At 35.9% G+C, this 415,000-nt stretch overlaps 2 protein-coding genes and 1 pseudogene across 5 annotated transcripts; 1 reads left to right on the forward strand and 2 right to left on the reverse strand.

Moving 5' to 3' along the window:
- Positions 1-87,214: 87,214 nt before the first annotated feature.
- LOC106663051 (zinc finger homeobox protein 4) lies at positions 87,215-400,830 on the reverse strand. 4 transcript variants are annotated; one of them, XM_024227313.1, is made up of 5 exons: positions 400,814-400,830; positions 384,914-384,970; positions 191,302-193,943; positions 183,249-189,476; positions 87,215-88,074 (listed from the first exon to the last, which is right to left on the reverse strand). In XM_024227313.1, exons 3-5 carry the CDS (start codon positions 193,886-193,888, stop codon positions 87,605-87,607), a joined length of 9,285 nt encoding a protein of 3,094 aa, XP_024083081.1. In that variant the 5' UTR covers positions 193,889-193,943; positions 384,914-384,970; positions 400,814-400,830; the 3' UTR covers positions 87,215-87,604. The 4 variants fall into 4 exon arrangements, with proteins under 4 accessions (XP_024083081.1, XP_024083082.1, XP_014243064.1 ...); XM_024227314.1 differs by lacking the exons at positions 384,914-384,970; positions 400,814-400,830 and adding an exon at positions 212,222-212,644 and having other exon boundaries at positions 183,249-186,306; positions 186,382-189,476; XM_014387578.2 differs by lacking the exons at positions 384,914-384,970; positions 400,814-400,830 and adding an exon at positions 212,222-212,644.
- LOC112127048 (zinc finger CCCH domain-containing protein 13-like) lies at positions 356,190-361,741 on the forward strand. The gene is given in 4 exon segments (XM_024227321.1): positions 356,190-356,271; positions 357,883-357,939; positions 360,056-360,096; positions 361,448-361,741. Coding segments are annotated over 4 exon segments (327 nt in total). The 3' UTR covers positions 361,595-361,741.
- A 6,668-nt stretch (positions 400,831-407,498) lies between the features above and the next one.
- LOC106662959 lies at positions 407,499-407,992 on the reverse strand (annotated as a pseudogene).
- Positions 407,993-415,000: the final 7,008 nt, after the last annotated feature.

Genomic DNA, 415,000 nt, shown 5'->3' on the forward strand with positions numbered 1-415,000 from the left:
AGAGAAATGTTTAGATTAAAAGATATCACGATTTTCCGACGCCAGGACGTGATATCTTTCAAAATCGATAAAAAGCGAAATTACTCTGAAATGGTTGAGAATCGGACCATGGACAATATGAACTTTTTTGTTCATTTTAGGGTGAAGAATCTACTGGAGAAGTTTGTAGTACGAGTAGCAATTCACCCTGTATATTTTATATATTCAATGAAAGTATTTCTAAGAAGTATTTCCTGAAGATGATCTCAATAAAGATCGAAACGTTGGCACAATAAAGAAAATGTTTTTCTGAAACCAACATCACAGCAGACCGCATCTCACGATTTCTAAATAAATATCGATTAACGGTCACTAATCACCACACAAAAAACCATTATGTTTAGTGGTCTAACTCACAATATTAATTATTTCAATTAATTATTCTTTTTATGTAAGGTCTTGGTCGAAATGAAAAAATTAGTGTCAAGAGATAGATAATTAATTGAAAGAAGTAATTTGGTCAATAGACCACCAAACATAATGGATCTACTTATATTTTTTGAAAAAACTAACCTTCCAATATTTAGGAGACAGGAATTCGGATTTTACATACAGTAAAATACTGAGCTCCTCGTTTTTTACTTTAGTGTCAAATTATTAGATTTTTTTGGAAAATAATTGTACATGGTTCCACAGGCCCAGTTCAAATCCAAAATTTCAAATATGACCAATACATCCTGATATATCATTTTAAAGGATTTTTTACGCTGAAAACAATGGTGCAATCGGTAGCGTAATTTTCGACGAGGAGCTGAATATTTTACTGTACGTTCGCGAAAAACCAAATTCCTCTCTCCGAAATGTTTGGAAGGTTAGGTTTAAAAAAAAAGAGATGTACTCAGGATTTAAAATTTTAAGCCGTATCGCTCTCTTAGCCAGGGACTTCGGGGCTTTGATTATGACTGGCTTTGATATCGGTATTTTAAAAATAAAACGATTTTCATATAATATTTTGTTAAGTACCGATTTTTTGGTTGATCGTTTTGATTAAATAAAAAAAATCGCGTAGATTTATTAAATTTTATGTAAAAATATTCATACTTTAACAATCGATAATCATTGTATCGATATATGTTTCGTGCGTGTACGAGGGGAAACCTTAAAATGCAATACCAAAATTTAAAAGCTAAGAAACCACGTGTTTTTTTCCCGATTTGATACAAAAAATGTAGAAAACTTTTGCAACCGATATTTTAAAAATAAAACAATTTGTACTTAAACAAATATTGTATCAATATCACCTAAAACTATACTAAAAAATATTAAATACTTATTTTTATAGCATTATTTGTTCAAGAGAAATTCAGCCGAAGTATTTAAAAAGACACTGTATTTCGCTTTGGTGGAGAGGAGGGAAAATCTAGAATGAGCAGTCTATGGAAAATTTTATATAAGAATTAGGTTATCAGTGTTTACATTTTATGTAAAATATTCATAATTTAATAATCGATAATCATTGTATCGATAGATTTTATCTTTATCGCTTGTACTCCTACGGGCTGAAACCTTAACATACAATACCAAAATTTGAAAGGTAAGAGACCACGTTTTTTTTCCGATTCGAAACAGAAATATCGATAAATTTTGATATCGTTGTTTTAAAGATAAAACGATTTTTATAGAATATTTCGTTATGTACCGATTATTTGGTTGATTGTATAGATTAAATTATGAAATTGATTTACGGTATCGATGTTTAATTTTTATAGAAGCTATTCTTTTTTTAACAATCGATAATAACTGTATCGATACATTTTTGTTATATAGATACTTACGACCTAAACGTTTGATAATTTATACTGCCAAAATTTGCAAGGTAAGAAACCACGTTTTTTAAAAATCGATTTGATCTATTGTATTGATGAAACAATACAAAAAATTACTTTGCTTGTATCGATACAAAAACATTGATATTTTAAAGGTAAAACAATTTATATAAAACAATATTGATTTAGGATATCGATGTTCAAATTTTATGAAAATTATTCATCTTTTAAAAACTGTTAATCTTTGTATCGATAAATTGCCATATACTTGTACGAGGTAAAACCATGAAAATTTACAATACCAAAAGAGAGAAAACAAGGAATCGATTTGTTAGATTTTTGATAAAAAATAATATAAAAAACAAAGTGCTATGTGAATTAAACGGTATAAAATATTAAAAACGTACAATATCGATATTTATTCAGAAATCGTGAGATGCGGTCTGGTGTGATGTAAGTTTCAGAAAAACATTTTCTTTATCGTGCCAACGTTTCGGTCTTTATTGAGATCATCTTCAGGGCCTGGGACAAGGAAAGAACAATTTATAAAAATCTCAATAAAGTAGAATGCAGAAAATCACCACACAAACATCGATATTCTGAAAGTAATAATACTGCCTTATATAGATCATAATTATGACAAAATTGATCTGAAAGCAATACACGCTGACATTGACAAAAAATCGAACAAAAGTATCATGTACCTATATACACGCTAAAGTCAACGATGTGTCAAACAGTATACAGCAATATCGATTTCGATGCAAAAATCGATTTTCAAAATAAATGAAACAAAACAAAAATACCTTGAGCATATACGCACCTAAAAAAAGAAACATCGACTCATCATAAATACAGGCAACATCAATTTCAATGTGAAAATCACAGACGAACAGACCAGCATCCAAGCTCACCACAGAATAAGAAAAAAGGAAAATTAAGATGAAAAACTGCGGACAAGGAAAAAAACAATTTATAAAAACCTCAATAAAGTAGAATGCAGAAAACAAGAAAAGGGTGAAGAGAACTAAAACGAAGACTAAATATGGTGAACTTCAGACAAATTAGTTAGACCAGGTAAGGTAAGAAGATGAAAAATCAGATTTAATTGCCCAGTTGTGTTAATTTAAGTATTTTAAATTTTTTTTCTTTAACATTTTTTCGAGACGGTTATAATAAACACAGCATATTCAGCCGTGGTCAAAAGGACGGTGGTCTGTGAGTGCTAGGACTCGAGGCGTTAATTACCGAAAGTCGTAAATCTCTCCGGGCGTGGCCGGGGCATCGGGCGAGGACGAGTGGGCTCTCCGTGTAAAACAAACGGCGAACTAATTGCCTCGAGAAGAGACCGTCCCCAGGCATCAAAGGTCCTCCAAAGGGAGAAGAAGAAGGAGGAGGAGAAACAAAAAAACAAAAAAAAAACAGAGAAGAACCTCTTCGGCTCGCAGCACGTGTCCCGTGTTGAATCCGTGGGCGAAACTTTATCGCCTGACGACTCGGATACGCCCATATTTACAACTGGGACTAACACAATCTTAAAACCTCTTCCGCGCTTTATATTTATTTACTACGTTCCTCTTACGATTGGAATTTTCTTTTTCAGTTTGTTATTCAAACCCGCGTTTCCTTTCTTGGGTGTACAATTATGGCTATTTTTTCTTCATGCTATCTTTGATTATTTATAACACTTTACCAATGTCACCAATATTCATTTTTTATTATTATTTTATATTCAAATCAGACATCGGTTGTTGATAAAATTATAAAACAAGGAAGGATTCCAACTTCAAACTGTATTTTTCTCAAATTCATACATTCACGCTAATAAATAAGATCATTTGCCGAAATTAACTGACAGATCGTCAATGGTGGGCTTGTATGTTGTCCTTTGAGGACTGTCTGTTTTCTACTTCATATGTGTATATATGCATACGATTTTGTTCGATGTTTTATGAAAATCAATGTGATCGATTTTTTCATTAAGATCGAATTTTTGAATAGTTCTAATATATCGATGTTTCTTTTTCATATGTGCGTACATAAGGCGTTTTTGTTCGATGTTTTATTGAGATAAATTATGTGCTCGATAGTTGTCAAAATCGATTCTTGCCTTGAGATAGATATTACTGTGCATTTTTTAAATATCGATTATTCTGCTTTACACCGTATATACACACGACGTTTTTATGCGATATTTTATCAATATCGATGTTTCTGCTCGACGCTTTTGAAAATCGATTATATCATTGAGATCAATGGTGCTGTATGATTCGGAACATCGATGTTTCTTTTTATACGTACACAACTGATTTTGTTCGATTTTTTTCAAGATCGATGATTATTGCATACTTTCAAAGAAATCGATGTTTTTTCTTTATAGGTGTAGAAACGGACAAAATGTTTTGGTAGATGCTTTTAAATTTCGATATATATCTGCATTGAAATCGAAGTTGCTGCATATGTTTCATTACATCGATTTTTTCCTTTACAAGTGTATACCCACGTACACATACACAAATAAATTAGTTGCTCGTTACTTGTCAAAATCGATTCTTGCCTTGAGATAGATATTATTGTGCATTTTTTAAATATCGATTATTCTGCTTTACAGGTGTATATAAACTCGACGTTTTTCTGCAATATTTTATCAATAACGATGTTTCTGCTCGATTGAAATTTCTTCATAAAATATGGATGTTATTTATGAACGATCTATATCTGATGTTTGTTGACTCAATGTTTCGAATTTTGAACATCGATGGAATTCATAAAATATCGATTCCTCAAATCATCAATGTTTGTTCATTAACTATCAATCTTTCAAGTCCGAACATTGATAGATTCATAAATATCGATGTGTGTTTGTTTACTATCGATTTAATGTCATCGTTGTAATGTCAATTTAATAAAACATCGATTCTTGAAAACAGATGTTTTTGATAAAATATTGATTAATCGAAATATCGATGGAATTTTTAAACTATCGATTCTTGAAAAGAGAGGTTTTTCAATTCTTGAAAATATCGATATTTCCTGATGAAACATGGATGCTTCAAATATCGATGTCGGTAGATAAACTGACGATCTTTCAAAGTGAAGCATCGATGGATTTCATAAAACATCGATCCATCACAACATCGATGTTTGTTCATTAACTATCGATCTTTCAAGGTCCAAACATCGATGGATTTCATAAAATATCGATCCTTCACAACATCGATGTTTGTTCATTAACTATCAATCTTTCGAGGTCCAAACATCGATGGATTTCATAAAATATCGATCCATCACAACATCGATGTTTGTTCATTAACTATCGATCTTTCAAGGTCCAAACATCGATGGATTTCATAAAATATCGATCCATCACAACATCGATGTTTGCTCATTAACTATCGATATTTCAAGGTCCAAACATCGTTGGTTTGCCATTTCTTGAAAATATTGATATTTCCTGATAAAACGTGGATGCTTCAAATATCGATCATTCATAGTTAAACTATCGATTTATTTAATAAACTATCGATCCTTTAAACCATCGTTTTTTTATTAACTACACATCTTCCAATTCCAAAATATCGATGAACCTGATAAACTATCAATTCTTCAAAACATCAATGCTTCTGGATGCAATATCGATTAATTAAAATTTCGACGGACTTGCTAAATTATCGATTCTTAAAAAGAGTCGTTTGTTGATCAAATATCAATTCTTGAAAATATCGATATTTCCTGGGAAAAAAATTGATTCTTAAAATATCTATGTCAGTAGATAAACTGATGATATTTCAAAGTACAAACATCGATGTTTGTTCCTTAATTATCGATGTTTTAATGTCCAACTATCGATGGATTTAATAAACTATCGATCCTTTAAAACATCGTTGTTTGTTGATTAATCTATCTTCCAAAGTCCAAACAATTATGGATTAAATAAACAATCGATTCTTGAAAATTCGAACGGTTCTGGATAAAATATTGATTAATAGAAATATCGATGGACTTGCTGAACTATCGATTCTTGAAAGAGACGATTGTTGATCAAATATCAATTTGGAATCAAGTGTGATTTTTTCTTAATCGTGAGTTATTATCGGACAAAGTTTTTTTTGAATTCTATTTGAGCTTTTAATTTTTCTTGTTTTGTTTCTCAATTGTTTTTTCTGTAAGTGTACTTTTTTCTCCAATATTTAGAAAGATGTACTGTTGAGATTGGTGGAAAACTAGCTTTTTTTAATGTTTTTATGAGTGACTGTGAAATTCATCATTCTTAGATGCATAGTTTTGAGCATTCATCCCATTTTTACACCGTTTTCTTTTTATTTCAAGTACTTTTAACCGAGATTGCCGTTCGTGAATGGGCGATGAGATGCATTTGTGTTGAATTCTCGGCTTTCTACGACTTTTAAGTAAATTGCTTCTCCTCTCGGGATACTCCTTGGCAATTTTTTCCCCTCCAAATCTTTTCCTTCACGTCCTTTACACTCGGCCTCCTCCGAAGACTAATCCCGGCCTTTGTTACCGTCCGACTTTTTGTCTACGGGGGTTTTCAGAAGTCGCCGAGGAAAAACGGAACCTCCCTGGGAGGGGGCAGTTATACTATGCTGATAGTGATCTCTATTATTCCAGGACATTCAAATAAAAAAAAATAAAAAATCCAGCCTAGAGATCCTTCGCGAAATACACGACAAATTGTGTCCCCACTTCCTAAAATTTATTATTCAACATCAAATTATTGATTTGTTGTTATACAATGAGGTTTTTCAATATTAGTTCATTTCATATTTACATTTTATATTTATTTAATGGGAAAACATCTCCTTCATCGAAATTCTTCCAGTACATATTCTTGACGATCCGCCATCTTTTCGTAGATATTTAAAGCTCTTGGTTACATCTAGATCTCGCCATTCATTTTTTTAAATTTATATATATTAACGAATCGATCTCTTATTAAAAAAATCGAAGTTTTGAGCCATCTTCAATAAATCAAAGTGAATATTTTTGAAGCATTGCCATTTCCTGAAGACATTCCTCTTTTTGAACTTCTTTATTTGAAAACGAATTGGTGTATACATATTTTATATTAAAAAATTGGTCAATTGTTGAAAGACTTAAAAACCAAGTTTACCAATACAAACCAATACAAACAATATTGATATCTGGAGGGATCGATATTTTATCATAAACAGTGGATATTTTCATGCATCGATATTTTATGGTTTATCTAAAAACGTAAATGCGTTGGAGATTCGATGTTTTATGAAATCGGCCGATGTTTTGTTGCATAAACATTTCTTTTATCGAACCATATCAAATCACGGTTGAAGAATAGATACTTTACATGTTTTGGAAAATAGATCAAATATCGATAGTTTATCAATTCCGGATGTTTGAATGCATCGACGTTTTAAAGATTCTATATTTTTTGAAAAAATCTATATTTTGAAGGATTGTGTTACTTAAAAGATGGATTTCATACAGTATCGATCCATCAAAACATCGATGTTTGTTTATTATCTATCGATCTTTATCGATAGATTCATTGAAATATCGATGGATTTAATAAANCGATGGATTTAATAAAATATCGATTCTTTAAAACTTAAACGTTTCTGGATAAACTGTATATTCATTGAAATATCGATGGTATTAATAAACTATCGATGGATTTAATAAACTATCGATCCTTTAAACCATCATTGTTTGTTCATTAAATATCTTTCAAAACTATCGATTCTTTAAAAGAGGGGCTTGTTGATCAAATATCAATTCTTAAAACAATTATCAATTCATTATATATTAACTATAATAATATAATTTAGCAAGTTTGTCGATATTTCGATGAATTGATATTTTATCCAGAAACGTTGGAGTTTTCAAGAATCGATAGTTTATAAAATCCATAGATATTTGTAGACTAAAAAATCGATAGTTAAGGAACAAACATCTAAGTTTGTAATTTGAAGAATCCATTTTTCATCAGGAAATATCGACATTTTCAAGAATTGATAGTTGATCAACAAATTTCTCTTTTTAAGAATCGATAATTTAGCAAGTTTGTCGATATTTCGATGAATTGATATTTTATCCAGAAACGTTGGAGTTTTCAAGATTATATAGTTTATAAAATCCATAGATATTTGGAGACTAAAAAATCGATAGTTAAGGAACAAACATCTATGTTTGTAATTTGAAGAATCCATTTTTCATCAGGAAATATCGACAATTTCAAGAATTGATAGTTGATCAACAAACGTCTCTTTTTAAGAATCGATAATTTAGCAAGTTCGTCGATATTTCGATGGATTGATATTTTATCCAGAAACGTTGGAGTTTTGAAGAATAGATAGTTTATAAAATCCATAGATATTTGGAGACTAAAAAATCGATAGTTAAGGAACAAACATCTATGTTTGTAATTTGAAGAATCCATTTTTCATCAGGAAATATCGACAATTTCAGGAATTGATAGTTGATCAACAAACGTCTCTTTTTAAGAATCGATAATTTAGCAAGTTCGTCGATATTTCGATGGATTGATATTTTATCCAGAAACGTTGGAGTTTTGAAGAATAGATAGTTTATAAAATCCATAGATATTTGGAGACTAAAAAATCGATAGTTAAGGAACAAACATCTATGTTTGTAATTTGAAGAATCCATTTTTCATCAGGAAATATCGACAATTTCAGGAATTGATAGTTGATCAACAAACGTCTCTTTTTAAGAATCGATAATTTAGCAAGTTCGTCGAATTTCGATGAATTGATATTTTATCCAGAAACATTGATGTTTTGAACATTGATATTTGGTCGTTGAAAGATCTGCAGTTGATCAACAAACAGCGATGGTTTAAAGGATCGATATTTTTATGAAATGCATCGACGTTCGGACTTTGAAAGATCGTCAATTTGTCTACAAACATAGATATTTGAAGCATCCATCTTTTATCAGAAAATAACACATGATTAAGAAAAATTCACACTTGGTTCACAGATTCAAAGACGTGAAAAATCAAGAAGGAACTGCGACTGTGCGGATTAAAAGAGCCATATCAAAATCGGAAAAGAATATAGCCGCGGGCTGTATTTTGCCTCTCCCTGCTTATAACCTTGACTTTGCACCTCCTGACTTTAAGTCTTTGTAAGAATACAATTATCCTCTGTATCACAGATATAATCGCAAGATTATTATCGCAACATTTTTAAGGAATTGAAGTTAAGTCTTCTTTTGTTTAAAGGGTTTTATTTACAAAACAAAATTTAGGTTTTAGACTTTTCGATCTTAGGAATAGAGGCATAAAATTTTCTTGGATTTGAGATTAAAGATAGTTACGATTATGAATGATGGTGTAATCTCGGTAGTCGGGTTAAATAATCCGGTGGACACAATCGGAAACGCCTACGCGGCCCGGCATGTCGGATTAAAATAAAATTACCAAAAGAAGAAGAAAAAAAGAATAAAAACGCCACATCCCGTGAATTATCACAAATTTCATTAAAAAAGATCCGCCCGGTTTGTCTCCTTTTATTCCTAATCCGGCCATACGGGAAGCCGGGACGGCGAAGGGGGGAAAAATGTGGATCGTAAATATGCCACACTTGGGGGCTCTCTTATGAATATTAAAACGAACCGGACTCATAAGCACTGGTTCCTCCATAAATTATGTACAACACCTAAACAAATATTGTAAAGGGTTATAAGTTATTCGCGATATCGTAGCGACTTTCGGGATTAACGCGCCCAGGAACGGCGGTTGGGACTTGCAAGTTCGAGACGCGCGTTTCCGTTCCGAAAAAAAAAAATAGCGGCTAGAGAATTTTTAAGCGACATTTTCTGTATTGAAAATGTGTTTAAAATTTTCAATTAAATTCCAAAAAGCTCTTGATTTCAACACCTCTTCGGCTTAAAATCAGTGTTCAGTATAGCCAATCAAAAAAATTTCTTCTTCTTTCCACCAGTTGATTCTCGAATTGGATAATTTAGTAAATTTTCATAAAGTTCAAATTTGGAGACAAGATTGAAAATCGTCTATTCAAAACTTAATTATTTAAATTTGTAGACATATTTAAGATTTTTTTGCTCTGATGATGTCCAAATTGAAATGATTAAAATCGGTCGAAATATTAGCAGTAACAATTGAATTGCATTATCATCAAGACCATACCGCGATCCAGACTATTTATGAGTAAAATGCGGTCGATATATGTAACAATTAAAAAAAAAAGAATCGATGTTTTGAAGCACAGATGTTTCAAGAAACGATATACCGAACAATCTGGATCTCGATATAGTCTTGAAAAAGAAAATTCAATTGTTACTGCCAATCTTTCGACATCATTTTTAATGTCATCATCAGAGAAAAATAAACTTAAATATGTACAGAAATTGACAAATTAGGTTTTTGAAAATCGTCTATTCAAAACTTAATTATTTAAATTTGTTTATGTATTTAAGATTTGCTCTGATGATGACTGATGAAATGATTCAATGATTAAATCACCATGATCCAGATTTTATATGAGTAAAAAGTGGTCGATTCATGTAACTCTTAAAAAAATAGATATTTTATGAATACAGATTTTTAAGGATCAATGCTTTTTACATTAATCGATATTTGGATATTGAAAGATCGATCATTTAGCAACAAACATTAAAGAATCGATAGTTAATCATTTTTTTAGAATTTTTATGTGGGACATGTCTTGAAGCTTGAGGACGAAGTCCTTTTGATATTTTTAGTTCTACTGTCTGAAGTGAAGTAAAATACATATTTTTTATTATTAAATAAATGTTGTTGTGTTGTGTTTTACTTATTACATGAACACCTTGGCAAAAGTGAATCCAGATGGCCGACAGTTAAATGGGATATTTCTGAAAGGAACTTTTCTATAGGAGACATCCCCTTCGTATATTATTATTATACAAAACCCGGGATGTTTATTTTTGGGAAAAGGTAGAAATCAACATTATCCCAGACGGGAGGATTAAGCCATTGTGATTTATTTAAAAAGAGTTTATTCATCCGTCCCCCGCCTACGAGAAGGACACGGAAAACCTTTGAAAACGACTGGGATAATGCCTCAATGAGATCGTCCCGGGTCTCCCCGGCAACCCGCCGATGATTGATGAGGATCGATCATTTGACGCCGTATATTCTATTAGACGAGAAGGGGCCAGGGAAAACGGTTGGGATCGATCGGAACGCTTTCCATTTCCTTAATGACATGGATTTCACATAATAACTTCCGTTTTCGAAACGCCGACTGTGTATCTAGGTGATCAAGAAAAAAAAGGTTAATTCTTATCTATTAGGTTTCGTGGTCCGATTAAACTAATAAATTATTTTCAATTAATTAATTTTTAATTAAGGTTTTGGTTGAGATAAAGTCAGTATCGAGCGGGATTCGAGATGGGAGGTTGATTCCCCCATGATTCGGGTTCGAATCCCGCTCGTAACGCTGACTTTTTTATCTCAGCCAAGACCTCACATAAAAAGAATAATTAATTGAAATAATTAATACGGTCAGTTAGACCATTAAACGTAAATGGATTAATAAATTTGTAGTTATACAAGCAAAAACACAAGAATTGAAAGGGATAAAATAATAAAAGACGCAGGATATAACTGAACAATGAATTATGAAAACAACATAAATTCGGTTCAAACAGGCTAAAAATAACATAAGGCAAGGCTTTCAGCAAACCTTTCAATATTAATAAGAAATGTGTGTTGATCAGTGACCGTTAGTCGATGCTGTCTGGTGTGACGTTGGCTTCAGAAAAACATTTTCTTTATCGTGTCAACGTTTCGATCTTTATTGAGATCATCTTCAGGGCTCAAAGTGTTTGATTTCTGCAACTGGGGACTCAACTGGGCACTCTCAACACGGAACACAAGAATGGCACAATTAAGCAGAAACACTTTCAGCCCTGAAGATGATCTCAATAAAGATCGAAACGTTAGCACGATAAAGAAAATGTTTTTCTGAAACCTACGTCACACCAGAACGCATCTCACGATTTCCGAATAATAATGAGAAACCCAACGACAATGCACAAAATATCACAGGAAAGAAGGGCAAAACAGAAAAATTCGAAAGGATATAAAAAATTAAAAATATGTCTGGTCGCACTGACGTCGGTTTATGTCAGCGGGTCGCTTTTACCTATTGGATTGAAATGAAAACGTGACATCGACTACGTATCAAATTTTTAACATAAAACAGACACTGAACATGAGATTTATTATTCACTAATAATCGGCGACGAATTTGTTTAACATCGGCGTCAGTTATGTAAAGTATACAGGGGATATCAACATCAATGTGTGTGTTAAACATACTCGAACCAAATACTCAGAAACCATGGAAAAATACACCAGTACCTTCCAAGGTGAGGTCTACGCAATCGAGAGACTCAATTCAACTTGAATAAAGGCCACAAAAACAAGAACATAGTTATATCAGACAGTCAAGCAGCCACCAAAGCACTAAGCTCAAACATCCTTAGTTCAAAGATGGTGTTGGATTGCAAAACAAAATTAAACATTTTAGGTATGGAGAACAAAGTCAGCCTCAGATAGTGTGTTTGTTCCCGAGTACTCATCGTCAACAAGACAAGAGGATCTTTAGCGTCCGCACCTGGCCTTTGGCCTTATCGGACGTTATGACTCTCAAGATTAGAGCTGACGCACTTCTGCATACGACGGAATGGTGTTACCGCCGCGGCATTGGTGTAGAAGTGTCCCAGCCCCTAAGGGCCGAGACAACCTCGCTCTCCGCTAGTCCATTCCGAATGGTCGGGTCCGCATTATGCATCGGGTCGTATGCCGCACGCAAGGGGCTAACAGGCCGAAATACATCGCCCTGTCCACCCCCGGGTACTCCCTAGATAAAGAAGGCCACTCTATCTCTCTGAGTATAGAGTCTCCCCCAGCGTAGAAACTTCCGGGAACGCCCCGGCAGCGGTTTAGTTTAAAGTGGAATTGCTAACCACACCCTAGATGAGCACCGCCTAAGGTAAAGTCTCTAATCGAGCTCAGCCTACACCTGCCACGCGAATTCGAGGGACGCCATAGGCTCAGCCTAGGTGGTCCGATCCTTCGCTTCCCCAAGAGTATCACGCCGGTCATACGCGCAACAATGCAAAGCATACTGAGAGACACCGCTTCACTACCCGTTCCATCCGCTTAGTTACGCATTCGAGGGACTATAGCATGATCATCGGTCCTCAACGCTTACATGCTGCCGTCCGGTCGCAACGTCTCCCATGAAGCCGGGGGGTTTTACGCTGGCCATACGCAAGCTTCACGAAGGTCACAAATAGAAGACAGCGACAGGGTCTAAATTCCCGCCAGGGACGTCACCACACGCCACCACGAAACCGTTCCCATTGTAACTTTTGGCTGATTTTGAAACACTTAAGTTACTCCGTGGTACAGACGGCCATATACCCTCCCCCGTCTATGCAGACAGGTTCTAGTGCACTGGCCCTCGTGTGACTCTGCTAAGGCACCCGCCGCCCATGCTGACCCTAGGCCGACACGAGTACAGCTTGTGCTTCAGAGAGGTTGCCACGCCCTCTGGGCTGCACCTTTATTTTGTGCCCGGATACCCCCCTTGTAACCAAGGGTTAGGAGGGGTCACAGGAAAGAATGAAGGAGCTCGGATTGAGAAAAAAGGCCGTGGATGAGAACACGAGGTGAGCCGTTTCGGGGTCTCGAGTCTCAAACCACACTATACTACCCGTTGTCGCCGTATTTCCACATAAAGTGGGCCACGATTCCCAAGGTGGGTGAAAAGTCAGTGTCACGAGTGGGATAGTGGGTTTGCCAAATATCCTGTGGGTTGGTAGTTGAGACCGCATTCGGCCTTCTTGAAGTCATCTGATCATCATCTGAACATGGATTGTTATTAAAGCCGCCAAGGCAATTGGAGTCTTCTGGTGACATATTCGGGCGCTTTGCTATGTACATAAATGGCACCGAGAATACCCAACGTTATGCTTTCTTAAGACGGAATCGCTGCACAGATTGCAGGTTTTCGTGGTTTGCAGAACCTCCGGCTGTAAAAAAGGAGGGAAAATTCGAAAGGTTGTAGGTAGAGATGAGGAGTTGGTGTCCGAATGGAGCGAAGTCACGATAGCTCAAGCGGTAGAGCAGCGGCGTATTTAGCCGAAGGTCGTGGGTTCGTCGATTCCCGCTCGTGACACTGACTTTTTTATCTCAACCAAAAAGTTAATTAAAAATTAATTAATTTAAAAGAATTTTTTGGTTAATCGGACCACGAAACATAATAGATGTAATAAGCAAAATGAAGTATAACTTCACTAAATCTCTCCGTCGCCATTTCATTTGTCGCCTAGAATCAAATAGATTACCCGACATTTGAAAAATGGCAAAAAGGAGGGAAAATTCAAAAGGTGCGGTTGAGATGGGAAGTTAGTGTCCGAGAAGATCGAGGTCACGATAGCTCAAGTGGTAGAGCAGCGGTGTACAAGCTGAAGGTCGTGGGTTCGAATCCCGCTCATGACTCTAACTTTTTCATTTCAACCGAAAATCTTACATAAAAATATTAATTAATTGAAAGAGTTAATTCCTATATTAGAAAATTAAAAATTTTGAACTATAAAAAACAATTTTGCAATATATATCAATCCTAAGGTCGTGTTTTAAAATATTTTGCTTGTACACCGGATTAGAAAGTATCAAGTTAATTATGTATAATTACACTCTAACAACTAGTTTTAAAATTTTTTGAATTTAATTAGAGAGAGAGAGAGGGAGAGAGAAAACGACGTGATTTCTGGATCGGAATAATAAGATATCCAGGGATATCGGAAAAAGATTGATCGTTGTACTTCTTGTCCTAACTTGTCCTCCGTGTAGCCGAGGCCGGTTACACTCGGTTCAGGTGTAAACCAATTCGTTTTTTTATTTTTTTTTTATCCCCGGCCTCAAGAGAGATGGAGAATGTTAATCCACTCTAATGAACCGAAGCAGGCATCCAACCGACCATAATGAACCCGAGGGCCCCAATTAAGTTTTTGACTTATGGCACTCCGAGTGGGACTTATTCCAATTTTTCCCCCGGGCCGTTTCGTTGTTATTTTTTTCTAATCTCGTACGCGAGCCCCTCTGTCGAGGATTTTTTAATTATTTACTTCTTTCGACACTAGCAGGATGTATGTAAGTGAGTAATTGTTTGTTTCCTACTTCGTCTTAAATTAATCTCAATCACCGGGCTCTAATGTTGTTTTTATCATTTTCGACTTAAGCACGTGTACGATGCGAGTGAGACCACTCCCGACGACTCTTGTTTTAAACATTCCTAACATTTGGATTCAAATACAAAACACTATTGGGCTGGATGGTATTGACATCAAGCTGATTTGATTTTCATCTGGAATCAATCGAAAAAATTGATTCTTACAGCAAATATCATTTCTAATTATAGAACGGAATGGAAACTTGAAAAAAGTCAATACTTTGCAGTACATATCAAATTTTTTTATCAATAAGTGTGAATGACTTGATAGACTGATAAAATCCATCGATATTTCATCACAAAACATCGCTGTTTTGAAGGATTATAAACCATCAACCATCAACATACCATACCATATGCTACTAACTAGCACTTACATCAGGGGTATTCACGATTTTTGTGTTAACCCTGTTAATTCTGTTAGGTCGTGTTAAATCGAGAAAAACGACGACGTAGACTTGTAAGAATCGGATAGTTAACATTGCTCGATCTAACAGGCCTGGGCCAATGTTAGAGGTTAGGTTGAAAATGTAGTCACATTGCTCGCCGTTAGGGCGTAGGTAACCAACATGGCAGCCATGAATTTAACAGCTGTTTTTTGTTTACACGTTTTTTATTCTTAAACAAGCATTAATTAAATCAGACCAATATATTTATTTTGTTAATTTCTGACCTGTCCTTATACTCTCATTTATAATAAATACATCCACGTATCCTTTAAAGTTGTAGGTTGCTAGAGGTTAGGACACAAGCTATGTATGCCGGCACGAATTGAAGCGTGCTATTTGTTATTCAGTGGTATTCACGATTTTTGTGTTAACCCTGTTAACTCTGTTAGGTCGGGTTAGATCGAGAAAAACGACGAGGTAGACTAGTAAGAATCGGCTGGTCAACATTGCTCGATCTAACACGCCAGGGCCAATGTTAGAAGTTAGGTTGAAATTGTAGTCACATTGCTCGCCGTTAGGGCGTAGGTAACCAACATGGCAGCCATGAATTTAACAGCTGTTTTTTGTTTACACGTATTTTTATTCTTAAACAAGCATTAATTAAATCAGACCAATACATTTCTTTTTTAATTTCTGACCTGTCCTTATACTCACATTCATAATAAATACATCCCCTATCCTATAAAGTTGTAGGCTGTTAGACGTTAGGATACAGGTTAGGTATGTCGGCACGAATTGATAGCATTTTGAATGAAAGAGTTGGTTAATTTTCCTTTTTTATTAACTTCTGGCATCTTACAATTTCACACAAAACGAAACCAAAACAAACAAGAACAAGCCATCAAGGATTGTTATGGCTTTATTTATGGTGCTACCAATCGCCACCTACAACATTGCGGAAAAATTAATGTTTAACATGGTAAGAAATCGTTCAGGATCTTACTAGACATTTCTCGATTTGAGTTAACACGAGTTAACGTCTTACAAACATCGTGAATACCCCTATCGTCTCTTTTTTTATGTTATTCCTAACAACTCTGGCGTTTATCCACATCCAATATATTGCAATCGATGAAAAACTCAATGTCTCTTCATTCAGCTTATGTCGACGAGGTTTAAAATTTTTATATTATAAGTGTGAAAAATAAGAACTATCTTCAAAAACTCCCCAAAAGTTTTATTCTATAAGGGTGTTCGGTCACTTGTGTTATATATTTTGCCAGTAGATTCTACATTCAAAATGGAACCAAAAAGTTCTAATTAGCTATGGTCCGAACCTCAATAGATTCAAAGTTATTCCCATTTTTTTTTTTTTTTTTTTTTTTTTTAAAGATTTCACGACCTTGCTTCAAATAAACGATGACAACTCCAAACTAAAAGGTGTTGGACAAATCCATTGATACCATTGAAAACTATGTTAAATTTTCAGTAAGATGTGATAAATACGAAACTTTTAAACTTTGGAGAAATAAGTGTTTTAGTAGCCAGAACTTTGAAAAATATTTTTTTATTTCAAAGTATAAAAATTTATTATGGTGCGTGTAAACTACTAGTAGTTTTTTATTTTATTTTATTTTTTTCATCTTTCCACCTTTCCAATCCTTCAGCCACGGTTTTTTCTATTCCTACATCAATTTCTTCATCTATGAAAAAAGTAATTAAAAAGCAATTACACCACTGAAAAGGATATTACATAGAGTACATTTTCTGAAATTTGCTGTTCTCTAGGTTTAGAAATAATAGTTAAGAATCATCATAGTAATTTTTTCAACTTTGAAAAAAAAATTCAGTTCTCGTTATTAAAACACTTATTTCACGAACGTTTAGTATTGATCACATCTTGTTGGCAATTTAACGTATTTTTCAATGGTCTCAACGAATTTGTCCAAAACCGTTTAGTTTTGGAGTTGTCAGTGTTTATTTGAAGGAAGGTCGTGAAATCTTAAAAAAAAAATCCAAGAAAGAGATTCGTAAGCTGGCAAGATGAAAAAATAAATAAACTTAAGAAAATTTTGAATGAGTTAATTAAACGTTTTTTAATTTGAAACCGAAATAGTGCCAGTGTTTACTTATTTAACAACACGACTTCAACTTTGATTAAAGGATTATTGTATTATTGTATAATTATTCCCCGAAATAAAAATTTTAATATTCAAAACGTTTTTAGTTCATTCATTCTAAATTTCCTTTATTTTTTTTATTTTATTTTTTTTGTACCACTAGATTCTACATCCAATAAGGAACGAAAAATTTCTAATTATGGATAGTCCGAATCTCAACAGTTTCGGAGTTATTCCCCTTTTTCTGATATTTTAAGAAGTAGTCAATACTAAACTTGCAAATGTTCGTGAAATAAGCATTTTAGTAGAGAGAACTTTGGAAAAAAATTTTTTTTTCAAAGTTGAACAACTTACTATGGTGATTTTAATCTACTATTTCCAAACTTAGAAACCGGCAAATTTCAGAAAACGTACTCCATTTAATATCCTTTCCATTGGAATAATTGCTTTTTTAATTTTTTTTTTCAAAGATGAAGAAATTGATGAACGAAAGGAAAAACCGGGGCTGAAGGATTGGTAAGGTGGAAAGATTAATAATAATAAAAAATAGAAAACTGAAGGAAATTTTGAATGAATTTAAAAAGAAATTGCACCACTAAAAAGGATATTTTTTCGGTGGTGTAATTTCATTTTTAATTACTTTTTTCAAAGATGAAGAAATAGACGAAAGAAAGAAGAAAACCGTAGTTGACGGATTGGTAAGGTGGAAAAAAATTAAATTAAATAAAAAAAAGGAAATTTTGAATGATTTTTAAAAATAAATTGCACCACTAAAGGGATATTATTTTTAGTGGTGTAATTTCCTTTTTAATTACTTTTTTCAAAGATGAAGAAATGGATGGAGGAAGAGAAAAAACCGTGGCTGCTGGTGTGGATTCGTAAGGTGAAAAAAAATTTAATTAAATAAAACAAAACTAAAAAAAAATTAAGGAAATTTTGAATCATTAAAAAGGATATTATTTTTAGTGGTGTAATTTCATTTTTAATTACTTTTTTCAAAGATGAAGAAATTGATGGAGGAAGAGAAAAAACCGTGGCTGCTGGTGTGGATTGGTAGTGGAAAATTAAAAAAAAAAAAAAAAACATTTCGAATCAAAATTAAAAAACGTTTAATAAATTCATTCAAAATTTTCTTAAGTTTTTATTTTTTATTATTATCAATTATCATTCATGGGGACCGCGGTAGCTGAGTGGTTAGCATGAGAGACTCTCACGCCGCGGTCGTGGGTTCGATTCCCACCGTCTCCTCTGGCCTTTTTCCCAATAACCCACAATTTGAACAACATATATAAGAATTCGTCATGGCTAATATGCAAAGATCATAAGGCAAAAAAAAATCATCATTCATCTACTTTACCAATCCGTCAGCCACGGTTTTTTCCTTTTCTTCATCAAATTCTTCATCTTTGAAAAAACCAATTAAAAAAGAAATTGCACTACTAAAAAGGATATTAAATTGTGTACGTTTGGTGAAATTTGCTGGTTTCTAGGTTTGAAAATGGTACATTAAAATCACTATAGTATATTTTTCAACTTTGAAAAAAAATTTTTTTTTCAAAGTTCTCGCTATTGAAACGCTTATTTAATGAAGGTTTGCAAGTTTAGTATTGATCACATCTTATTGGAAATTTAATGTAGTTTTAAACGGTATTAACGGATTTGTCCAACACCTTTTAGTTTTGAAGTTGTTATTGTTTATTTGAAGAAAGGATGTGAAATCATTAAAAAAAAAATGGGAATAACTTCGAAACTGTTGAGATTCGGACCATAGCTAATTAGAACTTTTTGATTCCATTTTGAATGCAGAATCTACTGGTGAAATTTGTAACACGAGTAGCAGGACACCCTGTATAGAATAAAAGTTTTGAGAAATTTTTGTTGATTGTTCTTATTTTTCGCACTTATAATATATAAATTTTAAACCTCGTTGACATAATCAGAAAGAAGAGATATTGAGCTTTTTATCGATTGCAATAATGTTGAATGAGGATAAATGCCAGAGTTGTTAAGAATTACATAAAAAAGAGACGATGTAAGCACTAGGTAACAATGTTTAGTAGCATATGGTATGTTATGGATGTTGAAAGTTTTAAAGAAAAATTAGTTAAGCTTGGAACGTCGCCCACTTATTTCTCAAGTTGCAAATGCAATTATAATTTGAATTTCATGAAATGGTTATCTTTATCGGAAACGGGATGACTTACAAAACGCGCTGTTTCACGACCGGCAGCGATCGGGATTCATTCCATTTTCGGTGACATTTGGTCTAAAAAATAATAGCCCAGGTATCGAAATTGACGTATCCGAGCGCTAAATGCCAGGGGGGAAAAATTTCCGATCCGATGTGGAAAGCTCCCCTTCCATTTGAAGAGGCGAAATAAGTAGTCAGGTACATTGACACGGGCTCACGATGAGAGGCGGCCGAAATGATTACCTCCATTAGACCTTTAAAGACGGAAATTTATAGAAAGTCCGAACTAGGAAATAACAAAAGGGTAATAAGAGGCTGGACCATGAGCACGACCCGAGTCGATCACGTCCCGCTCTCTCGTAACCATCGGTGATCTGTGAGAAAACCGATATTGTAAGTAGATCTCCATTACGAAACTTAGTGCCTGCCTTAATATCATCGCAATCCCATGGAGGTTTCTGATTGGGCCGATTCTGCGGATAATGAGGACCGCAAAATGACCCTTGGGAGGATCCACTCAAAGCGGACCTGCCAATTGATTGGGTTTGAACTTTATGAAAATGAGATTGGATCCAAGAATGCCACGGACAAAACGTATTAGGACTATTTTAATGGAAAACGTTTTCTGTCTGAAAAAATAACGGGTTGTACATAATACGGTCGAGTACATACTAAAAATTTCTACAAATCAAAACTCATCAATTTTTAAAGAATTTACCTAAGCAAAATATCACTTAAAATGTTATTTTTTAAGTCTTCGTGGTATTTGCAATTAAAAAAACAAAATGGGGTAAAATTATTTTTCTTTATTAAAATTAAGTTATTAATTACAATAAACTTATTCATTATTGAGAGAATGGCACCAAGAAGAAAAGTATATAATTATGTAAAGATATTAATTTAATTTTTTTCAATAGGCTTGCAAATTTAGTTGTTTTACAAATGTTACATTTAGTAGGTTTTTGAATGATTTAGGATTTGTCTATAAACAAAAAAATTGCAATTTCTAGAATTTATTTAGAAATCGTGAGATGCGGTCTGGTGTGATGTAGGTTTCAGATAAATATTTTCTTTATCGTACCAACGTTTCGATCTTTATTGAAATCATCTTCAGGGCCTGGGATTTACAAACATTGTTTACATTTAACAAATGCATTTTGGATGTGGAAAAGTGAATTTATACAATGCAAAATATATTTTATATATTCAATCAAAGTATTTCTTTGCATTGTATAAATTCACTTTTCCACATCCAAAATGTAATTGTAATATGTAAACAATGTTTGTAAATCCCAAGCCCTGAAGATGATCTCAATAAAGATCGAAACGTTGGCACGATAAAGAAAATGTTTTTCTGAAACATATATCACACCAGACCGCATCTCACGATTTCTAAATAAATATCGATTAACGGTCACTAATCACCACAAAGTTCTAGAATAATGCCTTCTTACTGCTTTTTCTGGATTTCCTGATAAATGATTAGTTCAAGAGCTGTGAGTAGATTTATGACGCAAACCGTAGATAGTTCAAAAGTAAATCGAAACCCTATTCCTACCTAACTTAACGTAACCCGCCCCTTGTTTAAGCAGCTCACTTTTAAAACTCCCGCTTTGCCTAACCTAACACTAACCGTAACCCCAATCTAACGTAACCTTCTCCTCACCTTAACGCCAACCCTAACCTAACTGGCCTTTCTCGCTTCCTCAAAAGTGACATAATTGTAACATTTTATTAGGTTTCGTGGTCCGGTTGACTTAATAAAATGTAATAAGGAAAATGAAGTATTCTTCACTAAACCTCTCCGTGGCCATTTCATTTGTCGCCGAGAATCAAATAGATTACACGACATTTGAAAAATGGCAAAAAGGAGGGAAAATTCAAAAGGTGGGGTTGAGATGGAAGTTAGTGTCCGAGTGGATCGAAGTCACGATAGCTCGTGGTAGAGCAGCGGCGTGTTTAGCCGAAGGTCGTGTGTTCGAATCCCACTTGTGACACTGACTTTTTTATCTCAACTAAAAACCTTAATTAATTGAAAGATATTAATTGGTCAAGCGGACCACGAAAAATAGTGAATTTAATAAGTAAATGAAGTATACCCTCACTAAAACTCAATGTGGCCATTTCATTTGTCGCCGAGAATCAAATAGATTACACGACATTTGAAAAATGGCAAAAAGGAGGGAAAATTCAAAAGGTGGGGTTGAGATGGAAGTTAGTGTCCGAGTGGATCGAAGTCACGATAGCTCGTGGTAGAGCAGCGGCGTGTTTAGCCGAAGGTCGTGTGTTCGAATCCCACTTGTGACACTGACTTTTTTATCTCAACTAAAAACTTTAATTAATTGAAAAGAATCTAATTGTAACCTTAACCCTACCTAACCTAACCTAACCAGTACCGCATTTAAGGAAGCGAACTTATAAAACTCGCACTTGCACTCTCACGTATTTACCGTTTCATGGAAAAATATCGACTATTGGATATGTAACCACAACCTAACCCGCCTTTGAAACTTACCCTAATCGAAACCCTAATCCTACCTACCTTAACCTAACCCGTCCTTTGTTTAAGCAACACACTTTTAAAACTCGCGCTTTGAAATCTCATATTTTCTCCGTTTCATGGAAAAATATTGAATGATGGATATGTAGCCTAACATGACTTAACCTAACACTAAACATAATCCTAACCCTGCCTAATCTAACATAACCTTAACACCAACCTAATCTTACAATAACCCACCTAACTCGCCTTTCACGCTTGCAATAAAGTAACGTAACTCTAATTGTAACTTTTTTCAATTAATTAATCTTTATGTAAGGTATTAGTTGAGATAAAAAAGTCAGTATCACGACGGGATTCTAACCATGTCTCAACCAATACGTTACGTAAAGATTAATTAATTGAAAAAAGTTATTCAGTCAATCGGACCACGAACCCTAATGAATCTAATTGTAACCTTAACCCTACCTTACCTAACCTATCCCGTTTCTTATTAATGCAGCAAACTTTTAAAATTCGCACTTCGCATACTCAAATATTTTCCGTTTCGTGGAAAAATATTGAATCATGTATATGTAACCTTACCAGAACTTAACTTAAACACTAATCGTAAACAGTAACCCTAATCTAATTTAACTTGAGCCGCCTCCCACCCAAAAGCCAACCTAACCCTCCATTAACCCTAACCTAACTTATCTCTCACCCTAAGGTAACGTAGCTTTAATCGTAACCCTAACCCTATCTAACTTAACCTACCTCATCCCTCATTTATGGAAGCGAACTTTTAAAACTCGAACTTTCATATATTCTCCGTTTCACAGAAAAACAATGACATGCAAAAAATAAATCTGCCGCCGTTTTATGAATCGATATTTTATTAAAACGACGATTTTTTGAACCCTTTATTTCATATAAAAATCAAACGATGTCGATATATGGGAAAATTCATATTATATATTGGAAAAATTTGTAAGACTCGATATTTTATGAAAATAATCGGTATTTTGAAACATTGGGAAAAACATGCTGTTTTAATTTTTGAAAATAGTTTTTGCCAACTAAATCAATTTAAAGTCGAGAAATACTGTATATTATGATATATTTTCTGGAATCTATTAACAAAAATTTGAATTGACATTTCTAGAATGATGCCTTCTTAATGCTTTTTCTGGAATTCCTGATAAATAAATAGTTCATGAGCTATGAGTAGATTTATGACGCAAACCTTAGATAGTTAAAAGGACATAAAATGTTGAATATCGACGAAAGGTCCATGGTTCATACGAACTTTTGTTTCCTTTTGAGATGTAGAAGCACCTGACGAACTTTGTCATACGAGTGTCACCCTGTATAGATTAAAAGTACGTATACTCTGGATCAAGATATGATCTTGAAAAGTAAAGCAAATTCAGTTGTTATTGCCAAGCTTTTGACCTATTTTAAGGTCATCATCAGAGCAAAACAATCCTCAATACTACAGATTGACATATTTAAGTTTTTTACAGTTTTTTTTCTTCAAATTTCCTTGAAGACCGACTGAGTCCCAACATTGACAAGATCTGCGCCATTTAAGATCGCCTGTAAAAAAAAAGAAAATAATCTTTAGACATATTTAATATTGGTTTGCCCTGATGATGACCTTAGAAAAAGTCGAAAGCTTGGCAGTAACAACTGAATTTGGTTTCTTCTTCAAGATCATACCATGAGACAGAGTGTTCATAAGTGAAAAAGTGGTCGATATTTCTAATACTGAAAAATAGATTCAATAAGAAAATATGTCATAAAGACATGAATTTGTTTCACGAATGTTTTGACAAAATATTGTTTTAACGACATAATATTTTTTGAGTGTTGAATTAATTAAGTTGACCTACTCGCAAACCAACACTCAGCATTAACTCTAAAAATATAGTTTTTGTTTTTACCATCTTGTAATAAATTCATCGATCTCGATATTGTGACAATATGATTAAACCAATCGTTTTGTATTCGTTTCTGTTGTTCTGTTTGTTTTTACATTCTGTTTTTTGTATATAAAAAGGAATTTAAATAGTACTTGATAAAATATCTTTTATAAGCTGGTAACAAAAAAAGGCCACCGGTATGAGGAGTTTTCGGGCTCCGACAAATTAATTTACATAAGGTAATTAAATATGCACATATCTTTAGGGAAGAGATCACAACGGCTAAAAGCGCTCGGCGGGGGATAAAAAACAAATTTTATTGAATATTCAAAAGAATCCCTGTTCGGATGATTCATCGCGGTTCGTCACATTTGCATCCATGGCCACGTTCGTTCTGTGCCAGACCTCATCATCCCATTGTTTTTATCCCGTTTCAAACTTCTGGACGATTTATTTTTATTAAGCTCACCAATTTTTTGATTTTTGAATTACTCAACAGCGCGTTCCGGCATTGCGCCATATTCAGTGAGGAACTGTTACTTTATCAGAGTAGGTTTTATTTTCATTGGTTCCGCCGATTGTCGCTAGAGGCGCTGCGGTAAGGGGCATGATCATGGTATCATTGGTCGCTCTTGATGTCGGTTATTTCCGTTATTGATCAATATTTATGCGTTGTTATTTTGTTGTGTTGGTTTCGATGTTGTCGTGTCTCAATCATCTGAGATTTTCTTTGAATCGATCTTTTAATTTTCTTCCTGTCTGTGCAATGTGTCTCCGCATTGACAAGTGATGCTATGGACACCTTCCTTGTCTAGCGGGTCGGTTGTGACTATGTTTCTTTTTAGACATTTACCTGTGTTATTGTTGGTCAACAATTTCGTTAGCCTGTTCCTGTGCATATCATTATTGCCCATTTGTTGTTGGTTTGTGTTTCGTTTTTCTTGGTTTTTTAGTAGTTTCTAGATGTTGTTTTGAATCCTTTTTTATTGCTACGCTCGTTATTGTTTATTTGTTGTAATTTTCATGCTGACTGGGATTGTTTTTAGTCTGTGTACCATGTGACGTAGTGCTAAAATTTTGTTTGGCGTGGCTGGTTGGACTGTGCAACTTTATGAGTTGCAGTTGGTTTTCTGTATATCTAAAATTCGATTGTATTGTTGGTTCCAACACCCATCATCACCACCGCAAATGTTGTTTATATTAAAAAAAAAGTAAGAAATTGGACAGTAGTAAAGTTTTGTACGTGTGAGTGTGAATGACTCAAGTCCCTGTTCTGTTAAAGAACTAAAAAAAATAAATAAAATAAAACAAAAAAATACAAACTAAAAGACGGTAATTTACTCCTCTCCGAAGTCCCACCAGTTAATTCAAATGAGTTATGCCATGTTATAAGTCTTCTATTGTACCAGCTGATATTGAGAAGGGGTTTATGGCCGGGTGGACTTTTTTCCCCTCCTCTTAATTTCTTTCCTTTTTTTACTGTGTTCCTTTTTTGTATTTTTTATTCTTCTTCTCGTTTTTATTTATAAAGTCCGGCTTGAGATACGGCCTGCATTGTCCTACGGCGAGATAAAATCTTCGAACGGTGACACCTTTATTTTAAGAGCGTTTGATAACTTGCCTACTTGATCAAAGGATATAGGGGACTTTTTTATTGTTAAGTAGCGACCCTGGGCACTTCGCCCGGGACCTCTTAACTCATTAGCGCGTATGCGGAGATAAACTCACATTTATTACTATTGCAAACCAGTAAAATACAACTGCCCACGCAGAAAGTGGCTTCGCACAGAAAGGCACAAATTCCACCTTCTTCTTCATAAAAAAGAAGAAAAAATATTCGACATATATTCCGTTTAAATTTAAATTTATACACTGTAATTTTTTGTCCTTTCAGTGATAAATCACAATAAAGATTTTTTTAAAAATTAATATGCATATCTGATTTCCTACCACAAGCTCTCCTCTAATAAATCATTAATAATAATTCAAACAGACTTGAATTTTTTATAAGAAATTTAATAACAATTCTATTTCGAAATTTTTGACCTAAAAAAATATTCGACATATATTCTGTTTAAATTTGAATTTATACACTGTAACTTTTTGTCCTTCTAGTGATAAATCAAAATAAAAACTTTTTTAAATAGAAATGTACAACTTATTTTCTACCACAGGCTCCTCTCTAATAAATTATTCAAAATAATTTTAACAAATTTTTTTATAAGAAATTTCATCACAATATAAGGTAAATGTAATTGTACATATTCTATTTTGAAACTTTTGGTCTAAAAAAATATTCGACATATATTCCATTTAAATTTATACACTGTAACTTTTTGTCCTTCTAGTGATAAATCAAAATAAAAACTTTTTTAAATAGAAATGTACAACTTATTTTCTACCACAGGCTCTCCTCTAATAAATTATTAATAATAATTTAACAGACTTATTTTTTTCTATAAGAAATTTAATCACAATACAAGGTAAATATAATTGTACGTATTCTATTTTCAAAATTTTTGCTTAAACTCTAACGTTTACCATATTCATAATTTTAATGCAAATATTAGAGGATTCAGAAGTTAAGTCTATTCATTGACGTTATTTAATTTTTAAAATTCCTTCAATTGCCAATTTTTTCAGATTTCTAATTTATTATATTCTATAATCAGCTAGATCGTACTAAATGAGATGGATTAATAATATAAATACGCTTTAAAACTCTTAAACATCAATTGTTATGGCAAACAAAAAATGTACCTAATTTAACGTAATCTTCTCCTCACTTTAACGCCCACCTAACCTAACACTAACCGTAAACCTAACCCTGTCTAATCTAACGTAACCTTCTCCACACCTTAATGCTAACCTAACCTAACACTAACCGTAACCCTAACCCTGGCTAATCTAACATAACCTTCTCCACACCTTAATGCTAACCTAACCTAACACTAACCGTAACCCTAACCCTGTCTAATCTAACATAACCTTCTCCACACTTTAACGCCAACCTAACCTTGCGCTAACCCTAACCTAACTCGTCTTTTACTTTTGCAGTAAAGTAACGTAACTCTATTGTAACCTTAATCCTACCTAATCTAATCTATCATGTTTCTTATTTAATGCAGCAAACTTTTAACATTCGCACTTCGCATACTCACTTATTTCCCGTTTCATGGAAAAATATTGAATCATGTATATTAACCTTACCTCCATTATAACTTAACCTAAACACTTATCGTAAACAGTAAGTAATGTAATTTAACCTGAACCCTTTCCCGCTCAAAATCCAAGCTAACCCTTCAGTAGCCATAACCTAACCTATCCCTCATCCTAAAGTAACGTAGCTTTAGTCATAAACCTAACCATATCTAACTTAACCTAACCGTCCCTCATTTATGGAAGCGAACTTTTAAAACACTTCTCACTTTCATATATTCTTCGTTTCACAGAACAACACTGATACGCAAAAAACAAATCTGTCACCATTTTATGAATCGATATTTTATCAAAAACGATGATTTTTCGAAGCCTCGATATTTTATATAAACCTCAAACGAAAATATATGAAAAAATCGATATTATATCTAAAAGCATCGATGTAGATATTCGTAATAATCGATATTTTGAAACAATTGGATATGGAAAATACATTACTGTTTCAAAGCATCTACATATGATAAAAAATACTATAATATTTTAAAATAGTTTTTGGTAGCTAAATTAATTTATAGTCAAGAAATACTGTATATTATGTTTTCTGGAATCTGATTTTTTTAAAATTTCTTTGCATTTAATAAATATTGGAATGTGAAATTAGTTCCTCATTACTCCACTTGACTGATTTTTCACTTAATGATATATGATTTATGAATGTAATAGATGTCATCGTGATGCTTTTTGATTTGCAGGCCTTGCAACGTTTAGACGAACGGCGCAATAAAATGTCATAAGTTCAGATTGTATCACGTACATGTCCAATCATGTCCAGGCCAGTGTTGCATGAAGTCTTTATGACATTCAGCGAGGAGGTGATTAACACTAGTCCAATTTGGAAATGTTATAGTTAAGTGTCAGACTTTTTGGTGATTTGTTTTCAGTTTCGCAAGCGAGCCGAGTAAGTATTTGATTTTTTAGTAAGTTTTGCGTTTTAGTTTGTACGTGTGTTTTTAAAAGGTTAGGGTGAAATAGTTGAAAACGGATAGTTTTTTTTAAGTTCATCTCAGCGTAATTATCGATGATAATAGTAAAGGGATAAAAAAGGGTTGAGATATTCTCCTTTTTATCCTTTCCCCGAGGGCAACAATTGAAAATTACCTAATGAATAAGTTACCATTTCTCGGCGAGTCTCGCCCCGGGGGTGTATTCGCTTCTCGCAATTAGATCGGAAAACCGACAATTACACCGTTGCGTTTCGTGGGAAGAGTCGAGGAGGGGAAAAAAGGGCCGAACCACCCCCGACCAAAGGCTGATTTGTGGCTCGAGACCCAAATTGGTCTAATGGGTCTAATGGGAAGAAAATTTTTCGGCCCGGCCCGCTTTTTCGACTATAGATGCCCGGCGTAACGCCGACAGTCATTTCGGACGTTTATGAAACCTTCAATTTGATCCATTCCTCCCACTTTTCGACGGTATACAATTAATGGAACCATTACATTCAAATGAATCGTACCTTTTTAAAAACTCTGTTATTTCACCGTTAATTCGTAACCTGCCCGTCCTGTCTGTATCATCGCTGTAATTTCATCCATTTAGCTCCAAGCGTTTATTGATTTATTAATCTGTTGTAAAATATAAAATTGTCTAATGACATGCTAAAAGAAAAGAAACATAAACAATATATAACAATATAGTTTTGCCGCCACGTTTAAGCGTTAAGCGTTTCAGCGGGGACAAAATCGCGACCCAACGCCTTAACAGTTGATGACATCGCGCCACCCACTGTTACCGAGTGCATTAGGACACCGTAAGCCTCTCGCAAATATGTGGTGCACCAGACGAAAACAGGAAGCGTACAGCATGTGAAAATCCGAAGATCATGCCTACTGCGTCCATGGTGCATATTAGCCAGGGGTGAGGAACGGTGATGTGATACAAACTACTTACTTAACCTCTCCCTGATATCATTGCGCCATCCACTGTCACCGAGTGCAATAGGACACCGTAAGCCTCTCGCAACCAGAAAGGGCGAAACCATCTCTAAAAAAATTGGGAGGTTTGAGGGTATGTAGCGCAACCAGAAAAGGAAGTTTTATATTCACAGTCAGCCCCTTCTCAATATTTTCAATCATACGATTACTCCAGAACACCTTATCCCAAACCATGGTTACATGGGAGTTTTCAAGGCGCAAAATAATGGAGCAGTCCAGAGAGCAGAGTAACTCTCTAAAGCTCAAGCTGTCTTCGTATAAACCTCTGATGGCCGACTGAACTACGATAGTAATCAATTTCTAAGCTCACAGATTGCCACTGAGTTGGATTCGTAACGGTTCGTTGGCAACGCTCCTAGAGATTACGTAGGGTTTGGGGCTGTCGTTTAGGTGGAGCTGTTTAGGAGAAAACTTTTACCGAACCGCAGGCTCCTCTAGGGGTGGTTAGAATTCAATTTAAAACTAAACCCAGTGCCGTTGTTCGGACGTTCTTAGATAGAGCTTTACGTGAATTAACCTCCTAAAGTCTGGTGCATACAAGGTAATCGCAAAAGTGACATAGTTAAATCAAAAGCACCGTCACGCTCATCCTTGCAAATAGGATGCTAAGGAAACCTTTTCTGCCACGCTCCGATGTTAAATTATCTGATAAACTAAAAAGCGAGGAAGCCACCGAATGAAGAAAACATTTTGAGTGTGATCGTCTCCAATCCCTCGTCTGCTCTTTCTCGCTTGTTCTGTCTGCCTTTAATTTTGCTCCTGACATGTAACAACGTAGCGTAAAGCAGCACTACCACACGAACGCATGGCCATACGCAATGCACAAAAGTTCAACAGGATATCGATGCGTAACAGACAAAACACTGCGCCATTCCAAAGATGGTACGATAATTAAATTACGGTTTGACGTCCAAATACGACACGGACGTTGCGTTACGCCACGTTGTCATATATCTGCGTCCTCGTTGATGCCATTTTGCTTTGTAGGCCTGACAGATGCCACTGTGGGTCTGGTAATTACTTGCAATACATACAGGAAAAAAATTAAGTATATTGCTGCGACTATAGATGAAACAATTTTTAAAAATCATCGTAGCATACACAGTTAAAGTAAAATACATTTTTGTCCATTCTTGCAAGAAGGATGCCATAGCCCACTATGCACTATGCCTACATGCTAAAACACCGACAAACGATGGAACCATTTTCTGTCAAACTCCGACCGTACGTTGTTACGATGATCAAGTTACGGTTTAGATTGAAAAAGATCTGATAGACTAAAATAGCGTGGAAGCCACCGCATAAACGAAAAACTTTTAGTACTATCGTCTCTAATCATGTAGGTTCTTTCACTAAGTTGTCTCTTGATAGGTAATAACGTAACTTAACGCAACACTATCGCAACGCATGGACATGACCAATACACAATAGTTCAACAAGACATGGACGCGTAACAGACAAAACACCGCGCAATTCCAAAGATGGTACGCTCCTTTTTCCGACGTTACGTTGTCACATATATGCGTCCTCGCTGATGCCATTTTGCTTTATAAAGCCTGAAGGATGGATGTAACTTTTAATAAATACAGGGAAAAGTAAATTGCTGCAGATATAGATGAAGGAATAAAAAGATTCTCTAAATACTATAAAGTAACCTCACCAAACAACAACAAACAGTCGGATAAAATAGTAAGTAGATGTTCAGTTTGATTCAGCATAAAGTTTGAAATATTGAGTGAATTCACTAATTTCGTGGTCTGCTTGACCAATTAATATATTACAATTAAAAGGTTTTTAGTTGAGATAAAAAAGTCAATGGCACGGGCTGGATTCGAACCCACGATCTTTGGCTAGATACGCCGCTGCTCTACCACTTGAGCTATCGTGACCTCCATCCACTCGGGCACTAACTTCCCACTCAACCCCACCTTTTGAATTTTCCCTCCATTTTTGCCATTTTTCAAATGTCGTGTAATTCATTTGTCGCCGAGAATCCAATCCGATTACACGACATTTGAAAAATGGCAAAACGGAAAATTCAAAAGGTGGGGTTGAGTGCCCGAGAGGATGGAGGTCACGATAGCTCAAGTGGTAGAGTAGCGGCGTATTTAGCCGAAGGTCGCGGGTTCGAATCCCGCTCGTGCCATTGACGTTTTTGTCTGAACGAAAAACCTTAATTAATTGTAATATTGAGTTAATTGAATTGTAGATTGTTGTTCGCTATTCTGGTGTTGCCTTCGGTGTACTCGTTATTGTTTTTAGATTCGGCACATTTTTGATTGAATGATGAAACGAACTGATGGATTGCCTTGAGCCAGTTTCAACAGCTATCCCAGGCGAGTAGATATCTTGAGAATATGGCTATTACCTCTTGAAATATTGGGCCTGCAGAAATTGACCCGGCTGGCAGCGTTGCAATTTGGGCGTTGTGTACCCAAGTTAATGGCGATGCCGGGAGGGTAATTGGCCTTTTTCCAGACGTAGAACGCTTTATAATTTCTCTCTCCGTGTATAAATATTGTCTCGAGATACGGGGGTGGTTGAGTGTTGGCGCACGCCGCGGCACACCTACACATGTGGAGTTAATGACGGGCCGTGTACAATCGGGACCTGCGCCCGCGGCTCTTCTCCGATCCGGCCCTAATTATAATAATATAATTACCGGCTTATCTCGATCGGCTTGGCCAAGGCCCCTATCTATCTCAATACCAGGCATTACCACAAGCCCGAGATGGGCGCAAGTGCTGAGATTTACGAACACCTCATCCAAATCGTCCATCGGTTTGACGAAGACCCGGGACTTCACTCGATCGCCCTCTGTTAAACAATTATAGTATTTACCTTCAGTATTTTTATCTTTTACCAAAATAGTACATGGACGACAGCCTATATAATTAAATAAGAGACCGGCATTGTACCATTAAACGTTCGCAAATTTGCCATATACATTGTGCGCTTCTGATAGTACGTTTCTGCCTCCCAGCAAAATGGACAAACTTAATAAGTTTTCCGTTGATTAAGCTATTGTTGATAGGTGGTGGGAAAACACGGCATTTTAAGCACTTATTTTCCAAAAGAGACGAGACGGGAGAATTTTAAACTTATTGCTAGTCCCTTAAAAAATATTAATCCATGTAATTCACTAATTTCGTGGTCCGCTTGACCAATTAATATATTACAGTTAATTAAAGTTTTTAGTTGAGATAAAAAGTCAATGGCACGAGCGGGATTCGAACCCACGATCTTCGGTTTGATACGCCACTGCTCTACCACTTGAGCTATCGTGACCTCGATCCACTCCCATCTCAACCGCACCTTTTGAATTTTCCCTCCTTTTGGCCATTTTTCAAATATGGTAGAGCAGCGGCGTATCAAGCCGATGATCGTGGGTTCGAATCCCGCTCGTGCCATTGACTTTTTTATCTCAACTAAAAACCTTAATTAATTGTAACTAATCCATGTGTGGTTTAGGGGGTCTTAATTTACCGTACTAATTAAAATGAAATTTGAAAAATGGCAAAAATATGGAAAATTAGAAAGGTTGTAGGTTGAGATGAGTTGGTGTCCGAAGGGATCAAAGTCACGGATAGCTCAGGTGGTTAGACCAGCGGCATATTGAGCCGAAGGTCGTGGGTTCGAATCTCACTCGTGCCACTAATTTTTCGTCTCAACCAAAATTCTTAGATAAAAAAATTGTTCATTAGAATAATTAATATGGTCAATTATGACCACTAACCAAATATATTTTATTGCTAGGGAAGTTGGTGTCCGAGTGGATCGAGGTCACGATAGCTCAAGTGGTAGAGCAGCGGCGTATCAAGCCGAAGATCGTGGGTTCGAATCCCGCTCGTGCCATTGACCTTAATTAGTTATAATATATTAATTCGTCAAGCGGACCACGAAACTAGTGAATTTATTGCTAGTGTTGATTTCTTTGGCCGAGAAATATCTCTGTTGTGATAATTTTAGTCTTTCATGTCCCTCAAATAACGATTCTCAAAACCAAGACTAAACAGTTTATCTACATCCATGGTGAAATACCAAAACTAAACTAAAAAACTAAACGCCAGAATGCAAGAGAAAATCAAATTGGTTTGAACGCCCGAATAGTTCTGACGACATCGTGCGTGTTCTGACAAGCAATTCGCTGCCAAAGTAAACACTTTCATTGGAAAACAAGTATTTTTTTATTCGGACGAACTCGTCAGAACAAAATTTCGTCAAAATTCGCATCCATAGCAACCGTAGCCTAAAATTACTAACTGTTTGGGCTCAGGGCAGAGTCATGTGGTCCTGTACTTCCTCCGATCTTAAATCCCGTCCCGTCAGTTCTCATGTCGAACTCGTACGATAAACCTCAATGTTAAAACCTCTAGTCACATCACCAACTCACCCTAGTTTTTTTTTTAAATCCTTCCCTTTCCTACCCCTAAAGTCAGCCCCCCTCGCATCCAAAATCCTGGAACCCGAGGTTTTGTCCGTATTTCCATTAATTTCAAACTCTATCCACCTTTTCCGTTTTTCATCTACACCGCAGATTCGCCATCGTCGTCGCAACTAGGTCCCCAACTTCACGAGGCGACCACATCTCCTCCGTACTTCAACATACAGTCCACAAAAATAAGTCTTCCTTTCTTTTCTTCCCCCCCCCCAAGACGAAAACAAGGAAAATATAATATATTAGTGGGCCTATAATGTTAATTGATTTTTGGGGGTAAATTATTTTATTAAGAAATTAAACTCCCTTCAACCCAGAAACCACGACTTAAGTAGGTACAACTGCAAGTAGCTAATCAACGCAAATTGTCCTATTTGATTCACAATTCGCTTACTATTTGATAAAATCCTGACAAACTAGTCCTTTATTGCAATATATTGAAAAAATCTACGGAAAAAGTTTTTGAATATAACTACAGCTGAATTTTCCTGCTTGATGCAAACATGTACAGATTTGTGATGACCCCCTTCAGAATACATTTCCGTTTAAAATCTCGCTTACAATTAGGCAACATTTTATTATAAAGAAATCGTCATTACATAGAATGTAAGTTTACTAATTTCATGGTCCGCTTGACCAATTAATTAAGGTTTTTAATTGAGATAAAAAAGTCAATGGCACAAGCGGGATTCGAACCCACGATCTTCGGCTTGACACGCCCCTGCTCTACCACTTGAGCTATCGTGACCTCGATCCACTCGGACACTAACTTCCCATCTCAACCCTATCTTTTGAATTTTCCCTCCTTTTTGCCATTAGAGCAGCGGCGTATCTAGCCGAAGATCGTGGGTTCGAATCCCGCTCGTGCCATTGACTTTTTTATCTCAATTAAAAACCTTAATTAATTGTATTACATAGAATTTTGAGAAATTAATTTAGAGGACAAATTTTCTAAGAGAAGTTAAAAGCAATCCAACCCCTAGACAGACAATGTAATGTAAAGAATTTTTACGGTATAAAATCATATCAATAAAATAATAACCTCGTTAAAATAACCAAAATTTAAGTGACATGTGTCAATAATTTTATTAAACTTTTTTTAAGAAGAAGTTTATAGTGAAGAATCTTCTACGACCACAACTTGGGTAGGCTGCTGAGAAGGGAGCCATTTTATTTAACATCGCGTTAATATTTGGCCAAAAATTATGAAATTTGGTCCAGATTGTTAATGTTAAGAAGTTTTTGCGCAAAATTTTGTTAAAATAGGAAAAACTGAATTACTCTCGTGGTGCCAACGTGGCTAGATAAGTGAAGAGCCTTCCAAAATATATTTCCTATTAAAATCGTGTACAAATGACAAATATATATAAAAATCAGTCATTATATGGAATCATAGTAACTTGATGAACAGATAAATTTTGTAAGAAAAAGAAATTGAAACTAGCAGTCNTTTTTTTCCAGGTCGAAATTGGTAGTGAAGAAACCAACTGGACTCCCAACTTTTGAAGGTTTCTGAGGAGGGAGATATTTTATTTAATATCTCGTTAATTATTTGACCAAAGCGTATGAAATTTGGCCTTTTTGTTAAATATTGTAATCCTGATTTTTCGGCAAAATTTTGTTCAAATAGCAAAAACTGAATTTACCCTCGGGGTGCCAACGTGGCTAGATAAGTGAAGAGTCTTCCAACATACATTTCCTATTAAAATCTCGTTTACCAAATGTCAAAAATATATAAAAATCTGACCTTATATGGAATAATAATAATTTGATGTACAGATAAATCTTGTAAGACAAAGAAAAAAGAAATTGAAACTAGCAGTCAAAACGTATTGATTTTCAGGGGGACCATCATTTTGTCCTTTCCAAAAATTTTTCTTTGTTAAATATCTTAATCTAGGAATGTGTAGTGTTTATTTTTATTCATTAATTTTGTCGAAAACAAGAAAAATTTAAATAATTTGTGCCAATAATTGTTATTATTTTTTTTCCATGTCGAAATTGGTAGTGAAGAAACCAACTGGACTCCCAAATTTTGAAGATTTCTGAGGAGGGAGATATTTTATTTAATATCTCGTTAACTATTTGACCAAAGTATATGAAATTTGGCCTTTTTGTTAAATATTATAAACCTGATTTTTTGGCAAAAACTAAAGAGAAATTTAAACGAGCAGTCAAAACATGAAATTTAAAGCTTACAAATCTAAAAAACTTATTTTGTACTTTGCTCTAATTTTTCCGGGAAGTAGGAAAGAGTTCTCAAAGCCGATGAATTATCACAATCTTTACGCAATCTAAGAATGAATCCTAACTTTATTAAAGCTTTATTCGTTATAAGAGTGATATGTTTGATCAAATGTGAATGTAACATTTCAACTTTATGTAAGAGTTGAGATAAAAAAGTGAGTGTCACAAGCGGGATTCGAACCCACGACCCTCGGCTTAATACGCCGCTCCTCTACCACTTGAGCTATCGTGACTTCCAATCTCAACCCCACCTTTCGAATTTTCCCTCCTTTTTGCAATTTTTCAAATGTGTAATCTATTCGATTCTCGGCGACAAATGAAAAGGCCACGGAGAGCTTTCGTGAAGATGTAGTTCATTTTACTTATTAAATTGATTAGAGTTCGTGGTCCGATTGACCGACTGGCGTATTTAGCCGAGGGTCGTGGGTTCGAATCCCGCTCTGGCACTCACCTTTTTATCTCAATACATAAAGATTAATTAATTGTATTGTATAGGTTGAAAATTTGATCATTCCAACAGCTATTTGCTAGTCTGTGATTAAAGCAAAAGATCAAAGGATATTGGGGGAAAAACAAGGCGTTCGTGTAAATTTCAGTTGTGCATATGATAAATGCGCGAAAGGGTTGTGGCACGGGTCAAAATGTGGCGGGGCCAATTATTCCACTAATGAACCATTTATAATATGAAATACGATCGGAAACTAAAACAAGTCGAACACTTTCTACCTCCGCTTGTCAACCGTTAAAAGTAGAGACCTCGGCGGAGACCCTTGGGCAATTACCCTATACCCAGACAGCCCACCAGAGCACCATAACTCAAACCGAACACGCACAACAATTATGACAATTATACTACTTCTCCCTCTCCCACTCGGTCCGAGGCGAGCTCTCGGCAGAAACAATATCGTCGGCGGTCCACATCTCACACACACCTCGTAATTCAAACCTTCAGACGGGCTTCATTAATATTTATTTTCCACAAAACTGCCCCAGTACAAAAAATAAAATAAAAAGTTTAAAAAGAAAAGAAGGTAAAAGGGGAGTGAAATAACGCGAGCGGTTGCTCCTCCTAGACGTTGCCATCGGTCACCAACACGCCAAATATCAAAAATAAATAAAAACAGCTTCTATCCACAACGAATTGACATTATTCATATATTTATTCAGAAATCGTGAGATGCGGTCTGGTGTGATGTAGGTTTCAGAAAAACATTTTCTTTATCGTGCCAACGTTTCGATCTTTATTGAGATCATCTTCAGGGACTTGTGTTGTCTGCATTTCACCAAAAATACATTTATATACATATAAAACGGATAGATTGAACAAAATGACAGTAAACCTCTTGTTTTCCAGCAAAATTTTGCACTAAATTGATCTCCCGAACAATGTCTCAATCAGCTGATAGACACAACTTTTTTTACGCAAAAGTCCCAGAACAAAGTCCAAATTCTCATAAATATCCAACAGACTTAGCTTGAAATGGGTTTTGGAAAATTGATAGATTCAAACAAAGATTGACCAAAAGGGAAATGTATAATATATCCTTTTGTAGAGCCATGAAGAAGGTACAACAAAGTTTCGAAACCTAGGCGAAGATTTAAAATTAAGAATATTATTTGGAGATCGTGAGATGCGGTCTGGTGTCAGCAGTATTCATTTTTTCTTATTTTATATATTTAGAAATCGTGAGATGCGGTCTAGTGTGATGTAGGTTTCAGAAAACCATTTTCTTTATCGTGCCAACGTTTCGATCTTTATTGAGATCATCTTCAGGGCCTTGTGTTGTCTGCATTTCAGAAAAAATTATTATTTATAGATTATTATTTTATATTCAAATCAGACAAGGGTAGTTGATAAAATTATAAAGTGGGGTGTCGGTGGCCGCAACGGTTTAGGAGTTGACACGGCGCTCATCACTGCAAGGTTAAGGTCCCGGGTTCGAATCCAGCGGCCCTGCGTTCGAACCCGACATACTTACAAATGGGCTTTTTTTTCAAAAACACCGGCACCCCGATGGTTTATATGATCTCTGCTGTTTCGAAGTCTCGTTAGAAAATAAAATAAAATAAAAAAAATACAGAAGCAATCAAATGTGAAGAATGCATTTAGTTCGGATCGTTCCTTTTAGTAAAATGGAGATTTCAGCCGATGAGTTCTACCAAAAGAGAAAAAAATCTGATGAATTTTTTAGCTCAATCTAGAATGATTTATTGAGATAATATAAAAAATGAATAAAATACAGAAACAATGGAAGTTGAAGAATGCTTTTAGTTGGCCTCATTCCTTGCACTAAAGTGAAGATTTTGGCCATGTTGGCATTAACATGGGAAAAAGTGAAGAAGTTTCATTCGGAAACTGTCTGGAAATAATACGATTAAAGATAAGCGTTATAGATATAACCTCTGCTGAAAAAAAAATTATAAAGCAAGGAAGGATTCCAACTTCAAACTGTATTTTTCTCAAATTCATACATTCACGCTAATAAATAAGATCACGTGCTAAAGTTAATTGACAGATCGTCAGTGGTGCGCTTATATGTTGTCCTTTGAGGATCATAGTTTTTTCCTGTCTGTTTTTTACTTCATATGTGTATATATGGTTACGATATTTTATGAAAATCAATGTGATCGATTTTTTCATTAAGATCGATTTGTTGAATATTTCTAATATATCGATGTTGCTTTTTTATATGTGCGTATGAGAAACGAGATAAATTATATGCTCGATACTTGTCGAAATCGATTCTTGCCTTGAGATCGATAATAATGTATATTTATCAATATATCGATTCTTCTGATTTACAGATATACACACTCGACGTTTATGAGCGATGTTTGATCAATATCGGTGTTTCTGCTCGACGCTTTTGAAAATCGATTATATCATTGAGATCAATTTTGCGGTATATTTTTCAGTACATCGATTATCCATATTAGTACCCACGGAGATTTCGTTCGATATTTTTTTCAAGATGATTTTATCGATGCTTTCACGATACATTTTTGCAATGAGATTGATATTGCCGCATATTGTCCAACACATCGATGTTTTTTGCTTAGTAGGAGTAAAAACACACATGATGTTTTTGTTCGATGTTTTATAAACAAAGATGTTTCTGTTCGATGCTTTTCAAAATCGATTATTGCATTGAGATCAATTTTGCTGTATATTTTTCAGTACAACGATGTTTCTGCTTTATATTTGTATATTTTTTAACACATGATCTTTTCATTCGATTTTTTATAAATATAAATGTTTTTGCTCGCTGCTTTTCAAAATGGATTTTCCCATTGAAATTGATGTCTATATTTATGATGAGTCGATGTTTCTTTTTTTTAGGTGCGTATATGCTCAAGGTATTTCTGTTCGATGCTTTAACTAGATCAATTATTTGCTAAAAGCTTTTGAAAATCGATTTTTGCATCGAAATCGATATTGACGTATACTATTTGACACATCGATGTTTTTTGGGTTAAGCGTGTATATATGTTTTTTCAGTGTCAGTGTGTATTGCTTTCAGATCAATTTTGTAATCTACATAAGATAGTTTTATTACTCAAAGAATATCGATATTGTACCGTTAAATTCATATAGCACATTATTCTTTATGTGTGGTGTTTAGTGACCATTAATTAATGAATATTTTGAGATAGTGAGAGTCTGGTGTGACGTAGGTTTTAGAAAAACATTTTTTTTATCGTGTCCACGTTTCGATCTTTATTGAGATCATCTTCAGGGCCTGGGATTTATAAACATTATTTAAATTATACAAATGGACAAAGGATGTAAAAAATTGAATTTATAAAATGATAGAAATTTTAAACTCAATGAAAGTATTTGTACTCAAAGTGTTTGTTTTCTGTGTAGATGTTTCATTATTGTGTGTTTGATTTGTTTTTGTGTTTCTGTGTAGTTAATTGAGTCTAAAATTTCTAGCATTGTATAAATTAATTTTTTCACATCCTACATGTATTTGTATATTTATTTTATGTATATATATTATGTATATAATATTTTTAAATATGTTATATTATTTTACAATGACAATTTAAAAATTTNAATCGGACCATGGACAATATGAACTTTTTTGTTCATTTTAGGGTGAAGAATCTACTGGAGAAGTTTGTAGCACGAGTAGCAATTCACCCTGTATATATATTTAATATATGTATATTTTATTTTGCATATTTAAACAATAAATTTGTTGAATACAGTAGATTGCACAAACTATATCATCTAATATTTTTTGTATAACTGAATTTTTTGATATCGATCGGTAGTTTTGAACATCATCACCGCCACCCGACGTGTTTGGGTATTATATAACTGGTTTTCCAACTTTTAGGAAACTGGCCATCCGATAAGGAAAATGGCAAAAAGAGGCAAAATTTGAAAGGTTGTAGGTTGAGAGTTGGTATCCGAGTGGACCAAAGTGGTTAGAGTAGCGGCGTATTGAGCCGAAGGTCGTGTGTTCGAATCCCGCTCGTTACACAGATTTTTTCATCTCAGGCAAGACCTTACATGAAAAGGATAATTAATACAAATTTATTGTTGAAGATATCATCTTAATGTTTTTTATTAGTTGGTGCTTTTTTTTGTAGTCTTTGTTTAAATTTTAGCTTGTCTGTGTTTTTTTCTTCCTTTCTGGTTTTTCGATATTCGTTTACTCAATTTGTTCTACGCTACTATTTTATTTTGATTTAATATTCTTTTGTTTTCTAACTTCATCGTTTCTTTTGATGTTACCAAGTAAACCTAAACAGATAATAGAAGTGAAAAAAAAATCTTAAACCAAACAATATGCGTCATCATCACATTGTCCCAAGTTGAGCTTAACAGTAGAACGATGGAGGCATAGTAAAAAGCTATGATTTCGAAAACGATCCCCACAATTTGATGATTTATGGTGTTTTTCATGTTGACTTGTCTGAAAGGCGGAATCCTCCCTCCCCGGATTCGTTTGATTTACAGATTCACCCTTTAAAGTGATTCAGTCCAAGGGTAACTAGAATGAGTCATACGATGAGATTTTTATGTCGAATGAGTTAAAATATATATAAAAAAATTGGATGAAAGGGGGATATTAATCGAGCGTGGGAGTTAACCGGTCAATAGAATCATCTGAAGAACCATGGTAAAGTATAAACTTAACTAAACATTAAAAAATAAACCCTTGAACATGTATTTTACAAGAAAATTTCTGTAGATATTATATAAGTGTTTACCGGGCAAAAACAATACAGATAAATCCCTATTCCTCTTTCTCTCTCTTTTTCTCAAGGCTGATCCCGGATTTGCATAATAATTCATTTAAAGCTGGGTCCTAAGGCTCAGATTGCCCATCGATTATTCATAATTAAGTCTCAGCGGTGTAATTAATGAGATCCTTGAGTTATCCTCCTATTTCCGACGATGGAAACGCCGTTTTTAATCGTGTCCCTCACGGTATTTTTAACCATCTAATTATCAGAATCTTGCTAATTGATAAAATAAAAAAAAAGATTGAATGACAGTTATTTAAACAAAAACCTATGAGAGGAGAAAGAGGGAGAGGGAGAGAGAGAGAGAGTGAGAGAGTGAAAAAGAGAGAGAGAGAGAGGGAGGGCTGGAGAGAGGAAAGAGAGTGGAAAAACAGTGAAAAGAAGAATAGACTGACAAATAGACGGAAAGAGCGACAGGGTGAGGAAAATAATAAAATATTATAAATAAATAATATAAATAATAAAAATAAAAGAGATGAACTGAAATGAAGTTTTTAAGTGTACAATGTATACAGTACTGTCAAACAAAGGGAGAATGAATAATAAATATAAAAATAGAAGAGAAAGAGAGAGAGAGAGAGAAAGAGGAAGAGGTGAGAGTGCGAGAGAAAGAGAGAGAGAGGGAGAGAGAGGGAGAGAGAGTGAGAAAGAGTGAGAAAGTGAGAGAGAGTGAGAGAGAGGAAAGAGAGTGCAAAAACAGTGAAAAGAAGAATAGACTGACAAATAGACGGAAAGAGCGACAGGGTGAGGAAAATAAAGAAACATAAAAGGGATATATTTAGAAAGACATAGAAAGATGAACTGAAATGAAGTTTTTAAGTGTACAATGTATACAGTACTGTCAAACAAAGGGAGAATGAATGACAAATATAAAAATAGATGAGAAAGAGAGAGAGAGAGAGAGAGAGTCAGAGGGAGGGAGAGGGAGAGATAACTGAAATGAAGGTTTATGTGTACAATGTATACTATACGGTCAGACAAAGGGAGAATGAATGATAAATATAAAAATAGAAAAAGTAGAGAGAGAGAAAGAGAGGGAGAGAGTGAAAGGGAAAGAGAGAGAAAGAGATGAAAAGATAGATAGATAGGCACAAGAGTGTAAAAAAAGAGCGGTACGAACAGAAAAACAAATAGATTACGGCAGACAAAGAGACATATATAGAGGGAAATTAATAGTAATTAGTAAAGTAAGTAGTAATAATAATAGACATATATAGAGTAGGGAGAGTGAGAGAAAGGGGTGAAAACGTGAAAGATGGAGAGGGAGAGAGACAGAGAAAAAGTGTGTAAGAAAGTGGATAGAGGGTAAAAAAAAAGTCTTCTTGACCGTCCACAATTAAAACATAAACTGCCGAGTAAATAGAGAAAAAAGTATGGGGAAAAATAGAAAAGCTAGATTAAAAAATGATAAAGAGATAGAGTGAAGAGCGAGACATCCAGACAGACATATAGAAAGAGAGACAGAGACGTAGAGAATTGAACTGAATGTAAACGTTTTATTTACAAAACACATGATTTTAGATATCATTGACCTTTCTAACAAAGCAGGGAGAGGGAGGGGGCGTAAAAGAGAGGGAGAGAGAGAGTGAGAGAGAGATGAAAAGATAGGCACAAGAGTGTAAAAAAGAGTGCCATACGTACAGAAAAACAATTACACAGATTAAGGCAGACAAAGAGAAATATATAGAGGAAAATAAATAGATTAAGTAGAGTGAGAGAAGGGGTGAAAACGTGAAAGATGGAGAGGGAGAGAGACAGAGAGAATGTGTGTAAGAAAGTGGATAGAGGGTTAGAAAAAAAATCTTCCTGACCGTCCACAATTAAAAAAATAAACTGCCGAGTAAATAGAGAAAAAAGTATGGAGAAAAATAGAAAAGCTAGATTAAAAAATGATAAAGAGATAGAGTGAAGAGCGAGACATCCAGACAGACATATAGAAAGAGAGACAGAGACGTACAGAATTGAACTGAATGTAAACGCTTTATTAAAAAAACAACCATGTTTTTATACATCATTGACCTTTCTAACAAAGCAGAATGAGAAAGTGAGAAAATGAGAAAGTATGAGTGTAGGAATGAGAAATGTTGGGAAAAAAGGAGAGAGAAAGCGGGAAAAGAGGGAGAGGGAGAGGGAGAGAGAGAAAGGGAGAGAGAGAGGGCGAGAGAGAGAGAGACAGAAAAACAGATAAATGGAAAGAAAGAAATAGTTGGAGAAAAAAATAGAGTAACTTGGGGCCAAATAGAGAAAGAAATATAATGTGAAAGACAAAGTATGAGTGTGAGGGGAAGATGAAGAGGCAGTATGGGTGAGATGAAGTGTGGTAGGAAAGAGAAATATTGGGAAAAAAGAAGAGAGAAAGAGTGAAAAGAAGGTGAGAGAGAGAAAGAGGGTGAGAGAGAGAGAGAGAGAGAGAGAGAGAGACAGAAAAACAGATAAATGGAAAGAAAGAAATAGTTGGAGAAAAAAAATAGAGTAACATGGGGCCAAATAGAGAAAGAAATATAATATGAAAGAGAAAGTAGAGAAATGTTGGGAAAAAAGGAGAGAGAAAGCGGGAAAAGTGGGAGAGAGGGAGAGAGAGAGAGAGAGAAAGAGAGAGACAGACAGACAGACAGACAGACAGACAGACAGAAAAACAGATAAATGGAAAGAAAGAAATAGTTGGAGAAAAAAATAGAGTAACATGGGACCAAATAGAGAAAGAAATATAATGTGAAAGAGAAAGTATGAGTTTGAGGGGAAAATGAAGAGGCAGTATGGGTGAGATGAAGTGTGGTAGGAAAGAGAAATGTTGGGAAAAAAGGAGAGAGAAAGATTGAAAAGAGTGAGACAGAGTGAGAGGGAGATTGAAAAAACTAATTATACAAATTTCGTCTAAACTAAACATCACTCAACAATGGATTTTACTGCAATTGAAGAAAATCTATTTAAAAACCCAAAAGGAAAAGGGTCAATTTCACCCAATGCCATTACCGAAACCGCAAACACGATGCAGGTGTAAACCGGCTAAACGGTAGATTTCATATTTCCCTTGGAAAACAAAATTGTACCAGCTTGAAACGTGCCGTTCCAGACCTTCGTAATAAAAATCACGCGTAATAAATAAGAAAAAGGAAATGCTAGGGAATAATAGAAAAATAGCACGGTGGAGGTTTTCATCGTTAAAAATATACGATCGGTGGTCTACTGAAGCTGTTTTTCTGTTTTGGGATCGGGAGACCATGATGGCCCAAAATATTAGATATGATGAAGGCAGGCTGAGTATGTTGTTCAACTATCTTTTAAAGTAGTTGAAAGCGTAAAATGTCCTTAAACACCCAAGAAAAGTGTTAAGTATGAACTTTCAAAGCGGTTTATCTAGTTTCAAGTTTTTACATGATGTTATTTCCTACGTAAATCGCTACGTAATTATTCATTAATTTGATTAAATTGCCTGTAATTTTAAAGCTATGTTGTGCTCTCTAGAAAAAAATGTATATATGAACTTTATTTTTTTAATTTCTAATTGAGCACAGTCCATTTTAAAATGTTCCCCTTTTGCATCAGGGCGTTGTTGAAGGAAGGTCAGCGTTCGTGGTCCGCCAATTAGGACTGCGGGCTAATTTCGGGCCAATTTCCTTCCTTTTTCCAATGTGGAAAAAGTTAAAAAAAACTTTAGAAAGCCGATGGGAAAGATTCGGACGGAATTAGGGGCCGATTGCACGTGATTCTAATTCTACCCCCTCCGGGCCAATTATTTGGCGCCTTTGATTTCCACAATTAAAAACCCCGTCCCAGGTAAAGGGAAAAAACCGGAGCAGGTACGGGCCCATTTTCCTAGCCGGAATTATAGTCTCTCATACACGATTTGCACGACATAGCGTAAGAAAAAGGGCCACAGCCGTGGATTTTAACTTTGTTTATAGAATTAGCCAAATTTCAACAATACAACCCTGTACATGAAAAATTAGAATTACTACACCAATAAGACTCTATCCTGTTTCATAAAATAGCCCAAAAAACATAAGATTAGATTGCATCAAACCGAAACAAAATGTTTGATTTGCCAGAATATGCCTGAAAACGTCAAAACATACAAGTTTAGTTATGAGTCGAATCACAGTTCCAGTTTCCTGTAGCTGTTTTAAATTATTGCACATCAGTACAACAAATGTATATTTAATAACAGGGCACTTTTAAGTGAATTGAAAGAATCTCGGCATGTAAATAAACAATACCGAAAAAATAAATATATACTTACTTGTTGCTTTCATTTGCTAGCAAATTTCATCCAGCAATTTTTTTCAATTTTGAATCTATTGCTGTATTAATTAATTTAAAAAATAAATATGTGAGAACGTAGCTTTATTAAGAGAGAAGGAGATAGAAAGATAATTAGATAAAAGATAGATAGATAGACATATAGATAGAGAGAGGGACAGAGTGAGAAAAGAGAGTAAAATAAACAATGATGAGACAGATAAACGGATAAAATATAAAAGAGAAACAGGATGAGTAAAAGAAAAAAAGGGAGACAAATTTAAAAATAAATAGGGTGTGAAGAGTAGAGAGAAAGAGAGAGAGAGAGAGAGAGAGAGAGAGAGAGAGAGGAGAGAGAGTGAGAATGGAATGAGAGAAAAATAAACAATGATGAGACAGAAAAACAGATAATATGAAAGAGAGAAATAGGGTGAGAAAAAAGGGAAACAGGTAGTCAAATTGACAAATAAATTAGTGGGAGAATGAGAGTAGAGAGGGAGAGAGAGAGACAAAAGAATGATGAAACAGTAAAACAGATGAACGGAAAGAAATAAACAGAGGAAGAAAAAAATAGAGTCACATGGGGACAAATAGGGAAAGAAATGTAATGTAAAAGAGAGGGCTTGAGAGTGAGGGGAAGATAAAGAGGCAGTATGGGTGAAAGAGAAATATTGGAAAAAAGGTGAGAAAGAAAGAGTAAGAGAGAGAAAGAGAGAGAGAGAAAGAGGGAGACGGAGAGAGAGAATGATGTATAGACAGATAAACAGAAAAGCCAATATATAGACAGACAAATAGGTAAATAGATAGACAGGGAGTCGTATATCTCCATAAATATGTGGATTGGTAGATAGATGGACAGGAAAAGTTCCGAGGGTGAAATAGAGTAAGAAAGTGGATGGAGAGTAAGAAACAAATAGAGACTTACAGACCGTTCAGACAGAAAAACAGATATATTGAAAAAAAAAACAGGGTGGTGAGAATTAGAAAAACCGGGACAAAATTTGAGCAAGAAATAGAAAGAGTAAGAGAAAGAAAGAGAAAGAGAGAGAGAGAGAGAGAGAGAGAGAGTGAGAGGGTGAGCATGAGTAGGGATCAAAGAAATTAAATTACTACTTTTCTAAACGACTTAATTGCCAAAGGACATCCTATTAGATTCGTAAAAGAGAATTTAATTCGTCATAAAGATAACGTTTGTTTTCTGGTAGATCACCGGGAGATCACAAACAATGGCCACCCCGAGGGTATCTATGGTCCTGGACGTCGTAATCCTCCGGAGCAATCCATCTCCTTTCCACGTCTCCGATCAGCGTCGATAACGCTATCGGAACTCTTCCGAAGGTCCAGATATGGTAATGGGTGAGCCAATTAAATCCGTAGGGAGGCCGCGGGGGACCCTCATCATGCCCACACTATTCTATGATTACCTACTTTGCCCGGTTTGTGGGCCTGAGTTATTCACCGGCGTGACACGGCCTCGGGGCGAAAATTTGGGTGCCTGCATTTTTTTCTTTTAAAGCGTTCGCGCCATTTTTAAACGATCCTATTCGAATCGGAATGAAAAAGATGGGTGAAAGCCGGCGTGACTGTATGGCAACACCTTTCACCTGGATTCGGTACATTTTCGCTATATGTGCCTCTATTTTATTTTCCCCTCGGCGGTTTCCGAGACTGCCTTATTGTTTTAAGCACACAAGCATCGGATAATCAAGAAATGCTTTAATTCTTTTGAGATTTTTAGTCATCGATAATATTTGCTTATGTTTCATGCAGATTATTGAAATATGTTCTCCCCATCCTTCCACTTCCCACCAGGGATGATCAGAAACCACCACAATGAAAAACTTTCAGTCTTTGATAGCTCTTTAAAATAAAATTACATTTTTTAAATTCAAACCGATTTATTTTTATTTCTTTCCCAACTTCTTTGCCTCAGGGCAACAGCAAATTCAGCAAATTGGCTAAAGCTTAGCTAATCCCATGAGTTTAGGGCGGGGGCAGTGTTTGCCATCAATTTTTCATTCTGGGTATTGTCAACACTGATGTTTTTGGCGCAAATCTTCTACCTACAACATCGCTCTTCAGCTTGCATCGATTGAAATATTTGCCAAAAAAATTCTCATATCCAGTGTATAATTTAACAGTTTCTTGCCCAACGTTTATTCCGAGCAATGCCAAATTTAGCAATTTTGTTTATGGTTAGCAGGAAATACCGTGATTTTAGGGCGGGCCCAGGGTTGTTCATTTCTGTTTCTCCCCGTGTATTGGCAACACTGCTTAATTTGGCGCTAGTCTAAAATCTCCATCTTGGAATCTTCTACCTACAACATCGCTCATCACCTACAATTGCATCTTTTATCGAATTTATTTGCTAAGCTTAAAAAATTTCACATTCAAAGTATAATTTAACCATTTCTTGTTCAACGTTGCTTCAGTGCAATGGCAACTTTAATAATTTTGTTTAAGGTTAACGGGAAATCCCATGATTTTAGGGCGGGTGCAGGGTTGTGCATGCTCTGTTTCCGTCCGCGTATTGGCAAAACTGATTAATTTGGCGCCAGCCTAAAATCTCCATCTTGCAATCTTCTCCTACAACATCGCTCATCATAGAAAAACTCTTTGGATAATTATCCTTTAACGTTTAGGGCGGTGCTGTATTTTTCCTTCAATGTTTCATTTTGGTTATTGGCAACACTGATTTATTTGGCGCCAATGCAAAATCTCCATCTTGTAATCTTCTATCTCTAACGTCTAAAATTTTTCATGTCCAGTTTATTTTTAACACTTTGTCGCCCAAACATGCTTCAGTCCAATGGCGACTTTAGAATTTTGTTTAAGGTTAGTAGAAAAATCCCTGAATTTAGGGAGTGCGCAGGGTTGTTCCCGTTCTGTTTCTGTCCGAGTATTGGCAACACTGATTAATTTGGCGCCAATCTAAACTCTCCACCTTAGTATCTTCTACCAATAACATCGCTTTTCACCCTACCATTGCATCTCGTATCGAATGTTATATTTGCTAAGCAATACAATTTTCATATTCAGAATATAATTTAACCATTTCTTGCCCAACGTTGCTTACGAGCAATGTAAAATTTAGCAATTTTGTTTAAGGTTAGGAAGAAATCCCGTGAATTTAGGGCGGGCGCAGAGTTACTATGTTTCTACCCATGTATTGGCAACACTGATTTATTTGGCGCCAATCGAAAATAACCATCTTGAAATCTTCTACCCCCAACCACTGTGACTTTCATCGAATATTATACTTGCCGTAAATAAAATTTTCCATACCCAGTTTATAATTTAACACTTTCTTGTCCAAAATTCCTTCACAGCAATGGCAACTTAAGCAATTTTGTTTAAGGTTGTAGGAAATCCCGTAAATTTAGGGCGGACGCAGTGTTGTTCCTGCTCAGTTACTGCCCGTGTATTGGCAGCACTGATTTATTTGGCGCCAATCCTAACTATCACAAAACTCACAGCATTTCCCGCTAACTACTTAAAAAATGTTCTAAGACAATATGCCTTGAAGATTCGATAGATTATGAACAAACACGGTTCCCTCGCGTTGTCTAACGAGAAATTAACCCAACACATCAAAGACATATCGCAAATAACCATGTTGGATGTTTTTCCTCTACGACCTGAATACTCCAAGTATCGATTTTCAATTATCTTACTCAACGGTCCGTTCGGCCTTTTCAATTATTTCCATTTCCCGCTAAGTGTCCAGTTTTGACAATCTAATAAATGTTTACAGTTTAGATCGTTGTCAGTAATTCTAATGATTGACAGAATTTCAGTGTTCTAACACAGACAGACACACAGAGACACCCCCCACCCACACGTGGGCGCGGGTACGTGGAGGAATAACACATTTAATTCTAACTGGAAAGAAAGACAAAAAAGGTGAGAAAATATATAAAGAGAGAAATAAGTGAAGAAATTGAAGGGGAGAAAACTGAAAGAGGGAGAGAGAAAGAGAAAGAGAGAGATATGAGAGTAAGATATTGAGAGAGGGAGGCAGGGAGAGAGAAACATAGACAGAAATACAGAAGGCGAGACGGGGCAGAGACAATTGAATTGAAACGCTTTATTTAAAAAAACACAGATTTAGGAAACATTGACATTTCTGACAATCGGAGAGGGGGACAGAAAGTGTGTGTGTGCGTGTGTGTGTGTGTGTGTGTGTGTGTGTGTGTGAGAGAGAGAGAGAGAGAGAGAGAGAGAGAGAGAGAGAAAGGGCGAGGGGAGGGAGTGAAAGAGAGAGAAAGTAAGAGAGAGAGAATGAGAGAGGGAGAGCGAGAAAGAAAGAGAATGAGAGAGGGTGAGAGAAAAGGAAGCAAGAATGATGAGAGAGAAGTAAGAGTCAAAGTGGAATAGAGAGTGAAAGAGAGAGAGAGAGAGAGAGAGAGAGAGAGAGAGAGAGAGAGATGAATTGAAATGTTTTATTTACAAAACAGAGATTTATGTAGGGGACCGCGGTAGCCGAGTGGTTAGCGTGAGAGACTCTCGGCTCATAGACGCCGCGGTTGTGAGTTCGATTCCCACCGTCGCCTCTGGCCCTTTTTTCACGATCCCCCCCCCAATATGAACGCACATACAAGAATTCGTCCATACGATGGTTAATATGCATAGAAAGGCCAAATCCAAAATATGCCATCAAAGGCCAAAAAAACGAAAAAAAAAAACAGATTTATGTAACATTGACCTTTCTGACAATCAGAGAAAGGGAGAGATAGTGAGTGAGAAAGAGAATAAGTGAGCATGTGAGTGAGTGAGATAAAGAGAGAGGGAGAAAATAAGAGAGAAAGAGAAAAAAGAGTTAGAGTGGGAGAGAAAGTAAGAAAGAGAGAGAGAAAGAAAGCGAGTGAGCGAAAGCCAGTTAGTGGATGTGAGATCGAGAGAGAGAGAGAGAGAGAGAGAGAGAGAGCATGTGAGTGAGTGAGATAAAGAGAAAATAAGAGAGAAAGAGAAAAAGAGTAAGAGAGAGAGAAGTAAGAGAGAAAAAGAGAAGGTGAGATGTGGAAAAATAAAGAGAGCAAGAGTGAGTGAGAGAGGGATAAAATAAGAGAGAGAGAGAGAGAGAGAGAGAGAGAGAGAGAGAGAGAGGGAGGGAGAGAGCGGAAAGAAGGCAAAATGAACAATGCTGAGACAAAAAAACATATAAAAGCAAAGAAAGAAATAAGGTGTGAACAATAGAAAAACAGCGAGACAAATTGAAAAATAAATAGACTAAGAGAAAGACGTACAGAAAGGAAAGATAAAATTAGTAACAAAAGGAATTAAGAGAGAAGTTCGTCTGAGTGGTGAAGGAAGAGACAAATTTAGATTTATACGAATAAAAATAAATAAACTGACAGGTAAATTTAAAGAGAGAGAAAGGGTAGATAAAACAAAGAAGAAAGTGATTTTTCCTCTTTAAGGGAATCTTTTAAACAAGGAAATTAATCAAGGCAAGACAGCCTGTTCAATAGGAAAAATTGAACGAACCTCCTCACTAACGATCCGACTTGGAGATACGGTATTATTTTAACATCAAGTCTCCGATATCGGGCCATCTCGGGTTCAAGGGACCACAAATGATAATTATCGATTATAATTGTCGACCTTGTTAGTGAATTATCGACACCTTATATCGAACCGCCTCGAGCCAAATGCCGACTAACGAACCAGGCCAACTTATATTTCAAAACGAGAAAATGATTTATTCAAACGTGACTAATTGGGATGAACATATATCAGTGGGGTTAATGAATCGGGAGAAAAAATCCCTGGGTCTCTGTGCGGAGGTGTCTCAACGTCCAATGATTAAGAAGTGGACCTTTCGCACGGTTATCAAAACAACAATGATGCCAGAATGACAATGTTAATATTTATAAAATTGCCTAGATAAATTCACATAAGAAAGAGCATACATAACAGTCCATGATGATGGATACAAGGAAGTTGGGTTTTTCTTCCTCAAATACTGCCTTCTGGCTTATTGTATTTTCCTAGCTCTTTAGTTCTGTCAATTCCATCCTTATTTAAAGGAAGATTTGGTAATTGACTGTCGTTACTATAGTACATTTCCCTGGGTTTTCTTTGTACCCCAGGACATTTTTCCATTGCTTCTCATTTGAAGATGATATAGATGGCTGTTTCTCCTCCTCATTGCATAACCTAACTAATGAGGTTTCTGAGTTTCACCCTCTCTAACTACATCAGTGAGTTCACCATCCACTTCTCCTTTTGCCTGTTTTTTTTATTTCATTTTATAATGGAGGGTTCAATTTTGTTATCCCAAGAATAGGTTCAGGGCATATGGTCTTGCAGATCCATCTTCGGCCAGTGTGTCTGCTTTTTCGTCACCCAAACTCAAGTCACCAACAGGTGTTTTCCCCATGTTCCGGGGATTTTGGATGCATTAACTGACTAATTTGTAAATGGTTTTATACATACGGCCATAATGCTTTAATACCTGCATGCCTACCCGATCTTATGATGGTTTTTCGCCAGTGTTGCTCTTATAAGATTTTCTAAGGCACAAGCGTTGATAGCATACTTGAGGTGTACTCCTAAAGAAGACTGCTCATATTTTGGACAAGCACAAAAAACGCCTGATCCGGTTCCTTTGTTTTAGAGTCATCTGTACACCGTATTGTATCTGATGCCCTCCTAATTCTTCTTCTCCGTTGTCGTCTGTTGCAATAAGATGCTTTAAATGTTCTGTGATCATGTAGTCAGATCTCATTTCTAGCAAGGTTATTAATTACTGTTGTGTGACCAAATTGTTTAGTTCCAGTGTGATTGTTTTTAGAACCTAAATGAGGTTTTCCTCTCTTCTCTCTGTTTAAATATTTTCAATGGAGGTAGGTTTAGCAGAGTTTCTAGTGCAGCTGAGGGGTTGTTTTCATTGCTCCTGCGATACGTAGGTTTGCCAGTCTTTATATGCTGCCCAATGTTTGGGTACCTTGTTTTTGTTGAGCTTTCGTACTTTGAGTCTTATTACAGCTGTATATAGCCAATGGATCATTTTCCGTTTTAGACCCCAATATTTTATTTTTTGCTATGATGGGCTGCTATGGATTCCAGGTTATTTTCTTATTAAAGATTATACTTAGGTAAATGTCTGAGAATCCTCGGCCTTCACATCAACTACACTTTGAATCATAACTGCAATTCGTCACAAGCAAGATATCCTAAAACAACTTCTTTTCATAGAATGAACAGGTCCTATTATGGAAATGTCTATTTAGAAATTAGTTTATTTTTGGTCAGCTTTGAAAAGTTAACGAAAGATTTATTTATTTATTGTGGTTTTTGTTCCGGATCGATTTCGATCGAAAGGTTTTAAGACCTGATTTTGTTTTAGAGCAAGATGAACTTTAATACTTTTGTTAAATGGTTAGCGGGAATTTCGTGAGTTTTGCGACAGAGAGGTTATATTGGCGCCAAATCAATCAGTGTTGCCAATAGACGGGCAGAAACGGAGCAGGGACAACACTGCGTCCGCCCTAAATTTACGGGATTTCCTACTAACCTTAAACAAAATTGCTAAAGTTGCCATTGCTCTGAAGGAATTTTGGACAAGGAAGGGCAAAATTATAAACTGGATATGAATATTTTTTTATTTGGCAAGTATAACAGTCGATACAAGATGCAGAAGTCGGCTGAAGAGCCATGTTGTAAGTAGAAAATTCGATGATTATTGTTGATTTCCGCCAAATAAATCAGTGTTGCCAATACACGGGCAGTAACTGAGCAGGAACGGCATTGCGCCCTTGTCATTGATCTGAAGAAACTTTGCACAAGAAAGGGTAAACTATAAAATGTATAAAAAAACCTTTTTGTTAGGCAAATATAACAATCAAAAAACAATTCAGTGGTTGCGGATAGAAGATTCAATGATGCAGATTTTTGATTGACGCCAAATAAATCAGTATTGCCAATACATGGGCAGAAACATAGCATGAAAGCACAACGCCCGCCCTAAAATCAATGGCATTGCTCGATAGCAACGTTGGGCAAGAAAAGGTTAATTACAGTGAATATGAAAATTTTTATGTTTTGTAAATTTAACATTCGATACAAGATGCAATGGTAGGGTGAAAAGCGATGTTATTGGTAGAAGACACTAAGGTGGAGAGTTTAGATTAGCGCCAAATTAATCAGTGTTGCCAATACTCGGGCAGAAACAGAACTTGAACAACCCTGCGCACGTCCTACATTCAGGGATTTTTCTACTAACCTTAAAAATATGCTAAAGTCGCCATTGCACTGAAGCATGTTTGGGCGAGAAAGTGTTAAAAATAAACTGGACATGAAAAATTTTATGTTTGGCAAATCGATACAGATGGAGATTTTACATTGGCGCCAAATAAATCAGTGTTGCCAATAACCAAAATGAAACATTGAAGGAAAAATACAGCACCGCCCTAAACTCATGAGATTGGCTGAGATTTAGCAAATTTGGTGTTGCCCTCTGGTAACGTTGGGAAAGAAATTAAAGGATAATTATCCAAAGAGTTTTTATATTAAAGCAATGATGAGTTTAATAATAAGAAAAGTAATGAAAATACCACTTCTTGCCCTAAGAACGAACGACTTTCAAAAATTAACCGGCCCCCTTTGTAAAAGTGTCCGCATCATTTTCTCTTTCTTATCTAATTATTGGCTCGGCCGTGATTAAAAGAACAAAATTAGCCCCGGTAATTTAACAGAGTTGAAAAATCAATTCTGAATATTAATGAATAAATTTTCAAAACTTTAATAACACTCCAAAGATAAGTATTTTCTCATCAAAGCAGTCATTATATAATTGTAATTGCGACCATTATCCTGGAATGGAGGTAATCATTTTGATTATATTGTAAAATGAAAATTAAGAAGAAGAAGGAGAAGAAAAAAATGGACGCCCGTTATAGTTTACCTAAACGGACTGCGATCACAATGGTACATGACCGGCTTTCACGAGACAATTTTGGCGGTTTTTGTTAAAATTCTACTCTCAATAGATGACAAATGATCAAAGGAGTGTTTACCACGTGGCAGTAATCTCGCAGTCTGGCAGTAATCTTGCAGTCCGCACAAATTCTTCAACGTTTTTATTACTTTTATATAGATTTCGTCTTGTTTGTTAATTTTTTTTCTCCATTTTAGTGTACTGATATGGTATTCTGTATTTTACCACAGAATCTTCCTCAGTAACTACCTCTCTTTCCTTTGGAATCTTTCTAACTTATTTTCCTTTTTTTTGTTTAATTTCACACGATTTTTCTTTTTCTTAAATTGTTTCGTTTCTTTATATTTGGATTACATTTTTCTTGTGCCTGTCCGTCTATTCGTTTTTCCGTTTGTTCCTATTTCCTGCGAACTATCAAAGGTAGGGTGCATTTTGCGTTTGAGATTTTTCTGAAAAAAATTGGTCCCGTGATTGTCTGTTGTCAATTCCTTGTAACTGGAAAAACTCCTAACTATGAGACCAATATAATTAATTAAGGTTTTTAGTTGAGTTGAAAAAAAAGTTAATGGCACGAGAGGGATTCGAACCCACGACCTTCGGCTAGATACGCCGCTGCTCTACCACCTGAGCTATCGTGATCTCGATCCACTCGGACATCAACTCCCCATCTCAACCCCACCTTATGAGTTTTCCCTCCTTTTGCCATTTTTCAACTCATAGGGTGGGGTTGAAATGGGGAGTTGAAGTCCGAGTGGATCGAGGTCACGATAGCTCAGGTGGTAGAGCAGCGGCGTATCTAGCCGAACGTCGTGGGTTCGAATCCCTCTCGTGCCATTAACTTTTTTCATCTCAACTAAAAACCTTAATTAATTGTAATGATTTAATTGGTCAGCGGACCACGAAATTAGTGAATTTATGAGGTCAATTTTGATGAAATTTTCATATGTTGTTCTGGTTGGTTTCTAGATGGTCCCCTATGAATTTCGTCCATCATTACTTTTTCTATCTCTCAATTTTTCTTTATTATTCTCTGTTCATGTCTAACACTTTATATTTACCTTTCTGTCTGTGTTTTACTATCCACATATCTTTTTCACTCTTTCTTCATTATTTTTCTCCTCTGTTTCAAAAAGTATCTTCTTTATTTCTTTTTCGCCCTGTCGCTCTCTTTTCTTCTAGCTGTCGATTTATATTTATATCTGTATATCTTCTTGCCACTGTTTTTCACCCTCTTTCCATTCTCAGGCTCTCTCTTGCTCTTTTTTCCCTAAATTCATCTGTTTTTCTTTCTTATTATCACTCTATCACCCACTTTTTTCTAACTACCTGCCTGCCCATTTGTTTTACTGAGTGAATATCCATTTTTTTCTAATAGAAATAGAAATTTCTGAGGTATGAGTATTCCGAGAAATTATGATTTTGAAAACGCCCCAAAGTGCGAAAAGAATGTGGTCTTGCCTCAAAATCAAAGGAATTTGTTTGGGAAATAAAATCACAAAATGTGAGTACAGAGAAAGATGCTTTTATATCGTCTCACAAATAAAAAATATACATTACAAGAGGTCACGCTGCTTCATAAAAATAAAATAAATAAAGCATAAACCTTAGCTTTCAAGCAAATAAATTACAATCATGGGATGTCTTTGATTCTTTTCGAACATGAAGAATCTCATCAAAATCTCATCATTGCACAATAGTGAAAATAGTTAAAAAATAACAAAAAAATAAAACGTATTTAAAAATTGCTTGCACAACAGAAATGAATTTCTAACAAATAAAATTAAAATTTATAAACAAATCTGATTGCTCAGGCTTTCAGCTGGAGTTTTCAGTTTTCCTTCTCAATGTCAAGGCTAGATAATTATTCGTCCGAGGTTTCCTGCTTCCAGCATGAAGGGGAGAGCCTGGACATAGATTTGGTCGTATTTTCTCTCTCACTCTCTCTCTCTCTCTCTCTCTCTCTCTCTCTATCTCTATCTATCTATCTCTCTCTCTCTTTCTCTTTCTATCTCTCTCTCTCTCTCCCACTCTATTTATTTGTTAATTTGTCTCCTTGTTTCTCTTTTTTTCTTACCCTATTTCTCCTCTCTTTCCTTTTAGCTGTTTTTCTGNTCTCCTCACAGAAAGGCTTAATTTATGAGTGTAGAAGTTTACAATGTTTGATATTTTAATTTTACACTTGGGCAGAGCTAGGTTTAAAGTAAATATTGCAAGTTTTTATAATACCAGAAGTAATGCTAGTTCCTGTAACTCAGTTTAGGTGTCTGGATGTCTTATTCAGTGGAATGAAGTAATTTATGCTTCTGATATGGCCCAACTCGATGGTAGTGCATCCCCAGGAAAGCCGGCTCGTGTGAGCGAGTCAATCGTGGCTCCCTCAACCCATTTTTCGCGCAGATGAAAAAACTTGATATTCAAGGAAATCATCATAAGTTAGGTTATTTACGGAGGGGCCTGGATGCGATCGCTCTGTCAGAGTTATCCGAGTTTCTCCGAGTAACTTATCCCCGGCTGACATCAATACCGGGCCCGTGTGTGTCTGCGGGGTGTCATAGGAATCCAATACGCCCTGCTTGACATTCCCTTATCGTCATACGATTCCGCATCTTCAATTTCATCCCGATTCCAGTTTATCGTCCTGCCTCCTTCTCCCCCCTCGCCGGCAGATTTTAACCTCCGTCTCGGTAATTTTGTATTAAATGTGTGGTCTGGCAATAAAACGGCTGTAAACGCCGATACGGTCCGGATCTTGTGTTGCAAAAGTGGATAATTTTACGACCCTCTCACTCTTTTCGATGTCTGAACCCAGGCTTTTCGAGTAAATCCGACTTCGCCCAAGATCCCATCAACTCGAACAGATGGCGTTTCACAGCGGATATATATTCAAATTTCCTGTCTCATTATTATCAATTTACCACAGCCTAGACGTTGAAACTGGAAGGGGTTTCTCATTTAATTAACAAGAAACGTGAAACAGATATGATCCCTAATTTATTACTTTATGTCTGAGACTGCCATTATAACTAATATGGTATGGTTCTTCAGGTGAAAATAATCTATTTTTTCTATTAGCCTTAAATCAACTTTAACTTCTACAATAGGAAAATTAAATTTCTGTCAGCTCTGATCATTTCATGTCGATAGCTCACCAATAATAAAAAATCTATATATGTAACAATACAATCTAAAATAATTTTCTCGGGATTTATTAATTTCTGGATTTTTGTCTAGCCGAATGTTCATTTTATATTTTTGTTATATGTTTCTGAAAGTGTCAACATTTAATAGGCAATAGAGCCTAAATTAATCATAATTACGTCATCTGAATTGAGTGTGCTGTAATATGAAGTCAACAGAGTGTATTATGGAAGGTTATACACTGTTACCAAATACGAATCCTATTGAAACATAAATTAATAAATTAAATTAATCTTAATTATTTTAATTTGTGTTGCAGTAATAATTCAGTCATCACAGACTTACAAATTCGCGGAAACAGTGTTGCCCCCAGTGTTGCCAAAACATGAAATTGGAGGAAAACATTATAAATAGTTTTAAAACATTGTTTTGTTATTTATTTGTTGTATACTAAATGAATATACGTATATACCATGTGAATAGTAAAAACAGACGGATTCCATAATGTAATTCGTGTATTACGTTCAGTGTAGTATTAATTAAGTCACCACTGACTTCCTACTTCGCGGAAACAGTGTTGCCCAAACANCTTCATTGAAACAGTGTTGCCGCCAGGGTTACCCAAACACGCGATGGAGGGGAAAACAATATAAATCATTTTATATAACAGTCTTATCATTTATATGCTATATGTTAAATGAATATGCATATCTGTTTATGACTCATAATTCGTGTATTACGTTCATTGTAGTATTAATTAAACCACCCTAGACTTCATGGAAAAAGTATTACCCAAACATGAGGTAGAAGTAAAAACACATATTAGAAGAAATTTTCTTCATGTTTTTAATCGAGGAAACACAGGTGATATAAAACAATAAAAGTTTTACCTGTATATTTTAAAGGAATCTTTAATTTCTCATCTATTACGTTTCACGGACCTCAAGAACAGAATCGGGCGTAAAAATAAGATTTGAGGTTTTTTTATGTGATTGAAACTCAGAATCTAATTATAATCTGAGTCAGATTTATTGTGAAACGGAATGACATATAAATTGCTAATTACGACCTTGGCGCATCGGAACGATTCAGCAGTACCGGCTTTCCACGATATAAGAAAGATGAATAATTAACAATTACGAGTGTCCTTCGATCTTGAACCGATGCAAATGGGAGGTTTTCGAAATTTAAAAGTCTCAGCTAAAAGTCTGTCGTACGAATAAAATGAAATATATCCCGTGCTGGAATTAGGTACAACAATTATACATAATAGTACAGTAAATATTTTATATTTTTTAACTCTTGAACTCTTGCTTCTACGGCAACAATCGCAAGCCCTGACCTTGCTCCTTCAGACTAAATCCATCAAATAATAGTTCACTAAATGAAAAATGTTTAATATAAGTTAGGAAGGATTAAGTGAAATGGACAAATGATTAAACAAGAAAAGTCGTAAGGCGACCTTAGTGGATTCCGGCAGTTTGGTCGTTTCTGATCATTCTGGCCTGCAAATTCTCGCTTTTTTGGTCTCTCTATACATCGATATTGTCCTAACTGCATGAGAAGTTTCAGACCAACTAGGAATTGACCTGGAATCTTGGAAATAATTCATTAATTTCAGTGTTCTTTGGCGAGTCCATGTCACTAGTGTGTAGAAATCTTGAAACTTTTTGTTTCCCATTTTTGCAATGACACTTTAAATAAGACATTTTCTCTGCAATCCCCCAGTGCATAGTGTACAAAACAATGCGCTGTCTTTAAATCATAATATGCTTTGCTCTTCAACGCTTCTTCTTTTTGATCTCACCCTATTCCATAATCATACATATAGAATCGTAGATTGCTTGTACAATGAGAGGTCAATAATGATTGCTGTTTATTTTGCTTGAATAACTTCAGAACAGAACAGCTTTTTGACCCTGTTCTGGAGATAAAGATTAATGGACGAAAATGGATTTTATTTGTTCAAAATGTGATGAATGCAGAACCTGACTCTAGGCTGGCAACCAATAAATACTGATGACACCTCATTGTACATAAGCAATTTAAGATTCTTCTTGCATTATTATGGAAAGGGGTGATAACAGAATGAAGAAGCATTAAGAAGAAAAGCATAATTTAAAGATTTAAAGACAGCGCATTGATTTTCAGATCATGGTGACTATCTGGTACATTGGTTATATTTGTATCTCGTAAGGTAAGTAGGAAAATTAGATTTTATTTTTTTCCAGAGGTGATGTACGAACTTGTCTTTAGGGTGAGCTGTTAAATTTACCACTAAGCATTGATGACCTCTCATTGTACATCAGTGATCTAAGGTTGTACTTGAATACTTATGGAAGAAGATGATATCAGCCTAAAGAAGCATCAAGCAGAAAATATTTAAAGGTATCACATTGTTTTAAACACAACGGAGTGAGAGCTTAATTATTTAGTGTGTGGAGAACAACATAAAAGACCTCTAACTGGGCATAGGCAATACAGGTTGCTAAACAAATAATATTGGAATAGTATTTTTAAATCAAGCTCGAATAGCATCAACCAGCAATTGTCCTGGGCTGGTAATTCAGACAATCCCAACAAATTCAATGGGAATGCGTTTAGTATATGGTGAGATGTGAAAACCAGCGAGACTAGGCGGACCAAGACGATCGGAGTCGATAAAACTCTAGATGTATCATGGAAAAAGGATTTTATGTTTATATGTAGGTAGTGATGGATTAACAGACTCATAAAAATGCCTTATTTATTGAAAAAAACAAAACAAAAAAACACTGAAGATGGAGAAATGCGAATAAGAATCTGGCATGCAAAATCAGCGAGAACAGGCGGACCACGTCGATTGAACCTGACTACAAAATTATCACTAAAACAGGTTTTCATATTCAGATAAAATTATTCTAGGGTAATCAGAAATTTGACAAAAACGTCGCTACATTAAAAAAAAACACAGGGAAGATGGGAAAAGTTATGATATGTAAAAAAGCGAGAATAGGCGGACCACGATGATTGGACCTGATAACAAAAACATCACTAAAAAAGGCCTTCATATGCGGATTTAATCAGTCTAGGGTACTCAGAAATTTGACGAAAATATCGCATACATTTAAAAAAAACCAGTGAAGGTGGGAAAAAAGTTATGATATGTCAAACAAGCCAGAACAGGCGGATCAAGACGATTAGACCTGACAACAAAAGGATCACAAAAAAAGGCTTTCATATTCGGATAAAGTTAGTCTAGGGTAATCAGAAATTTGACAAAAACGTCGCATACATTTAAAAAAAACACAGTGAAGATGGGAAAAAAGTTATGATATGTAAAAAATCGAGAATAGGCGGACCACGACGATTGGACCTGATAACAAAAACATTCCTAAAAAAGGCCTTCATATGCGGATTTAATCATTCTAGTGTACTCAGAAATTTGACGAAAATATCGCATACATTTAAAAAAACCCAGTGTAGGTGAGAAAAAAAGTTATGATATGTCAAACAAGCCAGAACAGGAGGATCAAGATGATTAGACCTGACAACAAAAGGATCACAAAAAAAGGCTTTCATATTCGGATAAAGTTAGTCTAGGGTAATCAGAAATTTGACAAAAACGTCGCATACATTTAAAAAAAAACCAGTGAAGATGGGAAAAAAGTTATGATATGTAAAAAAGCGAGAATAGGCGGACCACGTCGATTGGACCTGATAACAAAAACATCACTAAAAAAGGCCTTCATATGCGGATTTAATCAGTCTAGGGTACTCAGAAATTTGACGAAAATGTCGCATACATTTAAAAAAAACCCAGTGAAGGTGGGAAAAAAAGTTATGATATGTCAAACAAGCCAGAACAGGCGGATCAACACGATTAGACCTGACAACAAAAGGATCACAAAAAAATATATTCGATTCGGATAAAATTAGTCTAGGGTAATCAGAAATTTGACAAAAACGTCGCATTCATTTAAAAAAAACAGTGAAGATGGGAAAAAAGTTATATGTCAAACAAGCCAGAGCAGGCGAATCAAGACGATTAGACCTGACAACAAAAGGATCACAAAAAAGGCTTCATATTCGGATAAAGTTAGTCTAATGAATTAAATTGTAAAATTTTAATGACATGTCATTTCTCTAAACTTTCTCGTTGAAAATATATCTTCACTCCAAAGACATTTTTTCTTGAGATAGTAAATATTTGCTTCTGAAGATGATGAGATGGGAAAACCCGGAACTAGCGGACTAAGAGGATAAAACTAGGTCAAAATAAAAATGCTTCAATCTCGAACAAGACGTAAAACAAATGAAGAAAAAGACCGAAAAGAGATTCGCGTCCTTTTCCATCTCAGTCCGACCTATTTTGTTGCTCCTTTTGAGTCTCGGGGTCGAAGTCGTAAGAGCAATTATAGCCTCTAATGGCTCTCCCTGGATCTATAATCACGTTCGGCCTCCCTCGGAAATTATCAAGAACAATAAAAACTTTAGGGGTAATGAGCCGCAATTATCCCGGGCGCCACATTGTAGCCGCAGCCGGGTCCTGGACGCGTTCGTCCCGCTTCGATCCTCCCTTGGAAGCTTTTAGCGGCTGTTCACTCGTAATAACTTCACACAAAACAATTTATATCAACAGAACCAAGAGAAGAATGATAAAAACAAAATCATTTATTTGCACTGAGACAGACAACTCCTTGCAAATTTTCCAGGAAAATGAAGAAAACAAGAAAAAACAAACCATTGGTAGATCTCTCACAAGACAAGAACCAAGTAAAGTCAAGGGACTACTGAACAATCAGCGACGGACTTAAAATTGCAAGTAACACAAAACCGATCTCAAGGTGATGTCTCACTGGAAACAAACCATCTAAGGTGCGAGTTTCCTAGTGGACTTTAAGAAGAAAGTAATATCACGATACAGAAAAATCAGAGAGAAAACCAGAATTAAAAGATTTATTGACGGGGAACAAAGGAATAAATGACAAAACATGAAAGGAAAAATATATTTTACTGGACAAACATGGACTGTTTCCTTGTTGAATTTGAAAAGAAAGCGATATGAGAGTACAGAAGAATCAAGGATAAACCCAGAATTTTAACATTTATGTACAGAGCCTTAAGAAAAAGGGGAAAATTAAAGAACAAGAAAAAACTGATTTATTACTGGACGTGATCTTTTACTGGAAAATGTACGGTTCCTTGTTGAATTTGAAAAGAAAGCGATATGAGAATACAGAAGAATCAAGGATAAACCCAGAATTTTAACATTTATGGACAGAGCCCTAAGAAAAAGGGGAAAATTAAGAACAAGAAAAAACTGATTTATTACTGGACGTAATCTTTTAATGGAAAATGTACGTTTCCTTGTAGAATTTGAAAAGAAAGCGCTATGAGAATACAGAAGAATCAAGGATAAACTCAGAATTTTAAGATTCATGGGCAGAGCCCTAAGAAAAAGGGGAAAATTAAAGATCAAGAAAAAACTGATTTATTACGTGACGTGATCTTTTACTGGAAAATGTACGTTTTCTTGTTGAATTTGAAAAGAAAGCGTTATGAGAATACAGAAGAATCAAGGAAAAACTCAGAATTTTAACATTTATGGACAGAGCCCTATGAAAAATGGGAAAATTAAAGAACAAGAAAAAACTGATTTATTAAGGGGCGGGATTTTTTTCTGGAAAATATATGTTTTCTTGTTGAATTTGAAAAGAAAGCGTTATGAGAATACAGAAGAATCAAGGAAAAACTCAGAATATTAAGGTTTATGGACGGAACATTAAGGAAAAGGGGAAAATTAAAGGCGAACAAGAAAGAAATGATGCATTGTTGGACGTGTAGCAAGTATCAGGTCATTGCCTGTCCTTGTTACAATTTTATTTCCTACGTTTTTTCTCTATGTTAGGTTAAATCTCTATTGAGCTATTGCTTCGCATTCCAAGATGATTTCGGTGATATGCCCATGTTATGTAGTTTTCTCAGATTCCACTAATCAGTTAATAGTCCTATACCCCTTTGAATCTTGGCAAAATAAGTAATAAGCACTGATGAATCCTCAAAGTGCATAAGATATTTATGATTCTTCTTGCATAATTATAGAAGGGAATAGTATCAGAACGAAGAAGCATCGCGATAAAAATTATAATTTAAAGATTTAACAACAGCCTGTTGCTTTCAGGCAATATGCAATGGAACCTGTGTGTGGTTACATCTCTGAGGAGAGGATAGAAAATATTTTATCTATAGTCGATAAAGATTCTTCAATGAAGCTGAAAATAACGTTTTTTTCCCTAAAAATGTAATGCACGTTTAACCAATATTTAGGGTAAGCTGGCAACATAACCAATAAGCATTGATGACCCCTCAGTGTATATAAGGTATTTTTGATTCAACTCGCATAATTTTAGAAGAGAATAGTATCAGAATGAAGAAGCATCGGGGAAGAGATCGTAATTTAAAGACTTAAAAACAGCGCGTTGCTTTAATCACTATGCAATGGAAACTGTCTGTGGTTATGTTAGTGGGGAGAACATACAAATGATTTTATCTAAAGCCGATAAAAATTCTCGAATACAGCTGAAAATAATGCTTTTTTCCCTACAAAATGTAATGCACGTGTAACCAATCTTTATGGTAAGCTGGCTACATAAGCTATAAGCATTGATGATCTTTCACTATATATAAGGTATTTATGATTCTTCTTGCATAATTATAGAAAGGAATAGTATCAGTAAGAAGAAGCATCAGGGATAAAATCATAATTTAAAGATTTTCAGACACCTTGTGTTACTCAATTATCCAATGGGAACCATGGCAGTTAAGTCTCTGGGGTGAGCAGAGTGTCTTATCTAAAGTTACTTTTCCAAAATATAGAAAAAAGTAAAAGAGAGAAATCATTAAGAAACCGCAAAATTACAAGGTTTCCTGAAAAAGACGTCAAGGAACACAGATGATAAAGGCTATACAAACAAACTGAAGATAAAATGGGTTTTATTTTTTTAAATGAATGTATGTAGAACCTTTATTTAGGCTGAACTGTCAAAATAGCAAACTAAGCACTGATGACCCTTCGATATACATAAGTAATCTAAGATTCTACTTGCTTAATTATTGAAGGCTTAATTATTATAATGAAGAAGACTCAGGGAGCAAAGCATAATCTAAATATTTGAAGCAGGGGCATTGTTTTAAAATAACGACCTTGTTGAGGTCTCTAGATTTAAAAGAGAAAATGTTTTATCTACAGTTTCTTTGCAAAAATATAGAAAAATTAAAGTGGAGAAATGCATAAAATAAAGAAAACGCAAAATAATTATTCAGAAATCGTGAGATGGGGTCTGGTGTGATGTAGGTTTCAGAAAAACATTTTCTTTATGTTGTTTTCTTTATGTTTGTCTTCTGTGTAATTGTGCCATTCTTTCGTGTCGTGTTGAGAGTGCCCGCACAATTACACAGAAGACAAACACTTTGAGCCCTGAAGATGATCTCAATAAAGATCGAAACGTTGGCACGATAAAGAAAATTTTTTTCTAAAACCTACATCACACCAGACCGCATCTCACGATTTCTGAATAATTATCGATTAACGGTCACTAATCACCACACATTTCAAAACGCAAAATTACAAGGTTGATAGTCACACAAACTCCTGAAAAAGATGACAAGCTAAAATACTTAGTAGTACACTAACTGAAGTTATGCACCAAAATAGGTTTTATTTTTTGTAATGTAATGTATGTAGAATATGTGTGCCGGCAAAATAAGCATTAAGTACTGATGACCCTCCACCGTACAAAAGTAATTTATAATTCTGCTTGCGAAATTCGGAATGAAGGTATCATCCAAAAGAAGAAGCATCAGAGAGAAAAAACACATTTTTAAAATTTAGTGACAGGGCACTGGCAACTGTCACACTACTGGCACAAGATCAGATTGAATCTTTGAGTTAAGAAGACAGAAGATGTACAAATCACCGGTGATATTTCACTAGACAAAAACAATCAAAAAGCCTCAAAAAGAGAGACAAAATGAAGCAATCATGAAAATCTTTTGAATTTCACGGTTTTAATGAAGGACATTCAAAATATTAGCTTCTAGTGACCCAAAAGAAAACCAGGACATTGCTAGACAAAGAAGCTGACCAGGACATTGCTAACACGATAAACTCAGATTATAAAGATTTACCAACAGGGCAGAAAGAAAGGAAAGCATGAAAAGAACTACTACAGGATTTATAGTTATTCATCATGAAGACATGCCTCCCATGCACTTTCAAATGGAAGGTGTCTTGCCACACCCTGCTTATTTCCTTGACTTGGGTTTTGTCTTGAATAGAGATGTATAATTCACTAAAAGGAAACTCTTGTTACGAAATTAATAAATGAAATGGAAAAGGCTCGTATTGTTTTTAACTGTTTTATGTAGTCTAAGAAGACAGCATAAAGCGAACAGCAGATGCATAATGCACTGATGTTATTTTAACATCGATAAGCGTTCTAAAAGTACCCTCGCATGATTCGCGAAGAACGTAATAGCAGGAATGATGAGAAAACTTAAAATATCCAAGTTTCCAGGGAGGACAGAGCAGACGTTGACTTCTGAAGAAGATTGACATCAAAGAACACAGGTGGTACTGTGTCTGTAGCTCACAATTTGATGATTTTTCGACAAAAGAAGAATTATAATAGCTTAGCTTTAGTAAAAGGCAAACAAACGTATACTGAAATCAAAAATTTTGAATTTTTTAGTTTTATCGTTTATCAGTTTATCGTACTTGGACCTGTTAATTTCTGTTATGATCTTTTAGAAAAAGGTGATGGGCATTTTGCATTGATTGGCAGGAATGAATGAGATGTAAATAATTTAAAGAGAAAAAAGAGCACTTCAGGCGGTAAAGATGGCGATTTTTGAATAAAGTATCGAATAATGTATTTGCGCCCCGGGGGGATGGGGGCTTTTAGGAATGGAAGAAGGTGATTAAGGGGGTTGGAGAGGGTGTCATGTAGATTGCGGGATGGCGGGGGTGGCGCGGAGAAGGCGGCTAAGGACAGGAAGCTCCGCCTTTCCCGGAGAAACAAGAAATAAAGGGATGGAGGGTTGATGTGTGGATGCCACCCCCCCCCAGCCGAAAGCAGCCCCATCTCATCCAACACACCCTCTTCTTGAATCCATAAAGAAGGTTCACACGTCTAACGCGAAGCGCAGAAACCCCCCCGGTTTTTTTGCCCCGTCCTTCCGCTCCTTCGATCAATACGTGAATACGTTATGCATGTTAACGAGGAAGCCTTGTCTTAGACACACGGGGTTGCCATGGCGATCCTGACCCGGGGATAAGTCTTAGTATTGATGTATGCCCTTCTTTACACGGCCGACGCTTGAGCAACTTACTTCATTTCCACATACAATTCCTCGAGACTACTCGCAAACAACCCAGCTTATGCCCTGTAATAACAAAATTGATTTAAACTCAACCTTATCGTGACAATTAAATACAAATATAAATAACAAAAGTTACAGCTTCATATTACCATAATAAAAACCTATTCAAATCATAGACAACCATAATCCATATAAGGTGGGAGATTGTAAATTAGCACTAAAGGAAGTCCTTCTTGCTCAATCAAATGATGATTGATCTCCCTAAGACGATAAACCTTCAAACATTAATACACCAAACATTATGTTACGAACGAATCCAATTTACAGACACACGGTGTTAATCAGTAAAACCTTTGACTTTTATGGATTGGTCGGTTCCGATTGTTCTGGCAAGCAATTTCTCACTGTTTTGGTCTCGCTCTGGTGTGAAAAAAGACTCCGGTTTTCGGACGCAGTGTAAATCTTCTGGTCTAGGCATTGACCCAAAGTAGTTTGGTTCAATTCTGTAGTTTGGTCGTTTTTGATCATCCTTGAATGCAATTACTCGCATTTTTACCAACTAAGAAGAACTCTAGTTTACGGTAAATCCTCTGGTCTAGGCATTGACCCAAAGTAAGGCAACCGCGGGAAGTTTATTCGGTTCCAATCATTCTGGCCTAAAATGTCTCAATTTTGTGGTCTTTCAATGCATTAGTGTCGACAGGGTCCTAGACGCAAGAGGGGATGTGAAAAACTAGGAAATACTCCAGTTTACGGCAGAGTGAAAATCGGTTGGTCTAGGACTTTTTAGCCTTCTGTAGTTTGGTTTCTCATCGTTCTTGAATGCAATTACTCGTATGTTTGGTCTGTCTATACTTTCGATATTCACTTAATGTTGGTTGGAGCTGTGACCAACTAAGAAGAACTCTAGTTTACGAACATAGGATAAATCAGAAATTGACCGCAGTAAGGCAACCTTAGTAGCCTTCTGTAGTTTGGTCGTTTCTGATCATCCTTGCTTGCAATTACTCGTATTTTTGTTCTGTCTATACATTCGATATTGTCCCAATCGCAAGAGGAGTTGTGACCAACTAAGAAGAACTCTAGTTTACGTACATATGGTAAATCCTCTTGTCTAGGCATTGACCTAAAGTAAGGCTCTGTAGTTTGGTCGTTTCTCATCATTATTGAATGCAATTACTCGTATATTTGGTCTGTCTGTACATTCGATATTCACTTAATCTCTAGTTTACGAACATAGGGCAAATCAGAAATTGACCGCATTAAGGCAACCTTAGTAGCCTTCTGTAGTTTGGTCGTTTCTGATCATTCTTGCATGCAATTACTCGCATTTTTGTTCTGTCTATACATTCGATATTGTCCCAATCGCAAGAGGAGTTGTGACCAACTAAGAAGAACTCTAGTTTACGTACATATGGTAAATCCTCTGGTCCAGGCATCGACCCAAAGTACGGTAACCTTAGTAGATTCGTGTAGTTAGTTCGGTTCCAATCATTCTGGTCAAAAATGTCTTACTTGTTTGGTCTTGCAATTCATTCGATAGTGTCCCAGGTGCAAGAAGGGTTGTGACCAACTAGGAAATACTCCAGTTTACGGCAGAGTGTAAATCGGTTGGTCTAGGTACTGACCAACGTACGGCGACCTTAGTAGCCTTCTGTAGTTTGGTCGTTTCTGAACATTCTTGCATGCACTTACTCGCATCTTTGGTCGGTCTATACATTCAATGTTGACTTAACCGCGGTCCGAGTTGTTACCAACAAGGAAATACTCTAGTTTACTGCACAGCGTAAATCCTCTGGTCTTGGCATTGACCAAGAGTAGATTTGTGCGGTTTATTCGGTGCCAATCATTCTGGCCGAACATTTCTCACTTTTTTGGTCTTTCAGTGTATTCGATATTGTAACCAACTAGGAAGGACTCCAGTTTTCGAACACATTGCAAATTAGTAGTTTTGGAATTGACCACGGTAAAGCAAGGTTAGTAGGCTTCTGTGATTTATCGTTTCCGGTCATTCTGGCCTGCCTTTCGATATTATACGCTATTGTCTTTATCCCAAGAGTATTTGCCACTATATGCGTCATCTAGAAGATCTCCAATTTACGAACACGGTTTAAACCGATGGTAAGAAGTGTTCAGAGCGAGGGAACCTGAAAAGAATCCTGAATTTTTTCGCTTTTTTGGTCGGCCTATACGTTTGATATTGTCCTAATCGAAAGAGGTGTTGTTTCCATCTAGGAACGACTCTAGTTTACGGCACAATGTAAATCTGCAGGTCTAGGCATTGACCAACTAATGCAACTTTAGGACATTCTTGTGGTTTGGTCTTTTCCGATCATTCTGGCCAGCAATTTCTCGCTTTTTTGGTCGGTCTCTATACTGTCCGACTCACAAGAAGAGTTGTGACCAACTAAGAAGAACTCTAGTTTACTGACATAGGGTAAATCTGTTGGTCCAGGTGTTGACCCAATGTAAGGTAACCTCAGTAGACTTTTGAGGTTTGGTCGTTTCCGACCATTCTTGCTTGCAATTTTCCGCTTTTTCGGTTTGTTTAAACATTCAATATTGTCCTAATCGCGATTGGAGTTGTGACCAACCTGACCAGCTGAGAAGAGGTTTATCGGCATAGGGTAAATCTGCTGGTCTAGGAATTGACTAAAATAAGGCAACTTTTTGTAGACCTCTGAAGTTTGGTCGTTTCTGATCATTCTGGCCAACCATATCTAGTCATTTCGGTTAGTCTGTATATTCAATATTGATCCAATCGCAAGAGGGGTTGTGGCCCACTAAGACGGACTCCGGTTTTGGAGTTGGTCATTATAGTACACAATTTCTCGCTTTTTTTTGGTCGGTCTATTGTCCTGCTTGTAAGAGGAGTTGTGCCCAAATCCACGTAACCAGTAGAAACCTTGTAACTTTTTTTATTTCATCTCTATTTCTGCAATGAAACTCTCAATAAAACGTTTTCTCTGGTCACTCCAGATACCTGATTACGGACAGATTCCCAATGCAGTGTGCTTAATACATAGTTTTAAATTATGCTTCAATGCTTCTTCATTGTACTATCACCCCTTTCAATAATTACGCAAGGGGAATCTTAGATTACTCATGTGCAGTGAGATGTCATCAGTGCTTATCGCTAATGTTGTCGTCTCACCATAAATACAAGTTCCACATTTATTTCATTTTGTGAAAAAAATTATTTTCGCACATATCTTCAGCGAATTTCCAAAATATAACAGGAGTCTCTTCAGCTTGCTTGAGAGCCTATCTGCGTTCTTTGACGTCTTATCAAGAAGTTCACGTCACCAGTCGCCCTCATCCTAGAAATTTTATGTTTTTCCTCTCCACATATAGATTTCTATTAAACTGAGCTTGAAAAATAGCAGTATATTTAGATTTTTAATTATGTTTGTTCCTTAACGCTTCTTCAGACTATTATCACCTTTTTCCGTAATCATGCAAGGAGTACTTATTGTTTATGCTGTCAGCTCACCCTAGAATCAGGTTTTGAACATTTTGAATAAAAATCCATTTTCTTTCATGAAACCCTCCTGGGCAGGGTCAAAAAGCTGTTCTCTTCTGATGTGATTAAAGCAAGATAAGAAATATGCACTGATGACCCCTCACAGTACATAAGCAATTTAAGATTCTTCTTGCATAATTATGGAAAGGGGTGATAACAGAATGAAGAAGCATTAAGAAGAAAAGCATAATTTAAAGATTTAAAGACAGCGCATTGATTTTCAGATCACGGTGACTATCTGGTACATTGGTTATATTTGTATCTCGTAAGAAAAGTAGGAAAATTAGATTTTATTTTTTTCGCGAGGTGATGTACGAACTTGTCTTTAGGGTGAGGTGTCAAATTAAGCACTAAGCACTGATCAACTCTTATTGTACATAAGTAATCTAAGGTCGTACGTGAATACTTATGGAAGGGGGTGATATCAGAATGAAGAAGCATTAAGAAGAAAAGCATAATTTAAAGATTTAAAGACAGCGCATTGATTTTCAGATCATGGTGACTATCTGGTACATTGGTTATATTTGTATCTCGTAAGAAAAGTAAGAAAATTAGATTTTAGTTTTTTCTAGAGGTGATGTACGAAATTGTATATCAGTAATCTAAGGTTGTACTTGAATACTTATGGAAAGGGGTGATATCAGAATGAAGAAGCATCAGGGAGAAAAACATAATTTAATCATTTACAGAACATTGTAGACAGATCTATCTAGGTCGTCTCCAGGGTGAACAGAGAAAATTAACTATCGAGAAAAATATAAAATTTCAAGCTTCAAAGAACCATTAATGCGAAGAAGCTGAAGGCACAGTTTCATCTCGTTTATCATTTCTTGTGAAACGTTCACCCAATTCAATATAAAAAGACAGTTGAAAAATAATCAGAAAATTCAAACGGCCCGAGTGCGGGAATCGAATCGGCCTTAGAAAAAAGGGTTTGTCACCTGAACCAGGTAGAACTAATTCTAGGCGTCCAGACATTCCTTTTCTTCTTCCTTTTTTGACCCCCTCCTCACAAATTAGCCTCAGTCATTAACATAGACTCGGGCTAAATAGAATCTTAATAACTCTGTCTTTCAATAGACTGACACTAGACTAAATACTATCCCGACGAGAACTAATCCTTTTTTACGGCTCATCTGAATAATAATTCTGTTAAGACTCCGTTCAAATGTATTTAAAAAATAAATAAATATGACAGATCGTAATGTATCTCAATTTCCGACTTTCGAGACATTGTACGTTTCTGCTTCAGCCGGGTTAAAAAGAAGTTTTTATTATGTGGCAGTGATTTTCAATGGCTTTTGACAAACGAACGAAACAAAAAACTTCAAATATTAAAGCGAGACTTTCCATTCCAGTTGATGTTGTCTACTATTATAAAAGATACACAGCGAGAACAAATGGACCAGGATTGTGTTAAAACGGTTGTTTATTGAATTGATACGAATATTTTGGACTTCGTTTAAATCTCTCTCTCTCCCACCCCCTCTCTCACACCCTCTCTCTTTTTATCTCTCTCTCTCTCATACATATACTTGTATGTATATCCATATATCTCTCTCTCTCTCTCTCTCTCCCCCTCCCTCTATCAACCGCTAGCACTATAAACTCAGATTATAAAGATTTACCAACAGGGCAGACAGAAAGGAAAGCGTGAAAAGAACCACTACAGGATTTATTGTAATTCATCATGAAGACATGGCTCCCCTGCACTTTCAAATTGACATGCCACACCCTGCTTATATCCTTGACTTGGGTTTTGTCTTGAATCGGGATGTAGAATTCATTAAACAGAAACGCATGTTACAAAATTAATGAAGGAAATGAAAAATGCTCGTACTGTTTTTAAATGTTTTAAGTAATCTAAGAAGACAACATAAAACGAATAACAGATGCATAGAGCACTGATGTTATTTTAACATCGATAAGCGTTCTAAAAGTATCCTCGCATGAATCGGGAAGGACGTAATAGGAGGAATGATGAGAAAGCTTAAAATAACAAAGTTTCAAGGGAGGACGGAGCAGACATTGACTTCTGAAGAAGATTGACACCAAAGAACACTAGTGGTAGTGTGTCTGTAGATCACAATTTGATGATCTCTCTCCCTCTCTCTCTCACTCACTAACTCGCTTTTACGAACAATCTATTTATATTTCGATATATAGTTTCGTGGTCCTAGCGTGTGTTGATAGTAAATGTATTTATTAGCGTGAATGGGGAGACCCTCAATTTGATTCTCTCTCTCTCTCTCTCTCTCTCTCTCTCTCTCCCACTCTCACTCGCTTTTACGAACAATCTATTTATATTTCGATATATAGTTTCGTGGTCCTAGCGTGTTTGATAGTAAATGTATTTATTAGCGTGAATGGGGAGACCCTCAATTTGATTCTCTCTCTCTCACTCTCACTCGCTTTTACGAGCAATCCATTTATATTTCGATATTATAGTTTCGTCACCCGAGTGAGTGTTGTGATTGAATAGCGTGAATGTAGCGGAAGGAGTACCTCATCGATCATCAATTAGGTTAGTTATATGTGTAAACGGTGATGGACGCCACTGATATCGAACACGTCACCACTCTGAGTGAATGGTATGTAAATGTAAGAATGTATTTAAGGGTGAATGAGTGTGTGAATTAGGAACTAATTGCTTTGGGTGCTGAAATGATCATGCTGACATCACCCAATGTGGCGGCCCCATAGACTCAATTCGATCGGCTCGCTCTTTCTCTCTCTCTCTCTCACTCACTCGCTTTTATGAACAATATATTTATATTTCGATATATAGTTTCGTGGTCCTAGCGTGTGTTGATAGTAAATGTATTTATTAGCGTGAATGGGGAGACCCTCAAATTTGATTCTCTCTCTCTCCCTCTAGCAATTGGCCTCTCTCTCTTTCTCTCTATCTATATATCCATCTCTCTCTCTCTCTCTCTCTCTCTCTCTCTTTCTGTCTATCTTCATTTCCCTTTATATATATCTACATATCCATATCACTCTCNTCTCTCTCTCTCTCTCTCTCTCTCTCTCTCTCTCTCTCTCTCTCTCACTCCTAGTAACCATAACGTTTTTTGAGTGAAGATTTGGTTTCGGGAAGTGTTTTGGCTCGCGCTTCACACCACTGATCTATTACGCCTCCTGTTATCGTACAGAACCAATTTCTTCGCAAATTCCAAAGCGTCGATTTCTTTGGGCTTCCATTAGTTCGTGCAGTACCCACTTTTCGAGCTCGTTTGCTTTTGTTTGCTCCAGATGGCGAACAACTGTTGAGTGGTCAACACTAAGCTCTTCCGCAGTTTTCCGTGTTGTCTTACATGCATTTTCTTCAGTCAACGTTTTGTGTTGGTCGTCGTCCTCAACGGAAAGCCTACTCTCGACCTTCCCTGTCTTCGAGATCGAAATCTCTAAAACCATCGGTGCTCATTCGCTAATGCTTCCATCCCCCCCCCCCAAACTGTACTGAAGTTACGCGCAGTTTGGGCCGCACTTCGCCCAAGTTAGTGGACAAATAATTAGACGAAAATCTAGTTTGGATATATTTAATTTCACAGATCCTCACTCTTATAAAATTCTATGTACACTAAAATGCTAAAATGTTTTGTTTAAAACATAATACTTAAAAGTATTTATTATAGTCCAGAAATTAGATTTGAGGACCCTTGTTTACGTAATAAAACAAATTTTCAAAACCTGGATTATTTTTGGACCAACCCAACCGATATGTCTTTTGACGTAAGAGGACTTTGTTCTACGGTTAATCACTCACTCACTTAAAAAATCAAAGTTTATGCTTTATTTTCCTTCTTTTTGCAGATTCTGGGACCTCGGTTTTGCAAACGGTGGCCATTGTCAGGCCGTTATTTGCCGACAAAGGGCCCCGGCCCATGCTCACGGGCATTACCTGGTGTACCTAGATGGCTAATTGGCCACCGTCATTATGAGGCGCCAACGTCCTAAGCACCATCTTGCGCGGCCAACACTCGGAGAAACGCCCACTTCTTAGTCTTACCGCCACAGTTATTATTTCGTGTAATTACGGCGGGGGGTAAAAACCATTTCGGATCCAAAATGCCAGCTTTTCAACCCCTGCTCTACACCCGAGAGATGATTTCAAAACGATAACAAAAACGATACCGGCTTAGAAATTGCTATAGGATCAAAATATTAGATTACTGTGGACCTTGTACAAATTAAAAGCATTAAATAAAAGCTAAGCTATAAAGAAAGGCGAAATGACAAAACGCGTCTGAACTGACAAAAATCAGCGAGAAGGCCGACCAATTTAGGGAACTATCAAACAATAGGTTTAACACATCGCAGAGCATAGGAGGAAATAATCTCACAATTATGTTAGATTCAGGAAATGATATGCTGTATATTGACGTCCGGTCAACTAGCCTGACGATCAGATTTTCAAGGGTTACCTCAAGCTAAAGGATAAATCGTTCCCCACCATCCACGTCCGCTTATCATCGACCAACACAGAGGAAAAACCTAAGAAAGAACTGTAAACGCAAAAACTAAGGTAAGTCACTTAAGGTGAGATCTGAAGTTGATTTTCTCTGAAAAAGTATGATAAGGCATTTCGTTAAGGTCCAAAGGGTGATGTACTTGTAGGTTGGCCATACCATCCTGATCTGTTTTTTATCTCTGGTATTTCAGGTAAGTTTACAAGGACAGCAGATAGTTGAAAATGACGGAGGGCTATCGAGCAGCAGGAGAAATCCTAATATGTACTTTTGAGATCTACGAGATGATGTACCACTTCGATCATCTGGTCTTTCTCGCTGGTTTTGCCTGAGAAACTGTACCAGCTAGAATCGAAAGAACGGGATTAATTTTGACTGAATGTTGATCATGCGGTCATATTATTTCATTAAACCTCGCTGGTTTTGCCTTTTTAGATCGTCCAACATTGTGCCATCTTTAGTTAGTTGCTATGAGTCTAATTTTTACAATTACTCTTTTCAATTCGAGCCGTGGATTATAAAATAAATGGAATCGAGTTTTTAGAGAATTTGCTGGATTATCATGGTTTTCACTATTTTTTTCGAGGTCCAAGAGGTGAAGAGCTTGTAGGATGAGTCTCTGCAGTCTATAGGCTCTCACACATTCACGCTAATAAATACAGGAAAAACCAAACTACCAACTAACCAAGGGCAATAAAGTATGACGAGAAATCCTAATATATATTTTTGAGATGTAGTCCGATCATCAAGCTTGGTTTGACTGTCATCGTTGAAAAATCTCGTCTGAAAACCATATCAACGGCAATAGAAGGAATATGATGACCAGGGGTGAACAAAAAAATTGTGTGTACTAAGTTAATTTGTTGAGGTGATGTATGTTAATGTTGATGATGAATGGTCATATTAGTTCACTCATCCTCGCTGGACATCTGATAATAGTGTCTCTGCAGTCTATGGTCTCTCTCCAACATTTACGCTAATAAATACAGGAAAAACTAAACACGATGATAAGCCCATCTCGCTACCATTATAGGACCGAGGGCGATCAAGCATCAGGAGAAATCCTAATACATATTTTTGAGATGTAGTCCGATCATCACGCTTGGTTTGACTGTCTGAAAACCATATCTATGACAATGGGAGGAATATGATGACCAGGGGTGATCAAAAAAATTGTCTGTACTAAGTTAATTTGTTAAGGTGATGTACGCTAATGTTGACATATGATAATAGTGTTTCTGCAGTCTATGGTCTCTCTCAAACATTTACGCTAATAAATACAGGAAAAACTAAACACGATGAGAAGCCAATCTCGCTACGATTATAGGACCGAGGGCAATGAAGTATCAGGAGAAATCCTAATATATATTTTTGAGATGTAGTCCGATCATCAAGCTTGGTTTGACTGTCATCATTGACAAATCTCGTCTGAAAACCATATCAAAGGCAATGGGAGGAATGTGATGACTAGGGGTGATCAAAAAAATTGTATGTACTAAGTTAATTTGTTGAGGTGATGTACGTTAATGTTGATGATGAATGGTCATATTAGTTCACTCATCCTCGCTGGACATCTGATCATAGTGTTTCTGCAGTCTATGGTCTCTCTCAAATATTTACGCTAATAAATACAGGAAAAACTAAACACGATGAGAAGCCAATCTCGCTACGATTATAGGACCGAGGGCAATGAAGTATCAGGAGAAATCCTAATACATATTTTTGAGATGTTGTGTGAAAAAAATTGTGTGTACTAAGTTGTCCGAGATGCTCGCTTGGTTTGACTGTCATCATTGACAAATCTCGTCTGAAAATCATATCAAAGGCAATGGGAGGAATATGATGACCAGGGGTGAACAAAAAAATTGTGTGTACTAAGTTGTCCGAGATGCTCGCTGAGTTTGACTGTCAACGGTGAAAAAATCCCATCTGAAAAACCATATCAAGCAATCAAGTATCAGGAGAAATCCTAATATATATTTTTAAGATGCTGATGTACGTCAACGTTGCATGTAAAATTAGTTCACTCATCCTCGTTGGTTTTGTCTGTCAGGCTCGTTTCGACTTTCAGCTATTTTCAGTCAGTCACTATGTCCCTTATTGACGCTATGTTGTTTTGTGCTAATCTTGTTTTCTTCTGACTCTGTCCTTCATTATTTTGTTGAGGTCCAAGAGGTTATGGGCTTACAAGTTCATTAGTGTCCGATAATCCAGGCTCACCAATTACCTCTAGTACTGTTAAAAAAAACCCTGAAGGAAAAACTTAAGAAAGAACTTCACAAGTGCAAAAACTCAGTTGACGTGAGGACTGAGAGGTGATGTACCTGTGATGCTGATTTGCTCTGCAGTTGGTCTCACACACCCACACTAATGAATACAACAAAAAACACGTTGATTAACTATCATTGTACCATCAGTAGGATCACAGAATATGACAAAATGTTGAAAAATTAACGGATAAAACTGTAGCGAATAGGAGCAGTATGACGCTGAACCTCTGAGACTTGGCTTCTGCATCACGTCTGACAGTCAAAATCCGAGTATTGGCCCTGTTAGAATATCAGAACTGTACATTTTCAGTAAACTTCTGCAAAGAAAAACGAAAATGTTTTCTATGCATAGAAGGTGTTTCAGATTAGGCGATAGACGTTGCTGTAATACCAGCTTTACCCAATTTGAAAGATAAATCTTATAAATATGATAATGCTGGTTTATTAACTTTTTTGATATTCAATGTGTAATGCTCTTGATGTATTAAAGATTTATTTAATCTTAAGAAATCTATGCTAGGCTTATAATGAGTCATACACCTCGCGTGAGAGAATTTCTCTCAAGATGTTGCGTAGCAATCAGTTTAAATTAGTTTCTTAAATGATTATTTATCGAGTCTAATTCCCTCGAGAGCTAAATGACCACCGTAATAAAATTCCAAAGGCCGGGAAAGCGCAATTAGCCCGGCTTGTCCGACCCAGCCCCGCGATATCTCCTCAATTTTATAAGTCGATTTTCCCCCGGGACATGTTCACTGGAAATTCTCCGAGCGGTAATAAAGAGTCGTTTCATTTGACACCCAGTGTAAAATATCTTTAGAGGGCGGCACGTTCTTAATTTGTGCCCCTCCACAGGACACGTCTCTCCCTGGGGCTACTTTAATATGGGATTAGCCGCAGAGCAGCCGTAGCCCAGTGGATTCCACACCCCGCCCGTTTATTGGCCATTCCCCGGAAAATCTTAAATCACAACTAGCAACTTCAAACTTCCTTCCTAATGTGTACTCGATACGGAAATAACCCTTTTCAATAAGTAAACCCAAAAAAGTCACGCAGACCTTTCAGTAGGTCCATATCTTTGGATCTCCTGGTAATCTTAACGTAATGTATAATCCATTATATTTAGTAGTCCATTGGCCAAATTACTTCTCTCAATTACCTAATATTTTTATGTAAGGTTTTACTTATCAGTCTTTAACCTGTCTCATATTACAAATCCACGCTAATACATACATTCACTTTTACAAAACAACATGCAAAGAAAATTCCTGTATAATGATCGTCCTCTCTGGTTTTGTCGGTCAAAAACGCTTCAGGATTTCCCCACATTCAGTCTCGCATTATACATTCACGCTAATAAATGCATTCACTTTTTATGGACACAGAACACCAGTAGAGAAACGTTTTTGCGGTATGATCGCCGATTATTCCTGCTAGCATGTAATTTTTGCTTGTCATGAACGCTCCGGTATTTTCCTATATTCAGTCTCACTCTAATGAATACATTCACCCCAACAAGACACCACGAACTCCAGTAGAGAAACGTTTTCGTAGTATGAGCGCCTCCGATCATCCTTGTCGGTTTATAATTTTTGTTTGTCATGACCACTCCCGTATTTAGACATAGTCAGCCTTTAACATGACTCTCAATTTAGTCACTCTAATAAATTCATTCTCCCCGACAAGGCAACACAAAATTATGGTAGAAATAGGTCAGGCAGTAGGACTATCTCCGATTGTTCTGTCGTTGCGACATCACCAATCTTGAACATGACTCACAATTTATAGTTACTCGATACATTCACCTCCAGAGGGCAACATGAAACTAGGTAGAAATAGGTCCTGAAGTATGAATGCCTTCGATTGGTCCGACATCTCCAATGAACATGACAGTATGTAGTCACTCTAATAAATACATTCACTTTCACAAATCTAAATGAAACCAGGTAGAAATAGGTCCTGTAGTATGACTGTCTCGCCCTTACCGACATCTCCAACCTTTAACATGACAGTATGTAGTCACTCTAATAAATACATTCACCTTCTCAAGTCTAAATGAAACCAGGTAGAAATAGGTCCTGTAGTATGGCTGTCTCCAACTTACCGACATCTCCAACCTTTAACATGACGACTTTAACTTGACAGTATGTAGTCACTCTAATAAATACATTCACCTTCACAAGCCTAAATGAAGCCAGGTAGAAATAGATCCTGCAGTATGACTGTGTCCAACTTACTGACATATTCAACCTTTAACATGACTCACAATATATAGTCACTCTAATAAATACATTCACCTTCACAAGCCTAAATAAAACCAGGTAGAAATAGGTCCTGCAGTATGACTACCTTCGATTGGTCCGACTTATCGACATCTTCAGCCTTTAACATGACTGGCAGTATATCGTCACTCTAATAAATACATTCACCTTCACAAGGCAAAATGAAGTCGGGTAGAAATAGGTCCTGCAGTATGACTGCCTTCGATTGATCCGACTTATCGACATCTTTATCCTTTAACATGATTCACAGCATATAGTCACTCTAATAAAAACTTCCTTCCTAATGTGTACTCTATACGAAAATAACCCTTTTCAATAAGTAAACCCAAAAAGGTCACGCAGACCTTTCAGTCCATATCTTTGGATCTCCTGGTAATCTTGACGTAATGTATAATCCATTATATTTAGTGGTCTATTGGCCAAATTACTTCTTTCAATTACCTAATATTTTTATGTAAGGTTTTGGTTGAAATGAAAAAGTTAGTGCCACGCGCGGGGTTCGATCCCACGACCGTTGCTCTACCACTTGAGCTATCGTGACTCCATTCGGACACTCCCCATCTCAACCTACAACCTACCGCTCGTGGCACTAACTTTTTCATTTCAACTAACCTTACATAAAAAGGTAATGTAATAATTTTCAACATTCCTCAAGAACTAAAGAGATGAATAAATTAACCAGATCTTAACAAACGTGCCAATGATTGTACAAAACTGCGTTTCAGTCTTGATCATTCCAGGATATCTAGGTCCTCCTAGTCTGCCTTGTATGGTATGCACGCTAATCCGCTCATATTTCTTCCAATCCGATCATAGATCACCCGCCATAATTTCCTCCATGCTCCTTCCACTACCACCTCTACAGACCAGAAAGAAGGAGGGGACAATAGCCTACAGACCAAAACAGATCAGGATGATAGGAAATGAAACGTGAAATGACAGGAAGAATAAACAAACAAAAACCTCAGGCAAATCATATCTAGTCTGAGAGGTACCTAGGTTCTGAGAGGTTCATAACATCTTAGCATGCCAGTTGGTTGAACGCATGTAATTTATCTATCGTTACTAAACCTTCTGTTTCACTTTTAGCCATTCGTGTTAATCTGATTTCATTGACTCTGAAATAGGCGGAATTGAGCTTCCAGACATGGTCTTATTGCCAGACGACTACCACGGAAGAACGGCAGGAAGTAAGAAAGTTCCACCATTTGACACGATACAAAAGAAAAAGTGGTAAGGAAGAACTTCCAAATACACAAACTCAGGTAAGCTACAGTGAGGTTTGAGAGGTTATGTACCTGTAGGCTTACTGTATCCGAACATCTAGTTGTATCAAAAATTCTTGCAGGAAAAAACGTAACAAAGAACTCTGATACAAAACAAAGGTCAATACATAAAATTTTAATACGGTGAAGCTTTTGAAGCGATGGACGGTGCTCGATCGTCCTTGATCACCTATCGTCGGTTTTGCTTTCTCAATGGGGTAACCCGTCTGAAAAACAACTCCTTTAGCAATAAGGATGACCATGTGAAAACAACCGAGAGGGAAAAATTATATTTTCTTAAGGTCAACGAAGCCATATACCTAGGTTGGCCATAATTATCAGATCATCCTGGTCCGCCTATTCTCCCAAGTTTTGGCCTCGTAATATTGGCCGCCATGGTCAACCTACAGGGACATCATGGACGTTGAAGATATGTCTTTCCATACTTTTTCCTTAGCTTGACTACTTCCTGACTTGTTGAGCATTTACCATGATTGTTCTACCTACCTTATTATAGTAGGGGTCATTAGTTTAATTAAGATGGTCGTAGTCTGAAAGAGCGTGTTCGGGAAAAGTAGATCCTCTATTAGATATATGATTGAGAACCCATGCATAATTATAAGAAAGATAATACACTAAAGATTATATAGTGGATAGGCAGGGAAAACCAGCCAGAATAGGACAGACCAGGATGACCTTACATGGTCAACCTACAGGTACATCATGTACGTTGACGATATGTCGTTCCATATGTTTTCCTTAGCTTGACTACTTCCTGACTTGTTGAGCTTTTACCATGTAAGAACTTTCGTTCTCTTAATCAGACTAGGCCATTGGTTTGAGGTGGTCGAAGTCTGATGTGACATAGTCGAAAAACGTAGATCCTTTATGGCATATATTGCACAGCCCTTGCATAAATCTACTAATGATGATAGCTGGAACGTGTCTGACAGGGAAAACCAGCCAGAATAGGACAGACCAGGATGACCTGACATGGTCAACCTACAGGAACATCATGGACGTTGACGATATGTCTTTTCATACATTTTCCTTAGCTTGACTACTTCCTGATTTGTTGAGCTTTTACCATGTAAGAAGTTTCGTTCTCTTAATCAGACTAGGTCATTGGTTTGAGGTGGTCGAAGTCTGATGCGACATAGTCGAAAAACGTAGATCCTTTATTGCGTATATTGACAGCCCTTGCAAAACATCTACTAATGATGATAGTTGCAACGTGTCTGACAGGGAAAACCAGCCAGAATAGGACAGACCAGGATGACCTGACATGGTCAACCTATACGTACATCACCATGTGGACGATAATAAATTATCTTACAATTGCCCTTTAGCTTGAGGAGCTCTAGGTTCTAGGTCTTCATATTCGAATGTGGTATGGTGCAAACCAAACACTGAGGATGAAGAGAAGCCGAAACTCGCTTGATTCACCAAAACAGTGACCACTAGTTAATCAAAATTAACGGAAACGACCAGGTTTTCTTCCTTTGCCTCTAATTAGCCTTTTTTGGTTTTTGTTTGACAAGATCCCGAACTCCATATTTTTTTCTCTCTCTGGAAGTTTATCGTTCCTTGATGGACTACTCGAGGGCGAAATTCCATCCGAATGTTGTAAATCCCCTCGGATCGGATTATAGCCGGAAGATGGAATGTTGGGTGTATTCTCACGTCCATAAAGAGCCGAGAGCAATTATGTTTTGCATAATTGCACCCTCCCGGGCCGACTTTCGGCCCCTTCTCCCCCGGGCGTCGCTCCAAACGATTCCCAATCCAATCCCGGGTACATTATCAAATTCCTTGAAGATTAGCCGCATTCCCGTTCTAGGAGAAATAATACTGATTATGAGGTTCAATGCAAATCGAGAATTACTTTTATTGCCACATTCCATCAAAAAACGGGCTCCTGCCTACCGCTGAAACACAACCAGGTAGTACAACCGCTCGGTACAATCCATTAAGGCAAATTTTAATAATCATGAGCTACAAAGTCATAAAAACACAATAAAACAAAATGTTCAATAAGTTTTTTAAAAATACTATATTCCACTAATTCAGAATTCACGTGATGCAATTGCATAATTAGCATAAATTCGAATAATACTTAAAAAAAAAAACTATTTCTCTAATTTTTTGGTTTTTGAAATATATCCTATGCTTTTTTCTTCTCCTTGAAAATGTATTAACGTATTAAAAAAATGTAAAATTAAATTAATTTCCAGAAATAAACTTCTTTGAAACACAGATTGCCAAAACATTGCAATAAAACAATATTCTACCTTCTGGAATGGCCTAAAACGAATGAAAAAAAAAACATTCTACTTTCTAGAATGGTCTAAAAAGAATGAAAAAAACAATAGAATATTCCACCTTCTAAAATGGCTTAAAAAGAACGAAAAAAACAATAAAATATCCTACCTTCTAGAATGAGCTAAAAAGAATGAAAAAAAATATTCTACCTTCTAGAATGGTCTAAAAAGAATGAAAAAAACAATAGAATATTCCACCTTCTAAAATGGCTTAAAAAGAATGAAAAAAAAACGATAAAATATTCTACCTTCTAGAATGGTCTAAAAAGAATGAAAAAAACAATAAAATATTTTACCTTCTAGAATGGCCTAAAAAGAATGAAAAAACAATAAAGTATTCAACCTTCTAGGATGGCCTAAAAATAATTTAAAAAAACCAATAATATATTCTATTTTCTAGAATGGCCTAAAAAGAATGAAAAAAACCAATAAATATTCTACCTTCTGGAATGGCCAAAAAAGAATGAAAAAACAATAAATTCTTCTGTTTTCTAGAATTGCCTACAAAGAATGAAAAACAATAAAATATTCAACCTTCTAGGATGGCCTAAAAAGAATTTTAAAAAAAACAATAAAAAATTCTATTTTCTAGAATGGCATAAAAAGAATGAAAAAAAAATATTCCACCTTCTAAAATGGCTTGAAAAGAATGAAAAAAAAACAAAATATTCTACCTTCTAGAATGGTCTAAAAAGAATGAAAAAAAAACAATAAAATATTTTCCCTTCTAGAATGGCCTAAAAAGCATGAAAAAACAATAAAATATTCAACCTTCTAGGATGGCCTAAAAATAATTTTAAAAAACCAATAATATATTCTATTTTCTAGAATGGCCTAAAAAAAATGAAAAAAACCAATAAATTGTTCTGATTTCTAGAATTGCCTAAAAAGAATGAAAAAACAATGAATTATCTATCTTCTAGAATGGCCTAAAAAGAATTAAAAAAAACAATAAAAAATTATATTTTCTAGAATGGCCTAAAAAGAATGAAAAAACAATAAATTGTTCCAGAATTGCCTAAAAAGAATGAAAAAATAATAAAATATTCTACCTTCTAGAATGGCTTAAATAAAAAAATAAATAAATCAAAAGAATAATAAATAAAAAAATCTACCTTCTGGAATGGCCTAAAAAGAATAAAAAAATAAAAAATTATATTTTCAAGAAAAAGAATGAAAAACACCAATATAATATTCTACCTTTTAGAATGTCTTAAAAAGAATGAAAATATATTTCGTTAAAGACAAACAAACCCAACAGCCAGAAAACAAAAAACAAAAAAGTCGCGGTCTGGTGTGACGTAGGTTTTAGAAAAACATATTCTTTTTCGTACCAACGTTTCGATCTTTATTGGGATCGTCTTCAGGGCTCACAGTGTTTTTTTTCTGCGTAATTGTGCGATTCTTGTCTGTCGTGTTGAGAGTGCCCACAAAAAGTAAGTATAAGTTGCATTTAGTAAAAATCGAACTTGAAAGCCTCAGGCATCCTATTATTTTTATAATCGTTTTCCTACCTGTCCCAGTCACACAATTTTTGATTCTTCTATCAAAACGTTTTACAACATAATTAATTAATGTTTTAAATTTGTTTTTCACCTTGGAAAATATCTTTAAATGAATTGAACACCTGCGAGAACCATATGAGTAACTGTTCATTTCTGTTGACTATTCGTCCTCCTAACAAGATTTCTCATAGCAAACCACATGATTTTCCTTGTATATCAAATAAACATTCTACGAAAAAATAAATAAAAGTTAAAGAAAAGAAAAGATTGTTATGTTCGTTATGCTCGCCACAAGGAAAAATAAATTTAATTTTTGGATAATTTTGACGGAGCAAAATCTTAATTTGAACTTTATAGCTTCTGATGTTAGCTAATATTTTTTTATTTGTTGTCTTTCCTGTGTATCTGACATATCATTTTCGATTCCTGTTCTAAACAAAAGTGTTACAATATAACTTTAAATTAACACTTGTTTCAACTTAAAAAATATCGAATTTGAACTTGAATAGATAATCAACGTGGTTGGGCTTCGTTTTTCATTCTTTTTACCAATGTCTTTCTGGCGAGACTAGGACAAAACCACCAAGATTGCACAATTTTACAATATCTTGGAATAGCTTACCTCATAAACGGATAATTGCTATAAAAAAATTTTCTTTCTCACTCTTATATTCCCAGTAGTGTATTTATGTTAATATCCTTGAAAATTTCAACACACCTTCCTTACAATTCACTTACCTATTTATAAGTTCTTATAGTTTTTTCCTAGGTCAGTAGGATGTTTGGAGTCGAAAGGGAAGGCAATAAGCAAAGTCCGATCACGTTCCGCCATTCTTTTACTTAATAAAAAGTCATGTATTTTTTTTTTGTATCACAAGTAAAATTGTATTTTCAACTACTTCAATGCATTAGAAAAAGAACCAATAAAATTTCCCTTCGTCAAAAAACATATATATTTTTTGGAAAAATAATTACCACATTCTTCTCCCGAAAAATGACGGGTTTTACAATTTTATATTTATATAAGTTTTCTTTTTTTTTGTTTTTTCTCTTTGTATTTCAAATGGCTCTGTTTACAAAAAAACTTTACATTTTATATTTGACAATTTAAATAAAAAACTCGTTATACTCAGCTTATAATAGGTTTTTCTTTATTATAAATTGAGTCTGTACAGGTTTTTTTTTCTTGGTTGAAATGTTTATTGTGTAATTCACACCAGCCTCAAAATATACACTTTACTTCTTTTAATAACTAAACAAATACAAACTAAAAAACAATTTTCAATATGTACAATAATATTGTACAATATAAATTCACAACTTAACAAATTACAATGGGAAAATAATTGTTCAGTGTTATAATAAAAATTATATGCTGTTATATTATAAATAAGATATTAATAATAAAAAAAAGGGTGGATTAAAAAAAATATTAATGTCAGTTCTTTTTGTCTCGTTAGTATTTTATATAACCAATATAATAATAGAATAAATTATATTTTCTTATACTAAATAAGAGGGTTTTTACAAAAGGGAAAACAAAAAAGACTGGCGTGTATTTTTTTTTAAATCTATTTTTACTCTTTTGTAAATTTTTTTGTCCATAATAAAATTCTCATATTTTTTATATTTGCATTTTACAAATGAAAATTAACACTTAAACTCAACAAATTCTCATAAGATCTAATAGGAACATTGTTCAGAGTGTTGAAACTCACTATAAAAAACTCCACTCTTTTATTCTCAGAAATAATAATACATTAATAAAAATGATAAACTTTTTCCTCCATTTTTTTATATAATAAAAAATGCAAGAAAACAGAAAGAAAAGTTCTTTTTCTCTTTTTCTCTGTTTTCATATTTTTTTTAGAAAAAATCCTAGAAAAAGGAAATAATCTTTTAAATATATATATATATAGTTTAAATATTTTTTTCACTTAATTATTAGTTAATAATATCCACATACGTACACTGAAACTACATATATATATATAGTTGCGCGAGGTTTAAGTATTTTTTTCTTTTTTTCTTTCTTAATTTGTACGATTTTTTAAAATCATTTCTAGAAACATTTGTCCCAAAACGTGTCGGGGTTTTTTTTCTTAAATTTTACTGAAGGAAAAAAATCCGTTCACTATCCTTACAACAACTATTATTGCCCAAGGAGACATATTCTTTTTTTAATTTAATATTCTTTTATTATACATTTACACTAAAAAATCTTCTTTTTTTGAGTTTTATTTATTTCTTAGGAACCAAATTTTTTTATATATAATATATATTTATATTGTAATAATTGATTAATAATTATCTATTTTTTTACTTTTTCGTGGAAAAAGTTTCTCTTTTTTTTCTTTTAATTTAATAATAAGTGAGAAATTAACAAGCATTTTCTTTCATTATTTTTGTTTCATTAAATACCTCGGAAATGGAACAATATACCGGAAAAAAAGCACCAGAAAATAATCCAAGGAACAATTGTTATTTCTTTTTAATATCAAAAAGAAAAGAAAAATTGAAACAAGGGCTGTTTAAAGCCTCCTTTCATCAAAAATTCAACACCAACAACACACAATAACTAATTATTTTTTTGTATTTTTCACTTAACTCTTATAATATTCTTTTTTTTAAATAGAAAAAGCATTTCTTGGAACAGGAACCATAAATAGCTATAGTAGGAACCTTTAGCGCTGGGATTCTGGGTATGTGGGAGAGATTGTAGTTTTTTTTCGAATCGAAACCCTTCTGATATGTTTTGTGAATGCTTGTATCAGTATTATTTTTTATTTATTTATTTTTTTTTAACCGAATCGATAAAACGATCTATTATAATTCCGGGGAAGGGATGATCCCAGCAGTCAAGCCCTTCCGGTCTTGCTGGAAGAGTCAGCAAAAATTGCGAGGTTTTCATTTTCAATATTAGTTTATATAACAAGGTCTAGAAAGGGGATATATATATAATTTAATTAAAATTTTGTCAAACCGTTTATGAAGTTTGGGATATGTACACGCTATTGGCCAGCACTGGGCACGGCGAATTTGTCGAAGATGTTGGCGTTTGGGTCCGAAGGCTTGAGCGACTGCGCTGCGAGGGCGGTGATCTGATTGACGACGTTTTCCATCTCGACGGACAGCCTCGGCGACAGAGGCGGCTCGGAATGGGACATCTCCGTGTGACGTTTGAAGTCGTGGGCGTTGTCGAGGACGGCGTCGCACTGCTTGCACGCCGCCCGGGCCCGGACGAGTGTCACCTGCCCGGGGGCGAGGCCGCACCCGTGACTAGAAATGCTGCTTTCCTTCGCGAACGTCAGCCTGCACTTTATGCAGAGGTACGCCGCCGCCGTGCACACCTCCACCGCCCCCGGGGGCACGCTGTTGAGCCGGACCGAACCCCCGCCTCCTTCTTTCGCCGCCTCCAGCACAGCCGACAGCGAGCCGGGGTCCAGTTGCAGTCTACTCAACGGTGTCCCCACCTCGTTACCTACAACACAAAAAATCAAACATACAATCAATTAAAAACCACATAAAAGTACTAAAATAAAATCATCAACAAACACTTGCGTAATTTACACAAGTCAGATGCTAATTATTAAGCAAATTCAATTAAAAACTAGGTGATGCAACTATACCGCAAAGGCTTCTTAATCCAAACTAATTGGTTTAGCTAATTAGATAATCGATAATTATCTAAGGCTTCTTTAAAAACCCGGCTCATCCGTCAGGAAAGTAGTGCTTCCTTACTAAAACGCACCAACCTTATATGCAATATCATAAAATTTCATTAAACAGCGACAAAGATCTAAAGGCGGCTCCAGACATACGGAATTCGCCGAAGAACTATGTCCGGTGCTGTCGGTTTTCTCGTCCGCATCAAAGTGCACGAATTTGTGAATTAACCGCACACAAACCATCCACACATTCGGGAATCAACTGTAACTGTACCAACCTTCAACCAACTGTCAACTGTACTTTGTTGAAGACGTGAGGAGCATTCAAGAATGAGATAGTTTAGAAAACCACCTTTGTCATTTTTTTTTGCCGACGTTTCGACTTTTGTTCGGGTCATCTTCAGTCCTGGGTAAACATATGTTGATTGGAAAAAATACAATTTAAGTGTGTGGAGTTTAGTGACGTTACTTGATTATTTGTAGGTCGTGAGATGCGGTCTGGTGTGACATAGGTTTTAGAAAAACATTTTTTATCGTGCCAACGTTTCGATCTTTATTGAGATCATCTTCAGCGCTTAAAGTGTTTGCTTCCGTGTAGATGTGTCATTCTTGTCTGTCGTGTTGAGCCCAATTCTATTTAATTACTTATTATTTTTATAAAATATTATAATTTATGAAAAAGTTAGTGTCATGAGCAGGATTCGAACCAACGTCCCGAAGGAAGCCGGAGATGGGTTCGATTCCTCGACTTTTTCATCTCAACCAATACCTTACTTAAAATGATTAATTAATTGAAATTCTATTTAATTACTTATCAAAGAATATGGGACTGCATGACTTTTTGCAAAAGTTTTCAGGTGTTCCATGGGTAAAAGTATTTATTAGCATAAATTGAAAATGTGAGACATATTAAAGGCAGATGATTGCGAAAAGTTCATATCAAACAAAACCATCGCTGGTCAGGACGATTGGAAACAGTTCTCCAACAACAGTATGTTTTCACGTTGTCTTGTGAGGTGAATGTATTTATTAGCGAGAATATATGTGAAACATGTCAAAGACTGAATATGTAATGCCGAAACGTTCATGACAAATAAAACAAATGAGAAAACAAGCATGAACAAGGGAGCGAGGAGAAAACAAGCATACTACCTGTTTTATACAAAACGTAATATTACATATGGAGTAAATGTATTTATTAGCGATAATTTAAAATGTGAAACATGTGAAAGGCAGAAGATGGCAAAAAATCGGAAATTTCGTGACAAACTAAACCGTAAGGTGAGCCAGGATCATTGTAGTCGTTCATACCACATCACATTTTCACGCTGCCTTGTAGGGAGAATGTATTTATTAGCGAGAATATATAATGTGAGACAGGTCAAAGACTAAATATGTAATGCCACAAATAAAACCGGTGAGATCAAGGTAACCTGGAGGGCCGGAGACAGGCAAACTACACGTTCTGTAAAATTGTTCACGCTATCCTATGGGGTAAAAGTATTTATTAGCGTAAAGTTAAAATGAGAGACAAAATGAAGGTAGAACATGGCATAATGTCAGTAAATTCATGTCAAAAAGACCATAAGACAAACTAGGACGATTGGAGACGATCGTATTACAGATTTTCACGTTGTCATGCGGAGGTAAATGTATATATAAGCGTGAAATATAATGTAGGACATGTTAAGGACTGAAAGTGTTTAAAAACCGGAATCATTCTTGGCAAACGGAGCTAATGAAATAACCCGTTGGATAAGATTCATGTTTGCGAATACATTGTCTATGATATGACATGATTTGGTGGATTTTTGACAAAATATTTGTTTGTTTTATGTTTTTATAGCCTTATTTTTTTATAAATCGCAAATGTATTTAAGAAAATAAAACAATAGTCTGTCAAATTTGATCAGAAAGTCTAAAATTCGATGAAATTCACGTCTTGTTTATTCTTGCGTCGACAGGTTTTGTAAAAGCTATTTGTTACTTTGAAAAAAGGCCGTCTATTAAGAGAAGTGTAAACATTATCTTGGATCTAAATAATTTCAGATGCAGGGCGCGTAAAGGTGTCGGCCGGCAATTACGCCTGGAAAGACGGTTTTGTTAACAGGAAGCAATTATGTTGTACGGAATGTAATTTAATTGACGACCAGGAGGAGCCGACCATTATTTTTGTTAGCTTAATGGTCGGCCCGTCGGACAGAAGGGAAAAGCCCAGATAGGATCGGCCACTAATTTAATTGTTCCGACAACTGTTACGCTCCTATGAGCTTTGTTTGGGGAAGTGCAGGCGAAAATCCGGTGAGAATCCGCCAGAAAAAGCCGACCGTACTCCCCACACAATTGTACCGGCGGTTAAGGAAATTTTACAAGGTTCTCTTGGTCCAATCCGGCAAATTCGGTATTGAAATCTATAGAAAACTTGTACAAAAAGATTTTCCCCAAAAAATTGTTTAAGAATTCACAGTTCAATCACCCTTGGAAGTTTACGTTATAGAACGAATTTCTATAAGTAATTAGGAATTGACATACTCGCTCACTATATAGAGCCAAAGCGTCCCACCACCTTTAATCACCCAAGATCAATTCAATCCATCTTCAATCACTATCTTGGTCCTAGCGTTTTCGTGTTGATTTTCTTCTTTTGTATTAGCATGAATTTTTGAGACTTACAACTCTATCATGATAGACAAAACAATAAAGCAACAACTAGCAACGTCAGACCGACCAAACCAGCGAGAACTGGCAGGACACGATGACCGGGGCATCCATATTTGCCATTTCGTGCTCCTTCTTTAGTGGGTTTTATTTATCAGTCTATATCTTCAGTCTTTAACCTGTCTCATATTATATATCCACGCTAATACATACATTCACTTTTACAAAACAACATGTAAAGAAAATTCCTGTATAATGATCGTCCTCTCTGGTTTTATCGGTCAAAAACGCTTCAGGATTTCCCCGCATTCAGTTTCGCATTATATCATATTATATATTCACGCTAATAAATGCATTCACTTTTTATTACAAGACACTGTGAACACCCGCAGAGAAACGTTTTTGCGGTATGATCACCGATTATTACTGCTAGCATGTAATTTTCCTTGTCATGATCGCTCCGATATTTTCCTATATTCACTCACGTAATATTCACTCTAATGAATATATTCACCCCCAACAAGACACCACGAACTCCAGTGGAGAAACGTTTTCGTAGTATGAGCGCCTCCGATCATTCTTGTCGGTTTATAATTTTTGTTTGTCATGACCATTCCGGTATTTCGACATAGTCAGCCTTTAACATGACTCACAATTTAGTCACTCTAATAAATTCATTCTCCCCGACAAGGCAAACACAAAACTATGGTTGAAATAGGTCAGGCAGTATGACTATCTCCGATTGTTCTGTCCTTTCGACACCTCCAATCTTGAACATGACTCACAATTTATAGTTACTCGACTAGATACATTCACCTCCAGACGGCAGCATGAAACTAGGTAGAAATAGGTCCTTCTGTATGACTGCCTTCGATTGGTCCAACTTATCGACATCTTCAGCCTTTAACATGACTGACGTGACATAGTCACTCTAATAAATACATTCACCTTCACAAGGCAAAATGAAGCCAGGTAGAAATAGGTCCTGCAGTATGACTGCCTTCGATTGGTCCAATTTATCGACATCTTCAGCCTTTAACATGACTGACGGTATATAGTCACGCTAATAAATACATTCACCTTCACAAGGCAAAAATGAAGCCAGGTAGAAATAGGTCCTGCAGTATGACTGTCTCCAACTTACTGACATCTTCAACCTTTAACCTGACTCACAGTATATAGTCACTCTAATAAATACATTCACCTTCACAAGCCTAAGTGAAACCAGGTAGAAATAGGTGCTGCAGTATGACTGTCTCTGATTGATCCGACTTATCGACATCTTCAGCCTTTAAAATGACTGACAGTATATAGTCACTCTAATAAATACATTCACCTTCACAAGTCTAAATGAAACCAGGTAGAAATAGGTTGTACAGTATGACTGTCTTCGATTGATCCTGTTTTTATCTTCAGCACTTAACCGGCCTAACATTATATCACGTTAATACATAAATTCACTTGGGCAAACCACCTCTCAAGACAAATCCTCATATGAAATATCTTTCATATGAAATAGCTTTCACTGAAGGTAACATATTCTGAAGAAGTAGTCTGATGGGGTAAGGTCAGGAAAATGCAATAGGTGTTTTTTGTTTGTTCTTTATATTTTAGCATCCCTGGGAATGTTGAAGAAATATTGATATTTAAAGTGAGATATTTTGTCGGAGTGTGCCATCAGACTCTGACCGGAAGAAAAATGATGGAAAAAGGTCGCTTAAACTGTCCTGATTAAAAGAAGCGAGTAGGCATGGTAAAATTTCAAAACTCATTCATAGCGTGTGATGGAATTTTGGAAAATCTCCGAAAGCATACAGGCAAAACGCGCAAAATTTCGAATCGGTTTATTCCGCGTGTAACAACCCTTCCTTTCAGCCGATTCCGTGTAGGAGTCGGCCCGGGTCTCAAAGTATCGGCTACACCCGCCTTTTTATTGCGCCGTAAAAATAATGTCAGAGTTTACGGCCTGTCCGAAGGCAAGGTTGTCTCACAACATGGCAACTTTGTAACGGCCGGCGTGGCCTCATCTTTATCATCGTTCCAATCCCGCTAATTACTTCCAGGAGTTCGAAATAAATAAAATCGGAAGTGGGGGGAAGCGTGCCGTATGGAATCAAGGATGACCGATAGCCTCGGGACACTGACGTTCTGAACCGGGGATAACGGTAAATATCAAGTCCCCAAGGGGTTTTCATCGTTTACATCTCAAATCAAAAGCAATTCGCAAAAAAAATAAAACTTAAAACACGTGAACCCGGTGAAGAGCACACGCCATGAAATGCCGACAATTTACAGAGAATTCAAAAGATCAGAAGACCCAATTTGGCCGCACACATCGTCGGGATGCAGAGTATAAAATGCGAAGAAAGCGCAATAAGCTCGTTTCAAACAAAAACGAGTCGAACATATTTGAAACTTAAGAGATAAAAAGGGAAAACAAAGCATCCCTAATCGACCCAATATCTGGGCATTACTCAAACCCATGACATTTATGCCTGTCTGGATTGGTTTTATCATATAATTTTCTTATTGATTCTTACACAGAGACAGTTCAGACACACTGAAGATGGCGGAATGCTAAAACATGTCTGACATACCCAGCGTGCATAGGCAAACCGAGAATTCATTCTAATGACATAGCAATTTACGCTTTATAAGACGAACATATTTTGAAGCAGGATTAAGCTCGAGAAATAAATTGGCTTGAGAAAGATTATGCAAGATGGCATACGCTAAACCAGTCTTGTTTGATGTGAAGAGAACATCAGAATTGCAGAAAATGTATTGCCAGGTTGAAATATTGTTCTTAACTAACATGGGCGTAAGACCATGTCGAGCTTAAGAATGTGGTAGAATGATCGAACACGTCATATTCATAACACCTTGTTATTTTTGATATGTAGCGAACATAACATAGGTGAAATACTACACATGTCATCCTTTCCAATAATAAAAAGATGCACATAGCGTAAAACACAAAGCGAGAAGTCATTAGAATTGGGGAAATCTTATTAGCTAATGAACAGTAGTACTTAATTGCAGGGTTGAAAGCTTCTTCCTTACTGACGGGTGCTTAAGACCACGTGGCCACTAATCTTGTGCTGGCAATATCGAGCAATAAGTCATAGTCATAACCCTTAGGTACAGTACTGATGAGCTGAACCGAGAAATGTTTACCTCAATAAAATTTAAATTCACGTTTGCTAGTTGTTATAACAGAGTAAACAGCACTATATCAACCTTCCCAATAAACAAAGCAAAAACGTGAAAAACAAGACAAAACGGTCGGAGGTCAACAAAATTGCGAAAAACGTATTGGCTAATAGACAGTGGGGCTTAATTGCAGGGTTGAAAGCTTCTTCCTTACTGACGGGTGTTTAAGACCTCGTGGCCACAACCATGTGCTTGCAAGATAGAGCAACAAGTCATAGTCATAACCCTTAGGTACATTACTAATGATCTGAACCGTGAAACTTTTAGCTTGATAAAATTTAAGTTCATGTTTGCTAGTTGTTATAACAGAGTAAACAGCACTATATCAACCTTTCCAATAAACAAAGCAAAAACGTGAAAAATAAGACAAAACGGTCCGAGTTCAACAAAATTGAGTAAAATGTATTGGCTAATAGACAGTGGTACTTAATTGCAGGGTAGAAAGCCTCTTCCTTACTGATGGGTGCTTAAGACCACGTGGCCACTAACCTTGTGCTGGCAAGATCGAGCAACAAGTCATAGTCATAACCCTTAGGTAGAGTACTAATGACCTGAACAGAGAAATGTTTAGCTCAATAAAATTTAAGTTCATTTTTGTTAGTTGATATAACAGAGTAAGTAGCACTATATCAACCCTCCCAATAAACAAGGCAAAAAAGTGGAAAATCAAGATAAAACGGTCCGAGGTCAACAAAATTGCGAAAAATGTATTGGCTCATAGACAGTGGTACTTAATTGACAAGTTGAAAGCTTCTTCTTTAAAAAAAAACAGTTGCATAATACAATATGGACTATAAGACTGAGAAAGAACGATGTTTATGTCATAGTCAAAACAGATCGATACTTTAGTGTTGATCTAAACCGAGGTTCTCCTTAGCTCAATAAAATTGAAGTTAATGTCTACTTAGTTGTCATTACTCACCTCAGTCTTCCTAATAAAAAAGGCAATAACGTGGATAATTAGACGACATATCATGAAAAACGGTCAGAAGTCATCAGAATTGAGGAAAATATATTGGCTAACGAACAATGGTGCTTGATTGTACGTTGAAAGCTTTTTCTTTACAAACAGATGCTTATGACCATCGGTGTATAAGGTTCGACCATCAAGTCATAGCCATAAACACATCTGTACTTTAGGGATGATCTTAACCGAAATCTTCCTTAGCCCAATAAAACTTAAATTCAGGTCAACATAGTTGATATAATAGAGTACGGCACACAATAACATCAACTTTTTCAATGAATAAGATAGATAAATGGAAAATCAGAAGGCATGGAGTCATGACATGACCCGAGGTTATCAGAATTGCGTAAAATGTTTGGGCTAATGAACAATGGTATTGAATTGCTACATTGAAAGCTTCTTCCTTACCAATAGGTGCTTAAGATCACGTGGACACCAAGAATGTTATCGCTAGCAAGATCTACCATCATGTTATAGACATCACACCTTAATTAACTGATGAACCAAGGTCTTCCATGGCTTAACAGACTTCAAGTTCTCATCAACTTCGTTGGCTCAGCCAAAGCAACACTACACCTTCTAATTTCAACATAAAAAACCATAATGGGAAAAATCAGACTTCATGATGTCACTGGCATACTAGAAGGTAAGACATTCTTGTAATTTGTAGTTTCTAACCTTCTTGTTGTCCGTTTTGTTTATGTGTTTCAGTGTATAAATTGAAAAATTGAAATTTTATGTGTCCACAACTCTTAAATACTGTTGTACGTTCGTTTTGTCAGTTGATTATTACAACCACATAAAAATCCTCGAAAAAAAAACCTGGCCCTTCACAAAATCCCCGAGGGGAATCCGGCCGAAATGCAAGCCAATTGTAACAAATCCTCACACAACAAGTCTTAATTGTCGTTTTAATAGCCGGGGTCGAGGATGGAGGAAATGACTGATTAAGGCACGTTTAGGGCAATAATTAAGCCCTCAGTTGGTAATTAGGCGTGATCAGGCTGAGCAGGAAATCCCAATAGAAGGTTAATTGTAGCTAAACCTCCGCCCCCAAGGAAAGGGAAAAAACCGAAACGGCCTGTTTGATCCGATCACGGCTGACGATTTGGTATGATGCTCATTTTCAATTAATCGTTTCTTAACCATTTTCAATTATTCTGAATATGTTTAGTCACCGGCATACCTACACGGCCCTGAGAATCAGATTCTGGTCCGCCTTCTTGAACGCTTGTGATGTTGATGACCCAGACGGAATTACACGGTAAAAAGGAATAACATGGCACTAGGTACCTTAATTAAAGCAAAATCAACAAAACCTAAAACCTTTAATTAATCTTATGGACTTCGTTCGACATATTTCAAGACTCATCGTGATGTAGGACACAATAGGGACTGTAATTGGCCATTAACCATTTATAAATCGCTACATTAACACGCTTCACTTCCCATGGGTTATGCAACCGACGCCGGAGGCGGCTATTGAAATATGTAACGATAACGGAATGCTCCATAGTTAGAAAGTGCTTAATTTCTTTGTGTTTCAGGAGATAAAAATCACATGATTTAGATGTTTATCCGATCGGAGAGCAAGGAGCGTAATTATACAGGTTTTTTTTCACATCAACACTATGTTTGTATATTATGGCCAGTCGTTTACTTACTCTCAACTAAAAACATACAGGAAATATCAACCGTAATTAGAAATAGCATCGCTACATACCTCAACCTTTCCAACCAAGAAGAAAACAGTGGAAAATCAGAATCCATGATGTCAAAAGAGGGAAGAGGTCATCAGAATTGCGGAAAATATATTGATTAATGAACAGTGGTATGGTATGGTATGGTGGAAGGGATGCTGGGAAGCGGGGCTTGTATTCCCCAGGCACTGCAGCCTTCTGGCTTATTGTACCTTCCCAGTTCCCTAGTTTAGTCAATAGACTCAATCCTTCTTCTCAGAAGTATCAGGTCATTGACTGTTATTGCTGCAATTTGGTTCCCTGAGTCTTTTTCGTACGTTAGGTTAAACCTCCATTGAGCTGTTGCTTCGCATTCGAAGATGATATGAGTGGCTGTTTCCTCCTCCTCATTACATAATCTGCAAATGGGATCATCATTGTATAAACCCATGTAGTGTAGATGTTTTCTCAGATACCAGTGACCGGTTAGTAGTCCCACTACTCTTCTGAGTTTTGCCCTCTCCAATTGTAGCAGTGTTTTTTCCAATTTTGGTGAGGGTTGTTTCATCATAAGTTTTCTATGTCTAGCACCGCTAGAGTTTATCCACTTCAATGAGCAATGGTACTAAACTGATAAGTTCATAGGCTTCTTTACTAACAACTGCTTGGAACCTTGTAAACTATAGGACAATCATGCCAAAGTCATAACACCTTCATACTTTAGTGATGATCTTAACCGATATCGACCATTGCAGAACTTTAACTTACTTTACATAACGGCCAAAGGACTATACACTACAACCGTCCAAATTAACCAAAAAAAAATACACAGTCGTAAATTATACTGCATAATGTAAAGCTGGAGGAAGTGATTAGATTACCAACTGCTAGGCACTTAGGAGCATGTTGACTTTTAGTGTTGAAGTCTAGGTCTGTGCAAATAAGAATATCGTCATAACACCTTGATAGTTTAGTGATTTTTTCCAGTTTTTTCCAATGCTTAATACCATGGCATCATGTGACAGTCTTAGCACCTTGGCACGATTATGAAACTTTTAACTGAGATTCTCCTTAACTAAAAAAAAATCAAGTCCTTGTCCTCTTAGTACAGCAGAGAAAGCAACCCAACACATCTCAACCTTCACAATTTACAAAATAGATAACAAAGATATCAAATATACTGCATGTTGTTAGGAAAAGGCTGGAAGAGATCAGCTTAATCTCAATTGATAGGTCGACTTCATCTTTACTAACACATGCTTAAGATCATATTAGCTTCATTCAACTCTTGGACTGAAACAAGACCATTGTCATAACACCTTGTAACTTTAGTGATGACTATCCATAGCTTAAACACTGTTAGCTAACATAACAGAGGAAGCAACCTTGAAAATCAGACTGCATGATGTCAAAGTGAGAAGAGGGCATTAGAATTGGGGAAAATATTAATGGGCTGTGATACTTGATTGTTAGATTGGAAGGTTCTTCATCACCAAGAGGTACTTAAAACTACATGAACTTTTTGCAACTAGTATTCATCTAGTACTGCGCAAATGATACTGTAGACATCTTGGTACTTCAATCCCTTACCAAGCTCCTCCTTTGCTTTACAAAGGTCGATAGCATAACAGAAAAACAACACTGCGCATAAAATAATGGAAAGTAGACTGTACGATGTTGTAGCTAAGCGGGAATCGATCGTCTGAATCTCAATTGTAAGGGCTAAAGCTTTTTCTTTAACAAAAGGTGTTTAAGAACAGGTAAACCTTTTGCCTCTAACTTTAAAACTGTGCAAACAAGACCGGACATAACATCGTAGCTATTACACTTTGATACTTTAGCGATGACTTTAACCGACTCCCTCCTTAGCTCAATAAAATTTAAGTTCATGTCACCTTAGTTCATATAACACAGTAAGCAACCTCAACCTTCCTAATAAAAAAAAAGAATACGAAGTGGAAAGTCAGATGGTAGTGTAAAAAAAAAATGGTCCGAGGTCATCAGTGCGGATAATATATATTGGCAAATGGTAAACAGTCAACCAAACAATGGCACTTGATTGTTAGGTTGAAAGTTGTTTCGTTACAAACAGGTGCTTATGACCATCCGGTATAAGACTGTCATAGATGGATCGACCATCACGTCATAGCCATAAACACATCTGTACTTTAGGGATGATCTGAACCGAAATTTTTCATAGCCCAGTAAAATGTAAGTTCATGTCAACATAGACATAACAGAGTAAGGCATACTACAACATCAATAAATAACAAAAGTAACTGGAAAATCAGTCGGTATGGAGTCATGACCCGAGGTTGTCCGAATTGGGTAAAATGTATGGGCTAATGGATAGTGGTACGTAATTGCTATATTTATCATGCCATCGACATAAAAACTAGGCACTTTTTAATGATCTTAACCGACATAAGCCATTTAACTTCTATGTAAGTTCATGTCAACAAGACTAAATATCAAAACCAACCTGGTTGGTTAGTAACTTTAGAAATCACTTCAAATTGCACCATTTTTAGTCCGGCCAAGCAAGTATATTAGGGCTTAAGTTTTACTCGAAGCTATGGTTCGTTTGAACAAGAGGAGAAGTTATAGTTGAAATGGTTGTATTTGTCATTGTACCTGATAACTTGAAGGTACTGCTGATACTCCCAAGTTTGGACTACTATAAGCACGTCATGTCAACCGACCTTATTTTATAGTTGAGCTGTATGAAATGCGTTTATGTCCAGGTCCACACAGGTGAAAGGTGCGAGATGGAATGTATTTTGTCGAAAGGAGCTTACACGGTCTCGAAGTTTATTAGGTGATTTAGTGTTTACCCATATCGTCCGGCCTGTCGACCCCGGCGCGGCTGGCATATGGTTTTCGCGATTCGGTCCGGGCATGAGTTAATGGGTGCGTGGGCACGGACGGCGTTGGGACCGGGAACCGGTTCCAAATGAGGATCCCATTAGCGTCCGGGGATCGGCCGATCGGCCGGTGAGACGCCCGTTATGATCCCGGATGATATTTTTACTCCCGTGGTCTGTTTTACCCTTGGAGCTGACCTGGGACAACGTTTCATGCACGTCCTGAATATCAGATCGCTTTTCAAAGTCTCAACAGGTAAAAACATTACGTTTTGACATCCCCTGGATGGTAGCATTAAGTTGGATGGTGATTAAGTTTCTTGGATCCTGTTGAATAATTTTCTAAGCGGACTACTTTAAATTTAACATGTAAAAAATCTCTCAACAAGATAAAATGCATAGGTCATCAATTTGGTCATCTCAGATCATCGCTTTGTCTGACACTCTTCGCAACAGTCAATTTGTCTTAAAAATGTCCGTTAGTAAATACATCAAAGACAAAAAATTTGAGGGGAAGCAAGAGGCACTGAAGTATTCGAAATAGTTGAAAGTTTTTGGCTCTTAATAGGGAGAAAATAGTCACCCGTTGACTACTTGAACCTTCAGACTACCTTCTAAACCTAACAATATTCCAATTCATTAATAAAAAATGTTTCTCACATAAAAAGATTAAATACAAAGCGAGAACAGGCGGACCAGGATAATCAACTAATTAACAAACAGTCATCTTGTGTTCAGACAATCTTCAGTGTATAAAGCTTGTCACGCTAATGAATACATTCATTCTAATTTTCCCATGTCTAAAATAAATAACGTCAAGTATCACAATCATTGTACTTTGTCCTAATAAATACACCAAAAAGAAAAAAAAAAACAGGAAAACGGACTAGAGATACAGCTCACATAATTGAAATTATTGGGCTCTTTATAGGGAGCGAGTAGCTTCCCATCCGTTGTACACTATAGAAAATTATTCCCGCTAACTTTTATTAATTTTGCCTTCTTACATTAAACCCATCCTTTAAAAACGCAAAATTTAACATGAAAACATGGACGAACTAAAAATACTGTCGAGCATTCACAGCACAAAGCTTGACATTGCTCGTTTAGACTACCTTCTAAACCAAACAATGTTCTAATTCACTAAGTGAAAAATGGTTAAAAAATTAGGTCTGAAATAAACCAGCATGAACAGGAGGACCAAGATGATCAACTAAAAAATAAACTATCATATTTCATTCAGGCCATCTAGTTACGCTAATGAATACATTCACCCAGGTAAAATATTTTGAGCTGTTTGAAGTCCGATATATTTAAATATAAACAAGTGGGTCAACTGGTTATCTCCGATCATCGTGGTCCGCCAATTCTCGCTTTGACTGTCAGAATCGTTGCGCTATGTAGTCATTCTCTCTCAAACATTAAAACAAATACACAAAAAACACAACAACCACGAAAACGGACTAGAAATGTAGTTGATCTCACATACTTGAGATTTGACTCTTTATAGGGAGAGAGTAGCGTACCAAACGTTGTAGACAAAATTATTTACGCTTTTTTTTATTAAGTCTGTCAGAAGTGGATCAACTGTTCGGTCATCTCCGATCAACACGGTCCGCCTATTCTCGCTTTATCTATCAGAATTGCTGTTCTATGCACAATCATTCTTTCTCAAAAATTCATCCTAATAAATACAGGAAAAGACAACAAATAAAAGAAACAAAAAAAATTGGTGTATTTTTCAAAGTTGAAATGTCTTGGCACTTTATAGGGAGCGAATAGCTTGCCATCCGTTGTACACTATAAAAAATAATTTCCGGTATCTTATATTATTTTGGACTTTGGTTCGCTTTACATTAAACCTATTACATCTTACAAAAAAAAGCGAGAATAGGAGGACAAAAAACATATTTTGTTCAGGCCATCTTCAGAATTAATGGTTATCACTCTAATGAATACATTCACTCAAGTATGACTTTTGGCAGTTTTCAATAATATCAAAAAGGAATGTATCCTAGCCTGCACTTCAAATTGAGGTTGCACCACGATTCTTTCTCAACATGGCACCTCTTTGAATCCAGGGTGTTGCTCATTTTGTCATCATGTACGCTGTTAGCATGGCAGTTATTGTTTAAGAAAGAACTTATTGTAGTTATTCTGTCCCATTAAAAAAAACGGCAGGAGTTCAAACGTTATAGGAAATCGATCCAACGCACAAAGCATCACATTAGCTTTGCGTCGTTATGACTCCCGTGCCTGTTAAATACAAAAGGGCCACCGTTTTTGGCCGAATTCCTCGTTCGTTTAGCTTAATGTGGAAAATATCGACAAGGTTTCTTTTTATTAAAGGGGCCGGTACGTCGCAATTCCGGCAGATTTCCGACCACCTGTTCTCCCCCAGGGGCAATTAAAATTCAAGAGGGGCGGAGCGCAACAAGTGTTTAATTGTCGCAATTAATTCCGAAAGGGTTTAATTAACACCGTTCTGGAAGCGTGGAGATGAAATCGACTCGAACGCTCAGACACGCTCGTTCTGATTTCATTTAAACTTTTATTATCTAATTTTATCAAATCAAGTTTTCCTATTTATGTATTCTAAACTGGATATCGTCCTGCATTGCTCAAGGACGAAGTAGAGGTCGGAATGGAAACTTCCACGCGATACATTATAACCACCCACCTTTTCATGTATTTCAATTGTGGTAAATGTGAAGATTCGTTATCACCACCTAAATCAATGTAGACTACGATAGATGGATCAGGAAGGTCTTGGAAAATCAAGCTAAAAGTAATATGTTTAATAATGTCTACTAGCAATTCAGAAGTTCGTGTATCTAAAAACCACCAGGACTAGATGGATCAGGAAGGTCGTGGAAAATCAAGCTAAAAGTAATACGTTTAATAATGTCTACTAGCAATTCAGAAGTCGTGCGTCTAAAAACCACCGGGACTAGATGGATTAGAATGATCTTCGACGATCCAGCTAAAGGTAATACGATTAATTTCATTGGGTTTATCTCCACATAGGGATGGATGCAATGGGGGATCGTTTCTTAAAAATAGAGAGGCCGGTATGTCAAAGCCTAGCGAGACTAGATGGATCAGGATGACCTTAGACAATCAAGTTAAAGGTAATACGATTAATTTCATTGGGTCTATCTCCATTTTATGATGAATGGGGGATCGTTTCTTAAAAATAGAGAGGCCGGTATGTCAAAGCCTAGCGAGACTAGATGGATCAGGATGACCTTAGACAATCAAGTTAAAGGTAATACGATTAATTTCATTGGGTCTATCTCCATTTTATGATGAATGTGATGGAGGATCGTTTCGTAACAATAGAAAGGTCGGTGTGTCAAAAACTAGCGAGACTAGATGGATCAGGATGACCTTTGACAATCAAGCTAAAGGTAATACGATTAATTTCATTGTGTCTATCTCCATTTTATGATGAACGTGATGGAGGATCGTTTCATAAAAATAGAAAGGTCGGTATGTCAAAAACTAGCGAGACTAGATGGATCAGGATGACCTTTGACAATCAAGCTAAAGGTAATACGATTAATTTCATTGGGTCTATCTCCATTTTATGATGAACGTGATGGAGGATCGTTTCATAAAAATAGAAAGGTCGGTATGTCAAAAACTAGCGAGACTAGATGGATCAGGATGACCTTAGACAATCAAGCTAAAGGTAATACGATTAATTTCATTGGGTCTATCTCCATTTTAATGTGTTTGAGGATCGTTTCTTAAAAATAGAAAGGTTGGTATGTCAAAAACTAGCGCGACTTGATGGATCAGGACTATCTTAGGTGATCAAGCAAAACACAAAGCGTTTAAATTTTGGTATCGACTTTTGATATCAAAAGTGATGAACATGAACAAACCAAGAAGCAGCTAAAATGTGTATTTTATTGTTGTTGTTTTTTCATATAATTGGTCGTAAACATGAAGTCTGAAGGTCTCCAGGTTTGTTGTCCAGTAGTTGTTTATGTTAAAATAACTGAGCCTAGACGTACCGAGTTTGTACGATCTAGAAGCAGGTCGCATGCTTAATTTTATTGTCTATACGTCTACACAGAGAGAAAATGGAAGAAAAATCATTTGCAGACGATTTAGTGGTCGGTATGTCAAAACTAAACGAGGCTACGTGGATCAGGAAGATAGTTGGACGAGGATGTTCTCAGGCGATCAAGGTAAAGGTAATACAATGAATTTCATTGGGTCTACCTCCATTTTGTGATGAATGTGAGGGGGATGATTTCATGGCCAAAGAAAAGTTGGTATGTCAAAAAACCAGCGAGACCAGAGGGACCCACTGCGATTCAAAAATTGAATGATTGATTAGCATCGAAAAATGATTAAAATTGACATTCTTAGTCTGCAATATACCTAGATCGAGAAAGCCATTTAGGGCTTTCAGGATCCTGACAAAAATTCGACAAAAGTAACGCTTTATCTGGAAGTCCGGTGACCCGGGGCCGGACCGTAAAACACGGCCGTCCGTCAGTTCTCGCTCCAGGCGTCAGAATCATGACCTCATTGTTCTTCGAGAGATAATTAAATCCGCCATTGTTCCCTTTTTCCAACAGACGGGCGGGGATGGGACAGAAAACGATTATCTGGCCCAGGGCGAGGTGTTCATAATTTTTTGATTGAGGACGAGAGAAAAGAACAAAATCTTATAAAATAGCACTGGCTCGGATGTTAGAAGAAAATTAAAAGGAAACTTAATCTATTGGTTGAAAACCGTCCAATCAACAAACACAAAAGTGTGGATCCTCTCAACTTTTGTTTCAACCAGAGAGATTAGACGGACCAAAATTGTACACAAACCAAGTTGCTTGTAATAAGTTTAATTTAATGTGTTTTTTCCTCATTTTTGTGATGAAGACGAAATAGAAGGTTTGCAGATGATTTAATGGTGGTCATGTCTCAACCAAACTGGACAAGTGGATCAGGATGATCTTAGGCTACCAAGATAAAAGTTACGCTTTTACCTTTGTTTGGTTATAAATCTGAAGATCGAAGGTCCCCTGGTAACTCCATGGTGGTCATGTCAAGAAAAGGTACCTAGATCGAACAGGATGATTTTCGACGCTCAAGCCCAAAGTAATATGTCTTAGTTCTTTGTTTCTAGGTTTATATAGCGATGAAATTGAAGGTTGAACTCCAGGTAAATAAGTCAGATTTTATTGTTCCCACATCTAGGTTGTTACAGACTTAAATGAGATCCTCTTCTAATCTAAGCTAAATCAAAAGAGATTATGCCAAAAACAAAACAAGACGAGGTTGGATTAGGGAAGTCAAGTTAAAGTTGGTGATACTTTTAATTTTTACTGTTTTTACGTTTTAATGAGGAATCTTACAGTTCTGGTTTCAAGCTGAATCAGTGAGTTATGCCCAAACCGATGAGACTAGAGCGATCCTGCATAATCGAACTAAAAGTAAACGATTTCATTGGAGCTATTCTGCAGATTGAATCTGATGAGGGATCATTTCATGACAATTAAAAGATCGTAATATCAAAACCAGCGAGATTAGATGGACCAGTATAATCTTGGACATCAAATTAAAGGTATTAAAAGTATCGTAATTGTTTTTACCTTCATATAGAGATAGATTTGATGGAGGATCGGTTCCTAACAATAGAAAGGTCGGTATGTCAAAAATTATCGAGACTAGACGGATCAGGATGACCTTAGACAATAAAGCTAAAGGTAATTCGATTAATTCCATTGGGTCTACCTCCATATAATGATGAATGTGGTTGAGGATTGTTTTCCTAAGAAAGGTAGGTAGTTCAAAACACCCGCGAGATAGAACAGGATGATCTTAGATGATCCAGCTAAAAGTGATACTATTAATTTCATTGGGTCTACCTCAATTTTGTGATGAATGTGATGGAGGATTGTTTCCTAACAATAGAAAGGTTGGTATATCAAAACCTAGCGAGACTAGATGGATCAGGATGATCTTAGATGATACAGCTAAAAGTGATACTATTAATTTCATTGGGTCTACCTCCATTTTGTGATGAATGTGATGGAGGATCGTTTCGTAACAATAGAAAGGTCGGTATGTCAAAAACTAGCGAGACTAGATGGATCAGGATTATCTTAGACAATCAAGGTAAAGGTAATTCGATTAATTTCATTGGGTCTACCTCCACATAGGGATAAATGTGATGGGAGATCTTTTCCTGACCATTGAAAGGTCGATATGTCAAAAAACCAGCGAGAATAATCGGACCAAGATGGCCGAGAGATTCCTAAATTCCTATATATTTTAATTAATTTTAAATAATATCAACATTTATGAAAACATACCTTTATAAATGAACAAAAGTGTGTTTTTAATTCAGTAAAAAAATTTCTAAATTTTTTTTGTACCAGTTTATGCTTTTATACGACACATTATGGACTATATGAGAAAAATCAATGGCTACTTAAATTATTGACACGGGAAATAAATATATTAGGAGTAATTAGACTTGATTAATAGTTTAAAAGGTCCACTTTGTCGTTTTTAAAAATTTATAGACGAGGTGTACCTGACATTGTTACTAATAATTTAATGGGGTTCCTAACTGGGGCGTTATGAAACAACAAACTGGGGGTTTTGTTTTGTAAAAATATCAACAGAAACGAAATTAAACGATAAAACGAAAAAATCGTGCAAAGCAAATCAAAAATTCTACATCAATCCAAAACAACACCTAAAACCAGTGCGTTTTTTGTTTTTTTTAAAGCTCCACTGACCTTCCATGCACCGCAGAATGCCCGTCCCATTCTGCAAAAACAATTTAAAAAAAAGCAGTTTAAAAATTCTGTCAGACACAAGCTTTTATGTAGGATTGTTTTGAATTGGGTTGCGCTGAGGGGGGGGTTGTAACCCCTCGGCGCGGGGTGCGCTGATCGCCGCGTGTTCCCATCCCGCCGGGCAGATATCGCTGACGTACCAAACTGAACAATGTCACTGTTGGCTTGATAATAAAAGATTCGTTTTATTTATAATAAATGAGTTTATTTTAAATAAAATTATCCGTACTAGTGAAAACACAGATTTTTTAATCAATAATTTACGAGAATCGACGAAATGTTGAAAATAAAACCAATCAAAATAGAAACAAAGATTTATTTCAGTTTAGAAACCACCAAGTGGGCCAAGCAGATTTTGGACGAATTTTTATATCAAAACATACGAGAATTGGTCCAGGATAATCATACATAACCAAACAAAGTTTAATTTTGTTGTTTCAACTAGTTGAATGATCGTCACCAGGTATGTCAACATCCTGATCATATTTGATGTCAAAACATGCGAGATTAGGAGGACCATGATGAACTTATGCCATGAAGAAACAGGTCATATGGTTAATTTTGATGTTTTATCTTGAAAACGGAAGTGGAACATCTTCCAGTAATTCAGTTGTACTTTTTTCAAAAACCAAGGTGACCAGATGGACTCAGATTATCTTAGGCGATTAAGCTAAAAGTAATAAGTTTAATTTTATTCTACATGTTCTAAGTTATTCGGAAATCGTGAGATGCGATCTGCTGTGATGTAAGTTTCACAAAAACATTTTCTTTATCGTGCCAACGTTTCGATCTTCATTGGGATCATCTTCAGGGCTCAAAGTGTTTGTTTTCTGCGTAATTGTGTCCTTCTTGTGTGCCGTGTTGAGAGGCAATTTTGTTGTACACACAAATATATAGATACATGAAAATCATCCACCCGTAGTATAGTGGTGGTTTTGTTAAAACAACCGAGCCTAGATGGACCAGGATGATCTTAGACGATTGAGCTTTAGGTACTACGATTAATTTCATTGGGTCTTGTTCCATATAAGGATGAATTTGGATGGAGGATTGTTTCCCGGCAATTGAAACTTCGGTTAGTCAAAAACCAGCGTTTCTATGTTGAACCAGGTTGAACTTAGATAATCAAGCTGATGGCTGGTCAGGCAAATCGGTGTTAGTTATGTCAAGTCAAGAAAATCTAGATGGGTCAGGATAATCTTGTAAAATCAATAAAACAGTAATACGTTTAATTTTAAGATTTATAAGTTTAGGTAGTGATAAGTTGGATCGTTTCCCGCAATTCAGATTGGCTAGGATGATGTTATATAATCAAGAAGCATGCAAAGGTGAAATTGCACCTGCATGCAAGAAAAATAGATTTCAGACGATTTAGTGGTCGGTATGTCAAAACTAGCGAGCCTGGGTGGACCAGAAGGATCTTAGACAATCAAGGTAAAGGTAATACGATTAATTTCATTGGGTCTACATCCACATAGGGATGAATGAGATGTGGGATCGTTTCTTCACAATAGAAAGGGCGGTACGTCAAAACTAGCGAGATTAGGTGGATCAGGATGACCTTAGACAATCAAGTTAAAGGTAATACGATTAATTTCATTGGGTCTATCTCCATTTTATGATGAATGTGATGGAGGATCGTTTCATAACAATAGAAAGGTCGGTGTGTCAAAAACTAGCGAGACTAGATGGATCAGGATGATCTTAGACAATCAAGCTAAAGGTAATACGATTAATTTCATTGGGTCTATCTCCATTTTATGATGAACGTGATGGAGGATCGTTTCATAAAAATAGAAAGGTCGGTATGTCAAAAACTAGCGAGACTAGATGGATCAGGATGACCTTAGACAATCAAGCTAAAGGTAATACGATTAATTTCATTGGGTCTATCTCCATTTTATGATGAATGTGATAGAGGATCGTTTCATAAAAATAGTAAGGTCGGTATGTCAAAAACTAGCGAGACTAGATGGATCAGGAGGATCTTAGTCACTAAACATTACAAATGAGTAATTTTTGGTGATGAACATATTGTCTGAAAGCCTCCTTGTAAATCTCTGGTTGGTTTTGTTAACATAAGAAATGCTAGATGAACTAGGATGATCTAACATGAACAGTAAGAAGGAAATATGTTTAATTTTATTGTTTCTACGACTATGTACTGATAAACCTGAAGATGAAAGGTATCCGAACTGATTAGTGATAACTATATGAAACAAGCGAGATCAGGTGGACCAGGATGATCTTAGCCAATCAAAAAAAAAAAGGTAAAATGTATAATTTTTTATTGTCTTGTTGCGATGGTTATGAAATCATCAGTTGTATCAGGTGTCAAAACAAAGGCAACTTAGTTGGACCATTGTGATGTTAAATGATCAAGCGGTTGTTCACGTTTAATTTGATTTTTTTCCCCCTAAGATTAATCCAACCTCCATTATGGAAGATTTGCCGAAATAGTTTTTATTAGGATTTGACGTGTTTAATTTCTCTCGTGGATGAAAAACGCCTCCAGCCGGCATCTGCTTTGAATCTTTTGAAATTAAAATAACCGTTGATGTGGAAATGTCCCGTCCGGGAATACATGAAAGGAGTTTCTTTTCCACACGGCCGGTCACCGGATGGGATCCATTCACCGGTAAGAAAGTGCTAATTCACCTTTTAAGCGCGGAGGAGGGATGCCAGGGTGGCAATGGGTGAATACAAAAAGCGATCTTTAGGTATGCGGGTGTCCCCCAGCTGCGTCGATTTCCTGCCTTGATTTCTTATTAATTAACGGCCGTTTCTTAGCCGCTGGAAAAGCCGTGGTGAATATAAATCTACAATTCAGGTTTTTAGGTGGGTGTCTAGTTTTCTATTGTGATTTCGATGACCTCCCAACGTGATTTTTACATACATTAGATATATTTCAAACTACATTAATGATTGCTTTTCGTTCTTATATCCTAGGGGGAGGGGAGAATGGAGTATTTGTTATCCTGGGTGGTCTACCATGGATAGTTTGTTAACTAATAATAAAAAATTATATCCATGATAGTTAAAGGTGGAGGTCTCCAGCTAAATCAGTGACTGCCGAATCAGGATCTTAAACTAAAGATTATACAAATAATTTCAATTTTTCTTACTCCTTATAGGGATGAATATGACCGCGGATCGTTACCTTGCAATTGACAGCTCGTATGTAAAAACCAGCTAGACTAGATGGACCAGGATCATCTTAGACAATCAGAAAGCAGGTCATATGCATGAATTTAATGGTTTTTATGTGTTTTTGGTCATGAACATGAAAGATGCTCGTCTCGAGATAAATCAGTTTAGGTCAAAATCCGAAGCTAGGTGGATCAGTGAATACTGATAATCTGTTATTATTCATGAACAATAGTCTTCACTAGTCACTAGGCTTTAGTCGAACAAAACTAACTAATCAGGGTAACGAAGAATAAATAAAAAATTGATACAAATGTAGGTGAGATTAAGGATCACTTTGTAAAAACAACATCCACACCAAAACATCCATACCAAAAGGGCGATTCCATGGATTCTGGTAGAGCATGTATATAGATAATCTTTTGCTCGTTTTTAGGGGTATATTCATTCCAAATTCAATAGCTATATATTTAGCAAGAAGTAGTATAATAATATCTAAAATGGTTCATCAGACTATATAAACACCTAACCATGGTTGTCCCCAAGGTAGGTACATTCTTTAGTTGGTAGACATTTGCGACCTAGGATGCCATGTTAGATGTTACGAAGATCTGATTACGACCTGTTATTCACAAAGAGAAAAAAGCTAAATCTAAAATCACCCAATCTAAAATATAAAGTTATAACTTCTTTAAAGAAACTAAGTAACCAAAGGGCCACTTAAGAATATTATGCCAAGATTGGAATGTAACCCTAGATCTATGTCTAAAAACAAAAAAAAGGACCAAGGTAAAACTGGTTTATATTATATAAATTCTCTTTAAATTCAATTATATGTTGTTATAAGTTTGTACGACACATAAAATAACTCGTTTTTCATTAGGTCGAGACTAGGTGGACTAGGATGTTCTTAGACGATCAATCTAAAGGTAATACAATGAATTTCATTGGGTCTACCTGCTTATAGGGATGAATGTGATGGAGGATAATTTCATGGCAATGGAAAGGTTGGTATGTCAAAAAACAAGCGAGACTAGATGAACCAGAATGATCTTCCACGATGAAGCTAAAGGTAATACAATGAATTTCATTGGGTCTATCTGGATGTAGAGATGAATGTCTTAGGACATGACAATTGACAGGTCGGTATGACAAATCCAGCGAGACTAGATGGATCATGATGATCTTATACAATCAAGCTGAAGGTAATACGATTAATTTCATTGGGTCTACATCCAAATAGGGATGGATGTGATGGTGGATCGTTTCGACAATTGACAGGTTGGTATGACGAACCCCGCGAAACTAGATGGACCAGAAGTGTCCTAGATGATCAATGTGTTTAAATTTTGGTCTCCACTTTTAAGTTGTGATGAACATAACCAATAAGCAGCTAAAATGTGAATTTTATTGTTGTTTTTTCGTATGATTGGTCATGAATGTGAAGACTGAAGGTCTCCAGGTAAATCAGTTGTTCATGTTAAAATAAGCTATACTAGATGGACCGTGTATGATTAATTTTATTGTCTATACGTACTCAGAGAGAAAATTGAAGAATAATGATTTCAGACGATTTAGTGGTCGGCATGTCAAAACTAGCGAGGTTACGTGGACCAAGAGGAGGTCATATAAAATTTTGTTGTTTTAACTTCAATGAACTTGAAATTTGAACATCGACAGGTAGTGAAAAGAAATGATAGTTGGACTAGGTCATCGAAGATCTAATACAGTTTTTAGACGATCATAAAGAAGGGAATATGTGTCATAGCGTTGGTCATGAAAACTTCATCTTCAGATGATTTGATTTTCTCTATAATACTAGGCCAATTTGGTAGGAGTTTTCCAGAAAACGGATTTAAGAAACTGAACCAACAAGTCAGATTATTTTCCTGTTTGCCTTTGTCCCATGGAAGTATCAGGTAGTATGAAGCCATTGTTGTATTTGTGCTATTTAAATCCAGAGCTTTTGGTACATTTCGGCCCGTTTTTCAGTGTAAAGAGGGGAAAAAAGAGGAAACGCCTAATTACCCGCAGGTTGGATGTTTTGTACCTGGTGGCTCCTTTTCTGTAATTTCAACAACAAAGGCTCCTCTTTACACCCTTTTCCTCTTTAACAAAGATCGTCACAATTTATTGTTCTCGTACCTCGGCCTGGAGGTAGGAACGAGGAGAATAAAAGAAAAACTAGGAAAACACTTGTGAGAGTTGTGATGTGAAAAACCGTTACTTTACGTGGTTTTCTCTCCGTCACTTTAATAGATTGTATGTTCTAAGAAGAGTAAAGTCGTCCATGTTGGTTTTAAGAGTGTAATTATGTTATTACGACGGCTTTCGGCCGGGGAGAGGAGTGGGAAGTAATTAGGGTAATACTGGGAAAGTGGAAAGGTGCCTTCTCATCTTTCGGGATGACTGTCCTTTTGATTTTTTCGACCCTGCCGTCCCTTAGATGGGTGAAAACGCCCCGAAGTGGTAATTTTCATAAAACTCTCAATTGAAGAAAGCCTGAATATTATAAAGAAACGGTTGATGAGTTGCAAAAAAATATCAAAGATCCTTAAACACTTAATAATGTTTGATCATCAACGTCCCAAAATGCCGACAAAATTTGACAAATGTTAAGATATTTCAACACATTTAAAACTCCTTTAGCAATAATTATTGTCAGATTTCACCACATACAATAAAATTATAGAATTACCAGTCTTAATAAATATTGTAACTTAGATAATAAAAATTAAGTCATCAAAGCTGTTGGTCATACCGCACATTAAATCAAGTTCACTCTATAAAAAGGTAAACAACATCCTAAGTCTAAAGCTTTCTGGCTTCGTTTAAGTTTTCTAATAAAAACAAAACAATTTTAAACAATACCTAGGTCAAAAATAATTCATTTTTAATTTGTGGGCAGTCAAGTCTCGCTGGTTGTACATCCGACGTGTTTCGGCTTTTTGTTGTTGGCCTATTTACACGTGATTTTAGAGTAGAACATCGTAAAATTCACCATTGAGGGCAGTCAGATGGAGAAACGCGATGGCAAAGCGAATCGAGCGAGAATAGACGGACCACGATGATCGGAGGCAGTACTGGCTATCACGTCTCGAACTTCAAAAAATAACAGGCTATTATTGGTACCGATCATCCAATCACGTCCTCAGTGAAAAACCCACCATTGAAGAATAAATGGAGAAAAGCTCGGAGAGACAAAACCAACGAGAACAGGCGGACCAGATGCATCGAGGACGACACTGACCACCATCCCATCTCAAACTTCAACTAATCATCAAGATAAGATTGGTCCTCGATTATCATGATCAATCAGGGTTCACAGTTCACCACTAGTGATGGTTAATTTGAGAAAAGCTCGGACAGGCAAAACCAGCAAGGACAGACGGACCAGGTGCATCGAAGACGACACTGACTACCATCACTTCTCAAACTTCAACTAATCATCAAGCTAAGATTGGTCCTCGATTATCCTGATCAATCAAGGTTCATAGTTCACCACTAGTGATGGTTAAATTGAGAAAAGCTCGGACAGAAAAAACCAGCAAGGACAGACGGACCAGGTGCATCGAGGACGACTGACGACCATCACATCTCAAACTTCAACTAATCATCAAGCTAAGATTGGTCCTCGATTATTCTGAACAATCAGGGTTCATAGTGCACCACTAGTGATGGTTAAATTGAGGAAAGCTCGGACAGACAAAACTAGCGAGAACGGGCGGACCGGGAGCACCGGAGACGATAGGACAGTCATGACATCTCGAACCTCAATAAAAATCAGACCATTATTGCCCCCGATCACTCAGTTCTGTTTTTTATTTCCGTGAAAAATCCACCATTGAAGACAGTTAAAGAAAGAAAAGTTTGAACTGACAAACAAGCAAGAACAGTCGGACCTCGTCGATCTGAGACACCCAAAGTAAAGGCTGTCTCTTTTATTTCCATCTTGATCCATCTGGTTCTACACACACCGGTATGACATACTACAATTCAGAAGGCTAAGTCTAATAAGTTGAACCAAGGATACTAAACTGGATGGAATCGAGCTTCTTCAGCAGCTGTTTTATTGTCCTGACCTTGCCTCTTCAGTACTCCACATCTTCCAGGTAACAAATAAAAACAGCAAGAATTGCCTGTTCGATCGGTGATGCCTAAATTTAATGCTTTCATTCTAAACAAATATCACACTTCTTCATTGATTGACCACCTGGTTTCTCGATGGTGACAGGCACGAAAATATTAACTAGTTAAACCATCCATACAGAAAGTTAGAGCTATATAAATTTGAAACAGGGATTTTGAAATGGATGAAAGCAAGCTTCTTTAACATCCGAACTGCTATTTATGACTCCTTCTTCGGGGGACTGACTTCTTCAAAGGGAAAAACACGCTGAGTATGACTAAACGAGCGTGAAGACAAAACAGTATAAGTATGACCTCGGCTGCTAAACAAGGTTGTTTTTTTAATGAGCATGCCCAGTTGGTAAGTGTGAAGCAGTTTTATTAGCAGATATGTGTTGGTGTTCTTGTAGCATGACCATTGATAACATTTTGCTTTTTGTCAGGGGTTTTCATGGTTTTTCGATATTTGCTTTAGGGCGTTTGGTTTCATTGTAGGTAGAAGTGTTTATTTGTCGTTATTAAACGGTACTTCACTAAGTTTGCCATCCGAGCCAGGGCGCATTGTTACACGAAAAGGTCATATCGGAAGGCGATGGGTTCCGCTCAAATAATCGGCGTAGCGAGCGCCCGAGCGTGACTCTAGGCCTTCTCTTCTCTAATGCTTTAATGATTTAATGGAGCAAGCCTCGATTAATTGCTCTAATCACTCCGTGAGCCAGGGCCCCGGAAAATTTAGCTTTTCCGGACACGGGTCGAGGAGATAAATCAGTGGGAATAATTAACGTGGGAGTCGGATTTTTTTTCTCTCCCTCCTCTCATGGAATCGGGTGGGGCGCTTTTCACTGTCCCACTATTATATTTTCTCGTTGGGAAATTAACGGCCAAAAATAACCGGCGCAAATCCCTTTCCACGCCCTTGCGTCACTCGGATGGAAATATGGCCGCTCTCGATCCCGTCCACCGAGGAAAACGACTTTTCCTCGCTTCAAACCCGGCCTTCAACGCGGTTGATCAACGTCAAAAACTAGGAAAATTGCGAAAAACTCATTGTGCGCCGAATTGATTAAATAGTAAACAAGCAAGACACCTAGTTTTAACATATTAACAATTGAACGATAACAAAACTTTACAACCGAAAAATTCCAACTAAAAGCAATTTGATCAATCAATCATCTCTGGCACCTTTGACCGGCCATTTATCCAATAAATAGCTAAAAAGGATTAAGCAGAATCGGTAGAATTCCTAGGATTGGAATTACCGAATTGATCAATAGCAATCTTGGAGCCACGTAACAGACGTACTTTATTCATTTTAGCCTGGTTTATTTATTCCATGCAGTTCTATGAGAGTTTTTATGGCACCTGATAAAGCCCAGTGAAGATGACCAAAATGATCGGTTACGACGAAATTACAGGTTCATCAACCCGCAGACCGCAGGGAGAAATCTCACACTTCATGAAAAACCGATTAAAATTTATTATTACTCAGGAGAAGTCTGAACTAATAATATGTAGTATTTTTAGCTCTATTTGAAACACAGGATCATCCATCCTTTAAAAAATCAGAATCCAGGTGAAATATATGTACGTCATATAGGTTTTCAGTGCCTCTTGTATCAAAACGACGAAATTAATTTAATTTGCAATATCTTTCAAAAATTTCTATAACGATAGTAAATAGTTAAATACACAACTATCATATTTTCAATGTAAATTTTTTACAGAAAGCATCACAAAACATATTTTAAAATGTAGCATGACATCATCACTATGATATAGGAAGCAGTGTATGTCTTCTACATCTCCTTAAAAAGAAATGGTTCTAACTTTTTTTTTTTAATTTTTAAAACATAATTGTAAAAGTAGAAGTATATTACTTTTTAGTACAAACTTCTTTAGGGAAAGTTCGTACATATATCAAAAATATAGCATAATTTTGTAGCTCTGATACAGTTAGCACTGGAAATTTCCACCCCTCATTTTCTTATGAACACAACCATCTTGTGTAGTTTTCAATATACAGAAAACATTATGAACATATTAAAAAAATAGCATAACTTTGCCAATCCGAGTAGGAGGTAGTGTAAGCCTTCTATATCTTCTTGAAAGCATATTATTCTACTTTTTTAAATTTTTAAAAGCCAATTATAAAAGTAGAATTATACTAATTTTGATATATTTATGACACTTTCTGTAATGAATTTTTTATCAACAAATTTTGTGTTAAAGTTTAAGGAAAAGTAAGGTCAATAACCTTGCAAGGAAGGTTAAAAGTGTTACTCTGCTTACTAAATCAAAGTGACGAAATTATGCTTATCTTACTTAAAGTAAGTATCTTACTAAAATAAAATATCTTACATATTTTCAATGCAAAATTTCATCAGAAAGAATGTATATTAAAAAAGTACAATTTCGTTACTCCGATACAGTAAGCACTGGAAGACTTCTAACCCTCATGTTTTTCCTTAAGCAGACAACCATCTTCTGTACTTTTCAATATATTATACTTTACAGTAAGCATCAGAAACACTTTAAAAATAGCATAATTTTGCCACTCTGATACAGGAACTGGTGTAAGCTTTACTTTCCTCTTTTCGTTACTATTTATCAAAAAATTTTTTGTTCGTTCTTATGTAAATGTTTTCACGTTCCTTATGATGGGGAGAGAGGGTGAGGGAAATCTAGGGAAAAACTAGGAACAATGGAACGAGGTTTAATCCCGTTTTCGGTCCATATTGTATATATCGTGATAGACCGTTTGGCCAAATTGCGGTTCCGACGATTGAATAGACAATGTCGGGACGTGACCCCCTTTGTATTATGAATATCCGAGTGAAAATAGAAAGTTTAATAATTTTTCCCTCTTAAAAAGGACTGTTGCGGAACCGCCCGGCCTCACTGGAGGGGGCTACAATATGGGAATATAAAAAGGAAAAACATTGTAGGTAATTGGCCATTATTATTGTTGGAAGAAGCCCCGTGATCGGTCAGGGCTCGCCCCGAGACATTTCCCCCCCGTGACGGGATCTGGGGCACACGTAAAACATTTTCTCTCATACTCCGGTATGCACCCGGTCTGAAATGGATCCGCAATAAAGGAATGAAAACGAGGAAAGGAAATAACGATTTTAAAACCGCCGCCGGGTGTAACAGGCGCCCGTGATTTTCGACAATCCCAGGCTCGAACCGTTCCTCTTGTAAATTAACATCATATATCACTTATTGCCTTGGAGAAATATAAATACTGTTTAGAAAGAACAAAAAACGCAACCCACAGGTTAATAACATCTCTTCCGAAAGATGCAGGCTAACAGGATAACTCTATTTTGTTACTCAGATACAGGAAGCAGTGGAAACTTTACCGCCCTTATTAATTACTAGTTATTTTTTAAAATACTTTATCTTAAGGAAAAAATCAAAAAGGACAACCATCATATATACTATTTAATACAAAATATCTTACGGAAAACATCATAAACATAATCAAAATTGGCATAATTTTGCTAATAGTATGCAGAACGTACTGCAAGCTTCCAATTTCTTTTTTATCTTAAAAGCGCAATAAAAAAATAATAACCATTCGTTCTACCTTTTAATATAAAGTTCTATACATAAATAACTATATACATTAATAAATATTTAGTATATTTTCGCTACTTTGATATAGGAGGCACTGAATGCCTTCCAACCATCATAACAAGGATATTGTCCTTTTATTATTTTTTCTTTCGTACTTAATAACACAACCATATTGTGTAGTATTAAATATACAATTCTTTACAAAAAGCGTCATAAACATGTTTAAAAATACTCTAATTTCTTCTAGATCTAGGAAGCAGCGTAAGCCTTCATTCCCCCTTGCAAACATTAGAAACAAAAATCCTTTACAGAAAGAATCATAAATATATTAACATGATACTTCCTGTAAAGAATTTTCTACTAAAAATTATACAAGACAGATAAAAGATAAATATATAATTAAAATGCAACTACTTTTATGATTATATTTTCAAAATTAAAGAAGTCAGGATAATGTCCTTGTAATGCGATACGGAAGGTTTTAGGTTAGGTGTTAACTATGTTTTATGATGCTTTTTGTAAAGAATTGTAAATTAAAACACAAGTTGGTTGTGTTTTAAGTATTAAAGAAAAATAAATAAGAGGAAAATATCCTTGCTTTGAGGGTTAGAAAGATTTTCACTGCTTCCTGTATCAGAGTAGCGACATTATGCTATTTTTTTATATATTTCTCATACTTTCTGTAAACGATTTTGTACTGAAAAGTATATAAGATGGTTCTACTTTTATGATTGAGTGATAAAGATTAAAAATTAGTAAGGGAAAGTAAATTTGTAGGGAGGGATGAAAGGATTACACTGCTTCCTGTATTTTAGTGGGAAATAATGCTATTTTTCAATATGCTGATAATGATTTCTTTAAGGAACTGTATATTGAAAATTTCAAGAGATAGTCGTGTTCTTAATAATTATAAAAATACGACAACATTTTTGCAATGAGAGGTTGAAAACTTACACTGCCTTATGAATCAGAGTAGGGAAATTATACTATTTTTGAAAATATGTTTATTATACTTTTTGTATTTATAAAAGAATGGTCATGGGCACCAACTAAGATACAAGGTAATCTTATATTATCCTCTTTCTCTTTTACATTTATGGAATTAACTTAATTTAACGTGTAAATCAATTTTAACTAAATTTTGTATCAAGCATACGAATCATTGACCTAGAAAGCATAGAAAGTCAGATATCAAAAAGATGGTTTTCCCCCGAAAAGTGTATTTTTTGGATACTTCAAAGGGATCGAATATTTTTGCACTTAGATCACCCAAAACCGACCAAATAACATGAAAACCTAACTAATAATGACAGGCAGGTGAAGGGGACCAGGATATCGCCTCAAATTACCAAAACTTTTAATTGTTTATTAATATTTCATACTTTCTCCTAGTTTATAAATCAGATTAGAGTAGATAGAAAAAATCCTTTACGTGCTTTTTATTTATTTATTTTTAAATAGTCCCACCCTACGTCTTCAAGTATGTTAAATTCGTCAATGGTCTAATGCGGAAAACCTCTCTTCCAACCACTTTAATCCAATTTGGCCGCTTCTTGGACGTGTTTTGCACATTTGACGATCTGAAAAATCCCGAATAGAAATAGGATCGGATTTACGAAAACATTTAATCCTTTAAGGACTTTCTACGCCCACATTTTACGGATCCGACAATAAACCCGGCTTAAACGACTGTCCAAATAAATCACTTTTGATATATTGATTATGTATGCAAATGTATAATTGATAAATCACGGTGGACCATCAGCCAGTTTTTCTCTTCTTTTTTTCTTTTTATCTGCGCTTTTGAATTTCTGTCTCTCTCGCTCCTTTGTTTCGGTTTTTCTTAATTTTCTGCGTCTCTATTCTCTTTCTGTGTTAATTTTTTTGTTTATGACTTTATTTTACTCCATACTTTCACTCTCTTTCTATACAACTGTCAATGTATTTATTTTTCTGTTTTCTGTCCAAAATTCTTTTTTTTTCTCCCTCTCTCCACTCACTATTTCTACCTCTCCCTTTCTCCTCCTCTGTCTATTCCTTCCTCTCTATCTATCTACTTAACGATCTATTTATCTATCTATCTTTCTATCTATCTATATATTTATCTACCTGTATATCTATCTACTTCTCTGTCTCTCTCTCTCTCTTTCTTTTTCTCGCGCACGTAAACATACTCTATTTCTATGTGAATGTTGTTGACTCTCTCGATCTGCAACCTTTATATTTAAATATGTTTACTTTACTTTGTAAATAAAATGCAACATAGATTAACAAAATTTGTTCTTCACCGTTAAACTCGTGGTAACGGCTTCGTGCTAAATCGAAATCTTTTGTTAACGCCCGAACGTCCGACTAATGACGATAGGCCTATTTAAAAAAAAAAAAAAATAGAAAAAGAAAGGGAAAAAAAGAATAACATTTTCTCCCCAATCACAGGATACAGCATTCACAGTACATTTGTTACCCTTGCATTCCATAAAAGTACAAAAGGGCTACATAAATCAAGGGCTAAAAATAAAGGCCACCCCTTCCCAGGGCCTTTTGATCCAAATTGGCTTTTCAATCCCTTTTTTCATCTGCCAGACCAGCTGTGAAGAACTTGATCCTGAGTCACATCTCATGTGAGTCAGACGTTTTTCGTGCCGCCGTACAAGGAAGTGCCATCACATGACAACCGGCAATGTAAACGGCTCCCGATCACTGGTCGTCACACTCTCCCCCCCGCAACCAAAATTGAAAATCGTCTTGCACAACTAGATAAAGAGGTATACAGTCACGAATATAACGTGATAGATCATGTGGCAAATGACGGCTGGAAAAAAGTGGGTCGGATCACCGTTCCCCCCTACCCTAATGAATAATTATATAAATTTCAAAACGCCCGATTGTCTCAATACCTATACCGGAATTAGGCGGATTACCTGGCTCGGGGGGGTCGTGATGCACGGCCGGACATCCTGCGGATTGTAATTTCTCTCGTTAAACGTCTTCTTTTTCAATGATTAGAGGCAAAACAAAGAAACAACTGGTACAGTCCATTACATGCCATTATCGTATTCGTAAGGTTGAAAATATAAAAGCACTTAAAAGACACTATGGAATGAAGAAAAATTCAACGCAAATCGAAAGAAAGACTGCTATACAAACCGTCTCTAATCCCTGTGCAAAATTAAGACGTAATTTAGATACAAAGATAAAGCAAGGTAATAATTAATCCTTGGCAAAAAAGCATATATAATCTATTTTTAAACTGGTTAAAATGACTAGGAATGCTGGACATCTCGCTATTGTCAATCAGTGTCTATTGAACCGTAATTTGGGTAAATTGCTTAACCTGTGAGGCTAAGAAATAACCCGTACACCACCGTTTTCCAAACGGCGTCATATGCCATTAGTACTTCCCGTGAGATAGGAAGCTTCAAAAGATTATGGAATATAAGCAAAGATGACAAGAAAGAAGAAGCATTATACAACCCCCTCCAAGCTTTAGCAAAAATCAAGACCTTGAGAACTTTAAGCACGAAGGTAAAGGAATGCATGGCATTGATAACGCGATTTAGTCAACAAACCTTTAATCGGTAAAATGAAGGTGTGAAAAAGAAGCCAGGCATGCTAGATAAAATGTAATCTCATTCAGTAAGAACGAGGATCATCAGATCTCACGTTTCACTTAGAACGAACATAGATAACAGTTCTATACACTGATCATATCTACTTCAGAAAAGAAAAACTTTGGACAAGTTATAGATCTGAAGAACGTATGTGAAAACTGTGCAAGGAGGACACCGATGGGTAGTTTGGGTAGGAAAGCTGCAGCGATCGGTTTATAAACAAAACCCAAACCTTTACCTCTTGGTATATTCAATTTCTGTAACTTACCATTAAATTGCTTAGGCTGTCAGGATAACAAAGAACCGGTGCACTTCACTATGCGCACGGCATCAGACGCCATTAATACTTATCGTGAAGTAGAATCCCTCCAATGATTATGGAATATAAGCAAAAAGAAAAGCGTGAAGAAGCATTATACAACAACCTCCAATCCTTAGCAAAACTCAAGAACTTAAGATCCAGGACATATGAATTTATAAAAATTATTAATTTGGTAAACAAGCAGAATTAAATTTATAAGCAAATGAAGGTGTTAAGAAAACAGAGGGTTTTATGAAAAAAGGGTCTGACATGTTGGCTAAACACTACTCTCGTTCAGTAAGTATAATTTCTAAGTTCATCATCGCTTAGACCTCACCAAGTTTCTGCTAGAAGGAACCTAAATTACAAGTCTGTAACCTGATCAATGCTATTTTTAAAGAAAGCTGGACATGAGATGTGAATAACCTTTCTGAATACTGTACGAGAAGGATCTACTTGTTTCCTTCGGTCAAGAAGCCCCGCCGTAATCGTTTAAAAAAAAACTGTAATAATTGATATTGACATTTATAACCTCCTGAACTTCACCAAAGTATGACTTAAGTAAATTGCTTAGGCTGTTCGTCCTAGAAACAAGTGATCCGCTACAGTCTCCCAACCGGCATCAGATGCCATTAGTACTTATTGTGAAGTAGGAACTCAAAAATGATTATGGAATATAAGCAAAAATGCCTAGCGCGAAGAAGCATTATATAACAACCTCCAATGCTTAGCAAAAAGCAAGACCTTAATAACCTCAAGACCCAGAATATAAAGCAAGGCAAGATTAACATGACTTGACTAATCTAGTACAGACCTACCGACAGGGATTTGAAGAATGTGTAGACCTTAAGAAGAAGAGAGAGGCAGTGAAGGAAATCAAAAGCGCGAATATAGGAATTGAAAAATAACATTACTGGACAAGTATCACGATGTCAAGAAAACATCAGCCCAGTTGTGAACTAGATTACCAACTGATGAACGTAATATCTATTCTATCCAGATATGAAGTCTATCTGATTTACCTTGAATTGTTAAGAAACTAGAAAAAAGAATAGATAAAGAGTTTGTAAACACAACACATTCCGTTATTGTATATGTTTCAACCTAATTGAAACAGCCGCTTGTCGTGTACAAGGTGATCAAATATGTTGACCATATTCCAATAGAAAAATGAATCAAAAGGCGTTTTAGTGTGCCCAGTCAGGATAATCAAAGGGTTTTGTTAAAGTGATTGAATTAAGAAAATTAATATTCGCGCCGAGAAGACAAGATCGTTATAATATAAATTAACGAGGAAAGATGTTTATCTTGACCCTTGTCAAGTCCGTGCCCGGGGGATCTCAAGCATAAATCATCTCCATTGAGCCCTTACCTGCCCTTTTTTTCCTTGACGATTAATTTTCCGAAGAGATGAACCGATTGAGCCCTTTAGGATGCAGCGGAACGACAGCAGTACTGCACCCGGGGGGGACGGACGGAATTGAATCCCGGATTGGACTGTTACGCCCATGGGTGTCGTCGAAGGAAATCCATTAACTTTCCCACAGATATCAGAGTGAGGACAAATGTTTTTTTTTTTTATAAATTGGTTAAAGAATACAGAATAAAAGTAAAAAGAGGATTTAGTACGAAGACAAAGCAGCGAGGATAAGCGGGCCCTGAATTTAAGACTTGTCGACTTATTCCAAGATCATGATGAAAATCGACTGTTAACAATTTGATTTCAATAATTACAGCGATTTGGCGTTTCCAGGGTTCTAGGAGACTCGAGGGGCGAAAACACGACGACCCGAAAGTCACGTTTTCCAGGATAATTGATCCTTGGCAATTAATTGCGATTTTTTCTCCGCTTCTGCCGACTTTATCTGAGAGTTAAAAAGGATTAATCCGCCGGGATATTTTTTTTCCAAGGGCGAAACCTTTAAATTTTAATGACCTGCCAGGGGGGGAAAAACGAAAAAATCGGATTCGGACTTTTCTGGTTTCCTCGCCGTTTAAATTAATACCTATTAGGGAGACGGGCATAAGAGCTTACACAACCGACTTTTTTGAATAGGAGATTAGATTCAATGGGATTGCACAAGGATGCTCGCAAATATTGTCGCGACTTGTTTTGCAAATAAGGAGGGAGAAGGACATGCCCATCTCACCCTCTTCTCTCATACTTTCTCCTTATTCGTCTTCTTTTCTCGCCCTCGTCCTCCGTCTCATTATGCACGCATAAGGCACGGATTACGTAAACAAAACAAAAAAAAATACAAAAATATAAGCACTCTTTTCTTAACTTTCCAAAGGCTGACCAGAAAGAAGCTGATTTCTAAATAGACATTTCCTTAATAGGACCTGTTGATTCAATGAAAAGAAGACGTTTTAAATTTTCATTTTCAAATAGTTGCGACAGCAAGTCGACATTTAACACTTGTGCCAAATTGCAGGTCCAAAATAAAGTTGAACTGAAGTTGGAGCACTCCAAGGACTTCAATCCTGCTTAGCTGTTTGAAAGAATAGGCCTATCCTTCTTTAAAGAAATGCTGCAGTTAAAACACCAGATTAAATACCTGGGTAACTAATAACTAAGATCTAATAGAAAAACTCTAGGCAAAACTTGGGAACTAAAATCAAAAATGGCCTATTGACTATGCCACAGTAATAAGACCAAAAGGAACCTATAAACGACAAATCTGGTGGACCAAAGATCAACAAAAACAAGCAAAACAAGCATACAAATACCGGCCAGAAACTCTGCTAAGCATACCTCCATTGGGTCCATTTATACAAGGAAAAAATCATTTAGGATCCGGAAACAATCAACTTGACCTAAAGACTTCGGCCACAAAGCAATAATCAATCGAATCAGGCGACAATTCTTAGATATTGGGATTGACTACATGATCCCGGAATCTCTCTTTACATCCTAACTGAACAGGCTTCATAGAAAAAAAATAATTCAGAAAGCTATCAGTAGAATGATATGGTATACAGATGGCACCAAAACAAACGAAGAAACCGGACCAGTTTGCAAAAGTCGAAAATACGAGCAATCAATCTCATTAAGAAGGAACACCTGGGTTTTTGCTTTAGATAATCTTAAAGGTGGTTACACTGAACCACAAATCCTTATAAGATAGAATCATGTAAAAAAATCACATCAAAATTAGAAAGAATCGTAGTAACCCAGGGAAACGAATCGTAGTAACAACAGATAATGACCTAGTATTCCTTAAAAAAAGAAAAAAGGATCGAATCAACATAACTAAGAAACCAGGAATGTATAAGGACATAAGTCTGCAGTGAGAAGGTAAACCCTCACCTTTTCTATCATCATCATCAACCGCCTGAGAAGATCTCCTTTCAGACGCTTTTTTAATATCTTATTGGATCTTGGAAAATTCATGTGGGACCTTTACGCTTCGCTAACTTTAACCCCCTTCCCGGGGATTGTTTCATACTGTTCTTTGTACCATAAGCATAAGACCCCCACTTCTTCTATCACCATCATCAACTGCCTGAGAAGATCTCCTTACAGACTCTTTTTGAATAAGTCTTATTGGATCTTGGAAAATTAATGTGGGGCCTATAGGCTTCGCTAGCTTTAACCCCCTTCCCGAGATTGTTTCATGTTGTTCTTTGTACCATAAGCATAAGGCCCTCCATTTCTTCTAGCATCATCAACTGCTCCGAGAAGATCTCCTTTCAGACTCTTTTCGAATAAGTCTTATTGGATCTTGGAAAATTCATGTGGGACCTTTAGGCTTCGCTAACTTTAACCCCCTTCCCGGGGATTGTTTCATACTGTTCTTTGTACCATAAGCATAAGGCCCTCCATTTCTTCTAGCATCATCATCATCATCATCAACTGCCTGAGAAGATCTCCTTTCAGACGCTTTTTGACTATGTCTTGTAGGATCTTGGAAAATTCATGGGGGACCTATAGGCTTCGCTAGCTTTAACCACCTCCCGCGGATGGTTTCATGCTGTTCTTTGTACCATAAGGCATAATTATAAGGTCCCCCACTTCTTCTATCATCATCATCATCATCAACTGCCTGGGAAGATATCCTTTCAGATGCTTTTTGAGCATGTCTTATTGAATCGAGGAAAATTCATGTTTTACTTTGTACCATAAGCATAAGGCCCCTCACTTCTTCTATCATCATCACCAACTGCCCCGAGAAGATCTCCTTTCAGACTCTTTTTGAGTAAGTCTTATTGGATCTTGGAAAATTCATGTGGGACCTATAGGCTTCGCTAGCTTTAACCCCCTTCCCGAGAATTGTTTCATGTTGTTCTTTGTACCATAAGCCCCATAAACCATAAGCATAAGGCCCCCCACTTCTTCTATCATCATCATCAACCGCCTGAGAAGATCTCCTTTCAGACTTTTTTGAGTAAGTCTTATTGGATCTTGGTAAATTAATGTGGGACTTATAGGCTTCGCTAGCTCTAACCCCCGTCCCGCGGATTGTTTCCTGTTGTTCTTTGTACCATAAGCATAAGGTCCCCCACTTCTTCTATCATCATTCATCATCAACTGCCCCGGGAAGAACTCCTTTCAGACTCTTTTTGAGTAAGTCTTATTAGATCTTGGAAAATTCATGTGGGATCTATAGGCTTCGCTACTTTAACCCCCTTCCCTAGGATGGTTTCATGCTGTTCTTTGTACCATAGGCATAATCATTAGGTCCCCCACTTCTTCTATCATCATCATCAACTGCCTGAGAAGATGTCTTTTCAGATGCTTTTTGAGTATGTCTTATTGGATCGTGGAAAATTCATGTTCTTCTTTGTACCATAAGGCCTCTCAAAGACGAGTAGTTTCGGAGTTCTTATTCTTAAAAATGTTGTATTAAATGGCTACTGTTTTTTTAAACGAGAGTTCGCAACAGCAGAGGTCATATAAACCCTCAGGGAAAAACCAATTTGTAAGTATGTCCACCGGCCCTGCATTCGAACCCGGGACCTTTACCTTACAGTGATGAGCGCCGTGTCAACGCCTAAAACGTTGCGGCAACCTACGCCCATTGACTGCTTCTTCAAAGCGTCAATTATTAAAATAAATAAAGGCCAAAGGAAAAGCGAGAATAGGCCGACAAGGATCGCATTTTATTCTTCAAAGTTTTGAATCGAAGAAGAGCAGACGTGTTGATTTGTGTTTTTTATTTATTTTACCGTCCAAGTAATCGAGAAAGGACTTCAGGGGACAGAAATTCCCCGACGAAGCGATTCGGATCTAAACGACATCGCGAGAACAAGAAATAACCCTGGCTTTGCATAATTAAACAATTAGCATTTTACGCTTGTTTACAATAAAAGAAACGTCGGACAAAGATGGAAAATCAAAAGAGATACAAAAAATATTACTTAGAAAATAATGTATAACCGGTTCTCTGAGTCGTAAACACACTCCTGACCTTTAAGAGTAATTAGCTATAGTCCTTCATTTGAATATATTAATTGCTTCACGGGCCTTGAGGGCCCTCGAGGCCCCAACACCTGGGCTGAACCTTATGCTTATTGTGTTATTTCGATTTTAAGAACACTAGAATATCAGAGGTGATTTCGATTTTGAAAAAGTCCGCCCGTGTCGATTCGACGTCATAGGATTATGGGCACAATCTGTGATCATTTGAGACTTTATTTATGTTCCATTTATTTTTACTATTTTTAAAACAGTTTTATTTTTAAACATCTCTGGTAAATAATATAAATATGAATGTTAAATATAACGGTATAAGCAAAGATATCTGAAATGCACAGAATAGAAATGCATTGGCAACAAAAACAACAAACAAAGTAATTAAATGTTGCAAAGTTGATTACGCATACATTCCTGCCTCGAATTAATCTTTCCTGAATCAACTAATTTACAAAACAATTGCATAAATATAATGATTATTAGACATTAAAAAAACAACATTAAGGTAAAATACCAATATTTGTGAATTTGACAGATTTCTATTCAAAAACTTTGGTCAAGTCTGATCGGATTTGATCTTCGTGGTACGTCTGGTTTCGCTGTTTGGGCCTGCAAGACGCACCGCTTGTTAAAAATGGAATCTGTCAGCTTCTAGAGTTGAAAAATCAAGGAAAATGAAAGCAGGGATATCTGAATTAAGACCTTCTATAGGCCATATTGTTCCCGACCTTGCCCTTTCAGACCAACTTTTGCAAACAATAAGCCGATTTCTTCATTGGGCCATTTTCAACTTATTATACACCAGGAAATATGTAATGGAAGACTAGTTCGACGAAAATAAAACGAAGCAGGGATGCTGAGGAGCTTCCCAAGCTTTTATTGGTCGTATTGTCGAGACCTCGCCCCTTCAGACTACCACCTTTTGAAAACAATATGCCAATTTCTTGTTTGGGTCGTTTTTAACTTATTCTGCACTAGAATCTATGAAATGGAAAGCTAGTTCAACGAAAAAATGTAAGCAGGGATGCTGAAGTCTTCCCAAGCTTTCATTGGTCATGTTGTCCAGACCTCGCCCCTTCAGACTACCACCTTTTTAAAACAATATGCCATTTTCTTGATTGGGTCTTTTTAACTTATTCTCCACTAGAATCTATGCAATGGAAAGCAAGTTCAACGAAAAAAAATCGAAGCAGGGATGCTGAGGTGCTTCCTAAGCTTTTATTGGTCATATTGTCCAGACCTCGCCCCTTCAGACTACCACCTTTTGAGAACAACATAGCAGTTTCTTGATCGTGTAGTTTTTAACATATTCTACACCAGACACAATGTAATGGAAGACTACTTCGACGAAAATAAAACGAAGCAGGGATGCTGAGGAGCTTCCCAAGCTTTTATTGGTCGTATTGTCGAGACCTCGCCCCTTGAGACTACCACCTTTTGAAAACAATATGCCAATTTCTTGATTGGATCGTTTTGAACTTATTCTATACCAGAAACAATGTAATGGAAGACTAGTTCGACGAAAAAAAATCGAAGCAGGGATGCTGAGGTGCTTCCCAAGCTTTCATTGGTCATATTGTCCAGACCTCACCCCTTTAGACTACCACCTTTTGAAAACAATATGGCAGTTTCTTGATCGGGTAGTTTTTAACATATTCTACACCAGACACTATGTAATGGAAGACTAGTTCGACGAAAAAAAATCGAACCAGGGATGATGAGGTGCTTCCCAAGCTTTTATTGGTCATATTCCCCAGACCTTGCCCCTTCAGACTACCACCTTTGGATACCAAAAAATATACCAAAATCTGCCAATTTCTTGACTCCATTGTTTTGAAGTTATTTTACACTAGAACCCATGTAATGGAAAGATAGTTCAACGAAAAAAAAAGCAGAGGTGTTGCGGTGCTTCTTAAGCATTAATTGGCCATATTGTCCCGACCTTGCCCCTTCAGAACTAATGGAAGACTAGTTCGCCGAAAAAAAATCGAAGCAGGGAGGCTGAGGTGCTTCCCAAGCTATTGAGAACAATATGCCACCTTCTTGATTGTGTCGTTTTTTGATTATTTTACATGAGAACCTATGTAAGCTATGCCAGAAAGACCAGGATGATCTGATTCTTCCAAACTGCAAGCTAATACGATTAGGCGTCCCCATAATCTGTAATGTTTGCGAAAGCAGTTAATGAAACAATGTTTATAGGAATCGGGTAAATCAGCAAATTGATTGCCATGTATAACCTCAATCGATTGATTATAACCTCCAGCATGGGCGTATTTCATTTTCACTCCGCGTCCTCGTATTAGTGGCGGCTGATGTTCTTCCGCCATCTTTATAATTGGCCGACCTCAATAAAAATCTGATAAAAACTGTATTTATGTGATTCTAAATAATAATTTAAAAAATTTAATTGGTCGATTAATCTTTCTACTTTTAAAAATTGACCCATTGTGGACATGGTGCAAAAACCAGCCCAAGATTGCCAGGGTGATCTGAGACTATCAACAACGCGATTAATAATGAATTAAATTATTTTCGTTTCAAATCTAGCAGAAGGTCCTGATTTTCATATTTACCGTCTACCCTCCAGGGTAAATGAGGCGAAAATAGTTCTGAATCGTACGAATATGGCCTGAGGACGGTGCAACTTTCTCCTGATCGAGCTGCTAAATGGGTAACGCTTTTCGGCCGACTCTTTTTTCTATTTTGATATAATAGGGGATTTTTTATTGCACGTATTCGTTTTGCTGTGAAATCGAATATGGACAAACGCGCCCGAGCTCAAGAACTCGAGGAAAATTCATTTGTCACAAATTAACGACGTTTGTCCACGTTTTGTTTTCTTTCTTGTTAATTTTCATCGCTTTCTTTTTTAAAAGCTCTTATGGGGCAATAATCCTGCAATGGTTTAACGCGGTCCAGTATGTTTTTACGTCTGCGAGCTCATAAATTCCCCACCGACTACGGGTTATGTCAGACGGCTGCTACGCGTGATCAATGACGTGAAAAATCGACGATAAAAATAAACGATAATTTTTTTTTCACTACTTTCAATAGTTCGAATCGAAAGTGACCACCGTACGGGGGTAATTAGATAACCTGGAGATTTTTCATTGCACAATAAAAACATGAGGACGTTTACAATATATATGGCACTTTTCCCACTTGGTATTTAATTAACAAAAATTTTCTGCTCGTGTAAATTTGAATATATTCAGTTTTCTTTTGTTACGATATGAAAAGCTTCAAAACATCTTCAGAATGTCAATAAAAATATAATTTAGTAATAATAAAAATTGGGCACGCAAGAATGGCACAATTACACAGAAGACAAACACTTTGAGCTCTGAAGATGATCTCAATAAAGATCGAAACGTTGGCACGATAAAGAAAATGTTTTTCTGAAACCTACATCACACCAGACCGCATCTCATGATTTCTGAATAATAATAAAAATGTTTATTTGCCCATTTCTCTCTTGGATCTCATGTCTTGCTGGTCTGGTCAACATATCTTCGATGATGCTTTGAAAGAAAAAAGTCACACATGGTATGTAAATTATTAACTAATAAACTTTAAAAATAAATGAAGAAGGATTAACAAATTAATATGTTTTGTTGATAACTTCGACTTTTTTACGCTAGGGATCATTGTACGCCATTTTGTTAAGATTTTTGTCCTATCAGATTAAATTCATTGCGACTATGATTTTTAAAGAAAACCACTTTTTTATTGGTCATTATACATAAAAAAAGTTACTTGTTATAATAAATGGTATTCGAGAAAGGGGAAAGAACATCAAAAAAAGACGGTCAAAGCAATTTCCTTATTTACCCTCCAACGCAAGGGAGGATGCCATCAACGCTGCACCCCTCTATATATTTTTTTCAGGGGGTGGAATCCACCCCCGGCCAAGATTAAAGATGTATAGACACAATCCAAAATTTCCCTAACTTTATCAGCCCCCGAGGCAAGGGGGTTAGCTAGTCCGTTGTAGTACGGGGTGGAGGGAGGTTGGAGGTTCATAGAGTTTTCCCTGTGAAATAGAAGGATCTCTCCCCCCGTAGTCATATCCCGAGATAAGGGATGGAGTTAAAGGCCGGAGGAAGGCGGAAAGAGGGTTTTGTGGCTTTTTTATATGTATGCCACCACCTCGGATCCAGGATTAGGCTCGTGCCTAAATAACAACCCTGTCCGCCCCTTCTCACCCCTAATCATGGATTTCGTATTTTTTTTCGACTCGACTACTAGGAAAATATTCGTTGTAATCCGAGCAAACAAGACGTGACGCCCAAATAGGATAGGGGTTGTACTAGATCCTTCCGAACTGAAAGGAAAAAGGGTTTAAATAATGTTTTTCTATCTAGGGAAAAACAAGAAATCCATTACTAAAGGGATTTTGTTAATCTGTGAGACCGCTTCGCTTGGTTCCGATCTCGCTAGTTTTGGTAGTTAGACGCGTTCGGCATTTCATCATCTAAAGTAGTTAAAATTCATGTCAAAGTCAAGTTTCAATAACCGAAATGTTCGGAAGGGGCGGTAGTCTGATGAAGCTAGGTCAGGTATGATGGACCCTCAGGATCATCCTGGTCCGAAAATACTCGCTACTTTGTGCTATCTGACGGATTGGAGCTTTTCAAGAACTTTTCCAGATACTTGAAACGGGTTCTTTTTAAATTAAGTCTAAAAATGTAGTATGAAAGAGGGAGATCACATTAGTATAATGGATCTATTTCCTGATCTCGGATCATCTTGGTTACCCAATTCCGTTGTTTTAGTTAAACTAGTTAACATATTTTAAACGATTTTTCTTTAAGGTGCCGAAACACGTGATGGTGTAGTCTGAAAGAGCAACTCCGGACACCACCGTGACGGTACTGGTGTTTGATCGTCTCTGATGATCACGGACAGTCTATTCTCGCTGGTTTGGTCAGTTGGACGCATTTGGCTTTTCACCATCTACAGTGGCTCATATTTAATTCAGCCAAATTTTTTAAGAAACTGAACTGCTCCGAAGAAGTAGTCTGAAGGAGCAAGGTCAGGACAAGATCGTGATGGACCTGCTGGATCATACAGATCCGTAGATTCTCACTATTTTGTGCTGACGGATTTGAACATTTCAAGAACCTTTACAGATATTTGAAACAAGTTCTTTTCAAACTTACAAAAACTTAAAAAGTCTGAAGATGCCGTATGAAGGAGGGGATCAGGTCATATTAGTATGATGGATCTTCTTGATCTTGGCTCGCCAATTCTGTTGGGCTAAACAACTAATATTTTAAACGGTTTTTCCTTAAGGTGCCGAAACTTGTGAAGGTGTAGTCTTATAGAGCAACTCGTGATACTACCTTGATGGCCATGTTGTTTGATCGACTCTGATGATCATGGCCGTCTATTCTCGCTGGTTTGGTCAGTTAGACGCCTTTGGCTTTTCACCATCTACAGAGGTTCATATTTAATTCAGCCAGATATTTTAAGGAACTGAACTGCTCCAAAGAGGTAGTTTGAAGGAGCAAGATCAGGACAAGATTGTGATGGACCTGCTAGATCATACGGCCAATTCTCGCTGTCATGTGCTATTTGACAAGGTCAGAACAATGCGGAATATTATAGATCAGCTCCATTTGAGAATCCATTTTTAGATTTTTCATACAAATATCGTTTAAGCTAATAGTTATTTTATGATTCATCGGTTTTCTTTCTGTTTCTTGGCTTGTAGTCAGAGGGAGCAAGGTCGGGAGGAAATAGAATGATGGTTCTTTAGCTTGATCGTCTTTTATAATCCAGACAAATTCGTTGTGCTACTCAAACAAATTGCACAAACATTTACTAATGATTTTTTAAGAAAACGAAACCCTCGGAACTTGTGGTCTGAAGGTGCAAGGTCAGGACGGTATGGACTATAATGGTCGGTTCTACCTATCTTGTTGATCATCCAGATCATCCAGTTTTGTCTATTCACTCTAAAGTACGTTAAGCGATTTTTCCGTATCTCATTTATGCATTCACGTTAATAAATACATTTTCAGAGGATTATGAAACGTATGGAATTTGAGATTCTACAGCGCCTGCTTTCTTTTCTATGGCCAATTTCTTCAGACTACCGCCTTATTTAAATTGCACTGTTCATATTTTTCGCCGTGTACAATTATTGGTCCTTTGGATGACTAGAAAAAAAGTAAACCCTTTTCCTTTAGTCATGATATGCTTTGAAAGTATAGTCTGAAGGAGCCAGGTCAGGCAATCCAATTTAAAAACCCTTTCTTTAGATTTGTCGAAATTGATCGTATTTGGTCAATTATTTCAAGTTAAATGTCATGGATCAGTTAGTTTATTAGCGAGAATAGTGTAAAACCAATTGACAGAAGTGGGCGAAATCCCTGAAAGTCCAAACCAGAGAAGCTAGGCGGACCAGGACGAAAGAAGACATTTAATTTACGAGAAAAAATATGATCCCACGGAAAAGGAAAATAAATACACAGCATAATATAAGAGAAATCCGCCGGAATCCATGGTGAGTCAGGTCTTTTTTTGATCGTGATGACTCTTACGTCGATCAGGCAATACTCGGCTTCAGGGTTGACCAGACGTTCTATCATTCCCAGGATGGTCCACGTAAAAAACGTTTTAAGGACAATAGATAGTTAAGCAAGGGTGTCCCCGCTGTGGGGACATTTAAATACCTGAGAGCGTCAGAACGGAATGCAATAGCCTTTGAGTTATTGGACCTTCGGAATCCCTAATTGTGATCATGGGACATGGGGCGGGAGAGTCATATCCGCTGAGTTATGGAATTAATACCGGATCCAAAGAGATTCCAAACCGGGAAAAAGTTTTTCTCCGAGTCCTTTAATTTCCTAGTGTGATAATTAACACGGTGTCTACCTGAAAAACCGGCTGCATCCCCGGGGCTCGTGGGTGGGGAAAAATAGCTACCGGGCTCGTTGTGCGTAGAATTCCATTCCATTCATAGCTCACGAGGGATCCGCCTATTTTCAACAGAAAATTGAAAGAGTCCGCTGGGCGGTTATGATTTCCCCTCGGCAGGAGAGGAGGGTCAGAAAAAAAAAATCCTTCACCTCAATGTGGGCATGGGTCCCCACATATCTTCAACCTCGCCCAGGTAACGAAAACCGGCGAGGTGTGAATAACTCGACGGTCAAACTGTATCGCAACATTAAAATAAAAAAAGATCTTCAGTTCAACAAAGTACAAATTAAACTATAATTAATTTTCAATGACCGTCAGATGAAAACAAAAGATGGCCCTGTTTTCTGAAGAAGCAGTGAAACCTCTTGCTCTTTCGGGAGGTGTACTAAAAAGAGAGATTTTTATCAGCTGTCTGTATATCTATATGTACAGACAATACTTACTAAGCCTTAATTAATCAGCTAAACTCTTACAATCATGAAATCTACAGCATAAAGAACACCCAAATTTAATTAATCATTTTTTTAAACATAATTAGAAGTTCTTTTAACAAATTACGCTACCTAAGAAAAAAATCTGGCCTGTCCTCTAAGCAGAGGCTTTCTGTACGGACACAGACTTTACGACAGGATCATCCTTCATGTAGACTTTCCCGTAAGTAGAGGTGGTAGCTACATAGGAAACGAATATTCCGTACATCTGCATGGAGTGCATCTAACTGTCCTGTAAACGGAGGTGTCCTTTAAACAGAAGAATAAAACCGTAAAACATCATTGAATAAAACAGAATACCGTTCCGTCAAGAATGGCACAGTTACACAGAAGACAAACACTTTGAGCCCTGAAGATGATCTCAATAAAGATCGAAACGTTGTCACGATAAAGAAAATGTTTTTCTGAAACCTACATCACACCAGACCGCATCTCACGATTTCTAAATAAATATTAATTACTTGGAATCTGAAAAGACCGTATGAAAATTAATTACAATTAAAAACTTAAAAAAAAAAAGATTTTTTCATTTAATTTGAGATTTTTCAAATGTAAAATAATTGGCCTTTTAAAAGACCGTAAGAAAATTAATTTAAAAAAAAAATGAAAAAGATTTTTAAATTTAATTTGAGATTTACTTAAATATAAAATAATTGGGATATATGAAGACCATATGAAAATTAATTACAACTAAAATTAATATTAAATATTTTAAAAAATCATTTAATTTCAGACTTTCTTAATTATAAAATAATTGGGCTCTTAGAAGACCGTAAGAAACTGAATTAAATTTATTAGAACACTAATTTTGAATTTTCAATATAAAATGATTTGGCTCTTAGAAGACCACATAAAAATTAATTACAATTAAAATTAAAAATTCGATATTTTATTTGAGATTTATTCATTAATTTGAGATTTTTTAATTGAAAAATAATAGAGCTCTTAGGAGGCAATTAAAAAATTCGGCATAACAATTAATATTAAAAATAAATGAAATCAAATGTAAAAAATTAATGTTAATTTGTGATTTTTTTAAAAATGTAAAATAGTTGAGCTCTTAAAAACCTCATTTTCTCACACTTGTCCAATTAAAAGAAGAATCCTTTATTTAAATTTTAAATATATAATATTCATACCTTCTCCTAAGAATTTTTAATGCTTTAAAAACGGGTTAATTTGAAATTTAAAATGGTTAATTTAAAGTTGAAAATGGTAAATTTTACGTAGAAAATATTTATTTTGAAGATAAAGAAAATTCATTTAACATTAAAGAAAAGATTCATTTGAAGTTCAAAAAGATTAATTTAGAATTTAAAAGGTGGTTCAAATTAAAAAGTGTTAATGATAATTAGAAATAGTTTACTTAAAGTGGAAAATGGTTAATTTGAAGTTAGGAATGGTCAATTTACAATAAAATGGGTTGATTTGATTTGAAAAAAGTTTTAAAAAATGTGTTACAAAAAATTCAAATTAAAAAAGGTTCATTTATGAATTAAAAGGGTTAATTTAAAGTAGAAAATTGTTAATTTTCTGTTAAGATAAAATAATTTGAAATTAAAAAGTGTTAATTTATGAATTAAAAGGTCATAATTGACCATATTAATTATTCCAATTAATTATTTTTTTATCTAAGGTTTTTGGTTGAGATGAAAAATTAGTCTCCCGTGCGGGATTCGAACCCTCAGCCGAAGGCCGTGGGCCCGAATTCCACTCGTGGCATTAATTTTTCATCTCAACCAAAAACCTTAAATAAAAGTCACTATTTTTCGTGGTCCGCTTGACCAATTAATAACATTCAATTAGGTTTTTAGTTGAGAAAAGTCAGTGTCACGAGCGGGATTCGAACCCACGACCCTCGGCTTGATACGCCGCTGCTCTACCACTTGAGCTATCGTGACCTCGATCCACTTGACCACCAACTTCCCATCTCAACCGCACTTTTTGAATTTTCCCTCCTTTTTGCCATTTTTCAATTGGTCAAGCGGACAATAATCGGAATTATTCATTTAAAGTTGAAAATGGTTAATTTGAACTTAAGAATCGTTATGGGTTGATTTGATTCGGAAAAAAAAGATTTAAAAAAGGTATTAAAAAAATTTCAAATATGGGGTTGATTTGATTTGAAAAAAAGTTTCAAAAAATGTGTTAGAATAAATTCAAATTAAAAAACAATTCAATTTACGAATTAAAAGGTTAAAATGGTAAAGAGTTAATTCAGTGTTGAAAATGATTAATTTAAAGACTCGTTAATTTAAAATAAAATGGGTTGATTTGATTTGAAAAAAAAAAAAAGATTTAAGAAAGGTATTAAAAAAATTTAAAATTAAAAAAGTTTCACTTGCAAATTAAAAGGTTAAAATGGAAAAAGTTAATTCAGTGTTGAAAATGATTAATTTAAAGAATCGTAAATTTAAAATAAAATGGGTTGATTTGATTCGAAAAAAAGTTTCAAAAAATGTGTTAGAATAAATTCAAATTAAAAAAAAATTCCATTTACGAATTAAAAGGTTAAAATGAAAAAGAGTTAATTTAGTGTTGAAAATGATGAATTTAAAGTTGAAAATGGTTAATTTGAAGTTAAAAAGAACTATTTGAAATTGAAAAATGCTAGTTTGGTCCAAAAAAGGGTTCATTTTGCTGGGAAAAAGTCGTGTGATGATGTGCAGATTATTCGTACTGGTCAACTCAGTGTATAAAGCTTCGGAGCGACCTTAACTTCATGTTTTAATGTTTAAGCTGTGGTTTTGCCAGAGGACCATCGAATCGGCTGTGATCCCTCGATGTCCTTCCTTGTTTTAAGGAGCGTTGGAAAAAAATATTATAAAAGAACGGTCTTGCTCGAAGGAAGCGGTGTTTTAAAGTCTCGTAGGGTCAATCACGATCTAGGAACACAATCCATGGTGTAAATTAGACGGTCGTGATGACCAATTAAGTATTTAACTTTCCCCCACCGGGCCTAGCTCTCCGTCTCGCGGCCTCCTTCTCACTCACTCCCAATTCCGATTCCAGTCGTGTTTCGGGCCGGGCAGATAATTGTGAATAAATCCCCTAAGGTAAGAACCCGGATGTTTTCGTAATTAGAAAAAAAATGCTTGTTGGTAATCTGGGGGTCGTGAGAGCTCCGGGCCAATTATGTAATGGGACATCACGTCCGTCTGTCCGCCGAGTGCGCCTTCGGCCGTCACGGTAGCGGCCAAAACGGCTAACTGGGGCTTTAACCTTTCATTCCGCCCCTTTTTAGATTAAACACTTCCCTTCAACACTTCATCCAGGTAAGGGAGGTTTCGAGAAATAAGCCCTTCGGACGGGGTACGGCTCAATTTACGTCGTCAACGGGCGAAGTCAAACATGATTAGCATAACGATTTACATAAAGGCATGCGATCTTTCCAGCAAAGTTTCAAATTCGTTTCGTCAAAATGCCAGTTGGGCGTGAGATCTCGACACAGTATCCGTCGTAAATTAAAGAATTTCACTCTATTTCATAAAAGGAGCTCGGTCGGACGGAGAACGGGGAAGGGGGAAATGACCATTGTGTGGAAATGGCTCTGGAGACACGAGGGAACCCGGGTGATTAGATCTGAAACAAGCGGAGCAAATCTGAGGACGGGGGAATCGTGCCCGGGAAATTATTGTACAAATCTCCAACGGTCCCGCGCTTTGTACAATCCATATCCATTAACGGGCCGAAAAACCGGCAGATCATCCCGACATCTGTCCGGTGCGAGACTCCCTGGAAGAATTTACGTGAGAACGGCCCTTTTTGCCCGATCCGGAGTAAAGGTCCCTCGTTAATGCCCGGCCCATTGTTGCTTTTCCTCCTTTTGTCAAAGAGAAGGGACCTGACAATACTGTTTTTCTGAGATCTCCTCCCTTCATTTGCAAGATCCATTAAACCCGAGGGAAATAAAGATTTTTTCTTCTTCTTCTTCTTCCACCGGTAACCCGAAATTCCTCCGAGACCGTTCAGCCGAGAATGATGGGCCCACCGATAACAAAACATCAGTGACCTTTCACAAGAATGAATTTGCATGTTTTATTTATAATACAGAAACTACTAAATCCTGAAATCTCGGCCCGATGCCATATTGTGAAATACGCAGGAATCTCGAACGATAGATTATTTTATTGTACAAAGCGAACCAATTGTACTACAATAAAAACAAATCCTATAAAGTTCAATTATTATATCTACTACTCAAAAAAAAATTAGTCATCTCTCAGACATTCCGCTAAAAATCTCTTAGCTATTATCTTGCCAGACCTTGATCAAAACGAAGGCGAATCTATAATTGGCCATCCCGGAAGTTTTTCTTTTTGGTTTTGCAATTCAAGCCAAAATTTTATAGGGTTTAACTTTAAATATCGGTTTTTTACAACCCTTCATTAGCACAGCGGGTTGTAAACTGGATACGATTAAAAAACCAAAAGTTGGCGTAAACAGGGGATTAATATTCCAAATGGACAAAACGGAGTTTTATTAATCGTAAATTAACTTTTTTAATAACGTGGGTGTAGGAGTGGAATTTACCTTAGTTGTTAAAATGGAAGGGAGCGGTGAAAAAACGTTATCTCATCTGTTCGATCTTGTTTTAAAAGATTGTTAAACCTCCTTTGTCCTTTTTCAAAAAAAAAAAAAAAATCGAAATGTCGTTGCGCGGTGTGGAAAAACGATGAAAAACAAAAACCCGTTCCGAATCGGTCCTGAGGCGCGACAAATTCGCCCCCGGGACGATAAAACGCCGGGGCCGGGCAATTAACTAATGAGCTGAGGAGCGGTTCGGTATGGAACTTCGAAGAAGACGGGCCCTGGCGGGGATTAATTTATTCGAGGATTAAGGAAAGAGTGTTTATGCTAATAAGGGGGGAATTAATGGCCCTCCGGGACCCCGGGTCGGACCCTGGAACCAATGGAAGAAACACACGTTCGACTCTATCTTACACTTTTACCCCTTGCTCACATATCGGAATCCTGGGACAATAAAATGAACGGATTATCTCAATTAAAGGATTTCCCAGTTGAAAAAGAACCATTAGCTAGTTGATACAGAAACATGAAGAACCTAAAAGAAACTTAAAATGATATTATCAAAAGAATGTGGCATCTAGGCCCGCCTATCCTCGCTGGGTTTGAAAATGCAGATCAAACAGCCTGGGAAAAATGGTAGATAAAGAAAGTCTTAAGCTTAACAAAGAGCTTAAGATAATAATGGCGGAATATCGACAAGAGGTTAACCCCTTTTAATCTTAACAAGATAGACCAATATAATAAAGAGTTGTTGAGATGCTGCAGGCTGTGTGGTAGTACCCGCGGACTACAGTTTCTGCTAATGACATGAGCAGATCAACCAAATCCCTGAGAAGTTCATGGGCAACTGCGTACTTTTGAAGGAACCCAAATTTGATGTAGTTTTGGGTATGCGAGGGGGAACCGGTTTGATAATTTCCTAACAACCAGATTCGCCTATCTTCGCTGGTTTTGACAGTACAGTTTGGTATTTCCTGATGGACCTGGTATTGCTCGAAATTCGAGGGAAGGAATAACATCATGCAGAACAATTTCTAGCTTTGGGAGATATATATTAGCCCGATAGCCATAAGTATGATTTTTGTAGGTAACATTGCATTCCATATCGAATAACTACATGACCAGGTCAACCAAGGCTCGGAGACTTCATTTCCAAATCTTGTGGTTGTCAACTGGATTTTGGTATTACTGGGGTTTGCAGGTTGAAAAGGTAGTTTGATGGTGTCCAACAACCTCCTTTACCCGCTGGTTTTGTCAGTAAAGTTTGGTATTTCCTGATAAACCTGGTACTGCTCGAAATTCGAGGGAAGGAATAACATCATGCAGTACAATTTCTAGCCTTGGGAGATGTATACTAGCCCGATAGCCATAAGCATGATTTTTGTAGGTGACATTGTATTACATATCGAATCAACTACATGACCAGGTCAACCAAAGCACGGAGAGTACCTTCCCAAATCTTGTCGTTGCCAACTGGATTTTGGTATTACTGGGGTCTGCAGAATGAAAAGATAGTTTGATGGTATCCAACAACCGCCTTTACCCGCTGGTTTTGACAGTACAGTTTGGTATTTCCTGATAAAACTGGTATTGCTCGAAATTCGAGGGCAGGTACAATTTATAGCTTTGGGAAATGTATACTAGCCCGATAGCCCTAAGTATGATTTTTGTAGGTGACATTGTATTCCATATCGAATCAACTACATGACCAGGTCAACCAAGGCACGGAGACTTCATTCCCAAATCTTGTGGTTGTCAACTGGATTTTGGTATTACTGGGGTTTGCAGGATGAAAAGGTAGTTCGATGGTGTCCAACAATCGCCTAAACCCTTGGTTGTGACAGAAAAGTTTGTAATTTTCTGTTAAACTTGGTTTTTGCACCTAATTTAACAGAACGAGCAAGTTCCATCAAATAGTATAATTTCTAGCTTTGGGAGACGCTACAAATTAGTCTGATATCTATAAGCTTGGTTTTGGTACATGTTATTCCATATCGAATCAACTACTAGGTCAAAAAGATACTGATGGGTTCATGAGTAATGAGTACTTTTATAAGAACCCAAATCTTATATAGTTGTCTTATAGGTTTTAATATTATTTGGGCCTGCAAGGTGAACCGGTAGTAGTGGAAGATTTTACTATTTACCGAGTATTAAAAATTCAAGAGTCTGCCAATGACGTACAAGATAGCACATTTTGGTTACTACTACACTTTTCGGTGACTTCTTGGTGATGCACTCTTTACTCAATTTTTATTTTAATCAATGGATAGCAGAAGTCAAATTTGGATTTAATGCTCATTTCAGTCGTGGAATATTGAGGTGACGATTATTTGATGTTTTCTAATCGTACAGACCATCTTCAGTGGTAGGGTCGTGAAAAGAAATATACACAAACTAACACAAAGAACGAGCGAGAATAAGCTGGATGGAGAAGTCAAGTCCGTCACATATATTAAAGAGATGTCCAGATATTATCAATTTTTTTCGTTTTAACGAGTTGGTGTGCAAGGTATATTTCGGCTAAAAGCACCTCGTGTGCTGCTAACAATAGACCAGTGCATAAGGTGATTTATCGTAATAGACAAAAGCAATGAAGAATGGTCGAAGCCAAAAAGCAGTCCAATCCTGTTTTCAGTGGTACATTTCCCATATCGCTATCCTGACTTTGTTTGCACTTTTACCTTATAATATTAAAACAAAGAATGCAAATATTTAGAAGCGAATTTCGCATACGAAAGTACAGCTATAAATCTGACATATGCCGGCATCCCTAGGCGAATCTGGACTTAATCCACGGGCATTAATTGGCTTTTTATCGGATTCAACGAGGTAGTCGGTGTCATTCTTCCGGGGGGGCCGAAAGGGAGAATTCCGCATTATCTTTATTTCCTCCCTTGCGTTTCCCTTATCCAGGGGTTACGGGGGGAGAAGGGCCTAGGGCTGATTAGAATTCCTCGCATAGGGCGGCGGATAAACAAATTGGACGCCGGCAAAAAGAGAATGCCGGGCGGGGTGGAAGGGCTAAGACATCTTAAGGAAAAGGGGGTGGCCCTTTACGAGACCCCGGGGACGACGCACCCGGCCATCGGACCCGAGGAAAAATTGAGCGGGGACGTGATCCACATTTTCAACCCCTCCAAGTCGAGCCAGTGCAATTTTCGCCCTCTAACTACTCGTAAGGTGAACAGGGCCACTTTTTGAGAGCAATTTAGTATTTTCGAGTTCGAGTCTTTCCGGATCCACATTTTTCCTGGAGTATAACAAAGAGGAAACACGTACTTTATGTAAAAGTTTGTGCGATGGTTTTTCTTTTACACTGCCCTTGTTCCTTCAGACTAACAAAATATTTGATCATCCAATATAAGAAAAAATTAACCTCTGAGCATAAAACGCCAATCAAAATTAGAACCAACAAGTATAGGTAAACCTGGATAACCTGAGACCGTCAAGCTATTGGTCCATCACACTAAAGTCTTGAGTTCCTTGACCACCTCAATCAAATGTATGCTTTAAATAAACTTAACCATTTGAACATGAAATAACGACCGTAAGGTCCAGAACTAATGAGACAATAGGTCAAGATGTAAGTCCACCACACTGTCCTGACCTTGCTCCTTTAAACTGCCACCTGGTTCATCAATCCGATGGAAGAAATAAAAATGTCTAACCATGGAACAAATAATACCGAAAAAGCGTTGATTTAGAAGCAACAAGGGTCGGTTCAATCGAAGACGAGATGTAGGTCCATCGCACTATAGTTCTGACTTTCCTGCTTCACACTACAAACAGGATTATTGTTACAATGCAAAAAAACCTAAACGTTGAATATAAAATGCAGAAAAGCATTCAGATAACAATAGGGTGGACAAGGATAACCACAGACCATCATGCCGTAGGTCCATCATCCTACTGACTTGACCATGCTCTTCAGACTATCACTTGGTTTAATCAAATGGAACATGTACTAAACTTGAACTTACTAAATTGAACTTACAACGCAGAAAAGCATTAGTTCAAAAAAGCAATATATATATATCAATCAAGCATAGGTTGGCAAGGATAATTGGAGACCGTCAAGCTGAAGGTCCACCTCTATTGTCCTCACCATGCTCCTTCAGACTACCATCTGGTTTAATACAATGGAAAATTTAAAAAAAAAGACTAACTATTGAATATGAAAAACAGAAAATCATGATCAAGAAACTACAAGAAGCAGGATAACCGGAGACCTTCAAGCTGTAGGACCGTATATTATTGACTAAACAGGCTCCATCATGTTACCTATTTCTTTAACCCAACGAAACATGTAAAACAATAAACCTTGAGCATAAAAAGCCGCAAAGCCTCTGAAAAAGGAACGTAAACATAGATGGATCAGGATAAATGAAGACCGTCATGCTGTATGCCCATCACTAATGTCCTAACCGTTGCTCCTTCAGACTCTGGTTAAATTTAAAGGTTGGTTTTAAAAAAAGGCCATTGATGGTAAAATCCGGCCGTTTTAGCCAGNACAATTAATTAAGGTTTTTAGTTGAGATAAAAAAGTCAATGGCACGAGCGGGATTCGAACCCACGATCTTCGGCTAGATACGCCGCTGCTCTACAACGTGAGCTATCATGACCTCGATCCACTCGGACACTAACTTCCCATCTCAACCCCACCTTTTCAATTTTCCCTCCTTTTGCCATTTTTTTGTCATTAGAGCAGCGGCGTATCTAGCCGAAGATCGCAGGTTCGAATCCCGCTCGTGCCATTGACTTTTTTATCTCAACTAAAAACCTTAATTAATTGTTTTACATAGAATTTTGAGAAATTAATTTAGAGGACAAATTTTCTAAGAGAATTTAAAAGACAGACAATGTAATGTTAAGAATTTTTACGGTATAAAATCATATCAATAAAATAATAACCTCGTTAAAATAACCAAAATTTAAGTGACATGTGTCAATAATTTTAATTAAACTTTTTTTAAGAAGAAGTTTATAGTGAAGAATCTTCCACGACCCCAACTTTGGTAGGATGCTGAGGACGGAGACATTTTATTTAATATCGCATTAATATTTGACCAAAAATTATGAAATTTGGACCAGAATGTTAATGGCTAGGTAAGTGAAGAGCCTTCCAAAATATATTTCCTATTAAAATCTCGTTTACCAAATGTCAAAAATATATAAAAATCTGACCTTATATGGAATAATAATAATTTGATGTACAGATAAATCTTGTAAGAAAAAGAAAAAAAGAAATTGAAACTAACAGTCAAAACGTATCGATTTTCAGGGAGACCATCAGTTTGTCCTTTCCAGAAATTTTTCTTCGTTAAATATCTTAATCTAGGAATGTGTAGTGTTTATTTTTATTCATTAATTTTGTCGACAACAAGAAAAATAATAATTGTAATTATTTTTTTTCCAGGTCGAAATTGGTAGTGAAGAAACCAACTGGACTCCTAAATTTTGAAGGTTTCTGAGGAGGGAGATATTTTATTTAATATTTCGTTAACTATTTGACCAAAGTGTATGAAATTTGGCCTTTTTGTTAAATATTATAATCCTGATTTTTCGGTAAAATTTTGTTCAAATAGCAAAAACTGAATTTACCCTCGCGGTGCCAACGTGGCTAGATAAGTGAAGAGACTTCCAAAAAACATTTCCTATTAAAATTTCGTTTCCCAAATGTCAATTGGTCAAGCGGACCACGAAATTAGTGAAATTAATAATAGGTATAAAGTCGTTAGGTAACACATACACACAAAGAACTATTTAAAAAAAAGTTCAAAATCATTTTCACCAGGCTCATGTTGATCAATTTGTTAGTTTTGTATTCAGCAGATGTGAAATCTTACAAAAACTATAAGAATCCGAAGAATAACCAAAACTATGTATATGGAAAACAACATAACAAATTGCTTTTATGGATTTTGTAATCGTTTTCTTCATATCTAAGAGACCATTTCAAACATTTTTACAAAATATGTAAAATTTACAAAGAATTTTACTGTTTTGAAGGACATAAAGTTGAGGATTTGTAGATTTTGGTTTCAACTTTATTATTCAATAAGGTGTCAGGGATTATTAAATTGTGAATTCAAGAACGACAGTTTAAGAAAAGAATAAGAATTTTGATCGAGAACTTTAGTTTTGGAAGTACATGACTTGAGATCCTACTTTTTAAACAAATATAATTTGCTCCTTCAGACTCTGGTTAAATTTAAAGGTTGGTTTTAAAAAAAGGCCATTGATGGTAAAATCCGGCCGTTTTAGCCAGAGCTTGTATGATTGGAAACCCGTATAGTCAAGTTGGTCAAGAATCAGGTCTATCACCGTACGTCCTTCAGACTACCAATTCTTCAATCATTCCCCTTCTTTACGCGAAAAAGGGATAATAATCATAGCAACGAGAACTTGCGGGTCGGGGACGACTGAACCGTAGGTCTACCACGTCCATCGACACAAAAAAATCTCACAAAAATTAATGTCCCTAGGTGACCCGAGGGGTCTTCCACCTATAATGCTAATGACTCACAACCCCCTCCTTTTAAAGGCTAATTAATCTTCCCGCCAGTCCACGTCGTACTAATTGTGAAGAACCAGAAAAAAAAAAAAAACACAAAGAATACTAAAAAGGTAAAAAGACAATTTGTAACCGGCCGATAAGTCACGATGACACGGGTCAAAAACAAATAAATCGTATTTCTTACGATCAACAACCACTTTTCGCCCGATTTACATAGGAATCCAATTTCTCGCCAGGTGTCGAAAGAGTTTTCGAATTAAAAAGTAAAAAACAACACGAGAGGTTGTAAATAATAAGTAGGGAATTATCGAAACGATCAGCAAACAAAAGGGGCTTCACGCATCGTAGAGCACAATTAAAAAAATTAACCAGACTAACGAGTCGTTAAATTTATTAAAGCAATTAATGTTTATTAATATTGAACAAAACGATCCCAATGTAAATCTTTGCATCTCGGTTGTCTGATTGCCAGATCTTAAATGCAATGTCATCGGGTTTTCGGGATGTCTAGCCAGATCTTTGCTTGAAAGAAATCTGTTTACTTTTTTATTAATTATTCATTGTTTAACTTTATTTAAGGTGGACTGAATAAATAAAAAGGTAATCGTTTAAACGGCTAGTTAAGAAAAACAAAGGCCGCCTCAGTGTTTTCAGCACATTTGACTCACAAATCCGGGACGTCACATGAGTCCACCACCGTCAGCCGTATCGAAAAACCAGAATCACAAATACGAGACATTAATTTGAGGATTAGTTTACATAATCTTTGTTTCTTGAATATAAGAGAGAGAGAGAGAGAGAGAGAGAGAGAGAGAGAGTGAAAGAGTTTGAGAGGGCGAAGGATGGCCGATTGACGTGTTGATAGATGGCAAGTGTCTCCTGGACCGGATGAAATCTCGACAATTCACTGATTTCAAACATGTACAACCCTTTGGGTACAGAAGCGTGAAAATAAACTGTACTGGGTAGGCTACGTAGGTTTAATTAGAAGGGGGAAAAAATCCCCCGAGAGACATCGACGCCGGACAATAGGTTGGCAACGGTCATTGTCCGAATTTTCGAGAGATCTTGATTGTAGCGATGCGCGTTCGAGTTTCTCCTCTTATTAGCCCGCTCTTTCTTCTCGTCTCTTTTTTCCCATCTCTCCTTCTCCGTAGTAACCGGCATAAACCATACGCTCGGCCACGGTCCACCTGCGACAATGGGTAAACACCGTCCCTTTGTGGACGGCCAAGAACAAAAGCCCACCCAGCCCAGGTGTGCGCATTGTCCGACCACTTCCAGACCGATCACAAAAGCGCTAATGCTCCTGGATCCGAATTTGTTTACGGCAGAAAAGGACGTTCCCATGGTCGTGGGAGGCAGCAGCCTGAATCGGGTACGGTACTGTGAAAATGACCGATAACCGGGTCAATTTCTACCGTCAACTGGGACAATTCTTTCCATCTTCCAAAACGACGTAGAATTGACTTGGATTATGAGATTTCTTTTTAATATCTTCGAAGCATAATATGAAACTACAAGTCTCGCCAAAAGGTGAAAATAAACAGGAAAAAATTATTGTAAACGACCAAACTGCACCATCTACCATAACCAATTTTATGATTCAGATCTAAACAAAATACGCCAAATCCAAGACAGTAGATTGAACTATAGAAAAAATCCCCATGCAGTTCTTTTAGAAGAAGTGAAGACAGTGATTTCTTTACAGTTGCATATTTTAAATATTATAATCAAGGATGAAACTCTAAGCAGTTTATGATCATTCTGGTCTGACTTTCCGAACTGATTTGTTCTTTATTTCAAGTAATCTTTCAAATTAAATCTCTTTCGATGCATTACATTCTTTTTTACTTAAAGGACTGCAATCCTGTGAAGTCTCGTTAACCTGGAGGATGATGGTCAAGTCGACAGATGGACCTGAGTTTTGCTGGTCTAACTGTCTTTTCGATATATCCTCATGTCCAATGGTTATACTTTTGGCTTTAAACATATAAAACTTTTTGACTTACAGGACTGAATTGCTCTAAAAAGACATATTAAATTTTGGTTTCAAGGGGCAGAATTGCTCCGAAGTTGTTGGATGAAGGTCAGTGCTGTGATGGCGGTGGATTTTGATAATCTCATATCATCCTTGTCCGCTTGACTTTTCGGCATTTAGTCACAACCAATGGTTACACGCTTGACATCATAGATTGAACGTTTTTGTAAGAGCCTGAATTGATCTGAAGATGACGGATGATGGAACAAGGAGAACAGAGAGATGGACCTGGGTTTTGCTGGTCCACGTGTCTTTTCGATATATCGAAATGTGCAGTGGTTATACTTTTGACTTCAGACATATTAAACTTTGGTTTCAAGGGGCAGAATTGCTCCGAAGTTGTTGGATGAAGGTCAGGACAGTGCTGGGATGGCGGTGAATTTTGAAAATCTCAGATCATCCTGGTCCGCTGGACTTTTCGGCATATCACATTCAATAGTTACACGTTTGACATCACTTAGATTAAACATTGTATTCGTAAAGGCCAAATCATTGCCCTGATGATGATGGATGATCTTTATAAAAAGTAGTTCCAACTAACAGTTAGTTGTATTCAACGATCCGGATTTCAAGATTAAGCTCATTATCAGGTTGAAGAAATTAACTTGAGGAAATTTCTTCAAGCTGATGATGAGCTATGTGCTTGAAATCCGGATCGTTGAAAACAACTAACTGTTAATAGGTACTACCGTTTTATAAAGATTGAACAACATGCTGACTCCATCATTTATCGTTTCTATTGATGATGGATGTTGGAGGTAGGAGAATAGTGTGATGGACCTGCGTTTTGGTAACCAAATATCCTTGCCAGCTGTCTTATAGGCATCTACTCATGTCCGATGTTTACACTTTTGACTTATTTTTGGCCATATGCTCTGGTAACAAATTTCTGATCGAAGCTTAAGACTCTATTGCATATTTATGAATAGAAATAAAATTAAAGCAAGATTTATGTTTTTGGACAGAATTACATTTTTACCATTATATCCTTATATTGGCAGCTCGTTATCCGAGCCATTAATCCCGTTTGGGAACAGGGCCAGGGGTCCAAACCAAGCCGACCGGCGGAATTAATGAACCAATTTCGAAACCGTAAATTTCAATTTCAAATTGGCGATATTTATCGACTCTTTTGAATTTTCAATCGAGACAATGATAGAACGACCTTCGCCAAAAGGAAATCTTTCAAATGAGCCGGATGGTCAAGTAGTTGAGAAAAACTTTACGTGATAATTTTCAGCTGTTTTTTGTATGACACAGCTGCTGAAAAATTGTACCTGTTGATAACTGTTATCAGTATGAAGTGAAATCCAGGCTAGATGATCCTCCGATGCAGGCCCATCATACTAACCTGCTAACCTTGCTTCAACAGATTATTTCGGCTCCGTGGCCTTTACCTTACAGCGATGAGCGCCGTTTCAACGCCTACACCAATGCGGCCACGGAAGCTGGCCACTAACCCAATGGGATATGTAAAAAAAACTAACAGATTAGCATAAATGAAAAGTGTCAAAACTAGAACCAGCGAGACTTGGCGAACCGGAGATTGTCACAATGAAGGACCATCTCACTATTGTCTTGACCTTCTTCAAGCCACAGTGTGTCAGGGATTATTAAATTGCGAATTCAAGAAAGACAGTTTAAGAAAAGAATAAGAATTTTGATCGAGAACTTTAGTTTTGGAAGAACATTTACATGACATGACATCCTACTTTTTAAACAAATATAATCGATGTATTAAATTTAATTATTTTTATTTAAATCTTAAATTAAATTTATTTTGGTTTAAAACATTAATAATAGGTTACAATTAATTAAGGTTTTTAGTTGAGATAAAAAAGTCAATGGCACGAGCGGGATTCGAACCCACGATCTTCGGCTTGATGCGCCGCTGCTCGACCACTTGAGCTATCGTGACCTCGATCCACTCGACCACCAACTTCCCATCTCAACCGCACTTTTTGAATTTTCCCTCCTTTTTGCCATTTTTCAATTGGTCAAGCGGACCACGAAATTAGTGAAATTAATAATAGGTATAAAGTCGTCAGGTAACACATACACACAAAGAACTATTTCAAAAAAAGATCAAAATCATTTTCACCAGCTTCATGCTGATCAATTTGTTTGTTTTATATTCAGCAGATCTTACAAAAACAATAATCCGAAGAATAACAACCACTATATGAAGAACAACATAACAAATTGCTTTTTTGGATTTTGTAATCGGTTTTCTTCATATCTATGAGATTTTCAAACCGAGACCATTTCAAACAATTTTACAAAATATGTAAAATTTACAAAGAATTTTACTGTTTTATTATTATTATTATTATTACATACATTATTTTTCGATAAGTTGTTAGGGATTATTAAACTGTGAATTCAAGAAAGACAATTTTAGGAAAGAATACGAATTTTGACCGAGAACTTTAGTTTCGGAAGTACATGGACTTGACATGACATATTCTACTGTTTAATTAAGATCTATTATTTCTTACATTTATTTTGGGTTAAAACATTAATACATGTGCCAGCATGTGTGGAGTTAATTTATTAAAATTTCTATAAATTATTTGACGAAGGACTCCTTATTTGGAAGAGCATGAAACATGAATGCAATTTCAGTAGTAGAATCGATCTTTTACATTGATTTTTTTTAAACCTTAATATTCAATATGAACGGGTCTGGTAACATGTATGGTCAGTGGAAATAGAATTGAAAGTGAAAAATTTGATTTGTTTCAAAACCACGAAGGGTCAAGGGGTTCTTAGATTGAAGGCCGTGGTCTTGAGTTGTCTGTGTCGATTTTGTGTCTATTTACGCTAGATGTTGTCAATGATGATCGTCCTGGTTAATTAACGCAAGAAGAACTTCGTTCCGCGTTGTCTTATTTGCGATCCGTTCGAATCTCTCGAGACGGGATGTTCCGGTGTAAAAAGTAAGCCCGCCATGGGAATTACGAGGCGTGGCGAATGAGAGGAATAATTATCCAATTTTCGTCGTCCGGCTTGATTAATCGCGCCGGCCGATTATTCCGACGGGATATCGGCCCTGGCTGGGACACCGGCACGAAGCCCTAATCACCTCCGACACCCCCGCTCTTCTCAATTAGGAATTATTTGATCACGACCTTTCTTTTTTTTCCCTCTTATTCTTCTTCTTCTCCGCCGCCACGTCGCCCTCCCGCCTTTCTTCTCCCTCTACGGTTGTGCAGAGTCAGGCCCATTGTCGGCCCCGGGGAAGGAATGCGGCCCGGACAGACAGCGCGGCGCTCACAACCAACCCCGCATATATAACATTTTACACGCATCGTCGTCTATTTTCGTTCTATTCTTTCAAACAAGATAACATACAAAACACGGATAACGGTCAAAGCCTGAAATTTATAGCATGAGTTTCAAAATAGTGCAAATGTCATCTAACTTCTTCACCCTACCATCTTTTTAGAGCAACTCCATGATGATAATATGATGGACCTATATTCTAGTATCTAGTGCACAATAGTACCATCCTAATCCGTCTGCCTTTTTGGCAGTTGATCATGTCTTTTGGTTAGACTTTTATCTCCTAATGTGATAAGGAGCTGAATTGCTTTGAACAATTGGAAGGAGCAAGGTCAAGAATATATTGTAAAGTACGTGCATTTTGAGAACATCCTTTCATCCAGGCCCGCTATTCTTTTCGGCACGAACGAATATCTTATAAAACTGAACTGCTTAGAAGTGTCATTAGTCTTAAGGAGTATGGTCAGGAAACAACGTGATGGACCTTCATCTTCATCTTACTCGGTTCGTCCTAGTCCACCTTTATCGGTTCTGACTCTAACGGTTTTCGTTATTTCATGTTCAAATGATCAATTTTTTCATAAGCTGTCGATGATTAAACGACGTGATTTGAAGAAGGTCAAGACAATGGTGAAGATGGTCATTCATTGTGACAGTCTCCGGCTGGCCAAGTCTCGTCGGTTCTGATTATGACACTTTTCGTCATTTATTCTAATCGGTTAGTTGTTTTTTTTCCATATCCCATTGTGTTAATCGGGGACTTCGGTGGTAAGTAATAAAGTGTTAATCCAAAAAGTAGTCTTTTGAAGCAAGGTTAAGCAGTTTGATGGACCTGCATCAGAGGGTGCCTGGATTTCACTTCATACTGATAACAGTTATCAGCAGGTAAAATTTTTCAGCAGCTATTTTATACAAAAAACTGAAAATTAATTAAGGTTCAATCAAAAAGTAGTGTGAAGTAGCAAGGTTAGGAGGATAGTATGATGGACCTGCATAGGAGGATCATCCTTATCGCCTGCCTTTTTTGGCGTGTCCATTGGTTAGACTTTTATCTTATAATGTGATAAACTTTATCATCTTAAGGAAATAAATTGGTCTGAATAAGTGGAAACCTTGGAGCAAGGTCAAGAATATAAGAGACTGACGCTTTTCGGTAAAAATTAATATTTATTCTCAACACGACACGCAAGAATGGCACAATTACACAGAAGACAAACAATTCAAGCCCTGAAGATGATCTCAATAAAGATCGAAACGTTGGCACGATAAAGAAAATGTTTTTCTGAAACCTACATCACACCAGACCGCATCTCACGATTTCTGAATAATTATCGATTGGTCACTAATCACCACACAAAAATTAATATATTTTTTGGCCCATCAGCCATAGAGCAAATGTTTTATACCTCCACAAATATTAATTAACATTAAACATAAAAATAAATTTTATTTAATAATAAATCAATTTGACAAATTGCTAGCATGCCCCGTGCCAAATGCATGTTACTAATTAAAAACAAATTCTCGGTTAAAAATCTTGTATTTTTGTATATTTTATTTGATTAGTGCGTAGTGTAAATATTACCTAATTTCTTCAGTCTTTCAGTTATTTAGAGCAAGGTCGGGATGATAGTGTCGATGGACCTGCATAATAGGATCATCCTAACCCGCCGCCTTTTTGGTAGTTCGTCTTATCCAATGGTTAGACTCTTATGATCTAATGGCAGAATGGACTTAAGCAAAACAAAAAGAGAAATGGATAAACTCTAGCGGTGCTAGACATAGTAAACTTATGATGAAACAACCCTCACCAAGATTGGCCAAAACACTTCTGCAATTGGAGAGGGCAAAACTCAGAGGAGTGGTGGGACTACTGACCGGTCACTGGTGTCTGAGAAAACATCTTTGAGAAGAAGGGTATATACAGGGCTGATCCCATTTGCAGATTATGTAATGAGGAGGAGGAAACAGCCACTCATATCATCTTCGAATGCGAAGTAACAGCTCAATGGAGGTTTAACCTGACGTAAGGAAAAGACTTAGGGAATCAAATTGCAGCAACAACAGTCAATGACGTGATACTTCTAAGAAGAAGGATTGAGCCTATTGACTGAACTAAGGAACTAGGAAGGTACAATAAGCCAGAAGGCTGCAGTTCCTGGGGAATACAAACCCCCCCTTACTGGTGCCCTTTCCTCCATATCATACCATACCATGATCTAATGGGTTAAACGTTCATACTTTAAGGAATAGTATTGGTCTGAATTTACAATTTACCGGAAGACGGACCAAGGTCAGGACGAATAGACATCGCAGATATACGTGTGTATATCATAGACGACATCGCACGATGGACGTGCATTTAAATATTTTCATGTTATACACCGCTCTTTTCGGTATTTAGTCGTGTTCAATGATCAAACTTTTCTTTTCAAACGCATTCAGCTTTCTTATCTTAAGGGATTGAATTGCTCAGAAAAGGTGGTAGGCTGAGAGAGCAAGGTCGGGAAAATAGAGTGATGGAATTGGATCTTACTCCTCTTGCCTTTTTGGTGTAAGCCTGGCCTGCCGGACTTTCTTCATGTCCAAAGGTTAAATTTATGTTTTTTATGCATTTAATTTTTTTTTTTAATTTAATGAAATGAATCGCTCGGAAGTGGCATTAACATGAACGCGTAAGGTCAGGAAAATAGATGGACCGGCCTACTTCTTATCCTTATTTTAGTCCTAGCCAACATATTCTCATTGATTCTGACGCTTTTCGTCATTTTATGTTCAAATGGTCAGTCTTTTTTTTATAAGAAGCGTTGATTAAACTGGTTTGAAGAAAGGTCAAGACAATAGTGTGATGGACCTGAATCGGATGATCATCCTAATCGGCCTGCATTTTCGGCAATTCGTCATGCCCAAAGGTTAGACGTGTCATTTTAAATTGTATTAAACTTTTTGCCGGTTGTTCCACGCAATTACCCTGAAGAGGTGATAAGCTGAAATGTATGCGAATGGACATGGTACAGTAGAAGTTGGATTCCTTCTAATTCTGAATACTTCTTTTCCCTTGATTTAAAAAAAANGATAGAGAGAGAGAGAGAGAGAGAGAGAGAGAGAGAGAGAGAGAGAGAGAGTGAGAGAAATGATGACGCAGACTTGTAAAAATCGGCCAGTTCACATTGCACGATCTAACAGGCCAGCGCCAATGTTAGAGGTTAGGTCGAAAATGTAGTCACATTGCTATCCGTTAGGGCGTAGGTAACCAACATGGCAGCCATGAATTTAACATCTGTTTTTTGTTTACTCGTTTTTTTATTCTTAAATATTTATTAATTAAATCATTCATTTTGTTAATTTCCGACCTTTCCTTATACTCTCATTCATAATAAATACATTCACATATCCTATAAAGTTGTAGGCTGTAGAGGTTAGGATACAGATTAGGTATGTCGGCAAGAATTGAAGTATGTCATTTGTTAGTACTTTTCGAGTGCATAATATTTAGATTCTATTTTCAAACTTCTGGCATCTTACAATTTAGCACAAAAGAAAACCAAAACAAACTACAACACGCCTTCAAGGACTGTTATAGCTTTATTTTTGGTTTTACCAATCGCCACGCGCAGCATTGGGGGCAGCTGAAAATGTGAACATAAGATTAATTTCTCTACGTCATTACTACCATGCCAAAGTTTGGTGGATAGCCAGTCCCAAAGTCATATTCATTGAAAAAGAAGTTCTTCGTCAAATTTCATGTTTATGTAGTTTTATTATAGTTTAAATGCTAAGAAAGTATTTTTATTTTTCAAGGTTCCTTAATAGTTCTTTATGTAAGGTTGAGATAAAACAGTCAGTGTCAAGAGAGGGATTCGAACCCACGACCTTGGGCTCGATACGGCGCTAGTTTACCTACTTGAGCTATCGTGGCTTCGATCCACACGGACACCAACTTCCAAAAATGGCAAAAAGGAGGGAAAATTCGAAAGGTTGGGTTGAGATGGCAAGTTGGCGTCCGAGCGGATCGAAGTCACGATAGCTCAATTGGTTAGAGCAGTGTCGTATTTAGCCGATTGACGTGGGTTCGAATCCCGCTCGTGACACTGACTTTTTTATCTCGACCAATACCTTACATAAAGATTAATTAATTGAAAGATGTTATTTTGGCCAATCGGACCACGAAATCTAATGTTCTTTATAGTTCTCTTTATTACCATAACATTTCAGTCGAAATTTAAATATTTCTGTGGTTTCTTTGACGTCTTCTAGGTCCATTTGTCAAGTTAAATTGTAATTATATGTATAAAATATCGTAGTGTGGTTCTTATTTTTATTAAAAAATATTTTCAAAAGCCAGACACATTTGGCATCGGATAATCGCCTGTTCCATCTTCGTTTTTCAACGGATTTCGAGGGACACGAGAGGGTTGTAAAAAGTCCTCCAAATACGGCTTTCCAGTCTGTGGAAGGGGCCTCGTTGGCGAAATGAATGGTTGAGCTTTTTAGGAGTCGGATGAAAACGGTAGGATTTGAATTTCAGATGTTGAGGATTTCTAATGAGAAACCAGTGGTTCTGTATTTGACTCACAAATGGCTGTCCGCGTCTTTTCTCCCGATGCCACATTGAAATAAAAGGCCTCCGAACTGGGATGGAGCCCGAAGGAGGGAAAAAAAAGTCGGATAAAACCGTGTATAATAGGAAAGGAGGCATGAAACATTGCACCGGCCATTGTTAACGCAAGAGGCGTACAAGAATTCCACTTTGATGAAATATTTCTCAGCCCCCATTCCCCTTCGCGGCCATATCTTTTTACAACTTTTGTCGACTTCACGCTCCTCAATTTTTCGACATAATCCGCCGATTTCATTTGCACTTTCCAGGGGTTTTTAAGGAGGTAATTCTCCCTAGCCCTCGTCTCCCCCCCCCGCCGCCGCAATCCGAGCCTGACGGTTAGGCAACGGCCAATTTACTCAGATTTCCACGGTCGGGAGAGAAATCCGCCAAACCCGAAGGTTTTTCCCTTTTTTAGACGAGAAAAGCCATTTTTCCCGATACGATATTGTGAGAGTCTGAAAAAAATCGGACGCAAGATCGACAAATCCAATACAATTTAGCGACAATATATTTCAATTTTCTTTCATCTGTTATGAATCGATCGCATCATTCGAAACATCACACAAAAATAAAAATTTCATAAACGATTATCAACAAAATCCCTTGTCCAAAATCATCGATCAGTGTTTACTTTTCGCATCTGCGCTATATTCATTATGACAATATTTATTTAATTTAATTCCTTGGCTCCGTATAGGGAGCGCGTAGGAATGCCATCCGATATGAGATTTGAACTTTGAACATGGCAACGATAATCTAGGTCCCCTGTTTCGATTCTTAGAGGAAACTGGCTTGTTTATTATATACAGAACTGATAGATTTTGATTAGCGTTTTTGTACACCTTCATTTATTAGCGTGAATGTATAGTGTGAGAGGGCGACGGTGGAATATCGGACTCAGAGAACACATAGACCTACATAAGATTGGTTCTGTCCCGCTCTTACTAAAAATATATTTATATCTCAATATATAATTTTGTTTCCCTAGAGTATGTTGAGAGTGAATGTATTTATTAGCGTGAATGTGGCGGCCCCATAGACCCTCAATTCGATCGGCTTTCTCTCTCTCTCTCTCTCTCTCTCTCTCTCTCTCTCTCTCTCTCACACACACACACACACACACACACACACTCATTCGCTTTTACGAACAATCTATTTATATTTCGATATATAGTTTCGTGGTCCTAGCGTGTGTTGATAGTAAATGTATTTATTAGCGAGAATGTGGAGACCCACAATTTGATTCTCTCTCTCTCTCTTTCTCTCTCTCTCTCTCTCTCTCTCTCTCTCTCTCTCTTTCTCTCTCTCTTTTACGAACAATCTATTTATATTTCGATATTATAGTTTTGTCTCCCGAGATTGAATGTATTTAATAGCGTGAATGTAGTGGAAGGAGTACTTCATCGATCATCAATTAGGTTAGTTACATGTGTAAAGGGTGATGGACACCACCGATATCGAACACGCCACCACTCTGAGTGAATGGTATGTAAATGTAAGAATGTATTTAAGGGTGAATGAGTGTGTGAATTAGGAACTAATTGCTTTGAGTGCTGAAATGACCATGCTGACATCTCCCAGAGCCTAACCTAATTGCTGGATGAATAAGACCCGTAGTGAGTGATTCTCGAGACGTGCCGGTAATTGTTTGTAAAATATAAAAACTGGAAGCTGGGAGAAATGATAGGCTCAACTCTGTACATGCATGGGCAGATTTGAGATTACATAAATCAGTAATCAGTAATGAAAATCTAGTTAAAAAGATCAACCCTGATGCGATAAACCATTTGGCACTGGTCACAGGTCTGTCGTCTTTGTAAGATGCAATATACAAGCCGATCAAACTTCATATTCCATTATGAAAACATAACAAGCTTTTCATAATACACAATAAAGGTTTAAAGAATTTTAATGGATCTTAATTACAGGCAATTTTGTGTTACGATTTGGCTCCTTTTGTCGAATAATTTTCCTTTTTTCAATAACATCGACTGTTCAAAGGTGCTAGAAGTTAAGACGTCAAATCCGTAGCTTAAGTTTGCCCCAAGCACGTTCGATGCCCTACGACTCAATTCCATTCATCCACATTGAAGGGGCTTCATGTGACTTGCATCTAGCATTAGCAGCAATCTCTCACCGATGGCAAATGGTCTTCAAGATAGAAAGATAGAGTTTTACCAAATGGTACGACCAATCTTGTAGCTTTAAAGGAAATGCCCCTGAAGAAGCATAAAGCACGAAACGTCCCCGTGAAATTTCGACCTACTCTGTAAGTAAAATAATTCCTGTTTCGTGTCGCGGATGAAGGGGTGATTGGTGAAATCATTTTTCAATACTTCCATCATATTATTTTCCGTAAAAAAAAAAAAATGGGCCGTGCCGGGATTCGAACCCAAGACTATGTGGCAAAAACCACTCGGCCACCGCGGACCCCTCGACCTACTCTGTAAAGCGAACTTTTTTTCCAAGTCTTCCCATTTGATCAGATGTGTTAAGAAGAGGTCCAAGAGTGGGGCCAATGAGCCTTCTACAGCCCTTTTGGGATTGCTTTTGGCACTTTTAACCTCAAAACTAGTAACGATTACGCTGTAGCACATGCCAAATGTACCCGTCGCCATATGGATCTTTTTGGAAAAAAAAAAAAAACTCCCTGTTTTCTAGAAGAACCGATGAACCCTGTCAATAGTCGAGAGGTGATCAAGTCTCCTGGCGACTGTACCTCTTCTATTTACGATCCTAACACTACTGTTCTCACTCACATATATCAGTGTGGTGCCATTAAATAAAATTAAACCAAAGTGAGGTATTGGTTGAAATGAAAAAGTTCGGTCACGAGCGGGATTCGAACCCACGACCTTCGACAAAATATGCCGCTGCTCTACCACATGAGCTATCCTGACTTCGATCCTCTCGGAGACCAACTTCCCACTTTTCCAATGTCGTGTAATCGGGATACGATTCTAGGCTACCAATGGATCCGAGTGGATCGAAGACAGGATAGCTCAAGTGGTAGAGCAGCGGCATATTTAGCCGAAGGCCATGGGTTCGAATCCCGCTCGTGACACTGACTTTTTCATTTCAACCAATACCTTACATAAAGATTAATTAATTGAAGAAGTTATTTAGTCAATCGGACCGCGAAATATGATGGATTAAACCAAAGGTTAATTATCAGGAAGCTTGAGAAAATACCAGAGTTGAAGGGAAACCTGAGTCATCAGAACATTGATCCACTTTATATTATTACAAAGAGTATCATCCGAATAATCTTTTCGGTGGCCTATCAACTATGAAAAATATAATTATATATATAAAATTGAGATAATCAATAAATCAACAAATAAAGTGAAAAATTGTAACTTTGTAATTCTTATAAAAATTCTTATTGATTTGTAAATTTTTTCAACAATTATTCGATCATTTCTAATAGTAATTTTTATTCTGACAATATTATCTGTGTTGAAGGAGTTGATGGTGAAAAATTGTACGCTTTAGGTATTTTGTTTAAAAATCCTTAAGGTTAAGTAAGTAATAGAGGGGGATAATGATTATGACCCCAATTCTTATGATTTAACACTGTCTCACATCTTACGGTTTAACATCTCCGGCCTTCCTTCCTCCCCCTGTGTCTTAAGGGAAACAATGGGAGATCCAAACGGTTTTCCCTGGGCATGGCCATTGTCGCCGAAATAGTTTCTGGTTTTTTATTTCCTTACCGGGCCCTAATTGCAGGCCGCCTTTCACGGGACGTGATCCGATTCGATCTGCTATAATGAGTTGTAATTAATATCGGTGGGGATTTTAATGCCGCCTCGGCTTTTCGACTGGACAAAAAAAAGCTTCGAAGCCGGCCAATTTTCGACTCGGCAACAAATAAGGCTAACAACGACTAACTGCACAACTACTAATAATTACAGGGCTTCATCGTGGGAGGGCGATCGAAAGGGCAAGGTCGTCTTTGGATTTTCATGTGAAAATATTCCTAGTTTGATAACAGGAAGCTCGGTTTTGAATCGATATATTAGTATTTACGATCTTTGTGTTAACCCTGTTAACTCTATTAGGTCCTGTTAGATCGAGGAAAATGAAAACGTAGACTTGTAAGAATCGGCTCGTTAACATTGCTCGATCTAACAGGCCAGCGCCAATGTTAGAGGTTAGGTCGAAAATATAGTCACATTCCTATCCGTTAGGGCGTAAGTAATCAACATGGCAGCCATGAATTTAACAGCTGTTTTTTGTTTACATGTATTTTTATTCTTAAATAGATGCCAGAAGTTAATAAAAAAAGGAAAATTAATCAACTCTTTTATTCAAAATGCTATCTAGGCACTCGGAAAGTACTAACAAATGTCACGCTCCAATTCTTGCCGAAATACCTAACTCGTATCCTAACCTCTAACAGCCTACAACTTTATATGATAGGTGGATGTATCTTTTATGAATGAGAGTATAAAGACAGGTCCGAAATTAACAAAAGAAATATATTGGTCTGATTTAATTAATGCGTATTTAAGAATAAAAATAGGAGTAAACAAAAAAACAGCTGTTAAATTCATGGCTGCCATGTTGGTTACCTACCCCCTAACGGCGAACAATGTGACTACATTTTCGACCTAACCTCTAACATTGGCCCTGTTAGATCGAGCAATGTTAACCAGCCGATTCTTACAATTCTACGCCATAATTTTTCTCGATCTAACACGACCTAACAGAGTTAACAGGGTTAACACAAATATTTGAAATTAGGCTGAAATTTGTAATCTTAAAAAGAACCATCCTTCAGTCATGGATTCCATAAAGAGTGAAAAACTTTGAAAAATAAATTTTCGATAAAAAAATCACTACATAACATGCTGGCCAGGTTCCGGTAGCCACGTGTTTATAGCTAAACTCAAATTTAAAGGAAAAATTTTGAAAAATCCTTGAAATCATAGACTAAAGAAAATATAAGTATGGCGGATCTGGATAGAAAGGTTCAAAAAGCTAAAGAAGATTTTTTAATTAAAGATTATATTAAATATTGGCTAATAACGCTACGATTTGTTGGTTTTGATTCTAGCGCTTTACTGAATATGTTAAAAAACCAAATAAATTTATCCGCGTTTTTCTAAGAGGGGGATTATTAGGACAAGATTAAGATTGATTTCAGATAGAGATTTTTTGTCTGTTCTTGGTTTTTTTTTTTTTTTTTTTTAATTTGAAGAACAGGCCCGTCTGGGCGAGCGCGTCGTCGCGAAACCCACTCGGCTGTAAACTGCAAGATCAGCCCGTCGAAGAATTAAAGACTTTTCCAACGCCTACGGGATTCCGAAAGGGTCAGCGGTTCCGAACAGTTCGAGACGTTGGATTTTTTTTACGACTCAGAAACCGTCGAAAACCCAAGGATTTGTCGTTGTTTCCAGACATGACAACTTACAAGGTTTGTCAAGTGCTTAATCGGTCCCGATTCGGACTGGGATGGTTTTGAAGGACAATTTTTCTTCAGGCTGTTCTAGAGGGTAAAAATAAGTTTGTCTGAGACTTTATAAGTCAGACTTTCGACCTTAGTAAAGCAGTTGTCTTCATTTTGTTGGTTAAAAAACTTTGTTTGTTTCGGTAGATAAAACGGTCGCGAGAGTAAAACAAAGGATCAGAAAGTCACGGGAGAAAAAAGCTCGTTAAGATAATCCAAATGCGTTGAAGATAAGAGGGCAAGAAAGGTGGGAAATTAAGAGGGGACTTCGACACCTTGAAGAAAGTAGTCGTGTGGGCGAAGTCTCCCTCTCGTTCCAGTGGAGGCGGCGGTGAGTGCGAGATTGACAAATAGTGTTAAAGGGATTTCGTCATTTGCGTAACATCGTTTAGATATGATAGGCCGTATCCGAACCGGCCTCATCTGCATAACCGGAACGGCGATAAGTCTAAAAGTACGTTCTTTTCTACCACCCGGGCTAAATATCTATAACAGTCGAGAGATTTTTTTTCAGGTTTTTCTTCCGCCGATGGCGTTAACGAGACGAAAATCTATATTTCAATGGGATTCCACGCTCGAACGGCCTTCTGTGAAAAAAGGATTGTCGAGTGTGTGTGATGTCCATGACGGTTAACGGTGGGAGGGACCATCGATTCCTCGGATCGTCACACGTTTTCTTTTCAACGGCCGCCCCCCGGACTAGCCGTTTTCCTGGAATTCGCCCCTTGTGGGCGATTCGCACCGCTCCTCTTCGCCCGGGTTTTTTTTCCAGACTCGGCCACTACTTTAGGGTTTCATAACCTCACAGGATGATCCCTAGATCGCTTTTAGACGTGTCCGTCAATGATCCATAAAACCGGTCGAGCCGTCGAAGAAACAGGATTGATGTCAGTGATTTTCTATGCTTCTCGTCAGGAAATCACTATCCGCTTTTTTTCCTAGTTGGAGAAATCCTTCAAGACCCGCTTATGGGATTTCGCTATTTACGGACGTTTAGTTCATTCGATTTCCTCCACGAACAAAAATCAAATGAGCATTTTTGGGGAAAGGCTGTCTTACACGATTATCAGTATTAGAAATATCGACTACTTTTTCACTCACGAACAATCAAGAAATGATCTTGAAGAAGAAGCAAATTCAGTAATTACTGTCAAGCTTTCGACCTATCATCACGGTCATTGGCAATGTTGAGACTGAGTCAGTCTTCAAGGAAATTTGAGATCGCCTCTAAAAAAAATATAGTGCTTGGCAATGTTGGGATTGAGTCAGCCTTCAAGGAAATTTGAGATCGCCTGTAAAAAAATATATAGTGCTTGGCAATGTTGGTACTGAGTCAGCCTTCAAGGAAATTTGAGATATCCTCTAAAAAAAATATAGTGCTTGGCAATGTTGGGATTGAGTCAGCCTTCAAGGAAATTTGAGATCGGCGCAAAAAAATACAGTGCTTGGCAATGTAGGGACTGATTCAGTCTTCAAGGAAATTTGAGATATCCTCAAAAAAATGCACTGCTTGGCAATGTTGATACTGAGTCGGTCTTCAAGGAAATTTGAGATCGCCTGCAAAAAATACAGTGCTTGGCAATGTAGGGACTGATTCAGTCTTCAAGGAAATTTGAGATATCCTCAAAAAAATACAGTACTTGGCAATGTAGGGACTGCGTCAGCCTTCAAGGAAATTTCAGATAGTCTGCAAAAAAAATACAGTGCTTGGCAATGTTGAGACTGAATCGGTCTTCATGGAAATTTGAGATCGGCTGCAAAAAAATATCCACCGAGCCTTTCTTGTGTTTTTCACATGTTAAAGTACGGAAAATTCCGAGGGAAAACCTGTAATTTGAACCGAGGAACTCTATTTGACCAATGAGGAGACGCTGACGATGAAATCTTAAAACAAGATCTAAATTCTATAGGAAAACTAATCCCATTAGCAGAGTTATTGGCTATAACCGATCCATTAAACTGTTTTTTCGCAAGCAACAGAAAAGAAAATTACAAGGAAAAACTTGAATTTGATCCTAGCGCCTCTTCCGGTTAGGAAGGACATGAAGATAAAGACGTTAATACTCTTTAACTTTTTAGGGAAAACCCTTACCATTATTATCCTACTTCATTACTATCAATCAAATGCTCCTTGTGTTTGTTTACAGGCCAAAGTTTGAAATATTCTAAGAGAAAAGAAAAATTTGATCAGAAGACTTCTATTTGGCAAATAAGAATATTTTGACGATAGATATGCAAAAACAGTACCCAGTAACAGTTAGAGAAAAACTAGTCCCATTATAACAGTTTTGCATTATATTTTTACTATATTATATTACGGAAGATCTAGTCCCATTACCACAGTTTTATATTGTATCTGTCCATCATACACTAAATTTTTTACAAGCCAAAGTAGGGAAAATTTCAGGGTAAATCTGGAATTCAACCAAGGACTTCTTGATGACAGAAAGGATCCGCTGACGTAAAGACATAAAAAAATCTGTTTTGACAGACAACAAGGCTCCATATCTCATTTATTGGTTATAAACTGTACATCAAACACTCCTAGTGTTTTTTACCTGGCAAAGTAACAGATAATTCTAAGAGCAAAGCTGGATTTTTAACCGCTTTTCCTTGGCAGAAAGGATACAATGACTATAAACACGCTTTATGTTTTCGGAAAAAAATTATATCTTTTGTGGTACTATATTATAACAATAAAACACAAGTTATGTTTTTCGTTAGATTTAAAATAAGGAAAATTCTGCGGGACAAGCTGCAAGCTGCTTGCCAATAAAGACGTCTTCATGTGTGGAGGGACGTTAACTGCTATAAACTGGTCCGATATTTTTTTATATTTTTTTTTATAGAATACCCGTCTCATTATTGTCTTACTTCATTATAACCATCGATCAAATACTTAATGCGTAACTTTACAAGCCAAAGTTTGAAATATTCCAGGGGCAAAGGAAAAATTTGAACCGGGGACCTCTTCTTTAACAAAAGGACACACGGAATGTTAACCACTTATTTATTTATTAATTTTTAAGGAAAGGAACCCATTTTCGTACGACTTCATTATAACCAATAAACCTCATTGTGATTTATTATATCAAATCAGAAAGATCCAAAGTTTAAATCCTGGCTGGCAATAGGAAGAACATTATTTGACTTAAGAGACTAAGACTTGTACCTTCTTCAAGAAATAATGAAAAAACTTAGAAACTGGGAAAAAAAGAAACTAAATTGTACATTATATAAGATAAAGAGCTAATTTCACTTATAATTTTTTTTATTTATCGAAGCCTTGATCCCGGTACCTTCTTCAAGAAATAATGAAAAAACTTAGAAACTGGGAAAAAAAGAACCTAAATTGTACATCTTCTAAGATAAAGGACTAATTTCATTTATAAGTTTTTTATTTATCAAAGCCTTGATCCCGGTACCTTCTTCAAGAAATAATGAAAAAACTTAGAAACTGGGAAAAAAGAACCTAAATTGTACATCTTCTAAGATAAAGGACTAATTTCATTTAAAAAATTTTTATTTATCAAAGCCTTGATCCTGGTGCCTTCTTCAAGAAATAAAGAAAGAACTTAAAAACTGGGGGAAAAGAACCTAAATTGTACATCTTCTAAGATAAAGGGCTAATTTAACTTATAATTTTTTTATTTATCAAAACCTTGATCCTGGTACCTTCTTCAAGAAATAATGAAAAAACTTAAAAACTGGATAAAAGAACCTAAATTGTACATCTTGTAAGAAAAAGGACTAATTTCACTTACAATTTTTTTATTTATCAAAACCTTGATCCTAGTACCTTCTTTAAGAAATAATGAAAGAACTTAAAAACTGGGAAAAAAGAACCTCAATTGTACATTTTATAAGATAAAGGGCTAATTTCACTTATAATTTTTTTTATTTATCAAAACCTTGATCCTGGTACCTTCTTCAAGAAATAATGAAAAAACTTAAAAACTGGATAAAAGAACCTAAATTGTACATCTTGTAAGAAAAAGGACTAATTTCACTTATAATTTTTTTATTTATCAAAACCTTGATCCTGGTACCTTCTTCAAGAAATAATGAAAAAACTTAGAAACTGGGAAAAAAAAGAACCTAAATTGTACATCTTCTAAGAAAAAGCACTAATTTCACTTATAATTTTTTTATTTATCAAAGCGTTGATCCTGGTACCTTCTTCAAGAAATAATGAACGAACTTAAAAACTGGGGAAAAAGAACGTAAATTGTACATTATATAAGATAAAGGGCTAATTTCACTTAGATTTTTTTTAAATTTATTTAAGAATGACAGCAAGGATTGGCTGATTTTTGGCTGTTTAATATAATTTGTTAAAAATCTTAGTTTGCAGATGTAAACAATTGTATATATGTTGTATGTTGTTTGGTTGTATAACATATGTAGTTTTGTTTCTTATGCTGAGTAACTTCTGTCCTTTATGATTGGACAAAGATTTGGCATATAAAAGTTCAACGTGTTGTAGGTAGACTGATTTAGAAAGGACACGTAATTGAAACATTTCCTAATGGAAAAAAGTGCCCATAACGGTTCCCTGAGTGTCACATGGGAGTGTTGATTCTTTCCAAGACAAATCGAGATGGTTTTCCCTGATTTTTTTTTTCGGGAAGCGGTTTTTAGGATGGAGTCTGACATGGTTCTTAACCCCGTGAGAATCCGCGGATCAGATCGTGGGGTAACATCTCCCTTGATTGCCGGCCGCATGATTACTTCCCCCAGGAGACTACGGAAAATAATTACCCTGATTATTTCTAGGTCGTAATCACGGTCGGGACCATCAGAACCTCCTCCCCTCCATCTTCGTCCTCCTCCGCCAGCCAGACGAATCAACTGTAATAACCCACCGGCTCTCGGTCATTACCGAGCCCAAGGTTCAATTAAGGGGATTTTTGTCAATTCTTAATTACGTTAGGTCTGTTCTGATCGAGAGCCTTTCACACCAAGGCACGTACAGAATCGAAAAACCCGGACCCGCTCCTTTTAAATACAAATTTTCCTTTTTCAGCCACAACCACATAAATTCATTAGCAATTAGACGCTGGGCAATCACGTTTTTATACTCAGTTATACTTACCTTGAGAACGGCTAATAACGAATAATTACATTTCTCCACCCGTTTCTTCACTTAATCAAAAAATATTAATCAAAAAGAGCCGTTCTGCGAGGCGTGGCGCTCAATGCGATCGGCATGCCATGAGCAATTGGTTTCTTTTCATTTCCAATTTACCTTAGATCTAAAGTTCAGAAGAAACGTTATTAGAAAACCATGTGATGAACAACACCCCTCATCAGTGGGCGAAATAAAGCAAACCCAAAACTACATTTTACCTAGTACCAACTATAGCCAAAAACTCAAGTCCCAATTCATAGATCATTAAAATAACCTGAGATAATAACGGGACAAGTATTTTTTCCACAAACTTAACGCTTGTTAAAGTCTTTATCATCCGTCTACTTATTATGTTCCATAAAGTCCTCGGTAAAAATTCCAGCCCTGGACTTCAAATTTATTAAAACACACGAAGTGTGATTTTGATGGATTATAAGAACCACAATAATGGATTTAATTTTTCCTTGAAGAAAGCTCAAAGCATGTTGTCTTTATCATCAGTCCTTCCGGTCAAGAAGAAGTCCTAGATTCAAATTCCAGCTTGGTCGTTGAAATTTTCCCTACTTTGGCTTTTCAAAACTACAAGTTAGTACTAATTTTCCCTTAAAACCTTTTTGTATTTATATCAGCGTCTCTTTATTATTCAAATATAGGACTTCGGCAACATGCTTTGCTCAGGAATTTCCATGCTTCGGCTTGTAAAAAATACAAGTAGTGTTGGATGGACTGTAATAATGCAAAACTTTGATAATTGGGCCAGTTTATCCCTAAAAACCAAAGCTTTTTTATTATGTCTTTATCGTCTTCTTGTGCCAAAAAGAGGTCCAAATTTCAGCTTTTCGAATTTTTCTTACTTTGGCTACTCAAAACTACAAATAATGCTTGCTGTTTAGTTATAATGTACTAACGACTTTGTCAACGTGTCCTTTCTGTCAAAAAATGTCTTTGAAATTCCACGTTTGTCCTTGGAATTATCCTTAATTTGACTTTTGAGAAACTCGTTTGTTGAATATTAATCAACTGTGATAATGAGACTAGTTTTTCCTTAAAACTAAAAGCTTTTTTATTATGAATTTATCGTTTTCTTTAGCCAAAAAGAGATCCAAATTTCAGTCTTTTCTCGTTATTTTTCTTACTTTTGGCTCAAAACTACAAATAATGTTTGGTGAATAGTTATAATAAGTCCCACAATTATGTGTTTAGCTTTTCGTTGGAAGATTAAAACGTACTTACGACTTTGTCAGCTTGTCCTTTCTGATAAAAAATGTCTACGGTTTAAATTCCAACTTTGTCCTTGGAATTTTCCTTTCTTTGACTTTTGACAAACACAAATAATGTTTGTTGAATGTTAATAATGAAAAACATTGTTAATGGGACTATTTATCTCCAAAAGTGTACAGTTTTTATGATTTTATGGTCAGCGAGTCTTTTTATGAAAATGTCCCTAGTACACAAATTCTGGCTTTTCTCACGGAATATTCCAACCTGGGTAATACACAAAGACAATTTGATAAATAGGTAAATATTAATAATATAAAACTTTGATAATGGGACTAGTTTTTCCCTAAAACCCAACGCCTTTTTATTATGTCTTTATTGTTTTCTTTTGCCAAAAAGAGGTCCAAATTTTAGCTTTTTTCTCGGAATTTTTTCTTAAGTTGGCTGCTCAAAACTACAAATAATGTTTGGTGGATAGTTGTAATAAAGTATCAAAATAATGTGTCGAGATTTCATTGGAAGGTTAAAATGTACTAACGACTTTGTCAACTTGTCCTTTCTCTCAAAAAAATGTCTTTGGTTCAAAATCCACCTTTTTCTTTGGAATTTTCCTTACTTTGACTTTTGGCAAACACAAATAATGTTTGTTGAATATTAATGATATTAATGATGAAAAGCATTGCTGATGGGACTATTTATCTCCAAAAATGTTCAGTTTTTATGATTTTATGGTCAGCGAGTCTTTTTATGAAAATGTCCCTAGTACACAAATTCTGGCTTTTCTCACGGAATATTCCAACCTGGGTAATACACAAAGACAATTTGATAAATAGATAAATAGTTTTGATAAATAGTAATAACGTAAAACTTTGATGGGGGCTAGTTTTTTCCTAAAATTCATAGCTTTTTTATTATGTCCTTATCGTTTTCTTTTGCCGAAAAGAGATCCAAATTTCAGCTTTTTTCTCGGAATTTTTTCTTAAGTTGGCTGCTCAAAACTACAAATAATGTTTGGTGGATAGTTGTAATAAAGTATCAAAATAGTTGTCAAGTTGTCCTTCTTGTCAAAAGATGTCTTCGGTTCAAATTCCACCTTCGTCCTTGGAATATTCCAACCTGGGTAATTCACGAAGGAAGTTTGATAAATATTTTATCCCTAACCCCAAAGCTTTTTTATTATAACTTTATCGTCTTCTTTTACTAAAAAGAGATCCAAATTTCAGCATTTTTCTCGGAATTTTTCTTACTTTGGCTACTCAAAACTACAAATAATGTTTGGTGGATAGTTATAATAAAGAATCAAAATAATGTGTCGAGATTTCGTTGGAAGATTAAAAAGATGTCTTTGGTTCAAATTCCACCTTTGTCCTTGGAATTTTCCTTATTGACTTTTGAAAAACGCAAATAATGTTTGATGAATATTAATAATGAAAAAGATTGCTAATAGGACTATTTATCTCCAAAAATGTAGTGCTTTTATAATTTTATGGTTAGCGAGTCCTTTCGTGAAGATGTCCTTAGTACACAAATAACAGCTTTGCCCTCGGAATATTACAACCTGAGTTATACACAAAGACAGTTTGATAAATAATAATAATGCAAAACTTTGACAGTGGGGCTAGTTTTTCCTTAAAACTCAAAGCTTTTTTATTATAATTTTATCGTTTTCTTTCGCCAAAAGAGGTCCAAATTTCAGCATTTGGACTGAATTTGGCGGAATTTTTCTTCGTCACGACTTTGTCAACTTGTCCTTTCTGTTAGAGGAGAGGTCCTCAGTATACAAATTTTTCCCAAGGGATATTCCAACCTGGGTAATACACAAAGACGGATAAATGATAACAATGAAAAACTTTGAAAATGTACTTGCAATGTAAATGTAAAAATCTCCAAAAAAATATAGAGCTTCTCTAATAAAAAAGTCCTCAGTACAAATTCCAGCTTTTCCTTTGCAATATTCCTTAATTTGACTTGCAAACAAGCACAGGGCGTATTTGATGAATAGTTATAAAGAACTAAGACAATTTTGCGTCGGGTTTTCCATAAAAAAAGTTAAAGAGAATTAACGTCTTTATCCTCAACTTGTCTTTTCTATCAAAGAAAAGTCGTATAGAAGGATTCAAATTCCAGTTTTTTCGGAAAATTCGAAACTTTAATTTTCGAATAAACACAAGCGCTCTTTATTGGATAATTTCTAGTCAATAACCTTTGTAATGGAATTAATTGTTCTTCAGAATTTACCCTCTTTTATGATTTTATCAACAGGAGGTCTCCTTATTGGTCAAATAGAGTTCCTCCGTTCATATTCCATCATTTACACATGGACTTTTATGATTTCTGTATTCTATTTACCGCCTAAAAAAATATTTTCTTACAGAATGACTGTAGTAATGGGAAGATTTTATATTAAAAATTGACAGATTAACTTCTTTATGGACAATCCGTCCTTTTGCCATGAAGAGGTCCTGGATTCAAATTCCAGCTTATTCCTTGTAAATTTCCGTTTTTTGACTTGCGAAAAAGCAAGGTTGTTCAATAAATGATATATAGATTATAATTATGGGTAATGCGACCAGTTTTATTTTTTATCGTCAGTATGATGTTTCGGTTAAGAAGAGGTCCTGGGTTCGAATTCCAGCTTGGACGTTGGGATTTCTGTACATCGGCTTATGCCAAGTCGCAACGGGGTTTTGGCGAATTGTTATAATGAAGACTGTCAATAATGGGAGCAGTTTTTATCCACTGTTAAAGCATGATAAAGTCTTTATCAGCGATGTTTCGGTCAAGGAGAGTTCCTGGGTTCAAATCCCAGCTTATTCCTTGGAGATTTCCGTTCTTTGATTTGCTAACAAGCAAGGTTTTTCAATAGACGGTATATACACAATAATTATGCATAATGAGACCAGTTTTTATCCAAAATTTAAACCGTGTGACGTCTTCATCGCAAGTTTCTTTATGTCAAGAAGAAGTCCTGGGTTCGAATTCTAGCTTGGTCGTTGGAATTTTCCATACTTTGGCTTATGACAAGACACAAGTGGGATTTGGCGGATTGTTATAATGAAGAATGAGAATAATTGGAATAATTTTTATACAACATTTAAAGCGTGTAAAAGATTTTATCTTCAGCATGTCCTTTCTCAAGACACCTCAAGAGAGGTCCTGGGAACCAATTGGTCGTTGGAATTTTTTGACTTTACCTATTCCAAGAATAAAACGGGTGTTGAAAAGTTATAATGAACTATGCCAATAATGGGACCAGGTTTTACCTAAACCTTAAAGCTTGTCTTTTTGGACGACGTGTCCTTTCGTCGCGATGAGGTCCTGGGTACAAATTTCAGCTTTGCCCTTGGAATTTACTTTGGCTTGTGAAAAAAAAGCAAGGAGTGTTTTAAGTATAGTTTGTAGTCATTAAGTCAGGAAATTGGACTAGTTTTTACCCTTAAACCCATTTTTTTTTCTTATGGTCAGCGTTTTGTTTGTTTAAAGGATGTCCTCGCTTCAAATCGCAATTTTAACTCTTGGACTTTACTGATAACGCAACTCTAGATCAAACTGTCCAGATCTTAACATGACCAGAAAATCCCATAAAATTGCAGAGAAAATATCCATCCAGGTGGTATGAACTTTATATGCGATTCACCTACGATGAACGGTAAAGGTCAATGCTTGAAACTATGGGTAGTTTATAGTGTGTTAATGGCTAGAGAAACGGCGCTGATTAATTTTTAAGAATATAAGAGAAGCCGTTTTTTTTTGTTAGTCCACTAGGTGTAGGAACGGTAGCCGGGGTCTGCTAACGAGGCATGAAGGCTCATCAGCCGCTTCCTATTCATCCTCCTTCCATGCCGATTCTGCGGGCCATTGTCCTACGAGGGGGGCGCATTCCGCCCTGATGAAGCCCAGGATTCCGGGAACCGGAGGCCCACTCTGGAAACGCATTTTCCATCGATCCCGGAGGAAAATCGATTCCAACATGTATCACTTTACCGTTGGGATCTTTTCATCGGTCTCGACCCGTCCATCTCCGGAGAATTGGCGACGCACCATTCGGAAGAGTCGATTACATCGATTTCCCGTGATCAGAGCATATACCGTAATGCATTGTAGTGTTAAAAATCTCAAGGAATCCTAGAAAAACTTCTTTTTTTTATATGACCCTCGTATAAGTACTTTAATGTAATAACACTCTCAACACTTTACATCCCAACAATTTACATCTTTGCTTAGAAATCTAACAAAGCTGACAGCTTGAAAACCTTTGTACAAAAAATAATAACCACAGTCCAAAAAAAAAAATCCTCCTAAAGTACAAAACTAAACATAAAACCCGTTGTCTTGTTATTACAATACGTTTAATAAAATCGTGTTCTTTTGAAAGGTGGGACGATTAGAATTTTGGTTTCATCTTTCAAAACGCTCCACTATTACTCCTAGCATAACCTGACCCTGTTTGAAATATGATTTTCTCACGTTTTTTCGCCCTGAACAACATTTTCTTCAATTACTGAAGGAACACGTTTCAATTATATTTATTGGCCAAAATCGTTATACTAAATTCATTTTTTTTCTTTTACCTAAATTTCTCCAGCCTCTCATATTTTTTACAACTACCGGTGGGATCATCGATTTCGATTTATACTCTTTTTGGTGATACTAGGTCGAGAAATATCAGACAAGTGTCGAAATGTTTAACCAGGGGTGGCAAGAATTTTTTTAGTTCAAAAAACGGAAATTGTACGCCAATAATTTTTTTCTATGTTAAGGCAAAAATATGCAGGATTGTATGAAGTCAGAAAAGACTTCCAGAAGCAGAAGCGTCTTAAAAGCATACTTCTTGTTGCTTTTTAAGCACCCTTTAAATTAAATATGCATTTTTGATTTGAATGAATACATATATGAATTTTCGTAGCCCTTATAACACGAATTTTTAAGACTTTTTTTTTGGGGGGGGGAATTATCTCAAATTTTCCAAATTTTTCGCATATCACAATAATGGATGATTATTTTGAAATGACTCCACCGATCAGCTATAAAGTTAATTACTGTTTAGAAAACTAGAAACTAAAAAAAACTACTAAAACTTTTCTTTGGTAAATAGATAAAAACAGAAGAAATTTAAAAAAATTACATTTAAAAAACGTTTGGGGATTGATAGTTGATTTCATCCTGACTTTTTCCCCAGTTATAATAAAATAATAATATAAAGTAGTTTATATAGATTAAAGCGAAAAATATTTGTCTTTTAAACGTCTAATAAGATTAAATTTCCATCAAAACAAATTTTTTAACACTGGACATTTGAGTCAAACAAAAAATTTCCTCAGAATAATCCAACTCGGAAGTATTTATTTCTTGCTCTAAAAAATCGTATTTAATGGCAATAAAGTGTGCATAAAACAAATCCAAATTCTTAACAAACAAATTTTTGTCTTCTTTATTCGCAGCGTTTTTTTGTTTTTGTTATTGATTATTGATTTAGAAGTTTTTAAGGAAAGTAGAAATGACATTAGTAAGTTGACACCACGTACGTAAAAACCACAATATGTAAACAATTTGAAGAAATTTCATTACAAAATAATAATTAATTGTAATGGTCGAAAGTAGAGACAATAATAAGAAAAAATTACATTTAAATGGTTTTTCTAGGTTTAATAGTTTTAAACAAAACCAGGGGGATGAAGTAACAATTTCACACCATTCATATAAAAACCATTATCTGCGTGTATACGATTTAAAGAAATTAGGAAAAACATTGATTGTAATTCAGCACAGCTTTTCCAAAAAAAAACAAAAAAAAACAACTGCTTAATTATTTTTCTGCGTTTAGTAGTTTCAAAGAAAACCAAGGGGACGAGACACCCTGTATATAAAAATTACGATCTGCGTGTATACGATTTAAAGAAATTAGGAAAAACATTGATTGTAATGTTCAGCGCAGCTTTTGCAAAAAAAAAAGCTTAATTATTTTTCTGCGTTTAGTAGTTTCAAAGAAAACCAAGAGGACGAAACACCCTGTATATAAAAATCACGATCTGCGTGTATACGATTTAAAGAAATTAGGAAAAGCATTGATTATAATGTTCAGCACAGCTTTTCCAAAAATAAACTGCTTAATTATTTTTCTGCGCTTAGTAGTTTTAGTAGTTTCAAAGAAAACCAAGGGGACGAGACACCCTGTATATAAAAATTACCATCTACGTGAATACGATTTAAAGTAATTAGGAAAAACATTGATTGTAACGTTCAGCACAGCTTTTGCAAAAATAAACTGCTTAATTATTTTTCTGCGTTTAGTAGTTTTAGTAGTTTCAAAGAAAACCAAGGGGACGAGACACCCTGTATATAAAAACCACGATCTGCATGTGTACAATTTGAAGAAATGTCACAAAAAAGTCAACTGCAATCTTTAAAAGTTACGCAAGTTGACATCCTGTATGTAAAACCCACGATCTGTATGTGCACAATTGGAAGAAATGTCACAAAAAAAGTAAATTGCAATTTTTAACAGTGACATTTAAGCTGAGAAAACTCAGGGGAGTTGACATCCTTTACATAAAAATCACGATCTGCGTGTGTACAATTTGAAGAAATGTCGGATAAAAGTTAATTACAATGTTCCGTAGAGCTAATGCTAGGAATAAAAACTGTTTAATTTTTTTCCTAAGTTGAATAAGTTTTATAAAAAACCGGGGGCCGGCAATAGCAAGTTGACATTCTGTACATCAAAATTACGATCTGTATGTGTACAATTTGAAGAAATGTCACAAAAAAAGTTAATTGCAATGTTTAAAAATGGCAGTTATGCTAACAAAAAAATTGGATGCCAATAGCAAGTTGACGCCCTGGATATGAAAACCACGATCTGCGCATATATGGTTTAAAGAAATTTCATGAAAAAAACTTGATTGTAATGTTCAGTAGATCGTTTGCTAAGAAAAAACTGTTTAATTTTTTCCTGGATGGAAGGTTTTAAGAAAATCAAAGGTTGTCAATAGCAAGTTGACATCCTGTACATCAAAATTACGATCTGTATGTGTGCAATTTGAAGAAATGTCACAAAAATGTTAATTGCAATGTTTAAAAATGACAGATATGCTAACAAAAATCAGGGGATGCCAATAGCAAGTTGACACCCTGGATATAAAAACCACGATCTGCGAATATATGGTTTAAAGAAATTTCACGAAAAAAAGTTGATTGTAATGTTAAGTAGATCTTATGCTAAGAAAAAAAAACTGTTTCATTTTTTCCTGGATGGAAGGTTTTAAGAAAATCAAAGGTTGTCAATAGCAAGTTGACATCCTGTACATCAAAATTACGATCTGTATGTGTACAATTTGAAGAAATGTCACAAAAAAAAGTTAATTGCAATGTTTAAAAATGACAGTTTTGCTAACAAAAAAATTGGATGCCAATAGCAAGTTGACACCCTGGATATAAAAACCACGATCTGCGAATATATGGTTTAAAGAAATTTCACGAAAAAAAGTTGATTGTTACGTTCAGTACTAAGAATAAAAGTTATACTAAGAAGAAAACTTTAACTGTTCCTAGATTGAATAGTTTTTAAGAAAATCAGGGGATGTCAATAGCAAGTTGACGCCCTGGATATGAAAACCACGATCTGCGCATATATGGTTTAAAGAAATTTCACAAAAAAAGTTGATTGTAATATTCAGTAGATCTTATACTAAGAAAAAAAACTGTTTAACTTTTTCCTAGATCAGGGGATGTCAATAGCAAGTTGACACTCTGTATTGTATATACATACATCTTATTATTGGTACAATTCGTGAAACGAACGGTCAAAAACATCAAAATTTGAACTCGGAACGTTTTCGTCGTTTTCCCACATGCTAAATGTTTCTTCAGTTTTCAAAGTTATTTTGAGCCGTTTGTAAAACCAAGTGTTTACAATTCGGAAAAATTTCATCCCAAAATAAAAGTTCATTGAAATCTAATTAATTGTTTTACTTACTATTTTTCATAACGAAGAATGAAGGAATGAATAATTGTCGATTTGATGATTAGAGGCTGTTTAAGTATGTCTTTTTTACATGCAATAAACATTGTTAGTTTTTCTCTTTATTAAGTAATTTTAAATATGCAATGTAATCCATTGTGGTTTAATTTATGTGACTTTCTATATTCCAAGCAATCCTAAGGTGCTGGGGATTCAGTTTCAATAGTCAAATTTCAAGAGATAAGGGAGTTTTACAAGTTTGTCAAGAAAAAGAAAAAAGAACATAGGGAAAGGGCGCATAGACGAGAATGTCGACATAATTCGACACTAAACATCGACCCCGGGGCTCTTTTAATATGCAGATCTCTCCTGGAATGTTTTGAGCAGTCCTTTCAAGAGGCACACGAGCCAAAATTTAAATGAACCCGACGAGGGGATTTGTGATTGTCTTGAGTCTTATTTGCATCTTCCCTGTAGCCTCGTGCCTCCGAGGGGTACATTTTTTTATATATATTTAATTCCTAGTCAAAGATTCGCCCCACCTGACACGGCGTATGCCTCGGCACGGTTCGAATTTGAATAAAGCCTTTGCAGGTTCAAAGCTATCAAGTCACGACAAAAATCCGAGGGGTTGACAAATTAACAGACCCTTGGCAATTTTGTATTTTGAATAAATAAAACCTTGAGTAAAATTATTTACCTTTTTCAATTGTGATTAAAAAAAAAAGGATTTCACTTTGAAATTAGGTTTTTGAAAATCTAGATTAAAAATTACTAAGATAAGGAGAATCGGTGAAAATTGGAGCGCGGGTTTAGTCAGAATTAGTATCAAAATAAGGCCAGATCTTTATCGGATTTAATAGCTCACGATGAAAAATAACCGTCCGATTGTCACACAGATTAATTGCCTTTTGAATAAAGTCGAAAATTATCCCAGGACGAAGGAAAATCCCAGAGATTATCCAATTTAACAGAGGGGGGGGATTTTCTATGGAAAATTGTATCTAATGTCTTCATGAGGGAAATAAGACCTTTTGTTGCCAATTTTAACCGATGGACTATTATCTTTTTTAAATACATCAGTTAGCAGAGTATACTTAAAAATTACTTAATTCTCTTCAACAACCTCACCTTATCATGCCATCATAATTTTAACAGCACTCATCACGATTCGATCATTAACCAACGAAACAAGCAAAATAAATATACAAAAAGGGAATATTCCTTTTTTTAAATAAATATTTCCAAAGATTATGTAATATTAAAACAATAAATAATTAAGAGATTGATCAAAACTTCTCCCTCCATACCAAATTCCAATTTATTCCATCATGCAAATGAACTTCTACATAAAACTTATGGAATATTTACACTCCCATATTCCATTATCCCTCACCTTCTGATGTTTATTTGAACATCTCAAAAAAATCCAGGTTTTGGTCTTATTACTCACAAAATCCACCAACAACTCCTCAGAAAATCCATAAATTATATTCTTCGTTCCACCTACCTCCTAACTTGGAAATACTAATTCAATATTCACTAAAGTGTATACGAATAAAAAGTTTGTACTACCTCATTTTTTTACTGAGCTTAAAAGCATTCTTTTACGCAATTTAGAGCGACCTGATTATTGTTTTTTGAGCCAAAAAGGCAATTTCCTCTTTTCTTATGCAATCTATGCTAGTGTTCCTCAGGGCAGCGTACTGGCACCCGTACTGCTTTCTGTATCATATAAAAACGATTTGGAATCCATATTCACGGCTTAAAGACCAGAAAAAAATAATAAAATATTTCCACGAATTCTTGTTCAGTTCAATTTATTACTGACCAAGAAAGGACGCCATACTAAAACCAATTATGGACTGAGGGACTAGAAGGACTGGGTTTTAGCTAAATGCTCAAACATCCTTCTTATTCAAACCTGCTTAATCAACTGATTTTCCCGCGCCATACAAGGCAAATTCATACTCGAATCCTATCAATGCAGGAGTTCGACGGGGCAGCGTACTTGCACCTATTCTGTTTTTGGTATAATATACAAACGACTTGGAATCCACATTGACGGCTTAAAGACCAGAAAAAAATAATAAAATCTTTCCACGAATTCTTGTTCAGTTCAATTTATTACTGACCAAAAAAGGACGCCATACTAAAACCAATTATGGACAGAGGGACTAGGAATGGGGGGTTTAACTAAATGCTCAAAAATCCTTCTTATTCAAAACTCCTTAATCAACTGATTTTCCCGAGTCATACAAGGCAAATTCATACTCGAATCCTATCAATGGAGGAGTTCGACGAGGCAGCGTACTGGCACCTACACTGTTTTTGATATCATATACAAACGACTTGGAATCCAATTCACGGCTTAAAGACCAGAAAAAAATAATAAAATCTTTCCACGAATTCTTGTTCAGCTCAATTTATTACAAAGCAAATCAATGAGTTCGACAGGGCGGCGTACTAGCGCCCTAACTATTTTCAATCTCTTCCACACCATCCCACGCAGACGATACTGCAATCCATTAACGCCTAAAGAATCTCCCACTGTTGGAATCTTGGCTAATTGAACGCAGAAAAATCTACTTCCTATTTAGAAAAAGTTGTCCCAAGTGGACAACCTACGATTTGAAAAAAACTACTGACGTAGAAACCACAACTCGGATAGAAAATAGAAGATGAAACGATACAAAATCCTCTCACGACTACTTGAAAAAACTAGCTTATCAAAAACAAAAAACGACATTACAAATCTATACCACAACCAGTGTAGATAAATGTAGTAAAATCTGAGAAAAAATCTTTTCAAACCATATACCATCATAAAAAAAATTCTTATCAACAAAACTTATCTTTCGTGGTCCGATTGACCAAATAACTTCTTTCAATTTAATTAAACTCTATGTAAAGTATTGGTCGAAATGAAAAAGTTAGTGTCACAACCCATTCGAAAAATGGCAAAAGGGAGGAAAAATTCGAAACGTAGGTTGAGATGTCGATAATTAAGTTGGTGTACGAGTGGATCGAAGTCAGGATAGTTTAAGTGGTAGAGCCGCAGCGTATTGAGCCGAAGGTCGTGGGTTCGAATCCCGCTCGTGACACTAACTTTTTCAACCAATACCTTACTCAAAGATTAATTAATTGAAAAAACTATTAGTGTTTATGTATGGAGAGCTACTCGGAGGTAGTTTCTCCACTAAATGTACATTTTGCATTTTTTGGGGTAGGTTGATTACATTCAAGTTAGTTCATTCATGCAAACTAATTTGTTTTTATTGTTAAACATTTACCAGATGTTTTAGTGATAAAGTCGTTAGGAATGACATAAATTTTTTTACAACATTGATAAAATTTTCGATGGGTAAAATTTAAAGGGAATTATATTGTTTTATTTCACTCAAAAGTTTTTTTTTTAAATAATGGTGATATATTAAGGGTGAAGGAAATGGAATTTTCTCCATCAGGTATGAAATGCGTTAACGAAAATCCAAAATGAGATTTTCGCGCATCTGTAGATTGTACAAAAGGGAGTCGTAATGGGCGGAAAGGTGTCGCAGGGCTTTTGTCTTGCCAAATGGGGTAAAAAGGGAGGAGAAGAAAAAAAAGTCTAAAAGAGGGCCGGTGTCGGATTCGACACGTTGTAAAAATCCTCGGTGGATACCTGCCTCCGTGACACTCATTGATGGATACGTTCAAGGGAGGCAGGGAGAGGAAAAGGGAAAAAATAAATAAAAGGAGGCCCCATTCAATAGGCTTTCGGCAGGGCCCCCCCCCCAATTAGCGAGCTTGTGTGAAGCTTCAGGGGGTAAATATATAAAAAAAAAATATATTGACTGGGGATGAAAACGGGTGTATAAAATTCTAAAATGTACAAATTTTTTTTTTCTCTCTATATACACTACACTGTAATTTTATAAATATTCAGCCTTGAAAGTGCACCAATTTTATTTATTTTAATAATAACCCACCACCTGTTGGAAATTAAAAAAAACATGCAATACCCAAAACATACAAGCAAACATTTCAACACAAAAACTACCGTTATCCGCATGCCAAAATACACAAAAATTAAAAAAAAATAAAAAATAAAACCATACCTGCTTCCTCGTCTGGGAAACGAGGCTTCGGATGAGGAAAAAAAATAAATAAAAACTTTTTTTTTGAATAATTATTTTTTTATTAAAATTCGTATTTTTCCGGCCGACGGCCGATAACAATATGATAATAAAGCACTTTCTGGTATTTTCTACCAAAAAAAAAAAAGTAGGAAAGGCGATACGGGGTATTAAAGATTTACAATATCATACAAAAATTCGGGACTCTTTTTAACAAAACTTACAATAGACTTCTCATAATATATAAACAGATATACAAAATAAAATGAAAAGTTAATAAATTGGGCGAGGGAACTTTTTTTTATCATATAGTAAAAGAGAAAAAAAAATTATATAGCTATAGGAACATTTTCTTTTTTTCGATTAAACAAAAAAAAGGGACAAAAATATACATTAATTATTGTCTGTAATTATATAAAAATTAAAGTTTTTTTATATATATTTACACGTATAAAATTGTATAAAATAAATTTTTCTTTCTATGTATAAAATGTACATGGATTTCTTTCTTTTTTTGAATATGTATATAAGACTGTCGAAGGCTTCGTTACGTACCTAAAAAAACCGAGAAAAAAAATAAAAAAAATTAAAATCATAAATCAAAATAAACAAAAGAAAATGATAGAAATTAAAAATAAAATATTAAATAATTGTGTATTGTGGCATGCGGTAACGGAGTCACGTCAGCCTTCTGCCTTCTTTCTCTTTCCTGCGATCGGGGGGTGGGTTGCAATAAAAGTGGGATTGGCTTGCAATATTAATATCTTTATTTCCGCCCTTCATATTGCCCCCGGATCTCTTGGGGATGCCTCTGAGATAAGGGCTCGGGAGGAGAGGATTGATGAAAAAATACGGGAGACGTTTGGGGATTTTTTTTTCCTTTTTTTTACGACTTGTGTGTACGCTCGCAAGTATGATTTCGGGGGCGGTGAGGGGTGCCCGGGTGAATATAGACGGGGTCGAAGCGAATCAGCGAATTATGACTCGCCTTTAGGGGCGGGGGTGGATTCATAAAAAGTATTGTCTTTAAAGATTGAAAGTTGTTTTTTTCCCCAGGAAATTCTTTAAAAAAAAAACTTCCTTAACAGCATAAAGCATACACAAGAGCCTTAACTTTATAATTGTTACAGTTATGATCGGATTGATCATTAAAATATTGAACCAATATACTAATATCTCAGGGACGAGTCAGCTCATCATAACTTTTCTTGGGGTGGGTTCATGAAAAACCCTTGTTTAAAATATTATAAAGCCTACAAGAAAAAAATAAACTAAATCTCTTTTACGTTAAAAAAAAACATTAAGCTTCTGAGCTAAATACAGAGAAAAACCAAAAATTAGGCAATTTGGGGAAGAAAACTTACTCCAGACATTTAACGATGTAAGACACAAAAGAAGGAACTCAAAAACCAAAAATACTGACAAATCCCTGAATACTGGAGATTCATCAAATTAATTTAAAAAATTATGAACCGAGAAAATAACATCTCAGGGGATGAAACGAATCAGAGATTTATGACTTTCTCGGAAGATGGGCCATGAAAAACCCTTTGCTTAATGTAGTATAATGCCAATTTTAAAAACAGAAAAATAAACTAATTCTTTTTTCTGTCAAATAAAAAAAAACACACTTAATTATCTCATAATGATCAATTAGAGAGAAATATCGAAAATTATGCAATTTTGGGAAGAAAAGTAAGTCCAGATATTAAACGATGTAAAAAGACATTAAAAAAAGGAACTTAAAAACCAAAAATGCTGGCAAATCTCTGATTACAGGAGATATGATCCAATAAAGATAAAAAAAATTAATTTAAAAACAAAAATCTCAGGGGATGGGACGAGTCAGCGATTCATGACTTTCCCGGAAGTTGGGCCATGAAAAACCATTTGCTTAATGAAGTATAATGCCAATTTTACGAAAAGAAAAAATGAACTAATTCTTTTTTCTGTTAACAAAAAAAAACACACAAAATATCTCATAATGATCAAATAGAGAGAAATATCGACAATTATGCAATTTTGGGAAGAAAAGTACGTCCACACATTAAACGGTGTAAAACGACATTAAAAAAGGGAACTTAAAAACCAAAAATGCTGGCAAATCTCTGATTACAGGAGATATGATCGAATTAAGATTAAAAAAATTAATTTAAAAACAAAAAACATCTCAGGGGTTGGGAAGAGTAAGCGATTCATGACTTTCCCGGAAGTTGGGCCATGAAAAACCATTTGCTTAATTTAGTATAATTCCAATTTTACGGAAAGAAAAAATAAACTAATAATTTTTTCTGTTAACAAAAAAACACACAAGAAAAGTATATCTCATAATTATCAAATAGAGAGAAATATCAAAAATTATGCAATTTTGGGAAGAAAAGTATGTTCAGACATTAAAAAATGGAACTTAAAAACCAAAAATGCTGGCAAATCTCTGATTACAGGAGATATGATCCAATTAAGATTTTAAAAAATTTAATTTAAAAACAAAAACATCTCAGGGGATGGGACGAGTTAGCGATTCATGACTTTCCCGGAATTTGGGCCATGAAAATATATTTAATGATTTTAACTAATGATTTTTTCTGTTAACAAAAAAAAACACATAATATCTCATAATGATCAAATAGCGAGAAATACCGAAAATGATGCAATTTTGGAAAGAAAAGGATCTCCAGACATTAAACGGTGAAAAAGGACATTAAAAAAAATGAACTTAACAACCAAAAATGCTGACAAATCTCTAATTACAGGAAATATGATCCAATCAACATAAAAAATTCAATAAAAAAATAACAACAAAAGGACATGAGGCAGCGAGTCATGACTTTTCGGGGGGGGGTGAAAAATACTTTGGTTAAAATATTAAAAATCACTTTTCTGTTTAAAAAAAATCCATAATGATCAAATAGAGAGAAATGGCAAAAATTAGGCAATTTTTGGAAGAAAACTATCCCCAGAGGATTAAATGTAGAAAGGCGTCATAAATAGGAACTTAAAAACTTAAAAATTCTGATAAATCTCTGATTATTGGAAATATTATCTTGTTTTTTAATTAAGAAAGGATAAAATAACATTATGGAGGTTGAAACGAGTCAGCGAATCATGGCATCGGGGGTTTTAAACATTATTAAGACAATCTTACTGAAAGAAAAACAAAAACTAAGTTTTTGGTTAAAAAAGTCAAATGTCGATAAATTCTCGAAACACAAGGTAATTTTGGGAAAAAAACAACATCGGATGTCTAACAATTCAAAAAAGACCTCAACAAATAAACTGGAAAAATTAAAAATGGTGACAAATCTCTGATTTCTGTACTTAAGATCAAATTATTCAAAAATGGATTATCTGAAAAATCTAAATATTTTCAAATGCCCTGTACAAAATTTGTTAGAATTTTTTTCTTGGACTCTTTGAGGTAGATTTTTTAGTCTGGTCTTTACCAGTCTTCCTGGACCTAGATTTCATGTTTTGTCCTGATAGATCAAAAAGCGAGACTAGGCGGGGACATGGGGGTCCGGAAACACCCAAACTATACCTAACCTTCATACGTTTGACCTTTTTTTCTTCAATATATGGTTGAAAAGTTCAGAACAAAATTTATTTGATAGATGTAATGTCATAGACTGAATAAACTTGAATAAGTTTTCGAATTAAAATAACATTAAATAAGCCAATTTTTTTCTGATTTAAGCCACATCTATAAAAAAAAAAATACTAAACTATAAAAGACAAACATACTGAGAAAAAATGTAAAAATGCAAAATAAAACAAGCATTCGATATAAGCAAAACCAACGAAAATAAAATTAAAACAGACAAATCAAAGGACGCCAAAATATGTGGATTTTTATGAATGTGGGCTGGGTTTGAGATGCAGGATGACATCCTGGTACAGGTCATGCAACACCCAACAAAAATATATAATGTAAAAAAACCATAACTCACCCTTTTGTATTTGGGAGAAGGGGGCGAGAGGGGATGTGAATCACATTGTCTCGACCCCAGAAGAAAGGGGAGAAAAAAACGCTAATCCCTCAGAACCACCCCTGAGGGGTTGGCGAGGTCTAAGGCCTTAATTTATAGAATCGAGGGGAAAGGGGAAAAAACGCTTCACCCTTTTGTATTTAATTGTGTTTTTTTATGGTTTTTTTTATGTGCCTGGAGAATGTATTGAAATTATAAAATGGCGGGGGTTATGTACGAAAAAATAAAATGGAGGACCTTGAAAAGGCTGAAGATTTATACTTAATTTAAAAATGATTTCGGGCAAAAAAATAATTGAGTGGTTTTTTAAATATATAGAATTGAACACTCACCGGTGGCTGAAAGCAGTGCGGGGTGAATGAAGCCTTGTGGGTAGTTGCTGACGCCGTAGAGCTGCTGCAGCAACGCCAGGTCTTCGGGGTTGGGCTGCTGTCCTCCCTCTTTGCCTTCGATCTTCACAGCCATGGCCATGGCCTGGGCCTGGGGTAGAGATAGTCCGGCCATCTGAAGCATCTGCAGCTGAGCCATCTGCTGTTGTGTGCTGTGGTTGTTGTTGCTTTCTCCCGAGGCCCCGGGGGTAGCCGGCACAGAGAAGTCTCCTTCGGATTCTTTAGACAATGACGCTTCCAAGTAGTTTTTGACCATGTCGATGTGTTTTTTCGTGAAGATATGGTCTTGCACAGAGTATTTGTGGGAGTATTTAAACTGGCAGAATTTACACTCTTCAGGTAGCCTGTCGGCTTCCGGCTGGCCGCCCATGCTTTGAAGGGCGGCTTTGAACTTCTTTTCCTTAGCCCTCGCGTTCTGGAACCAAACTTGGATGACACGTTTCTGCAGGCCGATCTCCCTACCTAACATCTCGCATTCGGCCATTGTCGGCGTTTTGTAATCGTTGAACAGGGATTTCATTAGTTTTACTTGCAATGTTGACATTGGTGTGCGGAATCGTTTTGTTTTGACTTGATGGTGGCTCTGGGTGCTCGAAGCAGGTGATGTCGGGTTTGACTCGTCTTCCATGATGTCGGTACACTCAGAGACGCTGTCGTCGTCGCAAAGGCTCTTCTCGCTCAGGTCAGTTAAAGGCCCTTGGTCCATCATCATGTGCTCGAGGGTGAGTTTCATGGGTCTGCTTAAATCGACCGGTTTGCTCAGATCCAAAGGAGAATCGCCCGTCTCTCCGTCTTTCTTGTTGACAAAATCAGAAAGGTCTTTACCGTTCATGGCTTCGCTCATGTATCTCTTCATGGATTCTTCGTAATACTTTTTCAACTGGCCGTCTACGTCGTTTGAGAACTGAGCAAAAACAGGTGGCATCATGTTGTTGAACTTGTCTTGAAATGTCGAACCCTCACCTGACGAGGCTTCTTCATCGGGAATGGCGTCGATGTTGATTTCACCCCTGCTGCATTGATCTGCATGTTTTGTCGTCAAATGGCTTTCAAGAGCGGATTTCACTTTGAACAATGCCGGGCAGAAAGGGCATCTCTTGTTTATTACTTGAGAATGCGCTCGGAACTGGCCTTTCCTTTCTCTCGCTCGCGTGTTCTGGAACCAGACTTGAACAACCCTTTTCTTTAATCCGACTTCGTGAGCGATGCTTTCCAACATTTTCCTAGAGGGGTTGCTTTCAATCTGATATTTTTGATATAGATAATCCAGCTGTTCGGGTAAAATAGTAGTGCGGAGTCTTTTGTCTTTGGGTTGTTCGCCTTCTTTTTCATTGCTCTCTTCAAATTCGTCAAATTTACGCTTGTGTCCAGCCAGCATGGAAATCAAAGGGTGAGGAGTATTCGGATTTATCAGTTCTTGATTAAGTTTAGACTGTTGTTGGTTTGTCTGTAATTGTTGCGACTGTTGCTGTTGCTGCTGCTGCTGTTGCTGTTGCTGTTGTTGTTGCTGCTGTAATTGGGCGTGTTGTTGAAGGATTCCAAATGGACTGTCAGGAGGGTAAGTGGGGAATAAATTAGGATTCATAATGTGGACTAGTTGATGTTCACGCCATAGATCAAACCTGGGGAACACTAAATTACAATGATCACACTGGAAATTGTCTTTTCCGTCCGACGAAGATTGAGAGTTGGGTACGGGCGATGGAGGAAATAGGTTTTGGGATGGAGTCGGTGTCACTGGAGCGTTCGGTGTAGATGGATTGCTTCCAGACAAACCTGGCAAACTTTGCTGAGTATTCGGCTCGTTGATAGTGCTCGAGTTAGAATCTTCAGAAGAGAGGACCGCCGCTATCTGAGCCGCGGCAGCTTGCGCTTGTGCCGACCTTTTTGCGTCTTCTTCCTTGAAGCAGTGCGTCTTCTGGTGGCGAATCAATTCGTAATATCTCTGAAAGACCAAAAGGCACTTTTTGCACTGGTAGTTTAAACCTGGGGTCCTTTGAAATCTACCGGCTCCAGTTTCGTCCACGCCGGGCGAGAGTTCGACCGGTGGTTGGTTTTCGTACACTTTTCTTGCCTTTTGTCTCGCGTTCTGGAACCAGACGACGATTACCCTAGGACTCAGGCTCAGAAGCTTTGAAAGGTATTCCAAATCGTCGTCTTTTGGGTACGCGTTGTTTTCGAAGAACTCTTGGAGAACTTTGATTTGGTAATCGGTGAAACGGGTGCGATTGGCTCGCTTGCCCGTGGAGCTGCCCGAATTCCCGCCGTTGTTGCCCATCATCGCGTGTGTAAAGCAGTCCTGGGAATTGACCATGGACATTTGCTGGTGGTTTGGTGTAGAAAAATTTGGCGGGGTCAGCTTGGGCGGCGGTAACATGTTTGGGTGAGGCGACGACATAGTGGTTTGAGACATATTCGGGCCTAATTGAGATGAAATTATAGACGTGAGAGTCAGATTTTCCGGCGAATTGTTTCGAGAGGTAATTATGTTCATACGTTCGTTGGGACTAACAGGAGACTGCATAGGATTGTGATTGAATTGAGGTTTCTCCTCGTGTGTATCGTTCTCGTGATCCCTCGGCTCCGTTTTGATCATATCCGTCGGATTGAAACTCTGCTGCATCGATTGTGGCGAGGGAGGAATCGGCGAAGGTGACGGCTTCAGCTGTGGCGTCTTGGGCGGTTCCCTGGCCGCTTGTTGTTCTTCAGGAGTCAACTGGGTGACTTTAGCCTCTCCTGTTTTTTCATACTCCTCTAAATTTAACGTTGTACTTGGTGGGTTGTTGAAATTGTAGGGCGAATCTTTATTTCTCTGTCTCTCTTTGAAAAGAGTGTTTCTGAACCAGTGTTTAATTACTTTTGGTGGTAATCCGCTCTGTGCCGCCATGTCGTTAATCTGTTCTTCCGAAGGAGAATTGTTTATGTCAAAGTGCGCACGCAATATTTTCAGCTGATCATCTGTGATCCTGGTTCTAGCTCGCTTCTGTTGCTGTGCGTTGGCCTGCAACAAACAAAAATTCTGTTCAAATTCGCTGATTTGAACTCGAGCGTTGGAAAATTTTGAATCGTTACTTACCACTTGCTGTTGTTGTTGTTGCATTAAAGCTTGTTGTTTAGCTATCATGGCCGCCGCGTCCATTCCCTGAGGATTGAACAGATTGGGTTGGTTTTGTCCCATTCCGACCATGGAATCGAAAGAAGGAGGAGGCATCATCATGGGTACAAGTGGAGGCTGAAGATTCATCGCGGCCAATGCCGGCATGTTTAATCCCAAAGGCAGTCCCATACCAAGTCCGGCCATACCCATCATCATGGGATTGAACTGTTGTAGTTGCTGCTGGATCTGGGAAGCTGCCATTACGTTGAGAGCAGCTTGCATTTCGTTCATTTGTTGTGCTAAAGCCATGTTTGCCGCGTTTCCACTCATACCCGCGACTGCCGCTGCCAAAGAATGGCTCAGAGTCGCAGGAAGAGAATCCGTAGACGAAGCGGGAGTCGAAGAAGCGGTCGGTGTCGACGGCGCTGTCACGTTCTCGGGCGTTTGTTGCTGCAACGCGAGCTTAGCTTGAAGGGCGTCTTTGTTGTCCTCGTCGTTAGATTTTTCGGGTGTTGTCTCCTGGCCTGTAGTGGAAGAAACGACACCAGACGGAACTCCTTTTTTCTCGTATTCGCATTTTATCTGTTGAGCGTACTTTTCTAAGAAGTCCAAAGGAACTAAGTCTTTGTGAACCTCCTCACAATGAGCTTTAAGCACCCAGACACTGGAGAACTCTTTATTACAATGTTGGCACGTAGACTTGGCAACTTCCGGAAGATCTAAGAGTTCTTCTTCGACTTTAACTTCGACTTTGTCTTTTTCAGGCTGTTGCAGCTGCTGTTGTTGTTCGGGTTGCTGATGTTGTTGCTCTTCCTGTTGATGTTGGTCCGGTAGTTCTTCTGGAGGCTTTTCTTTTTCTTGCTCTTCAATCGGCTGAGTGGTCGAGGTAATCTCGGATAGAAGTTTTTCCGTCTCTTCTCTCTCTTTCCTCTGCCTTCTTTGGTGATTCTCATTAAACTGCATAACTAAGTCGAAGCCGAAGCTTTCTAGGAGGTGTTTGTACATCTGAGAAGATTTTTTTGTAGGGAGCGGAATCCTCGAGAAGGACTCGTCGTTCGACGGTGTCATCGGAGTCAACGGAATCGGAGGCGGAGTTTTGCTGCTGTTGGGCTGCGGCGAAGAGAGGTTGGCCGAAGAGGACGGGGGCGTAGGCAACGGTGGGAACATAGACATGGGATTATTAAAAAGACAGTAAAGCTGCTGGTGGGTGTTCAATTGTTCTTGGTTGACGAACAGAGCGTTACACCTTCCGCAGGACAACATCCCGGAATTGGGCGATGTGGCTATCACAGAGTTCGATGTGTTAGTTAAACTAGTAGGAACTGAAGGTGCCGAGGTCGGAGTAGAAGCCGCCGGAGGCGGTGCAGAAGATCCCGGCGATGATCCGGTTAGCTGTGAGCTACCGGAGGACGGTGGAGACGATAGTAACTGTTTCGGAGAGCTGCCAAGAATATCCTGGATGAGCTTCTTGTGTTGATCCTGCGCTTTCTGCGGTTCAGGTTGTTCGATGAGGGGCTTACTGAGATCGATCTGACCAGAAATCGCCAAGTCCTGCAATTTCGAAGCCCTCGTCTGATGCAATACGGACCTCATGTGAATATCCAACGTCGAACCCTGCGTATAAGCAACTTTACAAATGTTACACTTGTACGGTTTCTTGTCGTCTTCTTCTTGTGTGGGTTTTAGCGGAGGAGGCACTCCGAGCTGTGCCGCGAGAGCGGCAGCAGCTGCGACTTGTGGAGATACCGCGTTGTTGTTATTATTGTTTTGCTGTAATTGTTGTTGTTCCTGCATTGCCCGCTTTAATTTATGCAAATGACTCACGGAGTTGTAATGTACGAGAAGAATATTCTTCTGCGTGAACGATTCTTTACAAACGTCACATTTGTAAGGCCTGTTCGGATCTAGATACTTTTCCATGGGGTACGACAACTTTTCGCCTTTTCTGTGGAGCAATGTTTTGTTGTGGCTAGTAAGATAAGACTGTCTCGTGAATGCAACTTTACACCTGTGGCATTTGTACTTTCTCGCCGGATCGTTGTAGGAATCTTCGGCGATGGCTTGACTGTTTAAATAATCTTCTAGGAACTGTTGCTCTTTGTACACAATGGAATCGTCGCTGTTATCACCTTCCTGTTGAGGCACTGATTCGTCTTGTTCTTTTGCCTCGTCCGTCTCCATCTCTTCGTCGCCTTTCATTGTTTCTCTTTTGAGAAGCTCGTTAGTCGATGGGTCGAGTATCTGCCCGCTGATGCCAGCTAGGAGGAGAGGATTGTTCATCAGGCTCTGTTTGTAAGCGGCCATCTCGTCTTCCGAGAGGTCGGAATGAGCGGTCTCGACGTGTTTATGAAGAGCGAGGATCGATCGAAAACTTCTTCCGCAAAGCACGCATTTAGTGGCATCCCTTATTAAATGATACTGAGAGTGAAGTTGAAGCTTTTCCATAGTTTTGAAAGCCAGGCTGCATTGGTTACACCTGTATTTGTAAACGTGTTTTTCCGAAACGGCCATGTTCTGACCAGTCCCTCTCGCGTGTATCTCTCTAAAGTGCATCTGCAACGAATGGGCCGTTTGAAAATACTGATTGCACCCTTTCTTCCAACAGAGATAGCCTGGGCCGCTCGGAGTCTGTTTCAATTCCAGATGGCCGGTCTCGTTCTGATGGGAACAGAGTTCATCGATGTTCTTGAAACTCCTGTTGCAGGTTTGACACTTTTCGTCTTCTGGCTCTTCCGCTTCTTCTTTTTCCTCTTCTCTCTCTTTCGAGTCTGACGTGCTCGGCGCTCTAGTTTGATTCAGCCAGTGCGACTGATCCACGAGCATCAAGAGCCTCTGAAGGCCTTCTGAGTTTACAGAATGGATCTGCATGACGTGCGTCTCAAGATCTGTCTTGTCTTTGAAACCCTCCTGACAGAGAGGACACAGGAAGTCTTTCTGCGCGTGCTGAGACTGCACGTGCTGCTGCAACACCTGCTCGTTCTGAGCGGAAAAGCTGCAATTGGAACAGTTCAACTCCTTATGCTCCTCTTCTTCCCTTTTATCGTTCTCCTTGTCGTTTTTCTCTTTACCCGCATCTGCAATGAAAAAATATTCTAAATAACAAAGCGCGGGAATAAAGCTCCTCTAATAAAACGTGAAAGGATATCCTTGGGAGATTTAATTAGACGCGACCTAGGTGGGGGATTCCATCCTGGAAAGTAAAGGACCGCCTCCTGTCCAATGAAAATACCCGATCCCTTACTCCTTTAAACACCAATTCTATTAAAACATTTAAAGCGTTATGGAAAGTTTTCATAAAAGCCCGACTTCCGACCGAAAAAAAATCGCTCATCAAAAATTAAATTTATTTAAACAAAATCAAAATATTCCAGCTTACTTAATTACTTGGCCGAAGGTTTATGAAGACACGCGACGGATCTTCAAAATTTAAGGATGGCAATGTGTCAAAGGAGATTTTTATGATTATCCAACATAGCGTCTGAACGTCCCGTATATTTATACTTTACGCCAGTGCGAAAAATTTATCGTCCTCCCACGGGGCTTAAAGTATTTTGAAGATTTGCAGTAACCGAGTGAAAACAGACGATTCAATCAATTATTTTAAAAAAAGAAAAAGAAGAACAGTTATCACGACATATCAAAACGAAAATTTTATACCAAAAATTTTTTAAAAATCTAAAAAGCAGCTCCTGTTTCTTTCAAAAAATTTAAAATGTTCAAATTTTATACTTGCAACGAATGAAAAAATGTACCTATATATGACGAATTGCAATTAAATTTTATTAACATTTGGAAAATTTGGAAAACGTGACAAGGCGTAAATAATTTTTATCTCGGTTACATCGATTTTGGTTAATTTTTCATTATTTCCCGGAAAATCTTCATTGGTCCCTAAAGCTCTATTAAGCTGAATTAACAATGCTTTAATCAAGTACTAATATGCATGATGCTTTAATTGATTCTAGTATAATAATACATTTTTTTTTAAATCGAGCCACAGGAGGTTTTTTGTAAAACAGACATTTACAAGCTCATTTACTACATTTCTTACCGTATTTATCTGTATATTTTCTGTATTTTACTATAAACATATTTTTTCTTTAAACAAAAAAAAGAAAAAATAACAAGTAAAATTTTCCAAAGGGTGTTGAGAATCGAGCCAAGGGCGCCTGTCTGCGTCTGTTCTAATCCTCAATTCTCAACATCAAGGATATAAAGCGTTTGACGCTTTGATTTGACCGGCTAAACAGGTAAAAGCCAGTTGTAAATCAATCGGTCCAAAAACTTTAAACCGTTGTGGAATGTCAACGCCCTCAAAGCCGGCTGAAGACACCTCCACATTCTTGCCCGAAACCCTTCGATTTTTATTGTTTATGGTTATTTTTATGGCTCAATATGGATGATTAGATTTGCCAGTATGAAGTTATCGAGTTATTTAAATTGTGGGCCCATTGAAATCTTAACAGGGCCGGTACAAGCCGGATTTCTATCAAGGCTGTCGTTTGACAAGAATTCTTTTTAAATAGCCAAAAATTATTTAACAATAATTACACACTCGTAATTTTTATTAGTCAGTGGATTTAAAAATTAGCTATCATCATCAAGTAAGAATTCAACGAGAAAGATCTCTACGTGACAATAAAATTGAGCATTTTGAATTTTTTTGACAAAAACAGTAACTTTTGCTTGTTCAAGAAGATTTTTAAATAAAATTCCATGTAATTAAACGTAAACGGGTTACAATAATTTATAAAATCATTTTCCAATAAAAATTTCGGTAAAAAATATTTTGGAACTTATTCAAGTGTACACGATAGGGATTTGTATCGAAATGATTCGGTTCAGACGCTTTGTTAACTTCAAATTGTTTAAAGAAATGAATATTGAGTCAAAGCTTACCAGGATCGTTTTCTTGCGGTTGAGGAATGACCTGAAAAACTTCAGAAATGTCGGTCTGTAGGTCTTTTCCTTCGGAGCGTCTCTGCAGTTGGTGTAGCTGTTCCATTTGTAGATGTTTCATGGACCTGACGTGCTGTAGAAGTGGTAGGCGCGCACGGGATGAAAAACCGCACAAAACACAATGAAACACTTTAGGAACACTGTCGTTGTCGGATTCTCTGAGATGTCTGAAGAGGAGCTGGGACGCCTCGTGCCTCTGGCCGGCCGCGTGGAGCTGGAGCTTGTGGGCCGAGTTGGTGTAGTAATCGCAAGCGTGACAGCGGACTTGGACGCCGCCCGGAGACGAGACGTACTTAAGCTTCCATTCGTTCCTCGGTCCGCCTTCTTTGACGTGGTTGACGTGCTGGAGTCTCTGCAGGTGTTTGTCAGTTTTGCAGTGAAGCTGGAAATTGGCCTTTAGGTTTGTCTTGTACGTGCACAGTTTGCAGACGTAGTGGCCGGCGACTAAGGCTAGGATCTCCTGTTCGCGGATTTTCGTTCGGTCGGCGGCGAGATGGTGAGACAGAGCTTCCAGCGAGTCTGTCGAAAAGTTATTGCACACACAACAGTGGAAGAGATGGTCAGGATTGGGATCGGCGGGTTCCGGAGGTGGTTCCATAGTCTCCGGGTTCAGACCCATGTCCATGTGAGGAGCCAGTTCTGGTGGTATATGGGGCGGAAGTTGCCCTCCTGTCATCATTTGAATGAGCAGGGCTTGGTTGTAAGCCATATCCGCCAAGGCCGCTTCGGTGTGCGGGGGCGGCTTCTCGCCTGGCAGGGTCAGACCCGGATGAAAGTGCAGAAGCGCTTCGAAATTCAGTTGCTGCTGGTGTGATTGCTGCAACGCGGAAAACGTCTGCATCTGTTTCACGTTCTGCTGTAAAACCATCATGTTGTGGGTATGTTTTTCCGATGTCATGTGAATTCGCAAGTTTCTAGCGACGTTTGTCTCGTAGTTACAGACGTCGCAGCGAAAAGTCGGTTTAGGTTTTTGGTTTTGCGCAATGGGCGAGTGGTGAGCGGGACTGGGCATCCCTCCAGGCTTGTGTTGTGGCGGCGGAGTGGGCTGCTGCATTTCCGACTGTACCCCTCCGTTCTGCAGCTCTTGCATGTTGTTTAAATGTTTATCAGATTGCATGTGGATGCTGAGATTTCCCTTCGTCGTTGTGGAATAATTACACACCTCGCACCTATACGGCTTATATCCGCAAGTGTAGGTTTCGCCTCTTGCGAGCCGAGGATGAGGCTGTCCGGCTATACAGTATATACAGGAAGTTTCAGTCTCCGGGTGTTTTTCTTTCATATGTATCTCTAAAGTCTCTTGATATTTGTAATGCCAGTTACATTTCGGACATTTCAATGTTTTACAGGAGTTTCGAGAGTGCATGCCGGCTAGGGGACCGCCGACACCCAGTCTCGACGAGGTGAGTATCAATTCGCATTTGGGACATTCTACGCCGGATGGGCGTCCACCCATGTGATCGGGACAGACACCAATCGTCGTCCCGGTTAGGAAGTTGGGTGGATGTTGCGGATACATGCCCATGAGAGGGCTCATGTTGGAACTGGGCGAAGGACTCGCTCCCGGCGACATCTCGTTTGCCGGAGATTTTCGAGTCAAATCCATGCCACAACTTATCCTTTGGTTGCCGTTCTGCGAATTGTCCTGTTTCTGCTCTGGGGATACTCTCGACGGCGCTAGGTCTTCCGCCTTCTCTTCGACGAACTCCCTTCTTCTGAGGTCGGTGACGGGTCGCGCAGGACTCATCGGCTCCAGAAACGAGACTAGAGGTTCCTTCTCCTTGCCGACGCACTGGATTATGGCCGAAGCGTTTTTGTGACCGAGAATGTCTTTTTCTTCATCTTGCAAAACGAGGTTATGATCGCCCATGGCGTGAGCGACGAAAGACTTGGAATAGCCGAAAGACAACTTGCAGATAAAGCACATCAAAATCGGCTTTACTGGCACTGAGGAACAGTCTTTCCCTGTATTGTTTTGTTGAGTAGCGCTTAACGTTTTCTCCCTTACGGTAAACACCCGATAACTGTGCATAACCGGCACCTCGGGTATGAGTTTCTTCTCTTGGACGAGTTTGCTCGGATAGAGTTGTGCGAGGAGGGACGGGTTTCTCGATACGTAGAATGCGTTTGCGATCTGAGGAAACACTTGGTACTGCGAATCCATTCCTCTCCCATCGACGATGCACCCGTCTCCTATCAGTTGGGGCAGCTCCGTGTCCTCCTCGCTAAGCTCGGAATCCTCGATTATGTAGGCTGAGCCGTCGGGGTTATAGACGATCTTGCCGTCGAATTTCTCGACGTCGCTCGTTCCCCAGGAGTCCTCAGCGGTCGTCTTCTCCCCCTGGTCCGAAAGGAACTTGGACCCGGACGGTGGCGACGACATCCTCGGCTCCTCTTGCTCTCTCGTTCCTCCTGGAATCGCCCCTGCTGTAGGTGAAGCAGAGGTCTCCTCTTCCGGGCTCATCCTCGTCTGCTGATCCGCTGGAGTATCGGCCCCGTCCACTATAGACTGGGGCGTTGAGGACATGTCTGCTCAACGTACAACATCACATGTCTCCATCCGCCTTCTTTACACTTCACTCCTGCAACAAACACAAAAACAAACACATTATAATTACTACTGAATATTCCGTTTTTTCTGAAAATATACATTTCAGGCTTTTTCTTATTCTAAAGTAATAAGTATAGTGAAATATTCTTCCATTCTCCCCTTACAGGTATTTTTTCCTTCTACTCTGATGGATGAACAATACCGATCTCTAATCTCTATTGTCGAATTGGGGCCGTTACTTCTATCCTCCCCCCCCCTCCGATCACTAGAAAAGAAAGTGTTTGCCGTTTCAGAGGAAAACGCAGGCCTTTTCGTTTATCTCGACCGAGAGGCAGAGCATCTCAGTGTGTCCATGGAACAATGAGACCCATTCTGTCCCGAGGGCCAGGTGCTCTCGCTTGATCGATTGCATCTGCGCTCCATAGTAAAAAAAAGTATTTAAAGATTAAAATGGAAAAAGTTTTCCCCGGGAATTAACGTTATGTTCTTTTTCGGATTTGATCTGACATTCTGAAAAAGAAAAGCCTTTTGTCGGTACAGAATGTCTCAAAAATAGATGACCCGCACGACCCGCCCACGCAACAATGGACACCTAACACGCCGTACTGACTTTAAATTGAGAACAAAACCCCTCGGGAACATTTCTCTGAACGAACCGGCAGAAAACCTATCGGCGCGATTATTAAAACCTGAAAGACTGTTGCTTAGACTTCTTAGATTTCTTAGGCGCGTTGCCACTTGTCCCAGCTCAATTTTCCCCGATTGTTTCTCTATTTTAAATCGGGGCGACGTATTTTATCTGGAGCGTGAACAGGAAGCATAACGAGACGGGGGAGGGGAAATATCAAAAGAACAATGCAAATAAAAGGGGCAACAGCATGATTCCCGAGTAGGCAATTACAGCGTTCCTCAAGAGGATTTGCCGCGAAAGTAGAGGGTCATTTGCATAGGTATTGACCTAAACCAAAAAAATTAAAACCAATGCACAATAAAAAATCGGAGAAATATCTTCGAATTGCTTATCTAAAACGTAGAAAGAAACTATTTGGACTGAAGTCCTTCCAACATTGCTGATTAACAGAGAAAAGTCAAACCTATAAACATATTTATTCATATTTCTTATACAAAACGGGACAATTATTTTAATCTACTATCCTTTATGCATTGCCATTAATAATTAATTAATCAATCATTAAAATTAATCTAGTCTCTTCGAAAATGACTATTTCAGTTGTTTATTTCCATTCAACTTATACAATATTTATATCCTTATTTTTTAAACCTTAATATTATAGAAGCCTCAGATTATCTTTTAATCCATTGAATACTATTTATGTGAAGATGGCTATTTTTTGTTTATTTGAGTGATTTTTCTCTATATTCCTGCGATTGCATTACAATAAATTTATCAGATTTTCATTGCTGAAAATTCAAAAACGCTGGAAATCTGTGTATGTTGATCGAGCATGTATCTGTATTTCTCCCAAAAATTTTTTAAAAAAACTGAAAAAATGGCCAAATTTCTGAAGTCATAAGTTACTGTTTTAAGTTACGGTTATTTGTCCGTGTTAGAGTTTTATATCTATGTTTTCTTTGGTTTTAAGTAATTCAGTCTATAATTAATTTATCGTTTATTAGATCAAGGATGAAGACAACATTTGCGAGAAATTAAAAAAAAGCTGTAAATTTTGCAAAAATGGCCAAATTCTGGAATTAAGTCGCTGTGTTCTTGTTAGTCCTATTTAACATTTTTTTTTTTGGTTTTTTTTTTTCTGTTGTCCTAGGATTCATTACAATAAATTAATCATTTGCGAGGTTGCGTATGAATCTGTCTTTCCAAAAAAAAAATTAAAAAACCGAAAAACTGTCAGAAAGGACCAAATTTCTGAAGTCATAAGTTACTGTTTTAAATTACTGTAGTTTGTCCGTGTTAGAGTTTTATATATATGTTTTCTTTGGTTTTATGTAATTCAGTCTATAACTATATTTGCGAGAAATTTTAAAAAAAGCTGTAAAACTTGCAAAAAGGGCCAAATTCTGGAATTAAGTCGCTGTGTTCTTGTTTGTCTTCTTTAACATTGTTTTGTTTTTTTTTCCTGTTGTCCTAGGATTCATCACAATGAATCATTTGCGAGGTAGAGTATGAATCTGTCTTTCCAAAAAAAAAAAAAAATTAAAAAACCGAAAAACTGGCAGAAAGGACCAAATTTCATAAGTCCTAAGTTACTGTTTTAAATTACTNTGTTTGTTTTTATGTAATTCAATCTATAATTAATTTGTCGTATATTAGATCAATGATGAAGACTATATTTGCGAGAAATTAACAAAAACTGTAAAACTCAGAAAGGACCAAACATCAGAAGTTAATTCACTTTGCTCCTGTTTGTACGTGTTTAATTTTTTTAATCTGTGTTTCGTCTGATTTCCTACGATTCAATCTAGAATAAACTTATTTATGTAATTGAGCATGAATCAGTCTTTCCAAAAAGCTAGAAAATTTATTGACTGGACTAAACTTTGACATTAAGTCGGTGTGTTTTTGTTTGTTCCTGTTTAAGATTTTGGATAGGTTTTATTAGATTTATGGCATTCAATCGCAATGAATTTATCACGTTGCTGATGGAGCATGAATCTGGTTTTAGAAAGAACACAAAAAAGCGGGAAATCTGACTGAAGGACTAAACCTCAGAAGTTAATTGTGTGCTCTGGTTCGTTCATGTTTAGTGTTTTATGTCTGCCTTTTCGCTATTTTCTTGGGATTCAGTCATAATGAATTTATCATTTATTTAATCGAGCATGAATCTGTCTTGACAAAAAATTCTAAAACTCTGGAAAACTGGTTAAAAGGGCCAAAATCGACAGTTAAGTCTCTGTGTTCTTGTTTGCTCTATTTAATATTTTATTTGTGTTTTCTTCGTTTTCCTACAGTCCTGGGATTCAATCGCAATGAATTTATCATTTATGTGGTTGAGCATGAATCTGTCTTTCGAAAAAAATTTAAAAAGCTGGAAAATGAAAATGGCTGAAAGGACTAAACTCTAGAGTTAAGTCATTGTGTTCTTGTTTGTTCGTTGTTAATGTTTTATTTGTGTTTTCTTTGTTTTCATATTGTCCTGAGATACAATCACAATGAATTCTTCATTTAATTGATCGAGAACAAATCTGGATGAAGATTAACTTTGTGAAAAAAATAATAATAATAATTGGAAAACTGGCTGAAAGGACCAAAACTCTCAAGTTAAGTAACTGTTTTTATGTTTGTTCGTGTTGAATTTTTGATGAAATTATCATTTATATGACTAGGAATGAATCTGTCTTTCCAAAAAATTAAAAATTTGGAAAATTGACTGGATGGTCTAAAAACTGACGTTAAGTCGCTGTTGTATGGTTTGTTCTTGTTGAATATTTTATGTCTGTTTTCTTTGTTTTCCTGCAATTCAGCCTTAATGCAATCTGTCAAAAATTCAAAAAAGCTGGAAAATGAATGAAAGGACGAAATTTTGAAGTTAAGTCACTGTGCTCTTGTTTAAAATTGTATTTTATTTTAGTTTAGTTTTATTTTTTGATTTCCTGTGAATGCATCACAATAAATTTAACGTTAAAAATTTAAAAGCAGCTGGAAATCGGTGTACGTTCATGTTTTATGTTTCATATCTGTTTCCTCTACTTTCCTGTGATTCAATCAAACGAATTTATCGTTTAGTTGATCGAGAACGAATCTGGATGAAGATTATCTTTGTAAAAAAAATTTAAAAAGCTAGAAATCTGTCAAAGTTAGTGTTTACCGTTTTACATCTGTTTACTCAGAATTTCCGTTATTAATATACAATTAATTTATAATTTAGTCTGTCGAGAACATATCTGGATGGAGTTTATTTTTGAAAAATCTTCAAAAACGCTCAAAAATGTGGCTGAAAGGACCAAACCTTTGAAATTAAGACCATGGGCTATTCATTGTTCGTGTTTAATGTTTTATATCGGTTTTCTATATTTTTCTGTGATTCAATCACAACGAATTTATCATAAAGCTGATCGAGAACAAATATGGATGAAGATTATCCATACAAATACTTAAAAAACGCTGAAAACTAGCTGAAAGGGCCAAAGGCATTTGTGTTTAATACGCGAAGTCTGGATTTTCTCTGTAACTCAGTAATTAACCCATAATGGGTTTATCATTTAGTCGATCTAGTTGATGTTGTTCCATCATCAAAAAAAAAATGGAAAACTGACTGAAAGAATTTCTGAAATCAAGTCACTGTGCTCTTGTTTGTTCGAGTTGTAATCTTTTATGTTTGTTTGCTTGTTTTACACTCTTGCGAATAAATTCCATTAAAATTATCACTTTCTCGAGCACGGATCTGGAAGAAGATCGCCTCTTTATATTTTCAAAAAACGCTGGAAAACCGGTTGAAAAAAGTAACTTCTTCAGTAAAATTACTGTGTTATTGTTGATTTGTGTGTAATTTTTTATGCTTATGTTTTCTCGCCGTTCCTGTTATTAAATGGCAAAGAGTTAATAATTTAGTTATTTTAACAAGAATCTAGATGAAGATTGCCACTTCAAAAAATTAAAAAACGCTGGAAAACTCGTTGAAAGGACTAACTTCTTAAATAAAGTAACTGTTTTCTTGGTTGTTTATGTATAATGGCTTAAGCCTGTTTTCTTGTCGTTCCTGTTATTAAATAGCAAAGAATTAATCATTTAGTTATTTTAATAGGAATCTGGATGAAGATTATCACTTATAAAAATGAAAAAACGCCGGGAAACTGGTTGAAATGAGTAACTTCTTAAGTAAAATTACTGTGTTCTTGTTGATTTGTGTTTAATGTTTTATGCTTATGTTTTCTCGCCGTTCCTGTCAGTAAATCATAGAGTTAATCATTTAGTTATTTGAAAGAAATCTATATGAAGACTGTCACGTCTTAAAATGAAAAAACGCCGGAAAACTGGTTGAAAGGAGTAACTACATGATTAAAATTACTGTGTTCTTGTTGGTTTGTGTTTAATATTTTATGCTTATGTTTTCTCGCCGTTCCTGTCGTTAAATCGTAAAGAGTTAATCATTTACTTATTTTAACAGGAACTAGATGAAGATTGCCACTTCAAAAAATTAAAAAACGCTGGAAAACTTGTTGAAAGGACTAACTTCTTAAATAAAGTAACTTTTTTCTTGGTTGTAAAATGGCTTAAGCCTGTTTTCTTGTCGTCCCTGTTATTAAATCGCAAAGAGTTCATCATTTAGTTATTTGAAAGAAATCGAGATGAAGACTGTCACTTCTTAAAATGAAAAAACGCCGGGAAACTGGTTGAAATGAGTAACATCTTAAGTAAAATTACTGTGTTCTTGTTGATTTGTGTTTAATGTTTTATGCTCATGTTTTCTCGCCGTTCCTGTTATTAAATCGTGAAGAGTTAATCATTTAGTTATTTTAACAAGAATCTAGATGAAGATTGTCACTTCAAAAAATTAAAAAAACGCTGGAAAACTCGTTGAAGGAGTAACTTCTTAAATAAAATTACTGTGTTCCTGTTGATTTGTGTATAATGTTTTATGCTTATGTTTCTCGCCGTTCCTGTCATTAAGTCGTAAAGAGTTAATCATTTAGTTATTTTAACAGGAATCTAGATGAAGAATGTCACTTCTAAAAATTAAAAAAAGCTGGAAAATCTCCGAAAGGGCCAATCTAATAATTTCGGAACATTCCCTGTGATTTTGTTTGTTTTTTGCGCGTTTTCAGTCTATCTTAGTAATTATATCTCCGTGAAATGGTATTTTATTGTTTATTTCATTAATTAGCAAATTTTGAATAAACACGGTATGATAAAAAAGGAAATAAAATGCCTGATAAGCCATACTCTACGTTGCCTCCATTTGATGAGTTTATAGTCAATTTGTGTTAGTTTTTTCCAGATTTTCGGTGATCAAATCGGCACGAATTTATCATTTAGTTGATTCGGGAGAATTTGAATTAAGATGGATTAAGATTAATGTGTTTAAACCATAGAAAATATGTCTAAAATTATCCATAAATAGGAGAAGTTGATAAAAATCCCTCTTTTTTCTGATTTCTCTGTCGTTTTATGCTCTTCGGTGGTTATAGCAATATTGATTCTATAACCGAGTTTATCGAATTAAAATTCGAAGTAATTTGAATAAAAATCGTCTCTTAAAAAAATTCAAAATACGCGGGAAATTGTCTGAAAGGTCTGTGAAGTTACCAATAGTAAACGTTAACGCTTTCTATGTATTTGTACGTATGCGTATGTGTGTTTCAATCTGTTTGACTAGTCTTTTCTGTGATTTTATTATCATATAATAACTTTATAATTTAATCGAATAAACAATTATTTAGCCAGCTTCAGAAAACCTGGAAAATTTAATCCGTACAGTTCACAAAAATCACATCGTATTTGTGCTTGTTTGCGCGTAATTTTTTTTTTTGTGTGTATCTAGTAATGTAAACAAACTGCGTTTCATTTGCAACTCATAGCTTCTATTATTACTGGCAAAATTGCTTCTTTTTAACGTCAATTTGGTCTGGAAATTCATGGGAACCCATCCTTAATTACAGTTACGCCTTGTCTTTCGTCATTTCGGAAACGTTCCCTTCGACAAAACAAATTGCAAAACGCTTAAACGGTCTTTAATGGTTCAAATTGTGGAAAATCCGACCAATTTGGGGTAGGGGGTTTAAGCTATTTGGCCGATTGTTAAGTTTATATGGTAAGATGTTAAAAGTATGCTAGAACAATTAATTAAGGTTTTTAGTTGAGATAAAAAAGTCAATGGCACGAGCGGGATTCGAACCCACGATCTTCGGCTAGATACGCCGCTGCTCTACCACTTGAGCTATCGTGACCTCGATCCACTCAGACACCAATTTCCCATCTCAACCCCACCTTTTGAATTTTCCCTCCTTTTTGCCATTTTTCAAATGTCAAATTTTCAAATGGAATTGAATAGTATGCTAGAACTATGAGCCTTATTATCTTAAGAACAGAAAGAACCTTAACAATTTGTTTAATTTTAAAAAATATATTTTTAGATAAATTATTAATTTATTAATCGAATAATAAAAATTTCTCAATTGCCTCAAAACGACTGCAGTTTGAAGACAAGAAAATAGTAAGAAAACCCCCATTAAGAGAATCTGTAATAAAAAAGTTGACATTTCCTGTAAATCCGTTCGATTAATCAACTTATTACTGACTGAAAAACGTTCCTTCGTCTTTAATTTAATTTGTTATTGATAATTAAGCTATAACTCTTTAAAATAGAAACAGCATGACAGAAGGACAAAAATCTTGAAATTTTCACGGTTTTTCCACGTCCTGTTGTTACCATCTCCTATAAATAGAATCAACTTTCATTTCAAATGTACACAGATGAAAGGAAATTAAATATTTTCTATATCTCGATCGAACGAAGAAATTTGACAAGGATGGCGAACCATTCGAAACGTATCAATTATCCAATCTGTCATTATGACACAGCAGACAGCGCAATGTATATAACGTACATGGCAATAAAAGTTATGTCCTGTTTAAAAAAATAAATAGATAAATAATTATATACAGATTTTTTCTCCAATAAACAGTCTTTTAAACCTGCATGTCCATTAATTATATCATCGTTTATTTTTTATACTCAAATTTAAAAACTAGTTGAACATATAAGTAAACAAACCAATAAATTATTAATTAATTTATTACTTCGATGGTTAAATGACAAATGGAAATTTTTTTTCAAAAGAAGAACAAGGAAATATTGGCAAACTCGAATTTTTGGTCGGTCGAATATTTTTTAACGATAATGCTAGTCCGGTCAAACATTAAAATCGTGTAAATTAAGTAAATAAATCTGTATAATTTGTAATAAATTTATAACTGGTGAAAATATTTTTTTTTGGAAAAAACGGCTAAACAAAACGAAAAATGGTCTATTTTACGTGGGATATTGCAAAAACTACTTTGATAATGTTAATCTTGGTCAAACCTTGAAATTATATAAATTAGTATCCTTAAATTCATAGTCATATCTTATATGGGTTTGTTTAATTTAAACAATGTTTATAAATCCCAGGCTCTGAAGATGATCTCAATAAAGGTAGAAACGTTGGCACGATAAAGAAAATGCTATTCTAAACCTACACCTCACCAGACCACATCTCACCATCTTAAATAATCATTACTTGACGGTCAATAAATATTACACCCAATTAGTAGGCAAATTCGAACAAAAATAAATTAATTTTTAAGTAATTTGATTAAATAAAAAACCGAAAAAATTGTAGTTTGGAAGAAAAAATATTTAAAAAATCAACAACTGTTTTTCTTCTAGGTTTGAAATCATACTAATTCCTAAGTAAATCTGTATAGTAAATAATTAATTTATAACTACGTTGGTTTAATTACTAGTAAGTAAGAAAAACATTAGCAAAATAACGAAAATTACTGTTCTATAATTTTGGACTAGTCAAACAATGACTTCATAAAGTTAGTAGGTAAATCTGCGCAATTAATAATTGGATTATTCTTACTTTGATTTTAATTATTAAGAGTAAAATGCGTTTCGGAAAAAAAAATTATCGACATTGGTCTATAGTTCTGGGTTTTGTCAAACTTCTACAAATTAGTAGGTAGATACGTATAAGCAATAATTAATTTGTAATTATTAATTTGATTTCATTTAAAACCATATTAACAACTAAACTGACCTATAATGTTTCATTTGGTCAAACTTTGAAATTATAACAATTAATAGGTAAATTTGTTTAATTAGTAAATAATTTGATTTAATTAATAGTGAAATTGTATTTCGAAAGAGAAACTTCAGAAAAATATCAAAAACTATTATCCAACAGTGTTCAATTCGATCAAACTTTGAAATCATAACAATCAGTCGGTAAATCTGTATAAGCAGCACCAAATAATTCTGTATAAACAGTAAGTAATTTACGACTGATGAAGGAATTTTCCTTAGAGGAAAAGTACAAAAAAAGGTTAGAAGATTTTTGTTCGACTACTTCAGAAACTACTCAAATTGTGTTAGACTTGGTCAAAATTTGAAATTATACAAATTAGAAGATAATCTGTATTAGCACCAACTAATTGTGTATAAACAGTAATTAATTTACGACTGATGAAGGAATGTTCACAGGAGGAAAATTCCAAAAAAATAAGAGATTTTTGTTGAACTACTTCAGAAACTACTCCAATTGTGTTAGACTTGGTCAAAATTTGAAATTATACAAATTAAAAGATAATCAGTATAAGCACCAACTAATTCTGTATGAACAGTAATTAATTTACGATTGATGAAGGAATTTTCACAGGAGGAAAAGTACAAAAAAGATAAGAGATTTTTGTTGAACTACTTCAGAAACTACTCAAATAGTGCTAGACTTGGTCAAAATTTTAAATTATACAAATTAGAAGATAATCAGTATAAGCACTGACTAATTCTGTATAAACAGTAATTAATTTACGACTGATGAAGGAATTTTCACAGGAGGAAAAGTACAAAAAAAAAGAGATTTTTGTTGAACTACTTCAGAAACTATTCAAATAGTGTTAAGACTTGGTCAAAATTTTAAATTATATAAATTAGAAGATAATCAGTATAAGCACCGACTAATTCTGTATAAACAGTAATTAATTTACGATTGATGAAGAAATTTTCACAGGAGGAAAAGTTCAAAAAAGATAAGAGATTTTTGTTGAACTACTTCAGAAACTACTTAAATAGTGTTAGACTTGGACAAAATTTGAAATTTATACCACCAATTAATTTATAACAGCTTTCCTTTAATTAATATGATTAATTACAAATACAGCTCAATAAGCTGTAACTGATGTTTAACCTAGTTAACTGGTAATAAAACTTTGTAAGAATAAAAACTTCAGGAAAATATCTACGATTATCCTTCAATCGTTTAGACTTGGTCTAACTTTGAAATTATACAAATTCGTCGTTAAATATGTATAAGTAGTGAATAATTTACCATGATTTGGATTAGTAGTAAAATTGTTTTTTCGAGAAAAAAAATCCGAGAAAAATGTCGGCAAGTACTGTTCATTTGTGCTGGACTTGGTCCAACTGTCCAATTAATTTATAAATGTATTAGATAAAATGAGTTTTTCGAGGAAAAGATATTCAGAAAAATTATTTACAACTGAATTGTTTGCCTAGTGATGATTTTTCTTTAGAGGTTTCGCGTTTCCTTTGATAATTTGATCATTATTAATGATTTTTTTGGGGGGTGGGGGTTAGCTTAAAATTTTATATTTTCTCTTAATTGTTGAAGAAACGTTTCTAGGATTGGGATTGTTTTCTAATATATTTCTAACTGGATTATAATTTCGGTCTATAATTCGGTTAATAAAAATGTTTGATGAGCCGGATCATGTGTCAACGTCCGACGTGATCATGGATGGCCAGGTGGCGATTTTTCCGTCCGGTAAAGGACGCTCGGGACCGGACGGCCATCGGATTACCGACCGGTTTTCGAACATGCCCCGACCCTGGAAGCTCCTCGTCGGCCTGGGAGAAATGACGGGACGCTTTCCCTTTTCAAATCGCATCCTTCGAGAATCCCAGTACCCCGGATGACGGAAATGTCAACAAGTGGCCAAATCTCAGAGACGGGGATCCGGAATAAACAAAACAAAGAACAGTCGAAACTTGGCGATTTTTTCTGTACAAAGAATGGATTAAAATAGGATTTCTTTTTAATTTAATCTAAGAACAATTAATTTTATACATGTACTTCTAAGTGCAACAATAAAACAAGTTTATTCTTTAATCAGTACGTAACATGGCTTTTTATCGGACTTTGTTACGAGAAAAATACCATTTCCAATAAGAAAAAAAATTATCGTCGGTGGTTGAAAAAAAAAAAGTTCAAATGCCAAAAAGATCATACATTTTCGTCAAAAATGACACGCATAAAATTAAAGATCAACTTGAACACTTTTGGAGTAGAAAGTGAGTTGTATTTTCTTTCTCAAGAGATGAGGTTTCTCGAGAGATTTTGATTTAGAAAATATTTTTTACCAATGAAGACCAGTATGATTTATTTTCATTTTTTCCATTCTTTGAGAAAACATTTTAATCAATACCTCATGGAGCTTGAAGTGATCATATATTCATTATTCAAGTAAAACTTAAGTTACTTTTAGAATTTATTTTGTGGTGAATTTTTAATATAGATTGAATGATTGATGATTTGATGATGATTGAATGATTTGATATAAATTGATGATTGCTTTAATATAAAATTAAGTGGTCACATATTCATTATTCAAGTAAAACATAAGTTACTTTTAGAATTTATTTTGTGGTGAATTTTTATTATAAATTCAATTTTAGGTTTTTTACTTTATATTAGGTATGTTAGGGGTATTTGATATCAGGCCATGATTATGATTTTTCCTTATGTTTTCAAAGCATTATAACTGTAAAAACATTAATTAATAATTAGTGAAGGAATTTTCCTAGGAGGTAAAAGTACGAGAAAAAAAAAACATTGCGAGACTGATTTTCGTTTCACTATTTCAAAAACTACTTTAATATTAGACATGGTCAAATTTCGAAATTCTAAAAATTAATAGTTAAATAAAGAGTAACAAATTTATAATTTGGTTTAATTAGTTCTAAAACTTTGAAAGACCTAGTTTCAGACAAATACCAATAGTGTTAGGTATTTTCCAAGGTCCAAAGAAAAATTCGAAGATATATTCTAAATTTTCAATATAAATTTTCGAGTATGTTATTTTTTTATTTTTGAGCAGATCATGACAAGATTATGATTTTTCTCTTACTCTATTTCTTATGTGTATTCATATCAGAATCTGTCGAAATGGTAGTGAATTTATAACTGGTGAATAAATTTTCCCAAAGGAGAAAAGTACAAGAAAAAAACTTTAACTTGTTACTTCAAACTTTGACATGTTAAAGGTTAAAAGTTGAATCTGTATAAGTAGTAACTAATTTGTAATTTTATTTAATTACAAATAAAACTGTATTTTGAAAAATCTAGCTTCAGGTAATGTTAGGTATTTTTCTTATGGGGGGTAACAAAAAAATTTGTAGGTAATCTGTTAATTTTTAATATAAATTCGAGTATGGTATCTTTTCTGTTATATCTGCCATTATGACGATTTTTTCTTACGCTATTTTTTTATATGTATTCACAACAGTCCAAGTGTAGAAGTGGTAATTAATTTATAACTGGTGAAAAACTTTTGCTAATGGAAAAGTTAAAAAAAAAAAAGACTGCTTTTCGTTGAACTACTTCAAAAACTACTTTAATGTGGTTGGACACGATCAAACTTTGAATTGTTAAAAAATTGTAGTTAAATCTGTAAAAACAGTAACTATTTTACAATTTGATTTAATTAGTAGAAAAACTGTATTTTGAAAGACGTACCTTCAGATAAATATCGATAATGTTAAATATTTTCCTAGAGGGAATAAAAAAATTGTCGGATTGACGGTTAATTTTTCAATGTAAACTGGAATATGGTCCTTCTTCACTTTTGAGCTGCAATATCTGACATTCTGATGATTTTTTTTCACACTATTTCTAACATATACACAGCAGCTCATCTGTAGAAATGATAATGAATTTATCAATAGTGAAAGAATTTTCCCTAGTGGAAAAAGCAAAAAACAACAACGAGAGATAAGCTGTTTTTCGTAAGACTTCTTTAAAAACCACTTAAATCATATTAGACTTGGTCAAACTTTGAAATGCTAAAAATCAGTATCTGAGTGAGGAGTAAATAATTTATAATTTGGTTTAATAAGTAGGACAACTGTATTTCGAACGAGTAAGTTTTTTCCCAGAGGGAAGTACGAAAAAATTGATTGACAGTTAATTTTCAATATAAATTTTCTAATATGGTACTTGTTCTGTTGTATCTGACATTATGATGATTTTGTCTTACGCTATTTCTTATATGTGTTCAGCAGTCCATCAGTGAAAGAATTTTCCCAATGGGAAAACACCCCAAAAAATTGGGAGTTAAGTCTGTTTTTCGTTGGATTTACTTAAAAAAACTACTTATATAGTGTTATTCTTTGGGGGTTTGATCAAACTTACAAATTATACAAATTAGTTGGTAAATCTGCGTAAGTAGTAATACATTTATAACAGTATTTAATTAATATCATTCAATAAAGGTTAACTAATTTAATTTAATTAGTAGTAAATTCATATTTCGAGAGAAAAATCTTAACTGTTGTTCAGTCGTTTAGACTTGGTCAAACTTTGAATTTATAACGTTTAGTAGCTAAATCAGTACAAGAAGTAATTAATTTATAAAAGCGTTGATTTAATAAATAGTCAAATTGTATTTTAGAAAAAAACTCGAGAAAAATGTCTATAACTGTTCAATACTGTGTTGGATTTGGCTAAATTTGTATTAAATTTTATTGGTTTAGCAGATAAATCTGTATAAATAGAAGTTAAAAAAAACTCGAGAAAATTGCCTGACTGTCCAATATTGTGTTGGATTTGGCTAAAATTATATTAAATTTTATTGGTTTAGCAGATAAATCTGCATAAATAGAAGTTAAAAAAAAACTCGAGAAAAATGTCTAACTGTCCAATTCTATGTTGGTTTTGGCTAAACTTACATTAAATTATATTGGTTTAGCATATAAATCTATGTAAATAGAAGTAAAAAAACTAAAAAAATTGCTTTAACTGTCCAATACTGTGTTGGTTTTGGCTAAACTTACATTAAATTATATTGGTTTAGCATATAAATCTGTGTAAATAGAAGTAAAAAAACTCAAAAAATTGCTTTAACTGTCCAATACTGTGTTGGTTTTGGCTAAACTTATATTAAATTTTATCGGTTTAGCAGATAAATTTGTGTAAATAGAAGTTAAAAAAAACGAGAAAAATGTCTAACTGTCCAATGCTGTGTTGGATTTGGCTAAAATTATATTACATTTTATTGGTTTAGCAGATAAATCGATATAAATAGAAGCAAAAAAAAAAGAAACTCGAGAAAAATGTCTATAATGTCAAATACTGCATTGGATTTGACTAAACTTATATTAAATTATATTGGATTAGCAGATAAATCTGTGTAAATAGAAGTAAAAAAAAAAGTCTTTAACTGTCCAATACTGTGTTGGATTTGGCTAAACTTATATTAAATTTTATTGGTTTAGCGGATAAATCTGTACAAATAGAAGTCAATTTTTTCAATTTGACCGGACATTTGATGACGATTTGATTTTTTATTGTTGCTGGTTTTTAAAAAACATGGATCTTTTATTTCCCTCTTGAAATAATGCTACGATCATTATTTTTTATACGAGTTATTTCTATGTTTTGCACAGTTTGAAGTTTGTTAAATTACATATATTTAAATGGTTTGACGTATTTACTAGGAAAATTTGTACGGTTGATTTAATTTTTTTTTTAAATTGAGCCACTTCAGAGAAAAATCTTCAAAAATAATCCAAGTACTTGGATCTTTGTTTATTTTTGTCTTTGTTATTTTTATGAATAGCATAGTTTGAAGATGATAGACTTGCAAGAGATACTGTGACTTTTTTCACGTTGGCCGGTTGGTTAGCGCGATTGTGGGTTCGAATCCCGGCACATTCAACGGAATTTTAATTAGTAATATGTAAAAGGCATTGTAAAGAGATTTGACCATTCGTCCCGGACACCCAGACAAAAATATGAAAGTTAAGTTCCGTTTGTATACGCTTACAACTTCAGACGGTTTTGTACAATATTCTTTTTTTCCTGAAAAATCAACGATTTGCCGATTTTCACTGGGAAAATCCGTTTCAATCGAGTTTTAAAGGAGTTTGTTTGATTGAGTCGCATAGCACGTGGTACCAGCTGCTTTGGTGTACCTCGAGTGGTTCATTTAAATATGAGCTTTGTGCCTGCCGCGTGCCCGGGACCCCCGGAAAAAAAATCCACGTGTCAAAGTAGAAGGACCGGGGGTTGAATTTATTTTGCATAATTCATTTCGCCCGCAGAACACACGTAAACACAAAAAAAAAAAACTTTTCGGCCACTTTCTCTTCGACGCCCTCACGCGAAAGTACGTGAAAACGGTTCTGTTCTCCGCGGATTTCGACGTAGCACGAAACTTTTTTTTTCCCGAGGAATTTATCCAAGCTGTCATCACCGCTTTCCGGTTATAGACAAAAGCACAGGGGAGACAATGAGAGGAAGCCTGGTTTTATGATTTAATTATTAAGTTCCTTCCTGGTTTTGGTTTTTGATGAAATGAACAAAGTCGAGGAGCAACGCACTCTCGGTGATTTGAACGAACTGGTCGCAACGATGAAACAGAAGAGATAAGGCTTTACTGGAACTTGACATGCTTAGCGATATCGGTCTTAGTTTAAAGTGAAGTTTGACTTAGAAAAAACTGCACCTTTGGAAAAAGTTTCTTATTGATAATATAAAACATTGGGTGAATTGATCAAAGCTTTGAAGATTTTGTAAAAAAAAAAAACTTTTACCACGGCTTTTCGTTCAAATTAAAACATGGGGTTAAAAAAAGCTGCCTATTTGTTTTGTTTTTTTCACATCCGTTCTTTGGTTTTTCGCGGATTTCCATCTTCCGCCATTTTACGCTTTCAGGGGTGGTTTTTCGGGCGGCGTTCGGAGGCGGAATGAACCCGGCTCGGTGGTATGCGCAAGCCTAGCCACCCCCGCGCGAGGACACACCCCTAGCTGGCAATCGGAAAGGGGCGAAATTCCATTACGACGTTTTCCGGGAGGGTGGGCCCGGGGTGGGGAAAAAAAGGGAAAACGGTTTTTATACGTCCAAGGAAAAAAAAATCGCAAATTCAAAAAAAAACCCAAGGTGTACTTGTCCTCCTTTTTTACATATAACCTCGGTTTACAGATTCAGAAAAGGTTAAAACCGCAAAACAACCACCCCTAAATCGACGTTCGAAATAGGACAGCCAGACCAAACAAAATTTAAGCCTGTTTTCACTAGACCGCCCAAGGGGCTGGGGTGGTAGACGCGCATTTCCGGAAATTGCGGTCGTAAACAATACCGAAGAAAACCGTTTTCAGGTAGCCCATCAATATTGAACCAACCATGAAAAACCGTCTCGATGAAGTAAAACCGGATTGAAAATTACAGAAATACAAAAAAAAAATCACATTCTGCTCGGATGTAGTCGCCAAAGTTGACTTGGTCATAACAGAGCGATTTAAATTTTAATAAATACATCGAAAATACAACAATTTGATCGTCATAATAATTTTCTTTATACGTATTTAACATTAAAAAAATACGTTAGAAGAAAATCTATTGGCCAAATCTGACATCCAAAATGTATCAGCATGAGCGATTTTCCCCCGATGTATTTTAAATTATAATATCAACAAACCAAAGTAAATTAACAAACATTCAAACGGTTTTTTAATACTTAATATCTGATTTAAAGAAAAAAACAATTAAAATGATTACAACGGATTAGGGCTTAAATCCGTATCATCAAGTCTATCGAAATCGTTCAGGTCTTTCTTGAGAAAAACCGGTCTTGGATTTTTTTTTTCATATCGCCTTTGAACAGTCTCTATGGCATGAATTTGAGGTACAATAACTAGCAATCTTGACTCAAAATTTAAAATTCAATTTTTTTGTCTTTACATTGAACAAGACGCGTTTTTATCCACGAAGAGACACTTTGTCAGATCTTGTTTACGTCAATTCAACAACTAAGGACGGGACTTATTCTTAAATCAATCAGTTATCATATTTCAAAAAAAAGAAGAAAAAAAATTTAAAAAAATTATGAATCATGGCTATAATTTTTTGGATAAGGTTGAGATTTTCCGCCAAAGTTTTGATTATCATCATCAAAAAACTTTTTTTTCATTAAATCGAGATACGCGGATTTCTCAATATTTACATTATAATTTTGAATTAATTTGTGATTTTCGATCAGACTTCGGACACGTTGATAGCGCTAATTGGCCACTGAGGACTTGGGGGCAAAACAAGATGCTTAAGATTTTCACGGTACTTCTTGAACGTTCAGCTCGCTTTGGCTAATTCTGACGTACAAAATAGATAATTTTGATATTTTATATATTCGTCAATATAAAACCAGGTTTGTCTTCACCGAAATTCTTATCAGGGTGGATACAGTAAAGTTTAAAGCGTATTGTTACGCTTCTCGTCATGATCACAAGATCGGATATTTTTTTTAAATTCTCATATCTCATCGAGTTTTCCGATATTTCGCGTACTTAACGGAAAATCGGTGGTCTCCGGTCATCCGGGTCCGGCTGTCCTCGTTGGTTTCGGGTCAGACAGACCGCCGTGTCCGACGAAACCGAACCAGAACGATCCGGTGTACACTCGCCAAACCGGGAAATCTGATCAAAATCACTGAGCTTTTATAAATTGACGTGTTTTTTGGTTTCTTTCGATCAGGTTTTAACGCCAAAAAAAGCTTTTCCCGTCAGAACTGTTACTTAAAGGCGCATTTTCGTTCCTGCCAGGAAAAAAATGGACAGGTCATTCCTTCCAGGTAAAATCGAATTTGTTTTAACTTTAAGCGTATTTAATGCCCATAATCGCCTAGCCATACATCACGATATTTGGAATTTTCTTAAGTATTCAACAGCCGTCAGAGGTCATCGCGGTCCCGTATTCGCAGGTCTACCCGGAACCTGAAGAACCGAACGGTTACCTCTCGGTAAAATTCCAACGACCACTTCAGCTTTTGGATATTTGGACGCAAATTTAAACCGTCTTCCGGTCGTACGGGTCCGCCTGTCTTCGCTGTCTCTACGTGGCCGCGTCCTACAAGAACGATCTTATCTCCCCGTAGAGATCTAATCAAGACTCAAGAGGACCCTTTAGTACAATTTATGGTTTTTTGAACTATTTCTTCAACGACTTTTATTGTTTACGTTCGCGTTTATTTTAATTTAATGTTGTTTTTTATTTTTAACTCGGTTGACAACCGTCATCCAGGTCCGCCTATCATCTTGCCATGTCCAGCAGGAGTACCGAACACGGGGAAAAATTTAGAAACACGTTAGCTTTTTTTGCACGAGGTAAAATTCGACTTAACTTTTAGGATATTTTTATATTTTAAAGTATAGCTGATGACCGGTCATCCAGGTCTGTGGCTGACTTTAGCCTACCAGGAACGTTTTATGTATTTTCCTATTTCCGGGGATTTTCAAAGGGTTTTTTGTCAGACCTTACGTTGCACCCGTGAAAAAGTTTAATTACAAAGGGACTTTTAGGAAAGTAACTTTAAAAAGTAAGTAGTGTTCGCCTACCTTCTTGCATTCCATTGTGCTCCTCCAAACTTTGTGCTTCACTTTTTTTCTTATTTTTTTATATGCGTCTACCCTCTGCCGAAGAAGACGGAACGATCACAGTTTTAAAATGCAGGATGTAAACAAGAGATCGCCGGCGAAAAACTGGGGGCAGAACCATATAAAATATCGTGTCACCGTTGATTCCTTATGTGGGCAAAGGCTTGCGGGGAAAAAACTCACGTTGTGAACAACAGAAAACTCGACGCGAAATAACGTAAAACGTAGAACGGAGAAATGAATCGAAAAAGCAAAAAATAAAAAATAAAAAAAAACACAAAATCACACACTATCTATATCACAATTTTGTCTGAGCTGTCCTCGCGTTTGGTCTTGTCGCCTCTTGCTTCTCTCTCCCCACACAAAGAATGTTTACGCAACGAGGTCTTGTGTGTTACTGACTGCCGACGGGGTGGGGGCCCGAGGAGGGCGCCCTGGTGGGGGGTGGGTCGCGTGGAGGGGGTCACAGGCGAAGGGGGAGTGGCTATTTTGCATACCCCCACTACACGGCCCGCCGATCCCCTCCGCGACGGGGCGGTAATTATCAAGAAGCCACCCCCTCCGAACTCTTCTCTTTCCTTCTTCATCCCTTATTTTTTCCCCCCCAGCCGCCCTTTGCACAGAAATTAAACTTTCTTCTTTTATAAAAGGGAAATCCTTTTTCTTTACCGCCCTCCTCTTAGGGGGGCAATTTCTTTACTTCTTACATCAATTTTTACAACTATTCTGAACGCTAAATTTATCACTCAGTTCACCTGAATCCTCATCGGAATGATAAACTGGACGATAATTTGTCTCATTCAAAAAATAAAAGTAGACACTCCTTTCTCTTTAAAAGAAAATTATTTTGTTTATCAATAAACTTTTGTATATCAATTTTATGATTACAACATAAAAATTTAGCACTTAAAATTGTCATAGTTCTGAGGAGGAAGCCTGAAGGCTACGAACATGCATTAAATGTAAATCTATAAAGACCAATTGTTTTCGTTCAACAATAGGATTTACATCAAAGAAACAAACACTATTTATTTGAAAGCCGCGAAAAAACGAAGAAAAAACTTCTAAGTCCTACTTGGTGCTTGGTAGGTACTTTAGCTGCGTGAAAAATAGACAAATTATCTAGCCTAATTTCCACAAAGGTCTGGTTGAGCAATTGCAAACATAATTTCAATATTGCACTAAATCGAACAATTTAATTTAAATTTAGAATTTAAATAAAAAATCTCAAATAATGAAATTTAAATGCGGTGGTAAGGTGAGGAGCTCTAGCTTCTTATAGATAGAGCAATACAGAGAGAGAGAGAGAGAGAGAGAGAGAGAGAGAGAGAGAGAGAGAGAGAGAGAGAGAGAGAGATAGAGTGAGAGAGAGTCAATGAGTGAGAAGATATATCACATGGATAAATGTTTCTATACTCTTACTTTCTGGCGGTATTTTCTCAATTTCTTTTATCCTTTTTACCTTCGTCAAGTTCATTGTTGGTCGTCTTTGAGCTTTTTTAAAAAACCCTCTCAAACTTTTGTGTATGTAATTTAGTCCAACGAGCTTTTAGGTGTTCCCGAATGTAGAAAAAGGTCGGTCGTAGGGTGTCGAACTTTGGGTCCTTATAGAAAGCGAGAAGGCATGCCGTATGAATAAATGCTTTTGAACTTTCCCCTTGTTGGTTGTATTTTCTCTTTTACTCTTACTCTTTTCTGATTTGGTTGAATCTTTATTGGCAGATTGTGAAAAAAAAAAACTCAAATTTGTGTCTGTAATTTACTCTAAAGACGGTAGAGTGTCGAGCTTCGTTTCCATATAGAAAGCCGAATGGATGAGAATGACCTTAACTCAGATTTGTTAACTTTGGTCTTATTATCTGTCTTTTTCCTTTTCTTTTATTGTTTTCAACTTTTCCAGGTTCATTATAAGTCTGTCTGCTTTCTAAAAAAATCTCAAATTTTTGTGCATGTAATTTAGTCTAAAATGGTTCTAAATGTCCCTGAATGTGGGTAAATATCGGTGGTATGGTGTCGAGCTTGGGTTGATTTTTCTTTTCTAATGTTTGCTGTATTTTGTTTCCTCTTTTCAGCTTTAGTAGGATTGTTTTTGGTAGTATGTGATTTTTATTTTTTTAAATCGCAAGTTTGTATGTTCTTAATTTGGTTCAATGTGCTCCTAGGTGTCCTCCAAAGTTGATAAAGATCGGTAATAAAGTGAGAGTTGTTGGTTCCTTATAGAGAGCGTGTAGTCGTGCCATATGAATGAGGGAGACCTTGTTCTTCAACACAGACCTTTTTCTTTACAAAGCTTGTGTTTTGAACGAACGAAATTTTCAATTTGAATTCAAGGAAATTTTATCGAAATTTATTAGCGTGAGTTCGACCGTGCAGTTTCTGTCTGACTGGTCAAAAAATACACTCGATTTAACCTGATTTTTCGTGTAATTTGCTATCTTTGAAATATTCTTACATCCTTTCCGTTCATTCTGGTCCGCCTGAATTCGCTGTTACAACTCTTTCCTATTTGCTAAAAACAGAATCTGCCCGTCTTCCACGGCCAGCCGGCCCAACTTTCCACCAGGTGTTACACTTCTCCAAACCGCGTATCAAATTTTTTTTAAAAAGATTTACGCAAGTTTTTTAATGCTACTGTTCATATGAGACCTTCTCTTAAGTACTCAGAATTACTTTTTGAATTTAAGCCTAATAAACATTTATCGATGATCAATTTGATCCTTATTTTTTCAAATTCGTTATCTCAACTTTTGTTATTTTTTAAATAGGACGCTAATGAGTAACTACGTGAAGCATTTTCGTTTCCAAATTGATGTTTCTAATAACCCTATTATTTTATTCTAATTACATTATTTTATTCGCTAAGGTAATTGGTAACCATTAATTATGGCTTATTTGTGAATTCCTTAGCGCAGAAATAAAATTTTCCTTCGAATTTCAACGTTCGTACAAATTTCTAATAAATTCACTTTACAATTAGATGTTGATGAAGTTTGGTGGATTATTTGGAAATATGCTGGGGTTTTATCAACGAGTTTTCTTTTCGTTGGGTTCACGCAGTTTTGTATCAATAGTTGGGGGGGGGGCACCTAGAAGCACATAGGACTAAATTACACATACACAAACATGAGATTTTTAAAACAAAATTCACAGACAAACAATTACGATCCAGCCAGAGCTAAAAATAACGAAAGAAAAACAGATCTAGCTCTCTATGAGGAACCAAAGCTCGACAATCGACCATTGAACTTTATTCATATTCGAGGACACCTATGTGACTTTTTAAAGTCCAAAGACGGCCAATAATGAACCATCGAAATACGAAAAGAATTAAATTTTAAAAAAATACAACCAAGAAGAGTAAAGTAGAAAAACACTTTCCCATATCAAAGGGGAATCATTCTCATCCATGTGGCTTTCTACTCGCTCTCTATAAGGAACCAAATCGCCTCACCATTCCACCGACTTTTATTCTCGTTGGGGACACCACAATACATACAAATTTGAAATTTTTTTCAATCACAGTGAATCAATTTTTAAAAGCTGAACAGAATAAAAGAAAAGGAGAAAAGAAATCCAATAAGGGTAAAACGTCAAAACATTTTCCTACATCAAGATAATACCAATTGATATGTAATGCCTATCCGATCTCTGTAAGAAACCAAAAGTCCTGACGATACCACCGACTTGTATCCTCGTTGGGAGACACCACAGTACACACACAATTTTTTTTTTCAATCACAGTGAATCAATAATGATTCTTTAAAAGTTGAAAAGACTACAATAGAAGGGGAAAACGCATCCAGTAAGGGTAAAATGTCAAAACAGAATAAAGGAGAAAAGAGATCCAATAAAGGGCAAAACGCCCAAACACTTCTGTACATCAAGATCGTACTAGTTGATACGGCACCTATTCGATCTCTATAAGGAACCAAGGGACACCGTATCTTTATACTCGTTGGGTGACCCGTAAAACCATTTTGGACTAAATTACAAACATCAAATTCGAGATTATTTTGTCTTCTATTTAACAAACCGTGAACAATGACACTGAATTTTTTTATAAAAATAAAAGACGACCAATAATGCTAAGTATAAAAATACTTTCCCATATAAAAGTTATCCTTTTTTTAAATTATGGTCCTAGTTTGATGTTGTAATGGGCTAGGGAGAACGTACGGACCAGGACGATCCGAAATGTAAAACTTCCGGTTTATCACCTCGCAGGGCTCTAGAAAAGATCCCACACATTCTTTCTTTACATTGAAAAGCGCTATTTTGCCCAACGGTACATTTTGAACAAATCCAATGGGGGACAGGAGCCGTAATGTGTTAACGAACTTACTACGACTATTGAGGCCGTTCCTACGATCATAATGGGTTTAACCGGGGATTATAATACGTCCTGTGTATACATTTGCGGCTGCATTTTCCGGACACAGATGTGGCGTTACTCACCACATAATGAGGGCTAATTGGGCCCCCACCCTTATAGTTGGCCTAAAATCGATAACTAACCCTAGAAAAAGGGCCGTGGGGGGAAAAGTAATGATCAAGCCACGAATTCCGATATTTATTCCGACGTCTCACTTATTTTCATCTTTTTACAGAGTTATACGCGAATCTTTATAAAGATTTTTGCACTTTGGGGATTTTTCTGTTAAGTAAGTAAGAGAACTTAAAAGTTCCTCATGGACGGATAATCTGGCATTGGCACCTGCTTTGCTCCGGGAAAATCGAATTAAAATGACAAAGTGGTAATGACACGAGCTGAGGAATCCGTCGTTTTTTAATACCGGCTTCGCCCTTGCTGCCTGAATAATGAGTACACCTGAGGGACGTTTACCATATTCATAGGTATCACGTGTGCCGGGCACACTATGCTAATGTCCCTGATCGATGTTCCAACCCCGAAAAATTAGAGGAAAAACGAACGAGTGGAGTTTTTCCAGTTCAAGGATTCAATAACAAACCGGAGGAAATTAGAATGTGGACAGATTTCAAAAGTGGCGAGCCTAAGTTTCAAAGATCGCCTTTGGCATGCTATTACTAACTTTTTCACATATTTTTTTGCTTTTAAGCTAGTAATTTGCCATTAAGGAAGATCGCTCATATAAAAATGAGCGAAATATGTCTAGACTATTCTACTTTTCAGAAACTTTGGTTCTAAAAAAGTTCCGAACACTAGAAAAACTTCGTCTTGAGTCGAAAGGCCGTAGGATTTCTCTTACAATTCCTACAACTTCTTTAACCCCTTCGAATATTTTTACCCGCGAATTTCCTACTTTGGACGAATAATCTGACAAATAAAGTAGCGATTTGAAAAATCTGAAGACGCTTCTTTGATGATGTCATTAATGTTCGGAAAAAGGAGAAGGAGTCCTGATGGCCGGCAGGATATCTCAGAAGAAACCGCCTCTCCCCCATACGCGACACGGTGCTTCTTAATAAAACATAAATTATGATTCTCTGCTGTATGAAAATTTGAAAAAAAAAACCGCGGAATCTTTTTGTCGAAGTCTTCGGAAGACGTTATTGATATAAAATAAAACCGGTACAAGGCCGATATAAAATATTTTAAACGTAAATCGACAGCTTACGTCTAAAAAGTCATGTCTTACTTAATCTTAAAAAAAAAAAAAATCAAACTGTGCGAGAGCTATTAAACGATCTCATCCTTCATTTGTCAGAGAGGTCCTGGTGTTCAAACCCTACCCTGAAAAATTCCGAAATTTCGTATTAGAACTTCAGTATTTAAGCTCATTTAGAAAACACCTAATTATAACAAAACTTGAGAAATACCCTTGTAGATGTTGTCCGGGTTGAGAGTGCACGAATCACAAGAATGACTCATCTACACGGTAAACAAACAGTTTAAGACCTGAAGATGATCTCAATAAAGATCGAAACGTTGGCTCCGTAAAGAAAATATTTTTCTAAAACCTTCGTCACACCAGACTGCATCTCACGATCTCCAAATAATCATATGTCAAATTTTAAGTTTAGATTGAATGTGTGGTGATTAGTGACCGTTAATCGATATTTATTTAGAAATCGTGAGATGCGGTCTGGTGTGATATAGGTTTCAGAAAAACATTTTCTTTATCGTGCCAACGTTTCGATCTTTATTGAGATCATCTTCAGGGCCTGGGATTTACAAACATTGTTTACATATAACATCAACCTACATCACACCAGACCGCATCTCACGATTTCTAAATAAATTTAATTTTTTTTTTAAATTGAATCAAGAATTCGCTTTGTCTAATGGAAAACAAATCTTTTGAAGATAGTTAATTATAGAGAATTAAATAATAATAATTTTTTTCTGGCCTTGTACTAGTGTACATCTAGAAATAATTATTTCGCACATATTGTTTGATCAAAAGGCATAAGGATATCTTGTTTTTATCGAAAAGAGGTCCTGGGGTCAATTTTAACGTTGAGAATCTCAGTATTCACTGAATTTTTAAGTCATAAAACCTTAGACAAACCTTTGAAACTACATAAATACGATATTTAAAAAAATTATAAACATCGGTAGCTTATAATCAGAGCATCACGATATCCGCAAAAAAATTGGCCCAGGGTTAAATTCTAAGCAGGATTATCATATAATTCATTTATATTTTAATAAAAAAATCCTTAAGACAAACCTCGAACCTACATAAAATAGGGTATTTTAAATAGAAAATATTTCAAAAAATTATTAATCAGCAGTGGCTTATCGTTAGAGCTTCAGGAGGTATTATACGTCAAAAGTAAGTCCTGGGTTCTATTCTAAACCAAATAATCTTAGAACTAACTCAAATTTTAAGTCATAACACTTCAGACAAACCTTTGAAACTACAGTAAATAAGATATTTTAAAAAATTTATAAAACATCGGTATCTTATAATCAGAGCATCACGATATTTGCAAAATAATTAGCCCTGGGTTAAATTCTAAGCCGGATTATCTTAGAATTCACTTATATTTTTAGTAAAAAAAAACCTTAAGACAAACCTCAAACCTACTTAAAACAGGGTATTTTAAATAGAAAATATTTCAAAAAATTATTAATCAGCAGTGGCTTATCGTTAGAGCTTCAGGAGGTATTATATGTCAAAAGTAAGTCCTGGGTTCTATTCTAAACCAAATAATCTTAGAACTAACTCAAATTTTAAGTCCCAAAACTTCAGACAAACCTTTGAAACTACAGTAAATACGATATTTAAATAACCTTAAACTACAATAAACACGATGTTTTAGTCATAAAATAAATTTTTCGAAAATTTTAGACACAAGGCATTATTATTTATCCAAAAAACCAAGCAATATTCATTCAGAAAATCTTAGAATTCGCTTAAATTTTAAGTAAACAAATTGCAGAGAAACCTTTTAAACTATAGTAAAAAGGATATTTTATTCATAAAATATTTTTTTTAAAAATTAATCATCAGTGACACCGTTAGACATGTTTTAATCGTCGTAGAGAGGTCTTGAGGTTGAATCCTACATCTGAGAATATTATAATTCATTAAAATTTTAAACCTGTCTTCAAACAAATGTTAAAACTTTGCTTAAAACGATATTTTAGTTGGAAAATATTTAAAACTAAAATTTAAACAGTAATGATGATAGGAAGTCGAGATCTTTTATTTGTCACTTTTCGGTACTGGGTCTATTCTAAGGCAGAGAACTTTAAAATTGACTGAATTTTTAATTGACCAAACTTCAGACTAACCTTTAAGCTATGGTTAAAATGATATTTTTATTTATTTAGAAATCGTGAGATGCGGTCTGGTGTGATGTAGGTTTCAGAGAAACATTTTCTTTATCGTGCCAAAGTTTGATAATTGATAATTATTCAGAAATCGTGAGATGCGGTCTGGTGTGATGTAGGTTTCAGAGAAACATTTTCTTTATCGTGCCAACGTTTCGATCTTTATTGAGATCATCTTCAGGACTCAAAGTGTTTGTCTTTTGTGTAATTGTGCCATTCTTGCGTGTCGTGTCGAGAGATATTTTTATTTTAAACTATTTAAAAAAATTATTAAACGCAATTGCTTGTGGTTAGAGTTTCAGGATCCCTTATTTTTAACTTTTAAGGTCCTAGATTCGAATCCTGGAATTTTGATGATTGTATGGATGAACTGTGCTAGCTGAACAGATTTGATTTTCAAAACAGAAAATTTTAATAACATTTGCTTTTATTAATCAATAAAAATTTAAACGTCGTCAAAAAGAAGTTAAAAGAGAAAAATATATTCTAGATTATGAATAGAAAGTGTTCTAAGTGCGTTTTTTATAGTTTATTTTGATTGAAAATTATCTTCACTTTGATTTTAGCCCTTGAGGGCCCAAGTGTCGCATAAACGTGCCATACTGAATACCACGTGCCGATTTCGAGAGAAATTTGTACCGCCGTCGAGACTTTTCCTAAAAAGTTATTCCTTTTGAAAAACACTATACCTTCCTAGGCCTTATTTGCCCGGGACCCTTTCGCCCTTAATTAGACCATTGGACTTTTCGAAGCCTTTACAGATCACAGGAACCGCCGTGAAGAACAATGAAGCCGTACCTGGCCAACCTGAGAACACCAACAAGTAAGCCCTTGGAAAAAAAAATATAGCAACTGTCAAGAAAGAACTTAACCGTCGTTCCACCGTTAAACTGTACGGTTAATGTGGGTGAAGCTCGTCCCAAGGCATTACTTTCAAATGGAAGGAAAACATAAAAATAACCCTTCTGCATGGAATTCGTTTCGTATTTAAAAATTCTTTGACGTTCAGCTTAAAGAACTGCTTAATTTTGATAATTCCCTCAAGAATTAAGACTTAAAAAATGCCTAACATGCTTTTCTTGATACCAAAATATAGAAAACCAACTATTTCTGTACAGACCCATTTTTGAATCGATTGGATACAGATCAATATTACAAAAATTTTTTAATTATAATAACAATTTTGAGAATCTCGTGACACCCAACGATGAAATAACAAATGATTTAAACTTAGGAGTGAAAAGGCTGCTTATCACCTCTTCATTTATAACACAGATTAAAAAAACCCTGCCCAAAAAATAAAATTAATTTTTCACACAATAACAAAAAGAATTTAAGGCAAAATGAGGAAATTTGATAACCTCAGGTTTTATGTTTTCCTGCTTACTTATTATAGTGAAATTGTGTTAAATTCCGGCGCTGGAGTTATTGACCAAATCTGTAAACACACAACCCAAAAAGAAAATTGTTCTTAGCATGAGAAGCAACTTTCTAGGTCTACTTTTAGAATCAAAAGTAAAAAATAAGTGTTTCAATTGTACCGAGTGAATGTATTTATTACCGTGAGAGTACTGACACTGGACTGACCGTAAAGAGAAGAAACACGTCTGATAAGGATTGGACGGATAAAAAGAGCGAGATTAGGCGGACCCCGAAGATCAGAACGATCACTCATGAAAATTAGCCACAGTACGCACAATGCATTACGTTAGAAAAAATTATGTTGATATTTTATTAATCTCTTCTTCTTTCATTCCGATTACCTGGCTAAACTCTGGAAAGATTGGACGGATAAAAAGAGCGAGATTAGGCGGACCACGAAGATCAGAGAGGGTCACTCATGAAAAGAAGCCACAGTACGCACAATGCGTTACGTCATAAAAAATTATGTCGAAATTTTTTTAATCTCTTTATCTTTCATTCCGATTACCTGGCTAAACTCTGAAAATAAGATTGGACGGGCAAAAAGAGCGAGATCAGGCGGGCCAGGATGATGGAAGGTAATCACTCACGAAAATATTCAGTACAATGCAAACGTTACATTAATAAAATTATGTTGGTATTTTCCTAAATCATTCTTCTTTCATTTTGACTTTCCAGCTAAGGTCTGGAAAAGGCATTCCGTTGGACAAGACCAGCGAGATTAGGCGGACCAAGTCGGTCGGTGAAGACCAATTAACATATTTTACAGTACGTAAAATGCAAAAGTTTCGTTATAGAAGATTATGTTGAAATTTACGTAATTACTTTTTATTTTATTTTGATTACCTGACTGATCTCTATAAAATAGATTCGATAGAGAAAAACAGCGAGATTAGACGGACCAAGATGATAGAAAACGATCAACTAACATATATTACAGTAAGACCGATAAGTACACTACATTTGTAGAAAATATTGTTTAAATTTTTTTTAATTCCTCTCTTTTTTAATTTCATTATTTGGCTAAAGACTTGAAAAGGGATTGAATGGACAAAAACAGCGGGAAGACGCGGACCAGATCGGAAATCATCTCTTAGGATATGCCACAGTGGGTACAATAAATAGTTTTATTGCCATATACAATTACGTTAAAAATTTTCTGATTCGTTTTGATGTTGATTTCTTGATCAACTACCTGAACCTGGAGAAGGATGGACGAAATTTGCGAGAGTAGGAGGAGGAGGATAGTTGTGATCACTGTACGTACTTTTTCAAATAAAAGGATTATATTTATTTAAAAAAAAAAAAAAGAACGAAAAAGTCATTCGGCTGTAAAAGTAAGGCGATCATTGGGCAAGTGGTTTTATCCGGCGTCAACCTCGACGGTTGCAAGGACGGTAGACAAGATACGGTGAAAACAGGTCCTTTTCCTCCTCCGGCCCAGGGGGAAGGAGAGGATCTCTGCTCGTAGCATTTCCCAGGAAGTGACCTGCTGACCTAAAGGTCAGGGCCATTGATCCGGGGCCCCCGCCCACGCTTAGGGCCATTCAGCCGCCCCCGCGTCCACCCCCGGCTCGGGCCGACGCTGGAAACACCCTTCAACATTGTCTGAGGGAGCAAAGTTTGACCTCCGCGGTGGTTGAACCTCGATAAAACGGCCTTTTAGGCTTTTCTAAATTACTTACTCTTATTCCTCCTGGCCAGTGAACGTACCTGAAACAAAAGAAACAACAGATTAAAATTTAATTAATTTAAAAAATCAATTAAATTAATAAAGCGTAATAAATACTCATTAGTAATCTTCAATTAACAGTACATTCATGAAAAAACTTTAACACTATTTTAAGAAACAAATTTAATGAACATTTCACTATCATACCAAAACATGAATGAACTATAAATTTCGTCTTATAACTTTTTAGTTTCGTTAACTTTAAATCTTTCCTTATAACAATTAGAATAATTTTTTAAATAAATTTCCCGGTTTTTTTATAGCTTTTTTGGTTATGAATATTATTAGTTACAGATACCTAAAATTATTGGGTTTTAAAGCGAACGACAAATAAAGACCACAGGTAGTTTTCATAAATTCAGCCTCTCCTGTCTACCAATTAATAATTAATCTTTATGTAAGGTATTGGTTGAAATGAAAAATCTAGTGTCACGAGCCGGATTCGAACCTACGACCTTCGGGTAAATACTCTATTGTTCTACCACTTGAGCTATCGTGACTTCGATCCACTCGGATAGCTCACGATAGCTTATAGAGCAGCGGCGTATTTAGCCGAAGGTCCTGGGTTCGAATCTCGTTCGTGACACTAGATTTTTCATTTCAACCAATACCTTACATAAAGATTAATTAAATGAAAGAAGTTAAAAATTATCTGACACCAAAAATATATTTAAAAGGCTAAATTTATCTAAACGTCAGAGACTTGCCAGAGCGTCAGGATGTCTTATTCACAACAAAGAGGTCCTGGGCTCAATTCGATTCAATTTTTAGTAGACTTCAGGCAAACCTTTGAAACTAAATAAACAAGAAGTTTTATTTAAAAAAAGATTTTATAAAAATATTAAACCACGATAATTTATCGTCAAAGCGTGAAGATGTCTGATCTGACAACAAAGAGGTCCTGGGCTCAATTTTAAATGAAATAATCTTAGAATTGGCATATATTTTAAGTAAACAAACTTAGGACACACGTCTCAAACTAAATAAGAATAATTTAGAACCAAAACAATACAGAAAATACAATATTTTAAATAGAAAATATTTTTAAAAATTATTAAACCATAGTGGTTTATAGTGAAGAGTCAAGATATCTCATATGCCAAAAATAGGTCGTTGGGTCCATCCTAAGGTAGATTATTTTCTAATTCACTCAGAATTTAAATTATAAAATTTCAGACAAACCATAAAACTACAGTAAATACGATATTTTGAATAGAAAATATTTTTAAAAATTATTAAACCTTAGTGGTTTATAGTTAAGAGTCAGCATATCTCATATGTCAAAAATAGGTCGTGGGGTCCATCCTAAGGTAGATTATTTTCTAATTCACTCAGAATTTAAATTATAAAATTTCAGACAAACGATAAAACTACAGTAAATACGATATTTTGAATAGAAAATATTTTTAAAAATTATTAAACCATAATGGTTTATAGTTGAGAGTCAGCATATCTCATATGTCAAAAATAGGTCGTGGGGTCCATCCTAAGGTAGATTATTTTCTAATTCACTCAGAATTTAAATTATAAAACTTCAGACAAACCATGAAACTACAGTAAATACAATATTTTAAATATAAATATTTTTATAAAAATTATTAAACCTTAGTGGTTTATAGTTAAGAGTCAAGATATCTCATAGGTGAAAAGAGTACTTCGGTTAAATTGCCGGAGAATGTCCAAATTTACTCAAATTTTTATTTCACCAAACGATCAAAAAATGATCTATGTTTCGTAAAATTCAGTTTCGGTTTATTTTGGCACATTTGTCCTTTTTCATAATGCGATAAATATTCACAGTCTAAAAAGTTGATCCAGTTAACTTTCACAGAATCTAACTTGTCTTCAATTTACTTTTAATATTCTAAATTATATAAATTGATATTAATTTTTTTTAGTTTTATTTTGTTGTGTACTGTGTGAGACCAGTGATTTTAAAAGCGATCAAAATTATCTAAACATTCCAAATAACCAGGCTCCGATGTATTTCCTAAAATAAATCTTCTCTATTTCTTTTTATTTATTAATTCTATAAATAAGTCGTTACTTTTTTATTGTAATTATTGTTTCAAGATTACATAATACATAGTTATTATATTTTCCTATTTCGCTTTATAGTTTTACACACAATACTGGTTAAAAAATGATCTAAACGTCTAAAAATTAGGTTCAGCTATGTTTCGTAAAATCCTTATTCTTGACTTCTGTCTATGTTTAATATTTTCAGTTTTTTTAGATAACTATTAACTTATTTTATTGAAATTTCTGTTTCGTGGTGCTTAAGGCGTTTAAAAATGATCTAAACGTTCAAAAACTGTATCCTGCTGTTTTTACATGGATTTCATCGCCTTTCCACTTTTTATTTGCTTATTCAACACGAAATTAAGTAATTGTTTATTGTAATTTCTCTCTCTGCCTAATCACATTGATAATTATTTTATTATATTGCCATTTTTTTTGCACAACAAACCTTTTTGAAGAGTCAAAAATTGGGTGCGACTATGTTTCCTTCCTCTTGTCATGATTTATTTTAAATATTTTAAGTTTTTTAGATAATTAATAGCACGTTTTATAGTAATTGTTATCTATTGTGGCAAGCTAAAACTATTTAAAAATTATTTACAGCTTTGAAAATCTGGGCCCTGTTCTCTTTCGTAAAATACACCTTTTTTCCTTCTTTTTATTTACTAATTCTATAGACAATCAGTTACTTTTTATTATTATTTTTGTTTTATAATTAAACATAATTATTGTTAACCAATTAATTAAGGTTTTCAGTCGAGATAAAAAAGTCAATGGCACGAGCGGGATTCGAACCCACGATCTTCGGCTTGATACGCCGCTGCTCTACCAATTGAGCTGTCGTGATCCACTCGGACACCAACTTCCCATCTCAACCACACCTTTTGAATTTTCCCTCCTTAATTACGACATAATTATTATATTTTTCTATTGTTATTGTTGTTTACAATTCAGGCAAACCAGATATGTTTAAAGTCAAAAATTAGGTCCAGGTGATTCCTAAATACCTTTCTTCGAGTTTGAGGATTAATTTGAAATATTTTGAATTCTATCGATAACTATTAACTAATTATTATAATTATGTAACGTAAAAAGCTGTTCAATGGGTGAAAAATTGCCTAAATTTTCAAAAACTTTTTTAAAAATCATGTCCTTTGTTTCCTTTTATGTGATAATTACATAAATAATTAGTTTCTCTTTTCATTGCGATTCTTCTCTATTCCTTCATTACGTAGATAATTATTATTGCTATTCATATTTTTTTAGCTCACCAGAATTGATTAGTGCGTCAAAAAATTCCATCTACAAAACATCTTTTTTCTTTTGTCTAGTCGTACTTTCGTATATAATTAATAATTTGATTTATTGTAATTAGCGTTCATTTTCGGCAGAATAAAGCAGAAATTGAGTTTCAGAAGTTTCCAAGACCGAAATGATTCAAAATTCGGTCAAAATCTGCCAAAAATCATTCCCTTGGATTCAGTTGAATTTTAAAATGCAATCAATAAATCTATATAATATAATTATTTTTTAAACGAATTTATTTTATTTTAAATGAGTCAACATTGATTAAAAGAACCTAGCAAGGTATTATTTCGGTCAAAAGCGGACAAAGTCAAAAATTTCCCTCGCAAATTTTCAAACTCGTTTTAAAATATAAAATAAAATTCAATTTTGCTTGTAAATCATTTAAAAATTTTTATTTTCAGGACGGCAATTCAAATTTTATATTGCGCTAGACAAAGCACTGAAGGGTGACCGCAGGGTGCCGCATTCTGTAAGGTTTTAGGGTGAACTAAGGCTGGAGGCGGCAGCCACCCTCTTAGAGCTCAGTATCGGCCAAGAAACCGTCGGGGGCGGTCACCCTCGACCCGAGAAAACCCGTACATTGAAATAAAAACAACCCCCCTGGTTTAATGTACGAAGTAGAGTTGAACTAAACTCAACTATCGGGAGAAATTTTTCAAACGTTTTTACAAGACTTGATCAGGTTTTTTTGACTGATTATACCAAAAGATGAAAATAAAGTACGTCTTTTCTAAAAGTACATTGTAGGGGAAAGTGTGTTTTACCAACTAAAGGGGCTGTATTTTGTTTTTACAGATAACCCGCTCCCAGTCTAGGCCCTAAAAGTAAACGCAAAGGAGCCCTAACATTTTTTACGGCCCTCCCACCCTAAAAGTTTATGGCTATCACTGATATTGATATTCCGTTGTAAAAAAAACCTCCTAAACCGGTAGGGTTTGTCGGCGAACTGTCTCAGACCCCGTCGGCCGAAGGGGTGAGGGTAATTGTCCCGACACGGAAGGTTTATTGGGCTCACCTCTCAAATTGCCTTTTCTTGACCTAGTATCACTTTGTTTCCGGCCGGGGGTTGTATTTTTTCGTTCTATTTTAAACGACTAGTTTTATTAACGGAGGGTAAAATAGATTTTAAAATTCAGGAGGATTGTTCCATTATTGCTGGATTTAACCACCTGACTTGGATTTTTTTTCAGTTTTTCAGTAGTATGTCTACTACAAAAAGCGAAACGAAGCAGATCAGTAATAAAACGAAGTGAAACACAAGAAAATAGTAGAGAAATCCTCTATCGACATATCAAGTCTACAGTGAACAGCTCGAATTTGGGGTATTCACGATCTTTGTGTTAACCCTGTTAACTCTGCTAGGTCGTGTTACATCGAGAAAAATGATGACGTGGACTTGTAAGAATCGGCTAGTTAACATTCGTAAAACTCAAACTTTGATATTTTATTAAAAACTTGGGCGGATAAAAGCAAGGATATTAAGTTGGAAACAAGATTAGTCAAAAACATCGATAATGTCTATGGAATTATTGGATATAATATCCACAAAAAATACGGATTCATTACAAACCAATCTGTGCTAATTTGTTTGCAAAGAAAAAGTTAAAAAATGTAAAAAATAAATAATAGGGGTATTCACGATCTTTGTGTTAACCCTGTTAACTCTGCTAAGTCGTGTTACATCGAGAAAAATGATGACGTAGACTTGTTAGAATCGGCTAGTTAACATTGATTATTCGGAAATCGTGAGTTGTGGTCTGGTGTGACGTGGGTTTTAGAAAAACATTTTCTTTATCGCGCCAACGTTTCGATCTTTATTGAGATCATCTTCAGAGCCTGTGATTTACAAACATTTTTTATATTTTTTAAAATATTTTTCAATACTCAATCAAATTATTTCTAATCATTCAAAGGGTTTGTTTTCTGCGTAATTGTGCCATTCTTGCGCGTCGTGTAGAGAGTGCCAGTGAGATTTTTTTTTGCACAATACGCAGAAAACAACAGATTGAGCGAGTAGAAATACTTTGATTGAATATAAAAAATATTTTTTGCATTGTATAAATTCACTTTTTTCCCCACTTCATACATGTATTTGTTATATTAGAAAAATGTTTGTAAATCCCAGGCCCTGAAGATGATCTCAATAAAGATCGAAACGTTGACACGATAAAGAAAATGTTTTTCTGAAACCTACGTCACACCAGACCGCATCTCGAGATTTCCGAATAATCATTGACTAACGGTCACTAATCACCACACACACACACACACACACACACACACACACACACACACACACACACACACACACACACACACACACACACACACAAGTTAACATTGCTCGATTTAACAGGACAGGGCCAATGTTAGAGGTTAGATCGAAAATGTAGTCACATTGCTATCCGCTAGGGCGTAGGTAACCAACATGGCAGCCATGAATTTAACAGCTGTTTAAGCCAAGTTTATGCCATTATGTGTGGTTTATAAGCTTTTAAAAGTCTGTCTATCTTGGGGATCGGTGGAGTCGTTTCAAATTACCACCAGTTATTTGATGTTGAAAACCAAAATCTTATTGACCAAATTTCTAATTTGGAAAGAGGAAAATAACAGAAGGAAAAAATATTATTTGATTTTCCCAAAATTGTAGATTCACGGGGGGCAAAAAATGAAAATCAGCTTGGTTTCTTGTTAAAAAAATATTTCATTACATTTTACTTTGTCGTTCGGTCATAGAATATATTGTGATGTGTCTCAGGTTTGTCTGAGGGTTGTACTTCATCATTTGCCATCTTCTTATTATCTATCAACCCTCCAGTGTGATCTTGTCCATGGTCCGCCCATTCTCGCCGGATCGCCGGTCATTTACCAAGATGGGAAAATCAACGTGGCCTTGGGATCTTTGTGTAAACACGATCAGATTTTAATTAATGGTTTTTTTTTGTAAACAATTTAATTTTTCATGATCTAAATGCCCTTATTCAGTTTATGTCTGTCTGTCTACCATCGCTTTCGTTTTTATTGCAGGAACTGTCAACTTTGTTTTTGGTTTAGTTTGACAGATAAAACCGGAAAAACATACATTTGATCAAATTAAAAAACAACGCCTTTAAAGAACAGAATGATATTCTACGCTTTTGAACCCTTCGTGTTTAAAACATGTGTTTACCAATTCCACCGGACGAATTCCAATCCTGAATAAATTTCGATTTCCGTTCGAATTTCCGAACAGGCCGAAATTAACACGTCTCGATGAAAGATTTCCCGCCTAAAACATCTTTTCAACGGTTGCTATTAATTAAAAGAGAGGGGGAAAAAATAAGAAGTCCTTCGTAAGAAAAGGGGTGGTCAATTCTCATGGAACCCTCGGCATCGGCCCCCATTTCAAACCGGTCCTCGGCCCATGCCATCCCATTTAGTATCCAGTGTCCTCCTTTTGTTTAGCAATGAAAATGTAACCGTTTCCGAGGCCCTATACGATTAGTAAACCCGGCTGGATTATTGCTTAAGAGGCTTGTCAGGGACGTTTTTTTTTCTTTTTTGGACAACTCCTTTTTTGTCTGATTAAAATTTAAATATTTTTATTGTTTTAAACGTGGGCTGTTTCGTCCGGAAACGGCGTTTTTTTTTCACGCACATAAAAGGAAAAACTATTAAGCTTCATTTTGTCTCATTTTCACCTATTTACATCAAACCTTTTAGAGGAGGTGATAAATCCTTGAATTGAGCTAAGTGAATAATTCTCTAGATTTATCTAGCTGTCCATTTTGATACGACCCGTTAGATAAATCAAAAATAACTTAGAAACACTAAAAAATTATTATTACATTGCACTATCTCACAAAGGCCACATGTATTTTGTGAAAAGTTTTTAGAAAAACAATCATTAAAAAGATTTATCCCAATACTAAATTGTGTAAAAATTAATTAACTTTAGGGGTAAGGGAAATATTACTGTCCTTAGGACTATCTTGACGTACTCCTAGCTTTTGTTTCCATTCGGAATCTTCAGGGCCATCCTACTATATTCATTTTTTTTCTTTCTTTGCTTTTTTGGTTTTATCAATTCAATTTCATTGATTCTTTTATTCTTTCTATCTGAAAAATATCAACTAGTCGATTAGAAGATTAGAGGATTTGTAACCGTGAAAAAATGTCGATGATTTTTTTCCCTTCTAATATTGTTTAAACCAGCACACAAGATGGGTTTTTTAGAGGTCTCGACCAAAAAACACTCAATTTCTGCTATCCGTTTTCTTGTAACCATGAAAGATGATTTTTTTCCCTTCCAATATAGTTTAACCCAGTACGCCAGATGGTTTTTTTAGACGTCTCGACCAAAAAACACTCATTTCGTCTGTCCTTTTTCTTGTAATCATAAAAAAATTTCGATAATTTTTTTCCGTCCCAATATTGTTTAAACCAGTACACCAGATGGTTTTTTTAGATGTCTCGACCAAAAAACACTCAATTTCTTCTATCCTTTTTCTTGTAACCGTGAAAGATGATTTTTTTTCCTTCCAATATTTATAACCCAGTACACCAGATGTTTTTTTAGATGTCCCGACCAAAAAACACTCAATTTCTTCTGCCCTTTTTCTTGTAATCATAAAAAAATTTCGATAATTTTTTTCCCTCCCAATATTGTTTAAACCAATACACCAGATGGTTTTTTTAGAGGTCTCGACGGAACTCACTCAATTTCTCCGATTCCTTTATTCTTTCTATCTAACAAATATCAAATTAATTGATCAGAATATTAGAGGGATTGTAACCATGAAAAAATTTTGATGATTTTTTTCTATCTGTTTGTAACCATAAAACACTACATTACTTCTATGTCTTTGTTCTTCTATCTAAAAAAACGAAATTAGTTGATCAAAAAATTAGAGGGATTGTAACCATGAAAAAATGTTGATGATTTTTCGTTTCCAATATTGTTTAAACCAGTTAAACCACCAGATGGTTTTTTTTAGAGGTCTCGACGGAAAAACCCTCAATTTCTTCAATTCCTTTATTCTTTCTATCTACAATATAAAAAACTAATTGACCTGAACGTTAAGGAGATTGTAACCATAAAAAGTTCAATGATTTTACTCCAGTCCAATATTTTTGAATAATAAACCAGAAGGTTTTTTTATGCGAATTTGGAACCTTCAGGCCCATCTTACTATCTTACTTCACAGATACCTCACTGATTTTGAAATGTTTTTGTTTTATCCACCTGAAAACCTTCTCTAATTATCATGGTGTTCCTCAAAGTACCGGTATTTCACCCGGCATACTCAGCTGATATTCCATCCTCAAATCGCCATCCAAACTTTGGCTCTGTACATTCCACTCAAAACCTTCGACGAGGAGTCATGTGTCTATGATATAACAGCAGATAAAAATAACCTTCTAGGATTTTTTGTATTGTTTTCTTCGTATTATCCGTTTAGTTTTGCTCATTTCGATTTTGGCTTACTAACGGTTATTTTTTTTATTGTCAACCGTTTGAATGGTTAGTTTCATATCTTTCAAGAACTGTTCAGGAGTTGTTTTTATTATTTAATAGGCCGGTTAATCGATTAGGCTATTACGATCTTTAATTATCACTACTGTTCGTCACGGTCCTCCTTAACGATTCTCCGTCCAAGGGTGCAAATTATCTTACCCTTGGTGAATAATTCAAACGGCAATTTGAAAAAAAGTTAGTTATTTGTTTGCAAACTTGTTAAAAAGGGCAGCTTGGAATGACAAGGCCTTCTTGGGCTAGGGCACGTTTTTAAAATATATACGGATCGATTAGAAGAATAATTTATCATCATAGATCTACAGGCACGTTTTTTGCCGTCTTGTAATAGGCGAAATAATCATGAATTGAATTACAAACTAAGCCCTCGCGGGGCTTTCAAAACCGACTTTCACTAGAACGTAAAGGACGAAGCCTAGATGAAACTCTTGTATGTGAAAAAAAAATTGACAAAAATCACATAGTATAAATTCATGCTAATAAATACATTCACCCAAAAAAGATCAAAAACTTAAACACTACCAAGTAATATTTTATCCAATCTGGAACGATGCAAATTGACCCAGGCGGTACTCAATTTTTCTGTTTAAAAAGATACTCAGGCCAGGTTAAATATTGGCATTGGCCATTTGTTCTGTTTGCGATTCGTTTTGACGTGTCTGTTAATGAATGAATTGACCAATTACGTGATCGAAGTGAGAGAAACCCAATTAGTCTGCCCATCGGTGCGATACCTTTAATTTTACCCCTCTCTTGATTGTTAGTTGATACGGGAAGCTGTTTTCCTTCCATCGTAATGGGCGAATTTTCCCCCCATCTTTTGAAAATTCTATTTAAAGTTCGGAAAAAAAATATGCCTATCCGGGACCAAACAATTTGACTGTCCAGTTGATTAATTCGGAAGAATTATTTCCGGGAAAATCAATTTCCCCTTTAATCTTAAGTCGTGACATATGAATTTATTATGGGTAATGAGACGATTTGTATTCAAAGGGCGCCGATAGAACCATTTATAAGCCCTTAAAAGATAATAAAAACAAAGAAATAATTAAAAACTTGCAATCTTTTCTTGATTTAACGTGCCTAGTTAATTTGAAACGTCTTGTTCAAGTTGTTTCATACAAATTAACCAACAAGAAAAATTAACTCATTAAATAATAGATAAATAATTTAGAAAATATTGTATCTATTATTGGTGTGCAAAATCTCAACTTATACATCGTGTACATTTTTTAATAAAAGCCTCCAACTAGACAATCGGATGTACAAAAAAAACCGCTAGATACCTTCAATTTTAATATTTCTGTGTAAACTCAATCTCAAAATAGTTGATCAGGAGAAAGATTGTAGGCATGAAAAAATTTCGATGATTGTTTTTCCCTTCCAACATTTTTAAGATAGTACATCAGAATGTTTTTTGGACGTCTCGACGGAAAAATACTCAATTTCATCGATGTATTTGTTTTTCTTTCTAAAAATATCAAACTAGATGATCAGAAGATTCGAGGAACTGTAACCATGAAAAAATTTTGATGATTTTTTTCCCTTCCAACATTATTTAAGATAGTACATCAGAATGTTTTTTGGACGTCTCGACGGAAAAATACTCAATTTCATCGATGTCTTTGTTTTTCTTTCTAAAAATATCAAACTAGTTGATCAGAAGATTCGAGGGATTGTACCCATGAAAAAATTTTGATGATTTTTTTACCTTCCAGTATTGTTTAAAACAGTAAACCAGATGGGTTTTTGACATCTGACCAAAAAACACTTAATTTCTTCTAGGTCTTTGTTCTTATATCTAAAAAAAAACAAACTAGTTGATCATAAAATTGGAGGGATTGTAACAGTGAAAACATTTTGATTATTTTTTCCCTTCCAATATTGTTTAAAACAGTACACCAGATGGGTTTTCTAGAGGTCTCGACGAAAAAACACTCAATTTCTTCGATTCCTTTATTCTTTCTAGCTAAAAAATATCAACCGAATTGATCATAAGATCAGAGGGATTGTAAACATGAAAAAATTTCGATAATTTTTTTTTAAATTCCAACATTGTTTAAGATAGTATATCAGAAGGTTTTTTGGACATCTTGACCAAAAAACACTTAATTTCTTCTGTCTTTGTTCTTATATCTAAAAAAATAAACAAGTTGATCATTAAATTAGAGGGATTGTAACCGTGAAAAACTTTCGATGATTTTTGTCCAATCCAACATAGCTCAAGATAGTTTATCAAAAGGTTTTTTGGGTGTCTCTACCAAAAAACCACTCGATTTCTCCGACGTCTTTGTTATTTTATCTTAAAACAAACAAGATGATCAGAAAATTAGAGGGATTGTAACCATGAAAAAATTTCGATCATTTTTTCCTTTCTAATATTGTTTAAACCAGTGCACCAGATGGGTTTTTTAGAGGTCTCGACCAAAAAACACTCAATTTCTTCTGTCCTTTTTCTTGTAACCATAAAAAAATTTTGATATTTTTTTTCCCTTGCAATATTGTTTAAAACAGTACACCAGATGGGTTTTTTTAGAGGTCTCGACAGAAAAACACAACTTCTTCGATTGAATTATTCTTTCTATCTAAAAATTAGCAAACTAATTGATCAGAAGGTTAGGGAAATTGTAACCATAAAAAGTTCGATGAATTTTTTCCTGTCCCATATTTTTAAATCAATATACCAGTAAGTTTTTTATGCGTCTCGACCAAATGATACTCAATTTATTCGATGTTTTTATTCTTCTTGTGGTCATAAAAATAAAATTCAAAAGATACAAGACGTTTCAGAAGTTAAAAATCACTCAATATCTTTGATTTATATGTTTTTCAATCCAATAAGTTTGAAACAAGTCTATAAGAAAGTTGAAGATATTTTATCTCTTAAAAACACCTCAAAAGTTCGACAATTGATATAATTTATCCAACAATTCTCAAGGTAACTCATAGGAAAATTTAAGACATGTCAACCCAACAAAACACTCAATTCTGTCGATCTTTTTTTTCTATACAATTCTCAAACTAATCTATGAGTGTGAAAACATTTTATATATAAAATCATTCAATTTCGTCTACTTGTGCCAAATATTTTTATGATTTTTCTATCAAACAAGATAATCTCTCTGAAGATCTATGGCATTTTTACGTTAACAACTACTGTTACATGTAAACAATGTTTGTAAATCCTAGGCCCTGAAGATGGTCTCAATAAAGATCGAAACGTTGGCATGATAAAGAAAATGTTTTTTTGAAACCTTTAACAACTACCTTAAAAATTCGACCTGCCTACTCAGTCTCTATATAGATCTGACATGAAAGCCATTTTTCACTTCTGAAGATGACTGAAATACAACAGAACTAGACATTAAGTGCAAGCTAAAACTGATTGATCAGAAAGATAAAAATGATGAAAAAAATATTAACGTTTTTAAAATTTTGTTGGTTGCTGTTTGTTGCTGGCTGCTTAGGGGCTTTTCGATGTATATCATTGCATGAACAAGTTTAACAACCATTTGTTACTTGACGTAGTAAAATTATGATGTAAATGATTAATGATCATGATGCTAAGCGATATCAATCGATCCATTCGTCTGCCTCCTGTTAGGTCTAAGTGTCTATTACCCCGTGGTTCTCGAATCGCTAAAAACCACCACCAAGGCGAGACAAAAGTCCACGTTTCCAATTATAACATATTTCGGATGACTCCTCGTTTCGGTACGTGACTCCTGGTGGGTTTCATACTTTTTTTTTTCGCGAGACGTTCACTCTAAACTGTCCGTCGATCGGTTCGAATTCTGGGTGGGTTGTCTTCTTTTTTTGTCTTACCTACCTCGATGAATACGCAAGGTGCTTTTTCCGGGCTGGGAAACGAAGGCGTCTCGAATACAATAAAAGAAAAAAATTGATGTAGTAAAACGCTTCTCGATATGCCGAAATCTTCCTTTTTACCTTTTTTTTTTAAATTATTGAAAATGTCAGGAAATCTAACGAGGAAATTGTTTTTTTTTTCTTTTTCATTACATATATGAAACCGACACTCCTTATTGAAATAATATATTGGAAAAGGTAATATGCTTGTTTATGTTTATGTTTATAACCCGCTCGTATTCCTATTTTATTAGCAGTAACTTTCAAAAACGGCTTTTAGATAGCTGTTTTATGTCTAAATCACCACGAACGTTGTCTTCGTGTAAGATAGAAAAAGACGAATAAGAAAAAAAAAGTTCAAGGACCCTTAATCAATAATTAATTAGGGTATCGATGAAACCCTAATTGCGTGGGAGAAAGTAATTAAAAGGATAGATTTTCTCCCCCGCCCTTCGGACGAAAAAAGGGCTTTGTTTTAATTGTGTTTTTTTCTTTATTCCTTGACAAAGATCTGATAAGTTAATTTATGACCAATTTGAATAGACACCGAGGGAAGAAAAGACTTAACAGCACAACTTAAGAGTTAAAAGAGATAAAAGTCAAAAACAACCCTCAACAAGAATCACTTCAGTCATATTGACAAAAATTAACATAAAAGCCTTACTCTGTTACACAACAATACACTACATTTTAGAAAAATATAACAAATAAATAATAATGTCACAATTTGCTCCATGGCCATATGGCTTTCGTTATATGGCTGAAAACCAGCCAAAGGTCCCTACTTGTCCGTACTTGTCTGCGAGGTAATAAACATGTAATTTGATTCTTGATGATGATGATGGTAAGAGAATACTAGGAACCAGGGGTTTTGTGAGCACTGCAGTCGTCTGGTTGTGGCGTAAGGGTTGGCGATCCCATCGCACAAAGCTGTTGTGTAGCTTTGCAAATATTACTTTTATTCTTTTCAGTGCATTAAACCAAGCTACAAAACTATTCCCAACCCTTGGATTAGGCGCAAATTAATCATGTAGCCTTGAGTATGCAGGAAGCACTTTGAGGCACAAATGAAAAATAATTCCAACACAACCGGATCAGTCTAAAAGGACGGGAGAAGAAAATCAGTTCAGATGAACAACGGGCGGAGGCATCTCCCTGGCTAAATCACTTGCAATTGCGGTTGGAGTTACGTGGTGAGACTCCTGGTAGGTATTTTGGGTGTCGCGGTCGTTCAGGTGGTTCCGTTTATCGGGATTCGGCCTCTTTCAGACGAGGCGGTTTGGTTGATTCAACTAAGTTGCCCGGTTGACTCTCAACTAGTCACACAACTCAACTGCCGTTTGCAGGCAACTTGAGGAATCAACCGCTCTTCCCAACGGGAAGTCAGAACATGTTAGAACCCGAGGAAGACGATGACTTCTTGTGCTTGCTCTTCTGCAAAAACAGAAGCAATAAAGGAGGAAACCCAGGAAAGAAAAGTGTTGGTTCATCCATTGTAAAAAAATTAGGAAACTGGCGCTTTCTCTCAAATACTGTTGTGCTACTTTCCTCCAAGCCCAATATATTACACAGGGTGGGCGACCAGGACCCGAGGGGTTAAAAGCCTGAGTAGGCCCGTACCCCATCCCTAAAAGGTCCGGGACCTGGTCGGCTCACGAGTCCTGCATAAACCTATTGGACCTATTCACAAACCCCAGGATTGTGGACCATTTTATCCTGGGGAGTGTTTTGGTTATGTCCTCTCCTTCGAAAGTATTAAATCTTTCCCTAGCATACCTATCGCATTCTGCGAGGTAGTGTCGGGCCGTTTCTTCTTTTGTTTCGCAGAAGCGGCAGAAGGGGTCTGGTAGAGTACCCATTATGAAGAGGTGTCTTCTCAAGGGGCAATGGCCCGTTAGGATACCTATCAGCCTCCTTATTCCCCTCCTAGAGTTAGAGAATAGCCATTTCGATTCTTTAGGTTTGATTTCCTTCAGAAACTCCTTCGATTGTCTGCATCCTGGGGACATATTCCATTCCTTTAGGAATTGTTTCATGCCCCAGCTACCTATACTCTCTTTTGCTGTGCTTAAAGAGTGGGGTAATACCGGTTGTGGTCCGACGAACTCAGTATTTGAACCTTCCTTGGCCAGGCTGTCCGCCTCCTCATTGCCATAGTGCCCCTTATGAGCAGGTATCCATACGAGGGTTACCCTATTCTCATACCTGGTGATAGTCCTATTAATGAGTTCAACGGTTTCCTCTACCAGTCTAGATGTTGATAGTTCTTTTTGTAATGATTTTAGACTGGCCTGACTGTCGGAAAAAATTTTAATATCTTTTCCCTTAATCTTGTTATCCATCAGTGTTCTACAGCAGACATTAATGGCCCAGACCTCTGCCTGAAAGACCGAGGTGTTATTACCAAGAGGATAGGAGATGCTGATCCCTAATTTAGGTATGTGTATTCCAGCACCACTTCCCTTATCCTTAATGAGTGAGCCATCGGTGAAGCAATCTAGACTACGATGGTCATCATCAGACCTATAGTTATAGTCACAGGGAGTAACTACCTGAAAGTACTTTTTCCCTAAAGGTGTTTTCACCTTTTTATCACTTACACCCAGTAGTTGGTTGTTGACCTTACTCAATAAATGTAAAATTTTCGAGTGTCCTATATTATTTCCCTTATGGTTCCAGGGAAATAGTACCTCCAAGCCCAAGCTTCGCTTCTTTTAATTTTATCCTCCTCCTCACACTTCATGTCCCTTATTACGGGACTAATACGAATATCTTTAATGAACTGCTCCACATTAAAGCTTACAATTGCAACGCTTCCCATGGTTGACTCAACTAGGCAACTGGTGTGAAGGTCAAATGCCGAGCAGTGTCTTATGATTTGAGTCAACCAGTGGGGGTGAGAACGTGAGCGGTATTTGTGCCTGCTGGCCACCCGCCTAGGCGGGCGAGTTGACAGTGAAAGAGTTGGGGCGATTTCCAAACGTTTTGCTACCAAGTTACACTCCTTCATACCCGTCCGGTGGTCAACTGGTTGCCTCGTCTGAAAGAGGCAACGGGCTGGTTTGGTTGGCATTTCCGCTTAAATCTAAAGCCGTGGCCGGGATGACATCGGAAAGTCCTTACAATAGAGGAACCCCTTTACTCGGGGGTGATATGGTAATAGGACAGCCAATTCTATCTTCGGGAATACGTCGAACTTGCTTACCTGACAACCTGCTAACAACGTTTGTCCTGTGGTCATGGAAACATTGTTAAAAATTATGGCTTGCGGCACATCTCTTGTAGGGTGGTCACTTTGGCGCTGTTCTGAGGACAACTGTAGTCATGAGAAACGTGTTACATTTACATGTTAAAGTAAAAGCTGCCCACATTGTAGGGTCAAAGCTTGTCTGCGGTGGATTAAAAAGTTTCGGCTCTTCTATCTGTGACCTCCATCCAAGCACTTGCGTATGACCTTCGTCAACCCCGGCCTCAAGTGATACGAAGAATCGATGCGTATAGCGTTGAGGGCGCTCAGACTACTCTGACGGAATCCCTCGAATGCGTGAGATGTGTCGGATGGGACCGGATAATGGTCGTGTGTCTTCATGAATGGCGTCCTTTACAGACAGTCTCCTCTGGTGTGGTTAGCAATTCCACTTTAAACAAAACCGCGGCCGTAGCGGATCCGGAACTTCTTACGCCTGAGGAGCCTCAATACTCTGGGAGATAGACTGGCCTTCTCTATCTGGGCATTTCAGCCACCTTGGGTAGCCCTTTATGCGCGGCATACGGTCTGATGCAGACCCCGACCACTCGGAATGGGCCAGCGGAGAGTGAGGTTCGTCTTGGACCCTCGGGCTGGGAAAACTTCTACACCAAGGCTTGCGGCTGTAACACACATTCAGTCGTGAGCGGAGGTGCGTCATCTGTCATCTTGAGAATCAAAACGTCCGGTATGGCCATGAGCCAGGTACGGACGCTAAATACCCTCATTGTTCTTTTAAGGACGACCGAGTATTTGGGAACGCATGTCCTACTTCACGTCATAGAGTCTAACCTAGAGTCCCAAGCGAGTTGCTGCCTTATTCAAGCGTTCGACCACCTGGTTGGAGGAGTAGCGAAGCCTGATCCACGGGGTCGTGCTGTCTAATAAAGCCAGTACCTAATCTTTTATTTCTGTCGTATATGACCATTTGAAATGGACAAGAGGTGACAGGTCTCATTGGTCTTCACTCTTATAAGCCCATCGAGCTTACTCATGTGGTACTCCGCAGGAGCTCATATAGCTTGACAAGGTCCTGAGTTTCAGGTGTAGATCCTACCAAGGATTTGTTTTAACTCCTCGGGAGATTGCGCAATATTTCATTTTAACTTTCTTTCATTAAAAGTTGTCAGAATGATACGAAATAAATTTATTATTTTCAGTATTAAAAAAATATTAAAAGTGAAACGAAAAAGATAATTGTTATGATAGCAGTTTTAATTCAGTCAATAAGGGAAAGGAGGTTTTTTTAAACCGTTTTTAATCCCTGTCTAATTAATTAAGCCCCCTTTTCGTAATCGTCCCGGGCAACCGTGGAATCGTCAGTGGGTGAATTTAAAAAGGCCGGCTTGAACAAATTGAACGCCGGACTTGATCACATCCAGGATCATTCCCACCTCTTTTAAGCTTTTGACCGATGACCTGCGATTTTGGCGAACGACCAGGCCGTCCAATTAGGAGGACTTGTACATTTTTCCTACACGGTCGGGAAAAACAAGAAAATCGACACCTTTTACCTCGTCTGTTTCGTTTAAATTTCCAAGGCATTTTAAATTTTCAAGTCAGGCTGTAATGAACGTGTTCGATTCTATTTTCACGGAATATTGTTCATAAGTTCGAAATGAACGTTTAGAAATGAATGGCCAGTTTCTTCATTTTCACGCTGGAAAATTGATCCTTTCCGTGTATGCTAGAAAGAAATGACTGAAATCGACAGAAATTTCAACAAGGCCTGGCTAATATTAGAATTGTTTTGTAGGGCCTCGTAAATTTTTTTTTCACTCTGTTAAGCCACATTTATTTCTGTTGGATCCATATCGTCGCCTCTCACCTCCTGGGATTACAGGGGGGCAGTTTAGTCAAAAGGACGTGACATCTAACGATTTGAGTCCCGGCCCGTCGTCAAAGGGGTCAAAAATTCGCTGATCCTCTCCCCGGCCGTAAAACCGTGAAGCGCTGAGCCATGCGGGAAAAAATCATAATTCAGATGTTTTATTTCCCAACGTGTTACACGTTATACCTCTTGTGCACGAACAAATTCCGAAAATATTAATGAAAAATAAATAAAAACGAAAAAGTTTAAAAATAAAATATTCAACACCCACTTTATTACTCTCGACAAGTATTAATTTTTTTCGATTTGTTTTGTCCGATACGATACATTTTTGAGAGCCATTACAAAATATAGCGTTTTAAACTATTCATAGCGTCAAATTGGCCGGGTTCTCTTGTTCCTAGTCCAAAATATTTTTACATTTATGGCCCATTATTGGTCTCCAAGATTTGTCAATTTACCGCCCCGAGGATATTTTCTCCGACGAGCCGCTGAGTAAAGGAAGATGTTCAAATGAATTTTTTCTATCGGTCGGTCAATTTTTCCAGACAAGAGTTTTAAAAGGGCTCAGCATGAACAAGAGGATCAACGGGATAACAGATGGTGAATAACTGTTAATTTTGACCGTTCCGGTCAGACTTTTATGGGCCGGACAATCTAAAAATATGTTTTTCATACTAATATTTCAGTATATAGCTTCAACAATGAAGCATATATATGTGTTTGTGAGAAAAAACGGGAAATTAAGAGAAAGAGGCAAGGAAAAAAGCGAGACTAGCCGGACTATGTTCAAAGAAGCGTGATTAAAGTGTGTACGAAATCTACTAAAAACGATACGAAAGGACAAACGAAAGAGGAAAGTAAAAATATAGAAAAATTCGCAATTCTGCCCAAAGTGTAAAGCTAGAAAAAAAGGAGAGAGATTTTTGATTTGATTAACGATTTATTTTTCCAAAACTCGCAGAGTTAGGCCAATTTGACCATTCTTACTCTCAACGAGAAGCGAACATTTGACAATTTGAACTTACGTAGCGAGAAAGAGAGAGAGTGAGTGAGAGAGAGAAAGAGAGAGAGAGAAAGAGAGAGAGAGAGAGAGAGAGAGACAGACAGTGAAAGATAAAAAGATGAATGGAAAGATAGATGGACGGATGTAGAGTTAGATATGGAAAGTGTAAAGTGTGTAAAGCTAGAAAAAGTAGAGATGATTCTCACACGTCCATGCCAAAAAGAGAGAGAGAGAGAGAAAGAGAGAGAGAGGAAGTGAAATAGAGAGGAAGAGAGAGGAGGAGAAGAAGAGAGAAAGGCAGAAAGAGACAGAGAAAGATAAAAAACAGATAAGTAGAACAAAAATATAGAAAAACTGAAAGAGAGAAAGAGAGAATGTGTGTGGAGGAGAGAGAGAAGAGAGTAAGGGAGAGAGAGAGAGAGAGAGGGAGAGAAAGAGAAAGAAAAAGATAAAAAGACAGTAAGGTAGAAAAAAGTAAAACTATTTTATGAAATGTGTGGTGATTAATCTGGTGTGATGTTGGGCACTCTCAACACGATACGCAAGAATGGCACAATTACACAGAAGACAAACACTTCGAGCCCTGAAGATGATCTCAATAAAGATCGAAACGTTGGCACGATAAAGAAAATGTTTTTCTGAAACCTACATCACACCAGACCGCATCTCACGATATCTGAATAACTTTGGTTATAATGTACTGTTATTTACTTTCAACCCTTTAGCAGTAGATATGAGGTATTGAAATAGTTTATTTTACAAGTGAAAGGAGATTCATTTGAAATATCCTTTTGTCTACAGTGATCATAGGTGGGTCTAGTTTTCTTTAAATTGTCCGTTAGGTCAAAAATATTTGCATGTCCTTCGTCTTGAACAAGGATCTGGCTTAAAACAGGCCCGTTATAAATAGTAATATAAATATAATAAAAACGGAGAACAAAATTTGTTTACAATGTCGAGAGTTTTATTGTCTGAAAATTGACGTGTTTTACTGTCAGGAGGATTTGGGAGCGAGGGTGCTGATTTTAACGGCCCCCAGGGAGCCCAGGAGGAGACAACGCTTTTACAACCCAGTAAACTATCCATGAGAAGTATGGCTGTAAAAATCGAGGGTTTAAAAACGGCCGGGCTATTTTTTCAAAACCGAGGCCGAGACGACCTGTTGCCGCTGAAAAGGCTCTTAATTACCGGCATCTCTTCCGGGGGTTTTTCACCACCGTGGAAAGTTAATAAAACGGAGCAATTACGACAATTAAAACAAGCCTCCCCCTGTAAAGAACTGGGAACTCAGCCCTGGGGGATAAACGGACCAAAACCAACTAAGGAACCTAACTCACAAGTGCTTATTTAATTATGTAATTTCTTCCTGCCCTCCCTTGAAACATCCTTTTCATCAATTGAGCCTGTTTAGTTATTTAAAAATGTATTTGTATATTAAGACAATTTTTTGACCTGGCCTCTCTCTCCTCTCTCTCTCTCTCTCTCTCTCTCTCACCACCCGCACTCTATTCACTCAGTCTTTCATTATTTACTCGTCCATTCATCCTTTCCTTATACACTCACTCACTTGTACCCCTCTCATGTCATGTGATCTGTCTCTCTCTCATCTCTCTCTCTCTCTCTCTCTCTCTCTCTCTCTCTCTCTCTCTCTCTCCCACACACAAAATTCATTTTCTCACTCTCACTCACCTTCACACACGCCCACANCATCTCTATGTATCTATCTGTCTTTCTATGTTTCATTGTATCTCTGACTCTGTTCTTATCTCTCTCTCTCTCCTCTCATTTCTCTTCTCACTCCCCTCTCTCTCTTCTCCCTCCCTCCCACTCTCTCTCTCTCTCTCTCTCTCTCTCTCTCTCTCTCTCTCTCTCTCTCTCTCTCTCTCTCTCTCTCTCTCTGTTTTCCATATATCTCTATCTTCTCTGTCATTCTTGTCTTTTTTCTTTCTTTATATTTTCTCCTTTTTTCTTTCATGTTTCCTCTAGCTTTTCTTACTTCTACTTATGGTCCCTTTCTTTCTTTCTTTCTTTCTTTCTTTCTATCTCTATCTATCTATCTGTTTTCCTATGTTTCATTGCATCTCTGTCTTTGTCTTTATCTCTCTCCGTCTCTGTTTCTCTCCTCTCTTTCTCCCTCTCGCTCTCTCTCTCCTCTCTCTCTGTCCCTCTCTCTCGCTCTCTCTCACTCTCTCTCTTTTTCCATATATCTCTATCTTCTCTGTCATTGTTGTCTCTTTTTTCTGTATATTCTCTCCTTTTTCTTTCATGTTTCCTCTAGCTTTTCTTACTTTTACTTATGGTCCCTTTCTTTCTTTCTTTCTATCTCTATCTATCTGTTTTTATATGTTTCATTGCATCTCTGTCTTTGTCTTTATCTCTCTTCTTCTCTGTCTCTCTCTCCCTCTCTCTATCTCTCTCACTCTCTCTCTCTCTCTTTCTTTTTTACATATACCTCTATCTTCTCTGTCATTGTTGTCTATTTTTTCTCTATATTCTCTCCTTTTTTTCTTTCATGTTTCCTTTGGTCACCTGTAGCTTTTCCTTCTGTTTCTTATAGTCCCTTTCTTTCTACCTCTATGTATCTATCTATCTGTATGTTTCATTGTATATCTGACTGACTTTATCTTTCTCCCTCTCTCTCTCTTCCTCTCTGTTTTCCATATATCTCTATCTTCTTCTGTCTCTATTCTCTCTTATTTTTATTACATCTTTCCTTCAATCTCCTCCAGGTTTTTTTACTGCTTCTTATGGTCGCTTTCTTCTATATGTATCTATCTATCTGTCTTTTTATGTTTCATTGTATCTCTGACTCTGCCTTTATCTCTCCCTCTCTTTCTCTCTCTCACGCTCTTTCTCTATCCTCCCTCCCTCTTCCACTATCGGGTAGAAGTCTACGACTGGCAAAAGTCAATATATTGTTAATTGATTTTAAAAGTGTATATCATACATTTCCCGTTTATTTTTTAAAATAAATCTTATATTTATTAGTTCTTGGTTTTTATATAATTTTGACATCGAAAGTTGTACGTGTTGGATACATTAGAGTTTGTTTTTATTATCGAATAATTTTTTCATATTTGTCGATTATGTTTTTCATGCGAATTTAAGGCAAAAAGTAATAAATGAGTAACATGTTTATGTTTTTTTAATCATCTGATGGATGATGTGTTGTAGTTATCTCTGTGTTAATTGATTGTGGGATTATTTTACATTTAAGGTAGGTGGTAATTTTGGAAAAAAATGCCCATTTGTTTGTAAGTCGGGTTCGAATGAAGGGTGGCTGGATTCGAACTCAGGACCTTTACCTTGCAGTGATAAGCGCCGTGTTAACGCCTAAACCGTTGCGGCCACTACATCCTTTCGCCTTCAACTGTCCAGCGTTTTAAAAAGGCTCCGACGGGATTTCCAGACGATAAGGATCGGTACTCCGGTATTATTTCCGTTTACTTTCAGTTTCTCTGTCCCGTTCCGATTGGTCGTTCGGGCCCCGTGGGAAACTATGGAACGTTCGTTAACAGATTCAGATTAATTTTGGAAAACAGATTTACTTTCGTTTCGCAACTGTGTCTATCTCGAAATAATCCTGGGCTCTTTGGATCCTCGGACAACGGATTTTCCCGGACAAAACCAGATCGTCTGCTCAGCTGAAGATGCTGTCTTATGATCCTGATTTAATTTAATTAAAAAAAACAACTTTTCCTTTCCAAGTTGGATTTGACCGTTAAATAACCCGATTATTTATGAGTGTTCCTCCAGTTTGTAACTTGTTTTTATTTACATACATTCGCCGAGTTTGAAAAAACCTGAATTAAATTTCCTGTTAAAAGTGTGCCTTTCAAAGTTCAAAGTTCAAAATTCAAAATGGAAGAAATCCAATGAATTGCCACGTCGTATTTAACCTTTACCACAAAATTGCTTTTTTATTGTCGAAAACATTTTCTAAATTTATTATAACGATTTAATCGTTGTTTTCTGGAGGCTGTTTTGTAACTTTATCTCACTCTTGATATTCTCTCAATCCTTTACTCTCTCTTCCGTTCTCACCCCCTTACTTTGTCAGAAAATGAATGTAAACATCTCTCTCATTCTAGGTCTCGGTCTATTTCTCTTTTTTTCAGTATGTCTTTCTATCTTTATCGGACTGTCTGTGTGTTTTCCTCTCGGTCTCTCTTCTCATATGTTTGTATTTTTCTCTTTCTGCCTCTGTGTCATTATTTCTCTCTCTCTCTCTTTCTCTCTCTCTCTCTGTATTTTACAATATCTATTTGTTTCTCTCTGTCTTTTTTCTATCTCCATATGTCATTTTTCTTTCTCTTTTCGACCCCTATCGTTTTTGTTTTTATTTCTCTGTATTGTTAATTCAATCACTGTCTGTCTGTTCTTGTTTTCTTTCTTTTGACCCTGTTTCAATGTCGTCTTTTTTTATGTCAATCTCTATCCATCTCCGTCTCTATGTCTATCTGACTGTTTCTTACTCTCACGCTCACTCTCTCTTTTTCTCTCCGATTTTCGTATGAAATTGTATCTTTCTCAGTTTTCCTCTGTTTGTCTTTTTCTCTCTCAATATGCTATTTTTTCTTTATGTCCCTGTTTCATTGTCTATTTTCCTTGTTTGTCCGTCAATCTCTCTTCATTTTTATCTCTCTTTCGAGCATATACAGTAAATATAGTTCGAACCTAATTACATATCATAAAATAGTTCTACTTTTNAAAAAAATTAAATTTCCGGCTGTTGTTATTGCTAATGTAATTATGTTTTAATTTTAGTACAATTGGTGTAATTTAGCCTTATTTGCTGTGGTATAGGGCTATAGTAAATAAATATCTACTACTAATTTTTTTCTGGATATAAATGTATAAAAATTACATGGAGTAACGCTTGAAAGGAAACATGAGCAGTAGAAATTCTATGGTTTATATGGGTAAAAATAAAAATAGAATAGCGTACCAAAGCCCGCGCAGGTGCCCCTTATGCAGAGAAAGTTGCTCGATGTGTCACACATACTGGAAACATGCCATGCCTTGGCTCCCTACAGGGAGCGTGTAGGCATGCTATCCAATCTGAAGATGGTACTCCGCACTCCAGCGAGTTTCAGGGTCCGCTGTTCCGATTTTTAGGGGAAATTGGGTTTTTTTATTGTATATATTATGTCTCATGTGTTGTATGTCTATATGTTTTGTCTGAGTGCATGTATTTATTAGCGTGAATGGTGAGGGGTGGGGATGAAATATAACATCATCATCGCCCCTCGAACGTTGAGAGCGCATGAGTATGTGTTCGGGGTCGATGGCGGAATATTTATAAAAGTACTCCATCGACCCCAATCTAGTTTGGTTTGAGTATAGGTCGGTGGAGGAATATCAAGTACTCCACCGACCAAACGGAATGAGTGTATTGTACGGATGTATTTATGTGTATGAATGTATTTATCTGTGTGAATGTAGTGTTTATAAATTGAAGTGTAAATAGAATATTGACTTAGCTTGGAGCTGAAATGACCTAGATGTCGGAAGCCCCAGTTAAAAAAAAAAAAAGCGTATGCCTCTTGGTAATACATTGCCAATAAGTTATATCGTGTAAATATGTTTTTTATATTACAATATAAGAGGTTTAATTTATTAAATTATATTACAATTAATTAAGGTTTTTAGTCTAGATAGAAAAGTCAATGGCATGAGCGGGATTCGAACCCACGATCTTCGGCTTGATACGCCGCTGCCCTACCACTTGGATTCTCGGCGACAAATGAAATCCAATCCGATTACACGACATTTGAAAAATGGCAAAAAGGAGGGAAAATTCAAAAAGTGCGGTTGAGATAGGAAGTTAATGTCTGAGCGGATCGAGGTCACGATAGCTCAAGTGATAGAGTAGCGGCGTATCAAGCCGAACGTCGTGGGTTCGAATCCCGCTCGTGACACTGACTTTTTATCTCAACTTAAAGACCTTATTAATTGAATTTATATATTAGCTCAAATTTGTCAAAATACTCCTTACAGACAAAATCAGAGTTGCTGGGCGGACTAGGATGATCTGAGGCAATAATTTACGGCATATTAATTTATGATTTATTATTGATTATTAGAAACATCGATTTCTAAGAAACTGAAATTTGTAATCTCAGCTATATTTAGTTGTTTTTGAAAGAGAAACTGTCCGTTGAAAAATGGCAAAAAGGAGGGAAAATTCAAAAAGTGCGGTTGAGATAGGAAGTTAATGTCTGAGCGGATCGAGGTCACGATAGCTCAAGTGGTAGAGCAGCGGCGTATCTAGGCGAAGATCGTGGGTTCGAATCCCGCTCGGGCCATTGACTTTCTTATATCGACTAAAAACCTTAATTAATTATAATATATTAATTGGTCAAGCGGACCACGAAATTAGTGAATTTATTAAAATATATAATATCGCAAGGTTTTTGGAAAGCCGTCAATAATAAAATTCAAGCATAAGGGCTTGTACTTGGGTAAAAACAAGAATGAAACCGGCGAAGCAAGTCATAAATTAGAAGGAGCATCTGTTGGATTTTGCGAAACGGCTCGGGGGCGAGGTCTCCGTCTACGTTGACTTAGTGTTTGTTGATGTTGCCCGCCCGTGGAACAGGGAATTGCTCAAGGATGAGTTACAATCTACAATCCTGTGCTTAATTCATTCCGATGTGGGGAGGGGGCGTCCCGATCGATGTTTTGCTTTTGAAATTCACTTGGAAGTCGTTCAAATGAAAGCCCGATTTTAGATTTCAGATCACAGGGGGGGAATCCCGACCCGGGAAGCCCTCCGCTCGTGGAATTAATACACGAAAGTGAAATGGGCCTCAATTAGCTGAGGATTCTGAAACAAAACCGTTCTAAAGTGAAAGCACCGAGGATTTCTATTCTGGGCTTAAAGCTCGGATCCTGCGAATGTAACGCTGACCTTTTCGTCTCATTTTGACACTCACGACGGACGCAATTTGATCAAAAAACTGCGAAAAATTCCCCCAGGAAACAATCCACAAAACGTAGCGTCTGACCTTTTAACATCAACAGTTTTAAAACACACACACAATAAACCAGTGATAAAAATCCTGGAACAACTTTTACCAACCGACCACGCAGGGTCGTTTAAGGCAGATCATACAAAATATCTATTGCGTAATAGTTTCTGTCAGATAACCTTACAAAGGCTTTTATACTTAATACAACTACCCACATGCTATGGGTAACTAGCAATAGTGCACAGGGAACAAAACTAAAAGATCTACAGGACCAAAAGAGTGGAAAAGCGATCCAGGCATTTTTGGTCCTTATTCTTTCTTCGTGTTTAATGGAATTATGCGGGATTGTTAGATGATTGGACAGGAGAGTAAAGAACGCCCTTCCAAAATGGAATTTGGTCTAATATTTTCACACGAAAGAAAAATAATGTGTTGTTATCATAATTATTCTGAACTTACCTTTTCACCACAAAGAAACACTAAACTGTTCCCAATAAGATATGACGACCATGAGATAAATTGTATCATGGAGGATGGATTCATGGGAATTTTTATTTAGAAATCGTTAGATGCGGTCTGATGTGATGTAGGTTTTTTATCGTGCCAACGTTTCGAACTTTATTGAGATCATCTTCAGGGCCTGGGATTTACAAACATTGTTTACATATAACAATTACATTTTGGATGTTGAAAAGTGAATCCAAAATGTAATTGTTATATGTAAACAATGTTTGTAAATCCCAGGCCCTGAAGATGATCTCAATAAAGTTCGAATCGTTGGCACGATAAAGAAAATGTTTTTCTGAAACCTACATCACACCAGACCGCATCTCACGATTTCTAAATAAATATCGATTAACGGTCACTAATCACCTCACATAATGAGTAATAATAAAATGAACGAAAGGAGTTATTCTAAAGTTTTCAGCTCTTCTGCAGGCTTATAAATACACGGGAATAGACAAAATGAAAATTAAGAGAAACATTTTAGCATTGATATATTGTAGATTAATGTGTAATTAAATCAACTCGTAGTTAGGTCAATTTGCAGTGTGACAGGGTGAAAGAGCGAAACCGGGCGACCCATCATCCAGATTACCAGTTCTGAATTTGAAGGTTTTGTGAAACTTGGTATAACGGCAGCGAATTACTTGGACAGAAAAGATATTTGGGGTCTGTTTTAGATATTTTTGTTAAATGTATAAAGTAGATCATCAAGGATCTTAGCGTTATGGATTAGGTAGTAGGGGTATTCTCGATCTTTGTGTTAACTCCGTTAGGTCGTGTTAGATCGACAAAAATGATGATGTATACTTGTAAGAATGGGTTAGTTAACATTGCTCGATCTAACAGGCCAGGGCCAATGTTAGAGGTTCGGTCGAAAATGTTGCTACGTTTGGGCGTAGGTAAACAACATGGCAGCCATGAATTTAACAGCTGGTTTTTGTTTACATGTATTTTTATTCTCAAATACGCATTAATTAAATCAGACCTATACATTTCTTTTGTAAATTTATGACCTGTCCTTATACTTTTATTCATAAAAGATACATCTAAATTTCTTTAATTCTTGCCGATATACCCGACCTGTATCCTAACATCTTATAGCCTACAACTTTATAGGATATGGGATGTATATGATATGAATGAGAATAAGGACAGGCCAGAAATTAACAAAAGAAATGTATTAGTCTGATTTAACTAACGCGTATTTAAGAATGGAAAAAAACAGCTGTTAAACTCATAGCTGCCATGTTGGTTACCTACGCCCTAACGGAACGCAATGGAACTAAATTTTCGACCTAACCTCGAACGTTAGCCCAGGCCTGTTAGATCGAACAATGCTAACCGGCCGATTCGTACAAGTCTACGTTACCAGTTTTTCTCGCTCTAACAGAGTTAACTGGGTTAACACAAAGATCGTGAATACCCCTATTAACGTTTAACTTGCTAAGAAATTCGGGGGCGTTCACGATCTTTCTGGACATTTCACTATTCGAGTTAACACGAGTTAACATCTTACAAACATCGTGAATTCGCCTATTATATACAGAGTGTAGTATAATATAGTATAGTGCATAGAATATTGGAACGTCCGCCTTAATTGCACCTGTAAATACATTTAACTTGATTAAGTTATAATTGATAATTGTAAAGGATCATACTGTTTAAAAACTCGAAAATTTGCCAACTATCAGTAAATATGATAAAGAATGTGAATGCCTTTCAGGTTTAACATTATGAGTAATTACATTGGTTTGTTAGATGGTTTATAATGTAAATTTATATGCATTTTTATCGAACGTGAAGGTCTTTACTAATTCAATTCAGCTATGGTGTTTGAGGTCGTTAGTATTAGTAGATATTTTAAAGATATTGGTTAGGTATGATAATAAAATAAAGGTCTTGAACGACTCATTTCAATTGTAGGCCGAGGAATGTTGTAAAACTAAACAGGAATGTCTCCGGAGGTTTTGTCGTGAATAAAGGAGTATAACTTGTTTTTTTTTTCGTAAGGGAACGATTCCACAAAGGCTGGTTCAATCGTTTGTAATAGCCGAGGCAAGATTCTATTTAAGGAGATGTAGAAAATTTTTCAAAGGGGTCACGGAATTCGCCATAGTGCACAGGAAACACTCTTTTAGAAAGTCAAAAGGTGACAGTCGACACCGGGGGAGAGAATAAAAAAAAACCGGACCTCCCGGATTCCCCCGCCGATATCCTTAATCGCGGATATTTATTAATAACGCGCGAGGGTTTTTTCCTCTCTCGTTAATCCAGGGGGATCGGTAACGGTACGGGACCTCGTAAAGTGAGCCCGTGTCAAAACACGGGTGGTCCGGTTTCCGTGTTCCCTGGTAGCAGTGTGGGTGTTGTTTTTTTCGGTCATAGGTCAAATTCGGTACCGGTACCCCTGGGGGCACGTGCCTCCTTTCACGGCCCCTTTCCCCGGCGATCGAGATCGAATCGAGACCGAACCGGACAGGCCGCTCCTCACAATATCCTTTTATACCGTTGATCTTGGTCTAATCATACCAAACAATCACAGTTGGCACTAACTTGTCTATTTTCATACTTAATTTTATTATTACCTTCACTGTGAGATACAAAAAAATGGGCAGCCTTAATATTTTTAATTATCGCTTAGACAAGCCTCCTTCCTATCTTACAGCAATTCACGATCTTTGTGTTAACCCTGTTAAGTCTGTTAGGTCGTGTTAGATCGAGAAACATGATGGCATAGACTTGTAATCGGCTAGTTAAATGCTCGATCTGACAAGCCAAGGCCAATGTTAGAGGCTAGGTCGAAAAGCGAAACTAAGCGGATCAGTAATAAAACCAAGTGAAACACAAGAAAATAGGAGAGAAATCCTCAATCGTATATTCGAATGGATATGTCTATTTCATCATGACTAATCAGGACATCAAGTCTATCAAGTCAAGTCAGTAAACAGCTCAAATACATGGTAAGGATATTCACGATATTTGTGTTAACCCTGTTAACTCTGTTAGGTGTGTTAGATCGAGAAAAATGATTATGTATACTTGTAAGAATGGGCTAACATTGCTCGATCTAACAGGCCAGGACCAATGTTAGAGGTTAGGTTGAAAATTTAGTCACAATGCTATCCGTTAGGGAGTAGGTAACCAACATGGCCGCCATGATTTTAACAGCTGTTTTTTTGTTTACATGTATTTTTATTCTCAAATACGCATTAATTAAATCAGACCAATACATTTCTGAACTGACCGTATACTGTCATTCATAATAACTACATCCACCTATCGTATTAAGTTTTATCCTGTTAGAGGTTAGGATACAAGTTAGGTATGTCGGCACGAATTGAAGCGTGTCATTTGTTAGTACTTTTCGAGTACATAGATAACATTTTGAATGAAATGGTTGATTAATTTTCTTTTTTTATTAACGTGTGTGGTGATTAGTGACCGTTAATCGATATTTATTTAGAAATCGTGAGATGCGGTCTGGTGTGATGTAGGTTTCAGAAAAACATTTTCTTTATCGTGCCAACGTTNGATGGAGAGATGAATATTTGAATTTTAATATTAAAAATATTAAGTTTCGTATTCTGATCGGAAGGTTTTCAATTTATTATCCTTCCGTTTTGGGATTTAAAAAAAACCGCTAACACCAATGTCAAAATAAAATTGGGGTGAATGTTGTACAATAGTCTTATTGTTCTTATAACTTCTACATATTTCAGTAGACAGATATAAACACAATTAAATATTTTTTTAGTTTAGTATATTTTTTTAATGTTTGTAGAATTAGTACATGTGCATTTCGATAGTTTTTGTTTCTAATAACAGATTTTCGTTCTGTTTTGTTATAATTTATCATCTGGTACAAACAAGAAAAGGCAAAAAATTCAAAACTGAACAGCCACAAATCAGGATGGTTTGAGATCCACTCGATACGTTGAGGAAGGACGAATGAATGAAAAAATTCAAATCATTGCCAAGAGGATGGAGGGATGAATTTTTGGATTTTAATCTTACAAAAATTGAATTTCGAATTCCGATCGGAAGGTTTTCAATTATACTTTCGTTTTGGGATAAAAAATAAAATTAGGTATGGATTTTCAAATTTAATCTATTTCATCGTCATTACGTTTAGCTATTTCAATAGTTACACATTAAGCAAATAAATATAAATAAATTTTTTGAGCCTAGTTATGTATTATTTTTTAAATTAGTAAATTACTTTCGACAGTTCATGTTTCTTTTCTGTGTTTCTTTTTATATTTTCTTTTCACTACTGCATACAAAATGGAAAACGCAACAGAACAAGCAGAAATCAGCAAGCAAGCTGAAAACATTCTGTACTTTAAGTTCTGTACTTTAAGTACATGAAAGACTAGAGTTTAAAAAAAAAGAAAAAAAAACCGCTAACACCAATGTCAAAATAAAAATTGGGGTGAATGCTGTAACAATAGTCTTATTGTTCTTACAACTTCTACCTATTTCAGTAGACAGATATAAACACAATTAAATATTTTTTTAGACTAGTACATTTACATTTTTGGAATGTTTGTAGAATTAGTACATTTGTGCATTTTGATAGTTTTTGTTTCTAAGAACAGATTTTCGTTCTGTTTTGTGATAATTTATCATCTGTACAAACTAGAAAGGGCAAAAAAATTCAAAACAGAACAGCCACAAATCAGGAAGGTTTGAGATCCACTCGATGACGTAGAGGAAGGACGAATGAATGAAAAATTCAAACCACTGCCAAGAGAATGGAGGGATGAATTTTTGAATTTTAATCTTAAAAAAATTGAATTTCGAATTCTGATCAGAAGGTTTTCAATTATCCTTTCGTTTTGGGATAAACCGTAGATGCTTTTAAATAATATTAGCCTCTCACCGTTTGAAATCTTTACCCAAAATGTTCGCATTTTCTTCCCCCTGTGAGTGTTTTGAAAAGATTATAGAAGGAAACGAATTTTATCTCTTTCAATTCGAATCCACTTAACTTTTTTTTCCAACCGATATTACCGAATTGACCGAGGGGGTCTCACCTGCCGTAAAAATTCCTCCGCGGTTTTATCTTTATTTATATTTAAGTACATACCGAGGTCGCCTGTCGAAATAGGACAGTCCTAACCTAATACCAACTAGGATAAAGGAGATAAATTTGAATTTAAAATAAATTTTAACCCGTTGTCCGGCTATGAATCACTTTTCGTCCCGCTGATTTACACCCGAGGTCTTCGAGGTAAAAAGTCAGGGACAGATCGAAAATAGAAATCGATAAAAGGGAAGGGGAAAAAACACAATTAAACAGAAAAAAATCGAAGTTGTAATTAAGGGAAGAAGTCCGGAAAAAAAATACGGCGGTATTTTTAAAAAGCGCCCCTTCCAATTAGGGTGGAAATGAAACAGATTAGAGTTTGAGTGAAAACGAGATGGGGTTTGACAATTAAGCAGAAAAAGGGTTGCCCCAGCTAAAACAGTGTCATTTTAACACCCTTTTCCCAACAAGTGGTGTTATTAATTCTCGCCCCGGCACAGGCGTCACTTTCATCCCTTTCCCTTCGATTTGCCACAAAGGGCCTTTTTAATTGTCCTTTCTCTTTTTGTAATAGCGGTTTAACCGTTTTGCCACTGACCAGGGGTAAGCCGGTTTTGCAGTTTAAAAAAAATAAAATAACGAGTTTTTCTTCTTATTCTCGAAACGGCAAGTGCTCCGGTGGAATTTAATCTTCATTAGGAAAATATTTTCTATCTATCCACATTCTATTTCTCACGTCTTTAAATGTCAAAATTCTTATGATGTAACAAAATTTACTAGCCGGTATTCCAACCGATCCATGAAAAATGCATTCTAGATTTAATTCTTACAACTCTTCATCGTCGATATAACGTGAGTAGAAAGACATTAAAAAAATTGTTTAGTCTACTTAGTCTTTTAGCTAAACTATTCAGAAATCGTGAGATGCGGTCTGGTGTGAAGTAGGTTTCAGAAAAACATTTTCTTTATCGTGCCAACGTTTCGATCTTTATTGAGATCATCTTCAGGGCCTGGGATTTACAAGCATTCTTTAAATTTAACGCACGAGTGCACTCACAACACGACACGCAAGGATGGCACAATTACACAGAAGACAAACACTTTGATCCCTGAAGATGATCTCAATAAAGATCGAAACGTTGGCACGATAAAGAAAATGTTTTTCTGAAACCTACTTCACACCAGACCGCATCTCACGATTTTTGAATAATTACCGATTAACGGTCACTAATCACCACATACTTTTAGCTAAAGAAAATCTTCAATAGAAATACATAAATTTTTTAAAAAGTTTTTGTACTGTTTGTTGAATTAGTACATTGGGTCATTTCGACATTTTGAGGACTATGGTTCAACAAGCACAAATAGCCAAGAAACCAGTCAAAAGGCAAGCCTCTAGGAAGAACTAAAGAGCGAAAAGTTAATATAATTTTCATTTCTGAATATCTTAAAAACTGGGAAATTAAAAGACACGTCAAAATAAGAAAAATTGAACAAAATACGTCAAAAGGCAAGCTGAAATGTTAATATCATGTATGCTGTATAAGAAGAACTAAAGAGCGAAAAAATTAACACAACTGCCAAAACATTACAGTTTAATTCAACAGTTTTGGTTTAGTACATTGGGACATTTCGACAGTTTGAGAACTATGGTTCAACAAGGACAAATAGGCATGAAACCTGATAAGTTTATTGTTCAATTTTTGACAAAAAAAGTAAAAATTAACATAACTGCCAAAGTAGTGTTTTTTGAATTAGTACATTAGTTCATTTCCACCGTTAGCGGATCGTGATCAAGATATTTTGTCATTTTTGTTATAATTTCTCTTCAAAAAAATCGTACAAGTAGAAAAATAATCAAAGACACAAAAGATAGAGCACAAATGAGAAAGAATCCTGACAATGTTTAACGTTTATTTCTGGACAAACAAGAAAGAAAAAATTAAAACCAGTGCCAAAATAAAATTTCTTGCATTAGTAAATTTGTGCAATTCAACAGTTTTGGGTTCCTTGATAAGATTTTCTTTCTGTTTTCTTATAATTTTCATTTCTGAATATCTTAAAGACTGTGAAATTAAAAGAGACACATCAGAATAAGAAAAAAAATGAACAAGAATATGTCAAAAGGAAAGCCGAAAAGTTAATATTCCTCTGTGCTGTACAAGAAGAACTAAAGAGCGAAAAAAATTAACACCACTGCCAAAATAAAATTACTTGCATTAGTACATTTGTGCAATTCAACAGTTTTGGGTTCATTGATAAGATTTTCGTTCTGTTTTTTTATAATTTTCATTTCTGAATATCTGAAAGACTGTGAAATTAAAAGAGACATATCAGAATAAGAAAAAAAATGAACAAGAATATGTCAAAAGGAAAGCCGAAAAGTTAATATTCCTCTGTGCTGTACAAGAAGAACTAAAGAGCGAAAAAAATTAACACCACCGCCAAAACATTTGTTTATTTCAACAGTTCAAACCTGGCATGTTTACCCCTAATTTTTTGACAAACAGAAGAAAAAAAGTAAAAATAAATTAACACCATTGTCAAAAAAAAATTTCTCTCATTCTTCTTGTGCGTTTCAAGAGTTTTAGGTTCCGTGATGACATTTTTGTTCGGTATTCTCATAATTTCACTTCAGAACATTGTACAAATTAAAAAAATTAAAAGAAACACGACAGAAAAGCTAAAATGAGCAATAAAGCTATCAAGTGCAACCATGCAATCCATAACAGAAAAAACACTAAACAAAAAACAAAAATAGCATGATTGCCAAAACGAAATTATAGACGGATGTTCAAATTTTAATATATAACGACATCACTTTTAGCTATTTCAATAGATAGACAAAATAATCAAATGTAATTATTGAATTTATAGTATTTTTCTATTTTTTTTTTTTTTTTTTTTTTTTTTTTTTTTTTTTTTTTTTTTTTTTTTTTTTTTTTGGCGTTATGAACTATGCATATTAGCCATGTGACAAATTCGTATATGTGTGTTCAAATTTGGGGGGTTATTGGGAAAAAAGGGCCAGGGGCAACGGTGGGAATCGAACCCACGACCGCGGCGTGAGAGTCTCTCATGCTAACCACTCGGCTACCGTACTGTAATTTAATCCGCACCAAAAATAGAAAAACTTTAAAAATTTGTTTATTTTAGTACACTATTCTATTGTTTGTGTAGTGATTAGTGACCGTTAGTAATCAAAGTATTTCTAATCACTCTTAATACTTTGATTGGATATAAAAAATATATTTTTTGCATTGTATAAATTCTCTTTTTCCACATCCTACATGTATTTGTTAAATTAATTCCCAGTCCCTGAAGATGATCTCAATAAAGATCGAAACGTTGGCACGATAAAGAAAATGTTTTTCTGAAACCTACGTCCCACCAGACCTCATCTCACGATTTCCGAATAATCATAGACTAATCACAAATCACCACACAGATCAAAAATTTGATCCAGTACCCCCAAACTATTTCAATGCACCATTGTACTAATTCAAAAAAGTATAGAAAAATGTACTAGACTTGACTGTTTTTAATACGTTTTTATATGAAAAATTGATGTCAATTTTGGGGATTAACATTGAAACGTTAATTTTGAAAATAAGTTTGGATATGATTTTAATTTTTTTCGTTCTTTAGTTCTTCTTGTTCCGCATAGAGATTATTAACTTTTCAGCTCTCTTCCTGGTGTTCTATTTTATCTTATTTAGTTTTTGGAGATGTTATGAAGAAACATTTGAACAAAATAAATAAAAATGAGGCCCACGATACGCAAATCGTTGAGAAGCAAAAAATACTAATTCAACAAGCAATACCAAAATGCTATAGACACAATAATTACGAACGGTCACTAATCACCACACAAGTAATAGAAAAGTGTACTAAAATAAACAAATTTTTAGTTTTTCTATTTTTTTATAGTTAAAAGAGGAGGAGGTTGGTGCGGATTACATTGCAGTACATTCATCCCATGATTATTTCGGCCATTTTTTCATCCTTTCGTCCTTCTTGTACCTCGTTTAGTGGGTGTTGAACTTTTCATCATTCTTACTGATTTCTGGCTGTTTTGTTTTGGCTATCGGCTCTTTATAAGTTTATAAGTTTTTAATTAACTTTGAAAACAATGCATAAGGATGTCAAAATAAACAATTAATCTAGAAATGTCAAATTGTTGAAACGTGTGTTCAAATTGCGTTTAACCTATAAAATTCTGTTTTTCAATACGAAAATTTTTCTTTTTGTATATGTCAAAGTTATTTGCAACGAAAATATCTGTATTTTAATATGTCTAATTTTACCGAGGATTTCATTTAAGATAATTAAGAAGAATTATTTTGCTGGACAAGATTCCAACACAATGGCTAATTTATCCGGCTGGCAGGGTAAAAAGAGACATCGAAGAAATAACCCCAAGACAGGGGAGATTTGAAGATAATGAAATATCCGCCGTAGAAGCCAAAAATTACACGTGGCATCCGGAAAATAAAAACCGAAGAATTTCACTAATATTAGTCCATGGAAAAGGCCCTGCCGGAGGCGTTTATCGTACGATATTTCACCACCGAGTTACGACGGCTGAAGATTACCTCTATTTTTTTTCTTCTTATTTTTCTTTTTTTTTAATATTCTTGCCACAATGCCAAGAACGTTATTGCTCCAAGCCCAACTCACCTGAAACAAAAAGAAAACAAATTGCCTCGTTAGTAATTTATAAACTCGGGCTGTTTTAAAATTATTATTGAAATAACATAACATCTTTATTTTCTAAACAGTAAAATATCGCAAATCATGGAACTAGTTGAGTCTTTCAGAGTCAAAAACTGGCACATTTCCATGTCAAATATAGTTTTACGACTAGGAGTATCAATCAAGGGGGAACAAGCGTTTTAAATTATAAAGTTTTTAATATAGAAATCAATCATAAAATATGTCATTGTTTATAAATTATAGGGAGAGACTAGAAAGTAACTTTTCTCAAGTAATTATCGTCGACGTTCTGCCTGTGATTTACGAGGTGGAGGAGAGCTATTTCACTTCTTACTGCATAAAAGATTTTTTTATAGATAAATTGCTTAAAAATTTCTATAGACGAAAAGCGCATGTATAACTAGTTTCTTCTTTACGCAGGATAAAATTTTTTTATGTATGACTCCATTAAATAAGATTATATACATAAAAAGTAACAAAAAAAAGTATAGTAGTATAGTCAGTAAAATAGACCAAAAAGTTTTTTTGAAAAATACAATTTGGAATCGTTTTGAACTCTGAAACCACCAAATATGAATTTTAGGAAGATTGGGGCAATAATTTTTTTAATCTGAAGTCCAGTGTATTACGTACAAAATTCACAACTTCGGATTTTATCCAAATTCAACGTTATTACGACCTTTATTAGGTTTCGTGGTCCGCTTGACCATTTAAATGCTTTTCTGTTAATTAAGGTTTTGGTTTAAGGTTTTGATTGAGATAAAAAAGCAAGTGTCACAACGGGATTCGAACTCACGACCTTCGGCTAAATACGCCGCTGCTCTACCACTTGAGCTATCGTGACTGCGATCTACATACAACTTGAACCAGTTTCAAAAAGATTTCTGACTTTATCTTAATTCTTCTGTCCAATTGAACATGAACGATTCCATGTAGTTTGAAATGGATGCCAATCTGGTCATAAGCTGCCTTTTGATGTCATTCCTGTTCCTCTTTATTATCGATCATACTGCAAATTTTCAGAGTTTTAAAATGATTTCTCGCTGCGAATAATCGTTGTTTTGTTGTCATCCATATTTTTCCGTTTTCACATTCATTTATCGTTTTGAAATTGCTTCAAAACGCTTTTCACGAGCTGTTTTTGCTGTCAACAAATTGCTTCTGTTTTATTGAACTTAGTGAACAATTTCAAGCAGTCTCACATCGATTTTTAACCGAGGTGGACTTTAGTGCTATCCCTGATCATGTGTTTTGTTGAACATAGTAACAATTTCTATCTAATTAAAATATATTAGGTACTAATTGGGTGTTATTTAAAGTTTTTCATAGTACTGTTTTATTGATTCTGGTGATTATTTTCAAGTGGTTTAACATCGATTTCTGCTCGATATTTAAATGTTACGTTATGAAGTTATTGTACTTATTAAAGTTGGTGGTATACACCTAACCTTTTTCATAGGCTTTGCCCAAATAAGAAGTCCCTTTGTCAAGAAGGTCGGGTTTCAAAGGAATCCACCCAAAAAAGAGTTAATAAACAGTAACCACGATTGATCTCCGCCGGGGGCCATGATTTCGCGTCAAATCTCATATTTCCCCCTTCATGAAAAATCCTTGCACCTTGATGGGGCCATTAGGTGGGGGCGGAATATTCCTTCTCGGTTTTCCTCCGCCCCTGATGATGATGTTAAGGGAGCCTGGCGATATCATCACCTCGGACGGCTTCCTTCGTATCCATGGAGACCCGGTGCAATTAAAGACTCCGCTTCTACTCGTAGTTCTCTCTATTGTAATCGATAAGAATGGTGTGGGGGCGGATTCTTGAATTCTTCATCTCCCCCTTGAATGAAAAATCCCTTTAATTAAGGGCCAACATCTGATCTCCGGCCCTGGGGTGGAAAGAGGGAAAATAAGAGAGTTGTCGAAGCGTTTTATTATTGAATAATTCGTAATCACTACAAGGAGGACACCCTCATCCTCTCCTTTGCAGTTGTTGTACAGTTTCATTTACAAACTAATCATTAAATTACAAAAAACATACAAAAATGAATAAAACAAATTAATCAAAATCGAACGAGATCTTCTAAAAACTACATCTCTCGTTGATGATAATGCTTGTGACTTTAAGTATATTTTGGTCCCAGATAACGTTTAAAATTTTAAATATATTTCCTTGAGTTTTTAGCCTAAAAACCTAAAATATTGCATATGCATAAAAATTAAAATTTAAACACGTTTGTGAAAACCGATTACAATTAAATTTTTTTTGGTCCCATGGGTCCTAGGAGCCAGGTAAAATTATTAAAGGAAATTATCTTTTTTTCGTATGATTTTTGGTCTTTGTTATACATGAACTTCAGTGTAGATGAAAAAATCGATTTTGTTTTACATAGGATAAGAAAATATAATGCAGGATTACAAATTATATTTTCCAAACTTGGCATACCCGTGCATGGTAGCTGCACATTTCTGTGACGTAGCAACCGAACGAAATTTCAAAGTTGGTTAAGATAATTTTTTTATAAAGAATCAAACTTGATATTCGCATTCTGAACGTCAAGAAGCCCCGGAAATTTTTTTTGGAAAAATAGAAGATTTTTGTCTCAAATTTTTGCTTTTTATCGATTTTTTTACCAACTTTCAAACTATCTTACCTATCATGAAACTTCACTTAAACTTAAATCACTATAAGTTACAGGTAATGGCATAAACCAGGATTCTGTAAAAACAAAGAAAAAAAAGAACAGGAGAAATAAAATAAAACATTTCAAGTTATTTTTTTATCTCATCCTTATTTTAATCACTTTTCCTGACATAAATTTTAAAACTTGTAGACACAGCCTAAAAAAGAAAGATTCCGCTTTTTCACCGTTGTCGTAATGTCGAATTTGGATAAAATCCAAAAAGTTAAGAATTTTTGATATGGAACAAGCAAAAAAATTACCCCACCTACATATCATGCCTAAAAAGTTAATTTTTTAATTTTCATTTCATTCTTGTAGACATAGCCTAAAAAAGAAAGATTCCGCTTTTTAACCGTTGTCGTAACGTCGAATTTGGATAAAATAAAAAAAAAGTTGAAAATTTTTGATATGGAACAAGCAAAAAAATTACCCCACCGACATATCATGCCTAAAAAGTTAATATTTTTATTTTCATTTCATTCTTGTAGACACAGTCTAAAAAAGAAAGATTCCGCTTTTTAACCGTTGTCGTAACGTCGAATTTGGATAAAATCCAAAAAAGTTAAAAATTTTCGATGCGGAACAATCAAAAAAAATTCCCCACCGACATATCATGCCTAAAAAGGTTAATTTTTTCATTTTCATTTCATTCTTGTAGACACAGTCTAAAAAAGAAAGATTCCGCTTTTTAACCGTTGTAGTAACGTCGAATTTGGATAAAATCCAAAAAAGTTAAGAATTTTCGATGCGGAACAAGCAAAAAAACTACCCCACCGACAAATCAAGCCCAAAAAGTTAATTTTTTTGTTTTCATTTCATTCTTGTAGACACAGCCTAAAAAAGAAAGATTCCGCTTTTTAACCGTTGTCGTAACGTCGAATTTGGATAAAATAAAAAAAAATTAAAACTTTTCGATGCGGAACAAGCAAAAAAATTACCCCACCGATGTATCAAGACCAAAAAGTTAATTTTTTTGTTTTCATTTCATTCTTGTAGACACAGCCTAAAAAAGAAAGATTCCGCTTTTTAACCGTTGTCGTAACGTCGAATTTGGATAAAATCCAAAAAAGTTGAAATTTTTTGATATGGAACAAACAAAAAAATTAGAATATAAATAAATGCGTTAATAATATAACAGATTTTGATCTACCTCCCAATTTAAATATGTACATAAATAATATCAAACATCCAAATAATTAAACTAATTAATTTAATTGTAATTATTTTTATAGTAATTTAATAATATTAAGTATTTACTAGTATAATATTTATTTGTGTTATAATTTCCACGTTTCGCACGTTCAAATTGAGCGCCGTTAAAAAAATCAGCTGCTAATTGGAACATCGCGTTGGCGGAGGTATCAGCGGGTTCACTTTTGCAATTCATGTCGAGAGACGTGGTTGTAGAAGTCCTTCAACCTGATGATGAGCTAAAAGGCTCGAAATCCGGCAACAAAACAACTTACTGTGAGTAGGAACTATCTTTTTAAAAAGGATTCATCATAAACATTCATTCCAATATATGCATGAGGCAAACGATCTATTGAGAAAATATCTGAAAGATATGTTTAATCGTGCTATCATGTTTTCAGGGTATGAGGACTTTTTGACCCATCTTTGACTTCAACATACAAAAACACCCAAAATTTAACAATTGTGCTGTATATTGTCCAATGTACGAACTTTCATTAAATTTGTCTCCTAGGTTGTTGACATTAGCCTTCGTCTGTTTGTAATCGGACGCGTTCCGGTGGCATAGCATCCGAAGTCCCGGTGGTCCCGGCCAGTGTGTTTAACCGCTGTGTCGCATTGTAAATTTTCTCTAGGCGGTCTGCGAATCGTAATCGCAGCTGTCAAGATAGACATCGCATTCCGAAACAACGACAATGGTCCGTCCCTCGTGTTGATCCAAAGAAAGGGTTTACTTTTTGTAAATGATAGTTACAATCACGGATTTCATAATTGAGCGCCAATAAAAACCAGCTGCTCATATGTGGATCTTACCATGGCGGGAGATGTGTTTGTAACTCTTTCAAGCTGATGATGAGCGTTTATTGCTCGAAATCTCGGTCAGATCCATCACTCACAAAAAGGGAACAACATTGTCCAGAACTGTCCAGCTCATTCTGCTTCTTTTGAACCGTATCTTAAGGAAAAATAATGGAAGAAGAAATCTTGAAGTCTAGATCAGTATGATATGACAATATGATCAATCTTTATATCATTTTACCATGGCAGATTATAAAAGTCAATAGTTGTGTTGTTTTAAGTTAATATAATTATTCATTTTCTTAATTAGGTTCTGAACAGCTTTAAAACTTTCCTTTGATAAATTAAAAATAATTCACATTCCGGCCGGTCGCCTCATTCAGATCGGGACCGACCCATCCAGAAATAGTGAACGGGGGATTTTAAAATTAACAAAGATCAATTGAGTAAACGATGAGGCTCTAAGAATGGGACTCGTGACGTCACATTGGTATTGGAATGGTACCAAAAAACTCGTAGGCGGACGCGTCAAGCCCTAATTATCATATTGATCGCTTCGATCCACGGGTGAAAGCAGCCAGAGCGCGGAGTTGACGGCGATAAATCCAGAAATAAAGAAACCGGGGGGAAAAATCCTAAATAGGTCGGAGTTATAATTAAGGGATCCAAGAGGGAAACTTGACAACGACCTTTGACCGATCTGATTCCTAGGGACGATCTGATTCTCAGGTCAGAAGATAGACCTATAGTTATCAAGTAGGACAACAAATTAGACGAAGAGGTCTGACATTTGTAAGGTGGCAGTCGAGAAATCAATGGTTTTGTCATGAACTTTTCAAAATGTTATTGGGCCATTTACAATCATTCCGATACGCCTGTTTTCGCTAGTTTATATTCTCAGTCGAATCATTATCTATAGACAGATCTATTACCAACTGATAAAGCAAAACATAAAGCAAAACAGTTCAGAAACCATGGATTTTATAATGACACTGCTGGCTATTATGTTTTGTGGTCTAATTGACAAAATTACTTCTTTCAATTAACTATTCTTTTTATGTAAGGTCTTGGTTGAGATGAAAAAGGTAGTGACACGAGCGGGATTTGAACCAACTAGTGTCCGAGTGGATAGAAGTGGTTAGAGCAGCAGGGTATGGAGCCGAAGGTCATGGGTTCTAATCACCTAAAACCTTACTATAAATAATCGTCATATCCGATCATCCTGGTCCGCATGTTCTCGCTGGTTTGTACTCTTAGACGAACCGTTAACAATAGACAGACCCTTTGACAACAGATGAAGCAAGACATCTGTAGAAGGATGGTTCAGAAACTATAGTTTTTATAATGAAAATAAATTTAATAACTATAAATGATGGGGTTTGGCCATATCTGATCATCCTGGTCCGCATGTTCTCGCTGGTTTGTACTGTTAGACGAACCGTTAACAATAGACAGACCCTTTGACAACAGATGAAGCAAAACATCTGAAGAAGGTCAGTCAGAAACTATTGTTTTTATAATTACAATACATTTAATAACTATAAATGATGGGGTTTGGCCATATCTGATCATCCTGGTCCGCATGTTCTCGCTGGTTTACCCTACAGTTCTTCAGTTGTAAATGACCATATAACTACAAGATAAAAAAACAAATTTAACGAAAAGGGCTGACATTTTCCAAAGGGAAATTCACAAGGCGAGCCTGGTCCATTGGTTTTGTTATCCTTTCAGTCAGATGAGGCAACAAAATTGATGAAATTGTCTCAGATTTGGTAAGGCACAGTGAAAAAAGTAAGGTTTTTATCAAGAACAATTCAAAATGAGGTTGGGCCATCTCCGACCACTCTCGCCCGTCGGTTCTCGCTGGTTTGGGCCCGTCTGACAGATCATTAACTAAGGGTAGGCCTGTACCTATCAGAAAAGGCAAAAAATTAGGCGAAATAGTCTAACAGGGGCCGTCCAGAATCCACGATTATTGGCAAGAACAATACAAAATTTGGTTTGGCCATCCCCGCCCATCCTGGTCCACAACGTTCTCACAGGAGTATCCTTTTAGACACGTCGGTAGGTCTATAGCTATAAGATAAGTCAATCGATTTGACGAAATGGGATGACATTTTGACAAGAGACTGTTCAGAAACCAAGCTTTTCCAAAATGTGGTTTGGTCATCTCCGACCACCGTAGACCGCCTGTTTTCGCATGTGTTGGTCAGAAAGATCTTTAGCTGTGGATAGACCTATAACTATCAGATAAGACAATAAATGAGACGAAAAGGGCTGACATTTTGACAAGGGACAGTCCAGAATCAAGGTTTTGTCATGAATTTTTCAAAATGGGTTTGGCCACCGATCATTCTGGTCCGCCCGTTCCCAAGATCTTCCCGGTATAGATATTTTTACCTATCGATATATAGCTATCAAATAAAACGGCACATTCGATCAAATGGTATTAAAATTTGTTCTGGCCACCTGCCATCATCTGGTACTCTAGTTCCAGGTTGTGTATCCTTTCAGACAGATCTATAACCATAGATAGACCTATAGCTATCCCATAAGTTAAGAGATTTGTCCAAATGGTCTGACATTTTGACAAGAGTTCAGAAATCAAGGTTCTTGTCATGTACTTGACAAAATTTGGTTTGGCCATCTCAGATCATACTGGTCTTATTGATATAACTAGTTTTGGTCAATCTGAGAGACCTTTAGCTATAACTATCAGATAAGACAACAAATTAGACGAAGCAGTCTGACATTTGTCAAGTGGCAATCTAGAAACCAAGGCGATCTTGATCAGCCTGTTCTCACCGTTTATCCTACCAGACGGACATATAGCTATCAGACAAGACAACATAGTTGTCGAAATGGGTTAATTTGTGACAAAAAGCAGAAATGTTGGATTTTGTAATGAACAATTCAAAATGTAGTTTGGCCTTATTCTAACATTCTGGTCGGCTTGTTCTCGCAAGTTTTGTCAGAGAGACCTTTAGCTTTAGACGGACCAGTGGGATAAGACAACAAATTTAACGAAATCAGCTGAAATTTGACAATGGCCAGTAAGAAAGAAAGTGATAATCCAATGATACAATTGAGTACTATTGTGGATATAGTTAAATTTAGCGTCTAAACAATTCAGTGAACTTTCACGCTAATGAATAAATTCACTCGTATTTATAATGACAAAATGTTCAGGTTAGCTTTCTTCAATAATAAATCAGACTGAAGTTTTGAAGAAATATATTTGGAGGATAGCTTTGTCTTAAATCAATTGCTCTATTAGCAGACGGAATCCATAAGTCATATATTGGACTTGTGCGCTGAGTCCTAGGGTTCAATAAGGAGAAATGAAAATCGTGAAAAACCCCATTCATAACCGGGATTAATTAACTAGGGAGGTTGGATTCTTGAGATTACGAAGGAGATTGAGGGTGGGCCAGAGGGAGAGAGAGAGGAAAATTCTGCCAATTCCGTAGCGGCATTAGTCATATACCCTCCCTACCACATATACAGGCCAGTGTTTGTTCATTAGTTCATACCATCGCGGAGGTTCATTATGGAGAGAAAAGAGGAAGGGGCTTCAAGCCATACCATCTCGCATCTCACCCCCCTCTTTTCTTCAACGACCACAGGCCCTTATATCTTTAGATTAATATCCTCTGTTTGTCTTCTAAAGAGTGGCCCGCCGCACTGCGGGATTTCTCCAGACCGTTAATTGAAGATGAGGAATCTTTGAATCACAACGGAAAATCCATTTTCCACGCATGTTTCCTATGCTCTTGAGATTTTTCCCTCTTTAAAAAATAATATCGATTTCCTGGGGTGAGATGTTTCAAGAGACTAAATGCCATGGCAGTAGAAAAAAGATTGGACGTCGCCTAATATAACGACTGTAACCCGTCTGACAACACGCCAACAGCTAGAATAAGCGGACCAGAGATAATCAACATTCATCAAATCCATTTCAACGATTAATCTACTCCCTAGCTTAAATTATTAATATTCATAATACAATATCTAAAGGCTTTAGCAGTTAAAAATTTGCCTTTTTTTAGTAAGTGGTGTTTAGTGACCGTTAGTCGATGATTATTTGGAGATTGTGAGATGCGGTCTGGTGTGACGTAGGTTTTAGAAAAACATTTCCTTTATCGTGCCAACGTTTCGATCTTTATTGAGATCATCTTCAGGGATTTATAAATATCGTTTAAATTTTACAAATGCATGTAGGATGTGAAAAAATGAATTTATACATGCTAAAAAAATTAGATAAACAATAAATAACTAAAATGAATTTATACAATGCTAAAAAAATTAGATAAAAAACAATATATAAATAAAATGAATTTATAAAATGCTAGAAAATGTTAAATAAAAAAGAATAAATAAATAAAATGAATTTATACAATGCCAGAAAATTTTATATTAAAAAATAATTAATTTATACAATGCTAGAAAATTTTAGATAAAAATAAATTAATAAAATGAATGTATACGATTCTAAAAAAATTATATAAAAAACAATAAATAAATTAATAAAATTAATTTATACAATGCTAAAAAATTTAAGATAAAAATAAATTAATAAAATGAATTTATACAATGCCAGAAAATTTTAGATTAAAAAATAATTAATTTATACAATGCTAGACAATTGTAGATTTAAAAAATGGATTTATACAATGCTAAAAACGTTTAGATAAAAAAAAGTAATAAGTAAATAAATAAAATGAATTTATACAATGCTAGAAAATTTTAGATTAAAAAAATAATTAATTTATACAATGCTAGTAAATTGTCGATTAAAAAAATGAATTTATACAATGCTAAAAAAGTTTAGATAAAAAAATAATAAGTAAATAAATAAAATGAATTTATACAATACTAGAAAATTTTAGATTAAAAAAATAATTAATTTATACAATGCTAGAAAATTTTAGATTAAAAAAATGAATTTATACAATGCTAGAAAAATTTAGATAAAAAATAATAAATAAATAAAATGAATTTATACAATGCTAGAAAATTTTAGAAGAAAAGAATAAATAAATAAAATGAATTTATACAGCGCCAGAAAATTTTAGATAAAAAAGAATAAATAAATATATAAAATGAATTTACACAATGCTAGAAAATTTTAGATTAAAAAATAATTAATTTATACAATGCTAGAAAATTATAGATTAAAAAATGAATTTATACAATGCTAGAAAATTTTAGATAAAAAAGAATAAATAAATAAAATGAATTTATACAATGCTAGAAAATTTTAGACTAAAAAAATGAATTTATACAGTGCTAGAAAATTTTAGACTTAAAAAAATATTTAATTTACAAAATGATAGAATATTTTAGATTAAAAAAATGAATTTATAAAATGCAAGGAACTTTTAGATTAAAAAAATTATTAATTTATAAAATGCTAGAAAATTTTAGATTAAAAAAATGAATTTGTACAATGCTAGAAAATTTTAGATTCAATCATAGTATTTATACTCACTCAAAGTGTTGGTTTTCTGCGTAATTGTGCCATTCTTGTGTATCGTGTTGAGAGTACAGTAAGATATTGCTGTTTTATGTTGGATGCTTTTTATGCTTTTTATGTCCCTTGGATTTTGAAGGGACGGGGAAGGAAGTCGGAATACAAAGACATTTTTATATTAGTAGTCGGCTTCTTTGAAACGAAAGGAGCCGACAATGGGAAAAAATGGGTAGTGGTGTGGCCTGATTATCCTTTCAGGATTATATAAACGGGGACAATTAGTGAAAGGAAAGCCAAATTGTTGAAATATAGACTAAGAAAAAATGTTTGATGGGTGGAAAGTGTTGATTGTTTTATTTGTTGTACTATATGTTTTGTGTGATGAGTTTACATGTGTCTGTCCTGTAAATGATGCTTTGTTTATCCCTGTTCATGTAAAGCATTTCTAAAAAGTTTGTGTTTGTTTTGTTCTGCGTGTAACATTTTTGGATTATTGAAGTCGAAATTGTGTTGGTGTTCGAAATGGTGGGTAGCCAGTGCTCTAGGATTCTGTTTGGGTTTTTTGCAATCATATGTTGCTTTACTCTTTTATCCAGATATTGGGATTTATTTGTTAGTGGTGTAAAATCATTAATTTTGGAAAAAAGTTTGTGAATTGTTTTCTAAGTTTTGAAAGCTTTTTTAAAGTTGTCAGAAGAGAGAAGTGTGTTTAATGTACGGGATAGGTCGTGAATGAAATGCATGGAAATGTACTTGGTTTGTTTGTAAGTGATGGATTTGATGTAGTATTATTAATAATCCATTACAGTTTGTGGTCCGATTGACCAATTAACTTTTTTCAATTAATTAATGTTTAATTAAGGTTTTGGTTGAGATAAAAAAAGTCAGTGTCACGAGCGGGATTCGAACCCACGACTTTCGGTTCAATATCCCGGTGCTCTAACCACTTGACCCATCTGACTTCGATCCACTCGGACACAAACATCCCATCTCAACCCCACTTTTTTTTTTAAATTTTCCCTCCTTTTTGCCATTTTTCAAATGTCGTGTAATCTACTTGATTCTCGGCAACAAATGAAATGGCCACGGAGAGCTTTCGTGAAGATATACTTCAGTTTAATTATTAAATCCATTTCAGTTCGTGGTCCAATTGACCAATTAACTTTTTTCAATTAATTAATCTTATGAAATGTATTGGGTGAGATAAAAAAGTCATTGTCACGAGCGAGACTCGATCCCATGACCTTGAAAAATGGCAAAAAGGAGAGAAAATTCGAGAAGGGAGGTCGAGATGGGAAGTTGGTGTCGGAGCGGGATTCGAACCCACGACCTTCGGCTAAAATACACCGCTGCTCTAACACTAAGGTGACTAAGATAGGTGACTTAGATCCACCCGGACACCAACTTTCCTTGAAAAATGGCAAAAAGGATGGAAAATTCAAAAGGTGGGTAGAGATGGGAAGTTGGTGTTCACGTGGATCGAAGTCACGATAGCTCAAGTGGTAGAGCAGCGGCGTATTGAGCCGATGATCGTGGGTTCGAATCACGCTCGTGACACTGACTTTTTTATCTCGACCAATACCTTTCATAAAGATTAATTAATTGAAAAAAGTATTAGTAATAGTGGATGGTGTTAGTATTGAGTTATAGTTGTTGATTTTATGTTTCTAAAGTCCAGGCCCTGAAGATGATCTCAATAAAGATCGAAACGTCGGGACGATAAAGAAAATGTTTTTCTAAAACCTACGTCACTCCAGACCGCATCTCATGATCTTCGAATAACCTTTTTTTTAGTTAATTAAGGTTTCTAGTTGAGATAAAAAAGTCAGTGTCACGAGCGGGATTCGAACCCACGACCTTCAGCTAGATACGCCGCTGCTCTACCACTTGAGCTATCGTGACTTCGATCCTCTCGGACACTAACTTCCCATCTCAACCCCACCTTTTGAATTTTCCCTCCTTTTTGCCATTTTTCAAATGTCGTTTAATCGGATTGGATTCTCGATGACAAATGAAACGGCCACGTAGCGCTTTCGTAAAGTATACTTCATTTAACTTATTACATTCACTAGGTTTGGACGGCAATCTAGCCGAAGGTCATGGGTTCGAATCCCGCTCGTGACACTGACTTTTTATCTCGACTAATACCTTTCATTAAGATTAATTAATTGAAAAAAATTATTAGTAATAGTGGATGCTGTTGATTATGTTGAATTGAAGAGAAGACTCAAGAATAATTGAGTTGTAGCTGTCGATTATGTTTATAAATCCCAGGACCTGAAGATGATCTCAATAAAGGTCGAAACGTTGGCACGATAAAGAAAATGTTTTTCTAAAACCTACGTCACACCAGACCGCATCTCACGTTCTCCGAATAATCTTTTTAAGTTTTTATCTGCCATTTTCTTTGTGTAATTTCGATTTGTGTAATTTAAATACGCGATGAAGGCAAGATAAGGTTTATTTATTTCAAAAGTCATGATCGAGAAACGCCCTGCCAAGGGTAGAATTTAGTATTCCACCATGTAATTTTTAATACCTTGGCTTTACAGCTTTGCATAGGTCGAAAAACCAGTCTCGAAACGGTTTACCAAATGTTATTATTTTCACCGTCTCTCGAACGTGTTATGAGAAAAACCTCTCTTCCGGAGTATAGCACCGGTATTAGTTGTGTAGGATTAGAGAAGGAAAAAAAAGGACGAATGCTATTACCCTATTATGAAAGTTGGAGGAGGGGAGTAATGTTCAAGGCTTGGTAGCCTCTGGCCTATCTCGAGTCCAAAGGCACACCTCTAATTGCCTGTACGAACGTGATTCATACGGAGAATAACACTTATTAGCATAATATTGTAATAACTGGCCTCCGGGACCGCGCTCATGATCATCTCCTGATGAATTATTTAAATTGATGCACTGATTGATGACTAGATATGGATCAGGCCTTTTGTTCTTTTTTTGCCGATGCCCCCCCCCTCGACGGTGACATTACCGATACGACTATTAAAATTTTCAGAGCTCGTAATCAATTAAGTCCTGGATTATGCTCAACCATGCGGGAGAACGAACGATTCAAGGCTAGCGAAATTTATTTTACTTATATTCAATTGATGTACAATGTTACCTTTTTACGATTAAATATTCCAAACTGTCTTAAGATCATAACATGAAAATAAACCATAATAACTCTAAATATTATAAAAATACAAAAATAATCAATTCCGCCAGAGAGGAAATTCGCAAAGAGTATTTTTTCTTGAAATTTTTCAATTTTTTTTAAACACACAACACTACTTTTGAGAAATCTTCACTGACCAACAGAAACTTTACAGGGCTTTATAACCACCAAATCTTGAAATTAATTGCACAAACCTGGCCAAAAAAAAAAGTGACCATGGAGTAAAAAAATAAAACGTTAGATGAAAACCCATATTTGCTTAGTGATCATAATTGACCATATGAATTATTCTTTTACCTAAGAATTTTGGTTCAGATGAAAAATTAGGTGCGGAAGGTCGTGGGTTCGAATCCCGCTCTTCACACTAATTTTCCATCTCGACAAAAACCACAGATTAGAACAAACAAACCGAAGTGATAAAATAAAACATTAGATTAATCATTCTTTATAATTAACGTTTATGGTTGAGATGAAAATTTAGTGGCTGAAGGTCGTGGGTTCGAATCCCGCTCGTGAACTTATTTTCCAATTCGACAAAAACCTTAGATTAGAACAAAAAAACCGGAAATATAAACTAAAACGTAGGTAAAAACCATATTTTCTTAGTGTTCATAATAATTGACAATATTAATTATTCTTTTTGGCTAAGGTTTTTGGTTCAGATGAAAAAATAGGGGCCGAAAGTCGTGGGTTCAAATCCGAACCGTAACACGAATTTTCCATCTCAACCTTCGATTAGAAAAAACCCCGGAGTAATAGGGGCTGAAGGGTCTTGGGTTCGAATCTCGCTCGTGAACTTATTTTCCATTTCGACAAAAACCTTAGATTAGAACAAAAAAAACCGCAATAATAAACTAAAACGTAAATAAAAACCCATATTTGTTTAGTGTTCATAATAATTGAAGATATTAATTATTCCTTTTAGCTAAGGTTTTTAGTTCATTATTCAGAAATCGTGAGATGCGGTCTGGTGGGATGTAGGTTTCAGAAAAATATTTTCTTTATCGTGCCAACGTTTCGATCTTTATTGAGATCATCTTCAGGGCTCAAAGTGTTTGTCTCTCAACACGACACGCAAGAATGTCACAATTACGCAGAAGACAAACACTTTTGGCCCTGAAGATGATCTCAATAAAGATCGAAACGTTGGCACGATAAAGAAAATGTTTTTCTGAAACCTACATCACACCAGACCGCATCTCACGATTTCTGAATAATTATCGATTAACGGTCACTAATCGCCACACGTTTTTGGTTCAGATGAAAAAATAGGAGCAGAATGTCGTGGGTTCGAATCCCACCCGTAACACTAATTTTCCATCTCGACCTTCGATTAGAAAAAAACCCGGAGTAATAAAATAAAACGTTAGATGAAAACCCATATTTGCTTAGTGATCATAATTGACCATATTAATTATTCTTTTTATCTAAAGTTTTTAGTTCAGATGAAAAATTAGGGGCCGAAGGTCATGGGTTCGAATCTCGCTCGTGACAATAATTTTCGATTTCGACAAAACCCTTAGATCAGAACAAAAAAAAACCGGAGTAATAAATTAAAACGTCAGATAAAAACCCATATTTGCTTAGTGATCTAATTATTCCAATAATTATTCTTTTTATCTAAGGTTTTTGATTTAGATGAAAAATTACGGGCCGAAGGTGTTGGGTTCGAATCCCGCTCGTCATACTAATTTTACATTTCGCCAAAAACCTTAGATTAGAACAAAAAAACCGGCGTAATCAAATCAAACGTTAGATAAAAACCCATATTTGCTTAGTCGTCTAATTATTCCAATTAATCATCCTTTTTATCTAAGATTTTTGGTTGAGATGAAAAATTAGGTGCCGAAGGGTCTTGGGTTCGAATCCCGCCCGTCACACTAATTTTCCATATCAACAAAAACCTTAGATTAGAACAAAAAAAACTGGTGTAATAAAAAAAAGTTAGCTAAAAACCCATATTTGGTTTGTGGCCATAATTGATCATATTAATTATTCTTTTTATCGACGGTTGTCGGTTGAGATACAAAACAAGTGGCCAAAGGTCTGGGTTCGAATCACGTTCGTGACTCTAATTTTCCATGTACAAAAAACTGGCGAATACACATTTTTAGAAAAAAAAATTCTCACAATCTTCACCATCCAAATTGCCTGAGATTTTTTTCTTTCAAAAATTGTGATAACTGTCAAACAGCCTAACTGGGCTCCATGAAACTAGTGATTTTTGACACTGTAAACTACACGTAATGGCACAAATCTGCCCTCCGTAAAAACATTAGGGCCGGAAAAATAAAATAAAATGTTTGACCAATTTTTGTCCAGGTCATCCTTTTTTTCTCACTTACATCGGAAAAAAATTGAAACTTTCTTGTTATAATCTGAAAAAGATTTAACCCTCATAACGGTTGTAATAAAATTGAATTTAGGTAAAAAACGGAGTAATTATAAAAATTTTAATTGGAATACCGGACATCGATGGAAAAATTAACCTTTACTGAATTAAGCCCAAAAATGTCTATTTTTTGTTTACGATGAAAATTTGTATTCAAGGATTTCAAAAGGTGCTAAAAACGAACCCTAATTGTATTTTTTAAATAATTTTTTTAGGTCTACGTTACTTAAATTGGCTTCTAGTTTTTGTAAATTTTATATATGTGATATCATTTAATACAATTCTGCATATTATTTTTTTAAAATCTTAAATAATAGAAAACATAATTACCATGATGTACATGCACAAGAAAGCGAGAAAAAACATAATTTTATTGGGATGTTCCTAGGGCCTTTGTCAAAAATGGTCGGCCATTTTTCATTAAACTTTACTGTTTTTAAGTGAATTCGATTTCGATGTTTTTTGTGTCTCGATCGAAGTTCGATTTCCTAACTATACAAAGACAGAGACAACCATATTTAATATTAAAAAAAAGAAAAGAAAAAATGTTGAACATATAACAGAAAGGACGTCAGCCTCCAGTTTTGTCAAAGACAAGGTCGTGGGTTCGATTCCCGTCGTTGCCCTTGAATTTGTTCACTCGCGAAACTTTAAAAATATCTATCAAATTAATATAAATAAGTTATTACAAAAAAAGGTTTTACGTCTTTTAATGAACCGGCTTTCCAAGCACCCACTGCGCGGCGTTTGAAATTTTTCCATCCTCAATGTGAATCAATTAAACAACTTTTCTCCTCCTAGTCACGTCTTGTTTGAATTAACTCTGGAAGACTTGTAAATTGATAGCAATTAAATGGGAATGGAATCAACTCGGCCCCGGAGGATCCACGGGGGTCCAAACATCCCAGAAATCTCCCACTGCCCCTTCATAACGATAGCTAATTAATCCTGAGTTAATCACCGATGCCGACGTGAAGATGTCTTGATGCTATCTCATTTGAGAAATGCCACGACGGGAGGGCTGCGGCTACTTTTTTTCTCTATTTATTTCCAACCCTCCACACCCTTTGTACAATTTAGAAATATTTTTATTCTGCTCTTTTTATACCACTGATTCATCTTTTGATGACTTGTGTTTTTATGGCGATTTTAAACCAAAAAGTACTTACTATCGCTGGACAACTATCAAAATGTTGAATTTTTTTGTCTATCCTAAAGAAAACATAAAAATATCCAGATTGTATTTATTTAACATTGCTTTTTACATCAAAAAAGTTTAAGCTGTGATGTTGTCATGAACCTAGAAAAGTTTAGGTCATGCTGAAACAAATAAACAAACCTAACTGCCATAAAGCCAATTTTTATCTATAAAAAGAAATACAAAACTTCAAAAAAGGAACAACACGAGGACTTCACCACCAGACTGCACGAAATCTAGAGACCTCTTCGCATGCACTTTGCAAGGATGATGGCACTTGGTGGAAGTCCGACCAAAGAAACATCCTGTGACTTTGCCCAGCAATTGCACTATAGACATCCATAATCTTCCGCGCACAAATGAAAAACGAGCAAGACTTGACTACCTCCTGTACATCCTCCTCTCCTCCCTAATGCCTTTTCATATTCTGGTATAAAAATTTGATTTGATTACACGTCAGTTTTACCGAAAAAACATTGTTTTCCTGCTATGAATAAAATCCTCAAGAAGGTTCGATTATAACGACTATACCTTATCTTTGAATCCTCCCAAAAAATCTTCTTTTTTTTAGAAATTAATATAATCTAAGCGTAACCTAACCATCCCTAAAGAATGGAAACAAAAAACAGCTGTTAAACTCATAGCTGCCATGTTGGTTACCTACGCCCTAACGGAACGCAATGTAACTACATTTTCGAGCTAACCTCTAACATTGGCCACGGCCTGTTAGATCGAGCAATGTTAACCGGCCGATTCTTACAAGTCTACTTCACCATTTTTCTCGATCTAACAGGACCTAACAGACTTAACAGGACACAACAAAGATCGTGAATACCCCTAATAAGTCTTTAAAAGAATCCTTGTTATACAATAAAAATTAAGAAAAAAATATTGTGCTTTGAAAACCTCTTATAAGAATTGAATCTGATCGACTTTCCTTCGTTGTGTTTTGGGCAGGGCTTATTAATTTATTTGTCCTTATTGACATAGCGCCGAGTTGAATTTTGCCTGGGCGACTTTTGTTTCTCACCCCGCCCGTCGGAGGGAACGGCCGCGATATTAAAAATAACACTTAATTATCTTTCTACCGAGAAATTGTAATTTGAAAAGTGGCAGAGATTCAAGTTAAATCCACGAAACATTAATGAGTTGACGGCGTAAACCTCCGGCCGGGTCGGAACATTAATTAACGGAGGCGACAGAGTAAATCTCAACCAGTTCATCAAGACACAAAAATCTAAGTTGGGCAAATTCATTAAAAGCTGGATATCCCGGGACTGTGACCTTAATTAAAAAAAAAAATCTGAAGAAAGTCATCCTGGAGGGTTTAATTGAAGTTAGACGAACATTCATTAGCTGTAATAATATTTACAAGTCCAGACAAGATTAATTCAACTAAATTAATTTCTCGAGCTTTTCCCCCTCGTCTCGTTTTTTTTTTCGTTTTTCCTCCGATTCTCCTTCGGCACCCGCCTTAAGAAAGTCATTACTGGTAACACGATCTGCGTTTTCTAAACAAACCCCGGGGTCTGGCGCAATGACGTTCTCGAGGGGGTAAAAAAAAGATTGTTAAAAAATACTGCTTTCCCCTGAAAGCGTTGTTGAGGACAAAATCAAAGACGTCATCAAAATAACGTCAACGTCAGGAAAAATATAGAGGTGGGTCCAAGAAAGTTGTCACATCATGGTCATGACATGTTACTATCAACAGGCATAAGACCGTGCAGTTTGCATGAGAACTTTTTCGATACCTTTTTATGAAATCCATGGTTTCTGAACTGTCCTTAGTCAGATGTTTCGCTTTATCTGTTGCCAAAAGGTTTGTCTACAAGTAACGACTCATCTGAGAGGATAAACCAGCGAGAACATGCGGACCAGGATGATCGGCTATGACCAAACCACCCTATTTATAGTCAATTATTCTTTTTATGTGAGGCCTTGGTTAAGATGAAAAAGCTAGTGTCACGAGCGGGATTCGAACTCACGACCTTCGGCTCAATACGCCGCTGCTGTAACCACTTGAGCTCTCATAACTTCGATACAATCGGACTCCCCATCTCAACCTTCAACCTTTCCGATTTTCCTCTTTTTGCCATTTTTTTCATCCCGCTCGTGACTAACTTTTTCATTTCAACCAAAACCTTAGAGCTAATGCCGAAGCACTGTTACGCAGTCTCCTCCAGACAAGCTAGGATGATCCGATGTGCCATTGCGTAATATGACTAGAATAAAACTACCATGTACCTTCAATGTAGTTATCGTCTGGCGGATATAGGACGGCGTGGTACCAATTTCTATTTTGACTGGTTTTGTTGTAAGAGGAGTGATGAAGTGACAGAAAACCGATGAGTAAGAGGCGGAGTACACGCAATATGTGCGACAGGCTTCTGATATGACTCTGTACAGCTATGGAACGCTACGCTGTAAGATGACTATATTGTGATACTTGTAGCAAGGTGTGGCATTGGCTTGCGCTACTTGGTTGCATGTCCGGACTCACGTATCGGAGGTTTTGGTTTCGTCTTTTATGCAAATTTGATTCTAGCCCGGTTCTGATCTGGTTGGATTTGTATGTCAGGAAAGTTTTGACGTGAAAGCAAGGTCATTACTGGTAAGGATGTGAAATCAGTGAGATGATGTATAAGTTCATTGTTCTTGGCTCTATGTTAGTAGATCCTGATCCATCCGTTCTGACGGTTTTTGTCTTTCAGACGGCATATCGAGTTCTGTTGTGGTTGGTATTTTAAAATTGTCTAAAATCCTAGCCCTATGATTACTATCTACTGGATTAATGGATTTACAGGGGTGGTTCGTTTAAGACGAACTGGATATGAAGAGACGCGATGTAAATTCTTGGCTCTATATAGAGAGCGTGAAGGCTGATTCTGTTCAAAAATACTTCTTGGATTCGCCTCGGTGCTTTCGATTTTAAATGTTTATGGGAGCAAATATATTAATTAGAGTGGATAGTTTGAAATAATATAGGAATACCATTTTCTTAGGTAGTATTTGACAATATAAGACTATATGTCGACAATATATGACGAATATTTGAAACTTGTTAAATCTTGATTCTATAAAAAGAGCAAGCAGAATAACATTCCCTTCGGCCTTGTAATATCGAGTTTAATTGGCTCGTAGGAAAGAATGTATTTATTAGCGTGAGTAGTATGAAGCAATAGGTGAATATGTCGAAATTTGGACGGCGTCAAACTTTGGTTGTACGCAAAGAGCCAGCACGAATACCATATTCTTCGGTTTTGCTGAAATGTCAAGTTGAAAAGTCTTGTTGGATAGAATGTATTTATTAGCGTGAGTAGTATGAAGCAATAGGTGAATATGTCGAAATTTGGAGGGCGTCAAACTTTGGTTGTACGTAAAGAGCCAACAGGAATACCATTCTCTTGGTTCTTGCTGAAATGACAAGGTGAAAAGACTTGTTGGATAGAATGTATTTATTAGCGTGAGTAGTATGAGGCAATAGATGAATATGTCGAAATTTGGAGTGCGTCAAACTTTGGTTGTACGTAAAGAGCCAACAGGAGTACGATTCTCTTGGTTCTTGCTGAAATGACAAGTTGAAAAAACTTGTTGGATAGAATGTATATATTAGCGTGAGTAGTATGAGGCAATAAGTGAATAAGACGAAATTTGGAGGGCGTCAAACTTTGGTTGTACGTAAATAGCCAACAGGAATACCATTATCTTGGTTCTTGCTGAAATGACAAGTTGAAAAGACTTGTTGGATAGAACGTATTTATTAGCGTGAGTAGTATGAGGCAATGGGTGAATATTTCGAAATTTGAAGGGCGTCAAACTTTGGTTGTACGTAAAGAGCCAACAGGAATACCATTCTCTTGGTTCTTGCTGAAATGACAAGGTGAAAAGGCTTGTTAGATAGAATGTATTTGTATTTAGAGAGTAGTATGAGGCAATAAGTGAATATGTCGAAATTTGAAGATTGTCAAACGTTGGAGCTATATAGAAAGCAATCAGAAATGCCATTCTCCTAGGTCTTGTAATATCAAGTTGAAAAGTCTTGTTAGACAGAATGTATTTATTAGCGTGAGTGGTATGAGACATTAGGTAAAAATGAGGAAATTTGAAGGGCGTAAAACCTTATTTGTGAATGCAGAGCAATCAGGAATACCATTCTCTTTGGCCAAGTAATGTCAATTTTAAATGGTTTGTTGGAAATAATGTATTTATTAGCGAGAGTAGTATGAGACCAAATTATTTGTGTCTAAACAACAATCCAGTTGTTGTAATCTTGTACTAATGCCAAGTGGAAAAACGTATTGAATAGAATGTATTTATTAGCGTGAGTAGTATGTGGCAATAGGTGAATATGTCGAAATTTGAAGAGCGTCAAACCTTGGCTGTGTATAGAGTGGAACCAGGAATACTCTTCGGCCAAATAATGTCGATTTTAAATGATTTTTTGGATATTATGTATTTATTAGCGGGAATATTATGATACTTAATTATGTGAATATGTCGAAATTTGAAGGTTGTCAAAAGTTGGTGCTATTTAGAAAGCGAACAGAAATGCAATTTCCCTAGGCATTATTGTAATGCCGAGTTTCAATGTTTTGTTCGAAGGAGTGTATTTATAAGCGAGAATAGTAATACGACTAAGCGAATATGTCGAAAATTGAAGGGTGTTAAATCTTGGCTGTTTATTGAGAGCAAGCATGCCTCTTCGGTCTTATTGTATTTTGTAATTAATGGTTTCATGTAAAGCAGCTTTTTATACATAAAATACTGAAGATGGAAGTATCTTTTACCAAACCAGGTAGACCAGGCGGACCAGGATGGGATGAGTATAGTACATTGGCAGTTTTAGTAAACTTGGCAGTTCTGTCAGTTTAAATTCAATGTTGGCTGATGCAAACAGTAAGATATCTGATAGATTTTTATGCTATTTTCAATAAACAATTTACATATTAAAAGAGAGATCCTTTATATGTCCACGTCTATGATTTACCTTTATACGTCTGCCACGTACAAAATTCTCGGTTTTTCCTGAAAATCATCACTGGCGTTCCATCAGGCACAAGGAAAACTCCTTCTTCCCGGCCATTAGGATAAATATCATCTCTTGAGACATTGTCTATAGACACACTTGTAGATAAGAGCTGGCAGTGTTCCAGCCGAGTTGGCACCGGCTCCCCAACGGCAATATTAATAAATTTTAGTAATTAACCATTCCTCACGGTTTCAGTTATTAGACTTGTATTTTTATTTTTGGACCGACTTCTGTGTTTTCCACTCCCAAGACTTTATACGGACGTCCTCTCTAATTCCCATTTGTCCCGGACCCTCCGCGGAGAGTCCATCTCCCTCTTAATTATCCTTCTCTCTTTCTCGAGTGCTTCTCGCTGACTGAGTTTTATCGATGATAAATCATCACTGACTCTGATGTTATTACAAAATATTTTATAAATAACCGGGGCAGGGGTATAAGTTGTTTTAGATCGAGTTCAGTCCCGCGCATTTAAAGACTTATTGAAATCTTAACTTCAATACAAAAATAAGTCTAAAATAATAAATAAAATTATTTTTCAAATAAACAATGATCGAAGAATCAAACATTGCAGCATCATTCTAACAAGAATGAACTATTTAACAACGCAAAGACCACGATGACCTTCGCATAATGACGCTTTGATTGATCAACTTACAGTTAAGAACTTAAAAATAATGACCCGAAAAGAAACAATTTTATATTAAAAAAAAGATGGAGTAATGACTTTTGGCACAAGTCAGTCGAATCTGTTGGCAAGTACTGGGATTTGCAGACAGCTTGAGACAAAGTGTTCTCATTCGGAATTAGAAGGTTTTTATACGATAATGTAACACGGACTGCAAATTTCGTCGATTTTTAACATCACTGGATTTGTGAAATGTCGCTTGTGGCGACAGATTTCGCTCTTAAGTCTGTTGCTTTTCAATTGTCTATAACTCTTGAGAGGGAGCATTTATTGTTTGGATAGTTAACAATGGGCTCGCGATAGTCCTGGGCCGACTGACCTCGGTGGTTTTGCCGGTCAGACATTTCCTATCATGTATATCACCCCAAAAACGCTTCTAAATACGTACATCCTGATTTGACATTTGACTCGATTGGAAACTGATAGTAAAGTGAAGGAGAGAAATGGGTAAACAAATGAGCGAGAGTTGGAGAGGAAGGGAGAGAAGAGAGAACAGAAGAGAAGAGGAGAGAGAGAGAGAGAGAGAGAGAGAGAGAGAGAAAGTGAGAGAGAGAGAGAAAGAGGATGAGAGAGTGAATTAGAAAGACAGAGATAGTTAAAAAGAAGGAAGACATGATGAGATTAAGAAAAAGCACGGAGAGAACAAATAGAAAGTTGGTGAATAAAGAGAAATAAAAAAGATAGAAAGAGTAAGAAAGAAAGTAAGAGAGAGAGGGGGAGAGTGAGAGAAGATAAGGCAGACAAACAGACGAAGACTGCAAAAAGGTAGGAAACAGAGGAAGTGAGAACAAAAAGCAAAGGGCAACAATGGAGAGAAAGTTCGAGAAAAGAGAGAGAGAGAGAGAGAAAGAGGGAGAGAGAAAGAGAGAAAGATAGAAAGTGAGTCAGAAAGACAGAGACAGTGAAAAAGATAGGTAGACACAGGATGAGGGAATAACAAGACACATAGACAGAATAAAGAGAAAGAAAGAAAGCAAGAGAGAAATTGGGAAAGAGATGGGCAAGTGGATAATTATTTAGATAGAATAAGAGATAATAACAGAGTTAGGCGATTGAAAGAGAAAAAGAAGAGGATTGATTGATTATTTGATTGATTAAACGTTTAACTTAACCAAGCAAAGTTAGATCTCGCTAGAGCGAAAGACCCAGCGACAGAGAGAGGGTGAGAANAGTTAAACAGGTGAAAAAATTCGGACAGACAGGACATGTGAATGTCAGGTAAAGATTAAAAGAAAAAGAGAGAGAGAGAGAGAGAGAGAGAGAGAGAGAGAATGATAGAGAGGATGTTTCAATTTTATTATCAGTCTCTTCATGATTCAGAATTAATACATATACATTTCTCATATCCATGGTAGACGCATGTTTATTGCCATGCGAATAAATCAAATGAGATACTGACATTTTACAATTATTCAGTGTCTGTTTGATTTTTACAATAGATAGTTCGTTTTATGTAATTTTATTTTAGTTGGTCGATCTACGGATTTGTAATTTAAAAGAAAAAACATACATTTCACCTTGAATGTTTGCCGTCCGATCAAACTGTTCGATGTATTCAGCGTCGTTTTGATTGCCGGGTAATATCCATGCCCGTCATGAAAACAAACAACCCGCTCTCCTGATACTTGCCAGATATGACGGACCGATTAAAACGCAATTTTCCATTGTGGCGAAAAGATGGAAATAGGGCGATAGAACGTACCCAAGGTAATTATTTCATTAGGTATCCTGTACTTGTCTAATCTTGTCATCTATATGAGAACGTATTAGCCGGCAATGAGTAATGCAGGGGGGTGAACATTAAAAAACAAAAACTGGACAAAATCGTTTACTGGCATATGCTCATTTCTCGATTGGGTTTTATTTCGGGACGTTTACTGCTTCTTTCCGTCTGTAAGCGAGCCTATTTTTGTCTATTTTTAATGCACACTTGATTTAACGATTCGCTTTTAATTTCGCTCCTGCTCTCACCGTACTTGATTTCTTAAAGCCTAGTCAATAAAATTGACTGCGTAGACGGCACCAAACGGGCTAATCTAGGAACGGACCAGACGCCTGTTAAGCCATGACGTTTCGTATAGAACAAAACGTGCAATTTCGAACTTAAACGTGATTATATTAACTTAGTAACATGAGAATTTAACGTATCAGAATTAACGGTGATAGTGACAAAAATATAAAAAGATAAATATAAAAATATTAAGATCATAATCTATTATTCCGTCTCTCTGTCCCACTCTCTCATTCTCTCTCTCTCTCTCTCTCTCTGCCTCTACTCAATACTTTTTATTGTATCTGTCACTCTCTCCTATTTTCATTTTGTCTATTTCTGTTTGCCTCTTAATCTCACTCACTTCGCCTCATTCCAGCTAATTTCGCAGCCACTTTGATGCTGTCTGCTAATTATCTTTATCTCTGTCTGTCTTTTTGTCTATTTGTCTGCTGCCTCTACTTTCTCCCTCTTATCTTAATCTCTCTCTCTCTCACTCTCTCTCTTTATCTAGGTTTCTCGTTATTCTTTCTCGGTGTTTTTTGTTCTCTTTTCCGCTGTTTTTTTTTTCACTGACTTTCTGTTTGCTGTTTGCTTGTCTTTCTCAGTTCCCTCCCACCTCTTTTACTCTTGCTTGATTTAAATAATTCTATATCCCTCAGTCTTTCTCTTCTTTATTCTTCAGTCTCTCTATCTTTCTCCGTCTCCCCTTTTTCTTTGTCATTCTGTTTTTCTTTTTTCTTGTTTTCTCTTTATTTTCTCTCTCTGTCTCTGCACATCTATTTAGATAGAATAAGAGATAATAACAGAGTTAGGCGATTGAAAGAGAAAAAGAAGAGGATTGATTGATTATTTGATTGATTAAACGTTTAACTTAACCAAGCAAAGTTAGATCTCGCTAGAGCGAAAGACCCAGCGACAGAGAGAGGGTGAGAAAGAGAAAGCGAGAACNCCCCTCTCGTTTACTTTTTCTTGATTTCAATAATTCTATATCCCTCAGTCTTTTTCTTCTTTATTCTTCAGTCTCTCTATCTTTCTCCGTCTCCCTTTTTTCTTTTATTCTCTCTTTCTGTTTTTTCTTGTTTTCTCTTTATTTTCTCTCTCTGTCTCTGCATGTCTATCTGTCTGTCTCTCTCTGTCTCTCTAGCTGTCTGTCTGTCTGTCTGTCTGTCTGTCTGTCTCTCTCTCTCTCTCTCTCTCTCTCTCTCTCTCTCTCTCTCTCTCTATGTAGGTTTCTCGTTATTCACTCTCGGTGTTTTTGTTATCTTTTTTGTTCTCTTTTCCTCTGTTTTTTTTCCCACTGACTTACTGTTTGCTTGTCTTTCTCAGTTCCCTCTCTCCCCGTCTCTTTTACTCTTTCTTGATTTCAATAATTCTATAACCCTTAGTCTTTCTCTTCTTTATTCTACAGTCTGTCTCACTCTCTCTCTCTTTCTCTCTCTCTCTCTCTCTCTCTCTCTCTCTATCCATCTATCTATCTATCGTGGTCATTCTCTTCTTTATTCTTCAGTCTTTTCATATTTTACAGTCTACCTATCTGTCTGCTCCTTATCTTTCTATTTTTCTCCGTCTCCCTTTTTTTCTCACTCTCTCTCTTTCTGTCTTTAGCTTGTTTTCCCTTTATTCTCTCTGTCTATCGGCTTATCTGTCTCTCTCTGTATCTCTCTCTCTCTCTCTCTCTCTCTCTGCTTTTTATTTTTCTCTTCCTCTGTCTCTTCACTAACTTTTTGTTTGTCTGTCTGTCTGATTTCATGCCTTCACAGTCTTTCACTCTACCTTTTTCTTTTCCCTGTCATTTCTCTCTCCCTCACTCTGATACATTCTTTATGTCTTTTTGTTCTGTCTTCCTTACCCTCGCTTCTTTTTTCCTCTCACATCCTTTTTTTTGTCTATGATTTTTCACTGCTGCTGTAAGTCTGTTTCTGCTTCACTATTTCACTCTCTCACTTTCACTCTCTCTGATGTTCGTTGTGCAGAAAAGAATCTGCACTGTGGAAGAGAGGGGACGATCATCGCAAACACATTGGGAAAGAGGAGATAAGCCCCAATCCGCAAAGTAGTGCGCTTACAGAAACACGTATTAAATTTTACCATTTCTGTAGTGAAAGATTTAAGCTACATATTATAACTTTTCAATTCATTTTGGTTAATTTTGATTTTCGTTTAAACCTTAATCTCTGAACATTGTCCGGTAAACGATTACTATTTTACAAGAAAAAGAAGCTTCTCGTACATTGTAAATATTCAGTTTGTTTCATGCCAAGAAGGATATTTTTTTAATATATTATCTTGCTTATGTTGTATTTAGTATTTTTATTGTTCAAGATTCATCATCACATCTCTTTCTCTCGTTTTCTCTACTCTCACTCCCTTACTTTCTTGGAGTCTTTCTTCTTCTGTTTTTCTATCTCTCACTGTCTTCGTCGGTGTCGGCTCACTTTTTACTCTCTCTCTTCATCTCCCTCTGTCTGTCTCTCCCTCGTCTAACTCTGTCATTATCTCCTCTCTCCCCCCTCTCTCAATCTATCTATCTCTTTCTCTTGTGTCGTTTTTTGTTTTATGTACTTTACGTTTTGTCTACTCTAAGTTTGAATTTTACAAACAAGTATTTTTATTGATTTGTCTATTTGCCTTTGATGGTAAGCCACTATTACAAATCAGAGTAGTCTTTTAATCATATTTTGTTGCTTTGCTTTAATACATTATCAATTTGTGTTTTGAACTTTGAACAATTTGGTTATTACATAAAAAACGAAGTATATAAACTGAGATAAACTGTTTCATTTGCCCAAAATTATAATGATATTTTTCATTACTATTTTAATGTATTTCAGAGCATCTGGAAATAAAATTGAAGTATTTTATCATTATTAAGTATTATTTAATGTGTGTAGTGATTAATGGCCGTTAATCGATAATTATTCAGAAATCGTGAGATGCGGTCTGGTGTGATGTAGGTTTCAGAAAAACATTTTCTTTATCGTTCCAACGTTTCGATCTTTATTGAGATCATCTTCAGGGACTGGGAATTAATTTAACAAATACATGTAGGATGTGGAAAAAGAGAATTTATACAATGCAAAAAATATATTTTTTATATCCAATCAAAGTATTAAGAGTGATTAGAAATACTTTGATTACTAACGGTCACTAATCACTACACAAACAATAGAATAGTGTACTAAAATAAACAAATTTTTAGTTTTTCTATTTTTTTGTAGTAAAAAAAAAAGAGGAGGAGGTTGGTGCGGATTAAATTACAGTACATTCATCCCATGATTATTTTTTCGGCCATTTTTTTCATCCTTTCGTCCTTTGATTGAATGTGATAAATTTTTTTTGCATTATATAAATTCACTTTTTTCCACATCCTACATGTATTTTTTAAATATAAAAAATGTTTGTAAATCCCAGGATCTGAAGATGATCTCAATAAAGATCGAAACGTTGCCACGATAAAGAAAATGTTTTTCTGAAACCTAAGTCACACCAGAATTCATCTAACGATTTCTATTGTTTGTGAATTAGTGCATTGGTTAATTTGAACAGTTTGATTATCGTGATTCAAATTTTTATCTTTTTTGTTATAATTTCTCTTTAAAACATTGTACACACTAGAAAAGGGAAACACAACAGAACAAGCACAAATCAGCAAGAAACATGACATATTTAACCTTAATTTTTTGACAAACAGAAGGAAAAAAGTACAAAAAAATTTACCCCACTGCCAAAACAAAATTTCTTGCATTCTTCTGGGACGTTGCAAGAGTTTTGGGTTCTTTGATAAGATTTTCGTTATGTTTTTGTTATGATTTCCTTAATTAATTGTAATATATTAATTGGTCAACAGGACCACGAAATTAGTGAATTGAATGAAAACAATATAAAAATACTATAAACTCAATAATTACATTTGATTATTTTGTGTATCTGTTGAAATAGCTAAAAGTGATGTCGTTATATATTAAAATTTGAACATTCGTCTATAATTTCGTTTTGGCAATCATGCTATTTTTGTTTTTCGTTTAGTGTTTCTTCTGTTATGGATTGCATGGCTTTATTGCTCATTTTAGCTATTCTTTCGTGTCTCTTTTAATTTTTCAATTTGTACAATGTTCTGACGTGAAATTATAAGAATACCGGATATAAATGTTATCACGGAACCTAAAACTCTTGAAATGCACAAGAAGAATGCAAGAAATTTTGTTTTGACAATGGTGTTAATTTATTTTTACTTTTTGCCTTCTGTTTGTCAAAAAATTAGGGTTAAACATGCCAGGTTTGAACTATAAACATATGTTTTGGCGGTGGTGTTAATTTTTTTCGCTCTTTAGTTTTTCTTATACAGCATGGAGGAATATTAACTTTTCAGCCATTCTTGCGTGTCGTGTTGAGAGTGCACGACACGCAAGAATGGGACAATCACACAGAAGATAAACACTTTGAGCTCTGAAGATGATCTCAATAAAGCTCGAAACGTTGGCACGATAAAGAAAATGTTTTTCTGAAACCTACATCTCACCAGACCGCATCTCACGATTTCTGAATAATTATTTAATATATTTCGCTAATAATTTTGTATTACGATGACTTTGTTGCTGAAGCTTAGAAATTGAAATGTTTACGAAGGCTTACATGATATTAGTATTATTTTATTAATAGTCGGTTTTAGTTATGCACTTTATTATGGACGAATTACAGAATGTACTTTGGAAAGATCAACTCTTCCTCGTTTTTTGTTAATCTGTTCCGATTCAATCGTTGAGTATAGTTAGAAGAACGTCTTCTGTCCCCGTACAACCCCTTTCAAGGGGTGGCATTCTTAATTCGCCCCCCTGGATTCTGTTTTCAACAAGACTGTACACGAAGTGGTGAGGGAGGAAGGATCCATTTAGTTAATTGATGCCTTGGTAAAACAGACTCGCGATTAATCCGACTCCGAGGTCCTCGCCAAGAATTGTCCATGTGGGGTTATATTATTGTTATGCTACACAAACACAGAGAAAAACGAATTGGTTCAAACTTCCACGCCGTATATCTTAGAACGTGTCAACACGGTGACTATCCTCACTGTTAATTTGGCTATAAATCAACCTTCTTGATACTGTTATCCTTATGGAACATTTTGGTTAAATATAAAGAAATAAACATTCAACAAGTTTGTAAATATTGATTTGAATTTGGTCCTTAATTTGTATAACGACGACTGGTGCTCGTTTATTGGAACCGAACTACGATGGCCGTTCAACAGCCGAACTATTTGACCAAAGGACGACCGGCAATCTAGCCGAATTTCGTCCACTGTAGCCGATTTTCGTCAATTCACGACACAGCCCAAATGGATTTGTTCCAAAATTTTTAGTTTACATACAAATGGAATGAAAGAAATAAACAAAAATATCGGAAGTTGTATTTCTAAATTTATCCTTGACCACAGCTTACGCTGGACATCTCTCCGATGAAAGAGTGGATCACGCATGTCTCAAGAACCTGCTCCTCAACCGCACTTATCAATTTTTCGCAATCCATCGAAATGAAAACGAAACGAAAAGGTAAGCAAAAAGCAAAGAACGGCGTTAAACAATGCGCGTTTGATGTCACGTGGTTGATGAAGTCGAAGTAACCATTCGGCCGAATAGGACTGAAAAATCCAACTTTATTTAGATCGGAAAGTGCTTCGGCCGTCTAATGGACGCGTGCTCATTCGTTTCTTCGCTTTTGGATCATCCAGCCCTATTCGGCCAAAAACGGCTCCAGTAGACGGCCTAGGGTCTGTTTGGGTTGACAGGATTCCTAGTATTCTTGTCACCTCTGATATTTTCCCACAATCCGTTTGAAATCGAGATCTTATTCTAAAAAACTACTGAGAACTATCTTCTTCGATTTTGAATTATTTAGACAACCAGACAGCTGGTGCTATCACAGCCCAAAAGTATATGGTCATAGGTTCACATTTTAAGCACCAGCTGGTAAAGATGAAACTTGCTCATTATAATTTGTCCTGATGACTAATCAATTTTGAAGGAATTGTTGGGAAAAGAGACACCTACTCCTCCCAATGAATAACGAACATGTAGAATAAGAGAAAGGTCCAGGTGAACATCCATCATGCAAAAGCTTCCATTGGTTAAACGACACATAACAGCAAGGATGTTCACCACACCACATCTAAAGCGGCTCATAGACGGTCAATATTATTGTACAATATAGATTGCACAATAATTTGACGCTTGCCCTTTAACGTTCAATAATATTGTACAAAATTTTGTTTGTGCAATGAACTTGAATAGTTTGAAGGCGATATTGAAGTTTGTGCAATATTTTCTTTCTACTTGTTGCACTTCCCAAACTGACTGATATTGCGCAATAATGCCAACAGACAGTGCAATATTTTCCAGGTTGTACAATATATTTTCAACTTTTCGTCAATCATGCAATGTATTGCACAAACTTTCAATATCGTCACGATCAATTAAATTGCACAACCCAAAATATTGTTCAATAATATTGATGGGCCGCTTAATAGACAATTCTCATCCTGGAATTCTGGCAGTGGAAAGGACTAGCCAGAGGTTTGCCTTGCAAAGACTATAAGGTTATATGTGATTCCGGACATTCTATGCGAAGTCCAGAAGTCAGGCATCAGCCTATTTTGCAAAAGAAGAGGACCATCCCTAAAAGTGCGAACTGACCGACTACTACAGGGAGAAGAACCTGTGTGGTGCCTCATCTGCCAGCAGGAGGAAGTGCTTTGAGATGCACATCGTAGCATAAAAAATCCAACTGAAAACCTACTAATCATGTTCGTTGATGAACTAGAAATCACTGGACTTGCTATAAGCACTTCGGGGTATACAATAGCTCTTAATTAGCTCTGTATACTTCACACCCAGGATCTGCATATACATCAAGGCAATTTTGAACTTCAAGTTATACGCTTTTCTTTATCTTTGGTCATTATCAGTGTAAGGTCAAATCAATGTTTTGTTTGGGTGTGAGGAGGTAACTTATTCCTGACCAATAGTGTCCTGTTGGTCAAGTTAACAAGAAGTTATTAAATCTACCTCAGTCTGATTTCGATCATCATAAAATGCGAGCTTGGCATGTATTTTTATATGCAATATAGACTGTAGACCTGGTAACTTTCAGTGTAATTTGGCTTGGATGTTGTTTCAACATTGACAATGTTTTGGTAAGCATGATTGAACTTTTATATGTTTATTTTTGATAAAGTTTCTAAAAATCTTAGGTCAATGATGGATGGTACGGAAGTATGTGAGGAGTCAAAACCCGGGTTTGAATTTCCCCTGACGACTCCGCACGTCGTCTTCGGTTGAATATTGACCTACGGTTGTATGAGCTTTTTTTAAGAAGACATCTCGTTGTTATTCGCTGCCTGGCTCCGCTGCGATCCGCTCGAGCGAATGGAAACCGGGCTAAGACATGGGTGACGTCCCCAGGAGGATTGACTTGCAAACAAGACTCCAGACCGGCTTGTATACACAATGAAACCGCTTTATACGGCCACCCTCATTTTCCCAGACTTTCCGTCGGCGGGCGGGGGCGGGTGGAAGAGATGGAAAGAAGGGAAAATACTCACGTTTCATCGATCCGGTGAGATTACCTGGGACGGAGGAAGGAGGGGCCGTTCCTAATTTGCAACCTACACAAGTGATATGTGCTGTACGGACATTTACGCACATGAAGGTATGTAAAAAAAGGTTAAAAACTATTATGCCACGCTGATTAGAAAGAAGCCTATGCAGATGAGGAAATAATAAAGATAACTGGCTTGATCAGCGTGTACAAGGCGTATCGGTAGATCGTCCTTCGATGAAAATTATACAAAGGACCAGCACACTATAATTTTCCAATCAACTAATCAGATTTTTTTTTAAATTGTGGTTTCTTCTTGATTTGGGGAGAATTCTATTATAATTACTTTAAAACAACTTGAACACTTAGATCAGGTGTCAAGCATGAAGTATAGCTTATATCCTAGCCTGATACCTTCCTCCACTGTTACTAGTTTTGAAGTCGCATTATTTAACCAAATACAATAGACAATTCGCCTAGTATGGTATGTTACATCCTTGCCATAACTTGAAATTACGTGAAACCCTTCTGCTAGATACCGTGAGTCCACAAGTCTTCAGCACCTTCAAGCACCAGGTCGTACAAAGTGCTTTATTTGCGTGGATTGGAAGGAAAACGTAGTGCTCTGTTGGTACAGCCCACAAGCCCGAAGTTAACTTGGATATTGCTGGCTTTTATAAATACGCTCTAGGTGTTCAGTTTATCCATATTGAAAATCAGGTTTTGATCAGGATTAGGTCGTAGTCATGCTTTTATGAGCATCACGTGAATTATGGTACTGTTTTCACTCAATAAAATCAAAAACTAAAACCGCTTTACTGGGCAACAACTTACGAATCAATACTGGGATCAAATCTGAGGTTTGTCTAGGTTATCCGACCACTACCTGCAATATATATCATACATACGCTAAGATTTTTCTTGGTCTTAGTAATCCAGGCCAGTTGTCCTTAGCAAAACGTGAAAAAGCAGCACTCTGGCCAGGATAAGGTACACAGATTTGATGCTAGGGTCTTAATTGCCCCTGAGATCTTCCATAATTGAGAAAATCTAGACCAGTTTGCCTGGACAATAACTTGAGAATTAGCACTACGATAATACTAATACTAAAATGAAATGATGATTCTTGGTGATTTTCTGATTGTCTTTTCGTCAACTGGATTTTGATTATTGACCTACTCCTGCGATTTTCACATTTTTGGAAACCTATACCAGCTTTACCAGAGTAACACCTTGTCAATCTTTTGAAATCGGGTCAGGAGATATGTCAAAATTGTTGGGTTTATGTTTTTGTCCAAAGGATTTTGATGCTATATTAATTAACTTTGCGGTGCCTCTTATCTTAAAGGTCTGCAGTTAATTGGTACTAGATTTTGGTTATCCGTGATTAGGTCATAACACCGTTTTTATTATTGATTAACGGTAATGTTCTGATGTCTTCTGAGCATGTTGGTCACACCTACTCCTGCGATCTTCAATAAATTGATCTAGATCAGTTTTTCTAAACCCCAACTTGAGAACCTGTACAGGAATCAGGTCATACCGTGAAGTTGTGTGGGATTCAAGGATCTTGATGGTTTTCTGACATCTCTGGCTGTCCAGGATTTCAAAATTTATCATACCTAATCATGTGTTTCTTTTTCCTTTTTTTTCGTAATCGAGGACAGTTTTCTTTAGGGAATAAATTGATAATCAGTACTGGGATCAGATCATACCATGACATCGTTTGGGATTGGTCGTAGTTTTCTTTATTTAGTTTTTTTTTAAACTTTAATGTTAATGTCATATTAGACCAGGGGATTTATTTATTTTTCATAATCTCGACCTATTTGCTTTAAGCAACATCTTGATATTTAGCTGTGTGAGGTCATGAGTATGTTTGGGATCGATGGTTCGGAGTGGTTTTCTGTCATCTTCTAAACGTCGGAAGGATTTTCATGTTGTTATCATACTGAAACATGTGATCTTCTTGAGACAGCTAAACCAGTTTTCCAGTGCAACAACCTGTCAGTCAGTACCTACTGAGTCCAGGTCACACCACGAGGTTGTTTATTATTGCATCTAAATGGATAGTAGCATCGAAATATCTGTGCTATCTTTCCTATTTGTGCAATTGGGTCTGCGCAGGTTTTTCAGTATATCTTGGTCATCAGTACAATGATCTGGTCATACCACCGTCCTTGGCGTTGAGTATTATGAGGCGTTCTGACATTTTCAGACCACACCCTTCAATTTTACTATCGATATCTTAGCCACTTCTGCGATCTTTCGAAATTGTGAAATGGGTCTGAGCTAGTTAATACCTAGGTTAACATGTTGGTGTTCTGACAGTCATGGACACGTTTGGATAATGGTTTGTGGATTTTAGTGGTTGATCGTTATTCACGTCTGGTTTTAATTGCAAGTCCATTTGGCTTTGGTTATTCAGGTCTAGATTGCTGAAAAAGGTCACTTTTAAGGTTTTGCTGAATCGAGGTCATCATGCAGCCTTTGGGATCCTCAAAATTGATATGTTTTGAATTGAACTCATTAAAATTTATTTGAGTATGTTGTGTTAAGTGTTTTACGTGTTGGTTTGTGGTTCATTGAGCCAAAAGTCATTGGATGCTTTTGGATTTAATGCAGACCGTTTACAATGTCTGTTCTAGGGTTCATTGACAGAAAATATCACGTTGCGGTTCCCCAGCTAGTGTTGTTTGTTGCAGTATAGAAGAGAATGTCAAATAAAATAAAAGAAACTCGTTGTTTCATAGTGCTGCAGAAACATCTAACGGAATATGTCGAGAAGCGCGGGTTTGTAGATACCGGCGGCCAAAGAGGTCCTAATGGATCCGTTTTCGGGAGCACGCGTCCGAATCCTCCTCAGGATCGGCCAGTTTATTTTCCCCCCTTTTTTTTCCTCTACTTCTTTTCGGGTGTCCGCCGGCCGTATAAGGGAAGGAGATAAGCCTGCATGCCCGACCGGTTTCCCCCTTGCGCCGTGAGAGATGAACCAAAGTGGTTTACGCCCTTTCTTCCATTGATAGTCTCTCCCACTTTAATGCAAATGTACTTTTAAGTGGTATTAGGGTTTTTACGGAACTCGAGGGACGAGGTGGATTACAAAAGAAGGAAGGAAAATAGAAGGTGTTAGTCTTAATGGAATCCTACTTCGTTTTTTTTCTCTCTCTCTCTCTACGGTGTCCTCACCCGCCGTGGCCTTTTCCTGTACTTTTATTTCCTTCTTTAAACGTTTTCGAAATTCCATGTGGACGTGTGATTTCATAAAACGTCTTGGGTCTCTTTTTGCGCTTATCTTAAGTGGTGTAAGGTAAAAAGTAGCCAACATCTATTTTCGTTTTTCTCCTTTAAAACTGTTGTCTTTAATCAGAAAACCTTTTAAACGCGAGATCGTACTTAGCCACGGGATTGATAAACAAGGGTTATAACAAAAATTAAGAACAAGAGAAGAATCAAAAATTGCACCATGACAGAAAGAAGTACAAAATGATGAAATAAAGAATGAGTGGCTTCAAGGAGTAAAGAAATTATGAAAAGTATTCTAAGTCTATGTCTATGTCTTCTAGGTGATATGGATAAAGGAAGTGGAGTTTGTGCTCCCCAGGCACTTCTGGCTTATGGTACCTTCCTAGTTCCTTCTCCTTAGAAGTATCAGGTCATTGACTGTCGCTGCTACAATTTCATTCCCAAGGTTTTTTTTCTGTATGTTAGGTTAAAACTTCATCGAGCTGCTTCACATTCGAAGATGACATGGGTGGCTATTTCCTCTTCCTCCTCATTCCATAATCTACAGATAGGACCATCGTTGAATATACCCATGTGTGTTGATGTTTTCTCAGATGCCAGTGACGGGTTAATCGTCCTACTATTCCTCTGAGTTTAGCCCCCTCCAATTTCAGCACTGATTTTGCGAGTCTTGGTGTCATGAGTTTACTGGGTCTAGCACCGCTATCCACTTCTCCTTTGGTTTTGTTTCGATCCATTCTGCGATGGAAGATTCTGTATTACTTTTTTTTATCTCAGTTCGGCGTCTATGTATGGTCATGCAGATCCTCCTCTGGCCAGTCTGTCTGCTGTCTCGTTACCTAAAATTCCTCTGTGACCTGGCACCTTAGATATCATCAGGTTGTTGTTTTTTCCCGGGTTTTAGAGATTTTTGATGTTTTCACTGACTAAGTATTGGTTGAGATAAAAAAGTCAGTCACGAGCGGGATTCGAACCTACGACCTTCGGCTCAATACGCCGCTGCTCTATCACTTGAGCTATCGTGACTTTGATCCACTCGGGCACTAACTTCCCATCTTAACCCCACCTCTTGAATTTTCCCTTCTTTTTGCCATTTTGTAAATGTCGTTTAATCTATCTATCGGGGTTTGTGCTTCTGCAGCCTTCGGGCTTATTATTGTACCTTGTTATTGTACCTTCCTAGTTCCTTAGTTCAGTGCAATAGACTCAATCCTACTTCTCAGAAGTATCAGGACATTGACTATCGCTGCTAAAATTTCATTCCTTAGATGTTTTGCGTATGTTACGTTAAATTTCCATTGAGCTGTTGCTTCGCAATCGAAGATGACATGGGTGGCTGTTTCCTCCTCCTCATTGCATAATGTACCGATGGGACCATGTTGGGACCACCATATGCTCATGTTGTGTAGATGTTTTCTCAGATGCCAGTGACCGGTTAATCGTCCTAACATTCCTCTGAGTTTAGCCTTCTCCAATTTCAGCAGTGATTTTGCGAGTCTTGGTGTCATGAGTTTACTGGGTCTAGCACCGCTAGAGTTTATCCACTTCTCCTTTGGTTTTATTTCGATATTACTTTTTTTTATCCCAGTATAGGTTCGGCGTCTATATGGTCATGCAGATCCTCCTCTTGCCAGACTGTCTGCTGTCTCGTTACCTAAAATTCCTCTGTGACCTGGCACCCAAGATATCATCAGGTTGTTGTTTTTCCCCAGGTTTTGGAGATTTTTGATGTTTTCACTGACTAATTTTTATGTGATTTATTTAAATACTAAAGCTTTAATGGCTGCTTGGCTATCAGATCTTATGAGGATTTTTTTGTCAGTGTAATTCCTTTTGACTTTCCAGGGCACAAGCGTATTTGTGCTTGAAAGACCGAAGTGTACTTCCAGAATGAGTTTGATTGCTCATGTTTTTTGGCTTGTACATGAGATACCCGATCCGGTACCATTGTTTGTTTTGGAGCCATCTGTATACCATAGCATTGTATCTGATGCTATTCTGTGTTCTTCCTCTCCTTTATAGTCCGTTGAGACTTTATAGGAAGTTGTGAAAAATGTTTCCGGGATCAGTGACTAATCAATTGAAGATTTATCACGGCGCATCATCCTCATTAAACCAAGCCATCATCCATGGCATAACACACGATAACCTTCGGGCCAGGAAGATAGCAGACAATCAAGCTAAACATTCAACACCTTAAGTGTTAACGGACAAAAATCAAATATAACTTTTACATTCAACAATTGTCGTGGCTCTATAGGGAGCAAGTAGATATGCCATCCGAAATTCGGTAAACCGTTCAAAGGTTAGGTAATCAATATTTCGCTGTGAAATGCGCCTTAATGTAGCAAATTTGAGCTTATTACCAGAATTACTGATCATGCCGAGACGTGCCTGCCAGTCTGAAACGTTTGAACAGAAGTAGCAAAATAAGTGTTGACAATCAATCTAGGTTATCAAAATCTATATGGAATGTCATTGGTTCTATATAGGAAGCGAGCATCTGCCGAGATCTCCCTGACAGTCGGAAACTACCGCGTGCAGGCGGATCAGGGTGGTTGTTGCCAATCAAGCGAAAGCTTCGTCAGAAGTGTTCTCAACCCAGCATTTTTCAGATGCCCATTAAAATTTTTTATCAAAATCTACACTGCTCATAAAAAACCGACCACCTGGTTGTTTCACGAAAATTGGCCCACTTTGGAAATGCATATTTTCTCAGCCTTTTAAGTCACAGAATTGCACTAGGTCTCATTCTTTAGAAAAAAAACCTCTCCAACTGCAGCAATGAGTTTGCCAGTTTTGGTGATAGTTTAGATGGAATTTGATGTTCTTTATGAACCATTTGATTGGTGTAGAAGGGAGCAATAAGGTTACCGCGTTGAAAGGATTGGATTTATTGGACGTTGGAGGATTTGGCCGAGCACCACAATTCCGTAAGTCCAAATCAGTCTGATGAGCGTTTATTCCAAATCTATCTAAGTAAAGCCCATAACAGCGGACTTGGCTGGTCGGAGAAATTAACTTGTTTCTGTCCGCGGAACTTGGAAGTTGATCTGGGTGGCTGTTTCCGTTAAATATTCCCATGTTGTGAAGATGTTTTCTCAGATGCCAGTGACCCGTTAATAGTCCTATCACTCCTCTGAGCCTCTAGCTCTGACCAATTGCAGCAGTGAGTTTGTCAGTCTTGGTGTGGTTTGTTTTATCATAATTTGTAGCACTGTATGTCTAGAAAGTGATGAAGTTTGAGCAGTAGAAAGTGATAACTGAGTGGCATTAAAAATCAGCTTCTCATTGAAACTTCTCGATGGCCGGCGGACCGGGGGGTAGTCTTGCAATTCATTTCGAGAGACGTAGAGCTCCTTCAACCTGATGATGTGCTATAGGCTCGAAATCCGGGTCATTGAAAACAACATACGGTGAGTAGGGACTATGTCTTTAAAAATATTGAACAACACCATTTATCTTTTCTAGTGATGAAGTTTCCTACACAACAACAAAAAATAGCACAAGGAAGATACATCATCGTGAAGTACACAACCGTTATATATCGACTATACAAGCACAAATAACAAAAAATAAAAAACTTTGACACAAATCGTACGAACAAATAAGTTTCGAATTTAAGCTCGCCCCTATGAGCTATGCGATGAAGAAAGAGATGATTGCATTTCGAAAAAAGGCCCCGTCGAATATTTAAAAGAATGATCCGTAATTGCGCGCCCCGGGGCGAATAATCAATGGCTAATGCGTTTAAAGGTAAAATAAAAAGGTTATAAGGCCAAAAATGTGAAATCGTCCATAATTACTTTCTACAATGGCGTGTGATCTACGCCTACGGTCCCTTCACCGCGGTGATGTATCCGGAGCTGACGATTATAAAACTATTCAAAGTGCCCGCGGCCGGTTTTTAAACGCAGTACCGGCTCTGGATACAAAAGATGCACAAGACTTCGAAAAAACACGAATCTGTATTTTATCAAAAATCGACTGGGTCGAGAGCGATACAGAAGTTTAAAACCAACCTCAACCATGCAAATAATCAGGAAATATTTAAGTTAAATTTTTTTTGGAGAAACATTTCTTAGGCAAATCTTCGCGTGGCACTCCATAGCAGTCCTGCCATAAGTTGGTACCATTTCTTACTCAGCATTGCACACTTTAAATCTCGATACACCTCATACATGCAGACCAAGCAGTATTATTACTATACTCGGACGAGAGCCCATTCAATCTACGTACGCTCTCAGGAATTTCAGGAATCTACTGAATTATGTACGACTTCATATGCAAGAGTCAAATTTCATTATAATACTTCCTGTATTTCTGTTCCAATTTTAGCTTTTCCTTTTGGACGCTTTGTTCCTTTCAGATTCAGGCGGCGGCAGGTCTTCCGTGCGTGCCTCGAGGGATGTCGCTGCTTAAGTTAGCCTCTGACTTATGGACTTTGTTTCATTAAATAAAATTACTCGATGCCCAGTTACTCTGAATTTTTACATCTAATCTAAAGTGAGTTCGTGTAATTCAGGGAAAGCTAAATGGAAATTAGTTTAAATGAATTTTTAACAACTGCTGTGTTATTAAACTAAATGTTTTTTATTCAGAAATCGTGAGATGCGGTCTGGTGTGATGTAGGTTTCAAAAAAACATTTTCTTTATCGTGCCAACGTTTCGATCTTTATTGAGATCATCTTCAGGGCCTGGGATTTTNCGAATCCCGCTCGTGCCATTGACTTTTTTATCTCAACTGAAAACCTTAATTAATTGTAAGATATTAATTGGTCAAGCGGACCACGAAACTAATGAATTTAATTGTTTACAATTAACAAATACATGGGGGACCGCGGTAGCCGAGTGGTTAGCATGAGAGACTCTCACGCCGCGGTCGTGGGTTCGATTCCCATCGTCGCCTCTGCCCCTTTTTTCCCGATAACCCCCAATTTGAACACACAAGAATTCGTACCATGGCTAATATGCAAGATCATAACGAAAAAAAAAACATTTAGGATGTGGGAAAGTGAATTTATACAATGCAAAATATATTTTTTTTATACATTCAATCAAAGTTCAATCATTGTTAATTGTAAACAATGTTTGTAAATCCCAGGCCCTGAAGATGATCTCAATAAAGGTCGAAACGTTGGCAAGATAAAGAAAATGTTTTTCTGAAACCTACATCACACCAGACCGCATCTAACGATTTCTGAATAATTATCGATTAACGGTCACTAATCACCACATGTTTTTAATGTTATTACAAATTGATTTAAAAATAAACATTTAAATAATAACTTTTATTAAAACTTTAAGCTCATATTTGTTATATATAGAGAGAAGTTATTGTTATGTTAAAAATGTTTCTTAATATAAATAAACAGTTTTTATGATAGGGATATTGGCCAAAGGCTAGTTTTTTATATTTATTTTAGAGCCGATAAATAGCCATCATCATTGGGTCGAAATCGGCCCAAATGACGTTTTTAAGTACTGACTGAAAAAATGTGTCGTCCAATTGAGGTTAATGCGCGTTCTTTTTGATCGGTGAGGGCCAGATGAGAAGGAGAAAGAAGACACGAGAAAAAAATCAGATTTATTTACGTCCGAACCGTTGTTATTCTTAAGAATGAATCGGCGTATCTATCTTTGAATAGACTCCCCCGGGATTTGATATATAGAATAGAGTAGTCAGCATTTCAACTGGACGTTCTTACAAGTTCAAACACCGGCTCTCACAATAAACTTCCAGATATAAACGGCTAATGAGAGTGAGGTTTGGACGGTTGCCGAGTGGAGAGTGTCGAAAAAAAGTCTATTTTTAATTAATATTTCCACCCCTCCCCGCCCCACCAAAACACAGTCAGCAACACTCTGGGCATCGAGATGTTTCATCAGAGAAAAGGAGGGAGGACTATACTTAGCGTGCAATTAAACAACTCTCCTGGGCTAAATGGAACGAGGAATGAACTGCTTTTCATGTCGACGGCAAGAGCTGAATGGACACCCTCGAAACAGACCGTGAATGGGTGAAGACTACGCCAGGAACGATTTAAGCCTTTCAGGAATAAAACAACAACAACAAAAGATATCAAGTTTCCACAATTGAAAGTAGGCCTTAAATACAAAAATCAATCATAAATCCTAAATATAAACTGTTACTTTAATCGAAATCCTGTCTCATAGATCCTCATTATTCCCAGTACAGAAATCTTTCAGGGGAATACTAGATAATGCTGAATGATTTGATGTTTTTTTTTAATTTCAAAGAGAGCGAGAGAGAGAAAGAGAGAGAAAGAGAAAGAGAGAGAGGAAAACGATGTGCTAAGAAAGAGAGAACCAGAATCAAAGAAAGAACGACAACAGAAAGATTAAACAAAAGGAAAGATTTATTCTCCTCTTTTTTCTTTTGGTTGCTCGCTTCCTTTAAGATCTTTTTAGGGTTTTTTTCAGGAAATTACAACATATCGATATCGATTTCGGTCTTCATCAGTCTACATAGCAAAATTACAATTTATGAAAAATAGTAAGAGTGAAAGAGAGATAGATAGATAGATAGATATATAGAATGATATAGAATGACAATAAAACAGAGAGAGAGAGAGAGAGAGAGAGAGAGAGAGAGAGAGAGAGAGAGAGAGCGAGAGAGAGAGAGAGAGAGAGAGAGAGAGAAACTTTTATTTACACTAATGACATTTACAACAGAAAAAAGTATTAGTAGCTGCTGATGAAGTACAGATACCAATACAGTATAATAAATATCCTTAATCCCTTTTAAAAAAATTGCCTAGTCGANAGAGAGAGAGAGAGAGAGAGAGAAACTTTTATTTACACTAATAATATTTATAACAGAAAAAAGTATTAGTAGCTGCTGATTACGTACAGATACCAATAGAATGTAATAAATAACTTAATCCCTGTTAAAAAAAATTGCCTTTTCGAAATGCTCTTACAAAATGGGATCTTGCACGGCGAAAGTCAACCAAAGAGGAAGAGACGGGAAAGTTTTTTCAAAAGGTACAAGACAGAAGCGGATTGACACATTGATGACATTGAAAAAGAGAGAAAGTAAGTGGGAGGGAGAGAGAGAGAGAGAGAGAGAGAGAGAGAGAGAGAGAGAGAGAGAGGAGCCAAATTAGAGCACGAATGAAAGGGCAAAATTTGAAAAATAAGGATTGTGAAAACAATACGGAAATAGAAATATCACACAAAAAAGGGAGAAACAAAGAACGTGTGTAAAAGAGATAGATAACGAAAGAAAAAAGAGAGAGAAGAGAGAGCGAGAGGAAGGAGAAAGAGATCACCAGCAAGCAAAGAAAAAAACTAATTCATAAATTAAGAAAAAGAAATATTACGAAAACGACCGAGACAAAAGAAAGAGAGACAAAAAAGAAGGAAAAATAGATAGAGTAATTTCACTAATTTCGTGGTCCGCTTGACCAATTAAACCAATAAAAAATGGCAAAAAGGAGGGAAAACTCATAGGGTGGGGTTGAGATAGGAAGTTGAAGTCCGAGTGGATCGAGGTCACGATAGCTCAAGTGGTAGAGCAGCGGCGTATCTAGCCGAAGATCGTGGGTTCGAATCCCGCTCGTGCCATTAACTTTTTTCATCTCAACTAAAAACCTTAATTAATTAGATAGAGCAATGTTAAGAAACAGGGAAGCAAAATCGGAGAAATAAAGAGAGTAAAAAGGTAGAAGAAAAGAGAGAGAGAGAGAGAGAGAGAGAGAGAGAGAGAGAGAGAGAGAGAAACTTTTATTTACATAGTAACATTTACAACAGAAAAAAGTATTAGTAGCTGCTGATGACGTACAGATACCAATACAGTATAATAAATATCCTTAATCCCTGTTAAAAGAAATTGCCTCTTCGAAATGCTCTTACAAAATGGAATCTTGCATGGCGAAAATCAACCAAAGGGGAAGAGACGGGAAAGTTTTTTCAAAAGGTACAAGACAGAAGCGGATTGACACTCAACATAACGGCAAGAGACTCTCACTGGACACGGACCCAACATGAAATATTTGCATAGAATTGGAATGACAACACCGGCGTCCGTTTGCGGCAGTCAGGTTCAGGATGTGGATCTTGTACCACTGCCCAGTGCTGGATGCAAAGAGTCACTGCTGAATGGATCGAACTGGCCGTGTACTGGAAGAAACCTCTTCAGTGAAAACAATATAACAGTGTTTGAACAATTCGTTTAAAAATTGCAACTTGCGGGAAATGAACAATATATAATCATAATTAATGTTAAATTAAATTAACGATGTTTTCTTATATTTCCACCTCAACAGTTTAACTTATGATTTTTCCTTCTTGAAGGTGGGATAATAGGTCATCTAAAAAAACCACAACCAGTTTTTATCCACACGTTTCGGATTTATTTTAATCCTTCCTCAGGTGAGTTAACGCAATGGTTAATACAGTGGTCGTCTATCATTAATATTTTATAACAGTTTATTTTAAAAAAGTGTGGGACATATTTAAGTTTTTCAAAGTCCGAACAAAACTTTTCATATTTTCAACCTGAATATTTTGACTCTAGTCAGGTTCAGAATATTAAAACGTTTGTTCGGAAAAAGATAGTTCCTACTCACAGTACGTTGTTTGCAACGATCCGGATTTCGAGCTTTTAGGTCATCATCAGGTTGAAGGAGTTCTACAACCTGAAGATACTACAAGCTAAAAGCTCGAAATCCGGATCGTTGGAAAACAACTTTGTGAATAGGAACTATCTTTTTAAAAAGGATTGGACACCGCATTCACTCCATCATTCATCATTTCTATGTTTCGTAGTTATTCCACTTTCTCTGATTTTTTAAGATTTCACGACCTTGCTTCAAATAAACAATGATAACTCCCAAACTAAAAGGTTTTGGACAAATCCGTTGATACCATTGAAAACTATGTTAAATTTCCAATAAGGCGAATAAAATGTGCTCAATACTAAACTTGTAAACGTTTGTGAAATAAGAGTTTTAGTAGCGTGAATTTTTTTTTCAAATTTGAAAAATTACTAAGGTGATTGTAAACTACCATTTTCAAACCTAGAAACTAGCAAATTTCATCAAACGTACTCCATTTAAAATCCTTTTTAGTGGTGCAATTGCTTTTTTAATAACGTTTTTCAAATATGAAGAAATTGATGAAGGAAAAGAAAAAACAGTGGTTAAAGAATTGGTGGAAAGATTAGTAATAATAAAAAATAAAAAACTTAAGGAAATTTTTGAGTGTATTAAAAAAAATACACCACTAAAAAGGATATTATTTTTATTGGTGCAATTTCTTTTTTAATTACTTTTTCAAACATGAAGAAATTGATGAAGGAAAAGAAAAAACGTGCTTGAAGGTGGAAAGATTAATTTACAATTAATTAAGGTTTTTCATCTCAACTAAAAACCTTAATTAATTGTAAAGTATTAATTGGTCAAGCGGACCACGAAATTAGTGAAATTAATAATAATAATAATAAATAGAAAACTTAAGGAAATTTGAATGAATTTAAAAAGAAATTGCACCACTAAAAAGGATATTATTTTTAGTGGTACAATTTTTTTTTTAATGCCTTTTTTCAAAGATGAAGAAATTGATGAAGGAAAGGGAAAAACCGTGGCTGACGGATTGGTAAGGTTGAAAGGATTAATAATAATAAAAAATAAAAACTTAAGGAAATTTTGAATGAATTTAAATAGAAATTGCACCACTAAAAATAATATTATTTTTTGTGGTGCAATTTCCTTTTTAATTCTTATATCAAAGATGAAGAAATTGATGGAGGAAAGAAAAAAACCGTGGCTGACGGATTGGAAAGGTGAAAAATTAAGAAAAAACTTATGGAAATTTTGAATGAATTTAAAAAGAAATTGCACCACTAAAAAGAATATTATTTTTAGTGGTGCAATTTCCTTTTTAATTATTTTTTTCAAAGATGAAGAAATTGATGGAGGAAAGAAAAAAACCGTGGCTGACGGATTGGAAAGGTGAAAAATTAAACAAAAAACTTAAGAAAATTTTGAATGAATTTAATAAGAAATTGCACCACTAAAAAGAATATTATTTTTAGTGGTGCAATTTCTTTTTTAATTGTTTTTTTCAAAAATGAAGAAATTGACGGAGGAAAGAAAAAAAATCGTGGCTGACGGATTGGAAAGGTGAAAAATAACAAAAAACTTTTCAAAAATGTTGAATTTAATAGTTTTTTAAAATTTGGGTTCGAAACTGAAATAGAGCGAGTGTTTAATTATTTATCAACACGACTGCAACTTTGTTTAAAGGATTATTGTATTAATATTCTCCGGAATAAGGGAGTTTTAAGATTCAAAACGTTATTAGTTATCTATGTGAAATCTTGTTAACACTTTTGCTAATTTTTCTGATGAAGAATACGTTGTTACACATCTTATGTACGAGTTTTGCGAGTTTAATGCGACGGCAGCGCGTCGAAAATACATTGGGGAGGGTGGAGAGCATTTCGAATCAAAATTAAAGAAAGCTCAAGTTGTTATAGTAGCGGCGTATTGAGCCAAAGGTCGTGGGTTCGAATCCCGCTCGGGGCATTAGCTTTTTCATCTCAACCAAAAACCTTAGATGAAAAAAATAATTAATTGTAATTATTTCATCTTTCCGGAACAGCTCATGCCAGTGAGCAAACCAAGACAATTTCTTTTCAATAATTGTGATGGCCGTTAACCTGGAGAAATTTCCACAGTTTTAAAAACGAATAAAATGTGTAATTTTAAGGTGTATATAAAAAAAAGTTCACATGAGTTTCCTAAGTAAATTAAATAATTTAGAATCGCTGTGGTAGGTGAAAGACCTCCGAACCAAAAAGAATTGCACCTTTTCAAATTGTTTGCTACCCAAACCTGACATCCATAACTCTTGGATACTTTGATGCCAGGATTTTAATGTTAATTATTGTTGGAATGTGTGAGACCAGAAGGAGTGGTTTGGGAGCCGAATGTCGTCGATCAATGTCCGTTTATTCTCGCTATTTTTACTTCGGTCTACTTGAAAAGAAAAAAGAAATATGCATGTGTATTAGAGTTGTTTCCTTGTTAGGGTTCCCAAAGTGGGTTTTCTCAGGATGTAATGAGAAGAATAGCCACGCAAGATAAAGGATTGTGTAAACAAATTGATTTCCACCTGAAAAGGTGACGGTGGTGTTTAATTCCATAAAGCTTCACGCTTTTAGAAGATTTCTCTTGCAATAAATAAACAACTATAATGGCGTAAAGACTTAAAAAGCTCTTGCGCAACCTTTTGTCCATTTTCTTTTTTCGCGTGACTCGTATTAGTTTCAAAATGTTTTACGATTTGATGATGAAATTTTGAATTTTATTGGTTGAGATTTGTCGTTGAGGGTCGGGGCGGGAAGGACGCGGGCGCGACGTCCGGCCGCCTTGACCGACGTCTCCCCTTGCACGGGGTAAACAAATACTTGCATGTCTAACAATACGTGTGGTCTATCCGGGGGGTTGGAGTGCCGGGCAGATCGATATTAAGGCGCCAACGCGACATCCTCCGGAAAAAGTATAAACTTATCACTCCGGCTACGCTCCCCCGTCTAATTCTCGCCCTGGACCCCCATCCCAAGAAGGGATGACAAACACCCCTTTGAAAAAAAGGGCGGCTCTTCCACCCCGTCGGCAGGAGGAGGTCGTGGGCATCGTCCTCCAAATATCTTAAGATTGAACTAAAAAGCAAACAAGTCAGGGAATGATTACCATTATCAAAAGTAAACAATATGAACTAGTAAAAAGACTACTTGACAGATCAAAACTCTCACTACAAAACGGAATGGCACGAGGGGTTCCAACCAGTCACTCAAGTCAAAAATCCTTCGTACGTTGCCCAAGCTCATCGTATCCACACAGACTTTCAGCTTAATCCTCTAAACTAAGTCGATACAGACGCCTCCTTAAAATCCTCGACCATCATCCGAACCATTTTCTCCAATCTAAGACAAAAACACCAATGTCCTCGCGATTTCCTCTCCATTGATGCAACTCAATTGTCCTGTAATAGGATCTTATTAATAATTTAATTTTCCACTCTAATAATTTTTTAATACAAATTTCATAAACAAAATAAAATTACTTAAGCTTATCAAATTAAATCTTAAATTCTTAAGCTTATCAAAACACCTATCGAGGTCCAAAATTCTAATAGTACCATCATGTAAAAAAAAACTCCAAACTTCAATTTTATATATTTATTCTGTATTTATTTTACAACTTGATGATTAAATAATTAAATGTTTAGAAATGGTCGCAATCGTAACTTGCTTACACTTGACGATAGTAAGCACGAAACTATAATACTTGACGAAATCGCAAAACAAGGAGATCATGAAATGAAATGTCTTTTTACGATTTTTTTGGTTTTTATATTAACATATTATAATAATACCAAAAATCTTATTGCGAGGACAGAAATAAAATGTTACGGGAAGTACGCATGCGCGGTCAGTGCGGAGAGTGCATTACACAGGGCTTGATGACCCTCTGTGACCGAACTGACCGCACTGACCGCGCATGCGCCCTGAGTTTGTTTTTCCCATAAGGCCTCGTTAACGTTAGCAAAAAAAAATTAGTCTTTATACCGGTGAATTTTACGTTCTGTAAAATATGAAATGATTGTAACCATCGTTGACATAACAGAAGACATTAACTGAAGTGCTGAACTTTTCTATGTCTAATCTATTTAGAAAATTTAAATAATCGATCAACACTGACGGGCTAAATCAGCGAGGATATATGGGCCAGGATGATAGGTAATGGAGGAAAATACATTCTAATCGTTCTGGTTGAATAGTCAATAGACTTAAAAATCAGCAGCTTGCATTCAAGTGAGTTTTACGATTTTTTGTTTTTATGTTAACAATATTACAATAATACCAAAAATCATATTGTGCGGACAAAAATAAAATGTTCTGGGAAGTACGCATGCGCTGTCAGTGCGAAGAGTGCATCACACTGGGCGTACTAACCTATGTGACCGGACTGACCGCACTGACTGCGCATGCGCCCTGAGTGCTATTTTCTGCATAAAACCTCGTTAATGTTAAACTCAAAAAAAAAAAAAAAAAATATACTTCACATCGACGAATTTTACGTTTTGTAAAATATGAGGTGATTGTAACCATAATTGACATAACAGAAGACATTAATTGAACTGCAGGACTTTTCTATGTCTAATCTTTTTAGAAAAAATTCTAAATAATCGATAAACACGGACGGGCTAAATCAGCGAGGATATACGGGCCAGAATGATAGGAAATGGAGGAAAATATATTCTAATCGTCCTGGTAGAATAGGCAAAAGTCTTAGAAATCAGCGGCTTTGTATTAGAAAAACAGGTTTCAACTGAGTTTCGTGATTTTTTAATTTTTATATTAACTATATAATAATAACAAAAAACATATTGCGCGGTTAAAATATGTAAAACGTTACGGGAAGTACGCATGCGCGTCAGTGTGGAGAGTACATCACACTGGGCTTACTAACCTCTGTGACCGAACTGACCGCACTGACCGCGCATGCGCCCTTAGTGCTATTTCTCGCATAAAACCTCGTTAATGTTAAACTCAAAATAAAAAAATAGACTTTTTACGTTCTGTAAAATATGAGGCGATTGTAACCAACATTGACAAAACAGAAGCCATTAACTAAACTGCAGGACTTTTCTATATCTAATCTTTTAAGAAAAAATTCTAAATAATCGATAAACACTGACGGGCTAAATCAGTGAGGATATACGGGCCAAATGATAGGAAATGTAGGAAAATATATTCTAATCGTCCTGGTTGAATAGGCAAAAGTCTTAGAAATCAGCAGCTTTGTATTCAAAAACAGGTTTCAACCGAGCAATACTATTAAGGTGTATCCGTAAAGTTTTATTCCATTTGAAAAATCAGGTTTTGCTTGAGACTTGATTTTTTTATTGAACTCTGGACACTATCGCAGTGACATGTTAATTTAATAATATGATTTACCTCGGCTGAGTTAGCATATTGGTGTGCATAAGATCAATAAGAGTATCAGTTCTGTGTAACTTTGGAATAAAAATTGTTTAGAACCTCTGAGGAATGGGTTGTAGGTGTCCTTGTCCGGGAAAATAAAAATAAGTTTCATGTCTTCTAAACGGTTTGTAGAGACATGTGTTCATCGATTTCTTCAACAAGGAGGATTGCGTCTTAAGAAGAAGAATAAACTCTAAACCGATCGGTTATTTTATAGACTTGACAGTACCCGACTCCGAAGATTCCGCTCGTTTCTTGCCCCTTTTTCCAAGGCGGATCGTAATTAAATTAATAAAACGGTAAAAGTTTCCCTTCAAAGCCTAAACACACAATGACTCACCGAAGCCACCTTGGAAAATTGTATACAAGGGCGGTGTAAAAAAAAAATCGTGGAGCAGAATTTGAATACACCCTCTAATTTGAGGGCGGGGTGCTCTTGTTTAATGAGGGATTTTTTTCCCTTGCGGAGGACGGGATAGGGGGGTGTTCCCTCCGACTCTCTTTAGCGTGATGAATAAAACAGAACTTAATCATCACGCTCTCGTGATCTGCAGGTTTGTTAGCTTCCAATCTTACGCCGACAAGGGGACTGACACCGCAAGGGGAGATTTTTCTAATAACAAACTGGAAATATTCGAAAAAAATTGTGCGAGTTCATCCGATGGCCATACCAAACATCTCGTATATAGTGATGTACACCCTACCATCTTGTAAATAAAGGGAAACGGTTCATACTACAAGGTAATTAGTTAAGGGGCTGTGTGACGACCGGACACGTGGAATTGAAGTGACCCGAAGAGCGTAGGCGGTGACAAGTTTGATGTGACCAGCACTGGCCCGTGACACGTTGAGGGATTGGGCCCGGGAACGCAATTAAGTCTCTCTCTCGTCATTTGTCTCGCCCCCAACCCCAAAATGCCCTTCATTCCCCTGAGAACAGGGAAAACCGGATTTTGAAATAGTACGTTTTCCTTCAATTTTCCTAATACTGCCAGAGGTACTGAAGTCCTCCAGGCAAACAATCGCTGGCTAAGCACTGTACAAGTCACAGGGTTAGTAAATCAAACAATGATGACACGACATATTCCAAACGACAAAATTGTAACCTTTAAACTTCAGTAATACTGCAAAGTAATTGTGAAAAGTTTAAATCTTTGCTTACAAAAACGGCAATAATAGACTTTCTTTCTGTTTTCATGAATTTATACTTAGATTTAGATTAATTCCTTGTAAATATAATTTGTACATTATTGTCATTTCCTACTTCTCAACACAATTTTATCTCGTTGTAGAAGTGGTTTATTACAAATTATTATCAAATATGAACTAAATAACTTATTTGCTGTAGAAATTAGACAAAATTGTCTGTATCAAGTTCATTTCCACGAACTTAAGACACTTTTTCTCCTTTAAAAAAACTTCGTTTCAACTATTTTCTTAAGAAAACGGCAATAAGAAAGATCGACTTTCTTTCTGCCTGGATGAGGTTTTCATGAATTTATATTTAGATTTAGAATAATTGCTTGTAAATTTAATTTGTACATTGTCATTTCCTACCTCTCAACACAATTTTTTCTCGTTGTAGAAGTGGTTTATTACTAATTATTTTCAAATATGAACTAAATGACTTATTTGCTGTAGAAATTAGACAAAATTGTCTGTGTCAAGTTCATTTCCATGATCTTAAGACACTTTTTCTCCTTTTACAAAACATTTTTTAACTATTTTCTTAAGAAAAATAATGTGAATTATATACATAAAATTTCTTTGGTTTTGGATGACGTTTCTAACAAATTATTTTTAATTTTAGAAAATGATTTCTTGTACGTATGGATATTATTGTCTTTCTCCAGTTCAATTCCTGGTTTTCAAGACAATTTCTCTTGTTTTAAAAGACGATTTTTACGAAATCATTTTAATTTTGAACATTTTTTATGTATAATTTAGACATCGTTTTCTTACTTTTTGATGAATAAGTTACACATGATTGTCTGTGCCAAGCTTATCTATATGATCTCAACACATTTTTTTCTTTTGAAAGAGGCTTATTTCAAATTCTTTTGAAAATTTAAGTAAATGACTTTTTGAATGTATAAATAAGACATTATTGTCTATGGAAAAATCATTCACTTGATCTTAAAACAAATCTTTACTTTTAGAAGTAGTTTCTTACAAATTATATTAAATTGTGAACTGAATTATTTTTTATGTAGATTTTATGTTATTTTCTACGTAAAATCCATTTACTGGATGTTTTTTTAATGATGTATCTTACTATTATTTTCTGTTCTCAACTAAAGGAATTCTGGATGTATAATTTAAAGATTATTGCCTATGTTGTTCATGTATAGTCTCACAAGTTCTCTTTCTCCACATGATGTTTCTTACATATTCTTTTCGATTTTTGAAAAATAAATAACTTTTTTGACGTATAAGTTATGCCAGTTGAAAGAGTTTTTTTTTACAAATTCCTTTCAATTTTGAACGAATGACTTCTTTGGAGTATTATTTAGACAATAATATTTATGTCAAGTTAATTTAAGAGAACCTAAGACGCTTTTTACTTTCTAGAAGATATTTTTTGCAAATTATTTTCAACTTTGAACTGAATGACTTCTTTGATGTATTATTTAGACGGTAATATGTATGCCGAGTTCATTTCCAGGCTCTCAAGAAATATTTTTCATTTTAGATAAGGTTTCTTACAAATCCTTTTTAATTTTGAACTAAACGATTTCTTGGATATTCAAGTTTGGTTTCTTGGAAATTCACATTCATCTATTGGATCTTAAAATATTTTTTTTCTTCTAGATGAGCTTTTTTACAAATTCCTCTCAATTTTGAACTGAATGACTTCTTTGATGTCATTTAGGCAATAATATTTATGTCAAGTAAAATTAAGGGAACCTAAGACGCTTTTTACTTTCTAGAAGGGATCTTTTTAAAAATGATTTTCAACTTTGAACTGAATGACTTCTTTGATGTATTATTTAGACGGTAATATGTAGCCGAGTTCATTTCCAGGCCCTCAAGAAATATTTTTCAGTTTAGAAAAGGTTTTTTACAAATCCTTTTCAATTTTAAACTAAACGATTTCTTGGATATTCAAGTTTGGTTTCTTGGAAATTCACGTTCATTTATTGGATCTTAAAATACTTTTTCCTTCTAGATGAGGTGTTTTTTTACAACTTCTTTTCAATTTTCCACTGAATGAGGTCTTTGGTGTATTATTTAGACATTAATATTGTAAATATGGCAATTTTTTTTTCTGTTTCTCAAGAAATATTGCTCTTTTTAGAAATGGTGGTAGAAAACTAATCATTTTCAATTTTTAACTAAATTGTGTGTTCAGTGTAAACTTTTTTCTCTAAACCAAGTTCATTTACTGAGTCCTGAGACACCTTTTTACATTCTAGGTGAGGGTTTTTACAAATTCGTTTCAATTTTGAACTGATTCTGACATTATTGTCTATGGAAAACTCATTCACTGGCCAAGTTCATTTACTAGATCCTAACACCCTTTGTTCCTTCAAGATGAGTTTTTTACAAATTCCTTTCAATTTTGAACGAATGACTTCTTTGGAGTATTATTTAGACAATAATATTTATGTCAAGTTAATTTAAGGGATCGTAAGACGCTTTTTTCCTTCTAGAAGAGAATTTTTATTATTTTTAATTGTAAACTGTATGAACTTCTTTGGTGCATTATTTAGAAGTTCATACTTACGTCAAGTTTATTTTCTGGCACTCAAGACACGTTGTTTATTTTAAAATATGTTTCTTACAAATCCTTTTCAATTTTGAACAAAACGATCTCTTGGTTGTTCAATTTAAAGTTTTTTGCCAGAGCTAAGTTTATTTATTGAGTCCTCAGACACTTTTTTCTTTCTAGTTGAAGTTTTTTACAATCGTTTCAATTTTGAACTGAATGAACTTCTTTGTTCTATTATTTAGAAGTTCATACTTATGCCAAGTTTATTTTCTGGCACTCAAGACACGTTGTTTATTTTAAAATAGGTTTCTTACAAATCCTTTTCAATTTTGAACTAAACGATCCCTTGAGTGGTCAATTTAAACTTTTTTGTCCGAGCTAAGTTTATTGAGTCCTGAGACACTTTTTGCTTTCTAGTTGAAGTTTTTTTACAATCGTTTCAATTTTGAACTGAATGAACTTTTTTGGTCTATTATTAAAAGTTCATACTTATGCCAAGTTTATTTTCTGGTACTCAAAACACGTTGTTTATTTTAAAATAGGTTTCTTACAAATCCTTTTCAATTTTGAACTAAACGATCTCTTGGTGTTCAATTTAAATTTTTTGTCGAAGCCAAGTATATTTACAGAGTCCTGAGACACTTTTTTCATTCTAGATGAGGTTTTTTTACAAATTCGTTCCAATTTTGAACTGAATGAACTTCTTTGGTGCATTACTTAGAAGTTAATACTTATGTGAAGTTTATTTTCTGGCGCTCAAGACATGTTGTTTATTTTGAAAAAGGTTTCTTACAAATCCTTTTCAATTTTGAACTAAACGATTTCTTGGTTGTTCAATTTAAACTTTTTTGCCGAAGGCAAGTTAATTTACTGATTCTTGAGACACTTATTTCTTTCTAGATGAAGTTTTTTTTACAATCGTTTCAATTTTGAACCGGATGAACTTTTTTGGTCTATTATTGAGAAGTTCATACTTATGGCAAGTTTATTTTCTGGTACTCAAGACATGTTGTTCGTTATAACAAAGTTTTCTTGAAACTTTTTTCAAATTTGAACTAAACGATTTATTGGATCTACAATTTATACTTTAGGGTCTAGTTCAAGTTAATTCACTGTATCTTAAGACTTTCTCCTTATGGAAGAGCTTTTGAAAGAAGAATATTAAAGAGGTAAGAAAAAGTCTACGAACTAAGTAATTTCTTGTATGATGCAATTAACGTTTGTCCTGTTGGTGGTGTAACGGATAAAATATTGGCAGAAAAAGTTAATTTTTTAGTGTAATTTTCTGGTTAGTTTTTGAAAGAACAACAGTAAATAGATATCAACGATGATCTTGATAAAATAAATCATCTTACCTTTCCGCAAGTGTGAAACGTGTACAAAACGCCTACCTCGAAACTCACCTGTAACAAAAAAAAAAAAAAAATGAAAAACACGAAATTAACAGTTTAAACGTAATTCCACCGGTTGATAAGTACAACGAGCTATACCTGATGTGTGTGAACAGGCGATAGGGCAAAAGGGCAGAGATAAACGTTTTGAACGACTCCTTTTGATAGCCTGGCTTATATCTGTAGATAGGGATGTCTTATTACACTGTTTGTTCAGGTAGGACCCAGGTTAATCAGGGCAAACATCCTGGCCAAGAACTATGAAAGTGTCTGTTGCGGCAGGGCCGACACTTGTGTAAACTTCGCATTAACAGTTATGACTTTATCTGTAATTTTTTCTTCTAGGTTCTCTTATCTGGCTTTATTTTTTTTATATCTTTTGATGTAAGAGGTTTTTCAGCATCTGTTCTTTTGAACTTTATTTATTGTGGTCTATTTGCCTAGGGTAGGGTACATTCATAAAAATCCTGTTTAAAAGTCATAAAACTTTATTTTCGATATTTATTCTATTTTATTGATAAATGTAGGGAGTTTGTGCTTTTAAGTTTTTTTTTTTATGAACGGTAACTCATACATAAAAGTAGATCGTAAAAGTGAAAGATGACCAGTAAGAAATTTGTGAGAATTTTAAAAAACAACCACAAAAAGAGCATTGGTAGAATTTCACATGATAACAAAAATCCGTCTCGAACTGGAAAAGACTAAAAACAAAACTGCCCCAGGGGGGAATCTTCAATAAGGAGGGCATGTGTGCGGGTGGGGCATGTCTTCAGCCCCTATGTAAAAATCTCCGCCCACGCACCCCCGGAGTGCCACCTCCCTCGGCTAAGAAATCAATAATGAGGGAAATTAACATGTGGCAACCGTGGGACCCAATCGATACAACACTTTTTGCCATGGTCGCGCTTTTCCCGGGGGCTCGGTCGGCTCGGAAAAGCCTTCTGGCAGGGAGGACTTGAAAGGACTTTTCGATTATTAACTGTTAACGAGATGCGACACACATGAAATTCTCAATTCTATCTTTTGTGACACTCAAACTCAAAAATTCATAATAATAAAAAAATCACTTGAAAAATTTGGTAAGTAGCCCGAAGAAATGGTGAGGGGGAAGGATCGGGTCCTTCTATAAACAAATTATATATTTTTATCTTTCTATAAAAACAATATTTTTCAGGTGCTTCATATTTGGTAAATTTATTTAAATGCTTATTACGAAATAGATAAATCAATAAAACTATCTTTTTAAGTCAAATTTGATACAGGAGGGGACTTAAAGTCCCACGTTAGGCCTCGACTGTTTCCTCCCTTCTACCAAACAATCCCAAATATTTTTCACAACGTTATTTTTTTGAAATCCAGTGTCAAAGACCAAAAGTAAGCTTATAAGCTTAGGATGCTATAGAAAATTTTGGTACTTGGCTTAAAGAAACAGAGTGGGAGCTGGTAATATGAAAAGATTCAAGTCCCATTACATAACTAAGAATTTTTCTTCTTTTAAATATAATTTAGGTGCTTAATTTAAGTAAATTGATTTAAAGTATTATTAACAAATAGTTACAGCAGTAAATTAGACGTTTAGTTCAATTTTTATACAGGGGGGGGGGCATCAAGTCCCAAGTTAAGTCTCGAAGGTTTCCTTCCACATCATTCCAAAATATTTTAATACTTCCAAATATTTTTCGGGATTTTATTTTTTGAAATTCTGACTTAAAAAGATCAGAAGCAAGCTTCTTTGCTTTGCAATAATTAAAATTTGTCCTATGGTCCAAAGAGACGAAGAAGTGGCAGGAAATGGAAAAGGATTAGTATTCTTCTATGACAGAACTTCGCGTTTGTCTTCTCTGAATATTTTTCTAGTGCTTAATATTATTTAATTTGATCGAGATGGTTGTTAAAAAATGTATTAAACAAAATAAAATTTGTTTTCAGTCCAAAATCATACCTGAGGGCTTTACGCCTACGTTAGGACCCAAGGATTTCCTTCTATATCTTCCAGAATATTTTAATAATTCCAAATATTTTTCGGGATTTTATTTTTTTGAAATGCTGACTTAAAAAGATCAGAAGGAAGCTTGTGAACTTTGCAATCGTTCAAATTTGTAATATGGTCCATAGGGACGAAGAAGTGGCAGGAAATGTGAAAGGATTGGTATCCTTCTACGACAGAACTTCGCGTTTTCCTTCTCTGAATATTTTTCTAGCGCTTAATGTTATTTAATTTGGTCGAGATGCTTGTCGAACAATGTATCAAACAAAATAAAATTTGTTTTCAGTCCAAAATCATACCTGAGGGCTTTACGCCTACGTTAGGACCCAAGGATTTCCTTCTACATCTTCCAGAATATTTTAATAATTCCAAATATTTTTCGGGATTTTATTTTTTTGAAATTCTAACTTAAAAAGATAAGAAGTAAGCTTCTGGGCTTTCTAGTAATTAAAATTGGTAATATGGTCCATAGGGACGAAGAAATGGCAGGAAACGTGAAAGGATTGGTATCCTTCTACGACAGAACTTCGCATTTTCCTTCTCTGAATATTTTTCTAGTGCTTAATATTATATCGTCTTCTATATTAATGAAGCAGTTCCAAATATTTTCCCATCAGGTCTCAAGGATTTTCCCCTCATTTTACAATAGACTCATAATATATCAAATATTTTCTCACATTTTGGGTTTCTTGTATTCAGCATTAAATGTCCGCAAGCTAGTGTACGAGATGCTTTAATCTATAATACATAGTTTATTACAGTTCGTGGTCCGATTGACCAATTAACATTTTTCGATTAATTAATATTTATGAAAGAAAAAAAAGTCAGCGTCACGAGCGGGATTCGAACCCACGACCTTCGGCTCAATACGCCGCTACTCTAACCACTTGAGCTATCGTGACTTCGATCCGCTCGGACACGATTTTATCTCAACCAATACCTTTCATAAATATTAATTAATTGAAAAATGTTAATTGGTCAATCGGAACACGAACTGTAATGGATTTAATAATTAAACTGAAGTATATCTTCAGGAAAGCTCTCCGTGGCCATTTCATTTGTCGTCGAGAATCCAATCCGATTACACGACATTTGAAAAATGGCAAAATGGAAGGAAAATTCGAGAGGTGAGGTTGAGATGGGTAGTTAGTGTCCGAGTGGATCGAAGTCACGATAGCTCAAGTGGTAGAGCAGCGGCGTATCAAGCCGAAGATCGTGGGTTCGAATCCTGCTCTTGACACTGACTTTTTTATCTTAACCAATACCCTTGATATATAATAAATAGTGTATGATGGTGTTATGGCCACCTTGTGCCATAGATATTTGTTAATGTGGTTAGACTAGCAAAGAAATGCTCGTAAGTTCGGACAGCCAAAAAGCTCTAAAAGCATCAATAAAGGTCACACAAAATAGTAAACCTTGGAAAAACTTACAACCACATCTCCGTTTCCAGGGGACAAAGGAATTTTGGGTAATGAACAAGCAGACAAATTGGCCAGAGGATCTGCTAGAACTTATAATTATATGCGTGTGCGGTGATTAGTGATCGGCTCTCAATCAGAGAACTTTTTTGCTGAAATGCAGACAACACAAGGCCCTGAAGATGATCTCAATACAGATCGAAACGTTGGCACGATAAAGAAAATGTTTTTCTGAAACCTACATCACACCAGACCGCATCTCACGATTTCTAGATAATTACTTATAATTATAACAAGATAAAACATAGAATCTCCGTACCAGAATGGTTCCACAAAAAAGAAACACACAAACACAAAAAAGGGCCGTGAACAAACTCCAGAGGTGCCTGATATAAAAAATCCAACACTGACATATTGGTACAGTAAGTGTAAAACTAACGGTAGGTTATGGCTCACAGGTCACTTGCAACTGAGGGTGTACTCAATGAAGACACTATTTATAGGTTATGCAAGGATGAAGAAACTGCTACTCATCTACGAATACCAAACAGGGCATACTAGGGTTCCAAGAGTAAATGTAAACTAGGATTAGATCAATAACAGTCGTTTTATTTTTTGAAGAAGGAGTGAAATAACTGAACTACGGTACTGGGCCAAGTACATAATCCAAAAGGTTGCTGCTAGGGGAATATAACCTTCCTAATATTTCTCTCATCATCAGCAAACATCGAATCGATGCTTATGCTATGGTATCGGATCTTTTCTTTTGATACAAATAGATAGTCCAGGTTAAAAAAAAAATAACGAAAAAGCACTCATGATTGATTTTATGATCAAATTCCCAGATCACGATGAAGTATGATCTAACTTGGATTAATTTTATTGTAGTTATCAATTACTTGTTTAAACTTAGCAATTTTGTTTATGGGGTGTTACATGCGTCAGATATTTTGTGTTATTGCAATGGAAAAAACCTTGTTTCATCCCATTCTGATTTAATTGCACCCCCTAGCCGTCGTGGGGAGGGTGATAATGTCCAATCCCCCCTCTATTGTTAGGACCAATATGGTTTTGGGGTTGCGAAAAATTTATTCTACCCTCTCGCTCACCCGTTTCCCTCTTTTCTGACTATTTAGTGGGGAATCTAACGTATTTCTCTGTATCGACATTGTTTTTCGGATAATAAGAGGGAAGGGGGAAAAAACGGAGGGACTTTCGAATGGGCGAGGGTGAAAATCAATCCCTATCTTTGGCAATAACAGTTATGTATTTATAATGCTTTAGAAAATCAGCGATAATTGTAACTTTAACATTTTTCATCCAGATTTCTTTTGCAAACCCCTTTTCTAAGGAAACGATTTCCTGTACAAGCCGGAAAAAGGAAATGCCTTGGAAAAAAATTTCAAAATCTATGAAATAACCTTACCAACCCCTTATAGGTACATGTTTCACCGTTCTTAATAAATGATACATTTCAGTCAGTATTTTTTCCAGAAACTAACCATTTTTCAGGCATGCCGGAAAGAACTCGTGTGTTCTCTAATTCGGCTAAAATTTAATTACACCGTTCGGAATTCCTCTTAGCCGCCTGGGCGGGAATGCTGTTTTGGGGACAGGATGGAAAAAAATTTAATAGATGCATATTTAACATAGCTGACTAATTACGGAACGATCTTTAAAGCCTCACAGCCTATTGGAGTTGAATTTAAAAAAAAATTAAAATTGAAAGTTTTGAAGTTAAAAACCAACCTGATAACTTTTCTGTATAATATAAAATAGTAATCGATCAATGATTTAGCTTTGATTGTCATGAAATCCTATATTTTCCTATGACACTTCTCTGACTTTCAGTTGGCCTGTTTTTCATTTCTATATTCGCGATAATAAATACATTGTCAGGGATTATGAAAGGTATGAAATAATATTGGTACATCTTCTATATTAGCACCTCCTGTTAACTCTAATCGAGAAATGTCCAGTAAGATCGTGAATGCCCTCTTCTTTTCTTAGCATGTTAAACTTTAATTTTTCCACAATGCTGCCCGTGGCGATTGGTAGAACTAGGGATGTGTATCGATAAAAAAACATCGATGGCCACTATCGATTAAACCGATTACGATATGATAATATCGCCACGATATGATAATATAATATCATATGATTACCATCGATGTTTCCTGAACATCGACCATCGATGCTCCCTAGGTAGAACCAAAAATAAAGCTATAACAGTCCTTGAAGGCTTGTTGTTTTAACAAAAGACACGCTTCAATTCGTGCCGACATGTAACTTGTATCCTAACCTCTAACAGCCTACAACTTTATAGAATAGGTGGATATATTTGTTATGAATGAGAGTACAAGGACTGGTCAGAAATTAACAAAAGAAATGTATTGTTCTGATTTAATTAATGAGTATTTAAGAATAAAAATACATATAAACCAAAAACAGCTGTTAAATTCATGGCTGCCATGTTGGTTACCTACGCCCTAACGGAGAGCAATGGGACTACAATTTCGACCTAACCTCTAACATTGGCCTTGGCCTGTTAGATCGAGCAATGTTAACTAGCCGATTTGTCATCATTTTTCTCGATCTAACAGGAGCTAACAGAGTTATCAGGGTTAACACAAAGTTCGTGAATACCCCTATTGTCTTCGTTTCGGCGTTAAACCAGGTTCAATTTTGAGTCTCTTTTACGGCTACCCATGTAGAAAATAGTTAATCGTCATCGGTACCAGAAGTGTTAGTCTGAAGGTGCAGTGACAATACTGTGATAGATGTTCAATATGGTTTAACATGTTTATATGATAAATACCATTAAGACGTAAATGTATTTATTAGCGTGAACTCGTGGGAGGAAAGCAATTCAAATAAGAAAGAAACTTGCGAGATTTGAAAAATGATTTTGATCGTTTAAACCGAATTCACTGCTGGACATCTGAAAGTTTAAATTTGTCGTTATGTTCGTCTTTGTCGAGTGTGCGATCAACAATTTTACTATCAGTCTTATTAATGAGGACGACGTGAAGGAAAAAAAAATCAGGAATCATCGGAATCCACCCAAATGGGAATTAAAAGGGCGACATTTTTTTATGCGCGATCCGGCGGATCGAGAAAACTGGGCGACTCCTTTTGAAATCCGATCGAGCACATTCCCCGGCTAACGAATGTTGTCCCATTCCAGAGAACCGGTCCGGGCGAAGTGTTAATGAAAGATATAAAAAAAAAAGTCCCGATGGCAGAGAGCAAGGGGACCTCTAATAGGTATACTTTATGCCCGAGATAAGGGACTTCCCGTCAAAAGGTACCGGTTTTCGACTCCTTAAGACGGTACATTACCGGCCTCCGGGACTTTTCGCCCCACTCGAAATCTTTTGAGAATATAATCGTTTGTTTTCACAAGAAAGGGGATCGACATAATTTAGCCAACTATTTATTTTAACACTCCTCGGCTCAGATAAGAAACGGGATTCGTTGTATTTTATAACATTTTATCACTTGTACAGGACTTTTAAATGGCTAAAGCTCTTAATGCCGCAGTATAACATTCTACAGATATCTTCCTGATGGGTTTAACCAATTTTCAACATATAAGGAATATTAATTCAACACATACACCATTTAATAAACCGAAAAGGTCTTGCTATAACGCCATCTTTCACGCGATAATTCACTAAAATGCACTTTGCACATATGTGTAAAACAGTGTAAAAAACTGACCTTTTACACTTTTTAAACACGTTTAAACACTAAACGTTTTACTATTACCACAGTGAAAACATCGTAATAAGCAGAGGAGAAAAAATTCTTTAAATAAAGTATTTTTGCCATGATCACCTGCTTGAATTTGGGCCAATTTTTTTTTTAATTTTGGGATAAAACACGTAAAAAACCTCACTTGATTCGGTAGGTTTTAGTTTTGTCTCGTGAAACCAGCGGGAATTGGCGGACCGCTGGTGATCAGAAGGCGATAGAACGGCTCTCATTTCTTAAAAGATGAACTATCCCACAATAATTTTTTATGGTAAAACCAGCTTGGGAAATGCAAAAAATAGTCGGATCAGAAAAGAAAAAAATTATATTGTGTTACTGACATTTTCACATGCTTTTCTTTTGGCCAATTTCGGAATTTTACCCAAATCGGGACAAGAGTCTGGCTAGATTTGGTTTGTTTGAGTTTTTGTCTTTGGTCTCCGGAAACCAGCGAAAGTGGACGGACCGTCGGTGATTTGAAGACACAAGAACTGGTTAATTTATAAGATCTCAATGAACCCACAATAATTTTTTATAGTAAAACTAGCTCAATTAACAGCTTGAGAAGTGCAAAAAATAGTCGGATCAGGAAAGAAAATAATTATATTGAGTTACTGACATTTTTACATGCTTTTTTTGGGCCAATTTCGGAATTAAAGGAAAATCTGGACAAGCATCTGGCTAGATTTGGTATGTTGGAATTTTTGTCTTTTGTCTTCGGAAACCAGCGAAAATGGACGGACCGTCGGTGATTTGAAGACACAAGAACTGGTTAATTTATTAGAAGATCTCAATGAACCGACAATAATTTTTTTATAGTAAAACCAGCACAATTAACAGCTTGAGAACTGCAAAAAATAGTTGGATCAGAAAAGAAAATAATTATATTGAGTTACTGACATTTTTACATGCTTTTTTGGCCAATTTCGGTATTTAAGGTAAATCTGGACAAGCATCTGGCTAGATTTGGTATGTTGGAATTTTTGTCTTTTGTCTTCGGAAACCAACGAATATGGACGGACCGTCAGTAATTTGTAGACCACAGAACTGGTTAATTTATTAGAAGATCTCAATGAACTATCCCTCAACAATTTTTTTATAATAAAATCACATCAATTAACTGATTGATAACAGCAAAAATAGACGGATCAGAAAATGAATTAATTATATTGGGTTTTGTTATTTTCAGAAGCTTTTCTTTTGGCCAATTTCGGAATTTAAGGTAAATCTGGACAAGCATCTGGCTAGATTTGGTATGTTGGAATTTTTGTCTTTTGTCTTCGGAAACCAACGAAAATGGACGGACCGTCAGTGATTTGTAGACCACAGAACTGGTTAATTTATTAGATCTCAATGAACCCACAATAATTTTTTATAGTGAAACCAGCTCAATTAACTGCTTGAGAAATGCAAAAAATAGACGGATCAGAAAAAAAAATTATATTGTGTTACTGACATTTTCACATGTTTTTCTTTTGGCCAATTTCATAATTAAAGGTAAATCTGGACAAGCATCTGGCTAGGTGTGGTATGTTGGAATTTTTGTCTTCGGAAACCAGCGAAAATGGACGGACCGTCAGTGATTTGTAGACACAAGAACTGGTTAATTTATTAGAAGATCTCAATGAACTATCCCTCAACAATTTTTATAATAAAATCACATCTATTATCAGCTTGATAACAGCAAAAATAGACGGATCAGAAAATGAATTTCGGTATTTACGACAAATCTTGACGAGAATATCCCTTTAATTTTGTATGTCTGAGTTTCTGGTTTTTTTTGTCATCTGCATCTGAAACCAGCCAGAATAGACGGACCGTCGATGATTTGAAGAATAAAACTGGTTCACTTCTTAGTAGATCTCAATGAACTATCCCTCAACCATTTTTCCAAAGTAAATTGATATCAATTAACAGCTTGAGAAAAGCAAAAACAGACGGATCAGAAAGAAAATCATTAAATCAAGTAATTTTTCCTGATTAAAATATTTGTCACTTTTGAGACAGTTTAAAATTTTTCGTCGGTTTTTTTCCCAATGGCTTCCGTGAAGTGAAAGTATTTATTAGTGTGAATTTTTCTTTTAAGTATAAGTGACCAATCAAAGTGGAAAAGTAGCAGGTAATGTAAGATTGGTTTTGTGTTGTATTCAATTATTTTTCTTGAATTTTATCGTTTTCATTTTCACAATTTTGATTTGACTTGTTTGTCTTCTTGATCCTAGTTTATTATTACTTAACTTTTTAGTGTTTATTATTAAGTCCCAATTGGTCCATAGTATTCCTTTCAAGGTATTAGGGAAAAATTATATGAAAATATTTTTTTAATTTTTGGTTTTACTTTTAGCTTCTTCATCTAGCAATGAGATCTAGTTAGTGTTTTATTATTTTAATTTTTTTTTAACCCATTGAAATAAGTATAAGTATAAAAATCTACTGTAAGTTTTTACGGTCAAAATGTATTCTTTTACGTAATTTAAAATGCGACTTTTTTTGTTTTGTTCGTATAGTCGTGAATGGAGAGAGTACCTGTTCCACGGCCAGGCGTGGGGGCGGCACATCCGACCCACACCCCTTTCAACCCCCGGACCATTTCAACCCCCGGCCTACTGCACTCTGCTCTACTCGTCGGGCTTCAAGGTCAAAATCTACTGACCCCTTTTTCCAAACAGCCGCCCTTGAACCCCGCTGTGACCTTCCTCGACCCGTGAACCATTGAGGGGGAAAGGGTGAAAACAGCGCCGGGTTTGATCCGGTTGGACAAATTGGTTCCGTACCCGAACCAAAAATAAACAAACAAACCTGTCTCTTTTAACAAATAAAAACACTGATATCAAATTAAAACTGAGAAATGAAATATACATTTTTTCCCCTGAGATAACAAGAAAACCCTTGGATAGGATAAATAAAACTGGTACGCCTTGGCTCTATATAGAGAGCGAGCAAGCCCACCTCATATTGAAATACTTTTCAGTTCACTTGGTTATGGTCCAACCAAATTCGATTGTCTCCCGATCAATTTCATCCCTCTTCACCTAACATTGTTGGTCATCTGCCCTTTTGTGACTGTATTTAGTAGAGTGAGTGTACAGTGTAATACAGACCGAATATTGTTGTCTACATGCTGAAAAGACGGTAAAAGTCAGCGATAATAGACCGGCCTAAGATTAGCCTTCGAATAAGTTTTTTTACATATCTACCGGACATCATAACATAATAAGAAGTCGAAATTTAAATTAAAACTGTTGAAACAGTAAAATAGACAATTTCTAATAAATTTGGTTGTTTTGGCCTGTCTTTCCTCGCTGGTTTGGCCCACTGAAGATGGCGACCTAGAGAGGTTAGCTAGACCAAAATGATCGGTAGAGGCCAGAATCAAATCGGCAGACAACACGGAGAACCTTCAGAACTTTCTCTCAGATTAAAAAAAAAAAAAAAAAAAAAGAAAAAAGAGACTAATTTTATTAACACCTATTTATGAATTTAATCTCAACCAATCAAATGAAATATGATGTTCAGTTTTCATACCTCCAAGAAATCCCGGAATATAGTTTTTTTGGGAAATGAAAAAAAAATCCAAAAATTTGTCGCCATACTTCACACTAAAATTTTCAAAAACCAGAAAAATTGTGATAGTTTTGAAATAGATTTACTGAACAGAAGGATATTTACATTTATCTTTGTTTTTTCAAAAACCAGAAAAATTGTGATAGTTTAGAAACAAATTTACTGATTAGAAGGATATTTACATTTATTTTTGTTTTTTCAAAAACCAGAAAAATTGGATAGTTTTGAAATAGATTTACTGATCAGGATATTAACATTTATTTTTGATTTTTCAAAATCCAGAATAATTGTGATAGTTTAGAAATAGATTTACTGATCAGAACGATATTTACATTTATATTTGTTTTTTCCAAAAACCAGAAAAATTGTGATAGTTTTGAAATAGATTTACTGATCAGAACGATATTTACATTTATGTTTGTTTTTCACAAACCAGAAAAATTGTGTTTTGAAATAGATTTACTGATCAGAAGAATATTTACATTTATGTTTGTTTTTCACAAACTGGAAAAATTGTGTTAGTTTTGAAATAGATTTACTGATCAGAAGGATATTTAAATTTATGTTTATTTTTCACCTGGCAAACCTGGCTTTCATAATAAATCCGAACCGAAGAAGTAAAATAAAATGTTTGGGAATTTTTTTCTAATTTCATTCTTATTTTTCTAACATACATTGACCCAAATTCCAATATTTATTGACATAGTCTGATAGAAGAGTGAATCAGCTTTGCAACAGTTGTACCAACATTGGATTTTAATAAAATCCAGAGAGGTAATGAATTTTTGAATGTGAAACACAGGACATCGGGCGACAATGGCCCCATCAATTCAGCGCAAAAATTGATGTTAAGGATCCTTAAAACCAATCCGAAAATGGTTTTTTATGCCAAAATTTTTAGACTTACTTAGGGTGTGTTTTATTTTTGAATTTTTATGTATATTATCTCATATAATACAATCTTCAATTACTTTCTTATTTTACGTGATAAGACCATTTTGTTTATTGTTTTGTGGACAGTAACCGGTTCAAAATTTAGACGTTCCCTTTCGACCAAGTCTACATGCCGACTATGTAAAACAATTTCATATATATAAAATAAAGGCCTAGATTTTTTCATCAAAAATGTGAACAGTTCTAACATATGGGATCGAATGGCTAAAGCAGGCTAAACTGTTCAAGATCACCCTCGTCTGCACATTCTGACTAATTCGGAATATTTCAACATTCACGCTAATGAATACTAACAAATAGGCAAGACTTAAACAACACCATTTATTATTATTAGTAGTAGTATTTCTTTATTAGAAAAGAACGTTTATAATTCATAACCTTCGGTCCTGACCTTGCACCTTCAGACTACCATCTCATCCTAAACAGAAAAACGTTTTCATACATTGAAGCATGTAAAAAATATCAGGACTAAGCAGATCAGATATTTAATTTTGATTTCCTGATGAGGTTCATAGTTTGGTTGTTACCTTTCAACCAGGTCGCCCTGCACTAGTTGGTTATGACTGTTAAAGCTTTCGCGCTAATAAATACACATACTTTTAACATTAAATTCCGACTAACTAAAACAACTATATACCAAAAGTAGCTAACATTTGTTCACACAAAAATTTTGTACAGAAATTCTGACAGGTGGAATCAAACGTGCATAGCTCAAGATCTATGGTCCTTTTAGACAACTATATCTTTGTTAACGGAAACCGTCAACATACATTAGGATACATGAAAAAAATCTAAAAGAGACGGGTCAGATGCAGTTGAAACATTTTTACTTTTTTGACGATATTAAAATTGGTTCAATCCTTTTCAAACAGGTCTACCTGTACTAGGTGGTTTCGACTGTTACAACTTTCGCGGTAATAAATACATTTACTTATAACATTACAGTCACGATGTTTTATTATCTCGACCTCAATAGTTCAACTTCTGATTTTTCCTTCTCGAAGGTGGGATAATAGGTCATAAAACAACAACCAGCTTTTTTCAACCCAGCGTTTCGGATTTATTTTAATCCTTCTTCAGTGAGTTAACGCCTATAGACAGAACAAAGATTTCTTACATTTTTAGACCAATATAGTTATCATTGTTTTCTGTACTATTTACAGTGGTCCGTCAGTCATTAATATTTTGTAACAGCTTATTTTAAAAGCAGCCAGTGTGATACAAATTTAAGTCCTTCTGACTCCGAAAAATCCCACCTTCGAGAAGGAAAAATCAGAAGTTTAACATTACATACAATTGCGTTAAACAGTTAAATAGAACATAAACTCTAAAAAATAAATTAATTGAAGGATTTTTAAAAAGAAAGTGTTTTTGTGATTGCGAGGGTTACTTTTTTAATTGTATAGATATTGGTATCATAAAATTGAAGGTTGATTCAAGTCGTTCCTAAAGATTGAAGAAAAAGGAGGCAAAAGAGCCACGTTTAAAAGAATTCCTTTTCCAGGATTCGTCAGACTCAGCTTTTACAAAGGAATCAGCTGCCGATGAGGCTATGGGATTTTTTTTGTTCTTCCCTTTTAAGACCGTCACGTCCCTCGCATTTTCCCTTCCTGAATAGCATTCCATTTTACACGGAGTATAAATAATAAAAAGTATAAAACGTAAGGCAAAAAAAAAAATTATATTGTATGTAGAAAAAGCTTCCAGAAAATTAAATCAGAGATAGTGGAAGGGCGAGGGAGAAAAACGAGTCATAAAACATACATGTGATAATTACCATAACCTGAGATCGGTGAGATAGTAGCACCTCTGGATTTATGCCCGGCCCAAGTCATGGGACAATAAAAGAGAGACCCGAAGCATAAATTATATTAATATTCCACTAATTCTTAAGCCCGGGGCTGACTTTTTTCCTCCTCCTTCTTCGTCCATCCTGGACCTGTTAATTGTGAGGTACCGGTTATGGTCGGGGCTCAACTCCGTCCGAATATTTAAGGATTCTTGTTTTAATGCTTCGTTAAGTTCATTCTCTTATTTTACACCGCGTTCTTGGGCTTTTATCTTTCTTTTTTCCCTTCCCCTTTACTCCTCCTCTCGTCCTGTCGCATTTCGAATCAACACGTGTTCCACTTTCATAAAGATTTATTTAAATTAATACCGTATGATTTGATCCGTGAAGATCCCCTCGTGTCTATTAGGCGATGCCTCTTTTTACACCTCGCATTCTGAATTCCAGAACGATTAAAATTCCCCTCAAAAATGACCAAAATTAGCAGACCCTCATACCTTTTACAAACCCCACTTTACTCCTTTACAACAAAATGCTTAACTATTCATATCTTAAAAGGAATGTCTAAGGTCATCTTGTTTTAAATAAAAATCCCATAACCGTCCCTAGTCAATCCGTTATGGCGACGGTCATAAAATATTAAAATCAAACGAGTTTCTACAAATCTAATATGTCCTCAAGGTAAATTTATTGTGGCCGTTGAATGAAGTTGTTTGGAAAAGGGTGGTGTGGCGATTTCAATATTTATCCTTGGTATCGGATAATCCTAGGCGCGTCACATTCATAATCGATCAATTCTACCTAGTTAGACGCAATATGCCTCATATACCTACTCACAATCTATACGGACCTAAGAAATCAAACTATTTGGTTATAGTTGCAACTACGCTGTTCTTGAAGGAGGTCATAATCAATAATTAACCTCGTATGCAAAAGGAATGCACCTCATATCGGGTAATATGCCTACACGCACTCTATACGGAGCCAAGACGTAAAACTAATCGGTTAAAGGTCAAATAAAAATATTTGTGAAAATCTAACCCACAATCTGTAGTTTGTTTGGCTTTTATAGGATATTTTCAGGAATGCCTACTCGCTCCTTATAGGGATCCAATACCATTCCATATAGATTTTGTTGAAAGTTCGAACGGATATTTGAAAAATATTGCAGCGTGAATATTTCTCCAAGATGATGAACCTTCAGCTTTCCAAGACAAACTATTTGGTTATAGTTGCAACTGTGCTGTTTTTGACCGAGGTCATAATCAATAATTAACTTCATATGTAAAAGGAATGTACCTCATATCGGGTAATATGCCTACACGCACCCTATACGGAGCCAAGACATAAAACTAAGTGGATAAAGGTCAAATAAAAATATTTGGAAAATTTAACCCATAGTCAGTCTGGCTTTTTTAGAATATTTTCAGAATTGCCTACTCGCTCCTTACAGAGACCCAATACCATTCTTTATAGATTTTGAAGAAAGATCGAACGATTTTGATGAACCTTCAGCTTGTCAAGACAAAACTATTTGATTAATTTTACAAACGAGCTGATTTGGACCTACATATCGCGATCATAACCATTTCTCAGCTACTTCAAACGTAACATGAACCAATTACCTACATCAACAACTAGAAAAACAACTGATATGCTTACTCGCTTTCTATACGGACCAGGACACTATTTGTGAAAAAGTTACGAAGAGATCATATCTGAAAAGTCAATCAAACTCTTCGCCCTGGTTTTGACCGACGAATAGAACTCATTTCGGGTGGTATGACTACACGCACTCTATACAGAACCAAGACATAACACTATTTGTTTAAAGGTAAAAAAAATATGCCAAAAAACATGAGCGATCAAACTCATTAGGGAAGTACACTTCGGTCTTTCAAGCACAATTACTCTTGTGCCCTGGAAAGTCAAAAGAAATTACACTGGCAAAAAAATCCTCATAAGATCTGATAGCCAAGCAGCCATTAAAGCTTTAGTATTTAAATAAATCACATCAAAATTAGTCAGTGAAAACATCAAAAATCTCCACAACTTGGGGAAAAACAACAACCTGATGATATCTTGGGTGCCAGGTCACAGAGGAATTTTAGGTAACGAGACAGCAGACAGACTGGCCAGAGGAAGATCTGCCATACATAGACTCCGAACCTATACTGGGATAAAAAAAATAATACCGAAACCAAACCAAAGGAGAAATGGATAAACTCTAGCGGTGCTAGACCCAGTAAACTCATGACACCAAGACTCGCAAAAGGTAGGACGATTAACCGTTCACTGGCATCTGAGAAAACATCTACACAACATGGGCATATATATGATGGTCCCATCGGTACATTATGCAATGAGGAGGAGGAAACAGCCACCTATGTCATTTTCGATTGCGAAGTAACAGCTCAATGGAGATTTAGCCTAACATACGCAAAACATCTAAGGAATGAAATTTTATCAGCGATAGTCAATGACCTGATACTTCTGAGAAGAAGGATTGAGTCTATTGCACTGAACTAAGGAACTAGGAAGGTACAATAACAAGGTACAATAATAAGCCCGAAGGCTGCAGAAGCACAAACCCCTCTTCCTAGATAGATTAAACGACATTTGAAAAATAGCAAAAAGAAGGGAAAATTCAAGAGGTGGGGTTAAGATGGGAAGTTAGTGTCCGAGTGGATAAAGTCACGATAACTCAAGTGATAGAGCAGCGGCGTATTTAGCCGAAGGTCGTGGGTTCGAATCCCGCTCGTGACACTGACTTTTTTATCTCAACCAATACTTTAAAGATTAATTAATTGAAAAGAATTTATTTGGTCAATCGGACCACGAAAACCTAATGGAGTTAATGTTTAGATTTTTAGTGAGACTAATGGTTAAATATGGCGATGGTCATATGAGGGAGGGAAAAGGGCAGGATGACTATCAAGTTACATGTTCATTGACTCCCAGATTTGATCGTAGAGCGATATTTCACTAAAACGTATTCGTTCGACCTTTCGTTGAGTAGTGTCGTCGTTTCGAATCGTGTATAGGCCAAGGGCGAAATTTGAAAACAAACGGTTAGCGCATGGGTCAAGACGATGATCTCCGATACAAAAGTCTTATATCATTGGGGTTGCTTCTGAGAAATGTGTTTCACTTGTAATTATTCTCACGCGTTTGAGGTTAAAACGGTCTCATATTTTCACCCGAAACTGGGTCGTCGGTTCAATTCATTAGCGATTGAACGAATAGGACTGACAATCCTCCGGCGAGGCTTGGCACCGTGAGATTCGTTTCCATCCTCGTTCAATGAGTTAATTCCCTCATTTGTGATCCTAATTCTGGGCGTTGGGCTTCCGAAACGACAATCGGCCCCGAGATGTAATTGCACGGGCATTGTCATGCCGCTCCCATCCCGTTTTCTACCGTCACGTCCTGTTCGGCCCTCCTACACCCGAAAACAAACACTAGAAATGTCACTCCCATGTCAAAATTTCGCTAAACCCATTGTTTAAAGAGGTGAATGAAATATTCGATTAACGAGGTAACTTAATGGATTTTTATTGTTTGGCTCTTGACGGGCAGGGAGAAAATGGCTTGACATGGCGATCACTAATGCTCCTAAGGCAGGATATCAGATAACCCAATGATCCAGCAGCTGTTTTATCAAGATATCAAAACAGATTTTATTAAACAAGCATGACCAGATTTTGGTCGGTTTGTCCTCAAAGAAAGCAAAAAACCGTAAACCACCCGATATGCATAGGCATACTAATTGACCAAGAAATCCAATTTCAAACTAGATGTTCACGTTCATTCATCAAGCTCCTCTGGTACGAGATGGCAAATTTGCTGAATCCTTTTTAACCCAGAGACCCTTGCATAAAGGTCACCATTGGCAGCGCAACCAAGCGGACCAAAATCACATGAATGCATCCAAAATCTGGGGAAACACCTGATGATAGGTTGGGTGCCAGGGAACAGAGGAATTTTAGGTTAAGAGAAGGCAGAAAGACTGGCCAGAAGAGGATCTGCAAGACCATACATAGCCAAGGTCTGAGAGTATCATTGGCAGCGAAACCAAGCGGACAAAAATCACATCAAAATTAGTCAGTGAATGCATCCAAAATCTCCAAAATCTGGGGAAACACCTGATGATATCTTGGGTGCCAGGGCACAGAGGAATTTTGGCTTACCAGAAGGCAGAGAGACTGGCCAGAGGAGGACCTGCATGACCATACATAGGCAAGGTCTGAGAGTATCATTGGCAGCGAAACCAAGCGGACCAAAATCACATCAAAATTAGTCAATGAATGCATCCAAAATCTCCAAAATCTGGGGAAACTAATGCGATTAAAAACAAACAAAATCTACATTGGTTTGGACAACCCAAATCTAATAATTATATCGTCATCATCAGTGAAGGCAGGCGGATTAGACCTAAAAAGATTTTTGCAGTTAAAACAAACATAATTAACATCAAACAAGATTCGTATTGTCAATGCGAACACAAAAGAAGTAGACTGATATTTAAAGATAATTTAAACTAAATTATAATTTTTATGTAATGTGTGGTTGAGATGAAAAATTAGTGCACGGGCGGGGCTCGAACCCACGACCTTCGGCTCGATACGCCGGTCCTCTAACAATTTGAGCGACAGAATTCACTAATCTCAAGATAATGTTTATATAAAAACATATCTCATCATCCTCAGAGGGCCGCTTAGTCCAGTAAAATTTCCCAGCCAAATCCAACATTTTCTGCAGGAAAAACCCATTAATATGAAAAAAAAACCATGAGTAATTTTGACAATTTCAGAATTCAAGCTAATAAATACAATCATTCCATTTAAACATGAAATATCAGTTTATTGTACATATTAAAAAAAAAAAAAATAGCAGGACTTATGGTATCATATAACATCCCATCTCGTCACCCTCAGCGAGACCAGGCTGACCATATTATTTAATTTCTTTTAAATGATTAGAGAAAAAGCGATACGAATTTAGACAAAAATAACAGAAGAATCATGAAAGTGTTACGTGACGTTCGGGTTGCAGGACACCTGGTTTTGACCCAGGTAGGTCGGTTTGGATTTCAGGTATACTATTTTTTTTTCTCTCTGAAGGATTAAAGCAATGAATTTTGTTCAACATGTCAATGAAAGGCTTGAATGAACAATTTTATACTAAGGACTCGATAAACATTAAGAACGTTAGTAATGAAAGGGTTGTCTTTTTTTCCCTCGTCGTTGCGACATTGTGATTGCAGTGATTAAGCAGGGAATGGTCCGGCTGCCGTGAGTAGTGCGCAAATTAATGTTGTCATCACTGGCAAACAGAGGTTTAATCATCGCAACAAAAACCTCATCACCGAAACCACATCGTCATTCGATTTAAGATTCCCATTCAGGCTCATTCTCCAACCCTGCGATGAGTAATCATCAGCGTTGTCTCCGAAGACACGGGTCCAGATTCTAATGACTTTGACATTTCTACAATTCCCATGAGTAATCTTTAAAACAGAAAAGATTTTTTAAACTCTTTTACAACTTTTTATACTAAAACATAACAAAAAAATGACGAGAATACAATGAGAAGAGACCCACAGCTTCATCATAAGAGAAATATTCATATTTTTATTTTTCCTTTCAACGGTTTCAGTATTCTCGCTAAAAATACATTCATCTTTACATGAAATTCTTATTACATGAAACAAATATATGATGATACAAATCTTATCTAAAATTATACTGCCCTCGCCCCTTCAGACTATCTTATCTTTGAATGGGAAATGTTTCATATATTGCAAGAAGAGCATTTAACAGAAAAATGCGCAATCATGAATATAGAAGTGTAATTAGTTTGATGGTTTTTGGTCAACCTGGTTTGCCTACTCTTACTCATCTCAATTATTTCAGCATTCTCGCTAATAAATATACTCACATTTTAAAAATGAACTACTATAGTCTAAACTGACAAAGACTTACAACACAACAATTCTAAAGAGAAAAAAAATTGAAAAAGATATTGTATTTAATGGAAAAGAGCGGCTAAAGTTCATGACCTATGGTCCTAACTTTGCTCCTTTAAGCTACCATCTCATCCTTAACGGAAAACCGTTTTCATACATTGAAATATTAAAAAATGCCTAAGTAGATCGATTATTTAATTTTGCTTTACTGATGAGGTTCATAGTTTGGTTGTTTCCTTTCCACAATGTCGACCTGAGACTGTTAAAGCTGTCACGCTAATAAATACCCATACTTTTAACATTAAATTCCGACTAACTAAAACAACTCTATGCCATAAAAGACCTAGATTTCTTTACAAAAAAAAAAAAAAAAAAAAAAAAAAAGAACATTAATTCTAACAGATGGAGTCAAACGTCTATCGCTAACGACCTATATTCCTGAACTTGCACCTTAAGATTAGCAGGTTTCGTTAATGAAAAAATCGTCATACGTTAAAAGATCTGAAAAATACGAGAAGGACCGGGGACGTCTGATTTATCCGAATGAACTATTGTAGCTCATCCTGGTCAGCACGCCCTGGGTAATTTGTATTAATTCAGCATTCACGCTAACGAATACCTTCATTTGATTTTAACCTGAAATTCAACTGACTATAACAACTACTCTTGACTTTAAAAAAAACCATCGCTGGAAAAAAAAATTAAGCAGGGACTCGATCCATAATAAACTACCATTTCATTGTTAATGCAAAACCGTTTTCATACATTGGAGAATGTGAAAAGGCGAGACTAAGCGGATCAGAAATTTATTTTCACTTTTCTGACGAGGTTCATTGTTGTTCGTTCATTTTCAACCAGGTCTACTTATCCTGGGTGATTGAAACTTTTACAGCTTTCACGCTAATTAATACACTCACTTTTATCTTTAAATATCGACTAAATATATACAAACCAATAGAGGCCAAGATTTCTGCATACAAACATTTTGTACAGAATTGTTTTAATGGTACAGAATATACATAGTTTGGTGGTCCTATGGTCTTGAGCTTGCTTCTTCAAACTACTATCTCATCCTTATTAGAAAATCATGATCATACATTGAGAGATGTGAAAAATGCAGGAATATAAGCACCAGGGAACATGTGATTTATCAGAAAAGCAGGCAAATGAACTGTAGATCATCTTAATTTGGACTATTTCAGGTTCACGCTAATAAATACACTCACTTGATTTTAACATGAAATATCGATTGAATATAACAACTAAGTACGACTTAAGAAAACCGTCTCTGAATAAAATTGAGCTCCTTAGGTCTGACACTCTTCACGTATTCATACATTGGAAGTTGTAAAAAAGCGATACTAAGCGAATCAGAAATTTATTTTCACTTTTCTGACGATGTTCATTGTTGTTCGTTCATTTTCAATCAGGGGTACTTATCCTGGCTGATGGAAACTTTTACAGCTTTCACGCTAATTAATACACTTACTTTTATCTGTAAATTTCGACTGAATATTGGAATAGAGGCCAAGATTTCTGCACACAAATTTTGTACAGATTGTGTTTTAATAGAACAGAACATCCATAGTTTGGTCGTCCTATGGTCTTGAGCTTGCTTCTTCAAACTGCTATCTCATTCTTGTTAGAAAATCATGATCATACATTGCGAGATGTGAAAAATACAGGAATATAACCATCAGGGAACATCTGATTTATCAGGAAAGCAGGCAAATGAACTGTAGATCATCCTGGCTAACTTGGATTATTTCTGGTTCACGCTAATAAATACACTCACTCGATTTTAACATGAAATATCGACTGAATATAACAACTAAGTACGACTTAAGAAAACCATCTCTGAATAAAACCGACCTCCTTCGGTCTGACACTCTTCAGGTATTCAGGTAAGTGAAGTGTAGATCATCCTGGCTAGTTTGGACTATTTCAGGTTCACGCTAATAAATATTCTCACTTGATTTTAATTTGAAATATTGACAGAATATAACAACAAATACGACTTAAGAAAACCATCTCTCAATGAGCTCATTCAGTCTACGACATTCTTCAGGTATTCCTACTTCGGAAGTTGTAAAAAAGGCGAAACTAAGCGGATCAGAAATTTATTTTCACTTTTCTGACGAGGTTCATTGTTGTTCGTACATTTTCCACCAGGTGTACTTATCCTGGCTGATTGAAACTTTTACAGCTTTCACGCTAATTAATACACTCACTTTTATCTTTAAATGTCGACTGAATATATACCAATAGAGGCCAAGATTTCGCACACAAACATTTTGTACAGAATTGTTTTAATGGTACAGAATATCCATAGTTTGGTGGTTCTATGGTCTTGACCTTGCTTCCTCAAACTACTATCTCATTCTTATTAGAAAATCATGATCATACATTGCGAGATGTGAAAAATACAGGAATATAACCATCAGGAAATCTGATTTATCAGGAAAACAGGCAAATGAACTGTAGATCATCCTGGCTAACTTGGATTATTTCTGGTTCACGCTAATAAATACACTCACTCGATTTTAACTTGAAATATCGATTGAATATAAAAATTGAGAACGACTTAAGAAAGCCATCTCTGAATAAAATCGAGATCCTTCGGTCTGACACTCTTCAAGTATTCCTACATCGGAAGTTGTCAAAAAGGCGAAACTAAGCGGATCAGAAATTTATTTTCACTTTTCTGACGATGATCATTGTTGTTCGTTCATTTTCAACCAGGTGTACTTATCCTGGCTGATTGAAAATTTTACAGCTTTCACGATAATTAACACACTCACTTTTATCTTAAAATATCGACTAAATATATACAAACCAAAAGAGATCAAGATTTCTGCATACAAACATTTTGTACAGAATTGTTTTAATGGAACAGAATATCCATAGTTTGGTGGTCCTGACCTTGCTTCTTCAAACTGCTGTCTCATTTTTTTTTAGAAAATCATGACATACATTGAGACATGTGAAAAATGCAGGAATATAATCATCGGGGAACATGTGATTTATCAGAAAAGCAGGCAAATGAACTGTAGATCATCTTAATTTGGACTATTTCAGGTTCACGCTAATAAATACACTCACTAGATTTTAACATGAAATATTGACTGAATATAACAACTCAGTACTACTTAAGAAAACCATCTCTGAATAAAACTGAGCTCCTTCAGTCTGACATTCTTAATGTATTCATACATTGTAAGTTGTAAAAAAAGGCGAAACTAAGCGCATCAGAAATTTATTATCGCTTTTCTGGTGAGGTCCACAGGCCGTTCTTTGTAATTAGGTCTACTGACTGAGTTATACTGCTTCAGATTTCTCGTTAATAAATACTTTTACTGTGAAAATTAAATATTGACTATCTGGAACAGCTATATTTCTACAGAAATATTTTGAACAGGACTTCTGACAATGGAATTGAACGTCTACAGCTCAAGACCTATTGTCCTGACGTTGCTCCATCAGACTAGCACTTCTTAAAACAAAATATATTAAAAATGCTGTTTACCGAAGAATAATGATAAATGTCTGACAGGAAAAACCGGCGAGACTAGTCGAAACGACCAAACCTTAGCAGTCCTCAGCATGAAATCCCACGTTTTTCTAAAGTTTCCAAATTCTCAAGTTTGTCCATGTTCCTGTGCTTTCTTGTAATGCCATGAAGGTATGCTGCAAGAGTCAAGCTGTCGTGTTAAAAGTTACATACGGAAAAAAAATCGTCAGTGGGAGAAGGACAAATGGTACGCAGTCGCCGAGACGATAGGGCTATTAGTAAATATTAAATGCCAGTTTTATCTTTTAAATTTTGTTATAGAAAAATCCCCCAGGTCCGACTTGTCATCGGGGACGGACAATAATGCTAATGAGTTGACATTTCGACGGATGTTTATTCGAAAAGAAAACCTCCTCCCACCGTCTCACCAGGAGACACGGGCCGATCGATCAAATCCGATTTGATTAATGATTTCTGCCTCTGACCATATACCTGGGAACCCTTTTTACCGAGGGATCAGCTGCCTTTTGGCTACTTGGACTCGGAAAATGTCCTCTGGGGATTTCACAAGTTTTCGTTAATTACCTAGAAGGGTCCTGGGCAAAAACGTCTTATTCCAGGCGGATCTGATTTTAGGTTATACGTAAAAAAATATTCTCGAGATGGTGTGAATGGCTAGAAAATTAAGGACCGACTTCTGGACCTTAAAAGACCGAGAAGCGTAGATAAATGAATGAAGGAGGGTTAAAAAAAACCACCCAATACACCGTGAAGAGTATTAAGAGTTGAGCAATAGGCTATTCATCCTTGGTTGAAAAACCATTCTATTTTAAGAAAAAGATGAAAGTTATTGTTTTACAATAACAGAAGGCCGTATTTGATCCAAAAGACGACCATGGTCACAGATCCTTGGTTATTAAGACAGACGGAGCAAAAAAAATTGCTAATTTTTAAGCATGAAAAACCCTAAAAAAATCGCTCTACTGTACAAAACATCATACATTAACAAATCTACCATGTCAAATCAGGAAGTATCCCGGAATTTCATCAAGAATTCAAGATGACCATCTAACCATAAGAAAAACAATCAAATCTTACACGTCGTTCAAAAAGAACATATCATTTCAAACGAAAAATTCAAAAATATAAAGTCTTGAGGTTTAATCATAATGTAAACTTATGTTGTACAAATCATCATACATTAACAAATCTAGCATGTCAAATCAGGAAGATTCCCAGAATTTCATCAAAGAATTCAAGATGACCATCTAACCATAAGAAAAGCAATCAAATCATTACACGTCGTTTAAAAAAAAAAAACAGATTATTTCAAACAAAAAATTCAAAAATATAAAGTCTTGAGGTTTAATCATAATGTGAACATACGATGCACACTTATAAAACATCATACATTAACAAATCTAGCATGTCAAATCAAGAGGATTCTCGGAATTTCATCAAGGAATTCAAGATGACCATCTAACCATAAGAAAAACAATCAAATCTTACACGTCGTTTAAAAATAACATATTATTTCAAACAAAAAATTCAAAAATATAAAGTCTTGAGGATTAATCATAATGTAAACTTACGTTGTACAAATCATCATACATTAACAAATCTAGCATGTCAAATCAAGAGGATTCTCGGAATTCCATCAAAGAATTCAAGTTGACCATCTAACCATAAGAAAAGCGATCAAATCATTACACGTCGTTCAAAAAGAACATATTATTTCATACAAAAAATTCTGCTGATTCATTAAAAATATAAAGTCGTGAGGTTTAATAACAATGTAAATTTATGATGTACACTTATAAATCATTATACATTAACCAATCTAGCATGTCAAATCAAGAGGATTCTCGGAATTCCATCAAAGAATTCAAGTTGACCATCTAACCATACGAAAAGCAAACAAATCATTACACGTCGTTCAAAAATAACATATTATTTCAAACAAAAAATTCAAAAATATAAAGTCTTGAGGTTTAATCATAATGTAAACTTATGTTGTACAAATCATCATACATTAACAAATCTAGCATGTCAAATCAGGAGGATTCCCAGAATTTCATCAAGGAATTCAAGTTGATCTAACCATAAGAAAAACAATCAAATCATTACACGTCGTTTAAAAATAACAGATCATTTAAAACAAAAAATTATCCCGATGCATTAAGAATATAAAATATTGACAATTAATTAAGGTTTTTAGTTGAGATAAAAAAAATTCAATGGCACGAGCGGGATTCGAACCCATGATCTTCGGCTAGATACGACGCTGCTCTACGATTTGAGCTATCGTGACCTCGATCCACTCGGATGTTAGTGTCCGAGTGTAGATATATTGTATTATATGAGCTAATCTCATATAATACAAACATGAATATTATTTCTTATCATAAATACTTAATAAAATCGATTTATACATAACAACTTTGAAATGTATGCAGCAAAGCAAAATATTATATTTTAAAAAAAATTACCTAGAATTTTTTCCCGGCTTTTCATAGGCAAGAACAGTGTTTTAGTGTTACTTTATCGAAAAAATAGTAGACACGGGACTGAGGTTTCTAATATTTTTCGACCAACTGCCATCAAGGAAAGTTTCTTTGAAAACCCCAGTTCATATTGTAAGTTGAACAATATTTTTCGATTTTCGATACTCTTCAATATTCGTCAGAGACTTGCAGATCTCTCGAAAAAGTTATAGAGATAGAAAGTTCCAATAAAACAATTGAAAACGTTTAAATATTTTTTTTTATTAGATAGTTCAACAGTGGCCTAAGAAATGGGCTGGGGTACTGATTTTCTCTTTTGGGCAAAATGTTTGTGGTAACGGACATTGATCTTGGGGTTTGTAATTTTTCCATATATACTAGTGGTAATTATGCTTTATGGCTTATTTTGGAGAGGGAAGAAAAAAATCAGGATTGGACTTGGAAAAGGGTGCGTGGTAGAAAAGGCGTTTGGGGGAAAATCAAGGGATCTTCCGTATTAATCCCGAAGTGTGGAAAGGCTTTGAAAAGAGTCTCGATAGAGGGCCTCACAAAGGCTTTCTCAATTGATGCCATTTATAAAAATAGCTCATCTGAAGGCATTAACGCCTGTAGCAGAGCGCCTATTGTGCCCGCAAATGTGGCCACTTTCGGATTAATGCGGACATTAGTCCTCGGAGGTTCTTAACTCCCCGAGGCATTAAAAGGACCTCTTCAGGGGGATCCGCGGAGAGTGGGGAAAATGCTCGAACTCGGGAAAAGCGCAAACGAGACTTTCCGCGCCGTTTTTACGACGGACAGCTGCCGATTGTTTGTGGAAAGCAAACATTGCCCCCAAGGCCCATTGTCGTACTGGCACCTGGCCCAGGCAAGAACCCCGCAGTTTCACTTTTCACAGCATCAGGTGATAGGTTTTGACAACAATGTGTCATTATTTTCATTTCGTTTCTTTTCCAAGAAAGATCACCTACTGATCTTATTCAAGGTTTTCCCCTCGGACTCCTTCCTCATCGGGGGCTTTTCTTTCATGGCTCTTTAGAAAGTTAGACATCAATATATCACTAGTGACTATTAACATATTCAATTAACCATCTGGTCTAGAAATCGATGCGTGACAATTCTAAATAATATCAAAAATAAAAGACTGAATGAGGAAAAATGCACACTGTGTTTATCTACATCAAAAAACAATCTTGGCCTCCACTGGATTTCACCACCAAAGAGCTACAGATTTCAATATTTTAGACAGATACATGGACTACACCTAAACAGCAGACTGACATCGAATCTACACACACCCAAAAACCTGTACTATCATTTGGAGTTGATTCTGTCTTCTAACCCAAACCCAAGCAACTTCCAACATCCAAGAACACCTGGCATTTAGCAAAGTTTGGTTCAAATAGAGGAGGACAGACTGAACGAGAAAATAGGTAAACAGTGTATATTTACACTGAAAAAACTTGACCTCTACTTTACATCAACCATCTACCGACTTTAGCACTGAAGTCAGCTACATGTACTACATCTAAACAACAGACTGACATCAAACCTGCACACACCCAAAAAGCTGGACTATCATTTGGAGTTGATTCTGTCTTCTAACCCAAACCCAAGCAACTTCCAACATCCAAGAACACCTCGCGTATGGCAAAGTTTGGTTCAAAAAGAGGGGGACAGACTGAATGAGAAAATAGGTAAACAGTGTATATTTACGCTGAAAAAGCTTGATCAGATACTAGAACTATACATAAACAGAAGACTGACATCGAACCTGCACACACCCAAAAACCTGGACTATGATTTGGAGTTGATTCTGTCTTCTAACCCAAACTCAAGCAACTTCCAACATCCAAGAACACCTCGCGTATAGCAAAGTTTGGTTCAAAAAGAGGAGGACAGACTAAACGAGAAAATAGGTAAACAGTGTATATTTACACTGAAAAAACTTGACCTCTACTTTACATCAACCATCTACCGACTTTAGCACTTAAGTCAGCTACATGTACTACACCTAAACAACAGACTGACATCGAACCTGCACACACCCAAAAACCTGTACTATCATTTGGAGTTGATTCTGTCTTCTAACCCAAACCCAAGCAACTTCCAACATCCAAGAACACCTGGCATTTAGCAAAGTTTGGTTCAAATAGAGGAGGACAGACTAAACGAGAAAATATGTAAACAGTGTATATTTACACTGAAAAAACTTAACCTCTACTTTACATCAATCATCTACCTACGTCAGCACTTAAGTCAGATACTTAAAACTACACCTAAACTAAAATCCGTTGTCATTACGTTGAAAGATGTAAAACAATGCACCAGGGAACATTTGATTTGAGAAAACTCTGGCTAATACGGATTATTATAGCATTCACGCAAATAAATACATTCACTTGTTTTTTTTTTAAATTATCACCTGACTACAACAACTACACAAGGCTTAAAAATATCTCTGGAAAAAATTGAGTATGGATTCCGTCAATAATAGCAAGTCTGTAGTTGATCACGTTTGATCCTGCCCTTGCACCTTCAGTCTACCATCGTTAACGTAATGAATCGTCTTTTATAAGAAAATGTGAAAAAAGGCTAGACTAAGCGGATCAGAAAATAAATTTTGCTTTTCTGAAGTTTTGGTCGTTCCCTTTCAACCCGATGGACCTGTACCAACCAACAACCTAAAACATATAAGATCACTTTGCGTTTCTCAAATTCTTGTGCCAAAAGTAGAGAAAAAGAACTGCAGACTAATGTCAAATCCCTACACAAGTCTTTAGGGACATCAACTTTACAATGACCTTTTTTTCTAAATGGAGATTCGTTCCTTTAGTACTTAAATGATAGTCTATTGTGCCGATCTCTCGCTAATGGATTGTCTGGAAAATGTTCGTTTTTGTTATAAATTTCAGAATTCATTTCAGGGATATCGAGATTTGCATGGTTCAAGAATGAGGTTTTCCACGTACCAGATCAGTTTCCCAGCTATTGCAGGGCAGTTGCATAAGATATGTTATGTCCGGTAGTCCATTTTTTTATGAGATGCTGGACCATGTCGTTTGCCAGTTAGAATTTTTAATTCCTTTTTGTTATTTAAGATCTCCTTTTTCCCCAATGAGCTATTTTGAGGGTGGTTTACAGAAGGCTTTTAGGACAGAAATTCGCGTTGACCTTGACAGAACTACAGAAGGCATTACCGGGACGACTTTGAACATCCAACATATTTCTTCTTTCCAACCCAAGGTCATAAGACAAATTGTCAAAGCTTTTTACTACCTCACTAACCTCGCTATCCATTTTGCCATTCTACTTACAAAAGTTCAACAGCAAGCTCTCGAATTATCCTAACCCTACTTCCCAAGCGTTCAACGACGACGGCCTTGACTCGCTCCTCCCTCATGTTAGGTGCCAGCGTTTTCTTCTCTTAACTATAACCTCCCTCATGTTGGGTGCCAGCGTTTTCTTCTCTTAACATATAACCTCCCTCTGATCACATGGCCTTTGTAGTAGAAAGAAAAACAATATAGCATGGAAATAGGTAGTATTATCAACCGTCATTGATAATTTTACCGGGTAAGAACCAATCCTTTGTTCTTCTTTTCTACAATTATTTCAAAGAAATCATTTTCAACGCGTCACAATGTTATTTCTGCCTCTCATCCGTGTTTCTCTCCCTCCCAAGTTCTCGTTTTTGCCCAGTCGGTCCGTTAATAATACATATAAACCATTAGTTGCCGCACAACCGCACTAATTTGCCGGCCGCAAGCCAAGGTCGCTAATCGGTGGACAATTTGTGAAAAATAATTATTTTCTTTTTTTTTCTTTCGGTTTTTGTATTTTATAATGAGAGGGGTTACTTTCGGATCGAATCGAAATGAGGCCTCGTTCCAACTCATAATGGAAAAGTGGAGACCGCGAGCGTTAATTACGACGTTAAGCCTGGACCAATTTATTTGGCATTTTTATGTTTAAAAAAAGGAGCAAGAATTATTAAAAATTATAGATTAACATTTTCAAAAACGATGCAGTTAAAAAAAAACGATATTTTTTTCATTGAATAAGAACGATCTTCATACGACTTAAAATACAGTTTATAAAATAAATAAATACTTAGCCAGAAACAGTGTTAATTGGACTGAAACAAAAGGACTGATATAAATTTTCAAATTTTTTATTTTATTTATTTTTTTTATTTATTTTAGATTAGAATCATTGTTGAAAAGTTGTATATAACAATAAAAAAGCTTAAATTTTTATGTTCAAGGTATTTTATGTCTTTGGCATTTTTTATAGACGATCATCTGGGGTTGTTATCTTCTTATCTGATTATTACGGTCACAAAATAGTGTTAAAAACAAAATTCTGTCGGAATTGTTTAATTCAACCACCTTAAAGCAGTATAAAAGAAAATATATAGTACATCCGCATTCATGTTTTTATGATGTTTTGAGTTTGTAAATTTTAGATGGTTGATGAGGCTATTACAACAAACATTTCTTGATTTTTGCCAGAAATTGCAAAAATGCAGATTGACGACAAAATGAAGAAGTGCTAAATGAATAAGGCGTTTAAGTTTTTATTACAGTTTGATCTAAAAACGAGGATTTGTCGTTAAATGGTAGTCTGAGGATGTTATCTTTCTCATAATTGATAATAGGCTTTTGTTCTTCTAAAAATGTTTTTATTTTATTTTTTTTCATTTTTATAACAGAATCATCCATTATCAAGTTCCATATAAAAATAATTATGATTCTTATGACGTTGAGCCACCGAAGGTTGTACATTTTAGATGGGTGATAGTCTAAGATTATAAAATTTATTTTTTCATATTTATGTTTTTATCAATTATATTTTCTATGCAAATAAAGATTAAAAGGAAAAAGGTGTAAATGAAAGAGCCGATTATGCTTTATGACGATTTGACATAAAAATATGGGACGTTATGGTTAGGTGATGGATCCAAGCTTGTTATCACTGTAATCAGTGATAAGATCGTGTTTTTAAGTTCATAGTTTTTACCATTTTTTAACGCAAAGGTTGTACTATATAAATGGATAATAATCTGAAGCCATTATCAAAACATTTGCTGAATTTTTATTGTAATTTGCCAGTAAAGTTTTGGGACTTTATGATTATGTGATAATCTGAGATTATTATCAAAATATTTTCTCAATTTTTAATAATTATATTTTTCTTGCGGATTGGGGTCAAAAAGAAGATGTAATAAATGTTTTCGTAAAACACAATTCGACAATAAATTTTTGGGACTTTATGATTATGTGATAATCTAAGGTTATTATCAAAATATTTTCTCAGTTTTTAATAATTATATTTTTCTTGCGGATTGGGGTCAAAAAGAAGAAGTAATAAATGTTTACGTAAAACACAATTTGACAGTAAATTTTTGGGACTTTATGATTAGATATAATCTGAGGTTTTTATCAACATATTTTCTCAATTTTTAATAATTATATTTTTTTGCGGATTGGAGTCAAAAAGAAGAAGTAATAAATATTTTCGTAAAACACAATTTGCCAGTAAATTTTTGGGACTTTATGATTATGTGATAATCTGAGGTTATTATCAAAATATTTTCTCAATTTTTATTAATTATATTTTTCTTGCGGATTGAGGTCAAAAAGAAGAAGTAATAAATGTATTCGTAAAACACAATTTGCCAGTAAATTTTTGGGACTTTATGATTATGTGATAATCTGAGGTTATTACCACTGAAATCATTGATTGTACGATTATTTCATTTTGTTTTCATTCTAGATTTGCCGCTCTATAGTTGCCTATAAAAATAATAAATATTCAAGTGCATGGTTTTTGTGACGTTTTTGCACAGAAGCTCGTACGTTTTGGATGATATTCTGAGGTTATTATAAAATATATATCCTGTTTTTTGTCAATTACATTTTACATGCAAACGAGCCGAAAAAAAATGTAACAAATGAGTAGCCAGTTTATGTAAAACATAAAAATGTGAGATGTACAGTTCAATGATGAATCATCTGAGGTCCCTGCATTGTGGGATTATTTTCCACTTAGGTTTGTCTTATTTAATTTATTTTCTTATTTAATTATTTACTACAATTACCGCAAGTTTGTAAATAAATAAAAAAATCTTGTTATGTTCACTGTTTTTATGATATTTAGAGTCATAATCTTCTTATCTGATTATTACGATACAAATAGTGTTAATTAAAAAAAGTTTCTAAATTTTTTAAAAAGACGAGTGGTGCTCTGTATAACAAAGACAACAAAGCCCTGTAATTACAGACTAATAAAAATTTTACTTTTTATGTGGGAGTTTTTGCTTTAATGTTTCGAACAAGGGATTTATGCAATGGTCAAATTTTTGGGTCTTACTAAGTCATGAAAGTTTCCTATATTTTTCTAAAAAAGTAGCTACGAGAATGTGAATTGTCTGATAGCTAATTTACTCTCTTTTCTTCTTTAAAAAAAATTTATATTAAACTTTTCATGTGAATTCTCGTGGCAAAAGAAGAAGTGAAAAATGAGCATGTTTCACAATTTAATGTTATTATTGATTGGAGGAGAACATTTCACTTACATTTTTATTATTATTGCTTTAATTTTAGAGTTTTCAAATAAAGGTGTAAGAAATTTTATATTTTGAGTGGATGATAGTCGGAGGTTGTTATTAAAACCTTTCTTGATTTTTGCCAATTATAATTTCTAGGCGGTTCAAGAGCCAGTGGAAAATGCTAAAATATTAGATGTACTGATGTTATCTATATTTTTATTTTTTTCATAGAATCTAGCTCTAAAATAAATAAAAAATATTTAAGTAAACCGGCTTTTTACATTTTAGAAAGGTTTTAGATGGACGAATGTGTTTCTTATCAAATAATTTTCACAATTTTTTTAAATAATGGTAAAACTGGAAACACTTATAACTTAAGACTCTTTACTTAAAACTCTTATTTATTCGTAATTACATTTTCTTTTATTTACCATTCACTCAATTAGGCTTGAGGAGCACCAAATAATTGTGCCATCTTTCACACTACACATTCACGCTAATAAATACAGTCACTGTCAAGGCTAGCGACACAAAATTATCATTACACTAACACAACCATCTTTCTGACAAAAATCGAACCGGAAGACCTAAATATTCGTTGTCGTGCTTTAGCTTATCATATCGGGTGGCAATCCTACACGCTCTCTATATAGACTCTTAAATTAATAGGACACATCGAGCAACCTTGACACGATTTGACTATGACGAGATGGGAAGTTGATGTCCGAGGGGACGGAAGCCACAATGAGTCAGGTGGTTAGAGCAGCTGCATATTGAACCGAAGGTCGTGGGTTCGAATCCCGCTCGTGACACTGATTTTTCATCTCAACCAAAAACCTTAGATGAAAAGTGTAATTAATTAGAATAATTAATATGGTCAGTTATGGCCACTAAATAAATATGGATTAATTTAACAATTAAAAGTAATAATTACTTCACTAACAGCTGCGGTGGCCACTTCTTAAGTAGCTGAGAATCGAATCCTGATTACACGATGTTTGAAGAGAAAGAAAAATAATGGCAAAAAGGAGGAAAAATTCGAAATTCGAACGGTTTTAGGTTTGAGATAGCAAGTTGGTGTCCGACGGGACGGAAGTCACGATGAGTCAAGTGGTTAGAGCAGCGGCATATTGAACCAAAGGTCGTGGGTTCGAATCCCGCTCGTGACACTGATTTTTCATCTCAACTAAAAACCTTAGATGAAAAGTATAGTTAATTAGAATAATTAATATGGTCAGTTATGGCCACTAAATAAATATGGATTAATTTAACAATTAAAAGTAATAATTACTTCACTAACAGCTGCCCGTGGCCACTTCTTAAGTCGCTGAGAATCGAATCCTGATTACACGATGTTTGAAGAAAAAAAAATGGCAAAAAAGAGGGAAAATTCGAACGGTTGTAGGTTTGAGATGGCAAGTTGGTGTCCGAGGGGTGGAAGTCAAGTTACCTCTAGTGGAAAGAGTAGCGGCGTATTGAGCCGAAGGTCGTAGGTTCGAATCCCGCTCGTTACACTAATTTTTTATCTCAACAAAAACCTTAGATAAAGAGAAGAATTAATTGGAATAATTAATATGGTCAGTTATGATCACTATGCAAATATGGATTCTATTGTAACATCAAATGATGATAAAAAAATATATTCTGTTTATGATTTTTTTCACAAAGTTTAAATTTTGCTTAATTGTGGTATGAGAGTGCTATAATATTTTATACTTATCGCTGAAAACTCGTAAAAAATTTAATCCTGAGGTTATTGTCGTACATAGTTTATGTGCAAAAAAATAAGGTGATCCGCAAAAATAATTCCTCTTTTCATCGACTCCTACCCGAAGTAAGGGAAATAAATCGGATTCGAAAACCCCTTCCCGCAAAACCCTCTTAACTTCCCCTCCCGGGCGTTAAAGATAACAGAGGAGAAGAAAAAAAAAGGCAGAAAAAAAAAGAAAGAAATCCTCCTCGCCGGGGACAAAGACGGTTTCCGTGCGTTTCTGTTTTGTGCAGGGGCCGTGAGGGACCACTTGTTGAACACGGTCACTGAAAACACACACACTCACACATACACACGCGCACACGCACGGAGACAGGAGCAACGCCGAAGAAAGCGAAACAATCGGGCATTGTTCAACCGGGTGAATAGGCGTGAAGATACGTTTCCGACGTCCATGTGGACCCCGAGTCAAGCATATTGCCTCCCCGTATGCATAAATGACCCACTCATTTATCCTTTCAAACATTTAGCCTCGATTTTCAAGGTAAATTTAATTTATGCAAAGCAAGGAATTCCTTAACAACCACTGCTGTTTCACCCAAAAAAACTAGATAAAAATTTAGAAGGTGATTATGAACATACTTTGAAATTTAAAAGTACTTTCTGGACTATCATTCAATATTACATAATATATACTCATTATATATACATTATAATATTATACATTATAACCTCAGATTATCATACATATAAAACCTAAAAGATACAATGTCAAAATCATAAAAACCATTGGATAAATAAAATTTACTTTTAATAGATATTACTATCAAATTCTATTGAAAAATATAAAACTACTTAGTGGATCGAAGTCCTTTAATATGTCACCTTTTGAAATTACCACCTTCTCCCATCATGATTAGATTTAGAGGCAATGGTACAAGGAAGGAAGGAAGAAGGAAAAACTAAAAAATAAAAATGCCATTCCCTTCTTCCTGTCCTTCTTCTTGTGAGGTGTAAAAAAAAACGAATCACGTGAGTTGACATCAAATAATAATAATGTGTGGTGATTAGTGACCGTTAATCGATAATTATTCAGAAATCGTGAGATGCGGTCTGGTGTGATAGTTTCAAAACATTTTCTTTATCGTGCCAACGTTTCGATCTTTATTGAGATCATCTTCAGAGCTCAAAGTGTTTGTCTTCTGTGCAATTGTGTCATTCTTGCGTGTCGTGTTGAGAGTGCCTTTTGCCTTGAATAAATGGCATGGAAATCTATGCTGGTTTGTTTGTATTTGATAGATTTAATGTAGCATTATTAGTAATAGTGGATGGTGTTAATGTTGAGTTGTAGTTGTTGATTATTCTGTTAATAATTACAATTAATTAAGGTTTTTCGTTGGGATAAAAATATTCTGTTAATAATGTGTTTAGGGTAGAGATTGTTATGGAGGATCTGTTTGTATATCTTTATGTTCTTGTGGTGAAATGATTCATGGCTTAGGGTAATCATTCTGTGAAGTAACCCTTTGGCCGTGTTTATTATTGTATGAAGATGATGGTGAGGTGTAAAGTTGAGGTAGCGATCTGTGTTTCTTGGTTTTTGATACCAATCTATGATTAATGTGCCATCTGGTGCACTCTCAACACGACACGCACAATTACACAGAAGACAAACACTTTGAGCCCTGAAGATGATCTTAATAAAGACCGAAACGTTGGCACATTAAAGAAAATGTTTTTCTGAAACTATCACACCAGACCGCATCTCACGATTTATGAATAATAATAATAATAATAATAATAATAATAATAAAAAGAATTTTACTTAAAAGTAATTAATAATTGTATTGATTTTTGAAATAGATTTTAGTATTTTATTAATTTGTGAAATAGATTTCAATTACATTTTAATTTAGTAAATAATAAAAAAACACATTTTAATCCCTTATATTTCGTTGTCCTATTGGCAAAATAACTTCTTTCAATTAATTAATTTTTATGTAAGGTATTGGTTGAAAAGAAAAAGTTAATGTCACGAGCGGGATTCGAACCCACAAACTTCGGCTAAATACGCCTCTGCTCTAACCACTTGAGCTATCGTGACTTCGATCCACTCGGACGCCAACTTCCCATCTAAACCCTACCTTTTGAATTTTCCCTTCCTTTTTGCCATTTTTGAAATGTTGTGGAATCATTTGTCGCCGAGAATCAAAATCGAATTCTAAATCCATGATTAAGAGTGAAAAACTTCAGATTATCTATAAACTGTTGGACTTTTTTTACTATTTCAATGTTTCTATTTAAGAAAATTACGTCCGTTTAGTACTTATGTTTTTCGTTAAATTTATGTAATTTGTACGGGGGCGTCGGTGGCCGCAACGGTTTACGCGTTGATACGGCTCATCACTGTAAGCTGAAGGTCCCGGGTTCGGATCCCGCTCGTGACACTGAATTTTTTATCTCAACTAAAAACCTTAATTAACTTCGCAATTATGTTGGTTGTTTCTACCCTAAAATTAAAAATAATAAAATCCCTTTTGGAAATGTTTTCCAGCAATCAATGATTGTAGAGATAACAACCGCGTTGATAAGATAATGATAATTGACTAAAATCAAGGAATATATTTGATAATTGCCTCAGACTATTTCCATCTGAAACCTACAACCTTTGGTGTCATAACATCATAAAAACTATGTACTATAATATAAAATATTAATTGTTTTTACATACAACTTTAAGATGGTTGACTATACTCTAAAAATAAAATGAAATAAAAAATATTTTATTAGCACATACCCCTAAAAATTCCATGATTAAGAGAGAACAACTTCAGATTATCCAAATAACCTGTTGGACTTTTTTACTATTTCAATGTTTCTATTTAAGAAAAGTAAGTCCGTTTATTAATTATGTTTAAGTTTTTCGTCAATTATATGTAATTTGCACGGGGGCGTCGGTGGCCGCAACGGTTTAGGCATTGACAAGGCTCATCACGGTAAGGTGAAGGTCCCAGGTTCGAATCCAGCTGTCCGACATACTTACAAATGGGCTTTTCTCAAAAACACCGGCACCCTGAGGGTTTTGACCTCTGCTGTTGCGAACCCTCGTAAAAAATAATATATAATTTGGTACCGATCATTTTGGTCAGCTAATCCACTTAGTTGGTTAGAAGGTCCATATAAATATTAAAACTGATAGTAAACTGGCTATGTGTTTGAAAATTATCACTTTGAGTACTGAAATTTTAAACACCAATAAAAAAACAGTGTGCGCGAATAATTTTCATGCTCACATCGATCTCTATTCGTTTTACTCTCAGTGTGAAGGGAATATGAAGCGTGTCAGTTGAAGAAGCGAGGTCTTGAATAAGAAAAACTGAAAGAATATTCCCTTGGTGTGGCCTGAAGACGATAGAATTGCACTTACTAGTTCGACAGACTCTATTATCCCATGGCGATAAATTCGTACACGTTCGGTACCCCGTGTCTCAAAAAGGGCGGATTTTATAGTTGTGGACAGTTGGGCAGTCGTAAAGGTTCGTATCTTAGTTGGAAAACGGATCGTAAAATGTCGGATATCGCGTTACTGACACGTGGGATCTCCCGATAAATTATCATTTGAAATGCACACTCGCCTTTCCGAGAGTTGTAATTGAGCAAATGCGAGGTGGCCATGGCGTACCCGTCCGATCGGGATGAGCCCCATCCAACATAATTTCCGTCACTCGAGGTGACTGTAATGGTTCGAGAAAAACCGCGAAGACTGACCCGACCAGATTACCTTTCATACCAGTGAATCAATTTTATTTTAAAACTACCATGAAATGCCATTTAAAATGCACACAAAAATTCTTTACTGCCCGTTTTGCTTATTTTTCTAAATCGACTTCGCCTGAAGCCCTAATGTATATTCTTCTTACATGTTTAATGTTACCTAGCACGTGGATGCCTTTAAAATATTAAAATGTGCAAGGGGTAACATGGTCCTAACGAGATCAATCTTGAATATTTAAATATTAAGAAGCAAAAGGGGGATGGGGGTTGGTTGTCACAACCTCCCCAACTCGCAGGTAGAATGGAAAAACTTTAAAATTCAAATGTAAACCATTGCTCGATTTGTCCGCATAAATCAAGGTGAGGAATGCACCTGGTTAAAATCAGTTTGTAATGTTATGTAGCACGTGGACGAGAAGATATTAACATAAGAGTACTTGGGGAAATTTACCGTTGTGACATAACCAAATGCTCAAAAATAAGACAAATAAGAGAGAGAGAGAGAGTGAGTGAGAGAGAGAGAGAGAGAGAGAGAGAGAGAGAGACAGACAGACAGAGAGAAACAGGCGGTTTGTCAGGTCCGTCTAGTCTCGCTAGGACTCGCCATTCCTCACTTTCCGATGGTTCAATTTGAAGGCGTTTAGTTAAAAAATTTCGCAAAATTTAGATCGCGAATATACTCTCTTACAATTAACGAGAACGATGAAGAAAAGAGAGCGAGATTAAAGAAGGAAGAGAGAGAGAGAGAGAAAGGATGGAAAGAGGGAATAGCAAAACAAAGAGAGCACGGGAGGGGGCAAGAATGAGATTGAATGATAAAGACAGTGATTGGAAGAAACAATAGGAAGAAAGACAAACACAAACGAAGAGTGAGAAATTGAAGAAATGAGACAGTATAAAAAAGAGAGAAATGAAAGAGAGGGAGAGATTGAGAAAGAGAGAGAGAGCAAGGATAATAGATGGAGAGGAGGGAAAAAGGGAGGAAGGCATAGCAGAAAGAAAGAGAGCGTGAGAGGAAGGAAGAGATAGATGGTAAAGTAAGAAGTGGAAGAAGGAAGGCGAGAGAAAGAAAGAGACAGAGTGATAGAGAATGATTGGAAGTATGTGATTGCAAAGGAACTATCGGAGAAAGCAGACACAAACAAAGGGGTAGTAGTTGAGGAAATGAGAGAATGTAAGAGAGAAAAATTTAAGGAGAGAGAAAGAGAGTGAGGGAATTAGTAGGAATTCAATGTTTTTAATCCTCGGATCTTTATAGGATTAGAAAAGCCGATATATCCCAATATTTATACCTAATCACGAAAAACCTATTTTTATATCTGGAGCAACGCATAAAAACATTTCTTGAAATATATCGGGTTTTTTTCCTGTCCTATTTTATTATTTCCTGTGGAGAGTGGATTAAAAATATTATTAAACGGTTTTCTTTTCTCGCAGAAAAACTTATAACGATCGAATTACAACTGTTCGAATAAATTTGAAACGAAAATTATAAACGTGGAAAAATATTCTTGGGAATATTGACATTAAAGCAATATTTAATTAGCTTTTATTTGTAATTTTTATTCTTCATTCTTTCTGCTATGCCTTCTCTTTGTAGTCTCTAACTACTTTTATGTGTCTTTCTGTCTTGTTTTGTCTTTTTCTAATTCTTTCTATTTACCTGTCCTTATGGATCCTATGCCTATAAATATTTTTCTTGCCGTAATCCCTTTCTATGCTACTTTCTTACTTCAATGTCTTCTTAATAGACTTTGTCTTTGTCTGTTGTTATTTTTGCTCTGTCTTCTTCCCAATATTTTTCTTACATGCAGGCTTTCTCGTTTCCTTTCTCTGCATATGTCTTACTTCTTGTTATTTCCCCCTAAAATTATGTAAATTTAACTTTTTATGACTTTATTTCGCCTTGTGTATTCTACTCCTTTTTCTTTCTTGCTCTCTCTCTCTCTCTCTCTCTCTCTCTCTCTCTCTCTCTCTCTCTTTCACGCTCTTTTCTTTTTATTATGTCTGCCGCCTCTGTTACTCCTCTCTCTCTTTTTTTCTCTCTAGCACTCTCTCATTTCTTCAATTTCTATATCTTTGTTTGGTCTGTCTTTGTCCCAACAATCGTCCTTTTTATTTCACTTTCATTCATTCCTTATTACTCTTTATTTCTCTCTATCTAACTCCCAATATCTCTCTCTCGCTCTTTTCTTAAATCTCAGTCACGCGCGCGCGCACTCACTCCCTCTCTCTCCCTCACACACACACACACTTTCGCTTTCTGCTTCAATATTTCTCTCTCTCCCTTTCCTTCTATTATGCATTCCGCACTTCTTACTCTCTCTCCCTCTTTTTCTCTCTCTAACACTCTCTCATTTCTTCAAAATCTATCTCTTTGTTTAATCTGTCTTTCTTCCAACCAATAATTTTTTTCTTTCTTTTTCAATCGTTCTCTATTTCTCTTTCTCTCTCTTTATTTCTCTGTTTCTATCTCCTAATCACTCTCTCTCTCTCGCTCTTTTCTAAAATTTCTCTCTCTTTATCTCTGTCACACACACACACACCCTCTTTCTCTCTCCCCTTCAATATTTCTCTCTCCTTTTCACGCTCTTTTCTTTCTATTATGCCTTCCACACCTCTTACACTCTCTCCCTCTTTTTCTCTCTCTAACACTCTCTCATTTCTTCAATTTGTATATCTTTGATTGGTCTGCCTTTCTTCCAACCAAACATTCTTTTTCTTTTTCAATCATTCTCTCTCTCTGTCTCTTTATTTCTCTGTATCTATCTCCCAATCACTCTCTCTCCTTCTCTCTCTCTATCTATCCATCTATCTCTGTTACACACGCTCTTTCTCTCTCCCCTTCAATATATTTCTCTCTTCCCTTCACGCCCATTTCTTTCTGTTCTGACTTCCTCCTCTGTTACTCTCTCTTTCTCTCTCTCTCCCTCTTTTTCTCTCTCTAGCCCTCTCTTTTTCCCTCAATTTCTATCTCTTTGTTTGCTCTATCTTTCTTCTTCTTGGTTCTTTTTCTTCATTCAATCATTTTTTTCTTTCTTTTTCAATCATTCTCTATTTCTCTTTTTGTCTCTTTATTTCTCTGTTTCTATCTCCCAATCTCTCTCTCTCTCTCTCTCTCTCTCTCTCTCTGTTTATCTCTGTCTCACACACACAACCTCTTTCTCTTTCCCCTTCAATATTTCTCTCTCTTCCCTTCACGCTCTTTTATTTCTGTTCTGACTTCCTACTCTGTCACTCACTCTCTCTCTCTCTCTCTCTCTCTCTCTCTCTCTCCCCCTCTGTTTCTCTTTCTAGCACTCTGTTATTTCCTCAATTTCTGTCTCTTTTTTTGCTCTGTCTTTCTTCCTCTTAGTTCTTTTTCTTCATTCAATCATTATTTTTCTTTCTCTTTCAATCATTCTCTCACCTTTATTTCTCTCCATCTATCTCCCAATATCTCTCTCTTTCTTTCCTTACATCTCTCTCTCCCTATTTCTTGTATTGTTGTTTTTGTTTTTTAGATGGTTTAAAATCTTGTCAACATTTTATTCTTTTGAAGTTTTATTCTTCTCGGCCTGAATTCGTTTGATTTTACATAATTAAATTTATTAATCTATGAATTATCTTTGTATGTTGTTTGGTTCAGTATCGAATAATGTTCTTTTGGCCATAATGAATGATAATAATGATCTAATTTGAGTTTAATTCGATAGATCTTTAAATAAATGAAATTTTGAACTCATTTGACATCTCTTAATCTTTGGGTATGATTGTTTCGGTGTATGTTCATAAATTTAAAACATGATATTCATCGGCACTTTTTGAATTGCTATGGATTTTAGAGTCGATAAGTTGTCATATGAAGGTCTGCAGACTCCCCTTCGCAAACAACCCTCTGTCGCCCTTTTTTTCCCCCGGTATTTCTTTTAATTGACGCTCGTACAGATGAATAGTTAGAGTCCGGATGAAACCGAGCGTGTTTCTCATGATGGGGGGAAAAATTCTCCGCTGATAAAAACAAAAACGTAACAAAATCAAATCAATCTACCTCTGAAATTGCAGCTCTGACCGTACGGGATTTTTTTTCTTTCAACACGAATTTCCATAAAGCTCGGGTTGAAGAGTGAAAACGTTTTGGATTTTTTTCAAGGTATTTCCCAGAGTTTTGGACCGATTGGAATGGCGCCAGGCTAATTTGCAATCTCAGGCCATCCAAGTTGCAAGTCGGAAAGTTTCACCGGCCGTGCCAAGACAAACAATTCATTACAAACGGCCCTGATCAGAAACGCAACGACTTAACAATGATGCACTTGCTTTTAACATTTGCATTCGGGCAAATTTTTAAATGCAACACCAGGCAAAATAGGAATTTTTATGTCTTACTTTAAGTAAATACTAGTTAAGTTAAATTATATATCGATACACTTATGAAACTAAGTCTTCCTTGCATTGTCAAACGTAATCGCTATAGAAAAAAAGAGGCGCTGAGATAGAATACAGAAAAGAAGGGGAGATACAGAGTAAGTGAGAGATTGAGAGGAAAAGTAAGATAAGAAAGGCAGACGGGAAAACTTGTTAATTTCTTATGAATTTGCCGTCATGTCTGATCATTATGATGTTCTATCATGCCTAACAATTCAAATCGCCGAGTGATAACAGAGAAAAATTGGGAATTGCAAGGATAACTGAGAGAAGAGAGAAAGGCCAATATTGAGAAAAAGAGTGCCTTTCGATTTTTCTCATTTGCCGTCATTTGTGATCATTATGTTGTGCCATCGTTCGTAATTGTTTTAGAAATGAGAACAAAACCAAAATATTAATATAGAAAATAAGAGACAAATTGAGAAAAGAGAGCCAGGACAGTGAGAAAGGCATGGATGACTCTTTGATTTCTTATGGATTTACCGGTCATATCTTATCATTGTGATATTTCACGATTTATAATGATTCAAGAGATTGAGAAGCAAGACAGAGAAAGTGACAATGAGAATGAGAGCCAGGTAGGGATCGAGAATAAGAGAGCCAGTGACAACACATTTGGATTCCTTATAAATTTATCGTCATATCTGATGATAAAGACGTTCCGTTGCTTTTAATTTTGACAGACGTACGAGAGTAAGAAAGTGAAAGTGAGAGAGAGACAGTGAGAATAAGAAACGATTTGAGTGAAGAGAGCTTGACAGAGTATTAGAGTAAGAGAAACTGAGACAACTTTTGGATTTCTTATAAATTTGACGTCTTTTGATCAGTGAGACGTTAAATCGTTTCTAATTGTGTAAGGACGAGAGAGAGAGAGAGAGAGAGAGAGAGAGAGAGAGAGAGAGAGAGAATGAGAGAGAGAGAGAATGACAAACTATTTGAGTGAAGAGAGCCTGACAGATAATTAGAGTCAAAGACAACGTTTGGATTTTTTAGAAATTTGCCGTCTTTTTTGATCATTGAGACGTTCCATCGTTCCTAATTGCGTAAAAACGAGAGAGAGAGAGAGAGAGAGAGAGAGAGAGAGAGAGAGAGAGAAGAGAGAGAATGAGAAACTATTTGAGTGAAGAGAGCCTGACAGATAATTAGATTAAGAGAGTCAGAGACAACGTTTGGATTTTTTAGAAATTTGCCGACTTTTTTGATCATAGACACGTTCCATCGTTCCTAATTGTGTAAGAACGAGAGAGAGAGAGAGAAAGAAAGATATAGAGAGACAGAGAGAGAGAGAATGAGAAACCATTTGAGTGAAGAGAGCTTGACAAATTGGCAGATAATTAGAGTAAGAGAGACAGGGACAACTTTTTTTTTTAAATAGCCGTATTTTTCATCATTGAGACGTTCCATCGTTCCTAATTGTGTAAAAACGAGAGAGAAGAGAGAGAGAGAGAGAGAGAGAGAGAGAGAGAGAGAGAGAGAGAGAGAGAGAGAGAGAGAGAGAGAGAGAGAGAGAGAGAGAGGAGAAGACAGAGAATGAGAAACTATTTGAGTGAAGAGAGCCTGACAGATAATTAGAGTAAGAGAGACAGGGAAAACGATTGGATTTTTTAGAAATTAGCCGCCTTTTTTTAAATCATTGAGACGTTCCACCGTACCTAGTTGTGTAAAAACGAGAGAAAGAAAGAGAGAGGGAGAGAGAGAGAGAGAGAGTGGGTGAGAGAGAGAATGAGAAACCATTTGAGTGAAGAGAGCCTGACAGATAATTAGAGTAAGAGAGACAGGGACAACGATTGGATTTTTTAGAAATTAGCCGCCTTTTTTTTTTTATCATTGAGACGTTCCACCGTACCTAATAGTGTAAAAACGAGAGAAAGAGAGAGAGAGAGAGTGAGAGAGAGAGTGAAAGAGAGAGAATGAGAAACCATTTGAGTGAAGAGAGCCTGACAGTTTTGACAGATATAGAGAGATAGGAACAATATTTCTTATAAATATACCGTTTTTTAATTAAGAGTTTCCATCGTTCGTAATTTATGCCAGATGTTGAGTGAGAGTAAAAAAGGAAAAGTGAGAGGGTGAATAAGAGGCAAATTGGGAGAAGAGATCCTGACAGTGTATTACAATAAGAGAGGTTAAAATGGTTGATTTCCTATCAATTTACTGTCATATATGATCATTATTATGTCCCATCGTTTCTAGTTATGAATGACATTGTGTAAGGGAGAGAGAGAGAGAGAGAGAGAGAGAGAGAGAGAGAGAGAGAGAGAGAGAGAGAGAGTCAATGTAATATTTTCCATGTAATCATCACCACTGATTAAGAAATCCCATTTTTAAAATTCGTGTCTGTTGACATGTTCTAATTGAAATATGTCACCTTAATTGCAAATTAACAGTTGGGACAACAAAGTAAAAAAAAAAACTTTTTATGTAAATTGACAAGTCGAGTCCAATGATTAGGCCCATGGGATGTGATAATGTGCGTGAGCTCATTTTCTAAAAGTCCCCTAGCCAAAGGCACGCTTCTCCTTGCATATTTTAATATTTACACGCGTCCACGAGCTACATACATTAACCCAAGGGCAGATGGGACAATTTTATTCATAGCATTAAAATGCAGATAATTCGGATCTTACCGATTTGTGACCGCAGTGTGGTGCAAAATGAATTTTTTCCGAGGTTTCGTTTGAGAAATATGGATAATGGGAGATTAAATAAGATCCTTGTATGTCTCCTTGTCAGGGATGTATGCCGTTAGAGGCTCTGAAAATTCAAAAAAGCTAGACATGTGAGAAGCCTTTGTACATCTTCTACGGTAGATCAAATCATGATGTATCATAAATCTTAGAAAGATAACGTGCTGAACTACATTTCCACAGAAAGGGAAAACAGAGAGGTCAGGATGATAAAAAAAACTTTGTAGTTCGACTACAGGCATATGCAGTGGTTTCGTGATGATGAGTTCACTGATTACTTTCGAAGTATAAGTTGGTAAGAAAGGTATTCTGATGTCGCCAACTGTCACTTATCCATGTGCCGAATTCAAAAAACGGGCCCGTGCGATCTGAATAATCTCAGGTAAGCGAAAAAGATCCCATTCATTACAAGAACTGCTTAGCATATCAGCTGCTGCTTTTTGGAACGTGCTGGATAAAAATTTACATCAGAGAGAGAGAGAGAGAGAGAAAAAAAAAGGGAACTCCGCGCACACGCGTCCCCTTGTACGCAACTTGCAGCGAAATCGGCTCGGCCGGGTGCAAGGCGAGACCTTGCGGGCCGCTATTAGCATAAAACGCCATCAGACGGATCCGAAGCTGTTAATCGGGACACTTTAATCCTGCCGATTACGAAACCGGCCCGAGAGTGATTGAAGCATGAAATAAGTCTATTAGTGGCGGTTTATATTTAGACCCTGAAGAAATATTTCTCCTGTATCTGAAGTGTGCTAGAATTAGAAAGAAAAAAAAACTCAGCTAACCAGTAGGAAGTTTAATAATAATCAGTCCAACCCAATTTCCTTTTAATTACTCAAATACCACATTAAAACTGATCATAAAATGGTTTATTTTTAGCCTTTATGACCTGCCTGGATGAAAAAAAAAATAACTGTAAAGATACCCGATTATATTTATTTGAAAATTTGTACAAAACGGGATACGACTTTTCTTAATTTGGTCGTGGACATCCTAAGCATTTTGCCGAGTTCATCGGTTGCTGATCGATCATGGAAACACCGGCTTGAAGAAGAGGTTCTGTAATTGATTGAATTAGAGCGACAATGTCTTGTTAAATCAACCGTTGAGACTGTCACCCCTGAGGAAGACCCTCGGAGGCCGAGGGGCTTAAAAGGGGCCGGTGAAAAGGCCCCGGCGGAAAAATAGAACCGTATTGGCGTTTAATATCGGTTCCCACAAGACCGGCAGTTCCGTTAAATTATAATTAAAAAACCGTGAGGGGGGACAACGCTTCGATTCCTCGTCTAGCACCCATACAAGTTTCCCTTTTGTATAATTGCGATCTTCTTTTGTCAAGAGGAAATATTGACAATTGACGTTAAACCGCATCCACAAACCTTTTAAGAGCAGGAAAGGACAATTGTCAACAACATCCATGCTCAAGCTCAGACACGTACAAGCTCAGGGTTGCATGTTTTAATTTTACATTTTATAAAAAGAAGAGCAGGAGAGAAATATATATAGGTATATAGGTAGTTAGGTAGATCGATGGATAGAAAGAAAGAAAGAGAAAAACAGTGAGATAGTAGCATAGAGAATTTATGGTTTATTTCCGAAACTAGAACGGGAGAATTAAATTGAATTAAAACGCTTTATTTATAAAATTCGCAGATTTAGGCCATATCGATCTCGTACAATCAACGAGTGAGCGAGCGAGTGAGAGAGAGAGAGAGAGAGAGAGAGAGAGAGAGAGAGAGAGAGAGAGAAGCGAAAAAGAAAGAGTGAGAGAGTGAATGAGAGAATATGTGAATGAGGAAATGCTAAAATAAATAGAATGTGAAAAGGACACAGAAAAATAAGGAAAATAGAGTACAAAGAAAGAAAGAGAGAGTAGAGAGAGAGAGAAAGAGAGAGAGAGAGAGAGAGTCAATGGGAAAAAAGGGGCGGAGAAAGAAAGAAAAAAGAAAGAGAGAGAGTCAATGGGAGAAAAAAGGGCAGAGAGAGACAAAATGAAAGAGAGAGTGTCAATGAGAGAAAAATGGCAGAGGAAGAGAGAGAGAGCGAAAGAAAGATAGAGAGAGAAAGAGACAGACAGACAGAGAGTCAATGGAAGAAAACAGCAAGAGAGAAAGAAAGAAAGAAGGAGAGTCTATGGGAGAAAAAGTGCAGATAAAGATAGAAATAAAGGAAGGAAGTCAATGGGAGAAAAATGGGAGTGAGAGGGAGTGAGAGGGAGAGAGAGAGATAGCGAAAAAGAAAGAGAGAGAGCGAATGAGGGAATGTGTAAGGCTAAAATAAATCGAAAGTGAAAAGGACACAGAAAAATAAGGAAAAAAGAGTAGAAAGAAAGACAGAGAGAGTCATTTGGAGAAAAATGGAGAGAGATAGAGTGTGAGAGAGTCAATAGGAAAAAAGGGGGGAAGAGTGAAAAAAGAAAGCGAGAGAGAGAGAGAGAGAGAGTCAATGGCAGAAAAAAGGGCAGAGAGGGAAAAAAGAAAGAGAGAGTGTCAATGGGAGAAAAACGGCAGAGAGAGAGAGAGAGAGAGAGAGAGAGACAGACAGACAGACAGACAGACAGACAGACAGACAGACAGACAGACAGATGGGCAGAGAGAGTGTCAATGGAAGAAAAACGGCAGAGAGAGAAAGAAAGAAAGAGGGAGAGCCAACGGGAGAAAAAGTGCAAATAAAGAAAGAAAGGAAGGAAGGAAGAGAGAGTCAATGGAAGAAAAAGGGGAGCGAGAGGGAGAAAGAGAGAGAGCGTGAGAGTGAAAGTGAGCAAGCTACAGAAAAACCATGACATAGTAACATAAAGAATTCTTTCTTTATTTGCGAAGCGAGAAAAAAAGAATTGAATTGAATTAAAACTCGCAGATTTAGGTCATATCATATCATAAAAGACCTGTCTTACAATCAAAAAATGAGTGAGTGAGTGAGAAAAAGAGGGAGAGATAGAACGAGAAAAGAGACAGTGAGCGAGAGAGAGAAAGAGTGTCAAAGGGAAGCTAAGATAGAAAGATTGTGAACAAAGAAAAAATAAAGAAAAGATAATACAGAGAGAGATATAGGTAGATGGATTGGTAGACAGATAGATAGAGAGAGAGAGTGAGAGAGAGAGAGAGAGAGAGAGAGAGAGAGAGAGAGAGAGAGAGGAAAAGTGTAGGACATAGCAGAAACAAAGAAAACGTGAGAGATGGAGGTATAGAAAAATTGAAAATGAGAGAGAGAGAGCCACAAGGAGAGAAGAATGGCAGAAGTAAGTAGAGGTAGACAAATAGTAGGATATATAGATCGATAAATAAAGAGAGATAGAAAGAATAGGGAATGAGGAATGGGAGATAGAGCGAGTGGGAAAGGATGATGGGAAGTAAATAGATGGATACATAGATTATAAATAAACAGGGAGAGCTACACAAAAACAAAGAAGCGAAATAGAGCTAGTTAGTAGAAAAATAGATAGATGGAGAGATAGAAGCATAGTTAAATATACATAGATAAATAGACAGTAAAGTAAGAAAGAAGGGAAAGATTCAGATAAAAGAATAAGAAAAACAGAGAGAAAGTCTAGCAAACACACAAATAAAAAAAGAGAAAGATCAACAGATATAATGTAAGAGAGAAGAAAAAAAGAAGTAGCAATAAGATAAAATACAGAAAATTAAAAAGGAGATATTATTGATGATGCGTAATGATAAAAAATCTCTTTAGTTTTAACATAGTTATCTGTTAAACTGGTCTGTTTAAGTCTCACTTCCATCTAAAAATGTTAACTTTTTCTAAAAGATTTTCAAGATTATTCTAATCTTTTTTTCGGCTATTTGACGTATAATAGAGCCACTTATGAAAACAATACATTCATTTGAAAAGGAACTAATTTTTATCGATAAATCAATTAATTTTTAAGACTAATTAATAGGACAATGGAGGAAAGAATGATTAACTTGTTATGATTGATAGCCTGATCGATCACCGCCTACGAAAAGTCTCCATGGTAGTTTTTTTTCTCTGTTCAGTTTTTCCTGTAGAAAATAAGCCAATCTGTTCGAAAATAATTGAGGCGTAAAAACTTTGTCACTCGGAGAGCCGCTAACGCGCATTTGCATAGTAAGAAGCGTTTTGCGGATCAAGACATTTCAAAGATACCGGTTTTGAAATCCCGTTAAAAAGAGCTTTAAGACACAGGCCGGATGAAAAAAAAATACGTTTATGTCTATATTTTTCCAGTCGATGGAAGAAGGAGATGGAGATTAGTACTGGTTTTCACCTGCCAATTGGTCGAGTTTGCTGTTTTGACGTCGTCGGCCTTTTATAGCAACCGGTGAATTTATTAATTACACGACGCCATTTAAATGTCTAGAGATGAAAAAGTAGGAAAAAGTGAGAATAAAGCTAATTCTGTATGGTCTTTCAAAATGATCTGATAATAAGATTCTGCAAAAGTTTTTGGCTGGATTGAAAATAAAGATATTTTCGGAATACCCATTTATCCTAAATTTTCCTGAACAATGTGCGAGAATATGCTTTACAAAAACGTTTAAAATTTGCAAATACATTTACAAAAATAATAAAAATAAAAACTACATACCTTTCAGGATTCCACCAACATAAAAAATAAGAAATAATGATTTTACATAAAATTATTCGACTAATAAGTGTAAGAAATTAACCACAGGACCACGTTTTAAATAGTCAAAGTAAGGAAAAAAATTGTTTTTCAAAAAGAATCTAAATGATCAGTGAAGCTTGTGCAGAATTTGGAGTCAATATTGACCTCTACAAGCTCTTCGTCTTATTGTGTAATATTATCTCTTCCAGGATAAAATCTTCTTGATTTTTACCTTTTGTTTAACACTTTTTTTATATTAAAAAAGGCATTAATATTTGTAGGTGATTTTGTAATTTGAACAGTAACGATTACACTTACAGGAAATTCGACATGGGCATGACGTCAATTTTATGAAGAATATATTTCAAAAATGATATATAGTACAGTTATTAGTTTTGAATCTACAAAAATAAGGCTGAAAAAGGAAAAACAACCTTCTAAAATTTTTGATAAATATCAACAAAAGTACATTTAAGTAGGAATTTTTTCAATTTTGGCAAATATACGGAATATACGTAAATATTAAATATAAGTAATAAAGGACTTATCTTGGTTGTCATTTCTCAAAAAATTAGTTGTTTTAATTACGGTTTTTTAAAATAATATATTTTTTATTTAGATCATATATATTATACAGATTATTTGACTAGCATGGTTTTATGTTTATGTATTTTTGTAGACGTCAAAGACCTTAATCTATGAGTTGTATTTAAATGGTTTTGTTTAATAATTGGAATTTAGATAATGTTTTTTTAACTGACCGATAAAATATGCCAATTTAATTAATAATCTCGGTGGCAGTGTAGGTTTAGATAGCCCTTTCGATTTGCCTCAATTTTACTCCATTCGAAATTTTCTCCCTCATTTCAACAAATATAAGTTGAAAATGTTTCGACTTGCATACTCTGATTTTAAATTATCAAAAATATAAATCAACTTGGGCAGCAGATGGTTGTGGAAAATTAACTATTACATTCAAATTCAATTAATGATCAAGGTGGCAGTGTAGGTTTACATAGCTCTTTCGATTTCTCTCAATTTTATTCACTTTGAAAATTTTCCCGTCAATTTCAAAGATTATAGGTTTAAACATTTTTCTACTAGAATATTTTAACTATTAATAATAAATTAGACAAATCAATTTAGGTAGCTGGAGGTTATGGAAAGATCGTTGAAATAAAATATCAGCACAAATGATATCGACGATTCATTTTATTATTTTATTTGTCAAAAGTCAAACTATACGATTAATATTGAAGTTTCTGTATATAAATAATAGTTTATATGATGTTTTCAACTATTAATACGATCTAGCTGGCAGGGTACGATTTGCCATATTTTTCCCCGCGGAATTTTCATAGCAAATTTTCACTTATTGTGACTTTTTAGTTGTACCAGCGGAATTTCTCTTGAACTAATGACGTTATCAAAAATACGAAAAATCCGTGTTTAATATTTTTTAGTCTAGTTTCAAATTTTTACCTTTTTTTGGAGAAAAATGATACAGGGTACCTCAGGCCCAGGTCAACATAAAAATTTCAAATACAACCCTAGCACATCGTTTTAAAAGATTTGTTACGCTGAAAACAATGGTCCAATCGGATTTTAAATTTTTAAATTTATATTTAAGACCAGCAGCCATCCGGAAACATCACCCCGTATAGGTTGAAAAAGTTGTTTATATTCTGATAATCTGATTTTTAATTCATTAATAAAAAATAAAAATCAATTGGGCTGCTAAAGATTGTGGAAACAGCGATAAAATAAAATATCAACACAATGCCTGACATCGACGATAAGCTTTTGGTTCTCATTTTTTTCTTATATTTCAAAGACCTTCTCGATTTGCCCTAATTTTATTCCTTTTGAAATTTCCTCCATCGATTTCAATGGATAATACATTTTTATAAAAATTATTGTATAATTTTTTTCAATAAATTAACATCAAATAGTATTAAAATAGTAATTAAAAATATGACGGCTGGAGGTTGGAATCAGAGCTAAAATAAATAAACTTAAACGATGTTAAAAATGTGTACTCGATTTATTTGTAATATTTTAATTTTTGTGTTTATTTGATTATGTTAACTATAAAATAAATGATTTCTAAGCTTAAATAGAATGATTTAATTTAATTAATGATCTAGGTGGCAGTGTAGTTGAGAATGGCAATGCCGATTTATCACAAACTACCCTGGCCAATAAAGAAAACGACCACTTGGTTTTTGAACGAAAAATGTCCAAATTCGAAAATTCATATTTTCTCAGCCTTTTAAGTCACACACCTGCACTAGGTCTCACATTTTAGAAAATTTTACACTGAACAAGATGGCTTTTTTTAATGTTTTCCTAGATTCAGTCATTCATCAGTAAATTCGAAAAATTCTAGAACGTAGCAACTTTTGAATTTTTTGCAAAAACTTCAAATTGAGTTGTGGAACCAGGAAATCGTCCTGGATCGGCGTCCTACAGGAATTGATGGGAAATTTTAATAAGCTAGCAATTGGTCATCTACCGCTTTGCCCGATTTTTGAAGCGTTTTCGAGATTTTCGCGATTTTTTGGGGAAAAAATGTGGTTTTTTTACGTGCTCATGGAAAAATCCGGTCATTGTAAGTGTATATGTGTTGCGGTTCAATATACGGCGTTTTTCTTGGCAGTTTCTGTTTCAATTTGTATGTAAAACAATTAAAAAAAAATGTTTAAGATTCGATCTGACTCTTTTTGATCTAATTTCGATTTTAGCGGTGGGATTTAATCAATTGTAACTTGACAAGAGATACATCGGAGCCAAGTTATCCCTGAGAGGTTTGTTTACCTTGAATAACTTGTTCAAAAGCCTTGTCAAAATGTTTGTCCCCCTTTATTCAAATCTGTTTAACCCTTTTTCTTTACTTGACCCGTGCCCTGTTTTGCATAGCAGCTGCGTCTGGATTGAATCAATGATTAAAAAAAAAGCAAAAATGTTCTTAGCTGTGTTGTACGTGGTTTTTAAAATTATGAATGGTTTGTTTATTATTTTTTGTTAATTTTGTTTTGTTTCTTACTTCTACAGTTGTTTGTTGAAACGGGCGCTTTTCTCACCAAAAGCCCCCATCGAGGAAGGAAAGGGGCATTATTTTAAAGGCGACCCCCACCCCTCGAGGGTGTGAGTTTCCTGTAGAACATCTCGGACAAGTGTAAAGGGTCTACCTGTTGCCACCGCTGTGGTCACACACACTCACACACGCGCGCGCACACACCACCCCCGGACGCAACACGAACCTCAGAAACCGCCCCGGTCTCCGGGGGTGGAAGAAGGTCAGAATGGTTTTAAGCCTCACACCCTCTTGGTTAGGGGTGGGATGACAAGGGGAAAAAAATAACCAATCCGTCGCACCAAAAAAACGAAACAATTGTACTCAAAATTATAAAGATATCATTCCCATTATAACTACACCGGATCACCTATTTATTACTTCAGCAACCTTCAGCACAAATTTGAAAAATCTTGAATTAACTAAAAAAAAATTGTAACGTATTTTTCTTTGTTTTTATCAAACAACCGTTTCTGTAAATAATGAAACTAGATCCTTGATATTCTGAGGATTATAAGTAGTCCTAATCATTTTATGAAATAAAGTGTCCTGATATATCTGGCCTTGATTAAACTCAGCATATATTAATCTCTCGTATTTTATGTTTATTTTGTGTCAAAAACTGCCTTCACAACTAAACAAATGGCCAGCAACTGGAAAAATTAGAGCTAGATCAGAACTGTTTCTGGAAAGTTGTGTTTCCCACTTTTCTTCAAGTCTCTTAAGACTTAGTCTATATCTCGTCAGCAGACTGACGTGGAAAAAGACTTAAAGACTTTTTCAAAATTCTTTTTGTAAAGCAACAAAGACAAAAAGTAATCTAAAAAAACACCTCAACTTTAGGTTGTAGCTTAAAATTAACGACCAAAACTACGAAATTAATTGATTAGATTATAATTGAACAAATGAAGTTCGAGATATAGCCTGCAAAATGTTAACTTTTGGCCTCTCTTGGTGTAAATGTATCTCCAATGTTTACAAAATACTAACTTTTGACACCGTCATAAGAAGCAATGATCTTTAATTGTTTTCTTCCTCTAAATATTTATCTGTTCATTTTCTTCTCATTTTCCCTCTTTCTCACAATCTCTTTCCACCTTTTCTCTCTCACTCTCGCTTTCTCCCGTCCTCTCTCTTTTTTTCTGTATTTTTCTCTTTTTGCCGTTTTTCTCTGTCTTTTTCACAATCTTTCTATCATAGCGTTCCTCTCTATCTCTCTCTCCCCGCCACTCACTTTTTCACTTTTTCTGTTTTTATTTCTCTCCTTTTCCACTTCCTTTAGGTCTCTGTTTTTTGTGTATCCCTCTCTTTCAATGCAGATTTCACTATCTTAATTTTTAATTCTTCATATTTTACCCTCACGTTCTCGCTCTGATTTTTTTCTCTCTCCATATCTCTATCTGCCTCTCCTTTTTTCTTTTTCCTTCATTTCTCTTTCCCTTTCTTTTATTCTGTGTCGTTTTCGCAATCTCTCATTTTTTTAAATCTTTTTTTTACTCCCTTTTTCTCACTCTTGTTCTTTTTCTGACTTCGTATTACTTTTTTCACTGTCTCTCTCTCATTTCGTCCTTTTCCCTTTACTGTCTTTCTTTACCTCGCTACTTTCTCAAGTTCTATGTCGTTATTATAATTTTTGTTTTTCTTAATCCGTTTCACTGTCTATTTTTCTCATTCTTGTACTTTTTCTAACTTTATATAACTTTTTTCCTGTTTCCATTTCTTTTATTCTTTTCCTTTATTTCCCTTTTACCTTTCTTATTTTCTAAGTCGTTTTCGCAATCCTTCATTGGTTTAATCTTTTACACTCTGTACTCAATCTTTCTCATTCTTGTCCTTTTTCTGACTTTGTATTACTTTCTCCTTTGCCCCCCTCTCTCTCTCTCTTTCTCTCCGTCACTCACTTTTTCTCTCTTTCTTTTTTTCTTTCTCTCCTTTTTCACATTCTTTAGGTCTCTATTTTATGCATCCCTCTCTTTTTATGTAGTTTTCACAATCTTAATTTTTAATTCTTCATGTTTTGCCCTCTCGTTCTTGCTCTGATTTTTTTCCTCTTTCTTTCTCTCTCATTTCTTCCTTTTTCTTTACCTCTCTAATTTCTCAAGTTCTAGGTCGTTATTATAATTTTTTTTTTTGTGGTGATTAGTGATTAGTGGGCACTCTAGACACGACACGGAAGAATGGCACAATTACACAGAAGACAAACACTTTGAGCCCTGAAGATGATCTCAATAAAGATCGAAACGTTGGCACGATAAAGAAAGTGTTTTTCTGAAACCTACATCACACCAGACCGCATCTCACGATTTCTAAATAAAAATTATAATTTTTGTTTTTCTTAATCCGTTTCACTGTCTATTTTTCTCAACCTTGTACTTTTTCTAACTTTATATAACTTTTTCTCTGTTTCCCTCTATTTTAATCTTTTCCTTTATTTCCGTTTCACCTTTCTTATTTTCTAAGTCGTTTTCGCAATCTTTCATTGTTTTAATCTTTTACACTCTTTACTCTATCTTTCTCATTCTTGTTCTTTTTCCGACTATTTTTTGTATTACTTTCATTCTCTCTCTCTCTCTCTCACTCTCTCTCTCTCTCTCTCTCTCTTTCTCTTTCTCTCTCTTTCTCTCTATATATATATATTTAGTTTTTATTTATTTTTCTTTCACCTTTCTTATTTTCTATGTCGTTATCACAGTATCTCATTTTATTAATCTTTTGCACTCCGAGATGCTTAAACAAAAAGTGCAGGTTCTCCTGAAGAAGAAATGCGTATCGCAAAGTGTATCGTAGAAGAAGTGTAGATAAACAAAAAAGAATATTAAACAATAGTAAATTTATAAGACAAGTGTTTTGAAAGTAAGCTCTTCATATGTTTAAAATCGCCCATAACGCATCTATAATATATTTATTTGTACGTTTCGATGATTATCCCTTATCGGATTTTTTCCATTTCCAGGGTGTCGTTTCATGCAAATCCGTTAAACCGATTTGAACTGAAGAGGCGGGATCGATAAAACAATTTCCCTCCGGGCCTCCTTAGCGATCCGTTGGGTTCGGGTATCGGGTACGCCGGGAACAGTGCCGAGTACCGAATACATTAACTTTCCATTGAGAGTGTGCCGAGGAAAAAGAAATAAGGTGTCACGCTGGGATGTTTGAAAATAAATCTCGTACCCTTCCCCAGGCCGCCCTTTCTGACAGCACCGCGCCCCAATAAACACCCCATAGAGCATCATCACTCCCCTATCTCGAACCAGTTCCTAGGGTGGATTCCTATTACAGTCCGTTGGGAAACGATTGATCCTAATCAACGCTGAAATCTATACGAGGGAATGGACGGAACAGTTTGAGACTTTAAGGTTTTTAATAACTATTTCCTATTTGAATCGGGCTACCGGGGACTCCTACGAATGTTGTTCCTTGGGACTTATAAAGGGCCAGGTGCTATCGGAACCATCCATTCGAAAATAAAGCTCTATTCAAACTTATTACCTGCTCCAGCCTTGGAAGGAACAGCGCCATTATACAAATGCCAACTTGAAAATTACTACACAGGAAATCTAAATAAATGTGGGAGAAATTTCGATACACGGTTTACTCCTCCTCGTCCTAAAGAAAACAGACCGTTTGGGAATATTGTTTTTCCAGTTTTGATTTTCATGTTAGCTATTTCAAAGTTCTGCAGAGGGCTTTATTGATCCTAACTATCGTTGTTTTCTTGCTATGCAATATTTTTCTACACTCCTTTCTTTATTACTTCCCTCTCATTCTAACTTACTTTGTAATTATTTCCTTCTTTTTATTACTCTGTCGTTCACTAACAAACTCTCTCGTCTAACCCCTCGCTCTGTACTATCTCTGTTTTTCTTTCACTTTAAATCTCAAATTTTTCTTCTTCTTTTTTAAATTGTTCTTACTTGGCTTTTTGCATTTTTTGCCCTATCTTTCTTTCTCCATTATCTTTCACTCTATCTCTCTCACTCACTTTTTCTCTCTTTCTTTTTTTATCTCTCTCCTTTTTCACATTCTTTACTTCTCACTTTTTTGTATTATCTCCTGTTTCTATGTAGTTTTCACAATCTTAATTTTTAATTATTCATATTTTACCTTCTCGTTCTTGCTCTGATTTTATGCCTCTCTCTCTCTCTCTCTCTCTCTCTCTCTCTCTCTCTCTCTCTCTCTCTCCCTCTCACTCACTTTTTCTCACTTTCTTTTTTTTATCACTCTCCTTTTTCGCATTCTTTAGTTATATCTTTTTTGTGTTATCTCCCTTTTTCTATGTACAATAGTTTTCACAATGTTAATTTTTAATTATTCATATTTTACCCTCTAGTTCTTGCTCTGATTTTGTTCCTCTCTCTCTCATTCACTCATTTTTCTTCTCTTTCTTTTTTATCTCTCTACTCTTTTGCATTCTTTAGTTCTATCTTTTTTGTGTTATCTCTCTGTTTCTATGTAGTTTTCACAATCTTAATTTTTAATTATTCATATTTTACCCTCTAGGTCTTGCTCTGATTTTGTTCCTCTCTCTCACTCACTCATTTTTCCTCTCTTTCTTTTTTATCTCTCTCCTTTTTCACCTTTTTCATTTCTCTCTTTTTTGTGTTATCTCTCTTTCTATATAGTTTTCACAATCTTAATTTTTAATTATTCATATTTTACACTCTCGTTCTTGCTCAGATTTTGTTCCTCTTTCTCTCTAAATATTTTTTCTTTTACTCTCTTTCTTTACCTCTCTTTTTCTCTATTTCTATGTCGTTTTTATTTTAATTTATTTTTATTTTTGTTTTTAATAATCGGTTTCACTGTATATCTTTCTCATTCTTGTACTTTTTCTAACTTTATATTATTTTTTCCCTGCCTCCCTTTCTCTATCTCTATATCTCTTTCTCTCTCTCTCTCTCACTCTCCCTCGCTCTTTCTCTCTCTCTCTCTCAATCTCTCTCTCCTTTCTCTTCTTATTTCACTTCTCTTTCCATTTCTTATTTTTTATGTCGTTTCGCTCATTTTTTTAGTCTTTTACACTCCTTACCCAACTTTTCTTATTCTTTTTGTTTTTCTGACTTTGTATTACTTTTTTCAATGTCTCCCTTTCTCTCTCTCTCGCTCTCTCTTTCCTTTGTCTTTTCCTTCATTTCTCTTTCCCTTTCTTATTTACTATGTCGTTTCCACAATCTCTCATTTTATTAATCTTTTACACTCTTTACTCAATTTTTCTCATTCTTTTTGTTTTTCTGACTTTGTATTACTTTTTTCAATGTCTCCCTTTTTCTCTCTCTCTCACTCTCTCTTTGCTTTGTCTTTTCCTTCATTTCTCTTTCCCTTTCTTATTTTCTATGTCGTTTCCACAATCTCTCATTTTGTTAATCTTTTACACTCCTTACTCAATTTTTCTCGTTCTTTTTCTGACTTTGTATTACTTTTTGCTCTCTCTCTCTCTCTCTCTCTCTCTACCTCTCTCTCTACCTACCTATCTATCCATCTCTGTTTTTTCTTTTCCTTTATTTCGCTTTCACCGTTTTATTTTCTATGTCGTTTTCACAGTTTCTCATTTTTCGAATCTTTTTGCCTCTTTACTCCATCGTTCTCCTGCTTGTTCTTTTTCTGACTTAACTTTGTTGTTTCTCCTTTCTGATCAGCTTCTTTGCTTGACTCTCCTTTCTATTTCTCACCCTTCCACTTTTTATGTCTCTCTTTCATCCTGACGCTCCCTCCTTCTCTTTTTGAATGTCGTTGTCATGATTTTTGTGTTTCTTAATTACATCCCTTCTTTCCTAATCTTTCTCCTTCTTGTCCTTTTTCTGATTTTAGTTTGTTGTTTCGCATTTCTGATTCTGCTTTTCTCTTACTTAGTCTTCCACTTTCTCACTCTCTCTCTCCTTCTTCCCAACGTCTCCAGTTACATGAATAATAATTTTCTATATGATGATTAAAAAAAGACAAACAATTGGTGTTTGAAAAAAAAGTCCTAATATGAAACATCGCACGTTCATTCCTTGCCGGTAGCCGAACTCTCCTCATCAGGGTTCGTGATGACCGGTGATGAAGGTAAAGACGCCATCGGTGTCGTGGGAAGGCGCAATTACCTCCAATTGGACGGAATGCGCTTACGGGCGACACCGTCCTGTAATTTGGAGCCGAGTAACTGGAAGAATATGGCGATGTAATTATGCATCGATTGTCGGAGTACGAAGTAAAAATTCGACCTTTGGGAGGTTCATTAAATCAACGGCGTCGACCCGTGCCAAACGGACGTCGGGACATAAGCTGGATAAATAAAAGGGATGTAAATCCGTTTTGATCTTGGGGCCAAACCGTATCAATCTTAGCGAGGATATGTCAGTACTGTAAATATTAGGGAAAAAACTTTAATAGTACAATATTTATTACTCTGTGCATGTTCCAAGGCAAATAGAAAAAATAATCGGCTCGATGTATTTGGCAAAAATCATTCAAGCAATTAGAAAGACAATAACAATTCGTAGTTGATGCTGTTGCTTCAATGCTACAGGACGTTCTATTGTCCTCCAATTGGACGAAGTACAACAATGAACCTAATTGAAGTGTCAGCAACTGATTTTAGTACAATAACCTACCACACGCCCAGACCAAAACAGCAATGATAGGTCAGGTCGATTAAGGGGTACACTTAAGAACACCATAGTAATGCAGAATCGATCGTCTAAGATGTTTGTTGGTTTAATTTTTCGGGCGGGTCGAAAACGCTGATCATTACTCTGCTCACTGAAGATGACGTAGACTCAGTCAGTACTATACGGCATGTGATTTAGCGAAAACGACTATACTGGAGGTTCATGTCATGACAAACATCAAACAAAAATCACCCAACAAAACATCATCCAATTAATACAAATCTGAAAAAACCAAAAATTTTTTCAAAATTTGTTAATGAAGGCTAGTAAGGACGAGAATTGAATTCATAGAAAACCACAAAGTTAAAGGTTTACCACCTTCTGATTTCATTGAGAAACTTAGAAATATATACCAACCACTCAGTGTGAAAGTAAAGAAACAAATTTTAACAAAACAAATCCACCACTGAAGATACCGAGAAGCCTGAAACGTATGACATAATAAAATGGCGAGAATAGGACTAAGTTGCCTGGAATCAGTCGAACTGTTCATCATATGAAAACATCAAAGACAAATCGTACATCGTATAACCATTCAGTATGAAACTAAAGAGTACTGAAGATGGCGAGAAGTTTGAATGCTTTTGACATATGAAAAGCAACGGGGATAGGGGCCCCAAATCGATTGAAAAGGAACAAACAAGTCACATGAAGTCCTCATGGACACACTCAGAAATTTATTCCATCCATTCTATATTGCAGCAGCTCTGAAGAAAGCGTGAAACTTAAAACCGTCTTATAGACCAAATAAGCGATGATTGGCGGACAAGAATGATCGAACATGGCCAATCTACAAGTTCATCGCATGAGAAATTCCGATAAACACGTGACTGCCATTGAATATGGAAGAAACAACACTTTGAAAATAAAAATCCAGCACTGAATACGGCGAGAAGCCTAAACGAATCTGACAGACCAAAATAGCGGAGATTGATGGGCTAAGATGATCGAAAATCACCAAACTACAGGTCCATTACATGAAGAAATCCCAGAAATACGTGTCTACCATTGAATATGAAACTAAATAAACAAATTTCCTCTTCAAAAATTTACCACTGAAGATGGCGAGAAGCCTAACATCATTAAAAACTATAGGTTAATCAAATGAAGGAATCACACAAATATGTGTCGGGAATTGAATATGAAACTAAAAGAAACAAATTTTCGCGTACACAAATCTATCACTGAAGATGGCGAGAAGGCTAAAATCATTAGAATAACAGAAATAGTGAAAATTGGCGTAGCAGGATGATAGAAAATGACAAAATTATAGGTTAATCACATGAAGATATCCCACAGATATGTGACTGCCATTGAATATGAAACTGAAAGAAAGAAATTTTCTCTTGCAAAAAAACTGAAGATTGCGAGAAGCCTAAACCGTCTGACAGTCATAAATAGCTATGATTGTCGAACCATGAGGATTGAAAATGATCAAACTACAGGTTGATGAAGAAATTCCACAAAATACTTGCCTGCCATTGAATAAACTGATATTAAAAACTTTTGTCTGCACAAATCCACCACAGAAGATTGCGAGAAGCCTAAACGCGTCTGACAGGCCAAAATAGCTATGATTGTCGAACCATGATGATTGAAAATGATCAAACTACAGGCTGATGAAAAAATTCCACAAATACTTGACAGCCATTGAATATGAAACTGATAATAAAAATTTTTTGGTGCACAAATCCACCACTGAAGATTGCGAGAAGCCTAAACGCGTCAGACAGACCAAAATAGCGATGATTGTCGAACCATGATGATCAAACTACAGGCTGATGAAAAAATTCCACAACTACTTGACTGCCATTGAATATGAAACTGATATTAAATTTTTTTTGGCCCGCACAAATCCACCACTGAAGATTGCGAGAAGCCTAAACGCGTCTGACAGACCAAAATAGGTATGATTGTCGAACCATGATGATCGAAAATGATCAAACTACAGGTTGATGAAGAAATTTCACAAATACTTGACCGCCATTTTAAAGGAAACTAATATTAACAAACTTTTGCCTTCGCAAAACCTCCACTGAAGACTGCGAGAAGCCTAACCGCGTCTGACAGACCAAAATAGCTATGATTGTCGAACCATGATGATTGAAAATGATCAAACTACAGACTGATGAAAAAATCCCACTATTACTTGGCCGCCATTTTAAAGGAAACTAATATTAACAAACTTGTGCCTGCGCAAAACCTCCATTGAAGATGGCGAGAAGCCTAAAATCATTAGAAACTATAGGTTAATCAAATGAAGAAATCACAGAAATATGTGACGGGAATTGAATATGAAACTAACAGAAACAAATTTTCGCGTACACAAATCTACCACTGAAGATGGCGAGAAGCCTAAAATCATTAGAATAGCAGAAATAGTGAAAATTGGCGTAGGGATAGTAGCTATTTTAAAGGAAACTAATATTAACAAACTTTTGCCTGCGCAAAACCTCCACTGAAGACTGCGAGCAGCCTAAACGAGTCAGACAGACCAAAATAGCTATGATTGTCGAACCATGATAATTGAAAATAATCAAACTACAGGCTGATGAAAAAAATTCCACAAATACTTAACTGCCATTGAATATGAAACTGATAATAAAAATTTTTTGCTTGCACAAATCCAACACTGAAGATTGCGAGAAGCCAAGGCGTGCCTGACAGACCAAAACAGTGAAATTAGCGAACAGAAATGATCGAAGCGACAAAAGTACAGATTTATCATCCCAAGGCTAATTTATTGCGCAAATGAGGTTATTACTGTCGTACATTTGGGTTAAATGGCGGTTTTTTAAAATATAAAGCAGGTAAGCATTAAACTAAACTAAGAAATTTTCAAATGGAAATGTCGAAATAAATATATAAAGATTGGAACCGGTGTCCATGATTTACTCCTGAGGGAAAGGAGATATACGTTCTTGTTATGCAAAACAAAGTGGCATATGGCTCTCCGAATGTCGCCAGACTTTTTGTAGGGGGCTTTGGTATTTCCAATTTGAAAGGCGTGGGAGGTCTCCGAATCGGTTTTGAGACTCGAGTTTTAATTTTTCAACCGATGGCAAGGGAAACGAGAATGAGTAAAAAGGAGAAAGAGGGACTTCTATATTTGTAACATACCGCCGCCCGGCACCCACACGCAGGAATTTTATGGCCCTGCGACGACGTCGAGACCCTCCCCAAGAAACCCGGGTCGCAACCTCGTCATTAACTTGACTGGATTAATCTTGGAATCGATCCAATTTATAATTTTTTTCCTATCAATAAAACGGGTGGTTTACGCGAAAGAAGTCCTTTTTTAAGGATTTACTATAAATTACGATTTTATTTTTGCGAGGCCTAATTTTTTTTTATATGCGTTAACACCAAAGAAACAAAGCGTATTTTAAAAATGTGTCACAACTCAAAGTCAAAAAAACAAAACGAGGAGTATCAAACAATATTCTCAACCCACAAGAACTTTAAAATCTTTGAATCGATTTATTTTAAATTTAGCGAGACTAGACGGACTTGATGAAATAATAAAGAAGGAAATATAATGGTCATAAGCAAACCTTGTGGCAATAAATATATCCCGCATTTGCTCGCTATGTAAATCAAAGTCACAAAACAAAGAACGGCAAAATTGACACTTGTTATACAACACATAACACAGCAGAAACTAGAATCTACAACCCTAAATAAATCGGCTTAGATGGGACCAACAGATCAGCTTTGTACATGTAAAGAGACTGAAAGAAATAGATAAAAACTAAGAATAAAGCGATACCTGGCGGACAAAATTTGCAGTCTCAAATCATTTTAAATGGACCATAGACATTTTATATCTATATTACACATACGATCTACCATAACCGACAGACATCAAAGCCCAAATTGTTAGTGACGTTACAATTCTAAAAACGGACAGTAAGACCTTTAATATTTTATGCCATGAAGTAACAAACGATCCAGTTTACATATCTATGCGAGAATTCGATGGGAATGTTTTCCCGGACTGAGGGATGCGAAAAGGATCATCAACTGGCCAACGCTGAACCTATGGGAAGGCCAACTAGGACGTGTTGCTGGGTAGTGCCAATAAATGAATAGGAATCTATTCGGACTCCATGGCGGAACTGTAGGCTCACAACTTAAAAAAAAAAAAATTAATCAACGTACAGCATGGTCTATCATTGAAACCTTGACATACTGGGCATGGGAACCTTAAATTCCCCAAGCCACCAGGAATTGATGTAAGAGAGAAAGAGAGAAATACATAGAAGCAGAGAGAGAGAGAAAGAGAGAGAGAGAGAGAGAGAGAAGAGAGGATAAAATATGAAAATAAAAAATTGAAATTGTGAAAACTTCATAGAAACAGAAAGATAACACAAAAAAAGTGTAAAGCAAGTGGAAAAGGAGAGAGATAAAGCACGAAAGAGAGAGAAAGTGAGTGGTTGGGAGAGAGAGAGAGAGAGAGAGAGAGAGAGAGAGAGAGAGAGAGAGAGAGATAGAGAGAGAGAGTGAGAAGAGAGGATAAAATATGAAAATAAAAAATTGAAATTGTGAAAACTTCATAGAAACAGAAAGATAACACAAAAAAAAGGTGTAAAGCAAGTGGAAAAGGAGAGAGATAAAGCACGAAAGAGAGAGAAAGTGAGTGGTTGGAGGAGAAAGAGAGAGAGAGAGAGAGAGAGAGAGTGAGAGAGAGAGAGAGAGGAGCAAAATTAGAGAACGAATGAAAGGGCAAAATATGAAAAATAAGGATTATGGAAACAACACAGAAATAGAAAGATCACACAAAAAAGGGAGGAACAAAGAACGTGTGTAAAAGAGATAGACAAAGAAAGAAAAAAGAGAGAGAGTGAGAGAGAGGAGCAAAATTAGAGCACGAATGAAAGGGCAAAATATGAAAAATAAGGATTACGGAAACAACACAGAAATTGAAAGATCACACAAAAAAGGGAAGAACAAAGAACGTGTGTAAATGAGATAGATAAAGAAAGAAAAAAGAGAGAGAATGAGAGAGAGGAGAGAGCGAGAGGAAGGAGAAAGAGATCACCAGAAAGCAAAGAAAAAAACTAACTCATAAATTAAGAAAATGAAATATTACGAAAACGACCGAGAAAAAAGAAAGAAAGACAAAAAAGAAAAAAGAGAGAGAGAGTAATGTTAAGAAACAGGGAAGCAAAATCGGAGAAATAAAGAGAGTAAAAAGTTTGAAGAAAAAGGAAGATTGTACAAAAAGGGAGAGGGGACAGAAAGGGAGATATATATATAGAGAGAGAGAGTGAGAGGAAGAGAAATAAATGGGGAGAGAAGAGGGTGGAATGCTATAAAAGAGAAAAGCAGAATCGGAGAGAGAGAACGACAGCGAAGGTTAATAAAAAAAGAAAGATGGTGAAAAACACATGAAACATAACAGACTGATAAGTTAAAACCATAGAAAAGAAAGAAGAGAGTAAAAGACACAGAAGTAAAGAAGAGAAATAAACTAGAAAGACAGAGGGAAGTTAGAGAGGAGAGTGGCTGGGAGAGAAAGAGAGAGGCTGAGAGAGAGAAAGAGAGAGAGAGAGAGAGTGAGAGAGAGAGAAATGCTAAAATAGATAAACACAATCAGAGAAAAGGCGATAACAAAATGGCTAAATAAGAAGAAAGATTGTGAAAAATAAGAAAAAGAGAGTAATAGACTGGGAAGGTAAAATCATAAAAAATAAAGAAGAGAGTAAAAGTCAGAAAAGTAAAGCAGGAAAATAAACCAATAAGGCAGAGAGAGGAATGCTAAGAAAGAGAGAAGGACAATCAGAGAAAGAACGATAGCAAAAAGGCTAAACAAAGCGAAAGATTGTGAAAAACATATAAAAAAAGAAAGAAGAGAGTAAAGGAGGAAAGACAGAGGGAAAAAGAAAGAGGGAGGTTGGCGGATTGAGAAAGAATAAGTGTGTGGTGAGGGGCAAGGCAGACAAGATTCTAAAATGCCAGTAGTCAAATTAATTTCCTAATATTTATGTTCAAATGTTTATGACGTGCCTAAATAATGGAGGATTTTCAAACTGAGAGACAGTTTTAATAAATTGAACTTAATAAAATAATAGACTCGTTTCTGTGTTACAAGATTAAAAAGGTATTGAACACGATATGGTGGTACATAGTTATGAAGTCAAGGGTGCACGTGTAATGTTTAAATGCTGAATCTAGTTTCTTGGTTGTTTAAAACAATGAGAATAAAAACAAATTAAAATGAGATAAATTAAAGGATCAATAAGGACAGGACTGGTAAATAGAGCGTATGATTTTAATAAAGGCCTTATCCCTGTGGGTCTTAGTTAAAGGGTAAGAAAAACTAATCTAGGTGCCAGGGTTCGGGGGCAATTAACTCTTTTTCCTCCCTCTTTCTTATCGACCTGGTCCCGGTTTGCACGCTAAGGACGCCAACCCCCGCGGCCCGTTAATTACCGCTGCGTCTTTATTAGGGGTGGCCAGTTGTAAAAATTGGATTTTTACACGTCCCGCCGCTTGTTCCGGAACTGGGAAGCGTGAGGGTTTCAAAGCGAGCGAGCCCAAAAATGCAATTCGTGTCTTTATGACCGATGAACATGGGACGCTGGGAAAGTACGAATAAATCATTTTTATTTATTGCGTAGAAAAAAAAACTCTATTCAGATCGATTCGTGATATATGACATATTATTTAGCTCAGACATGCAATGTTACTGGAATTGGACTAGAGCTTAAGAACAATTCATATATTGGATGGTATCGGAACAGGCCGTGTATGGCCTATTCTTACTCGGATAAGACAAGAAATCCTTCAAACACATAAGGCACATCAAATGACCTGTGTCTACATGATTGCAGGGACAGCTTGGTTACAGAACTAATGCCGCTCGCGTATGGTCTATTTGTAGTCGGTACCGGAAATTGAGGTTTTCTCCCGGTCTGTATGAAACCAAAACTTCATCTAATAGGATAGGAACCTCTATGTACATGATGGGCCCGTATATCAGCTTTAGACCAAAAATTAATGTCAGTCCTGTAGGGCCTATTCTTAGTCGGTTTTCTCTCGATCTCTATTTCGAGCCAAGGAATGACATCTTTCCACAAGTAAGGCGCACCTATTTTCTCTACATGTCGAAATTTTTCTCTCAACAAAGGTGCCAATGTGTCAGTCCCGTGTGGCCTATATTTTTCAGTTTAGACCGATCTTTCTCCTTTAATATAAGATTTCTCTCGATTCAATTTGGGGCCAAGCCATTCTTTCAACAAGTAACATGCATCCTTTTATTCAGTAGACATGTCTGTCCCGTATGGCCTATTCTTAGTTGATTTGTTGCTATGTTTCTTCCTCGATTGAGGATCTCGGTTTCTAATTGCTGCCAAGACGTGAAATCCCTGCAACACAACTATGTCATTAGCGTATGGCCTATACCATCAAGCGAACTACATCGAAGACCTTTCTCAGCTGCCTGCTTTTGCACATCAAAAGATTCCGGTATCAGCCCGGTATGGCCTATTCTCATTACGTTTATAACTATCCTTCTTCCCAGGAAGAAATGAATGCAGGTCAAGTAAGCTTTAGCTTAATAAAGGATGTCAGTCTGTGCGAGTCCGGTTTGGCCTATTATTTTTAGGTTTAGAACGATCCTTTTTCCCTAAGTGAGGAGCTTTGGTGGAGGCAAGCCATGACATTGTTCCATCAAGTGACACAAATGATCTTACTCTAAATGCAGCACAAACATTCCTTGGCTCAACAGAAAGCCAGTATGCCAGTCCGGTATGGCTTAATCTTAGTAAGTTTTTATCGTCCGAAATTGAGGTTTCCTCTAGGTCTTTATATGGAGCTAAGCTAGGACGTCCTTCCATCAAGTGAGCCAAATCAATGATTTTTCTCAAAAAACATGTCAGTCCGGTATGGCCTATAATACGTAAGTTTAGCTCCTTCGCAAACTGAGGTTTCCTATGGTCTTTAAATGAAACCAAGGTATGTAATACATCAAATGATTCATATCGAGTGACCTTTATCTGCATACATGATTTACACTATAAGGTGGCAGTTTGTCAGTCCGGTATGGCTTAATCTTAGTAAGTTTTTATCGTCTGAAATTGAGGTTTCCTCTGGGTCTTTATATGAAGCTAAGCTATGACATCCTTCCATGATCCAAATCGATGACCTTGGGGTTTCCTTTGGTTCGAGGTTTCCTTTGGGTCTTTATATGAAGCTAAGCTATGACATCCTTCCATGAGCCAAATCGATGACCTTGGGGTTTCCTTTGGTTCGAGGTTTCCTTTGGGTCTTTATATGATGCTAAGCTATGACATCCTTCCATGAGCCAAATCGATGACCTTGGGGTTTCCTTTGGTTCTAGGTTTCCTTTGGGTCTTTAAATGACACCAAGGTATGCAATACTTTTACCAGTTTGTCCGTTCGGTTTGGCCTATTCTTAGTTGGCATAGAAGTCCTTCTTCGCGAAGTGAGCATTTCTCTGGGTCTTTTTATGGAACCAAAGTATGAAATCCTTACATCAAGTGTGCCATATCGACCTTGTTGACCTGTTCTTAGTCAATTAAGGATGATTCTTCTCATCCTTCTGATCTGTTTCATACAACGATTGATTACTAAATGACCTTGAACCCTTGGCCGTTTTCTCTTTAATGGTGTGTTATCCGTGTGTGGCATATGCTAATTGTAATATTTTAACTACAACAAAAGTTCGCGCGATTTCGGCAGTTCGTAAGGTCAAAATAACAAGATCTACTCATAATTCACCCCCAGGTATGCCAGCGAACCTCCAGGACGAGGAATAACGGGCCACCAAATTCGAGACGACTTGGGAAAAAATTTACCACGGTTGATATTGCTCCCGCCTCCGGATTAACATCGCCCCCGTCCCCCGACCAGAATGTGTGCCCCGTTGTAATATTCTTAAGTCGTTTTCTCGTAGGAGGAGGCAGAAAAGATCGATCCGTGCCTGTTCGAATATTCCCGTCGCCTTATATTCAAACGCGGAGAAAAAACGTCTTAAATTTTACTACACGGCTATTACAACCAAAGAGCAACGTTTTTGAATATGCTGAAATGATCTTTAAGCCGGTTGAAAATTCCTGATCCATTTATTTTTGATTTCAGCTAGTAAATAGCAACAGGTTGTTAGACATTTCGCCCTAAAACCGGAAAGCAAGCTTCCGACCGATCAAGGTTCGGTTTCTATTCAGCTGGACCTGCTGAAATGTTCCTGTAGTGTTCGCAATAAAAGCCACTTCACTATAGAAAATGGTTCTTATATGACTAATATTCTAAGTTCATTTGTTTAAAAAATACGCGGATTTTCATTATTTTAGGTCACAAGTGAAATGAAGGTTTGGTTGAATTTCGTAATGGATTTTAAAGCCTCCGAAGACTCGCTGATTTCGTACTTCCACCGAACAAACACGCACCACCTGCCTTTCAGCGGTAAACCGTCCGAGAAAGGACGCCTGGCTAATCCGAAAGCTGTTTACGAAAATACGCATTTTCATTTCTAAAATCGCCCAAAAAAAAAATCTTAGGTTTCACCTTTAAAAAAAAATTCGATGTGATGACAAAACAGTGATTCGGTAACGCCACCTGAGAATTTTTCCCCGTTTGTTTTTCCTTCTATTGTACTGAGGGGTGGTAAGTGTTCGGCTGTGTTCTCTCGGCCCTAATTGGGGTAGACGTTGGCGCACACATGTTAGACTAGGCATTAGTCATTGGAACCGGATCGATATCGGGCCGGGCACTTCTCTTCGCCACCTAGGACACTTGTTATTACCCAAAAGGGAAAATATCCAAGGAAGAATTGGGTTCGTGTTGACGAGCTTCTTATAAGGAGCCAAATATTGAAAATTTAATGTCAGTTATGAATATGTTAAATAGTGGAACAATGTTTACATGTGTCCTTCCATTATTTTATATCCAAAAAAACTGCTAATCCGTATCGCCAAAAAGAATCAGACCAAACCAGCGATATTGGACTGACCGTAATGATCATTGAAGATCAACCTACCATCACCTTTTTTCTTCCCTGATTATTTATCCATGAGACAAAAGAGTTTAGTAATCCTGATCAAGCCTTAAATAAAGGTAAAATAATGTAACGCCAAAAAGTATGAGACTGACAAAACCAGCAAAACTGAACAGTCCCTCCGAGGAACAAGCTACCATGGACCATTAGCGTTTCCTTAACCGTTGTCATCATGATATCCACTTTTCCCAGTTAATATACTTTTATTAAATAACATAACATTTTGTAGATCGGGTCCAGCCTCAAAAACCGAAATCCAGCGATATTAGTGGAACCGGGATAAAAAGTGTGGTTTTCCGCTCCCCCTGTTTTTTCTGAAATATTTATTCAATAGATAAAACAGTTTGGATAATTTTCAAATAAAGGCAAAATAGAGCGCGTTACGAAAGCAGGTGACTGACAAAACCAGCGAGAATAGGCGGACCAGGATGATTATGATGATACAACTACCATCGACCGTTAGTTTGAAGGCTATGCTTAACCATTATCATCCTGACGTCCATTTATGCCAGTCAATATACATTCTTTATAGAAAATAACATTTTTAATCCTAAACCTTCCCGAAGAAGGAAAACCAGCGAGATTAGGCGGACCAGGATGATAGAAGAGGATCAATTTACTATCACCCATTAATCTGAAGCCTCTGCTTAACCATTGCCATCCTGATGTCCATTTATGTCAGTCAATATACATTCATTATATAAAATAACATTTTTAATCCTGATCCTTCCAGAAAAACGAAAACCAGCGAGGAGAGGAGAGGATCAACCTACCATCCACTAATAGTTTACAGACTTTATCATTAACCTGATTTTCACTTTTGTCCAATAAATATATTTTCGTGAGATGAAAGAACCCTGCTAAATCTGATCAACCGCAATGTTCGAAAACCAGCGAGAATAGGCGGACCAGAAGAGGAAAGGATCAACGTACCATCCAGTAATAGTTTACAGACTTTATCTTTAACCTGATTTTCACTTTTGTCCAGTAAATATATTCTCGTGAGATGAAAGAACCCTGATAAATCTGATCAACCTCAACGTTCGAAAACCAGCGAGAACATGCGGACCAGGTGCTGGAGCTGTTGATTATCCCATTTCAACTTTTTTTAAGTGCATATATCATGACGTTAAATAAACTTGGTTGTTCATCCTCGTCCAGTCCTGCCCACTACCTTCACCCCAACATGCCCGGTATTATCCTATAGATCGAAAAACGCCAAAATTTTCTTCTCCAGTTATCTTTTCTACTTTAACCGTTTTTTCCTCCACCTCAACCCTACGAACAACCTATTTTCCCTATATCTTGAAAAATATGGTCATTTCTACTCCCAAACCCAAAAAGGGTCGAGGTTCATATAAGTCTTCCAGTCTGTTATCGATTCCAAGCTTCGGCGAATCATTCCTATCCTAAATTCCCAAAAAGTAATCTCCGACCAACAGTTTGGGTTTTGAAGCTGTCACCAACCCAATAGCAACTTGTTGTTGACCTTATTATTACCTACCCTGAGTTAAAGTATTTTTTCATATGGTCCAGTCTTTCGATTACGTTTGATACCCGCGGTGTTTTGCTCATGGACATCATTCTATACCTAATGCATAACCTTTACAGCTAACTCGTTGCAGATGTATTTCCGAGTCATTTAGTGCGAGCAACACCTCGCAACCGACCAACCCTTGGTGTTCTTCAAGGATGCGTTCTGGCTCTCACCCCATCTTCAAACCACCTAGCTGACCTTTGCAGACTTCTGACCTTCTACCCTCTGATGACTGACACCCCATACTATTGAAGCCTTGATGTGAAAAGAAAAACACTTAACACAAAACAAAAACCATGATAATTTTCACTCTTCGCAAAAAGATTCAAGTTTACTATAATCATACCCTCCTAGGTGAAGGTTACCTTGCATATAGCAGTACATGGACAAATGTGATAATGCTAAATAAGTACTTTCTCAAATCTTGTTTATAATTTTGTTTTTCTTGTTGTTTCAGTTTGTTACATAACTGAAGGTAGTTTAATGTACTTCAAATAAAAAAGTTCAACCTGGTCCGCCTGTCACTTTTGGAAGGACACAAACGCATTTCTTCCGCAAATTTCTACGTTGTAAATGTTCAAAACAATAAAATTTATTAAACAACTGAAATGTTTTTTATTTGAATATTGAATCAAGTAAACACAATGTAATATAAAGCATATAAAAATTAAAAAAGATTTTTCCCTTACCTTATATTATTTTTGTCGGCGTAGCTCCTAGAGTTGGATCATGCTTGTGACAGTCACCTGAGGACAAAGAAAGAAGAAAATTATTATTAGATATGATAAAAAAAAAGAAGAAATGGTTTTCTATAATTAACAGGCTGAAACTAGAGCAAGGAAATCAACGTTGACAGGATATCCTCGTAATTCCGTGCCCAATCGGTGTCATTGTACCGAATCCATGGGGAGTATAGAAAAAAAATCCATTTTAAACTATGAAAAAATCTAATTTAAATTTAAAACCAATAAAAAAATGGTATAAGGGTAAAAAAATCATGTACGATGCACTTTCAACTTTCCTAGGGTCATCTATACGTTCTGAAGTTATTTATGCTTTAGGTGATTTTTTTAATAGAAATGTTAAGGTTTGCTTAGACCTGGTCTGATGACAGAAAATAATAGGTTTAGTTTAATTTTATAAAAAGTATAGGTCTGCAGAATGATATACTTTAAATTTATTGACGAAATGATCATATGGTGCTTCTTTGTTGAAAAGTCGTCAAAAATTATTTACAGTCGAAAATGATATTTTTTTCGTACCCTCAAGTCATTTGGCAAGTGTGGTTATTTTCGAGTACGTCACCGTACCGTTTTTCGACCCGAGGGACCCTAATTGCGTTCGGTGAACTCGAAGACGCCTGTTTTGAATAAAACCGCTTTGGTTTTACAGCCAATCGGCATGGATCGACGTGGATTTTTGAAAATTTTCTCGATTCACCCCCTGCCGGATTTATCAATAAGGGCCCAGGGAAGAATGTACGTCATTAATTATAATTAATGAACGGGCCAGTGTGAATGGGGACGGGAGTTATGGGAACAGCTGGCGTCGTGTCATATCCGTTTTACCAGGGTTTACCTCCTCAGGCCATTGATTTTTCATTTGTCGACCGAGATTCACGCCTCTATTATTTATTTTTTATATAAAAAACCGCGTACTCTATAAATTCTCATTTAAATCCGTATTGAACTCGTTCCAGGTTTTTTTATTCTCGCCCAACCGCTCGTTTCGGCCTGTAATTTATATTTTACACAAAGAGCGGTTAAATTTTTCTACTAGAAATGTGTGGGGTTTAGTGACCGTTACTTGATGATTATTTGGAGGTCGTGAGATGCGATCTTGAGTGACGTAGGTTTTAGAAAAACATTTTCTTTATCGGGCCAACGTTTCGAACTTTATTGAGAACATCTTCAGGGCTCAAAATGGTCCGTGTAGATGTTTCATTCTTGTCGTGTGTCAGTGAGATATCTCAAGAATGACACATCTACACGGAAAAGAAACACTTTGAGTCCTGAAGATGTTCTCAATAAAATTCGAAACGTAGCTCGATAAAGAAAAGGTTTTTCAAAAACCTACTTCACACCAGACCGCGTCTCACGACCTCCAAATAATCAATTTTTCCACTGGGTAGATATGATTCTCTCTCAAAAAAAAAATCTACCTGGAATATTAGTAAACGAATAAACAAAACGGACAATAAAGATCGTAAAACGACAGAAACCATGTTACTGACAAAACCAGCAAAGGAAATCAGTAAGATGAGAGAAGAACAACGTACCATTGTTTAAATACTCTCATTTCCAATTAAAAAAAAAAAATGGTTAGTGCTAATCCTGATCCACCCCAGAAAGGTACAACATATCAAAAGTTGTCTGTAAATATTCATGGGTTAAAGATTTTAGTTAATCCTGATCAGCCTGAAATAAAGGAAGAATTACACGACGCGTAAAACGCGTGGGACATGATGATAGGAGATGATCGACATTGAGATAGAAAACCTTGTTAATCCTGATCCACGCCAACGTACGAAAAACAGCGAGAACATGCGGGCCAAGATCGGAAAAAATCAACGTACCATCATTCCATTCCACTTTCCGCTTTGTTTATACATCAGTAAATTTTATTCGAGAGATGGAAGATGTCCGTTAATCTTCAAATAAAGGTAAAGTAACACAAATTACAATATCATATGACTGAAAAAAACCAGCGAGACGAGGCGGACCAGAATGATAGGAGATGATCAACGTATTAACAACAGTTACCAACTTTTGTTATTCGACCTGATTTTTTTGGCAAATGCACATTCCTGAGGCAAAAAGTCTTGTTAATCCTGATCTGGCTCAAATCTTGTAAAAGAACCCAACGACAAAAAAAAAAAAAACATCTGACTGTTAATACCAGCGAGACTGGACGGACCATGATGATAAGAGAGGATCAACTTACTAACAACCAGCAGTTACCAAATTTTGTTTTTTACCCAGATTTTTTTTTTTGCTTTGGTAAATGCACATTCGTAGGGCAAAAAAGTCTTGTTAATCGTGATCTGGCTCAAATCTTGAAAAAGAACCCAACGCAAAAAAGTTCTCAAAACCGAAAACTAGAGATATTAGCCGAACCAGGATAAAAAGAGTGGTTTTCCGCTCCTACTGTTTTTCAGAAAATATATTCAATAGATAATATAGTTTAGCTAAATTTCAAGTAAAGGTAAAATTAATGCATATTACAAAATACTGACAAAACCAGCGAGACTGGACGGACCATGATGATAGGAGAGGATCAACTTACGAACAACCAGCAGTTACCAAATTTTGTTTTTCACCCTGATCTTTTTTTTTTTTGTTTGTTTTGGTAAATGCACCTTCGTAGGGCAAAAAAGTCTTGTTTATCCCGATCTGGCTGAAATCTTGAAAAGAACCCAACGCAAAACAGTTCTCAAAACCGAAAACTAGCCGAACCAGGTTAAAAAAAAGTGGTTTTCCGCTCCTTCCGTTTTTCAGAAAATATTTATTCAATAGATAATAGCTTAGTTAAATTTTAAATAAAGGTAAAATTAATGCACATTACAAAAGACTGACAAAACCAGCGAGACTGGACGGACCATGATGATAGGAGAGGATCAAGCTACCATCAATCATTAGTCGGAAAACTTTGCGTCATTATCATCCCGATTTTCACTTTTCTTCAGTACATATAAATTCGTTACATAAAATAAACATTTCTAATCCTAATCTGTCTCAACTAAAGAAAAACCAGCGAGATTATGCGGATGATAAGATAAGATCGATGTATATCGAACAATAGACGAAAGCTTTTGATTAAATAATTTCGTATCTGTTTTTTAAAATATATAAATTATTCATGAGATACAGGACCTCGTTAATCCTGGTCGATTCCAACGTACGGTAAGCGGCGAGAAATGCGGATCATGATCGGAAATGATCAATCATCATTTAACCTGGTTTCCATTTTTTCCCAAATATTTATAAATGAGATCAAAGAGTTTGGTTCATCCTAATCGTCCTCATATAAAGGTAAAATAATGTGTTTGATACAGACTGACAAAACCATCGAGACTGGACGGACCGTAATAATACGGTGGGATTAATCGGTCTTTAGTCTGAAGCCAATTATTATCTTAATTTCTACTTTTTTTAGTAAATATTCATTACTGAATTTAGAGCATTTAGTCAGTTCTGCTCTGGGTCAATTAAAGGTAAAATAACACACAACCAAAAAGCATATGATTGACAATACCAGCGAGACTGGACGGACGAGAAGGATGGGACAGGTTCAATCTACCGTCAGCTTTTCTTGTTTTACCCTAGTTTCCACATTTCTTCAGTAAATATATAAACATTAGATAAATTCCTTATTATTACAAGAATTATATACCTCTTATTGAACGAAAGCCAGCGAGAATACGCTGGCCAGACTGTTAGGAGAGGATCAACCTATTATCGACCCTTTGACACTCATTATTTTTCACCGTTGCTTCAACCTTTTCTCAGTAAATATTTTGTCGCGAAATAAAATAACCTTTTTAATCCTGTCTCGTTTTATAGAAGGAAAACCAGCGAGACTAGTCGATAAAAGGAACAACCTACTATCGACCAATATTCGACAGAGAGTGTCTTCGCCTAGCTTTTCATATTTTCAGATATTTTCAGTAAATATTTATTCATGAGATAAAAAAATTAGCTATCTTCAAATAAAGGTTCAAATAAAAAACAGTGTGACTGTCTAAACAAGCGAGACTAGGCGGACCAAAATAACTGAAGAGGATCAACTTACTAGAGAACAATAATCTGAAGTCGTTGGTTATCCATTGTCATATAATATCCATTTTTGCCAGTTAATATACATTAGTAATATGAAATAATATTTTTCATCTTGATCCTTCCTAAAGAATGAAAAACAGCGAGATTATGCGGGCTAGGATGATAAAAGAGGATCAACCTACTATCGACCAATAATCTGAAGCCTTTGCATAAAACTTTTCATTCAAATTTTTATTTTTTCTAAAAAATATACGTTCTTTCGATAGAATGACCATGTTCATCCTGAGAAAGAAAAACCAGCTAGACTTGGCGGACCAGGATAATTGAAGAGGTTAACCTACTATGGACCAATAATCTGAACCTTTTGTTTAACACTTATCTTCCAGATATTTGTTTTGTTCTAGAAAATGTACGTCCGTTCGATAGAATGACCATTTTCAGGCAGATCCCTTTCATAGAACGAAAAACGAACAGTGAGACTAGGCGGACCAGGATGATTGAACAGGATCCGCCTACTATTCACCAATAATCTGAAGACTTCTCTGACCATTTTTCTTCCACATTTTTATTTTTTACTTGAAGATGTACGTCCATTCGATAGAATGACCATTTTCATCCTGATCCCTTTTATAGAACGCAAAACCAGCGAGTCCAGCCGGACCAGGATGATTGATGAGGATCAACCTACTATCGAACTCTGAAGCCTATTCTTACCACTTTTCGTCCACATTTTTATTTTTTACTTAAAAATGTACGTCCATTCGGTAGAATGACCATTTTTATCCTGATCCCTTTCGTTGAACAAAAAACCAGGGAGACTAGCCGGACCATGGTGATTGAAGAGGATCAACCTACTATCCAACACTAGACTGAAGACTTTGTTTAACCCTTTTAACCGAGTTTTCTCTTTTTTCTAGAAAATGTACGTCCATTCAACAGAATGACCATTTTCATCCTGATCCCTTTTATCGAACGAAAAACCAGCGAGACTTGGCGGACCAGAATGATTGAAGAGGATAACCTACTATCGACCAATAATCTGAAGCCTATTCTTACCACTTTTCTTCCATGTTTTTATTTTTTACTAGAAAATGTACGTCCATTCAATAGAATGATCATTTTCATCCTGATCCCTTTTATAGAATGAAAAACCAGCGAGTCTACGCGAACGAGGATGATTGAAGAGGATCAACCTACTATCAAACACAAGTCTATGCATTTGTTTAACACTTTTCATCCAAATTTTTATTTTTTCTAAAAAATGTACGTTCTTTCGATAGAATGACCATTTTCAGCCTGATCCCTTTTATAGAAAGAAACATCAGCGAGACTAAGTGGACCAGGATGATTGAAGAGGATCCGCCTACTATTCACCAATAATCTGAAGAGTTTTCTGGCCATTTTCAACTTGATCCCTTTTATAGAACGAAAAACCAGCGAGACGAGGCGGACCATTATGATTGAAGCGGACCAACCTACTATCCAACACTAGTCTGAAGACTGTTTAACCCTTTTCACAGAGTTTTCTCTTTTTTCTAGAAAATGTACGTCCATTCGATACAATGACTATTTTAATCCTGATCCTTTTCATAGAACTAAAAACCAGCGAAACTAGGCGGACCAGAATGATTAAAGAGGATCAACCTACTATCAAACACAAGTCTATGCATTTGTTTAACACTTTTCATCCAGATTTCTAACTTTTATAGAATCTGTACATTAATTTAGATATAACAACCATTCCTGATCCGTCTAGTCGAACGGAAAACCAGCGAGACTAGGCGGACTAGGTTGATAAATGAGGACCAACCTAACATCGACCATTTGTCTGAACCCATCTAAATATTTGACAAGAAGTTACTAATGCATTTTTCCTAATTCATTTTTTCTACTTAATCTCAAGTGCTTGGCTCCTTATAGGAAGCGAGCACGACACTCTATATGAGAATTGTTTTCGAGTAAAGTATCTTTGGTTATTCCGATCAGATGAAATATAAATTTTCAGTGAAAAATTGCAGTTGAAAGACATTTTAACTGTTCCCTGATTATTTATTTATAAGCGTGAATGAATACCCTGTCAATCAATTAGACTAGTTAGATATTAAATATAAACTGTAATAATCTGTGGTCGAGGAACTCGATTTTTCGTATGTATTATGTTCTTTTGTGATTGTTGAAAATTTTAAGTGATTTATAATGAAAATATAGATACATGAAATGTTTTGAGGTTTTATATTTTAATTTTTGAGTCTTGTAAGTCAGGTTGTTCAAGAGAATATTTTTCAAAATTGTGATTAAAAAATGTTCAGTAAAACGTAAAATATGTCAAGATCGGGATTCATTTGGGTAAAAATGAATGGGGTGAAATAGAATGAACGATCTCAGAGAGGAATGAGACCTATAACACGAAAGGGGGAAAAATCCATTGTACCCTGGTGAAAGATGGAAGAACTAGACTTACTTGGAGTTCTGTTGTGATTTGAGCATCCGATTAGAAAAATATTCGATCACAAGGATATCGTTCGTATATATATAAAAAAAAATCTATCAAGTTTAAAGAGAACTAAACAGGCTAGAACATCCGTTTGAAACCGTATTGTACGAATCAATCCGAGTAGGAGCCCTAAATAAACTTAATTATAAAGAAAGAATCACAGGTTTTCTGTAGGAACTTGTTCCGTGTACTGAGTGGCCGGTGTTGATTTGCATGTCGGGGGCGGCCGAGGGGGGCGGCGAGGCTTGCGTGATGGCTCTGGGCCCTTTCCAGAGGCGGGATTTTGCATAGAGACTGCGTCGGGGGCGGCAGCTCCGGCTCGTCCTCGCCCATTAACACCCCCAATCTGCATCCCGGGACGTTAATTAATAAATTAGCGCTGGAAGGAAACGCCCACTCAAATCCTCCCGCCCACCAATGCCACCTTCATCCCTCGGATAACCTTTTATCTCTTTAATTAAGCCCATTTTTCTATGACCTGACCGATTAATTTTAACCTAACAACTTACAACTTTGGTCTATATAAAGTTATTTACTTTCATTATTTATTAGTTTAATTATTGTTTTTTTTATTAACACAGAGTCCTATAGAAAAAACAAGATAGTAAATAATTTGGGGTTTCAAGTTATCCGGTTGGTCATCAGTGTTTGGCGCATTATTATCAGCAGTGCCAGTTATACATATCCGTCCAATGTAAAGGTAATCGCCGTAACCCACTAATTAATAGAATAAAACAGCGAGGACGGACAAGCCTGGATGATCGGAAACGACAAACTCCAGATCCATCAGAAAGGAAAAAGCAGGTCCACGACCCATATGTCATATAGGTCGGAGGTCACCGAGCACATCTCAAAACGGGATTGAAAATTTTTCTTAATTTGGCCGTTTCCAATCATCCCATTCTATCATCACTGGCATCGATTTTTTTCTTTTCCGTCATGTTCAGTGGTAAGTCTGTAGTTATCTCAGTAGTGTCCCTTTTACACGTCTAATGTAATCAGCATAACCTATAATTATATAATTATTAGAACGATGCTGGTCCTAAACCCCGATTTTTCTTGTAATTAGGCTGGTTACAATCAGCCCGGTGTATGATCACTGCCATCGATTTTTTCCTTTTTCGTTTTGCCGTCATCTTCAGTGTTTGGTATGTGTGTTATAATGTCAGTAGTGTCCCTTTTAAATATTCGTCCAATGTAAAGGTAACCGGCGCAACCCACTAATTATTAGAATAAAACAGCGAGAATGGACGAGCCTGGATCATCGGACAAACTCCATCCATGGGTAAGGAAAAGCAGGTCCACCCAATGGCATATAGATTAGAGGTCACCAAGCACATCTCAAAAAGTGATTGACAATTTTTATTTTCTGTCATCTTCAGTAGTGTCCCTTTTATACATTCGTCTAATGTAATCAGCATAATCCGCTAATAGAACGATGCCGGTCCATTACCCCGATGGTATATAGATCGGAGGTCACCAAGCACATCTCAAAAAGTGATTGACAATTTTTATTTTCTGTCATCTTCAGTAGTTGGCCTGTGCGTTATGTCAGTAGTGTCCCTTTTATACATTCGTCTAATGTAATCAGCATAACCCACTAATAGAACGATGCCGGTCCATTACCCCGATGGTATATAGATCGGAGGTCACTTTGCACATTTCAAAAGTGACTGACAATTTTTCTTAATTGTGTCGTTTCCAATCATCCTATTCTATCATCACTGCCATCGATTTTTTTCCTTTCCTGTATTGCCGACATCTTGAATGGTTGGAGTGTATGTTATTATGCCAGTAGTGTCCCTTTTCCAATGTAAAGGTAACCCATTAATTATTAGAATAAAACGGCGAGGATGGACGAGCCTGGAGGATCGAAAACGACAAACACCACATCCATCCAAAAGGAAAAACCATGTCCACTACCCCTATAGCATAAGGTCGTAGGTCACCTTGCACATCCGAAAAAGTGATTGGTAATTTTTCTTCTAATTTGGGCTTTTCCAATCATCCCATTATTTCATCACTGCCATCAATTTTTTCTTTTCTGTTTTGCCTTCTTCTTCACTGGTTGGTCGTTATTTTGTCAGTACTGTCCCTTTTACATATTTGTCTAATTTAATCAGCATTACCCACTAATTTATAGAAATGCAGGTCACTGAAGGTATATGGACTAGAGGTCGCCCTGAACATGTTAAAAAGTGATTGCCAATTTTTCTTGTAATTTGGCCGTGTTGTGTTTAGTGACCGTTACCTAATGATTATTTGGAGATCGCGATGTGTGGTTTGGTGTGAGGTTTTAGAAAAATTTCTTTACCATGCCAACGTTTCGATCTTTATTGAGATCATCATCAGGGCTCAAAGAGTTTGTTTTCCGTGTAGATGTGACATTCTTGTGAGTCGAGTTGAGACTGCCCCCTGAAGATGATCTCAATAAAGATCGAAACGTTGGCACGATAACGAAAGTGTTTTTCTAAAAGTTACATCACACCAGACCACACCTCACGATCTCCATAAAATAAATTTTAATTTTAATTTTAAATTATTTTAATGTGTTTTTAAATAAATCTTTTTCATAGTTTACAAACATATCAAATTAAAATTTTTAATTTTCAATTTTTATATTTTATAAAATTTTCAATTATAATTGTAATTAATTCCTTAGATTTTGTGGTCCGATTGGCCAAATAATTTTTTTCAATTAATTAATCTTTATGTAAGGTATTCGTTGAGATAAAAAAGTGAGCGTCACGAGCGGGAATCGAACACACGACCTTCGGCGAAATACGCCGTTGCTCTACCACTAGAGCCGAAGTTCATCGGTTCAAATCCCGCTCGTGACACTCACTTTTTTATCACAACCAATACATAAAGATTAATTAATTGAAAGATTGTAATTAATGTTTAAAAGGTATTATAAGTGATCAATTATTTTGTATTTAAAAGATGAAAAATATACAGGAATTTTGCTTATATTTTATACCTCCTGTTTTTTATTGGTTTAAAGAAAAGATTAATTTGAAATTAAAAAGGCTTAATTTGTCGGAAAAATTTATGTTGTAGGATGTACATGATAACAAATGCGTTTTGGTCGGGTTGTTCGTCCTGTCAAACAATGCTTAAAGAATGTGATACTGGTCCGCTTGATCTCGCTCTTACATGTAACATTTCGCATCAATTATAACGGATTAAATCAACAGAAAATGTAGCAAAAGCCTGCATACAATTTATCCTGCACTTAGAAGAAACATTGATTTTTTTTAAATTTACTGAATGAAACGAATCGAAAAATTTGAGAGGTCGACTGGAGATAACCTTCCGTCTTCTTCACACCCCTGAGCTCAGGATTAAAAATGTTACATGGTGTACCTCGTCCTACTTTACATATTGATTAAGATTTTTGATTGTTTCTAGAAAGATCGGTTACAATGAATTGACTCCATGTAATTTCTACTTGGTGGTCAATTTTTTTTTGTTTTTAATGAGGGTGTATTGATTGTCATATGGTCAATGGAAGTTATGGGTCGAATGAAAGGAGATTCGGGTTTTGAAGTTCATCCTCTGATCTCGAATCTGGAAGATAATCACCGGTTTATATTTAGATTAAGAACAAAAACCCGGTGGGGAAGCTTAACTGGCAACTTAAACACATGTCCACTCGGACACGCGACCGTTGTTTAATTATTCTCCGATCACGCGAATGAACAATCACAGTACTAATGAAGTTTTTAATTGTGTTTTTTATCCCCTCGATTCTTTATTATTTCGAGTGGGGGCACGCCAACTATCAATCAGGCCGATAGAAGTTAAAGAAATTTTACAGAAGTTCGAACCGATTGATCTTTTTCAGTTTAGATTTTTTTTCTAGGAGGTTTTAAGTTTTTTTTTTAAAGAAAACGATCAATCTGACAATAGAGAGATCGTATTAAAAAGAGAGAAAATTTAAAAAATAGGCTGAGAACTAGTGGATTGTGTTGGTCGGCGGAAATGTACATAGGATCGCGGTAACTCATTTCTCTCTCACTCACTCTCTCTCTCACTCTCTCTCTCTCTCTCTCTCTCTCTCTCTCTCTCTCCTTTTCCCTGTGAGAACGTCTTGAAGTATACGGTCCGGGGCCTAAACCGTGAAAGCAGACTAAACAAACGGGCGTAAACAATTCCCTGATTGCTGCATTCCTATAATTTTAAAGATGCCCTGCCGGACTAAAAAGTCTGTTTACTTAGAATTAATACCGGTGCGCTTAATCATTTCACAAGTCGGACTGTAAGTTCACAAGGGAAAACTGGCCCTGATGAAAAGGCGAACAAATAAACAAACAGTGTGGAATGTAAATTTTATACGTTTTTTATCCGTTCAAAGACTTGCCGGTGATTTTTCATGTCTACGACCCAAAGATTTTTTAAAAATCGGCTATTTACCATTATTTAAATTTAATTTTTATCAAAATTTCCCAGTCTCTAAATAACAAAACATTAATTATTAGTCACAAGTCGTGTTTTCACATCCTACATGTATTTGTAAAATTTAAACAATGTGTATAAATCCCAGGCCCTGAAGATGAGCTCAATAAAGGTCGAAACGTTGGCACGATAAAGATAATGTTTTTCTAAACGTGTGTGGTGATTAGTGACCACTCTCAACACGAAACGAAAAGAATGGCACAATTACACAGAAGACAAACACTTTGAGCCCTGAAGATGATCTCAATAAAGATCGAAACGTAGGCACGATAAAGAAAATGTTTTTCTGAAACCTACATCACACCAGACCGCATCTCACGAGTTTTTCTAAACGTAATACCTGACCGCATTTCACGACCTCTGAATAATTATTAATTATTATCCCGAAAATCTTTTAAAAAACTCGAACCCAGACATTACAAGAAAATCCAACCGACCATATACAATTTGATATAGGATCCGTTCGTTAATCCTCTTAACAATAAACCCATCGTGAAAAATTGTCCATAACTTAAGAGATTAGTTTTATATAAATAAACAAGGCAGTCTTAATAAAGGAAGATTATTAAGGTAAAGTCATAACAAACAATAAAAGGAAAAAAAATTGTCACTCTGATCGAAACAAATCTGTTCTAAACGGTGCTGCTGTTTTCCCAAAACTAAAATGAAGGAAAATCGAAACCAAGACAAAAGTAGAAATAATCCGTTAGATTTCGGGGTCCGATAGACCAAATAACCTTTTTGAATTAATTAATCTTTATGTAAGATATTGGATAAAAAATTCAGTGTCACAAGCGGGATTCGAACCCACGACCTTTGGTTAAATACGCCGCTGCTCTACCACTTGAGCTGTCGTGACTTCGATCCACTCGGGCATTAACTTCCCATTTCAACCCCACCTTAAGTGTCCGAGTGGATCAAGGTCACGATAACTCAAGTGGCAGGTAGCAGCGGCGTATTTAGCCGAAGGTCTTGGGTTCGAATCCCGCTCGTAACACTGACTTTTTTATCCCAACCAATACATTACATAAAGGTTAATTAGTAGAAATAGTGTTAAGAAATAGATTTACCGATTTTACGCGCAAAAAAATCGTCGACATTACTTTGCAACTTTTGCAACCCTGGTCATACTCGATTGACGATAAAGCAATTCTGTTTAAATCTTGGCGGGAGAAAAAAATGTTTAAACCTGGGGAAAAATCCGATCACAAAACCTTTACCACCCTTTTGCAAACCAAATCCACTTTTTTCCAAATCAGACTGACTCTTTTGCAGACAAAATTCACACATTTGCAAATTAAATTGCAATTTTTGCTAATATCCATGCTTTTGCAAATCAAATCCACTTTTTTCCAAATCAGACTGACTCTTTTGCAAACAAAATTCACACATTTGCAAATTAAATTGCAATTTTAGCTAATATCCACAAATCAAATCCACTTTTTTCCAAATCAGACTGACTCTTTTGCAAACAAAATTCACACATTTGCAAATTAAATTGCAATTTTAGCTAATATCCATGCTTTTGCAAATCAAATCCATTTTTTTCCCAATCAGACTGACTCTTTTGCAGACAAAATCCACCCTTTTACAAATCAAATCCACTTTTTTCCAAATCAGACTGACTCTTTTGCAAACGAAATCCACACATTTGCAAATTAAATTGCCACTATTGCTAAAATCCACCATTTAACTCATTAGAGTTAAAACAACAAAAACTGATTAAAAGATAAAATCCTCCCACGATTATTTGACAACTCCAGCTTATCGCCGCCTAATAAAATACTAATTTACAACTTCATCAACCAATAGAAAACTGCTCGATCAATCGAATTTTTCGAGTGTAGGGAGGCAACTCCCTCTCCACGTAGCAGGTGTTTCTCAAGGTAAGGTACTGACGCCCATACTGTTTTCATTCTCAAAGAAACTACCAACATTACTTCGCGGACTACAGCATTTCCGTTTAATAACGCCGATACTCTTTTTGAAACCTGCAGCATCATCTCACACTGTACGAATCTTAGTGCAAAAGAAAAAAGTTGACTTTGTAGAAAAATCCTCGCCATAACTTTTACACTTTGTAGAAAATTAGTGCTCCATTAATAAAGTTACCGTTCAAACAGCGGTCAAGTTGAGATAATTGGGTACATAGATAAAAGGAAACAAACCAGATGTGGAATAACTGTTGTTTCCAGTCGAAACTATCGACAAGATCTCAAACTACTTGGGTTTCGTCGAAAAAATAAAATAATAAAATTTGTATAAAAAGTCATTCACAGAACAAAACGACTGACGTGGAATCCACTCACGCGGTTTAAATTACCAGATGAAACTGTACAAAACCCCCTAACGACTAATTGTCAAAACTTATCACTGTCCCAAAAGGAAACTACTAAAAATCTCATAATAAAACCAATAAGGACATACGAACTAGAAAGTCTAGGGTTCAACTAAACGTTCAAAAGTAATACTTATTCAAAACAGCTCGATCAACAGGTTTTCCGAGTAATCCAAGGCAATTCCCTCTATTATCTATACAGGTGTTCTTCAGGGCAGCGTACTGGCGCTCTTAATGTTTTCCATACACAAACTACCATAACAACCTAATTTTTGCAGACGGGACAGCAAAGCAGACAGCTTTCCTTTCAAATCGACAAGAGGAAACTATGCAAAACCTTCTCACAACTACTTGCCAGAACTTATCACTGTCAAAAAAAAAAAATTCCCATAATAAAGCAAAGTCTTGGGTTCAACCAAGCGGTCAAATGTAATACTTCTTCAGAACTGCTCAATCAACTGTTTTCCGAGTAAATCAAGGCAATTCCTTCTACACATGTTATTTTTCCATGTAGGTGTTCTTCAGGGGAGCGTACTGGCTCTCATAGTGTTTTCCATCTCATACTCAATCTGTCAAACTTACTTCTGCACACAGGTCAGCCAAGTACTCGAGTAACACTTGTCGTTTCACATCGAAACCATCAAGAAAACCTCAAACTATTGGAGTCTCGTCGAAAAAAAGTACTGAAAAATCCCCTCACAATCCAAACAGGGGAAAAAGTGATATGCTTCGCTACATTGCGAAACATCTGACGTGCATTCCACACAAATCGGTTTAAAGACAAGATGAAATTATACCAAATCCTCTAACGACTATTTAAAACCATCAACGTGTTTTTCCGAGTAAACCAAAAATATTCCACACATGTTACTATCTATAGAGGTGTTCGTCAGGGGGGCTACTGGCTCCCATACTGTTTTTCATCTTCTACACAAACAACCAGTTTTTTCTTCGCAGACGCATTTTGTCGAGCTACGCCGATCCTCTTCAGAATATCCGCAGCATATCACATCAAAGTGCAATAGAAAAAAAGTAAAATTTGCAGAAAAATCCTCCACATAAACTTTGTAATTCGTAGAAAATTAGTCCTCCTTTATATTTCAGTAAAATCAGTGACCACTGAGATACTTCGATAATCACAAGTAACTTTTAACGTAAAAACGGATATTTCATGGAAAAAAAAAACCGATTTAGTATTGACCACATTCCAACCGATATGAACAACTATCAGGTGCATCGAAACGCCCAGACATCATCAAATTGAAAAATTCTAGACGCAAATAATTAAATATTTATGTGTGTTCTTTAGCGACCGGTTGTTTAATAATTTCTTGGATTCGTGAGGAGCGGTCGAGCATGAGGTAGTTAAGAAAAAACACCCTTTTCAATTTTTTCTCTCGTTTCGACCTTTACTCGAGTCATCTTCAGTGCGTGGGTGAATTGCAAAACATATATTGGTCAAATTAAAATACAGATGTAAATATAAACTTTGAACAAAATATTTCCAACTAATATAAAGTGTGGTGCTATTCTTGTAATTATTAAATAATTACTTACTCCTCCTCGATCTTTTAATCGTAATTTTCTCAAACAGAACAATTAATTAAAAAACTCTCATTTCGCCATTTTCCAAACAACCCTTTCGGCAGACTAAAACGACTACCAGTGTGTACTCAAATCTATGTAAGATTTATGAAAAATAGCATAAATAAAAAAATTAGGTTGATTGGAGAACGTAAATATTATTAAGGTACAATCCTCACTGTATTTTAAAGTATATAAAATTAAGAAAATTACCTGCTTAAATAAGATTTTTATTGAATAAATTAATCAAATAGTCAATATAGACTACGCAGAAAGGAACGTTTTGACCAATTTATTTCAATGAAAAGTCCAATTGAGTTAAGGGTCAATACGAAACACCTAAAATTGTAAAGAAATCTGTCTTTTCTCCAGACAAAAAACAACTGACATCAAATCTTATGTTCTTGGTATAATTGGTCAAGTTGCCAATGAAAGAAGAAAAGCAGAAAAATAAGAAATGGGATGGAATTATCATCCGCCAACAGTACGGGACAAAAATCAATGTATAGAAAACTGATCTATGAGGAATGAAAACATACTTTCTGCATGTTTAATGTAATTGTATTTTCATGTTTAGAATTAACTTCGGCGTTGTTTATGTTAAATTTTGAGCCTGCTGATCTAGGTAAAATCTTGTTATTGTTATTTTGAATAATTATCTGAATTGTTATTGTTTTGTTTACTGAGTCTTTCACTGTTCTGGTTGGTTGTACGTTTTTCATAATTTTATATATTGTAGGGATTGTTGTTTATATTATTTGTTTAAGAGGATAGGGCAGTGGAATAGTCAAAAATTGGGACTGCTGCGTGATTTGTTAAGGGTGGAAGGTCGTGGGGGGTAGGTTGCACATGAGGTTTGGTTGATATGCAAATGGTGGGGGGTGGTTGAGAGGGTGTAGTAAAAAGTTAGAGGGTTGTTTTGAAAAATGCTACTTACTTGTCAATAAGACAAATTTTCTTGGTTTTCACTATAAATTGTTTAAAAAAAATAGTAATAAAAATAAAACGCGGTGGTAGAACACAATTCAGAGAGACACGATAATCACACACATCACGTGAAGGGTGGTGGAAGGGGGTTGAAAAAAACCGTCAAAAAACTGAACAAAAATCCCGCCTTTTGACCATTGTTTTTTTTCTCTCTTCCCCCAACAATTCTGCCAAAAACTCCCGGCTCTGAGGATTTCGACAGTCCGTCCGGCTCGGGCTCAGGGCTTACACTAAATTAGAGAGAGACGGCGCGAGGAGGGGCGGCGGGGGCGGTGTTGTTGCCGCCCCCTCCTCGCAGCCAGATCCGCGCCCCCTCCGCCCGCCGGCGCTAATTAACGAGGGGGGGCCGAGGGCCAATCCGCGCCCGATCCTCCTCCGCGCTCACGCCGATTTCCATATCCCCCACCTGGAGAATTCCAGCGGATCCGGCCCTCGGCAAATACCCTATTACGCCTCTCAACGTTTAATCCCTTCTCTGACTTATCGAGGATTTGAGGATAATCTTACCCTTTTTTAAACGATTAATTTATATCATCTACAAATAGAGTAGAAGAATTGAATTTCTGACAAGCAAAACAACCGAAAAAATCGTTGTTCCCAACACAACTAATCTTTGTATGTATATAAAAAACAACATAACAACGATACAAATAAGTTTTGGTAAAACATACCATTTTTTTTAAGATTAATTTATATCGTACAAGTAGAGTAGAAGAATTGAATTTCTGAGAAGCAAAACAACCGAAAAAAATCATTTTTTCCAACGCAACAAAGCATTGTATATAAAAAAAAAATAGCAACATTACAAATAAATTGTTGCAATACGTAAGAAAAATACAAATAAATTCCTATTCGTGGTATAAATCCATCTCTGATTTATCGAAGATTTCACGATAATCTTAACTTTTTTAAACGATTAATTTATATCACATACAAGTAGAGTCGAAGAATTGAATTTCTGAAAAGCAAAACAACCGAAAAAAGTAATTTTTTCCAACCCAACCAAGCATTATATATGAAAAAAAAGCAATGATACAAATAAATTGTTGTAATACGTAACAAAAATACAAATAAATTCCTATTCGTGGTATAAATCCATCTCTGATTTATCGAGGATTTTAGGATAATCTTAACTTTCTTAAACGATTAATTTATTTCACATACAAATAAAGTCGAAGAATTGAATTTCTGACAAGCAAAACAACCGAAAAAAATCATTTTTTCCGACACAACCAAGCATTGTATATGAAAAAAAAAAAATAGTAGCGATACAAATAAATTTTTGTAAAACGTAACAAAAATACAAATGAATTCCTATTCGTGGTATAAATCCATCGAGGATTTTAGGATAATCTTAACTTTTTTATACGATTAATTTATATTAACTACAAATAGAGTAGAAGAATTTAATTTCTGAGAAGCAAAACAACCGAAAAAATCATTTTTTCCAACACAACCAAGCATTGTATATGAAAAAAAAAATAGCAACGATACAAATAAATTTTTGTAATATGTAACAAAAATACAAATAAATTCCTATTTGTGGTATAAATCCATCTCTGATTTATAGAGGATTTTAGGATAATCTTAACTTTTTTAAAGATTAATTGATATCACATACAAATAACGTAGAAGAATTGAATTTCTGAGAAGGAAAACAACCGAAAAAAATAATTTTTTCCAACCCAACCAAGCTTATATATGAAAAAAAAGCAACGATACAAATACATTTTTGTAATACGTAACAAAAATACAAATAAATTCCTATTCGTGGTATAAATCCATCTCTGATTTATCGAGGATTTCACGATAATCTTAACTTTTTTAAACGATTAATTTATATCACATACAAGTAGAGTCGAAGAATTGAATTTCTGAAAAGCAAAACAACCGAAAAAAATAATTTTTTCCGACACAACCAAGCATTATATTTGAAAAAAAGCAATGATACAAATAAATTGTTGTAATACGTAACAAAAATGCACATAAATTCCTATTCGTGGTTTAAATCCATCGAGGATTTTAGGATAATCTTAACTTTTTTATACGATTAATTTATATTACCTACAAAAAGAGTAGAAGAATTGAATTTCTGACAAGCAAAACAACCGAAAAAAATCGTTGTTCCCAACACAACTAATCTTTGTATATATATAAAAAACAACATAACAACGATACAAATAAATTTTTGTAAAACAACAAAAATACAAATAAATTCCTACACGCAGTTTAACCCCTTTTCTAATTTATCGAGGATTTGAAGATAATTTTACCATTTTTTTTTAAGATTAATTTATATCTTACAAGTAGAGTAGAAGAATTGAATTTCTGAGAAGCAAAACAACCGAAAAAAATCATTTTTTCCAACACAACAAAGCATTGAATATAAAAAAAAAAAATAGCAACATTACAAATAAATTGTTGTAATACGTAAGAAAAATACAAATAAATTCCTCTTCGTGGTATAAATCCATCTCTTATTTATCGAGGATTTTAGGATAATCTTAATTTTTTTAAACGATTAATTTATATCACATACAAATAGAGTGGAAGAATGGAATTTCTAACAAGCAAAACAACCGAAAAAAATCATTTTTTCCAACACAACCAAGCATTATATATGAAAAAAAGCAATGATACAAATAAATTGTTGTAATACGTAACAAAAATACAAATAAATTCCTATTCGTGGTATAAATCCATCGAGGATTTTAGGATAATCTTAACTTTTTTATACGATTAATTTATATTACCTACAAATAGAGTAGACGAATTGAATTTCTGACAAGCAAAACAACCGAAAAAAATCATTTTTTTCCAACACAACAATATATACAAAAAAACAACATAACAACGATACAAAAAAATTTTTATATCGTATAATAAAAATACAAATAAATTCCTACACGCAGTTCAATCCGTTCTCTGAGCTATCGTGGATTTAAGGATAATCCTAATTTTTTAAAGGATTAATTTAAATCACCTACAAATTGAGTAGAAGAATGTCAATGGAAACAACCGAAAAAAGCATTTTTTCCAACACAACAATATATACAAAACAACATAACAACCTTTTACAAATAAATTTTTGTAAAACTTAACGAAAATGCAAATAAATTCCTACTCGCCATATAATCCTATCTCTGTCTTATCTCAGAAGATTTCAGGATAATCTTAACAAATAAAGCAGAAAAATTGAATTTCTGACAAGCAAGACAAATGAAAAAAATGATTGTTTCCAACATAACGAATCTTTGTTTATACCAAAAAACAACGTAAGAACGATACAAATAATTTTTTTTAATATGTAACAAAAATACAAATGAATTCCTACTCGCAATTTAATCCCTTCTCTGATTTATCGAGGATTGAGAATAATCTTACCTTTTTTTAAACGATTAACTTATATAACCTACAATAGAGTAGAACAAATGAATTTCTGACAGCCAAAACAACCGAAAACTTTTAGCTCGTGGAAAAATTAAGTAAAACACAAAAAAGGAATGAACATAATTTCATGCAAAACGTATATACAAATATACAACAATTAACAATTTAAATAACCAAGCCAGATTAAGTTAATCGAAGTATGAAAATCAATATATTCCCAATCAAATAAATAGCTTGAGTAAATAAATCTCGATAATTTAAACAGATAAATAATTTATATAAATACGGCAACTATGTACAGGGCAGTGTAAATATAATCATATTAATAAGTCTTATTTTGGATATTTAAGATGTAGAGTAACATACACTTTTCTCTCCTGTGTTTTAGTACCTTTCAATTTGCTGGATTTAATTTTGTCATATATATAAAACCCATTTTCCAGTTCAGCCCAGAGTTTTGAGTGAAAAGTGTGTCCTCGTAGCCTCCTTCCTAATAGACAAGTTAAGTTAGGGAAGTTCTAGTTTTCTATCCAAAATAACGCCTAAGTCAATCAGCAACAACCCTTACCACCTTAACGTCAAATCCTATCTAACTGCTGCTTCTGATTGAGGTTCAACGAGTTCGGAGAGATACGTATAACCCAGCGACGAAGAAAGGTTGCACGATGTTCTGCCGTAGGGACATGTTCTTCCAAATTTCGATCTTCTTTTTGAATGAAGTTATTCAGGAAAAAGGTTGCGCCGGGACTTGTCTCGCGTGGTAATTTGTGACGTGAGAACATCAGGAGATCCATGAAGCACTGGAGTTTACCGCGGCAGCAAGTGCTCCAACTGACTGGCCTCATGGTCGACTGCCATCTTACCACGACGCCTTCATAAACAAACCCAGTTTTGAACCAGTACCATCATATAAGGTTATTAGGTCCTGTTAATGGGAAAGAAACAACAACTAAAGATGTCAAAGAATTGGTTATAAAAGGTAGATCCGACACGATTAACACAAAAATCGTGTTAAGACCGTCTGGATAGCCGGTAACGGAGTGTTACTTGAACTGGACTCTAAACCTGAGGTGTCTGCTCGCAAGTTAATTTGTACGCTCTATGCAAACAAAATTCAAGCGGAGATATCTACTAAACATAAACCAAAATTGTTTGCAATGTACCTCATGAATGTAATGGCTGTACTCTGTGGACTCCACAGACCCTTGGCAATGTTGGGACTGAGTCGGTTTTCAAGAAAATTTGGGATTGCCTTTAAAAAAACTTATGCCAATAATCATAAGTCGTCAATAATATGTCAACATGAACAGCAACGCCCGATCGAACTGTGAGAAGTATTGGATGGATTTCTACCAGAAATGTCGCTTATTCTGTTCAATGAAGATGATGGAAAACCCACCTTTGAAAGCAGTGTGTGGTGATTAGTGACCGTTAATCGATATTTATTTAGAAATCGTGATATGCGGTCTGGTGTGATGTAGGTTTCAGAAAAACATTTTCTTTATCGTGCCAACGTTTCGATCTTTATTGAGATCATCTTCAGGGCTCAAAGTGTTTGTCTTCTGTTTAATTGTGTCATTCTTGTGTGTCGTGTCGAGAGTGCCCTCACACAATTACACAGAAGACAAGCACTTTGAGCCCTGATGATGATCTCAATAAAGATCGAAACGTTGGCACGATAAAGAAAATGATTTTTCTGAAACCTACATCACACCAGACCGAATCTCACGATTTCTAAATAAATTTTGAAAGCAGTATTGGCCAACATTGACCTGACCGTTACAGTCCACAAAATGAGCAAAAAGGTTGGACCAACGAAGACATCGAAAATACATCTGTTCACAAAGCCTTGGCATTTTACGCAATGAACAAGGTAAAAACAATATCGTACCAAGTAGAATCTGTACCCAGATAAAAAGTTAAAGAAGCCAATTTGTAAGCATTTTCCAACATAAAAATCGAAGTTTCTGTGTTGGCAGGGATGCCGGAAAACTTGTATATTAAACAGCTTGACAAACTACTTCTACGCTTAATTAATTCCAACAATGATCTAGATTATTTGCAAAATTAATTATTGAACTGATTTGGAAGGCTAGCATTCCTAAATAAAGAAAAACTAACAATAACTTATTAAATTCACTAATTTCGTGGTCCGCTTGACCAATTAATATATTAAAATTAATTAAGATTGAAAAATGGCAAAAAGGAGGGAAAACTCAAAAGGTGGGGTTGAGATAGGAAGTTGGTGTCCGAGTGGATCGAGGTCACGATAGCTCAAGTGGTAGAGCAGCGGCGTATCTAGCCGAAGATCGTGGGTTCGAATCCCGCTCGTGCCATTGACTTTTTTATCTCAACTAAAAAATCTTAATTAATACTAACAATAGCAGAAAACTACGAAAACCTGCATCATGATCACAAGAGCTTATCGGAAGAGATCCAAAGTAAAAAAACTCCGTAGAAAATTTCAACACACAGACCATGCCAAACTGCGAAGTCTCATGAAGGCGGCTTACTTAGAGGAAAAGAAAGGCCACAGGAAAAAAATTAAAGAAGAAAAGAGCAAATCTTGGAAAACAGGTAAATCAATCCACGGAATGCGATATACAGGCAGCAGCAGAGAAGCTACGGACACACTAAACGGACAGGACATCCACCAAGGATTTACAATCAACAATCAACGAAATTATGTAGTTCCAAAAGCTGCTTCATCGGTTTGGCCCGCAGAGTTTAGGATTTAATGCTGAGGAGGACATTCTTTTCACCGATACAGAAAATCAGGCGTGTACAACATGGGGAAAGATGGGAAAACTCCAGTCCATGATGGATTTACAAAATCAGTAATTAACACAGTTTGCTAACTTATCTCGTTCTATTGCAGTACTTTAAACAACTGCTTGTACCATAGAAGCTTTCCAAAATTTTGGAAAGAATCTGAAATCCTGAACCATGAGGACATTAACTTCTCTTCCAAATACATGCATATTAACGTACTTCCAGTTATGGCAAAAACTTTGAACTGGCGATTATAGACCGTATACTTTTCCACTACTGGAGAGCTTCCTGTCGACAGGCTGTATGGATTTGCACCCCAGACGTGGGCCACCGGCTAGGCCAGCAATTCAGCGATACATCGACCACGTGTTCGACGCTGTCCCGTTGCCTACGATGTTGCAGCGACTGTTAGAGGTCACAGGTAGGTGTCCATCAAACCTTTTTAGACTGTCAAGGAGCTACTTCGCCCACTATTACACGGTTATCCTAAACACAGGCAGGGAGCAGACATTAAAGAACTGGGAAGAGCAACGGAGGACACTATAGGCAGAAAAATAGCGAATCTCTGTCTGTCCGTCCGTCCGTCTGGCTAGCTGGATATCTTTAGGCATGATAGTCACTCTCTTAGCATGGATGGCCCACAAGTTAGAGTCTTCAAACAGACCGACCAAGTAAGCTTCAGCAGCTTCTTGAAGGGCCATCACGGCAGAGCTCTGGAAACGATGGTCAGCCTTGAAATCCTGAGCGATTTCCGTGACCAACCTCTGGAAGGGCAATTTCCTGAGCGCTGGTACCGACGGATTTCCCTAAAGGTAACGGTTCCGGGCCAGTAACGATGGGGTTTCTTTACTCCTCCGGTGGCCGGAGCCGATTTCCTGGCTGCCTTGGTAGCAAGCTGTTTGCTAGGAGCTTTGCTCCGGTGGATTTACGTGCTGTCTGCTTCGTACGTGCCATAGTAGTGCGATCTGGACGAACTCCCAACGAATGCTCTCTCTCTCTCTCTCTCACTCTCTCTCTTTCTCTCTATCAATATAAAATAAAATTTATTGGAAAGTGCTGTTTTTATCGGCTGAGCTTTAAGCCTGTCGCTACACACACCGTATTGGAAGAGGGGTGAAAAAAAGTGGTCCACTTAAGGGTGAGCTTCAGGAAGGGTGGAATTACACGGACGGAAGGTTTTCCTTAGGGGTGATTCGCCACCTGCACGAGCTGCCCGTGGAATAACACCACCATTATCGCCCTTTCACATTTGTAAATGAAGAAACATAAAACGAAAATTTTGTAAAAAGAGGGGCGGGTGTTTCCGGTCATTTGTGCGCTTTGATTTTCAACGTGGATCAAGTTGATCAATTATCAATTAATTTATTGAATATTTTATAAGTTTATTTTTAATTATTTTGCAATGTCTTGTGTGTTTTGTTATTTGTGTCGTACTTGTTGTATAGGGAACGGACTTTTTTCGTTTCAGGAATGCAAATTCCATTACGTTTTCCCTTTTTTTTCTGTCTGTCTCTCTTTTGACCGCAACCTGATCAATCAAGAGACACCGAGACTGGTCAATGGGCTGTTGAATACCAAATCCGTGAATGACCGGTTTCGTTTTATTTATCGGGTTGACCTTGCTCTCGGGGGACCGGCGCCCGATTCATAACGAGCCGGCATAATTTAAAAAAAAGAAAAATCCCAAATTCAAAAATGAAAGTTCGTGCGACCGAGTCGATCTTGGGCGGCGGCGTTGGAGCCGAGTTGGAGCAGACACGCCCTTTAACGAATCCCTCATTTGCATGATCACTAATTAGTCGCGCAGCCTCAGTGTGCCAGGGGCAGGATTGGCTCATTTCGACAGCCGCCCCCTTGTCCTCTCATCACGGAGAATTTAAGCTGAGAAAACGGAACGACAATCTCACCGGAAAAATGAAATACACTTAAAACATGCCAACCCTTTAAAAAAAATTAGACATCTTATTGAAGTACTCGTCATATGTTTTTGTTAAGTTTAACTTTGGTGTTAGGTCGGAAGAAGCATAAAGTACGAGTGTGTATGTGTGAGTGTGGGTGAGTGGGTGAGTGTGGGTGTGAGAGAGAGAGCGAGCGAGAAACAAAACGAGATACAGACAAGGGAGTAAAAAAGAGTAGTAGAATGGACTAATAATACCAGCAAAGAAGGCGGACACAGATATAGAGAAAGAAAGACAGTGAAAGTAAGCAAGAGAGATAGGAAGAGATAGAGAGACACAATGAGCAATAGAGAAGAATAAGAGATTGATTGATTGAATGATTTTTTAACGAGGTATTTAATAAAATACACGCAAAAGTTAGGTCTATCGATTTTTAGCACTTAAGGTGCAATTAAAATTATCATATTTATTTATAGTATAAAATAGAAATTACAAATTATTGTAAAATCAACAGTAATGCAGATGAATAAGTAAGAGGAAGTCTAGGATAGAAAAATTATGAAATATATATATAGGGCGAGTCATTTTTTAACGCATCATTGGAAAATCAACGTGGGTGCGTTTAAATCTGACTCGAGGCTTATTTCCTTTGATTAATACGTTAATAAAAGAAAGTGAGTCAATTTTCGGTGCACCATAGGAAAATCAACGTTGGTGCGTCTAATTACGACTCGGCACATTTTATTTTGTTAGTCTCGTACCAAAAAATAGGCGAGTCACTTTTCAACACACCATTCGTTAAAAATGAGTTTTAGTAGGTTGGAAGGAAAATAAACAAAATCAATATTATAAAAACATTCAAACACAATGTAAAAAAAAAAATTCTTCACAAATCGATCATAGACTAGGGTATTGTGTTGCAGCAAATGGAGGTCTAATTATTATAATGATTTTGAACACTTTTGGTTTGCTAACAAAGGAGATTGTTACATTTATTTAATTTTTTTACTTTACCAGAAAAAAGGAGATTGTTACATTTATTTAANTGCTGCAAAAATGGCGCACAGAGAGATAGAGAAAGAAAGATAGCGAACGCAACTGACAGAGAAAGAAGTTTGAAAAAGACAGAATGAGATACAGGGAGAGAGAGAGAGAGAGAAGAGAGTGAAACAGAAAGTGACATATAGAGAGATTGAGAATGTGAGAGGGCCTGACGAAGGGAAAGAAAGATAGCGTGTAGCCGAAAGAACGCGTGAGAAAGAGAAATAGAAGGATAAAACGAGAAAGAGAGAGAGCGATGTAGCAAGAGTGGGAGAGCAAGGACGTGAGAAAGAGAAATAGAAGGATAGAAAGAGAAAGAGAGAGAGCGATAGAGAAGAAAAGAGAAAATGAGAAAGATGGATATTGATATATGCATAGAGGTAAGAAAAGATTAAGAGATAAAGAGGGAAACCGAGTACGAAAATTCGAGAGTATATGAAATCAAAAGTGAGAGACAGATTAACCATCGACGAAAAGAGAGAACGGGAGAAAGAGTATGTTTCTTTTTTTCTGTCTCTTTATTTAATTTTTTATAGACGATCTTGCACTCATGGAAAGAAAAAAACTTGATTGGGAGAGTCTAAAAGAGACAGGCAGTATACGAGGCAGAATAAAAGAGGATGAAATAATCAAAGCTAAAATATAGAGTGAGTAGAATATAAAATATTAAATAAATAATATAATGAAAAAGATATATCGATAAAGACAGAGTAGCAGGTTGTGAGTAATGAGGAAAAACACTGAATACCGAATCGGTCCAATAGCATAGGGAAATAATAAAAAAACCGAAAAATAACCTTAGTATGCAGTTTGAACCGGTAACCTCATACGACCCAAATCTCGGCGAATATTCGTACTGTTAACCGAAGAAAACAGGTGATTTTTTTTTCGTTAAACTTTTATAATTAAAGCTATGGTTAAAGTATGAGGGTGTCTACTATGACCTACAGACCATTCGTGCTAAGCAGGCTTGACCAGAAAACCCCCTACATTTTCGACAAAATCCCCAGCCGCTCGATTTAACTGTATTTTCCTATTTGTGTTGTTCTACAGCTTATAAGTAGCTTTGTCCCCGAGAGGGATGACTGTTCTTCGGATAAGAGTGGTCGGTAGGAGGGGGTCCCTGAGGGTCGTATAATCGCATTCAATCCATTATCGATTCGTCTGCTTCATGGAAAACAAGCCCGGTATAAATAGCTACCATCCTCGGAGTCAATGGTCCCTTCAGACTCGGGCAACTATTAGATCACTCGAGAAGGGATGTAAAACGGTCCCTTTGCGAAAATCAACACGGTTTAACAGAAAAATCCCACTTTCTAATTTTTTACAACTTATATATTGTTAATAAAATTTCAGAAAAATATAACGGAACAACTTTCGTAAATAACAAAAATAATAAATCTGAAATAAGTACTTTGTTGGAAGATTGGAATGTGATCATAGTCTACAGTGTGGTGAACCAGAATCTCTGTCCGGTCATCCTGGTCCGCCTTTCTTCGCTCGTTTGGTCAGTACATTTTAGTAATGACATCATCATTATTGATAGGATTCCAATAATTTGTATCGGCGTAATTCTATGTGGTTAAATAAACGGTTCTCTCTATTTGTCTCTCTTTCTCTTTTTTTTTATTTTCCCTCTCTCTTTTTCTCTACTTCTCTCTCACACTCTCTCTATCTCTATCTCTCTCTCTCACACACACCGCACACACGTTATTTGCAAGAGTGGTCCTTGAGACCAAATCTTGCTAAATAGATAAATAAATAATGCATTCATTCACTCTCTGTATCTCCCACTTTCTTCTCTCTCTTATTTTCTCACTCTCTCTTTCTTTGTCCGTCTTATTTCCTGCTGTGTCGCACTCCAACTCTTTCCCTTTCTCTATGTTCCTCCTCTTCCTCCCTTGCTCTCTTTAACTTTTCACTCTCTCATTCCATCAATCTCTGCCCGTTTCTTTGTGACCGTTTTTGTACATGTTATGTCTTCGTTTCAATTGTATTCTTTGCTGCTGCTGGGTAGTCCTTTCACTTTTTTGTTCTCTACCTCGTTTTTACTCCTACACACATTCACACACAGATGCTACATTTATGAGTAGTCAATAAATAAATCGATTATTCACTCTATCATTCTTTTCATCTCTGTCTCTCTGCCTCACACACACACACTCTCTCTCTCTCTCTCTCTTGTCATTTCTTTTGTTCTCGGAATTCTTCTGTTTTCTCGGTCTGGCTCTTCTTCTGCCTCTTAAAATCTCTCCTTGTCCCGTTTCTCTCATTTTCTTGTCTTTATTTTTTTCGATTGTTTCTTCCTATCTTTTTTTTCGTCCTCCTATCCCTTTCTCCATCCCTGTCTGTCTCTGTCTCTCTGTCTCTGTCTCTGTCTGTCTGTCTCTCTCTCTCTCTCTCTCTCTCTCTCTCTCTCTCTCTCTCTCCCTCTCTTGTTATTTCTTTTTCTCTGAATTCTTCTGTTTTCTCGGTCTGGCTTTTCTTCTGCCTCTTAAAATCTCTCCTTGTCCCGTTTCTCTCAATTTCTTGTCTTTATTTTTTCCATTGTTTCTTCCTATCTTTTTTCGTCCTCCTATCCCTTTCTCCATCTCAGTCTGTCTGTCTCTCTCTCTCTCTTTCTCTCTTTATTTTTTGTTTTACTTTCTGATGTGTCCTCCTTCTATTCTCTGTGCAAATCTTCCTATCGGAAATATATTTCTACTCTGTCTCTCTCTTGCTCTCTTTAATTCTTCATTCTTAGTCTATTTCATTCCGTCTATATGCCTGGCTTTGTCCTTGATATGTCCTCATTCCAATCGCTTACTTTCTTTCTCTATACCTTGGTTTCACTCTCTTTCTTTCTCTATCTCTGTTTTTCTTTCTTTGCTGCTGTGTATTCCTTCTATGCTTTTGCTCTCTGCCTCTTTTATTACCCCTTCTTTATCACACTTTCACTTTCTCTCTCTCTCTCTCTCTCTCTCTAAATAATAATAGTAATATAAATTAAAAAAATAATATTGTTAGTTATTACAGTGTAATTTACTTTACAAGGCTAATGGATAATTTTTATTGGTATACTAAGCTTTAATATTTTTCATAATATCACGTTTATATGTAAACTATGACCCATGTTGGATGTAAGATAGGTCCAGGAGACCTAATTCTGCTTGGCTAAATAAAACCATAACAATGAAGAAATAAATCTCTGTCTCTCTACTTCCATAAATCTTTTTTTTTTATTTGGTCAGTGAACATCATCACTATCGACAATTAAGGTTTTCTACGTTTCGAAATAAAGTTTTAAAATAATTTATCTCAAAATTTCCGTGAGTAAGATTTCGAAACCTCCCTGAGGATGATGTGGATTTTGTCAGTCTAAAACCTTGCCTAAATCCGATACTAGAGGTAGTCAAGATGTTTGTAAGAGGTTAACTCGTGTTAACTCGAATCGAAAAATGTCCAGTAAGGTCGAGAAGGCACCCTTTTTTGTTAGCATGTTAAACGTTAATTTTTCCGCAATGCTGCGCGTGGCGATTGGCAGAACCAAAAATAAAGCTATAACAGTCCTTGAAGTCTTGTTGATTTTGTTTGTTTTGGTTTTCTTTTGTGTTAAATTGTAAGATGCCAGAAGTTAATAAAAAAAGGAAAATTAATTATCTCTGTCATTCAAAATGCATCTATGCACCCGAAAAGCACTAACAAATAACACGCTTCAATTCGTGCCCACATACCTAACCTCTAACAGCATAGATGGTAGGAGGCGTATTTATTAAGAATGAGAGTAGAATGATAGGTCAGAAGTTAACAAAAGAAATGTATTAGTCTGATTTAATCAATGCGTATTTAAGAATAAAAATATGGTGTAAACAAAAAACAGCTGTTAAATTCATGGCTGCCATGTTGGTTACTTACGCCCTAACGGATAGCAATGGGACTACATTTTCGACCTAACCTCTAACATTGGCCCTGGCCTATTAGATCGAGCAATTTTTACTGGCCGATTCTTACAAGTCTACGTCATCATTTTTCTCGATCTAACACGACCTAACAGACTTAACAGGGTTAACACAAAGTATGCTGTGAATACCCCTACTATTGACAAATTAATTCCAATCAATNATTTTTTTACAGCAAAATTAATTTTGTTTTCGACATTCTTTCTAGAGGGTCGTAGAACTTTGTAAAATTTCTTTCTTCGAATTAATTATTATGGTCAATCATGACCGCTAAACATGTACGGACTTAGTCGAATATTGACGTTTTATTTAAAAAAAAAACCTTTGATCCTGGAAGTATAATTGAAAAGAAAACAATGGCCACAGTCTAGATTGTTTCTAATTAGTAGTTTTATTTTGTTTGCAGAGTACTTTTGAACTTTTAACCGAGTGCTATTAACTAATAACGTGTATTTAAATCGATCCTTCATGTAAAACAAGGGACAAATCTACAAATTATCGGAACGCGGGGGGAGGGCGAATAATAATACAAACAAAAGGAGGTTTCATTGCCTAATTACTAAATATCTCTTTGTTAGGGCCGAATTTATCTTTGTAAATAGTTAAAGAGTTTTTTTTTCCCAACCTTAGAGGGGTGTAATTGTCCTGGGGACAATTGGAAAGTCGTGGTAAAAGCGGCCGACGTATTACGTCTGAAAAAAAAGAGAGGGTGTTCTTAATCGAATACGGGTCGTTAGCAATTTGTTCAATGGCAATTATTTGAACGCGAGAGACCTATTGCTTCCACATGTTCATCTTCCAGGAAGGAGACCTTTTCCAGAGACGGCCACGTTTCTATTTCCAGCCCGTGGTGCCCTCTTGCAACATTTATTCGCTAATCTTGAAGGTGAACTTTGGAAAAATAATCAGCTTTTGATTTGAGCCAAATACTCATTTATTGTTAAAATTGGACATAGGCATCAGAAAGAACAGTCAGCACTAAGTAATCTCCATAAAATATTCTTCTAACCTTAACCAAAGAAATTCGTTCTGATATGCCATTAAATCATAAAATTTGCATTGGAAATATAATTTTCAAAATTTAATTAGATGCTGTTG

The sequence above is a fragment of the Cimex lectularius genome, unplaced genomic scaffold, assembly GCF_000648675.2.
Source record: "Cimex lectularius strain Harlan isolate CLEC.00 unplaced genomic scaffold, Clec_2.1 scaffold185, whole genome shotgun sequence".
NCBI classification, from domain to species: Eukaryota; Metazoa; Arthropoda; class Insecta; order Hemiptera; family Cimicidae; genus Cimex; species Cimex lectularius.

Bases quoted from the DNA above. Each gene is read 5' to 3' on its own strand.
- LOC106663051 (XM_024227313.1), bottom strand. From the start codon at position 193,888: ATGTCCTCAACGCCCCAGTCTATAGTGGACGGGGCCGATACTCCAGCG. The intron at 189,477-191,301 runs GTAAGCTTTGAC...TTTTCATTGCAG, and splicing joins ACCGCAAGAAAACGATCCTG to ATGCGGGTAAAGAGAAAAAC. The intron at 88,075-183,248 runs GTGAGTGTTCAA...TTTGTGTTGTAG, and splicing joins CGCACTGCTTTCAGCCACCG to GTAACGAGGTGGGGACACCG.